The sequence below is a fragment of the Marmota flaviventris genome, chromosome 6 (assembly GCF_047511675.1).
Source record: "Marmota flaviventris isolate mMarFla1 chromosome 6, mMarFla1.hap1, whole genome shotgun sequence".
Lineage (NCBI taxonomy): Eukaryota > Metazoa > Chordata > Mammalia > Rodentia > Sciuridae > Marmota > Marmota flaviventris.
The window spans coordinates 9166846-9685415 of record NC_092503.1 but is presented as its reverse complement, the minus strand read 5'-3'; the positions used below and the strand labels follow the sequence as shown (position 1 = coordinate 9685415).

Genomic DNA, 518570 nt, shown 5'->3' with positions numbered 1-518570 from the left:
TTTTGCATGGTCCAACCGATCTGCCAGGCCCTGTCTGTCTGCTTTCTCTTTCTGATGCTCCTGCAGCTGTCCTGGAGGGTCTCCTACTCAGGCCTGCTTTCTCTGGCTGCCTAGTTCACTAGAGCAATCTTGCTGTGGATGTCACTGGCCCTTATGGCACTCTGCTGGACTAGGGGCGGATGGGGGACACACCCCTTTCTCATAAATTATTTTATGTGAATAGATCATCACTTAAATACATGGTGGCCCTATGGCAGCAGGCAGCTGATGTTCTTTCACATGCCACCAACTTTCTCACTCACACACCCGCTGAAAGCTAAGGTCCACACCGAGGGGAGGGGAGGGTGTTCCTTCCTACTATGACTCATGGTGAGTTCTAATACCCTAGCCTGCCCTCGGCCTGCAGGGCACTCCGCTCTCAGCAGTCACCTTTTCCTGGTTCTGTTTCTCCCTAGATGCTGCTCCACTGTGGTGCTACCCCCAAACTGACCACATCCCGCACGGGTCAGACAGAACTCTGAGTAACACCATACCCTGAGCAATGTCCTACTCTTTTCCCAGCAGACCTTTTTGCAAAGTCCCACCTTTCATAGCATTATTGAAAAAGTTGGTTGTATTTGAAGCTGGTTGAGCACCCAGGCCCCAAGAGGGATTTATGTATCACCTGGAAGGACACAAACGAGGACATTCCATAGGTCTCTGTCCTCAGCAGTGCTGTTTCAACAGCTGTCTAGGCAACTTCTACCTATGAGACATGCCTGTGACCGTTTCCAGAAGGCACAGTTACCTAATGAACAAGATGAACAAGAGAAATGTCTCAAAGTCACCTCACTACATAGACTGAAAGAAACAAACAAGTGAACTTCAGCAGGGAAACATATAAGAAAATACACAAGCACAGGTTCAGAGAATTTATCCTGCAGTGTTCCTGAGACAGGCAGCAGTTGAGTTGTTTGGCAAGGCTGAAATGACAAAGGTCACTGTGCAGCTGCATCTGAGAGCCTCTCCTGCTCAGGCCCATCTCTTCTGGGGTCACCCGAGAGGAATTGTCTCCAGAGAGCAGGAAGACACAGGCCAAGGTGCGGGAGGGTGGGAAGGCTTAGCCTCATCCCCTGGGAAGAAATGGTTGAGGGGAAGAGAGAGATTTAGGCTGGAGGAGAGCAGAATGGGGAGACTGTTGCTAAATAAGGGGGTAGGATCTACCCAGAAGCACTGGCAGAAATTAGACAGGTGGAATTGATCTCCAAATTAGGAACCGTCTAAAAATCTGAAATGTCCCCACGATGGGGACATTAAGTACTTTGAATTATACTTTTTCCTGTCACAAGGACTTTCTGAGGGAAAGTTGTATTATCATCTGTTCGAGGTGATAGAGAAGAAATTCCTTCACTGAGTGACAGGTGAGAACTTGTAGGGGGATTGACATCCCATAACATGGACCTGCTCAGCTCTGTCTCGGAGCTTGTTTTCATCCACCTCTCAGGGAAAAACTACATTCTTGAGACTGAAGCCAATTTAATTCAGTGTCATGAAAAACATGGCTGAAGAGCTCTAGTGGGAAACCAGGTAACAATCAGAAAGCCACGTGTGATACCCACCCCTCTTTGAAGCTCTGATGGATTTAATAGACAAATAATAAGAAAGAAAAACTTTTAGGGTGAAGTGAGGGCCCAGGAAAGTGGCCAGTTATGAAAGAAGTCTTGTAAAAATCTTTATGTTTCCTACCTATTAGCCTTAACTCATTAAAACACAAAACAGAGAAAAAAAGATCCCACTCTGTGATGATTGCAAAAATGTAACTGACACATCCAACCTGATTCCAGCTCGTGTTTGGTCCAAAAGATGGAGCTGTGCATGTTGTTGATTCTTTTGGTCAATTATTGGGCGGGTGGTGTTTGAGTTATTTCTTATGTTACAATGAAATATGAAAGTAATGAAAGAAAATATAGATGAATAGCTAATGTAACACACACTTGAGCAAGAACTTTCTAACATAAAACCAAGAAAATAAATATAGATTGATTTGATGACTTAAATCTCAAAACTGCCCATAGCCCAGCATGGTGGCACACACCTGTAATCCCATCTACTAGGGAGGTTGAAGCATGAGAATCACAAGTTCAAAACCAGCCTCAGCAATTTAACAAGACCCTGCCTCAAAATAAAATAAATAAAATAAAAAGGGCTAGGGATGTAGCTCAATGGTAGAGTGTCCCAGGTTCAATCTTCATTTCTGCAGGGGGAGAAACTATTCTATGGAAGACGGAGTGTGTTTTCTCATTTAATCGATTTCCCCTTCATCCTCGTCTGCTTCTCCTTTACAGGTGGCCATGTAACCAGTTCTGGACAATAAAACATTGGCAGGAGTCAGATGGCATTGTCTCTTCTTCCTCCCTTCTTCCTTCTGCTTGGAGCACAAACCTGATGGCTAGTGCTATAGCAGCCATTTGGTGACTATAAAGTGAAAAGCAGAAGACTGAGTCATTTCCAGCAGTTGCCTTTCTATGAGATGCTTGTTATGTGAGATAAAAAGTCGACCTTGTTTAAGACAGTGGAGTTGAGTTTCCTGTTACTTGAGCTCAAATTCATTCCTAACTGAATCTGAGCTTATGGTAAGACACCATATTGTTCAAAAGGCAAATAACAAATATTTGCAATACATTATAAAAGTCAATGTCCCTATTAATATAAGACCTCTGTAAGTAAGTAAGATAGGCAAAGATAACTATTGTAGTTTGGATCTGAGGGTCCCCAAAGGTTCGTGTGTTGAAGGCCTGGCCCCACAGCAGCGAAGTTCAGAGGTGAGGTTTTACAGAAGTGGCTGAGTCACAAGGGCTCTAATCTCATCAACCGGTTAATCCACTGATGGGTTCATGATTAAATAGACTATTGGGAGGTGGTAGAAAGCTTAGGAGTTGGGATCCAGTTGGAGGAAGCACTGGGGGTGTGCCCTGGAAGGGTGCATCTTATCCCTGGACTTCCACACTCCTTCTCTCTCTGCTTCCCAGCCTTCAGGTGAGCAGCCTCTTCTCCACATGCTTCCCCTGCCTTGATGTTCTACTTCACCTCTGGCCCAAAGCAATGGAGCCATCCGACCTTGGAATGAACTTTCTGAAGTCATGAGCCAAAATAAATCATTCCTGCTTTCAAGGTTGATTTTCTCAGGTATTTTGTCACAGTCATAGAAAGCTAACACAATATTCTAATTTTAAGAAAGGCAAAGAATATGAACAGGAAGATAAAGAATAAGCAACTCAAATCCTGAATAAGTTCATTAAAAATTTCAGCTTCCCTAGTAATCAGAAACATACAAGTTAAAATAATAGCATAATGATTTACCACCTAAAAAATCTGGCTGGGGTTGGGGCTCAGCGGTAGAGCACTCACCTAGTACATGTGAGGTGCTGGGTTCAATCCTCAGCACCACATAACAATAAATAAAATAAAGGCATTGTGTCCAACTACAACTAAAAACATAATTTAAAAAATCTGACAAACATTGGGAGAATTACAATCTATCTTCCAGAAAGCAATCTGACAAAATGTGTTAAGTTTTGGACTCCAGATCTGTTGGGAATCTGTGAGAAATGATGAATGAAGTGCAAAGATTTGTATCAGGATTCTCCAACAGTGCTGTTGGTGATTACAAAATGATGAAAATGGCAGGAATGTGCAGTAATCGAGCTTTGTTTATGTGTCATTGGATTGCCTCCTACAAAAACTATGTCTCCATTAGCTGTAGTCCAGGTCTATCTGGTTATATACAAGATGCCCGTTATTCATTATTAAATGCGTAGCAAGTTAAAACGTCTCTGTACGGGTGAAACAATTTTATTTTCATTAATGAGTGTATTTGTATATTTCTGTGTGTCCAAAATGGCATGGACGCAGCTCTATCAAGGCATTAACATCACCCTGGGCATGAATGACTTTTGATCTAAAAAAATCATTACTCTGAAAGTATTTCATGGTGAGCACAAAGAAGGAGAAGAACTGATCACTGAATGCATCAGGCTGAGAATAAGCTGAGGCGTGGACTTGCAGTGAGGGTATCAGAACACTCTAAGCTGGTCTAAGTGTGTTCCTCCTTCTGCGGGCAACTCACTGAGCACCATTGGAGCCAGGCTAGCTGCTCAGCTTTCCCTGGCCTCTTCCAATTGACACAGTCGCTGCTGCTGAAGCCGTGCCCTACAGCTCTGCGTGCCCTTCTGTTTTAGGGGCACTCTGTGTTTCTGTTATGACTCAGTACAAGTGAACTCTTAGGGAGTAATTTTATTTCCCTGATTTGGAAGGGGCATGAGAGAGGCTCAGTGTTGGATTCCTAGAGACAGAGGATTAGCTCCATTCTGCTAAGTCCTGTGGTGAAGACTTCTGACTCACCATTTTTCCTGTTTCTTAATACAAGGCACGAGCAAGGATCGGGTTCCTTTACAGGATTTCTCAACCTCGCTTCCACATAAAACTAAAAATAACTATTTCCCTTGAGGCCAAACCATCATGACCTTGCAGAAGCCGCATGTGCCAGCTGGAAATTCTCCAGAATGTCTCTTTTAAAGAAGGAAAAATATTCTATTGAACTAAGAGCATGACTGATAGGAGGAAGTAGGCTGGATGGGAAAATATTGAGATTTATTATAATGATGTCTGGCACCGAGGGTCCCAGCAGGAAATGGAAACCCCCTCAGCTGGTTCAACAGAAGTCTCCTTAATGAAGGGACTCTTCACAGAGGCTTGGCAGGGTTCAGAGAAGCAAAGAGAGGCTGGGCTACTCAGAGACCAGCAGTGGTGGGAAGCTGTCATTAGCCCTGGCCCGAGGTGGTGGGTGGGCTGAGTGTTTAGAAGCCCAGTGACTTCCCAGCAGGAGGTGCTTCCCGCACAGGGGCAGTCCTGGAAGAATGTCACCAGCCCCAGAACCAGACATAGATGCCCTCTAATGACCCCCCACTACCTCCCATCAACCAGATTATAGCAGAAATCAGCTGAGAGAGACCCCTTGAGAACTCACAGGAGTGGAGACAGCTAGAGAGGGTGATGAATGGGTGAGGCCACCTGTGGAGAGGGACCCTCTGGAGGGTCCATGGAGGAATATTCTGTTCCTTTACAAGAGAGAACACAAGGCTTGGGGTTGAAGGTTAGTGGTAGAGTGCTTGCCTAGGAAGTGCTAGCATGCTCCAGGCCCTGGGTTCCATTCCCAACCAGCACCACAAAAAAATAAATAAATAAAAAAAGAAAAAAGAGAGAGAGAGAGAAAGAGAAAAAGGAAAGAAGAAAGAGACACACAGAGACAGAGATAACATGACTTCAGGTACAATTTTGACGATGCTCAGCCATGCTTCCTCAGAGTTCACCTATGTGGGGTTTGGGGAATTTAGAGTTTTCAAGAGAGACTGAACAAAACAAAGCCCAGCAGCAGCCCAGAGAAACACACCATTATAGACCAATGTGTCCCTCCAAACTCACATGTTGAACCCTAAGCCCGTGGGATGGCATTGGAGCAGGGACTATGGAAGGTGATTAGGTTAGCTGAGGTCATGAGGGCAAAGATGGGTCCTCACAAAGGGATTAATTAGTGTCCTTATCAGAAGAGCCGCTCACCCCTGTGCTTTACCCCATGTGAAGAAACTGTGGGAGGGGGCTATTTGCAAGCCAGGAAGCAAGTCCTCATCAGAACTCAACCATGCTGGGCTGGGGAGGTAGCTCAGTGGTAGAGCGCTTGCCTAGCATGTGTGAGGCCTGGGTTCAATCCTCAACACTGCATAAAATAAGTAGATAAAATTAAAAAAAACAACAACACCCTCAGTTATGATGGCACCCTGATCTCAAGTTTCTATGCTCCAGAACGTGAGAAATAAGTTGATTAAGCTTTTAAGTCTATGGCACTTCGTTGCTGCAGCCTGAGCTGACCAAGTCCCACACCTAAAATGAAACATGTGCATGTTGGAGACAGTACCATCTTCACCAAGCACCTGTCTGGTGCCAGGTACTGTGCCAAGTACTTATGGCATGGGCTCTTTTAACACCCACACTGGCAGGGTAAACACTGTTGTCCCCTTTGACATAACGGAAAATTGTTGTCCATGGAATTGTCCATCTTTCCCCCAGGTCCCCAGCTAGCCAGGGTGGTGGCATTCATCTCTGGCAGACAGGTTGCTATAACTGGCAGCACATGCTGCCCTAGGGAGAGAGGCCGCTGTTGGGGTCCTAGGTCACAGGAGCCCCCTGTGGACCTGAGACCTGACTTGTGTGGCAGGGGAGGGGTAGGACATACTTGCTTATAGTCTGGCTCCTCTTACCAGGGCACTGTCATGACTCTCACAGCAGGAAGCTGGTAGGTCTTGTTCGTCACTGTACCACCCTGCCTGGCATACAGTAAGGCACGCTGTGTTTGTGAAGTGAATACATGACTGGGGTCTAATAGAATCAATGTTTGTAACTTACATTCTTTCATCTTGATGGTGCTTTTTGGTTGTGCAAAAATCATCTTCAACAAGGAGAAACACACTGACACTTTTTTATCCCCGAAGTCTGCAGGTGTGTGTTTGAATACAAACTGGTTGGCGCCCTGGGTCTGGCTTGCTAAGGGGAGCAGCTCACCAGAGCGGGGTGTGGGGGAGGGACATTGTGCAGTGGGGCTGACGTGATGGGAAGAGAGAGTCACAGAGGTATGTGGCCAGATGTCATGTAAATGCCTGTGAGGGTGGAGGCCTGGCCTGCAGGAAGGTGACAAGAGTCACCCAGCACTTCTCTGAGAGACTAGAGGAGGTCAACTGAAACCCTAAAGGGAGTGAGGGCTCCCATCACCCCCATCAAGCAGGAATGTTGAAAGAAATTCTCAAAGATTAGTTAATGCTCTTCCTCAAACTCAGTCAACAAAGTCTTCAAAACTCACACCCTCAGCAAGGTAAAGGCTTATTTTCTCCCACTGTCGGACTATGAGAAAGTCTCCCTGATTTGTAATTATTACTATTACTTGCTATTGATCTGAATTTGTTTATTTTTTCTTTACCTAAGGAAAAGCTGAACACATATGATCATTTTGGAAACTAAAGCTAGACAGACGGCTTCAACATTCAGGTCCAAATGCTGTAGTCTCCTATAGCATGACCTGAGCCAGGTGGGCGTGAGCAGAGGGCTGAGATACTCTGGAAACTGAGGAAGGGAGGACCCCCTGGGAAGACCACTGGATCAGCTCAGGGGCAGGTCCTAGGGACAAAGAACAGAGAGGCTGAGTTCACTGAGCATCAACCACATCCGGGCCCATACTTCCCTACCCACACGCTGGCTTCTTGGAGCTGATGACCGTCCTCAGTACAAGACTTGCTTATTTATATAAGTTGACAAATATACAACATGTATGCAACATGATATTTTGAAATATGTATCCCTTGTGAATGGCTAAGTTGGCCAGCACCCCACCCTCCCTGTCCCTCCTCCTGGTGACCACCGGAAACATTTTCTGCTTCTGTGCTTGGCTTTTTTCACTTCCACATATACGAGATCATGTGGTACTCATCTTTCTGTGCCTGGCCTATAATGTTCAAGTTCATCCATGTTGTCACAAGTGACAGAATTTCTTTACTTTTTAAGGCAAATAAGTATTCCATTGTGCATGTATATTATATTTTCTTTATCCACTCTGTTAATGGACTCTTAGGTTCATTCCATGTGTTGGCTATTCTGCAATAAACATAAGGGTGCAGGTGTACCTTGGGTGTGCTGATGTTAAGTACCCAGTAGTGGGGGTGTTGGGACAGATGGCAGTTCTATTTTTAATTTTTTGAGGAATCTCCCTACTGTTTTCCATGTGGCTACACTAGTTTACATTCCCACTAATGGTGTTCAGGGTTCCCTCTCCTTCACCCACCTCTTTTTTTCTCTCCCGCTTCTCTTCTTCTCCTTCTCATTTCTTTTTGCAGTGCTGTGGATGGAACCCAGGGCCTCGCACCCTGAGCTGTTCCCCCAACCCTGTTTTTCATCGTCTTGATCATAGCCATTTGGATAGGTATGAAATGATATCTCACTGTGGCCTTAATTTGCATTCCCTGATGATGGTGAGCAAGTTTTCCTAGGCCTGTTGGCCACGTGTATGTCTTCTTTTCAGAAACATCTATTTGCCCATCTTAAATCAGATTACTTCTTTTCTTGATTTTGAGTTGTTACTTATATATTTTGGATATTAATCCCTTCTCATATATTTGTTTTCAAATATTTTCTCCATTCCATGGGCTTTGTCCTTACCCTGTTGGTTGTATCCTTGGCTGGCAGGAGAGTTTCAGTTTGATGCAATCTCCTTAGCCCATTTGCCTTTGTTGCCTGGGTTTTGGATTCATGACTAATGTCATGGAGCTTTTCTCTTGTGTTTTCTCCTAATAGTTTCACAAGTGTTTAATCTGTCTTGAATTGGTTTTTGTGGATGGCATGATGTGCCTAATTTTGTTCTTCTGCATATGGATATCCAGTTGCCCAATGCTTCATTGAAGAGACTGCCCTTTCCTCATTGCATGTTCTTGGCATCTTTGTTGAAAACACTTGACATGTGCCGGGCACTGGTCCATAACTGCTTCAGGTAGGGTGACCTGGGACAAAAGCAAGCTCAGAACTGGAGTCTCACCTAGGACTTGGCCGTCTGACCAATATGTAACTCAGTCACCTTGAGAAGGCAATACAGGTGTTTTGGGGCTGATGAAATTGTTCCCTTGCTGGGCACAGTGGTGCACACCTGTAATCCCAGTGGCTGGGGAGGCTGAGGCAGGAGGATCACGAGTTCAAAGCCAGCCTCAGCAATGGTGAGGCATTAAGCAATTCAGTGAGACCCTGTCTATATAAATAAAATACAAATTAGGGCTGAAGATGAGGCTCAGTTTCAGTGGTCGAGTGCCCCTGAGTTCAATCCCTGATAACAAACAAACAAACAAACAAACAAAAAAAACCCAAAAATTGTTCCCTCAATGGGTAAACTGTATTTCTAACACTATGACAGTTTAGAATTAGATATAAAGATGCTGAAGTAAACCAAATAATGCTATTCAAGCTTTTGCCCAAAGCTCAAGGAGACATTTGAAATCGAGACTGAGAATTGGACACATTAGAACAAAGACAGCCTTCCTTGTGAACCTATGAACAATGTATAATTAAGTAATTGATTTTTGATGTGATTTTAAATTAAATTTAAAATTTGATTGAATTTATAAATAGTATTGGAATGTTCAAGTGCATATGAGATTCACTATTATTTATAGGTTTAATTTATTAGATTTATTACTATTGTTTAAGTACTTGGAATGGCTGTGCTATTTAGGATAGGCACTTGAAGTGGTTCAAAAGAAAACTGAATATATTAAATTTATAATGGCAATTTAACATATTTGAGGGAATTTAATTAACCACCATGTAAAAGGGAATGGTTGTTTAAGGGAGTTCAGTCTGTTCAACTTGATATAGCCATTGCTGAAAGAAAAACTGAAACGAATCATTCTTGTTTTACTAGATGTATAACCAAAGAGTTATAATTTGAATTTAGTGGTGCCAGGAGCCACTTTCACTAGGTTTTAAAATTTGGCATGCCCTGGGCTGAGGGTATAGGTCACTGGCACAGCACTTGCCTAGCATGAGCAAAGTCCTGGGTTCCATCCTCAGCATTGAAGGAAAAAAAAAGGCATGATCTTCCTCCTTTCCAATTTCCTTTGGTCCCTGTGCTTTCTGAGATTAGAGCTGGGAGCTGGTGACCACCCATGAAGTCTTTGGACAAGCAGAGAGAGACGCTGTTGTCTTCTCTAGGAGGGACAGGGACCATTGCTGCTTACAGGGTCAAAGAGAGACCTGGCTTTGCCTCTGGGGGCTAGTGCATCACAAGAAAGCCCCCCACACACTTCCTAGAAGGAGATGTTGTCAGTGACAGGCATCAGCATCAGATGGAACCAGACCCCATGGGACAGAGCCTGGATTACCTTCTTGCCCAAGCTTGCCCATTTCCCACGAGCCTGTGCTAGAACATGGTCCTGGAGTGAGATTGGCTGTTACTATTACTAACTTCCAGTGCTATACAGACACCCTTACCTCTTACCTCTATTTCAATGGAAGCTGGGTTCAAGGAATTATAATTCTTAAAGACAATAAAAAAATAGAAATGAGATTCAAATTCAAAAGAGTTTTTAAAATAAATAAGTAAAACTATCCTAAATATATTTAAAAGGATTAAAATGACACAGAGTATCTTCTATGATCATCATGAAATTAAATTGGAAAAAAGTAACAGAAAGATATGTAGAGATACCTGAATGCTTGAAAGTTAAACACCATGCTTCTAAATCACCCATGGGTCCAAGAAGAAAACACAAGAAAAATTGGAATATATTTTGAATTAAATAAAAATGAAGACAAAACATGAATATTACTCAATTTTTAATAATGCATCTATGGCCAAGTACACTTGTAATCTCAGAGACTTGGAGGATGAGTCAGGAGGATTGCAAGTTCAAAGTCAGCCTTGACAACTTAGTGAGACCTAAGCAATTTTTTGAGACCCTGTCTCAAAATAAAAAATAGAAAGGGCTGGGGATGTAGCTCAGTGGTTAAGTGCCCCCCTGGGTTCAATCACCAGTACTCCCCACCCCACTCCAAAAAAAAAGAAGAAGCATCAGTGGAGCCTGACACAGCGTAAGACAGAGTGCTCTTGTCTGTCTGGCAGTAATTAGAAATGGGGTGGAACATTTTGAATCAAAGAATTAAGCAGCCTCTGGGGCCGTGGCTGTAGCTCAATGACAGAGTGCTTATCTAGCATGTGTGAGGCACTGGGTTCGATCCTCAGCACCACAAAAACATTAACAAATAAAATAAAGGCATTCTGTCCATCTACAACTACAAAAAAATTTTTTAAAAGAGAATTAAGCAACCTCAAAGGGAAGAGTTAGTAATGATAAGAATGAGACACGGGCTGTATCTCAGTCATCCGCTGGGATCCTCACCTTCGTACATTGTAAACAGCATGTCCAAAGGAAGATCCACCACAAGACAGAGAGGGACAAACATTTCATGGGTATGACAGACACCCAATCAGAACACATTGACATGCACAGACAAGGAGATGCACCTGCTTTCTGTGAGCTGGCTGGTGATGAAGCAAGGACCAGGTCCCAAGTACCCAACTCTCTAATGTCCTCTGGGACAAGATTTAGTGGAGTGTAACAAAACTGAAACCTAGATTATGTAGTTTCCAATGAAACACGCCACGGATTGGGTAAAAGGTGTTTTCCTCTATGGATGGTAAATGCATTCTAGACTGTGAACAAAGTAGGAATGGAATAGTATGCATATGAGCCATACTCACATCATTTAGAAGTACTGTCTTGCAGCCATGGATACGGAACACACACACACACACACACACACCCCTCTGTTAAGTTTCAAAGACAATCTTAAGATTTCCAATTGTTAGCTTACTTTGTTGAAGTTGAGTTTGAATGTAAAAAAATAAAATAAAATACCTTGGTAAGACCATTCTTTCTAAATGCAGTTGACCTTTAGCTACTGTGACTCATGATGAGTTCTTCCATAAGATCTTTATTAAGATAGAATGGGAAGCTATTTAAGACCAAGGAAATGATAGTCACAACCTGCTCTGGAAAGAATGAACCCAATTCCCATGAGAAGAGCAACCCCATCGCCTCTAACAGGTGTGCCTGCTAGCACCACCACAGAGGCCAACTGCCGCATGAGCTTTGGAGGGGACGAACAACCTTCAAACCACAGCAGCAATCCTACTCTTGTCACGGTCACTGCAGATTTTTCCTTGTTTTTGAACTTTATGTAAATACAATAATATAGTAGGATCTCTTTTTGTGTATCTTTTTTTAAGTCAACATGGTGTTTGTGAGGTCCATGTAGGTCACAGGACCACAAAATTTACTCGTATTCATTACCGTATCCCATCCCATCCCATGACTATTCTACAATTTATTTGTTGTACTATTGATGATGGGTCATTGTTTTATTTTCAGTTTAGAAGAATGGTGCTACAATGGCCATTCCTCTTGTGCATGCCTTTTGATATGTGCATAGCAGATTCTACCAAACAATTTTCCTAAGCGATTTTGCCAGTTAGCTTTTGCTGCATCATAAGTCTCCTGAAAAGTAGTGGTTTACCACAATGGCTTGTGGTTCTCTGGGTCAGCACAGTGGATGGACTGGACTCACCTGGAAAGGTTCATTTGTACTCCACTTGTGTCCCCTGGATTCAGTCCTGCATGTGCAGTCAGCTGGCAGTTGGTGGCTTTGTTCACAGGTCCAGCAGGCAGTAAGTAGGTTTCCACTAAGAGCCGGGGAGCTGTGGGTCACTCGTCATCTGTCAGTGTGGCTTGGGTTCACTTACAAGTGATGGTGGCATGGGTCCCAAGACCAGCAAAAGAGGAAACTCCAACATACCAAGTCTTTTCAAGCCTCTGTGTCAAATTTGCTAATGTCTCATTGGTCAAAGCATGTCACAGGGTCACACCCAGATTCAACACTGGAGCAATGGACCCTGTGGAGGGAGAAATGCACAGTCAGTAGCCAATGGATGTGTTAATTGCAAATGTATACACAAAGTGAAAATTTGTGGCCATTTTTTTAACTTGCTATAATATTTTGAATTGATTTATGCTCCTACTATCAGTGATAAGTGATCCAGTTGCTCTTATCCTTACCAAGACTTGGTATTATCTGTCTTTTTCATTTTAGCCGTTGTTGCAGGTGAGTGGTAACATCTTATTGTACTTTTAGTTTTCGTTTCCCTAATGACTAATGCTATCAAACACGGTTTGTGCTTATTGTTCTTTTGGATATACTCTTTCTTGGAGAGTCTACTCAAGATTTTTCTTTATTTTTAATTGGATTACCTGCTTTCTCAATTATTTGTAGGATGCACTAACAGTATATGTGCATGCACACATACACATTATTTACAAAAAAAATATACATTTATACATATGTGTGTGTGTGTATGTATGTGTGTGGGTGTGTCTAGATACACACTTTATTTGTGTATTCTTACAGTTTGACACTTGCCTTTTCATTATTTTAATGGTGCTTTTTTATTGTGGGGTTACTGGGAATTTAATCCAGAGGGTTTTATTAATGAGTTATATCCCAGCACTTTTTATTTATTTATTTATTTATTTTTGAGACAAGGTCTCTCTAAGTTGCAGAGGCTGTCCTCAAACTGTGATCCTTCTGCCTCCAGAGTCACTGGAATTACAGGTGTCAATGGTGCCTTTTAATAAATAGAAATTCTTAACTTTTAATAACATCCAATTTCGTACATTCTTCTTACATGTGATGCTTTCAGTGTCCTGTTTGAGAGCTCTTGGTGTACATCAAGGCAATCAAGAGCTTGTCCTGTGTTATCTTCTAGAAGCTGTATGATTTTTCCTTTCCCATTTAGGTCTTTGATCTATCTAGGATTGATTTGGGGGTAAGAAATAAGAGATCAAGTTTCATTTTTTCCCATTAGAAACCTCATCTCTTATTGAAGAGACCACTTTTTTCCCCCTGATCTCTGATCTCCCCTGATAATACAGAAACTCCAACAGACCAACTCTTTTCAAGCCTCTTGTGTCACATTTGCTAATGTCTCACTGGTCAATGATGTTCCATCCATAATTACCATAGTTACCTAGTTCCCATATACCATCGTTATTTAATTTGACCTTTTAAAAAATCTGGATATTTGGCAATATGTCTTCCAGTTTTTTTTTTCTTCATCAAGATTGTTTTTATTCTTCTCGGCTCTCTGCACTTCCAAATAACTTTTGAATCAATTTGTCAATGACCTACGAATTATATAGTATATGTTAATTGATTTGAATAAAATTAACCCTTAAAATATTTATCATGGTTCAATATTGAATAGTCAGTTGATTTGAATGATGTTTGTATCATTGAATATGAGCATCATACATACTTTCAGTTTGCATTCATGACACTCCAACTTTCCAACATTCAGGAAGTTTCATAGTGTTCAATGCAGAGACTTTGCCCATCTTCCATTCCATTTATTCCCGTCAATTTGATGATTTTTTGCCTTTATTGTATACAATGTTGTCTTCATTTTTTTTGTGTGAAAACATCAGAAATTTATTAGTTGCTCAAAACTTTACAATGATCTTGACATATCATATATCATACATTTGATTCAAATGGGGTATGAATTCTTATTTTTCCACGTGTACAGAATTGCAGGATCACATTGGTTATACAGCCACGTTTATACATAGGGCCATACTAGTGTCTGTTGTATTCTGCTGCCTTTCCTATCCCCTTCTTCTAAGTCTTGTTTTCTAATTTTTTTCTCTAATATATAGAAACACATTGCCGGCTTCGGAGTTATCTTATTGTTGCCCTTGGAGGGTAATAATTCTTCTCTAATACTAAATTTCTTAACTGTGGTTTTCAGCAATCTTATTGTGACTTTGCCTACATGTGGTTTTCTTTCATATTTATCTTGCTCAGAGTTTATAGAACTTTAAAAAACTATGTCTTGATTTTGTTGTTGTTGTTATTTTGTCAGTTCTTGTCCGTTTGGGAAATAGTTTCTGCCCTGTTCTCTCTCCTCTCCTGGGATTTTAACTGCACGTACATTAGAACTTTCTACCATGTCCCACACATCTTTTCACTCCGTTGTGTCTGTTTTTGTATTTGTTCGCTGTGCTTCAATTTGTTTTTTTTTTTTTGAACTGACCTATCTTTCAGTTTGCTAATTCTTCTGCTTTTAATAACTATTAAATACAGATTTTGAGTTCTCACTTCAGTTATTATATTTTTCTTTTATAGAATTGCCATTTAATTTTTTTTTTATAGATTTCAGTTCTTGGTGAAAACCTCTATGTTTTTGTCTTCATGACCATTGCGATCATAGTTATCCTAAAGTTGGAGTATCAAGAATGCAATGTCCAGATTGTATGCGTTTCTCTTTCTGTTGTTTTGAAATTTTGGTCACCCTCCATGTTTTCTGGCATGGCTGATAACTTTGGATTGACTGCTGGACATTTCTTATAAACATTATAGAGGCTGTAGATCAAGACTGCCTTCTCAGAGAGGATTCAAATTTATTTTGGCAGCAGATCCCCTGATCTGGTCAGGAACTGAGCTGTTTGAAGTTGCGTTTCAGGTTTTACAAGGGCTACATCTCTCTTACCTGCCCTTGTTCCTCTGCTGTGGATCTTTAGGGGTTGCCCACAGTTGGGCACTCTGGCCAGGAATCCTCTTTTTTGAAGTCTTGAACTCCAACTCTTGTCTTCCAGCACCACAAGGCCATTAAATCTCTGGTCAGAAAGCTATTTGTCAGGTGGTTGCTTGGCCTCTTGCTGATTAGACTGTGCATGCTTTGCTGAGAAGTAGGGCAAGACCTTGAGGGGAACCTACAGAGAATGTGAGGATCAGTTCTCCAGTAAGCTGGCTTCTCAAAATCTTACAGTTGATTAGCCACCAACTCTAGTGTTCTTCTCCCTAGCCCAGTGAGAATCTAGCACCACTAGGTCATCTTGTTTATTTATTTATTTGCATCTTTAAGCCCCAGAAAATTCCCTGGGATAAATTTTCAGGGGAGTCCTCTGGCTCACCCCAATACATTTTACTTGTCCCAGGACTTGGGCCCTATTTAGTTCTGGCTCTTTGGTTATTGACTATCTGTTGTTTTTATAGCTTTTTACTTGGGATTGTTTTATCCTGCCTTTTTGGTTGTGTCTGTGGGAGAGTTAGTCTGATACAAGCTACTCATTCACAGGCAGAAGTAGAAGTTTCTCATTCCTTAATTTTTAAAGAAGAATAACATGCTCTCAGAAACCTGCCTCGTGTGAAGGGAGAATTCTTGCTCTTCACTCGAGTGTGGGAGGCTTCTTGTGATGCTTCTGTGTCTTCTCAGCCTCGTTCTCCACTTGACACTTGACTTTAAGCAGATTTGGAAACTTTGGACAATTGGGTTACATGTTCTGTAACTTTCCATCACTCTCTGAGGGCCTGACCTTCATCAGACTGATCTCTGAGGGGAACAGAATGGTATTTCTCAGCTGTTGAGGAGCTGGGCGTGTGGTTATGGCAGCATTGGTTGATTTTCCAAGACTGGACTTAGCCTTGATGAATCCACGGGGATAAAAGATGGGTTTGTGTCATCAAAACCTCCACGAAGGAAAACAGCTCAATAACTCCCTCTTAAGCTAAGGCTGTTGCCCTGCCTAAGGAAATGGTTTCCATAGGAAACAATAATAAAAACTGCATTAATTTTAAAGCAATGACACTTAGGTATCCAGATTTTAAAATAACAGAGGAAATGTTCAAAGAGCCAGCTATTTCAGTTTTACAGCCCCTCCTATTTTGAATCGGAAATGCTTGTTCCTTGGGTGTCCTCCTTGCATCTGAGGGGGTTATTGAAATGTCCTCAGCCTTTTCTACTCAGAAACGTGAAAGTCTGGCACTACATCCAGACGTTCCCATTTTTGTCCATTGAGAGCATTTTTTTGGCCGGTGAATTTTTGAGGTTTCTTTTAATAGATTGAATTAACCAACTATCATGAGTTTGTCTCTTAAGAAATAATTTGGCTTTGATAAGAACTCTTTGCAATTTTTCTTCTGTATCTTTGACATGTTTTCCATCGATATTCAGAAGTTGCTCCCGGCTTGAAGAAACTTTCTTAAACATGTCTTTCCTTTCCAGTTACGGTAGCATTCAGATGTTATGTTAGCATTCATAACATTGGGTTATGAAAAACAGAAAGCAAGCTTTTGATATTTTTACAAATTGATTTATTAACAATCACTTTTTGCATCTGGTCGTGCAATCAAGCCCATGAGAGATTTGTAGGAGGCGGGGTCAGTCACCAGTGTTCGGGAGCCCGAAGAAAACCTAGTCAAGTGGATTAGCCCATCAACACTCAGGTGAGGGACAAGATTGCTATTCTTAATCTTAAAAAGACAGTTTTTGATACTTGATTTTAAATACATCTCCATGATGGGTCAGAGATGTGCTTAGAAACGTGGCCAGGGTGGCACTTCTGCTAGTCTTAGAGGGTAGCTTGCTTAGTGGCTGGTGCACACAGCACTCAGACGTACCTATCTAAGGGAAAGTGGCTGTTGTCCTCTATTGACATCATTATAACCAGGTTATCCTTGCCAGAGCTGTTAGCAATTAGGGCTTGTTTTGGCATCTGAGGATGCCCAGTTCTGCCTGCTATTGTTAAAGAATTGCAACATCCCAAAAGAAATAAATGACAAGACCATGGGAATAAAAAGAGGGGAGTGTTCGTGAGGCCTTGTTATTTTAGAGATAGTTTGAAAAGAGCTGTGTGCAGGAAGGGGGAATGGGGGCCGGGAGGCAACACAAAAAAGAAGGGAATTAAAAATAGAGGTTTTGATCTTGGGGTAAAAGGAATCCTCCAACCTTTCAAAATGAAATTCTGCAGCTGCCTCCTGCTGGTTACCTCAGCCAGGAAGGAACACCTGGCCTCTCTCCCTCGGTGTCCATGGCTGTCTCATCAGGTCCCAATTTGTATTTCCAGGGTGCAGGTGCTTCTGCGGGAGAGTCATGTCTAAAGTCGCTCTGTGCTCTCGGTAATACCCATCGCCTCACATCAGGTAGTTTATGGGATCTCAAGCAAACAATGTAATTTCTAAGCCTTGGTTTCTACCTATAAAAATAAAAGATCATTTCTGAGCCTTTTCACTAAGATCAAGTATAAAAAGGAGGATAATAATAGTACCTACCTGCCTAGCTGGGATTGTGTAACGATTAAACAAAACAAGGTAATCGTGTAGCATGCTGCTGTAACATCATGATATTCGATTAAATAGGTGTGTGCGTGTGTGCATGCACGTAATACACACACACATACATATATAAACACAGATATGTGTATATATACATATGGAGATGCTATATGTACATATATATACTCATATGTTTACTTGAACATCTATATTTTTACATATCTATATCTCATCCATCTCTCTATCTACCTATGACATTATTCCAGGGCTAGCTGGCAAAGGTGAAGGAAGAGAAATCAGTACCTGCACACTTTCTAAATACATGTCCCCCTTCTGCTTAGTTTGTACAGTGTCCTCATGCTAACAGAAGCTGGCTGTGAGGGGGGTGTTAGATAGGAAAGCACGTTCCCAGCAGTCGAAAGAGCTGCTTCTTGGCACATTATGGCACCTCTCCAATAGGTTTCTGTCACCGCCTTTGTGGTCACCGAGGGGCTGCTAAGTGACTTCACTGAGAAGGCCTTGGGTTTACAGAAAGACCTTTCCCATCAAGTAAAGACTACAGGCAATAGACAGATTACGTCAGAATGGGCCAGGGACATCTTCCCCTGGCAGACCAGGCCAGAGAGCTCACTCCTGGTTGCTAAGTTCTCCTCCCAGGTTTCTAGGGTAGGTGCTGACTCAACGGGGCCAGGATTGTGCTCAGGCTGTTCCTAATATGAGATGCCAGTCTGCTTCTGTACCTGGAGGTCTCTAATTCCTTTCACTCTTTATGGCCTTTCTGCCTGCTTTTCTCATTGCCCACTCTTCCCACAAACCCTTTCAGACTGGGATACCTAGTCGAGGACAGCAAGACCGCCTAGCTTCCACAAGCAACATTCTTCTGTGACTTCCACGTGGCTCTTCTAAGCAGACTTTAACACTGTTTAGGATGCAGCTTCTTTAAAACCTGGCCCTATAGCAGGGTGTGGTGGTGCATGTCTGTAATTCCAGCAATTTGGGAGACTGAGGCAGGAGGATAGCAGGTTTGAGGCCAGCCTCAGCAACTTAAAGAGGCCCTTAGCAACTTAGCGAGACATGTCTCAAAATAAAACATAAAAAGGGCACGGGTTGTGGCTTGGTGGTTAACCCTGGGGACAGAAGGATCCCTGGTTTAAAAAAACAAAAACACGGAGCCTTTTATTGGCTTCTTTGGAGCCACACTCTGGCTTTTTCTCAGCTGACTTTTTGCCTTTGCTCCTCCTACTTTCTAACCCTTAAATTTCAGCACTCCCCAGGGCTCTGCCCTTAGCTGTGTTCTTCCTTGTTCTGTATATTCATTTCCACTTGAATCCATTCACTCACATACTTGTTGAAATAATGGGCCAAATGCAGGAACGTGTAATTAAAAAATAAACACACACACACACACACACCAAATTGTGGACATAAACAGCAGTTATCTTTCTATCTTTATGCAAATAATTGCATAAATTTATCAAAATTGTATCATTCTATACATTCAAAAAATTCAGCAATGTGGTTTGAGTGTAATTAAAGGTCCAGGCAGGATCACCACCAGGTTCAATGTGACATATTGGGCTCATTTATTAGTGCTGCTATAACAGAGTCCCAGGGACTCAGAGTCCCATGGCTCACACAACAACATTTTTTTTTCTCACAAATGTGTGTCTGGAAGTCAGAGATCAAGGTGTCAGCTGCATGGGTTTCTCCTGAGGCCTCTCCTTGGTGTGGAGGTGGCCGTCTTCTCCTGGGGTCTTCCTTCTGGGTGTGTCTGAGGTTATAGGTCACGGCTCACCCTCTTCAAAGGGCCTTTCTCTAAGTACAGTCGCAGCTGAGGTCCCGAGAACAGACCTTCAACCTGCGAACTGTTGACTGTGAGGCACATTTCAGCCTGTGACACGCGTATTTTAAAAAGCAATTCTTCATCCAGCTTCACGTAAGCCATGTTTTCAGATGTTTAAACACCCCCAGGACAGCTGTCTTTCACTCTCAGTTCTGGAATATTCTTTCCATCCCTTCGAGTGATGTCCAGTAGAGTTTCTGTAAAGTTCCCCCGTGAGACTGTCCACAGGTGGGCACCGTTTCACCTGGGACCCCAACTCTATTGCGTGCCCCGGCGTCACGGTGCCGGTTATTCACTGTGCTTGTGGGAGAGCCCTTAGGGGTGGGTTTTTGTTTGTTTGTTTTTGTCACCACTCTTAACGTCCCAGTGTTCTCACCCACCTCTGTGTTCCCAGAGCCTATAGCACATGCCCAGACGCTGAGGATGTGTCATAGTTTGAATCTAGAATGTCCCCCAAAGGCTCTTGGTCCCCAGCTGGTGGAGCTTCTGGGAGGTGGTGGAAGCTTTAGAAGTAGGGCCTAGTTAGGATGTAGGCCCCCGGGGGTGTGTCCTTGAAGGTGTACCTTGTCCCCAGCTCCCCACCCCACTTCCTGGTGACCACGAGGTGAACAGCTTTGCTCTGCCCACTGTGATGCTCTGCCCACGGCAATGGGGCCAGGTGACCAGGGACTGGAACCTCTGAAACTGAGCCAGAATACATCTGTCCTCCTTTTAGATCTTCATCTCATATATTCTGTCAGTCACCGAGACGGAAAGCCTGCTAACAGGAAGGATGGCGTCACCAACATTACCCAGAGTTGCCTTGGTGCCCGGTACCTAACCTGACATTGCTCATGTCACTTAGATGCCTTCTCTCTCTCTCTCTCTCTCTCTCTCTTTCTGTTTCTGGTTTCTCTCTTACCATACTCTTTTTTAAATTTCAGTTTAAAGAGAGTTTTGTCCAAAGTTCTGCCTCAAACTTACTGAACATCTGTGTTAATCTAGATAGCCACATTTGTTTTATTGTTAAGACACCAAAGCCAAGAAAATGGAATTTTTATCACCCCTTTCCCTTTATGCCAGGAAGATCATAAATATTTAGTGGAGGAGTGCTGATGGCGAGCTTTTCTTACGGTGATGGTTTTATACGGGGACAGGATGGGCCTCCACTTTACGGTGATGGTTTTATACGGGGACAGGACGGGCCGCCGTGGAGGCCGACTGTGTGGGTGAGACTCAGCGCTCCACCTCATTCCCACTTGTCCGGTGAACCAGGCATGCTCTCCCTCTCTCCAGGCATTCCTTCTAACCTGTGCTTGACAGCTTCCGCATTGGTCTAACCCTCAGAGATTCGCACTGCGCACAAGGCACGGTGGCTACTGCAGGGTGGGCTTGAAGAGCCCCCTCACCAACCCAGGAAAGGCCTTGCTAATGTCAGAGTAGGAAATGTCAAAGGGCAGTTTCCTTGCATTTGGTGCTTTCCAGAGGATAGATTTCTATCTGAGATGATGTGTTGCTTAAAAAATCTTTTACTCACTTCTGAACAAATTGGGGATGAAAGTGATATGGTGATTTCATTCTTCAAAAATATATTAAGAAATATTGGAGGAATACAAAAGTTATTATAGAAAATAGCATAATGAAAACATGATAATCTCCCTGGGCCCATCTCATAGCTTAAGAAGTAAAATATTTTGTGTTCATTTAAAGTCGTATCCTCTTTTTCATCTCCCCTATTACATCCCTTGCAAAGATAACAAATATTCTCAATTTTGTATTTAGCATCCCTTTGGGTTTTTCTTTTAAATTTTAGTATGTATGTATTTAACCATAAGTGATATATGCTATTACAATTCACAAAAGTTATCATAATATTTTCACACTTCAGCAAATTTCTCTTTTCATTGAATAAAATTTATATGTCTATTCTTACAGATCTTATTATTTCATTTTACTAATTATTTCATTTCATATAATATCTACTGTGTGAATAGTCTACAATTTTCTGAAATAGTCTCCCACTGATGGACATTTGGTTGTTTCTAGTTTTGATTTTTTACTGTTAAAGCAATGGTTCTGGGATTGCCCTGGGACATGTCTTCCTGTGCTTTGCGCTAAGGGACTAGGTGGAGGTAATATGTGATAGTTCCACTGTTTCACTTTCTCACCAACATGAGGAATTGTTTCACCTGTCGTTTTTGTTACCATTATTTCTGGCCGAATGTTATGCTAAGCAAGGGGGAGGGGGTTGAGGATAGCTGTCTTAGTCAATAATTGTGTTAGTTCAAGTGGCTATAACAAAATATCATAAACTTGGTGACTTAAGAAACAAAGATTTATTTCTCATAGTTCAGGAAGCTAGAAGTCCAAGATTAAAGTACCAGCCCTTTCAGTTCCTGAAGGTGGTGATCTGATTTTCAGATGGTCATTTTCCTATTCAATCCTGACGTGGCAGTGGAGAGATACATATATATCTCCCTATATAAATGGAGAGAGAGAAAAAAACTAAGCTCTCTCACATCTCTTCTTATGAGGGCACTAACCCCATTCATAGGGGCTTATGATCTAATCATCTCCCCAGGGGCCCATCTCCAAATACCAACGCTGGATCAGGGTTTCAACATATGAGTTCTGAGAGGGACTCAAATGTTCAATAGAAAACATGAATCTAAATCCTAGACCGCTCAAATGCCATCTTTAAAATAGAGATATTTAAAGATTCGAATACTGACTCCTAAGTTTACATAAGAAAAGCACTCCTGGACAGAGGTTTTACATGAGAGAAACTTGAATAAAAAATATGAAGAATTAAGTTCAATAAACTTTCTTCTTTTATTTACCCTTGGAGAGATTGTATTTAAGTTGACTTCAGTAGAAAAATGACAACTTGAATAAGTCTACACTGTCCTCTCCCAATGTTAATTGCAACTTCTACTCCCAAGCTGGAGGGAGAACACTGCTGAAATCCAGGGATAAGGGCTAGCTTCCAACCCTCCCAGGTCCAGGTAGAACCCAGCAGGAGGCCCTCTTTTTCTGGGTGGCAGAGTTTGGGAACCAGAGGTGGGGAACTCTGGATGAGCATCAGGAAGGGCCTCTGGGAGTGGGTGTGTGCCGCAGCCCGGCTGGCTGGGCAAAATAACCGGGGGGTGACGAATAACGTGTGTACTTGATACAGCAGGAGTAGGAGCCGTTTATTGCAGGACAGGAGCAGTATTTATACATTCCACACAGCTTATCTAATTAACATAAACTAGATACATCAGTCAACCAATAAGGAATCTCCACACTTAATGGCTTGCTTTTGTTACTTCTCAAACCACTCCCTCTGGCATTTTGCCAGGCACCATCCAGACTTGTTTACGAACTCTAACATTCCCCTGGCAAAATGCCAGGTGTTATTTTGACTTGTTTACAGACTCTAACAGGTGTGGTCTGAGAAGTCCATCCACCCATGGAAGTAAAGGCAGCGCTCAATACAGCCGTTTCCCTGGTAGCACACAAGAGAGGAGAGATCCACAGGACACCGACAAAAGTTTGTCATGCGAGTTCCACTGCAGGCTGTCACAGAATAATTGGTGACTGAATAGGCCCTGTCTCCACAGTGGTTAGAAAATGAGCCAAAATATACGAAGCAGCAGCTTTTAGAAGTTGTACAACAGGCAGAAAATGAGGGGAGTGCTACAATCACCTCAGCTCTTTGCCCAAGGGAATTTTCTGGACTTTTGAGCAAGGAGAAGCAGCCCTGGCACACCCTGGACATTCATCACGCCAAAAGGGCAATGTTACAGGGATTGGTTGTTACTCTAGCCTTAGAGTGAAGACCACTCTAGACCCAAATCACAAACCTTATAAGCAAACCTTGAAATGCTTAAGCTGTTCCAGCACTGAGTTGACTATCCAGTAGGAACAAACAAAGAAACAAAGACAACTAAATAAATGTACTAGTCCAATTTCTGTAACTGTAACAAAATGCCCAGAATAATAAACATAAAAAAGAAAAAGGTTAACTTTGGCTCCCAGTTTTGGAGGTTTTAGTGGATGGTCAGTTGGCCTGTGGCTTTGGGGCCTGTGGCAAGGCAGAGCACAATGGCAGGGTGCATGTGGCTGAGAAGCTGCTGACCTCATGGTGACTGGGAAGAAAAAGAGGGAGAGGAAGGGGCTGGAGCCCACCATCCCCTCAAGGGCACTCCTTAAGTGACCTAAGTTCTTCCTACCTCTTGAGATTCCACTACCTCTCAGTAGCCCACAGGCTGGGGACTAAGCCAGAGAGCCTTTGGTGGAAACTTACCCCAGCCACAGCAATAACAGACATCCCTGTTCTCAACAGTGTAGCATTCCCAATGTCTGGCAACATTGGAGAATTACTAGACATAGAAAGAAGCAAGAAAAGCTGACCCAGGAACAAGAGAAAAACCGAGGTCTAGGAAGCAACCATGAGGTAACTCAGATGCTCTAATGAGCCGACAAGGACTTTAAAAGACAGTGCTTACAAATACGATCAAGGACTTAGAAAATATGATCATCAGTCAAGAGATGAACAAAGCTCAGCAAGAAAGGAAAACCCCAGAGAAGAACCCAATGGAAATTAGTAGCTGCAAAATAAAATATAAAAATGCAACGGGTAGGTTTAATGGCAAATTGGAGATAGCAAAAGAGTTTGTGAATTTGAAGACAGACTAACAGTAGCTATCTGATCTGAAGAACAGAAAGGTAAAAGACTCTAAAAAATGAATACATGGAGCCTCATTAATCTGTGGAGCAATAGCAAGCAGTTTAACAACACATGGAATTGGAGTTCCAGAATGAGAGGGGAGAGAGTGGACCACATACAAATATATGTGCGTGTATTGCGCGCGCTCGCGCACACACACACACACACACACACACTACATATACAAGCAAGGATCAGTATTTTCCCATATTGAATAAAGAATGAATACAAACTAACAGATCTAGGAAATTCTGAAACTTAGCTTAGGCAAGATAAATAAAAAGAAACCACAGTTGGACACCTTACAGTCAAACTTGAAGCAGACCAGAGACCCCCACCCAGAAGGCCCTTACTATAATTAAGCAGAAACCGCCACCATATTTGTAACATATAAGTTACTCTTCTTGTCAAAAAGCTTCTTACACAGGGTATCAGCAAAAACTTCTGTAGAGGGCACTGTGGTGTGTAGCTTCCTCTTTGTTGTAGATGCCAGGGTTGCAGGGGGAAAAAAAAAAAAAAACCTTACAAAACCTCTATCTAGTCTAAAAAAAAAAATGGAAAAGCACCTGTCATGTGAACCTTCAAACCCCTCCCCCACTTGGGTATAAAGTTCCAAGAATTTCCAGACTCGCGTCCACAGAATTTTAGGCCATAACCCCTCTGGACCCTGCAGCCAATAAACCTGCTTCCTGAAAATTCCCTGGGTGTCCAGCCTCTTCTGTCCTACATCAAACTGAAGAAGAGTCCTGAGAGGCCCTTTTTCTGAGGCATGGCCTACTGGGGGACAGCAGCACAGTGAGAGCTGGCTTCTCATCAGAATTGATGGACACTAGAAGAAAAGGTCTAACACCTTTGGAATAATACTGCGGGGACAGCACCCGTCACCCAGAATTCTAAATCCAGTCAAAGTGTCCTTAGGAAGTAAGGGCACCAAGACAGCCCCAGATAAAGGAAACCTTTCTTTAGCATTTCTTTAGGTTGAAATAAATTGGCACTAGATAGAAATGTGGAGCTATGGAAAGGAATAAAGAGAATCAGAGTGATAAGTATGTGACTGAATATAAAAGGGTTTTTTTTTCTTGTGATGTCTTTAAGTGACATATGAGTTTGTTGCTGTTCTTTCAGAGACACAGACTTATTTGGAAAGCTTGGAGGGAGAATGCCCGCCATCTTTTGAGAGAGAGGTTTTGGGGTAAAGCAAGGACCACACATTCCACATTCAGGGGAGAATGTGGGTGGGCCATCTCCAGAGGGAGAAAAAGTCAACCACGAGTATTTAAAGCAAAAATTAGTCATCATTTTTGTGATTTATAACATAGTTATGTGATGTCAACTGCAGGAAATAGGGGTAAATAGAACAATACTGTTTCCAGATTTTTAAACTTATATTAAACTCTAAAGACCATGATACATGTTCATATTCTAGCTCAGAGAATAACTACACACACACACACACACACACACACACAGAAGGGTTAGCTCAAAAGCCAGTAGAGGAAATAAAATGGACTATGAAGAAAATTTTGATAAAAGCCAAAAGAGGTCAAGAAATGAGTAAATATCAGATCAGACTAATAGAAAACAAAATTTTAAAAATGAAAAATCTAAACCCAATCATCAATAATCACATTAAATGTACAAATGTTCCCATTAAAAACAGATGGCCAGACCAGATTAAAAAAAAGCAAGACCTATTTCCATGCTATTTGGAGTTACCCTATATAAAGTATCAGAGAAAATGAAAGTCTAAAATGGAAAAACCTATACTGTGCAAATAACACGTGTAAGAAATCTGGAACAGCTAAATTAATACCAGATAAAACAGACTTCAAGACAAGGAATATAAACACATTTTGATAAGTTTAAGAGGATTGAAATCATACAAGTTCTCTGACCACAAAATAATTTAATTAGAAATGAACAACCCACTTTTATAAACCAGGGATAAAAGAAGAATTCACAAGGAAAATTAGAAAACACTTTGAACTCTGATAATGAAGATACAACATTAAAAAAAAATGTGTGGGCTGTATCTAAGGTGGACCTTAGAGGGAAAGTTAGAATTTTAAATACTTACAAAATTTAAAAGCTTAAAAGAAGGTAGGAAAATTGGAGCAAAGTAAACTCAAAGCAAATGGCTGCAAGGTAATTATAAAGATAAGGGTAAATATAAATGGAATAGAAAACAAGTAACAGATTAAATTAACAAAGCAAAAAGCTGGTTTTCTGAAAAAAAAATTAATAAAATAACCCCAACAAGACTGAGAATTTGCCAATATTCATAATTTACCAAGACAGCCCCAAGAAGAAATAGAAAATAACTCTGTGTCTTTTAAATAAATAAAATTTTGTATCATAACCTTGTCTAAAATAGAACTCCATGACTAAATGAATTGACAGGTGAATCCTATCAAACATTTAAGAAATAGCAACAATCTTTATATTTAAAAAAAAAACTTAAAAATAGATAAGAGTTTATTGCCACCCTGTTTTATGAGGCCAGGAGAATCCTGAAACTTGGCAAAGCCATCAAAAAGAGAGAAAAAAAAGATATCACCGCACAATTAACTCGTGAACATAGATACAAATTTATTTTCAGCAAGTGTCAGCAATTCAATTCCAGCGATCTATGAAAAAGGGCAATCATTTTGAGCAAGTGAGGATTACCTCAGAAATGTAAAATTGTTTCTTAGCATTCCATTTCATCCAATGTAATAAACTATATTAATAGAATGAAGGAGAAAATTAATCATGTCAACCAGCGTGGAAAGCACCTCTGACCAAGTTCAGTACCAAGCTGTAACACCAGGAGGAGAGGAAGCTCATTCAGCCTGTAAATGGCGTCTGCAAGAATCCCAGGGGCAATGTCATCCTGAATGAAACATTCCAGGCTCCCCGCTCCCAATCCCAGGGTGCTATGGGTTTTGTTCAGTGGACTTGCTGCCCTGGCATCCATTTTTAGGCCTTGAATAAGGTGTGAAAACCCCGAGGTACCCCATCCCCTCAGGCTTAGTTAAACTCCCCCTCCCCATGAGGTGGTCTTCCATACAGCTGCCTGGGCCTCATCTCACAGGGAGAACCCAACTCACCCTCAGCTTCGGACCACCACAGAACCTCCGGGTCAGCAGCACCAAGTCAACGAGTTCTCCCCTTTGTGTGCATGCACGTGTGTGTGTCTGTGCATGCACGTGTGTGTGTGTGGTTTAACTAGCCCACCCACAGCCCTGCAGGAAAGCACAAGGGACAACATGCACAGGCTGGTCAGAACACAGTCACACAGTTGCACAATCTCTCCTCCCTTTTTCTCTCCTGCACCTGCTGGTTGAAGTCCTCCTCCCTGCCAGATGCTCCCTGGGCCTCCTGTCGTCACCCCGCACCACTCTGGGAACTCTGGGTGATTAATTTCCTCCACTTCATGCATTTGGGTGTGTCTCACCTGCCTGACACACCTCCTTCCAGCCAGATTTCTGGGAAGCGGTCTTCCCAGACTGGCCACTCTCAAAACAGAGACCTTGAGATTGAATGAGAAAGAAGCCATAGCAATAGAAACCATAGAAGATGTCTACTATTTTTTTTTTAAATAAGAAAGAAAGGGCTTTAAATAAGTACCTAACTTTTTGCTTGTGTTATGGGTTAGCAACTCTGAAACCTTTTTTGTATTCTAGGCTTGAGGAAATCAGTAAATATACTGAGATTCAGAGGAAGGAGCCATAAATGTGGACAATGAGAAGCAGGGAAGGCGGCCTGTAGTTTGGATTGGAACTGCAAGTGTCAGCATGAACACGTGGTTTTTCACATTGAAGAAAATGAATACAAATACATGTATGACTGTCTTTATAGAGATGGAAAAGAGGAGCACAAACACATGCACACCCTATTAAAAGGAACCAGAGATACACAAGCACCTAACATCTCATTAAAAGGAACTAGAACACTTGGAGAAATAACAGGTAGCAGGGCCAGACAGGGAAAGAATACCACGATCCTGGAACAGCCGATCGAATCAGACAGCAGGGAAGCAAGTGCTGAGGGAATGTCAATTTACAGAGCTAGCTGAAGAGGCTAGCCCACCTACATTTGGGGCAATTTGAATGTCAAAATAACTATTCACAGTAATAGAGTAGAACCCACTGAGTAACATAAGTTGTATGAGGCCGTGCTGGGATAAATATGTTAGTATGTACTGAACGAGTAGATACATAAACAGAGAAGAAAGGAAAGCATTTCCTTACCATAAAATGCCAAGAGGGAAAGAGAGAAGGAGAGAGGGAGGAAGAGAGGAAGGAGGAATGCGGGAAGGAAGGAAGAGAGGGAAGCCGGGAGAGAGGACAGAATTAGGGAATCACTAATGCACACTAAAATTAAGGGGTGAAAATTTGATGAAGAAAAATAACATTATAGTTTTTGTAATTATTGATTACAAAGGAGTAATAGTAACTTCATATTAGAAAAACCCAGTGGAGTCATCTTATCCTAACAATTACAAAATGACCATCACCAACTCTGGGACAAGCCAACATTATGTGCCTTTTGATATGATACCAAGAAAGACACAACTTCATTTTCCTGGCACTCCTACCAAAGATGCATAATCTGATTTCTGCCCTCTAAGTAGCTAAAAAAGCTTAATAGAAAGGTAAAGAACAGTCCTGATTTATTAAAAAAAAAAGTGTTGTTCCAAAAACAATACAAATAAGTAAATTATGTTACTATGTTTGTTCTGGAAGAATTTAAAGCCCAGAAACAAGTCTATATTTGAACAAATTGAAATGTCTCTCAATGTGAAACATTAATTACTGTAGGAAATGATAGAAAGTTATAAACATGAACATTTTTAGAAAGTCTATTTATATTCTTTCTTGTGGAATCATCTGTAATCACAAATATTTTTTATTCCCAGGTGGGCACACTGGAACATAATCCCAGCCACTCTAGAGGCTGAGATAGGAGGATTGCAAGTGCAAGGCCGGCCTCAGTGGTTTAGCAAGACTGTCTCAGAATAAAAATTAAAAAAAGAAAGAAAGAAAAAGGGATGGGGATGTGGTTCAGTGGTAAAGTGCCCCTGGGTTCAATCCCCAGTACCTAAATCAACAACAACAACAACAAACCACAAATAAGAACAAGCTTCTGATGTTACTAATGTGTAGTTGTCAGATGTTTGTGGGAGAACAAGGACATGGACATCTCCAGATGGAATTTAGCAATCAGACTACTGACCCCCCTGGAAGAAATCCTCCAGAGAAGCAGTCATTCTCATCAAGATTTTAATTTCTTTTTGAAGGAAAACAATATGAACAGTGAGAACTGCTAACTGGAAAGGGGAACTAATACTACCACAATTAACACCCACTTGTGAATTTACTATTTACAAGACACTTTCACCTAACTTTTTGACCTCATAACCAACCTTGGAGGGAGGCAGTTTCAGTTATTCATTCCAGTGGGGTTTTATTCCCCACAAGTGCCAGCAAAAATGTCAAGTAGAGCTTGTCCTTGGATCTCGTTTCCATGTATTCACGGAGCAAATAAAATGAAACAAGTTGTTCCACGGAAGAGCTTTAGTTCACTAACAGCAACAGACATTTTTCAAAATCCATTCTGTACAGAGGAGACTAGAAATGTCTGAGATCCACTTTGGATTCTTTGGGGATTGTGACTAAGCCCCATTTCTGGAAGGGAGAAGCGGGTCTTTGTTTTGCTGCTGTCCTCTGAGTTGCGAGTGGGCGCTGCCGGTGCAGACCTGGGTGTGGGGACGCGGGCGCAGACCAGATAGGCGCCAGGCTCCGGGACTGGCTGGCTGCGCAGTGGCAGAATCGCCCCACGCTCATGGGACACTGCCCCTTTTGCCATCGTGTGCTGCTCGGTTGCACACTTTGCACTAAAGTTACAAAACAGTTTGGGGGCCTTTCTATCTCCTCGTGATAACTGCTTCTTGAACACCGAGTGTATGCTTTTTGTCTTCTCAAGGAACAACTATCTGTGTTCTCAGTGGCGATTTTGGTTCGGGCTCAGGAGCAGCTGGGAGAGAGCATGTCCTGGCTTCTTCCAAGTGCTCCCATGGCTGTGGGGAACTGGAGGCCCAGGAAGAGCGGGGGACCACCTGGGCAGCACTGCCCAGTTTCAGCCGTGCAGCCCAGAGAAGGTGTCTTTGCCCAATTAACACCACCCCTGCCTGTGTGACATGGTGTCTTTGCCCAGTTGACACCACCCCTGCCTGTGTGACACGGCTGTAACCTGGTGGGAGTCCTGTAGTCTTCCAGGATGTCAAGATCAGGCATCTCAAAGGTGGTGGGACCATTCCACCTTAAAAGAGACTTAGGTATAATGACCCTGGGTGACCCTGGGCTGGAGACTGAGCTGGGAAAAACAACTCTCAAGGACTATCAGTTGTATTAGGACAAAAGGGGTGAAAGTGTACCATGGGCTGTGTGCCTGCGAATCTGTGGGTGTGCTCATGACTACATGGGCCTGGAGGGGATCCAGGCCAAGTGGCTAACACTGGATTGAGGGAAGAACAGGGGTGGGCACTAATTAGGAAAAAGACAAATTTAAAAAAGCACGCAAGGTGAAACGAACATGCATGATGTGATTCCATTTTTGTTAAATGATACAGATGTGTGTGGGGGGAGTGTGTGTGTTTAAGTGCACAATGAACAATATAAGGATGATCTTAGTGACTCTTATTTGAAAGTGTTGGGAATTTGAACTTGAAAACCTTACATTCTTCCTATTTATGTGTAATATATATATATTTATATTTAATGTACAGGTATTATTTTTGTAAGCATATTAAAAAGTAATATTTTTGTGTAAAGAAAGGCCAGAGAGGGTGAGGGGAGAAGTACAGAAAGTACTTGAGATTGAAATGGAGCAAACTATGTTATATGTTTATGAGTATGTGAAAATTAACCCCACTGTTCTGTATGATTCACTAATACATTTTTTTATAACTTTATTTTATTTACTTATTTATGTTTATGTGGTGCTGAGGATTGAACCCAGGGCCTTGCACGTGTGAGGCAAGTGCTCTACGGCTAAGCCACCACCCCAGCCCCGCTAATAACATTTTTAAAAGGCAAGAAAAAAACCTTTTTCTTGAGGAAAATTAAATTTTTCCTGCTTTATGTCATTTTTTTTTTTTGTAGTGTTGAGCTTATTAAACATCAGGGTGTGCCTTACTACTGAGCTATACCCCCAGCCCTTTATATTATTTATTTGGGGGCAAGGTCTCACCAAGTTGCCCGGGCTGGCCTCAAACTTGGGATCTTCCTGCCTCTGCCTCCTAAATCACTGGGGTTACAGGCACGCACCCCAGCAACAAGCTTAAACATCTTGCATTTTGACACAAGCTCTTTCCAAATGTGCTGAGCACATGTACAAATAAATGTAAGAAAACTGGGTTGGAAGGAATCAGGGTGTTTGATTTTCTGAAGAAATGAATGTGGTTTCCAGAGTTGCTTCCTGGTATCCTAGAACTCAGGTAAAATTCCTTATGACAGTTTCACAGTTTTCCTAGGACAGTGTCCCTCAGACCATATTGGGTGTACACCCATCCTGCCCTGAAAAGTGTACAGGTCATGCAATGTGCTGGGGTCTGAACACGTCCCCTTCCACAGTGGACAGGACCATCCTCCCTCTTGGCTGCTGGTGGGTATTCTGAGAAAGGAAAAAAATCTCAATTTTGTTGATAACATAACCCCTGTTGTCAGTGGATCCTTGCAGCTGAGAAGAGAACAACCACTGGAATCAAAGATGTCACCAGCAATCCAGGGAGGGCAGCTGGTTGCTCTAGGTGCCAGTGGTACCCTCGTACCAGCTTGCTATACCTAGTGCTGCTTCTGGAATCCCCTTCCAGATGAATCAGGGCACTTGGATCTTGTCGACTGCCCTTTGCTACCAATTTGCTCACCTGACTATACCATTCCCACTTCCCTGAGATACTAACCCCTTTTGTTCTGCCTGTCCAGATTGTCCCAGACACAGACACAGACACACTTTGCTGTAGTTCAGGCCTGAGAGTTCTCTTAGCTCTGAGAACAAGATACTTTCCTCAATTCGACTCAGTTGGCTGTTCATCAGACATGGTGTATTTTTACCATTGTGCAGTGGGCTCGGAGAGACACACGGATCTCCTCCATCTTGATTCCATTAGCTCCTGTGAAACTTTAGGCAAATCACCAAATTTCTCTGATCTTCAGTCTCTTCCTCTATGAAACAAAGATTATAGCCCCTGCCTCATTGGATGTCCTCTGAATTTAATAAGCTGAATGTATAAAGAAACATGCTATCACCTAATACAGGAAGATACCCGAGAAAAGATAGTTATTTTTACAATTTTCTTATATAATTTCTCATGTTTCTCCATCTTGATTTCCAAACTAGATTATACTTTCTTCAATCATATTCAATTTCTATATCACACAGCCTTGAACATGACAGGCATGAAGTCATTGTTCAGTATCAGTTTCCTAAAGTTTTAAATCAGAAAATGCACCCTTTCAAATGAAGGCTCATTCTTGGATTATCTGTTATATGTGAGGCATTCTGAAGGAATTTTCTGGGTCTCATTTTCCTCTTATGCAAAATAAATTCTTTGTTCTATAATTCTAGATGCACTGAGGATCTTCCAACATTGAGGTTTGGAATCTATATATTCCTGAAGGGAATTTGGTATGTTACTCTTCTGTCCGATGCCTTCACATTTGAACCAGTGATGGATAGATACAGAGTAAGTGAACTTCCAGCCTAGGCAGAATCAACTCCAGTGCCTCAGTGTCTCCTCCCAGCCCTCTTTCTAACCCCTGTCTCTGTTCCTTGCTCTACTCCAGCACACTTGTTTATTTGCACTCCTGGAAATTTCCAGGCTTCTTCTGCTGTGAGGCCTCTGGACTTCCTGTCTCTCATGGCTCCCATCTCTGGACCAGTGTCTCTTCTGCAGAGGTTCCTCACCAGCTCCAGTCTATCCCATAACCTTGATTTGTGCTTCATTTTTGTAATTGTCCTTTGAAATTGTCTTATTATTGAGTCATTTATTTATTAGCTGTTTGCTTCCTTTGCTTCTCTTCATTCCCTAAATAGAATCACTCTTCTTGGTTTTTTTTATGTCCTTGCTGCTAAAAATACTTAGCACAGATCAGGTCCTGAAATAAATAATGGTGAAATGATTGAATGAATGAGTGAATGAATTCCACCATACCTTAAAGAGAAGGTGTTACTTGGTGAGCTAAAATCCATGGCTGCCAGTCCAGGTTTGAGTGAACTTATTCAAATCTGAGTCACCCACACAAATGAAGTGATTGCCTTAGGGCTTAGTATGGTGATTATTAGCTATTAATTAATACATAAGGCCTTGATATACATGGGAGTGGTAAGAAACACAAGCCCTAGAAAGATATCTGTAAGAAATCACAGCACAGTGGGGCTGGGGTTGTGGCTCAGTGGTAGAGTGCTCACCTCGCACGTGTGAAGCACTGGGTTTGATCTTCAGCACCACATAAAAATAAATAAATAAAATAAAGGTATTGTGTCCATCTGCAACTAAAAATAAAATAAAATAAAAAAAGAAATCACAACACAGTGTACCTAGAAATCAGCATTTGTTGTGGATAATGCAGATAATATTTAAAAATGAATGATTCACTTTTTTTAATTATGAAAAATTCCAAACATAAACACAAGTGGATGTAACAGATAAGAATGTCATAACGAACCCTCTTATGCACTGGGTGGACACACTCATCCTGTGTCCGTTATCCTGTATGAGTGTATGTATGTGAAGCCAATCACTTGTTTTCTGGCCAACAAAAAGTGCACACTAGATGGGGCCTCTGTGTGATTGTGATGTATCAGAGTCTGTTTTGCTAGCAGACTTTCCTTGCTGGCATGATGAAGTCAGTGGCCATGGTGGGAAGGCCAGGAGATAATGAGCCACAGGTATTTTACTAGGAACTGCAGGTGACCTCTTAGAGCTGTGAACAGTCTCTAGTGGACAACCAAGAAGAAGCCAGGTGCTCAGTTCTACAGTTGCAAAGCAATGACTCCTACCAGTGCCCCCGAAACAGCATGGAAGCCAATTCTCCAGGCAATGAGAACACACCCTGGCTGACGCCTTGGCAGCGGGTGTGAGACCCTCCTCAGAGGACTCAATGTGCTGAGCACCTGACCCACAGGAACTGGGAGGTAAATCTGTGTTGTTTTAAAGCCACTAAGTTTGTGGTAATTTTCAGCAATACATAATTCAGTGCATTACCTAACACCAACAATTTTCAACAGTTTCCAATGTCGTTTCTTCTATACTTCCTTGTCTTTCATAGGTGGATGGGTGGAGTGTTTTAAAGCACATCTTAGACTTTGTATCATTTCACTTGTAAATATTTTAGTATTTGGTATCTCTAACAGAGCATAACCATGGTGCCAGAAAAACTGGGTTTAATTGAGAACAGTGGGAGTCTTGGGGGGGGGGTGTTGCTGGGAATGGCAAGCCCCCAGTCCACTGAGTTGTATCCCCAATCCCAGAGTGGGAGTCTTTTAAAAGTCATGGAGACAATGGATTTAGCATATTAATTGGATACCCAGAGAAAACATGCTTGCAACAAATAGAATGACACCTCCTTGATCCCCACAGCTAAAGGACATGAAAGCTTTCATTTGAAATGTCAGAGACTTGCCAGTTGAATTTTCAAGAACAATGCAGCCACAGAATTGTCCCTGCAATATGTTTGTCTGTCAAAGAATATTGAAAACTAATTCTGATAGTGTGTTTAAGGGCCTATCCATTCCCCCAGGACTCTAATCTGCTTTGGAATGGACCCCTGTAAATTCCATTTTGATTGGTAACTCTCTGTTATTTCGCGTCATATTCTAATTGCCATTCCCACCACTTTTTCCAGACCACAGGAAGCTTTTCGAAACTGGCTATATTTCTTTTTCTCTTTTGGACAGTTAACCTCTTCTCCTTGTGACACTGCTCCGAAAGGCTTGCTTTGTAAGGAAAATAGAGCTCTGGGTTCAATGCCATCTCTACCACCGGGGAGCTTTGTGATGTTGGGCAAGTTCAATAGTGTCTAGCAGGGTTGTGGTGAAGATCAGACAAAGAACACGTGTAAAGCACAAGGTGGTCAGCACAGAGAAGGCACCGACCCCACCCTCCCCTTTGTTGGTTCCCATCTCCAACCACCGAGCGCCAGAACGCCCAGCACCGCGCCTCTCCCGCCCTCCTCGCGGGGGATGCAGGGACTTGTAGTTTTTTGGTCCCAAAGTCATTGTTTCCTCTTGGAGCCGGACAGCGAGAGGAGGAACTACACATCCCAGTGGGCTGTGAAAGGAAAGTGGGGCTCGGAAAATCGAGCGTTCCCGCCTGCTGCTTTCGCTCTCCATAGTGGCCCCTGGACCGTGCTCACCCCAGCTTGGGCTCCCGCAGCAGCCAGGGCTTGGACCCCGCGGCAAAGCCTAGAGGGCGTGAGCGCGCAGGCGCCTGGGACTGGTGCGGCCAGGTGGCTGCGCCCGCCGGCCCACCCGGCTGTCAGGCCCCTGGGGGAGGGAGGCGCGGGCGGAGCGGACAGGCGCCCGGTCCCAGTGCTTGTGAGGGGGGTACGCCGGGAAAAGGAGGGAGAAATAAAACAAGCCAATTGTGAGCGCCCGTGGGGGAGAAGTGGAGAGCGAAAGGGCCGGAAGGCAGCGACCCAAAAAGCCTGGCTACCAAGGGGCTTTTACTGTGGGAGGGAAGCCCTAGCCGGGGCAAGGGGACCCAGATTCCTCGGCTCTTCTCTTTCCTCCTTCCTTGGAAGCTCGGCCTGGAGACCCCCGCCCGCAGTCCTTCCCAGAGTCAGGCCTGTCTCGGACGGCCGCTCCCTGACCTGTCATCGGGCGCCCCACCCCGTTCCCGGGTCATCAGTAGAGTCCCCCGGCGACTCGACCCAGCGCCCCGATGGGGAGGAAGAGGAAGCGCGCGGGGTTGGGGTACAGGCCGGGGAGGGTCACCTCTCCGCGCCGTGGCTCGTCAGGTCTCGGCAGTTGCAAGAATGGGTTTGCGAGTGACGGTGTAATCGTGCGTGTCCCGAGGCAGCAGTTGCTGCCGGCAATAACCCGGGAGAGAAGCCTGCAGGCGGACACCGAGAGCGCACGGCGTGGCGGCGCCGCGGGCGCTGCGCCCGATCACTCCTCGGCGAAGCCGTAGGGAACGAGGCCTGCTGCGCCGGGCCTGCCGGGTCCCCGAGCCCAGGGCGTCCGCCTGGAGGGGACTGGGGCGGCGACCCCGCCGTGCCGGTGCCGGGGCTTCGCCCGCCAGGAGGAGGAGTTGGAGGAGGAGCACGGCTGGCAAGGCGCGGGCGCCGCCGCCCAGCCGGCCGCGAGGAGGCGGACCCGTTCCGAGCGCCGCGCGCGCGCCGGGGCTGAGCCTTGCAAACAAGTGTCTGTGGCGGTGTCCCCACGGCCCTCCGGCGGCCTTCGGAGCGCCGGGGCTGGCTCTTCTGAGCAGTAGGAAGCCAGGGAGTCCCCCGCCTCGCAGCCCGAGAGCCGCAGACACTACCCTCCGCCGGGAGCCCTGCGCACGGGCCGCGGACTGGGCTCGGCTGCCGGGCGCGCCGACGCGGGGTCGCGGCGCGAGCAGCGCCGGGGCTCTTGCCGAGCCGATCCTGACAGAATAACGTGCGTGGCTGTCCCCACCCCTGGGAGGGGTTGCCGGTGCCGCGAGCTGCCGCCCAGTTTGCAGCGCTCTCTCCTGGGAGGATCCGCCACCGGGAGGAAGGAGTAGAATAAACCTGGCCGAGGCGCAGAAGTGGCTCCTGAAGAAGCCGGCGCCGGGGCCGCCGCCTTGTGTCCCCTCGGGGCGCAGCGCTCCGGGGTCGGCGTGCCGGAACCGAGGCGCGGCCGGGGGCTCAGGGGCGGCGGGGTCGAGCGCGCGACCAGGCGCACGGCGACCGGGGGGTCTGCCAGGCGATCCCCCGCGCCCCACGGGGCTCCCGAGCCCCGGGACGCGGGCTGGAAGCCACGGAGGACCGCTGCCGCGGGCTGCGGACGAGCATCGTCCCTGCCGAAAGCGGATTCTGCTATGACAGTTGGGCTCCCCGAGGGGTTAACCTGGGTGTCCTCGGTAAAGTTGTCGCCGAGCCGGGAGCCCGTGTAGGGGTCGCGGCACCGCGGCTCGGGGGGCGGCCGGGCGGCCGGCGGCGGTCGTGGCTCGGCGGGGCCCGCGCGGCCGGGGGGCTTCTGGGGGTGTGCGCCCCCAGCCGGCTGCCCTCGTGGATGCCTCCCGGCGGCGGCGGGCCCATGAAAGACTGCGAGTACAGTCAGATCAGCACCCACAGCTCCTCCCCCATGGAGTCGCCCCACAAGAAGAAGAAAATCGCGGCCCGGAGGAAATGGGAGGTGTTCCCGGGGAGAAACAAGTTCTTCTGCAACGGGAGGATCATGATGGCCCGGCAGACGGGCGTCTTCTACCTGACGCTCATCCTCATCCTGGTTACTAGCGGACTCTTCTTCGCCTTCGAGTAAGTGGCGGCGACAGCTCCCCGTTGCCCCATTCCTCTTTCCTCCCCCTTCCGCCGACTACTTTCGTTTTCTAGAAGTCTTATCTGCTCTGTGTTATTATATAATGGCAGCCCGCCGGCCCTCCTGTTCTATTAAGGGTCTGTTTGATTTTCAGTACCCCGAAATGCTGCCGTGCAGGGCCAGGCTCCTGGAAGCAGAGGAGAGGGTAGTGGGACACTTGTACGGTGTGGCGGGCTTTGCTCCTCTCCTGCGCAGGGTGGGACTGGCAGGTGGGGCCGCTGGTGAACTGAATCGGGGCGCTCTCCACCGAGTTTGGGAACCTGTACACCATCCCAGGTGCAGCCTCTATGGGAAGGAGGCTTCCGGAGATAGTTCTAAATCAGGAATAAGCAGACTTGATTTTTCCCCCCTCCTCCTTGCTAACAAGATGTGGGGCATTAAGCTCAGTTGGCTAAATCTTCTATGTAACTTTGCGGAATAATAAGAAATCTCGGTTATTTTAGGTTTAAAAGTGTAGGCTACCTAGTGTACCCTAAATGGAGAATTTCATCCCCCACCCCTTCATTCTTCTTACTTGTTCACTATTGATGAATGAGTTCTGATTACCTGTGAGGTTTCCAAACTCTTCACTTTCAAAGAAGTTTCAATTTTTAAAAAGTCCAAAACAAACAGTTTGGGAACAGGTGAAAGTAAACATGTAGGCCTGAAAAAGTGTGGCCAGATATGGCAACTTCTGATGCCAGAGAAAATACTTTGGGATTTTGAGAATTTTATCTGCAAAAAAGTACATGTGAGCCTTTTTCAGGAATCAATTGGCCAGTAGCAACTATCTTCCTGCCAACCAATGAAAGGTCTTCTTATTTATTAATAGTCATTAGGTAAGGCAGTTTAGCCATATTCTGAATCAGTTTCAATTGCTGTGATTGAGTCCAGCATTTGGGTTGCAGCTCCTTATGTAATCCCCCATAGCTGTGCTCAGTGAAAGTTGTAGTCATTTTCCCCCTCTAGACTTAAAAGAAAAAGCAATGTATTTATTGGTAGTTCTTTGAGCTTCCCATAACCTGGTTATTAAGGGGCATGCCATGCCTTCAGTTTCTATCTGCTTCAGCTGGGTAGAGTTAATTAAAATCTTTTGTGTTGTTTACTTTTGTCTTTGATAAGCGTTAGTGGGCTTGATCTTGTGCCTGGCTTTTGCTAGTGGAAATGCTGTCTCAATCAGAAATGAATGGTCTCTTGATAATGTTAATGCTTTTCACTCAGAACCCTCAGACTCTCCGAGGGGAAACATTTTCTCTCTGAACACGGAGCTATGACAAACAGTTTTAACAGGATTGAGTTAGAATAGGAGAGGAGGGAGTTCACAGATGGAAGCTACCCCCACCCCCTATTCTTTCTCACACACAAAATTTCTCCAGCATTTTTGACTGTGTGGATTTTCCAGGTGTTTCCTAGAAAAGTCCCTGTTGTGCATGGCTGAGATTAGTTGGTGGAGTCATGTGATGAGAGGGCAAGGGTGGGAGTGGGCGTGCAGTGTAGCAAGGAGGCATGCTTTGTGCCCCCTCTCTTGCTTCTGTGGGTCCCCATCCAGAGCCAGCCTCTTGTCCCTACAGATCCACGGAAGCCAGAGGAAGGGCCACAGAGGTCCCTGACATATTTGCATCCTATGCAGAATGACCACTGCCACCCACCTGAATGGTGAGGCTATGTGTTTAACAGAGACACGCATCCCTCTAACAGTGTCTTGAGTTACAGGTAGGCCTGTGGTAGGGCTGTATTCACTATATTCCCAAAGTAACAAAAAGTTTTGAATGGATCCATATTGGCATTTTTGCTCTTTTCAGGGCTTTTTAAGAGTGGAGGCAGTTGGTTGATTTTGTGACTGCGATGCCGAGCTTCAGCCACAAGTGTGTTTTGTGTAGGATGATGAATATTTCATTTTTTATATATACCCAAATCCTTGCTGGATGGCTAGCCCCTCCCCCGATATCCCAGTTAGTACTTACTATCTTTATTTTCTTAGTTTAAACATAACTTCTAACCAAACCATCATAAATTCATTTTCATTTCTTGATCTCTGTGCTTTTTTTCTGAGAGTTCCCCCAGAGTCCCCCTTGCAGGTTGTCACAGATCTTCTGCATCAGTGTCATGCTATGACTAAAGGGATAAGCGCATGCACTGGGATTTTATGAGTGTTATTTGCAGCATTATTTTTGTATCAGCTTTGTGGGAGTCAGTGTGTGTGTGTGGTGAGAGAGAGAGAGAGAGAGAGTAAGTTTGATCTTCATGGGTGTTGCTTCAACCAGGCAATTGGAACTATTGGGAAAATAGGAGCCCCATCCTATGGGGCTTCAGTTGAGAAAAATCACAGGTCAATTCAAACTTCAGAATATTATGGCTTGCTAAGACCGTTTGTCACTGCATTTAATTGCTTTGTCACAAGCATTGTCTTTTAAGTTCTTTACTCATTGCTAAGGATAGAAAGAAATTAAATAACTTTGGCCAAATTAATTTGCTAGACACTCAAAGAGCCAATTAGCCACTTGCATAGGAAATGAAAGACCAACTGGCTAATCATTAAATAAGATCCCCAGGAAACACTGGCATTAGGTGCTCCCTGCCTGTCTTTCTTCTGGCCCACCTCTACTATTTATTGAGTGCATACTACATGGTCCCCAACTTTGTTCAATTTTGTATTTTGATAGCTTTTAATGTTAATGGAATTTCATTGTCAAACACTATAATCTGACCCCATCCCCAACATTTCCAGGAAGACAAATGAAAAATGTGAGAAGAAAAACACCTAACTTGTAACTTCAGTTTTGAACTTCTTTATCTGCACCTCTTCTCTCACCACTCCTCTTATTGTGATCTTGAGCAGATGGACATGTTTGTTCGAGAGAAATGAACTTATTGGAACTCAGCAACAGATGCTGATGCTTCTTCAACTGCTGGAGGAAGGCAGGGTAGAAATTTGTATTCCCATCTGGGAGATGAAGTGAGTGGCTGGGACAGGTCCCATGATCACCAAGATGCTGGCACTGGTGTGGGAAGGCTCCTGCCCACAAAGTGCTCCTTCAGACACTGTGCTGCCCCCCAGGTGTAGACATGGTTAAGGACAGGGCTTTTGGAAAGGCAGATCCCAACAGTATGACCCCTGGCAAATGGTTTGTCTTTTTAGCCTCCGTTTCCCAATCTATAAAAGGGGATTGATAATGTCTACCTTTAAATGTTGTGACAATTAAATGAAAAAGCATACTTAGTGCATTGCCCAGTATATAGCAACTGCTCAGTAAGTGGTAAATATCATCAGAGTACACCTAGAAGTCCTCCCAGGACTCTGGCTGCCCTTTTCTGAGAGCCTTTCAAGGGAAGGGAATATATAGGTTAATAAGGAACAGTGAGAGTGATTGAGAGCATGTTACGGCCAAAATAATGGGAGCTGTGCAGTCACTCATTAAAAGAAAGACTGTCGCACAGCCCAGGAGCCTGTGTGAAGCCATGTCCTAGGTCCTGCCCCTGCAGAGTGGAGTCCTGAGGGGCCTGGGGAACTGCGCTGATCCAGACCCTGGGTTTCATCTTCATTTTTGGAGCCTCCGGCCCTGAATTGTGGAGGCAGTAGAGAAGGCTGCCAGGTGTGAGCAGCTGGAACACCGCACCCTGTCTCAGGCAGCCCAGGACTGCCCACCTGTGCCACCTTCATTCAGCCTGTGGAGCACCACGGAGAGGTGAGGGCTTTTCATAGCGTTTGAGGGAAGGGAGCTGACGGTAGCCCACACACTTCACTGCTCCTGAAGGTATTAAGCCTCATGAAAGACTCCAGAACCAGGATTTGGAAAGATCAGCGAACACCATCAGTTTCTTCACTTCTCTCCCTCCCTCTCTCTTTCTCTCTTCAATCTCTCTCTCTGTCATAGCCTACTTTTCTTGATAGCTGGAATTTTTAAACTAAAAAGGCTTTGGTTCTGAAATATTGAAATTTTACAGTCTCTTGATCACAGGGGCAGAAAGAAGGTGCAGGGGACCTGCCTAGGTCAAGGGTGTGACCGTGGCACCCAATTCTGTGCTGTCACTTCGGACAGTTCCAATGTGTTATTGCTGCTCAAATGTGAAATTTCTCATTGCTAGGAATCCATTGATGATTAAAACAAAGAGCCAAACAAACCCCGCCTCCCCCCCCCAAGAAAAAACAACCTTATGTTGCCGGGGCGCAGTGGCCCATGCCTGTAATCCCAGCAGCTTGGGAGGCGGAGGATTGAGTTAGAATAGGGGAGGAGGGAGGAGGATCTGGAGTTCAAAGCCAGACTCAGCAATTTAGCAAGGCGCTAAGCAGCTGAATGAGACCCTGTCTCTAAAAAAATACAAAATAGGGCTGGGATGTGGCTCAGTGGTGGAGTGCCACTGAGTTCAATCCCAGGTACCCCTTTCCCCCCAAAAAAAACCCTTATGTTTTTTCTTTCTCTCTGTTCCTTCTTTCTTTCCTTCTCTTCTTCCATTCCTTTCTTTGATTTTTCAATTTAGTTATTCCACTCTGAAATAAATGATGAACATCGTGAGTCTGTAGAATTCTTGGCCTTGAAGATAGAGCTTGGGACTATCACTGGTAAAAATGTCACTTCCTATAATGAAGTCACTGTCATGGAGGGGGTAACTTTTATAATCTAGTAGAAGGTGCTGCCCTTGTAACAGAAGAACTCTGTCTGTTAGTCATGTTTCTGTCATTACAACAATATACTAGAGATAATTAGCTTACAATGAAAAAAGGTCTTTTTTGGCTCCTGGTTTTAGAGCTTTCAGTCTCTGATTTGGTGGACTCCTTGCTCTTAGGTGGCTGGTGGACATGCTGAATGGCCATGGTGGAAACATGGGAAAGAAAACTGTTCAATTCAGGAAGCAAAAGAGGAAAAGGAAGGGGTCAGGGTCTCACAATCCCCTTTGAGGGCACAGCCCCAAAGACCTAAGAGCCTTACCTCCAAAAGGTTCACCATCTTCCAGTGCCCCCACCCCAGACGAGCCTTTAATGCACGTGTCTTTGAGGCCATTTGACATTGAAATGATAGCTTCAGGTGCTGTCTCCCATAAATGAAAGTGTCATTTCCATAATAATGAATCTGTTGTGTGCTGCTCTTATAACATTTAAGGACTCCATTTCATCAACTTTCCTCTGCAGAACTGTATCCAGGTCTCCACCACCTCAGGAAAACATGTCTGCAAAGTGTCCCATGTTCTTTTGGCCAAACAATAGCCATGCTGTGCACAGTAGAACAGCATGGGGCAGATACAGATGGTGGTAGATGACTCTCCAGACCTTACCAAGGCACATTGCAGTTAGCACAGTCATGGCGCCAAGGACAGTTATAACCCACAAGGATTTTAGGTGACTTCGAAACCTTATTAGTGGTGTACTCCTGTAGTCCCAGCTGCTTGGGAGGCTGAGGCAGGAGAATCACAAGTTCAAGGCCAGCCTCTGTAACTTAGCAAGATCTGTCTCAAAAAAAAAAAAAAAAGGTGAGGGTTGTACCTCAGGGGTCAAATGCTTGCCTAGCATGGGTTCAATCCCCAGTGCTGCAAAACAAACAAACAATGAACAAAGCCTTAGTAATGACCTCTCGACATGAAGGCACTTGCCCATTCATTTGTGTAGGAGGTCAATATGGGTAAGACCCTGGAGGCTGAGACTCCTTGTTTGTCCACTACCATATCTGTAGTCCTTAGACTAGAACCTGATCACACCTGACCCTCAATAAATATTTTTTGTTTATTGGTGTAATTGTAAAGTTGGGGACATTAATAAAATTTATCATTAATCATGTCTGTGGAACACATTTGCCTTACAAACTATGACTATTCAGTATAATTCTTCTGGATTCAGAATAAAGCAACATCCCTTTTCAAGTGTGTTAATTAAATCAAGGAGAGAGACTTTCTTAGACACTTAGAAAACTAGTAGTAGGGTTGGGATTCACTTGGCTAACCAAGACTTCTTTGTAGTGTTTCTTTATTTTTGACCTAAATGTTTTAGGCAAACAAAGCAATCTGTGATATATATATTGGGCGGGGCGGCGGGGGGGGCAGAGCAGGATTGGGAGAGATGTTAGTGAACAATCATCAGCACATAGAATAATTTTCTGTTTTATGGATTCTGACTTTGGACACTCGAATTGATCAAATAAAGCTCTCAAGGATATTATTGACCACTCCCGTTTTTATTGCATTATTTCTCAGCTAGTGGGAAGTGATCCCGTATTATGCAGGAAGGACTCCTAGAGGTTCCTAAAATAGAGTGATGGTTAATTATTTAATGGGTCATATCTGCATATCCTGGAGATTTTTTTTCTTTTGCAGTACAATGTTGCACATAATTTATTCATGGCAGAGTTATTATATCTTAGCCAGAGAATTTAAATTAAGGATTTCAAGGAAGTGCTTCATTCTTTTGTAGCTCATTTTGTTAGGAAGGCAAAAGGCATTGGTGGTCAATAGATACTTAAATAAGTTACATCCAGGAACTGGGTCTAATGAAATATGCACTAGTTCTGGTAAAGGTGGGGTCCATCTTATAGCTCTTGTTTGGCTCTTCTCTAGATATGAAGGCCAGCCCTAATTCAAACTCATCTTTATAAACCAGATGATCTTCTATTGCCTCAATTTTTACCTTTAAAAAGTACATTAATTCATGTAGAGGATTTTATATAGTATTTGGTACAAGTTCTTAAATAAAATACTATAAAGAACATTCATGAAACTACTATTCAGTCCAATAACCAATCAATACCACTGCTTTCTTCATTAAAAAAATTTTAATTGATACATAAAATTATACATATTTATGTGGTGCTAAATGATGTTTCTGTTCACATAAACATTTTGTAATGTTCAAGTCAGGGTAAGCATATTTATCTCCTTAAACATTTATCATTTCTTTGTGGTGCAAAAATAGTAGCAGCATTTTGAATCTCTTCATACCCTCACTGCTGCTGCCCAGGTCCAACAGCCCTCCTACCCTGCGGCCATCACAGACTGAGCCTCGTCAATCATTATTACACCTTTTTATTTTCTCCTCAAGGGTTTTGCATTTATGCATTCTCAAATGATAGGTTGTTTAGTTTGGTTTATTTTTTCTTTATAAATAGAGTGTCATGCCATATGTAATCTTTTTTTAAAATGATAACATTGATTTAGTATCTACTTAACAAAAGAGCATCACACTGAATACATTTAATTCTTCAGATGTAACAACTTTTTAGTTTGAAATGATTTCAGAGTTCTAGAACAGTTGCAAGAATAATTCATAGAATTCTTGTCTGCCCCTTAGACAGATTCATTGGTTGTTGATATGTTTCTGTCATCATTGTTCTTTCCCTTGTCTTGATGTTTGTTACATCTTCTCCCTGAGCCATTGAAGAATAAGTTTCAGACATCATGACCCTTCTTGTCCTAGTACTTCCACATGTAATTCTTAATAAAAAGAATATTCTTTTATATAAGCACAATACCAGGATCAATTTCAGGAAGGAACATGAATACAATATTCCATATTCAAAATTTGCCACTTGTCTCAATGTAGTTGGATTTATGTTGATCACTTTGGCATTTGTTTTCTATTTATCTAATATGCATTTTGTTTTTCTCTTCTGTCTTCTGCCTTCTTTTAAATGAACTGCATATTTTTATATTCTTTAAAAAAGCTTTGAATGTTTCTTTGTGCTATTTTTAGTAGTTGCTTAAGAGATCACAATTTGCAACTTTAACCAGTTATATTTTATCTCCAAGTAACAGTGTTGTACTTAAAGAATAATGTAAGAAACATGAAACATTTTAATTTCCTTACTTTTTCCCATCCTTTGTACTCTCATTGTTCTAGATTTTATATCTATGTGTACTATAAAGCCAGTAATGTTATTTCTAAGTGGTCAATGCTATTTAAAAGAAACAAACAAATAAATAAAATATAAGAGATACAGATATTTTAAAACATGACATACATCCAGATATAAAATATAACATACATATATACACACATAAAACATGCATACATATGTACATTTATAAAATATCTAACAGTTCAAATGGGCTTTTCATATTTATCTTCACATATTTGCAATTTTGGGTACTCACTGTATCATTTCTTTTTGGCTTAAAGTGCACCACCACCAAAACCCTGGACTTGGGACTGGGGTTTGAATGAGAGGCATTATACCACTGAGCTACATTTGCAGCCCCCCCTTTTTCCCTTGAGCAGGGTCTTACTAAGTTGCCCAAGCTAGCCTCAAACTGTGATCCTCAGCTTCCTGAGTCACTGGGATTTCAGGGGTGCACTACCACACTTGGCTTAAAGTGCTTTTTACCCTGCATTTCTTGTCTGTGGAGTTGCTGGTGACAAATTCTCTTAGCTTTTGCTTTTTCTGAAAATATTTATTTTGCTGTCATCTTAAAGGATATTTTCAGTGGATATAGACTTCGGTGCTGACAGTTTGATGATGTTGGCCAGTTGTCTTCTGGCTTTTTTTTTTTTTTTCGGTTGAGAAAATAGCTGTTATTTTTTAGAATTTCTTTCCTATATATAATGTGTGATATTTCTCTAGCTCATTTTTTTTTCTTTTTCTTTTTCTTTTTTTCACAGTTGAAGTATGATGTGCCTATGTGTGACATTCTCCATATTTACCCTGTTGGAGTTTGCTGAGGTTCTTGGATCTGTGGGTTAATATCTTTCATCAGGTTGGGAAATTTTTCATCCATTATTTCTTCAAACATTTCTTTTATCCCCTTCTCTTTCCTTTCCTGGAACTCTGATTACTTTTATACAAAACCATTTTATATAGTCCCAGATGTATTAGATATTTTATTTCATGTGTTTTCTTTATTTTTTTTTCTCTTTGTGTTTCAGTTTAGGTAATTCCTATTAGTCTTCAGATTTATGGATCCTTTCTATGTTAAGCCATTTTTGATAAATTTTCTTATATTTTTTATATTTTGAACATTTCTACACTGAAAAAATTTAAAACTTATAGTTTCCTGTCCTGTGCTGAAAATATTTATCTGTTCATGTCCATATTTTCTACTATATCCTTTGACATATTTTTGGTAGTTATTTTAAAATTCTTGCTTAATAATCCTAACATCTTATCTTATGTGAATCTACTTTTTTCCTATTTCTTCTCTTGACTGTGGGCTATATTTTCTTCCTTTTTTGCATGCTTCATCATTAAACTTTTTTAAAATCGTGGTTGTTTTTTTTTTTAATTTTAGTTGTAGATGGACACAACAGTACCTTTTATTTATATGTGGTTCTGAGGATCAAATCCAGTGCCTCACACATGCTAGGCGAATGCTCTACCCCTGAGCCACAACCCCAACATTGCCTCATCATTTTTTATTGAATGCCAGACATTGTGTGTAAAAGAATTATAGAAACTGTAGTAATTTAAGATGTTTTCAGGTCTCTGGTGTGTGGGCTGAGTCAATCAGATTTGTACAAGTTGAGTATCTCTTATCTAAAATGCTTGAGACTAGAAGTGTTTTGAATCTTATTTATTTTTCAAATTTTGGAAGTATATATACTTAATGAGATATCTTGAACATGAAACCAAAACACAGAATTGGTTTATGTTTTATATGCACCTTACACACATAACCTGAAGGAAATTTTGTATAATATTTTTAGTTTGCCTGCATTTTGATTGCCACCCATCTTATGAGGTCAGGTGTGGAATCTTCTTCATGGCATCATGATGGCACTCAAAAGTTTTGTTTTTTGGAGCCTTTTGAATTTGGGATTTTTCTATTAGGAATGCTCAATTTATAATTGAAATGGGTGTAGGTTTGGGGGAAGCTTTATTTAGATTCATTTTATCACTGGCTTTAGATGTTTTAAGGGCAGAATTGGAATTTTCTTTTTATAGGGCTTGAGTTCTGAGCATTGGGCAAACTAAAGATTTCTTTATGCTTCCTAGCCCAGCGCTAGTTTTCTGAACTGTAAATGATTTCCCTCTGCTTTTCAGCCTGACTGCCAGCTTTTTGGGACACCAGGGAGTTATCTTTGCTTTCAATCTGGCCTTGGCTTTCTAAATCTCAGGACATCTCTACTGGCTGCTCTGCACAAGTTTGGAGGCCCACTTCAGTGGTCTGGAGTGTCTAGAGAGTGACATTCTCAGTTTTATGCTCTAACCCTTTATGACATAGGCCTTGATCAGATGTCTTTCAACTCTCTTGGTGGCTGGTGGCACACACCTACTCTGTGGCCAAGAATCCTTGGAATTCTGATCTATTTGGAAGTCCCCCATGGTTCCTGATGCTGGTTGAAAGTTTAGCTGGCTTATTCAGTGCTGTCTATGATGTTCTGATCCTTCCCACTGCTTCATTGGGAACGGAAGCATTTGATGGCCTTTTTCTCCTGAGAAAGGCTTTGCCATATCTAGGCTTCTTTGCATTTTTGGCTCCCTGACAGATTTTAAAGGCTTTGCTTTTGTAGCTAATCTGACTCGTTCTTGTGTAGGAGTGATTGCAATCACAACTTTCTTCTTGTGAATTTTTTAACTTAATATTATGTTTCTCAGATTCATTTGTATGTTGCATATATGCGTAATTCATTTTTATTAGTATAATATTTGATTTCTGTAGATATGTTCAGCTTATTCTTTATTTTCTCTTTAATCTAAACTCCACTGATTCTTGGGATTTGCTGACATGTTACAGCATAGAATATGCAAGAGGGCCACTTCATAGGTTTTGACCTAGAACATGTGCTGCCAATAGCTGTGACGTCTAGACTTCAGTGTGTGGGCCAGAATCACGGAAGGAGTAGCATGGGATCCAGGGGCTTTTACATTATTATAAAACATTTATAAAAATGCTGAATTCCAACTATCATCTCATCATGGACTGAAGCTACATATAATTAAGAGCAAGTTTTACAGAAATATATATCCTTATGGTGAGCAAGGTACTTTATCACAGATCATCTTCTACTTTTTTGTTTTGTTTTTGGGTACTGGGGATTGGACGCAGGGGTGCTTTACCACTGACATACATCCCCAGTCTTTTTATTTCTTACTTTGAGACAGGTTCTAAGTGGCTTCCCGCTTGTGATAAACTTGCCTACGCCTCCTGAGTGGCTGAGATTACAGGTGTGTAGCAGCACATTGGTTTTGAAGGTCTCTGATCTCATGCCCCTTTTAAATACAGCCCTCATGTGGCTGGTTTCTCATGTGGCTGGCTTGGTCCTTGCAGACCATCAGTCTGAGCTGCTTCACAGGAGAGGGAAACTCATTTCCACTACTGATAGGATCCAAAACAGAGAGCAGGATGCCAACCCTGCCTCTGTGCCCGTTTCCCTCTCTCTGACTGCACCGTTCCTTTGGTCTGTAGATGTTGTACTGTCCTTAATTTAGGCCTGTTTTTTTGCTGCAATCTCCTTGGCCCTTCATACCATGAAAATAGACTTCCCTGTCCCCTTTTGGAGATTTTCAGGTAGACTTGCTTTCAATTGTAACAGAGCCATTTTATTTTAGAATAATTTAAGCACATTTTAACACTCTATTAAAAACAGAACTGAAACCATTTCCTACACATTCACACTGGATTTTAAAAACTGCTGACTTCCAAGTCCATGGGAACTGGTGTTACTACCAGGCACAATCAGAACGTGACAGGGCTGGGCAGGGCGGCTGATAGAGGAGGGTGTAGCCAATGGCCCTTTGGGGCTGGGTGTGTTTGCCCTGAGATAGGCTTATCAGGAAGGATGGTAGTCCAGTCCCTGGGGAAGAAGTTAAGCTCCCTAAGTGTGCTAGCTTTGGGTGGTTTTCAGATGCTTCTCATGCAGGGCAACTGCTTATTTTAACATAAAAACATTGCATTTTGTTTGAGGCATCAGCTCTACTTACTGAGAAATGATTGCCTCTCTTTGTACTGATTGCAGAAATAAAATAGATCTCCCAAAAATGTGTTCTGGGCAAAATCCGGTGTCCTTTTCTCAGTTTCCATTTTTTGCAGCACTGGGGATCAAACCCAGGGCCCCACTTTTCCTGTGAAAGCGCTTTGCCACTGAGCTACTTCCCCAGCCCTTAATTTTTCCTTTTCACTCAGAGTAAGACAGGGATGGCTTTCTCTGGAAACTCTTTTCCCCTGACTTCTGGGATGTTCAACTTCTGCTGTCCTTTGGTCACTGCTTTTTCTCCTGTTACATCTGCTCCCTTCCTATTGTCTCAGATTACCTGCTCTTCCCCTTCTACCCTTCCTCAAGCAGTTTGCATTGTCACAGGGTCACTCTGGCCTTTGGGGAAGTGGCTTTCACCTCTGGCTGGAGCCCTGGCCTGGCACTTCCTCTTCCCTCTGACTCAGAGGGCGCCATGGAAAACCCCAGTGCCTTCCAGTTCTTCTGGAAGCCCCCTCCCCCCCCCATGTTCCTCTGCTCATAGTGAAAAGGCACGTCCTGGGCTTGCCTCCTGACGTCCTTTCTCAGTTGCCTCCTGCCATCCGACCCGCCCTGTGCTTCTCTCCAGGGTCTCTGGGACTGCGTTCTTCCTCTGCCTCTGTACTTAATGTGCTGGTTTTCACACAGTTTTGCAACTTCTCTGACACTCTTCCCATACAACGGTGACGTTGAATTCCCCTCCTCTTGAGTATGGGGCAGCTCCCATGTGAAGAATAGTTGGTGGCAGGGATGCTGCTTTCTGGTGACCTTAGGCAACGTGCCAAAGCTTCTGCCTGCCCCTTACCCACTCCTGCCCTCATGGGAGAGGCGCACCTTCCAAGCCTTGAGCTGCTATGTAAGTCAGGCCACCCGGAGTTTCCCATAGTGCAGAGGTCAGATGGAGGCAGATAAGACCACAAGAGACAGAGGGGACTGTGGAGTCCCTGGTTGGATGAGTGGGACTTCACATGGTGCCAACCAAGCCCTCCCCAACCTCCCCACCCAGTTCTCTTGCCTCCACCCCCATCTTTGGCCCAGTGAAAGCTGAATGGGGCAGATAGGAGTGATCCTTGCTGAGCTCTGTCCAAATTGCAGATTCACGACCAAAATAAGGTCATTGTTTTAAGCCACTGTGTTTAGGGGAGGTTTATCATACAGCCATAGTAACTGGAAAACAACTATCCGAAATTCTCAAATGGAGCATTGGGACTGGTTTGGGGCACATAGTGTATGACAGACGGCCCTCAAATCACTGTGCTGAAGTTTGAGAATTATTGTTTAGACTGTGGGTCAGCTCTCCTCCCGCACTTCTGTTCCAGTGTGTTTCCTGGAGCGGGAAGAAAAGCGACAAAGCGACTTCACCACCCACTGTCCTGTTGCGCCCTGGCTCTTCCGTGGGAGAAGTCGTCTGTCATATGTGTCCTGGTGGGAAAGTCCAGTGGTCTAGGCCCTCGGCACCCTGCGCATCCATGGCCATCCCTGCTTCCTCTCCCACTTCCTGACTCTACTGTTCCCTCGCTCCAGCCTTAAAACTCCCAAGTTTCCTTCCACACGGGAACTACCTTACTCAGACACCTACTGTGTGGGAAACCAAACCCGTGCAAACCTGTTTAACGGGGTACTCAGGACTATCTATTTTTCCCAATGTGTTAAGTGCCCCGATGTGTCTGTTCCTGACTGTCTTGGTGAATGACAGTCCTGTCTGTTGATTTTGAAGGGGATTGAATGTGGTTGACCCTGTTGTGTGCCAGAAGGTCCAGTTTCCTCAGGGTCACTGACAAGGCCAGAGGCCTGGTTCTCCTGCCTCCGTACTTGAGACACACTGAGGCCTTTTCAGAAATAGCCTGTGCCAGCCTCGTGGTCTGCAGAGCTTCTCTGCCCTACAGGTGGGCAGCTTGGCAACCAGTGATCCCCAGTGATTTGATCTTTCCAGTGGGCCTCAGATTTTATGATCAAAGCACTTTATCATCTTGAATGATTCTATTTGGGGGTCTTTAAATGCCATGAGTTTCTCATATACACATTCTTGATGGCAGATAAGGTCTCTTTTTGAACGTAAAAAGCCAAAGTCAAGTTAAATTCTGTAGCTATATATGGTCTATTTATCTTTCTAGGCAGGGAGAAGAATTCTTTACTCAGATGACCTCACAGTTACTAACTTGATTTAAATCTTCCTGCTTCTCTTTAAGATTGCTACCCATGCAAATTAAACCTCAAAATGGTCCCAGCACACACATTCAAATGGTGATTACTACTCTACTCAGGAGACACACTGAGTTTGTGTTCTTATTCCATTACTATCAGCATATTTTTGTGAATATTTCGGAAAGTATACTCTTGTCTTTTTAAAGGCAGGTAGTTACTGAATATTAGCTCTCTCATCTCCAAATTACTTTTCAGTCAGGACCAACATTGTTTTATGCTATATTTCTACTTAGGCTCAAAACGAAAAGCATAAGGGCTGGTGTGTAGCTCAGTGGTAGAGCACTTGCCTAGCTTGTGAAAGGCCCTGGGTTCATTCCCCAGCAGTACTGAATAAATAAATAAATGTAGGAAGTATGAATTTTAAGATGTATGCCTTTGAGCCAGAAAATTTATGAATATATATATTTTTTTAAATTTAGAAGATGAAGTGGCAGCAAAGTTCAGCCCACTCATTTATAACTCTGCTCTTCTGCCTCTTGGCTGTGGGGGATCATGAGAGTTGGGGAATGACCTCCTAGGGAACTGTCCATCTTCTTAGGATTCCTCTTTATCCTTATATGAATTGTTGACTTTGCAAGGTTGGCTGGGTTTGTTCATGTGACCCTGGTGGTATTGTCAACAAAGGTCTCAGGCCTTCCTGGACGGAGCCCCAGTCAAGCATGAAGCAGAACGCTGAAGTGGGAAGTAAATGAAGGATGTCCATAAAAGGGCTCTTTCTCCAGGATTAGTTTTCTTTTGGTACCACAATAAATTACCACAAATTTAGTGGCTTGAAATAACACAAACTTATAATGTTATAGACTGTAAGTCCGAAGCCTGACCCTGGTGTCCGGCTAACACCAAGGAGCTGGCAGGGCTGGGTGCTTGTCAAGCAGCAATAAGGGAATTTATATCTGTGCTTTCTCAGCTTCGAGAGCTGCCTTGTGACTCCCTCCTTCCATTTTCAAAGCCAGCAACATGCCACCTGTCTGTGCCTTTCTTCTGTAGTCACTTCTCTCTCTGCAGCCAAGACCTGCCCTCTGATTTTAAGAAGCTGTGAGTTACACTGGGTCCCACTTGATGATCCAGGATGCCCATCTAAAGGACCTTAATGTCCCTAGACAGGAAAATCCCTGGGAAATGTAAGATTAGCTGTGCATAGGTTGGGATGTGAACAGTTTTGGGGGAACGTACCCCAGTCCTTATTTTCTCCTGATGAAGCTGCACTTGAAAGTCTGAACACTTTTACACAATCCTCTGAGCAGGACTTGGTAACCTGACATCATAAAATGGGCGCACAGAGTGGATTCCTTATTATCTATGGGATTCCAAGGAATTCAGGAGATGAAGCAGAGCACTCAGGGACTGGCCTGTCATGGATAGGGTCCCAGGGAAGCCGACACTGGGGCAGGGGTTTGTCTGAGGGATATTTGCCAGGGTGTGCTCTTGGGTGTTCATGTGCAGAGAGAGGGTAGCCAGGCTGGGCAGATGTAGTCACAGCAGTCTTCTGCCATCCTCTGGCAAGGAACTGGCCTTTGAATGCCTGCATGACTGCTCGTCACTTATGGTAGCTCCAGAAGCGGGGCAAGACCTTGGTGGAGGTGACTGTCTTCAGTTGCAGTCAGTTTCCTGAGAGGCACTCAGTGGAAAGCTGGCAGAGGCCAAACTTCCCAGAAACTCCTGGAATGACTACTTCCCCCCTGAACGCACAGGCAGTGGGGGTGCAGGGGATTGTCTGGCTAACCACAGTGACCACGACAGTTAACCACGTTGGATGTTGTGCATGGGTCAGTTGCCCAGTGGGACTCTGCAGGCTCTGGGGAGACAAACTGAAGTATAGGCGAGGGAGACTCCCGCCTGCAGCAGCGGGTGGACCCCGATGGCCCCAGGCAGGCAGAGCCTGGGCAGAGGAGGCAGAAGTGAAAGTGACTGGATCCGGTGGAATGTGGAGGCAGGGCAGTGTCTCAGCAGGATCCCAGGCCCAAGAATGAGGTCCAGCAGGAAGCTTTGTGCCCAGGCAGTGGTGAGGGGATTGGGGGTACCTGGCCAGGCTGCAGTTCTGGGCGTTGAAGAATAAGGGCTCAAGTGCAGGGACCATGACAGGTCAGGCTGTGGATGGAGCTACCCCTGGGCATGGGGTCAGGGAGAGCAGCGTTCTGGAATGGGGAAGAGCTATTATGGCTCCATCTCCCCTGGGTCTATTTGTGGGGAGGAGAGGGCAGCCAAGGGGAGGCCTGGCTGAATCTGACATATGACTCAACTTCCTGCTTCATTTCTGATAGACCTGTCTCCTCCAAGGAAGACTTAAATATTTCATTGTTTTCTTCCCTCTCTCTACCTAAGACAGGAGAATGGGAGTAATTATGCTCTGGAGAAAGTGTGAGGAAGGACCTTCTGAGTCAGGGTGACTGTGAAGATCTTTGTAAGAACACAACAGATTGTATCACATTAAGGCATTTCTTCTTTATTTTGGAGCACATATTGCCTTTCTTGTTTGTTTTGAATTTTTTGGTTAGAGAAGAGAATCCTGCAGTTATAATAATTCCTTTGCAGGCGGATTTCTCTTTGCATCCACACTGACCAGTACCACAAAAGAGGAAAAGCTTTGGTGTGTGTTGTATGGTCAACAGACAGTGGAGGTTGGGAAACAGCTTGTTCATTTCCACAGTCTCTAGTCAATTAGGTGAATTCAACCTCTAAAGAAAAATAGTTTTTATTTGGAGTGTCTGGTCTAATGCATTGATCAATGACAAGGATGTTTGTGAACTCATGTGATTTTCTGCAGGGGACCTGAGCTAATTCAGTTGATCAAACCTTGCTTTCTTGATTGACAGCACTTAGACCAATGGATGACAATCATCCCTCTTGAGCAGGAGCCTCATTTCCATTCCTTTCAGGTCCCCTGTTGTTGCTGTTTATTCCTGGCATTTCCCCCCATGTGTCTTTCTTCATAAAAATTTCACTTTTCCTTTACTTTTGTTAGTATTTCTTGCTCACTTGAGTCATGAAATATTTACTGAGTGTTATCACATGTTGAGCACAAGGGGGTGTGCTTGGGAGATACGGTACGTGTAAGACACGTCAGTGCAGGTAAATTGGGGAGCTGTGTCTGATGTCAGGGCCAAAGTTAGTATTTCCTGACTATTTGAAGAAGCACCCTGACAGGACCCAAGAAATAAAGGTGTTGTCTCGCCTGCGCTGTGCAGTTGGATGCCCGAGCCTTTTCTTCAGGCTTCCGTCTCCTCATAATTTGTGTCTTTTCCTTCACAAGATTTTTGTTTCAAGGTAAAAAAGTAGTTGTTGTGATTGTCACTCATATTAACCACCAGAAGGTCAATGGGTTTGTGAAGAAGAAAGATCCGGAAGGAGAAAGTTCCGGTGTACTGTCCACTCTCATGCACATTCCTTTGCATGTCTCAGACGTGGGCCCACTTCCCAGAGAAAGGCCTTCAGGATGGCCCTGGTCCCGATGCCACAAAGGAGCCTGCTACAGTGCACAAGTTCTAGTGCATGAGTACCAGTCAGGTGACTTTGGGAGGGGACAGGGTGATGACATTGGGGCAAGGGGAGTTTAGCTCTGAGCCACTTCTGCTGTCTCCATGGGGCCTGGATTAAGGCCTTTCAGAGCCATAAACACTGGGAAGCTTCTGTGGCCAGTCCTCTTCCCCACCAGCACATGTAATTTATATTAAAATAAACTGTCAAACAAGTTTGTTTTTCCAGTTGAAAATTTTTGAATAAATTCATTAACACTGAACTTTCTCATTTTTTGTGCTTCCTTACTGCGCCCTACTGTGGTCTTTCTGGGCAGTTGGCAGAGCCTCGCTCGGGGAGAGTTGGTGGATAGGCAGGGCCAAGCCCCAGCCCAGCCCTCCACGCCTTTGTTGGGACCCTCCTCGGGAATGTCCACCCAGGGTGAGAAACATCGTTGTCACCCATAGAGCTGCTTCTGCCCCTGGGCTCTGTTCTGTGGACAGTGGTAATGGAGATGGTGACTGGATGGCCTCTCTGCACCCTACACTCCTGAGCAGTGGCCTTTAGACTTTAAGGGTGACCTACACTGAGCAGTACAGCAGGACCCACAAAGGAGTTCCACAGAACGGTGATGACTGTGACCACGGGTGCTGAACTCTGGTCTGTCCCACTGTGGTTTTATCTCAGGAGACCTCAACATGGAGTGCTTGTTGACCTGCGGACTTGATTCCATGACCTGCACCTCGCTAAGCACTGCTTCCTTCCCCACCCCCAAGTGCCGCGGGCGCCAGGTTCTCCTTCCCCCTTGTCATCACCCTGTGTGGCCTCTGCCCAGATGTCCTGCCACCTCCAGCCAGGAACCTGTGAATGCAGACAGCCCATCCTTCCTGTCTTTCTCAAGCACCTGTGATTTAGAAAGCCTTCGGGACATGGCTGGCAGCAGCCCGTTCCCAAGGTCTCGGCAATTTGTCCCTGTGACTCTAGCTCTTAGCACTCGGTGCCGGGGTTGCTGTGCACACCTTTCCTAGGTGCTGGCCTCAGAGCTTGTGGGCTCAGCCCTGTCTTATTGGTCTTTGTCTCTCGTGCCTCTGGCCCTAGTGGGGGACTTACAGTCGGCACCAGATCAACATTTCTAGAACCTCAATAAAAACGACAATGCCTTGGGTGGAGGGGCCAAGGGAAACTGGCCTTTAAACCCGGGCACATGCATTTCAAGGTCCTGTGCACCTGGTCTGTGCACGGGCCCCCTTCACTGTCTGCAGGTCAGATGCTAAAGCCTTCCCTTGAGAAGCACTGGAGTGATGGCTAGCCGTCAGCTGGTGTTAGATCAGAGTTCAAGGGCAATAGAAATACAGGTGTTTCACATAATGGACTTCTAAACTAGGTGCCTTTCAAGTTAACATTTTTTTTTTCTTGTTTGTGATGACTGTCTTGGTAAATGATATCCCAGAATTTGACTAGCTATGTTCAGGAACCCTTTTCTCTTAGCACTGACCCTACAAAGATAGAACTGGTAAAAATACCCTCATTTCCCAGATGAGGTAGCTGAGCCCACGAGGCTTAGATGACTGATGTCGGTCACACAGCTCTCAGCATCGAAGGCAGGCGCGGTGCACGTCTGCTCTGCGTGTCTCTATCACAGCAGGCCTTTTAAAATAATGAAAAGGATGAAGGAGAGTGTGACGCTCCCATCCTCCTGCCCACAAAGCTCATTTTAAGCATGAAATTCTTCTGACAGTTTCTTGCTTAAGCTTGTATTTCTTGGGAGAAGTGCTGGGCAGCCTACCATGTCAGCCCTTGTTGAAGACATTGACATTTTCAGGCTGGCAACGTGTGTACTATTGCTTTCTGAACTGGACTTCTCGCATAGTTTGCGATAAAAATTGCTGCTAATTTTCACCTGAGTTTGTAGATTTAGCTTTTAGGGTTCCTAGATTTTCACCTGCCCTCATTAAAGATCCTAGCACAGAAAGAGAAATGGAAATAGAATCCCTAACAAGCATCCTTATGTGGGAAATGGGTTTTAAACAAAATTTCTTTGTTTTTTTTTCCCTTTAAGAAAATACTATTTGGATGTGTCGTGAGCCATGAAGAAAGTAAATAACCTACTTGGTTATGAACCAAAGCATATATTTTGTGACATTTGTGGTCATTTAGTTGGTTAGAATGGAATAGTCACTGGTGTTTCTTTTATTTCTTTTTTTCCCCCCACTTTTTACCCTTAGCCACCTGTGTTCCTAGGGAAGGGGAAGACGTTCTTTCTTGCCTGCACTGGGGACCTGCAGCTCTAGGACCCTACACTGCGTGTTCCTCACTGTTGGGCCCTTTCCTGAGGATTGGAAGGTGTGGGGCTGGCCAGACCTCTTGGCCTAAGAACTCTCTTCACTTGTCACATTGTTTCTATGGGAAAACACATTTCCAATTCCAAACAACCAGCCTTCAAATGAACTCTGGGGGCTGCCTGTTCCCTTAGAAAGCAAGCGTGTTTTTTAGAGCTGATTAGCTAAGCAGACAGAGCTCATTAGCTTAGCTTAGTTTAGCAAGTATGATCTCATTAGCTAATGTGACACTGTGACATGCACACCTCAGCCCTGGGAGAATGAGAGGCGGCCAGGAGGTGGCAGGCCTCAGGGACCACCGCACAGCTGCCTCCGGAGGACAGGGTTCCCGGCCTAGGCCCCTGCTCAGCCAGTACCCCAGTGTGCTGGACAGGGCAGGCACCAGGCAGGGGCACTCCCCGTGTGGCCTGCCTGTGAACTCACACTAGGCACCAGCTAAGGGCTCAGGCGTTGCTCAAACCTCACAGCACCCAATTCTAGGCCATGTTACTCATTCCATTTTTCAGTTGAGAAAATAGACTAAGTCTATATTATTAGAATCTGTTGTGTATAGAGAATGGTATTTGTTCACAAAGGCAAAACAGCTGTTTCTTTAAAAAATAGTTTATGTCCTCCCATACTGACTCGTAGAGCCATTATTAAACACTCTTTGCTCTGCTAAGACTCCTCAGTGTTGACAGGTGCCTTGGTGGGTGTCTGTGACTTGCTTCACAGAGGGTGTCTCCCCACTTCTCTGGAGAGTACCCATTTTGGAGGGGAGGAAAATAGCTTTTGAGGTTTCCTGGTGGTGGGTCAAGAAAAGAATATGCCTGAGCAGGTAGCTCTGGATGCAGCTCGTAGACCCAAAGTGGAAGTTAGATCGTTTTCTTTGGTTAGATACTTATTTTTAAACTAAACTTTTATTTTAGGATGTTTCAGACTTATAGAAACATGAGGAAAATAGTACCTAACTTTTTATTTTGTTGGTTCATATTCCAGTCCTTCCTCAAATACCAGTGTTTTCTCATGAGGAGCTGAGAGTTCATGAATTGATTCCTCATGCACTACTAATAGTCAGAAAAAAAGATACGCAAGTGGATTCAAAACACACATGAGAAAAGTCGCCTCCCAGGTCGGCCCACACAGATGTGCACACATCTGTCTTCCGAGGTGGCAGGCTTCACCTCAGTGGGCAGAGAGCAAAGGAGCCTAATCTGCTTAATTAAAACTTAATCTGCTCATTTAAAAAATATCAGGAATATTGTATGAATCCAGAAACATGAAATGAGGAGAGAAACCCATTTGGTAGCTTATTTGCGCAATCAAGATCCAGTACAGGGGCTGGGGATATGGCTCAAGTGGTAGCGTGCTCACCTGGCATGTGCGGGGCACTGGGTTTGATCCTCAGCACCACAGAAAAATAAAATAAAGATGTTGTGTCCACCAAAAACTAAAAAATAAATATTAAAAAATTATCTCTCTCTCTCAAAAGAAAAAAAAAAATCCAGTACAAAACTTTTGCCAGGTGACTTAAAAATTCATGGCTTTTTAAAGTTCTTTACTCTTAGAGTGTGAAAAGTTTGGTTGGAAACCTCTCCAAGGCCCTCTATTTTTGTTAACACTGTTGCAGCAGTAGGTTGGAAGGCATGTTTTGCTGTTAATGACCACAGTGCATATTTGCGTAAGAAAGTGAATTTTGGGCAATAACTCACTTGAGTAGGCAGGATTGTTTTACGTAACTGCTTAATGGTGCTGGCCGCACCACAAGGCTGTAGAGGCAGAGATTCCGCCAGGATTTGGTCATAGTTCAGTGTTATGGAGGAACCACTTGAGAGTCAGTCTCAGTTGGGTACGCATTGAGACTTCCGGTGATGATTCCCCAGGGGAACGTGAGTGTGTTGGGTCCACATGGGGGGCTGACATCTGAGGCTAGGTGGGTGGGACATGGTGTGGCCCTCCACGGCAGCTGTCAGTGTCTGGTGGGACCCTGTTTTCCAGAGGCCAAGGCAGTAGCAGGTGCCCCCGTCTCATGCCCCTCGGGTCTTCTTGGTAGATGCAATGTGGGTGACATTTGCTTGGGCAACTCCCTTTCTTTCCTGGTGAAGGGCAAAGGGCTGAACATGCTTGGTTGGGTAAATGTGGTACCCCTTAGATATTTATTAAGCACCAACAGTAAGTCAAGAACTAGAGCAGAGCAGGGGACCAAACACACCACACTGCACCCCTGTCCTCGTGGGGCTGATGTTGCCGTGGAGGGTCAGAGACTGAAGGCAAGAACAAATGACCCAACCAAGTGCCTCCACCTTGCCATCTCTTCCTTCCCTCTCTTCGCCTTTGCTGTCACCCTGTGAAAGTGTTACATGAGGTTTCTATTTCCTCCAAGGGCATGGTGAGAGGTTGGTCCTCTGCCTCCCGTCCTCCCAGCAGATATTCTGAGTGGCCTTTAAGTGCCTGTTAATGGTGGAGAGTGGCTCTCCGCTAGCTTCAGTGCTTCCCAAACGTCCTGCCCCAGTGGCTGGTGACCAGGAGCCTACCTGTACTTAGTGACTTTTGTTTTTCATGGATTCTGTCGGTCTCAGAGTCAGCCAAGCTACAATCAAAACCTGTATGATTCTGAATGAAAAAGTAAGAATTTACGTACAAAGACTTGCAGGCCTAGGAGCAAGAAATCACTTTGACAAACAAATACTCATCAGAAGCTCAGTTATCAGGTACCTCAGAAAGAACAGGGTATGAGGTCAAAGCTGGTGCAATTGTGTGTGGAAGTGGTCACATCCCCCTGATGTGGTCCCTTGGAGGATGTGGCAGATGAAAGGGGTGATAATGTAACATTATTCACCTCCAGCAAGATATTTAACTCCATCTTTAACACCACAGTTATCCATTAGCCAGAGGAAGTGGTCCAGGCCAGGGGCCCATGTGCCATAGTGGGTAAGGATCCCCAGGAAGCTTTTTAAAATACCAGTTTCCTGGATCCCACTTAAGATCTACTGACTCAGAACCTCAGAGCTGGGCAATGGGTAGTGATAAAGCTCAGAAAGTGTCATTTATTAAAAGCTTTCAGTGAGTGAAAATAGCTAGCCTCTAAAGGTTATATACAGTATGAAGCATTTATGTAAAATTCTTAAAATGACACAGAGAACAGACATACAGTTCTCACAGGTTAGGGGAGGGCAGGAAGACAGTACAAAGACTCCATTTGTATTGATGGGACATCCCTGTATCTTGATTAATCTGTGCATATGACAAAATGTCATAAATTTATGCAAAAAGAAATCAAATAAATGATTGCATGCAAAGAACACAGTCCAAAGTTCCTTGTACTGTGCCAACCAACTTTCTTTCATTATGTAAGGTGTCACTCTTAGGGAAAGTCAGATGTCAGTACTTTCTTAGATAGAAAATAAGATCAGTGAAAAGGTTAAGGGTAAGAAAAATAAGCAAAGGAAAGAAGAGAGAAATTAAAAGGTCGAGTACTGCCTGCTCTATTTTTGCAACTCCCATCAGCCTATAATTATTTCAAAATAAAATGGTAAAAAGAGCTTTCCAGGTGTCCCTGGTGTGTGGCCAGTGGTTTCAGCCACACCCCCATCAGCGGTGGCAGTGTATCAGTGTGTTAGTGTGCAGCAGGGACCTGGCCTTAGACCTGAAGTTTATCGGATCCTTTATCAATTGCCCGGAAGCAGAAGGCAGTTTAGAGTGGGAATGGATTTAGGCTGGTGTAGTCATTACCTTAGAAATGCAGGTGGAAAGGACGATACCACTAAAGTGACTTTGGTGACCTGCAGAATGCATGGTGATAGACAGGAATACCAGGAAGAGTTCAGCCAGGCCACACCCAGGTTAGAGCGGGACAAACCCACATGTCACACCATGAACAAGGGGTTCTGGGATTAAGAGTGAAGGCCAAGTAAAGACCTGGAGGTGCTGGGGGAAGGGGGAGGAGGGTAACCCCGCCTGTGGAGGAGTTCCGAGTGCTCAGGGCAGCACCTGGTGTGGAGGAGACACTCCTTGGGTATTCCTGGAAGTCCTGGCCATGCAGGGCCCTTCCAGGGGCAGGGGCATGCAGGTGTTCCCATACAGACTCTGTTTGTGTTGATGGGACAACCCTGTCTCTTGGTCCTCAGTTCTCACTGCCTGTTGGGCATCTCATCTTCACAGCACCAGCCCCTCTGAAACCGCTCTACCACAGAGGCTGACTCGGAGGGTACTCCAGGGTTCTCTCTGTAGAGAGATGCTGATGGACAGACGTCCTCACCTGCCGACTGGTGTCCGGCGGGTGGATGCACCTTCTCTGGTTCTGTTTCTCAATACGTGATGTGATGGCCTGGTGTTGGACAGTTTGCCAGGAAGGGGAGTTTCTTATTTCATAGCTTTAAAATTACCTCAAATAGCAGGTAATGTTCTTTCAGATTGATCTTTTTTCCTTTTTTAGGTAGATCTTTTAAAGCCTTTTTTTTTTTTAAGTCAGAAGGCAGCCAAACATTTCTCACATTCAGAAACTTAGTGGGAAGAATGTGTGGGTGTTGAAAATCTCTCTACACTGCATTTTCTAAAATGTCTTGTTCCATCTAAAGCAAGTCTCCATGGAACCTCAGAACTCTCCTCTGCCCACAAATTATTCTTTTCTTTCTCCACAGAATTTGTGCCTGTGCTCGGGTTGCCAAGCCTGGTGGCTTCCCATGAACATTTGCTCTGAGTGTCCTTTCTGCTAAGTGCTGCTGTATTCCTTCCTCCCCAGAAAGGCACCGGGGCCTGGCCTGTGGGTCAACACAGCAAAGGCCACCCAACACGTTTCTGTACTTATTTGCTTTTGCAGAAGTTAATGTGTCACTCACCTTGCAGTGTGACAAAGGATTCGGGTCCATGGTGAGCCCATGCCAGTTACTTGGGAACCTGCTCACTCAGTGAGACCTTGAGAATCTATTTAAGAGTTTTACATAGACACATGTGCCACTAAGTAAGGGACATAAAATCAATCAAAGATTCTGGATGTTTGCATTCTCACGTCTTCCCAAAATGACATATCCATTGATTCTCTCATATATTCCACAAATACACATCCAAAATTACTGCACCAGGCATTGGAAATTCACAGGTGACCTAAATGGACAGGGTTCTTGAACATGGGCAGAGGTTTGGAGAGTTCTATTTGTCTGGGTCCCTGGGGAATCAGATGTGAAGGGATTAAGTGTGCTGTAATTTTATTAGGAGAAATGCCCTGATGGGGAGAGGACACCAAGGGAGTTGGGAGGTTAGAACCTTTAGAACATTCAGTTCTCACTCCAGTGAAGGCAGAAGTTGTATGAGGCCTTCTGCGCAGTCTAGGGAGGGTTTGGCAAATTGTTTGGAAAACAACTTGAGTCCAAGTCAGAAGACAGGGGTCCTAGGACCCCTAGGAAAAGTTCTGTCTTAGAGTCCCCACTAAGACATTGACTGGGGACATCACTGGGAGGGGTGGCCTCACACAAAAGGGATTTCCAAGTGCAGCAGCTTGGTCCCCTGCTATTATGCTCCCCGAAATAGGAGTTCTGGGACATGCCATCTGATGCTGCCCCACTAGTGGGGATGGGCAAAGATATTAACCCCAAATCACCTCAAAAAATGTAAAGTCAGAGCTGCAAGGATCTCTGCACCCAGGGGAATTTGTTGGGAGGCACAGCATCGCCATGGAACCTAGTTTGCAGTGCTGGCCAGGGAAGGCCCCGCCCTGGGGGAGCTGAGCTCTGAAGAATGAGGGGAGCCTTCTGGGAAAAGTGGGCATCTCAGGGGAGCTTTCTGGACAGGGCTTCCCCCCTGGCCCTTTGGAGTAACTGGGAGAGGGGTCACACTGGCCTGCTAAGTGAGCAGTGGAAGCCACAGAGAGCGCTTTGAAATGACAACTTGGTTTAAGCGTCGGGGGCTGATTGGAGGGGCAGGAATGGAGGAAGTCCAGGGGTGGCGAAGGGGGCATCTTGGAGAAGGACTAATGGACTGTCCTTAGGTTGGCTGTGGTGGGTGAAGGAGAGCCCCTGGTTTGCTGTGCTGAAGGTGGTGGTGGGGACGGGGAGAGGGAGGGAGAGAGGGGCAAGGGCTTGACTTGTTGAATTCGAGGTGCTCTTGTCTAACCTTAGGAGTTACATTGTTGAGTGTGACCGCATTGAGGGAAAAAGTTTAACTGCAAGAATGGCTGCTGGGACAGGCAGAGGCTGGACGGGGGCGGGTGGGGGGCGATGAAGCAGATGTGAGAAGGGCAGGGGAGAGGAGGAGGACAAGGGGGCATAGGTGGGAAAGGGAGGGTTTCAGGGGGGAGGCGGCCGTCATGAATGTTGGTGCTAAAAGCGGCTGCTGGATTTGGTGACATCCTGGTCATTGGTGACCTTAACAAGAACTGTTCTGATGGGACGGTGGGGACACCAGATTGGAGTGGGCTGAGGCATTGTGGGAGGCAGGAAGCAACAAAGTCTGTGAGTTTGGCCACGCGGGGGAGAAGAGCAAGGTGAGTGGCTAGAAGGGGTCTGAGGCTGGGAGGGGGCTTTTTTTCTTTGCCTTAAGGTAGAGACTTAACTAGATTTACCAGAATTAATTGGCTCTAAGAGAAAGAGTCGGTTTATTTGCCAATGCAGGCTTCCTGAGAAGGCAGGAGGGGCTGGATCCCAAGTGAGGCAGAGGTCTTGGCTGTGGGAAGAGGGACTCTTCTCCGCGTAACAGGAGGGAAAGAGACTTGGGGAAAGGCAGGTGCTAACAGAAGTTCAGGATGTGTCTGATAGTGGTCCAGAGTTTACTTTGAAACTCTCCTGATGCTTCTCCTTTGTCCTTTCTGACATGGGACATGTACCTTGGTTCTTAGCCTGGACCATGATGATGTTTTATTTTTGGTATCATAAATCATACTACATATGAGGAAATTATCCTGTGCTTCTTTGTGGACTTCTGTGAATGAATAGTGTTTCCCAAAGCATTTGACACTGGCGACATGTAAACATCAGCAAATCCTGTAGCTGTATCCTTAAACACCAGATGCTAATTGCTTACCAAAGCGGGAGAGGGTAGAAAAAGAAAGGGAAATAAAGGGAAGTGGTCAGTGATCTCAGATGATTGGCCAGAGGGCAGCAGAAGCAGAGCACAAACATGCATTTGTACCGAGTTTCCACCCACCAGCTGGGTGAGCGGAGCTTGTGCAGGTCACTGTTGGATTTTAGCTGAACGCAGGCTGATGCTAAATTTCCCTGGGTCCGCTAGAGACTCCTACTGTGAATGCACAGCCTGCAGGGTTGCACACAGCCGTGCAGCAGGTGCCTGTGGCAAGGCCCGTCCTGCTGGAAACTGAGCTGGATTCTCCTGTTTGCCTGGGCGGCTGGATTACATAATGGGAGTCACCCCTTGTAACAGAAACTTCCAGCTGCCTTGATCAACCCCTGGGTTCTGAAGAATCGAAGACCTGGCACATGGACATCACAGAATTTTGATCTCTGCTTCTTGCCCTTCTTTCCAAAGTAAGGGGGGAAATCTGGAAACTACTTTGATAAGCTGAGACAGCAGGCACGGTGCCTGGGACTTTTAGTGTGTGGGTTGTTTCTGTAAGAATCAGATCTAAAGCAGCTTCCATCACTGGGTCATCCTTAGCCACAGTAGTCACCCCGGCTCTGCTGCTGTCCAGCTGTGCGCCTGTGGCTCACTCTCTTTGCCTCCCTGGGAAGATTTTCTTGATTCCCAGGTGTACTGGATGGCCGAGCTTTCCTCCAGTTCCAGTGGATGATGATCTAATGAGCTAGACTCTGGGGCTGACTGGCACCCTCAGTGATGACAACTGTGGTGCCATTCTTCCCCTCCTGCCTTTAAAGTCAAACCAGAAGGAATCCTCCACATTGATTCATGGGGTGCTGGGGAGAAAGGGGACATGGGGAGGTGAGTCTCATGATGTCAGAATCTGCAGCATCCAGCTGGTGGTGTCTCTCCCTGAGTTTAAGTGATAACCTTGGAAAATTCGCTCACAACTTCTTTCTGTAGTTAATGTCGTGTTTGGGTTGAGGTGGGTACAATCTGCACCCTCTAATTCAGATCTATGGATTTTTTTTATAAGTCTCTTTTCTCTGCCTGATTGAATCCTGTCTTGTTTTCTTTCTTTCTGCCTGTCTGAATGACACATTTTCTAGATGTTTTAATAGCACGTGATTGGAACCACGCATCTCTCGTGCTTCTGTCTAGCTGTGTGTTTACTCCTCTAATGTCACACTTTCAGGACGTAGTGGGCCAGACTTCACAGAAAGGATGGTGTGGGGTGTTGGTAGAGAAGGTGGGGTGTGGGACCGGCCCTGCTCACTGTCAAGAGGGCTGTACTGATGATAGTTTAATGCTTCCAGTTTCATAATCAATATATCAGCAATGAATTAATGAATTCTTGTTGTTTTTGTTTTTAAAGTTCCTTCTATGTTTTGGGTTGGGCTGGGCTCTCAAAAGCCATTAAGTAATACTATAAATAATATTGTCATAATAATTTACCATTATCTTTGTTTTAAAAAAAATATTTCTTTCTTTTTTAAAAATTTAATGTTTATTTATTTGTTTTTATATGGGGCTGAGGATGGAACCCCGTGCCTCACATGTGCTAGGCAAGTGCTCTACCACTGAGCTACAACTCCAGCCCTTATCATTATCTTTATTGCTAGTTTATTAAAGATTTGTGCAAGGAGTAGGAAAGTATTTTTTTAAAAAAATCACCACTCTCAGAGTTGACAGAGGTAGGAAAGACAATGGAGTGTTGTTTAAGGAATGAACAGAGCCCTGAAATGTGCTTATTGCATGAAGATTGCTAACTGGGCAACGTTAAGGCTTCTGTAGAACAGAGGGGGACGCATTTCAGGAGAGAGAAGCTTATCAGACGTCATCTGTTCAGAGATAATAAGATGTTCATTCTTTCCCCCTGATCCTGGATTCTTTGGAAGGATAAACTAAAACTTGGTGGCACAGAGATTTCTAAGACAGGCATAATTTTCTAACCTGAAAAATACCAAAATTGACGTGTTCACTCAGGGAGCCATCACAGGGAGGCAGTGACACAGGCCCTCAGGGAGCTTGCAGTCTGTGACATGCAGCTACAGGTACAGGCCTGGCCAAAGCAGGTGACGTTGTGGTTAAAAAGAAAAATTCAGGTTGCCATTTTTTACCTGTTCCAATTTCCTGGCCCCCTTTTAACATTCAAAACAGTATTGTTTCCTCAGAAGGCTTCCACCCGCACACACACACTTTTTAATATGTTGGCACACATTTTTAAATGCTCATTACTGTTTTTCTTGGATCACCCAGAGAGTGTGCGAGGAGTCAGGCCAGAGCCTTGACAGTGGACCTGGATGGAGCCTTGAAGTGGGTCATGCTTGGAATGCCGAGGGGAGTCTGCCTGACGCTTCTCAGCTAGGGGAATAATTGTTCCAGAAGGACCCACGTGGAAGCTTAAAGATCCTATAAATTAAGCAATTCCACTTAAGTGGGAGTCTGGAGACAGTGTGATGGGAAAGAGGGAGGGCTGGGGACGGTCCCCCTTCAGTTTTCGAATGAGCTGTCTTTGAGGATAACACACAGTTTTTCGACTAATGCTAGCAAACTGGTTTTCTTCTGCCAGGATTTTGGCCATTAAAACAACAAAAGAAAAAACAGAAACCATTGTGAGCCGCATGTAAAGATCGACATATGGCCCGCAAAAGCTCTCCAGAGAACTGGAGTGTCTTTGCGACTGTCTTTCCTCCTTCTCTGTACGCCTCTCCAAAGCCCACGGGAGTAACATTGCTGTGGACCCTGATGCTGGAATCACCCACGCAGGTGCACGTGGGGGAGAACAGGTGTTGTGCAGCACTTTCAGCATCTGTGGGCAGTAATTCATTTACCTTGTCTGGTTTTATTGAGTATTGCCAGGAACATTGCTTAAGGAATCTCCAGGCCGAACTGTGTGTTTACAAGTTTGTGCCCCCTCCTGAAGGGAGATGGTTGAGCCCAGCTGCATTAGATACCAAGCTATTCAGCCTAATTTATTCATCACACACATATTATTATCCTTATTACCTTTACTACTGCCACCACTGCTGTGTACTCCAAAGCCAAATAACATTTTGATATGTACCACTGTCAGCTTCCACGGCCCACCCGTGGGACCAACTGTAGATATAATTACCCCCACTAGGCAGGTGAGTACACCCGGGCTCAAAGGGTCACAGAGGAGCATCTCTGGCATAACTTGGGCTTATGGTCCTGATGCAGGTTCCTCTCTCTCCAGAATATCACTGTGCCAGGTTCCAGGGGCAGCAGAGGGAAAAAACCCAAGTCTCTGCCCCTAGGGGAGGCACGTGATTTAGAGGAAGAGGAGGGAGATGCAGACCAATGGAAACTGGAGAGTGAAATGTAGGGGGGGATCAAGGGGGACAGGCTCCTGGGAGGAAGCGGTGCCTGAGGAAAGGCAGGCAGGAGCATTCTGGGGACTGGGATGCACAGATTAGAGAGGAGAAGAGAAAAATTCTCATTGTCTAAGAGCCTGGTGGGAAAATTCTCCAACTTCCCCCCAAAGCTCACCATCTCTGGAATGTCATTGCATATTGTGACAGGTGCTATTTTTAAAAGATACACAATTCAAAATTGGTGTCTGTACTGAGTGGCTGTGCTTAGAAGTGCCCCAGGTGTAAGCTGGGTACCAGAAGGAAATCTGGAAAACCAAGTAGGACTTGGGTCTTCTTGCGCTAGCTCTTCAAGGACCTTGCAATTGTGCCGACAGGAGTCTGTATCATTGCAAAACATCTTTGGTTTTGGAGTGTGTATTTGGACTGAATTTTGTAAATTTCCTCTTACTGAGGCTATATTAAAATTTATTTTGTAGCTCCCTAATTCATACTGACTGTAGGTAGCTAGAAAGTTGTAGAGAAAGAGGAAGAGAAGGGTTAAAAACTGCCATTTTCCTGGGGCTAACCTTATAGGTCTGTGTCATAAAGTATGATTTGAATGAATTTCTAGGCAGTAATTTTTGTGTGTGTATTTGCCATTGGAATCTCTGTGAACCATCATAATTGAGTCCTTCAACCATTTTGAAAGTGTTTTTTCATCTTGATTTAAGAAATTATAAAAATTGTACATGCTACAGTAAAAAGTTCCAACTGTACAGATGCTGTTAAATGCAAACAAGTCCATCCCCCCATCCCTGCAATCCTCCCCTAGTTGTAACCATTGGTAGCAATTTTATGATGTCCTTCCAGAACTGTGCTTGTTTGTCTTTGTGCATGCATGCTTGTGCTTAAAAGCATATGGGCCTATGGATAGACCCTACACACATGAACTCATACCCTACATGCTATTCTGTACTGTTTTTGTTACCTGATCACACACCTTGGGCAGGTCTCTGTGTTAGCACACCAGAGCCCCGGTCTCTCCTCAGGTGCTGCACAACATTCTGTCGTATGGGTGGACAAGAAGGGTACTTAAGCAAGATGGACTTTTGGGTTTCCAGTCTTTACCTATTAACTGAGCTGCAGTCAATATTCTTGTACATAGAGTTTGGCATTCACATGTGACTTCACTATAGAATTGTTATCACTTGATTTTCAGCTGTGAGTTACAGAAAATGATGGTTTGCATTGGTTTACACGATATGTAAACTTACTGTCTCTCTAAGGAAGAAGCCCAAGGTCAGGCATGCTCCAGGATGTATGTTTGTGCTCAGTGATGTCTCAAGGGCCCAGCCTCTTTCTCCCTCTGCATTCACTCACTGCAGGGTCCTAGGTGGCTGCCCTGACTCCAGGGGGACACATCCAGATTGGATACCATCTAGGGAAATGTGAGACCATCACTTCCCAGAAGTCGGGAAGCCCTAGTCTGTCTCGTGACCCCTTCTAAAACCAGTCACAGGCCAGGGGCAGAATGTGCATTGAGGGGGTCAGTTTTCATGCTTCTAGAAGGATAAGCCCCACAAGCAGAATTCAGGGTCAGCAGTTCTAAAGCCAAATTTAAAATCTTAAAGAATATCCCCAGATTTCCTGGAGAAAAAATAGCACTGATTTATACTCCTGTAAACCTAAAGGAGGCTGAAGCAGTTGTTCAGGAAGTGACTTTTGGAGCCTAGAGTGCTGTACTTTGGAGGATTCTGTGAAGCATGATGTGTCCATGATCAGATGTGCGTACCCATTATCCAGGAAGTATGTCCAAACAGGGTGGGGAAATGGAGGTATACTAAATGTACATCTGCAAACACAGGTGGACAACACTTGTTCATATTTTGAGATCAGCACGAGGCCTTTCCATCATTGTGACAGTGTGTGTCCTTTTACTGCACAGTGGAAGCCAGAGAACTGTGGTCTCTTTCCTCAGCCATCCCCCATCCGTGACAGATGAGCCATTCAGTATTCCAGAAACATCTCAGTGAGTGAACGTCTGTCAGACTTCTGCAAATGTATCTGTTACCAAATAATTCACCAGGTGTCGGTTTCCTTGTAAGTCAGAGCCCTCACAGAGGGTCAAAGATAAGGGGATTTAGAGTGAGCTATTAAACCAAGTTGGGAACACTGGAGGAACTTTAGCGATTCCATTGTTATATTGGACAAGAGTTGCATTGGAATACTGAACTGAAGATGCTAGGACTTTATACGTAGTGCACAAGTGGTGATTGATTTAAGGTGCACATGCAGGCTTGGAGGACATCTGTAGAGCAGCAAGCTTGGGACAGGGCTGGGATAGGATCCCAGGGGGGCAAAAATAAGGGTTTTTAATTTTCAACCTCCTCCAGGTTGTCCCTCTGATCTCTTGTTGCGATGATAGTATGGTTCATTTGTTAAGATTGCTCAGCTTACGTTGATTCATCACTATTAACTGAGGTCCACAGTTTATATTGGGATTCACGCTGTGCGTGGTACATTCTGTGGGTTTATGTCATGTGTGACGTCATGTACCCACTATTATGGTACCACACAGAAGAGTTTCCTTGTCCTGAATATTCCCTGCATGCCCTCTCCCGAGTCTGACAATATTCATCTTTTTATAATCCCTAAGTTGCAGACTGTTACACAGTTGGAATCATGTGCTATGTGGCCCTTTCAGATTGACTTTTCTTGCTTAACAATGTGTATTCAAGTGTCTTTTATGTCATTTTGTAGCTTGGCACCTCTGTTCTTTGTACTGTTAACTGGTATTCCACTGTGCAGATGTACCACTATTGGTTTATCCAACACCATTTGAAGGACATCTTGGTTGCTTTCAATTTTTGGCACTTATTAATAAAATTTTGATGGACAGGTTTTTGTGTGGACACAAGGTTTTGACTCATTGGGGTAAATATCCAGAAATGTGATTACTGCATATGGGTTAAACTATGTTTAGCTTTGTAACAGTTCATCATATTGTGTTGCGGAGGGACTGTGTCCTCCTGCATTCCCACCAACAATGAGTGGACGGGAGTTTCCACTGCCCCAGCACTTGGCAGCATTTGGTTTTGCCAGTGTTTTGGATTTTAACTATTCTAATTGAAGTGCAGTAGCATCTCATTGTTTTAATTTGCAGTTTCCTGATAATATGCTATGGGGCGTCTTTTCACATGTTTATTTGCCATCTTTCTGAGCTATTTTAAGATCTCTCACACAGCAAGGAGTCTCTTGTCTTAGGAGAGCAAACTGGAGACACTAAGGATTGGAGAGAAGTTGCTGTCATTCGAGCAGCGGGCTGGGCCTCTGAGACTGATTTATTGTCAATCTGAGTGGCCTACGTCAGCTTTGAGCACATCTCAGTGACTGCTTCTCTTTCTTCCCCCTGTGGAAGCAGCATGCTTTAACTTTTAGGTTAGAACTTGGACATATTTCAGTCCAGTTGAGTGAATGACTCAACAAGGGAGATGACCTCAAGGATGGGGTTTGCCTGAATGGGTGGATGTGCTAGTAGGTTCCCACAGTGGCCTTGTTGGTTTCAGTAGACATTACCTCCTGTCCCTATGCAAAGTAGGCCTCAGGATCAGCTGGCCTGACCTTCAGCTCAGATCCAGATGAGCCACCTCATGGGTTAAGCTAGCATGAGCTGAATTTCCTGATGCTTTGCAGCCAAGGCATCCCGACATATAGAATTTTTTCATCAGTAAAGAGCATTCCTATCTTTTCTTCTTTACCAAATCCTTGTACTGTTGCTACTAAAGAGCCCAGAATTGAAACAAAGCAGAACTTGGAGTCTAGCTGTATTCTACAAATCAAGATACAAGCAAACTGCCTGCTCTGTGAACTGCAAACTATTCAAATCCCCACCAGCAGTGAACGAGCGTTCCTGTTGCTCCATATAACATTCAGGAGAGAAGTTGCCGTCATTCAAGTAGTGAGCTTGAGGGCCTTCGTGGAAAAGTAGTAATAGAATTGTGATAACTAACATTTGCATTATGTGTTGCACACAATTATCTCATCTGAAACTCACTCCTCCATTCAGCAGCCTTCTTAGGTTTCAGGAGACTCAAAACAGCTCTCAAGAGCAGGGAATTCAAATTCAGCAGGTGAGAGCCCTGGTGGGCACAAGAGGCAACTCAGCCATGTGTATGGGTCTGTTTGGAACTCTTTCCAGTGGGCTGAACCGTAACCTTCCCCAGAGCACCTTCCGGATATTCCAGCCTGTAGGTGATGTAGTTAAGAGGTGATGTAGCACAGGAAGGTGGTTGATGGAGGGTGGGAATACACTCTGTGTTAGGATCAACATGGAGGTCAGCATTAGTGCTCTAGAAGCAATGCAGACTTTGTGTTTTTCCTCCATCAGATATTTTCCATACCTCTCCAGTGAATGTTTCAAATAGCATAGACCTATTAAAATATTCCATCTCCCTTTCTGGGACCTCCATCCCACCCACCCTAGACTTAAAGGGGTTGAAGGGACAAGTTGATGACTACGGAGCTGAACTCCATCTCTGGTGTAGTGGGACCCAGGAAAGCAGGGAGCTCTGACTGTGTAGTGGGAGGTGGCCTGTTTAAGGCACCTGTTACCTGGAAGCTTCTTATGCATCATTATTATGTGGACATAGTAGATACTCCATTTTCACTGAATGACTTTTGAAGGTGGTCCCTTGTTTTTAAGGGTTCTCCCTCCAGTGTCAGGATGGAAAGGGTAAGTCCTGTTCATGATAATGGGGGATGAGTCAGCAAAAGTTAGTAATGGTATGGGTAAGGCATTTGCATAGACCTATTATGTGCTTTTTGTATTTTAAAATTTTGTGTCTTTTTATTATGCATTTTGCAAACTGTGCAAAACAGAGTGGCTCTTTCCACAATATATCTATCCTCAGGGTCTTTCATATGCAGGAATGTGGATCTCTGTGAATAGGAAAAACCACTTAAATACGTGTGCAATACTTTCCTTACCTCACCTCTTTTTAAATATTAGTTATAATTTACTCTTCTGCTTTCTACTTTTTGGTTGGTAAGGAAAATATTCTCCAAGGCCAAACCAACCAGACTGAGGTTGTACTGTTGCCAGAGACACAAGCCTTCCCTCAAGGTGGCTGGTACTCCCGTTGGTAAAGTTCGTTGTCATTGACATTCCTCAGCTTAATAAGGTCCCCAGAATGGCAATGACCTTGAGTTAGACAAACTTTGCTTGTGACTTTAGGCCTTAGCTTTTCCGTCCAGAAATGGGTTAAGTGGAGCCCGGTTGACAGGAGTGGTTACATTGAAGGAAGGCAGGTATTGTAAGTTTTAGGGACCTTTTATTTTAAATGCATGAAGACTGTTGGAATTCCTTTTCCTTTTGTTTGGAATATGCAATTATTCATAGGTGCAGGCTGGAAAGACCCAGATTTTTCTTTTTCTTCTTAGTGAACATGAAATATGATAAACATTATTCATAAGTAAGTGTTTGAAATGCTACTTTTTCAAACACCTCAAAGTTGTAAAATGAAAGTAATAAGCTATATTATATATTTGTAAAATTCCATAATTAAAGATTCCCTTTTATTTACTCCAAATTGGCGAGGCTTTCAAGTATTTAGGGATTTTGTAGGTAAGCTTTTTAGCCGGTGGAGCATTTTAAGCTAGACTGGGATGAGGAATTCTGACTTGGCAGCGTTCACTTGTCACGTTGGGGCTCTGACATATAACAGTGGCACAGGCTGCTGCGTCGGTGAGTAGAACATGTGTCACCTGCCGGTTCATCCCCGAGAAAGTGGCCTTCCCTTACTGAGCCTGTTCTAACTCTCGATCCCCTCACTGTGGGCTGTGGCTCTGTAGGGTGGCATCTTTAGGAGGGCGAGGCCCAGGCCTCTCCCCAGAGCTGCAGGCTGACTCTGCGCATGGCTGGACCACCCAGGCAATTTGTGCACAGTGCAAGGTGTCAAGGCACTGGCCCACGCACCTCCTCTTGGCACCTCATTCTGTAGCTCCCATAGAAAGCCCGGCTGACAGACAGTCGAGGTGAGCTGGGTCCCAACTAGCCTCATCAAAAGCCTCTGCTTGTTTCACCCGTGTTTTAACAAATGCAGACTTTGCATAACAGGCTGTTTGCACCCAAAACAAATACATTTCTTTTTCATCTTGAACACCACATTCACTGAGCTGATTCCTGAAAATGTTCGAGGCAACCACTGTGTGATATATTTAAACGTACTTTGTTCTGGTTGAAGATGTGTTGAAAGGAGCTGTGAATTGGCGGGGGGGAAAGAGGCAAACCTGAAAGGGACCTTTCTCCTGACAGAACGGCAGGTGGGGCAGTGGGAAGGTGCATTGTACCTTTGAGACTTATTTATTTATTAAAGAAGAGGAAAGGTAGGATTGAGGTGTCCTGTCAGCAAAGTAAACCTGGACTCCGGTTAGGTAGGACTCCAACATGATCGCTGCTTTGTTTTTTTTTTTTTTTTTCCTAGAATGATTTTCAATCAAGAGGAAAAAAGAAAAAGCACAGAGAGGGAAAGAACAAGAGTCATGGAGGCCCCCTAGGCCAGTCCACTCACCAAAGCTCTCAGCAGACACCTCATTAGCAGAGTGCAGAAGCGATGCTTCACAGGGCTACGAACACACACTAGGTAGCGAGACTTTCAGGAGGGCCTTGTTAAAAGTCCACTGGGCCCAGAGACACGGCCACCAGCCATGATGTGATTTCAGAAATGGGGGGGGTAGGTTTCTGGGGTGTTTGATTACTGATCGGGCACCCTTGAAACCAGGAGCCTTCCTTTCACATCTCTCACTCAAGTCCCATGTCTAATCTCCATGGAAATATCTCTCCAGTACATCCTTTCTCTGCATGTCCATCGCCACTCCAAACCTCAGGCCCTGGTCCCCAGACCCTGGTCCCCAACCTGGGCCCAGCTTTCGTCATCAGGACCACGGCTGGGTCTCCTTGCTCCCCCACCCCCATCCCTTTCACTCTTCTTTGCAAAGCCACTCTGTAGCCAGAGGGAGCTTTTCATGTAAGCTCTAAAATCAGATTGTTCTGATATTTCAAAAACCTCATTGTTATTTTGGGAGGGATTCCATTACCTTTATCGATTAAATTAAAGGATTGCATCATTTTACATTGAATCTTATTGTTTGGGAATAGATTTCAAGTGATTTTCATCGTTCAGGTTAATTTAAATTCTCTTCATAAGGATCTTACACAATCCTTTTATTTTTTAAGAATTTCATACTGTTGCTCCTATAGACAGAGGACTTTCTTCTAATACTTCTTTGAACTGGTTATTGTTTGGATACAAATAAGTTATTGATTTCTGTGTATCAATTTGTGTCTACCAGCTTACTGAAATTTCTCATGGAGTGGAGAGTTTCTTTCTTTTTTTTTTAATAATTAATTAATTAATTTTTTATTATTTCTTACATACATCACAATAGAGGAATAATTACATTCATAATTTTTTGCATTACAATTCTTAGAACACCTTTATACCACAATTTATCAAATCTGTTTGTATATAAGTTATGTTCACACCAAATTCATATCTTCATATATGAATTTTGTATAATGATGACCGTCTCCTTCCACCATCCTTGCTATTCCCATTTTCCCTCCCTTTCCCTCCCACCCCTATTCCCTATCTAGAGGTAATTTTCCACCCATACTCTCCCTCCCTACCCCACTTTGAGTCACCCCCCTTATATCAGAGAAAACATTCGGCATTTGTTTTTTTGGGATTGGCTAACTTCACTTAGCATAATCTTCTCTAATGCCATCCAGTTCTTAGTGGATTCTCTTGGGGGCAAGTGGCTCTGTGAGCATATCATATGTAAACAGTAATAATTTTACTGCTTTGAGTTTTGACCCTCATCCCTATTCTTACCCAAATGCATTGGCCAGTTCCTCAAAGAATGATGGTATTGGACATTCTGTCCAGCTCCCAAGTCATGGAAGACTCTGTGCTCCCTGCTCCCTGCTGCGTTTCACGTTGGAATCATTGGATTCCATCATGTTAGGAAAGTGACCATCAGCACTTCATTGACTAAGTATTTTGCAGAAGTATCTTTTTAAAAGGTCCACTTGACCATGTCACTCCACCACTTCCCAGAGCTCTGAAGAGGAAACTCAACTTCTCCCTGATTCCCAGGCCTAGGGCTATCAATCCCTGGTCCTCTCCAGCCTCGTCTTGCCAGATGCTCCATTTGATGCCTGCAGCCACACTGGCTGCCTGGTAGCCCAGAGCATGCCCCACGCATCTTACCCTGGGACCCTGCTCTATCCCAGGTTCCTTTGCCTCCTACAATCTTCAAAGGTCATCCCAGTAGGCACTTTGTCATGGAAGCTCTTAGATCCCCTGACCAGATGGTCCCACCTAGCCCTCTGCATTCTTCCCACAGAAGCAGGCAGAGTGAGAGGATGAAGAGCAGGCTGTGAATCCGAGGTGGTCAGACCAGGGGTAAGAGGTCCAAAGTTGGCCATCACTCTGGTTCACATCCAGATGCTGAGGGCCTGGTACAGGTGTGGCCCTGGGGCTGGCGGGAGGGAGACAAAGTGGAGGTAACAGCCACATGACATGCAGAGAATAGATGCAGGGGGGGTGGGGTACAAGAAGGACAGTTGGAACAACTGAGGACCTTCTTGGATGACTGGGTGGCACCATTTGAGAGGAATTCCAAGGACAGAAGTAGGCTTAAGGGGGAAAGCAATTAGATTTGGTTTGGGACATTCACTCAGCTATGTCATGCTTAGGGCATGCTAGACACCGTGTTAGGTTTGCAGGATCCCTTCAAACAACCAAGGGCCACATGGCCCCCACTCTTGTGGAGCTGATTGACTGATTAAAGGGCCTTTTGGAGCCCTGAGTGAAGTGTGCCAGGTGGTAGGATATATGGATCTGGAGCTCCGAGGACAGGGTGGCCTGGGACGTCATTGGGGGGGAACTCTGCTGTAAGGGTAAATGAAGAGAATCCAGGGAGACCTCAGAAGACAATGCTGCAGAGAAACAGCTTTTGGGGTTAGAGAGTCAAAATGCAGAGAAGGGGCGCTGGAAACTGTTAGGAGGGAGCTCAAGAAATGTGAGTGGAAACCGGCATCAGATCCTGGAGCGTGGTGGGTAGGAAAAGTTTGCAGTGGGCTTTGTGTCTGGCAATTTGGAGGTCGTAGTTATCTTTGCGAAGCATTTTTGTGGAAAAGGAGATTTCGTTATAGTGGGTCAAAGAGTATATGGTGGGGGCTGAGGGGCAAGGAGGGGTGGCACCAATTGCAGCCTCCCTTTTATAAAAGGTAGTTATGGGGAGGAGGAATTTGAGGCGATATCTGAGGGAGAAGGCAGGTGAAGAGCCAGTTTAGAGAAAAGGTAGAAAAAAAGCAGGTGAGATAAGGGGGTGTCCGAGAGCAGGGCCAGGAGCCGAGAGGGTGGGAGGAGGGTGCAGAGCAGAGCTTGGGAGAGTGACCCAAGACGGGAAGGGCAGCCCTACCCTAGGACCAGAAGCAAGGAAGGAAGGTCACAGGTTAGGTGGCAGGTGAAGGGGAGGGAGTTCTCACCTGCTGCTCTTGATCCATCTGTCCTCAGAGGCCCATGGGATGGCTCATTTTGACACTGATACACCAAGGGAGCAGAGAAGTGAGGCTTGTGGTCGAAACTGGAAGTATCACTCCATGAAATGGGGAGGAAAAGTGTCCACCAAGAAGGATGGTGTTCCTGGGCCTCTAGGATTCAGACTTCTCGTGTCTGGGGGAATCTGCCGCGTGCACCGTGGCTCTCTTTCGCCAGGCCTGGGAGCGTGGGGTTGTGTGAGCAGACCTGTGATCCATTGAGGGCTGGAATTTAGCAGAGAAAATGCAGGACCGAGAGCCCTGGTAGTGGCAAGAGAGGAGGCAAGTGATGAACCGGGGGTCCAGGCTGGCAGGGGGACAGGGAAAAGGTCACAGGCTCGAGGAGTGTGGGTATTCGGACAGGAAGGCAGTGTCACTTCAGAAGTGGCCGATGCACCAGGGCGGTTGATCCTGCAGATGATAGTCAGAGATCCGCCCTGAGCCTAGCCCACCTCCGTTAGAATGTGGAAACTTCTTGTTTGTGACATTACGGCCCCTACAGGCAATGGAACGATGGGGTTCCAATCTTCATCTTTCCCGGGTGATGGCATAAAGGGTGAATATAATGAAACGCTGCTGGCGGTGGGGGTGCAGGTAGGCGTTGTGATTAGAGGAACATCCCGTTCCTTGGGGGTCGCTCTGACATTGACATGTGCTATTTTGGGCCCCCTCAATATTTTCTGCCAGAAAAACTCTGGAGAAGCCTGAGAGGGCTCTGCAAAGGCAACGTCTGAACATGACCCAGACCCTGAGCAGCCCCGCGGTGTTCGTGTGGGCAGCCCCAGCCCAGAGCCGGGAGGGGAAGGGCCGCGTGGAGGCCGCAGGGGCCACTCAGCCTGCAGAGCCTCTGGCTGCCCAGCAGCTCTGCCAAGGAATCTTCTCGGCAGAGTGGACTGAATTTGCAAAGCAGGGTAGTGTTTTTCTAAATGAGTGATCTGGGAACTGCTATCCGTCTAAAATTAGCCCGTGGAAAGATAAGCTTTAATATATGTCATTAGGTGGAATGACAAGTAATTGAGAGTGAAAATTCCCATTTCAAAAAATAATCTGTGCAAATAAGGCTCTCTTACATAAAAGGGTGCTGTGACTTTTTCAGCTGCTTTTTATAGCAGTGCCCTCTGGAGCTGGTGGCCTGGGCACCCCACGGAGGAGCACCAGAGAGGCATTCAGCTGGGCGCGAGTCCCTAGCCCAGGCTTGCAGAGGGCCTGACCAGGGTTTGCATCGTCCACTAGTAATCTCCCCTAGATGTGTGGGGTGATTCATGAAGTCAGTCGCAGCACATTTTTAGTCATTTGGTGTTTTGCCCAAATGTTTTGGTAGCTTCTCCTTGCAGGAAGGTTAATCTCTGTGGATGGGCTGAACAATTTTGGGCTTTGGTCCTCAGTGTTGGCTCTGTGGGCACTGTTTTCTTCTTCATTGCTCTGAGCCCACAGCTGTGACTTCACTTGAGTGACATTTGTAGCATGTACCTGGTTGGCAGGAACAGCACATCACGGCTTTCCATATCCAGCTCCTTTGATTCCTCGCCTCCAGGGCTGGTGGGACTGTGTGTTTGTGGTTATCACAGAACTGACAGGAGCCCGAGTCAGCTCACCTGGACAGACAGTGGGGTGCGGGGAGGAAAGGTCTGCAGACCGCCAGGGCCTGGTATGCGTTTCTGAGGACTAGCCTCTGTGGAGCTGAGGAGGGACCATTTTATATAGGTATCAAGACTTCTGGGTTAGCTTTTTTCCAACTGAGAAGTACACTCCATGACAGGCCGTGAACTCAGTTGGCTAGGTTATGGTCAGAATTAAGAATGGAAAGAATAGAATATGCTGGGCATGGTAGTGCCTGCCTGTAATCCCAGAGGCTCGGGAGACTGAGGCAGGAGGATCACAAATTCAAAGCCAGCCTCGGCAAAAGCGAGGCATTAAGCAACTCAGTGAGACCCTGTTTCAAAATAAAATAAAAAAAAAAAAGGGGGGGGGTTTAAGATGTGGCTCAGTGGTCTAGTGCCCCTGAGTTCAATCCCTGGTAATCCCCCCACCAAAAAAAGAATAGAATGGAATGTTAGAATGAAGGAAATAAAATAAGAGTACATCCCTTTAAGTAAGGGTTGTATGATTTGGTGAAAGTTTTATTTCAGTTTGCTGTGTGTGTGTGTGTGTGTGTGTGTGTGTGTGTAGTAGACTGTGACATAGAAATGCATCTATTGCTGTGGTAATGGTCCAAAAAGTTTGAAAGTCACCACTCTAATTGGATGGTAAGTCTTTGACTAATGAGCTCCTTGGATAAAGATTAAGGATTATTCATTCATTTTTGTATTTCCTTGCCTCTGGCAATAGGTCGTATATTACCAGGGATTGAACTCAGGGGCACTAGACCGTAGGTAGTGTGTAGGTGCTTAATAGTTATTTGTGGAAAGAAGGAAGAGAGTAAAGAGGGAGGAGGGGAGACTTCATGGACCTGAAGCACTGGATGGGGCACACATGGGGATTAGAAGTGTTATGGTTTGGATATGAGACGTCCCCCAAAAGTCCAAGACAATTTAGAGGTGAGATGGTTGGATCATGGGGCCCTTAACCTTCATCCAGTGATAGGGATTAACTGGGGGGTAACTGTAGGCAGGTGAGGTGTGTCTAGAGGAGGTGGGTACCTGGGGTTGTGGCTTTTGGGGGTTGTATTTAGTGCCGGTGAGAGGAGTTCTCTCCCTCTGCTTCCTGGCTGACATGTCTCCTCCACACACCACCATGGGCCCAGAGCAATGGAGCTGGCTGTCAGTGAACTGAAACCTCTGAACCTGTGAGCACCAAATAAACATCTCCTCCTCTAAAATTGCTTTTTCAGTCTTTTGGTTGCAGCAACCAAAAAAAGCTGACTAAAACAATATGTCACTCCCAAGCGGCATCCCAAGGTCTCAGCAACCATCTCTCTTCTCTCTTCAAAATCTCTTCCTGGGTCTGGGGCTGGGGCTCAGTGGTAGCTCACTTGCCTGCTACGTGTGAGGCACTGGGTTCGATTCTCAGCACCACATATAAGTAATTAAAATAAATGTCTATCAACAACTGAAAAAAAAAAAATCTCTTCCTGAGTGATCTTGAAGCGAATCAAGAAAGTCTCTTGTACAATGGTCAGAGGTGACCCAGCCTCTAACCAAAAAGCTGAAGTTCAGAAGAGCAGAGACCCTTCTGGAAAAGGAGGATGTGTGAGGAAATGGCTTCCATGCAGGATCCATGGGGTTTAATGCAATCTTGATTGTACAGCATAGGATGTTAATTTCTGGTTAGCTGCTATAGAAAGTTTCCACAAACTTAGTGGCTTAAAACTGCCCGCATTTATCATTTTACAGTTTTAGAGGCAAGTAGTCCAAAATGGATCTTACTGAGCTAAAACCCAGTGTTGGCAGGGCTGCGTCCCCGCTGCGGGCTCTAGAGGAGAATCTTTCCCCTTGCCATGTCTGGCTCCTAGAGGCTGCCTGCATTCTTTGGCTTGCGGCCCCTTCCTCTCTTTTCAAAGCCTCAACGTGAAGTTGAGTGCTTCTCGTACTGTCATCCCTCTGTTCTCTCTTCCACCTCCCTCTTTGGCTTTTAAGGATCATTGGGATTACACTGGGGTCACCCTGATAATCCAGGAGGATCTAGATTAATTGTTAACTGATAAGCAATTTTGCCTCTACCTGCCATCTTAATTGCCTTTTGCAATGTCTCCCAGTGTAGTCACAGGTTCTGGGGATTAGGACAAGGACATTTCTGTGGGGCCACTGTTCTGCCTACCACCTATGATTTATTTTAAGATTGCCAATCAGTGGTGGCTCCTGCCAAGGCTTTTGTATGTGGGTAGAGTACAGTGGGGCTGGGTGTGTGTGCTGTGAACATCACCAGGATGTGATAAAAAGTTTCCTTCCCAGGAGAGAGACTGATCTGACACTTGGTTTGGCTGGGTTAGTCTACAGCCAGGTTGCGTTCTTCTTGGGTATTTTTCCAGAGCTGTCGTTGTGTTGCTGATCCGCTTGATGAAGTTTTCTGTAAATAGCAGCTGTCTTCATCTGGCTCACCTACTCCCATCTGCCAAGGTTCATGCAGGGTGAAAGGAATGCAGGCACAGGTAGACCCAACTGAGCACCTACATTGGGCTCTGAGCAGAAGTCACTAGACACCCCTTGAAGGAGATACCATCACCCTCCCTGTTCAGAGATGGTCAAAGTTCAGGGAGGTTCATGATTCATCCATGTAGATCACTCATGGAGTCCAGGTGACTTCCAGCCCTGAAGTTCTCCCTTGCAGGCACCTCACAGAGGGGAGCTCAGTGCAGCTCTAGCACTGGATGAGAATCTTTGTTGGGTCAGTCCTGTGCTCAGGTCAGCTAACTCCATTGCAGGGGCAATATGCTTGGATCCTACATCCAATGCAAGCAGATGCACTGTGATGGGAAAGCATGAAGGAGTGTTGAGTGGCTGAGAATTCTGTTTTGGTGATGGCCCTAGTACATTTGGTGGAGGTTATGGGGTGAGTGTCTGTGTTCTTGTTTGCATGGGTTTTGTTGAAAATCTCTTAGCTGTTGAGGTCTCAGGGTTACCTCAGTTCCCTGTGATTACTGAACCAGTAATCAAAACAAAAACAAAAACATCAAAACAAATAAAAACCAAACCAAACAAAAAACAAGTTACCTCTTATTTTCTCCTTGGTATTTAAGAGAAATGCTGCTTTAATTTTTTTCCTCTTGGACCTCTGGAAACACTTAGCCAGAAACAATCTACTGAGTGAAGGGCCTCACAGTCATCCTGGTAGAAGGTCATGGGAGGAGCCCAGAGCTCATTTGTACTTTTTTGATAATTGTGATGCAATTTGTGTAAGGTGCAGTTTGCTGCGTCATGTACTGTGTAGATTTCAGTTTTAAAATAAATGGAAAACGTTTCTGGCAAAAATCAAAAAGAACCTTGTTTTACTCATCTCTGTATCTCCAGTACTTGGCAGAATGGGTACTCAACAACTGTTTCGAATGAATAATCAGATTATTCATTCCTTTATTGATGAGCTACCTTTTGAGTCAGAGATTGTGTGGGACCAAAGAGAACAGGAGAGCTCCTCAGGGAGCACACTGTCCAGTAGGTGTATTTGCCCTCTGCTTTTTTAGGGACATTAGTAGTTGCCTAGAGGTTGTGAAGTTATGGGAGAGTTCATAAGTCAACCAAGTCTTGCCTGAATAAGAGTTTTCCTGAGCAATTTATTTTTTTGTCTGATAGCTTCCAGTAGGAAGTGGTTTTTGGGAACATTTCCATTATAATTTAATTTAAAATTTGACTTCCTGCACAAGAGAATAAAAAGCATCAGGAATGCTTAGAGGCAGCAGAAATCTAGAAATCTAATTAGATCTCCTTCTGTGTGATTTTATGAACAGCAAGATGGTTCTCCTGACAATTAAACCACTGTCACGAACCACAAATTTAAGCCTATTGTGACCACTAAGTAACACCAAAAATCGTAGTAGGAAAGACAGCTTTTCGTTTGTGCTCCTGGAAGTTGCTATATACTGTTGACATTTAAACATATGCAGTTTTGGGGGATCATTTTTATGTTTTTGAATCCAGATGGTTTTTCCAAAAGGAGCACTGTCCCTGCGGATCAAGTGGTAAGTAAAGAAATAGGTTTCCTGCTGCAGTCACACCCACCGTGCGGGGCAGACCTGTGAGTGGTGTGGACTGCAGCCCCTCACCTCCCCAGAGCTGTGTGTCTGTGTCTAATGAAGGCTTTAAACAGCCTGTGATCACCTTTCTTTGAAAACCTTGTCCTGTGCCTTAGCAGATGGCCAGTGTGCATTTGGGCATGAAATCTAGCACACCACTGGCACGACTGTTCTCTTTCTGGAGACTTGTTTGGGTAATAAGAATTTGTAATTGAATCACGTTGGGCCTTATTACTAATTGTTTTACTTCTGATCGTGTGGGCACAGGCTGCAAGCTAATACCATCGAATCTTTGATGATCCTGAAAACAGGGTAATTTCTTTGCCTAACTGTAGCCCCCTCTTGAATGCATTCCACTAGCCTAAACTCAGAGACTCCTAGATGTCCCCTAAATAGGGGAAAAAAGAGCGTAGAAGTGGTAACCAGAACAAAACCAGAGGTTTAGGGCCCTGAGCGGTGAGCCAGGATGTGATGCTCAGGAACTGCGGGGCAGACCACTTGCCCTCCAGGGAGCTATTTTGTCCCAGTTACTATGGGAGGAGTCTCTCCAGCTCCACAAATTCTCTGGCTGTGTGACCGTGACACTTGGGAGGGCAGGTTTTGTGACAGTAGCAGGACAGAGTCTGACGTGATCCTCATGCACACAGATGTACCCCCTCATGTGCCACAGCACCCCTGGCGGCCCTGGTTGGCCTTGACAACCGTCCTTTTTAAATGAAGATGTTAACAACAGTGATTGACATGTGTCATGACAACGTGAATGCCAATGCCGTGGCGTCCAGTTGGCTGTCTGACATCGTTCGTGAGGGAACCCTGGACTTTTAGGTAGAGAACAATGGCAGTGATGAGGAAAGAGATCTACCCACCCGCCCACCCCTTGTCCCTGGCAGAAATGTGTGACTTAGCCAAGTGCAGTCAACCCGTGAGATGCCGGGGTAGGGGGGCATCTCAGATGTGGTTTCTGGTCCTCCTAAGACGAATGCTGAAAGATTTTAAACTCCAGCTTCAGGATTATATAGCTCCCAACAATCCAAAGAAAAACAGTGCTTGCTGGGCGCCATGAGGCACACCTGTAATTCCAGAGGCTCAGGAGGCTGAGGCAGGAGCACTGTGAGTTCAAAGCCAGCCTCGGCAACAGTGAGGCACTAAGCAATTCAATGAGAGTCTGTCTCTAAATAAAATACAAAAAAGGGGGGTGGGTGGGGGCGGATTGGGGATATGGCTTAGTGTTACTTACCCCCAAAACAAAGAAAAAAGAAAAACAGTACTTGGCCTATCATGTAATTGGTTACTGATAAACTTTAGAAGTCAGCTTATAGAATATACACTTATAAATTATGTGCTTATATACAGTAATGCTATTATACTTAGAGTTCTGGGTCACTGAGCTATTCTGATGTTCTGGATAGATTAAGGCCTGGTGACTGCAAAGTCAGGGCTTGCATAAATCCTCCTGACAGCCAGCCAAGAGCACTCTCAGGAGCTGAGGCCTCTTTGCAGCAAGCAGGTATGAATATTGGCCCAAACTGTGGCTAGAGCGCCCTGTCTTCTCTGTGTCCTGCTGCAGAAGTCTCCATGAAGAGTCTGGCTCATAAAACCATTCCAGGAGGCCCTGGGTTCAATACTCAGCACTTGCGGGGGTGGGGGGGGACCACTTCAGTGGTCATGTTCAGTGGTCATGCATGGATGACTTATGCAAGTGACATGATTGGCACAGTTCCTAGTGCCCTTAAACATTTTATTTGGGTCACTGGAAACACAACTCTATTAATCATTTAGGCCGCAGTAAGAACTGCAATGGGGTTTTCTTTTAATATCCTTTGGGTACTTTCAAAGTGGATCTTTCATTTCAGGTTTATCGTGTGTGTGTGTGTGTGTGTGTGTGTGTGTTTGGGCCATGTGGAGGCTCAGACTTCAGGCTCCAGGGAAGAGCCAGGTTCAATTAAAAAAAAAAAAGGCAGCTCTGGCTCCTGTCACTTTAGTGCATTTTATTGTTCAAGGAGCTATTTGCTTAATGAAACTGGACCCACTCCATGCTGGGAGAGTCCTTGTGTGACAGGTTTGGTAACTGCCCTGTCGATGGGGATTGGCTGTGGTCTTGGGAGAGGGGACCTGCTCAGAGCTTCCCTTCCAGCATGACCCAGGCCCATGGTTCCCAGGGAGATGCACCACAGGTATACCAGGAGGCAGGTGTGCCAGGAGGCAGGTGTGCCAGGAGGTGTACTTGGTTTGGCCTTTACGTAAGGACAGAGTGCAGATCATTCACACCGTTAGTGAACACAGACGAGCTCCATGGAGGAGCTTTGGGCAGCTCATTCAACCCTGGGGGAACTGCCATGTCAGGCCCTCAGGGCTTCTGTGTGCACATTCATCCCCCTCGATCCTGCTGCCAGTCTTGTAGAACTTCAGGATGGGGAAACTGAGGCTCTGTGAAGTCCCCGGGAAGACAGAGGTAGGATTAGGACTGGCTAGGTATTTCCTGCCCTGGGGGAGGCTGCCTTCTAAGACAGGGAGACTAGGTAGCAGTTAATCTGGGAAGAAGCAGGAGGAAGGGAGCATGGCAGGGGACACGCTGGCTGTGGAGATGTGAGTAGGAGTGAGGGGTGTGCTGCAGAAAGTCTTCCTGAGCCAGTGACGGTGGAAGGATCCTTGAAGAAAGGCTGGTTGCACTTGGACAGACACGTGGTTCTCCATGAATGACTTCTCTGGCATTTGCCTATAAGCTCGATAGGACGGGGCATTCCGTTCTTCCCTCATTGTTGTTCATGGCAGCTGTGTTAGCTGGCTTTCCATCACTATAACAAATACATGAGGAAAACCAACTTATAAGGAAAAAAGGCTCCTTTGGGCTCATAGTTCAGTTCATGGTCAATGGGCAGCACATTGTGATGGGCACCCAAGGAAGGGCAAAATTACTCAGGTCATGGACAGGAGAGAGAGAGAGAGAGAGAGAGAGAGAGAGGGGAAGAAGTTGGGATTCCCCACAATCCCTTTCAAGGGCATGTTCCAATTACCAGGAGACCCCCCCCACGAGGTCCCACCTCTTAAGGTTTCTACCCCCTCCCAGTAGCACTATGGAGGGGACCAAACCTTTAACACATGGGGCTTTGGGGACATTTCAGACCCAAATTTGACAGTATCCCAAGGCCTGGCACTTGGTGGGTAGTGCCCTGTGTACACTACAGGGGCATTACTACTCCAGCGGGTGGTTGGGAGGGATCTGGACACAGAGGCAATTTCAGGCAGAGAGTCCTGGGTGTGAGGATCAGGGCCAGTGTCATTTGACTGGTCACTTGGGTCAGGAGAAAACCTGGAGCAGTACTCATGAGGCAAGGCAATGGGGGTTGGAGTCACACTGTGGGGGTCTTCTGATGCCAGATGAAGGGGCTCCAGGGAGCCCGCTCTCCTGCCTCCCGGCCTTAGTGATAGGGCATGGATGACTTCTGACCCGCCATTTCTTCCTCACTTGTAAACTGGAGATTTCGAGGGTGCGGATGCCGAGGAGACGTGGTTTGGAAGGTTCGAAACACGACCGTCAAGTGCTTACCACCGAGTGACACCAGGGTACGGGCTTGATGGCAGCTGTAGTGTGTCCTCAGTTCACCAGATGACAGGGGCTTGTTGCTTTCTTGTGGGGAAGTGACATGATTGGCAGCAGGCAGGGGCAGGGTGCTCAGGACGGGAGGCAGGGACCCCATAAGTGCTGGGAAGATGAGTTAATAGGTAGCGGGGTGGCCCAGGTGAGGAGCGATGAGGACCTGAATTGGGGTGGCAGGAAGGAGGTAATGGCGGGTACAGGGGTCGGGGCCTTGCCGGGGTCTGCAGGACGTGGCCGCTGACTGAAGGGTAGGGTGGAGGTCTGACTGAGTCTCCAGGGAACAGACTCTCCATCTTCACAGAGTGGTGCTGGCGATTGCCTGGCGCCTAGGCCCCTTCCAGATGCGGGAGTTTGCAGGGTTAGAAAACGCCATCCTGGAATTCTGGGGGAGGTCCAGCAGGGGAGTTGGGGAGAGCCTCTGAGAGCAACTGCAGGGAGCTCCCGGGGGTCTGAGGGGCTGGAGGGGGCAGTAGGGCAGGGTGCAGAGCGGGCCTTCATCTGCAGGTGAGCTTGCTCCTGAAACTCATGGCAGCTGCGGAGAAAGGCGGAGGACTGTGGGCATGCGTGGTGTGGTGACAACTGGCCCTGCTTCTGGGGCCACAGGTCTTCCTTGTGCAGCCCGGAGGACGCGGGAGCCCAGCGCGGTTTGGGAGTGCCTTTTGACAGAGCCTCCCTGTTTCCAGGTGTCCCATCTGCACGCGGGACTTGTCACTTTGTTTCAGAGGTGCATGCAGAAGCACTGCAGGAGACCAACCAGGACAATGCGGCCTCCTTCCTGAAGGAGGCCACTGCCCTGGAGAGGACACCTGGGTTCTCTTTATAGCAGTGCCACGGAAATGAACGGCCAGCAGTCCTGTGCTCCCTTGCCCTCCTTCCCTGGCCTTGAACTGCTTTGTCTTGGTCCTGAGATTTAGGTTCTTAATCTGTTGCGCAGGAAGTCATTGGAAACCCCTCCACATGCCTGCACCTGCACTTGGACTGATTCAGTGGGTTCCCAGATCTCTGAGAACCCCAGTTAGAAATCCTTCCCTTGCAGGCTAAGACCCAGCATTTTCTTTATTTCTAAAATATATTTATTGTTTAGTTTAATTTATTTTTTTTGAGGGGGGTACTGGGGATTGAACCCAGAGACGCTTAACCACTGAACCACATCCCCAGCCCTTTTCTATGTCTTATTTAGAGACAGAGTCTTGCCAAGTTGCTTAGGGCCTCCCTAAGTTGCTGAGGCTGGCTTTGAACTTGCAATCCTCCTGCCTCAGCCTCCAGAGCCACTGGGATTACAGGCCCAGCATTTTCTTATTAATAATAAAATGAACATCAGTGTCAGGGTAAAGTGTATTCAAATTATTTACTGTTGACGGATACCAACCCTTCTATGCAACGATATTAGTTGATTGCTATGGGATAATAAGTTCATATCTTTAAAATTGAAAAAAACAGCCCAATGCATGATTCATTCTTCCCATATGAAATTACGTGATCATGTAGCTCAGATTTTTACAGAAGGAAAAGCCCCAAATTGGTTAAATTTACAACCTCAGTATTTCTATGGAAAGGTAGGGTTAAAAATAATCCATGTATACCTTCTCTTTATTTTATAATTTATTTGATTTTCTTAAAAGGGATTGAGCTAGGTTAAACTTATGTATATTGAACTATCATGTAATGTTTTCATTGAGTTAAAATATACAAACATAAAATTTATAATTTTAACCATTTTTAAGTGTATAGTTCAGTGATATTAGGATATCATATAGTTTTAATTAATCTGATTGTGAAAAATTTCTAAAGCTTCCCCCCAAAACGTATGAGAAAGTGGAAAAGGCTTTAAGAAAGTATTTACCTGGGGAAAAGAACAGTTGGAGAACCGAGAGCTGAGGGTCAGAGATGTGGGCTTGCCTGGGCAGCAGGAAGGAAGCATTTAAGATAAGAATGTTCCATGGGGCATTCTCATAGGTTCTACAAATAGGATTATTTTTAAAATGGAGTGATTATTTTTATTTTGTCAGGGAGTAAGGAAATCTCTGAGGCAGTCAATAGAATTTTGGAGATGGTAAAATCAAAATCTGGACTTCAAGATGCGTTCAGAAAGAAGTGTAGAAAAATCATTGAGATTCTTGAACATAAATATCCTGTGTCGACAAATCTCTGTATTTTGCATCAGCTGAAGTTAACAAATTGTCCTCACAATGATCTCAAAGTACAGCACAGTGCTGATGTTCTCATGTGAATCTGCGAAAGAGGGGATCGCTATAGCAACGGCTATATTCAACTTTACCTTCTAACATTGTTAGTAAAAGACACTTGTGTCTTTGTAAGGCTTCCTGGGGAATAGAAGGCATCTTCCCTCCACTGGACCATAAGGTGCTTCTTCTGTATCTCAGGCTTTTTTTTTTTTTTAAGCTCGAAAGTCTGGATGTCAACTTGGGAGCAGCCAAAACACTGGCGTTGGCGTCAGGATGTTAGAAGACATTTTCCAATTAGCAGCTTGAGGCCGAGCTCTGGAGTTTGTCCATGTGTTTGGCCATGGAGGGGGCGGCAGGGAAAGCTCTGGACAAATGTATTTTATAAGTGATAAATTCAGGGTATTGTCCAGACTGTGGTGCGAGCCAGGAGCTGAGTCCATCTAGACTCACGCATTCATGCTGAGTTAGCCACTCTGCTGCCTAGGGACTCGCTGACACAAAGGGTCTCAATTGCTCTTAGTGTGAGGGTCATTGAGTGGCTTTTTCTTAGCACCCTGTTCCTGAGGTTGGGTGCAGATTCCTGTCCAAAGAAATGCTGTCATTTCCCCTGTCAGGTGCATCCTTGCACATCTCTGATTTCCTACTAAATACGTTCTTTCTTCATTCCTCAAACCTCTCAGGGCCCTTAAGGAAATGGCAACTGCAGCAGCAGAGGGCTAGAAATTGTTTTTAAGCCTTGGAGGAGACACGGGAGGTTTCTAAAGATTAGAGAAGGACTGGTTCTAAGGTTGCTCTTACCCAAAAGGAAAGGAGTCCTGGTGGATCTTGATTTATGACTTCATTTTATTGGGGAAGGTACCAAATTAGGTAAGTAGGCCATTTGCAGATGTTAAACAAAACCGCGACATGACTGAGCATCTTCATGGGGGAGTCACACCAAGCTTCACCCTGCAGAGAATACCCCCCCTGGGTTCAGCCCCGGGGAACAGGAACAGTGACAGCAGTCCTTTCCCCATAGACCCAAGGAGCTGTTTTAGAAGTCAAGGTGTTTATACATGAACAATAAAAAAGCAAAAGCAAACTCTCCAGCATCAAACAGAGCCCTGTAGGAAGGGGAGGAGCAGCCATCTAGCTGGATCTCCGTGACCCTGTTCAGTCTGCAGAGAGGTGGGATGAGCCGTGTTTAGGAGCATGGACCACAGGGCCAGGCTGCCTGCCTTCGGGGCCTGGTTCTGCCTAATGATAGAGATATAGAAGCATTTAAAAAGGCAATAAATGTAAAGCACCTGCATATATAGCACATATGTGTACTATTTGCTGTGATTCCAATTGTTCTGTGATCTTCCTGTGATCACCAGGGAATCCTGACACCTACCTGAGAACTCTTACTGCTGGAAGGAGTATATTTAGGTCATTCAGCTTCAGCTTCGGGGTTCACAGGCTTCTCTCGGGGAAACTTCATGCCAAGTGGCTAGAGGGGCAAGAGGCCCCCGAGTGTGTGGCCTGTTCACCTCGCAGTGGCCAGGAACTTCAGCAGGCGGATTTACAGAGTGTTTGCACCCCAGCACTGCATTTTTAGACACCACATGCCTCATCAAAACCTTGCTAAATTGGAGTCATTTGTTTCTTGGGGGGGGGGGTATTTTCTTATGCTTTAGACCTGCACAAAGGGCAGCTACGCAAGTGGGCAATCTTGTCAGAGCCAGGGGATGGGGCCTCCTCGTGCACTCTGCATCTTGCTTTCCAGCCCCCCCCCCACGGGGTGTGCTGTGGGTATGTGGGGGGGTCTGCAGGAGTGTGGTTCTGGAGTTCCCCTAAGCTCAGTTTCCTGACCTGGAGCAAGTTACCTGACTTCTCTAAGCCTTAGTTTCCTTATCGTGAAATGGGCAGATAATAATATTTTGAGAATTTAAAAACAGTTAAGATTTATATAAGGTATTGCCATTTGGGGGAGTGGGGCGTAAGATATGCAGGACCCCTCTGTGCTATGTTGGTAACTTCCTGTGAGTCTAACTTTTTTTTTTTTAAATAAAAAATAATAAAACACAAAAACACACAAAGGGCTTAGCATTTTCCTTGGCCCACAAATACTACAAATTTATTGGGTGATTTTGAACCGATTGATCGGGTATGGATGGACTCTGCTAAATATTCTGCTGAAGGGTTTAAATGCATTAACTCCTTATTCTCAGAACATCCTGTGAGGAAGGTCCAAGGTGCCTATGCCACCCATTTCACAGGCACAGAATCGGAGTCAAAGGGGGAGGCAGTGATGTATTCAAGATCACTGCAAAGTAAGTAGCAGAGTTGGTGGTGTGCTGAAGTGCCCATGACATTAACTGCTTTGCTCTGCTTCTCATATAAGCACAAAAAAGAAAAAAAAAAGAAAAGGAAAGGAAATTAAAACAGGGTGCTGGAGGTGTAGTGGAAAGGTAGAGCACATGCTGAGTGTGTACACAGCCCTGTGTTCCATCTCCGGCAGATGCAAAAAATTACCACCAATATGCAAACAAATGAAAAGAGGTGACATTTTCTCATGATGATAGAGCCCTCTGTTTCAGAGGCTGTGTCCCATTGGTAAATCAAGCAGGGTAAAGAGACTTTTTGCATGTCCTAGAATTTGAACATGCACCAATGACTAGTGTCATCTAATAATTTTTTGGTAACCTGGATGAAGTAAAGGTGAGCATGTTTATAACATTTACATGTAATCCATATTTAATGCATTTGTTGATATCGTGAAAGATGAGTGTATTAGTCAGCTTTCTGTTACTGTGATGAAATACCTAAGAAAATCAACTTAATAAAAGAAAAGTTTTATTTTGGCTCATGGTTTCATTTGATGGTCACTTGTCCCTGTTTTGGCCTGTACATCATGGTGGGGGGGTGTGGCCTGTCCACCTCACGGTGGCCAGGAAGCAAAGAGACAAGCAGGAAGGGGCTGGATCCCAAGACCCCCTTCAGGACATGCCCCACTGACCTGACTTCTTCCCACTCAACCCCCTCTTAATGGTTCCACCGTGTCCCAGTAGTTCCTGGCCTGGGGACCAAGACTGCAAGCTCTCTGAAGACAGTTAGGACCCATCGGTTGCAGTGGGGATGGAGTTCCAAATGGTCTTGAAAGCGCTGTGTTAGAAACGAGCCACAGAACAGGGGAGGCTTGAGCAGGGCTGGTGCACAGGGAAGGGACAGCAGCGACAGGTGTGGGCACAGACAGGTGCACGCAGAGAGACCCGGGCCTTCTTCTGGAAGGTGGCCACTTGGGTGCATGGAGAGCAGCCAGCGGTCCCGAGCTCGGGCCTCTCTTCCCGCATCACCCCACCTGGTGAGGTCTGTTACTTTCAAAAGCCGCATGGAAATGGTCCCGAACAAGAGCCGAGGTGGGCGCCCTGCTGTGGGTGACCCTGCTGAGGGAGCTCCTGGGGGGTGGACGGAGGCTTCTCCATCAGCGGCTGGGCCTTCTGGGGAGAGCCCCTCACGGTGGGCAGCGCTGCCTTGGGAGCAGCAGGGGTCTGCGGCTGGTGTTCAGGAAGGGCCCTGGTTTCCGCAGCGCTGACTGTAAGGATCGTGGCTCTCTGGGGGCCGTCTTGAATACCTCAGTTGGCCCGGCTGTCACAGCTGCCTGTGGTCATGGCCAGGCCCTATGGCCAGGCTGACCCGGGAGGTGGCAGGCCCTGCTGTTACTGTCCTTGCTGTAGAACGCTGCTGCATGCTCCGGGCTGTTCCAGGCTCCACGCTGCCTTTCCAGGGACTGAACACTGAACCCCCCTCCGTTCCCACCACCAGAGCCAGCACCCTCAGGAACCCTGCCCCCACATTCATGGTGTCGCCTTGCGCTAGAGAGCAGGCCTGGGATGGGATGTGACCTCAGTCACCACCCCCTGCTGCCACCCTCAGTCCAGTCCTTCTGAGGGGCCTGCTCCACACCCGTCTCCTACCCTGTTCTCAACTTAGCAGTCAGAGCCGAGCTCAGTGGGAATTGTCAGGGCCTCGCCCTGGACAGAGGCTCTGTGACCCTCCCCTGCTCCCTCCTCACCAGGCCCATCTGTTCCTGCTCCCCAGCCTCCTGAGGCACCAGCCTCTCTCCTGCTTGGTCTGGGCATTCACTGTTCCCTCCCTCCACTGGGAATCCTCTCCCTCCAGCTGCGCTCCTGGGTGCTCGTTGGTCCCTGCTTCCTCCAGGCGTTTAGCCAAATGCTACTTTCTCTGCTGAGCCTCATGGTTGCCCTGTCTGAAATCCCCCTACTCTTCATGTCCCCCTTCCACACTTCATTTTTCTCCTTTGTTCTGATCCCAATCTAATATAATAAACACCTTGCTTGTTTCTTCTTCCTTCCTGCTGAAATGTATGAGTCTTGAGGGCAAAATTTTAAAGTCGATTTTATTCTCTACTGAATCTTTAGTACCAAAAATGGTATAGTAGGTGCTCAGTAAACATTGTTAAATGAACAAATGCTTCGTAACATGTTGGCAATTAGTATAAGTCCCTTGAAGGCAGCTTCGTGGGTGAATGAATAATACACACTCATCTTTGTATCTCTTGTGGGAACTGCAACAAAATGGCCCAGTTGTACTTGGTAAATATTCAATATTCTCAACTCAGGAACAGGATAGAGGACTTCCTCTTTTAGAAGTTGAACTGTTGCTAGGTGGGAGTGAAGGATGGGGAGACATGTGACTTATCAGCATCTTCTCTGGCCCTGGGGTTTTGGTTCCTTTCTGTGTTAACCCTGGGAACTTCCCCGTCCCCAGGCTTCCCTTTCTGCCCCCTTTTGGTGGCTGTATTGGTTTGGGGCCTGCAGGTGAGTCACTGGAGGGAAGTGAAAGGAGGGGAATTCCGCACCTTCCAGACCTTTGAGGACGAGCAGAGGGGGACAGGTGCAGCATCTGGGGCAGCAGGTCTCACCTGGCCTGGCTTTGCAGGTCCTCCATCCCATCCCTGGGGTGTCTGATCACAAGAGAAGACAGCTTTTCAGCTGGAAGACACCAAATACTTGTTCTTATTTCCAAATTTCTGTTAATGTGGTTGTTTGTTCTCTGTTACTGTAGGCTCCTCTCTGCTTACTGCTTCTGCAAGTGTTAGCTTGGCAGATGCATTGTGTGGGAGTGAGGAAGGGAAGTTTCCTATGTTAATTTCTCTCTGAAAAAAAGCACATGTGCAAACTGAGACACAGCCTCTTGTATAGAAAAGAAGAAAGTTTTTTATTTCTCTCTCTCTCTCTCTCCCCTCTGTAGAAGAGGTTCCATGTTTTATCAAAACCTATGTTGAAAGCCTGCAGTGGGCTTTGTTTCCTTCTTCCTTAATTGTGGATTCTAGTGAGGAGGAAAAGCCTCTTAGATGTCAACTGTAATAGTTAATGAATTAGTGAGAACATTGGTGGAGATATAAAATTGTTAGAGGAAATACAAGAGGAGTTACCTCCATATGATGATCATTGGCACAGAAATAACAGTGTTTAATAATCAACAGTGTATGGAATTCTTTTTTTAATTTTTTAAATTGCTGATGGACCTTCATTTTATTTATTTTTCTGTGGAGCTGAGGATCGAACCCAGTGCCTCACACATGCCAGGTGAGCGCTCCACATTGAGCTCCAGCCCCAGCCCAGTATATGGAATTCCTACCGGTGCCAGTGAGAAGGTGTCATAACCGAGGCAGACACCGCGCCTTGTGACCTCTCTGCTCAAGGTCATACAGTCACCCAGTGCCTGCACCACATTTTTAAAGCTGTCTGTCTGATTTCGGAGGCTGAGTTCTTACTTGCTGTGCTCAGCTGCTGCACCAGGAGGTAGGAGAAGATCCTTTCTAATAGGAGAAAGCATTCTGTTTCTCCCCTCCTGGCCTTCCCATCCTGCTCTGCCACCCTAGGCACCTAAATTCATGTAGTAATAGGACTACTTACTTTGCCAAAAATAATTTTAAATTAATCTTTGGTAGCAGTGAAATTGCTCACAGGAACAGAATAGCTCTCGCGGGTCCTGGCATGCAGGTGGTGCCTACTAAGTCTTTATAGAGTGAACTTTCGCATGAATGCGATTTGGCAATGATGAATACCAGAATGTCCAGATTAAGCTATAAAGGAAGCTTAGATAATCTGGTTCTATTTAACATAAATTGCCAGACCAAGCTGGCAGTGCCGTGCCCCTGTGGGAAGAATACTTCAGTTCCAAATGTGCACTGGTTATTGACAATTATCAGCCCTGGTGACCGTCCAACTTTCTGATGATGGGAGGCTGTGGGAGCGTGTAAAGTGTCATTGTCAGCACACCTGAGTCCTTCCAGTGAGCCACAGCAGGACCAGCTCTGCGCAGGGGCCAGGAAGTCAAAGATCCAACCCCAGGGTATGGGACTCAGATGACTTAGAGGAGCATACTAGTCAGATTTGCTACTGCAACACACAATGCCAGACTTGGACCCCTTGCTCATGTTATTCAGGGCTGCTCTTGGGGTTTTCTTGTCCTAGCAGACCTAAGCTGTGGGAGCAGCATCTGTCTGGACATGCTGTCCTTGTGACGGGGGCAGGAGGATGCTATACTGAACCACAGCAGTGAAGGTGGAGCGTCTTTGGTACAGAAGCAATTGTGTTTTCAAGTCCTCTTGGCCATAGCTAGTCGCTTGGCCTGTATGGACAACCACTAACAGCCCCACACACAGGGTGCTGTGTGCATGTGTGGCTGGTCTGTGGGCGGTGAGTCTGCCCCCGAGAGGCTGGACCACAGGTATCTGCAAAAGCTGATGTCCACTCCTTGTCTTTGCCTCTGTGTGTGTGTATGTGTGTGTGTGAACGTGAGTGTGTGGGCATGCACAAGTGTGTATGAGGGGTAGACCACACTGACATTACCACCTGTATTTTGGTGTTTGATCTTGGTTTTGTAAATATGCTCTGCATGACTGTGTTAGTTTTGTGTTGCTGTGACCAAATACCTGATAAGAACAACTTAGAGGAACAAAGATTTATTTTGGTCCATGGTTCAGTCCATGGTAGGCTGACTCCAAGACAGAAACATGGCGGAAGGGTGTGGTAGAAGGAAGCTGCTCAGCTCATAGCAGCCAGGAAGCTGGGGTAGGGGTAGCACAAAACCCCAGTGACCTACTTCCATGCCCACCTGCCTACAGTTACCAAGCCCATTCAAACTATTAATCCCATCAAATGGTTGAATCCACGGATGAGGTTACACCCTCATGAGCCAATCTTTTCCTAAAAGCCCCACCTCTGAACCTCGTGCACTGGGAACTGCGCTTTCAACAGATGAGTTCTGGGGAACATTCCAGATCCAATCTTTAATAGAGACTAAGTTTGCAGTTCCTCACTCTCACCTCCAGTATCCAAACTCTCTTTGGGAAGTGGCTTTAGGAACCACAGGAAGCAACAGAGAGGTTGATCTCTGTCTCTTGAATGAGAAGCTCTGCGAGCTGGTTTCATGGCCCCTGCACTAAGACAGACTGCAGAGCCCCGGGCAGGGTGGGGGGCAGCAGGTGGGCTGGGCAGCAATGTCGGTGGATGCTGGTCTGGAAGGAGGTGGGTGGCTGCAGAGCAGAGACCAACAGCTGGGACCTAAGGTCTCCTTGTGTCATGGGGCCATTCTGGTCTCCCGTGTAACTGTCCTTCTGGAGACCCTTCATGCATGTGTGCCAAGCCTGTTCCTGTTGCTGGGAAACCCTGTAGAACATGGATTACGGTGGAATTCCAAAGTGCCACAAACTATATTTTTTCTCTTGCCATGGGGGTTACCTTTAAACCTGTTCTTGGTACTAGCTTTTGTTACTTAGTATACTGTGTAGCGAGATTATTGTGTCAATATCAGCACATCTTTACTCTCAAATTAAATAATATAAGAAGAGGAAGTTAATTGAAAAAGGTAGTAAACAGGCCCAAATTCCCAGGCTTTTTAACTTCAGCCTCCACATGGCACCAACTCAAGAGTCTGATCTTTTATCTTCTGGGACCCTCTGGGGAATTAACTGTGAAATGGACATAGTGATGCTTCTTATCCAGCCTCAGTGTAGCAGGAGCAGGGCTCTACTGAAGGCACAGGAGATAGGTGACATTCGTAAAGTCACGTGGAGACTTGCACAGCTATGGTCTCTGCTGGAGCAGGACCCGTGGCTCTCATTGGATGTCAGAGAAACAGTGGAGCATCGTGGAATTCAGGGCCTCCCTGGCTGCAGAGCTCCTCCTAGCTTTGTAAGCGCCTTCTCCTAATGTGCCTATTTGCTGGTAGCAAAGTAAATATTCTTTCCATTAAGTAAAGAGGGAAAAAAATATTTGCAAGACATCATTTCCTTGGCGCTTTGCCTGGACTCTTTGCCCTGATGTGGAAGGCCTTCGCTGAAGGGCATGGACAGCGTGCTTCTGATACCCCCACCAAGCTGGCTGGGAGCTGGCAGGTGTGTCCTGAGGGTCAGCGCTCTCACCCCGTCCCCCCATCCCCCGCCGCCCAGCGCTCACTCCACAGGTGCTCCCAGAGGCAGCCCCCCCACTAGCAGCCCTCAAGGGGATTTTTTTTTTTTAAGCAAAATGGTAAGACTTCTTCAAGGAAAGTTTATCAAAAAGTTGGTCCCAAAACAGCAGTTGGCAAAGTACGAAGCCATTTCCTCCGTCACTTGTTCGAAGCCAACTTAGGTAACATCTGCAGATCTCCTCGGTTAGGGCCACTGGCAGGGGAGCCTCTCAGCAGCACCTGGGGCTATCCTGCCCTGAACCCCACCCCTTGCTCTGCTGCAGTCCTTTGAGCCCCAGCCTTGACCTTCACTTGTGGGAGAGAGTCATGGGATACAAAGAAGCCAGACTGCAGACTGGTAGTGACCGCAGCCAGGGAATTCCAGGGCTGTTCTTCCAATGATCTACCGCAGCTGCCACCATGATGGTAAAACCAGTCCATGTGGAGGGGAGCAAGATAAGCCCAGCATTTTCCAACTTGAAAGCCAAGACACATTGGCTGCATGTGGATATTTATGTCTCCAACTGGCCTGAGGACATCCTGGCCAAATTACTATCCCAATTCTGCCTCTATTAGCTGTGTGGCTTTGGGTAGTACCTTAACTTCTCCGGGCCACAGTTTTCTTCCTCTGAAAAGTGGAGATGCCTCCCTTTTAGGGCTCTATTTGAAATTAAATGTCTTAATCCACATGAAGAATTTATAACAGGGCCTGGAACAGTATTATTATAGGCTTGCAAAAGTTGCTACAGCCTCTCTACCTACAGTGCAGCCACAGTCAGCAGAACGCAGAGCCGACAGCGGAATCCCGGGGCACAAGCTTCCACCTCCATGCTGTGATCAGGTGAGTGGGGAGGCTCCGAGTGTCCTGCAAGAGGACACATGGCCTCTGTCTAGATCCAGACGGGTCATCGGGAAGACATTCCATGGAGAGCCCTTGGTAAAAAGGCATCCATGGGCCTTCATTTCCCCATGGACAGGATGGGCAGAGGCACCTTCCAGGGTCTAGTCAGCCTCTCAAGGATGAGAAAAGAGCAGGGGAGGAAGGGCCACCAGTCAGGGAAGGGTCAGTTCAGTAGTCAAGGGAAAGTCCAGAGTGGACTTGTGGCCAGCAGCAGGGTTCCACAGAGAGACTTGGGGGCCTGGAGGGTAGTCCCTATGGAAGCCAGAATTGAGGGCAGTGATTCTTACCAGGGAGGTAGAGTGGGGCCTGGGGCAGGGACCACAGTGGACGCTCCCAGTGCTTCCCAGCAAAGACTTAATACAGTGCCCACAGATCCCTGGGCATGACTGGGCATAGTTTTATATATGTGAAGCCACTGAGAAGAATAGCTCTGAATTACTGGGGACACATTAATGTTCCTGAAAGGGGGTAAAGAGATTCTGAGAGTTAATTTCCCCTCTGTCGCTTACCAGCCTCTTGCGGCAGTGTGTATTAGACAAGAGCCATCATTATTATAGATACACAAAACCACATGGGCTGGGGACGCATGGGGCCCTGCTTCCTTTGTCTTGCCTGTCCCCTTCCCACTGCATCTCCAGGCACGTAGTAGCTGTCCGTCCAAAACGGTTTCTATTTTTGAAGCAACAGAAGGTCTTCTCCAGCTGGGGTTAGAGGCCAGCACTGGCGTGCCCAGGGCCCAGCAACTCTCTTAGGGCCAACTGTCCCCCACAGCGAGTCTCCCGCCCTTCCGCCACATTGGCTGGAGAACGGGGCCTCAGTGCCATCGTGGATGGGAACGGAGAGTTCTTTTAAGTCTAATGTCCTGCAGAAATTATCTGGTAAAATTTATTAAAATAGTCTGGTCCAAAAATGAAACATCCCATATCCATTTTTTTTTTTCCTCCAGGCCTTTGACACTTAAACAAACAAACAAACAAACTATATTAGATGCAGAAAAAAGTAATAGGAGCCAAATGGTTCTAGTTTGGAAAAGATATGCGGGGGTGGGGGAGATTGATACTAGGATGTAAATGTAAGTGCTGTCAGATTCCTAGAGCTTGATATTAGGCAAGAGACACAAAACACCCTTCTCCCGGCAAAGTTCCAGAACAAAGTCACCTTGGGCCAGCGGGCTTTCAGCAGGCCCGACTCCACACCCAGTGCGGAGGGTCCTGGAGTGTGTTCAGGCATTGCAGGTTCTGGCAATCACCCTGTCCAGTGAGACCACACTTTCTTTGTTCATGTCCTCAACCCCTGAAGAATTTGAGGTGGCCACGCTTCCCTGCACTTCCTGCAGCCAAGCCTATTTGGGGGTTGGTAATTATGTAAGGGACAGCTGGTGTCCACTTCAGTCCTTACCTGGATCTGGACATTCTGTCACCTGGAAGTGGTTTCCAGAAGCTCATCTTTCTATGCCGGGTTGCTGCTGCCTGCACACACTCGGCTCTTGGCAGGTGCTGCTTGTGCCTCTAGGGCCTTCTCTACATAACCAGGTTCTACCTGTTCCTGAAGCCCCAGCTTGGTTCCCTCATCCCAGATGTTCTCTTGACCCTCTGATTGGTGTGTCTCTCTTCCTTTCTAACTCCTTGACTTACTGTCACATAGTTAATGACTTGCTGGGTCCGAATTACATACTGTTGTAAGTGTATGTATGTATGCACACATGTGCGCACATACGTGAACGTATAAATCTATGCTGTCTGAATGTAGTGCTGTTCTGTCTGATGAAGGTTTTATTGGTGCATTTAGTTTCCAGTATGGGCAAGAGGTCCCTTGCCCAGGCCCTTCCATTGCTGTGTCTCTCTTGATGGAGCAAGGAGCCCGAGGGGCCAAATGGACACACCTCCCCTTCTCTTAGTAGATCTTGCACTGGGCACCAGGATCTCACACTCCTTGTCCATGGGATGCTGAGCTGCTTACAGAGACTGTGCAGGCTTTCCCGGGGTTTGTCCTCCCAAGTGCTCACTGTGTCCCTTGGGGGTGTGCAGCCCTAGCACTGAGGGTTGAGCTGGGGGCACTATAAGGGGAAGCAGGTGGATGTGCTATCTGCGTTGTCCCCATGCAAATGACAGGGAATGGAGGAAGAGGTGGGAAAGAAGGCAAGGAAGGCCCAGGTCAGGAGAATGCCTTGGAGGTCAAGAATCCTGAGTTAGGTCTCGACCCTTCAGAGCTCATTGCAAGCAAACAAAAAGATATTTGGGATGATTGCAGAGCAAAACTTTGTGCTACCATTGACCTTAACTCTCTCCCAAATGAACAGCTGTCCTGTCTAGAGCGTGTGTGTCTCGGGTGGTGGGGAGGTAATAAAAGCCCCTGTGTCTATTAAATGGCTAAGTTCAATGCAACAACTTCTCAGGTCATGATAAAGGTTGCTTTACTCAATATTCAGGTCACCTCAACTATCAACATTGTTTCAGTCTCTACTGTATTTGCCTTTATCTACATGGACCAACCCTGTGCTTCCCCATTACCATCTTCTGCTGTTAATTACCTGGAAGTTGTTATTCAGTGTCCTCTGTATGTAGCTGGGCACAGGCAACACACATGTGGGCCTGCACAGAATCTAGCTGGACAAACAAGAAATTTAGTAAAACTTTAGATTTTATGGCTCCAATGATGGATACTGCAGCAGCCCATAAATGTCTTACAGAGACTATCTTCCTACTTTTTAATGGAAATTATTAACATATCAAAATAATTTTTAAAAGTGCTTTTATTTATGTTAGTCCATTTTTCTAAAGTTTTAGATGGACACCATACCTTTATTTCCCTCATTTATTTTTATGTGGTGCTAAGGATCAAACTTGTACCTCACGCATGCTAGGCAAGCACACTACCACTGAGCTACAACCCCAGCCCCCCATTTAGTTCTTGTCAGCCCTTAAGGGGAGTTACTGTTACTCCCATTCTGTGAAACAGAATTTAGGCTCTGACAGGTAGTGTCTTGCCCAAGATCATACAGCTCTGTAGCAGAAGGGCTGGGCTAAGAGGGAAAGTCATTCGACATTGACGGCTTGCCTCCCCACACAGAGTTGCACCTCCCAGACACCCAGAGCCCTGCTCTTGTCATAAATAATTACAGGCATTGGCTGACTGCTGGGTAGAACTTCAAAGAAAGATGCATTTCCTGTGGGGCAGTGTTTTGTTGGTGAAGAAAGGAGATGGCCCAGAGGAAGCCTGGTGAACCCATGAAAGACTTTGGTTCATGAGATACATTCAAGTTTTCCACCAATCATAGACTTACCTGAGCATCAAACAAAAAGAGAAAGAGAATATTATATATCATTCCACTCCCTTTTAAGCTCGCTTGAAAAAAATCAGATTTATTGAGGTATAATTTACACGACATAGAGTTCACGCCTTGTAAGTGTACAGTCAGGTGAACTTGACAATGTGTTCAGTTGGGACAGCCTCACCACAGGTCTACGAGGAGCTTCTGTCCCCTGCCATCATCTCTGAAGCCCTTAAAGCCACCCTTCCCTTTTGGCTCCTGGCAACCTTCGATCCGCAGTCACTGCAGTTTGGCTTTTGCTAGAATTTTATATGGATGGAATCATAGGACGTGTGGTCCCTTGCACCTGGCTTGTCACTCTCTTGAGCTCGATTTTAATGCTTTGAGTTTTTCTCCTAGTCTTTGGGATGCATGAACCAGGCTTCCCCAGGTGGAATCCGATGGTGCCAGGATTCCTTCCGACTTACTGATGGCAACACTCACTCAAACAGGAACCTCGGCAAGCTACAGCCTTGATGGGCTTCCAGTCAGGCAGTTATGGTTTGAATGGAAGCTTTTCCACTTTCTCACCACATGACCCTGAGCAGGTTCAGGTTCAGCCTGATATCCTCACCCCTGAGGTGAGGATAATACTGGCATGTGCCTCATGGGACTGTTTTGGGGACTAAGGGGAGTTGACCATGCAAAGCACCCAACAGTCTCTGGCATAGCCCAAGCGGTGTATCAGTGTGACCACAACTTAGGTACAGCCATGGTGTCTGCTTTCCATCTCATTGAGGACTGTGCTAGGGACTGAAGAGTGAGATTAAGTGACCTTCCCATTTATGGTATTTCTCGGGCCTAATTTGCGATTTCCCTATAACAACACATCATGAGACTTATCTTCCGGTGCTTGGGAGACCACAGGGTAACAACTTGGATAAATATTTATAAACATTAGCAAATAAATGTATTTGAAGAGGAGCAGTTCAGAACTCATGAAGCACTGAGCTAAGACGTCATTTTATTAAACTGCTTCATGGACTTCAGAAATTCTCAAACAGTTGGTGTTCTCTTTCTTTACTTTTGTTTGAAATGTTTTCTTTGCAAACTGAAGGGTCTAAAACTAAAGATCCCAGGAATGAATCAGCTCTGTCCTCCCTCAAAAAGTAAATCTAAACTAAACCATCTGTAACAATGTCACATATTTACTGCAGTTCTGTTGATGCCTTTTAACAATTGCCCCACCTCGCACCTGGAACCTGGGCTCAGGTCTGCAAAGGATCAATATCTGCCAGGTGAGGCAGGTGTTCAGAGAATTAAGGTACAAGTAGCTTGTGCTGCCTGAAAATATCACCTAAGAAGATTTCTGAGTCAAGTTTCCTAAAGGCATAAACCTGTAACTGTGGCGTTTCATTTTTCCCAATTTTAATTTCTTACAATATCATGGATCTCTTATTTTAAAAACATTTGTGTTTTTATTTAATTTTTCCCAAGCATGGGAGAAATTTTGATGTAAAAAATCTGGCCTTGTGTCTGTGTGTGCTGTGGAGTTTGACCGCATCCTTTACGGATGAGATCTGACCTCTTGTCGTGGTGGGATGTTGAGCTGGCTGAACTAGGAGTTTACACCACACTTAGTGCTTCCATCAAAGCCAATTAACCTTTGATGTGATTTGACCTTCTTCAAGGCTTACAAATACTAATGCTCGGTGCATCTTCCTTCGATAAATTTAGCATAAGTCAATATCAGAAATAATAACATTTTTTGAGATGTTTAGAAAATTGGCAAACAGAAGAATAATGACCTTATCCATTCTCCACCTTGCAATTGTTTTCTGGGACAGGGCAAGATGATATTGGCAGCTGCACATTGGCATCATGAGCAGAGTCATCCCATTGTGTGGACTCCGAGCTCCATGAGAGCAGCGTATCATCCCCAGGTCATTGCACAGGGTCTGGCACATAGTGGGTCCTCTCTTCAATCAACATATATTAATACTTGTTGAATAAGTATTTGCTAAAAACAAATGTATGAATCAATGAATAGAAGAATAATGAATTACAGGACAAGAGAGCATTTGGTTCAGGTAAATCAAGTTAATATTTTAGGGTAATAAAAATCATGCAACAATTAAGAAACAAATGTCCACACACTCATATTATTTTCTGGAAGGCTTAGTTCTTGAATGTTAATTAGTGAAGATGCATATACTTTTGAGTGGCAGCAAGAAATCAAGGTAAGAGAACAGGAAGTGCCTGCTGAGGTCTCAAGGAACGAGTGGGGTTCCTGGTGCTATCTGTCTTGGTGAAAGACGCTGACAGTCCCAGGGTCCTGTGAGCTCTGACAAGTAGTCCAGAAAATTGGGTTGGCCCTGGTACTGGACCAGCTTAGTGCAGTACTGGTCCTGGACAGAGAGCTCTGAGGCACAGTGAGGGAATCCTACAGTCCCTCCTTCCACCCAGATTTGACCTTGGAGGAGACAGACTCTGACACTCGGGTTCAACCAGGATTTCCAAACCATTTACCACCTGCATTCTCCATTTCCTAATGTGTGTAGGATTTTTTTTTTTTTTTTTTTTTGTAAATGCTCTCAGTTGAAAGGTCTTCAGTCTGTCCGGGTACCAACTTCAACCATTATGTCTGCATTTAACCACCCAGAGGGTGAGGGAATCACCCTTTGGGAAACACTGGTTTACCCACCTGCAACCTGAAATAGCCTGCCTTTGCTGAAAGGCCTCTATCTCCAAGCAGTGACCTCTGTGAGGTGGGGGGCAAGTCTGTTGTATATGTTCTGGTGTGGAAGTTGCCGAACAGAATTCTGGGGCTTTTTTTTTTAACATTCAGGGCTGTATGCTAATATTTAAATACAGTGGCATCCATGCTCCATACAGCTCTGTAATTTGGTATTTTCAGTAGAGCTTAATAAAACCTCAATTTTCTGTAGTGTCAAAGAAATTTGGACTTAGATTTTTATCACTTAAATTGAAAGGAGGAAAGAAGCTTGACAAATCTCATACAAAAAGGTGGGAACACGGAAGCGGCGGCTGGCCCTTCTAGGAGAGTGAAACGCCATTCTCTGCCCCCTCCCCGCTGCTGAGTTCTGTCTTTCACATTCTGGAAATCTCCTGCCCTACAAAGCTCCCGTTATGAGCGGGTCTTATGTAGGATAATGGTGGCTGTTATTGATCTTGGCATTGGTAGGTTCCTGGGGACATTCTCTTCAGACAGGAATCCCAAAGGGATGCTTCTTTTCATCTATGCTCTTTGGATTCAAAAGACATTCTCTGTGTTGATCTTTTATTTTCAAGCTTTAGGAGACCTGAATGATGGTATCCATATACAGAAACCTTGGTGGTCTGAAATCTTCTTTTCTCCTATTTCACAGAGTAAAAGCTTTAAATTCCTGTGAGCCAGTCACTTCTCTGCTGTCTGGCTGAGGGGCCGCCACCGCTTACCCCAACCATCAGAGGCTTCAGTTTCTCAGGCCCATTTCCCCTCCGTCTTGGTCTTTCATGTTGCATTGTGTTCTTCTATATGAGAAAGGACCACTGATAATTGGACCCCTGGGCTAGATTGACAAGCTATCCTTGACTTGATTATCACTCATTCAGTGAGAACTTGTGGAACATCTGTGGCTTCAATTTCACCCCTTCAGTGAGATTTTGTGGAGCAGCCTCTGTATCCAGATGCAGTGCTCAATGCCAGAGGTGCACATCTTTCCTCAAAAGACCAGCTGTGTGACTAGAGGGCCCACCTGAACTTCCATGGGGCCTCACTCATTCTAAGGCCATGGATGACTCTGCTGTATACCTGGGTCTGTCTCACTTCTGGTGGTCAATGCATTCTTTTCTATTCTGAATCTGAAAATAATCCTGTCTGTTCGTTGGTAGCTGTTTTGTTCCAGACCTTATCCCTATCTCAAAGACTTTAGGGAGGGGATGTATAACTTGGGTTAAGATTTGACCGTGAACAATAGAAAAACATCATTTGCTTAGAAGGAACAGATGTTCATTTCTCTTGCACTCTAGGATTGGTGTGGCAGAACTGTTTCACAGAGTGCTCAAGGCGAAAGAAAGAGGAAGGAAGGAAGGAAGGAAGGAAGGAAGGAAGGAAGGAAGGAAGAAAAAAAGAAAAAGAGCTGTAATTGGCCTACATTTTCAAGGTGACCTCATAATCCAAGATGATGTGCTCCAACTCCAACTATCATATCTGCATTTAAACCACCCAGAGGGTGAAGGGACAAAGAAATAAGGCTAAAAAAAAAAAAAGGCACCAGCTATCCTTTAAGGACTCTCTACTTATGTTCCCCTGGCATTTCCTCCGTCCTTGCTATTTTTGAATGCACTTTTAACATCCAAGAGTAAATCTCTGTTATCTCTCTAAATACTTTCTGGAAACATGTTGTGCTCTTTAATTTCAGAAGGTTCCTGGCAATGAAATATGTCTATCCAAAAAAGAAAAATGCAATAAAATATTACCGATTTTTAAAATGCCTTAATGCATCTTTAAACACGAATGAACACAATTGAAAAGCAAGTGGAGATAAATGCTCCTATTTTTCTTCCATCACATTAGAAAGCCTCTGAATATTTTGAGTTTTCTCTGTATTAATAGAGTTCCTTAACCTACAGGCCCAGCTGGTCCTTCCTTTGATAATGCCGTATTTGATGCTGGTATCATGTGCGCGCTGCGTCACGGCTCAAGTACAATATTGATTTCTGTCAGAGCAGAAAGCAACCCTTTGTGAGTGCCTTTGATGGCCCTGGGAACGATGCCGTTGGTTCCTCTGGGCTGAAAATGGTCCTCAGTTTGGTGTCACCATTTCAAGCCTCTCCCTTATCACAAGCTCTTTCTCTAGCTGTGCACCTGGCCTCACGTGTCCCAGACGGGCCACCTGCATACTCCAAAAGGCAGCAAAAGGCTCCTAGGCGTGAACAGACAGGGCGTTTCCTGCAGTAGCTTCGCTTTCTGAAGATCTGGAAGCCTTGGCAGGACCCAGGAGAACCCGGGTTCCCGAGGCTGCCTGCTGAAGTCCGTCTCATCTTCCTGGAGAGGCACAGTGCCCCTGGCTGCAGTGGCATTCCAGCCATAGGTGGTCACAGGGATGAGTCACCTCGTCTTAGGGCAGAAGGCTCTGGCACTGAAGAAGACAGAAGTAAGGCTGAGAAGTGTGCTGGCCTAGGAGGGAGGCATCAGCCCCCGGCTTCCTGTGGGGACAACATGCCTGGACACCACCGTCTCCCACATTCCAGTGATGCAGGCAAATCGCTTGTGAAATCTCTTGGGTCTGCAGAGGGCTTCTTGGGATCTGGAGGCCCCAGGTGGAGGCCGGCTGCTGCGGGCCTTGCTTTTGTTTTACTTTCTTTTCCCGTCGGGGCCTGCCCTGTCCATAGGCTTCGCCTTCTTGGGACGCACTACCATTTTCTTCATGAGGAGCAGGTGTGATCTTTCTTAGAGTCGGCTGGGACACCAGCGGCTCTTGTTAGAAAGAAAATGACCACCACACAGCATTTTCCCTCGAATAAACCCTTAGTTTCAAAAGGAAATTAGAGAAAGAAACATGTTGGCTATTGTGTGTCTGCGCAGAGCCCTCCTGCACTCATCTCGGTGTCAAATGACCTCCTTTGATAACAGCCCTGGACCAGTCCCTGCCCCAGTCCCTGCCTCCTTAATCTGCCTCTGGGGGAAAGAGAGGGTTGACTGTAGGGAGAGGAGAATGAGCCCAGGAGATGGGAGTTTTGCTTTTTTCGGGTGATGGTTTGGTTTGGCTGGTGTTCCTCTGTGTTTGCAGGTTGCTGCGCTGTTAGGAAAACCATCCTCTGCCTCTCCTTCTACAGCGGCCTCTGCTGGGCTGCTGTTCCTGACCTCTGCCCCTCAGGAAGTTGCCAGAGCGTGAGGCTTAGATCCACAGGAGGGTGAGTGAGGACGTGGTGGAGCAGACAGCCCCCCTGATGTGCCCTGTTCACCCCTGGATGTTGTGATCAACTCTAAAGGTCTTAAACACTCTCCTGATCTTTTCAGGTGGTTTGCCTATGCAGGTGACAGTCACAGAGTTTGTGGTCCAGCTGGCCCTGTCCTGGCCCATCCTGTAGATGGAAAGTGGTGGGAAGAGAACCCAGGCCTGGCCTTAGTCCAGGCTCCCCCACGTTAACATCTGTGGGCAGGTGACCTACTGCAGGGAGCCTTGGATTCTGCAAAGTGGGAAGGATGACAGCTGCCCACAGCCACACCCAGAGCTGTCAGGGCTTTGCCTGACGAGATCTGTTTGAGCGCACTTTGAAAACTGCCAAGAACTGAATAAAGGCAAAGGGTTATCATTCCCCTCCCTGGCAGTTGATGCCTCTTTGGAGTACAGTGTTCGTGGAGAAAGGACTGATCCTTGTCGTTCACTGTGGGTCGCTTTTCTTCTTTTCACCTGTTTGGGAATTTGCCATAGGAGGAGGTGTTTTGCCATCAATTAGAGCATTCATTGAACCATTTGATTTCCATCTACTTTACATCACCATGAAGTAACGTCACCACTGGTAACTCTGTGTCACCTGCTGGTGAAGCCTGCGTGGCCATGTCTACTCCCTTGGTGCCTGGTGGGCCACAGAGTGGGATTCAGAGGACAGGTGTTTACTGGGACGTGGATTAGACCTAGGAGTGTCATGTGTCTGGCCACAGCAGTCAGAAGTGTTGCATGGAGCCTGTTCTGGGGCCCAAGGGTGGGAACATGAGTCGTTATTTGTAAGATCCGTTTCGTTCATCGGGTCAGTCAAGGCCATGTTGGAAGGTTATTTTGTGGAACTGGAAGATGAAACTGGCCATGTGTGCTAAGCATTCCTGGCGAGACCTGCCTGTGATGTTTTTAAATGGGTGATAAAGCCTGCCCTATCCTCCGTACCTGTCATTTTCAGCAAGTGCGAATACATGAATATTAATAGCACCGTCACAATAAGTCCCTGAATCTTCCTCCCTCATTTAAGTGTGACATCACTGGCTTTTCTATAAGCCTGTAATTACAGAAATGTGGTTTTACTGTCAACTGCTGGTAGGTGATATTCCTGTCAAAAACCATGCCTGGAAGGAGATCACCCCAGGCATTGGGATCTCCTAGGGATGTGACTGGGTGGTAGCTGCTGCTTGGGTCCTGTGTTCTGGTTCAGTTGCTCCGCATGGTCCCCTGCAGTCCCAGTCACCCTCCCAACCCCCGGCAGCGCTGAGACAGGGGCCCTCTGCCTGAGCCCCGTAGCAGCCGTAGCAGCCGAGGTTTCCCGACTTCTCTGTGTCCTAGGGGAAAGGAGGAGCGAATTTGGACAAAGCACAGCACAACCCTTCAGAAAGTCAACTCACGGAAGTCTCACGAGTGTGTCTGGCTGGACTGGCATTGCAGGAAGACAGGGCGCAGCCGGCTGGCTGCTGCCCTCCCCCGTCCGCACTCGGGCCCCTGTCATTCCTCTTCCTGCAGGCGGTACATGGAGGAATCTGGTTGTTGACATCTATTTATGTTCCAGCCTCGAGGAGTGTTTTTGTGGGTAGCCGGGAGGGAGCACTGCTCTGGGTAATTTTACGTGATTGCTAACAAACGTCTTTTTCCCTCTTCACAGTTCCCATGGTGATTTTTTTCATTCGGCGTCACAGGGATCTTGTGGGTTTTTATTAGACTCTAATAGGCCCCAGGATCAGTGGCTGTTGCGATTCATTAGTATCTTTTTTTTATTGACTGTATGTCGGTGGTTACACAACACAAAGTGGTGGAAAACCTGTTGGGTTGGCATCCGTTATGTTGTTTGATGCAGTAACAGGAACATAGGTGGCATGAAAGGAAGAATACGATCAATGAATAATTATGCCTTTTTTTCCCCCCCTTGAAAGTGTCAGTTTAAAATTCCTTTGGGATTATTTAGTAGAATTTTGGTTTCTAGAATTCATAAAAGGGGAGTCCCAGGACAGGTCTTCCGGTGCACGGGGATCCTGTTGTTGGTTTGTGACTAATCAAACATAAATGCAGTTAAAACCATTACTGAATTCATGATAGCCTTTTCTAACTATCTTCTCAATAATCAAAAGATACAAAATATAACTACTATCGTACGGGGATGTACAAAACGTTTTCACTTTAAAATACAGTTCCTCGGCTTTAAGTGGTCAGAAACCACTCTTCCTAACTATCTACTGGGCAGTCTTGATCCATAAGAAAACCCAGAGATGTGTGGAGTAGAAATATTTCAGGTGTCCATGAAAGGACTTTTTGGAAAGCCAATTGTTGATGTTCATCCTAAATGCGTCCTATGGCTCCTGCTGCTTCTTCCTAAACAACAGGACTACAAAAGACTTTTAGTGGTGACACCAAGCCGCTCACCACAGAACAAGGCAGTCTCTCCTTGGCTTCCCCTCTATCCCTTCCCCAGCAGCCTGGGAGATTTTCTGGATTGTGAAGAGGGAGACGGATTCCTTCTTTCTGTGGTGGTGGTGGAAGTTTGAGACCTCATTCCGTGCAGTGTGAGTTATGAAGAACAAGACACCTTCCATTCTGTGACAGTGGCCCTGCAGCAGCATGCACCGTGCCCAGGAGGCCCTCACCAGTGACTCTTGCCCATGACTGGCACAGGGAGAGTTGGGGTTTGGGGGAGCTGGGAGTGGAGGCCACTAGCCAGAACTACTGGAGTTTCCAGGATGCGTGAGTTGGAGACCCTGTCTGGGGAGATGGCCTGCGTGTCCCTAAGTGGGGTGCAGAAGTGGCTTAGAGAGGTGGCTCAGAGAGGGATACTTCATTCCTCCAAGTCAACCCATGAACCTAGAGCTGGCATGTCTGGAAAAGTCACCGTGTTGCATGGCTCTCTTCCTGTGACTTCTCCACGGTGCGCGGCCTGGGAGGAAGGCCTTACTTAGACGTCATCCAGTCCAATCCCAGGCAGGAGCCCTCCGCAGAAAAGGATCCTAGAAGCCTGGCGTTTGTCTCCTGGTGCTCAGGAGCAACACCCCAGTGCAACTAAAGTTATATAGAGGCAGAAAACAGCGCAGCCGGGCCAGGGGCAACTCAGGGGTAAAGTCTGTGCCCAACATGTCCCCGTTGGATCCCCAGTACAAAAGAGTGTGAATGGAAGGCAGCCTTTGTGTAAACCTACTTTTTTGCTTCTGATGGGGGTTGTATTAGATAAAGCAGATGAGGAAGGGGTTCCAAGGAGAAGGGCAGAGGCGCCTACCGCAGAGTGGGACACAGGAGGCTCCCAAATCATTCCTTTATCAATTTTTTTTTTCTTATTTGGGACCATGAATAAAATGTGCCTGTGGTCTCAAAGCTCCCTTCCTGACTGCTAGCCACAGCGCTTGGCTTAGCAGGAAGCAAGCGGGGGTGGGGTGGGGGTGGGGGGTGTTAAATGCACACAGTCTGTGGCGGAGAATCTGATGTCATTGCTGTGCACTTTTGTTTTTGGAATCTGGAATAACACACACATTCCAGGGGCCTGGGAAATTCCCAGGTGGCCCTTGCCACGAGCTCTTTCTCATTGAGTCTTATTAAACTGGCAGGAGTCCCGAGTTCTGGCCAGGAATGAAGCCGGGTGCCACAGGGGTCTGCGTGGGGAAGGCACCTTTAAAAGGCAATCCATTTGTGGGCAAAGTTTTGAATACATTTCATGTAAATGTCTGCTCCTCATTGTGAAGAATGGTCGTTTCTAAAAATAGTTTAAGGGCGACATCAGAATGTGGCTGCAGCAAGACAACGGAAGCAGGGCGGATTACAGTGGGGCTTGGAACTTAGCTTTCCTGGACAGCTCATTACCAGCCCAGCCCCGTGCTCAGGCAACTTCAAAGGCAAAGTCTTTTTTTTTTTTTAATTTTTAAAATAACTTTATTTTATTTATTTTTGTATGTCGTGCTGAGGATCGAACCCAGTTGCTCACATGCTAGGCAAGTGCTCTACCACTGAGCCCCAGCCCCAGCAAAGACGTTTTGATTGGTAAAAGCATGCTCCCTAGTCCCGCCCCTTAGCTTCTAGTTATTTTTCGTTTTTGATTTTGTTTGTTGTGCTGGGGATGGAACGCAGGTTCTGCCTGCTTGGCAAACACTGTGCGGTGGAGCGACTCCCCCAGCCCACTCCCTAGCTCTGTTTGGGTTAGTGTCTTTATATTAGAAGGCTCTTCCCCTCCAGACACATTCTCCTGGACAGGAAATAAAAACACAAGGAGACCTCGAGTAGTCTGGAAAGTTAGGTGAACAAGGAAGGCAGGGGTGAAGACCGAGAGGGCCAGTTGTGAGTGGGGCAAGCAGAAACAGGACAACCACCTAGGACACGGCTGTTCCCTTCAGGGGGTGCCAGGGAGTGCATGGGCTCCACTTCCCAGCCAGCCTCTGGGCCCAGGGCCCCAGTAGGGGATTCCACTGTTAGCACTTTGTCACACAGAAGCTGCCAACGGGAGCATTAGCCCCTGCCGAGGCAGAGTGCTCTGGGCCTTGAGATTCTCATGGATTTAGTGTGCCGTGAATTGGGGACCATTTTCATGCTTTAGAAGAAAAGATTTTTTAAAGCCGTGTTGGGTCAGATCCTGGTCTACCATGTGACAGTGGCATGGAAGAGGCCTTGTGGGGTCATGGACAGCCTGGTTTTCCTTGGTACAACTCACTGTCAATCCATGACTTTATATCCTCTCGAAGCTTATTTATAGTTGCAGCCTCTTGAGTGCCCTCTGTGATGAGTGTCAGGAATTTTCCACCACCATGGGAAGTTAGCTCTTCAGCCTGTGTCCTAAACATCCCTCCTTCAGCTCAAAGCGGTTGGTGGACGTGCCTGGCCCACTTTCTGCTCTTTCCCTGGCATGGTTTCCCGCGGGGCTTGCTATGGGTTTCACCTGGTGATGGTGTGGTGTGCACAGTAGTGGATCCTGTTAGAATTTCATTGACAAAAGTACCTCCCAAAATTATCTGTCCTAGGAGAACTGTCTCCAAAGAAGAGTCTGAGGAGTTCCCGGAGAGAAGGGGGAGCTCCACTGGGAACCAGCCGGGTTCTTGGCATACTTGACAGGAAAGAATTTCACACCAGTCAAAGGCATAGATGGAGGTTTATTTAGGAAAGTGCTTACACATTCAAGGAAGAATGGGGACCATCTCAAGTGAGATGCCTCTGTGGGCAGAGCAAGGAATCCGCATGCAGGGGAGAACGCAGACCATCTTGGGAGTGAGAGATGCATTTTGAGGATTGCCAGCTCTTCTTTTAAAGGAAACTCGGTGAGGAAGAGCACGTGGGAACACTGCAGTCTGGTAATCTCAGGACAGATTCCGGTGGTCTGGTCGGTCTCCGAATCCACAGGCTGATGTGGTCTTCATTATCTGATCAATAGACAGTGCCTGAAAGTCCTCAGAATTATAGGCTTCTCAAGACATGATAGTTCTTTTTGATTAATCTGTTTATTGGGGGCTAATTGACAGTTCTCAGTAGGATCACGGATTTCCCAGGAACTGGAGAGTAATAAGGCTTGGGAAAGTATGTATAACTGCTGAATTGAAGTCTTTTTTTTCTGTATTTCCTTTCTGTCTTCTACCTATTTCCCATTTCTCCCAGACCTCACAAGCTATAAGCCTGTATTGTGTTCTGCCTCATAAGAAAAACTGTTTTTCTTTCTCCATGTTGTGGTGGGCCTGTCTTCTAACACCTCAGGGAAGGAAAGCAGCTTAGTGCCTTGTTTTTCAGACATTACAAGATGCAGATTTTGAGGACTTTTTGGTTAGGGAAAGAAAGTCTGTATTTGCTGGCCTCTGACGATCTCTCTGAGAACCTCTTTGGAGGATTTGGTACATCCTTGCTTTGCATTGTACTTCTCAGAAACAAGACTCATGGTGTCTATAAGTCTTCCCTCCCATGTGTGTTAACTTTGCTCCTCACAATGTGGGAAAAGGAAATAGAGTTCAGTGTTGGATGTGCCTAGCCTGTGCACCCAGCCTGTGGGGACTTGTATAGGTCAGGCTGTGGATACCTGTCTTGAAGCACTAGGTGTTGTATGCACAGGCGTGGTCAATGCTGTTTTAGTTGTTTAACTGTGACCCTCACAGAATCATTGAATGGAAAATGGTCCCATATCATTACTAAAGAAATTTCCCCAAAGTTCTTAAAGATAATTGCTGCTAGTTTCAGAGAGATTCTGTCTCATTAGAGTTCAAGTAAGTAAATGCATATTTTATTACAGAATATGTTTACGTTCCTTGTTAGATATGCAGACACACACAAGAGTATGCGAGACAGCCGGAAACTAGATCCTTCCATGGGAAATACTAAGTCTGGAGCACAAAGACCTGGGGACATAAGAAAGTGGGAAGACATCAGGCTGCTGTTTGTATTGTCTCCTCTGCATTTGGACAGTGGCCTGGGCAGGGATATTGGTGGCTGGAAATTGTTTCTGGAGCCCAGAACCTTGCTTGTCCACATTTGTTTGTCCACATTTGGGGTTAACAGCTACTGAATTTTTAGGGGGACGCATGCACTTTCATAACTCTGACCTAAATTATATGTGCTGAATAGGTCCTTCCCTTAGGGCTTGGGAAAAGTTCTTTTCTACTTCTCTGGTTAATAGTCGTATTTCATAATCTTGTAGTTTTAATTAAACCAGGAACTGTTCCATTGTTCTTTTGGTTAGCTATTCTACTTCTTAGTTTTGTATGTGGTGGGTGCCCAGTGGGTATTATTGACTGATTTAATAATTATCTCTTTTCCTCAGTTGATACCTGTGACAGATTTTAGGGAAAATGTATGAGAAACAATTATTATTTGATCAAATTCACTATTTTCCCCCTTTTAGTGTAGATGCAGGTCTTAAAAAATAATCACATTTTCTTTTTTTGCTATTTTAATGATCTATTATTGTCTAATAAACCACTTTGAAGCTTAGTGGCTTATTTATTTTTAAATCAATTATTCATCATAGTCTTAAAACCACCCCAAAACTTGGCAGCTCCATATTTTGCCTGCTGTCTCCTGGTTCTTTGGGTCGACTTGGCTCATCAGGCAGTCTGGGGTGAGGTTCCTTGATGTGGGCTCTGTCTGCTATCAGCTGGGCCCAGTCTTCCACTCTCAGCTTCTTCACTTACACGTCCGACTCTTCCTGGTAGGACTGTGGCCGCTGGAGGCTGGCCATTTGGCCTCTCCTTATGGCTTCCAGAACTGGAATCCCAAAGAAGCCCAGGATAAAGCTGCAAGGCTGTCTTATAAGCTAGGCTTGGAGATCATTAAGTCACTAAGACCAGTCCAGATTCAAAGAGAGAGCAATCAGAAATTTTTTTTTCTCCCAATGGCAGGAGCAGCAAATAATTCCCAGCCATCTCATCTGCCATATCCAATACAAAAAAGTAACTTTTTACTTATTTATTTTTACATTTTAATGATTGGTTACTGGGTTGGACCAATGAACAAAAATACTTATTTTTCTATTTAGAAAAGCACAGACATATTTGGTTCTCCTGTTGTGCCTTTAATTTTAGACTATGGTAGTTTCAGATTGTCATAAGTGCAAGTACATTGAGGTGCCCACTTTGAAATTAATACATAACATGTCAATTTGAGGTCCTGACTCACGGTTACTTGTGAGAGCCTTCTGAAAATTGTCTCAACAACAAAACTTCTGGGGGACAGAAGATCACAGAGGATGCAGAAAAAAATGCCCTAGCGCATGAAAACAGTAACCTCCCCACACCTTTGTGGTCCCCAGAAACCACAAAACTTGTGAATGGAAATTAAACAGGCTAATGAGACCCCCTGTTCCCCAGAGGAGCTGGTTTGAAGCATGGCATCTGGATATTTAACACTGCTTTATTTAGCAGGGGCGGGGAGGAAACAGAGAAATCTCTCAAGTGTGGTCTTCTTTGAGGTGCCACCAGGCTCTTGTTAAGACAGAATGCTCTAAGGTGTTCTATCACTGTGGGTAGGGACCTCTGTGCCTCCCTGTCTTTCCAGAGGTCTAACTGGGGTGTCTAGGGAGAGTTGGGAGCATCCATCAGCCTGGCCAGCAGCCTGCAAGTTTGTTCTGTCCTGGTTGGTCTGATCCACAGCCACCTCTCCGAAGACAAGCACCTCCACCTGAGTGAATGCATCTGCCAGCTGTACTGGTTTCTTTGGCACTCAGGGCCTCAGGTTCCATGCTCTGGGACAACACAATGCCATCCCTCCATGAGGGCACTTCCCTATTGAAAGAATAAGAGCCCGTCCTGAGGATCCGGTCATTGCTGTGTTCCCAGAGCTTAGGACTGTGTGGACACACGAAGGCATTCGGGGAATGTTTGTTGGGTGAGTGGTAAAAAGCAGAGGTCACATATGTGTTACTTAAAAGAATTGAATTAGTTACTAAAAGCAAATTAGGGAAGTTTCAACTAAAGCTCAAGTGTTTTGGTTTTTCCTGAAAAGTATAAATATCTGGCAAAGCTTGGCCAAGGGGCAGTAGCTGGGAGTGGGGTCTGCACAGTAGCTGCTTCCTCTGGACTGGGCTGGTTTTCCAGGTGGCCCAAATCTCCCCACCCGTGTCTATTGCTTTACACACAGCCTGCTTCTCCTATTCGAGTTTGCAAACCATGTAAGACATATTCTCATCTCTGATTCAGAAATACCCCAGAACATTTCCATTTATTTTGAGGGAGGTCACAGAATTCTTACAGTAAGTTTTTTTTTTTTTTTACAGTTACTTTATGGAATTTTAATTCACATACCAAAAGATTCACCCTTTTAAGATACACAATTCAGTGGCTGTTGGTATGTTCCGTGGCAACTATCACTACTATCTAATCAGAACATTTTCATTATCCCCCCAAAATCCTCCTGTACCCACCAGCACCCACTCCCTATATGCTACCCACCCCCCACTCTGGACAGCCACTCATCTACTTTCTGTCTGTAGATATGTCTCTGTTCTGGACACTTCGTGTGAATGAAATCATACATTACATGGCCTTTGTGTGTGGCTTCCCTTATGAGCATGTTTTCAAGGCTCATCCTTGTAGTATCAGGATTGGTACTTCATTCCTTTATATGGCTAATGCTATTCTCTCCCATGGCTATGCTACCTTGTATTTATCCATTCAATGGACATTTGGATGGTTTTCCATTTTGGGTCTGTTACAAACAATTCCTGGAAAGTTTTTCATCCTGTGAAATAACTGTGTCCTATATAGCACTTTAAGGATGAGAGAAGAAAAACCTTCATATCAGAAAATCAAGGATAGATTATCAATGTCCCAAGACATTTGGAAGATCCCTGCTGTAAGGAGGAATCTGACAACCCCTGAGTCACAGAGGGCAGAGGGCAAAGCCAGGTGAAGGAGTGGAGAGCAGAGCACAAAACGCTCAGGGAGCTTTGTAGGAAGGAGGCTAAGGCACAGTGTGGCTTGCATCAGTCTCTCTGGTCTCTCTGAGCTAATTCCTCCAGGCGATTGTACATCCCCGAGGTCACCCCGGAGCATCTGACTCTGGACAGCGTGATAACAGGCCGGTAATGGCGCCATACATTCCCAGAGACCTCTTGTTGTCCTGCTTTCAATCACTCTGGTTAAGTGGCTTGCCAGGATAAAGGCCTGTGGACAGTGCTCAGCCCTCTTGCTCTCTCCTCGCCTCACCTCTCTGGAGTGACCTGCGGTGGTAGACAGTGGTCCTGTCTGCCCACCTAAAAAGCACTTTTCTCAAGGGTTGCAGGGATGTGGCATTGTGTGGCTACTGTAGCCAGTAATGTGTCCCCTCAAACAACAGTTCTGTCAGCAAGACTCTGCCCTTGCCTCTGTGGCCCCGAGGACAAAACGTGTTTTCAGAGTGACTGTCTAAGTTTAAGAAGCAGATTGGGCTGGTGTGTGGCTCGGGGGTAGAGCACTTGCTGAGCATGTACAAGGTCCTGGATCCATCCCCAGCCACACCATAGGGATAGAAGGTGGCCTGGCTGTCTGTAATCTTCTTTTTCTTTGACTAGAGGACTAATCTCCACTGATCTTCTTGTTTTGTGGAAAGGGTAGGATAGGAGGATGCTTGCTTGACACAGTAGGTACAGTTTATTGAGGATCTCCAGTGTGCCAAGCACATTCTTACTGTTTTAAGTAGCCTGGAACCCTATGGCGCTGGTTTTTTATTCCCATTAGACAGAAGAAGCTCGAGGCTCAGATACGGCAATGGACCCAGGTCATTGTTCACTGGTAAATGGCAGCACTTGCATCTGAGCTGGAGGGAGGCTCTGAGGCCCAGCTCTCTCTCTCCTGAGGTCACCTTTTCAGAAAGTGGTATTTTTTTTCTGGGACTAGCTGGCAAAGACAACATTGTGGGGTAGAAGAATTTGGGTACAGTGTCTAGCTGCAGCTGGGGACTGCAGGCAGCTGCTCACATGTCCAGCAATCTCCACTTGGGAGCTCTGTTGGGCCCTAAGCCTTTCTTCACCCTGTCTCCAGACACACCTTTCTCCCTGGAAAGGTGTAACTAACTGGAACTGGATACCCTGGCACCCTCTAGACCTCTTCTCCCAAGTGAACACCTTCCCAGTAGGTATCACAGGCATAATTTGGGGGCAGTAAGCCCTAGGTACGCCTCAGATCATCTTAGGAAGGAAGTTGGCCATGTATAGGGGAAGCCTGTGCATAGTAATTTTGGAAGTTGAAAGAGATCAGGCAGGATAGGTTAGATCATGCTGCGGTAACAAAGAACTCAGAATCTCAGTGACTTAGCAAAATACAAGTCTATTTCTTGCTCAAGTTATGGGACCACTGCAGATTGGCCAGGATTCTGCTCTATAGCACTGTGCTCTGAGACCTAGGCTGAGAGAGCAACTGTCACCTCAAATGTTCAAAGTTATTGTGGCAGAGGGAGAGTTCTGGAGGATCTTGCACTAGCAATGAGATGCTCTGACATGGAAGGGACTCACATCACTGCCATTCAGAGCTCAGTGGCCAGAACTGGTTTCATGGTGTTACCCAGCCACAGGGCCCAAAGCCCAGTCAACCAGGTGCCTGGAAGTGGGGCAGAGATGGAAATTTTGGCAAATATCTCTACTGTCTACCATACACATCTTGATATTTCTCTCCCTCTTTCCTCTTACCATAACAGCCAGCTGCCCTTCACTCACTAGTTATGTACACTTGGACGAGTGACTTTTTCAAAATGGAGACAAACACTTTAAAATGTATAGCTTGAGGATTGCATAAACCTGGTGACATAGTAGGTGCTCAGTAGATGATAACCTGGGAGATGCCATCTTATGAGAAATATGGTTCATCAACAGCCAGAAACGTGTCTGATATTCCACTTTCTTTCAATTAATTCTTTTTTCCTTAGATGAGCCAATATCTGGAATTATTGCAGGGATGCAATAATTCCTAAGAACAGGAAATACACAAAATCTAAAATGCTATTACATATACATTTGAAAAACTGAAAGAAACCCAAATTCCATGTCTTAGCAATAGAAGAATGATTAAGTAAATTACGATACATTGACTTTGTGAACTGTTAGACAGTCATAAAAATAATAAGAAAGATTAGGTAACAACATGCAAAATGCACATGATGGTATGTTGATTTTAAAATGCTGTAAAGTTAATAGATATTATTAATCGACCAAAAAGCATGCCAAAATAAATGCAGGTGAAAAAAGACTAGAAAGGAAAATGCAGAAAAATGACAGTTCTATTAGAGTTGTAGAATTATGAATGTTCTACAACATTATTTGTGTAGTTTTTAACACAATTATTTCACAGATATGGGAACTTCAGAAAAATATCCTGAATGTGTTTATGGATGCTCTCAGAAATTACTAAGAAATTTTAAAAATTAGATATATTAACACTGCATATAGATTATCTGCAATTCATAAATCCAGTGGGAGAAACTGGGTAAGAGGTAAAAGGAAATGCTTTAGAAAGCAAACAAACAGAATATAGGTCTTGAGCAGTAAGTATATGCACACATGCACTACGAGAGCTTCCAAATGTGAATGGGGCTAACGTTTTGCACCTGACAAATTCATTAGGCATAGGGTACCTGTCGGACGGCACCTGTAGAGCTGGTTGAGCATGGGACCTGTTGCCTTTGTAGCTATTGCTAGATGACGAGTCTCCTCCAGAGGCATGAAGGCTAGAGGGCTAAAGGTGGCTTTTTCATTTCTGTCATCCCTGGGTCCATTCCAGCCCTGGATGAAGAGTGGGTCCATGATCTTCAGAATCTCACAGGACCTCATTTCAAGCTCAGATTCTTGTTCCCCACCCTCAGGAGTTTCCTTTGGGAGATCTGGAGGGGGTTCAGGAATCTGTACTTAGATGCTGCCTCCACAGTGTTCTTTGTCCCTGGCGGGGAGGGCAGGAGCTGTGTTTGTTAAGTGAGCACTTTGGCAGCACTCGGGCAGAACTTGGCTCTCAATAGTCTTTGGCTTACATTTTCCTGGTGATCTGTGGGTGGGATGGACTTCTGGCCTCCAAGCCTCCTCCTCATGAGGACCTCCATCCCTTCCCCCTCCAGACATGCCTCCTGCCCCCTTCCCCAGGGGACCTCTGAGAAAACAGAGTTGACATTGCACAGCTGGCCTTCACAGGGACTTGTAGCCCATGTGCAGAGTGGTTTGCACTGGCTAATGCCATCGTGGCCAGGAAGGAAGGAATGATCTCAGGAGCAAACTGGCTAAAATTAAGAGTTTGAGGCCTCAAAATAGCTGGGGAAATAGCTGCCTCTGTGAAGAACACCAAACCTACTCTGCTGAGCATATGTTTGCTTGGAAGCTGGACAAGAGGGGGTGAAATAAAGGTCAGTCCTGTCAGCTTTTAAAAATGCCCTCAGTCTGTAGCTGTTGGTATTTTCGGCCAGGTGTGGGGAGTGGATCTTCACTCCCTCATCTGTGAAACAGGGGGTCTGAACCTCCCTCCTTCCTGGCTTGTCCTAGAGGTCTGTAAAAAGCCGTAGGTCAAATGCCAGGCACAGCACCTGGCTGTGAAACACCTGGTGAAACTCAGGTGTTTTGCTCTTATTTTCTAATTAAAAAGCACAAGGGGCTATTGCAGGTGGCCGTCCGCCTGGGAATAGGGAAGAGCAGCTCACTTGCCATGGGTGAAGGAGGCTCTGGGCAAAAGGCCTGGTGTGGCCTGTCTTCTCTTACAGACGTGCCACAGCTTGAGCAGGCCCCATGGGCCCCTCTGGTGGACCATGTGGCTGCAGGATGCAGCTGTGGGACAGAAATGCATGCTCGAGGCTGCCACCCCTCTCAGCCTGGGTGGAGACTTGGGGCCTTGACACCATGGGACCTTCAAAAGCACCCTGCGGGGGGCTGTGGTGGGTCCTCAGCTGGCTCAGGGAATGCTCCTGTCCCTGGCCAGGTGCTGGATTCTGGTTTGACTTCAGACCGTGCTGCTTGGCCTAGCGGGTGAGTGGAGCAGGGCTGACTTCAGGGACTGGGCTGAGAAAACACAATTTTAATGCATTTTAGATAAGCCACGGTCCACACTTCTTGTGATTCTTCTTTTAAATCAATTTAGAGGTGATTTTCCCCTCTTGATCCTGTGGTACTTTCTCTGTGAAAGGTGATTGAAACTTCTTGTTTGGGAAGCGTGTGCGTCACACTTACTGCAGAATGTGATGAAGGGTCTCTTGGAGAGGCCCTTAAGCGGTCCTTACAGGGAGACGGAGCAGCTTTGCTCCCAGGAACCTTTGGAGCTCTCCAGCATTTACTGAATCAGGTGCAGAAAAATCAGACTTGGGTTTCTCCCTGAGGGCCAGGAGGGGCGTGCAGCGCTGCGGAGCCAGGGGGAACCATGCTGCTCTCTGTCGTTCTGAATATTTTCAAAGCACCGTGCTTGAAAAGCAAAGGTACAGGTATTGGTTCTTTTGAAAACCTGTGATTCATTTTAAAAGTTGCATTCACTTTTTTTAAAAAAATTAACAATAATATATACTTATGTGCACAACATAATATTTTGATACATACGTACACACCACATGGTGGGATGCTTAGGTCAAGCTGTTAGGCATATGCCTTACTTTGTGTACTGAACATTGTCTTGTGGTGGGATCAATTAAATCTACCCTTCTACCGATTTTCAAGAATACAACATATGGTTATTAATTATTGTCACCACAGGTACAATAAATCCCTTGAACTTAATTCTTCCTGTCCAGCTGAAGTGTTCTTTGACCAACATCTCAATCCTGCCGCCCTTGGTCCTGAAAGTCATTATTCTATTCTCAACTTCCATGGGTTTGATTTTTTAGAGTCCACATATAAGTGAGGAGTCGAGGTAATTGTCGTTATGTGCCTGGCTTATTTCACCAAGTTCATCCATGTTGTTCCAAATGACAGGATCTACTTCTTTTTAAAGACAGAATAGTATTCTGGTGTGTGTGTAAGTGTGTGTGTGTGTGTGTGTGTGTGTGTGTGTGTGAGAGAGAGAGAGAGAGAGAGAGAGAGAGAGAGAGAGATCTTCTTCATCCATTCATCTTTGATGGATACTTAGCTTGATTGCATATCTTGGCTATTGTAAATAATACTACAGTGGACATGAGGGTATGGTTATCTCTTTGACATACCAATTTCATGTCCTTTGGCTATATTTCCAGTAGTGGAATTACAGGATCATATGGTAATTGTATTTTTAAATTTTTGAGGATCCCCCATACTGTTTTCCATAATGACTGTTCTAATTTACATTCCCACCAAGTGCAAGGATTGCCTTCTCTCAGATCCTTGACAAAAACTTATCTTTTGTCTTTTGAATAGCTGTACTAACAGGTGTGAGATGATATCTCAGTGTGGTATTAATTTGCATTTCCCTGATTAGTGGTATCAAACATTTCTAACCCTAATGTTATACCTTGGAGTACTAGAAAAAGAAGAAAGTGAGCCTAAAGTTTAGAAGGAAGGACATAATAAAGATTAGAGCAATATAAGATAAAGACCATTAAACAACATAAAGGATCAATAGAACTAAGAGTTGATTTTCTAAAAATATAAAAATTAAAGACAAACTGCTAGCTAGGCTAAGAGAAAAAGAGAGATATTACAATTGACACCATAGAAATACAAAGGGTCATATGAGACCACTGTGAACAGACATATGCAACTAAATTGCATAACCTAGAAGAAACAGATAAATATCTAGGCACATACAACCTACCAAGACTGAATCATAAATCAATAGAAAATCTGAACAGAACAATCATGAGTAAGAACATTAACTCAGTGATCAAAATCTCCCATCAAAGAAAAACCCAGGTCCTGATGGTTTACTACTGAATTCTGCCAGACACTTAAACAAAAACTAACACCAGTCTTTCTCAAACTCTTTCAAAATTGAAGAGGAAGGAATACTTCAAAACACATTCTACAAAGTGAGCATTACCCTGATGCCAGAGCCAGACAATGATGCTACAAGAAAAGAATCAGAGGCCAATATTCCTGATGAGCATAAATGCAAGATTTCTCAAAAATTCTGCAAGCAAACCAAATTCAACTGCACTTTGAAAAGATCCTGTGCCATGAGCAAGAGGGATTTATCCATAGAATGCAAGATTGGTTCAATATTCGTAAATCAATCAATGTAATACACCACATAAGAGCAAATGACAAAAATGATAAGATGTTTATATGATATAGAAAAGGAATTTGACCAAATACTACATACTTTCCTGATTATAAATCTCAGCAAATGAGATGTTGAAGGAAAGTGCCTCAACACAATACAGGCCACTTGTGACAAGCCTACAGCACACTCAGTGGTGAAATGCAGAACACTGGTCCCCTAAGATAAGAACAGGACAATGAAGCCTACTCTTACTCTTTCTATGCATCACAGTACTGAATGAGAGAAATTCAACCAAGAAAAGGAAATGGAAAGTCTCCAGGTAGAAAAGGAGGAAGCAAAAACGGTCTCTGTGCAGACCACATGATCTTACAGAGAAAACCCTAAAGGGTCCATCAATACTCCATTAGAAGTATTGATTTTTATTATATTCCCAATGCATCCACAAATGTAGAAATGCTCTAAAACCATCTGGGTTTTGCTTTCTTATCTTACATTTGGAGATGTTTCTTTTTTCTCTCCCCTCCCCTCTCTCTTTCCACACATTTCTTTTAAACATACTTTTCATTTAAAAAGAGTTCACTTGGCTAAATGGTCCTTATTAGACATTACTGGCAAAAAATGGATTATAGTACACATAAAATTTCAAACAGTTTTTTGGGAATTTTTCTGTTTCAGACACGTGGTATATGAAACTACAACACAGCTCTAGATCCTGTAGCTCTAATGTTTATTTATTTTCAGGAAGCCATAATACTGTCTTTTGCCTCCTGGATTTTTATGAATTATTTATATTACAGGAAAAAAATATAAGAAAAGCTTTTCCCACTTTAGTATATTTGGAGTTTTGTCATATTGTTGTATGCTCACTTTCTTTTGACATATGCAGAATAATTAACAATTTCCTATTGTATTTTGGTATGGTGATTTTTTTTTATCCTAGCAGATTTAATTAAATACCCTTTGCTGTTGAGTTAATAGATCTGTCTATTTAAATCAGTTTGTCTTTAGTGCAGAACTACTAGGTAATTAAAACAGTTCAGCACATCCTGATTAATAAGAAGTTCCCAATTTAGGAGCTCATCATCAGAGAACTTTGCATTAAACATGGGTTTAGGAATTGGCAGCACATTAAGTCTTTAGTAACCTCTACGTGGAAGCAATCATGATTAAGAAGAATTGGACAATTATGGATCAAAACCTTTTATCATATATCATTTTTTTATTGGTTGTTCAAAACATTACAAAGCTCTTGACATATCATATTTCATACATTAGATTCAAGTGGGTTATGAACTCCCATTTTTACCCCAAATAGAGATTGCAGAATCATATCGGTTACACATCCACAATTTTACATAATGCCCTATTAGTAACTGTTGTATTCTGCTACCTTTCCTATCCTCTACTATCCCCCCTCCCCTCCCCTCCCATCTTCTCTCTCTACCCCATCTACTGTAATTCATTTCTCTCCTTGTTTATTTTCCCATTCCCCTCACAACCTCTTATATGTAATTTTGTATAGCAATGAGGGTCTCCCTCCATTTCCATGCAATTTCCCTTTTCTCTCCCTTTCCCTCCCACCTCATGTCTCTGTTTAATGTTAATCTTTTCTTCCTGCTCTTCCTCCCTGCTCTGTTCTTAGTTGCTCTCATTATATCAAAGAAGACATTTGGTATTTGTTTTTTAGGGATTGGCTAGCTTCACTAAGCATAATCTGCTCTAGTGCCATCCATTTCCCTGCAAATTCCATGATTTTGTCATTTTTAGTGCTGCATAATACTCCATGGTGTATAAATGACACATTTTTTTTTATCCATTCATCTATTGAAGGGCATCTGGGTTGGTTCCACAGTCTAGCTATTGTGAATTGTGCTGCTATGAACATCGATGTGGCAGTATCCCTGTATTACACTCTTTTAAGGTCTTCAGGGAATAGTCCGAGAAGGGCAATAGCTGGGTCAAATGGTGGTTCCATTCCCAGCTTTCCAAGAAATCTCCATACTGCTTTCCAAATTGGCTGCACGAATTTGCAGTCCCACCAGCAATGTATAAGAGTACCCTTTTCCCCACATCCTCGCCAGCACTTGTTGTTGTTTGACTTCATAATGGCTGCCAATCTTACTGGAGTGAGATGGTATCTTAGGGTGGTTTTGATTTGCATTTCTCTGACTGCTAGTGATGGTGAGCATTTTTTCATGTACTTGATGATTGATTGTATGTCCTCCTCTGAGAAGTGTCTGTTCAGGTCCTTGGCCCATTTGTTGATTGGGTTATTTGTTATCTTATTGTCTAATTTTTTGAGTTCTTTGTATACTCTGGATATTAGGGCTCTATCTGAAGTGTGAGGAGTAAAAATTTGTTCCCATGATGTAGGCTCCCTATTTACCTCTCTTATTGTTTCTCTTGCTGAGAAAAAACTTTTTAGTTTAAGTAAGTCCCATTTGTTGATTCTTGTTATTAATTCTTGTGCTATGGGTGTCCTATTAAGGAATTTGGTGCCCGACCCCACAATATGTAGATTGGAGCCAACTTTTTCTTCTATCAGACGCAGAGTCTCTGATTTGATATCAAGCTCCTTGATCCATTTTGAGTTAACTTTTGTGCATGGTGAGAGGAAGGGATTCAGTTTCACTTTGTTGCATATGGATTTCCAGTTTTCCCAACACCATTTGTTGAAGATGCTATCCTTCCTCCATTGCATGCTTTTAGCCCCTTTATCAAATATAAGATAGTTGTAACTTTGTGGATTGGTCTCTGTGTCCTCTATTCTAGGCAGTTGTGAAGCACAGTAATAAAATGCACCTTCATAACCCCACCACCTCCCTAAGAACCGGAATTCCACCTGCACTCCTGATGGTTTGCTGGAAGTCACTGCCTGTGCAGTAGATGGTACATGCTTTGGTTGGATTGGCTTTCGCCAGCCTTCTCCATACACGAAGGTCGAAGGTCATCCCTGCACTATTTCAAGAAGGAAGCCATGAATTCAGATTGTAGGTGGTCCTGCTGTCTAAGTGCTGCTCCTGTTACTTCTCCAAATATCAGTGCTGGGAAGTTGGTCTTTGTTTCTCTAACACTTAAGTGCCTGGGGCTCAGAAAATGCTGAGCAATTATCCATGATATTCAATAATTTAATAAATGTCCTAAGAACATTTAAGATGGAAGATTGTTCCCATACCGTGTCTTTTAAGATCATTTTTATCATGTGAAGTCAATTCTCTATCTACATATAGATATCATAGCATTTTTATGATATGAAATCTGTGTATTATATGCCTAAAGCTTTATATTTTATTTTATTTCTTACCATGCTCCTATTTTCAACTGTATCTCACTATCTTTGGGAAATTAGTTCCATACACTTCATCTCCTGCAAAGGGAGTGGAAGGGTCCTCCTTCCTAGATGCCTCCCTCACACACTGGGAGTACCCTCACAAGGGATTTGCCCCTTTTCTTTCTTTTTGTTTTGGTACTAGGGATTGAACCCAGAGGCCTTAATTATTGAGCCACATCCCTAGCCCACCCCCCTTTTTAATTTTATTTTGAGACAAGGTCTTATTGAGTTGCTTAGGGCCTCACTAAGTTGCTGAGGCTGTCTTTGTGTCCTCCTGCCACAGCCTCCTGAGTCCTGGGATTACAGGCATGAGCCACCACGCCTGGCTCCCCCTGACCCTTTCTGAAGTACCCTGGCATTTCCCTGAAAGACCTCAGGTTTCAAAAATACTTTAGCCTCAGGCTTCTGAGCTCACAGGAGGTGATTCTGCTTTTCGAAGGTGTAAACAGAACTTGCAAGGAGGCCTTCACCTTTGTACCTGAGCAAGTTGTGATCAGGTCAACATGACAGAGGAGAGAATTCACCCAATCCCAATGTGTGTGTGCGGTGGGCAGTGTGCAGAAGACAGCTGTGCTTGCCGGGCCAAGGGAGATCTGGACTCCAGTGGGTGGTGTGATTATGGAGGACTCCTGTGATTTCAGAGTGACTTATAGACAGGGCTTCCCACCTCTGGGAGTCAAAGTCAACAGGCCCTTGTCACGTCAGCCGGTGCTTACAAGAAGAGAAAGAGGAGAAGCGGTTAGGATTCTACAGGGGTTGAGGGAGCTCAGTTTGTGGACAGGTATGGGAGGGTCACTGGGACAGCCTACTATGTCACAGGTTGCTGTTTAGAGAAAATGATCTAGCTGGGTACAGTGGCATGCACCTGTGGTTCCAGCTACTCAGGAGGCCTAGGTAGAGGAATGGCTTGAGTGTGGGGCCAGTCTGAGATGCCATCTCAGAAAAAAGAGAGCAAATGATCTGTTTGATGAGGGATGGATAGTTGGTTTCAGTGGGGATCTAGAGTGGGGTCCTGGGAGACGTCCTGGGGAGGCGCATATTTCATCCCTGTGTCTCCTCCACTCATTTGCACGTGGTGTGGTTAGATGATACACTGAATCCTGGTATCGTGTGACTGATTCTTGGTTCCTTTCACCCAATGCACCTCTTATGTCTGCGTGAGGCAAGCTGCTCCCACTGTCACCTGTGCCATGCCATCATTTGGATCAGACCATCTGAAGGCCCCTCTAAGGGGAATACTTTAAGAAAAGCCCAGTCTGAGGGTAAAGTATAAAATACAGCAAACTCTTAACACTCAGATCATAGTGCCAGCTGTAGACATTAGAGTTTCTCAGAGTGTAACCAGGACCCACACAGTGCCCCTGTTCTCAGGAGTCAGGTAATACACCTGAACAGGATTCCCTTTATTATTTTATGAGATAAAATAGACGATTTCTATATTGCAACAAGAAAGGTATAAATATTATATATTACTCATTCTCCAATCTTGAAGACAAAGGTTTAATTGGAGTTTTTCAATTGCTTGACATTGTTTATTGATTTTTTTATTTTGTTATGAGAAATAGTCACAAAGTTGTCCGATCAGTTGAATCACACAGGTGAGAAGCCCTGGTAAAGTTATTTCAATCTAAAGCGTTATTCTCTATTTTAGGCCAGCCCTAACCCATGCCCTCTGAGAGGTCATCTCCAGCTCTGTAGTTCTACGTCTGCACGTACCTGTGATGTTTCAACCCACCCATTCATTCTTCCAGGTACGACATGGAAAGATGGCTGAGGCTTTTATTGTTTCATGTAGATGATCCCTGAGGTACGATGCAGGCCTTCCTGTGGATGAGCAAGTCTGACTCCTGAGGTCTCGTCATCTTCTTTTCCCTTCCTCTCCTTTGAAAGTTGACATGGAAATGCACAGCTAGTTACTGATGGGTTGAACCGTTATGAGTGAATGATCTTTGTGTGTGATGAAACCAGTTATTCAGTGACAGGCTGGTCACTAGAAGGGCCCCACCCACCTTCCTGGCTGAGACCCTCTTCTTCAGAGCCATTCTTGAAGCCCTTTCTGCCTTAGTTAGGGTCGTTCTTGCCTTTAGAATTATTTCCCCGATCACTTGCCTTTCTCTCCCCAAGAAAACCCACTGTCACACCCGACTGCTTCCACCTGTGAAAGGTACGTCTAGTACACTTACTCTAGTGAGTGCCACCACGTGTCTTCCCACCTCCCCAGGAGGCCCCGTGTGCACTGCAGTTGGGAGTTGGTGAACTTGACCCATTCTCTATGCTCCCTTATTGCCTTTTTATTTTCCCCAGTCCTACAGCATCCACAGCACCCCTCAGTCTGTCTTCAGTTAAAACAACTGACTACCACAGAGTTGGTCGTTTATACAGAAGAGAAGTTTATTTGGCTGATGGCTCTAGAGGCTGCACGTTCAAGACCATGGCGCTGGCCTCTACTGGGCAGCTGGTCTGCGTCTGGCGAGGGCCTGCTCACGGCGTGGTGACTTGGCGGAGGCCTCACGGGGTGAGATGAGCAAACTTGCTGGAGAGAGCTCACTTTGATAACAAAACTACTCCTGAGGTAATCCGTCAGTCTAATGGATTACCATGAGACTGAGTTTAATCCACTCACAACTCCATCTTCTCTCAGAGGCCCCAGCTCATAGCATTGCTGCCTGGGACAAATTGGTAACACAGGAGCATTTTTTAATTTTTTTTTATTTCTTTTATTAGAGCTTTGTAGTTATACAGTAGTTGGGTTCATCCTGAAAAACTCACCCATGCATGGAATTTGACTCCAGTCATGATGCCCACCTTTTCCCTCCCGTCCTCCCTCCCCTCCCCCATCCTCCTTCCTCTACTAGACTTCCTATCACCTGTCTATTTATTTATATTTGATTTGTTCTTTTTACTTACACATAAAGGTGAGGTTCCCTTTGGAATATTTATATATGCACATTATGTGATTTTTTTTTGTTAAGAATTTACTCTGCATGGCCTCCCCTTTCCCAGCCCCCCACTATCATCTCTTGATCTCCTTCTACATTACTGATCTTCCCTTCATCTTTATGATATTCTATCCCTCTCTTCCCTTTCCTTTATTCCACTCTAGTTTCTGCATATGAGAGAAAACATTCGATCTCTGAGTTTCTGAGTTTGGCTTATTTCATCTAGCATGATATTCTCCATTTCCATCCATTTATTGGAAAATGCCATGATTTTATTCTTCTCTATGGTTGAGTAGAACTCCATTGTGTGTATACACCACAATTTCTTAATCCATTCTTCTATTGACAGGCACCTGGGTGGATTTCATAATTTAGCTATTGTGAATTGTGCTACTATAAACATTGAGGAGGCTTTCACTATAGTATGCCTGATTTTAGATCTTTTGTAAAAATACCAAGGAGTGGAATAGCTGGGTCATATGGTGGTTCCATCCTAGTTTGTTGAGGAATCCTCATACTGCTTTCCAGAGTGGTTGTACTAGTCTGCAGTCCCACCAGCAGTAGATGAGTGTTCCTTTTTCCCTACAACTTCGCCAGCACTTATTATTGTTTGTATTCTTTTTTTTATACCTTTACTTTATTTATGTACTTTTATATGGTGCTGAGGATTGAACCCAGTACCTTGACCCTCACATGTGCTAGGCAAGCGCTCCACGGCTGAGCCACAACCCCAGCCCCTGTTGTTTGTATTCTTGATCATTGCCATTCTGACTGGAGTGAGATGGAATATTAGTGTAGTTTTAATTTGTATTTCCCTGATTCCCAGAGATGCTTTCATACATTTATTGGCCATTGATTGGGTTATTTGTTTGGGGGAATGTTAAGCTTTTTGAGTTCTTTATATATTTTGAATATTAATCCCCTATTGAAGGAGTAGCTGGCTACAATTTTCCCATTCCATAGGCTCTCTCTTCATGCTCTTAATTGTTTCCGTTGGGTAGAGGCTTTGCAGTTTGATGGCATCCCTCTTATTGATTCTATTCATTCATTCATTCATTCTTGGATTTATTTCTTGCACTTTTGGTGTCTTGTTAAAAAACTCTGTGCCAGCAACTATATGATAGAGTTTGACCCAAGTTTTATCCTAGTTATTGTAAGGTTTCTGGTCTAATTTCTAAGCCTTAGATCCATTTTGATTTGAGTTTGTGCAGGGTGAGAGGTAGGGTCTAGTTTCATTTTTCTATATATATAGTTTTCCAGTTTTCCCAGCACCATTTGTTAAAAAGTCCATCTTTTTTCCAAAATATATTTTTTGGCACTCTTGTCAGATAGAAAGTGGCTGTGGATAGGTGGATTTGTCTCTGCATCTTCTATTTTGTTCTATTGGTCTTCATGTCTATTTTGATGCCAGTATCATGCTGGATGTTTTTTTGGTAACACATGAACTTTTGAGGGACACAGTCAAACCCTTTCAATACCCAGTGCTTGGAATTGTTACTATCTATCATCCATCTGCTTAATCTGTCTTCCCCCTCTCATCTAGCTTAGTTATTGGAGTATAATAACAGAGGTACATGACTGGGTCCCAAAGAAAATTGTTCCTGATTCATCACGGAAGCCAAGATCTGAGGGTAGAGTCAGGACTGGGGCATGCCTAGAGGCAGGTGTCCAGCCTGAGGGCTCTCAAGAGCTGCTGCCTGTTTATAAAGAGTAACCGTGACCCTGTGGGGACAGGCAGGCAGAGATGATATAATGCAGAACAGGAACTGGACCAGCTGCTGTGATTGATAAGCCAAGCACAGACAAGGTGGGGAGAAAGAAGGCACCCCAGGAGTTCTGGTCATCTGGGACTCAGGATCAGTGGCTCCTCCCCCAGGGTAGCCCAGGCATTGTCCCATACTAAGAGCTCAGAGCAGTGCACTCCTCTGTCCAGGGTCTGCCCTCAGCTGTCAGCTGATGCCAGGCCCCTCCTCAGGCTAAACGGAAGCCTAGGCCTTAGCTACTCTTTCCCTTCACAGGCAGCTGGACTTCTGAGAGCTCAAAAGTTAGTATTCCTCGCTGTGCCTCTGCAGCCTCGGGTATAGTTCCTTGCAACTGGTTGGGACTGGTCAGTATTGTTTGGTTATTACATTTGTGTAGCCAGGAAGCTCTCTTGTTTCTGGGGTGTCTTTGGGTTCCATTAAGAAGACCACTGGTCCCCCACAATTGCCAGGTGAGTCCTCTGGTTCTGCTTATAACTCAGAGCCACTCTGTCAAGGAAAGGCGTTTTCATTCCTTCTGCTCCTCACCTGCCAGAGCCCCGTTTTAGTGTGCTTGCTTATTCACTTATTTTCACTTAGAGCAGTTTCTCTAGGTTGGGTGGGGATGCAAGTATGCATAAGATGTGGTTCCTGACGGTGTCTCCATCCACCAGGTGGTACCTTCCCCAGGTGGTACCTTCCTCAGGGGGTACCTTCCTCAGGGGTCATTTTCTGGTTCCCTGCTTGCGTACCCCTCGGGGCCTACCTACATATTGAGATCAGCCTGTAAAGGGCAAATGACAGTGTTCATGGTAGAGGAGCCATTTCAGAGAGAGGGGTTAGGCTGGAGGTGTTTCCCAATGAGGCTGCAGGGCACCCAGCACCCCTGGTTCTACTATTTAATGCTGAGTCCTCTCTCCACGCACCAGGGCAATGGAGAGCACTCTCTTCTCCAGAGACTGCTGGGATGAGGGTTTTGGCCTCGCAGAAGGGACTGGGCTGGAGGATCTCCAGGGCATTTCGCTCCCTTCTGGGCCTCAGCACTCACCACAGGGGAACGCTCTGCCTTGTCTATCTGTGTGACCCGAGGCCTGGTTCCTGTACACACAGGCAGGAGGAGGCTCAAGACAGTAACCGACTACACAAAAGTGTGATTCACAGATGAGAGAACAGGGATCCTTCAGGAACCCGCTGCTGTGTAAGTTGTCAGGGACACAGTGCTGGGAGGGACAGCCAGGCCCCCACCTGCACGTTGCTCCTCTTCTGGTCCCCACTGCACCAGTAAAGAAGCCAAGTGATGATTAATGGTTAATGGTTCTTGTGATAAGGACCATTAAGAAGTGGGAAGAGAGAAATCCAGGTTACTGTACCTTCCAGCATCCCTGAGGTCCTCTCTGAAGAGGTGACATGGTTTGAACTGAGCTGTGACAGATGAGACAACCCTGCGGTGCCTAGAGCTGGGAGAGTGTTCTAGGCAGAGGGCTGGAGTGTGGATGAAGGAAGGGCAGCGTGCTGGCCCCTGGGACTGGGATGACCACATGAGAAGTCAGAGGCCAGGGCGGGTAAGACCTGTGAGCTGTTTGGATTTTATTATAAGGAGGACAGAAGCCATGTAATGTTTGTAAGAGGATGGCTCTGGCCCTGGGTGGAGAACACATTCATAGTGGGGCGCAGGATATTGCCTCTCCAGCTTCACCCCACCCTGTTCGGCCGGCTGATTGTGCAGGTGGAACATTGGGCTACTGGTCCTCAGGCTTCCAGGGGGACTAGGCCAATGGGGAGCACCAGGAGGAGTCTGGGAAAGGAGGAAGAAGTTGGGGGACTTATTCCCACATCTGCATTTGGGGTAGCAGTTTGGCAGTAGGTGAACGTCCACCCTGGGCCATTCCCCTGTTCTGCGGTCTCCTCCCACTCTGGCTCAGGGCTGCGATGGCTTCCTGCTGTTGCTGGGCATTTCACTTTCTCTGAGTGGCTTCCCTTAACTCTGCCTGCACTTTCCTTAAGAGCCCCTCTTCAAACTGTCTCCAGTCTCTCCTTTTGAGTGCCAAATGTCTCCCCTCCAACTGATGCAGGGAGAAGTGGCAGGAGATCCAACAGGAGGCCATGACAGTAGCTCAGGTGGGAGGTGTTAGGTGGCTTGGGCCAGGGTAGTGACCGTGGAGATGGTGAGAAGTTAGGCTCCTTGGGTAACGATGGCCCCCAGCACAGGTGGTGGGAGCTGGGGCCTTTGCCTATCTCGGCCTTGTATTCCAGCAGGACTGTCTCCTCTTCTGATGCTGAACTGTGGCACATGTGACTCAGTTGTTGTGCTTTGTGGCCCTTGAGCTTGATGTTCCTGTTCTTCAAAGTGCTGCCTGCTTCTGCATTTCCTAGAAGCTCTCAGTTATGTTGCTGTATCTTTTAACACGGAATCATTTTAATTGTGCTGTTCAATTTGCTTATCTCATTGTTTTAAAAGCAGAGCGGTGAGAAGAATCATGTTTCCAGGTTCTGCAGAGGCTTCTGGGCTCCTACAAGTCGGGTCTGGCCCTGCCTGGAGTCTCTCTCCTGTGCTCTCAATTTTCTCTTACAGAAACTAGTCACTCTCCATCATTCTTGTCACTGTAATTGAACTAGTGCAGTGCATCAGGCTCACTCCTCATTTCCCAGAGTGACAACAAAGACTGTATCTGTCTTATTCATTGCTTCAGTTGGCCCTTTGACTTGTGCCTGGCACAGGGTGGGGGCGCAGTAAATATTAATTGACTAACTGTACAAAGGAGTTGGCCTGCAGCATCCTCCTAGCGAGGGCTGGCCTTCTGTACATTCTGCCTGCTGTGGTGAAGTGTTCATCAGACAGAGGGTGCTGGTGAAGGAGGGCACCATGAAGAGGGGCAAGGAAACTGCATTTGATAATGACTACTCCCAGCTGGGCACAGTGGCATACCTGTAATACCAGTCCTCAGGAAGCTGAGGTTGGAGGATGGCAAGTTTGAGCCAAGCCTAGGCAACTTGGAAGACCTCCATCTCCAACAAAATAAAACGGTCAGGACCACTACCATCTTACCATGTTATAACCAGTCTCTGAACCACTAGTGTATATGTGAATAGAGAAGATGGGACCTCAGAAAGTGCATCTCCATGGGGCAACTAAGCAAGACAAGCTTTATCTCACAACTCGATCAGTTCTTGGCACCTGACAGCCCCATGAATTGTTAGGGTCTGTAAACAAGTCAGGATGGCACCTGGCATTTTGCCAGAGGGAGTGAGTTGTGAAGTAACACCAGCAAGCCATTAAGTGTGGAGATTCCTTATTGGTTGACTGCTGTATCGAGTTTATGTTAATTAAGATAAGCTGTGTGGAATGTATATATACCTCTCCTGTCCTACAATAAACGGCTCCCACTCCTGCTGTATCAATGTACACAAGTTGTTTGTCACCCCCTGGTTATTTTGCTGCAGCCGGACTGTGGCAATGAATACTACCTCCCATGAAGAAAACTCAAGAAAGTGCACCATTTTTAAGTTCTGAGAGTTGAGTTATTCTGAGAAATTCAATGGAAATATAAATTTAGCCTCTGATCGTAGCCAGTTGGAGATGTTGACTTGAGTGTCTGGGGCAGTGTGAGGACACCTAGCGAATGTGGAGGACGATATAACATCTGGATTTAATTTGCTGCTTCTTTCTTAAAATGCTTCACTTTGCCTTCAAGCTGATGGACACTCTTCCCAGCCCTGCGATGGCCAGCTGACCTGGCCTGAATCCTTGCTCTCAGCATGAACATTTCACTCTATTCTCAGGCCTGAGTTTGAGGACACCTAATCGTCTAGAAAGTGGATCTGGGCAAGATGAGGGCGTGTGGAGGTGAAAGACCTGTGTCGGGCTGCCGGAGCACCTTGGTAGCATTTTTAATCACATTTTTTTCCTCTCTGGGCAGCATTTTTTAATGCACTCCTTTTGCAGGACAGACCAAATATGGTGAATTGTTGCACAGAAGCAAAACAAACCCTGCCATCTCAGCCCTTCTTGAATTAACCCATTTTTTAGAAACCTTGTTGTTCTCCCTGGTGGAGCTCAGCAAGCATGGCAGGCCACTCTCCATCCTTGCAGAAGGCCGAGATGCTGTGCAGAGAAGCAGTTCTAATGCACAGCGCTGGCCGCGAGCCTCAGGCAGTGCGCGATTTGTCCGTGAAGTTCATCTTCATAAGAGAAATACCCTTAAATTTGGATAAAATCTGTTCTTCAATTAGCTTTCTTTTATGTAAAGCCACAGCAGGAGAAATGTCAGAGTGAATGTGAGCTCAGAGTAGTGATGATGATGGCCTTGGCTGAATCCTAGGACAACCCTGTGGGCCATTTCAGGATCGTTATCAGCTAATCCCTACCATCCCTCTGCTGTGTGGACAATTCTCATTATTCCTTCCAAAATGACAGATAAGAAAAGTGGTTCAGGAAATGCAGATAAAGCTCTTCTGCCTCCCAGTCAGCTTCCACGTGGCATGATACGTCGTATGGGCACCAGCGTGAGTTCGCGCTGGCCGAAGGAGGCCAGGCTTCTTGATTTGGGAGGACTTTAAGTAGCATGACTTAGTGTTCTCTTTATTTATTTATTTGTTGGTTTGTTTGTTTTTGGTCATCTGCCCAGATCTTTCTGTGTAATGAAAAAAATATGAAAGCATCCAAGGATTTGGGGTTGCAAACAACACAACAAAATTGTGTCCAGAACCCTAACCCTTTGAAAATTGCTTACTACAACATAATTCTGGAGAGTGGAGGTAATATCGGTGGGAAGATTAGGCTCTTAGACATAGAAGTAAACTTGAGGCCCTAAGACCAAGTCAGTGGGGGATGCTATACTATGGTGGGAGGTTTCAGGCTGGGGAGGCGCCGTGCCCAGGGATTGCAGCAGCCACAAGCCCTGAATCTCCTGTGGGGAAGCTCCACTCTGAGCAAGTGGCCATGCTCACCCCAGGAGGCATTCGTATGTGGAAATGTTTCCATGAGGAAGTATAGGAGCAAGAAAGTTTGTAATACAATTTCCTTTGTCCTGCTGGTATCTTTCCTTTTATTTAAAAATTTCCTTTCTAAACCTCTCCCATTTGTTTATGTGGTTGGGTTCTTGTTTTCATTTTTGTCCTGATTTAGTGGCTCTCCCTGTCCTGTCCTGAAACACATGCTTCTTCCACATTGATTTTATGTCTCTGGCAGAGATGTGCAGAGCCCCAGTGACTGAGTCTTAAAAGGCCAAACCTTTTAAAATTGTAATTAAAAATCCACACCTGTATCTCCCTTACGTCTGATTTTTTTTGAAAGGCACAACTCTCTATGGGCCTGTTCTCTGGAATGAGGTGGCTACTTGTTTTCCACCCCGGGGAGACAGGCTTATTGTTCCTTGTGATTAGTTGAGTGATTGGCCCTGGGCCTCTGTGACTGTCACAGTGCCTTCTCAGTGACTGCTGAAAGAAGCAAGATCTCAACTATAAGGGAGTCACTAAGTCTGTCCCCTGAGCTGGGCACCATGATGGGTAGCCAGCCATTGCTGGGGGGTTGCAGTTCCCCTGGACCTGCCAGGCAGAGCACCTCCTGCTTGTATTATCGCGGAGTCTGCAGATCTCTGGTTGACAGGCCGTCACAAAGAATGAAGGCAATAAATGAAATATATGTGAATGTTCCTTCCAGCTCTGAAACTCTGCAGTTCTGATCCTTGCTTCTCTGTGTGTTTTAATTCCCCACATTACAACACACACACACCCACACCCCCCCCCACACACACACATACACACACACACATATATATATAAAACGAGAATGGAAATATACATATTATTTATATATTACATATATTTCCATCCTCATATTAACAAACATGCTGGGTGAGCCCACAAGGTGCAAAGAACTGGGGTCCAGAGGTAGGAGAAGCTAATCACACTCTCTGGGGACACAGTCTAGAGGGGGAGATAGGAACCTTTGGAATGGGGTAACATGGTCCATGTCACACTGATGGCAGTGTGTGGCCCGTGCTTGGTGGACCCCCCGAGGAGTTTGAGGGAAGCTCTTCCCAGTGGAGGTCATGCTGGAAGGGAATCTCCAAAGAGAAATATTCACCAGGCAGAGAGGCAGGGCAGGGCCAGTGTTCAGAGGATGGAGAAAGTCCAGGGAACAGGATGTGTAGAGGGCACAGAAGAGGAGGAAATGAGGTGTGCTGGGGAACTGGGCCTCACTTCAGGGTGAGGAAGTCACAGGAGAATGGCAGGGGACGGCTGAGGGGCGGTTATAACAGTGGCATGTCAGTCAGATGAGTTAAATGTTTAAGTGTTAGCATCATTTTGCAAGTGAAGACAGTCTCAGGAAGGCCAACAGCTTCTGGAAGGTTCTACAAGTATAGTTTAAAGAGAAAAATTTGACCTTGAGTGTTTGTTCTGAACCTTTGGCTCTGCCTCACCCCAGCCCACCCAGCTCCTTCCTTGAGGGATGCAGAGGCTCTCCCGCGCTCTGGCCCTGGCTCTCTTGCTGGGGAGTGTGGGTTTCACCCTAGAGGCTGCAGGATGATCTCAGGATTCCAGGCAGGGGACAGCATGATTGGTAGAGAGGCCAAAGGTAAAAACTGCAGTGGTCTGGTCAGCTGACTGGCTCTGCTGGTGTAGACTGGATTCCAGCCCAGCCCAGGATAGACCTTGGGTGGCCTTTGGGGTCTCTCAGGTCTGGTCTTGTGTCTCCCATCCACCATTAGCCTTATCATGGTCTTGGACCTCAGTTTCTTTGCAAACCGAAAGAAAGTCTAAAGTGATGGGAAAAAGTAATACCAGTCTGTAGTGGCCATTGAGCCCTATGACTTCTCCAGGCAAGCACTGTGTCCTTGAACCCTGTGCCCATAGCAGCCCTGTGAGGTGCATTGATTCACACCCTTGTGTTTGGGTGCCAACTTGCCCAAGGCCTGAGTTTGCAAAGGTGCAGAGGGGACCCAGCCCCAGAGCACAGCTTTTATCTTGTCACAGACTGCCTTCCAGGAGCACTGACTGGGCTCGGAGGACCCTCCTTGGGAGCCAGAGCTTTTGTCAGTTTTACAGTCGTCATTGTCATTGTTATTATTAGACAGGGGTTCAAGAGCCTGGTAGGAGCTGAAGGAGCCCGAGGTCCTAGGAGAGCCACCTCAGCACGCCTGCCCAGGTGTTTCCTCTTGCTGCTGCACCCCTCCTACATCCTCCAGCGCCCCGGCCACAAGATGTCCTGGCTTAGAGCACTGCTCCCTCTGCCTCCGGTGGAGGAGGATGCTTTCTCAGGAAGTCTTCCCAGTTGCACCCATGAGATCCAGGAAGCACCAGCCCTCTCCACCATGCACGCCTCCCACCTTCCCTAAGGCAGCACCCACTTTTCTTTCCCGCCAGAGCTCACCTGCACGTGGTAGCTGGTTTGCCTCTTCATTCTTGGGGTCCGTGAGTGAAAAGGGGGGTTGGGTTCAGAGAAGATGGTTGTAGATGTTCTCTGCTCACGGGAGTCATTTTGTAGGCCTGGGAGACTCCTCAGGGACCCCACAGAGCCAGCTCCCTCCTGGACCTGAACTCTAGCCAGCATTTCAGAACATTCTCTCTGGGGATTCTTGTATCTGAAATCCATTTCCCTGAGGGTCCCAAACCCCTGAATTTGTGTTGATTCGAGGGGAGGGAGTGGAACTCATGTGTCTGGCAATATGCCATTGTTCTACACAGAGAACCAACGAGTTTCATCTGAAACTCAAGGAGTCTGAAGAGCCTAGCCTGTTGGGGGTATTTCGAGAGCTTAATTTTCCAATCCTGGCCACCAGGCTTCTTCTGTTGCAGTGTGTTGCCTGGCTTTGAAGAGGAGACTCACATTTTTCTGGGCTGTCCTTCCCTTGAGGTCCTGGGGTTATAAAATGTCATCTCTGTATTCACTACCTGTTCAGGATATATCTGTGGGTAGAGTGTGGTTGTCCACAGGGTGGATCAGACCTCATACATGGTCTCCAGGTCTCATTTTTTTCTGTGAGTTTTACTTTTAAAAGGTCACACAACTGCATGAATGGGCATAGCTGCAGGCCCTGGGGAGAACCCGGCTTCCTGGAGTTTGCGCTCTGAATCTTAGGGTGGGACACCGGAGCATGGTCAGTGCTTTGGCCTCAATCCTGCCACCAATTCCCATCAATTAATTGAGTCTCTGCTTTGTGAGTGAGAGAAAGAGTCTTTATTCTGCTTTTATTTTTTGATTTAGAAAATTATTTGTTCTTCTTAGTTATATAAGACAGAATGTGTTTTGACATAGTATACACACACGGAATACAACTTCCCATTCTTGTGGTTGTTCATGAGGTGGAGTTACACTAGTTGAGTATTTATGTATGAACATAGGAAAGTTATGTCAGATTCATTCTACTGTCTTTCCTAGTCCCAGTCCTTCTCCCTCCCTTTCATTCCCCTCTAATCCAAAGTACATCTATCTACCCCCCTGTTATTATCTGTTAGCATCCACATATCAGAGAGAACATTTACCTGCAAATGCCATAATTTCATTCTTCTTTAAGGCTGTGTATATACACCACATTTTCTTTATCCATTCATCTCTTGAATTTATCTAGGTTGCTTCCACAGTTTGACTATTGTGAATTGAGCTGCTATAAACATTGATGTGGCTGTGTCACTGCAGTATGCTGATTTTAAGTCCTTTGGGTATAAACCGAGGAGTGGGAGAGCTGGGTCAAATGGTGATTGCATTCCAAGTTTTCTGAGGACTCTCCATACTGCTTTCCATAATGGTTTCAACCTCTTATTTTTCCAAATTGATTTCATAACTGCCTTTTCTATTTATATGAATAACATCATTGAAATTTTAGTGGGAATTGCATTAAATTTGTGTAGCACTTTTGGTAATATGGCCATTTTGACAATATTAGTTCTGCCTATTCATGAACATGTGAGATCTTTCCATCTTCTAAGATCTTTTTCCATTTCTTTCTTTAGTGTTCAATAGTTTTCATTGTAGATGTCTTTCACCTCTTTTGTTAGATTTATTCCCAAATATTTTATTTTCTTTGAGGCTATTGTGAATGGGATAGTTTTCCTAATTTCTCTTTCAGTTGATTCATCACTGATGCACACGAATGTAATTGATTTATGGGTATTAATTTTATAATCTGATACTTTGCTGAATTCATTTATGAGTTCTAAAAGTTTTCTGGTGGAGTTCTTTGGGTCTCCTAAATATAGAATTATGATGTTGGCAAATAGGGATAGTTTGAGTTCTTCTTTTCCTATCCTTTAATTTCTTCCTTCTGTCTAATTGCTCTGGCTAGTGTTTCAAGAACTATGTTAAATAGAAGTGATGAAAGAGGGCATCCTTGTCTTGTTCTAGTTTTTAAAGGGGATGCTTTCAACTTTTCTCCACTTAAAATGATGTTGGCCTTGGGCTTAACATATACAGCTTTTACAATGTTGAGGTATGTTCCTTCGATCCCTAGTTTTTCTAGTGTTTTGAACATGAATGGATGCTGTCTTTTGTCAAATGCTTTTTCTGCCTATATTGAAACAAACATGTGATTTTTGTCTTTAAGTCTATTGATACAATGAATTATGTTTATTGATTTCCGTATGTCAAGTCAACCTTGCATCCCTAGGGTGAACCCCACTTGATCATGGTGCACTATCTTTTAATATGTTTTTGTATGCAATTTTCCAGTATTTTATTAAGAATTTTTGCACCTATGTTCATTATGTATATTGGCCTGAAGTTTTCTTTCCTTGATGTCTTTGTCTGGTTTTGGTATCAGGTTGACACTAGTTTCATAGGATGAGTTTGGAAGGGTTCCCTCTGTTTCTATTTCATGGTATAATTTGAGGAGTATGGTGTTATTTCTTTTGAAGATCTGGTAGAGCTCAGCCGATAATTTGTCTGTGTTGGGCTTTTCTTTGTTGGTAGGCTTTTGATGGTGCTTTCAATTTTGTTGCTTGAAATTGATCTGTTTAAATTTTCTATGTCCTCATGATTCAATTTGGGTAGGTCATATGTTTCCAGAAATTTGTCTTCAAGATTGATGTCTTGAAGTTTTTTTACTAGAGCATAAATTTTCAAAATAACTTCTGATTATCATCTGTATTTTAGTAGTGTTCATTGTGATGTTTCCTTTTTCATTAATACTTTTAGAAATTTGAGTTTTATCTCTCTTTGTTAGTTTGGCTAAGAGTTTATCAATTTTATTTTTTCAAGAACCAAATTTTGTTTCATCAAGTTTTTAGATATTTTGTTTCAATTTCATTGATTTCAGCTCTGATTTTAATTATTTCCTGTCTTCTACTGCTTTTGGTATTGGTTTATTCTTCTTTTTCTAGGGCTTTGAGATATAATATTAGGTTATTTATTTGGTGAGTCTCTTTGAATGAATGAACTCAATGCAATGAACTTTCCTCTTAGAACTACCTTCATAGGGTCCCAGAGATTTTGATATGTTGTATTGCTATTCTCATATACCTCTAAGTATTTTTTAAAATTTCATCCCTGTTTTCTTCTGGTATCAATTGATCATTCAATGGCATATTATTTAGTCTCCAGGTGTTAGAATAGCTTCTATTTTTTATTTTATCTTTGATTTTTAGAATATTGTTAGAATAGCTTCTATTTTTTATTTTATCTTTGATTTCCAATTTCAGTCCATTATAGAATGCAAGGTATTATCTCTCTTCTCTTCTTCTTCTCTCTCTCTCTCTCTCTCTCTCTCTACTAAGAGTTGTTTTGTGGCCTAAGATATGGTATATTTTAGAAATGCATCTGTGTGCTGCTGAGAAGGAAGTGTAAATTCAGTCATTTTTTCGATTAATGAAATATTCTATATATGCCTGTTAAGTCTAAATATTAATTGTATTTTTAATTTTATAGTCTCTTTGTTTAATTTTTGTTTGGAGGATCTATCTGGTAGTGAGAGAAGTATGTTAAAGTCACCCAGTATTATTGTGTTGTGGTCTATTTAATTCTTGAAATTGAGAAGAGTTTGTTTGATGTAAGTAGATGCTACATTGTTTGGGACAGAAGTATTCATGATTGTTATGTATTAATGATGTATAAGTCCATTAAATAGTATGAAATGTCCTTCTTTGTCACTTCTGATTAACTTTGGTTTGAAATCCACTTTATCTGATATAAGGATAGAAATCTCTACTTCTTTATGTGATCCATGTGAGTGATATGTTTTTTCCCCACCCTTTTACCTTCAGTCTCTGGATGTTTTCGCCTATGAGGTGAGTCTCTTGAAGTTAGCATATTGTTGGGTCTTGTATTTTAATCTAAACTGACAGTTTAAGTCTTTTGATTGATGAGTTTAGGCCATTTATAGTCAATGTTATTATTGAGAAATGATTTTTATTCCCTGTCATTTTGATTCTGGTTTTTAATTTGAATTAGTTTCTCCTTTGATTGATCATTCTTCTAGTGTAGTTCTTCCCTTTGCTATTTTTCTCTTTTATTTTTTATTTCTTCTTCATGAAATATTTTATTGAGTATATTTTGTAGTGTGGGCTTTCTAGTTGTGAATTCCTTTTTTTTTTTTTTATCATGGAAGGTTATATTTCATCTTCACATCTGAAGCTGAATTTTGCTGGGTGTAGTGTTCTTGGCTGTCCTCCATTTTCTTTCAGAGCGTCGTGCATATTATTCCAAGACCTCCTAGCTTTGAGGGTCTGAGTTGAGAAATCAGCTGAGATCCAGATTGGTTTCCTTCTAAATGTGACTGGTCGTTTTTCTCTGTTAGCCTTTAATGTTTTATCCTTATTCTGTATGTTAGGCATTTTCAAAATAATTTGCCTTGGTGTGGGTCTGTTGTAATTTTGTATATTTGGGGTCCTGTAAGCCTCATGTATCTAATTTTCCATTTCATTCTTTAGGTTTGGGAATTTTTCAGATATTATTTCATTGAAAGATTATGCATTCCTTTGGTTTATATCGCCAAGCCTTCTTCTATCCCAATAAATCTTAAATTTGGTCTTTTCAGGTTATCCCATATTTCTTGGAAGTTCCATTTAAGATCTCTTAGTATCTTTTCTCCATGGTGAACTTTATGTTCAAGATTATATATTTTCGGGCTGGGGATGTGGCTAAAGCAGTAGCATGCTCGTCTGGCATGCGTGATGCATGCGGCCCGGGTTCGATCCTCAGCACACATACAAAATAAACAAAGATGTTGTGTCCGCCGAAAACTAAAAAAAAATAAATATTAAAATTCTCTCTCTCTCTCTCTCAAAAAAAAAATTATATATTTTGTCTTCATTGCCTGAAACTCTGTCTTCCAAGTGGTCTAGTCTGTTGTTAGTACCTTCCCTTGAATTTTTAATTTGGTTTATTGATTCCTTCATTTTGAGTATTTCTGCTTAATTTTTTTTCAGAATCTCTCTTTATTGAAGTGATCTTCAATGTCATGTATTTTGTCTCTGATTTCACTCCTTGCATCATCCTTTACCTCACATATTAGTTTAACTATATACGTTTTAAATACTTTCTCTGACATTTCTTCCACTGTGGTATTGCTGGATTCTGTTATTGAAGTATCTTGGTTGGTGTGGGGCACTTTGCTTTTTTGATGTTGTTTGTGTGTCTACCTATCTAACAGTATGGATGTGAAGCAGTAGTTTCTACCCTGTGGACTTACAGTGTCCCTGAAGATTTCCAGTTCCTCACTGAGGGGGAGACAAATAATAACAACAACCAATGCAAACAATATACACAATTAAAACAAATGGTTCCTGCTATGACTTCAACAATGTTGTCACAATGAACAGAAATGATACAATTAGTCATTGCCTACAATAAAAACAGTGAGTTTGCAAAATGGTTTACAATTTCGAATGGTGGACAGAAAGAGAACAGAAGTGATGTGGGATGTGATACTTATGAGGGAGGAGGGGAAAAGATAGAAGTAAAAAATGAAAGGAATTATGAAAAAGAGAACAATAGAAATTGGCTGTTAGCAGAAGAAAAGAGAGAAAGAGAATCAAGGGAAAAAGGTGTGAGACAAATATTTTTATAAAGTAAAAATTTAGAAAAATAAAAATAAAAGAATTTAAAACAAAACTGAAATATACTAATCAAACATCCTGGTCCTCAAAAAAAAAAAAAAAAAAAAAACTGCTCTATGAAAAATAACTGGTTTTAAAAATACTAGAATTGAGAATGAAACAAATATAAATATGTGTAAATGTCCATGAATCATTAAGGTCACAAACAGAAAAGAAAAAAGGGAAAACAATCAATAAAAAGTTAAAAGAAATGTTTTCATTGGAGTTCAAAAGATTCTCAGCTTCCCTTCTCAGCAGTGTTAGGTGGGGTGATCTGGTGTGTGATGCTTGCTCACTCCAGTTGCTGGGGCAGAGAGGTGATCCCATAGGTGGAACTCCTGGAGGAAGGGCTTAAGGTTAGGTGGGCTCCAGGCCCTTTGCTGAATGACAGTTAGTCTGGAGATTTTTAATCAGTGCCCCTCCAGGGCCCATAAATTGACAATTCACCTGAAAGACTGCATCCCCACCTCTCCCCTGGGTTCCATTCCTGTGGTAGAGGGGCCAGTTCTTAGTCCACTATGTCACCTGTGAGCCACATATTTCCTAGTCTCAGGTCCAGTCTCCAAACTCAATGTCTCCCAACCCTCCCCCCCTTCAAATTCCCAGCCAGACACATCTCTCCCACCCAGTCCTGAAAGCAGCCAGATTGGAGGGGAGGGGAAGAGCTGGGTGGGTGTCCACAACTCGTGTAAAACTCTCTCCACATTTGATTTTATCCTGGGCACTTAGATACGTTCTATGTCATGTAGTGTAGTTTTGACAGTCCTGTATTTACAGCCAAACCCAGATTTGCCACTACTTCACTCGCCCAGCTGCCAGACCTGGTACCACAGCTGTAAAACGGTCCCTTCCTCTGTCCTCCACGTGCTGCTGGGAGAAATGTAGTTTCCTTCCCTACAAGGCTGTTGTGCAGGATGCCTTTCAGTTTAGATGGGCAGTGTCTTTGATCTCTAAACACTCCGGACCCAGACACCCCTCAGTCCTCCTAAAATCATGGGTTCCTTTAATTCCCTGATCCCTCCACTTTTACTCATGGAGGGACTTCTCTGGGTATGCCTCTGGCCACAGCAGCTGCTGTGGTGCTGGGGATTTCTTCCTTATTTAATTATATCCAACCTCCTGAGCCCCTGACCTGATCTGCTTTGAGTGTCCAGTATTAAATGCCAGTAAAGCCTTTTTTTTTTTTTTTTTTTTTTTTTTTGTTCCTCCATCTTGCTGAGAAGATGCCTGTCTGCTTTTTTGGTTTCATGCCGCAGAACAGCCAGGAAAACCTGTTATTCTTCTTTTAATGGATTGACAAGATGCTTTGATGCAGTACTGTGTATGTGTGTGTGTGTGTGTGTATGTGTGTGTGTTTCCTATAGCGACTTCTTGGGGTTTTATGCAAGTAAATGGGCTCCTGTCCATGGAACTCTGTCTCAAATTGCAAAGATGTTTCCACACAAGGGATATGAACAGCCCGCCTCATCCAATTAACAAGTATTCCTGAAAACTTAGAAGGAATCTCAGATTGCTCATTTCCCTTTTATTCTTGTTCCTCTCACGTGGGAATATTTAGAGTGGAAATTTTTACTGGGGATTTAAATTGTAACATTAACCTGATACATAAAACAAACTTGTGTAACTGTTTTCTTTGTAAAAGTTGCAATACTGTAAAAAAAAAAAAAAAAAAAGCATCAAGGAAAATTCCCAGACAAGAAGTGTTGGGTTTTGAAAGTTGCAGGAAAGATTGCCAAGTTTTATAAAATCTCTTTTCCCCTCCCTCTTAGTTGCTTTTCTGGGGTGGCTTTTAAATTGTTGCAATTTTATTTTCATTTCTTCGATGTTTTTAAGAGCATTTTAAGGGAAGACTGTAGATCTTTCTAAGGCCATCTGGATTTTGCAGTAGGTGGTGGTTACGCTTACAATGGGGGCTGAAGTGAGTGGGAATACAACCCAGGACCCTGTCTGACCAAGCCGGACCTGGGTACACTGTGGGGCAAGTGTTCAAATCCCAGGATAGGAACAGTAATACCTCGCCTCTTTTCAGGGCATTGTTAAGAGAGGCCTTTTTTGGTCCTCACCATCTCCTTATGAGGCTGACAGTATTCCTGCTTCTGTGTGTGATGAATCCATCTCATAGAGGCTAAATGACTTGCTTATACCCTAGGAGCGGTAAGTCACAGATCTCCCATTAGCTACGACTTTTTCCTCTTGATCCTTCATTCATTCAATAAACATGGACTGAATATTTTATGCACCAGGAGCTATCGATGAACAAGAGCGGCCTGACACTGCCTAGCCCTTGGAGACTGGTCATCCAAATGCCCTAGGAGGCTCCCCCAAGATCCAAGGGCACTTTGTAAGAGATTTCATTGTTTAAGCTTCTTCTGACATGAAGTGGACACTTACTGAAGGCCTGCTGGTGTTCAGTAAGGAGAGACAGAGCAGATCCACAGCATGTTGAGGTGGCAGGGGGTGCCAACTGACCTCAGATGGGCCTGGGGTCGACAAGGAGTGGCCAGGTCTGCCAGGGCTAGTGATGAACTTGGGGAGCCCTAAGCCAGGCATAGCCAGGGTCCAAGACTTGGTGGGAAGCCACAGAGGAGTCTTACCAGGAAGGAATGGGGTGGGTGGGTGGCTTGGTAGCAGGGAAGCAGGAGAGTATCCACATAGCTAAGAGAGCATCAGTGAAGAGGGGTGGGTGGGCATGGAGGCAGGCTCTCGCCAATGTCAGTGGGATAGGAGGTCGGGGTGTAGGAAAGGGGGACCAGAGGTGACCCTCAGGCTTCTAGATAGACAAGTGGGGTGGACACTTATGCCATTTAGTGGAATGGGGGAGTTGGTGGAGTGGAAGGGAAGAAACGGTCATTTGTGGGCAGTGGGGCAGGGAATGAGGGATTATGAAACTCTGAAGAGTTACTCTAGGTGTCTCTAAACAGATACCACCATTGTTTACTCAGTTTTCCAATTTTGTTTTACATGTTTGAGTTTGAATCAGGGAAAATACTTGGGTAATTTTTTTCCACTTGGTATTTGAAAGTTTTGAAGCAAGCCCATGTTCTCTGCCTGGGTGCACAGTGCTCTTCCAGGCACAGGGTCATGGGGGACAGAGAAGACATGGTCAGAAAGCTTTGACTAGGAAAGGGAGGGTGTACCTACCACAAAACATCAGCTAATTATCATCACTTGTATTACCTACAAAAATCCCCAGGCACCTGTACCCAGGTGCATACTGGAGCGTTGGAGAAACCAAGGACTCTCAGGAGAGTCAGGCACATTCAGTGGGTCAAAGTCGGTCTCCTGGAGAAGCTGACCCTGACTTCCTTACCGTGTTGCAGAGAAGACAAGAAAGAGAAAGCCCTTGGCTGAGCAGGCAGAAGAGCCGGAGGGCCTGGGTAGAGCTCCTAAGGGGAAGGAGCCAGCTAGGGGGCAGGACAGCATGACACCTGCCAGTTACTGGGTGCCCATAAATGCCAGGCCCCATAGTAGAAGCTTTACATAAATAATCTTATTTAAATCTTAAAATAATATTGCAAGATAAGTATCCCTTATATTTTATATACAAGAAAAGCAAGAGGTTGCGGGGAGGCGGCTGGGGGCTGGGGGGCCCTGAGGATCAGAGCTTCCTGTCGTGGGCAGATCAAGGTGCTTCCTCAACATGGCAGCTCCCATTGCCCCACCCGTCAGCACCCCATTTGTCACTTTGTGCTTGGCTGCCCCACTCAGGGTACTGTCACCCTGCAGGGGTCATGAACCTTAGAAGAGGGGAGGTATCTTGAGCAGAAGTGCTCAAATCTGTGTATCCCCGTCTCTCTTATCCCTCAATGAGGACAGACAGGGTTGTGAGCCTCTCTATGTCATCTTAGAGTCATCCCCTCTGTACTCCCCCATGGCACCTGGCACACGGCTTTGCAGATAATGGGCATCCCATACATATTTGTGGAATGAAGGTGGGCTAGGTCAGTGTTCCTGGAAGTGAAGACAGGAGAGGAATCGAAAGACTGTTCATGCAGTAACCATGGGACCTAAGGAGGACCTTTGCGACAGGATCACACAGGTCTTCTCTTTGGCTTTTTTTTTTTTTAGCAATGTCTAAGAATGAGCTGAGCATGAATTTCTACATTAAAATTTAATTGTCAAACTAGATTCGAAAGGCTCACATGAGCCATTTTGGTGGGGAGTCTTCAGACCTCAGACCCCTTCATTTGGCTCAAGTATCACTTAGGAGGTATTTTATTGAGAAGTGGCCTCTGCTGTCACTCCCATTAACAACTATGGCCCCATAAACTAGCAGACAAGAGGGAACTGCAATGGGCCCAGTTCGGCTGGGCGTGATTGTAATGATAGAGGCCATAATGCAAGTGTCTTGATCAGAATCCTGAGGATTAATTATTTTGATTATCAAATTATCTCTTAGGCTGATTTGCCATTTTCAGAAGCGCCGGCACTTGCCCACTTAGCCACTGCAGAGCCTCCCAGTGCTGGCCACCGACAGTGGCTGGCTCTCAGCAGCCCAGCACACCTGTGCCAAACCCTCTTCAGCATCATGCTGGTGCCAGGGTTGAGGCAGCACCAGCCTAAGCCCTGCGGCAGCCCGAGGCAGGTGCCATGGTCAAGCCCCGGTGGCAGGAGGAAGTCAGGCCCCACTTACCTCCTCCACCACCACCTGGGTCTCAACCACCAGAGTCCCCTTCCTGAGTGCAGGCCTCCCCATCCCTCTGCAGCCTGCTGAACTTTCAGTCTCCAAGCCCCATCTGTCACCTCCCTGCTGAGAACCACAGTGGACCTTCCCCTGGCCTCAGCCTGCCATGGCCCCTACTCCGGCCACCCTGCTCTTTTTATTCCTGGAACCCTGGTGCTGCTTCCCACCCTGGGGCTCTTCATAACCTGTCCTGCCTGATACCCTCTGGTTGGGCAGGGGAGTGGGAAGTGGGGAGACTGAGTCCTTGACCCCCGAGGTCCTGAGCGAGGAGCTTGCTGCTCTTTGTCTGCCTCTGTGCCTTCTGGGGCATAGCAGCCTGGAGGTTTGCTTGAGCCTGTCCCAGGAGCCCTGCATGCTCTCTCCCTCTTTGTCCCCACCCCCACAAATTCTCGGGAACACTGAGACACCTGATGGAAGTGCTCATGTTCATATGTCACCCTCCTGGGTGTAGTCGCGGGCTTCTTTTGGGACTATGCTGTCTGCTCCTCCTGCGCTGTCACGGTGCAGCCTAGATTCACCTCCCGGTGTTTCCCTGGACTCCTTCCCTCTGCTCTCCTCTGTGCTGGGGCTCAGCTGTGTGCTGAGGAGGAGACCAGCCTTTCCTTTCCCTTCCTCTGCTCCAGCAAGGCCTGCAGCAGCCCTTTAGGGGAACGGGCGCTGTCAGTCAGTGAGGGCTCCACGGCTGGCCACGGCAGGAAGGAAACTCCGCTGGGGTGGGGTGTGGCCCACAGTCTCACAGCCACAGGAGGTCACAGGGCAGGGCTCCACGGCCCCGGTGGTGAGGGCCAGTCTGCAGACAGATAAACCTCAGTCACCACAAGGGCAAGCGAGGACAGTGTGAGGGCGGCACTCACCAAACCACTAGGGCCTGGTCAGGGTGCAGACAGAGGAAGTGAGACCTGTCCCCCCAAGACCATGAGGGGGCTCTGGAGGGCACACAGAAGGGGGCTTTCCTGACTGCTTTAGTGATCCTGCTCTCTTCTGGCAGCTGGTTGCTTGAAAAGTCCATGAAGCCAAAAGTATGCCAGGCAGCTAGCTGTGTTTTCTGGAAAACTAGTCAACAATGGGAAAAGCCATAACGCTGAGCTCTGAGCATGATACCATCAGGACTCTCTGTGACATCCACAGAGTCCCCTTAGAGATATTCCCTGCTGCTCCGTGATGCTGCCTCACGGGTCATGGGGTGAGAAGTCTCTCCCGGGAAGCAGGCACCTGGTGACTGCCTGCTCTGGGCCTGCCATCTTGGCTGGGCAACAGACAAGCCCACACAAGGTGTGCAACCCATGCTCAGACCGGTGGGGTGCAGGAGCATGGTCCTCATCCACCATCACTGCGCCACAGCTGCTTCCATGCTCCCCAACACAAGCCATGCCTGGACATCAATGCTCAGCAAGAGCTGGAACCAAGGAATGGGACTTATGAGTGTATTAGGGTTCTCTAGAGGAACAGAATCAACAGGAAGTATAATTATAAGAAGGGGACTTATTATAATTGTTGGCTTACATGACCAGAAGCTGAATAGTTCACGATGGCTGTCTGCAGGCTGGAGAGCGGGACAACCAGTACCTGTGCAGTCCAAGAGGCTGAAGCCCCAGAACAAGAGGGGTCAATGGTGCTACCCTCGTCCAAGACCAAAGGCTTCTGGAGAATCCACTTTGGAAGAGTAAAGAAGGGAGAGTTCCATATCCTCAGATGATCACAGCAGCAATGAAGAACCCATTCAGGAAGAATTGAGCTTGCATCTGCTGCTGGTTCTTTGATCATCTTTTATTCTATCCAAGCCATCACCCTATTGGTTGATGCTGCCCACCTTAGGAGGGGTCTCCATTTCAATTGGCTAACCCACATGCCAATCATTCCTAGACACACCTTCACTGACACACTCATAATCCACTTAATCTTCGGCATCTCTTAATCCAATCAAGTTGATGATTCAAATTGACCATTACAATGAGTTTCTGCATGCACTCATTTGTGAAGACTTGAGCGGTCTTAGACTTTTGCTTCCTCACTTTGAGCCTTGGTCTCTTCAGACTGTGAAAAGAGTGGGTGGGACTTGATAATCTGTATGATAACTTTGAAGTCCCTATATATTTGAGATGCTGAGGCCAGAGTCTGCAGGAGGTCACATGCATGCATTTACTAGGAAGTGCTGGGACACTGCCTATGACCTATTTGACACAGGTGAGAGACCAGCACTCCGGAGGCTGAGCTTTTCCCACTTCCCTCTTCCTGGGGGCCCTGCAGGCCTTCTACATGGACTCCAAGAGCAGTGATGACCTTGGGGTCAAGAGGGGCAGGAGGCTGTGTTCTTGCTGCTCCTTAAGAGGACAGCCGGGATGAGGTCTGGATGCTAGGACTTCAAACACATTCAGGATGCCAAACGCTGTAGGCAGATTTTTATTAAAAGGAACATCACTGACTTTTCTTATAGATCGTTGCTCCTCAGACAATACTTACCCGTTCTCATAATTTTTTTTTTTTTTGGTTCCAATATAGTTCACTTTGTTTCATTAAGGAAGTCTAAAAGGAAATAACTTTTAAAGAATCTAATAAATACAAAGAAAGAAAATGTTGAATTGCATTTTATTGGCTTTATGGTCCCAAATCCATTTCATTTCCTGAATGCATAATCTCAAATTCATTTCATATCCTGAATACATATGCTACATTTCAAAAATATCAGGCACAACCAAACCAAGAGTCAAGTGATAAAATGCTTATCAATCATCTACTTGAAAGTCTCTTCTTGTCTTTCTCGTCACAAAAAGTCTCATGTTTTCCTAGAAATAACGCAACTTAGAATTGGCATTTCAACTCTGCTTTACAGTTACTAGGCTAGTCTGTGGGGTCAGAGCCTCCTATGGAGCTCTTGGGTTTGTTTTTCTCTCTTCTCGAGATGAATGTAGAAAAAGTGCACCTCAAGGGATTCACAGTTTTTACGAATCCCCTCCCCCAAGCTTCTATCTGTAGATTCTTCACCAAGCACTGAAGAGATGGAGACTTCTATTTTTTGGAGAATTAAAATAAGCTTAACTTTTGTCATCATGTGTATCAATGAGATTTTTTTAAAGTAGTCTAAAATTGGAATAGAATATGAGCTTTCAGCATCTCCTGATTTCATTCATTTAACAGACACATGTGATGTACACGCCCTGGGTAAGCCCTGTGAGTGACAAAAGTGTTGACCAGGCCTACTCCTGATCCCTCTCCTTGTAACCAGAAGGGCAGGCCATGTGTACATGATGGCTACAGTGGGGGTTGTGGGGCATTGGCTGCCTGAGAAGACAGACTCTATAGCATCATCAGACTCAGGGTTGCAAGGAGAAGTAGCCCATGAAGGAATCCAAGGGAGAGTCTGTGGGGTTTTATAAGGAGGTGGCAGGAAAGAACGGCATTCATAAACTTGGAGAAGGAGCCAGTGTCAAGCATTTTGAGAAATACCGAGAAGTCCAGGTTACATGGTATTCTAGATTTTGGAAGATGATATTGGAAAGTATACAGGGGCATAAGGAAGGCCCAGGAGTCTGTACTTCACATGGCAGTGGGTAGCAGAAGGAGGGTTCTGAGCAGAGAATAGCAACCAACATAGGGCCTTGGTGGGATAAATGTGGTTCTGAAGCATGAATGGTAACTGGCCCCTGGGTGTCCTGCTGCCAGGACCACCCCCGTGGAGTGAGAGGGGCCTGGGGGCCTGTTAGGTGGGAAGTGCTTGGTAGAGCCATAGGCGCTGCTGAGGTTGAAGAGCCCAGGGTGCATACACAGCTGCTGGGGTGGAGCCCAGGAATGGCCACGGACTAGGAGCAGCTCATATTACGTTTTTCTTTTCTTTTTTGCAAGAGAATAATTTTTAAAATTTGGTCTGTTGCTTTTCTTTATATTTTATTTTATTTTTTAGTTTTTTCTTAGGACATGACAGTAGAATCTGTTTTGGCAGACTTTTCATACATAGAGTCTATTCTACTGAGGATCCCACTTTTGTAATGGTACATGCTGTAGAGTTACCCTGCTCCTATATTCAAATACAGGACAGTAGAATTAATTAATCATGTTACTTTTTACTCCTTTTTTTTTTTTCAAAAAAAAAAACCTTTGAAAATGCTTGGCATTCTTGTTCTAAACTTCTTTGGTGATCCCATAGCACTAGGTGTACTCCTTCATTTTTATTTGTATGCTATGTGGCTACTTGACAAATGTTTGAAATGCCTTCATATATTTTAAGAACAAACTAAACTTATCAGCATTATTTAGCAAATTTGCATGAACTCAGCAAGTGACATAACTAACATTCTCACTGATTAACATCTAAACTATTCTCCTGCTGTGAAGCCTGCACTTGGGAGGTGAACGGAGTGGGGCTCTCTTCTAGACCTGCCCCCTTTCTTTCAGTAGTGGATAAAAGAATGAAATGCCCATCTCCTGCCCATCAGGCAGCGGACAGCCTGCAGGTACTGGATGCTTCGAACGTTTTCTTCCCCACAGAGAGCACCCATGAAAGGAGAAGCCACAGGGTGGACTGCTGTGACTCCCTCTTGAGTCTGAGCCCGAGCAAACACTTCTACGAAGCCAGAGACAGTGCTTATGTATTCATAAGCATATTTCTGATTTTTTTAGAATATTTATTTTGTAGTTGTAGTTAGGTATAATACCTTTTTTAAAATTTGTTTATATGTGGTGCTAAGGATCGAACTCAGGGCCTCGCCTCTACCACTGAGCCACAACCCCAGCCCTCATAAGCATATTTCTTTATATACCTTGTACCCAGTACAACACCTCCAGTGACCGGAAATCCTCCTTCTCCTGATACAGCCAACTCCTCCTCCTGCCCTATTCTTTTGTGGAGCCCAAGATTACAGACCAACAGGCAGCAACCTCTGGGACGTCCAACTCTGCCTCTCTAGTGTCGTTCTGAGGGGATAGGTCAAGTCCAGCATAGCAGTCACTTTGGTTCACTGGGAATATCCCTAGGGTCTGTGCACAGAGGCCCTGTGTGGTTCGTGAGGCGTGGGGGTGCAGGAACTCCGCCATGGGCTGATCCTCTCTGACACTGGCGATTAAATTGGCTCCTCCCATGTTGTTAGGGGTTGAATTCTATCCCCCAAAAGGCATGTCGAAGTCTTGACCCCCAGTCCCTCAGAATGTGACCTTATTTAGAGGTAGTAGGGCCTTTACAGAGGTAGTGAAGTTAAATGAATTCATATGGATGGGCCTTAATTGGATAAGTGAGTGTCCTTATGAAAAGGGGAAATTTTAGCCAGGCTCGATGGCACATGGCTGTGATCCCAGCAGCTCAGGAGGCTGAGGCAGGAGGATCATGAGTTCAAAGCCAGACTCAGCAATGACAAGGCGCCAAGTAACTCGGTGAGACCCTGTCTCTAAATAAAATACAAAATAGGGCTGGGGTGCAGTCGAGTGCCCCTGAGTTCAATCCCCAGTCCACCCTCCCCCCAAAAGGGAAATTTGAGCACAGACTTAGACATGCAGAGGGAAGATGATGTGAAGAGACACAGGGAGAAGGTGGCCGTGAGACTGGAGTGGGCAGTCACAAGTCAAGCAGTGCCACAGAGGAGGCTGGCAACACTAGGAGCTGGAAGAAGAAAGCGGGGTCTGTCTGCCTAGACGGCTCTGGAGAGAGCACGGTCCTGCTGATCATTCATTTTGGACATGTGGCCTCCAGAACTGTCAGACAATACATTTCAGGTGTTTTCAATCACCCTGTTTGTGGTTCTTGGTTATGGCAGTCCTAGGAATCCACACGCGACCCTGCATTAGCCTTCAGAGGACTTTCCTGTACAAAGACTCCTTTTTTCCTTGGCCACTGCTTCTCCATCTTCTCATCTGCCTTCTCTGTGAACATAGTGGCCTCAGAGCAAAGAAAGACCCAGTCCAGCCTGATTGGCATGGACTGGGGAAGGGGAGAGCTGCTGAGTTCTGAGGATCCGTCCCGACAGGCCTAAGGACCCCGGCATCTCATCACGTTGCAGGAAGAACTGGGGATCTGACAACTTGAGATCTGGGAAGGGCTCCTGGTGATGAGGTCGGAAGAAGCCCTTCAAAGAGAAGCAAAGCCTGTGAACATACTGTTTGTGAGTTATACGACTGGATAATTAGTGCCAGCTTTTAACCCAACACTTGTTTTCAGCAGATGAGGTATCTGCATCTCGGTGACTTGCCACCAATCACACAAATGAAGACAGTGACTCAGAACCAGAATTCAATCTGCAGGGCTCTTTCTACCAGCCCTGTCAACACACACTTAAAGTCATTACTCTGGGGCCAGCACTGTGAGACACACACCCTCCCTTCGTATAGCCTATAACCGAATCAGAGACAGAGCCAATATCCCAGCATGATTTGATGAAGACAGAGAGGGCAGCAGAAGGCAGCAGGCCTTCCACAATCCCTTTGTCCAGGAAGTGCACTGTCTTCATCAGGAACCTGGAATAATATTTGTCTTGCCTCCTGAACTCATTATGGGAAAATGCTTTAAAATGCACTATGAGCGCAGGAAGCACCAGCAATCAAGTGTGGGGGTCAAGTCCAAATCAAATTACACAAGGGATTTGGTGCAGAAAAGTAAGTGCCTTTGTAGATATCATCGTTTGCACAGGTTATTTTTTTTAATATATGGAAGGTCCGTAAGGCACATTATCTCTGGAGTCTCTTAGCAAACTCCTGTGCCATTGAATGGAGAGATAAAAAACCTTTCTGAAACAGATGTTAGCCCTGTGCTCCTACTTCCTCTTGTGCTACACCTTGTTTATTTCTTTCCATGTACAAAAGCTAAAATTTAAAAGTAGCCAATGCAGATAAAGGTGGTGGTATATCCAAAGAATAATGCAAAAGAATCTGTTAATTTAAACATGGGGCTTTATTAATATATTAAAACTACCTGTAGCTTTAATCTATGGTTGTTTTTTTTTTGCACCAGTTCAGCAGCTGTTGTGCAGGGACTGCTGAGCAGATTTGGACCCCATATGCTTAATATTAGTTAGATTCATTTGGATGCTTAATAGCTTTGGTAAAGCGGAACTGTGTTTGACACTGTTTTTGTCTGTGGTTAGATTTAATACATTCAGTTCTGGAAACTTGAAGAAAAAAAAAAACCAGAAAATTCTGACAACCTGCCTGAGTTTAACCCCATCTGTCCCCTGGACTCATTAACTCTTGTAGCTAAACTTCCTCTGCAGATCAGAGAACACTTTTTATATGCAACTGGTTGTATCTTTGGTCATAGAGCAGTGGCCCATTTGGGCTGGTAAAATACCTGAACTGTGTATCTTAAACAACAAACAAGTATTTCTCACAGTTCTGGAAGATGGGGAATCCAGGATCAGGGCTCCTGCAGGTTGGGGGTCTGGTGAGGGCCTGCTGCCTGGTCTGCAGATGGCCACCTTCTTGATGTATAGTCACAGGTCCAGGAAAGCTCTTCCTCTTCTTATGGATCCTGATCCCATCATGAATGCTTAACTCTCATGACCTCATCTAATCCTGACCACTTCCCAAGGCCCCACCCCGTGATCCCATCCCATTGGAGGTTAGGTTTCAACATCTGAATTTTGGAGGGACACAAACATTCAGTCAGTAGCGAGCAGCCCAGAACCATCCTCGCCTGACGGGTTCCGTTACTGGCATTCCCCAAGGGCTGTTTTACATGCAGTGCTCATGGGGCGAGTGCAAGATGAAGGCAGTGTTCCATGTCGCATGAAATACTGGAACTTTCTACTTGGATTATTCTAAGCATCCAACCAACCATCTGCTTATAATAATGGTCTAAAATATTTTCTTTGAAGAAGTAGGAATTTGCTCAAATTATGTAACTCCTAGGTCTGCAGCTCTTGGGAGACCATCAGATTCACTCACCCACTCATGGTTCATTCAACAAATACTTAGTGAGGACTGGGCATGAGTCTAGATGCTAAAGAAGTTAGTAACGAACAAGACAAAGTCCCTGCCTTCAAGAGGCTTATGCCACTTGCAAATCCATAAATTCATGTATAGTATAATGTCAGATCGTGATGACAGAAGAAAATCCAGAGGAAAGGTGATAGACAGTGACTGGGAGATTAATCTGACTTGGATGAGGGAGTGAGGGAGAACATTTTTAAAAATTTTTATTAGTGCATTAGAGTTAGACATAACCATAGTGTATTCATTAAGCTGTACTCATACAGTACATGATATGATTTGCTCAATCTCTCCCCAGCACCTTCCCCAGGGAAAGCATTTTTGAAGAGGTGATACAGAGCAGAAATCTGAAAGAAATGAGAGACTGACTTTCATGTGGAAGAAGAATATTCCAGGGAGTGGGAACAGCTAGTGCAAAGGCCTCGAGATGGCATGCACTTTGCATCACTGAGGATTAGTAAGAAGATGGGCATCATTGAGTGCATTGAACAAGACAAGGATTGGTAGGAAGATAGGGGCGAGAGAGCAGGAAGTCAGGTCATTAAATACAATAGGAAGTCGTTTTGAAAGGGTCACTGTAGCTGTTGTATGGGGAGTGGGATGTTGGGGAGCTGGAGAATTCAGACGTTATTGCAAGACTCCAGTCATAAGATGAGTGTGGACATGGAACAGGCCAAAGAGGGAAGAGCTGGGAAGCAGCTGGAGTTAGAATCATGATTGGCAGATGGATGTAGGAGAGGCATGGACGTCAGGGAAGCAGCTTTATTTTTCTCCAATTAGAGAAGCCCATGGGCCACTGTCACGAGCCCACTGTTGCCCACGAGAGAACGTGACCCCCAGCAGCGGAATCCGCAAAGGTGAAGGAAAATCAAAACCTTCTGAGGCTTTCACGTTTAAGATAAAGGTTTGAATTTTCCATGAAGAAGAGAATAAAGACATTACATGCACTGTATCACCTTTTGAAAACCTTTCCTTAGCAACCTTTCAAAACTGCACCAGACGTTCCTTGGTTGGAAAAATAAAGTAGATTGCAATTTCCAGGAAGAGGAGACCATGATCGTGGGCTAATTATGAAGTTCATTGCTGCATGTATCAGAAAGATCAGATTCAGCTTAGTTTCTCCTGCCGGGTGGTGGTCCCAGACAACACCAGAGCAGCTAAGGGTAAAAAGGAGGCCAATGATAAAATTCACATTTTTCTCTTTCTCTGTTCTGGAGTTTCAAACTTACATCATTTTCTTGTATAAATAACACTCAGCATTGGCAGGACCCACTTTGGATTTCCTGTTTCCTTTCTTTTTGTTTGGTTCTTATTCCTTCCTTCCTCCAAATCGGTTTTTCGTATTTTCTAACCTGAAAAAAAAAATAATTTGACATATTTCTATAGTCTGTAAATTTTTTTGCAGATGAATGTGCTATTAGGGTACTTTTATAAATTTTTAAAAAATGTGAAAAATTTGAAATAATGTGATTTTGGGGGTGTCACTCATTTCTAGGAATTTTTCTGAACAACAACAAAATGATTCCAGGAATCTGTTCTACTCCAAATTAGTTGTATCTTTGGATTTTGTTTGTTGCCATCATTCTGTAAGATTACATTGTAGCCTGTGATTAGACGTAGTTCATGGCACTGAAATGTAACCTTGGTATCAAAGCTGCATCAGCTCTTGTATTGTGTCTGTGGTCGCAATTATTAAAAGAGAGAAAAGAGAGCCTGTGTTCCCACAATTGATACTGTTTTGTTTTGGAATGAGCAGACAATCCTTGCAGCCTGTGCTGATTTCCCCACACAGACATGGTGTGTGGAGCATTTTATTGGCTCCTGGAGCCAGAAGCCTGGCCTCTAACAGGACTTCAGGGGTTAGTTCTATGATGATAATGTGATAAGATCATCATTCCTCAGCTGACATATACATTGCTCAGATTCTCCCTTATTATAAAGAATAGAACTTAAAGGTGTTTTACTTTTCCCTGAGAAGGAAATATTCTAGGATTTTTAGGCCACAGGACTCTGTTCTGTGCAGGAAGGGATTCTAAGGACAGGAGCAGCCTCTGGCCACAGCAAGCATAGCTGGAGGCCAGGTCCTCCTGCACTCCCCCACAGCACCACGCACAGGGCAGCCACTTACTGAGGTCTGATGATACACCCAACCGTCTTGGAATGTTGTCCTTGTGACAGAGAAAGCCACTGAGGCTCAGAGAGGACAGGTTCTCTCTCAGGGCCCACTGGAGTTGATGTCAGTGTTCAAACCTGGTGGAAAGAAGGCTGCAAAGTAGACCAGTAGCACGCCTGTCCTCAGGGAAGCTAAGAAGCCGATGCCCTGACCTACTGTAAGTGTTGAGGGAAGGTGGAGAAGGCAAGTCGACTGTGAGGGCATCGCTCAGCCCTTTGAGGAGCTACCCTGTGTGGTTTAATTAACAACAACTATTCTGAAGGATCCTGTTTGGAGGGGGGTGTTTCAAAGCCTGTGTCCCCCATCCCAGATTTCTGAGTATCAACTCTGCCCTGCGACCCTGACTCTTGTTCCTCACTCATCCCCCAGCGTGTGACAATATGGATGTCACAGGGTTGTCAGCAGTCTCCCACCTTTGCAGTTGGTCAGCCTTCCCCGGGGGTCAGGAATGCCCTCACGCCTCGTAGTTTCTGTTGCATTTGTTGTAAGTCACATAACTTGCATGAGGGATGCTCTTGGTTGAAGTAAAAGAAAACCAGGCCCAGATGGCCTTAAGCAACAGGAAATGTGTTGATTTACATAAATTGGTGCCCAGCCGCTGAGCAGTTCCGTGTGGGTTCATGTGGCAGTTCAGCAATGTCATCAGAGGCCCATCTGTCGGTTCTGCCTTCCACCCTGACAGCCTGCCCTGTGATTGGTCCTCCTGTGAGCTTAGGTGGCTACGGAAGCAGGCGCATCTGTATGCTGCCTTTTCCTGTCTGATGTCAAATAGATCCTGGCTTCCTGTTGCTGCCTGGGAGAGTAGGGAAGGACTTTTCCAGAAGCCACCAGCAGTCCTCCTTTGAATCTCTTTTGACTGACTTGGTGCACATCTCCATTCTGGGAGGTGGGATTCCCTTTGACTCTCTGCGGCCACCTTTTGAGCTGAGCCCAAATCCTTTGTCCACCAGCTGCTGTTTAGTGGGGGAGGAGCTATGTGATGACAGTTAACAGCAACGTCCCTTACACAGGCAAGGGGTAACTCAGGTCACCGGCACCTTTATTTATTTTCCATCCTCCTAAGAAGATTTTGGGCTGATGAATAGTTTGATAGGCAGTGCTACAAGATGGGTTGCTTAAAATTATTAGGAGGCAGGTGACAGACAATCCAAAAACGTGAAAACATGCTGGGCCTCATTAGTAACAGGGAAAATATAAATTAGGATCACAACGACATGCTATTTTACTCCCACTAAATTGGCAAAAATTAAGAAGTCTGACATTATCAAGTGCTGGCAATGATCTGTTATGAGGAAACAGAACCTCTCGTATAGTAGGAGTATAATTTGGTACCACCACTTTGGAAAATACATCTGTTATTATCTTATAAAACAGAACATGCATGTACCCTTTGAGTCAGCAATTCCATTTTTATGTCAAATTCTAGAACAGTTTTTGCAATTTCTTAAACAGACATGTTTGAGAATGTTCACAACAATCTTGTTCACAACAGTGAAAAACAGTCAACAATCCAAGTGTTCAAGAACAGGAGAACCAATAAATACACCATGGTACATTGTTTAAAGTGAAAATGAAGAACCACTGGCTACCCAACAACATGGACATGTCTTAGAAACTTATGCTCAACAAAAAAGCAAGTTGCCAAAGACTACAAACAATAAAATACCATATTTGTAAAACTCAAAAGCTAGCACATTCAAGCAATGTATTGTTAGGAGACTACTATATGTTCTAAAACTACCTTTATAAGCAAGAATGGTCTTCTAGAGAGGGAGTAGTCTAGAGGGTGGGGTCCAGAAATATCTCAAAATTATTTCTCGTGATGTTGGCCAATGGGATCTGATCTTTGATTGGGTGATAAGATTGGGGGTGTTTATTTTATTTGGGGTTTCATAATTTTCTATCTACAAAATAGTTTATAAGAATCTTAAAATATATGCTCACTGATCTATTAAGCAAATGCCATTGATTGCAATAGAGTGTCAAAAAAAATCGTGATTCTTATAGAAGGAATCCATGCCTGATGAATCAATTAATATTCTGTGAGGGAACAAATTGTTATGTGGCTGGAGGAACCAGCAACTGTAATATATTTAGGCTTTGAGAAGTCTTTGATTAATTGCCATGTCATGAGTCATTAAAACCCTGGTGTTAAGAGTGGGTTGAGTTAATGTTTACTCATGGATAGGAAAGCAAGGATAAGAAGTTTGAAAAAATTAACGTGGAATTAAATGTGTAGAAATGTAATCCCTGTAATGATCAGAGTCGCTATTTGCTGATAGCACACTTTTTTAATGCTTACAGGGCAACCCACAAACAAAAAAGTCCCTCAGACTAAGAGTTGAGGGCACCAGGTAGGTGGTGAAACTCTGAGCACTTGAGGTCCAAGCACAAATCAGAGCCTGTTTGGCTCAGAAGCACAGCAGATAAGCTTTTGTGTAGAGAGCACACTTGTTTGGTGATTCCCCTTCCCTTTAAATTCTCTCTGGGCATTTATTCTTGATGGGAAAACTTTGGAGCTCATGTAGGGATTTTTCCACACTTACCTGTAGGGGAATCTCTTATGGTTAATAAGTTCTATTTAATCAGGTTCTATCTAAACAACTGTTTGAGTCCCTGGACTGTGTAGATCCTTCCCGGAGAGCTATTTGCCTCTGTCAGCATCATCATGCCCCCCCCCCCCCCGCCCCCCACACTTGAAGCTCTTAGTTTTGACCTTCTTCAACTCTGACAGTCACTTATCACAGGTGTGTGTCATCTTTGTGGTGTTATCCTTCTCACTTCCCCTTCCTACACACAAGTGGTTCTGTACTCTGTATTAGCTGATTCTCAGGGAAGGGCCTGATCTGTTGTTTCCTGCTTCTTGGGATTCTCACTCCTCTTAGCTTGGGTACTTGGGTACTTGTTACTTGCTGATCTATGATTGCAAGCTCATTGCTAGTTGTTTTTTTGTTTTGTTTTTTTTAATCTTTAGAAAATCTCATGGGTCTATTTTGGGAGTACTCTCCTTCAGAGGACTCATAGCTACATTTTTGGAGAACTGGGGCTCCCGGACCTTAGACCACTTCATCCTCATGCAAGTGCAATTCGGAGGCGCAGGCTCAGCTACTCACCTCACAGCTGGCCTGAGGCTGCATATGCAAGCCCGAGGTGGACATTCCTATTGGCATTTGCTGTTGGTGCAATCCTGCCCTATGGTTTGCCCTCCAGAAAGTGCTGTAGCTCTGTCCCTTGGATACATTCCTGTCTTTGGCAATCTCAGAAGGAGTCTGGGTGCTCTACCAGGGCACCATCTGCCACATGATCAGAATCACAAGTCTTCATTTGCTTTCCACTTTCATATATCCTTGTTTGGGGGAGCTCTCCATGCCTCTTAATTCCATGGAAGTTGGAGTGTGTGTTTAGTTGACCTTCTCTGCTATTCGGGGAGTGATTTCAGGAAAGTCTATGGGTAAAATATAAAATCAGAGAGCTGTGCCTTGTGCCTCTCACTCTGAAAATGTTCCCATCCCTCAGTGTGCAGAGGCCTCCAGGTACTGACCCTGAGTTCACACAGACACATGGACATTGTATTGGTTTTCTGGGGCTGTTGCAGCAAATTAGCCCAAACTGAGTGGCTTCAAACAACACCCATTTATCATCTTTTGGCTCTTTTTGTCAGAAGTCTGGGTGCAGCATGGCTCAGATGGCACTTGGCTTGGGGTGTCACAAGGCCAATATTACTTGGCAGGACTGTACTATTTGGCAGAGCTCTAGGGAAGAACCCAAGCTCATTCAGGCGGTAGGGACGTGGAGGACTGAGGTCCCATTTCCTTAGTGCAGTTGACCAGAGTCATTCTCAGCTTAGAAGCCCCCTGCAGCCCGTGACTCATGGTCCCTTTGCCCCAAGCAGCAGTGGGTGTGTGTCTCCAAGGTCAGAGTCTCTCTGCCTCTCCTCTCTGCTCATCTCTCCAAAGCATTTCTCTGACACATCAGTACGCCCTTCTCTTGTTATTAAACACTCACATGAGTTCACTGGTCCTCCTGGATGATCCAGGCAGTCTTCCTATCTTAAGGTCCGCCGGTGAGTGGCCTCAGATGCATCTGCCAAGCCCCCTCTCAGCAGCGTGTAGATCAGGGGGTAATAGCCTTGGAGGAGCCTCTTCCAGTCCCTGATACCCCAGATGTACACCCACATTCATTTGAGTCTTACAACAACCTTGTGAGTTAGGTTGTCATCATTCTCATTTTGAAAATATGATCGCTGAGGCACAGAGCATCCACCTGGTGCCCACTGTGTGCTGTTAGCAAGTGGCAGAGCTGGGATGTAAACGCCGTGGTCTGTCTCCAGACGCCGTGCTCCTGACCGCTGTGCTGCATGGCTCTGGATCACAGACACTGTGCAAGTCGCGTGCCATCTAAAACACTGCTGAAAGGTGGATTCACCTTCTGAATTTAATAAAATGTTAGAGGTAAGAGGGCTGAATGTGAAGGTGCAAACTGCCTGGGTGAGCCCTCCAAGTCTTCTGGATATAGAGTGCTAGGCTTTTCCTCCATAGATTGGCTTAGAATCTTTCTTTTTCAGTATCAGTGTTTGCAGCTTTGTACAAACAATTGAAAGGAAGCCACGCTGCCCGCACCTTCCCCACTCCTTTTCCTCACAACCACATCTCCAAAAAGAATATTCTAGATTCTCACAACCGCTCCTCAAGCTGCTCTTATGGTTGCAGTGGAACGCACCTAGGCCAGGACACCCCTGGGCCACATCTTGCTGAACCCACCACCCTGCACAGGTCGAGCGGAAGGTTTTGCCATTTCCTTTTCCTATTTTAAGTTTTTTAAAATCAATGTGTTTTTTTTTTTAAATCATAATTTACCTTTGTGACTTAGAAATCCAATCATGGCTAGAAGCTGTCTCCTACTCCACCCTCGCCAACCCCAGCCAAGGCCTCTAAGAAGGGGGCATTCTCTAATCTGCTTCTAAGTGTTGGCTTTTTTTTTTTTCTTTTTTCTTTTTCTTTTTTAGTTTCAGAGTCACCCTGTAGGATTAAAAAGGATGGGATTGTTTACCAGCTTTCCACATGGGTGGTGGTAAGGTGGGAAGTAGGAAGAGACATCACCTGTGACGTGTATTTTTCTTTCAACATATTTGTTTCCTGCTTCCACCAGCTGTAAAATGCAGCTAGTCATTCTGCAGAGAGTGGGGTGTGGAGAGGGTGCATGGTGGTTAGCGAGAACACAGGAAGCATCTCACCCCGTGCTGGCCCAGGCATATGCTCCGAGTCTCTGTGTTTATCCTCATGGTCCCCTGTGCACTGTGAACTTCTGGAGGACCCGTGTGTATGTGTTTAGTAAGCGCCCAGCTCAGCGGCCTAAACACTTTTGATAACAGATGTTCGTCGTTCCCACGGTAGCTGGGAGAAGGTGGCAGCTGCGGTTCAGTGGCCTTGGCGTACTGGAGACAACATGGTGGAGATAGGGAGGTGTGCACCAGCCCGTTTAACAGGAATCAGAAACCCCTGAGGAAGGTGGGGCAGGTGGTCTCTTAAGTGCCATCGTCACAGTCCCCTCCCACGGCCAATCCAGTTATTTTCATTTCAGAGTGAAGGGAACTCAACTCAGGGAGGCCAAGGAAGTGACTTGCTGACATCACATGGCAAGTTGAGATTTGAGCCCATGCTGTGGTTGGAATGTCTCTCCAGGGTTCATGCTGAGATTCGGTCATCACTGTGACTGTACCAGAGATGGGACTCTCTGGGTGATTAGATTCTGATGCCTCTGCCTTCAGGAATGGATAAGATGCAATCATCTCAGGGGTGGCTCTGTTAGGGCAGTGAGCTCCCAGGGTGGGGGTGGGGGTGGGGGGCTCTTGCCCTGCCCTTCCTGGGGAGATAAGGCAGCAAGAGGCCCTCACCAGCTGCCCAGCAAGTGCCTGACCCATGCTCTTGGACTCCCAGTCTCCAGAACCATGAGAAGAAGGTTTCTGTTCTTTCTAAACCACGTGGTCTCAGATACTCTGTTACATCAGCAGAAAAGAGAGTAAGACCCTCCCTCACCTGGCTCAGGTCCCTGCCCGTCCCCTGCAGCCCCTGCTGGCCCTTTGCCCAGTGACCTTCCCACCTGAGCAGCCCTTTCCTTGACTCATGGCCACGTTTCCCTCCGACACCCACCACCTCCAGCTCTGCTCTTCGCTGGGCCACTTCCCGCTGTAGGATGCCAGGGATCCACCCCTCACAGACGGAGCTGCGTTCTGCACCTCATAAAGCACATCCCGGGTCGTGACGGACACGCACACTGTGGCTTCCCCTGGGAAGAAGAGCTCTGATAAATTGGCTTCTTCAGAAGCCGTTGAACTTGTTGAAACAGGTCAAAGAGTACTTGTCTTTTGCTATCTCTATTTCCTAACATGTACACTCATCAGGATCCAGGATTAGCTTACACTATGCATTCTTAAAATGTCCTTATCATTCTTTGAGAAATTCTATATTTTAAATCTTCAAGCTAATTGTTTCCTAACTCAGGAAAAGTGTGCGTTTCTGTCTTATATGCAATTCATATTTCACCATCGATGGCAGAGCTTCAGAAGAAACCAGAAATGAAGCTGAGTCCCCGTAGTTAGGACGCTGGCCACGTTGTGCGCCAGTGTTCCCCTGGACCTTCCATCAGGGCCTTGATGGAGAGCATCTGTGCTTGTGGACGAAGGCACAGTTGACGCAGCTGTCCCTGGGGTGGTCTCTGGCTGAGATCCCCCGAGAGGCTCCTCACGTCCTGCCGCTAAGCAGATTGCTTTTCACAGCCCACAGTCCTCTGCAGGAAGGACACGGGACAGGCCGCTCGGCACCGTCCTTCTCTCCATGTCATTAGCTTCTGAATCATGCAGTAAAGTCTCAGGAGCTGTGGTTGGTGTGGCTGCAGGAGAGATGTCACAGAGCTGCAAATGGGGGATGGCCTCTGTGTGTGCCAGTCATCTGGGCAGGGGACTAGAGGGTGCATCACAGAGGATGGTGATTTGGTCACCTTGGGTGTTTCACACTGTGACCTGAGCTGTTACCCTAGCAGCTTCTTGCCTCACTGCGATCTTCACCCCACCTGGGATTCTGTGCACACTCACGCCAGCCTCAGAGACACAGCCCATGGCTCTTTTTACCTTTTATTATTTACACTGTGCCAGGCACTTTACTAAATGCCATGCATACATTTACTTCATCAGATACTCATTATATGAGCCTGTTGTTTGTTTATATATTCTATACTGTTATTATATATGGTTATTATATATGATTATTATATATGATTATTATTATATGATTATTAATGCTTTTACTTTACAAATGAAGAAACTAAGGCTCAGAGAGGTCAAGTAACTTTGTCTGAAGCACACAGCTAGTGATGAAATAAGAGATCATAACCCAGACCTTTTCTGACCCTAAAGACAAGGCTCCTTGCCCACCCATCATGGAATTGGGAGGGAACCTAGAAATCAATTATTTCTAACTCCTGTTCTTATAGATAAGTGATTCTTGCTTCAGAGAAGAGTGACTTGCTCCTGGTCCCCTCATCAGGGATCTCCAGACCCTGGACCCAGGCTCTTCCCACCATGACACGTGACCTTCGTCCTTTCTCTTAGAGCCTGATCCTGCACACCAGTCTTCCTGAAGGAGTTTGTGCCACAGAATTTGCTCTGTTTATGAGAACACTTTGAGTTGAGTTTCATTAGCAGATGTGGGGAAAAAAATCTAGATTCAGCAATTACAAGAAAATAAAGCAGCTTGGATGTGACATACTGAAGGCAAGTGGGCACAAGTGGGTTCTGGGGCTCTTTTCGGAACAAGGTGTCATCTGTGTAAAGAAATTGCAGCAAAGAGCAAGCTACGGCTGTCAGACCAGGGCTGACCCTCATCCCCCCTCGGACCCAGTGCTGGAGCTCCACTGCCCTCTCCTCTTGGGATGTCCATTTTCATATTCAGAACATTGAATTCTCCTCTTTCCAAAGAGAAAAACCCGGCTGCCCCTCTGTGGCTGCTGGGGCAGGGGTGGAGGGTTCTGCTCCAGAGAGCAATCGAGCAGAAATACCCTGTTAGATGGTCACCATTGCCAACGACTCTGATCTCACAGTGAAGCCGGATTGGAATGGGCCCTGGGATCCCCAGTCTCATGCTTTAGTTTCTGTGTTTATTAGGGGACAGCAGGACAAGAGAGCATCGAGTTTCATGGCCAGTGTCATACAACTCAAAGGGACCCTGTGCCAGCCATAGACCTTTGCTGGCTATTTGAGCTCTGAAGACTCGTGGCCGCTGGAAAGCCTCACTGACCTTCCCGGGGGGAGGCTGGGCCAGCTTGTGTTCCCAAGAGCGAGAATGGAGCACAGTTCAGGCCGACAGGGAACCCGATCCAAGAGCATGGGGTCTGGGGCCTGGGTCTCAGGGAGCTGTGCTTTTCTGGAGTCTCCAAAGCCCCAGCTTTTGGCAGGTCAGAGACACAATCTTGTCACAGTGCTTTCGGAAGTGTTTGCGTCAAGGGTCCCACAGGTGTCTGAGGTGTCCAAAGGAGGGCAGTTTATTTGGTGTGGCTATTTGATAGTGGCCGGAATGTCCTGTGCTGGCGGAATTGAATTGACTGACTCCTGGAAGGTTGCTTGCTGTATGGGGAACAGGAACCAAGGGAGAGGATGACCCTGAACCACATAGCACCCAGGCCCAGCAAGGCCCGATGACTCGGCCCTCACACAGCCTACCACTATGGCCAGATTGTTCCTGCTGGACACCGAGGAGCAGACACCAGGAAATTCTCCCTTCCCGATCCTCTCACACTGCCTGTTGAGCAGAGCCCGGCGTAACCGATCACATTCTGGCTCATGATTATCACATTTCAGGCCTCTTTTTCTGAGCTTATGCCAAATCACACACAGTGGACTTGGGAGCATCCCAGTCTCTGTAGCTAACAGTTCTCAGTCTCTTGTGTTCTCTCTGAAGCAGCCTGCCAGTGCCAACTGCATGCATCTATATATAAGTAAACATTTATTGGTGTATAATATACATACAGAAAGTACACAGATTGTAAGGGTACAGTTCAGTAAATTTTAACTGTGTTATGGAACTGATATTACCAGTGCTCAGAACAAGCAAACAGAACATTACCAGCACCCACAAGTCCCCTTATGCCTCCTGATAAGCCACTACCTGATCAAGGGCTGCTCTCTAATATGGCAGGATTCATTAGACCTACTTTGGAACTTTACAGAAATGAAACTCACACTGTCCTTTTTGTTTTTAAAATATATCTCTGTTGTTGCATTCAGCTGTTCATATCCTTACCATATAATATTCCGTATATTCATATTTAACATGTGAATACAGTCTACTGTGGAGAACCCGTTGGGTTTCAGGCTTCGCTCTTGTAACAGTGACACTATGAACGTCTTGCATATGGCACCGGGTTGAGTCAGCTGTTGTGAATCTTAGTTTGCTCTCTTGGGGTAGTTTTATCCCAAAGTTCTGGGACTACATTATTGTCCCGTGGACAGGCTTTGCGTCCCTGAGTGCTGACGCAGGCTGTTTTTGCCATGCTAGATGCCATTGTACGCTTGGCCAGTCTCCTGCCAAACTCTAGATCCATGGGGGTCTCGCCCACACCCAGTAAGTGATGCTCAGAGAATGGAGCACAACATGTTGGCTCACAATGGAAAACGGAAATGAAGGTGGCTCGTTTGTCCTCCCGTTGCCGTGCACACTGCAGCAGTTGTGCAAGGAGGCCAGGTCAAGGGGGAGGTCAAGTTGGAGATGCAGTGAAGACCCCAGAAGGGCTGAGGGCAGGGGGCCCTCCTGGCCTTCCTGTGAGTGCCAGCCACGGACACCCTGGGAGGCACAAGTCAGGAAGTGTCAAAGCCACAGAGGTGCAGCTGTCATCTAGCTGACACCTGTCCCCACTGTCCTCTCCCATCTGTACAACATGGACATCAGGACAGCTGGCTTGGGTTGGGGGGAAGGCAAGTACTCACACAGGGTGGTACCCAGGCTGGGGCATCCCTGGGCACGTGCAGTGCCTGAGGGGAGGACCGTCCAAGCCAGGGCCCACGCTCCCCCTGGGTCCCTGTCGCCCTGAGCACTGCTTCACTGACCCTTCCTCAGGAAACCCAGAGAGAACAAATTCCCCAAACGCAGCGCTGTTTCCGTGGTGGGAGCGACTGCATGCAGACAGCCAGGCAGCTGCCTGCCCAGGGTGTCTCCCAAGCTGCCCTGGGTATCTGTCAGGTTCACCCAAACCAGTGACCCCTGGTCCTGGACTAAGATATCATCAGCCAGCTGTGTCCTGAGCAAAGGGGGGGGCAGCACCCCTGCTTCCTCCTCACAGTGCTTAGGGTCTGGCTCCCACGGCCTTCACTGCTCCCTGCGGGTCTCTCCTCGTCTCCCAGATGGGTTTTGTGTGGGTGGCCGTTGCTGTGGGCATTGTACACGTCCTCGGTCGAGGCCCCACACATGAACCGGTGCTCAGGCTGGCGACTGAGGAAGGACTGGTTGGAAAAGCCGCCCAAGGGCTGCCTGGGACTCCTTGAAAGGACATGGATATCATGTGTGAGCACTTGCCCACACCCTGGGCACTCAGGCATCTGCTGACAGGGGCCTGCAGGAGGATGGGGACAGTGACCCCGCTGGCCACTTTGCACACAGCAGGCTGCTGGCAGCCGTGTGTACCATCCTGGAGTTCCAGTCCCCAGCTCTCATGGGAGGTCTGATGGAACGGACCACCCGCCTGCCGCGGCTTCTCTTTCTTCTTTTGTCTGCGCGGAAGCCCTCCGTCAAGTGGTGCTTTAGGTAGAGGAGCTGGCTCTGGTGAGGCCCTCCTCAAGCCACCAAAGGGTCTGCTACTAGTTCTGCTGCGGACTTAAGCCACTCGGTTATTTGGGGACAACAGCTCCTGGGGGAGAGACCAGAGAGGTGGCATTTTACAAACAACCCAAAGCAACAATAAGTTCTCGATGGACCCAGTGCATGTAAAATCACAGCCCCCAAAACTGGTGTGAGGAGGGGGTTGTGGTATACAGAGGACATAAAAGGAATGTACACCATCCAGTAGCGGCTGTATGGGCCCCAGGTAGCCACCCCACAGCTGGTGCGGCTCTGCAAACCTGTCCCCAGACTCTCCCACCATCCCTCCTACTGCAGCCCCCTCTAAAGCATCTCCCCATCCTTCTCAGGGTTCCACATGCACCTGCGTTAGTTGTTAGAATCCAGCTCAGGGCTGATGTCCTGGAACTTTGAGTTTCAGACAGCGACCTCACTCCTGTGGCTCCTCCACAATCCATATCAGTTCCAATGATTCCAGACCCATTCTTGGGAGGAGGCAGCCTTCACACATACATGTGGTTTGAAATCCTGCCTTCCCTGGGGACATATGACAGGAGGAACTCTAAAACCCCACAGCAGCCAGAGAGGAGCGGCCCACTGTGGGTAACAGGAAGAACAGAGCTGGGTCAGAGGACCAGGGCCCAGTGCCCACAGCTACCGCAGCGCTCACAAAGCCCGTCCTTTGTGGGAGACCACCAGAGACGCAGTGATGATTGTAACAACAGACATTTGCTCCTGCTGCCCTCAGACCCAGCTGTGTCCTTGCTGTTCACCATGATGATGTCTGCTTGATGGTTCTGGTAAGCCACGGGAGCCCGTGACCTCAGGAGCAGGTGGAGTGTCTGCCATTCTTTCCTGAAGTTTGGGGAAGCAGCCTTCAGAGCAGCAGCGGACTCCAAGTTCTCTTGTTTCCCCTGTATTTTCCAAAGGCTGATGTTAAACTGTGATGGCATCTTTACTTCAAACTAGAAGCAAAGAGAGAGCCAAGTTTGATATTTTTCTTCTTTTGTTTATTTTCGATATGAAAACATTGCAGAGAATAATATCTGATCTTCACACACCCAGGTGTAAATTGGCCATTGTGTGGGGTAAAATAGATGCTTTTCTTATCACCAGTCTTCTCTTAAGGGGCTCAGTAAATGTGGGGGCAGCTTTTACCTCCTTGCCCAGAGGGATGAGCTCAGGGGAGAGGCAAGAGCCCACAGAGGCACTGGCTTGGTTGGTCTAGAAACCTGAATTGCGAACACATCGGCTGAAGGTTCAGAATCTTCGTCTCCTGATCAAGGGCCTGGGGGCAGGGACAGAAGTGGAGCCTTAGCCAGCTTCGGAGGCTGTGTGGCCTCAGGCAAGTCTCTTTGCCTCTCAGTGCTTCCTCTGTGAAACTGAAGTGCTCAGCTGGTGCCTTTCATCACACAAACACCTCCTGAGGCCCTGACAAGGAAGGTAACCAACCAGTCCCTGCCCCAAGGACTCAAGTCCTGATAAGAAAGAGAAACAGGACAACCAGCAATTACAGCCAGTGGGGAGAGTGAGTGGTGGCCGGGATGCCACTGAGGTGGCACTAAGGAGCCTGGGAATGTGGCTCAGGAAGGACTTCTTGGAGTAGAGGGCACTTTGGCTCAGTGGAAGGGATGAGGAGGACTTGGCAGGCCAAGGGATGATTCCCAAGGTCCCTTCCAAGTCTAAGGTGTGGGGTCTGTAGTTGGGGTGTGGGGTCTACCTGGAGTTTCACTGGGGCCAGTGGCCCGTGGACAGTCCCTTTCCCACTCTGACTGCAGTGGAGACCCAACAGCAAGGTTAGCTCTTTCCCCACAATTCCTCCCACCATGTTTTGGGCTATTCCGTTTCTCCACTCTTTGTTCCCTGCTGTCAGGGCACATGTCCTGTTGGAACACAGTTAATTAGAGGTCACCTGGCAGTCGCTGCTTATGCAGGAGATTGTTTCCTCATGATCTCAGATTAGTTAAATTCAGATTTTGAGACTCTTTTTTTTTTCCATGGAAATAAGTGTACAGAAAGGGAGATGTGTTCTTCAAATATTTTTTCTTGTCTTGAGCAAAGTCTTAAAAATACAAAATAATAGTCTGGAGTGGTGGTGCATCCCTTGAATCCTAGCTATTTGGGAGGCTGAAGCAGGAGGATCGCAAGTGTGGGTCCAGCCTCAACAACCTAGTAAGACCCTGTCTCAAAATTAAAATTGTTAGAAAGAGTTGGGGATGTAGCAAGTTGGTAGAGCACCTGGGTTCAACCCCCAGTACCACACACACACACAAAAAGCATAATAATATACAAATAATCATAGTGTTTTTTAATCTCTTTCTTTCCAAGGTTATTAAATTTCTGGTATGTTTTCTAGTATTATCTCTTGCACTTATCTGGTAATGAGTGTATAAATGACATTTTCAGAGAAAGTTTTATAAAGATTTTAACTTAAAATGGCAGTGTTTAAATAACCAAACAGTGGCCAAAGCCACTTACATTTATTCTGAGACTTGGAGCAGAAATGTTGGCCTTAGGGTGCAGATTCAAGGACAGCTGGGGAGGTCACTTTGAGTACTAGTACTTATAAGGGACAGGGCAACAGCCAAGGTAGTTGATGATTCACTTCCTGCCAACTTTGAAATCATATGGTTCCTGAGGAATTTGGATTTTTTGCACATAAGATGAAACTTCATTAATAAGTATATACCCTATTATTTCAAATTTATGTAAATTCAAATCCACAAAAAAATGTACACATGTCTGCTTAAATTCACAGGTGTCAGCACTGGGGACAATCTGATGAAAAAGTGGGGACCCCAGGAGGCAGAGTCCTCACAGTGAGAGGGACCTTGTCCTATGGCTGGAGTCAGGCATGACAGTTCAGGTTGAGGTCAGGGTCATCCCACATGGAGCCTGTTATATACAATGGGTTCAACAATTCTGGAAGCAGCCTTGAGTTAGGGCTGCTTGTGGTGCCACTGAACCCTGTCTTTTGAGCAGGTGACTTCTGTCTTTGTCCTCGTGGGCTGCTATAACAAAGTACCACCACTGGTAGCTTAGGAACAGCAGGAATTTATTTCCCACAATTCTGGCAAGCCCAAGAGGCTGGCAGATTTGGTGTCTTTCTGATTCAAGGATGGCAGCTTCTGCTGTGTCCTAGCACGGTGCATGGGTCAAGGCCATCTTTGGAGCTTCTTTTATAAGGTCACTAATCCCATTCCTAGCCCAAGACCCTCGAGTTGGCGATCAGGTTTCAATGTGTGACTTAGAATGGGGCACAGACATCAAGACCTCAGCAGCTCTTAGACTCCTTGGCTTCCTGGAAAGTTGGAACTCAGGAAGGCAGAGGCCACTGTGAAGTCTCTGGCAGAGTCATGGCCTCAAGCCACACCACCCACTCCCAGGACCAAAGGAGCATTCCTGACAGACTGGACCGGCTTCCCAATCAACAGAATAGGAATGTGTGCTTTAGAAACTAAAGCCACACAATAAAGGGGACACACTGGAGACACTGCATTATCCAAACTAACCTAGGAACTGCTAAGTGTGTAACAGGTTGTGTTTTTAAAAACCCCCAAAGTCCAGTTGCACAGGTGTTCCACATTAGCACCAGCTGGTATGGGTCTGCCCTTCACATTGCTCCTCAGATGACTTTTGACAAGTGGCTCAATGACACTGTTTGATCATCTGTTACCCTACCCATAGGATTGCTGTGGAAATTAAGTATGTTCTTTGTAGTAGGTTCCTGGACCTATTTCATTCAATATGTTAGTTCCTGCCTTCTGAGTACAAATATTATGTCAAAAGCCAAGTTTAGATAAAAATGGCTTTTACAATTCTAGCATCAGATAGAATTTAAATTGATACATAGTCTCAAATGAAATGCAAATGCTAATAAGAAACGGGTAAAACTGTTCACAGTGATGGAGTCACACTGGGCCCCTCCTTCTCACACCAGCCTTTCATTAAGAGTGGGGGAAGTCCGGGCTGGGGCAGGGTCTCAGTGGTAGCGAGCTCGCCTGGCATGCGCAGGGCGCTGGGTTCGATCCTCAGCACCACATAAAATAAAATAAAGATGTTGTGTCCACCGAAAACTGAAAAATAAATATTAAAAAATTCTCTCTCTCTCTCTCTCTCTTAAAAAAAAAAAAAGAGAGAGAGAGTGGGGGAAATTTTATGGTCCTTGTTTTCCCTCATTTCCCACTTCTTTGACTTTAGAGAAACAACTAACGTAAGAAATATCATCTTAGAAAAGGGAATAAAGCTAATTTTTGATGGTACGGATTTTAAGGGAATTATGCCCTAAAGCTACTGAATCATTTTATAAGTGTTCTGATTTATAAGTAATTTGTAGGTAATTTTGGGTTATTTTGAAAGCCTACTCACTAACAAGTTCTCCCCCCTCCTCTCCTCCCTTCTTCTCCCTCGTCCCTTCCACTTAACTTGCTCATCTCTGGAGCCTGTGCCCACGCAGCCGCCTGGAGCTGCACCATCTCACAGCCCTCCAGCAGGGGGAGGGGGAGGGGAGGGGAGGGGAGGGGGAGGGGTGCCTCTTTCTCCACACCGGAGGGCATTTATCACTGTGGACTCCAGATGATCACTTTAATTGGCCTTGCTCTGATTGCTAGTGGAGCTGGTGGCTATTTTCATTTCTTCGCCTGCGCCAAGGTCCTTGCCTGCCCCCGAGGGCCCTCTGTGTGTGCCCTTCTGTGGTCCATGGAGTACGTGGTGGGGAGTCTGGGCATCCTTCTCCCTTCGTCCCCAACAACGGGGCATTCATGGAGGCGTCTTGTCGTCAGCCTTCCTTGCGACTGTCATTATTTTTCTTTGGTCCTCATCGTGAGGTCCTGATGCTTGTCACCAGCTGCTCGGCAAAGCTCACCAGGAAGATTCTGGCTCCTTTGCTCCCTTAGGCCACTCACAATAACATCAAACACAAAGACAGAGTTGGCCACACCTGATTCTGAAAGAATAACCTTTAAACTCATTTAAAAATAAAGACTCACTGGTAAATGTTTATCTCTTACTGTTTTGTATAAAAGATGGAAATATTTTCTTGGGAAATAAAAAGGAAGAAAAATTAGATGGTTAGGGTATCTAGCACGGGATTTTAGAAATATAGCGGGTAAATAAGACATAAGAGGATCTCCAGGAAATGTCAGAATGATTTATTTGTTGTGTTCCTTTTATGAACTTCACTTTGATTTATTTCCCGTTTTTGTTTGTTTGTTGTAGCCCTGGGGATTGAACCCGGAGGCACTCTACCACTGAGCCACATAGCCAGCCCTTTTCACTTTTTATTTTGAGACAGGCTCTCACTGAGTTGCCCAGGCTGACCTCAAACCTGCAATCCTTCTGCCTCAGCCTCCCAAGCAGCTTGGATTACAGGTGTGCACCACCACGCCCAGCTATTTAGTTTTTAAATAGGTATAGCAGCTCTGCAGCCCTGTGATTTAATTTTAAGTCTCTGTGCATACAGTTGTGCATAAACACATGTTTTTTCTATATTAGTTCCTTCCATATCTTTGTTGGCATATTAAGAAGTTAGATCTTCTTGATCATTTTTTTCTGTAAAGTTTTCAGATCACCTTGAACATAGTTATTCAGACAGAGGTAGCTCCGCTTTCAGTTAACCAGTAGCAGAGCCCCAACTAATCATTGATAAGGCTTCCTTCCAAGAAGAAGGAGCCCTCTCACCTCTTGGCTGGATGGAGGAAAAGGATTGATCAACTGTGATTCTGTTCTACCCGCCATGGCAAGAATATTCCATTTCATTTGACATATGTAAGTTCTGTTTACAGAAATCAGATACAAGATATAATCAGATACAGATACAGGATATCTCTCGTAGAGCCACATGTGTTAATGAGATACTGCTTCATAACAAATTGTCCCAGAATCTAGTGACTTAAAGCTACATACATTTATTCTCTCCTAGTTTCTGGGCCAAAAATCTGGGATCACTGTCCAGTGGATCAGGCACTCTCCAGGTCTGCCATGAAGATATATCTGTGGATGTACTCAGGGCCAGGCTGGACGAGGGTAGGATGTCCACTCGTGGCTGTTGGCCAGAGGCCACCCTTGTGAGCCTGCCATGTGAGCCTCCCCATGGGGCAGTTCACACCACCAACAGCTGGCATCCCTTGGAGGACCAACAGAAGAGTGAAAGAAAGTGAGCAATTTGGAAATTGCACTTTTTGTAACTTATCTTAGAGGAACACCCCATCACATCTGCCATTTTCTAGAAGCAAGTCACTAGAGAGTGTGAATACCAGGAGGCAGGGATCCCTGGAACCATAAATAGGCTTTCACATACTGTGTGCGGGGGTCTGAGCGTGCTTCTCCAAAAACCATGTGTTGGAGGGTTGATCCCCTGTGCAAAGGAGTTGGGAGGTGAGGTTCATGGGGAGAAGGTTAGTCTGAATGGGTTAATGCCCACATGAAAGGGCTGGAAGCTGTAAATTTGATCTCTTACCCTGGCTTCCCATCTCTTTGCCCTTCAGCCATGGGATGATGTAACAAGAAGGCCCTTGGCAGATGCCAGCCCTTGATCTTGGACTGCCCAGTTGCAAGAGCCATGAGAAATAGATTTTACCCCTTATAAACTGACTCAGACATTTTGCCTCAGCTACATAACACACACTGAGATGTCATTTCCCCACTGCTTCATGTAAAATGTTCTGGACATCAGGAGACCTGAAAATACTGCCCCCACCTCCCACTGCTGTTTGGGGGCTGAGGGGGAATAGGGCTTCCTGCCAGTCCAACTCACATGTTTGTTTTGGGTTCAGACTGCTCCCCCTGTCCCCCTGCACACCTCTGTTAAACAGACTTCAGAAATCGGCTCGGTAGCTTGCTGTTCCGGTATATACCAATCACTTCTCTGCCTGGATTATTCTCTAGGCTTTGAGTCTTCTCTCCAACCCCCTGAGCTCTAAAACAAACACAGAATCCCCCAGGCTATTCCTGGACTAAACCAAAACAAGAAACAACAGGAAAGTGTGGGAAATCACCAGAAGTCCACACAAGTGGACTTCCTCTAAGAGGAAGGAATTGTATTTATGGAGCATTTACTATATACCCAGGAGGTATATAGTATATATATACCCATATATACTATATACCCAGGAGTATATAGGAGGTGTATAGCTAAGGGTCTTCCTGATGCCAACACATCAATTCCCATATCAACAAAACTATTGGCCAATCATTACTCCTAATTTACATTATTCCAATTTATTCCTTGATCTGTGATGAAACTAAGACTCAGAGGGAGTCTGAGCTCACTCCTCGAGCCAGGGTTAGGTGGCAAGCCGTTCAGTCTGAACCCATAGCCCAAGGCCTTCCCACCACAATACCATGGCAGCCCTTGGACCCAGCCTCAGCTTCTGGTGTGGAAGTGATTCAGGCTCTTGCCTTAAACATCCATCTACTCTGTCTTTCCCAGGTCAAGTTCTTCAGACTCCAGGCAAGCTGGGGATCAGACGGCACTGTGCCTCAGTCTCTTCTAGAAACTTCTTCCCACTCTCCCATGGTGCTGTGGACTATTTTTCTGTCTCACAGGCTTTGCTTCAGTAGTTAAGAGCTCAGGGGTGAGGAAGGGACTTCCCCACCTGCCCCTACATGTGTCCTAGTCTCAAGGTGGCCCTGTCCTCCTCCTGCCAGTGGCTGTGACGAACAGTGTTCCTTTACTGTGACCATGGGACTCACCAGAGGCCCTCCTGAGAAGGCAGTAGGGTAGAGCTGAGGGAGCTGTGACCTGATGACCCCCATGTGGGGTGGACATTGACCTTTATTTGTTGGGTCATGGAGAAGTCTCAGGGAAGTGGAGAAAGGGGTTGGGGCCCTTGCTGGTGGCTGCGAACACTGAGGGACTTGAGGCAACGCAGTCAGCAGCCAATCCAGAAGCGCACTTCTGTGTAGATGTGTGGGTACACACCTCCCTTCCTGAGGGGAGTCGTCCAGGTGCTTTTGGGGTTAGGACCCTTCGAAGATCTATGAACCTTCTCCCCACAGAAGGTGAGGCCGTAGCTGCCAGGTCTGGCCATGGCCCAAGGTAAGGCTCTTCTCCATTGCTGCCAGCCTCTTTAGGCCTAGGGAGCCCCTAGCAAGCCACTATCATCAGCAGGCCCCGCCTCCCGCCAGACCTGCGGCCCCTGCAGCTCCTGGGCCCCTGCGGCTCCTGGGCTCCCTCACTATTTGGAAGCAGAGGCTGAGTTCTCAGCTCACTTGGGAACTGGAACCCTGGATAATCCTTGGCTTAGTTTACCCATCTTTCTAAGGTCGCTCCCAGAATGTCCCATTCACAAACCCTTTCCTTCCAAGAAGCACTTTGGCAGAGCTTGTGGTTACAGTTAGACAATACGAAGCTCTTTCCTTTTGGGCCATGGAGCAGCAAGAGGACTCTCCCCTGGGGAGACAGTCAAAACCCAAGCTGGTGGGAACTCCTGGTTGAAAGCCTTTTGGAACTGTCCAGGGTTGGCACTGTGGTCACCAGGCTTTGCCATTGAGCAGGAAGGCACAGCCAGGGCGTCTTAAAGCCACGGCTTCCACAGCCCTTCTTGGTGGACCTCTGCTTTTGGACCTCAGGTTTCATGGTGCTTAGGTGACATGTGGCTTTGTGGAAGCCTCGTGGCAGCTGCTCAGCCAGTTGTCTCTGGGAAGGTAAAAGACCATCCCCAGAACTGACCCCACTCATTCCATCGGCTGCTTAAAGCTGAACAGTGTGCGCCAAGCCCACAGTGAGCAGGGACTCCATGGGGTGCCCTCTGGTCCCTTTCTCTCTCCGTTGTACTACTCTTCAGTTTACCAGTTGCTTCTCCAGCTTTGCCATCTGCTTGGCAAAATTTAAGAAATGTGGGGTCATTAACTTACTGTACCTTTCATGGCAGTGACACCTCCCAGTCGCTCCTTCAGGACCCAGGGCACGACTCCCTTGGCCAAGTCCCTCTTGGTAAGTGCTAATTAAAGATGCTCTTCCCAGATGCTTCTCCACCATAGGTCCCATAAGGTCATTTTCCCCCAGACTAATGTTGATAATTCTTTTAAAAAAGGGGTGAGAGGGCAAAATTAACTAATAGTCGTGTTTGCCACTGGGTGGTCCTCAGGATTCTTTCTGTTCTATTTAAAAATGAACTGGAAAGGTCTTCTCTCAGAAGCATTTGTCTTACAAGAAACTCAAGAAATGATATGGAAGCTCAGCTGTAGGCAAATATACTTGGAAAAGATCCATCAGAGGAAGTCTGGGGTGGGGACGGTGAGGGTATCCATTTGTCATCACAGGGCAGTTTTTGGCTCTTCCCCCCATGAGTTCAAAGAGTTTCAGAAAGAGCACGCCATGGAACTTGCTGGAATCTAGTGAAAAGGCTCAGACTTCTGGGCATCACACAGGCCTCTGAGGAGTGGGGGCTTTCTGCACCCTGCCCTCTCCTCACAGGGAGCAGGATACTGCTGGGGTAAAACCTGGGAAGTTTAGGAAACATCCCTGTTTTCTAACAATGAAAGTTTTGGCTTTAGTATTGTACGGGTCAGAATCTCCCCAACATTTAAACAACACTAACTAGTACTGTTGTTGTTGAGCGTAAATGTATTTTGAAATACCAGGCGCCTCTTTACTGCTAGTGTCACGTTTGGTGGACAGGCACCCTGGGGATCTAAGCTCTGTTACATAGAAACCAGAGAGGTCGTTATTCCTCCAGGGAGTAGGAAATGACCCAAGGGGAACGCTCTTGACCTTGCAGAGAAAGTGTTAGTCCCTCACCAGTGTGAGCTGCAGCCGCCCAGGTGACGTGAGTGCTTTCACATCCTGGGTGCCCCTGGAGGTGTGGAAACCAAGTGTGACCTGGAGCCCTCCCTTGCACTCCATGCTTAGTGGCTGTGGCAGCCCCACACCTCTCCTGGGACAAAGCCCATCTAGCACTGCTCCGCCCCATGTGTTCAGGCTCCAGATGGCCCTGGCCAGCCATCAGGGGCTCTGCGCCTGGCTGTCTTTTTGGCAGGCCAGCGTAAGTTTCCTTTCCTGTCCTTCTGCTAGCGATCCATCATTGAGAAGCATGTCACCTGTGACTCCTGAGCTGGCCATCTCCCCAGTCCAGGCAGGACACCTTCAAGCTGAGTCAAGTTTCAAGATTTCAAGGTATTCTTGATTACATTCAATGATTGCAGTTGAGAGCTTTATGAAAAGGTGAAAACAGGTATAACTGTTTATATATATTTAGGGGAAATATATATATATATATATATATATATATATATATATATATATATATATATATATATCATCAGAAGTGTAGGCCATGGAGGTATAGTGGAGAGAATGTGATATTGGGTTCTGGGCTTTAAAGATAGTCCCATCTGATTGGAATTCTGGTCCTGAAATTTCCTAGCTAAACTGGCTCTCAATCAAGATAGCTTCCTCATCTGTTAGATGGTCTGGATAATACTAATGGCAGACTTTTTGTAGAGACTACATGAAATGTAACATGTGAAACATCTTGAAATATAAGCACTCAATCAAAAAATGTGAATTCTTCCATTCCCTGCAGTTTCCCTGTCTGGCCGCCTGTTGCTTTGCAAACCATGTGTGCAGCCACATCTGTGTGTCGAGTGGGGCGGACCTTCCCTCTGGATCTGTTTGTTCTGACCTTGTCTTCTATTTGGGCTGGATAATTACATGGTAGGAGTTCTCCCATCCTCAGGGAGGAGAGATGCCTTCACCATGTTTTAATGCAAAGGCATTTACCCAGGATACACAGGCAAGAGCTTGGGGTGCTAATGGGTGCTAAGAGCTGCCCCTTTGGGGTAAAGCACAATGAATTGGCAGCCCCCAGCAGCAACCCCACACCCCAAGACTCTGAGAGCATTGCATTTGATTCACTTTTCCATCTACGTGCCCTGAAGCCCTCTGCACCTGATAGTCTCCAGCTTCATGTCAAAGGGCTTGTGGGCTTGTTAATCTATTGGCCTTCTTTTGTTTTTATTTCTCTCCTTTTGGGAAATAGAACATTTTTTTCTTTTCCTTTAAATAGCCTCCCCAGCCCCAGTCAAAAGCACCATAGTTCCATTTTGCATGTTATATATACAGTTTTCAAATGCTGATGTCTCTACTATTGAAAACTGCTTTGAGTTTCTGGGAGAAGCGGCTGAGCCCTCTGACTCATGCACATCTCTTTGGGAAGATGGGCTATTTCTAGCCTGTGTTTAAATGCACTACAGCTAAGAGGTTAGTGATGATGGCTGTATTGAAACCGAATCTTCAATTCCTCATCAATAAGGGAAATTGACTTCCTTGGTCGTTCTCCTTCCTTTGCAAAAGGAAGCCTTTGGTGAGGAAAGGAGCGAGCCATCACAGGAAGCTGGGGCACACTGAGGTGAGTGTCCCCTGGGTCTGCACTCAGCTTCCTTTGTCTTGTCAGCCCCAGGACCTCCTTTGCTGGGAACAGTCTTGCCATTGAACACCCACAGCAGAGACTCAGATGTCTCAGGTCTGCTGCTCATTCCACTTGCAAATCTCCTACTGTGTGGCAGCCAGTGTCTGAGGTGCCAGGTGCAGCAGGGACCACCCAACCCCTAGACCCTGCTCCTGGACTTGGTGTTCCAGGGGGCCAGGCTGCACAGTGCCTGCACCAGCCACTCCAGTCAATCTCCAAAGGCCTGAATCAACAGCTCAGCCCTGGGTGTGGCTCCTCTCTTGGCTGGTCTAATTCCTGCCAACCCCTGAACACCCCTTCCTGGGAGCCTCCTTCCCTGAGCTGATGTCCTACGCTCTTCCCTGAGACCATGCTTTAGAGCTGCCTCCAGGCTTGCTATTTTGCTTATAGTTAACTGATCCTGGATCTTTTCTGTCCTAGAGTGTGAGCCCCCCTGAGAGCAAGGCTTGTGTCTTGATCTTGCCATTGATCTGGTGTCTTGGTGTGCACTATGTGCTCAGTAAATATGTGTGAAAGGAAGGAAGGAAGGAGACTTTGCCGTATCTTATATCCACAGCTCCTGCTCTCCATCTCCAGAGGAACTTCCCACAACTCATGTGTGCCTTTGCCTTGAGTTCCCGTTTCTCAGTAACATCTGAGACCATGTTTCTGTAGCAGTAGCTTCTGGATGTTAGAAGAAAAAGACTTTGTGCAGGAACAGTCCCAGGGCACTGGGCCTTGTTCTGTAGGGCAGGTGCCATGGGAGTATCGTGCGCCAATCCTCAGGTGTGCATTTAGCTGTGTTCACTGCTTTAAACACCTGGGGACTGAAGCCCCAGGAAGGCCTGTGGCTGTGAGGCAGGAGGGAACAGGCCACGCCAGCAAGTTATGTGCTAAGTGACACCATCAGCACCAGAGGTCCCTAAGCGACATCCCTGACATCCACCAGGGGTTCCTGGGGACAGAAGGGACTCAGTGATGTTCGTTGTGAAGTTCAAAGCAAGGCAGGACTATTATCCTTCCCCAAAAAGTTTTTGAACATAGAATGATTAAATTAATCTGTATGGAGTTGAGAGTGTCTCAGTGTTGGACAATTCATTCCCAACAATGCTCATTGGTGGGACATTCAGGGAGGTGTTCAGCTTTGGGTTCGACCTTATGAGTGTTGCCAGGTGGGGAGATTTAATTGTGTATTTTTATCCTCCTATTTCTGGAGGCTCCCTTACCAAGATGGTATCCCTGGACCCAGCCCCAACCCAAGAAAACAAAAAGGAATGTCTCTCAAATAGGAGACTCCGGGTCTCCAGAGGTTGGTGGGAAGTGAGGGAGACTGGGCCAGAGTGGGTGGCATGGTCTTCAGGCCTCCTCAGCTGTCTTCTTGATTGATTTCTCCCCCCTTCTCTCTCTCTCTCTCTCTCTCTCCTTCCATCTTTCCTTTCCTATTTTTTTCCTGTGAAATGGGTATGCCTAGGTATAGTTGTCTCTGCCTTTAATATATAAATGTCCAGTTTAATACAGAAGTCCACAAATATGGTAAAAGAAGAACTTTTCATAGTTACATCCCATAAGAAAGTGTATATGGCCTAGAGTTGATTTGGGACCTGGGTTTTGCATGCTTGAAGAGATAATCCTCCATACCCTGGAGCCCAGCCATCTCACTGGGGTAGTGTAAGGCCACCAGCAAAAACCAAGGGCTTCATCCAACAGAGAACATGCATCTTCTTTATTGATACTTCAGGTTTTTTTCGAAGCACAGGTAGATTTTAATATTTTCACAATTCCCTTTTTTTTTTTTAATTCAATGAGTATTTATACAATTTATTTTTAATAATATATTTTTCCACTGCAAAAATAAGCTGTGCTTTAATTAAATTTGGAAACCACACAAAATCACATATGCACAAAATCACTGTTCTACCTTTAAACAAGGAAATAATTTAGGGCACATTCTTCCAATTATGGATAACAATGTGTTTTGAAACACAAGTTGAATCATGTCAACCCTACTTTGGATCTCATGTTTTTAAAGATACTTTTCATTTTATTAACAAATATTTGGGCTGGGGTTGTGGCTCAGCGGTAGAGCGCTCGCCTAGCATGCGCAAGGCCCTGGGTTCAAACCTCAATACCACATAAAAATAAATAAACGTATCGTGTACAACTAAAATAAAAATATTAAAAACCAACCAACAAACATTTATTGAAAGCCTTGGGGTTACATCTGTGAACCAAGCAGACAAAACTCACCGAATTGAGCTTCACTGTGGGAGTACGAAAATACACAAGTCAGTCCAGGTGGTGCCAAGAGCGGTGGGCACCATGAGGGGTGGGCGCCAAGAGGAAAGAAAGACCAGAAGGGGGCTGGGAGAGAGGATGCTGGTCTTGGGGCCATGCTGGTCATGGGAAGGCTGTGATTGGCCATTCTGCAGTTCCATAGCGTGGTTAGGGAAGATTCCACTGCAGTGTGAAATCTGAGCAAGGGCTTGGAGGAACTCAGTGGCTGTCCCAGGCAAGGGAGTTCCATGCAGAGGCAGATGCCCTGGGGAGGGGCATGCCTGGCATGGTCTGAGCATCACAGGGGGCTCATGTGGAGGGAGTGAATGGCAAGAGGGCAAAGTGGACCATGAGGTCAAAGCAGAGAGGTAACAGGACTCTGACGGCTTTGTGGCCTCCAAGAGCCCCTGGGCTTGGGCCCTGAGTGTCCTTATGTACATCTATGATTTGAAACTTGTTTTTCTGAAAGCAGTGCTCCGGGTCTGTGCAGGGAATAGATTGTAGGGCAGGAGCAAAAATGAGGGGAGAGTTGGATGCTGTGGCTGTGGCTGGTGTTGGGAGGGCACTGCATGGACCCCCTCTGACACCGATACTCCAAGGTGGGCAGAGATTCAGGATTCAGGCTCTGAGCGTGAAGACGGCATAGGGCTGCCCCGCCCCGTGACTGCACTCACTCTTTTGTCGCTATGCACAGTAGTGACGTATAATTTTTAAACTGTTTACTCCAGAGAGTAAAGTTTACATGTAATTATAGAATATTATCTTATTAACACATTTTTTTCCATGAATGATACATCTTAAAACTTGGGTACCTTACATTTGGTGAAATACAGAATAATGAAGAGAGCTAAAGTCCTGCCAAGATTTTTTGATCTTGGAACTGGGTATCAAACCCAGGGTGCTTTGTAATCAGGTTACATCTCCAGCCCCTTCACCTCTTTTTAAAAAGAGTTTGAATTTTGAGTCAGGGTCTAAGTTGCCAAGGCCACCCTCCAATTTGCCGTCTCCTGCCTCAGCCTCCTGAGTCTGTTGGATAACAGGTGTGCACCACTGGGCCCCGGCTTGTGAAGACTCTTCTATACAGCATTGCCAGAACGGAAGCAGAATGGATACCCTTTCAGATGTAGCACAGTCAGAAGCAACCAAAGCTTAGAATTATATTAGAGCCAGAGCAAATCCCCAGTGTATACCCTAGCCACTCTGCACATGAAGGCCTCTGCCACACACTATAGCCGGCCTGAGGATCAGGAGGGCCCATGCCCAGCCTGCCAATTCCTTATGCTTCCACGAGGCCCTGAAAGCAACATGGTGGAGTTGGGGCTGCCGCTGTGGTTCAGTGGTAGTGTGCTTGCCTAGCAGGTAGAGAGCCAGTTTGGGGCAGAAAATGTTGGCTTTCCTCCCTGTGATTTGTGCCCTACCCAGAAGCCCCTGGCTTCCTGGAATTTTAAGCGTAACTCAAAATCACTTGGCAAAAATGTTGAAAAACCACAATTTTCCCTAACAGATCCTTTCCCATTTTCAATAGCAGATGGAGAAGCTGGGCTGTCTACACACTATGATTTGAAACCTGTTTTTAAGCTATTGAGGCCCAGGTTCTGTATCTATTAGTAGATCCATCTGGGTGGCCTTGGAGGCCCCTAGTGAAGAATAATGACATCTTTTCTCTCCTGCACATTTGGAAGGTGTGTGACCACCCAGCTGGAGAGCCCCTGGCCTCCTGCCTCTGCCCACTGTGTATGGGGGTCTGGAGCCCTCTCCTCCCCAGGAGCTCCGCAGGCAGAAGACTGTGTTGAGTACTTCCAGCTGAACTCCACATCTGCAGGGAAAAACCAGATTCCTAGGTGGCTTTCCTCTGCCCTGCAGGGTGGCCCTCACCTCCCTTCTCTGTTTGTAAGCCCCAAAGTGACAGTTCTCACATAAGAAAGCCAGACAGAGCCTGGGTACGGTGAGGCCAGTGAGCTCCGAGGGCTCAGGATCACCTCCCAGTCTGCTTTGAGCAACTCCTTCTGGGGCTCTGTCTTCAGATTCTTCCTCTTCACTCCCTGGGTCCTATTATTTAAAGTCCCTCCTTCAGTACAAGTAGCAGTAGACTCGTCCTCATGTGCATCTGGGGTAGTCAACATAGTTAGTGAGAAGGGGCTTTCCCAACACTGGGGGCTGCAGTCGGGTGTCCTGTAGGGGATGTCACTCTGGGAGCTTTGGTGAATGTTTGTTTCTTCCCATTATGGAGCCGAATGGATATTATTTTAGAATCTACTTTTTTTCTCTGTCTCCTAGTAATGTACTTATCTTTGCCTTATGGTGTAGATATATTTCTAAGTATGCGATTAAGCAAGAAACCACGAAATGAATGGTGCTTATGTCCCTGCCTGGAAGTGAAAAATACATTTGTTTTACAATGACTCATCTGACAAGGAAAAAAGATCATTTTTATTACAATCCTTACAACCTCTATTTATCACAGTGCTGCTCTGCTGTACTTGAGACATGTGAGTCACTGGCTCGGATTATTGTATTTTATGATCATTTGCCGTAGCTACTTATTACTGAAATGCATTGTGATCGAGAATCTGAAATTTAAAAATAACAGGTTGTTTCGTGATTTCTGAAACATAGGAACCACTTAATGTGCAGCATCAGCGAAGCCCGGCCACTTCCCCTTCCTGTGTGGTGATTCGTGGTATCTCCGTTCTACATCTAAGGAACAGCTGGCCTCCATGCACTCATACAGAGAATCAAACAAAAACACCACAGGCAGGCCATTTGTCCTTCATGAGGAGTCGTGAACTCCTATCAACAGGATTTTTTGGTACATGCACCCATCTGCAGACAAAGAGAAACGTTAAAAGATGACCAATTGTTTATCTATAGGAAAAGATTCTCTACTTCTTGCTCCAAAGGCCAGTGTCTCTGCTACATCTTGTTAGTATTGTTGTGTCTTGTTTAGTTTTTAAGCAACGTTAATCTTCTCCTAAAGACTGCCCTGTGGAAAAACAGAGAGCTAGCTGCCCAGTAATGGAATCCAGCTTTCCTAACCGAATGCTTAAGGAATTAATTTTGTCTCAGGGTTTTTGTCAAAGGAATCAGCTTTCTGTATAATTCTTCCCATGACCCAGTCTCTGAATGCAGAATTAATGACGGTGTTGATTCCGGGAGTCAGTACCTAAGGGTAAAGTAATTTTACATCTGTCTCTATATTTTCACTGCAAAATGCTCTGATTGCATGGTCTCAGCCCAGCACCCAGAGAACAGTTCCACTTTTCACGTTATAAACATCAAAACACAAAAAATTATTTCTCCTAAAGATTTGAGAAGACTGCTGTTGCATTTCAATAAGTCCTTGTCATCTTTTGGCAATGCTGCCTTTTCTAGTTGCCGCCTAGCATGGCCTCTTTCCCTGAAATGTACAAGCCGATGGTTTGCCCACAGGTGTTTGACCCCAATATCTGAAGTCACAGGGCTGTACCGTGGGGCGGGATGGCAGGGTGAGCCTTGTGAGGAGCCTCAGTGCCTTAGCATTTGTGTTGTCTGGTGCTAAATTAGCTAATTTCTTTTATGTCCTGAAAATGCGTGTTCTCAGATTCTTATTTGTGCCCTCCTGTCCCTTTCCAGTTGAGGTTTTATGAAGACAGAGATGCCTGAGGCCTGCGCGATGCGCTGCCCCAAGTCCTATGTAGGTCACAATTCTGGAGACAGAAATAGGACTCTGCTTGGTGTTTATATCTGTGGCAGCTGTGTCATCGTCTTGTCTGCAATCCTCGGGGGGTGGGGGGAGTCTTCCATCACAGATGGCTCTCAGAATCGCAGATCCCACCCACCTCTACTCAGAATGTGAAGGAGCTGGTTCCCAGTGGCCCGAGCTGGGGCTGAGAATTCTCCCTGCTGCTCGCAGCGCTTCAGCTGTTAAGCCGTGCTCACTGCTGAGGGCCGAGGGCAGGCCAAGACGTCCCCTCAGTTGCGTCCTCTGGGCAGGGTCTGCCTGTTTACTAGAAGGGCCAAGGATGCTCTGCCTTTTCTGAGCAGCAGCTGGAAGGTGTCCCTGCATCACAGATCACATTGTTATGGGGCATGAACCCAGCTGCTGTCATAAAGGGATGGTTGAGGGTTTCCAAGGAACTTAGCACTGTCCTTTGTCACACAAAATCTGATAGAAGAAGGGAACTGTCACCAAGCACTTAGTACTGCACAAAGTTGTACCCACATAAGGTGCTTCATCTGCCAGGACTTCAGAGTGTGGAGGGTCTTAGAGGGGCTTGCGGATGCTAATGGAGTGTTCCAGGTTCCCTCAGCCCACGGAGCCCAGGAGCATCTCTCCTTGCCTCAGCTGAGGAAGCCTCATGAAGGGGGACATGCTCAGCATCTGGCTCCAGCCGGCTCAGAGGGGTAGAGAGGTTTCAGACACCACTGATGTCAAGTAGATGGCCAACTTGACCTTCCTCTTTTTTCTGAGTCACAGTAAAATCCATGAGATGGAATCTGTTCAGTTACTCAACAAAAGCTAATCAGTCATGACACATTCTACCCTGTGTGAGGCACCGTGCTAGGTGCTAGGGAGAATGCAGAGAGGAACTGTGTCCAGTCTCACCCCCGGTGACTTTCAACCCCGTGAGGTCATGCAGCATGTCCACAGACAGCCACAAGTACCAAAGGGGAGGAGCCAATGACTTGTCCTGGGCATTCAGAGACGGAAGTAATCACTTCTGCTGTGGGGAGACAAGACGGCTCACAGTCTTCACAAGAAGTGATGTTGCGCTGCAGCTTGAATGCCAGGGAGCATTGGCACACCGAGGTGGGGACATTTGAGACACATGAGCTGGGTAGGCAGGCCAGAGGGTGTGGCATATGGCATTTGTCTGAGAACTCAGGGAGTTCATGTGGCCATTGCTCTGTGTGTGGAGAGGAGGAATGGAGGAGAGGGTGAAGAGGAGTCCGAAACAGACTTCAGGATTTGGGTACCACCTAAGGAACTGAACTTCACTTAGCAGGAAAGGGGGTGTCATTGAAGGTTTGGGAGCAGAGATGTGTGAATTTGACCTGGCTTTGGTAGTGACAACAGATTGAAGACGATTCTGTGGCAGACAGAGGGATGGGGAGGCTGTTCAGCCATCCTAGGTGAGAGGAGATGGAGGAGAGGTGCCCAGGAGGACAGGCATGGAGGCCAAGCAAGACACAGGCTGCCCCGGGTGGGAGGAGGAAGGCATGGCCCAGATGGGCATGAACTTAGGCTCCCATCAAGGCTTCTGAAAAACTCACAGATGCGCATTATGGAAATTCAGTTCTAAACATCTGGTAGACTAGAGCATGCAAAGTCACCTTGTGACAGAACTGTTCCAATGGGGACCTTCCTGCCTCCCTATCCACGCCATCTGCTTTGTCCTCCAGCCAGGGAGGGGCCAGGAACTGCAGCTGGCCAGCTAGGGAATGGAGGGGGCTCAACTTAAAGTCCAGTTAGAAGTCTCCATTGCGACTGCACTCTTATTTACTTGAATGCCTGCTGCTTGAAGGGGCGGAGGACTCCTGTACCTTCCCATTATGATCAGGAGCTCTGAGGCCTGGCAGAGTCTTCACACAGAGCAGGAGCAGGCTGCCGGGGAGACAGGGACGTCTGCTTGAACTCGTGCCACCTGTTCAACAACCAGCTGCAGAAGGAACCCCTGCAGGTCACCTCTCCTCTTCCTCTTCCTGCTCTCCAGGAACAGGACTGAAGAGATGAATGTGCGCTCAAGTGCAAATAACTTAAACCACGATGCACTGTCTCCAGGGTGAAAATGTGCCAGGGGGACAGAAACCTTAGTTAAAGCCAGTGACCTCTAATTGCTGAGTGTCAGCCGTTCACCAGGGGAGGCCAGGAAAGGCCTCTAGAGCATCGTCATGGCCATTAGCGGGGTAGCCGTTGAAGACGGCAGCCCTACCTGCAGCACACAGGGACAGTTCAAGCCAGGGGGACTCATTACCACTGCTGGCCTTACAGAGGCCACCTCTGTGACTTGGCACAGGCAGGTACATTTCAGACCCCAAAAGGGAAAAACGAACATGCCCAAACCTGAGATCTACTAAGCCACCCTCACGGGAAGGTGCTGACCGTTCTGAAGTATCTCCCCTTGGAGGCGCGAAACGGAGAGGAGAAGTCACAACTCTAGACCCTGGACCGGGAGTGCATCCTGCCACCAGGCTCCGTCTGGCTCACCTCTCCAGCTGCCCAAGGAGGGCTGTCCACTGCGCCAATGTTTTCTCACTCAAATTCGTTAATAATGAGAAAGAGAAAAGACATGGGCCTGTTTTATTCTCTGCCGTTATTCAAATTATGTCTAGTTATGAGTTTTTCTGGAAAATTCTCTTTTACACAAATCATTTACCTAGCCATTATGTTAGAAAATATCAAAAGAAGAATTTCCTCCTGTGTTAGTTAGCTTGTGCATTCCTGTGACCCAAATACCTAACAAGAACAACTTAGAGGAGGGAGAGTCGATTTGGGCTCAGGGTTCAGAGGTCTCAGTTCATGAGTGGCCGACTCCATTGCTGTGGGCCTGCCTGAGTGAGGCAGCACTCGTGGGGGAAGGGCCCAGCGGAGGAAGGCTGCTCAGCTCACGGTGAGGTCAGGAAGGGAGTGTGGGGGAAGGGGCCACAGGCAAGATGCACCCTTCCAGGGCACCTCCTCAGCGACCCCTGTCCTCCAGCCACACCCCACCTGCCTACAGGTACCTCCAAGTCAGTCCATTAAAACAGGGATGAACTGATCAGGTGACAGCTCTCACAGTCCAATCGCTTCACCTCTGATTAGTCCTGCATTAACAGGAGCTTTTGGGGACAACACCTCATACCCATAACACCTATAGACATTTATGTACGTATGCAGGTGAGGGCTAATGCATGTAACATAAAATCTGTTGTTTAGTACCAAGGTTAATTTCATGTTTTCAATATGGTTTGTGTTTCTTTTAATTTTTATTTGGATTAATTTCAAACTCACAGAAAAGTTGCAATCATAGTAATAGTACAAAGAACATGCACATACCCTTTACCCAGCACCTTCTGTGAATATTTATCCCATTTTTCTCTCTCTACACAGTATTTTTCTCGTGGCACTGTACTCCTGAATACTTCAGTGTAGGTCCTCAGAAGAGGGGCCTCTCACATAACTATGGTGCACATTATCAATGTCAGCAAATTTGACATTGGCCTATTGCTTTGCCCAAACTTGATATGGGTTGTTTATTTCTGATTGTGATAGACTAGCACATTTTTCAAGGCTTAGTAGAATGTGAGGCTGCTTCTGACACGACAATAAGAGCAACAAAGCTAATGTCCTATCATATGTCACAATGCAGTTCCTTTAATGAGCTCCTGGAGTCTGGGTTTAGATTAACCCCAGGCTGATGTCTCAGTCAGAGGCTGAGACACCAGACCGGCAGCAGTTGACACTTATCACCAACCCTTTGTGGAACGTGCCCCATTAGCACACTAGCCTTGCCCTGAAGAGGTGCTGTCTCTACAGCCCGCCGTCCTACATGTTATACAGAGTCGTAGCCCTCACCAGTGTAGGATTCTGAGTTCAACACATCATTAAGTAGATTTTGATTGTCACTTTATATTGAATCTCTAAAAGGAAAATGGTCATTCCCTGAAGAGATTTTCTATTCTCCACATGCCTCCAATTGAATTGCAAGTTCTGTGTCCGATCCCGGAGCCTAGGCCCACACCACAGCATGGCGCCATCTTTTAAAATTCCAGAGATCTCTGTTGCAGGAAAAGATTTCCTCTACGGGTCCAGGAGTATAAACAGAGTGCTATTTGCCTGATGATGTGTCCCTCTCTCTTCAGTATTTAACTTGAAGCTTTTCAGCACTTAAAAGCATAAAATCAAATGGTTTAGAAAAGACTGAAGCCTGTTAAAGAGAATTAGCTAGAAACTTCCAAGGAAAAACAGTGATTCCCTTTTATACAAAACAATATCAGTTGGATTAAAGAAAATTTCCCCTAACGTGAGTGGACACTTTTCCAGAGGACGTTCATTTTGTGCTGCGATAATAGAATGCCTGAGGCTACGTAACTAAAAGAGAGCAGAGATTTATTTCTGACAGTTCTGGAGACTGGGAAGTCCAGGGTCAAGGGCCCACATCTGGCAAGGGCCTGGGCACTGAGTCTTCTCATGCAGATTTCATAGCAAACCCACTTTTGCAGCGTGGAGGCCACTCCTATGATGGTGACACGCATCCATTGGTGAGAGCTGAGCCCTGGTGACCTAATTACTTCTTAAAGACTCCACCTCTCACACGGCTGCTTTGGGGGTTAAGTTTCCCACCTGTGAAGTTTGGGGGACACATCTGCAGGACAGCAGGGAGCTCTTTAGGTCAGACTTTCATCGTTCCCCTTTCCTACAGCAAGCTCTCGGGTCTTATCACTCTCCTGGCTGACTTCTCTTTCCCATGAGGCTCTATGAGGGTGCAGGAAGGTCCACATCGAGGGTCTGGGTGGGCTACCTGGAGGTGAGAATGGCAGCTATTCGTGTGTTCTGGTTTCCCAAGAAGCCTGTGGAGAGACGCCTCACCTGGCCGTCCACCATGTTGATTCCTGGTGGTTTTGCTTTGTTCTGCTTCTGCAAGGTGGTTGGTGTGGGAGCAGGGACAGCGAGGATGGAAATGCTGTAGCTTTGTGCTTCTATCTGGTGGTCCTCCTGGGGACGGCTGTCCACCTAGTTACATTTGGGGTCAGTCTCTACCTTCTTAAAGTCATGGGGATGTCTCTGAACTTCTGCAGGACTAAGGATAGACAAAGGCCTTTGGCCTCATTTCAGTCACTGTCCACTTAGCAGCATGTATGTCCCCAAGGCTGGTGGGCCAGATTTTCTGTTGTGGTCTCAGAAAAGGGGCTCTTGGCTTGTGGTCCTCGAGCCCCGACTTGTGCCAGCCTCCCTTGATGTCTTGTTGGAGCAAGCGTGGGGCGCTGGTCCCATAGCTTCCAGAACCAAGCCCCCGTCCACCTCCGAGTCCTGAGCGGAGAACTGAGGTCCTGCACCTCCTGCTGTTGGCCACCTCGAGCAGCTGTAAGGACCTCTGAGGAGGCGACATCATGTTTTTCTGTACCTATGGTGTCACCCAACGTGGTGACAAGAGACTGACCATGGTCATGCCAGAGCCCTTTTCACTTAGCTTTGGGTGCTGTGTCGACTTTCAGGTCTACCTCCCCCTCCATGAAGTCCAGGAGCCATGACCTGAGCCAGGCCTAATGCTCAGACCTGCCCAGCTCCTAAATACCTTGAGCTGAGGCAATGCCAGCTCCCAGGCTGGCCTGGGGCAGGCTTTAGCCCGTCCAGAGGCACATCACCCGGCTCACCACAGAGTTCAGGGTTAGCAGAGGGGCACACCTGTAGTGCCAGCTACTCGGGAGGCTGGGGTGGGAGGATCACTAGAGTCCAAAGTTGGAGAACAGCCCAGGCAACAGAGCAAGGCCCCGTCTCTTAACAGCAGGGTGTGATGGCACATGCCAGTAATCCCAGTGGCTCTGGAGGCTGAGGCAGGGGGATTGTGAGTTCAAGGCCAGCCTCAGCAACTTAGTGAGGCCCTAAGCAACTTAGCAAGACCCTGTCTCAAAATAAAAAAATAAAAAGCTGTGGGGATGGGGCTCTGGCTGAGCACCCTTGAGTTCAATCCTTAGTACAAAAAAAAAAAAAAAAAAAAATCAACCAACTACATAAAGAATGAAAAGAATTGTTCATCGATCGGTAGCTCAAATGCCTTTTGGAATTAGTGTAGTTTAGCCACTGAAATCCCTTCAAGCCTCTTCAGAGACTCCCCTGCAGGTTCATGTCCTTAGCTCCTTAGCCTCTTTTGGAGAGATTACCTCCAAAAAATATTGAAAAATGGTTTCTTGGTTTTTGCAAATGAACTCGAGGTCCTCGAGGTCTTGTGCTGGCAGAATGCCCGAGTTGTTGGACCCGAGCAGGGAAGGCTGGTTCTGATGCCGACGGTTCTAACTCATGTCTTCTGTGATGTGAGTCCAAGGGCCAGTGGGCACCGCAGGCTGTAAACACCTGGTGTGTACAGTGCAAGGGGCCCGTGGGCATGTACACAGCCCTGCACATCCCAGGCTGGTTGTGCCAACAGGACCATCTCCAGCCTCTGCCAGCTGCTCTCCTGGGGGAGCAGAGGGTGCGGCCGTCCCCGCTGGGGAAGGAGGGTCCGCTCGTCCACAAGAGCGAGTGGCAGAGTCCCCTACGTGTAACTTCTTAGTTTCTAAGGAACCAGTGTCACTCCTCCGGGAAGTCTTGGCGTCCTAGAAGGGGGTGCCCGCTCACTGCCCATCTAACACTGCGTTCCCTTTCTTCTCCTCCCCCTGCCCCGCCCCTGGCAGCTGTCCGTACCTAGCGGTGAAGATCACCCCCGCCATCCCCGTGGTCGGTGGCATCCTCTTCTTCTTTGTGATGGGGACCCTGCTTCGCACCAGCTTCAGTGACCCTGGAGTCCTCCCACGAGCCACGCCGGATGAGGCCGCTGACCTGGAAAGACAAATAGGTAATCCTGCAAGCCCTTGGCTCTGGTGGCCTCCCGCCTGTGCCACCCCAGTGGGCAGGACAGGCTGAGGTGCCCATGCAGGAGGGGCAGGGCGCTGGCCAGTGGGAGGAGCGAGCGTGAGGGGTCAGGCATGAGCAGATGGGAGGTGGGATGTGAGGTGGGGCGGAGGCTGGGTGGGGAGTGTTGAGGCCGAGGCTGCTGGCACCGGGGCTGAGCAAGGCCCACCCGCGAGCACGGTTCCAGGTCTTTCTTTGAAGCCCCGGGTCCAGTTCTGCTCTCATGACCAGCCTCGGAGGTGACAGATCTGCAGTGGCGGTCATTGTGGCTCAGCTAGTTCCTAACAAAGTCTCCTCAGCCTGCTGTCCTGTGTATCCCTCCTGGGACCCAGCACTTCCCTTATTAGGCACAAGAACAATATATACTTGTGATGTTTATTGAGATGAATGACTCTTTTTCCTTAGAAATTAAAGCCTGAGGTTAAAATGTCTACACTAATCCATTTTGGAGGTATTTAAACAGATCCTAATTGCTCACACAATAGACTCTTGAAGTCTTTTTTTTTTTTTTAATTAAAAAGAGTGCTTTTTCTTGCTATTTAATGCTCTTAAAATCTGCACTTGTGACTCTGGCTTTGCTGTTGAGTGTTAGTCGGTTTAACCTGGGTGGCAGAGGGACTGGGATCCCTCAGCATGAACACAAAGGCCTGAGAAACCACTTGGCAGAGATGTTTCCATCCTGTTCCATGGATCTCCCTCTGCAGCCTCTACAAAAGCTGGCGAGATCCTCTCATTTATGGTGTAAGCAGATTTGAAGTGTGGCTCTTACTAGAAAGTGTCCACTCTGGTCTTACTATTCCCCAAATGCCAAAGCACAGCTGTGTCCTTCCCTCAGTCCCTGGCCTCATCTTTCATCCCTGTCATCTGGGAATAGAGCAGTAGTCAATCGTGGAAGCACATGCTGACATCTGCTGATACGCAGCCTTCTTATGACCTGAGGAGAGAAGGGGAAAGGAAGAAGCAGCCATGAGGAAGGCAGTTTCCTTCCTAGCTGCTCAGCCTTGGGGCTCAGGATGAGGCTCGCCAATTCACACACAGCCTCACCTGTGATAGCACTGTCATCAGTCTTGAAGCCCATTATGGCCACCCCGCATTGTTTTCCCATCAGGCAACCTCGTGAGGATGGCATTATTGCACCCATTTTATAAATAAGGAAACAAAGCCCCAAAGAAGGGCTTGAACGAGTGGCAGAGCTGGAGCCTAGAACCCAGGTCTCCAGGTCCCTGCCCTTGTTCTTCCCAGCTCCTTCCATCACTGGGCAGAGGGAGATCAGGCTGGTTTCCTTCCAGGGGCAGAACGAGATGCCTAGTCTATGCCACACTCCACCAGCAAGTAGCTCTGCGCAGTGCACGAGCCCAGCCACTGCGCTGAGGGCACGTGACTTCCTGCTGCCCCCCTAGAGAGCAAAGGGAGCAGCTGCCAAATCCAGATCAGGGACAGGTTTCCTGCCCTGGAAGTGACCGAAACACTGGGGTTCTCTGTTGCAAATGCAGATTCTAGACGCAGTCTCCTTCTGTCCTCCTTGGCACTGAGGAAGTGGAGGAGGACTGACGGTCGCAGAGGTTGATAATCCCAGAGCGGTATTTCTAGAACCGGCTGGGCCCCATTTCTAAATCCTGGGCATAGGTTCCATGAGAGCGCTAGATTTGGGGACAGAGGAAATGAACTTGGTTTACTGTGAAAGAAAGAAGAGGGACTGGAGAGGCAGCACCTTGGCAAAGCAGACATGACCCACTGGACAGACTCCTTCCATATGAAGCAAAAGTTTCAGAAACAGCCATTTCGTGGTTCTGGGACTCGGCAGCGTTGAGGAGTGGCCCGTATTCAGGGGAAACGACTGCAGGTCAGGTAACACCGTGGGGCCTGCTCGTCCTTCCTGGGCTGCCCCCCTCAGGCTGCTCTGAAGGTGGAGACCTTCTACAGACAGGGCCGCCCTCGACACCGGCTCTTCCCTCTCTGAGGGTCCAACTGGGGTCTGATGGAGCACAGAGAAGAGCCAACGCTTCCATCTGAAGACAAAACACAAGCAAACCGAATGCCAAGCAAGCAGAGTCAGGAATCCAGTAAGCCAGAGAGGAAATCCGTGAGATGGAAGGCAGAGGGACAGTCCAAAAGAATCCATGAGACCAAACGTTGGCTCTCTGAAAAGAACAAAAGTGGCAAGGCTTTAGTTACACTGGTGAGAGACACAGAGACAGAGACAGAGAAATGATTAAAAGTAGGAACAGCATCTCCCAGAGAAGGCGCATGAAGGATCAGTAAGTAATGAAAACGCTCAGCATCTTCACTGCTGGGGAAGCGCAGATCAGAACTCCCCAAGGCACCTCCCACTTTCCACCACTAGATGGCTCTGATCAAAAGGAATGACATGACAAACGTTGGTAGGGAATTGGAGGCACTAGAACCCTCGGGTTACTGGTGGGAATGTAAAATGGCACATCCACTTTAGAGAATAGTTCCTCAAAGTCCTTCAAAAAGTTAGTTACCATAGATCTTAGCAACTACACTCGTAGGCATAGAGCCAAGAAAAATGAAAATGTCCTCACAAAGACTTGTACATGAGTATCCACAGCAACTTTATATCGACTAATCAAAAAGTGGACTCAGGGGCTGGGGATGTGGCTCAGTGGTAGAGCACTTGCCTGGCATGTGTGAGGCACAGGGTTCGATTCTCAGCACCACATATAAATAAAGATCCATTGACAACAAAAAAATATTTTTAAAAAAAGTGGACTCAACCCAATTGTCCATCAAATGATAAATTGACGATCAACATGTGGTGTAGTCACCCAATGGAATACTACTGAGCAATAAAAAGGGGCAAAGTATTGATACACTTTTTTTTAAGGTTCATGGGTGAACCTTAAAATCAGCATGTTGAGTCAGGTAAGCCAGATGCAAAAGACTACATTGTGTGTTCCATTTATGTCAAATGTCCAGAAAGAACAAATCTTTAGAAAGCAGAGTAGTATCATCTGGGGCGGGGCTAGGAGTACAGATGGACTGTCCCTGCAAAGAAGGAGCCTGGGGTGATGGACGTGGTCTAAAATTAGACCATGGCGATCATTGACTTGTATACTTATAGTGGGTCGCCGTTTAGTAGGTAAATTATACCTCAATAAATCTGCAAAACAAGAAGGAGGGGAGGGAGAGGGGACAGAAGGAGCTGACTGGAGGGCAGTCGAGGGCTCTGGAGTCACTCCCCTGGGGCAATCCCAGCTCCTGTTCTCCAGCCAAGTGACACGAGGCTACAGCACCCCTTTCCAGACTGCATCGTCTGCGTCTGTCTGTAAGTGGGAGTCGCGGTGAGCATCTTGTGTGGTTCTCATCAGGGTCCAAGGCTCATGTAACATGACCTGCTGCATGGCGGGAGTAAGGGGCAGAGCTAGAGCCACCTCGCTGGTGGCTCCTGATAGTCTTGGCGAGTCTTGGGGGGGGGGAGGTTCTGGGGGGGAGCTGCTGCTTGGCTTCTGGCTTCAGGAAACAGGATTATGTTCCCATGAAACCTTTTTTTAAAAAAACTTATTTTATTTTTTTTTAGTTGTAGTTGGACACAATACCTTTATTTTATTTATTTATCTTTATGTGGTGCTGAGGATCAAACCCAGCGCCTCCCACACGCTAGGCGAGCGCTCTGCCACTGAGCCCCAGCCCCAGCCCCTGCATGAAATCTTAACGCATTTATTTTGTGCTGCCTGGGTAAAGAAGGAAAAATGAAAAATGAGGTTTGGAAACCTTTTCTTATTGGAATTATTAATTCTAACGATCTGTTGTATCTCTCTTACTCCCAAAAGCTCAGAATAGCCACTTGGCAGCAGCCGTGTGAGTAGTTTTTTGAAATTTTGCCAAGGATTTCAACAGCTCCCTGCCTCAGACTTCTGCAGAAGAGACGGGGTCCCAGGGTCTGTCCTGCAGGTCAGGAAGGGCCTTGCCCTTCTTTCTTCTGAAGGAATGTTCCCGAACTTAGGTTACAGCTAAAAAAAAAAAAAACATCAAAGAACAGAGTGGGCTTCCAGGAAAGGCCCTGCAGGGGTCACTGGGGACCCTATGGGAAACTTCAATTTCAGAAACTCAATTTGGTCAATTCACCGAGGACGACAGATACTCAGCAACTGATTAGGGTCAGAGAAAAATGGATGAGCAATCTCAGGATTGAAGCATTCCATTTCAGTTAGGTAGGGACGGGCCTACCTAGTGGCCGTGTGTCATTTCCTCGGGTTCTCTGCAGTCCCGAGGATGCCAGGACCCAGGAAGCTGGCACAGAGAGTGGGCGGCAGGTGCCACGGGAACTGGGCCCCTTCCGCTCCCTCAGCAAGGCTCATAGCTCAGGAAACTCCCCAGACCAGGGCACCCACAGACCTTGTGAGGGTCCAACCGTTGTCAGGTGGGGTGGGATCAGGTCTAGGGGAGCCAGCGTGGCCTTTAAAATCTCACCTGTGCTGGGCACCAGCTGGAGGACCAGTGCCTCCCCTCTGCTCCTTGGCCAACCTGGCAGGAGCCTCTGTCCCACACCTCTCAGCGTGCTGTCTTCCTCTCTGTCCCTCCTGCCTCCTCCTCCTCTTTATCTCCCCTGCCGCTCCCCAGCCCCAATCTGACCAGGGTGTCACCACTCAGCAGTTCTGCTGGGATACAAGACCAGTTGCCACGGCGTCTTAGATGGTTTCCTCCATGAGTCTTTGGAACGGCCTCCTGTTGGGGGGTTTAGGGTGCTCCCTACAGCAGCTTCCTGATCCGGGGAAGCGCAGGAGCCACGGTCCCAGGTTCTCCTGGGAGTGAGTGTTCTGTGACAGCAGGAAGTGCCGGTCCATCCATTGGAGTTGCTGGAGTTTTTTCTCCCCGAAGACATCATCAGTCTTTGTTTAAGGGTGGAAGCATTTTAATTGGAATTTCAATGACAATGATGAATTTTTGTAGAAGAAAATAGTCTCTAAGGAGGATGCAATTTAAGCCAGTGTAAGACCTGAATCCATTTTCTCTATTGCAGCTAAACTATTTCCATTTCCATTTTTATTTAGCTAAAATTACTTTTATTGGAGCAATTTCTTTTCTGGGTAAAATCGGTATCCAAGATTTTTAATTGATCTAGTATTTTTAATATTATGAAAGGGGCCACCATAAAATTTCTTATGGAACTTTTATTTATTTTTTATTGGTTCTTCTTGGTTATATATGACAGGAGAATCCATTTTGACATAGTTATACAGGCATGGAACATGTCTTATTCTAGTTCAGACCCCAGTACCTCTCCTTCCCTTCCCTCTTCCCACTATTGATCTTTCTGCCATTTACCCGTGGTTATTTTTAAAATTAACTTCTTGTGGATGTACACAACGGTGAGGCTCACTGTCGTATATTCCCGTATGTACATAGGAAAGTCACGTCCACGTCATTCCACTGTCCCCTCCTGTCCCTTCATTTCCCTTTGTCTAATCCACTGAACTTCTACTCTCAGTCTCCCCTTGTTGTAGGCTAGTATCCACATGTCAGAGAGAACATTCAGCCTTTGTTTTTTTGGAGATTGGCTTAGTTCACATAGTATGATATATTCCAGTTCCAACCATTTACCAGCAAATGTCATAATGCCATTCTTTTTTGTGGCTGAGCAATATTCCATTGTGTGTATATATACATATTATATATATCACATTTTCTTTATCCATTCACCTGTTGAAGGGCACCTGGGTCGGCTCCAGAGCTTAGCTATTGTAAACTGAGCTGCTATAAACAGTGATATGGGGGCATCACTGTAGGATTTATACTGCAGCAATTTTTCTTGTTGATTCAGTTTTCTACTATGTGAGGTGTTTGGGTTTTGGAAAATTTTTTTAGCCATTATTAGTTTCAGATCGTGTTGATTTTTTATGTTGATACTATTCACCATAAAGTTTCCCTAAAATTTGATGGTTTCATTCATTTTTTGCCTAAGGAGTGTTGTGTTGGCTGTGACTGATCTGTATTGAAATCTCCCAGATACCGTGAGGTCACTTTGGGTGCTGTACACTCGTTGTCCATACTGGTGGTTACACATCCCCCCCACATTGGCAGGTCAAAATGGCAGGTGTTCTAGGTGACTACTTTGATAGCTTTTTTCTCAGAAGGTGACATTTTCTGATCAGGTTCCCCAATTCTTATTTGTATCTTCCCACTCACCTCCAAAAACACCACAATTTGTCTTTGTGTATGATGTTCACAGTGATCACCTGGGCATCTCTTACACATTCAACTAGTCCCCCGCGCTCTGTTCAGAGTCAAATGACACCTGCCTCTGAGGCTCCTTCCTGTCTTCACTGTCCTCTCTCCCCTGCGTGCTCTTGCCAGAGATGTTAGGCTGTCACTTAAGGAGCGTTAGGACTTTCTCACCTGTGCCCATGAACTAGAATAGTCTCTGGACCTTTCCTGTGTCTTTGGGAGGTTGGCTTCTTGGGTGGTGATGAGCAGGCGGGAAAGGGTCCTAGCTAATGTCCCTGTGCGCTGTTCTCGTATGGGCAGCACGGGACCCTCTTGTCCTGTGCTGTCTCAACCCACCCAGCAGCCCTCCATGATCTGCAGACACTGTTGACATCCCTGTTTCATTTGTGAGGAAGCCAGTGCTCAGAAAGTGGTTGCCAGGGGTGGTTTGGCCAGAGCTGGGCATCCTGCTCTGCTCCATCTGTGCTCACACCCATGCCCTTAGCTGCTGCCCCTCCTGCCCCATCCTGTTGGCATGGGAACCAGGCTCTGAACAGGGGGTTTCTGGGCTCCCTGGACAGGGCACCTCCCTCTCCCCTGGATGGTAGTCTCTCTTTCTGCAGATGGCAGGCAGTGCATCCAACCCTCCAACTTCCCTGTGCCCCTGGCTGACTCTCGGTCACAAGCACTGCTCAGGCACGGAGCGTTGGGTCAGCATCCACAGCCAGAGGCCTGCTGCTAAAGTCCTGGCCCCAGAGGCTGGAGGAGGAGGCCCCGCAGGAAGAGCCCAGCAACCCAGCTGCCCTCTTGGAGCTTTTGTCCTGTGGGAACCTCTCTGCTGTCTGCGTGTTCTGTGGAGTTTGTGAAGGAGCTTAGGCAAGGAGATTGGGGAGTCTTCCATGCTGGGTACCCCCTGAGGGAGACCAAGGCTTTGGAAGAAAATAACATCCTAGGAAGAGGAAGGGCAGAAGGGGGAGGAAATGAAAGGAAAGAAAGAAGATAGATTTCTTGTTTGAAGGAAAATGCTAGAACCATCCAGCATGTATTAGTGCCAGGGAAGAGTAGGCAGTGAATCTCCCACACAAATGCAGGGTGGGGGCTCAGAATGTCAAAAATCTTGATTGTCTCTTTAAAAAAAAAAAAAATCCAAGCAAAGTGGAAGCCAGATGTCACAACTCAAAATTATGGTATTTGGGGAAATACCACAAGGTTTTGAAGAGTCTGGTTCTGAGGGAAGGAAGGAGCCAGAGATTTTGTTTTCCACAGACTCCCCACCCCGAATGTCTCTCTTAATAAAGGTCAAGGTTTGACTTGCATATCGGCACCTCGTACAGACGCAGCACGTTTCTAACAGAATAAGCTCCTCCTTAAAAGCAATAACGGTTCTGCGATTCAGATAGAGGGAGGTCTCTCTGTCTCTCTCTCAGCACCAGTGTCACTGCCTACAGAGTGTGTGTTAAATCGCCACAGTGACGGCACAGAGCAGTGTAGACGGGCTTTGCTAAAAAATAGAGATGTGCTGTGGGTTGTACTCAGTTCTCACGTCCAAAGCCATCAGTGGGGAGGATGCTGCAAGAACCAGGGTTAGGAGGAGGTGGACCCCAAGAGCAGAGGGGGACGGCTGCAAGCACAGGGAGAAGAGGTCAAGTGCCACGACAGGAACAGGACAGTTGGGACCCCGTGGTTCAACAGCGTGGTCTAAAGTGGGCTCAAGCGCTCTGGAGCAGGTTGGTGGAAATCCGAGACCCACCTTGCCATCCAGGGGTACTGAAGGGTTGGCTTCCTCCGTGGCGCTCGGCAGCTCCCTGTGCCCAGGGACTGTCTTCCTCCAGGAGTGCTGGTCCCGGGCAGTGCGCCAAGTCACAGGACATTCCAGCTTGAAGAGACCTCAGCCATCACAGAGATCCTCCTGGGCAGCTCCTCTGGTTTACAGATGAGCAAATTGAGGCTCAGAGAGAGAGAGGGAGAAACCTGCCCCTGCTCATGTGGAGCTAACGGTGATGGGCTTAGGACACGGACTCTGGGGTCTGACTCCAAGTCCAGGTGCTATGTACTCCTCCTTTGACCGTTTTCTTTGAAAACAGAATCTCTAAATCCTTGCTGCTCAAAGTGAGGTGCTTGGAACAGCAGCATCCACAATGCCTGGGGGCAGGTTAGAAATGCAGGCTCTCAGGCCCCAGTCCACCTATAGACCAGGACCGCACTTACAAGATGGCAGGTACCACAGAAAAGCTGAGGCACAGAGGCCTGCGGCTGCCCATTGCCCACCTGGTGACTTCCTCTCGACTGTCAGAGTCCATCTCCTCTCCAATTCTCAGGACTTCCTTATTTTCAGGAGTTCAGCTAACTACAAATTTGAATACTGGGTTTAATAACCTCCCTCCTTGAAGTACCTGTGAGATGAGCGGCATCTTATACCTTATTGTTACTTGTTTAAAATAACCATATTAATAAAGACCTTCTCTTCAGATAGTGTTTGCATATTTCTAAGCCTATATAAGTATTATCAGTAGGGCTGGGGATGTGGCTCAAGCGGTAGCGTGCTCACCTGGCCTGCGTGCGGCCCGGGTTCGATCCTCAGCACCACATACAAACAAAAATGTTGTATCCGCCGAAAACTAAAAAATAAATATAAAAATTCTCTCTCTCTCTCTCTCTCTCTTAAAAAAAAGTATTATCAGTAAAGTATATGGTTATGAGCAGGGAATCTGTATCTCGATTGGCTGAGCCTGAATCCTAACCTTTGCACTTCCTGTGGTACCTTGAGAACTGTGTTATCTTCTTTAGGCCTCACTTTCAGTGTCTGTAAAGGAGACCTGCTACGTGCAAAGATCTATTCTAGTGTTCTTATTCTGAAATAAATTCTTCTTTCTCCTTTGCTTCACTGCAAAAATTCAGGAACCGAAATACTTGGGAAGGTTGTCTAGCTGGCTCAACTGCTTAAACAGAAGGAATGACGTGGTCTGTTCATTTTAGAATGCAAACCTACATACGCACCCATGTGAATTCAGTAAGCAAAAAGTAGGTTCTGCAAAATAAGTAAGATATTTAAATGACTCATTGCATATTACTATCGTTAGCAGTTTAACTGGCAGGCTTGGAGGATAATGTGAGGTGATCAAGCAGCAGCCCTGTTGAGTGAGGGAAGGAGTCAGTCAGTCAGTAAGGTTTTAGCGGGAAGCCAAAGACTTCATCCAAGTCAGCAGGTGGGTAAAAGGGGCTCAGGAACAGCGATCTGACCACGGGTGAGCATGCTGGGTGTGCTGAAGGAGGGGAGGCAAGATTGGCTTTTCAGGAGAGAATCTCCTAGAGGTGGCTGATCCCCAGAGTGGACAGGCTCTGCATGCTGGGGAAGCGAGAGACTCTTTAAATTCCAAATATAAAGGTGGCATGCTCAGGAGTAAGAGGAAGCAAAGGGCATCTTGAGGATGGAGGAAGGCGACCAGGTAAGGAGGGGTGAGGGGCCACTGGGAGCAGCCAGAGCAGGCCGGGCAGGGGCCGCATGGTGGGAAAGGAGGACCGGCCTCGCTGGGCACCAGAGGCAGTGGAATAGGTAAGAGGAGCTGTAGCCAGAGAAGCCACGGGTTTTGCAGCCCCTCTTGGCAGAGCTGCTTGTTCTTAACTGAAGGGAGCTGACCCACTCTCCCACACTGCGGGGCAGCTCCTGATGTTGGGGGGGATGGGACTTGGCCAAGAGCCACCTGCCAACAACACCTCACCATGTCCCTGATGATTCTAACCTGCTGTTGTTCAAGAAAAGACTGTTGAGGGCGTTGGTAAAATGCAAAGGCAGACTCTACCCAGGGAGACCAGGTAGGAGATGGTGGCCAGTGTGGTGAGGTTGCCCAGTAGGGAAGAGACACCAGGCCCAACCCCAAACACAAGGAAGAGTGGTAGGACCAGGGTGCGGCTCATTGGGTAGAGACTGCTAAAGGGAGAGGTCAGGGGTGAAGGGCCTGTTCTGGCTCAACCAGCTAGCAGGGTTCTGGCGGAAGGCAGGCCAGGTGGTCAGATGTTCCCTAGGGTGGTAAGGCCTGAGGAACCCCCTCAGGTATATGAGAGGGACCGGATATCTAGGAGGGGGTTGACTTGGCAGGATTCTTGCTAACACTGGACAATGCAGAAGCCTAAAGTCAGGGCCTATTTGAGAAGAGTGATCAGAGGAGGCTGAGTAGAGCTTCGTCAAGAGGATCTTTGTTATCGCAGATGCCCTGTGTCACTTAGATTCTCGCACGCTCTGTGAACAAGGGACGCTGTGAGGTGTCATCTGTGGGGTCCGCATGCAGGTCTGTGATGCCATGAAACTCTGCCCCCTGTGCTGAGGGTGGGGAGGGGCTGACAGCCTTTGTGAGGGCTGTATCTCCCTTCCCTTCTGGAAGGGGAACTTGGTACCTTGAAAAACTTGTAGATTAACTGTTTACTTTTGTTTCTGGCAGATAAGTTCTGAGGTTAGGAATCGTTGCCTAAGAACACGAGTCGGTTAGCTTCTGCTGTGTGGTGCAGTTGGATGTGGGCAGTCCTGGGAATGGCTTGCAGCCTAGAGAGAGGAAAGGGCTCAGGGTGGGCTTCCTAGGAAGACTGAGGGGTCATCCCACAAGGGCACTTCCTACCACCATGTTCATAAGGAAAAAATTCTTCCAATTTCCATTTTATACAAATTTACCGCTCAAGGCTCCTATTTGGCTTCTATAGCTGGACAGAAGTGGAGAACATTTCTTTGGAAATTGTAGATAACACTTTCCAGGAGAAAACAGAAGTCCATGTGGATGTATGCCAAATTATTTACCCTCACAATTTGGAATGTGCACTTAAAAAAAAATCTCTTTATTTTCCTTGAGGATAGACACTTGATCCCTGAGTTGAGTGAATAGGTGAGTTGCTCTTCACACATAATAAATAATAAAAATAAATAGAATAAAAACCGGCTTGAATCCCCTGTGGCCCTCACAAAACTGAAATGTGACACACTTGGAGAGAGACTGAGAAAGGCAGGCATGACCACTAGAAATATAACACAAGTCATGTATGTAATTGCACATTTTATAGCAGTGATATTTTAAAAGTAAGAATAGAAAAAACAATCATGAAATTCATTTGGAAAAATAAGAGGCCCAGAATAGCCAAAACAATCCTTAGTGAGAAAAGTGAAGCAGGAGGCATCACAAAACCAGATCTTAAATTATACTACAGAGTTCTAGTAACAAAAACAGCATGGTATTGACACCAAAACAGACAGGAAGACCAATGGAACAGAATAGAAGACACAGAGTCCTACCAACATAAATACAGTAATCTTATACTAAAAAAAGGTGCCATAAACATACATTGGAGAAAAGATAGTCTCTTCAATAAATGGTGCTGGGAAAACTGGAAATCCATATGTGGTAGAATGAATTGAACCCCTATCTCTCATCCTGCACAAAACTCAACTCAAATGGATCAAGGATCTAGGCATTAGACCAGAGAACCTGCACCTACTAGAAGATAAAATAGGTGCAATTCTCCATCATGTTGGTTTAGGAACCGACTTCCTTAACAAGACTCCTAAAGCACAAGAAGTAAAATCAAGAATCAATAAATAGGATGGTATTAAACTAAAAAGCTTCCTCACAGCAAAGGAAACAATCAAGAACAGAGAGCCTAGAGAATGGGGGAAAATCTTTACTGCCTGCACCTCAGATAGAGCATTAATCTCCAAGATATACAAAGAACTCAAAAAACTTAACACACACACACACACAAAATGAATGGGCAAAGGAACTAAAAAGACACTTCACAGAAGAAATACAAGTGGTCAAAAATATATGAAAAGAATGTTCAACATCTCTAGTAATTAGAGAAATGCAAATTAAAACTACACTGAAATTCCATCTCAGCCCAGTCAGAATGGCAATTATCAAGAATACAAGCTATAGGGCTGGGGCTGTAGCTCAGTGGCAGAGCGCCTGCCTAGCATGTGTGAGGCACTGAGTTCAATCCTTAGCACCACATAAAAATAAAACAAAGGTATGTTGTTCATCTACAACTATAAAAAAATTTTTTTAAAAAGAATACAAGCAACAATAAATGTTAGCAAGGATGTGGAGGAAAAGGTACACTCATTCATTGCTGGCATGACTGCAAATTGGTGCAACCACTCTGGAAAGCAGTATGGAGATTCCTTAGAAAGCATGGAATGGAACCACCATTTGACTCAGTTATCCCACTCCTCCGTTTATACCCAAACAAAATCGGCATACTACAGTGACACAGGCACATCAAAGTTTATAGCAACCCAATTTATAACAGCTAAACTATGGAACCAGCCTAGGTGCCCTTCAACAGATGAATGGATTTTTAAAAAATGTGCTATATATACACAATTACTCAGCCATAAAGAAGAATGAAATTATGGCATTTTCCAGTAAATGGATGGAACTGGAGACTCTCATGCTAAGTGAAATAAACCAATACCAAAAACCAAAGGCCAAATATTCTCTCTGATATGTAAAAGCTAACCCACAACAAGGGAGAGAAAGATTAGGAATTCTTTGGATAGACAAAGGGGAATGAAGGAAAGAGTGGGGGAAGGGAATAGAAAAGATAGTACAATTAATTGGACATAACTTTCCTATGTTTATATATGAACACATGACCAGTGTAACTCCAGTCATACTTATTATATATATGAAAATGCACTCTACTCCTCACATATATCTAGAAAGAACAAATTTTTAAAAGTAAGAAAGGAATAAGTGAGATTAATTTCGAAGCCATTATTTCAATGCATATGTAATATAAAAAGTACTAATGTAATACTTCATGCTGTGTGTGTGTGTGTGTGTGTGCAAGCTGAATCTCAAAAATCTGGTGTATTGTGTACTTACAGTTATCCTTCATTCTGAACTAGCCATATATTTCAAGTGCTCAATAGAGTAGTCACATGTGACTAGTGGCCGCCATGTTGGACCACTCGGTTTTAGGTCCAAATAATTGGACCTGAATAATTATTGGAATATCTCAGATTTGTCCACGTTGGCTACTTTGTTATGGATCATTTGAAAGAAAAATTGGGAAGAATGGTTTTTAACTTTATCATTCATTGTTTTTGATTTTGATGTGGTCATCACTGATGTGGTCATCCATTCGCCCACTCATTCAACCTATGTTTGTTGAGGGCTAGCCAGGTACTAAGCACTATGGTAACAGCAACTCATGTTGTTGCTGTTGCTCTTGTTTTATTTCTGTCAATATAATTGTGAAGTTATAAACAATGGGATCATCTGAGATATCTAAACAGACTCATTTATTGCTCATCAATGTGGTCCGATTCCAGACCATTCAATTAGATCATCGGTTCTTCAATCTGAGCATGCATCAGAACCAGCTGGGAGTCTGTTAAAACGCAGACTGCAGGGCCACCCCCAGGGGTTCTGAATCAGATCTGGGGCGGGGCCAAGGCTCTGCATGTCCAGCAAGGCTCCAGATGATGCTGATGCTGCCGGTCTGGAGGCCACACTTTGAGAACCACTGGATGGGAGTGGTTTCTCCTTTAAGATCCGTTACCTTTTATTTAGTCCATAAGCTTGGAGGCAGAGTCAAGGGTCCCTGGAGTTGAGCAATCACAGGATTCATGTCTCTAGGGGACTCTGGACGATAGGTAAGGCCCCTTCCCAGCGGTCTATTTTCTAAGATACAGGTGTAGTGACGAACGGGAAATTCCTTGAGAAACTTATTTAGGAACTTTACCAGGGATTGAATGAACTGGTGTGGAGTCATCTCAGGGAAGCTTCCCACATTTCTCCCTTGGGGACCAGCATTGCAGATAATGGCCTCATGAGCCTCCATGGTCAGTCAGTTAAGGCTCAGTCCCTTGTGCTCCATCTGCACTCCTTTCTGAGTCGTGGGCACAGCAGGACACCTGTCTGTGAATTCTGCCCGCAGAGGTGCAGGTGGGAGCAGCGGCCTTTCTCCCCACTGTTCAGCTATTATTTTTGTAGGAGACCAGGTGACAGTTGCAGAGGTGATTTTCCAGGGTCCTTGTTCTTTTCACTCATGCTGGAAATGACTTGACATCAGTTTTAGATTATTTGGATGAGCCTCTTTCCCATGACATTTCCCTTCTTTAAAAAAAAAAAAAAAACATTTTTCTCTTAGATGCAGATAACAAGTTTTTGCTGTCATACATGATTTTGATTCTGTGAATGCCATCAAAAGGTCAAGTTCTTAGAAGAGACAGAAAAGAGAAACTGGAGGCCAAGGGTTTCCTGCAGAATTGTGGCTAGACGCTGGTGGGAGGCTGTCTGAACCACCCACACCCACACCCCCGTCCCTCTTGCTACCATACCATCTGTCCTGTAGCTGGAGAAACTTTTGGTTGGGGAATGACAGAGACTTTTGCATATTTCTCTCAATGAGCACAGAATGTTTCTAACATTTATGTGGTTGCTTTGGGTTTTTTATTTTTATTTTTTTAATCTTGCAATGATATATCCCAGGCACATAATGAAAAAACATTTCTGGCTGGTTGTTTAGTTTTTAAAAAATTAACTAAACAGTTCCTCAGTTTATTTTAAGCATGGCACTATCTTAGGTACCAAGGATAATCAAAAGCACTCTAACTGGGGGCTAGCTTATATCCATGAGACCACAAACAGCTTTTGTTTAGTAGCAGAGGAACAGCAGTAGGGACAAATCACATAACTCGGGGTTTGCAACCTCTGCTCTGCTGCCAGGTGGTTCGCGGTGAGGTGCATCCTGCATGTTGCAGGACGTTTAGCAGCATCACTGCGCACGAGAACTGTGACAAGAGAATCATGTCCTAACACTCCCAAATGGCCCTGGGGAGCAAAATCCCCCTCAGTTGAGAACCACTGCTGTAATGTCAGCCAAGTTTGTGAGGGTCAAAGGGACATGTGCCTGGGAGAGGATCACAAGAGGTTAATCAGAGTTATCTAGAGAAAGAGAATCCGTGCTGGATCTCAAGAGGCACGAAGGATGTGAATTGCCTGCAGAGATGGCACTGGGGTGGGGTCGGGCTACCAGAGCGGAGATGTTCTTTCAGAAACTAAGGACTGAAGAGAGGCCCAAACTAGAGCCCTTCAGCTGGCATGGGGGTGTGTATAGCGAATGGGAGGATAATTAGTGAATTTGGTCAGTGTTATGTCGGAGTAATAGCTACTCAAGCCAGATATCAGCAAACAAGAAGACAGAACTAGGACAGAAAGAGATTGGCTAGCATCTGTATAGCACCGACTGTATGCCAGGCGCGGTTTTAATGTTACATGTTCATTCAATCCTCCCAACAACACCCGAGGTGGGTGCCATTATTATTCTTATTTTACAGCCACAGAAACTGGTCATTTCCAGGCATGGAAGGGACCAGTTACTTCCCCAGACCTCTCACCTTTAGCCCCCTGCTCGGCTGCTTGGCCACGCTCTTACAACCTCACTGGATCCAGGTTTCCAGGTTAAGCAGGGTCAGGGTGATGGTACTCTGTCCCCAGCGGGCAGGAACTGGTCTGGAGTCCAAGTGGCCAAGCAAGGTTTGAGAGGAATGAAAACACTGACCTTCATCTATAACCAAGTCAGGAATTTGCATGAAGAGTCATATTTCATGGGAAAGCAGGAGATGAGGCTCCACACAGAGAACTCAGTTCCAGAGGCTCGGGCCTCCAACAGGAGGGTCAGCTGCTAGGAAGCAGAGGTTGGGAGGAGCGGCGAGGTGAGGGAGGGCAGGCCTGGGCCTGGCTGGGTCAGGGTGGGAAGAGCTGCCTTCCACTGGGGAACAGGTCGGGGTGGGCCATGCAGGCCTCTGGAACTAAAGCGCCCTGGCTCCATGAGTGAAGCCAGCAAGAGGTGGGTATGACAAGAAGCAAAGATCGGGGTGACAGGGAGACTTGGCTAAAAGATGGAGCTGGTTCTGTGCCAGGAACTGGACAAAAGGGTGCCCTCAGTGAGAGATGGACAGAGCCGCATGTGGAGGGCCTGGCGCCTGGAGACAGTGGCTGAACCCCGAGTCCACTGTTCACAGTGCGTGACCAGAGCAGGTGCCCTGGCCCTCCAGCCTCAGAGTCCCCTTGAACAAGGGCAGGAGAACATGCCTGGGTCCCTGAGGGTTTAAATGAGATCCTGGGTGCAGCCCTATGCAGCACATCACCACGGCGCTAGAGGGAGATTTCCTAGGGGCCATGGAGCAGCTGGAGAGGGACAAACTGGGGCCAAACCAGGCAGGGTCAAGTCTGCAGCCGGGCCCCAGGGAAGGAACGCGTTGGCCTGGACATGGCTCTGGGGGATGCCCTCTGCTGCTAGCATTCGCAGGCCTGCCTGTTGTGACAGGAGGGCAAGGAAGCCTTGCTTTTGCTGTGTGAGGATCCTAGACTTTGGTGGCTCATCACATGGTCTTCAAAGGGATTGACCTGTTGGGCTGGAGTGGATTTTGCCATTGGCCATGCTGAGCAGTTGGATGCATGTCCAGTTGGGTTGTGTTAGACTGAAGAATGAGATAAAGACAAAATGTTATTTTACGGGTAGGACTCTGATTGTTATTATTTGCAATTTGAGCTCTAAAAAGAGCTTTAGCATCAAGACGCTTGAGGGGTTTGTGGCACATCTCTAGTCAGTGGGGTCCAGTCCTGACCTCAGTCTTCCCAGGGTCATTCCCACACCACAGAGCAAAGAGTGAATGGTTGCACTGGCCAACTATTCAGAGTACTGGGACACTCCTTTCCCATGGGCACCCCAATAAACAGCATGCGAATAGGGATCGTCCACTGATTTCCTGTGAATTCCAATGAATGTTTTTGATTGCCTAAACTGGCCTGTCCAATAAACATAATGTGAGCCACAAATGACAGACACATGTGTATGTTAAATTTTCCAGTAGCAACTTGATAGACACAAAAAGGAGCAGACAAAGCCAATTTAAGTAGTATGTTGTATTGAATCCAATTATTCAAAGTATTTTCATTTGAAATATGATCAATAATAGGTAGTTTACATCCTCCTTTTTTGTACCAAATCTTTTAAATTGGGTTGTATTTTATACTTAAAACACATCCCCGTTCAGTCTAGCCATATTTCAAGTTCTTAAGAGCCATACGTGGCTGGTGGCACCATCCTGGGCAGTTCCCAACTAAATTCCTTGACTGTGATGCTGATGGTCCAGGAAAAGCTGACAATGACTCTGAGCTTGGGGACACTTGTTTCCCCCTGATTCCTGGTGCTAGGTGTACAAGATGCCAGTTTTTGATTCATTCCCCACCTCAGCATTACAGTAAGGAAATTATTTAAAACCAATGATCACCCAGAGAGCCCACCTCTGGGCCACTAGGGACAAGAGCAGCCAATCAAGAGGGCTGACATTCAGCCACATGTAAGTCTAAAGGAAAAGAAAAACAATCATTTTGGCACAGAAATGGAATCCCAGTTTGTGGGAAGGAGGAATTTCTAATACAAGAAAGGCAATGGCCATCAATAAAGAAGGATTGGATTCGGGCTACTGCAATGAACACTCGGAATTCTTCTGTGTGGGATCCACATCTCAGACCCGTAAAGTTCCATTTTTCTGCTTGACAGCACACAGGGTGACTGTAAGACAAAAATTATTGGAATGACTTTTTGCAAAAATCACCAGGTGAGCTTTGAGGGTAAAAAAAGGTGACGAAGTTCAACCATGGTGGGACGGCTATTCTTTCTCCCTGCTAGAGACTTCAGCCTGTCCTAGCCAAGCCCAGAGGGAGGGGGGAATCTGCAGGAGCAGAAAACATCTGGCCCGCAGGCAGGGCTGCTTAGTTCCTGTCCTCCACCTCTCTGCCAAGTCCAATCCTACTCCTGACGCTACAGCTCAACACACCCACAGCGATGACTGAGGGCTTCCCCTGGCTTCCCTTGACACCCTCCTGAGATAAAAGCAGTTAACGATGGCTCTTCCCTGGTGATAAATGGTTGTTGGTTTTCTTTCATCAATATTTTAATGACTATTTGCACATTTTGGCAATAAGGGATCCAGAGCCTGGAGGTGGGTGCAGAGACAGATTGCAGAGGTGACTCAGGAGGATTCGGCTGGCCGTCAATGCAACACCAGCCCCCGTGATAAGTGGGTTTCAGTCCCACACCTGGCTGCCTGGCAGGCTTTTGAAGCAGGTGTATGAGCAAGTCCACCCGCCTACCCCTCTGATGCTATCTTTTCTGAGACAGCTTTGCTGCCCAGCAAATGCACACAGAAACCTCTGTCCAAACCTTGCCTCTTTGCCCAAGAAGGATTGTTCCCTATGTGCCTGTGTTAGTAGAAAGCAACTGCCACAGCAGGCACAGCCCAGATCTGCTGGGGAGAGCTACACCACTCTGCAATCCAGATGGCACCTGCTTGGAAGAAAAGTACCACTCCCTGGACACGTCCCCAATTCTCAGTTAAGGTCACGTTCACATCGTGGGTCCTCTCTTCTGGTTCTTCCCCATTTTGAGCTTCCAATTGTCATGATTATTATTTTGAAGTTATACCAGTTGTAAATGTTCTGCCCAAACAAAATGTATGGAAGAAAAACTCCTAACTACCTGAGGATGGTAGAGAAAAAAAATTAGGACCTGCCTTTCCGTATTGAATAAAGATTTAGAAATGAATGCTTGGAACCAAAATGACAGGGATGCAGGCAGGAAACTGACGCTTACCTGAAGTAAATATGAAGATGCTTATTATAGAATTATTTATAGTAGTACAAAAGTTAGAAGCAGCTTCAATGCATAACAGTAAGAAAAGGGTAATGAAATGCAGCAAATATCTCTGATGACTATTATTAAGAGGTCATTAAAATGTTGATTTCAAGCCAGAGGCCATGGCACATACCTGTAATCTCAGCTACTCAGGAGGCTGAGACAGGAGGATTCAAAGTTCAAAGCCAGCTTAGTCAAGTAAGTGAGACCCTGTCTCAAAATCCAATAAGGGCTAGACTTGTAGCCCAGATAGAGCATTTGCCTAGCATGTGTGAGGCTCTGGGTTCGATCCCCAGTATCAAAAATAGTTAATTTTCAAAAATATGAAATGGCTTAGAAATAAAAGATGAAGGTTATCTTGATGTATTTAAACGAACATAAGCAAAATACAAAATTGCAAGTGCGTTCTGATCTCAATACTTATAGAAGCCTAGGAAAACGACAGGAAGGAAACAAACAGGTCTTTTACGGTTGGACTGGCTTGTGATCTCAATTTTTGTTCTTTGTACGTTTCTTATATTCCAAAATCTAGGTGATGAGCATGTGATACTTTCATAATCCAAAGGAACATAGTCAGATATTGCCACTACATAAGTGAGTAGCTGTCCATCAACAGACAGCCTTGCCTCTCGCTAGTTGCCTGCCCTGGGCAAATCCCAGATTGCCCCGAAGTGCCTTCTTCCCTGGGATAATGGGATCCAATGGCCTCACCCGAATCTCTGAGGGGGGCCTGGGGACGTCCTAACCTAAAGAACCCTGAGAACAGCAAAGAGCTCTCCAAACATGCTCAGAGACAGCCAGGCACTGGTCTCATTGCAAACTCGCTACAATGCGAGGAACAAGGGACTGAAGGGGGACACTTGAGTGGTTCAGAATCAGAGGAAAGTGGCTGCGCTGAGAGACAGCAAGCACAAAGGTACATGGGAGCCCAGGTCCCCAGAGCTCAGATGTCTCAGCTGCTGCAGGCAAGGGCTCCCCTGTATAGAAGGTGTCTCGGAGCACGGCCCCCAGAGCACCTCCTGCAGTCGCCCCGAGACTGATATTCACTCTGCTTTACTCAAAGAAGAGTAGGGGAGAAGATGCCACAGCTGAATGTGGCAGGTGGTAGGAGACTGTGCTGTTTGAGTTCCATGGCTGGCCACTACCAGGCGTCGGTTGGGGCCAAGGGTCCCCTTCCTTAGTGCAGATTAGAATCCCCATGGAGGGCTGGAGCTGTGGCTCAGCAGTGGAGCGCTCGCCTAGCACATGTGAGGCACTGGGTTCAATCCTAAGCACCACATAAAAATAAATAAATAAAATAAGCATTAAAAAAAAACTTATGAGTCAACAAAGAAACCATAATAAAAATTTAAAAAAAAAGAATCCCCATGGAGGCCTGAAATTTTTTCCAAAAAAAAAAAAATTTTTTTTTAAGCACATGCATGTTACTCTTCAGTAATGCATAAAGCACAAGTGAGCCCTCCTCTGAAGACCCTGACTCCGCAGGCGGGTGCCCCACAGGCCCAGGCATGTCTCAGTGTCCAGATGTGGAACCCGCCATCCTTAGTACCCTGATAAATGTGGGGGACAGACAGGACAAAGCGGCTCCCCACAGGTTTGGAATGAGAGAAGCAAACCCCACACAGCCGCAGAGTCAGAGCTCCTGCATGTGGCTCTTGAACTAAAAAGTTAAACACATACACAGAGATGTTTTGGGGTCTCAGAGACTTTTAGTATCTGAGAGTTTGTGGGTTCAGTCAGAAAGATGGATTTTGTAATTCACCCAACAAAATAACTTCAACTCCTCCACTCAGAGAGCTTTCCCCAAGGAGGCACAGGTGACCGCAAAGGTGCGTGGGGTGGTCAGACTGGGCGGCTGAGCCTGGGCAGGGGTGAGAAGTGGAACTGGTCAGACGCTGCGGAGAAGAGCAGGAGGCCTCGTGTCAGTCTCACCCTGACCTGAGCCAAGCCTGGGGAGTGAGGGAGAAGCAGACCAGGTCCCCAGCTGGAGTTTAACAAGCTGGACCAGCACTGCAACCCTTCCGGAAGCTTCCAGGTGGACTCCACACTACTGGGTGAAGCTCTGAGGAGGGGCTCCCCCATTTTCTGCTGTCCCATGCCACCCTTCATTTTCTGTTCCTGGAGCTTCAACCAGAGGGAAGTTTGGGAGAGCTGACACTGGGCCCCCCAGGGTGCTCTCCAGGCAGATTTGGGATGGGGAGGCCTCCAGAGGGTGTGTGAGAGCGGGGCCACTTTCACAAGGCACTGGGCCCAGGAGACTGGAAGCGGCCATCTCTCACCCAGTGGTCTGCAGGCCTCTGTACGAGTCTCCTAAACTGCTCACTAAAATGCAGACTCCCAGGAGCCCTGAACCCGCAGCTCAGAGTCTCTGGGACGTCAGACCTGAGAACCTGCATCAGGCACATTTCACAAGTGATCTTTTTACACACTGGTGTTTGACATTGCTGACTTAAAATGTCCCCAGATATATAAGGAGCATTTTATGCATGTACATTATAGATGCACTGTGGGGAGTCGACAGCCCCTCAGAGAGGCAGGTCAGGCCAGGTCCCACCCGTCAGCCAGGAGGCCAGTCAGAGTGAGCATCTCCCCACCTCCTACTGTCCCCCAAGCACCCACTCTGCCTAAGTCAGAGAAAAAGCCTAGAAGCCCCCAAGGGCTCTGCATTTTCTGACAGAGGCCACCCAGAAGGTAAGAGGGAAGGGGTGGGACAGCCAGGTGGACTCTTAGATACAAGGATCTGTGGTCTCCTTGGGGACATAGTCGGTTCCAAGAATCCACAGATAATCTCCTAGGGACCAAGGGAAGAATTGGGACCCCAGGATGTACAGGTGCCCAAGGCGGAGTTGGAAGGCAGCCATGCTGAGCCAGGAAACGGGGTGGAGAAGCCATGGCCATCGGCCTGGTGGACTCTTCCTCTGTCTCCCAGGAACACCAGGGCGGCCCTGGAAAAGTTCCTGGGCAGCAGTTGAGCACATCTCATCCCTGGTTCCATGCCCAAAGGGGCTGGAGCCCGGTGGGTCTCAGGGACATGGGGCCCCTCAGGAGTGGCTGGCTCCTGCGTTGTCCTGTTCAGGGGGAGGGACGTGTTTTGTTATGCCTCATCCAGGAGCAGAATGTCTTGTCTAAAGGGAGACCATGCGCTCTGTCTTGTTTCTAAACCCAGTTCTGGGAAGATGCTAAGAGACGCACAGCAAGGACACGTCTAGCTGGGCAGCTCTGCTCACCAACAGCGTTGGCTGGACACAGAATATATAGGATGCAAACGCAGTAGGGACCAAACCTCCAACCAGCAGGCACAGTGTGGACCATGCCCAGGTCTGGATGTGGACTGGACACAGAGGCTCAGGCCTGCAGGAAGGGAATGGGCAGGATGTTGCTCATATCACCCCCAGTTTCAAAAACAAATACCAGAGGGTCTTCTAGGTTAGTGTGGGTTGTGGAGCTGTGGGGAGTGGCTGCACTGAGGTTCTAGAACTTTCTAGAAACCTGAATAAAAGGAAACAGTGCACTCTGATTGGCAGATAGGCTTCCAACTGAGTTCAGTCATGCCCAAATCCTGCCACTCTCAGCTGCCCCATCAGGGGAACCATTATTCCACTGACCAACCCCAGGGCTTGACCAGAAGGAAAATGCCTACCATACCCCACTCAGGATATGAGGGCCCCTCAGAAAAGAAACTGGGCAGGAAACTTAAAGGATTTCTTGGTCACATTTCTTCTAAGTTAGTTGACAAAAGAATTGAGAAGCTCCTCCCCTGCTGGGAGACAATAATGATTTTTAAAAATCAAACATCACGGTTTTCAGTTAAAACTGTCCTTGCGTGGTGGTCACAGCTGGCACTTGCTGTCACCTACCAGGGCAGACCAGGGCTGTGCTTTGATAATCAGAGGCAAAAGCTCAGATTGAGATTCTAATTCACTCTTCCTGCCAGCCAAGCTTGGACCTGAGCAAGTCTCTTCTTTCTCTGCGGAAGGGAAGACATTCAGAGGTCTCAACGTGTCTCTGTGGCTGGAGAGAATCATGGGCACTTAGGACAGTGGTCTTTTATGTTATGTTCACTTTCATAGTACATAGAAACAGATTGCCATTATAGGCTAATCTCCAGACCTGGAAACCCAATTTCTCTTCCCTTTCAATCCAATGCAACAGAATTTAGTGAGTGTTAACTATCTCTGCAAGTCCCCGTAGTAAGCATTGAAAAGAAAACAAAGACAAAGGAAGTAAATTCTGTGTGTGTGTGTGTGTGTGTGTGTGTGTGAAAAATCCAGACAGTGCTGCTATTGACTGCAAGAAATGGCTAGTAAATATTTTGTCTAAATTCCTTACATTGTGATTTCATGAGGCTTACATAGGTCTTTATTAAGACAATACGGAAAGACAAAATCCATACTGCCAACCTAGGGTCAAGTTTAGAGGAGACTCACTTTTGCATGATATCCCATTGAGAACTCAGGCCAGTGCCATTAAAGGCTGCTGAGGGCCCTGTGAAGGTAAATGGAGAGCACTGGGGTGAAATTGAAGTGATCTGATAAGCTTCTCTGTGCTGCCTCTGTTAGTAACGTAAGACTACTCCAAAGTAGTAAGTTTCACTACAACAGCTGAAAGTGGAGAGATGTTAAATTGAGATTATTTGTTCAATGGAGGACTGAATTTAGTTTTAACAAGTGCTTACTGGGCTGGGGTTGTGGCTCAGTGGTACAGCGCTTGCCTCACTGCATGGGGCACTGGGTTTGATCCTCAGCACCACATAAATAAGTAAAATAAATAAAATAAAGGTATTGGGTTTATCTACAATTAAAAATCTTTTAAAAATGTTTTTAAAAATTAAAAAAAAACAAGTGCTGACTTATTGTGCCTCAACCCATTTACATCTGCTAACAAGAAAAGGGCAAAAATAGAAGAAATGAGTTTATGGAGAATGTGTTGGTCAGCTTCTTATCACTATAATGAAATACCTGAAGCAGTTAACTTACAAAGAGAAAAGGTTTATTTTGCCTCATGGTTCTGGAAGTTCCAGTTCAAGATTGGGTAGCCCCATTGCTTTTGGCCTCTGATGAAGGCCCAGGATTACAATGGCAAGGAGCATATGTCATAGAAAACTGCTCACATCATGAACCAGCAAATAGAGCTGGGATAAGTGAGGTCTCACAATCCCTGTTGAGGACATGCCCCCAATGACCTAAGGACTGCCCTAAGGCCCCACTTCCTAAAGGTCCACAGCATCTCCCAATAGTACCACCCTGAGGACCAAGTCTTTAATACACAGACCTTTGGGAAACCATAGCAGAGAACACAGGCAAGTTATTCAGTGTTGATCACATTTAATCAAAGCAAAGCCACAGGGCAATGGAGTCAGTAAGTTGAATACAGGGAAAGCCCTGGATAGAATCCTAGACCCACAGATAGGAACCCTTCTCTCCAGCCACCTATCAGATAGACCTCAGTAACCCATAGAAGTTCAATCCTTTAGAGGGTGTAGAGAAAGGACAATATAATTCTGTCCTGAAACCTAGCAGTGCTATTTCCATCACCCTTTCATTTCTCATGATGCAAATTCTGAATGTTTTGGCAAATGAAAAAATGCAATTCCCAGAAACAGGAAAGGCACTTTTTCTTAGAGACCAATGTCATGCTGACTCAGTCTGTGCTAAGTGATATTTTGACTCAGCCCAGTGCTTTGTTGCATGGTTGCCTGAGGAGACTTGAGATTCCGGGAGGTATGGGTGGACCCAATCATGAGTGAAATAGCCTCCTTGTGGTAGAGCCTCAAGAAAGAGGGAAGAACCAGAGAAAGTCTCACCCCAGTCTACGAGAGAAGGTCATCCTCCTGAAGTTACTGATGAAACCTATGAACTTGTGATTAATTTTTTTTTCCAAAGCAATAGAAATACTTCCCCTGCCATCTAAATTTATGATCTCGCTCTCTCTTGCAAATGATTTATGCCTCTTTCCAAAGTCTCCTTTAATAGTTGCATTTTTGCTTGCTGCAAAATAATATGTGAAGTTGTTTGTGGAAAACCTGCAAAGCATAAAGAAGAAAATGAAACTAGATTTTAACTTATTAATGTTTTTGGTCCTACTAATCCATGCAAAGACATCCAGGGTTAACATTTTGATGTATCCTTCCAGTATTTTTTCTCTGCATAATCTATTTTTAAAGAAATATAGAATCACATCATTCATTACTATTTTGAAAACACATTTTTTCCTCTTAATACACTATGTATCATTGTACCTCATCTTTAATAGGTGTACAGTGTTGCATTGTATGATCACATAATTTGTTTAGTAAGTTTCCCATTGTTAACATTGTAGTTCTTTCCAGTTTTTATAACAATGTTTCAATCAATATCCATGAACAATTCCTTAGGTCAAATGTCTTATAAGTGCTCCTGCTGGACCAAAGTATTCATATGTTTTAATTTTTTAATATACACAGTTAGCTTATTTCTTTGAAGGTTGCACTAATTTATATTCTCACCAAAACTACAAGATGCCTATTCTCCCTATTCTCAGCATACTAAATATCATTTGACATCTCACTTGTTTGAAACTGAGGGTTGGGCATAAATCACTTTTTTTTTTTTAAAGCGTATTTACTGATTGTTTATATTTCTTTCTGTATGTGAGTTGCCTGTTCATCTCTTTTGCCCATTTTCTTATTGGAATATTTATCTATCCTATTCATTTGTAAGGGCTCTTTATATATGCAACAATATTTATATATTGTTATATAAATGTTTATAGATGCAATAAGTATTTTCCTGCTTTAACATTTGCTTTCTATGGAGTTTCTGACATGTAGGTTTTTAAATTTTTATACGGTCAGAACCATGCTTCTATTCTTTATATGGCCTGCCTTGTCATATTTGTTTAGAAAGGGCTCTCCACTCCCCAAATATGACAAGCTTGCATACATTTTTCTAGTTCTTTTATGTTTTATTCCTTACATTGGATTATTTGGTATATCCTTGAGAGGTATGGCTCTAACATTAGAATTTTCCCTCCTAAATGAATAGCTGTTTATCCAATTCCATTTATTGGATCATCTGTACTCTCCCCACTGATTGGAAATGGTGTATTTATCAAGTACTAAACCTTAGAGAAGTTGCATCTAAGATTGTGAATTTGGGGACGTTCTGTTTTTTCTCAATGCTTCATTTATTCCAGGGCTAATTATTTCCCCTCATTATTTCACTTTGCAAAAATGTTCAGCCATTTATTCTTCCAGGTGGAGTTCAGAATCATTTTGTTAAGTTTTTCAGAATTTCCCCAAGTCCTGTGGGGACCTTAATTAGCATTGTAAGTGCTGTACAAAGTCACCTGGGAAGGATGGGCATGGGGAAAGCAGTGCATCTTCCACTGCAGGATACAGAATGTCTCCTTATGTTTTCCACAAACCTCCTGGAAGTCTCTGTATTGCTTTGTAGTTTCTTCATATGGGACATATCTACCATGAGGGTGGGGAAGGGTTGTTTATTCTTAGAGTTTTATGTTTTGTTTTCCAGTTGTACATGGGATGGGATCCTCCTTATCCAATTGAGTATTCTAACATCATGTAAAAAGCATTTGAAGTTTGTCAATATATTAATTTATACTATCCATTTTATGATGTTTTTACTCATTTTAAATAATCTGTGTTGATGAGAGGTGTGTGTGTGTGTGTGTGTGTGTGTGAGAGAGAGAGAGAGAGAGAGAGAGAGAGAGAGAGAGAGAGAGAGAAGAGCGTAGGACCAAATAGATGGGGATTTCAATTCTTTAATGTGTAGTCTACTTATAAAAAGCATCCCCTGCTTCTGTGCTGGTGAGACCCTCCACTCTCCTTTCCTCCGAGCTAAAGATAAAATATGACAATAATTCTGTGCAGAATGCCCTGTGAGCCAGTCCTCACCTCTGGGGCCTGCTAATGCCCCCAGGCCAGTGGCCTTCAGACTTGACAGAAGTGGATCACATTCCTGTGGGGGCAGTGGAGTTGGCCCTGCCACAGTATGGTTTCCAGAGTCCCCGCTCTGCCCTGTCCCCATCTACTTGTCTTACCATAACACAAACATTGACAGCTCAAGTGGATCGCTGTCATTGCACAACAGTCAGTAGCTTCTGCCAGGGCAGAGTCTGTGCCCTGTGGAGTTGAAACACATGCACCTATTTCTCACTTTGGCCTTGAGCAGAAGAACTGGTTTTCATTTTTGCAGGACGGTGGTTTTGGGTGTGTGCTCAGAGAACTTTGACAACATTTGAGGGAAATTGATACGCTGCAAGGACAAAGCCACTTTTCTTTATTCTACATTCAAGGGCAAGCTTTGCATCCAAGTGGAAAAAAAATAGTGTGGCAAAAAATAAGGTGGTCATTAATTTTCATTTTGCTGTAAGCATATATTGGATTAACTCCGTTAGTTAAACTAAAAGGGTCATAGCTACTAAGCACTTTCTGCTGCTGCTGCCTTTAATTGCACTAATTAGGGCTATATGTACATTGCCCTACAGGATCTGAGCAGGCCTGAGAAAAGAGCTTGTGATAACTGTGTACACCACAGCATCTGACAGTTCAAGGTCTTCCCATGAATTACAATGGCCCTGAATTACAAGAACCCAAATTGTCATAGTTCAAACATGGAGAAACTGAGGCCTTTTTTTTTTCCACCAGATTAAAAAAAAAAAAAATCACACTGATGGCATTCTGGGCTCCAATTTTCTAGATCATATGCTTCCAGAGCTATTTTTAGGAATATTTGGCTTTGTACACAGAGAATTATTTTTGATGCTTACCACTCCATCGTCGCATTAAAATTCATGGGTAGCACCATCTTGCTAATGTCACGAGAGTGCACATATGTGCACAAGATCTCCCCCTGAATGGAATTCTGTTCGATAAGGCCATTCTTAACTCAAACGGGCATCCATTCTAAGCCAAAGTTATTGTCTGTGGGCCAGGGCAAGGGGCAAACACGCTTGGCTCATCATGGGGTTCAGGTGGGTGGTATGTGTTGAGGTTCTTCTAAAATTTCTTTGAACAAAAAGTCATACTGTTATAAATAACAACAAAAATGAAAAGTTTAAAAGCCAGGCTTGGCTGTTTGCTTGGGCAGCCTTTCAGATCTATCAGCTCTTTGAGTAACATCGACATCTTTGTAAATGGCATGTCTCCCTCTCTAGCATCTCCATTCTTAGCCAACCACTTAGATTCTCCTGTCAGTGAAACTCAGCCTCAGGGTTGAGCTATTACAGGTGTCCTGTTTGCCGTGGACCCAAACCTGTCTCCATCAGATGCATACAAGTAGCATTTATAAAATTCCAGATTCTTAGGCCCCACCCAACATAAGCATCTTCAGGAGTGAGGAATATCATTTTTTTAAGGTTCCCACATACTTCAAACACAGTGCTTGTTAGAGTACTGAGAAGGCAGAGAGTGGGGACTTGCAAGCCCAGTTAGCAGGCAGTCTGATTTGACAACAGGTTTGTCCTTGCTAACAAGTGTGTGTACCTATAGCAATGCTTCTCAAACTTTCATGTGCATCTGAATCACCTGCAGATCTATTTTTTAAAATACAGATTCTGGATCAGCAGGCCTGGGAGGGGGCACCAAGATTATTCATTTCTAACAAGCTCCCTGGTGATGCCAATACTGCTGGTCCATGGGCCATACTTTGAATAGCAAAGCCCTAGGTCAGTTTCTCACAGTGGCACTCCCTCCCACTCATGACAATTAAAAATGTCTCCATACATTTCATTTTCACATTCTCTTGAAGTGGGGGACTCCCTCTGGTTGAGAATCTCATCACTAGGTAATCCTGATCATCCACCAAATATACAGTCTACTTTTAAATATGATTTGTTTGCACACTTAAATGATCCAAAAAAAATCCACTCTATGGGTTTGTCTACCCTCCCTACAGTGAAAGCCACAAAGGGCAGAGGACTTACCCTGTTCATCACTGTATCCACACACACCCCCAAGACTGGTATGTAATGGGCACCTAATAAATATATGAATGAATTAGTTAATTGAACAAGCTAGTACTGAGTTTTACATGAAGTTCAATCTTAGAGGTTACCTTTTTCTATATTATAAAGAGACAGGAAAAAAAGATTGCTTTGCTCTATTCTCTGTAGATATTTCCATTGCATTTTTTAATTTTATTTTTCTCAATGCTTTATTGAGAAGCCATAAGTAATCAGGGACTCATGGAACAAAAAAAAAAATGCCTATTTAAAGTTTTCATCTGACATTTTTTATTTCCTGACAAGGTTCTTGTCTAAAGGAGGATCAACCCATAATCCTTTGTGGACCAGTTCTAGAAAAAGCCCAAATCCTTTGTGCTTCCTAAATTATCTCACACAGCTCCAAACCAGCTCCACAATCAAAGCGGGGCCAGAGCTTGTGTGATCCGCTGTAAACATGGGTTTCCCATTTCCACTGTCATTTCCCTGCCTCTGCCTGCCACGACCCGGCTCCCCTCACACCTTCCCACCACCGGCAGGCAGTCTCGTCAGCTCGCCATTATAGCTGCACCCCCTACTCCACTCGCCTCAGAGCAGGGAGCATCCATGCTGATGCATTCAGCTCCCCTGATTGGGGGCTCATAGGACCAGCTGTCGCAGCACCACCAAGTGAGTTTGAACCCAAAGGGAAAAAATGTGCTCCCATCTCCCAGCACCCTCATCAAGGCACAAGGGCTTGTCATCGAGCCCTCCCTCTCCTCCCCCAACCCAGCCATGGGTCGTCTTTGCTTTCTTGATTTTTCATGTAGGCGCTCTTTGTTCCTCCTGGGCCAGAGACAAGGCAGGGAAACTCCTCTGACCACCTTGGCCCAGCTCTGAACGGCCCATGAGCCTTGCTCAGCCATCACTTTCAGCCCTTGAAGACAAACTTGCAGAGTAAAGCTTTTAACTGGAAGAACCATGTCCCCTCACAAGCCCCTGAGTGCATATTTGTATTTAAGCACTTGTAAAGACAAGTGGCTGCCAGCCTGTGTGTTAGTAAGGAAATATGCACATTTACTCCCTTGAGTGGAGACCTAACCAATATGTGTAAACAGGCCAGAATTTGCTCTACTTTTCCCCTAAGGGAAGTTGACTTGTCTAGCGTATCTCATCATTGCTGATATTCTCCTGTGAGCTTGGAAGTTGGCAGAGTGTAGGCCAAGACATCCTGGCAAGTGTCTCTGAAATTGCCATCTTCCTTCCTGATAGGACAGAAACTACCCAACTTTGGAAAGGCTGATCTAACTGCTGCAGAGCACCAATGGAAAGAGCTCTCTGAACATGGAAAATTTGTGGGATCCACTAGCTGGGTGTCGGTGGCATCCAAGGGCTGTTCTTCAGCACACGCAGAGATAGGGCCATGAAGACTTGAGTATAAAGCCATATTTGCCCTGTGCTTTGTCATTATTCCAACTGGACTCCTAATAGCAGAAGTTCCTACCACCCTGGGAGGTACCTGGCAGCTAATTAATGGCCTATGAAATTTAAATGCCCCAGGGAATATCACTTCTCTGAATCCTTCACTGAGGAAAAAAATCATAATCCACATCTTGCAAAAATTGGGATTTTTTTTTCCCCTTTCCATAAAAAAAAAAAAAACAAAACAGCCCAGTTACTCTCTAACAGTTTGGGGCAGGAGGCTAATGGGTTGTGTTAGTCAGCTTTCTGTGGCTGTGACAAAATACCTGAGGTAAACAACTTAAAAGGAGGAAAAGTTTATCTGGCTTAGTCTCTGCAGTTTCAATCCATAGTCACGTGGCCCTGTTGCTGTGGGCTTGGGCTGAGGCAGAACATCATGGTGGGGAACACATGGTGGAACAAGGCTGCTTATCCCATGGTGTGGGGGGGGGGAGAGAGAGAGAGAGAGAGAGAGAGAGAAAAGGAGAGGAGAGGAGGGCAGGGGACCAAGGACAAGTGTTTTAATCAGCTTTTTCACTGCTGTGACTAAAGATCTGATCAGCACAATTATAGAGGAAGAAAAGTTTATTCAAGGGCTTAGGGTTTCAGAGGTCTCAGTCCATAGACAGCAGGCTCCATTCCTCAGGGCTTGAGGTGAGGCTGAACATCACGGTGGGAGAAGGTGGCAGAAGGAAGCAGCTCACATCATGGTGATCAGGAAGCCGAGAGAGAAACTCTACTCTTCAGATACAAATATATACCCCAAAGCTATGCCCCAATTCCCACCTCCTCCACCCACACCCCACCACTTCGGTTACCACCCAGTCAGTCCCTATCAGGGGTTTAACTCACTGATTGGGTTAAGATTCTCACAACCCAATCACTTCTCCTCTGAACCTTCTTGCACCATCTCACATGTGAGCTTTTGGAGGACACCTCACAGCCAAACCATAACAACAGGATATCCCCTTCAAAGGCATGTCCCCAGTGACCCACTTCCTCCAATCTACTAAAGTTGTACCACTTTCCAATAGTGCCACTGGCTAGCAACCAAGCATGTGGCCTTTAGGGGACACTTCAGATGGTAACAGGAGTCTGTCTCGATGTAGAGCTCTGGTATTCTTTCGGAGGAGGAGATGACCTCCCTTTCTGAAGCAGGCTTAGAGAGCAGGAGAGAATGTAAACACACACTCACGTGAGCCCGTGGCTGACCCAGGGCTTCTCTGTGAGTGAAGTGGAAGTTCCTGGTCCCCAAGCTCACACACTGACCAGCCTCCCCTTTCCATCCGGAAGGGCCCCAATTCTTTGTCCCTGGTTTGATTGCAAGGTTGGTACTAGATGTGGGTGCTGATATTATTTCTGCCTCTTGCCACAACTCCCAACAACTGGGAAGTGGGGGCCTTTGTGAATGTAAGGACCACTTCAAGATTTAAGCTTTCTCTCAGAGTGCTTGTGCATGAAATCATCCTTGAGAAATACTTGTTTTACAGGAACTTGCAGGAACTACTAGGGTTTTTTTTTAATCCAGGCTTCCTTCTAGTTTTCTTGAACTAGTAGCTACTGTGAGCCTTGATTATTCTTTTCAATAGCTGTACTTCAACAAAAAGAGCAGCCCTGAGGAGCAGAGGCACAATTGTTACCAACAACAAATAAGAAGGGGAAAAAAACACACCCCAAAACCAGAATAATTGAATATTAGAGCAGGAACAATCAGCTTCACGCTTTGTGCCACAGAACTCAGTCCACGGATGCTGGTGATCTCCACTAGGGAGAGGAAGGCTTGGTGACTGGTCGTGGGCCTCAGACTGAGCATGGAAGAAAAGCTTTTGTCCTCAGGTTGGTATTTGAAGCCCTAGGCTCCAGGGCTGGCACCTAGTAGAAGCACAGCGCAGATCGATCAACAGGATAAATAAATGAACTAAGGGCCATGAGAGCCCAAGGGAGGAAATAAGTGACTGTGCTTGCCAGGTATTTTCACAAAAGAAGCCTGAACTGGACCTTAAAGGCAGGATTATTCCTGCAGACATCAGGAAGGGAAGCTGCAAATCAGAGCACACCGTGTGCAAATGTCCGAAGAACAACGTGGCCTCCCAGGGAAGCACAGGGGGCCACTGGGCTTGGAGCACAGGCTGTTAGGAAGACTGGGCTGCAGGAGGAGCAGGCCAGGTAGTCCTCAGGAGAGGCCCAGGGTTCGTGGACAGACTCGAGAGCTGCAAGATCAGAAGGGACAGCAAGAGTAGCCCGAGCCTTACAGCTCCTCAGGCAGCCACAGGTGCCCCCCAGGTCGCCCGGGGCCCCACACAGCCCCCACACAGGAGGGTGTGCTCAGAGTGAGTCCTTCCTAGAGGTCAGTGGACCTTAATGGTCTAAGGGGACACAGGTCTTCTGATCCTTCCATTTCTTGCACACTCAGAGCTCTCAAACACCTAGCCAAGGGTCCGAGGTGTTGGTTTACTTCAAGCTCCAGTTTAGTGTGTCTGTGGAATTCTAGTTTTCAGCTCACTTGTGTGTCAAAGGTTTAATTTTTCTTTCCCTTAAGCATAAGGAATGCTAATAAAGACTAGTTTGTTGTTTTTGTTTCTGTGTTCCCAAGTCTTTGACATTCACAACTGAGTTTTGTAAGTGATTCTAGGTGGTAAGTTGCCATTTCTGCACAATTCAGCTTTAAATTTGTCTGCTTAAATGAACATAAATGTTTCATCAAGTATCTTTCTAAACTTATATCTGACCCTCTAGTTTTTCTACTCATGTTTATAAGAGCTAAGTAAATTCGGTCGACTGTACCCTGACATAGGCGACAGAAGCACCCAATGATTGATTTAGGTCTCAGGGGCACCCAGCTGGCACCTGCAGAGATCTGCCTTAATGTTGATGTGTTCAAAGCCGGTTCTTTTCACCTGATACTTAGGGACACACACAACCACGCCACCTCTTTGTTTTCTCTTAGTACAGAACAGATTGGAGAGCCCTCCCGTTCCCAGTGTGTGTGCTTCTGGAGTTGGGGGCTGCTGCCGATGCTGCTGAATTTAGCATCATTGATAGTGTAGTCCGTAGGGTGCCAGGCAGGTGAGGCATATGCCAGGAAGGGATGTCCTCTCTGGCAAGGCGCTAAGCAGGAGGGCTGGTCCCAAGGAAGAGGCAGAGCCAAGGGCTGTGCCTTACCATTTCCATCCCTAGCTCTCCCGCCGCGTTCCCAAACTTCCTTCCTCTCTGTTTGCAACCTGCTAATGGAACTTTAATTTTCCGTGAATAGTAAGTGGCTGAAGGCAGCAAAATGTTCTCCTTACTACTGGGATTGATATTTTTACTAACACCAAAAGGCCTTAGGCTAAAGGTTGAGGGCAGATTATCACAGACTCTTAAAGGAGACTAGGGTGTGGGGTCAGGAGAATAGCTGTTGGAGCCCCTGAATCAGGATGGGTAGCCCCTGAATCAGGACAGGTGAGCTGTAGCTTCTGCCAGTGAGTGCAGTCTTCCAGACACCACCAATGTGAAGAGACCTGGGGCCCCATGTACATTTTCTTATGCAACCCTTCATTAGAGGTAAACTGTATTCTCTGAGTTCAGCTCGTTATCATACTTGAGCCCCTCCTTAAAAGGCACATATGGACAATATATGAACTGGGGAGTATCTTCAAGATCCTGAATCAGGGTTCTCAAACTTTAAGGTGCCCAAATCACTGCAAAATCTCAGATAAATGCAAATTACATTTAGTAGCTGGGAGGAGCTGAGAATCTGTTTCTCTGAGGAGCTGTTGGGTGACATGGATGCTGTATGGACCATCCTTGGAGCCACAAGGCCCCAGAGAGCAGTGTTCTCAACTTTGCATCTCTCCATAGATTGGCATCAAGATTTTAAAAAGCTCCCCAGGTATGCCAAACTGTACCCCACACCAGTGAAGTCAGAATCCTGAGGACAAGGCCAAGATATCCCAACATAGTTGCTGCCCTGGTTGAGTCTGTAAGAAAGACGTGAGTGGATGGTGGGACTGATTCCTACCACTTTGGAAATCAGCCACAGTGTGTTGTGACGGTCTTGACGGTCTTTAAGGGTTGTGAATTAAAAATGAGCAGCTGCCTTTCGTGTTGCCAGCTTCGGAGCCCGAGCTGAGGGCCTCGAGACGCTCTTGCCATGCCCCCTGCACTGTGGCCTCTGCTCTTGGCTGCTGCAGGCTCTTTTCGGCAATCCTAATGGGGCTCTCAGAGTCCAGTGAGAATGAAACCGGACGTTGTCTTCCTGGGGCGAGGGTTTCTCGGCCCTGCTGCACATTCACATAGCTGGTCCGCATTCCACGTGCTGGACAGTCTGAAAGCTCCCGGTGCGATGCTGTTGCGAAACCCGGACCGGGAGCTACAAGGAGACTTTAAAGAATCGACATATTTGTTTTTCTTCAACGATTTTGGAACTGGTTCTAAATAACAAAAGATGCTGGTAGGATGATAAACTGTAAAGATGATTTTTAAATATGCAATTAATGATTTTTAAAATGTTTCAAAATGTATATGTCGACTTCCTGTCCCCCACCTGGTATTTCTGGGGAGGCCAATAGGCACTTGAGCTGGGTGTGGAGTTCACCAACAGAACATGAAAATCAACTAGGGCGCTGCATTAGTTAAGGCAAGGCTAGCTGCTAAAACAGATAAAACCCAGGCCTTCCGGGGCAGAAGTTGGGCACTGTGACAAGGTCACTGCAGAAGTTGGGCAACTGTGACAAGGTCCGCGGGTAGCCCTCCTCTGCAGTCTGCCCAATGGGAGGGTGGGGGCGGGGCCCCAGAGGGCGGTCCCCCAGATGGGCGGGGCCACGTGTGCTCTCACGCCATTGGCCAGAGCTCCATCACTTGGCTCCTGGCCCTTGGTGAATGAGTGCAATGAGGTCCAAGAACTGCAGAGCCTTGGCCAGCAGCCAGCATTGAGGACTAGCGGTCCTCGAAGTGATGATTGATTTTTTTTTTTTTTTTTTTTTGTACCAGGGATTGAACCCAGGGTTGCTTAACCACTGATCCTCATCCCCAGCCCTTCTTTATATTTTATTTTGAGACAGGGTCTCACCACGTTGATTAGGCCTCGCTAACTTGCTGAGGCTGGCCTTGAACCTGCCTCATCCTCTTGAGCCGCTAGGATTTCAGCTGCACCCCGTTTGAAATGATGATCTTAGGGAAGTGTTCTCTTCTTTTCTCCGCAGATATTGCAAACGGCACCAGTTCAGGGGGGTACCGCCCGCCTCCCAGAACCAAAGAAGTCATCATCAATGGCCAGACTGTGAAACTTAAGTATTGTTTCACCTGCAAGATTTTCCGGCCCCCTCGCGCCTCCCACTGCAGCCTGTGCGATAACTGCGTAGGTGAGTAGGAGCCCAGGTCACGGGGGCCACGTGGGGGATGTGCTCCGAATAGGCGGATAGGCATTGTGCCAGGGCTGGTGTGTGCCCATCTTTAATCCTTCTCCACTGAAACACTCAATAATAGTTAATGTTCAGTGTATTTGCTTGTTACCATGAATTGCATCCACCAGGCCTAGAGTTACCAATCTTTTTTATTTTTGTTTTTTCCCCCCTCATTCTGCAATGCCCTCGGCCTTCAGTTCCCCAGCACAGCGCAGAGATAAAACCATTTCATCCCTAGGCGGCTGCATGGCCTGGGCCCCACACCTAAGGGATATGCTTTGTTCAGTTCTGTTCGGAGCTGGAAGTACTGGATCCAGCAGGGAGGAAGGGAGGCAGAGGAGGGAGATTTCCTCAAGCGGGGGGGGGGGGGGGGGGGGGGGGGGGCGTGTTAGGGTCTTTGTTCTTCAGCAACCACGGGACCTCCACTCTGTCTTCTGGCTTTCTCCAGGAGAGATGAGGGAAACAGGCAGAGGGAAGGTGAGAGCCCAGAGGTCCCTGGTTGTAAGACTTGGCCTGACTGTTGACCTAGCACAGGATTCTGCCACTGTGGTGGGTGCCAGACCCCTGGAGGTGGTCAGCAAGTGTTCCCCAGAGCTGCTGCCCAGGCCGGCAGTCTGCTCCCCCCACTAGGCTGGATCTCCTTAGAGATGAGGTGGCAAGGACATGGTCAAGCAGCAAGAAAGACAAAGCCTTGCCACAGTGAAGACCCGCGTTTCCTCAGTCCCAGGGCCAGCCTCTAGTAATAGCAACCAAGGACACTTCTGGGGAAGGAGCAGGAACTCCTCTGTTACTTCATACCTGAGAGGATAGGAATACCCCCGAACAAGCCTTGTTTCCCTCGGTCACACCGATTTCAACCCTCTTCTTGAGTCTTAGAGCTTGTAGTCTCAATTCTTCCTGAGAAAAATGTAATTTAATAATAGGCTTCATGCTTGCCTGCTGTTCCAAGCATCTTTTAATCATCTTAAATTTACCTTATCTTCACTTTAATAATCTAGAATTTGGTACAAATGCCATGTTTTCCCTATCAGGCTTTGTTTGAGTTTTATTAACTTCAACTACTATTAGTTTTACCTTCCCAGAGGAACAGCATGGAATTCCGTTCCATCTTTCCTAGGTGGTAAGGAGTCTTTAGTGAAGAGCCTGGGATGTGGCACTAGTTGGCCTGAGTCTGGATACTGGCTGTGTTTTATGCTACTAAATTCTCTGTGCCTCAGTTTTCTTGTCTCTCCAGTGGGGATGATTGAGAGACCTAATAAGTAAGTGCGTGTCAAGCGCTCAGAATAGTGCCTATCCCACGACAAATTATCTGCAATTGTTAGCTCCTATTACTGTTATCACTGCTGCTACCTTGATGTCTCTAGTGGCTTTCTCTGGACAATGCTTGATACATGTAGTCCTCTGCAGGTGTGATGACCAAAACTACAGCTAGGCCTCCAGGTGGGGCAACACCAGCCCACAGTGGCCATCTCATATCTATCTCGAAGACACTTAAGCCAAAACAGCATGGCAGCTTACATATCTTCTGGGGAACAATCCATAGGGATTCTTGGGCCTCTTCTTGGGCTGTCATTTTGACCTCAGGATTTCTTATGGAACAGTATGTAACTTACACTTACTCAGGTAAACTCCTCTGTTATTTTACGTACCTCTCCTATGGGCCTAGAGACTTATTCTAGTCTACAGAGAGTTGTTATCTACAAATCTGAAGTATTTACTGGGCACTTCCTCCCCTTTTTCATTTACAAAACTTTTACCCATTTCTAGACACCCCTGTTTCCACTTATTCATTTCCATCAGTTGGTCTCAATCCTGTTTCCTGTCGCAGCCTAATTCTTAATCATGATAAAAACTTTCATTCCCAATTCATAGTGACCTATTGTTTTAAAATCCCCTTTGGATTATTGTCAGACACTTTCTAAAAGCTCATATGATCACTCACAGTTTATTCCCACTATTGCTCCTATGTGTAGATGGCCCTTAAAGAACCCTGATGAACTGGATGTAAAACCCCTTATCAAAATTATGTTTGCCTTTCCCCAGTTGATAGTGTGCTTCTGCCTTAGTAAAACCATTTAAAATAGGGTCCTGTCCTATCAAATCTACCAGCAGTGATAGGGCCTTGGGTCTAGAGTATCTCTAGGAGCAGGTGTGTCCTTCTGAAAACAAAGGCACAATGGCAATCAGACATCCCCCTAACCAGCAGAGTGGTGTTCTAGAAACCAGAGGTCCTAAATAGCAAAGGGAAAAGGAGAGAAAGTGACAAAGTCCATGATGGGTCAAGAGGACGAGGCTGCACCAAGTGGTACACCACCAGCAGTGTCCTCTAAGCCTGGTCCACAGTCCTGGGCCTGGGCTTGGCTGACCCTAACTAGAGTCTGGCTCTATGGACTGATTGAAAATAAAGCTGCTCATAGAACTCCTTAAAAAAAACATGCAGTTATTCAAGTCTGCAGAGCATCGGATTTCTAGTTAATTCCATGACACTTGGGCCTTTGTCATGACCAATGATCCGACCAGAAGATTGAACCTTCTGCATATGGGAAAAGAGTGGAAAGCAGATGTCTCCCACAGAGAAGGGTAAATGCAGAGTTTGCCAGTAGTTTATTTTTAGATAGAAAGTTTTTACTGAAAGAATTCTACTTTTTGCAGCAAGTGAAAAGCACAAGGAGTACTAAAAGACAGGGTTACAATATGTGGCTTCTCTTGTAATGAAGAGCTTTGGGCTGGCACTTCCCAGGCATAGTAGGTAGATCTTGCTTTGCAAGAGGAGATGGGAGAGGGAGAATGCGCTTTCCCAGGTTTTTGGAAGAGTATTTTCCTTTGTTAAATAAGTTTGAAACGAGAGCCAAGTCCTGGGACTGTGGGTTTCTAGTTGAGGATGGAGGGAAGAGCTTTCTGGGGAGCAAATGCTGGTGCAAAAATAGAACTTGTGGGCAGAACCTCGTGGCTGGGAGCTGACTCCTAGGACCCACAGACCCAGGGATGCACCCTGGTCCTGTCACTGAGTAATTCCATAACCTGGGCAGGTTATCCAAACACTCCTGTTTCCACCTCTGTGAAACAGGGTGACCCCGGGGCTACCTCATAGGTTTCTTTTAGAGAGTAAATGAGATGGTACCCATCAAAGCATCCAGAACAGATCTGGTGCACACTAAGGACCAGTGTGTACCTGCCATTAATGTTCATCTCATCAGTAATAGGACATGCTGCTGTTAGGGCTTCTGAATAGCAGATTCAGACAGGATTGGTTATCACAATCACAGTCGTCACCTTGCTCTTTTTGGTAGGATTTAGACCACGTGCAGTCATAGAAGTGGGTACGTTCTTTCTGCCTTGGATTAGCTCCATTTCTGTCTCTGAATCTTCCTCTCTCTCTCTCTCTCTCTTTAGTTTCCTCTGTGTCCATCACACCACTTCTGCACATTTGCAATAGAGTATTTGGGGTGGTTTATCCATGTAGATGATCTTTGAGTTTATAAAACATTTGTAAACAACTAGCAGCTGAGGCCCTATGCCCTCCCTCTCAGACCCTCAGGTCACTGGAGCGAGAGTGGTAGAAGGCAAGAAAAGACAGAAGGGCCCATGAGGTCCTCTCAGGCTGACCCAGTGCATGCGGTTCACCTTCTGTGACCAGGTGGGACCCTGTGGGGGAGGTCTGTCCTTTGATGGCCCTGGTCCAGGGTCAGAATGGTCCCAGCATTCTCTGGAATTGGGCACTTCTAATGGAACCTAAACTGGTAACAAAAAGGGACTTAGTTGAAATTAATGTAATCATACACTATGGACAAACTAATAAGAAAGTTTGCTAAACATGAAGGCTCGCAAGCATTTGCCAACTGTCTGTCTAACCTGGGCCACATAAAGACAGGTCTGCCTAGGAGCCGAGAGGGGCCTCTGGAGGTCCCAGACCTGTTGTCCTGTCTGGGCCAGGGGACCCTCTGTGCACCTGCGATGCCACTCCTGGAGGGCTTCACAGACAAATGAAGGAGTACACAAAACCCTCAGGCCATTCCAGACCCCGGCCACAGCCAGCCTCCCTCACTCAGGGTGAGCACCGGTCTGTCATTGACTTCTACCCCTTCTGTTATTTCTGGTGTGGGTGCTACAGGAACCTCCAGAGGCCCCCTACTGAGACTCAGTGTCCACCCCTGCTGGTGTGGGTCAAGCACCACCCGCCTTAAATCCCTACAGACCCCCTCCTCATTCCCCTCTGTTGCTACATTTTCTATCCTGGCTCCTTGACCAGACATTTCTGGCTCCTGTCCCACAGTGGGCCCTCCTGATGCTCTCACTGCTCCTCTGTGATGCAGGTGTCCACACTCAGCCTGCTGGTTCAGTGTGAGTGCCACCACTGCCCCCCTCAGAACCCAGGCTTTGCTTCAACATTGTAACTCACGTTAAGAGAGGTGAAACGGTGGAGGTGTGGCGTTACATCTGCCTTCAGGTGTGGGTAGCATCATGGAACTCCTTTTTAATTCCTTGCATTTGGTAAGAGGTAATAAATCCTCATGGGAAAGTGTATCATTTTAGGGGAGAGACAGGGACTGGCATTGAATCTTCCTTGGAACCCAAATGCACAGGGCTCTCCTGGGCTTCTTAGAATCCATTATCTTTGCATTTAACCAGCTTTAATGAGCATTTACGTGTCAGGCACTATGATAGGAGCTAGGTATGTCAAAATGAAGAACAGTCCCCAGGGATTGTTGTTAAGAGCAGACCAAGGAGAACTTTAGGCAGAAAGCATTATATTTGGCATATTACACAAGTCAAAGAGAGTAATTTTATGTTGGTAATGAGTACAATTAAAAATTGTCATCAATATGTATGCACCAAATAATATTGCATCAAAATAAAGTAAAAGTTGTTCGTAAATGCAAGAATAATTTGGTATAAACATAGTGGCTAATGAGAAACAACAGTATACCTCTGCTTTTGATGGCTTATGTCAATGCAATATAAGAAAATCAAGGATAGCAATTGATAATGAATAAATATATGTTGAACTTTGTTTCTACAAAGTTTACTTGCCTTTTTCAGCTGTTCATGAAACATTTGCAAAAATCAACCATATTAGGCCACAATAAAGTCCTAACTAGCTAAAAGCAGATATTGCACAAACCAAATGGTCTGATGACACAACAATAAAACAAGAAATCAACCACAAAGATATGATTGCACAAACACAAGCATTTGCAACTTAAAAAAAAAAAAAAAGCTTTTCATAAACACTTTGGGCAACAGAAACTTCAATTTTGGAAAATGACAGTAAGAACAATGGTATTATAATTCCGAATTCTAAATTTTAAAGACACAAAAAGTAGCCTAAGAGGAAAAGGTATTAATTGGAAGACTATCCAGGTGCTGGTAAGAATCTGCAAAAAGCTGGAAAGGCAGGCTGGGGGAGGCTGGCGGGGCACAGGCAGTCGCGACTGTCACAAGACGCTGCCTAGAGGCACAAGCAGCACATTGCTGGTACCACCACAGAGTTCTCTGTGCCATGGCATCAACTTAAAACTGCCCTGTCTGCCCAAGACCATGGGCTCCAGACTCAGATGTCTGGGTGGGCCTCTGAGCCTGTCTCACTTCTGCACTTGACGAGCCAGCAAGGTGGGGCCCTGCCTGAGCCCCCCTGCCCCACTTACAGTCTGTATAGTGCAGCCGAGGGGGCTGCTTCCCAGCTACTTCAGGGTTCTCCCCAAACAGGAAGTGTACTTGGATGGTAGATGGCCATGAGGGAGAGCGTCTTTTAAAGTCTAGTACAAAAAAAAAAAAAAAAAAGTTGAACTTAGAATAGAGGCAAGTAAACAAAGCATCTGTCTCAAGAAGACAGAAAGAGTAGCAAAATAAACTTAAGAAAACAGGGGGAAAAAATCAGTGACCTAGAAGGCAGAACAGTGAACATGATGCCAGATCTCATTTCTTGGAAAATAAACAACCAAGAGAGAGAGAGAGAGCTCTGGTGAGACCGAAGGACAGGACACAGCAAGAAAGTGGAGTAGATTCAAATGAGATGAATATGGTGAGATATTTTTAAATTATTGGGATATGTATTATTTTGTATGTTGTCTAACTGAAAGTCAGTTAACTAAAAACTCAATGAATCATGATTTTTGTCAGAGATTGGCCCCAAAAAATGAGTTAAAAATGGGTAGTTCACACAAATTTTTCATGCAATTATCTAGGCAAGGTGCTGAGCGCAGACAATATTACTTTCTACCTTCTGAATATAGTGTCAGAGTTTAGAAAAACCTTTTTAATTCATTTCACCGTGATAGTATGACCCCAGTTACAAAAAAAAATCTAACAAAAATAACATGCAAAAAATCACCAGAATTTTTCATTTATAAATGTATGTAAAAAGCTAACATGAGTCATAGAAAATTTGATCTCATTTTATTCTGTATATGAAAGAATTAGTCGTTCTGGCATACAAGGGTGTATTCCAGGAATGCGACTGCCTTTTAATGATATTAGAACTGTTAACACACCAGTCAACCAAAGGGCAGAAGATAATGACGATGATGGATTCCCAAAAGGGTTTGATGAAGGGTGGTCTCCGTCTCTACCCTGAACTAAGCCAAGACTGGGAGGTGGGGCTGGCAGAATTCTGACCCCCAGGACCTCCATCCCTGGGTGCTATTTGCTTCGCAATAGTGACTTTGAGGAAGTCACTAGAGGTCACTAATCCACTGAGCTTAAAGCAACATTATCCTGGGTTATCACAAGGGCTCTGAGGAGCCAACACAGATATTTGAAGCCACAGAAGGATTTAATGTGTCCTTGCTGCTCAGAATCGGGGAGGACCATGTGGAAAAGTGAGAAGGGAATCCGTGGAACCCCAGCGGCAGGGAGTGTGGAAGAGACCTCAGCTGTGCCTGGGAACTGTACCCCTGGCCCATCCCTGATCTTAGCCTGAGCAGAGAAGCCAGTCATGTTATGCTGAACGCCTCACTCATGGAATTGTGAGATGATAAATTCATGTTGCTGAAAGCCCCTACGTTGTGGTCAGTTGCTGTGCAAAACTGTTGCTTTGCAATACAAGTCTAGTACAGAAGAATGCTCCTTAACCTGGTTTTGGTACTGGGGATGGAACCCAGGGGCACTTTACCAGTCACTGAGCTTCATCCCCAGTTCTTTGTATTTACTTGCAATCCTCCTGCCTCACCCTCCTGAGTTGCTGGGATTATAGGTGTGTGCCACTGTGCCCAGCTTAACATGGTTTTTAAAGAAAAATAAAGCTAATATTTTCTTTACAGTAAAATAATAGAGTGATGTATGTTGAAGTTGGGAATAGAGGAGGATGTCCACTGTCATAATTAGTTTTTAACATTATCTCTGAAAGTAATGCAATAAGAAAAATAAATATGAAATAAATCTAACAGAAAAGAGGAAAATAAATTATCATTTTTTTGTAGATAAGAACACCAGTAACAGTACCAACAAACATTAGAACTAGTTTCATTCGTTTCGTAGGTTTATTAATTACCAAATAAATACATGACAGTAATTCACTATGTATCGGTTAGGAGTCTCCATAGAAAATCAAGATCATACTCTTCACAAATATATCTATAAATATAATGCAATGTGAGGCATAGAATAAGATAAATAACTATAACATTCAATTAGACAAACAAGCAATAATTTTGAATAACATATTTGAGAATAGCGCAATGCAAGGAAATCAGCACTGTTAGGTATGAAGGCTGGTGTGTCCCTCATGCATGAGTTGCAAAAAGTGTTCTCAATGTGTGTTCATTGTCCACTTTCATCTTTTCTGGATCTCCAAAGTGATCCTCCAGATGCCCGTCTTGTTACGCAGGGCCTGGGGTCTGGCTGGGGAGGCAGAGATGGATCAGCAATGTGAGAAATGCAAGGGGAGCCAGGGTGGGCTCTAGGAGAGCCCAGATGTCCAGTCCCCCTCCAAGGTGGGAAGCCTGAGGAGGAGCGAGTTACTGGTTGAGGAAGGGCAGGAGGCCCCATGTAGACTTGTCCAGGTGTCAGAATGAGAGGACAAGGCCGGGAATGACAGAGGACAGCAAGGCAGTCGGCTGGCAGGTGTGTGGGAGCAGCCAGCAGGGCCAGTCTCGGATCCCTGGGAGCCCGTGGGGGGCCTCCTCTGGGCTGCCCACAGCAGTCCGCGGGAGCCTGGGTTCCACCTGGAGCCAGCCAGCCCTCCATGCTTGCTTGTAGGTTTTGTCGGGGTGTCAGAGCTTGATCTTTTTTTTTTTTGGCTTAACCAGCAGCCCTGCACCTGCACTTGAAAATACAATCTACATAATGCTCCCTCCCACCTGTGCCCCCCTTGACCCCTCGGGAGAGTCCCTGCAGCCTCAGGTCAGTGGGCATTTGTGCCCTCTCAACCCACCCTGCAACTCAGTTAGAATAAATAAGGCCATGAGATCTTTTAGAGGAAAGCAGATTTCAGAAGTTTTTCTTTTCACAGAGAGTCTATTTGTAGCGCCAGTGGGGCCTGGTGGCACTTGCAAAATGACAGGCAACGTCAGGAAGTACTGCATCGTGAGACTTCTGCCACTTGTTCCTAGAAGGTTTTCTTCTTCCTTGGGAGAAGCTCAGAGCCAAAGTGACCTACCCGAGAGTGTCCGTGGGCCTGGGGTGTGCCTTTGCTCTTCTCCTAGCGCCTGGTTTCCCCACGGCAGCGCAGTCTTTCTCAGTGGGGTTGTGTGTGGGGGTTAAGGTGCTCATCCTCCATGGATCGGTGATATTTGCTCAAGTGACAGAATTCCAAGGAACTTTCCCGACTTATCTGACCTAAGATGGTGGGGTTCTGTCTGAGAAGCCTTCTCACCTGCTCTCAGGTCACAATAAATTATTTCCGGCTTTCCTTGTCTATTCCTGCCTGTTCTCCATCCTTGGGCTTCCCTGTTGGTTCCCTCCTCCTGGGTCCTCAGCCACCCCCAGCTCCACTCCTGGTGCCACCCTCTTCCTCCTTGGAACTGCCCCACTGCCGGCTGGAGCCACCCCTGTCCTAGCTGGGAAAGCCACTCCTTCCCTGCCAGCCCTTTTCTCAACATGGTCACTCCAATTGGGCCCCGTGTTCTGCTACCAAGAGATTTTTCTTCCACAAATACTTAAACTGAAAAAGAGCCAAGAGGGGCTTTTGAGGCAATAATCAAAGTAAAGTAACATCCTAGAAAGTCTGATCTCTCAGAAGAATCACCTCGGTAACGTGCATGCAGTTATGAAAGTAGAGATAAAGTCCCTAAAGTGGAATGCCCAGGCCCGGGGGTCTCTGCTTTAGCACACTTCCTGGGGGGCGGGGGTCTTAGGCACTGTCAGGGCCGAGAGTCCAGGAAGACTGTCTCTGCCCCTCCTGGGATCAGCCATCGGGGTCAGGCCATCTGATGAGTTGGGAACTGCCCGTCTCTCTCAGAGCAGTAGCCAGCGGTGAGGATTCCTTCCAAAAGGACTCTGCTGAGGTGACTGTGAAAGGTTAATAAGCAGGTTCCACTGGGGAGGGCCTGCTGGGGGCCGCGCACATTAAATGTCACCTTGGAGCTGGATTCATGCCATACACTGTTTCTCCTGACTCACCTCCGGCCACCATCCCCTTGGGCCGTCCTCCCCTTGGGTGTCTGATGGTTGACCCACCGTGCTGCAGGCCAGGGCCAGGCCCACGGCTGGATGTGGAGAGTCAGGGTCAGAGATCTGACCATGTTGTTGAGTACCTGGGAAGCAGCATTTGCAACTATCAGCAGGGAAAACAACGGCAAATCCAGTTTAAAGATCTCGATGATTCTAGAATCAGGCAACAGAGGAGTCTGAAGTAATTTTTTGTCTATAAAACCAAAGTAATTTTTCTTATAATGTGGGTATAGGAAGAGAGAAAAATAACTGAATAATGAACATTGAGATGCTTTTTTTATTTAAGGATTAAAGCAGAGGAACCTTCAGTATCACATGGAGGGAGACTGGCCTGCTTGGGGAGCGTGGCTGTTATTTCTGTGGTTGGTTAATCTGATTTCTCAATCAGGTAACAACCTAGTTCTGGTTTGGTGATGTAGGTCTTTTGTGGGTGACTCTGTTTTGATTTTTTGAGGGGTACCAAGGATTGAGCTCAGGGGCACTCTACCACTGAACCACATCACCAACCCTATTTTGTATTTTATTTAGAGACAGGGTCTCACTGAGTTGCTTAAAGCCTTGCTTTTGCTGAGGCTTCCTTTGAACTCGCAATCCTCCTGCCTCAGCCTCCCAAGCCACTGGGATTATAGGATGCACCACAGCGCTCAGCTTCTGTTTTGATTTTTAATCTGGTCATTTGGGGCCCAGTGCAGAAGCTTAGTTCAAAATAAAGGCCTCCTGTAATTTTTATTAAACACGACTAAGCCAAAAGTATTTATTATTAGCTATATATGCAAGCTAAGTGCAAAGAAATACAGAACAGACTTCCTGCCCTTGAGAGGTTTTCTGCCTAGTATAAAAAGTTAATGAATATCCTAGAGAAACATTTAGCAATACTGCAACACTCAGGATAACTAGTCTGATAGTGGCATGGATTGGACCAATTCCCATAAAGGGGGAAAAAAAAATCAGATAGTGGCCTCATGGAGAGGTAGATGCCACCTAAGGAGGGACTTGAAGATCATAAGAGTATAATGCTCCAGAAGGAAATTCAGAAGGGTGAAATTCCACCTTGGGAGAACTAATCTGACACCTGAGCAGTGAGTTAGTTGATGAGATGTATTTGCTAGCTAGTGCTCAGAGATGCTATGTAACAAACATTCTCAAAACTCTTAGTGGATTTTAGCAATAGCATCTATCTCTCTCGTGTGCCTGCAAGTCATCTGGGACAACTCTGGGGCTTGGCTGTAGCATTGGTTCGAGATTAGGTCTTCTCAATTTTGCTCTCAGACCAGGCTGAAGGGAAAGCAGCTCCCAGGGCACATTATTCTCGTGGTGGTCATGAGACCACATCATGGGGAGCTAAGACGGAGTATCTCTCATGACCTCCGCTCATGGCCCATCTGCAAAGACTGCAGTAACCAAGCAAGGCACATGGCCAGTGTGAATGTCAGTGAGCAGGGAAGGGTACCCATCTCGAGGGGGACAGAAGAGATTATGTACTCAACAGTACAGGCTGACATGGGGGTGGGGATTTGAAGGCTAAGACCAGTTACCTTCTAAGAAGTGGTTCCTTTTAACCCATCCAGCACCTTACATCAGGGGCCCAAGGACCACTCATTGACTTGAGTCCCTTAGAAGCAAGATTGGCTCTAGCAATAGATTTGGGATCTAGGATGGCAAAGGCCCAAGCATACCTCGCCGGTCCTGAAGTTTCTTCTCCTTAGATGATGTGGGTAGCACATCTCCAGCTGTTCTGTTGGGTGTGAGGCAGTAAAGGTTTCACCAATTTCCACCCACTGTTTGTGGGAGTTGGGGCAGAACTGAGCTGTTCCAGGCTGGAAACTTTGATAATGAACAATAATCTGTGTGCTTTGCTTTGAGAGCTTAATGCATGTTTGTATATGTTTTAACAAAAGCTATAAAAATAATTTGATTTGTTGGAATACATTTTTATGTTATGTTTGAAAAGGTTGATAACTGTTTTAACTAAAGGGCTAATCAAATTGGAGAGATTATATTTTGGGAAAAGAAATAAACATGTTTATTTTCAAATCCAGTAACATACCTGCACAACTGTAATCAGGACCTTTTTGGATGAAAGAATGAAAGCCATTTTTACTAAAATAACACTTTCCTTTCTAACACCACCCAGTGTTTATGTATGCCTTTTGGGGTTGGGAGCTGGTTCTCTATGTATTTTTTTTTCCTGCAAACCAGCCTGAGCGCTGGTCATTTGATACAGAGCTAAGGTCCAGGGAGGCAGAGACCTGCCCAGGTGGACAGCATGGCTGGAACAGGAAGGGCAGCTCCCAGAGCCTGTTGGACATGAGAAAAGGTAATAACTTCTCTCTGTCCAGCCTGATTGGAAGGGGCTTTCGACATTCTGATGACAAGTGGTGTCTGCCATGATGAGAGGGCACAGGGCTGGGGGAAGGAGCAGGACAATGAATGGCACACGGTCCCCAGCCTTTAAAAGGCTTTCGTGACTCCTGGAGGAGCAAGAGAAAGTCTGCCTGCTCCAACCCAGCTGGGCCGTGCACCGTCATAAGTGAGCTCAGCTTGCTAGCTCATCCCCCAGGATGATCGTGAAGTCCGCAGGACAAGAGGCGCATTAAATTCCAAAACCACCTCTCTCACATACATGGGTCAGTATTGGTTGCCCTCCTAAAGTTACGGCAAGAGCCTCCTGGTTTTCCGTGTGGCAGAGGTCACTAGCCCCTGGATTGGGCCTTCTCCACCTCAGGGTTCCCGTGAGGCCTTTAAGGTCCAAGGGGAGGGTTCGGTGACGTGAGCCACATGCTGAGAGTAGAGGGCACCAGAAATTTGATGGGAAGCAGCAACCCGAGGGGAAGCCCTGAGCCCCAAACGTGAGGGAAAGCTAAGAGATCTACTGGACAGAGGAGCTCAATTGCTGTGAGGACAGAGATAAGACAGTAGCCCCAGTGTGGGGTGTGACTTACTCCCTGGGACTGACCTGACCTGGCCAAGACCCAAGAACCTGGCTTCTTGGGTTTGCTTAGAGCAGGGATTCCTGACTTGGGGCCATGGATGGAATTCAGGGGGGCCATGACCTTAGCTCAAAAGATAATTACATCTTTATTTTCACTGACATCTAAATGAAATTGAGTATTTCCTCCAATCATGACTGTAGGCAGCAAATCACATTAGTAGCGTTCATCACCACAGGAACTATGGATATTTCATCTGACATTAGTTATTACAGAGATCTCAGAATAACATTTGCACCAATTCTACTTCAAAATTATGGTAGTTGATAAACCTTAGCTAGGTCAGTCAGCCTATTAATAAATAAGCACACACCTTACTGCTTAAAACCAACTTTCAGAATTGTTTGGAAGATGCTATTTCGTTATAATTGACCTCCTTTGCATCTCATGTATGTAATATATTTAAAACATTCTGGGACGGGGCTCTGGGCCTCAGACTGCCGAAGGGGTTCACGACACTAAAACAGTTAAGAATCACTGTTTAGACTCAAGTTGTTAGAAAATAGGCCCCTTAGGACTTGTGTGGGACTTTGGTATGCTCTCTCCACCCTATCCCAAAGGGTTTCCATGAGAGTTTTTAAAGTAATAAATAAGAACATTACTTTCAGGAATGCCATTTTTAAAGGGCCTTTTTTAAAAAAAATTTTAAAAAAGCAAACTACAGTGGGCTCTTTCTCCTTCCTTCCTCTTTTCCTTTCTCAGTCCAAACAGGTGTGTGGCCCAAAGCTTTCAGGGGTAGGAGGCAGGCTTGGACACCTCCCAGCCCCAGTGGGACCTGAAGGATCTGGTGCTGAGCAGCTTTATTTAACCCCTTCATTACAAAGAAGAGAACCCAACTAGCAGGCAGCTCAGGGCTCTGGGGTAAACAGAACCATCTTGACATTGTTGAGATGTCCTTCTTGTCTCCGTCCCTTTATGCCCTGAGAACTATGGGGAAGAAAAGAACCCTCAATGTAAAGAAATTAAAACCTTTACACATATCAAAATAGCACACTTACAGTATCGTCTTAAATTTGAAGCCCTGGCTTTTCCATAGGGGTGTGTGATGACTTATATAACACACCTTTCCACCTAAACTTGGCAAAAGGGAGACGTATCATAGAACACACTCTTGGCTCTTAGGAGTTGAACCACAGTGGTGTTCCAGCAGAGGGGTAGGCCACTGGTCATATGATAGCAGCAACCAACTTTCTCCTAAGAGGTCTGTGCCTGGAAGCCATTGCTTACCACCAGCTCATGCTTGTTTTAGTTTGCTTTTTCACCAATAATCTGAAAAAAAAAAAAAAAAGCATCTTTCCCATTTCTGGTCATGCTAACGGGAAGTTGCTGGTGTATAGGCACAGACAGGCTCCCCTCCGGCTGTGCTCAGGGAGGCAGTGAGCATCAGGGCTGGTGACCCAGATTTTTTAGGGCTGTGACATAGCCTGTGAGCATGTCATTCACTCACCTACTTAGGAAATACTGACGGACTGTGGATGTGTGTTGGCCTCTGGCAGGTGGGCCCTGGGAGGCAGTGGTGAATACGGCCATCCTGGGCCAAAGAGCTTCCAGGTGTCCAAGGAGGAACATGGGTGGATTAGCAAACACCTCCTGCGTGGGAGCATAGGAGAAAGACCCCAGCCCAGAGGAAGGAGAGTCCAATGTGAGGCCCAGGGTGAGTTCCCGTGAGCCAGCACATGGCCTTGCTACTCCTGCCTCCCCTTAGCTGGCTACTGGGAACTGAGGGACAGGTGGTGTGCCCGACTCGGTCTCCACATGTGGAGGACTAAGAGGCAGGAGGTAGGTGGGGGCCTTGCAAGAAGCACAAGGGGGTTTCCACCTTATGAGGGCAGAGGATGAGTGAGCTCTCCTGCGTTGGAGAAAGCACCCTCTGTGTCCAATGCCTAGCAAGCTGCACGTTACAGCATGAAGCTGGGGAGAGAGGGCTGTGGCCATGGTGCCAGGGTAGGTGGCAATAGCCCAGACCAAGGTAGTGGCCTAGAGATGGGAAAATGTGGATGTTCCCGAAATATTTAAGAGGAGGAGGCAACAGGACTCAGTTTTCATCAAATTCATGGGGTTGAGACAAAGGAACCATTTATTCTGTCTCCTAAGAACATGGATTTCCCCATGTTAAAAACTAAGGCTTTTAAAGAAAGCACTGTATCATGACTTGGTGACCAGAGTTTATGAAGTACATGATTCCGTTTAACCACCTCGAACCTTCTGGCCCTCAGTCCAGAGCTTGAAATGCAGCAGCTGAAAATAGACGCGAGGACCCAGAAACAGCGAGATGAGCTCCGCGGAGCCCCAGTGAGAGCAGCATGCGTCAGGCTGCCTCTGTCAGGGTGGTGCCCGCGAAGTCAGAGCATGGAGAGAAAAGGGAAAGGGTGGGAAATAAGTGCTGGAGGGTAACTGGAACAGAAAGAAAGAGGGGCGGACACAGAGGGAAGGGAGAGGCCGAGAATGGATGTAGAGTCCCTGGCCCTGGAGAGCAGGGCCCTTAGATGGGCCGACAACTGCCGGCTGGGGCAGAGCAGCCACGTCTGGCCAGGGGATGTGGCTCTTCCCACATGGAGCAGGGGCTCCCCCAGAGCTGCCGGGGTGCCAGTCATTCAGCTTGCCCCCTTAACCCAGAATGTCTCCCTGTCACCAACACTGTCACCCTATCTTTTGCCTGGCTCTTTACAGTTTATAAGGTAACTTCATAAAGAGTTTTGTGGTGAGTGGGGTGGGCTGTTTAATGGCCTTAAGCAAAAAGTCTTATGGATGCCACAAAAGAGGACTCAGTTTCCAGTTCTGCTCTGAGCAGCAGTGTGTCTGTCCTCTCCTGGGGCCATGGAAGTGGGCAGTGGAGACAGGCACCGAGCTCAGACAGGCCCAAGGAGGAGACACATCCTCAGGAGCACCCAGGGGTGACAAGGCAGGACAAAGACTGGACTCTGGGGAAGCACAGGTAGGAGCAAGAGCCTCAGGATGCCATGGGACCCCAGAGGGGATCCAGGCTGGACCAGGGTCTCCTCTTCCAGACCTTCTGGATGAAACCATTAACAGTTCCATGCTATTTGGAAGTTTCCCTCATAATTTTGCAGGGTGGATCATCGTGGTCCATCACAGAGGTGGCTTCAGACAATCACAAAGTCCTTAGTTGGCATCATCAGGGCCTCAACAATGAGCCCACCCAGCTTAAATATTGTCAGACTCACACAGCTGGATTGGGTGGACCCCACCTGAGGCCTGAGTCAAGAATCTGAAGGAAGCAAACTGCCCCCCTGGCCCCCCGGCCCCCGTGAGGCTTTACCGAGCCTTGTTTTGTCTCCACATTGCAGGACACATCAGTCACCCCAAGTCTCAGGACAGCCCCTGGATGAGGAATGGAAAGAGAGGTTGTACATCAAATGAGAACAGGCAGGCTGAGCCGGCCCACACCCTGGAAAGCAGGCTATGATTTCAGAATGCACCCAGTCTTTTATTCTGTGCATTTATTTTAAAATTACTTTCAACAAACAACTGAGACCATGCATGCCATGCTGACAGGAAATCTCCACCACAGGATTCCCAGGGCCTCTGGGGGACATTTTCAACCTGTCCTCGATCATCAGTGACTCCCACAGTGCCAGTGCACAGTCTGGAGAGCCTGCTTCTTGTGCAAGGGCTGGGTGGCCAGGCTGGGTCTCAGGTGACAGAGGGGCACTCTCTGGCCCAGTGCTCGCCTCCTTTCTGTTCAGAATTGACAAACTGCCACTCACTTTAAAATTACTTCCTTCAATACCAGGAAACGCCCCAGCAGTCGCTTGGTGGGAGTCTGTTTCTGTCTTCCTCTTCCCCTGTGCTTCTTCTTTATTTCTTCTCTCGCCCCCTCTCTGTTACTCTGTGACTCTGGGGAGGGTGTGCTCCACCCTGCGTCCTGCCCCTCTCTGCCTTCCAGAGTCTGACTTTCTCTGGGTCTCTGACTCCAGCTCAGACCCAAGACTATGTTCTAGTCTTGCATATGCAACTGTCTGCTGGGCAGCTCCACTTGGGGGGACAAAAATGTCCCTCATCTGTCTTCCCAGCCACCTTGCTGAGTGCCGGTACCGTTCTTGCACAGGGAGTCCCAGCCGAGGCCTTCCTCCGCCACACCTACCTTACCTGTTGTCACCAGGGTCTGTGCCTTTCGCTCACTCGGTAAATCCCAACTCCTTGCCTTCTCTGTGCCCTGCATGGCCACCGTGAGCTGCCACCACCTCTCATCTCAACTGTGCCCCCCACCACCCACTCCTGCTCCTATCTGGCCTCTGGGCCAACACCAGCATGACCATTCCCAGACAGAATCTGACTGCCCATGGGAAGAAGGCCACAACCCTGGCCCACTACTGGCCCTGGACATGAACTGCACTCCTCAATGCCACCTAGCTCATCCCTGGGCCTCTGGCTCCTCTGTTAATTCCTTGAGGGGAGTCCCAGTGGGGCTTCATACACCCCTCCCATGGCTTTCTGTGCTCTTCCTCAACAGTGCTGACCAGGGCTGGTATGTGGCCTTTCTGGGCAACTGTCTGTCCACCTAGCATGTAAACTCCAAGAGGACAGGCTCGATCTGCCCCTCGCCCCACACTCCCAACAGCAGCACCTGGGCCAGCAGCAAGGGTCAGGTGACCATCTGCCAAAAGGGGAAGGTAGTGGAGAAAGAGGAAGAAAAAGAGGGTTTGCTGTTCCTCGGCCGTATCTACCTCCATCTCTCCATTTCACCTTTCTCTCTTGAGAAACAAAATCTTTAAGGCCATGGGACTAGGTCAGTATTCCCCCTGAGGATAAAATGTTTCCTTTACCGTAGTCTAAACTAAATCATAGGCCCCACCCCAGACCTCCCAGAAGTACAAATTGAATTTTCAGACTCCAAGAGCAATGATGATCAGTTTCTTCAAATTAAATCTGACCGGGGTGTTCACCCCGCTATTGTTCTGGCAGGAGGCAAGTGCCATCGCTGGGGACCTCTCCTCGTGCAGGCCTGGCACAGGTGCAGTTGCACACGTGCTTGTTTATTCCACAAGTAACTCGGGGCCTCTCGTTACCAGGCGCAGGTCTACGTGAAGCAGTAGCTCGGTTGGGACCTGGCGTCCACACGTTAGCAGGAAGACCTGGAGGTTCTCTTCTGTGGACTTGGTTTTAATGCTGCTCATGGCCCCCAAGTTCATCTCGTGACCCACTACTTGGCCACCACCCGTGGTTCAGAGGGAAAGCACAGGAGAGCTGCCCTGTTCTGAGTGATGGCAGCCTTGGGCCAGGCCAACTGGGGCTACCCAGGGTGCTGGTCCCCTGAAGGTCTGTGCCTCCACCAGACCTTTCTGCCACCTTAGAACAACTTGATTTTAAATCGGCTGCTGAAGAACGTCACTTCAGTGTCCATGCTCTAACCCAGTGGTCAGCATTTCCTCCACTTCAGGAGACAGTGCACCCTTTGCCGTTTGAGTGCTTACTGTGGGGTTGGGGCGCAGTTTCCGTCAGATTTTCCAAACATCAGGGAGTGAAACAAAGGTGCAGAGCCACTGCCCTCAGGGTGGAGAACACTGGCCAGTACTGTCCCAAACAGCCGATGAGGGCAAGAGGTCTCCATGCTCACTGGACATCCTTTCCTCTTCCTTCATTCATCGGGGCCAGAAGGTCCGAGATGGGGTCTCTGGGAGGACCACCCCATGCTCAGCCTCAGTGTGGAAGGGCTGGTCTGCTTGCCCCAGGCCTGGCTGCGTGGCCCAGATGCTGGCTGCTATTAGGACTAACCCCTAATCACAGCTGCCTCACTAAACACTGCTCTTAGAAGTCCCCTGTAACTCCTGACAGGAAGGCCAGTGGGACCTGTAGACATTAATCTGCCACAACGGAGAAAATCACATTCCCAGGCAGCAAAGCATGGCAGGTCGCAGGCCGGGGCTCAAGGTGCATGCCATGCTCTGCCTGAGCCATCCTGAAATTCTTAATAATTACTAGTTATTCTAATAAGCTGCTCCATATTCCCGTTTTGCAGTGGGGCCCATGAATTATGCCTCAGTCCTGACCAGGAGAGAGACCCTTTGCCTGCTCTTCTGAATGCCTTTGTTTAGAAAGTGATTAAAGATCTACTGACTAGACTTACACGCTGCACATGAACAACAAGAAACAAAACAAGAGACTATATTTAGAGGCTGAGAAGTCTGCACAGACCCAGTGTGCTGGCAGGAGCCTTTATGTGTCCTCTGTAGTTCCTGACTGCTTTCAGAGCCACCAATGAGCTCAGGGCCTAACCCGGGCCTGTAAGAGATCCAGTTCTTGTAAATTCTTTATTTATAGTTCCTGCTGATGAGGCCTGCGGCACTTCCTCGCTTTGTGTGGGGTGGACACAATTGACTTGAATTCTTGAAGTGTTCTGCTTGGCCATGGAACCATGGCGAGAGTCGGGAAGGTGCCTGGGAGAGCCTGTCTAACTGGCCCAGTCCTGAAACCTGCCTGGGTGACATCGTTAAACAGGCAAAAGGCCAGGACCAAACTCGGGATCTCCAGCTGAGTCCATCGTGCGTTTCTTCACAGCACAACAACACACATGCTGGGGCCTGGACTGGAGTTGCCAGAATGATTTAGTAAATATGTACAAGCTGACTGCACATTTGCCAGCTATTTGTTGTTATTGTGTTTACGTATTTATTTATTGTTGCCAGCAGTGGCCCATTTTAGAAAATGAGCATTTCTGAGGAAGCCCAATATGCAGCCCAGGTACAGGTGTAGCTGTTCAGGAGGAAGAGAAGGGAAAGTTTGCGTGTGGAGGTGGAGGTGCCCAGCACCCGAGGAGCTCAGTTTGGAAACGGCAGTTCAGACACATGCTCTTCCTGCAGGGGCCACCTGCAGGAAGAGGCACAGGAACGTCAGCAGCAGGAGCCACCTAGGGAAAAGAGGCAGGGGGCTGAGGAGGTCTTATTTGTACCAGAAGATGCCTGTGGCACATGTGGAGGGCACCCTGAAGGGGACATCCAGATGTGACAGTGTTTCATGCAGGAGGGCATAAGGGCACATGCATGACTGTGGCCTTCAGAAATAGGGGAGTGGAAGGATAAAAAAGACCAGAAATGCACCCACAACTTCTGCTGACCACATGGGTATGAGGGATGGAGGAGCCCAGAGCAAGAAATGAGTACATTCCGGTCTCCTACCTGGGGAGACTGGCTGGACACCACTGCAGTTACTGGCTGAGGTGGTTTGTGAGGAGATAGTGAGGGGTCATCATGAACAGAGCTTTGGACCTGATGAACAAGAGGTGTCCGTGGGACAGTTGGGTGGAAACAGCCGGGGGCCCTTGGAAGCCCAAGCTCACATCAGCAAAGCTATAGCTCCATAAGGAGAAGAGCCAAGCCCCAAGGACAACCTGCCCCACAGCTGTGATGCCCACCCCCACCCTCAGATGGCCGCTGCCCTGGGCCAGGCTGTCCATACCCTCCAGGCCATGTGAAGGGACAAAAGGACATGAAATCTCAGATGCACACCCCGAAATCCCAGCCCAGAGGAGGCTGGAGCAACAGCTATTTCAGGGGTGAGGGCCAGATGTCTGTGTGGAGGACAATGTGCTAGGAGACTCAGGGTGTCCTAGGCCCCTTCTGTCCACCAGAGTCTCGCTTTGCTTCTGTGCCATATCACAAAGTGGGGCAGCCAGGACTTGTCCTGGGAGAACTGGGCTGAGCCTCAGGACCCCTGACTGGGAATATGAGACAGCCAGGGTGGCAGTGGCCCGCGGATCTCAGACTGTGGAACATCAGAGAGGAGCAACCTGGGGTTTAGGGGGCAGGTAGGAGGGCAGTGCCTCTTAGAGATGGGAAACTGAGGGCCATCATGACCATAATAGACATGAATTGGAACCCGGGTGAGAAGGTGCCCTCCAGGTGAAACTGTCAAGACGTGTGCAGAGGAGAGTGACAGGAGACAGCTTGCCAGCCCTGCTCTGTGTCCCCCTCGATCCACACAGTCCTGTCGTAACACCAGCATAGTGATAGTCACAGGGCACCACCAAAGGACAGTTTCGTCACCAGAAGAGTTACCACCTGTTGACGCACAAGTGCATTTTGTATTTCTTTCCTTAAGCCACTTTGATATTTTAATGCCACAGTACTTAAGTTGGATATAAAGTTTCCATTTAAAAAAATGAAATCTCAGAAATTTTTCAGAGTCTTTATGCTTCTGAATTTAAAAAAAAAAAAAAGTTCTCCTTGGGCAGATCACCGTCTGCTTCCTAAGAGGAAACGCATCTGTTGCACTGACTCACTGAGTCCTGCTCCTACACAAGCTCTCGGTGCCTGGATGAGGCAGATTCCTTGCAACAAGACCAGAAAGCTTGTTGACCTTGGAAAACAGACTAATTGGGAATATGACTTTCAAATTGGGTACATAATAATAGAGCCAAATTAAAAGGTTTTGAAGAGGCCATACAATGGCTGGATTCCTGTGTGTTATGCACATGAGATAACTCAGCTCTGAAAACTCTATTATGAGGATAGAATAACTGAGGCTTCGAAAAAGCTTAGTAACAGGACCAAAAAGAACAGAAGACTCCAGAGTGTGGGAGAAGCAGGAAACGCAACGGGCCGCGAAGCGCTGCTCTGGGTGGCATTCCGGTTCCGTGTGCCTCGGAGCCACTTTCTCCTGGCTGCACTCCCGGGTCTGTGCTGCCAGGCTCGTAGTCTGTAGAAAGTGAGTAAAATAAGAAATGTGAATGGGAATTAAAATCCAGAGCCCTGCAAATGTTCAAAGCATGATGTAAGATGGTGTTAACGATTTGGAGGCCAGCAATTTCTGGAGGAAACAGAAGTCTCTGAAGGGAGCTGGTTGATAGCGGAAGCTTGTTTTCTGATAGTATAAGAGAGTTTGTTTTATTCTATGGAGAATTAAGGAGAAGTCCCAGGTCTATCCTCTGGCCCTGAAACCCAAAGACACGGTGAAGCCAGCCCAGGGCTTGGGTGGGGCCAGGGTGGTGTGGCCCTCGGACTGAGATTCTCAGGCCCTTGCCCCAGCACTTTATTCCAGTGAGTGCAGCTGGAGAAACACAGGGGTTGTTTTCTTGAGCCTATGCAAATCTGAGCTCACCTTACTGATTTTATCACAGTGGTGCAGAGCGCTGAGTCTCCTCCTGCATTCCAGGCAGCTCAGAGAGCTAGACAGCAGGCTGCCCAGCGGATTATTGTCTAAGGGAGAGGCCTGGGAGCAGGAGGAGCAGAAAGCCAGGCCTGATTCCTCCTGCTGGTTCAAATTCACTGCTTCATACAATGATCTTCCCCAACCCAAACCGGCAGGATTTCCTTTTGGATCCTAACCGTCCAACTTGGTTTTTAAGGTACCTCATTTCTGCTCCCTTTTTACATCGCCTTTCAAAACCACTAGACTGGATTAAGGTCTTCTTTCCCTCCCTCCGCCTTCACTTTCTCTAGCAAGGCCTTTTATGTCTTTCCTAAATGGCTCCATAACCTTCTGTTTCTAATTAGCAGATCTAACTCGTGGTCTGACTTGCTTCAAAACACCTGTGTCTCCACTGCTTGCTTGTCCCACCTCCTGAAGCACCAAATCCCCCAACATTGGAAACCAGCATTAAAAACAGATGCTAAACTGAGAAAATTTGATAAGGTAGAAATCTATAAAGTTGCCTGTTTGGGGGAGCTGAGGGGCCCTTCGATGTGCATTATCAAGCTTCAACATCTCATGCCCAGAGAGCCCCTGGACGTGCCAGGTAGTGGGGAAACCAAGGCAGGAGCCAGTGAGACCAAGGAGATGGGGGAGGAGGCAGGTGGGGTACTTTAGAGTCGGCCACGTGGCTGTCCACAGCTATGTTAAATTGCAGCACAAAGCCGACAACAACTCCACATTTACTAATTGCTTTTACATGGAAGGGTTTTAGTTTTTTTAACAAGGAGCTAAAAGCTACAGAATCTTCATTTATAAGACACTGACAAGGACTCTGACCAGAAGAATCCACACAGATGCTAATAAAATGTAATACCTTTTTTTACATTTTAATTTGCCAGATCAAAAGTGTCTTAGAGCTTATCTGATCCAACTTTTGACATGAAGAAATTGAGTGCCCACATAGAAATGCTATAATACTTTAAGGCCACAGCATTAGCTAATATGATTTCTTGGTTTTGTTTCTCCATCAAATCGAGCAGAACTCATTTTCAGAAAATGAATTGAGAAGAGAGGGTAGGGAAGAAAACTTCCTCCCTGGTACTCGCTTGGCCCCGATGACACCCAGCTCTACAATCTCATTCCCCGTTCATCGAGCGGCTGTCTCTGATCTACACGCCTGCATAAGTCTGGAGACTTCCCTGATGTTCACCTTGCTGAGAATGAGGCCCCTTCACATTTGAAAGGACTTCTCGATTGAGGGTGGGCAGCTCCAGATACAGGCCAGGTGTTTTGCACACACAGCAGAGCTCAGAAGCCCTGGACCAGAAGAGCCCAGAGGACCACTGATAGGAGCAGCTGTCCTGGCCTCGCCCTGCCCTGGCCTGGAGCCTCCGTTACCCTTTCAGCAGCAGAGCATGTGGGCTGTTATGGGGAGGGACTGGCTGGGTTGGGTCTTGGGCATAGGTGCCAGCAGAGGTTGGCAGAGGAGGCAGGCACAGGTGGTGGCTCAGAGTTGGAATCAATACCTGAATCCCAGAGCTGGCTGCTCCATTTGGTTTTCTTATCTGCAAAATAGGAATATCCTGGAGGTCAGGAGCTTTGTGAGAGTTAGACGGCACAGTTCACGTGAAGTTCTTAGCATAGCAGGTGGCAGGGTAGGATGCGAAGGCTTCTGTTTCTAATTAGCAGAATTAGAGAGCAGGGGGCATCGTGGAGCAAGACAGGTGGGGCCGCTTTTCAGAAATCTCACCTCCTGTACCCAGAGGCAAAGCTGCTAGAACTTGGGTCTCACCAGAAGATGTACAGCAGCACAGATTCTTCAGTGTCTGAGGACTTGGAATACTTTGGCCAGCTTAATATTTAAATGTTACTGTTGCTTCACTTTATGAATGAGGTGAAGCCACCTAAACCAGGTAGTGATGTGTACCACGACATTGCAACATGTGTCCTTCCAAAAAACAAACAAAATATACTTTATAAGGCAATTTTTTTTCCCTAATTTTGGAGGTTAAAAAAAAAACAGGTTTAAAGAAAAGCAATTTTCTACTTCAAACCTTGAAAAAACATGTAACTAAATTTGAGTGTAATTAACATTCAAATTAGAACTTTTAAACTTCATTCATGCATTTCTCTCCCTTAATTCTACCTGGTCCTTGGGATGCCCTTGAGGAAGGGAGCTGGAACTGCCCCTTCTCCATCTCCCAACCCAGCTGAGCCAGGCTCCCCAGAGCCCAAACCCCTGCCTAGGAAATGCAGAACTCTGGCTCCGGGCCACCTGTGCTGACCTCAGGATGTGACTTGCACCCATCTGTGGATCTGACTCTTGAGGGCCCAAGTCAGGGCCTAACTGCTGGGAGCTTCCGATTCTTACCGTTTTTTTTCCAAATATTTCATTTCTCTCTCTGACAGCCTTCAAACTGCCTCTTGCAAATACTTTTCTCTCCACATTTCAGTGGACTTTTCTCTCCTATCCAATTTGAATCATTCTCATTTCTCTTTATTTTAAGGCCTCTTTTTTCATATTCAATCTCACCCAGAAATTAAATCCTCCTTTAGTCAAAGGAGCAATGAAGCAACTCAGCTCAGGGTCCCAGAGCTGGCTTAGCAGGTGGGGTTATTGTCCACTGAAAGGAGATGCTGTTGCTAACAGGTTGCAGTGGCTGGAAGCTGTCCTTAGTCCCTAGCAAAACGGAGGCCAGCAACATAGCAGAGTGCCTCCTTTTCCTGAACTATGTCCCCACTATCCATTGTTGTGGAAACGTCCTTCCATGCTTGGGATCCAGGGGCAGGTGACTCGGTTCCCCTCCAGCCTCTGAGTCCCTCTGTGGCACCCACAAAGCTTTGAAGAAAACCACCTGTGCCTCCTACGTTCTCCAGGAGCCAGTTCACACTAACAGCTGTCCACCTGCTCTCTAAGGCTCTGGTGTACATCTCCCACCCCTCAGCCTTCTCTGAGCATCTTCAGATGACAAGGGCCCCTGCCTGCCTTCCCTGTAGTTGGCATGCCCAAGCCCTCCCCGCACTGTCTGAGGCCTCCACCTGGCCCCCAGCAGTAGTGGTCACTCGTAAATCTACTAGCGGCCATGAAAGTCATCTCTTTCTTGATGTGTATATATTGAGCGCTTGTTGTATACCAGAGCTATTAAAATGGCTAGCTATGATTCCTGCCTTAGGGGTATCTGGGGAAAGAGGAAAACAAGTCCTCGGGGCATTGCAGGCTGCTCTGTGCTACCAGAGGAACAGCAGGACACCCCATCTAGCTGGCCGCACTCCACCCCAGGATCCAGTCAGCTGCCCTCCTGTAGGGAAGAGATCCTCGTTCTTTTTAAAAGAATCCTGCAGGGCTGTTGCAGAGTGGAGACTACTGTGTCCTGGAAGGATACAGGCTTCAGAATCAAACCATGGGGCCACAACCCCAAGGGGGTCCTTTAAAGACACTCCATCACACCCACACCCACCCTGCCACCTTTGGTACACAGGACCCCTTTCCATTTCCCCACACTGACCCCCCAGGGCAGCTTTTAGGAACTGCTCGGCTGTGTGGTTGCATGCAACAGGGCTGGCCACTTGTCAGGGTCCCCTCTCCTCCAAATGTCTGCCCTGGCCCTGCCAGCCAATTGCTTGGGTCCCTGGGAGCTATGTCAGGCATCAGCCATGGCCACTTGCTCAGCTGTTGCCCAATTCTGGCCTGGAAACCGAGCAACCCAACCCTCATGGCTCAGAACTGCCCTGGAAATTCTTGGACTTCCTGCCAATCCTCCGAGCGTATTCAGGGCAGAGGGGAGGCCTCCCACCACAGGATAGGGCCATCCCCGAGAGGCCTCCACCACGGGGCTCCCACCCTGCTCCCTCGACCCCCATCATGCTTCCCGGCCCTTTTTTCCTTGACCCATAAAAGGAGAACATTTTATGTGCTGCCAACAGTGGTGAGGGTAAGGGCTGGTTCTGAAGGTGAGCTGGGTTTGTTAGCTCTTTCCTCGCACCTGAGGAATCTTTTGGAGGCTGAAAATAGTGTCCTCAACAAATAGGATCAGAAACTCTTAGGAGTCATGGAGTCTTGTGTTGCTATTTTTTTCTTCTTAGTTTCCTGGCACCTGATAATGGTGCTAGGCACCTGGGAAATAATAAAGTCAGGGTGGCATTTACTGGCCAATGGTTCAGACTGACATATGGAGTAGGCCCCCATCCCAGCTTTGGGACTCCTTACCTGTGTGACTTGGGACAACCTACTTATTCGTGTGCATGTCCTTCTGGAAATATGTAGGCTGATTCAGTCATTGGACAAAGATCTGTTAGACCTAAAGCCTAATCAATATTTCAGCTTATGAAAATGAGTAAAAATAACATAATTTCAGATAAAGGTGGGGTGGAGCCCACAGGACCTGCTCATGAGTTGGATGTGGGGCAGAGAAGGAACACCTGGGGTTCTGGGTTGAGCACCTGTGGATGTGGGTATGAGAGGCTCATGTTTGGGGAAGGATGACAGGAAAAATATCTCTGGGACAAAGCCAGTCTGAGATGCCAGTAGACCTTCAACAGGAGTCTGCCACTAAAGGTGAGAGACAGCATTTTGGAGTCTTGGGGTAGAGTTGGCATTTGAACCTTGGGGTGAAAGATTCTCCAACGACAGAGAGTCATGGAGAATAGCAGAGGTGCAAGCTGAGCCCTGGAGCAGCCGTGTGCCCAGCGTGGGCAGAGAGCATGGTCCCATGCAGGACTGAGGGGGAGGCACCCCTGGAGCCCTTCCTCCTACCCTGGGTCCCACACTGGCCAGGTCCACAGAGGACCCCAGAGTTCTCAGAACCACTGACCACCATGAGCTCAACAAACACAATGGTGGCCAAGAAAAACAGTCGAAAGAATTGCTCAGTGCGCCTGCAGTTTTAGTGGGGCTTTGTCAGCCAAGGAAAAGTTTTCTTGCTGGGAAAACAAAACAAAACAAAACAAAAAATCCACGTGGGAAAGGCTTCCGGGCCAGGGTCATTGGAAAGCCTGGTGTCCATAGCCACCTCGAAGTCTCTTAGGCCAGGCCAGGCCATGCAGCAACACACCTCAGCTAGTATTAAACTTTCTGAGCTAAAAATCCAAGGCCCGCCCTGCGGAAACAGGCCCTGTACCTGCAAGACCTTTCCACTCGATGGGTTCCCAGGAGCTGAGGATGTCTCCCAGCCCTGCTGCTCTGCTGAGCAAAGATTTTCCTGTAGCTGAGAGGCTCTTTGCACAGGGGCTCAGAGTGCAGCCTGCACCATTGGAGTCAGACTTGAACTTGGTGTGTGCTTTCCTGCCCCTGGCCTCTACTCTCTCGTTCCTGTTTCCTACAGTCAGATTTGAAGAAAAGTGGTTTCTCAAAGCAGTAGCCTCAAAGCCAGGGAAAGCCCACTGACTGATATTTTTTCCCCTCTGTCCTCCTGGTAGACCTCTCATTGTACAGACTGTAGATCAGTGACTTGGGGAAGTGAGGTTTGTTTGTTTACAATTTAAAGACTATTTTTTTTTTTAGTGAAATTTTAGGTTCACAGCAAAATTGAGAGGGAGGTACAGTGTTCCAGCCTTCCTGCACCCCACCTGCACAACATCCCTATCCCCAACCAGGGTGGAGACATTCGTTCAACTGATAGACCTACAGTGACACATTGTAATCACCCTAAATCCATAGTTGACATTAGGGCTTGATCTTGGCCTTGTACATTCTGTGGCTTTGGACAAACATACAATAAAGTGCCTCTGTCATTATCCAGAGTGTTTTCCCTGCCCTAGCCATTCTCTGTGCTCTGTCTATTGTCCTACCTTCTCACCCTAATGGGGCTGTCTGAATGTAGAACTTAGCTCTTCCAGGATATGGGGCTGTGGCTATGTCAACTGTAACTCACATGAAGGCACCAATAGAAATTGCTTTTGTTATATATCAGCATTTTATAGGCCATAAGGTTGTCACCAAGCTAATGACAAAATTTGTCATGTCCCTGGCATGAATGGCAATTTCTTCTTAATGCCACTTGCAGACCATGGTGATTCCCTTGCAGTTCCTGTGCCACCTCCATCCAGGTGTCCTCAGGCCCCTTTCAAGAAACAGGCATTTGACCTCATGTAGGAGATGAGTGGTTTGTGACACATGCTCAGAGGGTTGGGGAACTGACCACCTCCCCCAACTCTGTAATGCTATATTTACAATGTCACACGGAGAGCCTTTTCTGTGTGCTTTTAAAGCAAACATAGATAGATGAAATATGAACACTGGTAAGTTTAGGAGAGAGTCTTTGCACAAAGCTAAGTTGCATGCTGAGCATTTTTCTCTGGGGCCAGCAGCAGCCTGATGTGAGTGGGTGTGTGAGAATCACACGGAGCAGTGGATGTCAGTAATCTGCTGAGCAGTCAAGAGAAGCACTGTGCCGTCACTTGCAAAGGAAAGAACAAATCACAGATGCACTACAGACTGTGGGATGCTCCCCAGATGGGAGGCCTGGCTGTGCCCCTGGGGTACCGTGGGGTCCTGACAGGTGGAAGTGCAAACGCAGCGTTGTCACAACAAATGCTAGAAATATACACAACACCAGAGGCCACACACGTAGTGGGAGACCTGGACTCAAGCTCTAGCCTCACTGCCTCTGAGCTGGCTGGCCCCTTGCAAGAAAGTCTCCCATCTCCCTGAGCCTCGGTTCACTCATCTGAAAACAGGGCAGGTTTTCACTTTCCTTATAGGAATGTTTTAGAATGTGTTCACGAATGTGATGAGTGTGTGTGCAACACTAACTGGGACGGGAGAACTGAGGAGTGTCCCTCTGTCTTGTTCCAGCCCTTGGTGGCCTCTCTCTGTGACCACTAACTGCACCAGGTGGTCACCCAATTCCACATCTGGCCCCCACCCACCCAGCCTAGCCCAACCTCTGCCATCGAGTGGCCTTGGCAACATCTTCAGGGAAGATTGTTCTGTGAATTCAGAGTTGTCTTTTAGAAAGAGGGAATTCTTTAGTTTTCCAACAAGAATTTGTACTTTTTTTTTTTTTTTTTCGCAGTACTGGGGACTGAACCCAGGGCATTGCACGTGCTGGCCAGCGCTCGACCACCGAGCTCCACCTCAGCCCTGTACTCCCTGTTTCTTTCTGTGTACACTTAGTTTTTTGAAACAGCTGAATTCTGTTGGAAGAATAATTATGTTCCTGAAATGTCTCGATGTTAATAAGCATCTCTCTGAGTGGTTATTTTGGAAAAATGTAGTATGATATTTTTATATGATCAGGGTATGGGGGAGGGGCTCCCTCCAGTAAAAAGACATTTTATTAATTGATTTCCACTCTTTTTCTTCTGCCTCTCATTTCAGAACGGTTTGATCACCACTGTCCCTGGGTAGGCAACTGTGTGGGGAAAAGAAACTACAGATTTTTTTATATGTTTATTTTATCCCTGTCTTTTCTGACAGTCTTTATATTTGCATTCGTTATCACCCACGTCATTCTTCGTAAGTATGCTGACGAAATCAGATTACGTATGTAACCATTTGCCTGACTTTGGTTTCCTGATTTGATTTTGATTTGATACTTTGATCATTTCGGGCTCTCTCTTCCTTCTCTTTCCCCTCTCCCCCTCCTCACTTCTCGCCTGCCCCCCTTTCCGTTTATTACTCCTCCATCCCTCCTCATCCCTCCCTCTTCCCCCACCCCATCCTTCCAACGGCAGTTTCCTGGGTCACACCCGGACCAGGTGTTGCTTCCACCAACAAGACTGTTTCCGATACACCTGTCCCCTTTCCAACCTCAAAGACTTCTGCTAAGGGATCCTCTAAAAGATTTATCCCCACATTTTGCACAAAGGACACTGGGCCACAGTGACACATTAAATAGCAGAACCCAGCTCCTTAACACAGGAAGCACCTGCCCCAGGAAACACGTCTGGGTTTCCTTGTGCACATACCTGGGTATGTTAAAAGTACACATTTAATGATATACTCAGTTGTCCACTAGAATATGAGCAAACTACCCCCCGGCATATAGAGAAAGCAACTTTATTAAAGGTTAAGACTTCAGGGCTGGGGCTCAGCGGTGGAGCGCTCGCCTAGTGCGTGTAAGGCCCTGGGTTCGATCCTCAGCACCATCTAAAAAATAAATAAATAAAAAATAAAATAAAGGTATTGTGTCCAATTAAAAAATAAATATTAAAAAAAATTAGACTTGGATGAATAATGATCTTAATATATTTGCCTAAGCAAATGGAATTTTTTGTTCTCTATTCCAAAAGTCGTAACTTTGAGTTTCTTCGTCTCCTGATCATTAACTTTCCTACAACAGGCAGTGATGAGAAGAAGGAAGTTAATTGGCTTTGAACTAGAAATTCAAACCTTTAAACTTCAATTACAGTACTGACAGCAACATTGAAGACCATCCATGACTCTCATCCACATCCCTGAAGTACAGCCACCCACTAGCAAGTGCATGGCCTCCCTCTAGCATGTTTCCAGCAGCGTCTGGACACAGCCTCACCTTCTGCCTGCTTCAGTGCGGACACACAGATTGAGCATGTGGGGTCTCAGCTGGGGTGCACTTCCCTCCCTTATTTTTGGGTGGGGTCCATGTGCAACGGGGGAAGTGTAGGTACAGAACAATTTGCATTACCTCTTGTGAGCATTAGTCCAGTGTGGACACTAAACAGAGTATCCAAATTCTCACAGATATTTTATATCCTCATTCCCATTCTTTCTATGCTCCTTTTGTCTGAATATGACACAAGTTTGTGCCCTTGAAGGGCTTGCAGGAGACAGTGTTCATCAGTCTTCTTGCACACCAGCTGAGCTGGTTCCTTGGAGGCTCTGCAGAGGCCCCCATCTCTACAATTTCAGAGGCCCAATCCAGCAAAACTGAATCAGCATCTGATCTTGTGGTTCATAGACTAAAGAAGCAGAGAAAAAATGTAGAATATCATATTATCTTCAAAGAAGCAATTGTTGACACAAGCAGAGATAAATCAGTGCTAACTCCAGCATACACGTGTAGTGTTTGAACCTTACATTTTGTATCATCTTTGACAACTTCAAGATGCTTTCATATACAATATGAAATTGTGCTTGTGGCCTTGCCTCTGCATTCTGGATATAAGGGCCAGTTTCACTTGCTCACTCGTGAATTCCAGGAACACACACACACACACACATGGGCATGATTGCACACTTACACAGTCTCTCACACACTTACACTTTCACCTGCCCTTACACTGATCTACCCTCACTCTCTCATACCTATACCCCTCACCCAGGGTCACACACATCTCACATGCACTCCCTTACACACTCACACTCACATACAGTGAAGTCCACTGCTAGCCCCCATGGCTGGGCTGGGATGTGCATATCTCTTTCCCCTTTGCTAAAGCGTCACTCACTCTGGCTCCAGAAAACTGGAGTTGATGGAGGCTTATGCTGAAGTATTGTTAATCTAATCGACAAAACACTAAGAATTTATCTGCCTGCAAGATATATTTTGTACAGCAAATAAAGCTTTTTTTCCCCCTGTTTGTCTCCCCCAAACAATCCCCATGAAACAACCTGCCACCCTGTTTGGCTTGGCACGTGATGTTTTCAAGGGCAAAGCGCTTGCGTGGTCTTTATGTGCCCCTAAGACTCAGGTGACATAGGCAGGGCAGAGAGCTGCCTGAGGGCGCTGGGAGCATGGCCCGGGTGCTGACCTGGGGAGAGAACTCCTGGTCTCCGGTGCTCCTGGAAGCCACAGTCTGGATTTCTGTGAGGGTAGGAGATTTGAGGCAGGGGATACAACGTGAGTTTAGTAGAGAAAAATAATAATTTCCCATTGTTTTGCCTCCAGATTGTGCCTGCCCACCACCTGCAGCATGCCCGCTTGCCAGGTGCGCCTTGCTGGCCTCGGGGATGCGGGAAGAAGCTTAATGCACCTGCCTTCCCTTCCCCATCACTCCTGAGGCAGCCCCTTCCACATCCCTTCCCACCACGCTGTACTTCTCTGAGCCTTAGTGATGGGCGGTAGGTCCTGAGGGAGCAGAGGTTCAGGGAAGAATATGGAGCAAGCCCCTCCTCACCACCCCATAGTGGGATGTTCTTCCTGGGGCCCTGTCACTCACTCACCCTGCCCTGCAGACAGTGAAACAGCGCTGTCTTACCATTCTGCACATTTTGTTGCTGCATGTGGACCAGACTGCATCTGCTGAAGCACAGGACCCTCATCCAGCAAAGAGGGACCAGGCATCATCATCATCCAAGAGGGGACTGTCAAGAATTCCCCCAAATAGGCTTTTATTTTTAAAAGTTTGGTTCAATACCTAACAACAAAAAAATGCTTCTCATCAAATGCCTGTTTGTTCAAGCTCCTAATGTTTCCTTGCACAGACAAGCTCTTGTGGAAATGTCATTAACACAAAAGTATCCATTATACACTGCAACTTTATGACTTTGTTTACTCTGGGTGTGGAGGCGGGGGAGCTGTGTCACAGGTGGTCAAGTCTATAGGACTTCCAGGGTCAAAAGTTAACAAATTTGGGGAAACAGAGGAGAAAAAAAAATAGCATGCAGTATTCTGTTTTGCTGTTAAAATGGAGGAAACAACGAGTAATCAGAACTGTAATTTATGGGCAAGTGTGCAGACATCCATCTGCTTTTATTGAAACAATATCCTGCAGATGTTGAGTCTAATTGTGAATCTGCCATTTTCTTGTTGAATAACTTTAGTGGAATCTCCATTTCGGATCAGTAAACTGGGTGCCGTAGCACTTACAAAATATAATTATTTAATTGATCTTTAGACACCTATAATTTTTATGTAGATGAGGGCTTGCAGCATGAGACTGCTCATTCTGGAGGTAAGTGTCTGAATACTAAATGTTGGTTTCATTCCCGCAGGTTCCCAGCAAACAGGATTCCTCAATGCCCTTAAGGACAGTCCTGCAAGATATCCTTTCTGGTGGCTCTGATGGTGCAGTGCTGATATGTTCATGTTTCACTGAATCCACACTCCTACCTCCTCATCTTTGGCCTTGGCTCTTCTTCCCATAAATCTTACTCTTTTTTGTTCTGTAAAGCAGCCAGGAACTCCCTAAGAGTCACTTGCATGATAAATAGCATCTGAACCCTTGAATCTCTTAGCAACTCATCCAGCGTCTAAATTGAAGTGCTTTTCAGTGTGAAAGCCAAGTACCGACTCTTGCCCACCTCCAAAAGCCAGCACTGATTTGTGTCAAGTCAGGTTGGGCTGGAAAGAAGTAGGGCTATGAACTCCTCCTGAGCTGGTTTTAATGGACAGGTGATCCCTAGGAACACCCGGTGAGGGTCTGCTGCGAGGTGTTGCAGTAGCCATCTGAGACCCCGCACGCTCTCTGGACAGATGGTGTTGGGAGGTCAGTGTGACATTCTTTGGGAAGTGAAGATGATGACCTGATAGTTTCTAGAAACAGAACTCCCTTTCACAACCCCCAAGGGACTGAGAATGGTCAATCTCAAGTCATTTACATCAACGAGGACCATTTCCCATCCTCCCAAATAGGAAATATGGACACATACCACAATATTTTGAATTTTGAAAGAAAAACATCCACCCATTGAGTGCTGGCTTGGGCTTCCATCTGGATAGCCCCAGGTTGACACTGGTGTGGAGATGGTCAGTTGGACCCCTGACCTGTTTCCCTGGACCCAGCTCTTTCTTCATGTAACTGGGTAAACTGTACTTGGATTCCTCATTACTCTCACGTGTGGCATTCATTTTGTCTTAGAGAATCCTATCACCTGTTCATATCAGGTACTTTTCTCTGCTGGGAGTTGAACCCAGGGCCTTGCACTGCTAGGCAAGTGCTCCACCCCTGGGTTACATCCCCAGCCCCTTATCATGTGCTTCTTAAAGTGGTCCATGTCCCTTAAAGTAAAGTGATGGTGGTGGTACTTGGATCTGAAAAGTATCTTTCTGGCACCTCTGTGTTTCTGTGCCCCGTAGGATGTTGGTTACAAGTCCAGTTTCTATAGTCAACTAATACCTTTTTAATGCACTTATATTATGGAAGGGGACTAGGGACAGACAATGTACAAAGGGGACCTGGAGGATAAATGCCATAGATGTGGCCTGCCTTGTTAATGATGTGGGAAGCTGGAGTTTGCTAGAAGTTGGCTAGAAGAAAAGGTAGCCCAGGGAGTGCCTAAAAGCTCATCAGTGTGAGTAAGAACAAATCCAATGAGAAACATCATCCTACCCAGGGTGACCATCTTCCTACCACATTACCTCCCTGGACCCTCCTATTTCCAGGGTCGAAAAGCCTCCTTTGCTGAAAGAAGACAGGCTCATCTCTCAGGGAATCAGTGGCATCACGAACCCTGGTCATTGAGGCATGATGGATGAGGCTGACTGCGACATCACACCTCCACAAAATCTGTCCTTTTGACTGACAGCAGTGCTGCTCACACAGCTGGTCTCCTCTGGAGCAGAGATCTGTGAAGTCCTGAGCTCTTAACATTAGAGGAGTTTGCTAGGCGACATTGCCTGAGCACAGGACTGCAGTCTAATACCACCTTCCCAAGTGCACAGTGCTCTCGGGCAAGAAAGTAACCTGTGTTTTCACGCTTTCAGTGGCCTCACACCTGATCTCCTGACCATGGTATAAAAATATTGTCCTGAGAAATCAGAGCACAGGCAAAGGCCTCTCATATCCAAGTAAAAACAATGTTGTTGAGGAAGTGACAGAGAATAGAAATGGCTAATTAACAACCAACCAAGCCACCTTCTCAGAAGTATCCATGTAAATGACGTGCACCTTGATCAACTACCAGCGCCTTGCAGCCCTTGGAAAACCCGGCAGGACTGAAGGATAAGAACCTGCCTGCCATTACAATAGGGAAGTCTAGCAGGGTGGTGTGTCCAACCTGCAGTGTGGCCAGCTGGGAGGCTGGGAGGTGGGAGATCCCAGGAGCAGGCCCTTCCCCGTCTGGGCCCACAGCCCTGCTGGAGGTGCAGGAGGAGCCGAAGACCCTGGCTGCTGGGAGGGAGCACTCCCAGCCCCAGCCCTGGCCTGCTGAGCCTCCCTGTCTCCCTTCTCCTCTTTCCTCCCCACCTTCCATTGCCTGCCCATGGACTCCCCTTTGGTCTTTGCATCCAAGAAGCTGAAGCCTTGGGGAGGGGGCCTCTCAGGGCCAGTGGGCAGTGGGGTGCTGCTGGCCTTCCCCAGGGAAAGAGATGAAAGGAGAATCTTCTCCAAAAACATGGGAGGGGCCCTCAGTCTACCCAGCCAAACCGTTTGAGATCCAGTTGGCAGCTCTTTCCTACAAATCCCTTTCCTGAACGCGGCCAGACCTGCAGTGACAAGGTCTAGAACAGCCCGCCCTGGCCTTGGGAGCACGGTCAGTCCAAAGGGCAGAGGGGGCGGGGGCGGGGGATGAGCCAGATCACAAACATGCTGGCTCCTTCTCCTCCTCAAACTCCTGCTGATGCCCGGGTCGGGGCTGTAAGGGCACGTCTTAAAGCACACTGAGTTTTAGGCACCATAAAAAGACACAGATTGCACTTGGCATGGGAGTCAGGAGAAGCTGCACGTGCTACACAGAAAGGCGGAGGCTGAGGGCGTCTGAGCAGGTTTTGGAAATGGAGAGTGGGGGGTTCTAGCAGGGGCCTGGGGGAGGGGCACCGAGGAGCCTGAGCCAGGCCTGGAGGCAGATGCAAGGGTGTGTTGGGGTAGATCCCAAGCCTGGCATTGGGTCCGCTCTCCCAAGGACCCACAGAGTGCCCAGCAGGTTGTTGGGCATCTGGAAGTGCAGGGCGCCCAGCCCGCCTTTGCTCACACTCAGGTCCTGGGGAAACAGGGAGGCACTGTGACAGCTAAGTCCTGGTGGGGCGGAGGGTGTGTGACAGCGTGAAGCCTGAAGGCAGTGGGGTCCTTTCACCCGCTGAATGCTGGGGAACCAGGCATAATTTCGGAGTGCGTGGCATCATCAGAGCTGGCTTGTCATTTTATTTCTCAAGAATATTCATCTTACAGCAGGGAGCATGACAGAGTGAAGTGGTGAGTGGAATAATGTGCACAGGAAAGACCCCCAGATGGAAATCAGTGACGAGGGGACACTCAGTGGGAATCAGCAGGGCAGTGTGGACATGGGAGCCTTGTCGTGGGAGGGGTGAGGGCCAGGAGGAGACAAAGCTGATCCTGAGGGTCCTTCTCAGGGTGCCCTGGAGAAAGAGGGTCACAGTAGAAGGGGAGAGCTAGCACTGGATTGGGAGAAGCCACGAGTTCTGAGATATGTGTAAGAAGAACGTTGAAGATCACACAGGTGGCCCTCCACATCGGCTCACAGCGACTTTAGGGTCCTCGGTAGCTCCTGCCTGTAAAATGGAGGGAGGGAAAAGATAAGTGCCTGAGAAGGTCCCAACATCTTAGGAAACTACCAGTCAGGCCGGCTGGGAGCCACGTGGTAACACCTGCTCACACACGGTGACATCTGCTTGCAGACTCCCCAGGCCCTCAGAGGAAGAAGCCTCAGAACTCGAGCCAGGAGAGCCAGGGGTCCCTGGGCATCCTCCAGGAAGACCCCAGAGAGGGGAACCCTGCCATCCACAATCACAGCAGTGTAGCCTGACATTATGGCCCCACTAAAGGGATTGTGGTCACTTTTAATCATGACTTACTGTCCAGTTCTCCCCAGATGACAGGATTTTCTGTGGCTGATAAATCAAATGGTAATTGATTCTGCATCTGTGGAAGCTTTCCACAGAAAGCCTTCTGGTCCCTAATCTGCACTCACTGGGACACTTCCCCATCTGGAGGGCACCATGGCCTCATGGGCATTGTCCGTTTTTATTGTCCATTTTAATGGAATTTAATGGCGGGCTCAGAGCTGGCCCAAGTGCATCACGTGGCACCTTCCCTGGCCTGTCCATCCTGATAGCTGTTGACATTCAGAGGGACCCCAGAAAATGGAAGAACTGTGCTCCTGCTCACTGCAACACCCGGGCACCAGTGAATGTTCCACAGGGACCAAAGCCACAACCTGGTTCTCCTAACTCCAGCCTTGCTCCCCGCAGGGAATGAGATGCTCCCCTCTCCCACAACCAGTCAGATTGGGGGAGTTTCATGAAGAATAAGCGTCAGATTGTATCTCATAAGATTCCAAAGTGGGGGAGGTTGCTCAGTTTTTAAAATCACCCCAGTGAAACATGAGTGCTTTCTGATTGTAAAAATGTTTCTAATAGCCAGGAAAATAAGAGTGAAAAAGGAAATGTTGACCCTTGCTCCATTCGTTGGTAGGAAGCCTGGCCAGTTTCTGTATGTCCTTCCAAAGTCTCCACAGAGCTGGACACACACATGTGCTTTCATATACCTGTATCTGACCAGGGGATTGTTAGTACCTGAAAAGGGTCCCACCGTTTGCCTTGTTTTATAATCTGATTAATTATTTCCTGGAGATATTTCTGCATTAATATATAAATCTACTTCATTCTTTTTTGCACTGCTTTATAAAATTCCAAGTGTACATAGGATAGTTCATTCTTCGATAGATGGATAATTAGATCTCTTAGTTTTTTAACTGGTCAAAAAAAAATGAGATAGTGAGTTTTCTTCTATGTGGATCTTTGTGCACAAGGTTGGCATTCATCTGGGATTGATAACTAGTTGTGGAATCTCTGAGTTGAAAGTTAAGCACATTGTAAATGTTGGTAGACCTGACAAAGCAAACGGTCCTCTAAAGAGATTGCACCAACTTATCACCCCCACCCCTAACAGCCTCGACAGCACTTGGTATCAGTCTTGGCATTTTTGCTAATTTGAAGGGGAGAAAAATATCTCATTGTTCTAATTTCTATTTTCTGTATGATAATCATGTTACACATGTTGGTTTTTTCTCTCTTATCACAAGGTACCAACTCATACCCGTGGTCCATTTTCTTCATGGGGTTATTGTTTCTTTTCTGTTTACACATAGGAGTTCTTTATGTATTCTCAACAATAATAACCTCTTAAATCTCTTAAATATCTTCTGCCAATTTGTGCCTCCTAGTCTGTTACTTACCTTTTAGTTTTACCTTTTTATGAAACAATGTTTATTCAGGAACTCAGTCTACAAATCTTACACTAGCTGGCTCCTAGATTTTGCCTATCAAATTTACCCCCAAATTTATTTCCTTTATTTCCATCTAATATCTTTATATGCTGTTTATGTTAAACACAGTAATTTGTCAGTTATATAATTTTTTCCCTGTGATGTGAGCTGAAATCCTTTATCTCTCCCAAGTGTTTAGTGACATGTCACAATAGTTCTTTCTATTCTGTTCCCATAGTTTAAGAACTATTGGGTCTCAGTGTTCCTTTACACTGTTAAAAATTGAGGACCCCAAAGAACTTTTGTATGTGTGTATTGTGTGTGTGTGTGTGTGCATGTTGGTTTTTTATAGTGTTTGAAAATAAAACTGAGAAAATTTTAAAATACAGTACCCGCCCAGTGCATCATGGGCAAGGGTACCTCCCAGGGGGAGGTAGCCCTAGAGGACACCCTCACAGTGCAGGAGGGAGGGAGAGGGAAAATGGCAAAGGCTGTTTGGAGATTGATGGGAATGTGGCTTTGACCTGGAGCGACCTTGAACTCTTACTTTCTGGGGACTCTGAGGGTCCGTGGGCCACACTTTGAGAACCACGGGTCTGTTCCTTCACCCCCGTCCCACAAGCCTGTGTCTGGCCTCTGCCCTGTCCTGTTGCTGCCCCTGCTGTTGCTGCCCCTTGTTTTACTGATTGGAAGTCTTCTCCTGCCTGCTGTTGGGGTCACCCAGCAGATGCAGAAAGCTGAACCTGGATATCTACAAGTGTTGAGGCCAGCTCTGCCCAGAGGACCGCGGAGCCCCTGCCCCCGTCTGCTCTGCCGTCAGAGCCCTTCTTATTATTTCTGAGAAGACATAAAGACAGGTGACGATTCTTTTTCAGAATTTCTCACCTGTTTTTGTACCTTTTATCACCTAGATGAAGTTTACAGTCTGTTAGTCAAATTCCATCTTTCAAAACACCAGTTGGGATTTTGACTGGGATCCTAGTGACTTCTAACATTAATTCTGGTGACTTCTTATATTGTGATCTGGCACATCCTCACGCCTTCATTGCCCCATGTCCAAGCACGCGGGTGAAGAGGATGTGAGAGAAAGGATGTGGTCAAATGCCCCTCAGGGTCTGTCATTCATACAGATTGCCACAGTCCCTGCCCCAGACAGAGTAGCAGGCTTGCAGATGACAGTGCACAGCTGTGTTTTCCGGCCCCGTCTGGGGTCATCCAACAAATGAGGAAAGCTTGCCAGACCTGAATCTAAAAGCGCTAAACGCTGGTGTCGACTCTGCCCAGAGGACAGCGGAGCCCCTGCAGCCATCTGCTCGGCCATCAGCGCCTTCCTGCTGGAAGCGTTGCTATTTCATAGTAGTCGTTAGGGGAAAGAAACGATCTTAAGCAACACGTTCTCTTCTATTTTACACACCAGAATACTTTATGCATCCAGTTCCCTCCCAGGACAGAGAACCTGGAGCAGAATGACATGCGTGAGGACCTGGGGGCACACACACCTAGGGCACATCGAGAAACACCCCCTACCACGGGGTGGCCCCAGGACCTCAACAGCCAAGTGCCAGGAAGGAGAGAGCCAGTGGCCCAGCCCTGGATGCCAGCAGCCCCACCATTCTGGAATCCCACAAAATCCAGTAAATAAGAAAACTCACACAACACAGGCATGCACAGGCTTTTTAAAGGATTGTCTAGATTTGGCACTTGGTGAAAAATACTGTCCCCAGCCTGACTGGGGTAACGTGTGGAGAAGACAGGTGATGATGGTGTGTTGGCAGAGATGAGCTGTCCATGAAGGATTGTCACTAAGGCCATAGGACTGAGGACCAAGGCTCAGTGGCAGTCTCTGCCTTGCCACTGTGAGTGCTGAGGCCCACCAAGTCACAGGTGATGAGTGCCAAGGCCAACCAAGTCACTGCCACTGTGGGGAGCCTTGGGATGGGTTCCCTGTCTCCTAAAAGTCTAGAGACCAGGTTCAGTTCTGTTCTGCCATGAACTGCTCTGACGAACGCAGAGGCCCTCTCTGTGCCTCAGCCTCCTATCTAAAAGTGGAGGGATTTGAATAAATAGGGGCATCTTACCTCCAGGTCAGTGTGTGTCTATGGTGGGCCTCAGGGGAGCTTTTAAGCCTCTTAATATTATAAGAAAATTTGGTTTTATGTGCATTTTTCTAAGACTAAGGCAGGAAGCCAAAGTTAAAAATATGGAGTCCCTGATCTCTCACCACTTGATTGTCCAATCCTGGGGCCTCCCAGGCGACCTTCCCACAGCATCTCCACGTCCATGCATGAGCTGGTCCTTCCCACCCTCACCTGAGCCCTGTGCAGAGCTCCATGCCCAGCGGGCACTTCTGGGGTTCTGAGGACTCAAGGGAGGGGCATCTGCAGATCAGCACTTGTTGAAGTCATTGTCAACACCCTCAACATCTAGTGCATTAACCAGTGGGCAACCTGTGGGATTGGGGCCATGGGGAGTTGGTAGCCATCCCCAGCCACTGTCTTAGTGAGGATTGGAGGAGCTGGCAGAGGCTGACAGTGGTGACTGCTCTAATTCAAAACCCATCTCAGCAGTAAACACACAACCACTTATTAAATTGGCTCCCAGCGGAATTGGCTTGTTTCCTCTCATCTCTATTTTTTAATTTTTTTTTAATATTTATTTTTTAGTTGTAATTGAACACAATATCTCTACTTTATTTATTTATGTGGTGCTGAGAATCGAACCCAGGGCCTCTCACGTGCAAGGTGAGTGCTCTACCGCTGAGCCACAACCCCAGCTCGTCCTCTCATCTCTCTTAAAAAAAAAAGAAAAGAAAAAATTCAGTAAATGGGTTTTGATACACACAAGAGAATTTCTATTTCTTGATCTTATCATGCTGTAGATATTTTCTATATCTAGGGGTTGTGAGATGAGTTGTTTGGGTATTTGTGCCTCTGTGGATGTGAGGGGAACGAACTCCTTCAGCTGCCCCAGCGTCTCGAATCCCTCACAGGGAGTGTCCCTATGTCCCCCAACAGGGGAGATGGGGAAAGGAACCAGCCCTAGGCTCAGCGGTCTCACTGGCAGGGCTCATTTCCAGCATTTGACTCCCAGCTCTGCTAATTCCTAAGCACAATTCTTCACGGCTTCCCGCCTCGGTTTCCCTCTCTGCTGCTGGGAATGCCCTCCCCTTGCATTGCTCTGAGGGGTGGTGAGTTGGTCCGTGTGAAGTCTTTGGAACGGTGCCTGACACAGGGCCAGTGATGCCGGCCATTGTTCTGAGTGACAGCGATGATTTATTTCTCAAGACACCCTGACTGAGGGGCTGTCAGCTGGGGACAGGGCAGCAGAAGTGGGCTGCATCTTGTGTCCTCCCTTGGATTCATGTCATTTTGACCCAGGGGCAGCCTAACAGCAGCACTGCCTTCTGTTGTGGATGAAATGTTCCTGAAGCACGTGAGATAGGAATGTAGGAAGTTGTATTTTTTTCTTGTTGCTGTAAACCTTTAAGAGTCCCCAGCCACTGGTCACATCGCCCACTAATGGGGACAGTAATTGTAGGTGGTTTGCAAAGGGAGCAGCAGCCAGGAGACGGGCAGGAGCCCCTCTGCCTGCTGTGACTCTTCCCACGTTACACACCGGTTTTTATATGGTTCCCACATGTGAACGTTGTGTCTATTTTTGACTCACTGTGGTTACACCTGGATTGTCAACTTTTGGTGACACACGGTATTTCTGAGATTGAGGCTCAGCTCTCTGCATATTATTCAGTAAATATATCCTTTGGTTCCGTTCTTCATTCTCTCCCTTTACCTTTGACCATGTCTGGTTCTGGCCTCACACATCACCTCCTGTTTTACCTCCCTGTGTCTTCTCCTTCCAGCTGAGACTCAGACTCATTACTGGTGTCATCGCCTCTTGCATCTCCTGGTTTTCCTGACTCGGTCTCCCCTCTGGTCCCCTCATCCTTTTCCCTGGATTCCCCTTCTGCTTTCCAGCCTGTGTGGGGAGTGAATCCCACCTGGCTGCCTCCCCAGGCTGTCCCTTCTTAGATGGAGCACCTCTGAGTCCTGACCTGTTGGAAGGCTATAGAGAACAAGGTCACCCATGCTCCATGGTCTACCATCTGTGTGTCCCATGTGCACACCAGGCTCCCAGTATGGCCATTTGCCCACTGAGGTAACCCCTGGAGAAGCAAAAGGTTCACCCAGCCCAGTGTCAGCCCTGGGTGGGGGATGCTTCCTTGCACCTCTCTTATCCCCTCCGGGTCCTCACCCTGCCCTCTCCCCCATTGGCTTACAGCCCACAGAGGGAAGCCCATTCATTCCTCCTGTTTTGAGCACAGCCCCATGGGCTGGACAATGACATTTGTTGATCGTGCTCTGACAGATTGTGGCACTGCACTGGGTAATGTATTCAGTTCTTCAAAAGATGAATTTTCTCCGACCTGGAAAAATCGATAGTGACGCATCAGCATGATCTCTACAACTTGCATCCTGGGAAGCCTGAGGAAAGTGCAAGGGCTTCCTTCCCCAGCCCGAAATTCATTGCCAGTGAATGCAAGATATATATTTAACCCCCAGACCAGCCCCATGATGAATGGGGTCTTTCCTGAGAAACATCTGTATCTTGTAAATAGAATTTTATAAACACTTGTAGGAGAAGAAAATTCTCTCATCCTTACAAATTGCCACACTCTCAGTTGCTTGCTCTCATCTGTTGAAGAAGGCCAAGCTGTTTCTCCTACGGCTGACACATCTCTGGCTGTCCTGTGAGGAGGAAGGCATGTCTCCAGCAGCTGAGCACAGCCTTTTATGTCAGGGACAGGCTGAGGGACTGGGAAGAGGCCCCTAAGTAAGAGCAACCCCTCCCCGGGGCCACTCTGAGAAATGCCCCTGCCAAATCAGAGGCATGGACCCTTCTCTCAGTGGATGGCCCACTGAAGCAGAAGGTTCTGGAACTCAGAGGCAGTCCTGGGGGGAGACACCACCTGTTGGCTGTAGTCCTCAGCTTTGGAAAGGCGAGCATGCTCTCTACTCAATGTTTAGTCCTCCATCAAAGGCCTGCACCACTGCCAACCCAAACCCCTGGGCTTTCTGTCCTGGGTGCCCCAGTCCTTGACTCTACCAGGAGTCACAGGAGAAGGTCAAGGTCCAGTGGGGAGGACAGCCCACTGAAGGAGGCACAGCTGTAAACAGTGAGTGATGCTCAGGGAGCCTGCCAGAGCCCCAAGTGCCCCACTGAACCAAGGAGACAGGGGGGACAGGAGAATGTGACATAGCTCCTGCCCAGTAGGAGGTCTCCCTCTGGTTAGAGGAAGACAGATGTGGGAAGGAGTGTTCTCCCTCCCTCACAGCTGGCAAGGAGGGAGCCTGAGGAGCAGGGGGTGTCTGTCTCCCTTCCCACTCCTTCCTGCCCCTGGGTGGCCGTGGAAGCTCGCCGCCTCTCCCTGTGCTCCTTGACTCGTGCCACCGTGCTGGAGGCCGTGGTGTGCTTCTTCTCTGTGTGGTCCATCGTTGGCCTCTCGGGTTTCCACACGTACTTGATCAGCTCCAACCAGACGACAAATGAAGACGTAAGTGCCTGACCGCACGGGACATGGCGCTCTGCTGGGTTGAGCGGTGGAGGAGGGAAGGAAAGGAAGAGGTCGGGGCCAGCTTCTCCCACATCCCACTCCAGATGTGAGCCTTGGAAAGAGAGGACACACTGGGGAAGCACTTCTGGGTGTTTTCCTGTCTCTATTGGGCAGTTTTGCATTCTCCTGTCCTTATCTGACCATGTTGGTTGGATACTAAGAATGGCCAAATGGCACCCAGTTCATGCCCTGAGGAGAAGGTTCTTTCTATTCCTCTTAAATAATTTTGGAAGCAACTCATTGCCCTTCCCCTAATAGACAGAGACCAAGGCAGCCTGACATCTTGAGTCTCCCTTTCATGTTAAATGTCTGTTTAGCCCCTGAATTTAACTTTTTACCTGGGATCACCTACCTGTCTCTGTACACAGGCCAAAAGGGGGAACAGAATAGGAATCGTAATGATGGATATGTTTTTTTGATGAGCATGGTCCTCGCTGCTCTTAATACTTAGATTTTGACAGAAGTCTCTATCCATACATGAATCAAATGTCTCAGAACAGGTCAGGCTACCTTAAACAAGAACTTGAGAAAAACTTGGTGGTGATAGAATACATGAGATAGAAGACTACTAAAAGAGCTAATTAGGTAACTGTGAATATTACAATCTGCCAAACAAACACTTTAGCAAGACTGTGAGGCTGAATTCTTACATCTAAATTGGCAATTTGGGGACCACATTGGCTTTTCCAGCGTCCATTCATCTAATTGTCATTAGGGTAGTAAATGTGAATATGAAAATATCTCCACTGGCTTGTGTGAGAGGACCTTTTAGTTCCATGTGGTATAAATAGAGATGGTTGTCCCCAAAGAATGTCACTCTCTCCCCATCTAAGCTGCTGCTTGGGAGATGTTTCCAAGTTTGCAGTAAACGCCAGTTTTCCTTTGGAAAAATACATCTCCTGGTGAAGACATGAATAAAGATTATTTGCATTCCTCATGGGTTTCCCGTGATCCAGTTTCCCTAAACTTTGGCATCAGCATGAAGGATGCTGTATGTTATTGATTTTCCTTGTCTTTCAGATTAAAGGATCTTGGTCAAATAAAAGAGGTAAAGAAAATTACAATCCCTACAGCTACGGAAATATCTTTACAAATTGCTGTGTGGCCCTGTGTGGGCCCATCTCTCCAAGGTAAGATTCAGAAACTATGGTGCTCTTCACAGATGTTGAAAGAGCAAATTGCTATGTGGTGGTAGCCCAGGCCTTCCGGGGCAGAGGCCGGGGCTGTGCCTGGTGGAAACCTGGTGCAGCTGGTCACACTCACCGATGACCACCAGCTCAGCTCTCCCCTTTGTGTCAGGCAGACACAATCTTAATGATAAACAGATCTGGCTTCCTTTGGTCACACTTCACATCATATTTGGTCTTGAGCTGAATGTATCAGATTTGGGGAAGAGTCCCTAAAGCTCAAGATAGGAATAAGGATGTCTCTGGCAAACAGGGAGCCAATGTAGGAAGCAGTTAGAAAACTGTAGAAACAAGTGCCAGAGCTGAGTTGTAGAGGATATAATGCTGAAATAGTTCCTTGAGGGCAATCCATGTGGCCTGGAGAGTTGAGACTGCAGGCTATTAACGATGACGATATCAATCATGGCAGCGGCTGACACTTATGAGATTCATATGCAGCCTTGCTGTGAGTGGGTTACAGGTAAGAGCTTTTTAAAAGCTCACTCTGTATGCGTGGGGAAGGTACCATTATCTCTCATTTTATAGATGAGGGAATTCAGGGGCAGGATTTAAATCATGTGCCCAAGATCACAGCTAGTAAATGCCAGCTAGCCAGGCCGCCTGCCAACAGAAGCAGTGTATGTCCCCAGGGGCAGGTGACACCTGGATCAGAATGGTACAGGGTCAAAGTACAGCCAGGGTTTGGGGATTTGTGAGTTGGGCCCCAGGAGATGATTCCCTACAGATCACCCAACCAGTCATCAACAAGAAATGGACAAAACAGAGAAACCACAAAGGCCACTGGATTGTCTTCAAGGCAGTCCCCCTGAGCACCTAGACCTCACCAGAGTGAGTTCTGGGGACACACACACCTTCATGTTTGTGTCAGCATCAGTGAACACTCATTAGTGAAGTAAAAGTAATGCAAAGGAGAAAAGAAAAGAAAGCAAGCACAGGATATGTCCACCACCATTCTCCAGCAGTTCTGGGCCACGGCTGGTCAAAGTCATCATGGTGCCATTGGGTCACTAGAAATGAATCCTTTTATGCCTTTGGCCTGGGGAGTTGGGAGCCCAGCATACCTTTCTCCTTAACTGAGACCTCCGCTGACCCCCAGAACAGCTGCTCAGAGGATTCCTGCAGAGGTGGGGGGCTGGGGGGAGGCAGGAGCTGCCAGGGCCTCTGAGATAGGGGCCACCCAGGTGAGGGTTTGACCAGTTTGGTAGGGGTCAGCCCACCCTGGAGACAGCTCCAGATTCTCCTAGACCTCATTCTCAGGGCTCCTTAGGTCAGCTCAGCAGCTGTCTCAGGAAGTCCTTGAGCCATTTTAGGTTGTTCCTAATAAAGGGGTGTTGGAAGGGTATAAGAGCAAACTGAGCATCTTTTCCCTTGTCTGAATATACATTTGAGTCCAGGAAAGGGATTGAAAACTCTCATCCTCTGTCCAAGTCTCTTCTCTAGTTCCTGAGTCCTGGATTTGCACATGGCACTACTCTCTCTCTATAAATCAAATTGTGTCATAACCAAAATGATTTCTTTCACAAGTGGATTAAATGTGCTGTTTTGGCTGGGTTGGGCCATATTCTTTCCAAAATCCAAGTTTTTTGGGTGGGCCATCTCTCCAGGATGGCTCTCCCCTTCAAACTGCTTGAATTGCTTGTTAAAAGGTAAACTGAGGCACATTCGAATGTTATAGAAATGATTTGGGCAGGTAGTGGTTCGTGAATCAAGCAGCTCCAGGCTGTAAGTGGTTTGGGGCTACACGGAAAGGTCCTGGGGAGGCTTTATATAGGGTGAGATTCGTTCCAGGGGATCACTCCCGGGGAAAGCCTCTGGTCCTTGAGGCTGATCCTCTCCTGGGGGTTCTTCTGAGAGCCTCCAATTGCAGCTCCCTGACACTGGGAGGGCTGGTTCCCCCAATGGTCACTTAACCTGCCACTCCAGCCCCAGCCTACAGCCCTCTGTGTCTTCTTGGGCTAAGTCCTGTAGCTTCCCAGAGCTCCATAGCAAAGTGCCATAAAACAGGGGACGGAGCTTAAAACGACAGAAAGGGTCAGGCCTGCTTGGTGGGTGTCAGCCCCTCGTGACAACAGCTCAAGATCCACCCAGAAACACCTTCTCGGGGTTCCTTAGGCCAGGAACTTTCTCAGGAAGCCCTTGAAAACTATTCCTTCACCTTTTGGAGGCTGAAACCAAGGTGCAGGCAGGGCTGTTCCCCCTGAGACCGGAGCAGGGCGCTTCCTTGCCTCTGCCTGCTCCCAGTGGCTGCGGGCCTTGGCCAGCAGATGCATCCTCCATTCTCTGCCTCTGGGTTACACGGCCTCCTCCCCGTGTGCCTCCGTTCCTTCAAACAATGTTCCTTCCCTATTGTCTTCTCCTCTTTGTGAGGACACTGGTCACATTGGATTAAGGGTCACCCAATTAAGTATGAACTCAATGTAGATACATCTGCAAGGACCTTGTTTCAAACTAAGTTCATCCTCACAGACACCAGGGTTGGAGCTTCCACGTATCTTTTTGTATAATTCAACCCAGGACATTCCCCTTGCCACCAACCCCAGTGGGCAGTGGAGCAAGAGGGAACAAAGGACGGGGGTGGGGGCTTGAGCAGAAAATCAGGTGGCAAGGCACAGGAGTGTATAAGGCCACGCCGTGGCTCTTGTCCCCTGCAGTACACTGGAACGTGGCAGGTGCTGGGGACAGGTTTGCTGAATGAATGTGATAAGAAAACATGGAGTTAGGACTGCAGAGAGAAACTGGTGGCAGACTGTGGCAGGATGAGGTGAGACCAACTAGGAGTATCCCACGGTGAGGGGTCCAACAGAGGGATGTGGGGTCTCTTGCAGGGGTCAGGCATCTAGACGGGAAGGAAGCAGTGACCCAGGCCTTTTAAAGTTGGACGGGACCCCAGACCCACACTCCAGTCCTGTTGCTGGCATCTTTGGGTTTTCTTCTCTTCTCTCTTGCAGCTTAATTGACAGAAGAGGGTACATCCAGCCTGACACTCCACAGCCAGCAGCGCCCTCCAACGGGATCACCATGTATGGGGCCATGCAGTCACAGAGCGACATGGTAGGGGCCGCCTGCACTGGGGGTCACTGCTCCCCGCTTCTGCTTACCTGTTCTCTAACCCAGTAACAAACCAGGTGCCGAGCCCCTGGCAGGAGGGGCAGCCGGGACACCCACGTGACTGTTGGGCTGGCAGTAGGGAATGAAATGGCAAACTCAGGCAATGTCCAATAAGGGACCATGGCCACTGAGCCTGGCTCGTTGTGCAGGGGAAGCACACACACACACAAGATCTCTTTGTCCAAACAGCATGTGGCACACTGATGGGAAGCCCCTTCTACAGAATCAGGGTATTCCCTGTCCCACCAGGGCTGGCTGGCTGGATACCCTCTACTTCCTGTGCTGTCCATGGGCCCTGCCCCCTGCCCCCATGGCTAATGGATGTTTGCAGGATGATCTGCCCCTTCTCCCTCCTTCAGCCTGAACCTGAGACCAGCCCCTCATCACAAATAACTAGACCAGGTCTTCATTCACAGCAAATCCTGAGACCACCCCCTTGCAAAGTGCCACCACAGTACGGGCACACTACAGTGGGAAGCCTGAAGCATCTGCAGGTGGACATTGGGGGCAAGCAGGAGTCTCCCCATGGACACCCGCAATCACAGCATAGCCAGGTCCCAGCACTCGGTGCTTTAAATTCCTTAGGCGTCTGAAGGCAATGGCCTCCCTTATTTCCCTAAAGAAGTTTCCCGTTTCTGCCAAGAAGTCCGTGCTATGCCAGCTGCCCCAGTGCTGTTTAGTCTTTGTAGAACCGAATCACCCCCAGTTTGTGTGCTGTGCAGATCTAAGAGCTAAATTTAAGGTTACACAGGGAATGGCAGCTCCTGGGGTGTGTGGAGAGCTCAAGGTGAAGGTCAGCAGCCCCAAGCTGTCTCCATGAGCTGTACTGAGGAAACCACTTCATTCCTGGTCACCTAGTGGCTCAGAAGGATGCCGGGCTTATTTGTGGCTAGTGCAGGTGTCTCGTCCAGGCTGCTTTGCTTCGCTGGTAACTAGTCTCCTTTAAAATTGAGTATGTGTACGTCACCGTCCTTGCCACTTCCCTCTGTGAGCAATCAGGAAGCCTCTTGTTCTGTCCACCCAAGTGACCCAGAAGGTCACACCCCATATTCTTCAGAGAAGGAAAACAAGGGCAGAGAGAATAAGAGACAGGCTCACAAAGAAAGGGGACTGCGTTTATGGAGCACCAACTGTGTTCAAGGTGCTTGATGATCTCATTCAATCCTAAACCAACAGTGAGAAATTGTTGTTCACATTTTTTGTTAATTTGGGAGAGGTTGTCACCTACCTGACAGCACACAGACTCTGGTTTGTGGATCCAAAGCCCATCCGAGGACTCCAATGCTCACCTTCACTTTTGTAGACTATACTCCTTCAAGGGCACAACCTTAAAGACAAGTATGCCCAGGCTCAGGAACCTTCCTTGGTCACTTTCAGATGCACAAACAATGTCCTATAAGGACGGCCACCAGAACTGTGACCAGGGTATACACTGATCACTTCCCTGACATGAGCATGTGCTCATGTGCGCCTACCCTCCCATTCATCAGGAGACTCATCGGGATTCCTGGGATGTGCTGAGGACCAACCTAAGAGCTGGGGCTACAAGACTATAGGACATAACTCCCCTCATCTTTAAGGGGTCCACAGCCAGGTGAAGGAAACATTAGGAACCTTCATAGAAGAGACCATGGATGGCGACAGGTATTATGGACCCCAATGGACTTAGGTTAGTCTCGCCCAGTTAGCACTGACCCCACCCATGCTGTGCATCTTCTCTAGATTTAAAAAAATAAACAAAGGCTATCTTGAAGGTTCTGCTGTCACCAGCAAGCAGCTTGAGGTCAAGAGGAGATGGAGCCTAATTCGTGAACTCAACAAACATTTATGGATCCCCTGCTGAATGCCTCTGTGATAGAGTAGCCCTGAAGAAAGAAATGGGGTGGTCGCTTCTCTCCGCGTGGTTCGTCAGAGTCACCTCTGGATCCATCAGGCTGGAGCTGTGCTGTGACTCTGGTTAAGGGCACATCACTGCAGGTGTGGGCCTGGAGCAAGTGGGCAGGGTGTTGTACTGGTCTATTCCTGGCGGACAGCCACCTCCCAAGCAACCAGCAACCCTGAAGGCTGAACCCCAATGCCATAGCACCATGTGAGGACCCACAGAGGGGAAGAGCCTTGTAACAGTTTCCTACTGTGATTCCACTCAATGTCGGGCTCGTTTTTATGACACCGACTCATCTGTGGGCCAGGGCTCCCCATCAGGAAACAAGAGGACATTAAACCCAGACTCCTCACTCTTCAGTCCTCTGCTGTGTCTCCAGATGAGAACAGGAGGGAGCCAGGTGTGGCAACCACATGGCACCGAGCACCAGGCTGATCAGGCCACCCAGACAGAGCTCTGGAGCCTCTTCAGTGCTGACCAAGGAACCAGTGGTGGTGTGAGTCACAATGGAGCCTGAATGTGGGCCTATGGACCTGGGTCACCTGCCTCGTGAGGTCTGTCAGACCTCATGTCCCTGCGCCCCGCACACCTGGATATAGGCGCACACACACCACCTCCCGTGGCCCTGCTCAACACCTGCACACACACACAGGGGAGGAGTGTGGTGGGCCCTGTGTTTAGGTCTAACTGAAGAGCTAGGAAGAGGCCCTGAAAGTCCATGGTGTGAAGGAACAAGCAAGGCCAGGCCACACAGAGCCACAGCCCTGGCGAATTCTGCTCCCCATGAGCTCAGACATATGGCGTTTCACGTGCACTATCAGGACACGTTCCCCCTGTGAAGCCTATGGGCTCCAAGGTAAAGAAGCCCTCCTTTGGTGAGTCCCACCATCTCCCTTCTCCCTATCAGGAATGAGACTTTTAGAAATCTAAGAATTCTGGAAGTCAGATCCCAGATTTGTAATGCACAGAACTGCCAATCAAGCCCGGAGCCGGGATCTTCCAGCCAGTGACGGAAGCTGGACACAGACATCTTCCACCTGGTGAGCGCTCCAGAGTCATTCGCCTAGGCTCTTAGCCTTCTCTTGGAGAAGATTCCAAGAAGTTTTCTTGGAGAAGAAAGAGGGGGTGGAGACTCATTGTCAGAGACAGGGCTGCTGCTCACTCACCAGATGAGTGACCTTGATGGTTGCTTAACCTCCCTCTGCCTCAGTGTTTTCACCCACAAAATGGGAACATTGGTGTCCTCACTGGTAGCTTTTCTATGAGGAGTGGGCTAATACCTATGCAAGCACTTAGCACCTAGCCTAGCACAAGGTATGTACCATATAAGGCTTAGCTATGGACATTGTCATCAACTCCCTGATGTCCCTGGGACATGATGGGCAACAGCAATTGTATCCACTTGGAGCAGCTGAACAGCAGACACGACTCCAGGGTGTAAGGCAGGACAGGAAGTGCACAGGGGCCTTGGTGCCTTGGATCCATCTTGGGTTTTGTTCTGTAGATGGTAAGAAAACCTCACGGTAATAGCTTCAGATTTTCATGTAGATGAGGATGAGAATGGTGCAGGAGACCTGGGTGGGGGCTCTGTGGGGTGGAAGGGACACATGCCACTGAGAAGCCAAGGTGAATAGCGGAGACCTTGCAGGAGATCTGGTGACCAGCAGGCTGGTCGGGTCAGCAGAGGCGGGTCAGAAAAGCAGCAGCACAGAGTAGGGGTTGAGAATTAAGATAATGCTGGGGGCTGGGGGAGGTCAACCAGGAGGCCGCCAGCTGGGTGAGCGATGGAAGTTCAAGGGGAGATGTGAGTAGGGAGCTCACTTGGGCATGTGGAATCTGTTGGCCCAGAATTCTGATTCCTGGCGCCATTGGGGAAATGCCCTTTAGGCAGCTGAATGGAAAGCCCGGGAAGGTCTGCTTCCTGGTGTTGATGAGGAAATGATATGGTTGGGAGAAATTCATTCTGAAATAATGGAGACGTTCATTGATTTTACTGATTATTCTAAAAGTACCTGTCACGTTGGCATTGAAAAAACAAACTATAAGACTTGCTCAAGTTGATCATCTAAGATATTAATCCAAGTTCATCTCACATGCTGGGAGATTATTTTTTAATTAGCCCTTATTATATCTCCCTCTTTCTCCATCCACCTCTGCCAGCGCTCTCCCTGCTAAGGCAATCAAGTGTCTTGGTCTAATTGGGTACTAGAGTGGTAGAGAGCAGGGTGCGGATCAGAGACCCCATTCAACACTTTGTGTGGTCTTGGAGGAGTCACTTAACCCCCAGAGTCTACATGTACATGTGTAAACTGAAGGGAACAAGGACACCCATGTCCTGCACTGTGATTAGAACTGACTGAGACCTTGCCTGTTACACCTTCTTATTGCCAGTCTACAGCATAGGGCTGGGCACACGGTAAGGGTTGTTAACTGTTCACTGGAATTAAAGTGAAAATTCCTCTCGCAGGATCTGACTCATGGAGGGTCTTCTTTTCCTCATTATTCCCATCTTCCAATGTTGCCACATCTGCAAAAAGCTCCATCCATCCTCTATGTTGAACGAGGAACTAGAGAGGAGTTTTCTTTAGTGCAGTGACACATCAAGATGGCTTCACAAAGCAGTGGCCTCTCTAGGGTCAAGACAATCCACGAGAGGCAGAGTCTGGGCTTGTTTTACCCATTAGACACGGTAGGCCTGTGTCTGCGCACTTTCCACAGACTTCTAGGAAAAGTTTAAGATCTGGGAAAAAGATTATATGCTTTAAAACATGAAAGTGACAAAATCAAAATCAAAATTAATAAATGTTTAATGTCTAGAGACACATGAATATATCAACTTCATTGTTAAATTTAGCATTCATGAATATTTCATTACATTTGAAGAATGAGTTGTAGCTTGAGTTTTTCTCACTTCATAAGAATTCCCAAGCACACATGATTACATAGAAACCAGCACCAATTATAAATCGAGCAAGTTGCTCATAGACAGGTGCTTGAAAAAGTCTAAGTGACTTGGAGCTCCATACCCTTCTTTTTTATTTATTCATTTGTTTATTTTTAGTTGTAGACGGACACAATACCTTTATTTTATTTATTTATTTTTATGTGGTACTAAGGATCAAACCCAGTGCCTCATACATGATAGGCAAGCCCTCTACCACTGAGCCACAACCACAGCTCTCTCCCCTACCCCCCACCCCCACCCCATCATGTGCCCTTCTCATCCCACCAGGCTGCCTTCACCACGAGGAACCCAGACTGGCTCTCTGCTTAAAGATAAGAGAAATCCTTTGGGTCCCAAGGTTCCTACTCACAGGTAGGAATGCCCCAAGTACATGAGCACATCTTCAGGAGAGGATGAGGTGTGTTCTTTGTGGCCCCAACAAAGTTAGTACTAGGACCAGATGGCAGGCTTGGGATTCAGTTCTTCTCAATCCAAGAGGAAAATGCCAACACCCAGAGGTCACGGAGATTGGGAGTCCCCACTCCAGAGATGCCAGCCTGAGAGAGCAGAGCTCCTCCCAGCAATGGTGGACAGAGGATTTCAACATTGGCTTTCAGCTGCCCATTGACCTTCGGGGTCCCTTCCAGTTAGTCAGACACCACTTCTGCTCATTCTGCCTTGTCACCATGCCAACAGCACTCCATTCTATGGTCCATTTCTAAGTCACTGAGGCACCTAGAGTGGGCCTTTTAATGGTTTCCATCTCTCCTTATGGGCTCCTGTAGTGTAGGTTCCAGGCTGACAGGTACAGAAAGAGCCACGGAGCAGGGCTGGCCCCGAGCAGAAGACCCACCCCACTCACCTCTTCCCAAGCCCTTTGTATTCATACCACACGGTGTTCACCAATTCCCACGCCAGAACAGCCCGTGACCATGCCATTCCAGGCCTTTGTCATCGAGATCTCCTTCTAAACCATCTCCACAGCCTTATGAGGCACTAATAGCTCCATTCCACAGATTACCAAACAGTCACAGAGAGCTTAAGTAATTTGCCTAAGGAAATTTTTGCAGTCTGATCGCAGAGTCTCTGCTCTATATCATGCTCTTCTGCCTCAGGAAGAAGCACTTACAGAGAGCTCACCGATGATGCAGGAAGGAATTTCCTTCCCCACTTTTTCAGTCCCAACAACCCATTATCCTCACCCTCTCTCCCTGTGAAAATCTACTCTTAGGAAGAGATCTATTATGAATCATTTATACCTTGAGGGAAATTTAACCCAAATTTCATGAATATATGAATTTCAATTATCAATGAATATTTTACCCTCTATTAAAAACACTTGTCTTTGATAATAATAACAACAACAATGATAATCTAGTGTTTCAAGGCTGTTTGTTCAGTACTATATCCCCAGCATCTAGAAGAGTCCCTGGGATGGTTGATTTCAGCAAATGTTCATGAAGAGAGACGGGGAGAAGGAGAAAACAGAGAGATTCAGATCGACTACAATGTGCCCAACCCTGGGATAAATGTTTGACATGCATTACTGACTCCCTTCATCCTCACTAAGCCCTCTGATGTGGGTATTTTAATTGCCCCTTGGAGGAGACAGGGACTCAGGGATGATAAGTATGTGACCTAGCTAACGAGTGGCAGATCTACCATTTCTTTCTTGGCAATCTGAAGCCATGAAAACTGCTCTTTGTAACCACTGTATCTAAAGTCTCCCATGGGGAAGGTCTTCTTATGAGAGCAGGGGTACAGAGCTCCTCTCAGGGCTGAGGAAATCAAGCCACACAGGCTTTCTCTATAGAAGGATGATTAACTTCCTACAGTCAGTCACAAAACCAGACCATGGGACTAAATGTGTAATGTCTCCATCATCTAAGCTACACCTTGACATTTCTACTCTATTACAAATGGCAGGGTTAATCCATGGCAATTAAGTCCACTCTTTTTTTTCTCTACTTGCTTCCCTAAGACCGAACCATTTGCAATACTTCAGACTAGTGGAAATCAGAAACTCATTCACCAAGTGAATTATTGACCTGTTCTATTATTAAACTGCTTGGAGTTTATCTAATTCTGGGGGCTCTGAAATTCATTGTTTTTCATCAAATTGTGACACTTTTGGCCATCCTTTTTTATTTTATTTTCCCTTTTATTTCATTCTCTTTCTTCCTGGACCTCCAATTATACATACGTTAGGCCATGTGATATTGGCCCCAAGGACAGGGCTTGAGGCTCTGAGCATTTTTCTTTAAACTCTGTCTCTCCTTCAGGTTGTGTAATTTCTTTTGCCACATCTTGATGTTCACTGATTCTTTCTGCTGCTGTCTCCTATCTTCTGTTAAGCTTATCCAGAGAAGTTTTCATTTTAGTAATTATACTTTTTATTTCTAGAATTTTCATTTAGTTCTATCATATTTTCTTATTGATTTATATGCCTATTGACACTTTATTGAAACTGGACATTTTTATAATAATGTAGATGTTGTTATCTTCCTCTGAAGAGTTCAATTACTGGCTCATCACCTTGAACTTGTGTAGGTCTGTATTATATTTAGCTAGTGTAGATCTATGAGAAGTTCAAGAAGTTTCTCAGAACCCTCTAAGTATGTCTTCTCTGAATGTCTTGTTAGGATTTTTTTTTAGGGTTTGTTAGGGTGGGTCTAGGATCTTTCTTTAGGGCATGGTTCTTTCTCCTAAGGCACAACCCTTCTTATGTCTTGGTTAGAGGCAAGGTATTAGTGGTGTTAATGATATCCGTGTCCCCAGTACTACTTTTCTCAGCCTCCAGGCTTTCTGTTTCACTCTCAACCCCACTGCAACTTCTGTCTTGTAAGCCTTGGGGTAGAGGGTTCTCATGTGCACAGCAGAGCCCTTTGTTACAGACACGGGGACTCCACTAGAACTTGTGATCCACCTTCTGCACAGCATCCTTGATCTAATGCTACAAACCAAGTCACTTTAACTTCTTCATATTCCAATCTGTTTTCTTCACTCAGCAGAACTGCCATGACCTTCTCAGACTTAGCTCTATGCCAGGTTGGGAAATTGTCCCCTAAGACAAGAACTGGTTGGTCACGGGCTTGCTTCGTGAGTTTGCCTCCTCTCAGGGTTTGTGGTCTTGCATTGTTTATTGTGTGCTATTTTGGCACCATTTGCTTCCAGTATTTTGGGCAGGTCTGTCTAGTCCTTATATGCAGAGTAAAGGCTAGTCCACTGTCTGTTTTTCCATCATTTCTGGGAGTAGTAGTCTTGTCTCTACAACTACAGGACATGTTGCAGCTGATGTCACCATCTGCCCCAGACACATATTTTTACTAAACTCCACCAATAATAAATACTAAATTAGCTGTGGGATATGATTCCTCTGACCCAAAACCAGTTCCAGTGCTTACCTGAAGGATGAGCATTTATTGACACTCAAGATCAAAGGATCAAATTTTGGTCTATCATTTTATTTCAGGACCAATATTCAGATCAAGAAGCCATTTAATGTATCATAGGAAAAGTGCTCCTAGGGAAATACACACTATACATTTTAGAAATTAGAGATATTTTCTAATTCATTATAAGTCTTAGACAATTGCTGTGACATTGCAGGTCAGAAAAATTCAATGAATATTGATAGACAACTGGCACCTAAGTACACTGCGCCTTAGTCATTATTTCAGAAATGGAAAACAATCACCAGTAACTAACCATCTTGTGCAAATTGGGGTGGTTACCTAGTGCCTAAGTGAGCTTCCTTCTAACAGATTCTCAAGGAAGAAAATGATAGAGGCATGAAGTTACACTTAAAGCATCATGTTGGCATGTGGGACTGCAGATGTGGCCTCTGCCATCCAACTCATGAAACCCTGAGGAGCCAAGCTGGGATAGTGGGCAAATAACCCTAGTACTAAGGGTCATATTTTCAATATTCCTACTTTCTTCTTTATTGGTTTTTATTATGATCCAACATGGAAGTTCCTTCTATGACAAGGTATGTGTGAGTATCCATGACATCCAGTTATGGCCCAGGTTTTGGTATTTTTATTTTATTTAATTGTCAAATAATTCAAATTCTAGATACCATTAGAGTCATAGTTTATGTTGATATCTGGCACATATAGCTTCAAAGAGTAACACAGTGCATAGTTGTTGGAACTTAAGAAAAAACAACTTACTATATTTACTGAACCTAATATTTTACATCCCCCTTACTAAAGCCTGGACCTGAAAAGTTCCCCAAAGGCCCAAGTGTGGAAGACTTGGTCCCATACTGGCAGTATTAATAGTGGAACCTTTAATAAGAGGTAGAGGCTACTGAGAGGAAGTTAGGTCATTGGGGGAATGCCCCTGACGGGAATGTTGGGACCCCAGCCTCTTTCTCTCTGTGTGCATTCTGGTTGCCACGAGGTAAGCAATCCTCCTCTATTGTGCACTTTCATCATGACATATTGTGCCACAGCAGTCCAAAGCAACAGAGCCAAGTAAGCATGGATTGAAACCATGAGCCAGAATAAACCTTCCCCCCTTTGAACTTGATTATCTCAGATATTTCGTCACACTAATGGAGAACTGACTAACACATTCCTTATCCAATATCGAAACAAGAATAACCCAGCAGATGTATCATTTATTAAATAAGAATTGTGTAATCTTAAAAGTCAAATACAGTAAAAAAAACTTACTTCAACAAACTTAATAATAATTTTGAGTAAAATAATAAAAAGAAGCTCTCCTCCTAACCAGTATCTGTATTTTAGGTGAACTTCAGAAGTTTATGCCTTCATGCATCTATAAGGAGCTTTTTAAGACTCTAGGACAGGGCTTCACAGCCCAACAAAGACAAACCATGCCTAGCTCTAATACTTTTGACAGAATTGGAGCAAAAGAAAGGATTAATTTCATTCATTATTAAATTGTATTCAGATCACCTAGAAAACTCCTAGCTTTGTTTTTAGTAGCATTTAATGTGCACACTAGGTTTACTTCAACCAAGAAGTCAGCTAGGATAAATAAGATCAAATGTATTCCAAGAGGGGCAATTTTATTTGAAAATCTAAAGAAACAAAAAGGAAATGGTCCTTTTGGCATTTAAAATTGTAACATTAAGCTGTAATGTGTGTGACATCCGAATGTCGCAAGCCATAAGCTTCTTTGCCTGTTAAATGCTGAAGCTCCGTCGGGCAGTAATCGGCCCTCAGGGTGACTTACCACAGTGCCCCTACAGTATAGCATAGATCCTCACACTGTCCACAGAAAGGACTGTTCACAGACATTCCTACTAGAGAACAAGATTCTATCCTGTTCCTATTCACCATTTGATTGATTTTTGACCTAAAAAAAAAAAAAGATGGCAATTCCATATGATTCAACCTCATAGTCCATAAATACGAATCTTTAAAGGATTGTTTCTCAATTCGCTGTTCATAGTAGATGGATTGTTCTTGGCAAGAATCTGGGTGCTTAAATGTTTTTCTTCAAGATTATGTAACTGCTGAGATAAATACTATAGCTTCTTGGCTTAGCTGGAACAGTCAGAGCCACCAAATTTTAAGAGGGAAAAAAAAGCAAGCGGGGATGTCTCCCTCTACTGGTGGAAGGTGAAAGAGTCCTCAGATGAGAAGCCAGGGGAAAATAATAGGAGGGAAATTGATGAGGGGGAAAGATGAGGGGAAAGAGAATGGGTAAGCACAGAGCAAAAGAAAGTTAAGTAGAAAAACCAATAAACAGGTACATAAGAATTAGAATGCAGGATTTTAAATTTAATAAAAAAGGAGGGTCATTTCCATAGTAACCCAGAAGATACTATTTTTCTCTATGAGGTTTTTTAAAAACCTCATAGAATTGTGACCATGAAGGCTTATCAACTCATTGTTCTTGGAACTTTGGCACAGTACAAAATATGAAGAAGCACTGACTTTTTTAAATATCATATACCCCCGGGTCATTTGATACCTGAGTTTTTTTCTAAGGAGGCGATGTTCAAAACTGGCAAAATTAATATTATGGGAATTATAATTCCAATGGATGGTGTCATAGCTCACTTTGGTTGGAATCTGATAAAATCCCACGGTCTCCACTATTATGAGCCAACAGCAGGTCTATATGGGCCATACACTGCAAACAGAGCCTGATCTCTGTTTGCCCCCAAATGGGGATGCTCTTCCCAAGGGAAGTCTATCTGAATGTAGCAGGCTATCTTCCAGGTCATAGGATACAGAAGGATTTAGACCCTTGGGTTTGTAGTCCCAGGACCTGCGCCCACTGGGACCAGGCAAACTGAGGATAGTGAAGAACAGATTAGCTGGACATATGAAAGTAGTCCCTCCAGCAGGAGAAACACCCACAGCTTTACTTGGAGAGAGTCACCTTTAAGGCATTTCACCAAATCTATGTAGAACAGGTGCTGAAAGTCAGAGAAGTCTGAGTTACAATACTCATTTGGAAAAGATTTCTGAATGATTTGCAGTAGTTTTTTTTTTTTTTTTTTTAATTCAATGGTTTAGGCTCAACTTTTTCTTTCCTAACTTCTTTTCCCGTCCTTCCATCAGTGTCCTCCAGCCTTACACATAAGAGACAAGAGACCAGTTTCAACAGGGTCTGGGCCACAGAGGCTGACATAGGATTTGACTTGAAGGGTTCTCAGCAAGTGGTCTGACCAAGGTAAAGCACTGGGTGTGCACAGGAGTGGATTCCGGTCTCAAGAGGCCTGCGTCATGCCATGGGTGTTAAGAAAAGGAAACAGGTATGCCAGACCAAGGCCTTGGAAGGGGCTAAGTCAGCAAGATGCCCTGGAGCTTCCACTTCCTTAGCTAAATAGTGACTGCCCCTCTTGGTCTGTGCTGTTTCAGTCAGCAAGTGATGATCATGGCTGAAAGTCTGAGAAGGTGCCTCAGACTCAACGTTGACTTTTCCCGTGACCTTCACTGCCCACTGTCAGCAGCCACCTTATTACCAGAAGGTTCTGGTGGGTGTCCATGAACTCTGTTATCGGGCTTGAACTGGAGAAAAGGGTCAGGGAGACAGGAAAGGGCAATTGATGGGGGGCCACAAAGTAGGAAAATGGACAAGAGAGGGCTGGGGTTGTGGCTCAGTGGCAGAGCGCTCGCCTTGCATGTGTGAGGCACTGGGTTCCATCCTCAGCACCACATAAAAATAAATAAAATAAAAGTATTGGGTCCTTCTACAACATATATATACATATGTGTGTGTGTGTGTGTATGTGTGTGTGTGTGTGTGTGTGTGTATGGACAAAAGAGGGAGGAACAGAGGGGGAGAGAGATAGGGACAGAGAACGAGGCAGGGAGAAAGTGGTGGAGGGAAAAAGACACTTGGGTGGCCTCCCTTGTGCTCCTACCACATGGCTTTGAAAATCCCTTCCAACTCTAGTCACGAAGTACTTGGGCTGATCCCTAAAACAGAATTTGCCAATTGGTTTTCAATAAAAAGGTCGAAAGAGCGGAGCAAATCTAATTTGGAATTTCCTCGTTCCTTGGGCCTGGGGAGGGGGATGTGAAGAGAAAGCACAGGATGATGAGTGAGGGCTGAGAGGGGAAGGTTGACATGGAGACACAGTCATCCAGGAAGGGCCTTGGGTTGTGCACTGGAGGCCCCTGTCCCATCTCCACCCTGGTTTCATATGCAGGGCCACGTGCAAATCGCAGCTGCCCAACAGGAAGCAGGAGCCTTGGCAGCTCAGTCTCTACCACAAAGAATATTCCTGAACTGGTCTTTGCAAAGCGCAGCTGCTGGATGCTAGCACTGAGTCTCAAGGACAACTGTTTAACCTGTCAAGACCAAGGTTAAACTAGGCCTTCCACTGTCAAGACCAAGCCCATGCCCTGAACAGAACTGGGGCCAGCCTGCTGACCACCACTGTCCACAGGCAGACAGCCGTCACCAAGAGTCAACACCTGGATCCAGAGTCCCTATAAGAGCAAAGAAAGCTCCTCAGCTGCCCACCTGACGCTAGGAAAAGCAAACACTGATCATCATGTTTGACAATCAGCCCATGTCAAGTACTTTTCAATGGCCTTTTCATCTCCTCTGAATAGTCCCCGTTCCCCAGGCCCTTCCCCAAATCTCTGTTTCGTTGGAGTCCCACTGGCCAGGAGGAAGCATGAGACAAAAGCAAGTCTTGCCTTCAGACTGGCTTTCCCTCCTCAAGAATTTCCTGCTCCTCTTGCCTGGAACCACGGGCTTTGAACTTCTAAAATGTTCCAATTTCTGGGAGTCTGCAGCTCCCCAGCCTTTTTGAGTAGGCTCAGGGCCAGGATCGGAGGCAACCTACACTTGTGACTTCAAAAAGAAAGCCATACATGGCTGATGGGCATATTCTGCAGCAAATGAAATGAATACCTGAGGATTTGCAAGTTCAGGTGAACTCTGTCCCCCTTAAGGCTCCTCTGTGCACACATTTTGTATTGCTGCTGGGCTATGGGTCAAGGTGAGTGGCAGTTCTGGGTGCACCCTGGCAGGCAGAGGTGGTAGCACCTCAGCCACCAGGATATTACTACCTGATTCTTTAGAACACTCCAGTTCTGAAAAGGAACAAGAGGTAATAAGCCGAGTGACATGTATCTACTGTATGTCAAAAGTCTGGATGGTTTGCAGTCGAAGGATTCAAGCTTCAAATGCTGGATCTATCTCTTTGCTTTCATCTTTGAGGTCTTAAGCTCAGGTCCAACCCACCTAAGCCTTGGTCCCCATCCAGCACATAAAGAGCAGAAACATGATTGTTAGGAGAACTTAAAGAAACAGAGCAGGGCATCCAGCTAATCACTGGAACAGTCACAGGGTGCTCACCTAATACCCACACCCACTCCTCCTGCTGTAAAAAAAAAAAAGCTGCTTCAAAATTTCACTAACAATGAACTACAGAGGGTCAAGTTTAGGATTTCCAAATTCTGGGAAGTGGATTCTAGCTCAAGCGTATTATAGTTCCAGAAGAGAGTTTGCTGAGCAACCAGGGATTTATGCTGTTTTCTTTGCCAGTGATTAAAGTGGAACAAAGGACACAAGATAGATGTGATGTGACTTCAGAACCCTTGGAAGAAAGGGAGCTGTCTTCTCAAATATTGGCATCATCATGCCCCAGGAGACCCCTTCATGGTTCCTGAGGCTGATGAAAACCCAGCAGGAATTCTAGGCCTTTGCAGAACAGTCTGATTCAAACCCCAGGGCTTCTGTGACCCTTGTATCTTTCTATTCTTCTTTTGGTCAAATAGACAGAGCCATTTTTAAGTACAGCTCAGCAGGATCCGGTCACTATCATATTGCTCTGCAGCCATCACCACCCTCCATGTCCAGAACTTTTCATCTTTACAAACTGAAACTCTGTCCCCATTAAACAAGCACCTCCCAGCCCCCTCCCCCAGCCACTCCATCCTGCCTTCTCACTGTGGACCTGACTGCTCCAGGTACTGGTGTTGGTGGAATCAATTGTCTTTGTGTGTCTGGTTCATTTTACATAGAGTGCCACCCTCCAGCTTCGTCCCTGTTGTAATGTGTAAGAATCCCCTTCCTTGTTAAGACCTAAGAATATTCTTTTGTGCAAATAGACCATGTTTTGTGTATGCGCTCAGCCATCAATCCATGCCGGATTGCTTTTGCCTCTTGACCTATTATGAACAATACTGTGAACGTGGGTGTATTTTTAGAACAATACGGTTTAAAAAAAAAAAAAATGGTTTTCAGCACGTAAAAAGCAGCTGCCTCAGACTGCTTGAGGTGGTAAAAAGCCTAGTCCATGGGGTTGTTTTAAAATTACATCCTTAAGTTGGGGACAGAGGCCCTGGGCATCACAGCCTGTGACTGCATGTTACTTCCTGGACCTCCACCCCTGGGGGGGCACCTGGGGGTGACTCTTCCATTGAGCTGTTTATTCCGTCCAGCTGTTGGTCCTTACCACGGCGGGGGGGGGGGGGGGGGGGCGGGGCCGGGGATCTCCAGATGCACTTGGGCTACTGTGCACGCTCCCAGCACCCACCCGAGGTGTCGCTAACCGTTTTTTCTCTTCTTACACCCTCCCTCCCCGCCCTGCTCTCCCTTCCCCCATTTATCTCCGCCTTCTCTCTGCTGGCTCCTGCTGCGCTCCAGTGCGACCAAGACCAGTGCATTCAGAGCACCAAATTCGTTTTGCAGGCCGCAGCCACTCCCCTGCTGCAGAGCGAGCCCAGCCTCACCAGCGACGAGATGCACCTCCCGGGGAAGCCCGGCCTGGGCACACCGTGCACCAGCCTGACGCTGGGCCAGCCCACGCCGCCCTCCTCCATACCCAACCTCGCCGCCGAGGCCGCGCTCTCGGACATTATGCCCCTGAAGGACGAGCACGGGGGCCACCAGTTCCTGACCCCCGACGAGGCGCCCTCGCCCCCGCGGATGCTGGGGGCCGGCAGCCCGCTGGCGCACAGCCGCACCATGCACGTGCTGGGCCTGGCCAGCCAGGACTCTCTGCACGAAGACTCCGTGCGGGGCCTGGTGAAGCTCAGCTCCGTGTGACCCCTGTGGCCGACCCCAGGACCGACCGCAGGGCTCCTCCACAGGCGGTGGGAGCGAGGAGAGGGATGCACCCCGCAGCGTGGAGATGACAGCCCCAGGCCTGGGGTACAGAGACCCGCTTAGAAAGCCAGGGGAGCCCCGTCTCATGGCAGAGGGCCAGCAGGCTCCAGAAACTCGGGGCTTGGTTTTATCTGAATTTTCTTCCCCACCCTGAGCACTTTGACAATAATGAATATAGAGAAGTGGCTGTTTTCGAGCATTGGGAACCTGCAGGTTGGGCCTGGGTAGGGAGGACCCTCGGGGTGGGATCTAGCCAGGGAAGAAAAGGCGCTGCCCTATCTGCTGCTCGGAAGGTTTCTGACACGTGGCCAGACTGAAATTGCACTTAAGTGTTATGCTACTAATATCTGAAATAGACACGCTGTTCCATTTGTTAATTTAAAAACTACAGAAGTTCTAAAGGCAGAATACAGACCGGATGTGGATTTGCATGCCAGCTACCGTCTGCATTCCAGTGGTGTTGGTATTCCGAAGGAAATGCTGCTCTCTTTCCTTCTTCCTTTCTTCCTTTTTTTATTTTTGTGAATTTTCAAGTGCTGTTTTGTTGGCAGACGGCCCAACGGATGCAGCCCAATGGACAAGGCTATTGGTGGCTGATTAGTCCACTTAGTTCTGTGTGGATCGGGAGCGTCTGGGCTGCGGAGGGCTGCTGGGGGTTTATCCTATCCAGTGCCATTTAACCTTCTGTCTAGGGGTCCAACGGGGTGTTGCCTTGCGCTGCCCCCTGCAGTCCTTACCTCCTTGTATGATGAACTCCCCGTGGACAGCCAATAAAATGACATCCTCTGTTATTTTGGATCTGTGTACAGTCGTCCTTTACAGCTTATGTGGCAACAAAACCATCCAAAGGACCTGCAGAGAGTGTGTATTTTTTTTTTAAGTGCCCCTAGCATGCAATGATTCAAAAACAACCAAAACTCAGAGCTGTGGGTTGTGGGGTATCAGATGGTGATTGAATGATTTCTTAGTTAAGGGACACGCTGTCCATACCACCCCCAACCTTGAATCATCTCTGTTTGACACAATCTTGAGGGAATTTGCTCTGCGATTAGATTGCCATGCAGCAGATGATCTGCCACAGGTAGAGGGAGGGGATGCTCAGGGAACAGGGGTGTTACCTGACCATCTTCCTGGTTCCTTGTTGTGTTCATTGTCACCAAACCTCACAAGCGCCACTTGAGGTCCTGGTAAAGGTATCCCAAAAAATGAGGAGGAGAAACTGGCTCCAAGTTTAGGCTGAGATCTCAGAGATCATATTCTAAGCTACACACTAGTTCAAATGGAACTAAGGAAATTACCACTTCATTTTCATTTATCAGCTAAGGGAACTGGCTTTGTACTTGGGAGGAAGTCACTTTGGAGGCACCCTCAGGGAACTCAGCAACTTCTCTCCTGGCTTCTCTCCAACAGTCAAATCCACTCAAGTTCAAAATCATATTCATGCCATTTACAACCATATGAAAGCAAGGTACGTCGTTCATTAATACAAGTAACCACAAATGATATGCATTGGTAAGAAAAGGCTATTTCTCCTAGAAAGAATTGCCATTTTATATAAAAATAAAAGGGAAGTAGAAAAAAGAAAAGCACAATTTTAAATATTACTTGGGATAAAACCAATTCTATTTGAGTCAAAAATCAATTGTCTTGAAAATCCTGCAGATTTTTGCTTCATGATATCTTTGAGCCATCTGTATTTTTCATACTGAATGCAAGTATAGAAAATGGAAAGGTAAATTATGTGTGGCCATTTTTTTTTTTTTTTTTTTTTTTACTTCCTAGACTACCTGACTGCTTGTACCCACTGGGGATTTAGGCCACAGCCCTCCTTACAAAACACATACTCACACCCCATGTTCCTTGAAGGTTCTCTGAGCATTGTGAGCATTCTAGACACTCTCTTCCTCTGGCCTCCTCCTACCTGCTCCCTGGAGACCCCAGGAGAGAACTAGCCCTGATGAGAAGGGCCGGCTCAGCCTTCTTTCTGGGATCAGGAATGGGTGGTTCCCTTCCCAGTCTCTGCCTCTGGAAGACAAAGACAGTTGTCTTTGGAGCCCTTTCATCCCGGACAGTCTCTAACCCAGAGGTTGCTCATTTCCCATGACCAGCTCTCCTCCTCTTGTTATGAAAAAATCCAAGAAGTGAGGACCGCATGATGACTGAATCCACCAGCCCTCTGAATCCTCTGATTCTTCATCTGTGGATTCAACCACACGGATTGAAAATATTTGGAAAAAAATTGTACTTGACCACGTAGACGTTTTTCCTTAGCATTGTTCCCTAAACATCACACCACTGCACAGCACTGACACTACGTATTCGGTATTGTAAGTAATCTAGAGACGCTTTGAAGTATCCTGGAGAATGTGCACAGGTTAGGTACCAATACTCTGCCTTGTTATATAAGGGACTTGAGCCTCCAAGAATTTTGCATCCAAGGTGGCCCTGAAACCAATTCTCTGAGGGCACTGAGAGACAACTGTATTTATTATCAATCATCCCACCCCATATCAACCCCAATCCTATCCCCTGAATGCATTTGGCATCTTTTATCAAAAGAAGATTTGAGAATCTTGGTGAAATGAATCAAAGTTATTCAGGGTCAAGAAAGAGATTAACTTGATTAATTTGAAATTAACATCTCAAAAACCCAAAGCACAAAGATGTCCATAGCCCTTTCCTCTGTGGTTTTTGAAGAAGAAGCAGTTATGCTCCCAGAGTCTCCCTCCCCTGTGGGGCAAAAGAGATGGTCTGGAGGGTAACTGGCCTGGTGAGGTCAGGCTTTTGCATTTCCCATTAACTGATATATATCTGTTGAGTGAGCCCTCAAAGTGGCTAAATAGACCTTGATATTTCTAAATGCTTCCAATGAGTTAGCGATTGATTGCATATTAGCTAGAAAAAAAGTAAGATAAATATTTTACCATGCTATTAAGGCTTGGACCATTATCAGACACACACATACACACACATATACACACTACACTACACACACACACACACACACACACACACACACTCATTCTGTTGTTTAAAATTTCATCTGCTTTCATTCTCCCAGGAATGCTCTGGGGACAACAGAACTCCCAGACACTCAAAGGCTGAATTCAGCATGAGCACCCTGGCCTCTAGACTGGATGGAGATGAGGATGGCAGTCAGCCTGCAGCTGAGAGGGCATGCTGACCTGTCACTCTGCCTGCAGTAGTCAGCCCAGCCTTTGTGCAGCTCTCTCTTGAAAAATGCTCATCCCAGACTCCACATGTGATTGTTCAGCCTGTGAGATGATGCATACCCGCACCCTGAGCCAGCAAAATGCCAGAGAGCTGTTCTGGTCCACAGTAACTCAGGGAAGGGTCTTCAGATCCCCCTTCCCATGGCTACATGGGCTTCTCCAGGGTTGCTGGCTGGGCTTCAGAACCAGGGCAAACTCCTTTCTGTGAACCACAGAGACCTGGGTGGGTCAGCCCTTAAGGGCTGCTCCCTGAAGGTCTCAAGCCTCCTGCCCCTGCCCCAGCACACACTCCTGTTCAGAGCTGAGCTCACACCCATCCTCTTCAAGCCAGGAGCCACCTGCTTCTCAGCCTTGGCACCAGGGTTTGGAGTTTGTTGGGAAGTGGCAGGAGAATGCTGGCTATCCCATGGATCTCTCCAAAGGGAGTTGTCTTCCGCCCACTGCAAAGAGCACATTGCTTAGCCCACTCAGTGCAAGACCAGGTAAGAAGAGAATGAGGAGCAAATGTTAAATATATTTTCTAATTAATGCCTTATAACTGATCTGAAGCTGAGCCTAATCAAATTGATGTTTACATATTTTATTAAGTGCATATGAGTTGTGGAAATCTAGTGTATTCTTTTCCAAAAGAGAGAGACTCAAATGAATTGTTATTTCTCCTGGTCTCCTCCGCCTCTTCTGGAGGTCTGTGCATGGCACTGTATACTCTTTTCCATGTTACCTCATTAAAAAATTGCCTCTCAGCTGTTCCCTTAAAATATCTTCCTCTCTCTCTCTCTCTCTCTCTCTCTCTCTCTCTCTCTCTCTCAGAATAAGCTATCATTGAAATAATAAATGAGCTGAAGTGTCATTTTCTTTCAAATAAATGTCAAAGATACTAATAGTTTTGTAAATCAGTAAATCTTCTGTCTATTGTCCATTGTATATGATCCCGATAGTACCGCCAAGGTGGATTTTCAAATATAACTGTTTAGTCCATTCATCCAGCCATTAAAAATTATTGGGAGATAGAAGATTACATTGTTTCCAAAGCATCTGTGTTTTCAGCTGCCACAAAACTAGATAAATGGCTTTGACTGGAATTATCTTTCGATCTCATAAGCCCCAGGAATTACACCCAGAATGAACTGGAAGACAGATGAATAGCTTGTGCTACTGCAAGGTATTTTTTTTGTCCATCAATTGTTGAATTTTTAAAAGAAACTCAGTTTTTTGATAATGAAGATATGAGAGGACCATTCTCTCTTAACTGACCCAAATATCTCAAGATTTGTAGTTAAACCAAGAGGTCACGTGGAATAGGAAAGGAGGCATGTTTTGGGGTTCCATAAGAATGGAGATGGTTTTAGCCTACAGCAAGAAAAAAAAATGTTGAAGCCTTGCTAACCTTTTGCCAGAGCATTCTATATTGGCATTTTATAAGAATCAAACATTTTGACATGAAAAAGAAAGGAAGGAAGGAAGGCAGATATTTTTAATTCTAATTGGATTCAAAACCCTGAATCTGAACAATGGTGAACACATAAAATATAACATGTTTTCAGAGAGATGTATTAACTGCCTTTCATGTTTCATCAGTGTTTGCAGAACTGATCCTAAACCTGGAATGAACTGGGAAAGCATTTTGCTCCTTCAGTGAAAACTGTTAATGACATGAAATGTAAACCTCGGTCTGAATGAGACATGTTGCTCAAGTCAAGAAGGAGCAGGGAGGAGCAGAATCACCTTGCACTGAAAGAAGGTGCCCTCTATAGATGCCCATCCAAGAAGACTGATTTCAGACTGATTTCCTACAGTGGGTTCTCAGATTTTTCAATTCATAAGCAACTTTAGAGCAACTTAAAAATTCAAACACCTAGTACATTTGCGTACGCACATACACACAAATCCACGCACACACAAACTCCCAACAAAATGAGCTAGGAGTTGTATTTGGCTACGGGTAACACAATTCCCAAATAATAATGCCTTAGAAAAACAGCTGTCTTTTCTGTCATGCGAAATGAGTGCAGATGCAGTCAATCCAGGGTCAGTGGGATGGCTCTACAATGTCACTCATCAATCACAAAATAGCTGCTACAGCCCCAACCATCAAAACCATCTAGGAAAGAAAGAGGAGAATGAGGAAAGAACAAATGAGACTACTCCCTTTGAGAAACATTCCCATCCATCTTGTGATTTTTCCACAATAGATGTCAAGTCACATGACCACTCCCTGCCAAATCAGATCCTGAGAAATATGATGTTTTAACTAGACACATTGCTGCCCCGATGATACTGGGTTCTGTCAGGGAGGAAGAAGAGAGAAATGAGTGTTCACTAGGTAAAACAATAGATGACCTCACCTCCTTCTTTATTGAAAAAATGAGACACTCTAACTTGATGTCGCCCATTCTCCTCTCTTCCAAAAACTGCTGTCTTCACCTCCCAACTTTTCTCTCCCTCTTTTAGAAAGAATTCCTGAGTCCTTGGGACATAGATTGAGAAGGAGCTGGGTTCAGGGGTCATGGAGAGTGAGAGGTCAGGGTCCTGGGGTCATGGAGGAAACAGGGGCTTGAGGAGACAGGGTCAAGCCTACTTTGGCAAGTAGGAATTCACTGAAATCCTGGTGAATCAGGAGACTGAGGCAGGAGGATCCCAAGTTCAAGGCCAGCCTCAGCAACTTGGCAAGATCCTGTCTCCGGATAAAGATAAAAAGGGCTGGGGATATAGCTCCGTGGTAGAGCGCCTCTGGGTTCAACCCCCAGTACTAGGAAAAAGGAAAAAAAAAAAAAGAGTACTCTGGGGCCACCATGTTATTACTGGCCCAATGCTTGGCTTAGATGTCCTCTCAGTAGCCCAAACCCCAAACGTCCTTATTGCAGTTGATGCTTTCTGAGTAGAGTTCTGGGCTGATGACCCCAAAGTGGTCTCAACGCCTCCTTCTTCTGCACACCTACTCGGGCTCCAGGTGCTCTCCATCCTCCCTTTGCATCACCCATCACACCTGTCCTCCCTTCCCTTTATGTCACCTTCACCCTCTTACCCAGATGTTGGAGGGCTGCGGACAGCTTTCATCCTCTCACTTCCCCAGGCCTGTCCATTCCGCAGGACTCAGGCAATAACGTCCCCCAGCCATTTTTTGGCCCTGTCAGATCCCAGGAGTAGAACTGGCAGAGGCTATTGCTTCCCGTTTGCTGCTGGGACCAGTGTCTCGTGCCTGCGTAACTTGGCCCAGTGGTGTCTCCCGCCTTCTCTTCCTCTCTCGCTGGGCTTCTCTCTCTGCTGACCAGCCCACTCTTCTGGCTGGCACACCGGGTGCTTCCATCCTCCCCCTGCCTCACCCTCTTCTCTAAGTCCTTCCTGTCTTCAAGAACTGACACCTGGGCTGGGGATAGAGCTCAGATGGTAGAGAGCTTGCCTCACATGCACAAGGCCCTGGGTTCCATCCCCAGCACCACAAAAAAACAAACAATCAAGAACTGACGTCTCAATCTTCTCCATAGCCTGAGGCACTCCCTTTCCTCTGGATTCCTAAATACTCAATCCTCACACTGTCTCCTATAACTGGAAATGAGGGTCAAGACACCAAGATCTGGAAGCAACCCTTTGTTAGTGGTGCCATGTCCCAGAGGGATAATTCACAAAGTCTGAGCCCTGAGCACAGCGGCGCCTTTACTTGTATACATAAGCAAGTTTGGGGTACATCGAGGCAAGGGAGTCGGTGCATTTCTATTGGAGGGTGCATTCCACAGGCCTGAGATAGATACAAGCTCCTCGACAGCCTGGGGACTTACTGCACTAAGCCTGAAGGGGGTCGTTCTGTTCCCTTGCTTTGTTTCCTGCTTCTGCTGCTCTTGGGCTACTGCGGTGGTCTGTAAGCACCCGTTAACCACTGCAGACCCCTATGGTTCCACGTCACTGTGCAGAGCTCTGTGGGTCAGTGTGCAAAGCCACAGCCTGTCAGCTCCTGAACTGCTAAAGTTTCCCTTTTGCTCTACGGCACTCCAAGGAAAACCTGGGAGCACCTCGAGAGCCCTGAGTTGTCCGTGCCTGGCTGTCACAGTGCGGGATTCTGGGGCAGCTGCCAGAGACATCTAACAAAGCTGAGGATGGGGCGGAGGTGACTGGTGATCGGAAAACAATGACGACGCTTCAAGAACTGAGGAAGGACCTCATTCTGAGACCTAGGGGCCGCAGAGAAAAGCCACCTTCCCTCAGCTTGGATAAGGAGCAGATACTCCTCAGAGCTGATGAGAGGGGCTCAGCCCTGCAAGTCCTGCTGAGGTGGCTCCTGTGGCAAGACCAGAATTCTGACTCGTGACAAAATTGGGGTCTTAAGTCAGTTATTTCATGTAATTCCAATAGAAAAGACAGAAATGACCGAACTTCAAGAAATGTAATCTGTGATCCATAGTAGGAATACTTGGATTATTTGAGAATTGCATAAATTTCTTTCTAAGTAAAAATCCATTAGCCAGTTCTGTTAACAAATACTTGCTGAGCCCACAACACAGGAATAGTCGTGAATAACCGCGTGCACACTTCTTATACCATAGACTGTCATACGTATCCTACATATGAGTACAGACCACATATAGTCATTTAAACTATGTGTCAGTTTTACCAACAGATTATATTCCATAAATTGGTTTAAAGTTTGGAATATTTATTTTCCCATGGAAATAAAAATCGTGAATGGTGTTGGACTCTAGGTCAATCCACAAGTAGTCTATACTGGACCTGAAATAATATTGAGAGGCCTTCAACTCTGAGCATTGCTGAGCTCTACGTTGCTTTCAGTTCTGGGCCCTGAGTGTGGTTCTAAGACCCTCTGACTCCAGCCCCCACTCCCCAAGGATGAATGGAACTCCCAGAGGCTGGTCTTTCTCCCTCACTGCCAAATAAAGTAAATCTAAAGAAAGAAAGAGCTCCTTGGATTTCTTGAAAATCTCTACTGGAAACAAACAAAGCCTGAAAAAAATCTTTAAATTTTTCCAATCCTTTTTGTTTGTTTGTTTTGGTACTGGAAACTAAACCCAGGGGCACTTAACCACTGAGCCAAATCCCCAGATCTTTTTAGTTTTCATTTTGAGACAGGATCTTAATAAGTTGCTTAAGGCCTCACTAAGTTGCTGAGGCTGGTCTTGAACTTGTGATCCTCCTTCCTCAACCTCCCAAACTGCAAGGATTACAGGCAGGTGCCACAGCACCTGGCAAATTTTTCTAATTCTTGAGATTTCAAAATAGGTAAAATCTCCTTTACGGTGTATTTTCCCATGGAAATAAACTTACTTGCTCTTGAAAAATGAACTTTTCCTTTTTTGTGAGAGCCTCCAGGAAGTCCAGCTGAGATAATTTCCTGGCACAAATTCTAGATAACTCAGCAGCTAGATTTAATTGGGACAAACATGAACAACTCCTTGGGGACCGAAGATTGATTTATCTATTTATCGTTAATATCCTGAACCAAATCATGCACTGTGCTTTGAGCACGGCTACCTGACATTGAGCATCGTGTGGAAAACACATCAGTTACTTCATGAAGCCTTCAGGAGAGTTTCCTGGACCCCATCAACATCTCTGGAAAGGAAGATGGCAGCAGAGTGGTCCTTTAGGTCCTGTTTTGAAACATGTGGCCAGCAAACATTTCTGTTTGTGGCATCTGTGTTTTCTGGTTGCGATCTAGCCTGAGGATTGAAATTTAATTAATTTGTTAGGTCAGCCTGGCAGCTGCTCTAGAAAACAGATGGTTTCAGAGGCTACCAAAGATTGTTCCAGCCTCTTTCTCCTGGAAATACCAAACAGGACATTTAAATAACAACCACAGATCAGCTGTGTTGAGGTCACAGACACCCTGCCAACTGAAGCTGTTCCCTGAGTAGAAACATAACGCACCTTGTCTTGTGTAGCTGTCCTCATTAGGTTTAGGTCAAACTTAACTTCCTGCAAGAAAACCCAACCCCAGAACATGCCGGAAACTGACTGACAACCCTTAAGGGCTCCTTGAGGATGCTCGTAACCACTGCCTCGCTGGTTTAGATCTCCCTGGTTTAGATCTCCCCTTCTTCCCAAGGACGCCCCTTCCCTCCTGTACTGCACAGGACATTAGCTAGGGACTTGTGAAAGGAACCTGGTCACCTCTGGGTGTGTCGGCTCCCTGTGGCTCACACTTCCTCATGACTGACAGAGTTCTAAATGTTGTCAAGAGCCGAAGTCCAGCTTCCAGAAGATGCGCTGATCCATTTTTAGTTTTAGTGTTTTGCTGCTGCTGTTGTTCTGTGGTACTGGGAGTTGACCCAGGGCCTTTCACACACTAAACAAATGTTGAATTCTACATTATCAAAAAAAGGGCGCCAGCATTTGTTTCTGCTAAACACCTCCTTGACGTCCCCTGGAAGTGGCATCTGGGGCTGAGACGCACTCCCCGGCCGGCCGTTCTTCAGCACCCTGAAGGAGACCGAGTTGCTTGGAGAAGTGCAGGGACCAGGCTTTTTCTAGGGGAGAAACAGGTCTTTTTCATTTTTCCTTTTATTTCCTTTTCTAAAGAGCACAATGTTCTCCCTTTTTTGTAACCCATGGTAACCAGGGGAACCACAGCCCGTGCTCAGTCGCTTATATAAACACCAGTGAGTGTACCCAGGACCAGGGGACATCAGGAAGGATTCGCTATGGACTGCATGCTGAGCTGATTTGCAGCAGTAAGCAACAGTGACAGTGCACTTGAGAGGAGGTGAGTGGCCTGCAAAGCTAGGCCTGGGCCCTGGCTGACCCCTAGTCGAGCACACTCGTGGACACACCGGGGAAGAGGTAAGCATCAGTAGTTTCTGCTGACTCACACGCCTGCGACGTTGTTGGCACAGATACATGCTGATGAGCAGTGAAGCTCTCACATGAAAATTTTTTAAGCAACAAAAGGGGAAAGTTCCCTGCATAGCCTCTCATAAGAAAGAGCATAACTGGTCACGAGCAAGTCAGTAATCTGTGGAACTCAACAGCAGCCAGCAGCTGGAGTCTTGTTTATGGTTCTTGGCTCACCCTGGCCCTAGGTTCAGACATGAAGCAACCTTGTTCAAGGTCCTGCCAATGGCAAGAATCGCTTTCAAGACGCCCTCCAGTGTTTCCCACACCAGGCCAGCCGCCTGGTCCCTGGTACCATGACATTGGTTTAGTGGGGTCCAGATTCACATATTCTTTTCAGATGGAATAGATAAGAATACAGGGATTGGAATAGGAAATGCCAGATTGATTTCCCTGTAACAAGGGTAGCAATGCACTGGGTCTGATATAAGCATATTTCTTTGGCCAGGCAGGGTGCCCACTTATAATCACTGCTACTCAAGAAGCTGAGACAGAATTGTAAGCTCAAGGGCAGCCTGGGCAACTGGGTAAGACCTTGTCTCAAAATAACAATTTAAAAAAGGGCTGGGGACATAGCTCAATGGCAGAGCACTTGCCTAGTATGTGCAAGGTCCTGGGTTCAATCCCCAGTATCATACACATACATAATCTTTCATCTCTCTATCTATGTATGCATATATTTTTTCCTTACCATTCTCTAAAAGAAAGCTTGAAAAAATTCTGATCCCATCTGCCCACTCCTGCCTCATCTTATAAAAGTGAACACTAGAAATCAGCATATCAGTCAGTTTTCTATCACTGTGACAAAATACCTGAGTTAAACATCTTATAAGGTGGAAAGGTTTATTTTGGTCTCATGGTTTCAGAGTCTTCAGTCCTTGATTGGCTGGCCCCATTGCTCTTGGGCCTGGGTAAAGCAGAACATCATGGCGGGGAGTGTGTAGTGGAGCAAATCTGCAAACCTCTCAGTAGCCTGGAAACGAAAAGAAAGAGGAGGGGGCCAGCATCCCAAAACCTCCTTCAAGGGTAAACCCCCAATGACCTAACTTCCTTCCATTAGATCCTACATCCTAAAAGTTCCATGTCTCCCAGTGAGGCCACAGGCTGGTGACTAAGCCTTCAACACATCATCTTTGCAAGACATTCAAGATCAAAACCATGGCAACAAGAAATCTGAACTGTCACATCCAAGATCACATAACTGGTCAGGACAGAGTTTGCACAGAACAGAGGTGACGGCTCCTCTAACCATCAACAATAAACAGTTTTGATTTTGTCCTATGTATTGCACATGAATACTTTTATAAATCATGACTCAAAGGGATAACAGAAAAATGAAGTCTAAAATGCAAAAGTCCCAATACTTCATCATCAGATTCAATAGGCATAAAACACCCTACTAAATTATTACAGAAGTTTCTAAAAGGAATGTTGGTTTCCGTATGTATCTCATCATGGACCAGAAACAAAGAGCTCATTGATGGCACTGGTGTGCACACCACACTTTGAATAGCCCTGTGTCCAGCGAAAGATGGGCCCTGCCCAAAGCCAGATCTGGCCTCTTCCCTAGGCTACTGGAAGGTAGTGTCGAAGCCCTTGGAATGTTCTCCTGTGTTGTGGTTTGGATGTGAGGTGTCCCCCAAAAGCTCATGTGTGAGACAAAGCAAGAAAGTTCAGAAAAGAAATGATTGGGTTGTGGCAGCCTTAACCCAACATTAGTGAATTAATCCTCTGATGGGATTAACTGAGTGGTGACTGAAGGCAGGTGGGGCAGGGTGGAGAAGTGGGGCATTAGGGGTGTGGCTTTGGGTATATATTTGTATCTGGAGCATGGAGTCTCTCTCTTTCTGAAATCTGATCATCATGTGAGCTGCTTCCCTCTGCCACACTCCCCTGCCATGATTTCCTGACTCACCCCGAGCCCCATGGAATGGAGTCTGCTGTCTATGGACTGAGACCTCTGAAACCATGAGTCCCCAAATAAACTTTTCCTCCTCTACAATTGTTCTGGTCAGGTATTTTAGTCACAGCAGCGAAAAAGCCTGGTAAGAGTGGGGGCCTGGGGCCTGGGGCCACGCCACATAATCCAGGCTAGCAGTGTGGTTTATGGTCACATAGTGCCAGCTCAGTCTCTGGAGGGAATAGGGACTAAGGTCAGCAGAGGCTCAATGTACCTGCATGACTGACATCCAGTCAAAGCTCTGGGCTGCAGGCCTGGCCAGCTTCCCTGGTCAGCAGCACTTCCTGTGCACTGCCACCCTCGTGGCTGGGAGAGACAGGAAGTTCTGTGCTGGTGACTCCAGACCCCGCCCTACACACCTCCTCACCCTGATGATTTTAATTTTGATCTTTTCACTACAATAAAACCATTCCAATGCCTTTTCTGAGTTCTGTGAGGCCTTTTAGGAAACATTCAAACCTGAGGGTGGTCTTGGGGATCGCTGACCTTACAGTGGTGTCAGTATCGAGGGTGGCCTTGGAGATGCTTCAACTTTGCCCACAGTATAGGCAGCAACCCACGCTGTGTTCAGAGGGGTCCCATTATGACTCCCCAATTCTACCAGCTTCACCCCTTCAAATACCAGGACCCCTCAAATACTGAGGTGTGGCCTCTGAAGGCCTCTCCTGTAGAGCGATGTGTTATCCAAGGGCCAGAGGAGGCACAGGGCAGTGCAGGCTTAGCAGACTTCTTGAAAAAACAATATTTAACTGGCAAAGAGCAAGAAGAAGAGAGAAAGTAGGTTGTAATAGGAAAATGGAGAGGAACTGGCAGGATGTCATTGTAAACATAAGGCTAATCCTCTTAAGAGCCATTATAGACCCAGACTAATTAGCTTCAAGAAAAAAAAGAAAAGAAAAGAAAAAGAAAATATATTGAATTTACTCTGGCTTGCTCTTACTGATGTCAAGTTTAACCTATTTAGAAATATAAAAGAATAGGATGAATGTAGGGAATTGTTAGAGGGGAGGAGTTCCTTCCTAATTTTCTGGAGAAAATGATAAAACACTTAAAGAAATATTTGTTGTTAGACTTGGTTGTGGTGGCACAAGCCTATAATCCCAGCTACTCGGGAGGCTGAGGTAGGAGGATCACAAGTTCCTCAAAATAAAATAAAATAAAAGGAGGCTGGGGATGTGGCTCAGTAGTTAAGTACCCCTGGGTTCAATGCCCAACTGCACCAAAATTAAGAAAAGAAGAAAAAACATGTCAAGAGGTGTCCCAGACTGTGGCATGTTAAGATGTCACCAAAAGGAAGGACCAATCTCAGGTGGGCCCAAGGGTCAGGAGAAAGGAAATCCTGCAGGCTGCTGGGCCACACGGCCACTCTCTTCCTGCCATTTTTAAGAATAGTGCCTGTCTTCTTCCCCTTGTTTCAAAACCTGGTGGCTGTGTTGGCTCTGAACTAAGCCATGACCAGAGGATGGAGATGCAGAATCTTGCTGCCAGGATACTCACTGGAAGGCCTGTGCGGGCGACCCTGAGGTTCTTCAGAAACTGGAAACCACTGTGGTGAAGGTCACAGGCCAGTAAGAAATGGGACACACTGAAGGTGGGGGTGAGTGAGCAGGACAGCTGGGGTGTCCCCAGAACCCCCTGTGATGGGAGGAAGCAGCCTCAGGCCTCCTATCCACAATCCCTGCCCCTCCTGACCCGTGCAGCAGGCATGGCGGGAGGTGTCCAGCAGTACTTCGGAGCAGTCCTCCTGGACTTTAGGGGCCTCAGAATCCCCTGGGGGACTGCAGGCTTGGGATGGGACTCCAGACTGCATTTCTAAGAAGTATCCCTGCAAGGTTGGGGCCTCACTTGGAGAACCCCTGCTCTGAAGAATGGCAGGTTGGCCTGTTTCTGTGGAAGGGGAGGGACATGCCAGGAAACCAGGTGATTAAGTGTCCAAGGCAAGAGCAGGGGCACAGGGGACAGACCCCAGAACCACGACGTCACTGCTTTCTCCCAGGTCCTCCATGGGGAGTCCCCTTCCCTTTAAATGGAATAAAATGGCAGGGTGGTCCACGTGCTAGCCAGATGCCAAGAATCCTCTAGGTTCTGGGGGGACCTAGCCCCGTCCCTGACTCCTCACTTCCTCAAGAAGCTGAGCAGAAAACTCTAAAGCTTTGAGTTAGCAATTGGCTGGTGCAATGGATGTTATCTCAGCCCGTCACCGGGGTTGGGTGAGCAGGGTTCACACTGCGGCTGCTGTGTTCATGCCCCCTGGCCCCAGGAAGGGTGTGCATCGCGGCCAAGATGACCTATAGGCTGGTGAACAGGCCTTTGCTCTCCTTCGTCTCACTGAGTCTCACTGAGCCAGTGCTCATCCCAGAGCTTCCACATGAGCTTTGGTGGAGCCAGAGCAGAGACAAAGGCCTGAAGACAAGGGGCTTCTCAGCCCAGGTACAAAGACCTGGAAGATGCCAGCTCCCGTGACTTTTCCCCTCGGGAGAAGGGGCGAGGATTTGTCAGGACCTAGGGAGGGGTGTTTCCCAGTGTCGAGCAACCAGAGGGACCCCGCCCTGTCTGGGTGTGTGGGGAGTCTGTGAGCAGAGGGACAGGGCCCGGCTTCCTGGGTCAAGTCCAAGGAAATGGCAGGTCTCCCAGGGCTAAGAGCTGCTGGTGGAAAACAGCAGAGAGACAGAGCCAGCCAGGCGCCTGCCACGCCCCAGACCCCAGCCACACCTGGAGGAGCACCTGTGGGCACAACAGAATGAGGGTCCCTGTTTCTTCCTTCTACCAGGAAATGTCATCGTAGACTGACTTTGTAAGCAGGTGGCACTTTGCAGCCTTACCCATAAAATATTCTGAGTAAATACACGGATCGATGGTGTCTTCCATGTAGCAGCGCTCTGGGGGCCGTAGGAAGTACAGTGTTACAGAAGCCACTGATCAGGGACATGATCCAGGACCCACAGTATCTTCCCAGAGGACACCATGACAAACCTCACACACATTTCAGAGAAAACCCCAGCGAGAGGGAAACTCTATCACGACCGAGTCTACCTAGGAGTGCCTGGGCTCGTTCTTTCCTCACAGCTTGGAGCTCCTAGTTGGAAATACAGTAGTTATCACGACACACTCTACACCCAGGTTTGTGACTGCGATATTTCTGCCTGCCACCAAGAGGTGCTTGGCCCCTGGCCACCTCAGTAGGACTCAGGGATGAAACTGGCTCCTGACCAGGGCAGCTGCACTGACCACCTCTCTCCTTGTCCTCACTCGTGGCCCCCAGGAGCCCTTGGGCCTGGCCATGTCCCCTCTGGAAGTTCCTTACCTCTAGGCTTTACCTGGCTTTGTTTATTTATTTATTTTTTTTATTCTTCCAGCAGTTTTTTTTTCTTTCCCCGACAGCATATTACGTACGATGGTAAAGTCATCTACAGTCTGTCCCTGCTCATAGAATATAAATTCCACTTAAAAGAAGTGACTTCGACTTGGATACGGCAGTGATAGCGCATCCTGGTGTCCAGAGCAAACCTGGCACAGAGTAGGTCCTCAGCGTTTTCAGAATGGATGAAAGATCATTTGAGGAAACCACACTACAGGGAGTCACCTCTGCGTCCTCCTGTCATTCCCGCCCCAGCAAGCCCATCACTCCCATCCCTGCTGAGCACACACTGGCCCCGGAAACCACTGCGTCCTGTGTCTGTGGGAAGATCTGCCTTCTTAACTGCATGAATTGGATTTCCATAATTGCTAAGGCTTAATGGTGTGTAAAAGCTGCTGGTTTGAGTTCCAGAGAGAGAGAGAGAGAAACAAGAATCCAGTGGGGAAATAAGAAGAAATGCAGCCAGGCTCCTGAGGATGCTGCGAGGACTCCGCAGTCTCCTTGGGGTCGTCCCTCCCTGGCATTTGCCAGGGACGGGGTGGTGACAGTACTCGTGGGCTCTCCTGGCCCTTGGGTCCCCCCAGTCCAGCCCATGCCCTGATTTCCATGGGCTGTCATGGCCATCTCGTGACCTTGACCCTTCCCTGGAGCGTGAGTCCAGGAGAGGGAAGTGAATAGCCCTATATCAGCCTTTTAGAATGAGTGTGTCAGCAGCTCCAGCTCAGCTCTGAGAAGTAAAGAGGGAGAATTCTCTCTGAAGTGAGATTTTGGATAATCCGTGGCTGGGCCAGAAGCTCGCCCTGGCAGATTTGTGCCGTGTCAGCTTGGCAGAACCGCTGAGGGAGGACTGCCCCCACCTGCAGCTCCCACCCCCGGCCAGTTCCCACCTTGCTGTCCCTTCCCCCGTGCATCTCCCACCCTGGTAAGTGCCCCTCCTTCCTGGCTGACTCCTGAGCTCTTCCTCAAACCCTAGACTCACTCCTGCCTTCCTGTGTCCAACTGTTCCAGAACCGCCTGTCCCCTCCATGCCCACCCCCTGGAACTCCCAGGCCTCTGCTGTTCAGCCAGCCCTTCACCTCCCCCAGAGGTGGTGGCCATCTCGAGGCAGCCCTGCCAAGCCCCTTTCTTCCTGGGGTAACCCCCTTGGAGGCCTCCCCCTTCCCACCTCTCTCCTGCCTTGTCCCCTGGGCACACCCTCCTCCATTCTAGGCTCTGAGCTGGTTGAGGGCCAAAACACCTTTATCTGAGAATCCCCAGTGTCTGGCATGGAGCAGCCACTCAAAAGCAATTGATTAGTGAATCAAGAAGGAAGTACGAGTTGTTCTATTCCATTTCTCTTTTATTCAAGATGACAGACTATTAGCATTCAAAGTCAGCATTTGAAATAATGTCCAAAATATAATTCTGAAGGAAACACTGAAATTAAAAATCCAAATGCCAACAGCACCAAATTCAGGTGAAGGGATCCAGCAATCCAATCTTTCATGTTGCTGGTGGGAATGCAAAGGATACAGCCACTTTGGAAGACAACTTGACCGTGTCCTATAAAGCCCAACGTCATCTTACCTAGGGCCCATCAATCACCCTCCTTGGTATTTACCCAAATTAGCTGAGAGCTTATGTCCACACAATACATGCACACAGATGTTGAGCAACTCTTCATAAAAGCCCAATGGGATGCAGCCAAGATATCCTTCAGTAGCTGATGGATAAACACACTGCAGTACATGACTCAGTGCTCAAAAGAAATGAGGTGGCGAGCCATGAAAAGACAGAGAGGACCCGTAAGTGCAGATTGCCAGATGAGAGAAGCCGGTCTGGGAAGACTGCACACTATCAAGCCCAACTATGCGACATTCTGGAAAAGGCAGAATTGTCGATGGTTGCTCCGGTCTTGGGTGGGGGATGAATGAATAGATGGAGCACAGGATTTTTAGGGCAGTGAAATTACTCTACAGGCTACTACAATGGACCTATGTCGTCATATGTCTGTCCAAACCCCAAAATGTACCACAGTGGGCATCGATGCGAACTGTGCACCCTGGTGATCACACTGTGTCAGGGTAGGCTCATCAGTGTTGGCAAAGGTGCCACTTGGTGAGGGAGGCTCTGCATGTATTGGGGTGGGGGGTACATGGACACTGTCTGTTCTCTGCTCAACCTCTCTGTACACCTAAAACCATTCTAAAAAAATTAAACTCTTTTAATAAGGAAGGAAAGAAAGAAAGGAGGGAGGGAGAAAAAAGGAAATAAAAGATCACATCTTTAAGAAAACAATGATATAACATTTATGATAAAAGTACGCACATGCGTGCGTACACACACACACACACACACACACAGGGAATAGATTACGAAGCCAACAAAGGACTCCCATGCAAAGTCACAACAAATGTGAAGGTGCCCTCGGCACACGGTGGGCCTGGGGCAGCACCAGCAAGCTCTTTCCCAAGGCTCAGGCCCTGTTTGTTCATGTCCACTGCTGTCTAGAGACAGGGACAGTGGAATGGGAGTTGAAGTCCACTCCTGGGGGATGGGAATGCTGGCAAGAATCAGCCAGGGCAGTCACAGAAATCCACTCAGGGCTTCCTGGGTTGGGGTGCTCCAGGCTCCCTCTCCATAGCTGGGCAGAGTGGAAGCCCTAGTGGGACTTGCATGCATCCCATAGCCTGGTTTACAGGGACCTCAGGGGACCTTAGACAGAAAATGTGTTGAAGAAGGTAAAAACCTTGGGGCTGGGAATATAGCTCAGTTGGTAGAGTGCTTGCCTCACATGCACAAGGCCCTAGGTTCAATCCCCAGCATCACACACACACACACACACACACACACACACACACACACACACCAAAAAAAAAAAAATAGGAACCTCTCTACATTACACCCTGAGGCTGACACCCTTTGTATCTGAGGCCCTCAGAAGACTGAGTGAGAAGACAGGGCCTTCCTGCCTCTTTGTAATGTGTGTCTCCCTAGAATCACTTTCTAGAATCTTAATAGTTACCGAAATCCGATGTCTCCACAAATGACTGTGGTTTCTTAAATCCCTAGCCAGACTAAGAATTAGTGTGGGCTGGGTGTGGTGGTGCAAGCCTGTAATCCTAACGGCTCAGGAGGCTGAGATCCCAACTTCAAAAGCCAATCTCAGCAACTTAGCGAGGCCCTAAGCAACTCAGTGAGACCCAGTCTCTAAATAAGATATAAAAAAAAGGACTGGGGATGTGACTTAGTGGTTAAGTGCCCCTGGGTTCAATCCTCAGCATCAAAAAAATTTTTTAAATTAGTGTGGACTACTTCCCCTACCCTGGGAGTCCCTGCTCTAGACCAGAGAGTAAAAGGCCCAGGCACCTTGCCTCCCTCTCACCACCACCCCACCAAGTATCGAGGGACATTTTTTCTGTAGCCTCAATTTCCAACCCTAAAAGAAGATAAAATGGTTCTGTAGAGCAACAGAAAATTTGTGGTGCAGAAACTAGGTCTTCAAAAGGTAATCATGATTCCAGGAAATTCCTCTGCGCTAACCCTACCCCCAAGACAAGGCAATTCCAGGAACAGAAAAGGAACCAAAGAGCTGTGCTGAGCGTGTTCCCCAGAATCTGCAATTCCTTTTCCAGTTCATTAGCACAGGAAGTTCCCCCAGGAAGGTTAATATATTAGTCAGGACATTTGTCAGGGCTCATTTGGTTACAACCCAACTTAGCTTGAGTAACAAAGGAGGAGTCACTGCTTCACAGGGACCATCTAGCCGCAGACCCAATTTAACCTGAGCGCTCAGTTCATCTCATGGAATTGATCTTTGCCCGCAGACCACACGGGGGACAGAAGCTGGTTCCCCTGCGTGGAATGGGCTGGTTGAAAAATATGGGGAAAAATCACATGACACAGAAAATGGTTTGAAAGAGCAGGGGCAGGACAGCTCTTTGACCTTAAGGGTGGAGCGTCCACGCTGGAAAGAGAACGTGAGAGCCCACGTTGGCTTCATGTATATGGGGAACTTCAAAGGCTCTCTACAGCATGTTCTTAGCCAATTAAGGTAAGAGGTGGGCTGTCCAGTTCCCAGTGGGTCACGCCCAACTCCGGAGCCACAGACCAGTCTTCCTAACCCATTAAGGACAGAAGTCACGTGCATTGCACAGTCCGTTAAGTGGGACGAGCCACAAAATAGCTGGCAATGCCAAACCAAAAATCTCCTTGGCTCCCAGGCCCCGTGAAGACACTCAAATAGCTCAGGGGTGGCTCTCCACATTGACCCCCCATCTCTTTCCCCCTCTCAGCTCTGCTCTCATCTAGTTTGACTTCACACCCAGAGAGTCTTGCCCCTCAGAGTAACAAATGCTCACTGATGGCTCGGGTGCCCGACCTCCTGGTAGCAACCCAGTGGAGGAGAGTAGAACAGATCCTCCATCCATGGCTGCCACCATCTCTTGAGATACACTGGGGTCACATGCCCAGTCCTTGACCAATCACAGAGCTTGGAGGATGCAGGGGTGAGGGGGTCTGCTGCCCTGAAGAAACCATCCACCCCTGCAGCAGGGCCGGGGTCACCTCCCTCAAACCTCATGGACAGAGAGTAGGGCAGGGATGGCCTGTCCACGGGGCAGATGAAACAACTGTCCACTGTGCTTCCCTTGTTCACAGCCACAGCAGTGTGACACCAGTGAGCAGCAAAATCAGGTGGCTGACAAGAGCTGACCAAGACTAGCAGGGCTGACTGAAGAGGAACAGGAGGCCACTGGGCAGGTGACAGGCCCCAGGCCTGGGTGGTGGCCTGAGAGCTCCCCCACTCTTCTCTGTCTGCTCTTTCAACCTGGCAAACCCTGCAGGGTGACCTTCCTCCTTGCTGCCTGAACAAGTGTCCTGAGGATGCTGTCACAAAGTGTAATAAATTTAGCTGAAGGACAGCAGTAGTTCTCCTCCCAGCTTGGGAGACTGGAAGTCAAGATCAAGGTCAAGAATCAAGGCGCACACAGAGCCGGGCTCCCTCTGAGATTCCGGGTAGGGGCCCTCCTTGCCTCACCCCAGTTTCTGGTGGTGGCTGGCCACTCTGGGTGTTCCTTGCAGCTGTATCACTCCAGTCCCTGCCCTGTGTCACACAGTGTTCTCCCCATGTCTGTCCCCACATGGCCTCTTCCTCTTCAAATAAGGACCAAGTGGGGTTGGATGGGGTCCATCCCAATGGCTTCATCCTAACTAGGTCACCTCTGCAAAGACGCTATTTCCAAATAAGGTCATCTTTCACAGGTCCCAAGGTTAGAGAGTCTCATGAATGTCTGGACACACCATTCAACCCATCACCTCAGCCTAGGCCTCTGGGTGGTTCTTTCTTATTCTCTCCAACTTCGTCTCCAAAACCAGCCGGATCATTCTCCTGGAATACAATTCCAACCCTGTTGCTTCCCCCCACAAGCCTTTCATGACTCCCGTGGAATCCATGGGTCCCAATCCAGACTCCTCATCATGACCCTCAGGGATCCTGTCACCTCTGTTCACAGGCATGGCATCTCTATCACCAAATGCTGTCCCCTTCCCCTGCAGCGAGTTTCAACAAGGTTGTGACCTGCTGCGACCACCACAAGGGATCACAAGGGCTGCAGGTCTGATTCCAGCTGGGACTTGTGCATCTGAACTGATCCCCAGGACTTATTGTCAGGGTCCCCAGGATTTGTTTTAATCAGATTTAAACAGAAATGACAACACAGAAATGACCACCCTAAGGGGGGAAGTTTTAACTCCTGGTTTCCTAGATGCAGTGCCCAGGGCCACCTAGGGAACACCAGGGGGTCAGGAGGAAATCCCAGCAGGAGCTTTGGTGGTGGCTTCAGAAGGAGGGATGAGGCAGGGTACGCAGGCTGGGGGCGGGGGGGGGGGGGTGCTATCTTGAAACAATGTCAGCAGGCTCTGGGACATGGGGGTGGCACCTCGTGGTCTGCTACCTAGCCCTGGGGTGATTCTAGCAGGTGGATAGTGGCCCAAAGTGTGAGAGTCCAGTGAAGTGGGGGACCGGGGGTGTGGACTCCGGATTGGTTTATTTGCACATGAAAGGGGTGCTTGGGATGGCTGGTTATTATCTGGGGAATTGGCTAGCCCTGGGCGGGACAATATCTCCTGGACCAGCAAGACCCAAGATGTGACAACACAGGAAAGATGAGGGTAACACGGGGTTACACAAACGCTGCATTCTGGGACTTGGCGGGCAGAGCCCTTGGTCTGTTTATTCCTGGCTGTGGTTATTTTAGAACCTATCCTTCCCACATCTGTGACATGAAGCAAAACAGGCACCCTGGACAGAGTCTTTCCTGGGGCCACTAAATATGCCAAATCTGGTTAATCAAGAGGCTGCTCTGGAGGACCCCAGCATGCCCTCCACGTAGAAGGCACTAAAGGAATGTGTCATCACAAGAATCCTAAATTCTGTGTGGAGCGTAGTCTGCTGCCCAGCAATGGAGTGGCATGCTCCCCAGGTGCTGAGTCTGTGGCAGATCCCAGTGGCAGCCGTAGCAAAGCGCTCACCAGCCTGAGGTCACAAGGAACACATGGTGGCAGGTGTGAGGAGCGCATCCAGGGCTTCCACAGGCTGTTTCATCCTTGGTTTTAGGTGAATCAAGAACAGTGTAGCTGAGGAGTATCATATGTTTACGTCATTATTAATATGTAAATAGTCCTTGAACGTGACAGTGTACATGTTGTAAACTTACTTGTTCATAAAATTTCCAGGAAAAATACCCACAACCATTGGAGCAATTTCCAGCAGGGTCCCTCCCCTTTTCAACCAGTCGGATGCCTTTTCTTTTTTCCTTATTTTTTTCCTCCCTATGGATCCTGTGGGGTCCATGATGAGATAATAATTATTCTATATTCCTATTTTCTTATAAATCTATTGAACTCATCTGAAGAATATTATCAGGGTTTCCACAGTGACTTTGTTTAATTCTATCCAAAAGCAAGGGGACATAATGTGTTGGCTGGCCTGGGAGTTGTCATCGCAGGCAAGTGGGTGACTACAGAAAGGGGGTATGCAGTCCCCAGGGGCTTATCCTGGACACCTGAGGATCAAGGGATCTGTGCTTGGGAAGTGCAGGACTTCAGCCAAAGACACCCAGAGCAAGTGAGCCCAAGTCTCCTTGACCAGCCACAGATGTCATCACCTGCTCCTGCAGAGGGAAGATGGCTTCGTGGGAACAGTAGCAACATCCTTCTGTCCCCCGCATCATGGTGAGCCCTTCCTATGTGTCCCTGCAGTCTGTGCTCCTGTCAGACCCAGGGTCAGCTTCAGGGAACCAGGTGCCATTGCAGATCCCAGACCACGGTGCCCTGAGGGCTGGGATCCCCATGCTAGGGTGGGATTCGGGATTCGGGTTTTTCTCTGAATAAGATTAGTCTGCTCAGGCTGCCATAACTAAATCCCACAGGCTGGGAGGCCTGAGGAGAATCACGTTCTCACAGTCATGGGGACTGGACGTCTAAGATCAAGATCTCTCCACCTGCCTGTCTACAGCTGCCTCTTCACTGTGGGAGAGGGACTCACAAGCCCTGTCTCTTTTTATGAGGACACAGTCCTACTGGGGTTAAAGCCCCACCCTAATGACCTCATGTAACCTTGACTTTCTTAAAGGCCTGTCGCCAAATACAATCACAGTGGGGAGATTCAACCCAAATGTTGGGGGCTGGGGGGTATGGAATAATTCAGTCCAATACAAAAACCATTGCTTTTTTGGGGGGGGAGGGGATATTGGAGGCTGAACCCAAGGACACTCTACCACTGAGCTACACTCCCAGCCCTTTTCATTTTTTATTTTGAGGGAGGGTTTCATCAAGTCAACCAAGCTGGCCTCTGAATTGCAATCCTCCTGCCTCAGCCTCCTGATTCACTGGGATTACAAGCATCCACCACTGCACCCAGCTGCCATTGTGATTTCTGTGGATCCACTAAACTGTTATTACCCTGGGGAAGCAGGTGAGGGATCTAAGTGCATCTTCCTCCAGGTGGAGTCACCCTGAACTCCAAAGAAAAACTGATGTGACTCCATTTTTGAGAAACCAGCTTCTACCTCAAGGCCTGTCCAGAGGGAGGCATGACCCTTGTCCTTGGAAAAACCCACAGAGCGCTCCTAGGCACATAACCACTGCTGAATTGTTTGTCTGTAAATAACAGGAGAGATCTACACAGGCTAGGTGAGGACCCATAGCAACCCCCTAGCAACCACCAATCAGTGTGAGACCGGAAAATACCTGAAATACCAGATGACCCTCCCAGTAGTTTCAGTGATTGATAACAGGAAACCATGTACTTTAGCACGTACAGCCCTCGTGGCTTAAACCGAACAGTTCAAATGTATCCACCTCTTGAACTCACCAATCACCCAACTTGTTCCTGCCAGTGAATGTGCTAATCAATGTTAAGAGTTGTTGTTTGACTTTCCCAGTATGAAATGATTTGTTGTGTGATGTTGTGACACATAGAGTATCCCCCTAAAAAACCTATAAAATCTCACTGAACAAAGGATTGGGACTCACTCCTTGGGACCACTGCGTAGGAAACAGTTGTGAGTCCAGACTTGAGCTTGCAATAAAGACTCTTGTGTGATTGATTCGGCTCCTGGAGGTCTATTGGGGTCCCATGAATCTGGCATTACACCAAGACCAGGGCACCTTATCCCCAAGCTTATCAATATGGAAAAAGGTGACTTTCTAATCATCCTTTGGATTTTTCTAGATAGTCTTCTTTGTTTTGGTTTCCAGAAAAAAAAAATGAATTTGCAAGCAATAAGGAATCTGAACAAATGATGAGAAAGTGGGTTTTGGTTTTTCAGAAGCTCTGAATCAAAGGCCACTTCAGTTGCCTATAGGACACATGGCCTTGGACAAGTTACTCAATCTTCCGGAGCTTCACATTTCCTATCTTTAAAATGGCACCACCAGCCTCTCCCTCACAGGTTTGTTGGGACAGAGGCATAGATGAGAAGCTTAGATAATTCTCCAGACTCTAAAAAAGAATTCCAAAAATGTCAGGCATGTGCTAGGTTGTTTGTTTTACCCTTGGCCTAAACACTCAAACCTTTTCTGAGGGCAAATCTCCCCTCACCTGGCCAAGTGCTTAGATAATGTTCAATAGCATCTCTGAGTCCCTGTAAGTCTTCCCCCAAGGCATCTACAAACACACACCTGCCCATATGATGAGCCTTTTGTTGTCAGCATTCAATTAAGTTAGAGTCGCATTTGTCTTCCAGGACCTGCAGGGCATGGGCAGGCCCTGAACTGATCAAACTGGTCTGAGAGCCAGCACGGTCTCCAGGGCAGGAGCAGAAGGTCTTTCTCTCTGTTTTTGCTGTGCTGGGAATGGAACCTGGGGCCTTGCCGTGCTAGTCAAAGGCTCTACTGCTGAGCCACATCCCCAGCCCAGGAGCACAAGGCCTGAGTTGAATGACTGGTCCTGCCAAAGTACCATTTCCATCTCTGGGCTTCTGTTTCACCCGCATAAAAATGGCCAAGGGCCCAGAAGTGGAGTTCAAGAGAAGCTTAAGACACTCTCCCCCATTCTTCAGGGAACTGGCTAAGTGATCAGTGCCAGCTCCAGGCCAGACCCCAGAGAAGAGCCGCAGCTCGAGGTGAGCTGGCTGGCAAGTGTGGGCAGAGCAACAGGGAGAGTCAGTGCTGCTTTCTGGTCCCATAGCCTTAGAGAGAAGGGACTTTGCAGCATCCTAAGCTCCCTGTGATTTTCCTTCTCTAGAACCAAGCACAGTTATGCTGTGGGAGGAGAGGAAGGAGGCTAGAGTGTTTCTCTTACACATTCCTTCCTCACTCCTGGACTCCAGGAATGTTCCCTTAACTCCTGCAGATCTAAAAGACTAAAGGAACCTCTGTGATCTGGGGACTTGCCCCAACCACAGTGGAGAAGGGCAGACAGGTTGGCTGGTGGCTGTTTCCTGCTCATCGGTGGAGGGAGAACTGGCTAGGCCTATTGGAGTCCTCCTCTGAAACTGGATTCTGCTAGGAAGGAGGAAGGATGTTGGCAGGAGATTGACAGTGTTCACTGAAGTTGAAGAGCTCATGATGGCCAGAAGAGAGCTTTTGTGCAGGGTGGTCCATGCTAGAAATTCAGCCAGTTCTAGTTATTTGCACCCACGGAGGAGAATGCAAGTTTGGGGAGGTCCTGGAAGGTTCTTAGGGCTAAGCCCATTGTCACCACCCCTAGCTGCTAGGTACACACAAACCCTGCTCTACCAGGAGGAGCAGGGGAGTCCATCAGACCTGGACATCCAACATCCCCTGGGTCTTGTCCTCTGGTCCATTTGTTCACCCTTCATATCTCCTCTCATTTCTTTTTCTTTTTCTTTTTTTTTTTTTTAGTTGTAGTTGGACGCAATACCTTTACTTTATTTATTTATTTGTATGTGGTGCTGAGGATGAACCCAGTGCCCTGCACGTGCTGGGTGAGCGTTCCACTGCTGAGCAGCAGCCCCAGCCCTCATCTCCTCTCATGGCTTAAGGAAGCTCACAGCAAGCTTTGCCTGCCAGGGGCTGTGCTGGATCATCCTCCATTTGGTAAAGGTCCATAGGGGCCCTTAACAACCTTCACCCCCAATAACAGCTGATGCCTGCTTCCCACCTGAATGAGTTCTGCTCAGCTCAGAAGAGCAATTCCTCACGGTCCTGCATTCCCTTTGGAATCACAGTGGCCCAGCTAGGAACACATGACTTCAGGAAACAATTTCATCACCCACTGCCTCCAAAACTACTCTGGGCCAACTCCTCTGGGAGAAGCAGCTGACAGTTTGCACTTTAGAAGAGACCAGGCCATTCACTCTCTACCCCCAAGGTAACTGACCCCATCTCATAAGCCCAGGTTCTCGGGCAGTCTGACCCCCAGGAGGACAACTTATTATGGTTTAGATACGAGGTGTCCCCTAAAATCTCATGTGGGAGATGATGCAAGACAGTCAAGAGGTGAAATGATTGGGTTATGAGAGCCCCAACCCAAACAGTGCATTGATGCCCAGATAGGATCTAACTAGGTGGTAACTGTAGGCAGGGAGGGTGTGACTAGAGAAAGCAAGTCGCTGGGTGCTGGGCTTTGGGGTTTATATTTTTCCCTGCTTCCTTTGCTGCCTTGTACTCAGCTGCTTCCTCCCCCGTGCTCAGCCACCATGATGTTCTGCCTCACCTAGGCCCAGAGCAATGGAGTCAGCCACTTATGGACCGAGACCTCTGAAACTGTGAGCCCTATATAAACTTTTCCTCCTCTAATGGTTTTTGTTGGGTCTTTGGGGTCTCAAGGGTGAAAAGGCTGACTAAAATAACAGCTAAAATCATTCCTTCAGCCTGTGCTGATGCATTGTGAGTGACTCTCTAGAGTACTGGGTTGAGGAGGATTCTGAGGCTGAGTAAGGAAGAGCTCTCTGTGCCACTCACAGTGTCTGCCACACGTGAAGGCTAGAAATGGCACGAATACCCAAGACTGACCTCCATGGTCTGCTCTGGTCATAGTGAGCCTCTGTGGCATAGCCCAAGGTGAAGAAAGCAGGCATTGCTATTCCTCCTGGACGTGACTGGTATAGGAACCAACCCTGACCCTGCTGAAGGAATTGAGGCCATGAGCAAATGTCCTCCCTTGCGTATGCTTTTCCTCCATCCAGTGACAGGATCAAGAATGCCCTTCCAGGGGCTGGGGATGCAGCTCAGTGGCAGACCACTCACTAGCAGGAGTGAGGCCCGGGATCCCATCCCCAGCACCACCAAATAAAGAAGACAAAGAATGCTTTTCTGAACTCAGCTTCCTTTTAAGCCCCAGGGTGTCAATGGCATAAAGCATATTAGTTTTATCTGTATCTGTTTTTATTATTCCCTCTTAACGAAGATTTGGCATCAGTGGTCTATAAACAGAGGAAAAACATAAAGTCTTAAACACAGGAGTCTGGCTGAGTCTGGTCAACTGCTCTGTGTGCTTGCCCTGTGACATCCCTTTGAGAAAAGCTCAAATTACATTGAATCTATGAGTAAGCTGATGGCATGCAAACCAAGGAATGAAGAAATCTTGCAAGACAGTTCTGTTTTCCAGGGCCACGTTTCCCAAACAGTGGGAAGAGCCAGCCTCATGACCAGATGGGTAGGCCTGGAATGCTGGCTGCCCTGACCAGGCACTGCAGGGAGAATCCTGGTCTCAGAGCAGTGAGGGCCAGACTGCTCTTTCTCTGGAAAACAACCCCACCCAGTGAACAAAACAGCCAGCCATTCCCCCCAAAAAGGAGTCCGGTATATTGGGCCCCTCTCCCCAGTCAGAAGCTGAACTGGAACCAGAGGTGGGTGGACCCTCGCCCTTCAGGAATATCTCTGTGGTGGCAGTCATCACGGGTTTTGCTACTGAGTGAAGCAGAGACATTTCTTCCTGGGTTTTGTTCCTGTCGCAGACAGAAAGCAGGGAAACTGCGTCTGTTCTCTAATCCAGACCCCAGGAAGCAGGGAGCCAGGGACGGGAATTTAAAACCGAGGCTCAGGATGACCACCATGTTGTAAGCAGCTGCTAACAGGCAGAGGCTGTCTGATGACCTTTCCCATCAATAATCACAAGAACCCAAGTGTCCACAGGATGGAGGAGAAGGCAGAGGCTCAAAACCTGATTTTGATGACCCGAGGTCCCACAGCAGGAGTTCCAGGGCTGAGTTCATGCCTGCGTTCTTTCTGCTGCCCTCGGAGACAAGCTGTGAGTCTATGATGGAGTGACCAGCAAGAAAGAAGTAGCCAGCCATGGCCTGGCACCAAAAAGGAAGGAAAGCTTTTAGTGTGACGGATTTTGATTTGAAAACGTTCAAGCTGGTGTGATTTGCCGGAGAGGTTTTTTTTTTCCCTTAATGCATTACATTCTGAATTCAATGCCCTGGAAGATATTGAATAGACAGGACAAAATCCATTAGGCTTGTTGATTTATAGCTTTTCAGCATTTAGAAGGAGCCACTCTCAATGTGAAATTGGTCGCACGCAGCAGCCCTTTTAAGAAATTTATTCTCGTATTGCCAATAAGTGATTTATGCTATGCTTCCATGATTGCCTCTTTTTTTGGAAAGAGGGAGGAAAATATTAACACAAAGCAAATTCAATGTCCAGTGTCATCGTGAATCACGTCCAAGGCCCAGCCCATCAGCTGCGCACCTATCGGGCTGCATTTTATCCACTGATCTGCAAAGGCTATGGTTTCTGGTTCGCCGTTTACCAGAAGCTGCAAGCTGGGGTCCATCTACTAACGTGCAGTCTCTGTAGCTGACAGGAGGGGAGCTGCTGGGGTGAAACAGGAGACAGCTGGAATCACTCCTTATTATCCTTTGCTCTGGCAGCGGGCCTTCCTGGGTTGTTAGTATTAGGCCCTGCTCCTCCCTCCCAGCCCAAGCAGGAGAAGCCCCCCCCTCCTGCCATTTCCCAGAGCAGTTACCCCATCCTTGCATTATCCCTGCTGCCCAGTGCTCCCCAATGGGAAGCATTTAGAATAAATCAAGAGTATAACAAACAGCCTTCCTAACACATATACAGCAGGTGCTCCATAAATGCTTTCTTGAAATGATAGTTCACATGCAAGTAACCGGATGAACAGGGCCTGGTTCAGGATGGGGCCTTGAGCCATGGCCAGGGAAGCACCTTTAGAGTCGTGTGGATCAAGTCCTATGTTCCTCTTACTCCACGTGTGCTAGAAAGACATTCTGGCATGGAAGACTTAAGACACTTCATAAAGAAATTCTGCACGAATGGCTTTAGAAATCCTGAGTTTAATCATAAGAGCCAGATTGCTTTAGCATAACTCATCCTAAACACATGGAGCTAACTGCTTTACTGAACAATCAACAAACACAAAATTGCTTTGTTTTGCCCATCAATGTCCAACTCCTTAAACGTCCTATTCTGATTCTGTGTCTCTTTGGCCACTCAGGATTATTTTTAAAAATGAAATCAGTCTTATCCAATCCACTTGGATCTGCTCGATTTCGTGCCCTGACCTCCTGCCTGCAGCGCCAGGGCTCCAGCCTCAGAGATGGTGAGGGGAACTGCCCTCTGCTCTCACTGCCTTCTCCTCCTGGCCCCTCTTCCAGCGAGCTCTGAAGGGGAAGACACTCAGAGGAGGGCAAACTTCTTCACTCAGCCAGGGCTGCTGCAGCCATCTCTGCTGGTGGGGGCTTCTCTGGAAGCTTCTGCAGGGGCCTCCCACCCACAACCCCCAGTGCAGCAGGACGCTGGGCCTGGCCCACTCAGCCCCCACCTCATGTCTTGCTCCCAGGGTCTGTTTCATAGCCTCTGGCTTCTGAGACAGACAAAAGGACTGGAATACAGCCACCTCCTAGTGAGTCCCTCGACCCACCAGAAACACTCACTTCTTGGTCAGAGAGCAGTGACTCTGGGGTAGACCCCCTCAGTGGCCATTTCAAGTGGTCTGCAATGATAAGAAAATAAGGACTTGCAGGGTGGCTCAGAAAAGAGCATTGGCTCCACCCTTCCCAAGCTCAGGGTAAAATCGTCTCATTCTTTCATGAAAAGTGTAAGGTTGGCAACCGTGTTCAGGGAGGAGAGCCAAAGTCAGAAAGCACAACATAAAGGTCCATCCGAAAGCACTTTCCTGTTGTTCTGGAGCTCAGCCAGGGATTCAGAGGCGGCACTGGAACTCTGAGACAGGCTGGGCTCAGGTTAGCCTCTTCCTGCTCCTCAGTCTCTCTTGGCCCTAGTGAGGTGATTGGGTCAGACGCAGCTCATTTTCAAGGCACCTCATTAGAGACCCGTGAGGGCAGTCACAATTTATTATTGTTATTTATTACATAAAAGAGAATCATATAGCTGGGTGCATTGGCGTACACCCATAATCCCAGCAGCTTGAGAGGCTGAGGCAGGAGGATCGCAAGTTCATAGCCAGCCTCAGAAAAAGTGAGGCACTAAGCAACTCAGTGAGACCCTGTCTCGAAATAAAATACAAAATAGGGCTGGGGATGTGGCTCAGTGGTTGAGTGCCTCTGACTTCAACCCCTGGTAGCCGAGAGAGGGAGAGAGAGAGAGAGAGAGAGAGAGAGAGAGCGAAGGAACACAGTGATTCAAAAACAAAACAAAATGGAAAATGTGGGGGTGAACTTGAGCTTCCAGAACAGACCTCAGAGAGTTAAGTCTTCTCATTCTTAGATGCTCTTGAATCTTCTTGAATGCATCTGGTCACAATTTGCTCTATGATGGCCGGTGCAGTGGCACACACCTGCAGCCCCAGTTACTCGGGAAGCAAGCCGAGTATTGTGAGGTACTAAGCCGAGTATTGTGAGGTACTGTGTCATTAACAGACAAACCACATTTGTGTCTCTCCACAGTGTCAGAATTTTTTGAATAGCAATAAATTCACAGGTGACACCACTTTCAACAGTGACAGTTCACTGAATACCTGTGGGTCACTTTATAGTCATAGGCCAGGCAATCACAGGTTCTTTTATTCCAGCCTTAATTTCTAATATGTGTAACACTCAAGTCACACGTACTTCACACAGTGATGTATAAATAGGTCACAGAAAGACTAAGAAAGGGTTGAAGTGGCTGTGGGGTCACAGGATGTCGTGCCAAGAGCCCAGGCAGAGGGAGGCAGGGATGCAGGGTCAGAGTCACTGCAGCTGGTCACATAAGGATCTTAATGGACCAGATCCAGAGTTGTCAAAGCAGAGGTTCCGGGCTGGACAGACGGCAGTTTCCATTTCAGAGGGTCAGCTTGGAGGTAGCCATGCGTGGTCATCACAGGCAGGAGAAACTATACTTGGCTGAAGCCCAACAGGGACAGACAATCAAAGGTTTTCTCACTGTGGCATTTTCCTGGGGAAGGCCCCTGCTGAGTGATCAGGTGACAGAGTTAAAGTGCCACCATGTTCAGACTTAGGGGGCTCCTCTTTTTGTAGGTCTTGAGTGAGAGGTACTCATCTGGTGAGGTCAATAAGTTTCCGTGTCTGCTGTTCCAGGCATGATGAGGGATGTCCACATGTCCAGATATGCCTTGATTTAGTTAGAGTTGCCACATGTAAGTCATTTATTATTTATTATTTGTCCCTATAGTGCTGCCGGGCAAATGGTGATTATTTACTTGTACAAACAAGGTAGGAAGTCATTCTACCTCGGCCCTTGTACTCTAAATGGAAGAGCTCATGGCAATTACACAATGGAGTAGCTCGGGTTTAGGCACAACATAAACCCTGCTGTTCTATACTTCAAAGAGTCATTCAGGGCAGGCACAGCCTGCTGTCCACACTGAGGCAGGAGGATCACAAATTCAACACCCACCCCAGCAACTTATCCAGCCCCTGTCTCAAAACAAAAGGGTTGAGGATGAAGCTCAGTGGTGGAGCACCCTGGGTTCTACCCAGCACCACCACCAAAAAAAAAAAGAAAAAGGATTTGTTCTATGAAATCCCAGTAATGAAAAATTCTGTGTTCCTTTAATAATAAAGAGCAAGACCCTTCCAAAACACCCCCAAAACTCACAAACAGAAGCATCCCAATGTCCAGTGTTCTGTGCTAGGATCCATCCTTTCCTAAGAGAGGGGCCTCAAGGAGAGGTGGGCTACCCCTGCAGAATGGTCTAGAATGGACCGGCTGTCTCACCCCACCGTTGGTACAGCCTCAAGTCTGGTATCTGGACAATCACAGCCGTGGCTCAGCAAGGGCCTGTGACCCAGCCAGGCTAATGAGACACAGCAGAGACTTGCTGGAGGAGAGTCTCTCCGGGTGGTGTGTTGTGTAGACACAAGCTTGGGACTGCTGGGACAGTGCTGCCACCATGACAGCAGCCAGCTGGAGATGTCACACTGAGGCAGAGCTGAGAAACCAGGAGACTCTGGGGTGATAAAGCCACCAGGGAGCCATTACCCAGCTGCCTCTGGAGCTGCCTGCTCCAAGCAGGTGGCCTGATAATGTGCTGTGACAGCACTTCCAGCACTTTCTAGCGAGAGCAACCAAACATTAATTACACAAACAGCCACTACTGAAGGTGGAGGGGGCACTGCTGAAAATCACGCCAGGATTGTCTCAGATCAGCGGGAATGCACAGCCACTGTGGCCTTCAAGGATAGGAACCACAGTGGTCTCCAAATGGATCACCTTAAGGTGAAGAAAAGTAAAATCAGAGTTAGTCAAAGGAATAAAATTACCCAACTCTGGCCCCTTCCAATTCATTCTCTAAACTTCGCCAAGTGATGTTCGAAAACTTGGCTCTGATCATCTCCTGATCAGCCTAAAGCACCACTGAGGTGCCCCATCTCTGTGGGATAAAGCTCTGCCCTGTGTGGCCCGGCTCCTCCCCTGGCCCCTTCCTACACTGTTCCCCACTCACCTCCTCTGACTTACCATCCCCAGCAGCTCCTCCTCCACTCCAGTGGTATCCCTCAGGAATCCTGCCCTTTGCCCTCCAACCACCACTGGGTCAGCCCCCTTGCCACTAAACCTCAAGATGCCATTCCTCCCCGGCTCCTCCTGATCCTCCTGGGTCCTCAGTGTGACCACATGTGAGTAGGGATTTTCTATATCTTCCTTTGTGCTGTTAGCTCCTTACACGACAGCTGGCCACACAGAGAACCTGCGGACATGTCGATGCAGTGAACAAGTCCTAGGAACACAGATTAAGACTGCAATGGAAATCCTGGAGAACCCATCTCTGTTGGTGGAGTCTTCCCAGGTTCTCAAGGGTAGACCAGATGTCCCTCCTGACTCCTTTGCCTTGGGAGCTACATTGTGTTCCTACAACCCTGAAGCTAATTTCCCCAGAGGGCTCAGTTTCAAAGACTGACCTGGGCTTGGGGAACTGGGCACTGGCAGAGGTCCCTTCAAACCACCAGATCTGATACAATTGCTCTCAGCTCAAGAAGTAAAGCATTTTGATGTTTTTTCATCCAAAACCCTGAACTGAGGGGGTAATTTCTTCTTCTACTCTCCATTATTCAAAGGTCAATAAGTCTCTCCAATAATTACCTTCTCTGGTTTCTTGGGAGCCAGGATAAGTGAAGGTAAAAATCACTTCTTTTGTTATCTCTGTTTGCTAACAAGCTCCCTCCCCAAAGAAACCTCAATTTCTTTTGCAATAATGGTTTAAGAGTGCTAGACCAAAGCCAAGAGGAAACCCTTGCTTCTTCTCACCTGAGTCTGTGGTCACCAGCCATCAGAAGTCTGTACTCTGTATTTTGCACTCTATGGAATTATTTTGTTGCAAATTCGCTTTTCCCTCCATAGTCTCATAACTCCTGCAGCTGTTCTGCTCCTCCATACAGCAGCTTCAGCCCAGGTATCTCACCTTTTGAGACAGGCAGGGGGTGAAGGAAAAGGAGCTCAGAAAAGATAAAACTCAGGTCACGCTGCAAGTAATGCCTTCTTCAGTATTCTCAGAATAAGTTTTGATATCTTTGACAAAACCACTACAAAGACATTGTTCAGGACCCCTCACAAGAGGATTCACCGTGTAAGGAAAAAAACTCATAAAATTCAGTACCTGTAAAATATTCATCCCTCTACGCGTTTTCTTTCATCAGGCGACATGAAACACACACTCTGTCACAACCCCCTTATGCTCTGAATTTGTAACTTCTAAAATGAGTACTAAATTTCTTCAGCACATCCTAGGCCCCTACCTTCCAAGGTCCTCCTAATTTCCATCTTCACTGTTCTACTTTATACATGCATCATTATTTTGAACCTCCTGGAGCCCTTTTATAGACAGGACATGAATGATTAAAAAAAATTTTTTTTTACAATATTCACTGTTTCCTTAATCTTATGAAACCACATTCTCTTAAAAGAATAGTTCAGCATCACATTGAAAAATAATAATCCCCGAGCCTGGAAAAACTAAACTCTTGCTATGAATACCTTCAGGTCTGTTCTGCAGCAAACTCAGTTTCTTGTCACTTAATTTCCTCCAACCGTGGGTTTTTCCCTCCTGTGCTAAATCTGCATATAAATGCTCTACCACTGAGCTCTACCTGCCTGCCTGTGCTGAATGTCACTGCGGCTCAGTCCTTGGAGGTTTTCTTCAGGCACCAAGAAAGCCAATCCTATGGAGCCTGGCAAGCTTTTCCTGTTTGGGTTTGCATGAATATTTCACAGGAGAACTCTGGATATCCTTCAAAAAGTGAGACCCAGGACTCAAAATTGGAGGAAGGACATCTTGCTCCCAATACCATGGAACAACATTCCCAAGGACATCTCTGCCTTGGGAAGCTTCCAGTCACTTCAGGAACAAGCACCACGCTGACATTTCCCTCCCTTCACTGGAACTGATTTTACTCACACTTCTGACACCAAATATGTGGGCTTTTTCCTTATACCAACCAATTCCCCAATTCTCCAGACACCAACTGGGTCTCCTACAATTCAATTCAATTGCGATATTAACTACTGGAGTTATCACAGATCCCATAGGTTGAGGGCTCTGTCCCAAAAAGCCGCTCCCACTCTGACACCAGGTGTAAGTCCAGGCCACCTGTACTTCTGATCAGCTGGCTACGAAGTCAGGGAGGTTTCCACAGCCCCTTCCTCAGTTCCATGATTTGATAGAACAAATTATACAACTCAGCAAAGTGCTTCACTTATGATTACCAGTTTATTATAAAAGATGCAACTCAGAAACAACAAACGGAAGGATGCAGAGGGCAAGGATGGGGGCAGGGGCACAGATTTTCCATGGCCTCTCCAGGGGCTCTCTATGTGTTTACCAGTGGGAAGCTCCTCAGGCTTGCCTTTTAGCAGTTTCCATGGGCATGTTTGATTAACTCGATGTGCAGCCCTTTCCCCTTTCCAAAGTTCCAGGGATGGGGCTGAAAGTTCCGACCTCTAATTAATCACATGGCTAGTCTTTCTCAAATGAGTAACATCAACAATGGGTGGTAAGAATTCAAGCAGCAGGTCTACCAGCTACCTAGGGGATCCTCTGCCAAGAGTTATCTCATTAGCATACAAAAGCATTATTTTATCACTCAAGGAATTCTAAGGTTTTTAGGAACTCTAAATGAGGCACTCAGACAAAGACAAATATATGCTTTTTATTGTCACACTTTGGGACAAGGTCCAGACCTCCCACCTGCTGATCACCTTTGGGTGAGTGAGGCCTTTCAATCTGTGGAAGTGTCTGCAGCTGATTAGAGACATGCCACATTGTACCCCATCATTTCTTGACAGTCTTGCCTCCTAGTTTTTAAGTAGTCATCAGTTATCAAGACATAGGAGCACAAGAAGAGGGAGTGCATTCAATCAACTTGTTATAATCAAACATTGAAATTGACACAGCACTCTGATGTATAATCACCCACTCTTTCAGTCCTACTGGATGGTGAGCTTCATGAAGACAAAGTGTGTCTTCTCATCATTCACAACAATGCACATGGCACCTTGCAAATTGGGTGTGCTCAATATGCGTTTGCTACAAAAAGAATCATGGTAATCAACAGAAATAATCATCGCTTCTCAAATACTTTGTGACTATAATTGGTATTATTTTCCCACTATAAAACCAAGTGGAGGGTTGGGGATGTAGCTCAGTTTATAGTATTTGCCTCACATGCACAAGGCCCTGAGTTCAATTCCCAGCACCATACACACACACACACACACAAAAAAAAAAACGTGTTTTTTTTTTATTTTTATATCTATAATAGTACAACCGATGATAGATTTCCTGGTTTTGAATATAGGTTATCATACCCACGTGCATAAATACATACACACACTGACTTGGTAAAAGATAAGTCTCTTTAATACATTTCCCCAACATGGGGGGGGGGGTCCAGGCCATCTCATAACTCCCTTTTTAAAAGGTCTGAAATGAAACCCCCTTAGCCTTGCCCTTCCCACCTCCTTATTCTACAGAACCATTTTATGCAGACTCTGAGCCCTATTTCCTGGCTTCAAATCTGACTCCTTCAACTATTGACTGTGACCGTGGGCAACTTAACCTACCTGTTATCCAATTAGTTTCCTTCTCTGTAAAGTGAGGACAATCCTAGTATTTCTCAGTGATAGTTTGCAAAACAGCCACACACTCTTCTTCTGCTTATGGAATATTTCTTCATTCCAATTTACACACTTCCTTTGACACCACTGGCCCATGCTGACCCTGGGCTTGGCTGTGTGCCTCATGTGGCCAACAGGATAGTAGCAATTTGGAGCAAGTGGACACTGGAGAGAACCCCACCACTGGGGTTGGCCCCCTGACTGCCTCAGAACCCTGAGGCCACCAGCAAGGTTAGGCTACTCAACGAGAAGATGAGAGACCACTGGGAGAGAAGACCCAATCATCCCGGCCATCCCCTGATGCCATCACATGCCAGCCAATCCCCTGTCGACCTGCCACAGGTGAATTTACTCTAATGCTAAAAAACAACTATCCCAGGGGGCAGAGCAAAGGCAAAGTCACAGTCTCTTTCAGACCCATGGCTACGGCAGCTAACCATGTCATACTGTCAGAGTCTCTCTTGGGATTCCTACCACCCGTTATTGATGTCACTAATTTGAAAATTAATCATGTTTAACCTCCATGTCAACTGGAGGCCACCCTATGCTTCAGGCTGGCTCCCCTGTCCCAGGGTCATATGTGTTACATTTCTCCTCATTACCTGGAGCTCTGAAATCCTGATTTTTAAAAATCAATTCTGCTTATGGAATATCTCTTCATTCCAATTTGCAGCACAGTGCCCTAATTGGCCATGACTCGGATAACCTCATTTTCCAAAATGGCTTAGACAAGGCTGCATTTGTAGCTGACTTTTACCAACAGTTTGAGGTCATGAAAAGGCCTAGATCATGGTATCTGAATCAAAAATCTGAAATTAAATCTGAATTAAATCTAAAATTGAAATCCCTCCTTTGGCCTTTTGTCCGTTTCATCAAGGGTTTCTGTCTCACCAAAACACCCATATTTCTCCTGGATTCCGTGTTGCCTGGTCTTCTGTCTCCCTTCTCTCCCCTCCTCCCCTCCTTTAATTAACTTCTCTCCCCCACACCCAAATTTCTCCTACCCTTTTTTCGTGGCCTTCTTCCAAACTGTTGAAACCTCGCCTCCCAACCAGAGTGACCCATCAAGGTATTTTCAGATGTTATCTGTTTTCTACAACAAATATGATGTCATGGAACAGTCCAGAAGCACTCTTATCTGTTCCCCCTCAAGATTAGATTGTACCTGATTCCTCGCTTCAGTCCCAGAGCCACAAATGGAGTTGCTGAGGTTTGCTTAGAATGTCCTCGTGCGGGCAGGCAGACACTGCCTCCTAAAAGAGACTCGCCTTACCAGTGCCTCTGGATATTCTAGGGAGGCACAGCTGACAGGGGCTTCAACCAGATTTTAAGATCTTCCTGCCTGTCCACCAGCGGGCCTACACTTTACCCTTGGTTATTTTTCTTGGTGAAGATGACAAGAGATGTCCTCTTGCCTACTAATCTTCAAGCCTCCTCTGAAGGCATTCTTTAAAATACTTTATTACAAACCTGAGTTAAAACCTTCAATTGCCCCCGTTTTCACCGAGCCTTGAGCAATCTGCAGTCAAGGGTAGCTGAGCCCCAGCACCACCAAGCTGAAGTTGGAGGGAGGTTCAAAGCCCAGCAACCCTGCATCCTGGTCCTCTGCAAAACCTTTTCCTTCTCTGCTTTTCTGCTTTTAAGTTGGAGGCACTCTTAAGGAGGTCACGTAGAGTACTGACTGATGGGAACTGGGACTGGAATTGATGGAGACAGACTTCCCATCAGTGGGGAATAAAGGTGTTGGGCAATAATGGGTGCTAGCAAAATTAGCAGTGACTCAGCGTAAAACACAGCTGCATTCCCAAGTCATTTCTTACTTAAAATAAATCCACCAAAGCAAAGGTTTTACAGTTCAAAAAAAGATTTAAACAAAAGTTTCAATTAAGGCTTAAACCATTTTTAAATATTAAACCATTTTTAAACATTAAAAATTAAACCATGAAAGGATAAAAAGAAATGTAATGGAATCTTCAAGTAGCTGAGAATGAGGAAGATCTTCTAAGCATAACCTTGCTACCTCAGCCCACGTTCAACGCAGAGGAACCACACAGCAAGTTAAGCGAAGGATGCAGAGACAAAGGACCACGTGGGATGAAGGATTCTGGAATATCTATCTGCAGACATAGAAAAACAGGTGGGTGGTTGCCTGGGGCTGAGATGGGCATGGGGGCGGGGACTTGGTGAGGAGGGGGGTGTGCATACTGGGTGGGGTTTTTTTTGAGAAATAAAAATATTATAAAATTGAATGTGGTAACGATGCTAAAAGAAATTGAATTGTATATTTTAAATGGGTAAACAGAACGGCTCGTGAATTTTATCTCAATAAAATTATTGTTTTAAAAAAGAAGAATGGAGCCGGGAGTGGTGGCCCACACTTGAATCACAGTGACTCGGAAGGCCGATGCAGGCAGACCACACGTTCAAGACCAGCTGGGGCAATAGCAAGACCCTGACTCAAATTTAAAACTAAAAAAGACTGGGATGTAGCTTGGTGGCAAAGCATCCCTGGGTTCAATTTCCAGTACAAAAAAAAAAAAATTAAAAAGAGAAGGAGGAGGAAGAGGAAGAAGAGGAGAATAATCCAGGGATATAAACCAAATTATCAATAGCTGAAGGAAGGAAGAAGAAAAGAAAGAAAGAGGGAGAAAAGAGGGAGGGAGAAGGCAGCACCTGCTTCTTTCCCTAAGACGCCAGAGGGGGAAGCCATGACCTGAGACCTCTCAAGTCGCTCTGATGACTCCTCTTATTACACTGAGGAACACGTTCCCTTATGAAAGGGAAGTGACCACAACACTCAGAGCAACCAAGAGATCTTTATTACAGCAGTGCAACAGAGGAGAAAAGAGAGAAAGAGAGAGAGAGCGCAAGAGAGAGACAGAGAAAGCAAGAGAGAGAGAGAGAGAGAGAGCAAGAGAGAGACAGAGAAAGCAAGAGAGAGAGAGCAAGAGAGAAGAGAGAGAGGGGCCCTGCAGGAGGGAGTTTTTATAGCCTAAATCTAATGGGGTCTCTGGGTCTGCAAGCTGCCTTGTTGGCACACAAGGGGGTTGAGTGTTCAGCCTTGAGCGGGGGCTGAGGCGTTTGGGCTTGAAGCAAATAGTTGATAAAGAACCAGACAGAGGGTTTGAGAGGCCTGGTCATCCTGCAGGTGACTTTGTTTGGCATGCCCTGCAGACAGCTTACTCAGCCTGTTCTGCACCTAACATTCTTCCCCTTTTGTTTTTCTAAGTGACATGGGGGACAGCATAAAGTCCTCTGGCTACTTCCTGCTTAATGGTGGGCGGTGTTGGGCCTAGAAGGGGAAGTGGAGGAATGTTCTGGGGGAAAGGTCTGAGAACATCAGGGCAGCCAAAAATAACACTCAGTGGCTATAGATAACTACTTTGGTAGGGGTAAAGTCCATAAAAGTTCCTTGAAGCCACAAGTCGTTGATGGCATCAAACCAGTCCTGGGGGAGGAGATTCTTGGTATCAGCCATTGGTCCTGTTGTAGGGACTCTAGGAAGTATCAGAGGTGGCTTGGCTGAATCCAGTAATGTTAAGGGTGACAGCCCGATTGCAGCCAGTGGAAGGGCAATCGCCTTGACCCATAAACTGAGAGTGGGTGGTGTCATCCTGGTGCCATGTCACTTGGATGTTAAAGTGCCATCTGTTTTGAGGATAGAAACTTGAGAGAGATTAATGATTAGTAAAAGAAGAAGAGAGTTGGCGAGAAATTTTGAGTTTGGTGGTCGTGGTGGAAGTCCAGGACTGGACATTTGAAACAGGTGCCTTTTTAAGGCAGGTGACATGGTACCAGGGGGAGTGGCCCCAAAGCTTGGCCACCATTGGGGTGGTAAGTATGACTGTATGGGGTCCTGTCCAGTGAGGTTCCAAAAATTGAGGATGCAGTTCCAGAAGTAAGACTGAGTCACCGAGTTGAAGAGAGTCCAATTCAGTTTGTGGTTGTGCTGGGATTGAGGCAATGAATGGCGCAGGAAGGCATCAGTCTGCATGTTCCCTTAGGAGTTTGTTAGAAGTGTGAGATAGGGCAGGTAGGGCACAGGGGAGGAGGAGTGACTGTAAAGCTTTGGGTGGTTAAGAAAGGGCACCCAGAGAATTGTTCCAAGGGGCTAAGGCCTGAGGGAGCTCTATGGGGCTGCCTGAATTCAGGTGAGGGCCAACGGCAGGAGATTGGGTCAGGAGAGAATAAGTTCAATAGCAAGTTTAGTGAGATGATCCTTGAGAATGCCGTTAGGCCTCTCAACCTTACCCAAGGATTGGGGTTAGTAGGGGATGTGGAGCCTCCAAGTGATGTTGAGGCCTTTGGAGACTAGTTGAACAACCTGAGAAGTGAAGGCCAGACTGTTGTCTGACTGCATGGAGGCGGGAAGTCTGAAGCTGGGAATGATCCCTTCAATGAGGATGGAGGCAATGATGTCAGCAATTTCCCTGCATGTGGGGAAGGCTTCTATCCAACCTGAAAAAGTATCAACCAAAGTAAGTAGGTAGCGAAGCTTTTTGTGCCTAGGCACATGAGTGAAGTTGATCTACCAGTCTTCGCCTGGCTGGTGGCTCCTCATCTGAGGTGTGGGGAGTTTAGGTTTGATGCTTCCTTGTGAGGATACTGTAGAGCAGACAGAATAAGCAGAGTGGACCTGCTGGAGAGTAGTTCTCATTCCTAGGAAGTGAAAGAGGGGTTGTGAAAACTGGAAAAGGGGTTAGAGAGGGTTTTATGAGGGGGCAGAGTCTCTGGAGTTAGAGGAGTTGATCATGAGTCGTAGGTGTCCGTCTTGGGCATCAGGGACTGGTAGTCTTAAAGAAGTGGTTGATTGACTGACTGGTTGGTTAATTTGTGTATCTGATCTTGCAGGAACTTCTGTAGGCAATTTAATAGACATGGTCCTATTAGGAGAAACATAAAGAGGACTCATAGGGGTCCTACAACGGGGAGGAGCCAAGGCCATACTTGACTGAACATTCCCCATGGAGCCTGTTGGCCTAGTTGCTGTCTCCTCTTTTTTAGCTGTTCTTGTCTTTCATTATTCCTAAGAATGATTTTTTGGCTTAACTGCTTTTGGTAGGTGTTTAAGATCAAGCTGGTCAAAATTGACTTGTTTTTATCTATTGTTAAGAGTCAGACGAGTTCCCATAGGGGTCACTCGTCGGGGAACTTGAGAGCAGCTTCTTAGTTCTGCTAGTGCCATTTGCGCTAGGATGGGTCCAGGTTTTGCTTGACTATGTGGCTTCCCTTGGAAGCATCAGGGATGTCTCTTGTCTCTAATGACCCTCCTCTTCATAGCAAATGCACTGATTGGCTTTTCATTCTCCAGTGGTCTCAATAATCTCCTTGATCAGGAGGTTATGTGTCCTAGAGTTGCAAAGCACTTTAGAGAAGTTCCCTGTTCCCTGGATTTCAGACTGACTCATAGGGCCAGAGCCAAATATTGGTTTTCTTGGCCATTTTAATTTAACTTTAAGTCTTGATCATAAACATCCAGCAAAGTCAGTTTCACCTTAAATTAAGAGTATTGGGCTTTAGCTGAAGTCTGGCCTACTTTGGAGTCATTCTGACATATAGTAAAATGGGAGGCACAGCCTTATCTCAGGTAAGGTGGGGCTCTTCATAAATCTTAGGTAAAGTGTTCTAGTATTGAAGTTGATCTTTGTTTTAAATATCATTTTATAAAGTTTACATATATTGTTATTTGAGGTCATATGAATACTAGCTAACACAATATATTACATTTAAATTGTACCCAGTTTATAGAACTTCATATTAATCTTATTGATAACAGGTCCAGTTATAGAACATTAAATTATATAAATAAATTTCCAATATATTATTTTTATAAGCCTAAAATCACCATACAACCTTTTGGAGAACACCAGCTTGATATAATTTTTTTAAGCTTCTATCTTAAAGATTTATATACCTGGAAAATATGAACACATTTAATATACAAAGAAAAGTAATAGTACCACAATTACATTGATGTTTTTACATTAATCAAGTTCAGCTCTTAAAGAAATAACATATTACAATATTGCAAAATAACAGTTGTTGTTTAACCACAGTTGTATAATCCTTAATTCCTTCAAGATTACTTGCTCAAAAAACTTACATATATAACCAACATACACAGACCTTCTTTATCACTTACTTAAACCCTCTTATTTACTTAATCATATAGACTCTCTTATCCAGAAACACCTTTTCCTTGTATTAAATCCATACTTAGAGCCTTCTAATTTCTCTTTCCCATCTTTTAACTCCTTCTTTATTTACACTTTGAAACAATCCTTGTAAATTTCTGAATTTAGGCAAGTTATTCCATTTCAATAAGAGATATTTTGTTATTTGCAGTACACAATTAATCACATCTGTTTACCATTTCATGAAGACTTAAACAATGTTTAAGAATATAAAATCATGCTGTTGTAGGGACGGACAAGGCAAGGCACCTAAGATAGCACTGAAGGTAGGGAAACAGTCTTATTTGGTTGCAGCCAGATTCAGAGCACACAGCTTCTGCTGTAATCAGTTAATCCCTGAACCCCGAGTTTAGGTAGTTTCAGAGTTTTGCACCCAACATGTAAGGGGAGGGGCTCAGAAGTTCACAAAAAGCAGGGTTGTTTTTTTTTTTCCTCTGTTCTGGGCAAGTTAACCCTTCAAGGACACCTGGGAGGGGGAGAACTTCTCTCCTTTCTTTCCTCCCCCTGCCAGCTGTTACCATGGAGCCCAGTTGGTAACTTCCTTATCCTCAAAATGTAGTCATCTCTGTGAAGCCCAGCTCAAGGCCAGAGGCCTTATTTACATATTTTGTGAAAAACTGGTAAGGGGGTGTCCAGCACCTGGAATGCTGATTTTTCACAGTGACCAAGTAAAACAGGACAACATGAAAAGAGGAAGTTTATCTACACTAAACTCTTTTGTAGAGATTCTTTTGCTGAAAGTCCTAAAATCAGCCATGATGAAGACTTCTGGAGAAGGTCAGTTAAGACTTTTCTGAGGGCCTGGTAGGGAGGGGGAAGACGGGAAGGCGGGGCTGAGAGCAGCTCTGGTGGACCTGAGAATGAGGAAGGAGATGTAAAAGAATAATGGGAGAGGGGTTTGGGATTTTCCCTAGCAAGGAAAACTTGAGCAGTAGAACAAATAGAGCAGAGGGGAAGATGAGGTGAGTATCCCAAAAAGCCTGTAAGAGACTTTAAATTCCTAGTAACCTGTTTTCAGTGATGACAAAGCAACTTTAAAGGCTATTTTCATTAGATCTTGGATAGGGGTCTGAGGGCTCTCCTCAGCTGATTTGAGCTTTGGGTTAACTGGTAAGAGGACCTGGTGGGACCCGGTGTGGGCACTGACAGGAGAAGAGAGGAGTGAGTGGGTGGAGGGATTCCTTCAGTAACTGCTACCTCAGCAAGGGGGCAACGGTCTGAGGAAGGGCGGTGGTTTGGGTTTTTAATCTAGTGAGTGGAGGGGAGAAAGCAGGTTACTGAGGCTGGGGAGACAATGGAGGGGCTGGAGCAGAAGGCTGAAGGTGAGGACCTATTTGAGCCGGGCGATAGGGTGGAGGTTCATCAGCAGGGTTAAAGTAGTGGATGAGTCCGGAGAAAGAGAAAGTTGGGGATCGGTGGTAGGGGCGTTGGTTTGTAGGCTAGAAGAATTTGTAGAGGTTTTCAACAGGTGCAGAGAGCAGGATTGGAACGGAGCAAGAAGAAAGCCTGGACATAAGTGATCTCTACCCATTTTTTCGAATGCTCACAGTAATTGTAGAGATCCCTCAGAATGGAGGGATCCAGGGACCCAAAAAGGGGCCATCTGCTTTGGTTGTCTAAGGGATAAGTGGGCCAGGCCTGGGTGCTATATTTGATCAATTTTTGGGGTTTGATGTCTGGTGTCAAGGAGAGGGTTTTGAGGTTATCCAAGAGGCATTGTAGGGGAGAGTCGACCGGCAGAGAGGACACATTACCCATGTCGCAAAGGTAGTATAAGGAGGAGGGAAGAGGACGCAAACGTAGTGTAGGGGAGAAGGAAGGAGACCCAAAGATAGTATAGGAGAGAAGGAGAAAACTGATTTACTGGCAAAAGGGGCGTCCCTGCTAGAGCCAAAAATCAGAAGTGCCTTAGTGGCAGGTTCGAGCTGCAGAGATTGGTCGTCACCGAATCCTGACAGTCGAAGCTCTCGTCCTGGACGGAGCCGGAGCCGTGGGAGAACTTGGCCAAGGTTTTTTGGGACCCCCGCCCCTGGAGAGGCCAGATACTCCCAGAGCCGGAAAGAGAGAGACAGGGGAAGAGAGAGGAAGGGGAGGGTAAGCGTCTCTCTAGCAGCCGAGTCTTGGAGGTGAGGACTAGGACTTTATGAGAGCCACCGAGACCATGAAGTTCTGGGTGGGGTGATGTTCAGATCTCTGTTGTGTTCCCGGAGGTTACACAGTCCTTTGAGGGAGACCTACAAAGCCTATGCTGGGAAACTACCAGCTGGGAAGGGAAAGGGGAATAATTTTGAACCCAGGAATTTAATCTGCCCAAGGAAGGAGTCCCTGAGGGCCACCGTAGCCTTAAAGGCTGTGGTGGGGTGTTTTCCTCCCCGCAGGTGGGCAAAGAGGTTTGCCGGACAATCAACGGTCAAATCCTCCTGACACCACCATTGGGTTTAGGACTCCAGGAAGGGGAAACCACCAATTGAAGGCCGGTGGTGGATGGAGTTCTGGCGATCGAGAAAATGGGTTCAGGCCGTCCAGTGAGTGGTACTTCCGAAGGAAGAGGGACCCAAAGTGGGTTTTAACCCTCTCCCGGGTTTTCGGCATCAATGAAAGAAAAGTGACCACAACACTCAGAGCAACCAAGAGATCTTTATTACAGCAGTGCAACAGAGGAGAAAAGAGAGAAAGAGAGAGAGAGCGCAAGAGAGAGACAGAGAAAGCAAGAGAGAGAGAGAGAGAGAGCAAGAGAGAAGAGAGAGAGGGGCCTGGCAGGAGGGAGTTTTTATAGCCCAAATCTAATGGGGTCTCTGGGTCTGCAAGCTGCCTTGTTGGCACACAAGGGGGTTAAGTGCTCGGCCTTGAGCAGGGGGTTGAGTGTTCAACCTTGAGCGGGGGCTGGGGCGTTTGGGCTTGAAGCAAATAGTTGATAAAGAACCAGACAGAGGGTTTGAGAGGCCTGGTCATCCTGCAGCTGACTTTGTTTGGCATGCCCTGCAGACAGCTTACTCAGCCTGTGCTGCACCTAACACCTTACCTCAGTTTTTGCATGAGATTAGGAGATTAGATTAGTTCCCAGGGTAAATTCACAAAGCTCTACCATGTTTGCTGAGCATGAGTTTCCTACTTGGGAAACATCCCAGCTTGGCCTCCTGGGTTTCGTCCAGCTTGATCAACTGTGAGATTTGGGGATGGTCCTCATTCAGTTCAGAACCCTTTGTCCCTCTTCTAGGTGTAAGAACAACCTGCAGGATTGATCATAGAAATCCATTAAAGATGCCATTCCCCACTCAGAGAATCTCTCCCGTGTTCTGTGTTTGGGAACTTCCAGCTCAGTGCCCAGCTGCATGTCCTCATGGGAACTCTGTCCTGTGGCTGGCGATCACCAAGGTGACCCTGTCCTCACAGAGCTCAGGGCATGGTGGAGAACCGTAGGACGGCCTGGCAGTGTCAGGTGGGAAAGCAGGCACCCAGCCACCAAAGCCTCCAGGGCCAAGGTGGACAGTTCAGACCTCCTCCCACGTCCAGGGGACAAGGAAGGGCCCTGCTGAGGGGTTCCAAGCAGAAAAGTGCTGTTGGTGTTTGAAATGACCATCCCGACTCCTGGGTGAGATGGTTTGGAGCAAGGGGCTAGAAGGTGTCAGGTGGATGGAGGTGGATGTAGGTGGCTGAGGAGCAAAGCACCAAGCAGCTCACGCACAGAGAGAAACACCAATCAGGTGCTGAAGGAACCGCCTGTCAATTAGCGGGTCTCCTGGCCAATCCTGGATCTTAGCCAGCTCCCCACACCCAGCCACTCCCCACCAACCCAGTAGGACAAGGAACTCTAAAAACCCCTTTTCCTGTCCCAAGCCCTCCCTTCCTGCCCTAAGCCAAATAAAAATTCCAGTCCTGTGGAGCCCCACGCACTTTTCCTCAGACCCACCCTGTTGGTCTGAGGGTCTCGCCTGGGAGCAAAATCTCATTAAAGCCTCGTCCAGCAGCCTTTTTAAACCAGTCTCCTTTTAGTCGCCGCTGCCTGACCTTAGAGAAGGCAGTGAGGAGCCTGCCTGGAAGTTCAGCAGTGAGATCAGACTGCACAGGGGCAGGGAGACCCTCCATATTCAACAGCTGTTGGCCCCCAGCCCCTCTCACAGGAGCACAGGGCTTCACAAAGCTGCTCTTGGAGAGCGCAGCACGTTCTAATGCTAAACAGCATTTTTTATCCCAGCATTCTAACTGCTGGACGCTCTGGTCTCATGTTCAATTTAAAAATTTTTGGTGTTTATTCATTTATTTTATCCACAGACTTACTGAGGTATATTTGACAAATAAAACTTACACATACTTAAGGTGAACAATGTGATGCTTTGGTAAATGTCTACACCGAGGAATGATTACCACAATCATGTAGTAAGAACCCATAAGATCAATGCCTTAACAAATTTCAAGTATGCAATTGTGTTAGCCATAGTCACCAGGATGGGCACTACAGAACTTACCCTTTGTCCCCTCAACCAATAGCTCCCATTTCCTCCACCCACTGAGACCCTGGCAGACACTGCTCTACTCTCTGCTTCTGTGAGATTGACAGTTTTAGATTCCAGATTTTGGAATACTTCTCTTTGTTTGCTTAGCACAATGTTCTCCAGCTTCTTCTGCATTTTCAAAAACAGCAGGATTCCCTTCTTTTGTAAGGCTGAACAATATTCCAGTGTGTGAATGCACTTACACATACCATATTTTCTTTATCCATTCGTCCGTTGATGGACAGTTTATTTCCATATCTTGGGTACTGTGAACAGTGCCGTAATGAACATGAAGTAGATACCTCTTTGCGATACTGACTTCATTTCCTTTGACTATGTATCCAGAAGTGGGATTGCTGAACACAAGATAGCTCTGGTTTTTATTTTTGTGAGGAAACTTCATACTGATTTTCATAATGGCTATAACAATTTACATACCCAGCAACAAGGTACAAGTTCCCTTGCTCTGTATCCATACCAGCATTTGTTATTTTTGTCTTTTTGATAGTGGCCATCCTGGCCGGGATGAGGTGGTTTGGATTCCATTCCTTAATGACTAGTGATGCTGAGCTCTCTTGCATATGCCCACTGGACTTTTGTATGTCTTCTTTTGAGAAATGCCCGTGAGGCTCTTGCAGGGTGAGACAGGACCTTGTTAACCAGAAGTAAATCGGGGTACTGTGGGTTAACTAAAAAAAAAGAAAGAAAGAAAAGAAAAGCAGGTGCTCACTATAGAGGGCAGTCGAGCTCCCATGTTTTAAAACAGTTTTGCAGTTCTCGAGTTTTCCTGGGCCCTCAGGGTGGGGGCATTTCGGTTCCATACCCTTCCCAGGGCTGTTAGAGCTTCCTCTGAGATGTGCATCCACAAGAAACAGGCTGGTCCCCGCCATTCCAGGGCTTCCTTGAAGCACTTAGAAAATTCTGAGCTTTCTCAGACAGATGGCCACCTCCGTGCCTTGAGGTAGAGCTTCCTCCTTCCAAGGCCACCTGAGGGGACACAGAACATTTCCCAAGCTCAGGTAGTCCCAGGATGCCTTCCAGGCTCATCATTTCCCGACTCCTCCATGGAGTTAGAAAAACTGGAGGGGATGGGGGCATCCAGTGGAAGGTCAAGCCCTTCTCTGTCATCCAGGGTTGAAAGCCTTCTAGCTGACTGTGGCTTGTCCTAGGAAGCCCTCTCTTTGCCTTGCAGGCCAGAACATATGGTTGTTAGAACCATGGGTGATCTCTAAGTTTTTCCATAGGCTCAGAAAGGGAGAGGTCACTTACCCTCCCCAAGTCTCCCCAGCAAGAGTGAGATGGTTCCTGCTTCCAAAGGGGACTTGTAATATTTCAGAAGCTCAGCTTTTAAGGGTCCCAGGATAATACTGTGACAGCCCAGGATCAGCTTATGTCTTTAAGATAACATTCCCGATCACCTTCCTTAGATTTGACACTCCAGGTGAACAGAGAAACTCCTCTGTGTCATGTGACAGAAACCACAACGATTACCCATGGTAAGAATGATAAACACTGATGAACAGCAACAGTGATGGTGACCATGATGACCATCACCAAGCCATGAACAGCAACAATTTTAAGGGTGATAATATTCCACTAAGGTGATGGGAAATAAATACACACATAAAACCTCAACCAGGTGACCTCCAGGGGTCAGGATGACATTTGGTATGGGACTTATTTTCGTGTGTTCTCTTCAGTGATTTCCTCCTTCTCTGCAGTGAGCCTATGTAACTGCACTAATTGGAGAGGAAAGCTGTATTTTCAGAAACCATCAAAAATCATTTGCTCTACTGCATATTATTCAAAGAAAATAATTAGCACTTTTAAGAGTTTTTGAACTGGATTCTAACTCCAGCAGATCAGCTGAGACCTGCCAGCAGGTTGAGGGTTATCCTGTGACAGGTCAGGGAAGAGCATGGTTCAAGTGGAGTTCAAAGGGACACATAGTGATTTCCAGAGTCCTGCCATGTCTCTACCCGACCCTGTACTGACAAACAACAGGAGAGTGCCCGGCAAGGAAGTCGCCCCCCCCCCCAGGTGAACGTCCTGGGAGGTCTAAAGTCCCAAAGGAAATGATGAAAGTTGAACCCTGGGGTTTGCAAGTCTCTGCCTAGCTTGGCCCCCGCAGAGGCACCCAGTCAGCCACAACCTGGGCTCTCACAGGGCTGGGCATGTGACTGCACTGTCAGAGCCAGGAACACGCCACCAGAGTCTTGCAAGGTTCTAGGGAAGCTGTCTTGTGAGAGCACAGGCACATTCGGGGTTTTACTGGGAGGTTAAGACATGGCTTTTGTTAGGCAGCATGGTTTCACCAGAAAGGCACTGTCTGGATAGCTCTGCTTTACACAATATTATTCAGTCACTGTCAACATGCAAACAAGGGATTGGAAATTCCAAGTGGTTCATAATTCAGTGTGTGAAGGTTGAACTCTCTCTCCATGCGCCCCATATCGCCCAGCTCCAGGGGGCACCCTTCACCTTGTTTTCTGGTTGTCTAGTGCCTCAGGTCTCCATCCACATAGAATCCAGGCGCTGGAGCCCCCAGAGTTGGTCAGCCTGTGGGCCCAACCTCTTCCTACAGGGCAGGGGGCCGGTGTTGGTGAGCAGGCCTCCACACAGAAGCTCTAGCACTTTCCCTCACATCTCCTTAAAGCAGGTCACTTGCCTGGTGCTGAGTCACTGGCAAGCAGAATGGAACTCAAGTACAATATGGCTTGTCAGGATTCAGACCCCAGCACTGGAGTGGGGTCCTGTCCCTGCCTGGAGCACACGTCAGGCAGTGCAAAGAGGGGAGTGAAGCAGGCTGGGTTCCCAACAGCTCGGCCACACTTGCTTCTAATCATCAGTTTCCAAAAGGATGGGCGTCCAGGTCAAGGAAAGGGAGCGTGGACACTGGGGAGCTCTAAGACCCCACAATCAACAGAGGAACAAAGAAGCAACTGCTGGAGAAGAGAATTTACAACTGCTCTGGGTCCCACAAAGCTGAGTCTCTGCCGCGCCCGCCCGCTTAACACTTCTTTTGGCCGCTCCATATCCTGAATGCAGGGGCGACTTGGCAAGGACACAGGCCTTCAAATTAGATGTGCCTAGAGTCTGGGTTTTGCCATTAGCTTTATGACCTTGCAGAGATTACTCAATGGCCCTAAGCTTCAGTTTTAAAATGGAGATAATAAATAGCTACTTTGTAAGATTTCTGTGAAGATTGTTTTCTAATCGCATAAAGTATCTAGCACAAAAGAGGCAATCTTAAATTCTTAAACTCCAGTTGTCCTTAAGAGCCTCAAAGAATCTAGGTAAACATGCAGATTCCTGGGCCTCACACTCAAGAGGTGTGAGCCTAGGAATCTGCATTTTTAATAACTGCCCCCAGTGATTCTGACGTAAATGAGTCACTGGCCACAGGTGGAGGTGCAGCCAGGTATTGCTGCTCCTGCTGCTCTTGTCCTTGTGTAGCTTTTAGGTGAAATCCGAGCATGACAAGTATCTCCCACAATAAGACAATTCATCTTCATTTTAATTTTCTATCTATAATTATCTGCATTCCATTACAATAATTAAGTCTGCAGTTTTTGAGGTATGCCATGGGCTTCTTATGCTGAATTCCCCCTGCACAAATCAGCCAAGCACAAGACATGGCGAGCCCTGGAGGAAGAAAGGCCTCCACCTCCACCTTTGCAGCCAAAATAAGACTCTTATTAAAATTACCAAAGCATCACCTTTGTGGCAGAGAAGCTCCTTCCAGCCTCCAGCCTAAACTAGTGAAGCACTGGCACACCCAGCTCCCTAATTCTGTCCATGGAATTGACTTACTGCCTCTGGAAAGGAGCAGTGCAGGGAAGAGCAAAGGTCCCTCTCCTCCCTGCCCTCTCTCCCTACAACTGCGAGCTCCGAGGGCTCAGGAGAATGTAACAAGGTTTCTTTCCTCTCTCCAGCCTCTTCCCTCCAGCAATAAGAGCTCTAAGATCTCTGCTGCTATTATTGCAAAACTAGAATAGAAAACATTTTGCAAAAGCTGTGACTAGGAAGAAAAGCACAGGAAAGAGGAAAGATGCCCCCGCCAGCCTGTGAGAGTTGAGAAGGACACAAGGTTGAGAAAAGACAGGGAAAGTGTGTGCTGGGAAGAAAGTCATTATGGGTTGGGAGAGGGTTGAAAAGGAAGGAGCAGGAGACAAAGCGGCGGTCCATGGTTTATGGATGGCACTGGCCTCATCCTGCCTGCCTGAGACAGACTTGGCATAGTCAAGTTTATACAGAACTGTGGTCAGATGAGAGTGATTAACTGTTCTTTTCCAGAAGGATAAACCAAGGGCAAAATGAAATGTAATTAGATGGGAGGACCCTTGGTTGAAGGCCAGTGGCTCCCAAACCTGGCTGACTGTCAGACTCACAGAGTCTGGTTAAGACCCCAACTCCCAGCACCACCCGCCTCCATCGCCATCTGCTCAATGGAGTAATCAGTTTTAGGAAGTTATTCTTTCTGCTAAATGGAAAGCAACGTGGGCAGTCAGGTAGATGTGGGAGCTCGCTGCTCTAGAGATTCCCCAGGGTTCCGGGCTGATGGCCTTCTGGGGCAATGGTGTTCCTTCTGTAGATTTGTCAGAGTTGAATGCATCATGCATTTTTCTTTTCTTTCTCTCCTCCTCCTCCTCCTCCTCTTCTTCTTCTTCTTCTCCTTCTTCTTCTTCCTCTCTCTCTCTCTCTCTCTCTCTCTCTCTCTCTCTCTCTCTCTCCCCCCCTGCAGTGCTAGGGATCAAGCCCTCAAGCCTGCTGGGCAAGCACTTTACGAAGTTAATGCATTTTTCTAAAGTGCGATAATCACATTTGTAAAGCCCTTAATCCTCACAGCCAGGACCACTTAAGGATTTGCCCAGATGCTAGGATTCTGATTTGGGGACCCTCTTAGCACATCAAACATACTAGCATATACCCATATCCCATCTAAATAGAATTGTATCATACCATTTTGAATCTTTTTGTTTTGCTCTCAGTGTCTCATTTAACTTAGGGTTCACATTCATTTCTTGGAGACCATCTGGATACTCAGGAATTTTTGCAAAGTGAAAGAAAAAATATAACCCACAAATAATTTGCCAATGTAATGAAAGTTTTGTGAACACCAAATTTAGCAGCTGAGGAGTGAACCTATTATGTTGTATTTTTCGGACATTTAGTTAAATGCTTATTAGTGTTGACTTCAAGCTTTATTTTTATTTTGGATTTAATTATTTGTTTTCAGTCTCCATCACTTTAGAAGCTTCTGTACAAGCCTAAGGCACCACATGAGTCCTGTCTAATGGTCCAAACAGCCCTGACCAGGAAGACAATGAGAGTTATTTTGGAGATGAGAGGATCATCAGAGTTGATTTCAGAGGTGTACAGCTTGTACACAAGATGAGCTTGTGAACAGAGATGTCAAAGACCTAGTGTAGGCCAGGTGTGGTGGCACATGCCTGTGATCCCAGCTACTTAGGAGACCTAGGCAGAGGGATGGCAATTCCAAGGCTAACCTGGGGAACCTAGCAAGACCCTGTTTCAAATTTTAAAAAAATAAATAAAAAAGTCTGCTTCAGAAACTTTTCTTGGTCCCCTTCTCTACTATCCAACTTGATCAACTCTCCTAGTGCAAACCTTCCCCATATATTAAATGACATTGTATTGCTCCTTCTATGATTTGTTGAGCCAAGAAAAGAAGATTCCATCTTTCATTGCCCTGTCTGATTTTCACCCAGGAAAAGTTGACTTGGAAAGTCTGGCATTTCCATTCTGCCTGGGGTAACTTTAGTCTTAAATTTCACTTTCCCGGGCCAGGAATGAGCTAGGCACTGGAAGATCTCATGCTTTTCTTTTTTAAATAAAGCCAAAGACAATAACATGAACGATCTACTTAACAAGAAACACAAGTAAACCACAGTATCCCAAGAGCAGATGCCCCTCTTGGGTGGGATCAGGGAATTCTCCTGAACTTAGAACTTCTCCTGCCAGCTTCAATTAAAAATTTCCCTTTCCCCCTTATCCAACTATGTATCTGAAAGCGTGGAAATGAATACAGTTAGAGAAGAATGGTCAATCTTGTCATCTAGATATATTACATAAATAATTTGTTACTCTTCATTAAATTCCCCGGCCATGGAATTCTTGTTCTCCTGGACACATGAAAACAAGAAGATAGCTACAGAATCCAAAATTGGATTTTTTTCTTAAAAAAAGAAAAGAAAGAAAACCATTGAAAATGCAAATTTGCACAACAGGTAAGTAGTGGGAGTCTGTATTCTACAGGATGCTGAGCACAAGGGAATTAACAGGTGATGCTCCTGAGCTTCTGTCTCCAAGCAGAAGACACCATGTGGTCCTTAAATATAAGAATCAAGGGGCTCAGCTCTGTCCAATGGAGCAATCAGTTTTCAGGAAGTGATTCTTTCTGCTAAATGGAAAGCAACAAAACACTCTCCCAACCTTGACTCAGGACAAGATACAGAGCCTGGAAAGGCCTGGTTAGAAAAAGGAAGGACTCTTTCCGGGTGGACACATGGTGAAGTGACACTTCCTCAGAGCTTTGGGGAAGGAACCTGACTCCAGCAATTACAATTAAGGAAGACTGTTGTTATTCCAAGCATGAACTCAGCAAGTCTGTTTCCTGAAACAAAGACTAAAACCACCTACAAAAAAGGAATGACCCAGCTGGGGATGTAGCTCAGTTGGTAGAGTACTTGACTCACATGCACAAGGCCCTGGGTTCAATCCCCAGCACCACACAAAAAAGTAATACCCCAATATAGAACTGAAGAGGCCACAGGCTTCGATGTGACTGGGTGGCAGGGTGCTTTCCTCTCATGCATGAGACTCTGGGTTTGATCCCCATCATGGAATCAAAATAAAAATTAAAAAAAAAAAAAGAAGAGGAGGAGGAGACCACAGGGAACTGTCAAAAAAAAAAAAAAAAAAAAAGAAAAAGAAAAGTGTGTTTGTGCACATGCACAAACATTCTCCCTGAACACACAGAGATCAAGATCATTCTCTTAGCCCTGCCTGACCAAGCTGTGCCTTGCAAGGATAGTTGGTGTTTTTTAAAAAGCAGTCAAATAATCGAGACTTCCAGAGCATGGGGGAGATTCCAGTAATGGAATCTTGTGACCAGCTGGACTTCCTCACACTATAAGCTGATCTCCAAATGACAAGGCAGCTTTGCTCCAGTCCCAAGCAGCACTTCAGCAACAAGTGTTGCTATAACAAAATTGCAATCAAGAATTGCTTGTTAGGACTGGGGATGTGGCTCACTGGTAAAGTGCTCGCTTAGCATGCGCAAAGCACTGGGTTAAATCCTCAGCACCACATAAAAAATAAATAAATAAAATAAAGGTATTGTGTCCAACTACAGCTAAAAAAATTTTAAAAAAATAAAGAATTGCTTGTTGCAGAGTTTGGTTAAATATAAGGTTGATCATTGTGGATAAAAGAACAAAGTATTGAGATTGTATATAAAGCATACTAATGAAAAATACGAATGGTATAAAGCATACTGATGAGAAATATGAATCATGTTCATTAGTATTAATAACATAAAATAATGACATCAATCATAACTGACATTATTGAGCCCCTATTATGTATGAGGCACTCTGCCAAATAAGTAGGAAACATTACCATCATTAATCTTTACTAGATCTCTTTGAGATGCATACTTTATATCCATTTTCTAATTAGGAAACTGAGTCTCAGAGACGTTAAGTAATTTGCCCACAATCACCAACCAATAAGAGGCAGAGTTGGGATCTGAACATAGGAAGTCTGAATCTAGAACTGTAGAACCAAACAAAAGTTTATGCTTTAAACCCAATTTATTTTATTCAATGAAACATTATCTGTCATTTAAAATAATGTTATTAATCTGAATTTAATTGATTTTGTCATTTTGTTTTTATCTAATTTGAAATTTTATCTTGGTTTTATAATTGTATTAGATCTACCAGTCCAATGATTCTATGTCTAGTTTCATATCTACTCATAAAAAGTAACATAATAGAAAAATTAGGTCAACATTAGATGTCTGTGAGAAATTTTTTTCTAAAAATTTCTACTTAGCTGGGAGCAGTGGCACATGCCTATAATCCCAGTCACTTTGGAGGCTGAAGCAGGAGGATCCCAGCCTCAGCAATGTAGCAAGGCCCTAAGCAACATAGCAAGACCTCATCTCCAAATAAAATATAAAAGGGACTGGGGATGTGGCTCAGTAATTAAGCACCCTTGGGTTCAAACCCTAGAACAACAACAAAAAAAAGTACATCTTTCTTATGTCTAATAAACACCAATATAAAATAAAACAACTTCCCCTTGCATAATTCAAATTTGTCTTTGTCCAATACCACACTTTTTAAAATATTTTTTTAGTTATAGGTGTTCACAACACCTTTATTTTATTTATTTTTTATGTGGTGCTGGGGATCAAACCCAGTGTCTCATGCATGCTAGGCAAGTGCTCTACCATTGAGCCACATCCCCAGTATAACATTTTGAGCACCAAAGAATCTATCCTACAGCTGATAATTGGTTTCTCATTTTCATGTTCACAGAAGCTTTTCTCCCACATTCCATCCTGGATGGAATATTTTCAACACACTAATGTTTCATGACTCTAGCAACTTCCTACAGGTTGGGCAGAGTTCTTCAGTTTCCACTAACCACAGTGTGGCTGTCTCTGGAATCTTCTCTCTCCATCTTCAGACATGTCATCTCACATACCGAGGAGGTAGGCAGTGGAGACAGTTGGTCACACCTCATAGAGAATCTAAAGTACAGAAAGGTTAACTAAAACTCACAAGAGCTCGTGCCACCCAGTGAATTTTATATACTCAAATGCATTTTGATTCAAAATTAGATTTCACATCTCCAAGAGAACTTGCATAATGATTCTCTGAAGCCGTCAGATCAAGGAGTCTTGGCCCCATGCATGTCCGCTGTTCCCACCATTAGAGGGGAAGAGAGGTCAAGGTGCTGGGCAGTGGGGTGTGGCCAGAGTCTAGTTTGACCTTTAGCTTTGAAAGTGACTAGCCTTGAGACCTTGGGGAAACTGCTTAACTTTTGTGGATCTTGACTTCTTCATCTATCAAGTGAGAATAGTGTAGGACCTATCTTAGGGAGTCATTGAGATAATTAGATAAGATAACGCACGTGAAGAGCTTAGCACTGGCTTGAAGAGGCAGGGTGGTCACCATCAGTGGTGACCATGCTGGATTTTCTGCTCTGGATGGATGCAGGTTTCCGGGTACTGAAGGCATCCAGCACTGACCCCACCCATATCTTAGAGGAAATCCTGCTGAGGTGAAAGTATAAGAACTGATGCTGAAAAGGAAATCAGTGGGATAAATTCCACTTACCATGACATCAAAAAGAGTAAAATACTAAAGAATTGTACACTGAAAAGTATCAAATATTGATGAAAGAAATGAAAAATACAAATAAATGGAAAGATAGCCAGTGTTTGTGGATTAAAAGAGTCACCATTAAAATTTCCATGCTATCCTCAACAATATGCAAATTCAGAAATAGGAAAAAGGTCCTAAAAATCACATAGAAAACAAAAGACCACGAAGAGCCCGAGTGATCTTGAAAAATCGAAGCTAGAGACATCACACTTCCTGATCTCCAAATATATTACAAATCCCCAATAATTAGACCAGTATGGCACTGACATAAAGACAGACATATTGGCCCATGGGGCAGAAATATACCCACATCCACAGTGCACACTCAACTGGAGTCCAGGAGAGTACTGAGAATTCACAATGGGGCAGAGAAACGGTGTTAGAAAAACTGAATTCACAGTCAAAAGAGTGAGGTGTGCCCTTATCCTATACCATACACTAAAAACAACTCCAAATGGACTGAAGACCTAAATGTAAGACCTACAGGTGTGAAGTCCCTAAAAGAAAACATAGAGGCATTGATCTTGATAAAGATTTCATGGAATTGGCGACAAAAGCAAAATTGGACAAGCAGGGCTGCATAAAACTAAAATGCTTCTCCCAGCAGAGGAAATAATCAACAGAGTGAAAAGCAATCTAAAGAATGGGAGAAAAGCTGGGGAGGTGGCTCAGTGGTAGAGCACTTACCTAGTGTGTGTGAGACACTGGGTTTGATTCTCAGAACCACATAAAAATAAATAAAATAATGGTCCATTGACAACTAAAAAAAAAATTTAAAAATGGGAGAAAATATTTTCCAATCATATATCTGATAAGGGAATTAATTTCCAAAATATATAAGGCACTCTGTCCTACGGCTCAATGGTCAAAATTTAAAATATCGAATAACCCAATTAAAAATAGGCCAAGGACTTAATAAACATTTCTCCATCTGACAGACCAGTGGTGAACAGGACTATGAAGAGATGCTAAGCTTTCTAATCATCAGGAAAAGCGAAAATCAAAACCACAATGAGACATCAGCTCAAACCTATTAGTTCAGCTATTATCTTTAAAAATAAAAGATGATTAATGGGATTGGGGTGGTGGCTCAGTGGTAGAGCGCTTGCCTAGCATGTGTGAGGTACTGGGTTTGATCCTCAGCACCACATAATAGGAAATAAAATAAAGGTATTGTGGGGAAAAAAAAGAGAAGATGATAAGTGTTGGAGAGGAAGTAGAGAAATTGGAACCCTATACACTATGCAGCCACTATGGGAAGGAGGATGGAGTTTCTTCAAGAAATTACAAATAGAACTGCCATCTGATCTAGCAACTTGGTGTTTACCAAGAGAACTGAAATCAGGATCTCAAAGAGATGTTAACACTCCATGCTCATCACAGCACAAGACACCATAGCCAAGATGTAGCAACAACCTAAATGTCAGATGGATGAATGGATAAAGAAAATGTGGCATATATGTAGAATGGAATACCATACAGCCATAAAAAACAAAGAGATCGGGCTGGGGTTGTAGCTCAGTGGTAAAACACTTGCCTAGTATGTGTGAGGCTCTGGGTTAGATTCTCAGCACCACATGTAAATAAATGAAAATAAAAGTCCATCAACAAATTGGCTAGACCCCCCCCACCCCCGAACATCCCTTTTGCGGTTTTCAGGCTTATAAGGAGTGCTCTTGCAATTGTTTGGAGCTGATCAGAGGAACAGCTTTATGTTCTGGTCAGCCGCCACCGGTGTGCTTCAATAAAGGCTTGATTCGATTTTATGTGAGCAGTCTGGAAGTCAGATTACGAAACCCCGGATGAAGCTTTAACTATAACAGTGACAAAAAAAGAACCGATATGGAGATATTGTCCCTGGTTCCGACTGGTATGGCTAACTGTGGATTATTGTGTAGGATGCTTTCTGATTTAACTCAATATGGCCTAAACAAGGGGATTTAGAAGTTCAGAGGTGAGAAGCTTTAGGGTTAATCTAGCAACTCAAAAATGTCCAGGGTTGGGGAGGGGGCTGGGGTTGTGGCTCAGTGGTAGAGTGTTTGCCTCACACATGTGAGGCACTGGGTTCAATCCTCAGCACCACATAAAAAAATAATAATAATAAAATAAAATAAAGATATTTTTTAAAATGTCCAGGGTCCAAGTTCCATACATCCCTTCTATTGACCAGACTTGATGGACCACTTGGTCTCTGGTGACCCCCTTCCTTCACCGTCACAACACAGTTACCACAGATAAAACAGCCAGGACCAAGTCCAGAGAACCAGGCCTGTGTCTTTCTTCGCTCTCTATTTTCTAAGGAATAGGAAAAACTTTTCAGAAGCCTCCAGATTCCTTCCAATGGCACATTAGCCAGAACTGGGCCATCTCCATTCCCCAAAGAGTCCCTGGGTCCGGCATCATTGTTCAGAGTCATGGACATTCTGCACATAGGGCAGGATATGGGAAGCTCAGAGGGGGCAGAGTTTGGCCAAAAACAATGAAGAAGTTGGGGTGTTTCTTGGGTACTCAGCTAATAGTGCCTGCATTTATTGGACACCTTCTGTTTGGACAGAAAAGTGCTTCCTTGAAACTGGGTCTTTACATGCATCACACCTGGTGCAAATGAGCATTCACACATGGCATCAAAGTGGCCATGGCCAGACCATGACTTGGCCCCGTGCCTCTGGGAAAAGGTTCCTGAGCGAGAGTCCTCTCTCCTCACTGCTCCTATCACAACCCCAAGGCATCAAATGCTCTAGTTGGAATAACAGTGCAGGGAGGAAAGCAGCCGTGCTGCCACCCAAGAAGGTTGACATACTGCTAGGGACATGTTTTAGAGGTCAGTTCCTCAGTAGATTGTAACCCAAGATCACCGGAACTGAAAGGGCCCAGACAGGGATGGAGACCCGACAGGGCTCCTAATAACCCTCGCCTTTGCCCGACACGCGGCATCTCCACTGGCTGGAATGTGCTCCAGTTCCGACTTCTGGAAGCTATTTTAGGAGGCGAAAGCATTTCTGGAAAGAGCCACATCCTCAGGGAAAGGAAATGCTGCCCTGAGCCGGATGCTTCTGAACAGCAATGTCCGGCTGGTCACAGGGCAGATGGTGTCTGAGCCGACTTCTGGGAGGAAACACACTGCTAATTGTCCTGCATTTGGTGGCAGCTCCTCTGAAAATAAGGCCAAAGATTTATCTTACCTTTTAATGTGCTTCTGATCCCAAATGAAAGGACCTTAAATTTGGCTAAAAGTAACCTGCCTGGAGTTGAAGATATTGGGCAGTACCATGATTACCCCAGGAGCTGCCCAGACAGGAGCCTCTCCATTCTATTCAACGTCAGGAGAGAGTCACACCATTCAGAGTCACACCTCCTGCTTGTTGATGGAATAGGCTCCTGGATTGAGGATTTCCCCGAGTCCATAAATTGGCCATATACATGTAACAGGTATGCCATGCTCCTCAAATTTGGAGGATAAGCATAATCTCATCTCTTTCTTGCTTTTTTAATTTAATCACCAAAGACTTTAAAGGGAAACAGAAAGGCCTCTGGTCTGCCAAAAGCCAAAGAACAGCTGTTTTGGCCTCAAGAGTTCCAGATGCAGCATCCAAAATGGCAGTTAGCTCCTTAGTGTCCTTTCTACCCCCCAAATAGTTATTCAAAACATTCACAGTAACCCATTTCTCCTGGCCAGTGGCTGCTTTAGACATGAACTAGACCTGAGGCCCAGCCCTGGTCCCCGAGATGTGAGGCACAGCCTGCTGGGGGATCCTGGAACGGTGCTTTCTCTCCTAAAGAAAGTGATTTCACAATGTCCGGGGAGAAATTCTCTCTCAGCCCTCTCTCCTTCCTAGAGGCCTCAATTGGCATATGTTCCTGAGTGTTAGTCACCCCTCCCCGCTTGGAAGGGAAGAAAATACATCTGGGATAGAAAAATACCCACTCTGAGTGTGTAGACATTTCTCTTTGAGTGTTTGGAGTATAAAGACAGATAGGCTCTTTGGCATAATTTAGGAGTCTTCCTTTTTCCTCACAGATTAAATAAATAAAAGCCCCTTTCTCACTATTCCATTCAGAGTACAATGTATCAGTGTCACTGGTTTAAGCTCAAATGTGAGAGATTTAAAAGGAGTTGTTTGAAAGAAGTGCTTTTGCTTCTTAAAAAGAAATCCCTACTTCAGAATGATTTTTGACTTTTCATTCCTAGGAAGAAGCCAAGTTAAATGTTTTTAATCCTAAAAGTGCCCCTTTGTAATCTCTTGGATCGCGGTTGCAAAGCAGAAATTGGAAATCACCCATTGAATGTCTTTCTAGTTATCACGTCTGTGTACCTCAACCTTAACTGGTGAGGCCAGGGGATGCTCAGGTGCTACGGGAAGATAATACCAGTGAGTCATGATCACAGAATTTCTTTCCTCTGAAACTAGACTTTGTTTCAAATGTGACCTTTAAGAAGAGACATAATATCAGCTGACTGGCAAGACTGTTGCCAGTAGATGAATCTGACAACAGTAAATGTCAGTCTCCCAACACAGTTTCTACTTGATTTCATGAATGCCATCCTCAATGGCATAATTGAATACATATGCCACAGTACTCTATCAATTTCAAAGCTCCACGTAAATACCATCCCTGTCTTTATTTATGGCAACCCAGGAAACAATGTCTGGCACAAAACCTTCTTCCCTGCTTGAAGAGATCTTCCAGTTTTTTCCTAGGTTTTCTTCCCTCCAAGATTCTCAAAATCTCTTGCTCCTTGAATGTGGACTTTGAGGTTCAGAATGGCTTCTGTACTCCCACAGCTTCTACCACCACACACAGATGGTAACCCTTCAACCCCCATGTAGTATTCCTTGAAAACTGGGTGAGTTGGAGAAGGATCCCGAGGGGGCAACATAGTCAAGTACATTGGAAAGTTCTGCATCTGGCCAGTAGAGGGCAATGGTAATAAGAAGCAGAGCATTTCTGCAAAGAAGGAAGTTGTGCCAATATGCAAATCCAGGAAGGGCTGCAAGCCCCAGGCACTTGGGAATATCCAGACAGGCCACCTAATTTGAGTTGTTCCCTTGGATGTTGGCGTAAAGTGTGTGAATTACATATTCTTTATCCATTGCCACACTGAATTTTGGAAGAGCAATGTCTTTTACACTCAATGCCCCCACCCCAAGGAAGAGGCATTTGAAAATATTTAGTATATATTATTTATAATAAGCTGTTTGTCTAATAAAAATCAGGAGAATTAAAATAGTAATAAGCAAATTGATGGAAGAAGTCCAGAAAAGTGGACTTGTGAAGCACAATGTAAAAGCAACTTAAATACCTAAAAATATGCAGTCATGATAATAGCCTTTCGCAGACACTCTCACTTAAGCCTCACACCAGCTGTGTAAAGTAGCTGCTTGGTGGAGTGATGGGTCACACTGTAAGGGACCGGCGAAACGTCGGAGGAAGAGACCACAAGAGACTGGCTTCATGCAATAAGCAGACGGGGATTTTTATTGAGGATCCAATTCAGCGCGCTGAGGCTCTAGGCTCACTCAGGAAGGGAAAACAGCCCAGAGCCCAGAGCAGGGGTTGAATAATGCTTAAGTACACCTTTTGGGGAGGACGGGGGAGGACGGGGGAGGGAGGGGCTTTGCATACATCACAGTCTCCTTTAACAAATCACCTTACACCGCGGGAAAATCAAACAATAATTCTTAGACTTGATTAGTACATTCATTGGCGGGAACAGGGCTGGCTGGAGTGATAGGTCTTTCCTAAGGAGGGGGTTACATTTAAACTGATTGGTTTGGACCCAGAATGTGTACGTGACAAGCTACACAGGGTCTTGAATGCTATAAATCAACTAAATAGCCAGTAGGGCCTTGTCTTAACTGCCTCAGGAATTTAACCCATGCTTTGCATTTTAGAAGCAGGTTTACAATGCCTGGTCCTTTACATTTTAACTCAGGCTTTGCAGCTTAGAAACTACCCTTTCAACACTACGGGAGAGGCAGCACTGACGCAGACTCAGGATCCTGTGCCCTCCGCTACCTCACTGTCACCACCGATGGTCACTCACTCAACAAACCTTGTATACAAACAGTGTGCAGAGGAGGATGGTGTGCTCTCCACTGCACAGCCGTCTGCTGAACTTGCCTCTGGAGCCAAGTTTTGAATGCTGACTAAGAGGAGCAGGCAATCAGAAGGGAATAGGGGTGGGGTGGGGGCCGAAGGACTCCAGATAGAAATGACACTGGCCACGGGGGAGGCCCAGGAAGGTCTCTGTGGCTAGAGCATAAGTCTGAGGAGGAATATGATGAGAAGACCAAGAAATGGGCACCGGATCACCTAAAAGTACTTTACACCGTGTCAAGATGTTATTTGGAAGACTGGGAGGAAAATGGCAATATGGTAACTGTGACTTCAGTGACATCACTCTTCCAGCAGTATGGAAAATGGATTAGAACCCAGCATGTCTGAGGGTGGGGAAAGCAGTGAGCAGCTTCCTGCTAATCCAGGAGAGAAATGACAGTCCTGAAAGGTGGCTGAAGAAGAGGAGGATTCAGAGCTGTTTAGGAAGCTCAGCAGGTCAAATTTATTGACCAAATGCTTACAAACAAGTGAGAGGGACAGGAGTCAAGGACGACTCGAGGATTCTGGCCTGAGTCACTGGGCAGATGGTGACATCATTACCCCCAGATAAGCTCCAGGAGGGGCAGGACTGCAGTTTATTAGGGCCGAATTATCAGCACGTGGTGCAGTGACTGGCACATAGTAATTGCTCTACAAATATTTATGGGACGCTAGATGGTGTGACTGCCTGAGGTCATACAGCAAGAAGGGAGGGGCTGCTGAGCAGCAGGAAGCTGCACGTGGCAACTGGAGTTCAAAGGTGAGTCTGGGCTGAAGGTATGGATTTAAGAAACTTCAGCACTCACATTCAGAATACGGAGAACTGAAGACCAAAAGAAATCACGGTCACACCCAAAGAACACATGGTTAAAGAGCTATCAGATGATGGTTTGAAAGAATGGAGCTGTAGACAGTGGAAGGAGGGGTGCCACAGGCCCCTGGGAAGCCGACTATAACATGGACTGGAATTCAGCCATTAAATTCAGCAACTGGGAGAAGAGAGGTCACATGGCCCTGGCTGGTGGGAGAATCTTATCCTAGAGGGCAAGATGAAGTTGAGCTGAAGCCACAGAGATGGGCCTGAGAAACAAACCAGGCAGGGATCTGATGGAACGGGCCTGGACAGGCTCAGAAGAACTAAGAAGTAAATTCAGCCATTATTAAAAAATAAATGACAAACTTAAAAATGAATAACTTATACTGAAGCAAAAGTAACTCATCAGTTCCTATTTTTTTGCATTTTGCTATCATCTGTGCTGCCCAGGTCATTTATGTGTGTTTTATTCTGCCTGCAGAGGGAAATACTATGTACCCTGTGTTTCTCACACCTCCTTCCAGCTCATGTTCACTGACACTGTGTGGACAGCTTGAACTTGGCCTTGGCAGGAGAATTTACACTGTGGGAATCGGCAAATGTACTTTTCAAGGCTCTTTTTTTTCCAGAGAACTGTGTTTATCAGCACATCACTGAAGCCAGGCCAGAGGGTGCTGCCCTCCCATTTCTCTCCCAGGGAATATCAAATGGTCCAAATTACAAAATCCTGTCTGACAGAGAGTGGCCTTGATCTCCATCTGTCCGGTGAGGGGGAGGGGCAGGATGGGGGAAGGTAGCAGAACTAGACAAGGATAGTTCTCCACTTCAGGGGTGTCAGCGTCACTGCATGAGAGAACTCTATCCAGGTACAAGTGCAGAGCCAGGGGCAGGGGCCAGCCAGAGTGGAGACAGAGGATTTGGGGGCCCAGAGGAAGTGGGTTCCAGTTGCCTGGACTGACATTCAGGGCTAAATTTCAGGTCCAGAAGAAATTCAGGACCTGGGCAGAAGCCAAGCTGGTGGCCTGGTCACCTGTACTATAATCGGGTGGGGACAGGGAGCAGCAGTTGACTGACCCCAGGCCACATTCCTTGATATGAGGGTGGGGAGCTTCAGTCCACTTACAGGCCCACTCCCCATAGCCTCCACCTGGTTGATGCAAACCTGCAAGAGGCTTTGGGGATCCGGGTGGGGAGGGTGACCCCTGATAACCAAGTACTGGGAAGTAAGACTTATTTTTTTCAAAAAGGAAAAACTAACTGATAAAAAATTATGTTTAAGAAATCCAATGGATAACATGAATCACTTGTTACCCAAGAGGGAGGAGGAAGCCCTAGGAGCTGAGTGCATGGTCTAGAGAGAAACAGAAAAATAAGAAAATCACCACCAGGGTCTGCTTTTTATTATCACCCTCTGTGGCCATTTGAAGCCATGGCAGTTTCACCCCCACACACTGGTTACGCCCCAAATGTACAGTTTTGCCTACGTCCTAGGTAACCCGTTGATTGTGTCAGAAGAGCTGACACATCCTTCTTCAGTTCCTTTCTGTGATGCTAGTTTCGTAGAATCGCTTATTTTTAGTGTTGGAGGCTTGCTTCATTTTCCATTCAGAGGACAACGTGTATCGAGCAGCCCATGATGTGCCATCTGTTCAACCAGCTCAGAGTTGAAGAGCATCCTTAAAGACACAAGATGGGCTCTGGAACAGTCGCTAGAGATTGTTTTGTGTGTACAGTGAAATAAGTCAGGAGCCACTATGAGTCACCAGTTTCCTATTATTCTAACATTGTACCCTGCATAGCAGGAAAAAAGGGGGGCTTTCAAAAAAGACATGAGCATGCAGGATGTGGAAATGCTGGCCTAGAAGCAAGTTCTGGTGCATATGAACTGTACAGCGTTAGGGGGAATATTCTACTCAACTGCTCAGAGCCTCAGTTTCTCCACTTGTAACATGTGGTACCAGCTACTCCTTAGCTACTTCCAGGCTAGTGGCAGGGTGCAGCAGAAGCAAGAACAGGAAGGGACGATGCATCCGTTAGCTGTGTCAGTTCCTTGGGATTCCAGAAGGGGAAGGAGAGCCCCTGGCGAGCTTATTTGGGCACTGAAAATACTGCTTTGTGTCCAGAATTTCAATTTCCACTCCAGATACAGTGTGCTTGGAAAAGCCTGAGGACATCAGAGTGAAAATTGGAACCTGGGACTAGGGCTCCCCAGAGTGGGGCTCACTCCAGGGAACCGAGGTAAAAGATGCTGCAAGAGAGCACCATGTTACAGTGCGGGCTGCCCCTCTCCGCACCCTGTGTGAGGCTGGGCAGGGTGCGGCGGGGCAGCTTTGGGGGAGTCCCTACATACCAAGTGGCAGGTGTGATTTGCAGCCAGAAGCCCTGGCTATCTTCATTGTCTTGCCTTGGGATGTTTCTTTCATAAAGGAGGGTGATCGAAATCCTGCAGACACACCAAAAATGTCCCAAACAGAAAAGAAAACGAACGAAATGCACTCACTCAGGCCTCTCTCTGGCTCACTACTGTACGAGAGGAAAGAATATTTTTTCCTCAACCTCCAAGAGAAGTTCACAAGAGAAAACCAGGCAGATGTTTAATTATCACATACACTTCATATGTACGGTGGAGGGATACCCAGGGAATGAGACATTCACAAAGGGGCGGCTTTGAATTCCAGCTTATATAGCATCATCAACAGTCCATTTCTAGAAAAGTGATGATACAAAGGAAAAGAACTTCAGTCTCTAGAGATGGGCAAATGGGGGAAAGTTAAATGGCAGATAAGGGCCATTGGTACAGCGTGTTAGTGTCCATCCCTCTGGTGCCACCTCCAGGCCCTCGAGGGCCAAAAGTAGTCTCTAGTGGTTGACCTCTGTCCTCCCTGTAGAGGGTCAGGGTGTCTTCCATCTTGTGAATTTATGTGTGGACTTAGCCAAGTACAAGGAGCAGAGAGCTCGCCCGCACCTGCCTCTTCATTGCCCTCAGCTCAGTAATCCCTGTGCCAGGAAGAACTTCTGACCTCCTGCCTGACCCGGGGATTATGCACTTCAATATCAAACATGCCTTTTTTTCTTCATGCCTGAAAAATAATGGAAAGCCCTTTTTAGAGGGGGCTGATGTTGGCATGTGACAAACCATGACCCCTCCAAACAACAGCGCACCTCTGCCCTCTTGGATGCTCAGAGGAGGGCTGAGAAGGCTGTCCTGCATTTCCAGGCCAGACCCAGAGGGAAGGAGTGTCCCACATAGATCTCTAGGTCTTCTCCACAGAGTTCAGACACCTGAAGGGAGACACTGGTCACTGTGGAAAAAGCCTGCTCCTTCTTCCATTTCGTGCATAATAGGGTGAGACTAAGAAGGGAACAGGCAGGTCAGTTTCAAAGACACAAGCCATCCAGGGGACACAGGCAGCCCTGGGGCTCAGGCTGACCCAGAAGGAGGTCACAGGGAGCTCCAAGGCTAGTGACTCACTTCCTACCTGGCAGCGCCAGGTGCACATCACCCCAGGTGGAGCCCTTCCTTCTCCACGAGTCACCTCCTCTCTGTGCACCTGCCCCACTCCCGCAGCCCAACCCCCCCATGCCACGTGGCGGCTTATGTTTCCCACGGGCTTCATGACCTCTAATATTCACAATTCCTCAAAACACTGAAGCAAGGGAATCTGAGATTTTATCCTGAAAAACTCTATGGATTAAAAAACAGAGCCAAGAGCTCCCAGAGATGGCTGGCAAATCTGGAATTAGCCTCTTTACATTTCTAGCATGGTACATCAACTCCCAGCCTCGCTGTTTCTTGTTCTCCAAATATTGTATCTGCGCTGTGTGTCGGAATCTCAGCAGGCAGGATTTCTAAGGCAGAGGAAGAAAGCTAAGCAGGTGTCAAGTTCCATTGGTCTCATTTGGTCCCTTTCTGGAAATTGACACACTGTAAAGCACCATCCTATACGATGCAAATTCACATTTGCTTTGTATATGCACCAAATTAAGTTAGCTTGAAGTTTGATATTTGGATCTAAAATAGTCTGCTGTGGCCTTCCCCCTCTGTGCCCCTCTGAATGTTTCCATTCATCACGCTGCCCGTGTTCCATGGCCCTCTCACTGGAATGGCCAATGGGTACAGAAAAACACAATTGAGTCCACTAAGGCCTCTCTGTGATTAAACTAAGAGGGAAATAAATTGGAGAAGCAGTAACTAGAAAACAGACCTCCTCCCGGCCTGCCATAAGCTGGCTCTGCCCCAGCAGTGTTCAAAAGCCTTGGTTATAAATATGTAGCGGAAGTAAGCGGTAACCACATTGAAGCTAAAAACATTTCACTGGTTTCTGTAGGTGGCTTTTGTAAATCAGTTTCAGTACGTCACATTTCCACCTCGAATGTGTGATAACAAGGTCGGGATGACCCAGCAGAGGCAGGAAAACCCCCCGGATGTAGTAGCACATTGGCACCTTCCCATATGGTTTGTCTTTCCCTTGAGCTGACAATGAAGCCCGTGTTGACGTTGCTGGAGCCCTGACAAGCCGGGCATGGAATGCACCTCTGAAGCAAGCTTGGGCAGGAATGCATGAAGCAAGCTACGGTGAGGTGGCCCTGACAGTTCTCTATGGAGGCCAAATGGCACTAAGACTTATCTGTACTGTAAGGAATTAAATAACCAGGTGTCAAAAATATACAGTCACCGCCTTGTGACACTAAACAGTAAAACGTGCTGGCAGCACCTACTAGCTCTTGCAAAATATAATTACAGATACTAATGCTCTGAGAGCTTGCATGGAAATAATTCCCATCCACCTAAAATAGTAACAAAGGCTGCATGTAAACCTGACGTAGTCAATCTGCAGAGGACCAGGAAGAAGGCCAGCAGTTACCAAGCTGATAGGACCCGAAGGAGGCTGCTGCTGGCTCCACCATGGACCTTATCCTCCGAGAAGGTAACCTGCAGCCCCACTCTCCTCCACCAAGAATTAGATCCCAGCCCAGGGGGCAAGTGTTTACGCATTGACATTCTCAGCCCCACCACAGTGCAGAAATGAACAGAGGCTCACAGTCTCAACTGTGGAAACTTTGGACATTCATTTTCACATTTATTTATTTTATCATTTGAGTGTAGTTGAGTAATTTTCCATAGAGAAAGAACCTGGCACAGATTAGGTAGCCTGACACCAAGAGCCCAAAATTCCACATCTGCTAATATTCTATCCGTCTCTCTGACAAAAAGACTGTAATTTTTATTCACAAGGAAGCTTTGGAAATGAGTAAGACGCTGGCCAGGAAAGCCTGTCACTGTGGACTTCATTGCTTCAAAAACCTTATAAATAGTGTTGGGCCCACGAGCACAGTTGATCAGGAACACAGTACCCCATTAAATTATCCCTACAAAAATTCTTAAGAAAAAAATTTTAAATAGCTAATTGTAATCATCAAGAAAATATTTTCAAGAAGCGCATATCTATTCCAGAAGATTTTAATTAAATGGCTAAGTATCTTGTCACTAGTTGTGTTGATGTAGTTAGGGGACTGCTCAACAGTGGCATGGATTCCATCTGGGTGTTACTGTAATCCTCCCTTCTGACTTGTTTTGAATCTGACGCCTGGACACACAAGGGACACCTACTGAGTCATCTGTCCAGCTCAAAACCATTCCAAGGTGTTGGGCTGGACTCTTTGGCACCAAGTCACCTGCCTCCTGTCCATAGCGGTATGGACCGGCCTGCCCACCCTACCCATGCTACCCAGGCTTACGAACAAAGAACACTTTCCCATCACTGGGCCTACAATGGATAAATTTGGGTGCTGCCCACAACCATGTCCCGTCACGCTGAGGAGCAAGGAAGCTCTTCTCCAGAAGCAAGACAAAGCCTGGGGTGCTCCCAGACATATCTGCCCATCCAGAAGCCTGGCCTCAGCTCAGTCCTGGCTCTGCCTGATACTCCTGAGTAGCTCTCCCCAATCATTTAACTCTGGGTGATTCTGCTTCATATGACCAGAACATTCCAGTTAGTATGAGTTTGTGTCTTGGAATCACATCCTCCCTGGGCCTGGACTCCAGGGCAGTTAACATCCAGCTTTTCAGCTTCTCTCAGCTGCTGGCTTCCTGTTCTGTGTGAAGAGGCCTCGGGGGTCTGGCTGTGAGACCTGGCACTCTTGATTCTAACAACAAGAATTTAGCAAATTCTTCGGCCTCAGTGAATCTTTGTTCCCTCATCTGCAAAACAAAAGAAATAAATCTTCAAATGATAATGTGAAAAGCTTGAACTCTGGGGCTAGCCTTGGGATAGGCCCCGTCTCAGAGCCTCAGGTTCCTCTCTGGGTTGTTCTGAAAATTAGAAAGGATATAGTTAAGTGCATCTGGCATATGTCAAGTAACAAATACAGCCCTTTTATTATGAATATTCCTATTACTACTCTTCCATTACAACCGCTGCTCTTACTCCTCCTCCTAATGAAGGTAAAAATTGTATAATCTACAAAGAACTGCATCCCAAATTTGGAGTGCACACAGAGAATCTCCCTCGAACAAAAAGTGGTATCTGAAGGGCTCATCTTTCTTACTCAGCTGCAGATGGATGCTTGGCTTTCTGCACTAGAAATCTCCTGCTGTGATCTGTTGATGGGGCATGAGAGCCACAGGGCGTACATAAAACATCCCTCTCCTTTTGAAGGGAAGGAGATGCAGCAAAATTTCCAGGATGCTACAGACCTTGGAGGCAGTTAGACCTGGATGCCCTTCCTCGGCCACTTAACCACTGTTTTCTCTACCGTAAAACTAGGATGCTGATGGTACCCCTCCTAGACCAATTAGAAGCTGTAGAGCGGATGTGTAGAAAGGGGCGCTAATTATTTTGATGACAGTCTTCCAGCAGCCTGTAATGTGTCCCTGTGTTAGCATGAACCAAGAATGTGTTTTTCCTCAATCAGCCATTTTCCTACTAGGTCATCATTTATGAAAAAGAGATAATTCCAACCTCCTTCCCTTGATATTTATTACCTTATTTGGGTTTTTTTGGAACTGAAATTTGCATTCAATGCAAGTTAAAAAGAACAATTTTGAGAGTTCAGATATATCAAAATCTCAGTTTATGCCAGGATACTGTTTTCTCTTTCATCTCAAATCATTTTAAAGCAAAGGTTAAAGGGATTTTGTTATAGAAAAAAAAAAGTGACATGCTAAAAATAACAATATGATTGGGGTCCCAATTCCTGGCCAGAATTGATCCTCAAAATGACTCTGAAATTGGTGATGCTGTGAAGTCCTCAGGTGGCAATGCAGGGGATGTGGCAAATGACATCCAACTGGGGCTCTTGGGACACTCCGAGGTCCACCTCTGCTACCTCACCAGCTATCGGGGGAGGGTGATCAACTCATCCTGGCTTCTCCAGGACCATCTCATTTTAAAACTGAAAGTCCCAGGGTCAGGACAGCCGGTCCCACCACAGGTCTGACCCATCTCATGTTTCCCTGACCCTTCAGCCTCACCATACACTCTAATCTCTGTCTAATCTACTCCATTGACTTTTCTTAAATTTTTCCCTTTTCTTACCTGTATAGGAGACAAATAAAACAGAAGGAAAAAAGAGTTTGAGGACAGACAATCCAGTGAGATTAGAAATCACGGCTTTGCACAACTGTGGCCTTGGAACAGAAGGCAAGGGTCTTTGCTCTCCTCAGAGCTCAGGACCTGAAAGGCAGTAATTAGCAAGTAATCAGCAGGACTCATGGTTAGGTTGATGCCATGTTTGCTTTCTTATTTTTACAGGAATTTTTAAATTTGTTGTTTTTAGACATACATGACAGTAGGGTGTATTTTGATATATAGTACATGGAGTGCAACCCATTTAAAGGAAGATTCGTTAGCACCATCTACTCCATCCTAACTTCCTCTTCACACCCTTTCTCCTATGGTGTGTGAAGCTTGTTTCCCCTTTCCAGCCAGAGGAAATACATTTGCAAAGAAAATGACCCTAACAGCAAATTCCTCTTGCCTACTATTTTGTTTAAAGTAAACTTTGCTGGAGAGGGGTTGTTTGTCTTCATGATCAAAATAATGTGTGCATCTTATCAGCAACTAGAAACATGAAGAAGGACATTTTTAAAATCACACATAATTCCAGAAGGTACCTTTAAAAAAAAAGAAAAAAGAAAAACAACTAATACCAACATAAGCAGTGGGGTCAGATGAGTCACACTGTAATTCCACAGAACCACGGTTGCCAGAATGTTTAATGGGCCTTTCACATACTAGCAGCAGCAGTGAATACATTTCTCTCATTGCTAAATGATGACAATTTTCTCCCTCCATGATACTGAATTCATGAGAGAGCCTTGAATCCATCCTTCCATGCACCCATCCATCCATCTATCAATAAATACTTGACAAGTTCTACTATGATGCAGGAACCCTGGGAAGGAGGCAGGGTCAGGAGCTGTCTTCATGCACAGGAAATTCACTGAACAAGAATAATGAGTTGTATCAAGGAAAGGGTATGTAGCCAGGGGTTTATCCTAGTCTGGGAGGCAGGGAAAGCTTTCTGAGGACTTTGTGAAGACAAAGAGTAAAAATGATATGGGTGGAAGGAGGCGGCTGTGAGAAGGCTCCAAGCCTGGAGAGCATCCCTCCTTGAGGGGCATCATGAGAAATGGTCAAGACAGACACAACAAGGCTGTAGAGAACATGGCATGAGCTGAGGGTGCCAGGGAAGGAAGGGGACAGAAAGGGCCAGGTCTTGAGGTTCATGGGCAGGCTTTTTTGGTCTTCTGCCCACAAGCAATGAGAAATCTTCCAAGGCTCTTCCACAGTGGTGGGACTGGCCCTCTGCTGCGGGCTGGGCAGGCTGGGGAGCAGATGGATGCAGGAGAGAAAGGTGAGAGGCATCCTAAGGCGGATGTGTGTGTTTATGTGGGGTCTGGGCCACAGACTGCATAGAACTTAGGGATTACGGACTATGTGTGCATGAAAATCACTGGGATTCAGACCCTGGTTTGCAGAAGGAAAGTGCCCAGGGTCCAATAGCAGCAAGGGAAACCTCCAGGGCAGACCAACTTCATGGCATGTGACCTGAGCTGCTGCACAATTGGGCCCCACACTTGGGTTAATGCTTTACTGTCCCCATCTTGAAATGCTTACTGATCTTGAATATGAAGTGTCCCTGCATTCTCATTCTGCTCTAGACCTGCAAACGAGATAGCTGGTCCTGCCCAGAGATAAAAGTCTACTGCGTGTTTCTGCAGAATCTTGCTTAGCTAATGGCATATGGACTCCATCCAGGCCCTTCAGATTGTGTGTTTATCCCTTCAGGCAGGACATAAGTGTGGAGAAGGCTCCAGACCCTAGCTCGGTGTGGTTCATGTCTGGGAACATTGAGGCTGGTCTGGGGATAAAGTTCATGCAAGCCAGGTAAACACAGAAGAGTTACTGTAGACATTGAGGACACTGAGGGATCTTAATAACATGAGCTTTGAATTCACTGCCTGAGTAAAACAGGAATTTCCCTCACCCAAGTTTTATTTAGTTTAATAAGTCAAACTAAAAATTTCCATGGGTTCAAGCCAAGGCCAAATGGGTCTGCCATTTGGCAAAAAAATCCTTTTTAAAAATAAACGATTTATTATTGTATTTGGCTAACAATTTCATAAAATGCTTAACCCACTTGAAACAAAATTTGCATTTAAAATAAAATTATTACTGGCAAGTTTAAAAAAAAAATTGTAACTGGCACAGTGGCATGTGCTTGTAATCCCAGCTACTCAGGATAATGAGGCAGGAGGATTGTCAGTTTAAGAACAGCCTAGACAAATTAGCAAGACCCTGTCTCACAAATGAAGAGAAAAGGAAAATTGAGAATACACAGTTTTAGTCAGCATTTTTGCTGTGACTAAAAGACCTGACAAGAACAATTAGAGGAGGAAAAGTTTATTGGGGGCTCACAGTTGCAGAGGTCTCAGTCTATAAATGACCAACACATTGCTCTGGGATAGATGGGAGGCAGAACATCATGGCGGAGGGTGTGGCAGAGGAAAGTAGCCAGGAACACAGCACCAGGAAGCAGAGAGAGAGACCTTCATTCAACAAGGACAAAATATATACTCCAAAAGCACGCCCCCAGAAGCCCACCTCCTCTAGCCACAACCTACCTGCCTATAGTTACCACCAAGTTAATCAGGGGGTTAATTCACTGTGTAGGTTAAGGCTCTCATAACCAATCATTTCACCTCTAAACTTTCTTGCATTGTCTCACATGTGAGCTTTTAGGGGATACCTCACATCCAAACCATAAAATACATGTATACTTTTATTTCAGGGAAACAAAAGTGAGAGATTTTTACCAAAAATTAAAATATAACACAAAAGCTGATTATTCAAGGAACCATCTGTAAGTCACTAGAATTGCTATGTAAAATATCTTATGCCTGGGCTGGGGTTGTGGCTCAGTGGTAGAGTGCTCACCTAGCATGCACGAGGTACTGGGTTCAATCCTCAGCACCACATAAATGTAAAATAAAGATATTATGTCCCCCTAAAAAAATAAAAAATAAATATTTAAAAAAAAAACTTATGTCTGCAGAATCTGGACCAAATAATAATTGTCATTTTTACTATGAAATGAGAAAATAAATGATTAACAATAACTGAGGTATGTGGATCACCACTCTGAATTTCTTCAGTTGTTTTATATTCCCTTTAAGCAACAGCTAAATTCTATAAAATATTTAGAATTATAGAAACAATGGTGAAATTTGGGAAGCCCTTCCATTTATAAGACTATATCTTTTGAAGTCTAGTTACAGTTCAAGGGAATTTCTTTGAAGTCATAGGGTTTTAGGTTCAAACCCTAGGTCCATTGTGGGCAAGTTGTTTAAACTACCTGACGTCAGCGTTCCCATATATGAACAGATGTATGTTTGTAATGTGTATATTGAGATCATCTAATCATTTGTATATTTTTAAAATATAAGTGTTAAAAGGCAATTAAATGCAGTTACCTAGGTAAATCATTATGAATTGCCTCAAAAACTAAGCCTTTATTTCTTAGAGAAGTCACTTAAGTTAGAGACTCTGAACTCTGGTAAGTTCTTATCTCTGAGACAAGAACTCTGCTTAACTGCTCTGTGTATCACCCAGAGATGAATGAGTCGGCCTTGACCCCTGGAAGGGGGGAGGTGAAGAAGAGATTAAATGGAGAGAAAGGGAGAGAAGACTCTGTGTGATGTCACTGACGGCCACATAGGAAGAGGCCACAGGGACATCCGGGATGGCCAGCCAAGACTTTAAGAAGCAAAACGTGTTTGCATTTCTTTGGTGCAAGCCAGTATGTCCCTAGGTTGTCCCACAGATAAAGGGATATTTGTGTGGCATTGCAGAGGTTTCCTGGGGGCTGTAGCAACAGAGTCCACAAACTGAGTGACTTAACACAGCAGGAATTTATCCTCTCCCAGCTCAGGAGGACAGAAGTCCAAGATCAGGGCATGGGTAGAGTTGGTGCCTTTCTGGGCTCCTAGGGAGATTCTGGCCCTTGCCATTTCTCCTGGCTTCTGGCGTATGCTGGCCATCCTGGGTGCTCCTCATCATGTTGTGCTGCTTCTAGAAGCCAATCTCTGCCTCCATTGTCACCTGGCATTCCTCCCTGTGTCTCTCTCTCTGTGTCTTCACATCTGCAGAGACCCTATTTCCAGGTAAGTTTACATTCACAGACACTGAGCATTACTACTTGAGTGTATCTTTTGAGGGGACACAATTCAACCCACAATAGACACAGTCAAAGTGCAATGGGAGGTGACTAGCCAGGCTAGGGCAGGCTTGCCTGGTGACCTCAAGGGATGAATATTGCAGCATCACATCTGTAGCTCCTTCTTAGCACACCAGTTCAGAAAGCTCTAGCATATAAACCCTCCCCCGTTTCACTTTCCGCCTCTCTCCATGTCCCTGGTAAAGTTTATACTGAACACACTCTTTCAACCACACAGGCTGTGAACTAAGTAAAGCTTCAGGACCCTTCCAGCATCTTCTGGTGCAAGTGGATCCTGCTTGGGGCTCCCCTGTCCAGGTCAAGGGGCAGGTATATCTGTGAAGGACACTCCAAGATAACAAGTCTAGCACAGAACAACTTGGAGATCCTGTGGCTAATCCTTCTTGTCTGACTCCAGGCTCAAGCACCCTCTTGAGAACAACTTATTTTTCCATGTGGGAAGATAGGAGAGCATGTGTTGCCAGAGGGTCCTCCTGTCCCCACTACAGTTCTACTCTAAAGCAATGAAGTGACATTGTGGCTACAAATGGTCAGTCTTATGAGCTGGGTTAATGAGAAGTCAGTCCTGCAAGATGTGCACTGTTCATGGGTTCCCCAGCCTTCAAGGCCAGGAGCCAGGCTCTGCCCTGAATTGATCCTACCCAGTGATGCTGCTTGGGAGATACAGGACTCAGTTAGCTGGCACTCACCTTCTTGACATCTGTCTTAGTCCATTTTCTCTTATTATAATTGAATACCTGAGACCAAGTAATTTATAAAAAGTTTTCTTGGCTCATGGTTCTCTGTAGGATGTGAAGTTCAATGTCAAGCTGCCAGTACCTGGTGAGGGCTTTCTTGCTACATCATAACATGGAGGAAGGCATCTTACAGTGAGACAAAGCAAGTGTGCTAGCTCAGGTCTCTCTTCCTCCTCTTTTTAAGTCATTAATGCCATCATTGGGGGCCCAGCCTCATGACCCCGTTGAATCCTAATTATCTCTTAAAGGTCATACCTCCAAATACCCATTAACATGTGAATTTGGTGATTATATTTCCAATACATGAACTTGTGAGGAACACATTCAAACCACAGCAACCTCATGGTTCAGGTGCTAAATTTTCTTTGGCAAATTTCTCCAAAGGCACAAATGAAGGAATTTAACTCAGCCCTGAGTAGGAGGGTGGGAAAAGCCATTAGGAGGAGCCAGGCAGAGGGTGGCAGAAGGGCTTACAGGGAACATGCCTATGAGACCTGTAAGAATGGGGTGCACGGGGCTGAGGGAGCTCTAAGACTAGTGCTGAGTGTCTACAAATTAGGACAGGCCACAGGTCTGAAAATTTAAAAAGTGGGAGGGTTGGCTAAGAATGGACCTTACTTAGTTGCCAAGGCATTGATTGGAAACACCCCCTTTGCTTGGGGAGAAACAAAGAGTAAGGAAACTGTTCTCTCCTTTGGGGGAATGTCTTGGTATGTCTTTGTGCATATATTTTTTTCTAGTCTGTTTCATTCTTACAATGAATGTGGGGCTATTCAGAATGTGAGGCTTTTGAGCCTTCCAAAGCATCCTATTTGCTTTTTATTAGGACTCTAATGTTCCCAGGACTGGCCCGAGGCCAGGCAGACTGTAGACCAGCAGCAGGGCACTGAGCCCTGTCCTGCACTGGCTGGCTGGGCTGCCTGGTGAGTCAGCCTCCCGCCTTGTCCCTGTTTACTCCACTGAGAATGAGGCAGTGGAAATGTTTACCAACCTCAACAGGATGTTGGAGCAATGAATGAATGAATAATTAGAGAGTGCACGCACCCTGAGAGCTCCTGATAAAGCTAAATCTCGTTTTCATAGGAGTTCTCAAGGAAGTTGCTCTTCATGAACATCCACTGCTGACTCAAGGTTGGCTTGTGAACTTGGCCTCGGGCCAGATGTGCCTCCATCACCCAGGGACAGAACTGGTGAACATCTCCATTGACTTGCTAAAATGTGGCCTTCCAGGGCCAGAATTCTGTCCTCTTTGGCAGCACTAAATGGAGACCAGGAAGGTGCCAGTTTGATTTGTCAGGACTCCTAGTGAAATCTGAATTTCACATAAATGACAAAAAATATTTTTAGTATAAATGTTTCGCTTCTCATACAGCAATTACATAAAACAAAAAATATACTAAAAATTATTCATCATTTATTTGAAATTCAAATTTAACTGAGCCTCCTTTTCTTATTTGTTTCTTTCTTTCTGTAGTAGTCCAGACTATTGTGTGGTGCCCTCTCAGGACCATGACACTGAGAAGAAGCTTGACTATCAGCTCCTGTCTTCAAGAACATGGGAATCTGGGGCTGGGGTTGCGGCTCAAGTGGTAGCGCGCTCGCTGGCATGCGTGCGGCCCGGGTTCGATCCTCAGCACCACATACAAACAAAGATGTTGTGTCCGCCGAAAACTAAAAAATAAATATTAAAATTCTCTCTCTCTCTCTCTCTCTCTCTCTCTCTCTCTCTCTCTCTCTCTCTCCCCCTCTCTCACTCTCTTTAAAAAAAAAAAAAGAACATGGGAAACTGCCATTGGTGGGATGTTAATGCATGACATGCTACAAGGTTCCAAAATTTTGTAAACACTCCTTATTAAGGCAGAATGCTTCCAATAGGGGTGCTCACCTACTTCTGTCCTCTGGAGTAGCAGCCTAATGGTCTGTCCATGTCCACCCTGTGTGTCTACATACAGCAATAGAAGTGTTTAACTCTAGAACTTTGTGAAGATGAGAAATGTTTGAGAAGGATTAAACACACTCTGTTAGAACCTATTTGGTTGAACTTGTCATGGCTCAGTGGTAGAGCGCTTGCCTCACAAGTGTGAGACACTGAGTTCGATTCTCAGCACAACATAAATAAATAAAATAAAAGTCTATTTGTGGTTTTCAAGGTCAAATGCACCCACAGTGGCAATTCACAAGATTCGTCCTTTGTAGGCACAAAGGCTGTGGGGTCAAGAAGTCATGGAGGATGAGAGCAGGCTGCCCAGTGCTGGGCCCTTCTCAGTGGCCCAGTTGGGATCCACCTCTGGATGACCACCTGGTCTCATCTGTTAGGGCATTTGATTATCATATTAAGACAAATCCTCTAACTCATGCATTTTCCCAAGGGGGTCTTTTCTTACTGATTTCAATGGAAGGCTTTAATTTCTTATAAAATTCTCTAAAAATTAGGAAATTTGGTTCTGGTAATGACTGAATAGCTTAGTGAAACTGAACACCAAGATAATAGGACAATTTTTTAAAACAATATTTGAAGGCACCAAGAGTGAGCAAAACAGGCAGGTGTTGAGAAGCAGCTCTCCCTTGAAGAGGGGCCACAGGACCTGGCCAGGCAGGGAGTCTGTAGCCTCTCTTATTTTTCTTGAGAGAATTTCTCCAAACCTCCTGCCCCTTATGAGCAGAAGCTATTAGCCTTACTGGCTTTAGACAGATGTAATGTACACAACAACAATAACCCTGTGTGTATGTGTGTGTGTATGTGTGTGTGTGTGTGTGTGTGTATAGGGTATCCAAATATGGTACCCCAGAATACGCCACTTGGGCATAAGGATTATTTTATTTTGAGCCGGAGACTAATGAAAACAACAGATGCAGAGAGAATCTTTCCTATAGTTCCCCTACCTGACAAAAAGCAGAAACTTCTGAGGACTGAAGGCCACCACACATCCCCTCTCCCAGGGCATGTTATGGCCATGAAGACAGAAAGTTGGCACCAGGACGGGTCTGCTAACAAACCTTACTGAAGTAACTTTTATCTACTGTCAGTTTCTACCAGTTTGAACCCTTTTTCTTGTCTTGCACTTCTCTAAAACTGTTTGTTGTTTGGTGAGGTCCTAAACCAGCCCCAGACGCTGGTCATGCTTTGAGCTCTTCCTCCCATGACAGTGTTAACCAACTGTCTGGGCTTCCCTTGTTAATCAATCCCCAGGGGCACAGCTGGAGTGCCTAGGAGGGTGAAGAAAGAGGTTCCTTGCCTCTTCTGCAGCAGATGTGGAACTGCCCCCTATTAGGTACTATAAAGAATGTGAGGGCTGGGGTCATGGCTCAGTGGTAGAGCACTTGCCTCACATGTGTGAGACACTGAATTTGATTTTCAGCACAACATATAAATAAATAAATTAAAAGTCCATCAACAACTAAAAAACAAAACAAAACAACAAAAAAAAAAAAAAAAAGAATGTGAGACTGTACAGTATTACCTCTAAGTGGACTGTGACAAATTAAAAGAATATAACAGTAGGGTCACTACTAAAAAAATGACAGATGTTAAATGTTATTTTGACGTATTTTAAGTGCGAAAAATATTTCATGTGAAAGAAGATAAGGAAGGAAAAGTGAGGGAGGAGTGAGATGGGACAATTAAGACACAAATATGAAGATAGTGGACTTAACCCCAACAAGATCAGACAAGCCAGACCTACCTGTACACTGCTTCCAAGAATATTATTGGTATTTTAAACATAGACATTCAAATAGGGTCAAAGTAAAAAAAGAAGAAGAAAATTGGGGTGGTTATATTAATTTTGGAACAAATAGGCTTCAAGGTGATGAATATTACTAAAGAGAAGGAGGGCATTTGGCAGCTACCAAAGGGTCAATGCATCTGGAAGACAACAATGTACAGTGTTTCAAAGAGTACCCACAGCAAAAAGTGACAGAAATGAAGGAAGAAGCACAGAGATCTCCTATCGGGGTTGCAGATCTTAACACCCTTCTCTCAAGAATGAATAGGGCCGGGTACAGTGAGGCACCGTGTAATCCCAGCAGCTTGGGAGGCTGAGGCAGGAGGATTGTGAGTTCAAAGCCAGCTTCAGCAACTTAGCGAGGCCCTAAGCAACTTAGTGAGACCCTGTCTCAAAATTTAACAAAACAAACAAACAAAAAATATGGGCTGGGGACGTGGGTTAGTGGTTAAGCACCCCGGGTTTGAAACCCTGGTACAAAAATTAAAAAACAAAAAGAATTGATAGTTCACAAAAAATCATTAGGATCTGAATGGGAAAATCAATACCTTGTCTTGGTAGACATCTATAAAACACCACCCACACACTGCAGACCAGCCTTTCTTACCAAGTGCCCACAGAACATTTGCCAAGCTAGACTATGTGCCGAGTCATGCATACCTAACCCATTGTGGAAGACAGAAATTTTAAAGTCCACCAGTGAATGGATTAAATTAGAAATCAATAATGATAAGATATCCAGAAAAAAACTTAAATATTTGGAAATCACACATTGTTCAAAACACTGCCTGAGTCAAAGAAGGAAGCACATATAAATCAGAAAATATTTCAAACTGAATATCAATGAAATATGACATCAAATTTATAGGCCATAACTAAAGCAATGATCAGAGGAACTCTTGTAACTTTAAATGTTTACCTTAGAAAGAAAAAAAGGCTTAATGTTAGTGATCAAGTATCAAGCGCCCACCCTAAGAAGTCATAAAAAGAAACAAGATAAAATCAAAGTGAGCAGAAGAAAAGAAATAATAAAAACCAGAGCAGAATTCAGTGAAATAACAAATAAACAGAAATAGAAAAATTTAACAAAACTAAAGTTGATTCTTTGACAAGGTTAATCAAATTGATAAAAACTTAATAAGACTGAAAAAAAAGAGAAAAGATAATTTTTTACTATCAGAAATAAAAGAAGAGGGCATCATATTAGGCCCTATATTACCAAAGGGAATATTATCTGCAGTTTTACAACAATAAATTTGATAACATAGATTAAATTGACAAATTCCTTGAAAAATACAACTTTTGAAAACTAATACAGGTGAAATGCAAAATCTAAATAGCCCTATATTTATCAGAGTAATTGAATTCACACTCTAAAACTTCTCCACATGGTTTCCTTAAACATTTAAGGAAAAAATAATACTATATTAAAATTTTAAGGGATATATTAAACATTTAATGAACATAGTAAGCATTTAAGAAAGAAATAATGCCCATCTTATACAAACACCTAAAAAACAAAAAAGAAAGTACATTTCTCAACAAATTTTATATAGCCAACATAACCTGGATACCAATACCTGTCAGAGACATTATAAAAAAGAAACATTATGGACCAATATACCTTATGAACAAAATCCTTAACAAAATATTAGTGAATCAATTCACAGTATGTAAACAAGATTATAGATTATGGCTAAATTGTGTTTCCTCTAGGATTGTGAAGTTGGTTTAACACTCAAAAATCAACAGTGTGGCCAGGCACAGCGGCACACGCAGGAGGATCTCAAGTTCAAAGCCAACCTCAGTAACTTAGCGAGACCCTAAGCAACTTAGCAAGACCCACACCCCTGGGTTCAATCCCCAGTCTTAAAAAAAAAAAAATCAACAGTGTGATCAACTGTATTAATAGAATAAGTGATTCAAAAAATGTATGATCAGAGATGGGGTTGTAACTCAGTGGCAGAGTGCTTATCTAGCATGTGTGAGGCCCTGGGTTTGATCTTCAGCACCACATAAAAATAAATAAAATAAAGGTATTGTGCCTATCTACAACTAAAAAAAAATGATAATTTCATAGGTACAGAAAAATCACTTAACAAAAATTAACTCATTCATGAATTTAAGAAAAATTCTCAGTAAACTACCAATACAAGATTACATCTTCAAACTGGTAAGGAGATCTATAGAAAACCTATAGCTTACACAACACTTAATGGTGATATACCAAACACTTGCCTCAAAAGATCAGAAAAAAAAAAAAAAAGATGTCCCCTTATAACTTCCATTAAACACTGTACTGGAGGTCTCTGGTGACCATGAGATTATACTTTGCACACCTACCCCCAAAGAGAATATAATTGACAACAGCCCCAGGCAGTGATCTCTGAAACTGACCACAGTCACAGGACTCCTCTGATGACTGACTTCCAGGATGCTTCTACCCAAAACTTTCCTCTCTCCTCTACTTCCTCACATCAATGTCTGACGTCTCTTCCAGTTGGTGGGGGGTCCCTCCCTCTTCTCTCTTCTCCAGATACCTTCCCTAATAAAATCCTTACATGTTCAATTCCATCTTTGCACTTTTACTTCTGGAATATCTAACCAAATAAAGGTGAAATAATTTGCAATAAGAGAGTGCAATAAGGCAGCCCCTGGTACTCATATTGTGATACCCCTTCAATGTCCTCACTTCTTAAAACAGCACGTATTCATTATCCAAATTAGTTGGTGTGTAGTGTGCTTGTTTGCCTTCAACCTTGCCCAAAGGATGCTCTGAACTTTTTAACTGCCAGCTATTGTTCATATACCCACCTCATGTTAGTCTGATGGCACTAGAATCACTTTTGATAATTGTCAAGTGGGAGTCACTTTATCAGCTCCAAAATATAAGTTTGTATCTTCATGACTGAGGAAACCCAGTGATCAAACCCAAGGACCTTGGTTTTGGCAATATTAATGCTGTGCTGAAGATGCTCCATGGCTCCAAGTCTGTCCCTTCTCCTTCATTGTTCTTTGTACACCTGCTCCTCCCTCTACGTAGACTGCTCACCTCTCAGCAGGAAGCACTTTGCCTCTAAGCCTACCCTGAATAGCAACCCCAGCTCCCTGCAGGATTCTTCCTGTGAGGCTACTATAGACACTCATTAGGTAAAATAAAGACATGGCCATCAAAGAGTGGTACTCATTTTCTTGTGTGGCTTCTAAACTAAAAGCACTTACAATAATGTTTTGAGTGGTGACAGCATCAGAGAAATGGGATCCTGGCTCTCAGGGCTTCATTTGAGGGCCTGAGATCTGGCGGATTTAGAATGTTACAAGTATGTTCTGTCCATCAACTGGGCCAAGCTTTCTCAGGAATAAACCAAAGCTTAGAAAACTTACAGAACTTGGAGCCTACGAGTTTGAGAACAGCCTGGACAACATAGTAAGACCCTGTCTTGTAGTGGAAAAAAAAGTCTTTCTCTCTTATTCATTTATTTATTACTAGGAAATATCCTTATGTGATAGTTAAGAAAAGTCTTATTTCTGAAAAACAAAACTTAAGCCATGTGATCTAGAAAATGTTTGCTCTTATTCTCCAGCACCCAATTAACTAAGATATTTTGAATGATTTACTTTAGAAAGAGAGTAGTTGATTAATGTAATATATCTTTATATATGATATAATAAAATATGATTTCTATATAATAATATATAATTACATATATGTATAATTTTATATTACAATATACATATATATGTATATATAAAGAACCAGGGATATGAGATGCTTAAAAATGATGCTAGATTTCTCTAGATGCAAGGCGAGACTCGTGTCTTGCTCAAACTTCCCCCATAAGAAAAGGAAAATATTTGGAAAATTAGAAGTTAAAAAAATAGAATAGTCAAAGGAAACAAATTGAGATGAATTTTAAAGTAAAATAAATTCATTATCACAGACTAAAAATTAAACAATATAATCCAATACGTGGACCTTGATTAGATGCCAAATCAAACTAAAAATGTAAATTAAGTATAAAAATATTTGCTAGAGACATTTGAGAAAATATGAATTTAGACTATTATCAGATATTATGAGGAAATTATATTGTTAATTTTGTTATAATTTTTGTTTTGATGGTATTATGGTATGTAAGAAAATATTCTTATTATATATATAATATATGTGGAAAATACATATATAGTGAAGTATCTAAGAGTTGAATCTCATGTTATCTGGGACTAGTTTTAAAATACTTCTGCAAAGGGAAAAATAGATAAAGTAGAAATGATAAAATATTAAGAATTATAAAATTTAAATGATAGTTTTATGAGAATGAATTATATTATTTTCTTTACTTTTATGCATAAAATTGCTATAAGCTTTTGTAGAAATAGCATTAAAAGGCATATTGGGAGAAGGGAGTAGCCTTCCTAACTTAACCTTAAACACCATGTCAGCGTGGGAACCATCTTTGGAACGGTTCTCACAGTATAAGAGTAAAAGTGTCTTTGATGTTTCTGTTGATGTAAAGTTGTATTTCTCACCTTTGTGTAAGCAAAAAAGATGTCAGACCTTTAAAAAAATAAAAACTATAATCATAATCAGTATTGTCTTCAAACGGCAAGTGTGACTTGAAGAACTGGCATTATCGGAACAGAGGAAGTTAGAATGTCAGGCACTCTCAGGAATGATTCACAGGGGATTATACACCAAGGCTCTCTGACAGTATGCCTTGAGTTCCAGGAGTGTGGCATCCACTATATGAATAGGCTCACAATGCTGTTTTTGTTCGTTTGTTTGGTATCTGATTACGCTATCAAGTGTTTAGACATTCAGGAGGGAAGATGACATCTGTCTCTCTTTTTCTTTTTTGCAGTGCTGGGGATAAAACCCAGAGTCTTGTGCAAGTGCTCTACTACTAAGCCACACCCTAAGTCTTTTTTTTTTTTTCTATTTTTAAAAAAACATTTATTTTTTAGAAGAAGTTGGACACAATACATTTACTTTATTTATTTTTATGTAGTGCTGAGGATGGAACCCAGAGCCTCACATGTGCTAGATGAGCATTCTATCACTAAGCCACAATCCCAGCCCTCTTTTTTCTATTTTGATGGAATCTATGAAACTAGAGGAGAGAGACGGAAGTCAGGACAGGCTAGATTATGCTGTAGAAACAACCTCAAAAATCTCAGTAACTGCAAAGGCTCAATTCTCACAAACATCTCACTGTTGGTCAGCAGGGCCGGGGAGGATCCAAGCAGAAAGGGCTGGGAAGCCAGGCTGCCAGAACCTTCCCCATCCTATAGCCGTGCCATCTGGAACTTGCCTCTGCAAGACAAAAGAGATTGGGGCTTCTCATCAGTCACTGCTACCCACATTCCTTCTGCCAGAAATGGGCTCGTGATCCCACCAAACTGCAAGGGGACAAGGAGGTGTGGCCCCCCTCCATAAGAGAACCACATTTTGGTGGACTCTCTGTCTACTTCATTATCATTAATGCTTCATAGATGTAGGCACTATTCTAGGCTTGGTGAGAGTTCAGAGATCAACTAAGCGGCTCCACTCCTTCCAGGAACTCTGTTATCCTCAGCATATAGTAACCTCAGCATTTGTATTGCTCACAGGAATTAAAGTATAAACTCAATGGATTGAGACATAAATCTGCTTGCTGACATATAGATGATCTATATCTACATGGTGTTACATATTGGAAATGTTTGAGTTTTTTACAGTTGCTATGGAGGATGATGCTGAAGTGAGACACACCAGGTTTTCAGTCTAGCTATGCCACCTGCTGTGTGACCTCTCTAAACTTCAGTTGCCTTCTTTGAAAAATGATTAAAAGAGTAATATGGGGCCGGAGTTGTGGCTGGGTGGTAGAGGGCTTGCCTAGCATGCCTGAGGTACTAGATTCCATCCCCGGCACCACACAAAAATAGACAAATAAAAAAAAGGTATTGTGTCCATCGACAACTAAAAAATATTTTTTTAAAAAAGAAGAATATGTACCATAGACATTGATAGCAAGGAGGAAATGAGATGATGTGTCTACAGTGCACAGAGGATCTGCCACACAGCAAGCACTCTATAAATGTAAAATATACAAATAATTTCTAGTTAAGGTTACTTAAAATAACATACCAACAGAATTTAAATTGTTAGGAAGCTTCCTTCCTTCCTAACAATACTGACTGTCCATGTCTGAGGGCTTGGCATAGGCCCAAGCAGGATGAGGAAGGGGCCCAGGAAGGAGAAGAGGTGACAGGTTGGTTACTTATGGAGGGCATTGATCTCATAAGTAAACATTGAGAAAAATGAGAGTCAGTCTTCTAACTGTAAGAGAAAGAAGTTACAAATATAGAAAACTAGAATGAATCCTATGGTGTTAGATTCGGGGTTGGAAGTATTGGCATGAACTTACGGTTTTTAATAGAGCCAAATAAAGAATTAAATAAATAGAAATGTTAATTTTGTATATATGTTGGGATCTTTCATGTGTTTATTTAGACAGATAGAGCCATAATTTGTTTATACATAGATGATTGATGATAGATACCTCCACAAAAAATAGAGATGATTGGTAAATAAATGGATATATGAATGAATGAGTAGGTAGATGGATAGATGGATGGATGGATGGACAGAGATATCCCCAGTTCTGCCTGAGAGCAATGATAACTTATTAACAATATGCACACCTAGAGTCTAAAGGTTGGTATCTAAATACTACTCTCTGCTAAAAAGATTCAGGGATCGTGGGGGAAATGGTAGATTCCAGGAATGGAGCAGAAAAAACACAAGATGACACAAACATCTTCTCATGCCAGAAAATAGGGAAGGGCTTAATGAATGACAGGAACATACTTAAGAATACAGAAATCAGTTTGATGAGCCTCACACTGGACAAATCCAGACAATTTGACATCATATTAAGTAATTGTGGGAATAGGCAATAACCCACTGGGTAAAGTAGGAATCCATAAGTCTCTACTGGTACAATGAGAAGACATAATAAAGAAATGGAGTGGGGAGCTTTCCCTTACTATAAAATCCAATTAATAATTGTACAAGGAGTAATGGAATTAGAAAAGCACTATTTTATAACACAGTAATTATCAGGGCAGCAGCAAACATAATACTTACACTAGTGGGTTAAAATTTGATGAGGAACTAAATATTTCCAGTCTCAAAGTATCTCCTCACAACAGTCTTATTGGTTACCAACAAAGAAGAACACACACGTATAGCAGAGAAACCTGGAAGACAACATATTCTGAATCAAGGAATCAAAATTTATACTGAAGCGGGCATAGCAGGCTGTGCCTATAGTCACAGATACTCAGGAGGCTGAGACAGGAAGATCAGTTTCCAGGCCAGCCTATGCATCATAGGAACACACCATCTCAAAATAAATGTAAAAAGTTTATTCCGTATCACCTGTAATAAAGCTAAATATTGTGCAAGAAAGAAATGAAACAAACCCACCATGATTTCTGTGATGTTCCTGCCCTAAAGCCTATCTGAATCTAATCACAATCTAATCACACCAGAAAAACCCAAATGGAGGAACATTCTAGAAAATAACTGGCATGTAATCCAGGTTGAAGAAGACCAAAGAGAAATGAGAATAAATGCAATGGCTGGTCCCAGGCTGGGGGCTTTTTTGTGAAGGACATTATGGGCAGCTGGTGGAACTTGAATGGCCTCCCAGGACTAACTGGCTGCATTTTCTCAATGTTAAATTTCTGCTGGTGATGGCTGTATTCAGCTCAGATAGGAATTTCACACTAAAGCATTCAAGGGTGATAGGATATCATGCAGCAATGTACTCTTCACAAGCTCAGGAGGAAATATTCTTTGTATTATTTTAACAAACTTTCTCTAAGTTTTAAAAACTTTCCAACAACAACAAAAACCTAGGAATGGATGGTAGTGGTGGTCACAAAAACAATGCCCACGTCTTCAATACCACCAACTTGTACACTTAAAGTGATAAATGTCTGTTGTGTGTATTTAGTCACAAATGTTTTCCAAAAGCTAGGAAAACAGTAAGTGAAAAATACAGAACAAGATGGTTGCTCAGGAAACACATTCAGAAGCAGTGCGTTCTCCAAGCGAGAACACACACACACACGTGTGTGTGTGTGTGTGTGTGTGTGAGTGTGTAGCTGTTGGTGCACATTCATGCTGCCTGTATCCTAGAGAAGAGGATGAATGAGGCACTCTAAGGCAGTTGGGGCAGCAGCAGCCCTGCGAGCCATTTGGAATTTTGAGGGGACGTTTTCCATGGTCATTGTTAATGAGGAAGAAGGGTACTCCTGGAATTTAGTAGGTGATGGCTAGAAACGCTAAGCTGGTGGCAATGTGTGATGCTAGTCAACCCCAACCCTCCAGTGTCCTGCAGACATTCCTGAGGGGAAAGAAACTTCTTGTAAATGTCTGCACCCAGAGCTCCATTTTTTATATATAAGGGCAAAAATTTTTCTCACAGTTTTCACACTTGCTGAATTTTCCATGAACACAACCGCCATGTAACTTGAGAAAATATCGTAATTTCTTTTATTTTAAACTCTACCAAGAAACTGCTTGCTACTTTGAAGAATAAGGTTCCTTGTAGCCAAGCTGCTCAATACACACACCTTTATCACTCTGCTCTCCCAATTTCCATATGCCACTGTGTAATAGCTGTTCGGAGTCTCCTCTTACCTGACTTACATTAACAAATTATTAAATTACCAAATTATTAAATTATTAAATACAGACATCTAGTTGAATTTCACTGAAATTATTGTTTTAAAATATTTCACATGATTGCTGTCAGATTTGTATATTTTTAAATCAATGATAAGAAATATATCATAAAAATACATATTACAATGATTTCTCATTTAGTTACCTGTTTTTCGGTTCCCCTATTTGACCCTTTCCCATCCTCTCTCTGCCCCTTTGTCTGGTGAAGCCTGTGTTCTCCAGTGCTTAGCTACTCTGCAGTGAATTGAAGGAGACCCATCTAGGAGATATGTTCTTGGCAGAACTCTGTCTTGACACCATCCTGTGTGCCAAAACAGGAAATTATCCTGACATTGCCCTTGCATGTGAACTCCAGGTTCACCCACCAGGATCCCTACTTGCTCACTTCCAACCAACTGCCATTTGTTTGGACACTTCTCGTGGCTTCTTGTGATCTTCTTCTTTCCTTCATCTGATACAAGCAGTTTGGGCCTGTTAATTACCCTCATGCATGGTTGGACCTTTATTCTTTTGTATTCTGTCCTTTATTTACAGAGGGGCTCTGATCTTTTCACTTCTTGTGAATGCAGACATTTATGATAAGTGGATGCAAACATCCACTCATCTTGAGTGCAGCTGGCCTGAGCATTTACACACTAGTTTTCATTAAGTACTTCCTTTCTACTCCCACTTAATTTTTATAAATAGAACATTACATGTGTTTTTAAGTTACACATCTAGGCAATTACTTATATATTCATTATGAGCGCGAGCGAAACCCGAGGGGGAAGCTGCAGGACTGGAGAATGTCATGTCTCAAGCAGCCTCACATTCGGTCCTCAAATACCTCAAAGGTAGCCGTGCAGGCTGAATTTGAATAGGCTCCAGGTGGCTGCAGGGGATAGGGATTTGGCCAACAGAAAAGTTTCCACAGAGGCACATGTTGGTGCCACCCAGAGGCCTCCTCATCTTCCCTCCCTGCTCCCAGGCCACCACCACAGGTGTCTGGACTGACACTGGATGCTACAGAGGGAAGGTCCCGAGACGCTGTCCTACTCTGGACCCATCTGAGTATGTAGAGCTTAGGGTGCTGGTGTCCAGACTCTGGGCCTGCCTGCTACCTCCCAATGGGGTGACAGTGGCCACTCCTTTCCCCTGAGTTCCTGTCTCCTCTCATGTCTAATGGAGATGCTAAAAAACACCTTTCTCCAGGGGTTCTTGTGGCACCCACCAGGTACTCAATTGATGTCAGCTATTTCTATTAATGTTTACCAAACACCACAGAGAGAAATGAAAATAAGAAGCAGGGAGTCCTAAAAACTTTCCACTTCCCTACTGAGACCCGAGTACACTTTTAGGTTCCATGAAACTGCCCCGTACTCTTGTATGATAGTTCCCTTTTCTGTTAAAGATCATTCAAGTTATTTTCAGTTACCTGCAACCAGATACAAGGAAGCTTAACTAATACAGATGAAGAAGATCTAAAATAGCTTCTGAAAATCAGACTAAGAAATTAAGAAGAGCTGACACAGTGCCAGCATTGGGAGGTCAGTATGACTGGCAGAAGATCTAACAGCTTCATGGTAGACCCTCTCCAAGCTTCTCACTGAAATACCTGTGAGTAGACACAGAAACACTTGAACTTGCAACATCACTGGACATTAGAGAGGGGAGGAAGCCAGGAGCCAGGATGTGGGGAAATTTCCACTAACTTCAGGTTGGATGGGACTGAGCTGGAAATTACTGGGCTTGGAAGCCATGCCTCACTGGTCACTGAGCCAGCTCAGGATCGGATGGCTGGAAGGAAGGTAGAGGCCCAGATTCACCTCTGTTAGGAGTTCCTATGAATAGCCTGAGAAGCAAACCAACTTGCAATTCACCACTGAAAAATAACAAGATGGTCTCAAACAGGCAAGGGCTCGAAAGGTATCATTGAATGAACACCTTCTTGAAAACATCATTCAAAGAGCAGAAACCTGGTGCAGGGAGTGTGGAAACCAATTGAAAGTATGCATTCTTTTTCTTATATGGTTTCACAATTGACTAAGGGAAGAAAAACTCTTTTAAAAATATCTGTATGAGTAGATAACTAATATAGGCTATATTACAACAACCAACCAACCAGGGAGAGGGCGTGGGAGAAGGGCATCTGTACCAAAGGTCAAACATTACTCTTAACTTTATTAGACTTATGTAAGTAGCTCATAAACCTATGGTAATCTCAAATAGCCTTAAAACAGTATACCTCCAAACCCTTTAGGTTATGAAAGCAAATAAAAGAGTTTATATCTCAGATGACAAGAGAAGATAACAGAGAAAATAGCAAAGAAGCATAAGGAACAGAAATCATGAAAGGTTGGGGAGAAGCTCTTGAGGAGAGGCCCTGAGTTCAATCCCCAGCATCTCAAAAACTGAGAAACAGAAGGAAGAGAGCATACACTGAGATGGCTGCAGGAGGAACAAGAGGACCAGTGAGATTCTCGGAAGCTACTCACACAGAGAAATGCTTTATGGTATACAAGCAGGATAAAACCCAAACACGTGGACGCCACGGTGTGAAGCAGCTCTAGAAGGCTCTGGGAAGAAAGTCGTTTGAATTAGCTGTCCCTGCTGGTGTGTGAACTTCTGATCTTTCTGGGTCCTTTTCTGGGGCTGGCAGTTTGTCAACAGTGGGCATGTGTTGTGGTGTATCAGTCAGGGCTCATTACTACCAGCAACAGCAACTGACTCTATCAGAAGGCTGTTGGAGGTTCATGGAATCAAGGGGAAGCCTGTAGGACTTGCCCAAGGGGGCAGCAGCCTGAGCATCTTGCGTATGGTGCTTATGTCCTGATCTTATTCATAGCAGAGACAAATTGGCTCCAAAATATTCCTGAAAGAAGTATACACTGCTGCCCCTTTACTCTGCTGAAACTACTGGGGACGAGTCTCTTAGGCTCTACATTTCTTTATGCAGTTTCAAGATCAAGGAAGAGCATCCAGAGAAACAGCCAATAGGAATACCTCTCTCCCTCACTCGCTCTACTTTATATATATATATATACTATATACATATAGTTATAGTTATATATAGAACCCTTGCAGCATGTAACTGCTAGAACCTAGGGAATGTGCAGAAATGTGAGAGAGGTGCAGCCCACCCTTCACCCTCTGGTGAGAAGCAGAGCTCTGTGCCCCACAGTGCTACACGTGGATGGTCATCGTACATGTAGAGAGATGCCCCAGAAGCAGGAAGGAGCCAGACAAATACTTGGAAAAGTTACATTTACAAACAACAGGGTTTTTTTGGGGGGGTGGGAGTTGTTTTTTGGTTTTGGGGTTTTTCCTTGCAAAGAAACTGCAAGATCCCCAGAAAGCCCTTGTGAGATGTAGAGACTGTGAGTCATGTCAGCGTGGTGCTGCGACTTCATCCACAAGCCTCTCCCACACAGCGCTTTTTCACTTCTCTATGGATCACAAGTCACCCAGTCACTCACCCAGGCCAGCAGCCTGGTCTCCACCTGCCCCTCCCTCTGTCCTCTGCCTCATCCCAGCAGTCACCAATCCTGCCACTGCAGGCATCCTTCCTCTCTGACCCTGCAGCCACTCCCCTGCCCCAAACTTGCCTCACCCCTCACCTGCACTCCCACCTGAACCTCCCCTCACTCTTCCCTCCCTTTCCTTCTCTACCATTGCTAGCCCTCCTCTCCATGGTCAGCCGTTCTGGTCTTGCCACCAGCCTGGCGTCCTGTGGGTTCCCAGGTGAAGGGGACTCTTGATGGAACCGTGGAGTGCTCTGGGGTAGGTGGGGCTCTGGGGTGCATCCTCTCCTACCACAAAGGAGACAGAACACATAATACCCATAGAGAGCAGGAACCTTTAGGATTTTAAATAAATCCACTTTTCCCATCCAATGAGGTAAATTACTAAGATTCACTCCACTTTGCTCAAAGTATTTTTCTGGATAAAACTTTTCCTCACTTGCTTGCTCACAGCCCCCGTTGTACACCCTGTTGTTTAAATATACATTTCTGTTACTTGTCCTCTCTGCTTATTTGTTCAGTCACTCAGCAAAACTTCATCGAGTGTCTACCCTGTTGGGCACCGTCAGGAGCTGACTGTATCCATAAAGTGCAAGAAAAGATCCAGGTAGTAGAGGTTCACACATACGTCAACTTTTCCTAGCCCTGGGCCTAGTATTAAGGAAGATTATTGAGTTTCTGCCACACTAACAGCACCCATCCTACTGGTAGTCTGAGTTGGAGGTTGTTTGAATATTTTTTGGAAACTCCATATACAAAAATTAATAAAAACCACGTTTATCTCTTTAATTGGACTCTTAACAAGAATAACAAACAGCCAGGACAGGGTTAGCCTGAAACTAAGCTGCTCTTTAAAAGAAAATCATCTTAAAAAGAAAAAAAATAGCAACTCTTTCTGTGGCTTCTTTTTCTGCTGTGAATGGTAAAGCATCATCTCTTTGTATGCTTTAATTTCTGCACTACCATGGGCTCTTGAGCCGCTCATCTTCAACAGATATCTTCAACAGTCACTCACACTCTCCAAAATGTTTGGTCATTGTGGAGAAAAGCACATTTGTGAAACAAATATTCCATGAATATAATTTTGGTGTTGCAAATTTTAACTGGGAAAAATAAAGACAACACCCTAATGTTTCTCTCTAAATACCCAAAGGTATACAACTCTAAAACAAATCTCATTTTTTTAAAACATAAAGCAAATCAAACACACATCTGTACCTTACTCTCTACCAAGTGCTCTTAAAACCAAGTAAAATGTGACAGCTGGTAGCATCCAAACCAACACTTTGTTTTGATGTCGTTGAAAGTGGATCATTTAAATCGATTACCAAACATTTATTTTGCTTCTGAAATTGAAGCAAAATAAATGTTTGGTAATTATCATGGCAACAGAACATTTGGATGAACAGAAAATTGGGACAACTATGTCTTTGGACCCAACTTCCTTCATATGTCAGTCTAAACAAAACATTCCTTTGGGCTTTAACGCTAACAAAACCCAGTACAGCGGAGCAAAAGTGTTATCACTAATCACCAACAATGAGAGTACCTCCAGGGTGTTCAATACCCCCCCCATGGTTCCCACGGCTATCCCAACACCCCCCCACACACACACTGCCCCAACTCTCCAGTCCTTTCCTAAGGTGTGCCTTCCTACCACTTTCCCTTCTTGGCAAAGCCGCTTTCCTCTCTGCACCATCTAGTAATTCCCCTCCATCCTCCAAGTATATGAGCATTTGTTACCTTTTTCTTGGCTTTCCTCAAGAATGCCAGTTCACAGTCAAAATGGATCAAATTTAAATGCAAGAGAGAACTTTTGTGATCTGTGGTAGGCAAAGGTTTCTTAGACTGGGCATAAACCATAAAAAAAAAACCACAAAAAAGATAACTGAACTTCAAAATTTTAATTTTAATTTTTTTAAATACCATTAAAAATGAAAAGGCAAATAAATATATTTCCTACCCAAGATCACAAGGTTTTCTCATGTATTTTATGGCTTTAGCTCTTGCATTTAGGTCCATGATCCATTTTGAGCTGATTTATGTGTGTGATGTAAGGTAAAGGGTTGAGAGAGAAAGTGCTGGGGCAGGAAATTGATCACAAGGGGATGTGAGGAAACTCTCTGGAATAATGGGATGTTCTGTGTCTTCACTGTGGTAGTGGTTACAAGACAGAACACATTTTGAAACTCTGTGAACTTAGAATCACTGAATCTTATTGTGTATAAATCACTCCCCAATAAAGCTATTGGAAAAAATTCCTTGGTGAAACTTTTGAACTGCTGAATCAATTAACTGTAGAGGGTCAACCCAACTCTACCATGAAATATTCCCAGTGTCTTTTTTGTGGGGGGCAGAATACCAGGGATTGAACCCAGGGGCACTCAATCACTGAGCCACATCCCCAACCCCTTTTTTATTTATCTTTTTTATTTTGAGACAGGGTCTCACTAAGTGGCTTAGGGTCTTGATAAGTGGCTGAGGCTGACTTTGAACTTAAGACCCTCCTGCTTCAGCCTCCATGTGGCTGGGATTTCAGTTATCCTAAGCCCAGGTGACTTTCTTTCTTTCTTTTTTTTAATATATTTTTTTACTTGTAGGTGGACACAATATCTTTATTTCATTTTTATGTGGTGCTGAGGATCGAACCCAGTGCTGCATGCATGCTAGGTGAGAGCTCTACCACTGAGCCACAACCCCAGCCCCACCAGGTGACTTTCTAAACTTTCTGTACTTAGAGTCATTCTAAACAGTCTGACAGAAGCAACATCCCTAAATCTTGAGTTTTATTGTGTTGGTATTCATTTGCATATGGTTCCTTTCCCTGCTGACTTAAGAATTCTTCAAGAACAGAGACCTTCCAGTTATTCTTCTCCTTTTATTTCCACTGCCTGACACAACAGAAGGAATTCCCTAAATGTTTGTTGAGTAGCAATTGATGGGAATCTCTTTCTGACAAAGCTCATTTAAAACTAGAGTTTGATACTATTTTATCCTTTCTAAGGAATTTCCTGTTACTATTTCTTGGTGTTTTGTCACTCCTTATTTATGGGATAAAAGACTCAACTTTCTTAAAGTGTTAAGGTGCAACTACCACCAATACCTTCACATAACTAACAAAAAAAGAAAAGTACAGATAATTTGAAGCATGACTAATCAAAAAGCTTTATCTGGGCTGGGGCTGTAGCTCAGAGGTAGAGCACTTGCCTTGCACATGAGAGGTACTGGGTTCGATCCTCAGCATCACATAAAAATAAATAAAGATATTGTACCAACTACAGCTAAAAAAAAGTAAAAAAAAAAAAAAAAAGGCTGGGGTTGTGGCTCAGTGGTAGAATGCTTGTCTAGCATGTGCAAGGCACTGGGTTCAATTCTCAGCACCACATATAAATAAGTAAATAAAATAAAGGTTCATGAACAACTAATAAAAATGTTAAAAAAAAAAAAAAAGCTTTAGCCAAATGCTAGCTTCCTGGCAGTCTGCATTTGTGTATTCTACAGAGACAGTCCTTCTGTATTCCTTAAGAGGTCTGTGGACATGGAGTCACTGATGCAGTCTACACTAAAGCCACTGCAGGGGGTCAACCCAACTCTGCCATCCAGAAGCTTATGGGCCTGTTTTGCTGTATAAAAATATTCAGTGTATTTAACTGCTCAATAAAGTATTATTATAGTAGCTAGAAACTCACTGCTACAAATACAGTGTAAGATGCAACAGGAAGTAAAAGAAAATGTACAAAAACAAGATAGGGAACACCAGTGGGCTACCTCTAAATGTGGAATTTAGGGGTATGGAGATCTGTCAGGACTATAAACTGAAATAGGAGGCAGAGATAACCCTATAAGCTCATGTTGGTATGGAAAAGATGATGTCTTAGCCAAGATGTTCTTTAGTCAAGATATGCCTTCTTAACTCCTTTGTCCCCAGTAATTAATACAAAATTATATTGATTATCTGACATTTATTTGGGGGATAACTTAGTGGGTGCCTCTGGCTGAGGGGAGATTGCAGCCAGGAGTCAGCAGGGCTGCAGTCCTCTTAGGACTGAAGAATCCACACACATGTTCACTCACAGACCGCTGGTGGACCTCAAAAGATCTCGGGAAGATTCAGCTTATTTATGTTTTTGCAGGCAGACCTCATTTCCTTGTAATGTGGAAGTCTCCCCAAGGGCCACCTGGGCATCCTCATGACATGGTAGCTGGTGATCCAAAAGACAGAGACTGAGTGAATCATAGAGCACCAAGATGGAAACCATAGTTTTTTTACAACCTAACCTTGGAGGTGGTGTCTATCCCTTCAACCCTGTTCTATTCATTAAAAGCAATTCTGTTAAGTTCAGGTCTCACTCAAGGGGAAGGGACTACACAAGGGAATGCGTATAGGAAAAGGAATTGTTAGGGGTTCTCTTAGAGGCAGCCTATCCCAGGAGCCTAGTGGACTGTCCACAAAAAGGTATTCAATGAGTGAAAGAGATGGAAAATAGAGAAAGAAAAGTAAGAGGGAGAGAAAATCTTGTAAGATCAGTTGTGTTCAGTTTGACATATCCTATTTTGGTCCTTGTGTGAGATTAGGACAGACTGAATATTTACCAGGCTTGTTTCCTGTTTCCTTTGGGCATACAACCAGATTACTTTTCCCGCCTTGTCTACAATTAAATGAGGTCAAGTGGCCAACATAAAGTGGTGTGAATATTTCCCTGCTTGTGTATCACTACCAGAAGCAGTTGGTCCAGAGGAGAACTCTGAAGACTTGGAAATGGTAAAGACACCACACAGAAAAGCCTGAAAGTCTGCGTGGAGCAGAGCCCCCCCACCCACCCCACCATGCCATGTCTTTGTGAGTAGGGGAAAAATTGTGTTAAATCACTAAAATTTAGGATTTTTTTTTTTTTTTTGCTACATTAAGTAAGAAGATATTGTAAGAATTCAGTAAGTAAGACAATGTAGCGGCATGGGGTTAGAAATGATGGTGGAATGTGATGGACATCATTATCCAAAGTATAGGTATGGAGACACGAATTGGTATGAATATACCTTGTATACAACCAGAGATATGAAAAATTTGTGCTCTACATGTTTAATATGAGTTGTAATGCATTCTGCTGTCATACATAAATTTTAAAAATTAACAACAAAAAAAAAGACAACGAAGCACTGACAAAGAGATAGAAATACACCAATAGAGTGGATTAAAGAAGCCAGAAACTCACCCACCCATGCAATGTGATGCTGTAGGCATTGCAGGTAGGAGAGGAAATGATGGCCTCGACAAGTAATGGTGATTGATTGATGGCTGGCTAATCATGGTTAAGAAATTAAAAATAATTTCCTGTCATTATGCACAAAAGCAATCCTACAATGACTTAAATGTTAGCATAGCTATTGCTTGTGATCACAGCGATCTGTGTGCAAGAAAAAGAAACAAAGAGGACAGAATACGATATCACTGTGAATTTCTGAAAGGTGGAGTCCATGTGCCAAGCCGTAATTGCCATTTACTGCCAGTTCCCATCCACTGCAGTCAGACACCTGAGACCTGTGGGACCCGGTCTGGTGAGCTCCCATTCTTGCCAGCAAATCATCAGCCACCACAAACCCCCAAAGCTATATGCTGTCTCCTAGCACAAGTCAACCCTGGATTTGAAAGCCAAATTGATTAGGGGCTCAATGCTAAAAAAGCAGAGTCTGACAGGAGAGGAATTTACAACCCTTGGGATGCCATGAGAAAGGCAGAGGACATCAAAAAGGGTGAAAATGCCTTTCATGCATTCCTCAAGGGGGTCTCAGTAGCTGCCGGAAGTATCTTTCAGTTCACAGTTGCCAGACACAGTCACAAGAAAAAAATCACAACAAACTTTAGTTTAGGGTCTTTTTTTTAATATTTATTTTTTAGTTTTTTTAGGTGGACACAATAGCTTTATTTTTATGTGGTGTTGAGGATCAAACCCAGTACCTCACACATGCCAGGCAAGCATGCTACCACTTGAGCCACATCCCCAGACTGTTTATAGGTCTTCATTGGCTTTTATTTGTAATTCTAGAATAAGGCAACACCTTGTATCATAAGAGAGAAGAGTTCTCTGATGAACTAAGTAGGAGAGGTTGACCTTAAAGACAGAAAAAGGCCGAGGAAAGTGGAATCAGAGCAAAAAGCTGGTTGAGTATTTGAAAGTAACTTTCTTTGTAAAGGTTAAAGCAGAGGGAACTTCGTTATCACGCTAGCTAAAACTGGTCTGCTCAGAGATTTGGCTATTATCTTTCTACCTGCTGACTTCTTGCAAAGTCAGATAATGTAGTTTTGGCTTAGTCACATGGAACTTCAGCACAACTAACTAATGAGATATCCTGAACATTAGTGACTCCATTTTGGTTCTGAAACTGCCTCTTGGCCTGGGGCTGTGGCTTATAAGCTACTAAGAAAAATAAACTTAAAATACCCTGTTTCCTCAGCACCCTGCCCCTTCCAAGGTCCCTAAATACAAAGTTCTTTTATTGCCCAGCCACCTGCACTCAAGGTCAATTCTAGCTGCTACACTCAAGGCCATGTCTAACTTGCTCTTATTCCTTGTTAAAAATATGTATATATAAAAACCCTTTTAAGAGACTGGGGTGGTGGTTCAGTGGTAGAGTGCCTGCCTAGCATGTGCGAGGCACTGGGTTCAATTCTCAGTAGTGCATATAAATAAATAAAATAAAGGTCCATTGACAATTTAAAAACCAAAACAAAACAAAGAAACCCCTATTAAGATAATTCTGTCTGCTGCGCCACTCTACTGGGCAGCCTGACAGGCTTTCCCTGTCATGAAACTTTGTTTTTGAACTGTCTCGAAAGATTTCTTTGAACGTTCTGTCCTATCACTAACTCCATTTTGTTTTAGACTTTTGGGCCTACTGCAGGAGTTCAGAGCAAACCAGTGGCCTCTGATACATTCTCTTTACAGTTGGAAGTCCTGGGGAAGAGAACAGAAGAAAAGTGTCCATCTCAGAATAGAATAGCCATGACCACTATACTAGTAAATGACTTCAAGCACCCAAGTGCCTTTTAAACAGTCTCCTTTCCCAGAATGGGCTTGCATCAATGCCTCTTCTCCACCACCACCAAATTCATCTTGCAGGAACACTGAGTCTGCCCTCTACCTATCTTTCTAGCCTGAAAACCTCTGTCTCAATTAAACCTGGCCTGCCTGACATCAGGGGAATACAGCCTAAGCTGATTCATTGTTAAATCTTTGTGCAGACCATCCCTTCCACCTGGAAAACTGAAAATGTACCCGTTTTTCAAGACACAGCTTGAATTCCACCCTCTCGTGAAGTTTCCTGATTATACCTATCATAGGTGACAACTAGCTGTTGTGAAAACACAATTGTCAGGGCTGGCCATGGACGAAAGGCCTGTACAGTTCACAGGGCCTCAGATTAAAAGGCCTCATACTTGGCTAAATGCTCTGCTGCTGGGTCTTGAGATTCTCAATTTCTTCCCCCACCCCCTTCATTTCACTCTAAGGACAAAACTTGTGTCCCTCTCTCAAATGATCCCGGCTGCGTACTTCAGACCACGGGCGTCAGAGTCCTCACAGAGCCAGTTACCACATTACAAAAGCATCTATTTCCCCTCAGTTCCGTAGACTTAATCTATTGAAGAGGCATGAGGCTGATTTTATCCAAGAAGCCAACAGGTCTTCAATTCCTCCTAACACAACTACATTCACAGGAATATGCCAACTTGATCCTAATTGTCAAGTTCCAGTGGAAGGTTTTAGAGGCTGGGCCAGCTGCAGGCTGCTAGCCCTGGAGCAGCTGTGTCGGGTTTGGGGTAGGAGTACTGTGGCTTGTCTGATTCCCCTACACTGTTCTGCTTTTACAGCTTTCCCCCTCTCTACTTCTAAAACCGCAGGTTCTCTGAAACACAGGCGATTCTCCTAGTGGTTCTCATTGCCATAACAGGAGAGCTCTGTTTGCAGGAAGCAGCAGAGGACATTGGTTAAGTAAGAGTAATTAGCCAGCCAGGACTGTCTCTGTGGTATCAGAATGGATGTTATTTTTCTCTTATGATAATTTTTTATTTTATTTTGATTTTCAGTATTGGGGATTGAACCCAGGGTTTCACACACGCTGGGCAAACACTCTGCTTCTGAACTATATCCTCAGCCTATCTAAAGATATTTTAAATGCTAGGAACACACAAATGCATTCTCTAGTCTACCTACCATAAGTCTTGGCACATTGTAGGCTCTCAATAAATATTTGTGAATGAAATAAAAAGCAGCTAATACACCAAATTGACCATAATCAAAGCCAAGCTCAGGGCCAGGGCTGTCATGTGCATCTCTCAAGTGAATGAACACACAGTCACCAAGTTAAAAACAAAACAAAACAAAACAAAAAACCCCAAACCTTTACTTTACAAATATTTATATGGACAGGAAACAGAGACTTTTTCTAAGAACCATATGTGTTTCTGAAGTTATTTACTTAATCCCTTTTAAGATTAAACTTGGAATTTCTACGTAAGAACAGTTTAGCTAGTATAGTGAGTTTCTATGTATTTGTTTACTTAAAATAACATTTTGCATATTGAAATTTCAAAGATTTACTAATGTTAAGAAGCATAAAAAATTGGTGAAATGCCTGTAAGAATTCTAAAGAACTACAGTATGGATGCTAGATACATTAGAGAAGAGTATAAATGTACTAAGGGACTAACATGCAACACAATGAGGTCAAGAAAAGAGGATGTCAAAGAGAAAGAAACATGACAAATGAAAGAGAGAAATACCATAGGAGTGAGCAAATACAGGCACTGAATAAAGAATGTGTTGTAATAATTATGGAGAAGCATACCAGGACGTTTGCTATAGAACTGAGAACTACAATAAGATACTGGCCAACTTGGGAGGCTGAGGCAGGAGGATTGTGAGTTCAAAGTCAGATTCAGCAACTTAGCAAGGCCCTAAGCAACTCAGTGAAACACTGTCTCTAAATTAAATACAAAAAGGGATGGGAACATGGCTCAGTGGCTGAATGCCCCAGGGTTCAATCCCTGGTACCAAAAAAAAAAAAAAAGGTATTGGCACACAGGTAAAGCCCACCAAATACAAAATTATTGACAACTAATAGGAACTGTTAGAAGAGAATGCTGTTCCAGTTAGAATCTTCAAAACAAACTCAAGGCAATATCATGATGGTATTGACTGAATGTTTCCATCCCCTTGAATCTGTATGTGGCAATCCTAACCCCAATGTGATGGTATTTGGAGGTGGTATCTTTGGTTATTCGGATTAGATCATTTGTGAATGAGATAAGTGCCCTTATAAAAAAAGGCTCCCGAGAGACACCTTCCCTCCTGCCATGTGAGGATGCACTGAAAAGATGACCACCTAAAAACCAGGAAGCAGGCTCTCACTAGATGCCCAAAATGTCAGAACACTGATCTTGGACTTTTCCCTCCAGAACTGTGAGACGTAACTGTTATTTATAAGCCTCATCTATGGTATTCTGTTTTAGCAGCCCAAGTAGATTAAGACAAAAAATTGGTACTAAGGATCAAGATTAAAATTGGTACTAAGGATCAAGATTAAAGGTGGTTAAGAGGCAGAAGTGAGTTTCAAGCCAAGTACTGTCCAATTCCAAGGCCTGGCCATATGCTCACCATTTAGTATTCTGCGGTGTGACCTGTCTGATCAAGGGTCTGAGGAAGAATAGGACTCCAGGGTACAGAGAATGTAATTCTTGGTGTCTGTCAATCATGTTGGTAATGGCAAATATCTGGCACTCATGTTTAGCAAGCACTGCCATTAGAGTTAAATAGGAACATGTGTTTGTGTGTGCTGCCCTGTTACATGGACTTTAAAGATAACGCTCCAATGTTTGTGACTTGAGCAATAACACATGAGCTAGGAAAATGTCCTTTGCTATGTGACCCAATGATTCCTATTCCCATTATTACTCACTTTTTTGTGTCAAATTGTTGAATGTAAATATGTTTGTGGATCTGGCCCCAAAACAGGCCAGATAATGTGAGCCACAGCCCAGGGCTAAGTTTCAAAAGACATCCTGGGGCTGGACTTCCTTGGGAAGCCAACTGTGATCCAGCCTTACCCTTGCTGCCGTCTCCTCTAGCTCAGCCTTCTCCCTGGGAATTGGTATCACTCCAACCCAGCAAGCAATAGGTGCAGGCTCAAGCACCGACAGTCTCTGTCCCAGAATTCCCTACCTGCCAGTGCTCCCTCTGCCATCTGGGCAGCTTCGGTCCACAGGCTCTTCCAATCATCCCTACAGTCCTTCCCTAGTCTACTCGGGCCCTCACAATTATATTCCTCCTCTGGATATTATGTCCCAATATCTTCATGGCCCTATTTCTTCCAGACATGTGAAAGAAAGAAGTCAAAGTGGAACAAAAACGAAAACCAACTAATTAGCCAACCAACTAAAACAAACAAAATTTAAAAAGCTGTATACTTTCAGCAACTTAGTGAGACCCTGTCTCAAAATAAAAAATTAAAAGGGCTGGGGATGTGGCTCTGTGGTTAAGTGACCCTGGGATTAATCCCCAGTACAAAAACAAAACCGTATACTTTTATGTATGTAAGCAGCTAGCCTAACACCATGGGACAGTCTTACAGAAAATAACCTCTCCCACCACTCTGTCCCCAAGGGTAACCTGCTTTAGTTTTCTTCAGAGCACCTTACTGAGAGACCTGATACATCATACATCTGTTTACGGTTTCTTGTGCTTCCCCACCCTCTACACATTGTAAATCCCAAGGTGAACAGAGACTTTTATCTCCAACACCTGGAATAGCACCTGTGCAATGTGAGGCCAGAATACATCAAACCAGACTGGAACAGCACCTACCACTCCCCTTTCTGCGGTTAATTTTCAGGGTCACCCTGAGACTTACTTTAACCTCAGTGAACTTGCCGTACAGAGGCGGGAAGAGACAAAAGCCTTCAGGCTGGACCCAGGCCCTTTGAGGGTCTACCCTGTCCTACTCCCCAGCCTTCAGCATGTACAAAGGGAAACCTCACACTTTCCATCCTATTTCACATTAGACTTCAGAGTCTCATATTGATATTCCCACATTGGTTTCACATTAGTTGATCTAGCACTTAGTGGGACTCTAAGCTATAGGAACATAAGTAGAAACTAATTTTGGATAGATAAGGAAATAAGAATAATGATAGCTAATATTTGCTGTTTGTTATGTGCAAAACATCATGCTAACTCCTTTGAATTTGTTATTTTTTTACCCAAACAACAAATCCATGAGGCATGCACTATCATCAGCCCATTTTGCAGTTCAGAAGACTGCAGTTAAGTCCTGTCCCTGCAGTCACATGGCTTGTCAAGGAGTCCAGATCTGTTGATGTGAAAGACAGTACCTGAGGAAGAAAGGAGGGAAAATGAGAGAAGGCAAATGACATGGTATTTGATGTAGTAAATGGTAGTATTTATGTTTTGTTGAATCCCCAAAGTTATATCTTAAGCTATAATTCATATTTTAAAAACTATCATTTCAATGTGAAAATATGAGTTCAGAGCTAAAGAATTTCTGAGTGACAATAGTGAAATTGTCGTTAACTTCTGCTGTTCAACAGAAGTGCGTGCTCACTTCAGTATCACATGTACTAAAATTGGAACCATACAGAGAAGATCCGCTTGGCCCTTGTGCAAACATGACACCCAAATTTGGGAAGTGTTCCATATTTAAAATAATAAAATAAAACAGAAGTGCTTAACTTTGCAAGTGTACAGCACAACACCTGACCATCAGACTCAGGGCAAGAATTAATGGCCATTCTGTCCTTGTCACCACTCATGTCTCTAGCATGGCTTCCAGGAATCTTCAGCCTTCTGTTTCCTTGGGCAGCTGTGTTGCTCTGGCTCTGGTTCTTTATTTTGAAAAGTGCAATCTAGTAATAACCAAAAGTTGTCTGTAAATACAAATCCAATTTCTTACTGAATTGTGTTCCCACTAACAGGAGCAAAAGCTCCTGCTACAGAGGTCACTCCTGAGCTTAGCCTGCTGGAGCCCTGGTGCCTGGGCCTCCAAGGTCCTGAGGGCAGGCTCACCAAGGGTCAGTAAGGAGAAGCTCACTGGAGGAGGAACACAGAATGGAGGAAAGCCCAAGACATAACCAACTACCTGGCACTTTGCCCAGGGCTCTTCGTGATCATGAGCCTGAAGTCAGTTTTCTTCTGGGAGAAGCCTCACTCCACTGAGCAGCTGGACCTGATGAGATGAAGGAATGTCACAATTTTTCTATGCAGTCTAGTGTGGGTGTGGCTCTTAGTACAGTTCAGGACAGGGGTATTCTTGTCTGGTTTTTAACAGTGCCTCTCTTGACCTTCATATTTCTCACCTAGAGTGTTGTTACTTTGAAAATGACATGCTGTGTAGACAGTGATAAGGGGAAGTGAGTTCTGGCTTATTTCACAGCCATGGAAAGTCATCTCTGACTTTCTGTGGCCTCATTGCTAGCTACATCTATAAATGTGGAGTTGACAGTTTGAAATTCTGTGTATTTGGTAATTACATCCAAGACAAACAAATGTTCAACCAATAATTAGAAAGTGTATAAAAAGAGATAAACATGCACTTCAATGATAAGTTACATGAAAGGAATCTAGAATATAAGAAAATCTTTGTTTCCTGTATTTTAATAATGCATTGTCACAACATCTCCACCCCCTCCCGCAAGGCCTACATGTTCAGTACAGACACAATTTTTCTTTTTGACTTATTTTCCATCTAAGGGTGGCTGAGTCTGAGGGTGGGGAACCTGCAGACAAAGTATTACCACTCTCTTACTGACTTCCAAGAATTTCATTTGTATTGGGGTATCTATCTTATTTATTGAAACAGTCCTACTAACAAGCATACGGGTTGTTTACTGTTTGGAATTATTACAGAACAAAGCTTTGATGAGCATCTTTGCTCACTTGTACAAATCCAACAGGAATATAAATTCTTAGAAGTAGAGTAGCTTGGTCCAAGTTTATGGTCTTTTTTTCATTTTAAAAGTGTTGCCAAATCAGGTAGGTTATTTAGGTGAGTTTTGTTCATATTTGTAAACAATAGACACTAGTAATGTTTTCAAAGGATCGATTGAGATAGAAGGATGTAAGAACACAGTATATAGCAAATAGGCTGTTAATGAATATTGGTCGCCTACTTTCCTTTTCTTTTACTTAGACGGCTATTTATGAATATTTCCCTAGGTATAGCTTTGACAATGAGCTCAACAGTTAATTCCAATATTCATAGCCAATCTTGAAGCACCACTTAAACACCTGTTATTGACCAACTAGCAAACTCTAAAGGTCAAATATGTTCTTGAGAAGACACAACCTTTGACATTAACTCTAAACACCATTTTCCTAGGAACACAGGTGATTTATTTGATTATTGCCTCTTTTAATAAGGCCCTAGTAAAAACAAAATGAGCTGGGCTATTATACAAGCTGGAGTACCCTTTCCAGTCCTGTCTCTGTACTTGAGTGAAAATCGTGCTGGCCCATGTCATTTGTTCCATAAGCCCCATATAATCCAACTCTGGAAAACCACTCTGACACCTCCGGAGCTCTCTTTGCTCCTGGGGGAACCGTCGCCCCCACCTAGGGGCCCTCAGCGTTTGGACTCCGTCAAGGGCGCCGGAGGTCCCTGGGTCGCGGGGACTGAGGTCCCGCCGGCTCGGCCCGGGAGGGCTGCAGGCCGGTGGGCCGTCGCCCGCTCCTCGCCTCCGCACACGCCGCCCCGCGGCGACCCCGACCGGCGAGGCTCCCGGGCGCGCCCCCGCCTGCCGGGGCCAGCTGAGGCTCGCCGCCTCTGCCCGCCTCCCGCACCCCGCACGCGAGCTTCGCGCGGCCGGCCCGGCCCTCGGGGGGCGCTCCGCCGGGGCGACCATGCGGGCGCGACCCGCGCCGGGCCCGACCTCGCCGGCACTCGGGACGCGGCCGCCCCGCATGGAACGCGCCAGGGCGGAGGCCGGCGCGGGGGCGGCGGCGGGCGGGGAGGCCGGGCGGCGGCCGAGGGCCCCGGGCGCGCTTCCGCCGGCCGCGCCGCGCACGCCGCGGTAAATGGGAGGCTCGGCCGGCGGGGGCGGGGGCCGCGCAGCCGGGGACTTTCAGGAACTGCAGGGGCGGGCGGCGGCTGGAGTCTCCAAGCGCCCAGCCGCGGGCCTGAGCAACGACACTCGGGGCGAGGCGGAGCCGCCGCCGCGCCGGGGCCCAGCCGTCGCCACCGTCCTCGCGCGCCCGCCCGGCTTGGGCCGACCCGCCGCGGCGCGGGAGACGAGCCGGCCGTCCCGGGCCGGGGGACCCGCCCGCCATGGCCACCAAGGTGAGGGGCGCGCGGAGCAGGCCCGGCCGGCCGCTCGGCCCACGGCGGCGCGGGGAGGGTCGGGGGCGCGGGCGGCGGCGGCCCGAGGAGGCCAGGAGGGCGCTCGGCGGGACCCAAAGCCGGCCCGCGGCCCAGCCAGCCCCCTCCGGCGTGGCGGCGCGGTGAGGCGGGGGGCAGCGGGGCTGGTCGAGACCCCCGGCGGCGCGGAGCGCGACGCCGCCTCAAAGTTTGCGCCTGGGCGCGGGCGGCGGCGGGAGCGGGGCGGAAAGTTCCCGCAGCCCCGGAGCGTCTGGGAGTCGCCCGCCGCCGCCCCGGAGCCCGGCCCGCGCGGCCGGCCCCCCGCGCCTCCGCGGCTCCGCGCTTTCTGTTTTGCTGCCTTTTCGGTTTGAATGGCACTGCCAGCGCGAATCGGTACCGAGAGGGAAATGACTGTGCTTTCGGTTAGGTGCCCGCTCGAAGAAGGGCCCAGGCCCGAGTTACGCGGGGGACTTGGCTCCCGCGCGGCCGGGAGTTGTGCCTGCTCGTTCTGTGACTGCGTGTGAAGGCGGGCGCCCGGGCCGCCGTGCTCCCGGGCCGCCGGGCCGCCTTTCCCCCCTTCCCCCCGCGCCGCCTTCCCCGGCGCCGCTCCCGGGGCGGTTTTCCTGCCCCAGCCGCGGAAGGGGGACCGGGGAGGCGGCGCGTCCCGGGCTGCGGCCGGCCTGCGGTGCGGGCTGGGCACGTCGTTTCTGGGAGGCCACTTTTATAAACATGAGCACCCTTTTCCATATTTGTTTTTGAAACATCTAAGCGACTTTTGGGTTGGTGAGAACCGGGTGTGTGTTGTCGGAGGGCGTTTGATGGAGACAGGAATTGTCGGTGACTGCCGAGCTTGGAGTTGGTGCCAAGGTCTGGGTCTGGTCCGCGAGTGCAGGCTGTTTAGAAAGGAGGGCTCTCGGAACCTGTTGCTTCTGTCGCCGAAATAATTACCTTGTTAATATATTTTGAGTGTGGCGTTCCTGGGTTTATTAGATTGATAGAACTTGCCAACTTTTAAACATAATGATTTTGTGTCGACCTTTTTAATTAAAAAAAATTAACGCAAGCCAAAGATTTCAAAGGGAATTTTGATTTTGAGGTTTGTTGCCACTTACACATCCTACTTCACAGTTGTCTTGCGACCTTAAGAGTGGTTTGTGACACAGAGGTCTGGTTTGTGCTGTTTCCCACCTGCCTCTTCTGAGGCACCAGTGTGTGCTTTAGGTAGGATACAGCTTAGCAACTGCAGGTGCTAACTGAGTTTTATTTGATGGTGAAGTCTGAGCTTAGTTTTTTCATTAAATTAAAAAGGACTCTGATTCTTGTACCCAACTTGAAATGAATATGTCCTCACTAAGCACAAGCCTCACAGCATTTCTGAGTTCTTCCTACTTTTGTTATCTGTGCTACTCTGAAGCAAATTCCAGACTTCTGTTAGGATCTCAGCTTTCTAATCACGTTTCTACCTGGTGCTCAGTTTCCCTGTTTACAGAGTGACAAACCATTGCTATTTGAAGAAAAAGACCAGCAGTGAAGCATTTATCAAGAGGACACTTCCTCAAATTTGGGTTTTGTTTTGTTTGGTTTCCCTACTGTCTGGTGATTCTCTGTCAAATCAAAAGTTCTCTCTGTTCTTTGTTTCTGTACTGGGGAGTGAACCCAGGTATGTTTTACCTCTGAGCCACATCCCCATCCCTTATTTTTTGTTTTGACACAGGGCCTTGCAAAGTTGCTGAGGCTGGCATCCAACTTGTGATCCTCCTGCCTCACCCTCCGGAGTAGCTGGGATTAAGGTGTGCACCACCTCACCAGGCTGTCTAATTTTTCAATTGTTCCCAGAGAGTAAAGGTGTCACTGTTGGGTTCCTCAGCCCCTCTATAAGCACACCCTTGTCCTTCCCCACATCTGAGTAGTTTGATTTCTTTTCCTTCCTGTTCTTTATTTGGAATATTCTTAGTAACCAATGACCACTAACTTGTAATAAAAATTTCAGGCTCAAATGGCCCTTAGGCTCTTGCTATAAGTATTAAGAAGTGATGAGATATATATTCAGTATCTGAATATTTGAGGTCATGTTGGGTTTCGCTTTGAATTTACCAGAGAATGACTTCAGTTCATTTTTTTTTTTTTTTTTAATTCTTACAGGTTGTTTGAAAGGTGCAATTATCTTCAATCATGGGTTTTAAAAATTCTTTCTATATTCACAATAGAAAATTTTCTTTTAAAAGAATTTGAATTGGATGCTGGGGTTGTGGCTCAGCGGAAGAGCGCTCACCTAGCATGTGCGAGGCACTGGGTTCGATCCTCAGCACCACATAAAAATAAATAAAATAAAGGTATTGGGTCCAACTACAACTAAGAGAAAATTAAAATAAATAAAGTTTCTTAAAAAATAATTAGAATTGGGTCATTCGTCACTATTGAAGATAGGTAATCAGTAACTGCACATTTTAAAAGGATTATCTGTTTTTTTTGTTTCTAATCTTTCCTTGTAGAATGCTGAATTCAGTTTAAATGCATACACCACTCTGTGAAGTCCAGTCTTGTCTCATTTAGAAAATACAGTGAAAGGCTGATAAGAATGTTTTAGTCTTGTCCTCTGTTGCAAGCCCCTGAAGTTTATGTTTTGACACAGTCCTATGGTGAATTTGGGTAAATTTAAGTTTTGTTTTAAAAAGACCAAGTTGAGAAAGAATTCATTTTCTACATATATCAAAAGGGACTTAAGGAAAATAGTTGCAGTTATCCATATCTGTGTAACTTAGCTGTCATTTCCACGTCACAGTTAACCTTTGGTAACTAATTTAGGTCCTTTGTGCTTACAGAATCACTTTTAGAAGTAATCATTCTAATGAGTTTTTTTGATACAACATTTTTTTATACCTTTATTTTATTTATGTGGTGCCAAGGATCAAACCCAGTGCCTTGCGCATGCTAAGTAAGCAAGTACTCTACCACTGAGCCCCTCTAACCAGATTCTTGAAGTTCCTGATACCTTTTTCTTCTTCCTTCCTTCCTTCCTTCCTTCTAGAAAATGCCTTTCCAGCTCCACTAACTAAAGTTACACATGTGCATCTTACAGCCCTGGTTGAATTAAGGGTGTGTGGAACCTTGAAATTCTGGTAGGAAAGGAGTGAATTCCTTAGGTGCAGGTGTGTGAGAACAGTTTTGAAAACATATGTTGTAATTTCTCCCAAGCAGAAACCTCTTTATTTGAAGAAAAGAATAGAAGACTCTTTATAAGGGAAGTTTAAGGATATATATATATATTTTTACAAATAGCATGGAAGATGCTTACTATACAGTTTTGTGTGACAGGTTTGTTTTTTTAAACTCTTTTTTAAATTTCAGTGTGCTAGGAATTGAACCTAGGGCCTAGCACATGCTCGGCAAGCACTGTACCACTGAGATACATTCCCAACCCTTTCTAAAAATTTTAATTAATTTATTTAGAAGAGTCTTGCTAAACTGCCGAGAATGGTCTTTGACTGTTAGTGCCTTGACTTTTCTTATCACTGTTCCACCTGGTGCTCATTTCATGTTTATAGAGTGGCAAATCATTGCCATTTGAAGAAAAAGACTAGCTCCACTAAGTAAGTTACACGTATGCAGACACAAACTACCACATAGCTGCCAGCAGTAGCTGGAATTACAGGCACCCTGCCCAGTTTAACAATAATTTTTTAAAAATGTCTTAAATAGAATGTTTAGCATTTATATAGAGAAAAATTTGTATAGAGAAAAATTCTGAGACAATGAAATTTTTTCTTAATAAAGAATAGAAGACATAATTTTTTAAAAATTAGAGCTATATATTAAACTTATTTGGGCTCATCCTGACAAACTCATCTATGCATGGAATTTGATTTCAGTTCACGGTTCCCCACTTCAGAAAGCATGCACTTTTTAACTGCACCATTTTTATATTAAGCATATAAATTACACTTTGCCTTTGAGTGCCCCCTCGTAACTCTATAGCTTTGCATGCACACTTCCTTTCTGGTCTGAACTGCTGTTTTCTGCCATCTTCTAGGTACCCCTTCTTACACATTAGCCCAAGGTACCACTTCCTTGGGAAAGTCTTTCCTGATGTCCCCACCCCTATTACAGGGTCATCTGGCCAGGCTGTTAGTTACATTTGTTTCTGTGACTACTGGCTGCCTCCTTCGGGATGCATTCAGCCCCAGGAGGCTGGGACTGTGTTTGCTCACCTTTGTGTCCTCAGGGACCTGTTTGAAAGAGCAAAAAGAGATTCCAGCGAGATAATGACTCATATACTAATGATAAAAGAACTTTAATCTCCAGCTGTAGGTTTTGGTTCTTTTAATTGTGTGTTTCAGTGAAAATTTTTTAAGTATACATGCCCAATGCAAAATTCACCTGCAGCGGAATGTATTTTAAAATGTAAATAATTTAGCCTTACTAATGATTACATGAGAAATTATGTTTCAAGGTGTTTGAAACTAGCCTCACACGTCTGAGAATTTAAGAAGGTTGTTTTTAACTCCTGAGTGTCAGGAGTGTGCTTAGTTTTCAAAAGTTTAGGAGTTTTTTTTTTTATTTATTTTTTTAGTTGTAGATGAACATAATACCTTTATTCTATTTGATTATTATTATTTTTTTAATGTGGTGCCAGGGATTGAACCCAGGGCCTCACACTTGCTGGGTAGGCGCTCTACCACTGAGCCACATCCCTGGCCCGGGTTTTTTGTCTTTTTTGTTGAGATTTCTGACTTGATTGCATTGTGATCAGGGAATCTGATTAATAATCACTACCATATTTTGAATTTTGTTGAGGCTGACCTTATACCTAGCAAACAGTTTTCATAAATGTTCTTCATGTGCATGGAAAGAATATGTGTATTCTCAAATCATGTGTTTGCAGTCAGTATATTTCCAGTAGACTGAACTTATTAGGTGCTTTTCCCATTTTCATCCTATTAATCTATTTTCTCTACTTGATCTTTTTTTCTACTGGATGGGGATGTAGGTTTAAACCATTTCTCTAAATTTAGTATTAGTATTATTTACCAGGTGAATTGAAGTTTTTATTGTGAAATGACCCGCTTTATTTCTAGTGATGCATATTTTTCTTAAAGACAGTTTTATCTTGTTAACATGATTTCATTAGAGTTCTTTTCGTAAGAACTGATCGTATAAAAACCTATAGGGAATTTTCCTTTTGTTCAATATGTTAATGTGATTTCTTTTTTTTTAAATTTTTTTAGTTGTAGGTGAACACAATACCTTTATTTATTTATGTGGTGCTAAGGATCGAACCTAGTGCTCCATGCATGTGGGGCAAGAGGTCTACCACTGAGCCACAACCCCAGCCCATTAATATGATTTCATCTGGTAAATGTTTTCTTGATATATAAAAACCTGTAGCTGAATTTTACCTTTTGTCCAATATGTCTCTGTGACTAAAGATTATTGTCTGTCTGTATTCATGTTTACTGAAGTATTTAGATTTCTGAGAATCAGTCAATCCTGAACTTTTTGGAAGCTGTGCCCTTCACCCCAATCTCTTTTTTTTATTCAGTTATTGCTTATTTAGACTTAACCCCATTGTACCATGTCTTTGCATGCTATTTTCTGATATTTCAGTCTTGTCTTTGGATATTTTTTCTATTTCCTAAACTAAATTGAAATTTTCATTTTGTTACTGGTGAATCTGCCATATTTGAAAATGTACTTTGCTTTAGTCATCAAAGACTGTTTGCTAGATGTAGGCTTTAGGCTGCAGTATTTTCTCTCAGCCCAGGGAAGCTGTTCCTTCTAGTTTCTTCTGGCTTTCGTGTTTACTGGTGAGAAGCCAGCTGTCTAATTGTTCCTTTGAAAGCCTGTTTCTGAGACCTTCTCTGTGTCTTCAGCGTTCTGCAGCTTCACTGTGGTGTGTCTCTGTGTGCATTGATTTTTGCAGCTTAGGGTTTGCTGGGTGTGTTGGGTCTGAGAATGGGTGCTTCGGTGGTACAACAGTAGAGCTTTCAGTAGAACTCTCTGCACTGAGATGTGCCATCTGTGTGCAGCCCTGTGGAAGTCACCTGCCATGTCAGTAACATGAACTGGAAATGTGGTTAGTGCAACTGAGGAACTGAGTTCACTTTAATTAAAATAGTTATAGGTGGTTAATGGCTACTGTTTTGAAGGATGCAGTTTTAGAAATTCTCAACCATCATTTTATGAAAATTGCCTTATCTCCATTCTCTCTTTCTGGAACTCTTAATTGGCATGAAAAGGCCCAAAGGACATGCAGCCTCCCATCTCACTGTCCTGTTTTCTTTGTGCTGCATTCTGGATGACTTCTTTGGCCCTTACCTACAGTTCAGTATTCTTCAGTCAGGCCTAATCTGTTCTTTTACCCATCCTTAATTTTTTTTTCAGTCGTATTCTATTTTTGGAAATTATGTTTGTTTTTCAAATCTGCTTGGTGGTTCTTCATAGTCTCTGGTTTTCTGCTCACATTTTCATAGTTTTGTATTTTCATAGTTTGGTGTCTGTTGATTCTTGTATCAGAATTCTGACTCAGCATGTTTCTCCTTATTTGCATTCATGGTACCTTGTTTTCTTCTGTATTTTGTGATTTTAGTTTATTTTTTCCTTAGAACTTCATCTCAGTAAATTCTGATATCTAGAATGAAGTTGTATTTTTAGGAAGAATTTGTATTTGCTTATACCACTCCTCAGGAGCACTACATCTTTGGGGTCACTGGCTTAATGGTTTTCCAAACATACTGAGTAGCATAAATGTGGGCCTCAGGAACTCAGGAGAAGTTCCCTTACTCCCCCTGGCTCTGTACCAGTGGCAAGTCATTTCCTTGCTGCCCACTGTGCACACAGGCTTTTCTCCTTCATCCTTACCTTGGGGTCTTTTTGCAGTCCCAGCTTGTAGCTTTATCTCTTACCTCCCTGCCTGCATGCAGTCCTAGAGCGCCAGCTCAGGTCTCCAGACAAGTCCAGGGTGAAGTCCTGCCTTAGCAAGTGTCCTCCCGGGGTTTGTGCTTTGGCTACCTTTAGGACTTCTCCAGAGCCTTTCCTTTTGTTCTGACAAGGCGAGGGCTCTTACTGGTTACTCAATGCTTCTGGTGTTTCAGTCTGGCAGTGGCTTGGGTATTAGCATGCAGAGCCTGCTGGAACAGCGGCCAACCTAGAGCATCCTGGTAGCAGGAACCCGAAGGAGTAGGGTATGTGCACCTGACTCCTGAATCTGGTCTCCCAAGGTGGAGAAACTTCAATCTCTCAAAATGATACACTGTGGTATTTCTCAGTTTTCCGATTTTATTTCTTTCTCTTTTTCTTTTGACTATCTCTCATTTCTTTTGACTAAACATGCTGGGTTTTGCCCCTTTTTATTTTTAGGCATTGTAACTACAGTATTTAAGGTTTTAGTATGACTCAATTTTTCTAAGCTATTTTTAGTATCTTTATATCAAGTCCTATAGTATTATGACCTGATTCTTAAGAGGAGTTGTGTGTCTCATGGTGGCAGCACTTAGGGCCAAGTTTTCATCTTTTAGCTTCTTTTGTAGTCTCAAAATTTTTGAGCAATGAACTTCCCTTGCCATTGTAAAAAGGAAAAAGCAAGCTCATGGTTTTTAACTTAAAAACTTGTGGGTTTTTTAAAAAATATTTATTTATTTTTAGTTGTAGTTGGACACAATACCTTTATTTATTTTTATGTGATGCTGATGATCAAACCCAGGGCCTTACACATGCTAGGCAAGTGCTCTACCGCTGAGCCATAACCCCAGCCCTAAAAACTTGTTTTTAACCAGACATCTAAAGCACATTTCCAGCTTTATCTATCTTCTGTTGATTTGTTTAAAATTATACTGAGATGAAAAAAGTACTTAATTAATACTTATGAATAATAAGTGGCTCTTGAATGGAAAAAAATCTCTTGCATTCAGGATTACAAATACTGTTTTGCAAATAAATTACAAAATTTGTTTTCTTAAGTATCTTACTTTTGGTTTTTAACTTTTAAAAATAACTGGAAACTTGGAATAGCTGGGGTTAGAGGATGTGCTAGCATGCTCAGGACCCTGGATTTGATCCGCAGCACCACCCAAACAAAACAAAACACCACAACAAGAACAAGGCAGAGCAGACAACCATACAAACACAAGACTGAAAGCCTACATGGCAACCAGCACTAAACCTAAAGTTCTTAAAAATGGCTGCCTTAAAATGCATTGTAAAATGCATTGTGGCTCAGCAGTAGAGGGCTCACCTAGCATGTGCGAGGCTCTGGGTTTTGAGCCTCAGCACCACACAAAAATAAATAAATAAAATAAAGGTACTGTGTCCAACTACAACTTTAAAAAAATTTTAAAAATGCATTGTAATCACACCGGCCTCTGTGTGTCTTTCTCCTGTGGAGCTTAGAGGGGGTAGAATGGCTAGTCCCTTGTGGCTCAGCAGTGGTGTCTAGCACTCTGTCCTCCCTCCACCTTTCAAAGATCACTTAGTACTCAGATTGCAGAGTGGAGAGGTCAGTGTTAAACTTCTACAGCTGTTTGTTGATGCATTAACAATCTGATGATTACAGATGTACTTTGTTGTGTGATTACCATTACAAGTAAGTAAAGTTGATTCAATGTCCTTGTCACGACAAGACCAAGAAGATCAGTAGAGACTGGTAGTTATATTAGATTGATTACATAATCCTTTAGAACCAAGAAGGTATTGGAGATATAAAATTTTCCAATAATATTTAAAATTGTTTTATTTACTACTGTCTATGATGTCCCAAAGTGAAGTTCTCAGCCTTTTAATCCCGGCTACTCTGAAGACTGAGGCAGGAGTATCACAAGTTCTAGGCCAGCCTGGACAACTGAGACCCTGTCTCAAAATAAAAAGTCCTGGATATGTATCCCCAGTACTGCAATAAACAAACAAAAAGGAAAGAAGAAAACCCATTCCCTGTGTGAGGAGTCAGAGCCTCTCATGCCCTTTCTGTAGCTTGCACAGTGGAGACTGGCAGTATTTTCTAAAAAGCAATTGTAACATTTCCCCCAAACTCCCCTCACTTATAAGGCATCTCTGCTACACAGAAAGATTATAGCAACGGTAATAAGCTTCCCTCAGAGAGAAATTGGGTTCTTATTAAAGTGCATCAGTATTTTCCAAGTAATGATAGTATTTCCTGAGTTGTAGGCATTAATGGTGGAGCTATGTGACAGTCACCCCATTTGGGAGCTTGGTAAATTATGCATTACTGACTCCCCCCAGAGTTGCTGACCAGGGGTCAGAGGTAGAACTTCAAACATGCCTCTCTTCCATTTCCCAAGTGATGCTGAGGTTGCTGGTCTCAGGATCACACTTGGAGGACTACTGCTGTGGAGAGTGCAAAAAGAACTTTTAAGGTTGGTCCTCAAATCTGAGACTGTGGTTTGGTTGGGAAGGCTGCATTAACAGGCTTTTTTTTTTTTTTTTTTTTTAAAGTTATAGTACCTTTATTTTATTTTTATGTGGTGTTGAGGATCAAACCCAGTGCCTCACACGTGCAGACAAATGCTCCACTGAAGTGGCATCCCCTTTCTCCACAGAAAAGTCTTAACTGGGCTTCTCCAGAAATCTTTACCATGACTGATTTTTGGACTGTCAGCAAAAGAGTCTCTGCAAAAGAGTTCAATGTAGATAAACTTCCTATTTTCGTGTTGCTATGTTTTACTTGGCCACTGGCCAGGAAGAAATCAGCACTCCAGGTGCTGGACATCCCCTTACTAGTTTCTCACAAACATGTATCCAGTATAGTAGTTTGTAGAAATGTGCAAACAAGGCCTCTGGCCTTGAGCTGGGCTTCACAGAGACCTCCACATTTTTAAGAGAAGTTACCAATTGAGTTCCATGGTAACAGCTGGCAGGGGAGGAAAGACAGGGGAGAAGCAGCTCTCCCCTTCTCAGGTGTTGTCCTTGAAGGGTTAACTTGCCCAAAACAGTGAAATAAAAACCTGCTTTTATGTGAACTTCTGCAGACTGTGAACTTCTGAGCCCCTACCCTTACATGCTGGGTATAAAACTCTGAAACTCCCTGAACTCGGGGTTCAGAGGATTGATTGATGATTACAGCAAAAACTGTGCCCTCTGAACCTGGCTGCAGCCAAATAAAACTGTTTTCTGCTATCTTTGTCCCTGCAACACCACCACTGAGCTACACCCCCAGCCCACCAGGCTGTGTCTTGTGTAAAGGATTCTTCTGAATTCAAATGATTGATAAGTATTTTCAAATAAAGGCAGTTTGATTTCTGGTCTACTCTGGTGTGTTTGGTAATTTTTCAGCATTCTGTTGATTGGTCATTTGTGTTACAGATTGAACATATGTACCTAATCCAAAAATCTAAAATCTGAAATGTTCCAGAATGAAACTTTTTGAAGTGGTGATATGATACCACAAATGGAAAATTCCACACCATGAAACTTTGTTCCATGCACAAAATGATTTAAAATATTGTATAAAATTACCTTCAGACTGTGTATATAAGATGTAGGTGAAAAATAAGTGAATTTTATATTTAAGATTTGGATCCTGTCCCCAAGATATCTCATTATATACATACAAATACTTTAAACTTTTAAAAAAAGTCTAAAGTCCAAACATTTCTGGTTCCAAGCATTTTGGATAAGGGATGCTCAACCTGTGTGTGCAGAATGTCTCAACATAGTTAGAGTCTCAGATCATTTTAGCAGTAATGTTACTGTGGCTGGTGATATCACTGTCTTGTTGCTTTTTGATTTTTTTTTTTTTTTAAGTTGTAGGTAGACTCAGTACCTTTATTTTACTTATTTATTTTTATGTGGTGCTGAAGATCGAACCCAGGCCCTCACACATGCTAGGCAGGTACTTATCACTGAGCTTCAACCCCAGTCCTTCCATGTTGCTTTTTTTTTTTTTTTGAGAGAGAGAGAGAGAGAATTTTAATATTTATTTTTTAGTTTTCGGCAGACACAACATCTTTGTTTGTATGTGGTGCTGAGGATCGAACCCGGGCCGCACACATGACAGGCGAGCGCGCTGCGAGTTGAGCCACATCCCCAGCCCTCCCTGTTGCTTTATTTATTTATTTATTTATTAGTCATACATGACAGTATAATGCATTTTGATATATAATACATACATGGAATGTACATACATCAATCATATTGTCTATTCTGTTCTACTGTCCTTCCTATTCCTCCCCTCCTCTCCCATCCTTTCTCTCTATCCAATCTAATGTGACACACTTTTTTTTTCTTTTTCTCATCACAACATCATATATGCCGCAGTCCGGCTGCAGCAAAATAACCGGGGGGGTGACAAAGAACTTGTGTAGATTGATACAGCAGGAGTAGGAGCCGTTTATTGCAGGACAGGAGCAGTATTTATACATTCCACACAGCTTATCTAATTAACATAAACTAGATACAGCAGTCAACCAATCAGGAATCTCCACACTTAATGGCTCGTTTTTGTTACTTCTCAAACCACTCCCTCTGGCATTTTGCCAGGCACCATCCAGACTTGTTTAAAGACTCTAACATTTTCCAGGCGCCATCCTGACTTGTTTACAGACTCTAACATTTCCCCCTTTTGTTTAATTTAAATAACGACCATAGTGGTTTTTACACAAACACCATAAATAATCTGCTACAAGCAGAAGGGGAGGATACAAAATGTCACAATACCAAGCCAATTGATGGCTCCATGGAAGAAGCCCTTGGAAAAATTATACCAGCAATGACACCCTTAGCAAAGATACCGAGTTACAATTTGTTGTAGATTACAGTTTGTTGTCTCAGTCCAGGTAAAGCAGTGTCTCAATAGATTAACTCACAGTCCAGGTAAATCACAGTCCAGGTAAGTTCTGCAGGCAGTTAGCTTAAATCACAGTCCAGGTAAGTTCGGCAGGCAGCTAGCTTGATCTGAAGTCTCGTCTGGTTCTCAGCAACATTGGAAATTCTTCCACCTTCCTCTTCACCGGCACTGGGACGAAGGCAGGAACTCTGGATGGCTAAAGAAAATCCTGTAGCATTCAACTAAGAAAACAACCTTCTGAACAATTTAATACATTATCTCAAGGTTTTTTTGCATTTGAAATAAGCATTAATAGTGCTCATTACTCATCAGCTTCCAGGTGTGGGAGAACTATTGTAGCTTAGTTATTGGCATTGAAAATGACCAAACATCAGGGACACCGGTATTGTCTTCTGCTGGCTGTAGCGCCTGGGCAGCCCCAGATGGCCCTTGGGAGTGTCCCGGACTCAAACTGCTTCCGGGCACAGGGAGCAAGAGCCTGCAAGACTGTGCCTCCAGGTCAGGTCTAGATTTGGGCTTGCGGCAGTGGAAGAGCCAGCTGTCGCCACTTGGAAAATTCTTGCTGCGCCATGACCAGCTCGCACAATCGGCAGCCGCCTCTCCGCTTCACGCACCCTCCGGTAACGAAAAGTATTTAGTAGTAGCCTTTTACTGCAACTTTTTTCCTGATAATCTTTCTTCTTCTGAACTTTCTTTTTCTTTCTGACTAGAGTTCCTGGGCTCTTATCAACACATGCCCTAACTATTCTTGGTTCCACTGGGGTGCCTTCTTCCCTTTTCAATTTACTTAATACCCCTTCCATATTTTCATCACAAAGACAATACAACATTTCAAGACAAAACAAGACACAAACATACTGTATCAATCTTCTCCATTTTCTCGAAATGGTCATTTTTCCTCTCGCCCTATCTGCCTAGGGACGAGCAGATTGCTCCCGTCCTATCTATGGACGGGCAGCTTTTTTTTCGTCACTTACCCCCAAGTGTCCCGGGGCTCCGGGTACGGGCCACCATCTGCTGCAGTCCAGCTGCAGCAGAATAATCGGGGGGGGGGGGGTGACGAATAACTTGTGTACGTTGATACAGCAGGAGTAGGAGCCGTTTATTGCAGGACAGGAGCAGTATTTATACATTCCACACAGCTTATCTAATTAACATAAACTAGATACAGCAGTCAACCAATCAGGAATCTCCACACTTAATGGCTCATTTTTGTTACTTCTCAAACCACTCCCTCTGGCATTTTGCCAGGCACCATCCAGACTTGTTTACAGACTCTAACATTTTCCAGGCGCCATCCTGACTTGTTTACAGACTCTAACACATATATGTATTCTGTTTAACAATGAGGTTCTCCTTCCATCTTCTGTGCAACTCCCCTTCTCCCTCTTTTTCCCTCCCACCTCTCTTCCCTATTTAGTGGTAGTCTTCTTCTCATGCTCTTCCTCCCTATCCCATTTTGAGTCACCCCCCTTATATCAGAGAAGACATTCGGCATTTGTTTTTTAGGGATTGGCTAACTTCACTTAGCATAATCTGCTCTAATGCCATCCATTTGCCTGAAAATGCCATGATTTTATTATTTTTTAGTGCTGAGTAATATTCCATTGTGTATAAATGCCACATTTTTTTAATCCATTTATCTATTGAAGGGCATCTAGGTTGGTTCCACATTCTAGCTATTGTGAATTGTGCTGCTGTAAACATTGATGTGGCTGTGTCCCTGTAGTATGCTCTTCTTAGGTCTTTTGGGTATAGTCCGAGAAGGGGAATAGCTGGGTCAAATGGTGGTTCCATTCCCAGCTTTCCAAGGAATCTCCATACTGCTTTCCAAATTGGTTGCACCAATTTGCAGTCCCACCAGCAATGTATGAGTGTACCTCCCCTCCCCCCTCCGCATCCTCGCCAGCACTTATTGTTGTTTGACTTCATAATGGCTGCCATTCTTATTGGCGTGAGATGGTATCTTAGAGTAGTTTTAATTTGCATTTCTCTGATTGCTAGAGATGGTGAGCATTTTTTCATGTATTTGTTAATTGATTGTATATCCTCTTCTGAGAAGTTTCTGTTCAAGTCATTGACCCATTTGTTGATTGGGTTATTTGCTTTTTTGTTGTTTAACTTTTTGAGTTCTTTGTATACTCTAGAGATTAGAGCTCTATCTGATGTTTGAGGGTTAAAAATTTGTTCCCAGGATGTAGGCTCTCTATTCACCTCGCATATTATTTCTCTTGCTGAGAAAAAACTTTTTAGTTTGAATTCGTCCCATTTGTTGATTCTTGGTTTTAACTCTTGTGCTATAGGTGTCTTATTAAGAAATTTGGGGCCTGCCCCCACGTGATGAAGATTAGGACCAACTTTGTCTTCTATTAGACGAAGAGTCTCTTGTCTGATTCCTAGCTCCTTGATCCATTTTGAGTTGACTTTTGTGCATGGTGAGAGAAAGGGATTCAATTTCATTTTGGTGCATATGGATTTCCAGTTCTCCCAGCACCATTTGTTGAAGATGCTATCCTTTCTCCATTGCATGGTTTTAGCACCTTTGTCTAATATAACATCATTCTAAATGGAGAAAAATTGAAGGCATTCCCTTTAAAATCTGGAACAAGACAGGGATGCCCTCTCTCACCACTTCTATTCAACATAGTTCTTGAAACACTAGCCAGAGCAATTAGACGAAAGAAATTAAAGGCATAAATATAGGAAAAGAAGAACTTAAATTAGCACTATTTGCCGATGACATGATCCTATACCTAGCAGACCCCAAAAATTCAACCAAGAAACCTCTAGAACTAGTAAATGAATTCAGCAAAGTGGCAGGATATAAAATCAATACCAATAAATCAAAGGCATTCCTGTATATCAGTGACAAATTCTCTGAAATGGAAAAGAGGACAACTACTCCATTCACAATATCCTCAAAAATAAAATAAAATACCTGGGAATCAACAAAAGAGGTAAAAGAGCTATACAATGAAAACTACAGAACCCTGAAGAAAGCAATAGAAGAAGACCTTAGAAGATGGAAGGATTTACCTTGCTCATGTATTGGTAGAATTAATATTATTAAGATGGCCATACTATCAAAAGCGCTTTATAGATTCAATGCAATTCCCGTCAAAATCCCAATGACATTCCTTGCAGAAATATAAAAAGCAATCATGAAATCCATCTGGAAAAACAAGAGACCCAGAATAGCTAAAGTAATTCTAAGCAGGAAGAGTGAAATTGGTGGTATCACGATTCCAGATTTTAAACTATACTATAGAGCAATAGTAACAAAAACAGCATGGTACTGGCACCAAAACAGGCTGGTAGACCAATGGTATAAAATAGAGGACACAGAGACAAATCCACAAAATTACAACTACCTGTTGCTTTTTAAGTTGGCCAGAAAACATGCCTGCCTGCTATCTATCTATCTATCTGTCTGTCTGTCTGTCTGTCTATCGGTATCATTGTAGGTCACATTAATCAGTCCAAATTCATTTGCTTTGTATTGTGGTTCTGAAGTGGTTATATAATGAGAATGATTTTTAAGTCAGGGCATTACTATGTAAGTGAATCCTGTTTAATTTATAATTCAGATAATTTATGATTTCTAGATTTTTGTTTTACTAGTGTGGTATATACCTGTACCTAATTTTGATGAATTTGAATTTCAGCAGCTTCAGCTTTCCTTTTTGCCCATTTAGAAATCTTAAGGAAGTAAAAAGACAAATGTGTCAAAAGTCAGAGGAAAAAATAGGTGTGTTCCCTAAATTAGATAAATCTTAAAATGATCCATCTAGGACTCATATGCATGAAGGTGTGTCTGTGTGTGTTCGTGTTCTAGAAAGTAGATTTATGATTGAGAAACACTTGCTGTAACTGAACTCTGTAATATCAATGAGAACTAACATGTCTAAATAAGAAAGTACGGAAGATGATTGCAGAGTTCTAGAGTTCTTGGTGACACGTGTTCCATTCAATTTCTTATTGGACTTATAAACATCATATTCTGCCGCAGTCCGGCTGCAGCAAAATAACGGGGGGTGGGGTGGGGGTGGGGGGGTGAAGAGCAACTTGTGTAGATTGATACAGCAGGAGTGGAAGCCGTTTATTGCAGGACAGGAGCAGTATTTATACATTCCACACAGCTTATCTAATTAGCATAAACTAGATACAGCAGTCAACCAATCAGGAATCTCCACACTTAATGGCTTGCTTTTGTTACTTCTCAAACCACTCCCTCTGGCATTTTGCCAGGCACCATCCAGACTTGTTTACGAACTCTAACATTCCCCTGGCAAAATGCCAGGTGTTATTTTGACTTGTTTACAGACTCTAACAATATTCCATATAGGTGGAATATGTTTCATTTTCACTGTCTGTGGTTAACATTAGAAAGGTACGTGAATTTCAAGGGATAGTTACAGGACATGTTAAGCATGCCACATTGCTACTAAAAACCAAAAGCAGTGGTCTCTCCAAAATTTATATTAAAGATGAAAATGCATGTGCATTTTCCTGCTTCAAGGAGTTGTTGTCTGGTGGGGAAGTTTGAGATCTTCCCTTGGGAGTTGCAGTTGTGGCAGGAGAAGTTCATGCTGTGCACAGCGATGGCACAGCAGTTAGACATTAGACCCTCTGTTCCCCCATTCGCTGCCTTTGGGAACGTGAAAGCAGAACGAACTTACATCAGTAGAGGCCATAGCTTGAAAATCACATGTAAAATTAAAGTTCCAGTTAAACATACTGCGTTAGTCCAGACTTAGGAGAGGATCATTTCTGTACTGTGGTGGGTGAGAGAGTGAGGACTGTGATGTTTCCTGGGTGTTCTTCATTGTAGTGACTGGCCTTGCAGGTTAGAAGTTCCTTTTCAGAGAAGACAGAATTGTCCGTTCACCTTGGTCCTGCTCTAAAATTTTATCAAGGACTCATCACACTAAGCCACTTTAGGAACTAGGGACCAGCGTGTGCTAGGTAAATAGTGTTTCTGTGCCCCACTTCATTCTGTATCCCTTGTGGCTCAGGACAGGGTCTTGGCATGGTTGAAATGGCTCTGCTCCAGGTAAGCAGTTTCCTTAAAATTGCTATGGTTGGGTGGTGATTTTCCTATTATTATAAAAATAAAATATAAACTAGGATCTGTTACACCTCAGATTGGGGAGTGAAACCAGTTTTTATGATTTCAAGTTACTCTTGTAAAGGTGAGAATGTTTCTTCTTGCTTTTCCTTATTTGCCTGAAATTTAACTCAGTTACCCACATCTTGGTGTCTGGCTGTTTGTGTTTGATCCCTTTGCTCTTGCCTCAGTGTTTTATTAATTCTGGTAAATTACTCTCACACATCAAATCAAGATAAAAACAAGGCAAGTCCTTAGAAGCCTAGAGGACAAAAGTATGAGTGAGATTGAAACGTACACTGGCATTGTTAGAAACTCTATAATACCTATATGTGTTTAGCTGAGCTGAGCCGTATACTGAGTTCACAGAGAGCAAATCTCATGGGTCCCCTTAGTAGATCATCATGCTGTTTTTTTCTTCAGTAAATTTGTTGAACATCTGCTTTGGGCCAGAAACTGTTGAAATGTTAAAAATACAGCACTGAAGAAAGCCCTCAAGACAAAAGTCTGTGCTCATGAGCTGTGTTCCAGTGCAGGTGGATGGTCAACCACAGGGTCAGTAAGGTGGGGTGTGTGGGCAGGAGGGTAGTCGTGGCCAAGGATCCCTAAAGGGAAGGTGACAGGTAGAGACCTGAAGGAAGGAGTGGGCCTAAGGAATGAGCAGGTGCATGTCTGGAGAGGAAGCTGGGCTTGAGGAAGTGGCTGGCCAGTAGGGAGTGGTGGGGGCCTTGGAACTGATGTAGCATTGTGAACCCTGGAGGGTTTCCACCACACCCACAGGCCTGCCTCCCTCTTTCCCTCCCTCCCTTCCTCCTTTCCCCCAGTTTGCCAGAACTAACTCCAGGGAGATAATGCTCTGTTTACTTTGATGTTGGATTTAGATCTTATTTTTTTCCTTCTTAAAATTTAATTGATTGTATCTAATTAAAACCACACTGGGAAAATCCTGTGCTCCACTTAATTCAGTCAGTGAGAGAGTTTTAAAGGGATTGATAGATTAACCTTTTACACATTAGGAGAATGTTAGTCAAATCAGTTGGAAAAAAAAAGTTTAAGGAGACCCTCCCCAAACACACACACACACACACACACCCCTCTATTACTTAATTTGAAATTCTCCCTAATGGAAAATTTCAGATCTTGCCTCCTGGACTTGCTGAAAGTAAGCTCATGGCCATCAGACCCTTTGCCCCTCTAGGTGTTGTCGTCATCCTGTTAAGTTTCCCAGGGTCCACCAGACAGGAGTGACCTGTTTCAGACTGCCAGACTTCAGGCAGAGGTCAAAATACCTGTCATCAGTCAGAACTATGGCATCCCTCTCCTGAGGAGGACCACTGCCTACTAGTTTCTTATGACAGCGGAATGCATTTCAATTCATATTACACATATAGAGCACAAATTTTTCACATCTCTGGTTGTATACAAAGTATGTTCACACCAATTCGTGTCTTCATACATGCGCTTTGGATGATGATGTCCATCACATTCCACCACCATTTCTAACCCCCATGCCCCCTCTCTCCCCTCCCACCCCTCTGCCCTATCTAGAGTTTGTCTGTTCCTCCCATGCTCCCCCTCCCTACTCCACTATGAATCAACCTCCTTATATCAGAGAAAACATTCGGCATTTGGTTTTTTGGGATTGGCTAAGGTATAAATTTTCCGAAGCTTCCCAGCCTTGAGTGGAGCAGCCCAAGAAGAGCTGGAATAATGAGAGTTGGGTCACAGCGTTCCCATGGGCTTAGGAGAATAGCCCAGGATGGTCCTGGCTTAGGATTCTTCTTCCCTGGATCCTTTCAATGAGTTTTTTGTTTGTTTGTTTGTTTTGTTTTTTTAAGTATAAAATGTTAGTGGAATTTTATATTGTTTGTATTTTAAAAGGAAGGTTGTAGAACGGTCTGTGAATTCTTAAGATGTCATCTATCAACAGTTTGGCATAATTCAGCTATTTATAAAAATTTCAGACAGGCAGAAGTAGAGCAGTACATGAATCTCCTGGACCCTTTAGCTGCCTCAACAACCATCAACTCCTGGCCCATTCCATTTCCTCTAAACCCCCGTATCTTTCTCTTCCCTCATTATTTTGAAACAAAGTTTATACAATTTGTGGTAAATATTTTAATACATATTTCCAAAAATAGGGACTTGCATTTAGCAATCCTCAGGGGACAAGACCCTCTTACACCTTCTTCCCTGTGGTTTGGTGGTGCCAACGGTAGGAGGGAGTTGTGGCAAGTTGGAGGAGCCGGATTATGTGCGTTTATTATGTTTTAAGTGGACAATGGGCCTGGCCGCTCTCCTCCAGATGGCGCCTGTGGTGGGTTGCAGAGCTGGTGAAAAGGAAGATGGAAGAGGAAATACAAATACATAAACATGCATTGGTCCACCAGTCCTTAGGTAGAAAGCCATGTCTTCGAATAAAGGAATCCGTCTCTGGAATCCATACTCAGTGCCTTGCCTACTCTTCCCATTTTAGTTTCTTTTAAAGGAAGAATTGGAAGAGTTTCAAGTCATCGTGAGTATAGAATCCTAGTGGTTTTTTTTTTTTTTTTAATCTTATAATATATTGGACTTTTGGCTTAATTCTCTATAACCTCAAATTAGTATTATGAAATGAAACAAGATTATTTTTACTCTGATACAAACAAGAACCAAACCAAGTCTTTGTATTTTTCTATATTTTGCTTCTTTTAAAATATGGAATGCTTCACAAATTTGCCTGTTATTCTTGTGCAGGGGCCATGCTAATCTTCTCAGTATTGTCCCAATTTTAGTGGATGTGCTGCTGAAGCGAGTACTTTGTATATTTCTAAAGAACTCACTTGTGATGACCAAGTGTTCAATATCATATAGTTAGGAAATCCTTATGTTATTAAAACTTGAATTTTTCTTTCTCTTTATTTCAGTCTTCCTAATATATGTTTCAAGATACTTGCAGTTAAATTATGCATTTAGATGATATCCTGGCTATAACATTAAAAACAATAAGATCTTCAAGTAAACCAAAATATTGCCATTGTGTGCTGAACTTATTCTTTGAAAACTAAATGCTCTATTTGAATAAGTTAATGATTAGATCTTTATATGCAACTGAGGTTCTGTTTTTCTTCTAAATGTTCCTTTACTAATTTTTCCAAGGAGAAAAGATGCTCATGTGCATCTTCTGGTGTAAGTCTTCTAATAGAATTTGCAAGCTCACAAAGATACTCTATTTCTTCCACTTGGCCCAGCTTCATTAAAAATCTGTTCAGCAGTGTCTTCCGGGGGGCAGGATCAAGATAATTAGGAATGGTTTTGTTGTGGGATCTTTTGGATAAAAAATGACTGGTATGTTTCTTTGGCCTTTTTTCTCCGAAATAAGATATGCTTTTATTTCTTCTTCTTTTCCTAGTGGCAGTGTGTAAGCAACATCCCATACACAACCCCCACGATCTTCAACAAGAGTCACGACTCTTCATGGCTTGCCGGGACCCCGCCCTCGGTGGTCAGTGCTACCCTGCCAGAAGCGACTGGTGTAGTTTGTGATGTATCCGACCAGCTTGTCCCCATAGGGGTTGTCCCCTTTCCAGATCAGGAATCTGTAACCAAAAACCCACATCTTGCCGTGGCTCCTGATCCCTGGTGGTGGTAGTGGAGGCAATGGCGGCGGCCAACCCTCAGCTGCGGTCTTGGCCGCCACCCGAGACTACAGTCTACAGGAGCAGAATCCTAGATTCTTAATAATTATTTCCCTTTTATTTTAACTTGTCACAACTAACTTTGACAGTAAGCTTTTTAGTGATTTATTTATTTTTTAACTTTACCAAGCTTTCTCAAAACATTCTATTTAGATTTCCTACAATTACTCTTTCACACTCATTTCATTAGCTAATGCAGTAGTTCAGTTGCATAGCTACAAAAGTAAGCACACCTGGCATAAACAGGTTTACCAACTGGTTCTTGGTAAGTTTGTGCTTCGTTTGGTGGGATCACATTACCTTGTTTATCAGACTATGGTGCTGAATCCAGGCCGCTCCGTGCTTCATATAGAGCAGAGCGTGGTGGTGAATCTGGTAAGCTGCTAATGTGGGATAAGGCTGCGCGCTGCTCTCCTGATAATGGGTCATATTTTTGTGATTTGTGACTATCTGGGTTTACTTAGGTTAGAATATATTTCTAACGTAAGTATAGCTTTGTAAAGAACTGATGGCAGATGTTGAATTCAGTATTTTTTTCCCCATTATTTCACCATCCTTGTGCTAAGTCATGATTTATAAAATGGTCAGAGTGCACATTTTTGGTGAAAATAGAGTTTAGAAGACTACTTTAAAAAAATTAATATAGTTTACTAAAATAGTATGGTGGTATCATTTTTCTATTTTATAAAAGAAGCAGTGGTCCATAGTGCTTTACATTTAGAGGAGCTGACCGGTGTGGGGCCCCCCTCCAACAGTTCTCTGCCTGGCGGCTCTCCTGCCTTCCACCTGACAAGTGAAGGGCGAGCTAATTTTTTTGGGGAAAAAAAAAATACTCTGCTGCTGGTGACAGAATATAATCTTTCTGGGTACTACAATTTAGCCTATGTTCAGTATTTATAATTGTCACTAAAATAACTAGGTTTACTATCAAGTATAAAAAGAAATAAAATAAAAACGTAATCTCTGAAAATTTTTTAAGTCCTTGGGATTTGTGTTAAGACAGGGGGTGGAAACCAAAGCAGAAACAAACAAACAAGAAACCCAACTCTACAACAACATGCTAAACCAAATGGAAGATTCCCATCAGGAGGGCTGGAGGGCTCTGCCTGTGCCCATCCTGGGCAGGACCTCCTCCATGCCTATGGAGAGGTCGTCTTCCCCCAGAGCCTGGTCTTTTTTGTGCCTGATACTGTAAACATTCCTTTCTTGTTACCCTTGGGACAGTGACTGCTCTTGTGGGTCTTCATACACCTGTGAAGTGGCACGTGTTCAGGAAGTGATTTTAAGATCTGGGAGCCATTGTGGTATACTGGAGAAGGCTAGGCTTTCCCATCACAGTCCTGTGCTGCCATCCCAGTGTCACTGCTTCCAAGCAGATTGATCATTTAGCTGTGGATCCTCATCTGTAATTATGCCAGAGCCAGTTACATTAGCTCTAGGGATGCTAAACTTGTATGGGCAGAATAGTGCCCAAACAAGGAATGTAACAAATCATCTAAGGCTTTTTTGCTGCTGTGACTAAAAGACTGACCAGAACAATTTTAGTGGAGGAATAGTTTATGTGGGGGCTTATGGTTTCAGAGGTCTCAGTCCCTAGATGGCTGACTCCATTTCTCGGGGCTGAAGGTGAGACAGAACAACATGGCGGAAGAGTGTCAGGGAGGGAAGTGGTTCACATTATGATCAAGAAGTGGAGAGAGATTCCACTCACCAGATACTAAATATATATTCAAAAGGCACATTCCCAATGACCTACCTCCTCCAGTCACACCGTCCCTACCTTCAGCTGCCACTCAGTTAATCCCATCAGGGGACTAATTCACTGATTGGTTTAAGGCTGTCATGACCAATCACTTCTCTAAACATTCTTGCATTGTTCCACACGTGAGCTTTTAAGGGATACCTAATATCCAAACTTCATCCTGCCCCTGCTCCTGCAAACTGTCCCTGGGCTAATCAGGTGTGCATCTCTCCCTGCAGCTGGACTTGGGGTTGCCTTCCTGATTCACAGGGATGGAAACCTCAATGAAATGTGGGGGAGGGCAGGAAAGGGAGGAAGGGGCCTGAATGTTGTGAGCTCGCTGGAGTGTTCATCTAGTGTGTTTTAGTGGGCAAGAATGATCTAGAAGGAGACTTAGCATTGTGGAGTAGAGTTTGGACTAGATTTTTAGGGTGGGGTTAGACCATGAGGAATCTTAAATGCCAAGGAAATGAATTTGAACTTGATCCCAGCATAATGAGTCATTAGTAGCTTTTGGTGTATGACATGTCAACTGAGTTATCAAGAGAGCCTCCTGCAGCAGTGCACAATTGCTTGGACTTGGACAAGAGGAAAGGTTCATGTAGGAGGATAGTGGAGCAGGGTGGTGGTAGGGTCCTGTAGTCACAGGCATTGCAGGAGGGGTGGCACAAACAGGATCACTTTCCATTTCTTGCATCTGATGGTCTTCTGCCTCCAGATAGGGGTGTTGTGTGTAGTTGGTGTGAGCTGATATTTCTCCTGTGAAACTGAGTACCACCATCTCCTTAGGGTTGTTCAGAATCTAAGTAAGGACATGTGGAGTGCCTTACACCAGGAGATGCCTAGTGCCTCTTCACCTTTCCTTGTCTACTTGGTTTTCCCTCCTTTGTAACGTGTGTTTGTTTGCAGGAAGGATCAACTGGATAAGAAAAAGAGACTTTTTGGCAAAATTTGGTCAGAGTATATGTCCTGTTGTGTAGGTGTCTAGGAAGTGCCCCCACACAAGGGTCTTCTGATTTCTCTGTCTTTGCATATAATGAACCCTCACTCATTTAGATATAGCCAGAATCTCTTCCTTTGACCAAGTCTAATTCAATTTTCCATTTTTTTGTATAATAAATTTTAAGCTAGCCCTTCAAATTGTGGATTTTCTAACTTAATGCTCTTTGGCAGTCTTACTTTTTGGTTTCCCTAACCTTACAGTTGTAATGCAACAAAAACCACTTGTAGTTATGTGGTGAGTTTTGTGTTAGCTATGTTGATCTAGAAGAGAAATTGACTCAAGGGAAGTGCTGGTAAAAAATCAGTCCTAGTTAAGAAGACTGGCCTTAGTCCAAGAATCATTTAAGCGGCTGGGGTTGTGGCTCTCAGAGGTACAGCACTTGCCTCGCAAGTGTGAGGCACTGGGTTCGATCCTAGCACCACATAAAAACAAATAAAGGATTGAGTCCATATACAACTAAAAATACACGCACGCGCGTGTGCACACACACACACACAATTTTTTTTTTTTTTTTAAGAATCATTTAAAACGGATTGGTACTCCTCATTTAACTCAGCTGCATGGGTATTCCAGCTACATGACCTTAAGCAGAAGTGTCATTTTGAGTAGTTTCATTGTAAAGATCCAAACATTTCACTTAAGTTGCGTTCTTAAATACTTTAAATCAATCCAAAGAGACTTGAAGATCATCTAATCTAACCCTGTCATTTGTCCTACATAAAGGCAAAGGCCTAGAGTGACTCTTCATTGTCTTTTACTTTACCCCCCCCACCCCCCAATTTATGGGTATGACCATGACCTGAGTCATTGAGGAAAGGTTCTTCTTAATAATTATACTTTCAGGTTTGATGAAACTCAGGAGAGTGTGTAATACTTACAAAAGAAGGACCATGAAAAATGATCAGGCTAAAGTTTTCCTAATTTAAGAACTGTGGGAAAACTTGAATATCTCAATTTTATAGAGAATCTTAAAGAATTTTCTAATTGAAAAAAGATATTTATATTTTATCCATTTTGATTATTGAGCTTTGGGGGCAGAGATGGCATTGCTGAGAAGGACTAAAATGGGCTGAGATTAGTCACTTCTACCGTGGGCTCAGGAGGGAGGACTGGAATTCAACATCACACATTAAACATCTTCTCATCTGCTTTTAGTAGTACTTAAGTCCTAAAAGTTGCTTTTCAGTAAATTTTACTCATGGGATATGCAAATAATGTCCCCCTTTCTCTGAACACTAGTGTACTTGTATAGAAAAAGCAAGGAAGCCCTGCTAAAAATAAGATGTTAATTTAGCAACCCCTTTTGTCAACTCACGTTTGAGTTGTTCGCTTCCGAGTTGTTTTCCCATCGGGCCATGCACAGCCCTTATCTGGGCCTTTGCACTTGGGCTTCCTTCTGCCATATTCAGCCTCACTTCCTCCTGTCCCTGTTCTCCACTTGGCTAGCTCCCACCCTTCCATAGGCCTCAGCCTGAATGAGGCCTCCTGTGTCACATCACCTCATCACATCACCTTAAATGCACTTCTCACAACCTGGGATGACCCTGGGTGTTGATTGGCTGTCTCTTCTTAATAAAATGAGGGTTTCTGAAGGAAGGATGGGACCTGCTTGCTTCTCTCCCACTTGGTGCAGTGCCTAACAGCAGTCTGTTCCAGGTGGATAGATAAACTGAGTGCATAGGGGCCTCCAAGGCCTCCATCTGGTATCACATCATCAGCCTGGCACCCACACAGCCTTTCAGAGGAATGTGGAATTTAAAAATTGATTCAGATGGCTTTAAGCAGAAAACCAAGGATATGGGGGGAAATTTCCCTCAAACCATGGAAAAGATTGAGAAACAGTATAGTTAAGAAATGTATGGGATAGGCATTGGCATTTTGCAAAATATAACTTATAAATTTAAGAGTTTTATGATTGCCTGTTAAAGTGCTAGATGCTGGTTCTGTTAAGTGGGCCAGTGCTGCAGTCCGGCTGCAGCAAAATAACCGGGGGGGGGGGGGGGGGGGGGGGGGTGGTGACGAACAACTTGCATAGATTGATACAGCAGGAGTAGGAGCCGTTTATTGCAGGACAGGAGCAGTATTTATACATTCCACACAGCTTATCTAATTAGCATAAACTAGATACATCAGTCAACCAATAAGGAATCTCCACACTTAATGGCTTGCTTTTGTTACTTCTCAAACCACTCCCTCTGGCATTTTGCCAGGCACCATCCAGACTTGTTTACGAACTCTAACATTCCCCTGGCAAAATGCCAGGTGTTATTTTGACTTGTTTACAGACTCTAACAGGCCAGTAAATTTGCACTAAATAAATTTTTCATCTTGAGAAAACTATACTCTCTGTATTTTAAAAACTGAACTAATTAAAAATTAGGTAAGTGTGTCAATGGCAGTGATTTTTAATTAGTGAACCCTCTAAGCACTTGTTAGTTAGTAGACTTTGTGCTATGTGGCAAATGGATTAATAATTCATTCATTTAACAAATACTTGCGTGGCTAGAGTATCAGGTACTATGTGGAACAAGGTAGAAACGGGACTTAAAGTTAGACAATGTAAAAATGTAAATAAGAGTCACAGTACAGGGTACTTACAGTTATAGGGAAAGTGTAGTGTTCTAAGGCCATTGGAGGGTCAGCAGATGTTAGCAGTCGGAAGATGCTTCCTAACACATGAAATCAAACCTAGAACCTGGAAGACAAGTGGAGTTTGTAGGCAATTGAGGAAAGGGAGGTGCCTCTAGAGGCAGAGGTGTGACTTGTTGATGGAGTTGAAGGTGGTTCAGTGAGTTGGTAATTGAAGGTGAGATGGTAAGTGACTGGAACATGGAGGTGTTCAGGTAGTCAGTAGAATCTTTTTAGTCCAAATGAAATGCTTTTGAGGATAAAAGAAGGTGCTGTGAATTGCACCAAGACAATAGGCCCCAACTGGGACTGGCCTAGATAGATTGCAATATGTGGTCACTCTGCTTATAACCATGTTCAGTAATGTTTAGACGTAGTTTATTTAGTGAACAAATAAGTGTGGACACAACTGTGTGTCCAGGATGGTGCTTAGACCTTACTGTAAGAACTTAAGGAAGCACTGAAGGGTTTAATCAAGAGAGGGACCCTCAGTTTACATGTTAGAAAGATACTTCTGGCTACAAGATAGAAGAAGAATTGCGGTGAAGCATGTTAGTGTGGAGGGTTTGCAGGAAGCTTTTGAAGTAAAGAAAAAAGCTGATGATGACTTAGACTGGGACTCATACTTGTTGAGTGGAAAATAGATTGTCTAAAACTCTGAAATACTGGAGAAATAGATTGGGATTCCTCAGTAGAATATGGCAAGAGAAGCCTTTAGGGTGGTATGTAGAGTCAGAAGGGCACTGTGGGGAACATGGACATTGACAGCATGGCCCATCTCCAAAGAGAAGCCTGAGAAAAAAAGGGAAGGGGAAAGGGAGCCAGAAACCTGCCTAGGGAGGGGAGAGAGTTTTGAGAAGGAAGAGATGGACATCGTCTCACACATGGTCATGAGGGCAAGGTGGATGAGGGCTGGCCTGGTCCATTGGGCTTAGCAGTAAGAAGGTTGTGGGCATCCTTGGCTGGGGCCATCTCAAGGCCACAAGAGGACAAAACCTGACCAAGAAATGAGGTTTGGATAGTGTGGACATGGCATGCGGACAGTTTTTCTTGAAATTTGATTTCTTGAGATTAAAAGAAGGCAGAGGAATGGATGGGGTGGAGGGAAGTCTTTTATTTATTTATTTATTTTGTAGATGGACACAATACCTTTATTTCATTTATTTTTTTATGTGGTGCGGGGAATGGAACCCAGTGCCTCACCCATGCTAGGAAGTGCTCTGCCACTGAGCCACCGCCCCGGCCCTGGAGGGAAGTCTTTTTCCCTTTTTAAAGATGTGGAATAGACAGCAGCTTAGAAGCTGACAGGAGGGAGAGGTCCGAGGAGTAGATGGAAAGGACTGACCCAGAGGTCAGGAGGGTCACAGCATATTCTCTGGAGTGTGCTGGGGGGGTTTTCCTTTTGGGTTTCTTTCTTCCTCTGTTTTTTTTCAGAGTTGGAGACAGGGTCATGTGCTTACCTGTAACCCCTAAGAGGGCCCTACAGCAAAAACCTGACAGTGTTTTTTCAGAGTTAAGCTGAGCATGTCTGCTTTATCATGCCTAGTGGCTGTATTACTCTAAATACCTCAAATAAGTGGATTCTCATATTATTTATCCTATTATGTCTGGCTTATTTCAATTAGTGTGTTTCAAGGCTTATCCACGTTGTGGCATGTATCAGAATTTCATTCCTTTTTATGGTTGAATAATATGCCATATATCTTGTATATTTATTCATCTGTTAATGGAAATTTGGATTGCTTTCACTTCTGACTCTTATGAGTAATGCTGCCACAAGTATTGTCATACAAGTATCTGTTTGAGCCCTTGCTTTTAGTTCTTTGAGGGCATATACCTAGGAGTAGAATTCCTGGATCATATGGTCATTCCGTGTTAAACTTTTTTTTTTTTTTTTTTGGTGGGGGACTACCAGGGATTTAATCCAGGTGTACTTTATCCCCAGACCTTTTTTTTTTTTTTAAATTTATTTTGAGACAGGTCTCACTGAGTTGCTCAGGGCCTCATCAAGTTGCTAAGGCAGGCCTTGAACTTGTGATCCTTCTGCCTTGGCCTCCAGTGTTGCAGGGATTACAGGCATGTGCCACCATGCCCTGCCTGTGATAGATTTGAGGAACTGCCAAACTGTTTTCCACAGTGGCTGTACCATTCTACATTCTCACCAACCGTTCATTTTGTTTGACTCCAGTGGCTTAAAAGAAGTATGTCAGAATTTCATAAAACTCTAAAACCACAGTCGTTTGAACTGAGGTGGAAATTAGTATGAAATCTCTAAATTAGCAAACTTCAAAAACTGCTTTGTATTAGGTTATAATTCTCAGAATTTAAAGTCCTTTTTGGGACTTTGCCACTTTGTTACTACCCTCATCTCTGTGACTTTTGATTTCTTTACTATGATACTACATTATGCACACTGTACTAGAGTTTGTAGTCATGCAGCTTTTTGCTTACTGAAGGCTGCAAAAATGCCCCCAATCTCACATAAGAATATAGTATAGTAATAAAGTTTCTGACTTAGATAAAACATATAAGCAAACTTTTATTACTAAACAATAATTGTTTCTAGGTAACTTGTACTTGGTATTAAAGTACTCAGTAGATTTTAATTGAACAAATACTATCCTTAGTTTAAGGTTGAGTTTGTTGTAGCTATTATCTTCTTTTTTCAGTGAATAAATTTCTTTTAAATTACCCAAACAATTCATATGCTCATAAAGAAAAAAGTCCAAATATATGAAGTATCTAGAGTAAAAGATTAAAATCTTCTTTATCTTCCTTTGCTGTTGTCAGGGTGTTTTTAATTATTGTCTATGTGTTCTTCCAGGTGTTTCTAAAATACCTTTACCCTCGTGCATACACATTGTAATAAATGGATATTTTGCTCTGTGACAGACTTTGATCATTTAAAAAATAAATTTTAGAGTTCTTTGTTATCATAGACTTATTGTTCTTTTTACTTGTTATTGTTTACTTAATTTAGTTCAATGTTTATTATAATATCTAATTTATGCTAATATTTTTATTATCACAGATGATAGAGTTATTATCATAGACATTTTGGTGTATTCTGTCTCAGTGGATTTCTTTCTCATTGGGAGATATTTTCATGCCTGGCAATTTTTGGTGGATGGTAGACATGGTGAATTTTTACTTTTCGGATTCTGGATAATCATGTATCTTTCAAAACATTCTTGATCTGTGTTCTGGGATACAGATAAGTTACTTAGAAATAGTTCAATTCTTTTGATGCTTCCTTTTAAGTTTTGCTTTAAAGGTTAGATCAGGGCAACTTTTAGTGAAGGGCTGTTAAGGGGTACCTGTTATTAAGGTACCTACTATTGAGGGGTACCTGTCTGAATAACGCAGGCAGTGACTGTGTGTCACCGAGTTTCCGGCGTGGCTGCCCACTCCTCCTGGTGGCTCTCTCCACCCTTGAGCACTTCTCTTGCATGCCTGTGGCAGTCAGTTTCCACTTAGAGACTCAGGTCCATCCACTGAGCTTCAGAACACATTCTTCCGATCCTCTTCTATGTGAACTAGGCTTCTTGGCCTCCCCAGACTCCCATCCTAAGTCCCTTCTGCAAAGAGAGTGACAGACTTCATCCGGGTGACCCTCTGTGTACTGTGCCCTGAAGACTTGTCCAAGCAATAAACTGGGGCAGTTCCTGGGCTTGCCTCATTTCCCCCCTCTCCAGGTTTCTGTCTTGTGCTGTCTGTTGTCTACTCCTGTGAGTGCTTGTACTTGGTATTAAAGTTATTGGGTCCAGTGTTTGGGTTATTTAAAGCAGGAGGATAAATGCAGGACCCACTATTCCATCTTTTCTGAGGCTAAAGATTTTTTGCCCACTGATTTTTTATTAAACAGTTGTGTACTTTTTATAGTATTATTTCATTAAATTGACCTTTTCTAGAACTAATTATCATCCTCAAAAGGACCCCTTATCACCCTGCTTCCTCTCTGCTCCCCTCTTGTATGTTGTGTGGCGGTTTTGGAGTGGTGTCCACCTGCGTCTCTGCTGCTTCCTCACACATCTAGAGTCAGGTTGTGCAGGTGTCCAGAGACCTGAACCTTGGTCCCGCTAGGCAGGTGTTTAATGCAGCCAGTCACCTAGGCAGATAGGGTCAGTCCTGGTAGAAAGATGTGTCTGCTTGCTTCTGCCCTAGCCAGGATCCCACTGTGAGCTGGAGCCTAGCAGCAGTATCCGTTTTCCTGCTTTCCTGCTTTTGTCATAATTTTTTCTTTAAGTCTTCGGTCTCTTCATACTAAAAGTGCATTCTTGTAGCTAGCATAGAGGGGGCCTTCCTTTTTATCAAGTTAACCATCTGCCTGTCTATTGAAGTGTTTTGGCCATTCACGTTTGGCATGACTCCTGATTTGATGTGGTTCTAGTATGCCGCCTTAGTATTTCCTCTAGTTTTCCCTGATCTATCATTTGCTTCACTTTTTCTTGCCTTCTTTTGAATTGTTTTTAGTATTCCTCGATGTCTTTGTCATTGGCTTATTAGCTGTACACATGTCCTTTCTCCCACCTATTCTTGCCCTCCTCCCCAGCCTCCGTCCCTCTCTGCCCACGATGGCTCACAGGTGCACAGTGGTCATCTGTGTCTGAACACATTCTCGCTCTGAAAATGCGATGATGCCTCACCTGTGAGAACTCAGCCACCGTGGACTTCGTTTCCCTCTCCTGCGCAGTGTTGTTTTTGTCACACATTTCATTTCTCAGTATTATAAATCTCATAATATGTTCTTACTCTTTTTTTAAAAATCAGTTCTTGTTTATAGAAATTAAACAATGTTGTTTTTTTTTTTAAACGTGGCCCAATATTTGCCAATTTTTATGCTCTTTTGTGCTGATTCAGGTTTGAATCCAGTGTCATTTTCTTCTTGGTTAAAGAACTTCCTTTAACATTTTTTTTTAAATTTTTTAATATTTATTAGTTTTCGGCGGACACAACATCTTTGTATGTGGTGCTGAGGATCGAACCCGGGCCGCACGCACGCCAGGCGAGCGCGATACGGCTTGAGCCACATCCCAGCCCCTTCCTTTAACATTTTTGAAGTGTCAGTTTGCTGGTGACAATTCTCTCAGTTCTTGTTTGTCTGCAGATGTCTTTGTTTCACCATTTAAATTTTTATTTTTTATTTTTAATGTGGTACTGAGGATTGAACCCAGTGCCTCGCACATGCTAGACAAGCACTCTATCACTGAGCTACAGTCCCAGCCCCTGTTTCACCATTTTTAATTGACATGTTTGTTAGGTGTTTACAGGTGCAGTATAGTCAATACAGAAACACTAGGTGTAATAATGAAATCAAGATAATTAGCATACCATCTCCTTGGACATGGTTATTTATTTGTGTTGGGAGCCTTCACTTCCTCTCTTGTAGTCTTTGGGAAGTGTGTGATAAGTGGTGATCTGCGGTCACCCTGCTAGGCTGTGGAGCCTTGTGGCGCCCATCTTCTCTGAGGGTGGTGTTGTCTGTTATCTGACCCCACCTGCCTTCCCTGCCCACTGCTTTGCCCACCCTACAGTCGCCTAGTTTTGAAGGATGTTTTTCTGTATACCCAATTCTAGGTTGGTAGTTTTTGATATCTATCATCACCTTAAGGACGGCATTTGACCTGTTTTTGAGGAAAACTCTGCAGTCATTTCATTTTTTGTTTCTCTGTATCTTTCTCTCTCTCTTTGTTCATATTCTACAGTTTGAATGTGATGTCTCTTAAGTGGTTTTCTTTGTGTTTTTCCTGTGTGGGGTTTATTCAGATTCCAGGATCTGTGGATTGTAGTTTTCATGAGTTGGGTGTTTTTTGCCATTATTTCCTGTTTTTTCTTTTTCCCTTCCTTTCCTTCTGATTCCAGTACCTGAATGTTGGGCTGCGGGTTGTGGTCTCCCGTCGCTCAGGCTCTGCTCGTTTTCCCAGCAGTTTTTCTTCTTTCTGCTAGCACTGTAGCTGTGTCTTCAGGTGCACTGGTCATTGCTTCCTTAAGCCTGTCCAGGATGTTTTTTCATTTCATGGATTGCATTTCACAGCTCTGGTCATTCCATTTGGTTCTTTCTTATAACGTCCATTTCTCTCCTGATGGTGATCATTTGTTCTGTTAAGACCTTGATCCCATATTTATAAGAACAATTCTAAAATATCTGCCAGTTGTGTTAGCTCTGTCTTTTCTTGGTCTGTTTCTGTCGATTGATGTTTTTGTCCTGGCATTGGGTCTCATTTTTTTCTTGACTTGCCTATTAATTTTTTGATGGATACTAGAGTACTGTGTTGGGGTGTTGTTGAGTGTCTAGTTCCATTTTTCTCCCTTAAGAAGGTATTAAAGTGTGTTTATGAATCAGTTTGATTCTTTCAGTGCTTATTTCTAACTTTTGTTGGGTGGGGATCTAGAAGAGCTGATCTCAGGCCCCTACTGCTGGGCCCCGCCAACCCTCTTGTGTCCTGAGAACTTCAGGTGGATACAGTGATGGCTTCCCCTCCCGCCAGGTGGAACTACGGGCCGCCCCAGGCTCTGCCTGGCCTCGGTGCTCCTACAGTCTGCAGCTCCCCTGTGGTTGTCTCCAGGGGGCCCTGGAGAGTTGCCCCTCAGCAGTCTAGTGCCCGCAGCTCCCAGGCGCCCGGTTTCTTGGTGGTCTCCTGTGGATTCCCACTGCCTTGCCTCCTGGAGTCTTGGCCCTTCCTTCCACTTAGCAGGAGGTGCGTCCAGCTTGGGGCTCCTTCCTCTCCCAGCATTTGGGTCAAAATGGAAGGGCCTCCAGGCAGCAAGGTAGAGACACCCGGGCTCCTCCCCTTGGTTCCTTTCTGCAGGGGCTCCTGGCTGCCCTGTCGGCCGGGATCTAGAAGGGCAAGTTGGCCAACAGGGACTCCATCATAGCTTTCTGTGACTTGATCTTGATCAATTTACTTTTTTTTAATTTGGAGGCGGGGGTCTCACTGTGTTGGTCTCAAACTCCTGGACGCAGCACTCAGCCCTCTTCCTGCCTCAGCCTTCTCACCACCCCTCCTGGCTTCGTTCGGTTGGTTGTTGTAATTATTGGATTTTGAAGTATTAGTTATTCATTTAGTGTACTCCTTTTTCTTTATTTCATTTGATGTGTATGGTAGCCTCTTCAGTTCCACCTTTCACTATTTTTATTCTCTAGAAGGCCCTCAGTTGATTGGTTATGTAGGAAAAAGGTGTTGAAGTTCAGGGCACAAGTTCACTTTTGCTGCCTCCATGTGTGGCGGTTGGGCGCAGGGCATCTCCGAGCAGTGCAGGACGTGTCTTTCCCCAGCACACTGCCAGGCCCTCCGGGAAACGGTGTGCTGTTTGAGAAATTTCAGGGAAACTTCAGTCCAGGTGAGGAGTTGAAAGCACTGCGTACACAGAAACAGAAAGCATTTCTTTGGAATCTTGTGAGGACTGTTTTTCTTATCCTTATGAGATAAGGTACTTTTTACCTAAGCAGAGTTGTTGGGGTAATCAGTAAAAGGCAGTCAGTGCAGGAAAGGGCTCGCTGGTGCCTGCCGGAGAGCATCAGCATAGGACTAAAGGGACAACGGTTAAAATAGGAATTCACTTTATGGCATGATGTAATTTGAAGAAAGTTTTCAACCTCTTGGGGAAAATAATATTTTAAGGTATTTGTATCATTTCAGAAATTAAGCTGAGTTTGAATTTAAAAACTGATAATGTTTAAAATCTTTAACGTACAGCCCCTGCCATTGATTATTGATTTGTGGTCTAAAGATGCTAAAAATAAAGTATTATCTCTCTATTTCTCAAGTCATAGTTTGTTTCAAGTGCCCATTTTTAAGCGAAGAGGGTACTTTTGGGCAAAATGAATTTGTAATTTCTTTAAACACATCCCCAGGGGCTTGGTGACTTGTGTGTTTACAGACAGGTCGTGACCTTGTGCACTGTGTCGTTGGAGCATGGTGTGAGTTATTGATCCTGCTTCCTTACTGAAGGCTCTTTATGCTTTTGGCTAACTCTTCTGGTTTGTATTATGTTGCTCATGGGACTACCCTCCAATTATATGCATATAAATGTGTACACATGCACAGAGTTTACAGGGATACGATTGGTTTTTGTCAGTTTACATAAAAATTGCTCTCCTTACTACGTTTTCATTATTAAAATATTTTTTCAAATGATTGGGGTCAAGTGGTTCCCTGAGGACTCTGATCAGCCTTGCCTTGTCATCCGTGTCTACATGGACACATACTCTGCGTGCACAGAGACCCCCAGTGTGCTGTGCACTGTTAGCATAAAATATATATTTTCTCTTTCCATTGAAAGGTTTCTTGTAGAACTTTAACTTCTGTTTTCTGCTTATGAGATGTGGTTTCCTACTTTAAAACTGTTTTGACTTTTTCCCCTTGTCTCCACAAGTTTTATGTTGTTGTGGGTGGTGGTGATTTAGATTGTGTTCTGTTAATTTTTTTTCCCCTGGCAGAGCTCTCTGAAATGTGAATGGTAGGATCATACTGCTTTACCTCAGTCTTAAAAACAGACATAATTGGATGTGATGGTGTATACCTACAACCCCATCTACTGGGGGTAGGGGCCACGCTGAGGCAGGAGGATTGCAAGGTCCAGACCAGCCTGTGCAACTTGGTGAGATTCTGTCTCAAAAAAAGGGGAGGGAGTCTGGAGACACAGCTCCGTGGTAGAGAACTTACCTTGCATGTGCAAACCCCTGGGTTCCATCTTCAGTACTGTTGGGGGGGGGGGGGGCGGAACACCACACATACATAAATATACAAACAGATATACATAATGCACACAAAAAAATATTTACTTTGGCTCTTGTCAGAATGATGAAGAAATACAAAAAAGCCTACATTAGTTCATGCCAGAATGCAGAGAGATGCTGGTTTCCCCTTTGGCTGAAGAGGGCCAGCACTCCCCAGGACTGTCACTTCCCTACTGTGGTTTGGGTCTGGGGGAGCTCCTACCCTCAGCTCCAGTGAGTTAGGAGTTTGGCCCTCCCCACCCCTGGGCCATATGTAGGGCCTCCCTGCAGGCCACACAGCATGCCTATGCTAGTGGGGTGAAAGGGTCTGGTTCCTATGTGATTCCAAGAGATAGTAGACTCCAGAAACAACTTTTGTGAGAGTCAGTAGCCAGGGGCTCTACTTTCCCTTGAACTGGGGGAGGGGAGATAGTTGCAGAATCTTTGGTGGTCTGGGAAGAGGAAATACTTACATATGCCAGTTTTTAGCATAGGCAAAATGTGCATATAACATTCAGAAAAATCAAAGCATGAACTAATGCAGGCTTCTTTGTATTTCTTCATCATTCTGACAAGAGCTAGCTAGTGCTTACGGCCCTCTATGGCGGTCACTGTTCTTTTATTTTTATTACTTGATTTTTCGTTTGTGTCACGAGGCATGTGCTGTTATCCTTATCTTATTCTTAAGGAATTTGAGACCAGAGGTTAAGGGATTAAGCCACAGTTTTCAAGTCTGGTGAAATGATGGAATGGGGATTTGGACTCCTGTGTCTGGCTCCAAAGCTGGCTGGCAATTGCTAGGGAGATGATAATCATGCTACACACACACACACACACACATACATACACACCCTTGGGAAGAATGAACCATTGCGTCAGTGCCCTGTGCTGGTGGGGGATCAGGACTGTGACTGGAAGTGAGGCTTTACTAGTTGTCGTGGGTCTGGGATTGGGAGGTCTTTGCTTTTCAATTTAATGGGTTTTTTCCTACAGTAAACATGTAGTTTTACAGTCAGGAGAAATAAAACCATTTTAATTTGGGGCTGAGGGTGAGTGTGGGGAACTTTATTGAGTGACCACACCTTCCAGTCCTGATGCACCAGGGGATCTGAAGGATCACTGTAGTCTGGCGCAGTAGTGCCATGACTCGAGACTTGGTCTTTCCCCCACTCGGCCAGTCTTCTGAGTGGGCATACCCCTGGGATTGAGCTACACTCACCTATTCTTTTGTAATCCTACCTCTTCGCCCTGTTTGGGATAGAATGTCCATGGAAACTCCCTTTGTGTGTTCCCTTCTCTTGCTCTGCCTTTGGGTGTGGCCTTAGATGTCAGTCAGTCATCTGACAGCAGACATCATGAAGCTAGACTAAACACCCCCTCAAACCTGACCCCTCGCCTCATTTGAATAGCTTCTCCCCAGTAAAAGGGTTCAGCACGTGCTCTCTCTTTCTGTGGACCCCTGAGGTCAGAGGAGCTGTCATAGGACCCAAAGAAAAAGGTATCTCTGTTTCTTGTGTGATTTTTTTTCGTGCAGCCTAGTTCACCTGGAGTAACCCTGAGTGTTTCAATCGTGGAACACGACAGGTGAGGTTATTTTCTTAGCCACAGCCAAATTTCGCTGTACTTTGCCTGGAGGTTGGGGAATGAATTAGTGACCTTGCAGCTCAGCAGCAGTAGATGTGCTGATAAGAGCGACCTAGGACTGAGTCAGAAATGATGTGTGCAAGACTTTCACGCACTGTATTCTCCCTGGCTGTCTGATATGTTTTTGAATAATTGTGTGCACGTGTATGCATGCAAATATATCAGATAATCACATTTTTAAGGAAACTTTCAAAACTCATGGCACTCAGACCCTTCATCAAGGAAAGGAACAATTTAAACTTTTCCTTTTATTGCCTTGTTATAAAACCATACTGTGTTTACATATAGCACATTTACGTGCAGAGAAATCAACAGTACTCAGAACAGGAGCTTGGAAATATGGTTAACGCTTCTGCAGCCTTTAGTACAGATTCTGTTGGGCCTCTCACCAGCTCCAGAGCTGGCCCTGGGAGGGTTTTGTGCCTCGTGACGGGCAGGGAAGTGTCCTCTCGGGTCTCGGTGTTTCCAGCAGGAGTCTGCACATCCTAGATAGTGGTGCAAGGCAGTACTTCAAATTTTTAATTTTTTTGAGTAGGTGGTTTCTTAAGCTCATTTCTATTTTGTCTTTTATTGTTACTATAAGTGGTGCCCCCCATTTTAATTTCAGTTCGGACTGTTGGTACAAGCATACAGTTACACTGACAAAAGAAATATACCAAGAAATCCCACTGTCATCCTTCTTCTTATCCACTCATTTTTCTCTGCTGTCTTTCTAGGTAACCAATTTAAAATTAAATACTGGTTTTATTTATTGAGTATTTCTTTAAGGAAATACTGGAAAATGTAAAACATGTGAAAAAAGTGGCATACTCTAGGTCCTGTTCTACACCTTGCTTTTCTCACTTGCTGTATATTCCTTCCAGGTTTCCACAGAGATTTTTTTAAATTCTCGCACTGCTCCTGTGTATTCCATGGTGTGCCCTGGTTGATGTAAGCAGCTCCCTGTTGGTAGATGCTGGGTGGCCTCCAGTCTTCTGATACTGCACGTGGCTGCAGTAAATGTCCACGTGCACTGGTGCGTTCAGAGAATGAACTCCCTGGGTGAAATCTGTGGGTCAAAGTGTGTGTTAGCTTTCTGGCACGATAATACATACCTGAGATGATCAACTTAGAAAAGGTTGGCTTTATCCGGGGTCACAGTTTTGGCAGTTCCAGTACTCAGCTGGTGGACCCTGTTGATGTTAGGCCTGTGGCGTGACAGCCCATAGCAGCGGGAGGGTGTGGTGAAGCAAAGTGAAAGGGCGGCGGCGGCGGCGGCGGCGGCGGCGGCGGCGGCGGCGGCGGCGGCGGCGGCGGCGGCGGCGGCGGGATCCCCCAGGGACTTCCAGGGCACAGCCTGCCCTCACGTTCTCCCTGCAGGCTCCACCACCTCCCACTGGCACCTCAGCTGGTGGCCGTGCCTCCAACACATGGCCTGTGGGCGATGTTGAAGATCCACGGGGCATGAAGTGAAATTGTATATTTAAAGCTGTGTTGGGGTAGCATTCCTCACCCATCAGATCAGCAGAAATATAGAAGCAGGGTGACTTATTTTGTTGGTGAACCAGTGGAGAACTGTTATAAAACCCCTAATGGAGGGAAGTCTGGCAACATCAACAAGGTTAATTTGTTCTTCCCCATGGGTGAGATGAGTACTTTAAGGGCTGGGGTTGTGGCTCAGCCGTAGAGCGCGCGCCTGGCACGTGTAAGACCCTGGGTTCGATCCTCAGCATCACATAAAAATAAATAAAATAAAGGTATTGTGTCCAACTGTTACCACTGTGTACCCGGTGACGAGTCCTTGCTTCCCGATGGTGAAGTATAACACCAGAGAAGCACGCCAAGGCAAGTTTAGAGTGGAAAGTAGAAGCTTTATTAAGGACAGCAGAAAAGACTTCTCCCAGAGGAAGAAGGGGACCCAAGAGGTAGAATCCGTGGAAGGCGGGAGGTCTTCCCTCTTTTATAGCTAAGGTCTTCATTCTGCTTTCCCGCATTCCTGTAGGTGTTCCTGTCCTTGTCCTACCTTGCAGTGTAGGTGGGGAAAGCCCAAAGGGTGGGGGACAGGTGGGCAGTAATCTGGGCAGGAAGGACTTTTGGATTAGCATCTCCATGTTTGCTGGGAGCTGCTTCAATTAACATTTCCTTGGGATGGGCTCTGGGCCTTAGGGACATTTTCAATTCCCCTTTCCCTGGACTCCATTCTCAATATGGCCTTCATTCTTGATTTTACTTGATATTAGACCCGATTTACCTAACTACACTAAGTACCTATTTTTAAATCAGGCTTCACAACTACCACTAAAAATTTTTAAAAGATTCATCTGTAGTTTAATATGACTGTTCTTCTACCCATTTTTCGGTTGTCAGTCTTCTTGAATTCTAGAGGTTCTTATGTAGTAGAAGGATTAATTAATCCTTTGGAAATGAGTTGCAGATATGCTTTATAACTTACATTTTATAGTAAGGCTCGTGATTTTTGTAGTCACTTGGAGCCTGGCAGGAAGAAGAAAGTGAGGGGAGGCAGGCAGAATCGGAGATGTGGACAATAGGGAAGGAGGAGTGCAGGTTGCATGCTCCTGCCCCGTAGAAGAGGAGCTGTTTCCTCGTGTGGGGTGTGCACCTGTGGTTAGGGAGCACAGGGAAGACTGGTATCTACTCGTGATTCACCTTGTCTGTAACTTTTTGAAATTTTTTTTGAGTTTAATTGTGGTTGGCGGTGTCTGCTAGATATATAGTGGGAGGTTATCTACTGACCAGGAACTCTGTGGAAACATTTCTTAAAGTGTGTAGTTGACGTTGGAAAAGGCAGTGTAGGAAAATGGACCACACAAGAAGAGACAGATGGGCATATGAGGTTGAGGGCAGCATCTGGATTGGTTTGGATACAGCAGTAGTGAACTAGAGGAGAGAAGTGAGAAAACAGGGGGAAGCCAAAAATAAGGAGAAGCAAAAGAGGGGAGGGAGGTGACAGAGAGGCAGTGAGGTTTTCAGTGCTGACAGCTCCTGGTTTTACTCCGCTTTACCTTCTCCAGGCTGAGTGCTCTGTTGTTGTTTTCTTGTGACATGTTATGCCTATTCCATGTTAGGCTTATTAAATCCTTTAGTTCTCCAAAATTATTCTCACTTCTGATTTTAAAGAATGCTCGTCAGTTGTCTTAATAAGTTTTAATTCAATGTTTTAAATAAAGCTAACTGGTTATATTTTTCCACGTGTGTCTTATAGTCCTTTATGATGCTGTAACAGAACACCAGAGACTAGGAAATTTATAGAGCAGAAAAATATTTTCTCACTATTTTGGAGGCCAGGCAGTCCAAGATCAAGGCTGGGAGGCTAGGGCCTGGCCTGTCTGCTTCCAAGATGGTGCCTTGAACACTTTGTCCTGTGGAGGGAGGGTGTTGTGTCTTTACATGGCAGGGCAGCAGGAGAGGGTGAACTTGCTCCCACGGGCCCTTTATGGTGGCATTAGGCCCCACCTCCCAGCTGACATTTAGGATTAAATTCCAACCTGAATTTTAGAAAAGACAAACGTTCAAACCTAGGGGTGAGTAAGTGTGCGGTGATGTCTGAAAGTGTTGGGGTGGGTGTCCATCTCTTCATTTTTTACTTATTTCACATTTGGTTTCACCAAACTATAAATTCCTAAACACAGGGCTTAGGAATTCTGTATTTGGGGACTGGTTGGATTTAGCTGGACTTTTTAAATTTTAAGCAGGATTCTTAAGGAACAGTGACACAACAGCAGGTTCCTCTGCCACCCTGGAGCTTGGCGCAGTTAGCATACTGGGCTCCTTTCCAGGGGAAGCTCACTTCCTTCCGCGGAGCACCCTGTGCATTTATCTCCTAGCTGCCCTCTCTGCACGGAGGACTGAGGTTGATGTGACATGTTTTTAAAAAATATCCCACAACATGACAAACAGAATTCTATCTACTTTGCAGCTGTGTGAGAAAAATACCTCCACGTGGTTTCTTTGTCCTTTGTCCTGACCCGAGTTGACTGCAGAGCTGGCAGGGTTTGCTCCCTTGCCTCTGCCCCTCAGCCCCTTCCTGGCCTGTCAGTGACAGAGAAAAAAGAACTGATGGCATTTCTTAACCGACAGACTCCTCTACCATTTGTTTTGCTCCAACATTTTATAAGGAAAATTTTCAAATGTGTAGAAAAGTTGGAATAATTTTCCACGAAATACCATAAATCCACTATCTAGATTCCGGACATTTTGCATTTATGATGCCTGCTTTATCACATGTCCACCCATCAGTCTATCTTGTTATTTTCTTCTTTATTTCAAAGGAGGGATTTTTTTCCTCCAATCTTTGTCACTGGTGGCGAGTCCTTCATCCCCATTAAAAGAATTTCAAGCACAGTCAGGCACTTACGGAGAGGGCTGAGGTGAGCAGAAGGGCCTGGCCTGTTCCTGCCCTGTGGTGGGTGTCGAGCAAGTGAGCCCCGTCCTGTTAGGTAACTGAATTTGCCCGTGGGAACCAGTTGCTTTTAAGGCAGCCCTGTGTTTCCTAGGGACATGCCGTCCCCAGTTGATGAGATGCCTTGTGGAAGAGAGTCCATGGGGTATAATTATTAAGATGGGAAGTGGGCCAAGTCTGCCTTATAGACATTGTAAGGCTGTCTAGAGGACACTCTGTGTACACGCATGTGCACTTTTTATCATGGGGGTTTTCTGTCGTGAAGCCGTGCCTGGCAGTGTCCCCGCAAGCATGCCCTCCTGGCCCGCCGTCCCCAGGCTCCTCTGGAGGAAGAGCCTGAAGAACAGGCCCTCCTCTCCTCAGCCACAGCAGCTTCCTCTTGGTCTGTCTTATTTGAAATGGAGATTTCATTTCGGGGAGAAGTTGTCGAACTGCAGCTTTCTTTGCCTGACCCACTCGGCCCTGTAGGGCACGGTGCGGTGGCGAGTGGTGTAGCAGAGTGTCTGTTACACGGAGCTTATGGGTCTGAGTTAGGGCCACAAGATTCTGCATTGTCGGGTTTATCCCAGTGGCTGGCTCCAGATGTGGCTAGTGAGAGTTTTAACAGTAAGGGATTCTTCTAAAGATGGAGGAGTCTGACATCCCTTGCCTCGGTTCCTGAGAGCGAGCTGTCCCAGAATCAGCAGCATCTGTATTTCAGCTTCATGCATGGTTTTTAATTTTAATGAAACAGGTGTATTTAGAGTTCTTTTTGTAGGGTTGATCGCTAATGCAGTGTGGGTAGCTGCTGAAAACTGTCCCCCTTCCAGAACATGAGGGACTGTCTCACCATTGGTGTTACCTGTCCCCAGTACAGCTGACAAACCATTCTGGTAATGGGTCTTCCCTTTTACAGTCAGCCCCGGCCCCCTTTCTGTTCATACCAGTCTGTTTACAAAGTGGACAGTAATGGTGGTTTGGGTTTTACTGTTGGGTCTACATTCACCTGAAATTTTTTCTTCTCTTCCGTACCCCCAATAGGCTCGGGTTATGTATGATTTTGCTGCTGAACCTGGGAATAATGAACTGACGGTTAATGAAGGAGAAATCATCACTATTACAAATCCGGTAAGAGAACATTTGGTTATTCCTTGTTTTTGTTTTTTTGTATAGGACATTGAGCCCAGGGATGCTCTACCTTAAGTTGCTGAAACTGGCCTTGAACTTGTGATCATCCTCCCTCAGCCTCCCAAGTTTCTGGGAGGCTTGCACTGCCATGCTCATTTTGTGGACTTATTTTTAAGGTTTAATTTTTTTTGCTAAGTTGATCATTCATACTCACATTAATTCTTTTCTGTTGCTTAAATTTTTTTTCTGTTGATGAAGTAGTAAGAGGCTATTACATAAACACTGAGAAAAGCTTCCTAGAGATAGCTGGGGAAATGATTGAGTTTATTAGATCTCTGTTTCATAATTGTTTTCTTTGTTATTGATAACCTTTCAAGCACCCTCTGTTGTTGTGGAGCTTAGTTCAGTCTGCTTTCCCCTCATGGTGCTGTGTCTTTAGAATGCAGGAGAGGTGGTGCTGACCTTCCTCACAGCTCTGCTTACTGAGCGCTGTTGTTGTTCTGAGCTCCATCCCTAAAGTAGATTGCCAGAGGGCAGTATGTGCTAGCAAAGCATCAGCCTTGCTCCCAGCGAGTTCTCTCTGCTTAGTTATGTTACTGCTTCAGCTTTTATTCAGTGAAGAAATGGCTATATGTATAACAAGGATTTCTGCATCTTCACAGAACTGTTTGCACATGTGTACATAGATACACATGCATGCATCTTCACATGCTCAGGTATGTACCCACACACATTAACACGTGTCCTCACACGTGTTTGTATCTCTTCTCACTTAGCTAGGTGTATTTCCACCCTCTCTGATAAGCAGCCATGTGATCTTTTATCTCAGATTCAGCATACTTCCTTTCACAAAATGAAATCTTTATTGACAATTGAATTTCTTTTATGATTTTTATTGCTGAGTAGTGCAGAGGCAAAAATAATACTCATTTTTTTTCAATCATCTTGGGTCCAGATCCTGTTAAAGTGTTTTCTACTACCTCTGTGTGATATGTGCCTCAGTCTACTTAATTTTTCATTTTATTTTATTCTGATTTTTTTTTCAGTACTGAGGATTGAACCCAGGGGTGCCCTACTACTGAGCTATAGTACCCCAGCCCTTTTTTTTGAGGCAGGGTCTTACTAAGTTGTCCAGGCTGATCTTGAATTTATAATCCTCCTGCCTCAGCCTTTTGATTAATTGTCCTTTTTACGTGTAAACCTTCTTACAGAGTATAGTAAAATTATGAGATGAACATAATTGAACATAATTTTTGTAGGGTTGATCTCTAATGCAGTGTGGGCAGCTGCTGAAAACTGTCCGTGTAGTAAAATTTTAAGAAAAATTGTCTCAATTACTAGTATTTCATCTGGGTATATGCAGCTAGAGAAGGACCAAAAGCAGGCATGGGGAGTCGGTCTTTACAGTTGTAAAATCAGCAAAACTTTGTTGTTACTCTTTCTTTACCTCTTCCTACTCATCCCCAACACCACTGAGAGTGCCTAACTCTGACACCGCTCTGTGCACACCTCTGGCCTGTGCTTCTGGCAGACGTCCTCCCTAGTCCCTGCCACTGTCTCTGGGTTCCACGCTGTATGTTCTGCTTCTCTGACCATGCACTTGCTCAGTTACCCACACGGAGTACAGGGGTAGTCTTGTGGAAGTCTTGGAAGCCTTGCCCTTGCTCTAGGCTCCTCACTTTTCAGAGAGGTCTGCATTGGTTTTTCTTACTGATCGCCTCTAGCACAGGCTGCTGATCCTATCTGATGCCCTGTGCCACTCTCCTCTTGTGTACATAGATATACATGCATGCATCTTCACATGCTTTTATGATCCGCTCTTCCTTCTGCCTCGTGATGTAGGTATTCACATCTTTGGCCCATTTTCCTCATGTTACACATTTTCAGAATTGTTTATTGCCTCCTGTGTACTAAATTCCTGGTATCTGCAGCTTGGCCAGGCTGCTGAAGCTCCCACTTGGCTGTCCAGCAGAGTCCTAGGCATCTTTATGACGCTTTTTCATAAGCCCTTCAAACATCCTGTGGTGTGGGATCTACAGGCTCACCACACATGCTGAGCCAGTCCTCTTCCTGAAGTCTCTTTTTTTCTAATGTGGAACGCACCCATTCATTCTCCTCAGCTACAGCTGTACATCACAGAAAGACGCTGGCCTTACACTTGCTCACATCTAGCCTTTCCCCTCTCTGTCTCTACTGTCACTGCCTTGAGTGAAGCCCTCCCCTTGGTGCCTGGACTGGGTGCCTTCCTGGCTGGCCCTTCTCCCCCTGTGGCCTGTTCAAACTGCCAGCTGTAGGTCTACAAGACACCTGCCATCTGGCCCCGTCCTTCCTCTCCAGCTTTCCAACATATGCACACCCTCTCTTACGCATGCACAGGCATGTGCACCCCGTACATAGCCACACACTTACATCCTCACTCATAAACACACTTGCACCACCACACACTCTTACAGACTCGTACCAACACACTCTCACATTTAGTGTCTACAGACATTTACAAATGCACATTTACAGGTTCACAGTCACATTCTCACACTTGGTCTCTTACAAGCACGCACACACTTATGCGCACGCTCTCACAAGCACACAGACCCATTTGTTGTGACTGCACTCTTGCTCGTGTCGTTGCCCTGCCTGGCATGCCTCCTCACAGATGTTCCATCCCGATGTGTCTGTGTCTTAAAACACAATAGAAAATCCTATCCATGGTTTTAAAGGATGTCTTCTCCAGAAGGAGTGGAATCCTTGGGGCCATCACTGAGTACTCTGTGAGGCCCTGTGAGACTGCCTGCCCTGTCCTGCTGTACCCACTGTGTGTGTGTGGCTGCTTCCCACATGAACCAAGGAGTTCCTTGAGGCTGGAAACCAGGTTCTTCTGTTTCCTTGCCCTTTGTAGGCTAGACTATGTGTACTGTCTGGCCTGCAGTAGGCACATTATTTTCATTTTTAAATTATTTTATAAAATTTCAAATACATATTGGGAGAGAGAATATATTAACCATATCTTTGTCCCCATCGTCCCATTATCCAGTTTCAGTAATTATCAGCCCACCGTGGTCAGTCTCATGTCGTCTCTACTCCTGATTATCCCTCTAGCTTCCCTCTCCTGACCCCTTGCATCAAAGGTGTACAGATTCAAAAGCATTCAGTGTCATTTTTGAAGCAGATTTCGTTGTATCATTTCATGCATAAAGATTTCAAGCATGGCACAGTGGTGCTTTTCTGTAGTTCCGGACACTTGGGAGGCCAAGGCAGGAGGTTTGCTTGAGCCCAGTAATTTGAGGCCTGCCTGGACAACATACCAAGATCCTGGCTTACAATACAAAACCAAACAAAATATTTCAATATGTATCTCTGAGAAATGGAGCTGGTTTTAGACATAATGACAATACCATTCTATCCCACCCAACAAAATTATTGATTTCCTGGCCATGGCGTATGCCTGTAATCCCAGTGGCTCAGGAAGCTGAGACAGGAAGATCGTGAGTCCAAAGCCATCCTCAGCAATAGCGAGGTGCTAAGCAACTCAGTGAGACCCTGTCTCTAAATAAAATTCAAAAAATAGGGCTGGGGATGTGGCTCAGCAGTTGAGTGCACCTGAGTTCAATCCCCAGTATCCCCCCCCCAAAAAAGATAATCAGTTTCCTAATATTATCAAATAACCCATTAGCCCAATATCCATAGCCACATAAAACTTTGCTGATTTGAAAATTGAGCTTAAAAACTCACTAGAGTGTTAATGTTAGTAAACAGTATTAGATACACTCAACCTCGAGTTTGATAGGTTAGTGCAGAAGATCACGTTTTCTGTGATCTTTCCTGGGCTTATCCTTTGGGAATACATGTCCTAGAAAATGTGTTCAGCATCCTTTTATTCCATAAACTAAAGCATTGTAGATTTGAAGTTCATCCAAAATATTATTTTTCATTCAGTAATTTCACTGGGCTCCTTCCTACTGTGCATGAGACTGTGTACCAGGTACCCTGAAGAGTAAACCTCAAGACAGTCAGACCTCCTTCTCCGTAGGAACTTGTGATAGAAGAGGAATTCAAGGAGATCTACCTCAGGGTGCAGAGTTATTGGCCTGTTGCTGTTGGCAGCTCAGCAGAGGAGGAGGCTATTTCTATTTGTTTTAACCAGAATGAGCTTTGATGCAAAAGGAAATCTGACTAGGTGATCTTGAAGCTCTATTGAGGTTTCTTCAGACAGGACTGCCAAGACATCCCAGACAGAGTAGTTGCATCAAAGGTGTACAGATTCAAAAGCATTCAGTGTTTTTTTGTTGTTGTTTTAGCCATCTCAATTATCATTTGTTAACAGTTTAGAGCCAGGTGTTTGGCAAGTGCAATGTACGTAATCTTGAATGTGTTTTGCCATGAAGTCCCCAAGGTGGGCATGGGATGCTCAGATTAGGTAACTTGCCCGTGATCACTCTGCTTGTAAGTGACTGAAGAAGAGTCAAAGTTACATCTGTTCATCTTTGAAGCCTGTCCTTTTTTTGTCTGCTCTGTGGCCTGTTACGTGTAAACAGGTGTCCTAGAGCACAGGTGTGTATAAGCTGGTAGGAAATAGACTAAGAAAACTGTTTTTCAAAACTATCAGACCCCTCTGGGAGCCAGGCTATCGACTATGGGCTTCGTCTAGTGAGCTGTGCCTTCCTTGGAGGCTAGTGGTGGCTTTCGTTGTTATTGTTGTAGAGGAGGCTGGAGTCTCAGGATGTGATTTTGAGTTATGGCAATAGGAGGTGAAAGATGGAGGAGAAAGCTTGGAGCGCCAGGCCTGTGGGATGCAGTGCTTAAGCAGAGGAAAAAGGCAAGGGTTGCTGAGGCGCTCGGCCTTTGCACCTGAGAATGGCAGCTGCGTTAAAGGATGTTGGTCAGGTATGTCCAAGAATGTTAACTTTGGACATGCCAGGTGGGAAGAGCAGTGAACTGCCAGTCCTGCCCTGCAGGGTGGCGGCCGTTGAAACCTGGTGGTGCAGAGCTGGAGAGCAGGCTGGAGCAAGGTGCCAGGAAAGCTGAGGGTGCTGTTGGGAGAAGGGAAGGAGCAGACACAGGTGCGTCCCCAGATGCAGAGTGAGGACTGGCAGCACTAAGGTCAGGGAAGGACAAGGCAGTTGGCAGAGGTGATGGTAGGGTCTTCATAGTGACAGTATTTTAAGGACCTATTTTTATTGCCTTAGATGCAAAAAAGAATTACTGGGTAGAACCAAGTACATGTACTAATTTTGGATGATTTGTTAGGTATATATTAGCAAATAGGTTCCATTTTCTTTTTTTTTTTTTAGTATTTTTTTTAGTTGTTGATAGATTTTATTTCTTTATACGAGTGCTGAGAATCAAACCCAGTGCCTCACACATGCCAGGCAAGTGCCCTACCTCTGAGCCCCAGCCCCAGCCCTAGGTGCCATTTTCTTTTTTTTTAAAAACATTTATTTTTTTTGTAGTTGTAGTTAGACTCAATATGTTTATTTTTATTTATTTATATGTGGTGCTGAGGATCGAACCCAGGGCCGCACACATGCTAGGTGAGCACTCTACTGCTGAGCCACAACCCCAGCCCTCCATTTTCAATGGTAGTAAAAATTTTTTTATTTGCATAATTTTTTGTCCACTGAGTATTTCTTCATTTTCTAAGTAAAATAGTATTTCTTCCAGTCACTCTTGGCTTCAAAAAGTATCAAAGTTGTAATTTAAAATTATTTTTTAAAAAAATATGGTTAGATAACTATAATGTATATTTCAAAAAAGCTAAAAAAAAAAAAAGAATTTTGAATGGTTTCACCAAAAAGAAATAATAAATGTTTGAGGAGATAATTAAATTTACCATGATTTGAACATTACACAGTGTATTTGTGTATTGAAATATCACATGGCACCGCATTATCACATGGCACCCCATAAATGCATTCAGATTTTGTGTTAATTAAATAAGAATGTGGTTATCCAGATTCAGATAATTATTAACTAATTATGGCATTATTTACAAATGTAAGAAAACTATCTTCAGGAGAAAAAAGTAGAATTTTGTGGTGATAATATGTAGAAAACTGGGAAACTTGATATAATCAACTTCTGCAGCATAATTTAAGTCTATTAATATCTTTTATCTGGAAAAAACAAACCATGAATCAGTTAGCTTTTGCTGCATGACAGATGTTTCCAAAACTTTGTGGTTCAGACCAACACCTGTGTGTTATTGCACAGGAACCTACTTGTCAGCCAGTGGTTCTTCTGGTCTGGAATGCTGGTGTCTCCAGTCACCTGATGCCCACCCAGGGGCTAAATAGTCTGAGAGAGCCTCATCCATGTATCTCACAGTTCTCCTGGGCTGCAGGGCTGGCTTTGGGTTGAGCTACAGGAAGACTCATCATCTAACATCTCAAATTAATTCACATGGTGGCTTGGGGTTCCAAAAGAATGAGCTACAGTGTGTAGAGCCCCTTAAGGACAGGCTCTAAATGCCCCTAGACTGTTTCCACCTTGTTGTGTTGGCCAGAGAGGTCACAACAGGCAGTACAGGTGCAGGATGGGGATGTGCGTTCTTCACTTGACAAAACTGCAGATTAATTTTGTCATCTGCCACAGAGTGAATAGAAATCACAGATGATGGTGATCTAGGGAAAGGCTGTTTTCAGTCTTTGATCACTTATTATCAAAGTGCTATTTGGCTTGTTTGTAAATCACATCATTTTCTGGAGTAAAAAAGATTTAAAAATTTAAAATTTTGTATAGTGTAAACTCTGAAGTAATAAGAATCTTGATGTTTATCGATTTTCAGTCTAACAATTTATATTTGTAATATTTTACAAATACATTTATAACAATTTCCAAAGTGAAATTTCTACAGGAAATTCTAACTGTGGTCTTTTTCTTTTCTTTCTTGGTAACTTTATCAGGATGTGGGTGGAGGATGGCTGGAAGGAAGAAACAGCAAAGGAGAGCGAGGGCTCGTCCCCACAGACTACGTAGAAGTAAGAACTTCAAGCATCTTTTCATCATTTGTCAAAGCACAGCCAGATGACAGTAATATTTGTCAAAAAAAATCATAAAAATGCAAAAGTAATAATTATAAAAGAAAGAAATGCAAATTGTATAAAATATGGAAAATACATTGAAGAGGAACTAAGAAAATATATTACCTATAGATCCAAGCTCCAAAGAGTAACTACAGACATTTAGATTAAGTTCCTTTTAGTATTTCTGAATTAAAATTCTTACTTTTCCTTTGCTAGTGTTGTGTAATAGCTGGTGCCTGAATATGTTTATTGTAGTCAATTCACAAAATTTAAACAGATTTTCTCAAAGGGCACGCCTCTCAGTTCCTTCTCCCGTTTTCTTATGCAGAAGAGTGGCTTGAGTGCCCAGCTATGAGAATTGCCTTGTGCTCTGCTGTGATAGGTCCCAAGGACAGTGTCACAACACCCTGAAGGAGGTCCCTGCTTGGGACAGACCCATCAGAGACAAAACCCTCTTCTGAGTCAACTGCCTGGCACCCCCTGCTGGTAGTCTCTAGGTGTCTCAAAGAGTAATAGGTACTTGGTGCGCTTGCCTCTTGCCTCTGGTGCTTATTAGTCAAGTTGAAGATACATCAAGAAGTGCTTCAGCCCCCTCCAGTGGAGGGCAAGAGTGCCCTGAAGGTGTTTCCCTGGGGCCCAGCTATGGAGTGGGAAGGAAGGCTGCCTGTCTGTCCTTGATTGAGAGGGAGGGCTGGGGAGTCTGAAACCTTCAGGAGAATCTCAGGAGATCTGTAGATCTTCCTTCAGATACGTACACCCACACACCCCAACCTTGTCCCCATGGTTCACAGGCCTCTGAGCTCAGTCCATGGGTATGAGATTTAATCCTGTGTTAGCTCTGTGTGCTATGTATCTGGAATCCTAAAAGTGAACAAGATTAGGAAAAGGGTTTAAGTTGATATTGGCATTTTATTTTCTAGAATTCCACTTACTTCTAGAAAGAAATAGTCTTTTCACACATTCTTGGGTTTGCTTGTTCTTTAAGAATATAGACCACCTAAGTCAAATATGAACAGATCCAACAGGCAAAAATTCAGTAAGAACCTAGTTGAACTCAACAGCACTGTCAGTCAACTGGATATAATGGATGTCTGTGGACTTCCTCATAGAACAACAACAGAATGAACTTTCACCTCAAATTCACGTGAAACATCCTCAAGACAGACCATGTTCTGAACTATAAAACATACCTCAGCATGTTTAAAAGGAGAGGCCTGGGTGTGTAGCTCAGGGGTAGTAGAATGCTTGCCTAGTGTGCACAAAGGTTCTTAGTTTGATCCCCAACACACAATTTTTTTTAATTTTAAAAAAAATTTTAAGTACATACTCCTTAAAAAAAAAAGAGAGAACACATAAAATATTTGCTCTGAGACCACAGTGGAGTCAAACTCAAAATCGGTACAGAAAGATAGTTGGAAAATCCGCAAATACTGGGAATTTTTAAATACAATTCTAAATAGCATATGAATCAAAGAAGAAATAATATCAATAGAAATAACAGTTCAAGTAAAAATGAAAATGCAACTTATCAAAATTGTAGAATGCAGCAAAAGCAGTGCTTAGAGGAGAATTTTTAGCCTCAAAGAACATGAAGCCCTTTTCCAGAACAGAAGCTAACGCTTACTTGCCCTCAGAGGCTCCCACTGTGAAATGACCCTAATCTATGAAAATAATTGTGGTTTTTTTCTAATATTTAGATGTTACCTAATGATGGAAAAGATCAGTTTTCATGTGGAAATTCAGTGGCTGACCAAGCTTTCCTTGATTCCCTCTCAGCAAGTACAGTTCAAGTGAATTCGGCAGCCTCCAACAGCAGCAACCAGGTATGTTTCACATTGTCCTGCTGGTTACCATGGCTTTCCTGAAGGCAACGTGCATTGATGACAGCTTGTGCTGGGTCATAGCTATTGTCATTCCCTAATGCATATGCAGAGTAACTTTTAGGTTTGTTGTGTGGCATTTCTGCTGGGTATTAACAAAGAACTCGCCTGTTAAGCCTGCTAAAAACTGTTTTCAGAATCAATGATAAAAAAAAAAAAAAAGATAGATGTCAAAAGTTGCTTTTAAAAAGTCTGTGAACACAAATCCCAAAGTTGCAAATACTCTCTGGAAAGAAGAGAAGGGTTCTGTTGTGGAGGTAGTCAGTGTCAGAGCTTGGGCAGGATCGGGGCCTGAGAACAGGGCTCCCTCTGTCAGAGTTGGAGGCCCCTCATGCTGCCCTAGAAGGTAAAAGTTCTGAGCAGATCCAGGCATTCAGCAGTTGTGCAATTATCATGTTGCTTTAAGAAGACTTAGAAGAGTTAAAATAATTTGAGAGAAATAATAGCAGAACTTTACATTTGTTTTTATTAAAATTTGACCAGTTTAGGTGAATGTGCTTAGTACATTTATATACTTAATGCTTAATCAGAATGAGTGACATGGGTATCAAAGAAGATGGGTATCAAAATGTTGTTGCCATGTACATCTTTAAGAACAAATGGGCACTAGGTTCAGTGCATGCCTGTAATCTCAGTGGCTGGGGAGGCTGAGGCACGTGGATCACAAGTTCAAAGTCAGCCTCAGACTGAGCAAGGCCCCAAGCAACTCGGCAAGACCCTGTCTCTAAATAAAATATAAAAAAGAGCTGGGGATGTGGCTCAGTGGTTAAACACCTCTGGGTTCAATTCCGGTATCAAAAATGGGGGGCTTTATGAGGTGTTATTTCTTGGTAATTTTTTTAACTACATAAAGTATTTTAAATTATGTTAAGCCTAATCCTTTTCAAGGATGTGATTTTGCTTACATGCTCTATCCTCTAAACCTTCTAAAAGTGCTATCAGAGTACTATTGCCATAGATTAACTGTAGATTCTGTACATTTAAAAATAGTTTTTATACATATCAAGAGTTACAAGTTGTCTGTCCCAGATCTTTAAAATTCAGAGGCAAACCAGGTACCATGGTGCACACTGTAACCTTAGCAGCTCAGGAGGCTGAGGAAGAAGTATTGCAAGTTCAAAGCCAGCCCCAGCAACTTAGCAAGGCTATGAGCAACTCAGCGAGACTCTTGTCTTTAAATAAAATGTAAAACAGGGTTGCAGATGTGGTTCAGTAATTAAACGCCTTAGTGTCAATACCTCGTTCAAAAAAAAAAAGAATCGAGACAACATGGTCACAGCAGTTAAACATCTTTCTACCCTTTGTTACTATAATCCTTGAACATTGGTCACTTAAAGGTTACTCACTATGACATGTAAAGAAATAGTACTTTCACCTTACCTGGTTTTCCAGGGATTCTCAAGCTGAGCACTGTTGACATTAGAGGCCTGATGCCTCCCACGGCCACCCCCTGCCCCACCCCCTCCTTTGTGCTGCAGGATGCGCACACACAGCTGTGGCAGCCACGGATGTTGCCAAGTGTCCCCTGGGAGCAGATGCAATCCATTTGAGATTCCCTGAATTATGTAAAGACATCCTCATGAAGTGGGCTTGTGTGAAAGTAAAGGGCAGCATTTTAATAAGAGGGGAACACGATGGAGTGACCATAGAGTGAATGGAGGAAGCAGCCTCTTTAATTCTGGGAACGTACCTCAGCCGTTGTCTTAGGAAAGACTAGCCAATGACACAAACTCAAAGATTCAAATCTTGTTTTGTTAAAAAGTAATATAAATTAGCAGTATTCAAGTGTAGTGATAACTGATTAGTATAAATCTTAATTTTTTTCCAGGTTATTAAGAAAATAGTAAATCCAATTTTTGAAAAACTGGATTTTATTAATCCAGTCTAACACTAAATCCTTATTTAAAATTTTTTTTTTTAGTTATAGATGGATCCAATATCTTTATTTTATTTATTTATTTTTATGTGGTGCTGAGAATCGAACCCAATGTCTCCTGCATGCAAGGCAAGTGCTCTACCACTGAGCTACAACCCCAGCCCTAAATCAAATCCTTTGAAAACAAAGAAAAGTTGAGCTACAAGTGAAAATAAAATCCAGAAAGTCTGACCATGATTAATTTATTTGAATTTAATGTAAGAACTAATAAGTTAACAGCTATCTCCAATCTCGGTTATCTGGGATATGAGAATGATTTAAATAGGCTATAAATATGGTATGTTTTTTTAAATGCTCTGAAAGGTGTTTTGAGTGAGAAACCAGACAACCATTATTGGTTGGTAGCTTTAAATTTTTTTGCTCCCAGGTTTGCCCATTCTCTGGCCCTTGCTGTCTCCCAGGGCATGGCTTTGTTTTGAGACAAGTAATATAGGCAACTTTTTTTTTAAAATGACCTTTGACTCTGGAATGCATTTCTAAACCTGATACATGTCTAGCAGACAGAGGGAATCAGTACATTTAAGTCGAAAAGTAATATTAAACTAGGAAAAGTACTTCTAATAGGTTATACAGATGTAGGATAGTTCCATTAACATACAAAGAACCCTTGTAAATCTATAAGAAAAAAATAAACAACTCAGGAAAAAATGGGCAAAAGGTATAAAGAAATGGTTCATTGTTTAAAATATATAATATATTTTATATATGTATACATATATATAGATAAATTACATATAATATATCTAACTTGGGGAAACTGCCATTCCAAGCTTCTTCCATCAAATAGCAGAGGATGAGAACATTTCAGTAATACCTGGTGGGACAAAGGTGTGGTCAGGGAGGAGTTCTGATACCAAGCTGGTGAAGGGTAAATTGGCGAAGCTTTTTGGGGTGGTTGGTGATGTGGTCTCTGCGGTGCATTAGCTCACCCAGCAGTGCAGAGTTCATCCTGCACGTCCGCTCTCAGATCATGGGCTCTGGACAAGAAGCTTACGCTGCAGCTTTGTTTCTAATAGCAAAATGAAATGACGTGTCTGTCATCAGGGCTGGTCCAGTGAAGCACAGGATGCTATGCCATGGCTGCCATAGGAGGGATGTGGGGTTGAGATGTGTAGATGGGGTGATGCAGAACTTCTTTTTGAAAGGCACCGCAGTGTGGGTGATGTTATATTTAACATGTGTTTAAGCACACATGCACACAGCCCTCCCTGCGTGAGCACAGCTCTGATTGTTGTCTTCCTGGAATACAGGTTTCGTGTGAGGTGGTTGAGGACGGCCAGCCCATGGCCTTTGGAAGGGGAGGGTCATTTCCATGGGTGATCCCAGTCTCCCTGTTCTCTGGTTTTACAGTTTCATATTAGCACTGTACCACTAGGAAAAGTCAGTAGCAGGTGGTGGTGAGTCCCAGAAACTGTTAAAAGTCACATTAATAGCTGTCCTTGTCTCTGTCACCCATTCATTGATGGACAAGTTATGTCAATTGCCTCGGTTCTAAAAAGGGTCTCGCTGTACATCTTTAAAAACTCAGATCTCTGCTTCTGTTAGAATCCTTACTTTGGAGAAGTTATTGGAAAGATATTCTTGTACTTAATAACAATGGGATTAAACTTTAATTAAAAGTTTGATAAACCTGTGTGTTTTATCTGAAGGATTTGGGCTTGAGAGATTTTTCTGTTTTCTTTAAATACTAGAAAGATATGCATAATTGGAAAAACTCTGCTTCTCATTTTGTTAAAATCTTAATGACACGGAATTCCTCGAATCTCTCTCCTCCTTGGCTTCAATTTCTCCTGGTCTCCCTTCACCCCCACCAAGGCCTGCGGGGCAGAGGAAGCTTTGGGGTCAGACCCAGGCTGATGTCTGGCTGAGGTCAGACGCCTGCTTCCTGGGGGTTGGCAGGGGAGGCCGCAGGGTAAAGGGTGGCGGATACATGGGAGATATTTCAGAAGTACTGTTCTTCCTTCCCACCTCTTCCCTTTCCAGGGGCTCCTCTGTCCTTCTTTTTTGTTCCATCCTTTCTCCTCTTATACCCTCCCTAATCGTAGAGATGATTCTTTAAAAATGTCTCCCACTCTTGAGTTTCCCATTTGCCCAATTTCTAGTTTTTTGCCCAACAGTTCTTGTCTGCTAGTCTCTTCTGTATCTCAAACTCAGCTTCAAAATTGCTCATGATTTCCCCACAAAACTAGTTTCTCTTCCTGACCTTCCCTGAATGTTACTTTTTTTCTGTGCCCTCCTTTTATTCTATTTTAAAACTCCCAAGTGCTATCATAAGCCCTCATTATTGATAGGTATGTTCTCTGTTCTTTATATATGTAAGGGGAGGGGAAGGACTGAGAACCATTGCAATGCCCTAATGGAGTCTCTCTCTGAAATCATCCTCCAGAGGTAGCATAGCGTGGCATCAGGCTCCAGGCCAAATTGCCTAGGTTTTAATCCCAGATCTCATACTTTCTGTGTGACTTAGGGTAAGCTATTTAATCTCTCTGTGCCTCACTTCTACAACCTCATAGGATTATTGGAAAGAATAGTAAATGAAAAAAACGGTCCTAAAGTATTTAGAACAATAGTTGGTACTTAGTGGTGGTTTAATAATTGTTCTCTTATATACCTCTAAAACAAGCCATTAAATATGTCAGTTCTTTGCTTAAGAAACTCTAGGGACTCTATATTGGCTCCTGAACCAGCTATCTGCTATAAGTCAGAGGGCTGTCCCAGGAGGCAGTCACTACTTTGAGTAAGGCAAAGTTCCGCAAGCAGACTCTGAACACCTGCACGTGGGGAAACTGTAGAAGAAATTCATCTGAACTTATGGTTACATTTCTGAGTCCTCTGCATGGCCCCATCCATGCCCTTAGGGATGTGTCTGCTGCAGCCACACTGGCTGTGCACCCGGCCCTGGGGCTGTCCACCTGTTCTCTGCACCCTTGACTCTCCTAGGGATGGCGGCACACTCCTTCCATTTACTGTCATCCATCTACCCGTTTGAGGTTCAGCTCACACACGATGTCTTTCATGAAACCTGCTTTTGTTTCTCTTCACTCCTCCTCTGTCCTTCCTCTGGGTTCTCTTAGCACGATTTGTGATTCCAATTCAAATTATATCGCTCATTTGTAAATTTCTAAGCCTGATAAGCAAAGATTGTATCTTTTCCATTCCCAATAACTTATAAGAAGCCTTGCACTGTAACCAAGTGCTCTGAGCTTATTTGAATTATTTTTCTCAGGCCTGGGGTTGTGGCTCAGTGGTAGAGCACTCACTTAGCAGGTACGAGGCCCTGGGTTCGATCCTCAGCACCACATAAAAAAAAGTAACAAATAAATGAATTATTTTTCTCAGTCATAAATACATCACAAGGTGCTTCACAGTGTTAGTATTGTGAAATGCACAGATTTCAGCTATGTGTGTTCTGAGCATTGGCTGGAGGCCCGAGAGCTGTCTGCCAGTAGCCATTGTCCTTCCCTCTGATAGGTCATACAATCAAAAACGTCACCTGCTCTTACAGAAAACTCACTGGGATTGTTAATTACTTTTTTCACAGTTTGGATATTAAATACATACACAAAGTTAAGTGGTTATTTAGGGACATAACTTCTTCCTATTATGCAGAAACTTTCCATATCATATTTGTTGTGACGTAATTTTTATTGGCTTTAGCCAATAAAATTATTCTTATCCCTTTAGGGATAAGAAGAGCAATATAGTTTGCTTTCTTGTGTCTCAAAAGAAGTCCATTTTTAGACCACTTAAGGCTATTTTTAGACCATTTTAAACCAGTAAAAAAAAAAAAACCTTCACGAAAGTATTAGATTTGCTTATTTCATTACCTCAGGTGAGACTTATAATGCCCTAGATGGCTCATAACTGCCTGCTGAACTTGCCTCTCTAAAAGCCTGTGTGGGAAAGGCTACCCTTCCCATCCCCCACATGAATCTACTTGATTACAGGACTTTTTAAGGAAGACTTTGTACTGGTGTCCATACTAACCTCATTTCAGATGCTTGACTCCTATCAGGTGACAGCTCGATTCCTCTGGGGGACTTTTCAAGAATACATGCTAATGAGATCTGTTGTAAAGGTGGTTTCTGTTGTTGCTTGTTTTAGTCTAATTGGAAACAAATGTCAAAAACAAAGGGTTTTTGTTTTCAACCTGAAAGCTACAATAATCAGGGCCTTGAGCAGCAGTCAGCAGCTGCTGTCAGCAGTGCCCATAAAAGGCCATTTCACCTGGACTTCTGTTAGGCAGGTCTGTCGCAAAGGAAGCTGTGTTGGCTGGCTGTGGCATCATCTATTCCCTGTGTAAACCTACCTGTTAAGACTTTGGGCTAGCAAAGTACATAAACCGTCTAAGGTAACAGAAGTATTACCCATCTATTTTGCCACTCCATTTATTATCCAATTATTTAAATAATTAACGCCTGAAATTGACGTCTGTGGGTTGGCATGTGAACTAGCAGGGGAATTTTAAGTAACTAGACTTGTTTTGGTATCTCCCCGTCTGTGGTCTTGCTGCACCTGGCCTAAGTGCATCTGGTGTGTCCTGGGTTCATCTTCATTGCTAAAGCGGTGTGTGCACTTATCTCTTAAGCAGTGTTTCTCATCATAGAGGTTCATCTGTAGAACCAGATCATGACTTTTAAATTCAAGTTTTGTAAGGAACTAAATAGGAAATTTCCAAGTCTTCTGTATTTTGGTTAGGATTTTTACCAGTTAGGCCCATGGATTTACATTGATTTAGTGGGTTTCAACTTGAATGCTTTTTGTTTGTTTTTTGAGGGGCGGGGGTATCTGGCTTTTTGAGGGGGGCTTTTAAGGTTGTCACTTTTTGGGATACCACTTGACCTGTTTCCTCATTTGATTTTTGAACCCTTCTTGCTCTTAAATATTGCTGATTCTGTCATCTGTGTCATCACTGAGTCAGCGTCAATTGGTTTTTACCTTGTTATTTTCCCACTTTTTTCATGCTTGGTAATTTTTTACTAGATGGTAGAATTCAGGCCCTTTGGGGTAAGAGTAAAATCTTTTGTCATTCTGTTTAAAATGTGTCTGTGCATAGGAAGCAGATATTTGCTTCCTGTTCCCCTTTCTAACACAGTTGGCACATGGTTATTAGATATTTGGTGAATGAGAAATGTCTGAAAAAGATTTTGTTATTGTAGTCATGTGGAAAGTGATATTCAAAACAAAACAAACAAACAAATCAAAAAACCTCAATCTTCTCCAAACAGCCTTCTTGCTTAGTGAACGAATGGGTAACTTTCTTTCTGTTCATTTTCCTTGTGTATACCCTTGGGGAAAGTCTTGGCCTGGAAGTTTGCAGCCTTTTAAAAGTGGATAATCTTTACCTTTCCTTTTCAGTAAGTTCTTACCTCACCTAATATGCAGGCCAGTTTTAATTTTCCCACTGTCCCAGAACGTCCTTGACAGCTGACTTGTGAACAAGTATCCTTGATGGGACCCAGCATTACGTTACATTACATCCGATTGTGTCCTTTTAAATTTCCTTTTTATCAAAACTAGCACAAGGCCTACTTTTAAATTCTGACTTAGACTGTTCTTTAGAATTCCTGTCTGCTGGATTTGTCTGGTTGTTTCTTTGTGGTATTAAGTTGTTCCTTTATCCCCGTTATTTTCTACAAGTTGTATAGATATAACTTATCTATGGGCTTAATGGACTCAATTGGACATTTTAGGTAAGAATGTAACACAGGTCATGTTGCACATTTCACGTTCTCTCAGCCGCTGAGGTTGATCAGAGCAAACCCTGGTTCAGGTCGGTGCCAGTCTTTTGCCTCCGTCACGTGCTTTCTCCTCCTGCCCGTAAGCTGTCTGGTGTAACTTAGCACTGTTAGCCCCTCACCTCCTGGCTCCCTCCACGTGCAGCCCTTGCCTGAAGCAGTGCTGTTGTTCCTTCTGGGGCCGGACTGGCTTGCCACTGTTTCCCTCCATCAGCCGGAGCCAGGCAGCTACCGTGAATTAGAAATTGAGTATAAATGTAGAATGCTTTCTCTTTAATTATCAGTTTTCAGAGTTAGGTGTTGTTTCATGGCTGCTCAGACTAGTGATTGAGTTTTCCTTTCTTCTGGTTTTAGTACCGTGGGCCCATGGATTTACATTGATTCAGTGTGCTTCAACATGAGTGTTTTGAAATTTGTTTTTTGGGGTTTTTTTTTTGGGGGGGGGTGCTTTTAAAGTTGTCACCTCTTGGGAGTCCATTTTGCCTATTTCCTCTCCCCATATGATTTTTGAAAGCTTCTTGCTCTTAAATATTGCTGATTCTGTCATCTGTGTCATCACGAGTCAGCATCAACTGGTTTTTACTTTGTTATTGGTCATATTTTCCCACTTTCTTATGCTGGTCAGTTTTTATTACATGGCAGACATTGTGATTTTTAACCTTGTAATATGGTGGATAATTTTGCATTCCCATAAATGTTTTTCAGCCTTGATATGGTATAGACTTTAGTTACTTTGAAACTCTCCTTCTTTCCAGTTCTATTTTTAAACTTCTACAAGTGGGACCAGAGTACATTCACTCTAGACATGTTTTTGCCCTTCAACTGAAGCAGAGCCCTGTATTGCTGTGTCTGGTGCACTGTGAGGTCAGTTTCTGTACCAGCTGGAGGAACAGCCCTGTGAGGATTGTCCTTTGTTCTGACATGTGATTCTTTCCCTGATGGGGCAGTTTCTTCACATGAGGTGTTGGTCAGGTGTCAGCTTCAGATCTGGGGTGTCCTTGGCAGTGCTCTGCCTCACATGCCAGTTCTGCTGCCCCAAGTGAGAGACCCCTGTGCTTTGTAGGTTCTCCATCCCTTACGTGTGACCTGGAAAATCTCTTCAGGCAGTAATCTAGGGCAGCTGTAGGGTTTACTTTGTTATTTCTTGTGTCCCAAGAGTTCATTGCCTGATATCCAGCAATTTGAAAACAGTTTTCTGTTTGTTAGTTTTATTAATTTTAGTTGGGAATGTAAACTGGTCCATGTTACTCCATCTTGATTTTCTTCGTGCATAAATTGAATTCCAGATTTATGTTTATTTACATCTGTAAAATGAGAATAATGAGAGATACCTGGAAAAGTACACGCTCACTACACTGCAGACTTCACCAGCACTGACTCCCCACTGCACGGCTGTGGGGCTGGGATTTGAGGCCAGGAAGCTGCTCCACAGTTGTGCTCTTGACAACAGTGCTGCAGTCTGGCCGTTGGCTGGCGTTGTGGGGTCCAGTCAGTCACTCATCTCACAAAGCTGCTGCCCTGCAAGCCAGGGAGAACCTTGGCACACACACACAGGATGTTTGCTCCTGTGTTCATGGACTGACCAGTCCATCCTGCTCACAGCAGGGATTGGTAGGACCCACTGGTGCCTCTGTGTTAGCTTCGAGGTGACAAAGTGGCTTTGTTGATCCTGGCTGGTCTCTCACTTGTCTAGTACCTTTAAAAGCAAAATATTCAGAACCTTGGCATTTTGAAACCTTGGCTGTCCTTTCCCTGGAGTTTGTTTTGGTGGCTGCGTGACATGCATGACTTTGGCTCCATTCCTTCTGTGCAGCTTTATTATTACTTCGGGTGCTTCAGTGATGCTGTATTCTGATACCGGGCAGCAGATTTGAGAAGGTAAACTGCACTGCTGTTGATTGGGGCCTTTGCATGTGGTGTTTGGAGTGAGTGGCACGCTAGATTGTTGTGGCTAATTTAGCCCTGCCACCCGTTTGCTGTTCCTGGGAAAGGCTTTGGTTTACTTTTTCTCACCCGTTCACTGAGCACCTTTTTTATTTCAAGGTGGATATTTTGGCTCAGATTGGTTGTGTTGAAGGTCTTAGCCAGTCACCACCCTCTTCGTCTTCTCCTTCTCCTTCTTCTTCCATTAATAAGGTAAATTCCAATTTGAATGCGAGAGAAAATAAATATTTAATGACCTTTAAAGTCATCTTTTCCTCCCAAGCAAGGGAATAGTTTCAGGTTGTGTCCTAGGAAAGCTCTCTTGGCAGCCTAAAGCGTGGACTGCTAAAGAATCCAGACCTTGGAGGCCTTTGAGCTGAGAAGGGTTTGTGGAGTTGTCCCGGGGGCAGTAGCGCTGAGGACAGTCAGTCAGGAAGAGCTTGGTACCATGCAGGGCCAAAAAGAAGAGTCTGAAAATGTCACTCTGCAGAAATGAGAGAGGAGGGGAAGTTAGAAGAAAAGACTAGAGAGGTTCCTGAGAGCTTGAACCTCAGCCAGGAGGCAGAGTGGGTTATTGTAGGAGCAGCCTCTGCAGTTGAGAAACCACAGGGATTATTGGGGTTGAGAACAAAGAAGTTACTGGCCGCAGGAGCCTTAAAGCAGATCCTTGTAGCCCTTAGGTGCTTAGTGTCATCTCTTTATTTTAAAGTTGCTCTAGTAACATGATGTGTCATTGAAAACATTTGGAAATATAGCTGTCCGACCTTTTCCTTGGTAGCATAAATTGATAGTTGTACCATTCAGATGAAGATTTGCTCGAAGACTGCTGGTCTTCGTTCTTTATATTTTAGACAAGCCCCTTCTCATTAAGGAAACCTCTGCTAAATGTGTTCTACTGTAAGGTATCATGTTAAATGCTCTATATGCATTATGTCATTTAATATCTTAACAAAACCCGGAAGAAGAAAATAATGTTGTTATACCCATTTTAGAAGCATGAATGCTAGGAGGGTGAAGCCAGCTGCCCACATTCACACAGCTAACCAGGGTGAAGCTGGGATCTAAACCTCTACTAGTTTTAGAACCCAAGTTCTTAATCACTATACCCATGTGCAGTTTACTTGAATCAGATTCCACCAGTTTCATGATGTGATTTAAAATCCACCCAGTGGACTAGTATTCTCCTAGTGCATATTTTACCCATATTATATAAAGTCATGTGCCATATTGAAATGTGTTGGTCAGTGACAGATTACATATATGACTGTGGCGCCCTGTAAGAACATAATGAAGCTCAGAAAGCCCCCTCACCTAGTGATGTGGTTGCTGACTTATGATACCACTGGTTGCTGGTGTTGAGTTCTGCTCCCTCAAATGTTGAAGTTTGAACATTAGAGAAGCCCACCTAAGAAAGCATATAAAGCAGGGGTTTATTTAAAATGTGGTAACATAGACTTCTCCCTGGAGGGCGAAGGGGGCCATAGCTGGTATCCTGGTATCCTCCAGAAGCGAGACGTTCTGCCCTTTTTATATGTCCTAGGCTTCTTTTGTTCTGCCCTCTTCCCCTTCTCTCTCTCCTTCCTGTGTACATGACTAGGCCTAGAAAATGCTCGGTGGGATAGCCAAAAGGTGGGGAACGGGTAGCCTGATGGGGGAAAGGCAGGATGATGCAACCAAGGACACTTAACCCCTCCTTGTAGGGAGGGGCAATTCTTGGGACAGGTTACCTTAGCAACAGGTTGGAGAAGGGGCAGGTTCTTGATAAGGGTGGAGGAAAGGCTCTGAAGGAATTAATATTCAATCCTTCAGGGAACAGTCTCCAGCTTCCCAGACTCACTCAAAATTGGCCTCCTTGATCCGACCTGACTTTGATTTACCTTCATCTATGCTGATTGGCTGTCTAATTCTGGCTTCACTAACGTGATAGCTCAGTGCTTTATGCAGGTGTCTTTAGTGATGCTCTTGTAAGACCCCCACACTGCTAATCCTGTAAAAGAGGTACATGCATTTATGTACAGCACATTCTATTCACTAATGATAATAAAGGGTCTGTTACCAGTTCTGTATTTACTATGCTATACTGTTTATCCTATTCTTTTAGAGTGTATTCTTTTATTTATTTAATTTTCTGATCTTCATTGAAACAGTCTGCTGTGTTACACCAGCAATAGCCTCTTACATACTGTGTTGCAGCGTCTCTGATTGAATCATTCTGTTGAACTTGATTTAATCTCAGGTTGTTTGTTTCGTTGTGGCCCTAGGAGCACTAGGCGATACCACATGTGCTATACAACCTCCGTGTATAATGGGCTGTATCATCTGGACATGTCCTGGGTGGTGTTTGTTTAACAAATACTTAATTTACTGAGCACTTACTGCGTGTCAGGCACTGAGTTCATAGGCACCAGGAGATGGCAGGTGACTCCAGGGAACACAGCCCTTCCCTGTATCTCCTGTGTATCTTCTCTCCAAGCTCAGAAGACAGTGATTGTCCGTGCAAATTTTGTTTGTTGACTTTTCCAACATTTTGTTAAAATCTTAAGCACAGAAAAGGTAAGTGAATTTCATAGTAAATAATCACATACCCACCTTCTAGATTTTACCATTATCCAAGCTCCTTATTCCGTCTATGCCTGCATCTTCCAACTTTTCTACAGTATCTGAGACAGCTTTCATAACTCCGAAGGTATGATTTTTAAGCCCATGGTGGTGTCATGTTCTAAAAATAAATTTTTCCGTGGTTTGCTAAAAATCACTTATTCTGTGATCAATCACAGCAAGTTATTTTCTTTCTCTCCCCCCACCCGTCCCTGCCTCAGCCCTGGGGATTGAACTCCAGGGTTTCTTTACCACTGAGCTGAACCCCCAACCCTTTTTATTTTAAGATAGGGTCTTGCTAAGTTGCCATGGATGACCTTGAATGTGTGATCCTTCTGCCTCAGCCTCTCAAGCACTGGATTTACAGGAATGTGCCACTGTGCCTGGCTAGCAAGTCATGTTCTTAGAACTAAGACTTAAGTAGTATACATAAGGAAAATTTGATCTCCCCCTCTGTGAAATAGCAATAATGTTATAAAGGTTAGATCTCTGACAAAATGTAGTATTATTTCATCTACACTATCAAGAACTCACATTAAGTCCTTGCCTCTATGAAAGATAGCAGTATCAAAGCAGACTCTCTTATGTCAGACCCTAACAAAATGGAGCTGGGAGGACACGTAGGGCCCTCTCGCAAGTGTGCCCATAACAGACGATGCAAGATTCTTCAGACTTGAAGCATCCAGTATTCCAGAGAAGCCGCTTGTGCAAGGACGCTGGACTGTCAGAGGCTGTCTCCACCGATACACTAATGCCAACTCCTGCAGAAAGCCCAGCAACCACTTGTCTTTGTTTTAAAACAGCTTACATGGACTTCTGTTTTCGTTTAAGAGCTTTCCTCTGTCCGTCCTCTTCAGCTGTACCGAAAGCCCCCTGGAGCACACACAGCTGGATTCCCATTCTTTGCTCTTCCTAAATAATTTCTTTTAATTTTTTTAAGAGTGGATCTGGGTTTTTGTTCCTCAACTTAAGTTACATCACTCCATGCAAGGTATTTTGCAAGTATTTTGGAAAATATTTTCTAAATAAGACAGGACTTCTGTGAGCCTTATGACTGAGTGGTGGGCCTGACCAACTAACAGCAAGTAACTGTAACAGAAGGCTGACTTTACCAGAATGTGACTGAATGAATGTCACCAGGTAGGCTCTGGGAAGGATGGATCTCTCTGGATAGACCTTGACATGTAGGAAGAGGAGGGAATAAGGACAGAAAAAGTATAGCATGAGAAAAGGCAAGAGATGTAGAAGAGTCTGGGAAAATGTGAGGTTTGAAACAAGAGTAAAGATTTGTGATGGATATTGAAAATAGGGGATGGATTGGAATGAAAGGACCAGGCCGCCAAAATGCTTGATTTTTCAATGGCATAAGAAGCTTGGATTTTCTTCCATGGGCAGTGAGACCTCATGAAGGGGTTTTAATTATATGTGGTAGGAGAAGCTTTGTACTACAGGGGGTGGGAAAAGAAAGAGAATAAAGCCAGGCATGGTGGCACATGCTTGTATTCCCAGCTGTTTAGGAGACTGAGGCAGGAGGATCCCAAGTTTGAGACCAGCCTGGGCAACTTAGATGCTGTCTCAAAAAGTAGACGGGGCCAGGGATGTAGTTGAGTGGTAGAGTGCTTGCCTAGCATATGTGACATTCTGCACTCAATCACCAATGCTAGGAAAGAAGAAAGGGAGGGAGAGGGGGGAGAAAGACCAAGAGAGGGAGAGGGGGGAGAAAGACCAAGAGAGGGAGGAGGGAGAAGTAGAGGAAAAGAATAAAAGAGGCATTTCAGAATCAGAAACCTGAGCCAAGTTGTAGAATGGGCCTTAATGTGACCTTATGGCCTTAATGTATGTGTTTAAGGGACCAAAGCATTTGGGTTGAGAACTAAGAAGTCAGAGAGCAATGTATAGGAAGGGTAAGTTTGGAGAGAGAGTCCAAGAGGGACTGAGCTGGCTAGGAGAGGAAGGTCCCTGGTGAAGCTAAAGAGGTACTCCCTGTTGGTTTATCGTCAGCGGGAGTCAGGTTGAATAAGATAGAATGTTCTAGAAAATTACCAAAAAAATGCAAACAAACGTACAAGAATTATAACCAGGTAGACCAATAGGATCACATACATAACCAAATAATATGCCTATAAGTTATAAAAAAACAGTTTTGAAAGAACAGTAGTATTTTCTGTCCTAATTAAATGGATTGTGACTTTTTGAGGGTACGTGCTGTGACTGGTTCCCCTCTGATTCTTTCCTTGATCTTGATGAAAATTCTTCTGGCCAGTTTGCTGTCAAGGCTTCCTGTACTTCCACTCTCCTGTCCTGGTCCACAGCCCTCTGTTCCTTCATATTTACCTCTCGGCTCCCAGCAGTCTTTCTGAAGCTGAGGCTGCCTGCCTGGAGTTCCAGCCTCAGGCGGGGAGTGAGAGGTCCAACACAGCCTGGGTTCCTGCTCCTCACTGGTGCCTGAGTACCACCCGCCACCTCTGTAGGTGAAGGAGGTCAGGGCTGAATCTTCTAGACAAGCAATTTTCTGAACTCTTCGCCATCTTAGTCTCCCAATCTTTTGTGCTTTCTGAAGCTCTTACTCTGAAAACAAAGCCTCATAACTTAGAGTTTGGAGGATGCAGAGAATATGCTGCTGATTCAGTCCCTTAAAACAAAACTTCAGGGTTGTGGCTCAGTGGTAGCACGCTTGCCTGGCATATGTGAGGCACTGGGTTCGATTCTCAGCACCACATATAAATAAACAAAGTAAAGGTCCATCAACAACTAAAAAAAATAAAAAAAAACTGCAGAGGAAGGGGTCTTTCCTAACTAAAGCATGAAGCATTTTTGTCAGGCCCTCGGCACAGTCACTTCATATCCACTGTCCACCAGAGTGACTGGAAGTCCATCCCCAGAGCTGAGTGACCCTTGGTGAACTCTGTATTTGAGAAGCCCACAGGCTTGTGATGAAACTTCTGTTCATATTGGACTTAGGGTAACTTTGTTTTCCTGAAGCAGTATAGGGTGTTAGAGTATAATCAGGCTCCCTGGCCCAAGGCCCCAGCTGTCCACCCAGTGGTGGTTTGCAAAGAGGACGAACAGACTAGCCACAGGCCATCCCAAGACCAGAAAGAGCTATTCATTAGACAGGCCAGGTGGTTTCCTTGCCTTTCTTTCTTTCCTTTTTTGTTTGTTTGTTTGTTTTTATGTGGGAGAGAAGACTCAAGTAAAAGGGGAAACTTGGTATTCCATGTTCCTAAATTTCAATACAGAAAATGTGGGGAAAAGGGCAGTATTTTCTCAGACTATATCAGTGAATTTCATAAGGTGATTCAAATGAGAATCAACACATTTTTTAACCTTGACATTCTAATGCTAAAGTTTATAGATTGGTTTAATTTAAACACACTTAGCTAAACAGATTAAAGATGTCATGTTGAAGTGTTGATGGTATCTGATGGGCTGCAAAGCAGCAGGGTGCCAGCAGCCACTAAGAAATAGCAAAGTGTCCAAAAATAGACCCAAATCCAGTCTGTGATAAAGACAACACTTAAATCAGTGGGGAGGATGGATTATTCATTAAATGACATTAGGACAACAGCATAATACAAGAAAATATTAAGCTGGCCTCCTGTGTTATTTCTTATACTGAAGTAATTTCCAGACATATTGGGTAGTTGGGTTGGAAGGCAGGCTACAGGATCCTGTTTAAATAGTGCTGAAAGTATGGGGCTGTGTGTTACTGATTCCAAGATTTCCTCCACAGATTGATAAATACATTAAAAACTGCTCAAAAGAATAGTGAGGGAAAATATTTTTTAAATACTTTTAAGTTTTGTAGCCTCTAGTTGTGCATGACAGAAACCCCCAGCATGCTGGTAGGAATGAGGAAACACACCTGCAGTCTCTGTAAAAGCATCCCAACAAAACCCACTTATTCTAATTACACATATCTTTATCCCAGGAATTTTTCTTCTGAGCATTTGTCATATTTCTATGGGATACATAGGAAAAGATGTTCAAAACTATACATTGTAATATTGTATTGAAAACAAGATAAATGAATTTATTAAATTTGGGGAATTAAATACAATGAAATTCTTTGGAGACATGTAAAAGAACATTATTGTGTCCATATGTGTTGCTACACCTTAGAGGATATATCATGCCAGTAAATGAGAAAGAAATGGGCACGGTGGCACACACCTGTAATCCTAACACCTCAGGAGGCTGAGGCAGGAGGATCACAAGTTCAAAGCCAGCCTCAGCAAAAGCAAAGTGTTCCGCAACTCAGTGAGACCCTGTCTCTAAATAAAATACAAACTAGGGCTGGGGATGTGGGGATGAGTTCAATTCCCAGTAACACCCCCTCCCCCGCCACCACCACCACCACCACCCCCCGCCAGAAAAGAGGAAAACAAAGTGCAGAACAGAATGCAGAATTGGACCTACTTACATGGTTTTAAAACAAAAAAGAATCTCTGTGCTTTGGATTTTGCAGTAAATGTCTACTGAGGTTAGACAGAAATATAAGAGGCCCTTATTCTGGCCTGGGCTCTTGTCCTAGGCCCCATAATGGGATCCTTCCTGCTAAATGCTGCATAAGCAAACTGAAATGTAAGGAAGCAGATCCATCCCAAGGAGACCAGCTTTTCCAGAAAACAGGAGAGTCCACCTGAGTTGGGGGAAGGAAGGAAGTCCTTTTTAGCCCTTTATAGCAAAAACTAGCCCTTTATTCCTTACCAAAAAAATAAATAAATAAACCTGATTTAGCTGCTGTTTTTATTATTCTATTTTTTGTTCCTACCTAAAAAAAAAAAAAAAAAAAAAAAACCTTTGCCTTCTGTGAATTCTCATTCTATGTTGTAGGTTGGAAACTGCCCAGTTCATGAATCTTGAATAAAAGCCAATTAGATCTATAACTAATTTTGTTGCAGGTTTTACTTTTGATAGTAGTGGTTGTCTCTGAAAGAGTTACTGGCATCTTAGGGTAGTAGGCATGTTTAATTGCATATCCTTTTATTCCACTTGAAATTTTTTTCCTGTGCTTGTATTACTTTTTCAAGTAAAAATAAAAGCCTAAAAATACAACAGATTGCTATAAAACAGGTCCTCATCATCATCATGTATAATCCAAAATACAGTGTTGATTGAAAAACAACTTGCAAGACATACAATATGACATTGTTTCAGTTTTTTAAAATATTTTTTTGGTTGTAGATGGACACAATACCTGTATTTTATTTATTTATTTATTTATGGTGCTGAGGATCGAACCCAGTGCTTCACACTTGTCAGGCAAGCGCTCCACCACTGAGCCACAACCCCAGTCCCTTATTTCAGTTTTAACCCATAAAACAGTTGTTATTTGTGAGTGTGTACATGTGCGGTGGACTTACAAAAACACATGGGAATGAACACAAAAAAAGTTACTTCTGGGGAGGAAGAAGAAAAAGGGCTCCATCCTAGTCTACTACTTTCTTTGTTTCTGTTATCAGAGTTCCTGAGAAAGTACAGCAGGATGTGGATACCAGGAAAAGGAGGGCAACACTCCCATTTTGTGCTTTCCTATACATTCAAAGGAAAAAAATACTGAGATTTTAAAATTAAGAGAATTTTTCTTGGATTTTTTCAGCACTTGCGTTGTGTTTGGTTGTTGCTGAGTTAAGTCACACTTTCCAGAAGTCACGGATATCTTTCTCCCCCTCACACCAGGTCAGCAGTGGCAATGACCCTTGGTCAGCCTGGAGCGCCTCCAAATCTGGGAACTGGGATGGTTCAGATGGCTGGGGGGCCAAGCCCGAGGGGACTGGCCCCCAGAGAAACTCTGCCAACAACTGGGACTCTGCCTTTGGCCACCCCCAAGCTTACCAAGGACCAGGTGAGGACAGGGTCCCACTGTAAGTGACTGGTAGGAACCTGGGTGAGAGGCAAGAAAACCAATCTGGTTTTGTTTTTCCCACACTTAGCGCACACGGCACACTTCAGTGGCCAACCCTATGCACCAAGCAGTTTTGCAGCAGGTATTGACTGGCTAGGGGTCCTGCGGTGTACCTCAGTCCCTGACACTGCCTGCTTGGAGTCAGCCATGGGATGCCCTGTTTGGGTCCCATTAATCTGCTGGAGCTGTTGGCAGAGCTCAAGGAAGCACTTCACTTACTGTTGCCAATGTGTTGCAGAGGGTCATTTTTCTTCCTTGTCATTCTTCCCTGAACAATACTGAAACAACTGTCAATGTAGCATAAATATTCAGTTTAGAGATGGCTTACAGGATACAGGAGGATGTATGTATAAGTGATAATGGAAATACTGTACCATCTAATAAAATGAGCTTGAAGTGTCTGAGGATTTTAGACTTTGAGGGTGGTCAGTCCTGAAATCAATCACAGTCTCTTACCCCCAGATACCAAGAGACAACTGTGTTAGAACAAAAAATTCACCTAGCATTCCTCTTGCTCTGGAAACTACAAGTATTTTAGGAGTCCTTTGCTGGAAACTGGGGCAGAGATCAAATATATGTTTATTATATCACAATATCACACTGGGTCATCTGAGTTAAAAATAGATTTTATTCAAAAGAACTGTTCACAGTTGCTCTTACTCACTAATAAAAAAGAGGAAAAAAAAAAAAAAAAAACCTGAGTCCAAATGTAGACCATCATGAATTATAACGTTCAGTCCTGTCTCAGTCAAGGAGTCCTAGATTCACACACCTGAAGGGCCAGTTTCATGAATAAGAGTAAGGGGCCACCTGGGCTGTGGGAGACTGTATGCCTCCCTCTGCACTCCTCCTCTCCTCTCCTGTCCTGCCCACCCTTGGCATTCTTCTTTCTGCTCCTGTAAGTTCATCTTTTCAAGGATTCCACATGTAAGTGAAATCACTCAGTGTTTGCCCACCCACATTCCCATTAGAAATGCACGAGGATTACCTTTTCTCTGAACCCTTGCCAATAATCTGTATCTCTTGACTTTTTGATCATTGCCATCCTAACACCTGTGAGATGATGATACCTTCTTGTGATTTTGATTTGAATTTCTCTGATGACTAGCGATGTTGAGCATCTTTTTATAAATCTGTCAGCAATTTGTATATCTGGAAAAGTATTTATTTAGGTCTTTTGTCCATTTCTAATTGGGTTATAGTAGTCCCCCTTCTCTGGGGGAATATGTTCCAAGACCCATAGTGATGTCCAAAACTGCAATATGAAAATCTATGATTTAATGCTTTTTCTATCTTAACCAAGTACTTATCATACACTATAATCAATTTTTTGCAATTTGAGATGTGACAGCAAAACTAGCAAGGATTTCTTTTTCCTTCTTCCTGATTTCATGGGTAGAAGAGTTGTTCTTAGTATAAATTTTAGCAAACTCAGTCCATAATTTTTTTCCTTCTTAAGTCAAGAATTCCTCCTTTTTTGCTCAATGGAAGCACTTTACAGCTTCTTTGTCACATCTGAATTTTCAGCCTCACTATGTTTGTGCTTTGGAGGCATTATTAAATAAAATAAGGGTTACCTGAACACTGAGATACCTCAGCCAGTCCACCTCATGACCCAGCTGGCTGACTGATAGGTGATGGTGTATCCAGCATGGATAAGCAGACAGAGAAGTGATCTGCATCCCCAGTAGGATGGAGCAGGAAGTCACCAGGTTTCATCATGCAATGTGAAATAGTGCAGTTTATAACTTAGTACTGGTTTGTTTCTGAAATTTTCCATTTAATATTTTTGGACCATGGTTGACTCTGGGTAACTAAAACTGCAGCAAGTAAAACCATGGATAAAGGAGTCTATCCTTTCCCCATTGAGTCGTCTTAGTGCCCTTGTCAAAAGTCAGTTGACCTGTGTTTCTAATTTATCTTTTGCACTTTTTTGTCTTTTATCATTTGTCTTTTGTCATGATTCAAGCCTAAAATTGTCTGACTGCAAAGCCTGTTCTCTTAACACCTACATTATACTCCTATACTACATCCTTTTTTCTGCCTGTCAAAAAATTAGCTAGTTTGTTCAGTAGTTGTTATCAGAAAATTAAGTAATTTTATTTTGTTATTTTTTTTACTGATGTTCTTCTGTTCTCACCTCTAGCAACTGGTGATGACGATGACTGGGATGAAGACTGGGATGACCCCAAGTCCTCTTCTCCTTACTTTAAGGACTCAGAGTCAGCAGAAGCAGGTGTCCAGCGGGGAAACAGTCGTCCTGGGGCCTCCTCCATGAAGCTGCCACTTAACAAGTAAGCTTCAAAAGGAGACGAGGAAGCCAGGCTCTGAGTTTAATAATATATCTCAAATACAAGGAGGCAGTTGGCTTCTTCTGTGTTCAGTAATCTATTGAGTTTTGGATATGGCTTGGCCATTTTAATTTGCATCTTAGCTTGCAAGTTGATTTTTTAAAATCATTTTATAAGCAAAATATTAATTCCATTTAATGATCTACCAAATAACTTTTATTTTACTTTATAAACTCCATGATATATTTAGCTATCATTGCTAAAAATAATTACTAATAAGAAATGTAAATATATGTATAAAGCTAAAGAAAGCTAAAAATAATATTGATATCAGCTACACTTTTTGAGGGGGGGATACCAGGGTTTAAGCCCAGAGGCACTTAACTACTAAGCAACATCCCCAGCCCTTTTTAAAAAATTTTTATTATTTATTTATATTTTTATAAATATTTTTTTAGATTTAGGTGGACACAATATTTTGTTTTTATGTGATGCTGAGAAACGACCTCAGTGCCTCACGTGTGCTAGGTGAGCGCGCTACCACTTGAGTCACAACCCTAGCCCCTTACATTTTTTATTTTGAGACAGGGTTTTGTTAAATTTCTAAGTTGCTGAGACTGGTTTTGAACTTACAATCCTCCTGCCTCAGTCTCCTGAGCCCGTGGGGTTACAGGAATTTGCCACCATTCCTGGCAATAACAGCTGTCTCTTAAAAGTTCTACTCTTATTAATAACTAACCATGTCCCAGGCATCGTACAAAATCATTTGCATGCATTTTCATGTCCCTTTGTGGTACATATAGTCCCTGTCTTAATGTGGGGGAAAACTGAAGGCCAGGGAGGTCAGGAAACGCTCAAGCTCACACAGGTGGCAAGTGACCTAGCCAGAATTCCAGGCCATCAATACCCAAAGCACGTATTCCTAAACTACAATGAATATGTTCCCGAGATCTATTTTCTTTAAGATTAGATTTATCTTAAAGAAAAAATGTTTTTTTATAATACTTGCAATCTTACTGCTTAACAAGAATGCATGTGGCAAAGAGTGAATATGGACTTAGCACTGTAAGATTTTTGGTAGAGAATTCTAGTAAGTTTATATAGTATACTTCAGAGTGTAACTTGAAAGACAAAAAAGTATGTCATCCCTCAGAGCCTTCAAGTACTCTTCTTCTTCAGGTACTTTTGTTTCAAATAGCTTGTTTTCTAAAATTACTAATACTTGTTTTTAAGTGTTCCAAGTTCATGATTCAAAGTAGTTATTAAAGAATATTCATCCAATTTAGAGGCAAACCAGTAAGGCTCACTTCTAATTTCTCACTTCAGACCCTAAAATCAAGGAGGGCCTGGAATGAGATATTCTAAGGTCTAAAAGAAAACAACTGCCATTCAAAGTTACTATACTCAGCAAAGCTAGTAGCAAATCCAAGGGGGAAACAAATACTTTCCATAACAAGAATAAACTAAAAGAATTCATGAGCACCAAGCCAGCACTACAAAGTATACTCAAAAGATTAACTACACACGGGAGCTAAAAATCAACCCCCAGCTGGGCGCGATGGCACATGCCTGTAATCCCAGCAGCTCAGGAGGCTGAGGCAGGAGGATTGTGAGTTCAAAGCCAGCCTCAGCAAAAAGTAAGGTGCTGAGCAACTTCGTGAAACCCTGTCTCTAAATAAAACACAAAATAGGGCCAGGGTTGTGGCTCAGTGATAGAGCGCTTGCCTAGCATGTGTGAGGCACTGGGTTCCATCCTCACCACCACATAAAAATGAATAAAATAAAGGTATTGTGTCCATCTACAACTAAAAAAAAAAAGAATGGTTCAAAGGCAAGGCATGATGGCACACACCTGTAGTACAGTGGCTTAGGAGGCTGAGGCAGGAGGATTGCAAGTTCAAAGCCAGCATCAGCAAAATGGCAAACCCCTAAGCAACTTAGTGAGACCCTATCTTAAAAAGGACTGGGGGGTGTGGCTCCGTGGTTAAGCACCCCTGGGTTCAATCCCTGGTACTAACACACCCCCCTCAAAAAAAAAAAAAAAGAAAGGCTTGAAGAAGAAATGAGAATAGAAATAAAGAAATTATTAAAAACTAACGAGAACAGAGATACAGCATATCTCTGGGACAGTATGAAAGCAGTTCTAAGAGGAAAATGTATAGCACTGAGTGCTTACATTAAAAAATAGGTCCTGAATAAATAAACTTATGCTCTACTACAAGGCCTTAGAAAAAGAACAAACCAGCTCCAAAACTAGTAGAAGATAGGAAGTAATTAAGATCAGAGCCAAAAACAGTGAAATTGAAAATAAGAAAACAACATACAGGATCAGTGTCACAAAGTGTTGGGTCTTTGAAAAGATAAATAAGGTTAACATACCCTTAGCCAAACTAACCAAAAGAAAGAGAAGACTCAAGTCAACAAGATCAGAAATGGAAAAGGAGATCTCACCACAGACCCTTCTGAAATCTGGAGGATTATCAGAACTTTATTTTGAAAATATATACTCTAATAAACTGGAAAATATAGAAGACATTGACAGATTTCTAGTCACATGTTACCTGCCCAGATTGAATCAGATATAGAAAATCTAAACAGACCAATATCAAGTAATGAAGTTGAAACAGCAATGAAAAGCCTTCCAGAAAAGACCTTTAAAGAACTAACACCAGTCTTTCTCATATTATTCCATGAAATTGAAAGGGAGGGAACACTCCCAAATACATTCTGTGAAGCCAGTATAACCCTGAAACCAAAACTCTACAAAGATGCAACAAGGAAAGAAATCTACTGACCAATATTCCTGATGAACATAGATGCAAAAATTCTTAATAAAATATTAGCAAACCACATTCTAAATACACCATGAACAAGTGGGTTTCATTTCTGGGATGCAAGATTGGTTTAAATATATGAAAAAATGCTCAACATCTCTAGCAATTGGGGAAATGCAAATCAAAACTACATTAAAATTTTATCTTTCTTCAGTCAGAGTGGCAATGATCAAGAATACAAACAAATATAAATGCAGGTGAGCTTTTGGGGGAAAAGATATACTTACACATTATTGTTGGGACTACAGACTAGTGCAACCACTCTGCAAAGCAATATGGAGATTCCTCAAAAAACTAGGGGTGGACCCACCACATAACCCAGCCATCCCACTCCTTAGTATTTTCCCCAAAAATCCAAAGTCACCATGCTATAGCAATACAGCCACCTCAGTGTTTAATAGCAGCACAACTCACAATAGCTAATTATGAAATCAACTCAGGTGCCAATCAACAGGTGAATGGATTAAGAAATTGTGAAGTGTGTGTTTGTGTATTATATGTATACACATGTGGACACACACAATGGAGTTCTACCCAGCCATAAAAAAAGAATGAAATTATTGGCATTTGCCAGTAAATGAATGGAAATGGAGAATATCGTGCTAAGTGAAATAAGCCACACTCAGAAACTCAAGGCTGTTTTCTTTTATATGAGGAAGCTAGAGTAAAATAAAGGAAAGAAGAAGGAAGGATAGGATATCATAAAGATAAAGGGAAGATCAGTATTGTAAAAGAAGATGATCAAGAGACAGTGGAGGGATGGGAAAGGGGAGGTCATACAGAGTGGATTCTTAAAAATTCATGTTATGTGCATATATAAGTATACCACAGGGAACCTCACCTTTATGTATAAGTAAAAAGAACCAATCTGACATAAATAAATAGATTGAGTGAAAGAAAGTTTAGTAGAATAGAGAAAGACAAACTGTGAGGGAAAAGGAGTGGGGAAAAGTCAGGATCATGAACTGAAATTGAATTCCATGCATGTGTTAGTTTGTCGGGAAGAACCCAACTACTATGTATAACTATAAAGCTCTAATTTTAAAAAGTTCTTAATGTGTATGGAAAAGAACTGAAAACGTAATATTTGGCTGTTATCTGGAGCCAAGGTCTAGAGGAGGCCCACACATTCCAGAGTCTATTGAAATCACCCCAGGGATTAAGTAGGTCCCTTCCACCTCTCTCCAGTGTCTCCCATTATGTGTTTTCATGGTCAGGTGCATAATAAATTTAGTCATTCATTATTACCATACCTTGTTTTTAGATTCAAATATGAAATTCTCAGTATGGTCAGTAGTGATGTCTGTTTCTCTCAGTTGTTCTTTAAGCCTTAATATAATTTTTAAATCCCATTTAAATATAATCTGTCTCTTGGACCGATTTTGAAAAGCAGAGACTAAGAAAAACCAGTGGCCATGTTTCCTAGCCATTGTGTGAGGCTGACTCACACAGCTGCCCTGCCCTGCCCTGCCCTGCCCTGCACTGGCTCTCAAACTCTGAGTTTGATGACATGTTTGAATTTCAGTTTCCCTGTCTCTAAAGCAAAGAGGTTGGCTTTAATTAAGCACTCTTTCTGCTCTAAAATGTCATTCCAGGTTGAAGCCAAACTAGAGTAGTCTCCATGTAACCCTATTCTTCTCAGGCTTCCTTCTCTCTGTGGTGCTGGGAATAATTGAAGTCACATGCATTTTTACTTAACTAGACTAATACACATGAGTCACTTTGAACAGTTATGAAAATTTTTAAAATGGATTTACAGCTTTTTATTGTCAGCTGTATTCAACTCATATAATATAAACCTTATACTAAAAGGGAGACAAATAATTTAAATATGCTTGAGCATTTTAAGATCTATTTTGATAATGCTCAATAATTGATAAATTACATTGCCATAGCTGGATGTACACAGAATGCTAGAATTTTGTCATGGTCCATAAGAATACTAAAAAATGTGATGTGCTTTCTGTGCTCAGCTTAATCACCATCTGGTCAGGGAGTTATTGCAGTATCTGGTTCCCAGAGGTCCTTTAATGAAAGGACCATGTTAGCCTGCTAGTTCATTAAGTATTTAGTATGTCCTCAGGACTGGTTCAGGTCCTGGAAATACTAATACTTTCTCTGAAGTCCCTCTAGTCTGCTGTAGTGTGTAAATGGACAGTGGCATTAAGTGGGATAAATTGTGTAGCAGGCATCTGAGTACAGAATGCTGAGGAAGCACAGAGAGGGATCCCCCCAAGGCTGCACTGAGTATCTCCATACTGGGTTCTTCACACCCCTCAATTCCCTTATCACCCAAGAACATGGGTCGTCTCAGTTCCATTCTTCTCTGGGGAAACCACCTGAGTGCTGGAGCTACGGTTCACATCCAGAGCCACCGACTCCAAGACTCCTCTTTGTTCTTCCCTGTCTGGGCTGCGTTTTAAAGCATGTCTAGGGTATGGGGACTTCTGGGAAGCCAGTTAAGAATGAAAGAAAGGTACCAACCCCTGAGCATCATGCTGGCCTTTGGCTCGGTATATGAATGAAATTAGAAGCAGGCTGGGATTTGTAAAAGTAAATTTTCCCCCCAATTTTAGGTATTTTGCTTTCAGGATTTTTTAGTAAATTCTAAAACACATTTTCTTTTTGAGAAGTAGCACTTTGGATCACTGTGCACCTATTCTAGTTGTTCTGCAGTTTTAGATATTTCCTTTGAATGTAGAGTTGTAGCCATATGCATTTATGATGCTTGGGGTCTGCTGACTAGGAAGACTTCTATCCTGTCTCATAAGCTGACCCTGAAGGCATTCCAAAATAAAATGGCACAGATGCTTGTGAACAGAGTCTGCATTCTTGGCCTAACTGAGGTCACCCTGCATGAATGTGTTAAAAGGCACCTGTACTTTCGAAGTAGAATGCCTTTGTGTACCCATTGCTCCATGTGGCCAACTCAAATTGGTGTGCTGGGTAATAGGGCATGGGAGGGGCCTTTTTCAGGTTTCCCTTTACAATGTTGGTGATAGATGGTTTCAGATCCAGTTAGGCAAACAGGGAACCAATGAATATCACACCTTCTGAAATCAAAGTGCTCTGGAGCGTAATTAAATGATGCGCTGGCCATTGAACAATCTGTTTACATCAGGTTTTATTTACCACACTCCAGTTCTGGTGCATCTGAAAGATACAACAAGGTTAAAGCTGGGGTATCAGGGAAACATGGTGAGACTTGGAAAATTTCTGAGGAAAGGCATTAAGACTCACAGCATTTATCCTCATGGTTAGATTTCCTGGATTTGCAAAACCTGGAATGGAACAGTATTTGTTGGCCAAGCAACTAGCAAAACCCAAAGAGAAAATTCCCATCATCGTAAGTTTGTTCATTTTTGTTTGTTTGCTTTGTTTCTAATTAAGGTCTTTCTTAATGCCTTACAGCTAAAAGGGTTATCAGTCTTCTGGAAAGTATTTTTAAACAGATTTATGTCCCAAATAATTGATGATATCCTAGTATTTTAGGAATGTTAAAGATAATTAGCTTAAATTAGTGCCTGAATATTATCCAGATATTTTTTGTTTTTAATCTTTGAAATTATTGATATTGAAGCAACACTTCATAGACATAGTCTTTTAAACCTTTTCTAATGTGTATATTTTGCATGCTGTTTTTCTACCTACTTCAGCTAATAAGCTCAGTTCAGATGTTTCAGTTCCACCTTGGAAAGTGCGAGCATGCTGTCAGAATCAGGTCCTTTTCCCAGTATGCTGGTCACAGTGCTTCTTGCGGAAGGCCAGCTGTCAGCTCAAGCAGTGGAAGCTGGGCGCTAACAACACCAACCCTGTCTTAGAATACTGATCATTATGCAGAGTGACACAGGCTCTTTGGTTTCATCCCATGTTTTGATCTAGCTGCATGTTCCCAAATGAAATTCTGGCTATTTTCTGACCCTATCCACTTAACCCTATGAAATGTGAGGTGGGGCAGCCTAGGGTAGAATTGCCATGATGCCAACAAGGATGAGAAGACACTGGTCTGGTTCTATAATTTTTGGTTCTGGACTTGATGAAATTGCAGGAATCATACTGGATGCTTTAATTACTTGTTCCCACATCTTTGAAAAGCTTCAAATCCTAGAAACCTCCAGACAGTGGAGCCCCTTTTATCTTTTCCCTCAAAGCAAATTTGGGGTATACCTTACCAAAAGTAGTAGTCGAATTAACAATTATTTGATTTTTTGTTTGTTTGTTTGTGCCAGGCTTTTAATAATTTTTTCATTCCTCCTTGCATCTGAGTGGATTTCTTTCCTGGAAGTGTTCCCTTTACACGTGTGTGTGTGTGTGTGTGTGTGTGTGTGTCTCTAATTATTCTTTTGGTTAAATTTAGAACTCAACAGAATCAAGAGCCCATGGCTCTGCCCTCACCTTCATTAAGTGGACTTTGTCTGGGGGTGACAGTGGTGGACCAGTGTGGAAAGCTGGGCCTGGCCCTGTCTCACGAGCTTTAGGTAGAGGCAGGGCTGCCTGTGAGGGCCTCTTGCATGGAAAGGGAAGCTGAGCAAAGCCACAGTCTTCAGGAAGCCAGGAGAACCCAGAGACCTGCTTCTCTATTTGGAAAGTACAAGTAGCCCTTCCCACTGGTGAAATATGGCCCCGGGGACGTGGCCAACCCTGCCCCTCAGTGCCAGTCATGAGGGAAGTTCCCCAAGGTGCCCTCGGGTTCTACTCTGAAGCTTTCGGAGAGCGTCCTGCATTCCGGCCCCTCTGGGGGCAGCATGGCTGTTGGTTCTCAGAGACCTTCTCTTTAGTCCCTTACTCCAGTCCTCCTCGGTTGCCTTCCTGACCTAAAGACCTGGACTTTCATACTTCATCCTACTTTTCCCTTGTCCACCTTGAGAAAGAAAGAGGACTGGTTGTCACTCTTTTCCCTTAAATTTGCTGGTTTTCCCTTAGAGATCTCAGCCTGCACAAAGCTCTCTTCTTTCAAGCCAAAACACATGGTCTTCTCATTTCCTTTTTACTCTTCTTGCTTTTTCTAACTGTAAGATTAAAAGCTGTTTTATAAACTATTTTCATTTCTCCCTGAATCTGAGTGGATTTCTTTCCTGGAAAGTGTTCCCTTTACATATTGTTTTTTTTTTTTTTTTTACTTTATTCCTAGATTACATAATTTAGTACTTTTCTATTCCAATTCAAGAAGTTAACATCCTCAAGATCATAAGGACTCCTGTTCTTTTTTTAGTTATTATTGGATACAATATCTTCATTTTATTTGTTATTTTTAAGTCGTGCTGAGGATCAAACCCAGCACCTCACAAGCACTAGGTAAGTGCTCTACCGCTGAGCCACCCAAGACTCCTGTTCTTTATATGTTCTTTGATGGGATCCACTGGTCCTACAGTCTGGATCTCAGAAATCTGTAAGCTTCTATTCATTCTGAAATGGATGATCCAGAGCCAACATGAAATTATCAGTCATTCAGGGAGTGATATCAGGAGCCTGTGTGTGAGCCCCAGGACCCATGTCTTCTGCAGCCACCTCTATAGCCTTATAGTTCTAAACAAGATGAAATGGCCACATTCAGGACTGCAGGTGTTGGCAGTTAGCAGTGCCTGGCAGAAATGATCCTCAGGCTCCACACTTACATGCAAGTTCCCGGTACCCCCACAGAGATGTTAGCCCAGTTCCCTTCCTCACCCCATCCCCAGTGAAACCCCAGTTTTGTAGTGGAAGCCTAAGAAGCCTCACCTGAATTTATGCCTTTGCCCCTTGGTCACAGATGGGAAAAGGCAGTGGAGAAAGAATGGGGCCTGTCTTTTGGTAAACCTTGCCTAGCAGGTGGAATACCCGGCACAGGAAGTGAGCCAACCCAATGCACAGACAGCCCCAAGAGAAAACATCTGACCTAATTCTTGCTTTTGAGAGACAAGATAAAAACTCCCTGCCCACAGTAAAGCCATGGATGTGAGATCCTGGCCAATCCAATTAGCCATTTCTGTAGCTTTGAACAGAGCTACTCAGAATTATCATCCACAGATCAGTTGCCCAGTTGAAAACTGTTACTAGTTCACCCAGAGTTAAGTACAAAAAATGAGAGTGTTTAGAAAATTTGATGGTAATTTGACATCATTGAGAAATCCAAATGTGTAAATTGTTACTTCGTAAAACTATTAGTCTGTAATAGATTGGGAAATTTTTTAAAACGGCTTTTCACAAATAGCTTGAGAAACTGATCTAGAGAGAGGCACTGTGTTCCAGCCAGTACTTGCCTAGATGGGGAGCCAGTTTCTCCTCCTTGTGGGCCAGGCTGCCTACATGTGTGTTCATCCCAACAAGTGTGTTCTTCAAATGTGACCTCTCATAGGAACAGAGACCAGTTATGAACCTTCTTGAAGAGGAGTAAGAATAACCTTCCAGAGGACTTATAATCCTAAAAGAATCATTTACTGATTTGTACCAATTGTATGTACTGTTTTTCCATGTTATAAGATTAACTTTTCCTGGATCATTGTGTAGGTTGGAGATTATGGCCCGATGTGGGTTTATCCTACCTCTACATTTGACTGTGTGGTAGCAGATCCCAGGAAAGGCTCCAAAATGTATGGTCTGAAGAGCTACATTGAATATCAGTTAACACCTACTGTAAGTGCACAGTGTCGGACACAGCCGTGCTCCCTACGCTGTCTGCTGCTTGCTTTTCCCCTTGTTTTCTGTAGTGGACACTGGTAACTTCTCATCTCTTTCCCTTATTTTGTAGAACACTAATCGATCTGTAAACCACAGGTATAAGCACTTTGACTGGTTGTATGAACGTCTCCTGGTTAAGTTTGGATCAGCCATTCCGATCCCTTCTCTTCCAGACAAGCAGGTCACAGGTGAGTGTGTGTCACGCTGAGCATAGGACAAGGAAAAGGATGCAGTCAGGTTGGCCTCCTGCCAGGGGATGTGGTTCTCTAGAGCAGCAGGGTGCCCAAGTGTGGGAACAGTAGTTAGTACATCTGAAAAGGGAGCCAGAACAGATGTTCTGGTAACGTCTGGATGTTACCTGAACACTAATGGGATTTTTGATAAAATTTGCTAGCAGTTTTGATCCCCCACACTGAGGGGAACAAATTGTTATCAGAGCTCTAGTGGGTGTACCTTGAATTCCAGCAGTCTTTGTCTTTATTTTCTCCTATAAAAGAAATAGGTACATTTTTTTTAAAAATGTGAAAAAATGACACCTGAAAAAATAGAAATTATTTAGAAAGCCTAAAATGAAAATTAAAATTGTGACCTAAATAATGTAAAGAGGCTATGCAGACCAGCTGTGTCACTTTCTACAGAGGTGTTTGTAATTGATTATTGCCCTTTCCCTTTTCTTGTTTATTTAAAGTGTTCTGCTTCCCTCACCACTTCCCTCCCCCCCAATTATTCTGGTAAGTAACCACGTGATGCCAGGGCATCTTGTAAACGAGCAGTCAGGATTTATTACAGTCAGGATTTATTCCCGAGCTGGGGAGCTGTCCTGTTCTCTGGTCTTCATCCCTAGCCTGGTGTGGAATCTGGGTGTGCGAGCTCAGGGACTCTGCTGCTGTGGCTCATTACAGAGGTTTTTGGAGACACTGAGCTTTTCCAGAGGTGAGAGGAGGGGGTTTAGTAGAAGCAGGAAATGTTCAGTGGAAGGAAACCACAGTGCAGGAAGGCCTGGGTGGAGAGTGAGAGTGAGGTACCCGAGGGGCTGGGAGAAGAGAGTCATTCCCCTCAAAGCTTTACTTTGTATTTTACTTAGTTTAATATTTACTTTTCTAGAAATGGGGGGGTGGAAATTTCATTTTTAAAATTTTTCTTTTTCTTTTTTGAAAATTTTTTTCAGAAATTTCAGAATAGAGAGTAAGGGCTTCCCTTCTAGGTAGATGGACACATCCCAGCAGCCCTGCTGGAGAGCTGATGAGGCCCCTCAAAGAGCCGGGGTGGAGAGTGGAAGTGAGCCACTTCCTCCACAGGGTTCCCGAGTCCCCCTGCCTGCGCCCAGGGTAGACACTCTCCCTCCTTTTGCCACCTCATTGCTTAAGTGTCAGCTTTCAGATTTCTTTCCATGAAAACATTAGTCCTGCCTTTCTTCGTATTTTTGAATTTCAGTCTGTTGTTGGTGTGACACTCACCTTTGGCCTCTTGGTTGGCACAGCATGCGCTCCACAGGATTTAACGAGTTCAATGACTGTCTCAGGGTTGTGGGGCTTCCTTGTATCATTTAGGTTTAATACATTATTAATTCTGAATCAGATAATTCAGTGCTATTTAAAGCACCTCAGAGTCACAGTTCTCCTTCCATATTAAGTTTTGTTTTATTTGTTTTTTGAAATATGGGCATGCCTCCAAGCAGGTGGCAGAGAGAAGCAAGAAAGCAAAGTCCCCCAGTCTAAAAACAGCTGTGCTTTGGCCTGCTGACTGGGATGTGTGCTGAGGAGACTGAGGCACACGGAGCCGCCTTTCCCCGCTTCTCTCTGGTTTGCCTTCTGCCTGTGATTGCCACAGGTCATTGGGTGTACAAACTCTCCTCCTCCTGAGCCCTGGGAGGAGAGGAGGAGGAAGCCCAGTAGAGGATGTCCTGACATTTCTGTGGACTTCATAACCAATATATCCTTTTTTTTTTAATAACCAATATCCTTACAAAGTTCCTAGCCAACATTTTTTGTGGATTTGGTTCTTTGGGAAATAATACTGAATGAATTGGGTTTATCCCTGGATGCCAAATAGTATCATGGCATGCTTGGTGCAAACCCAAGTAAAGTTTGTATGAAGTGGAGGAATAAGAGTTCCTCCTACTGGTGTTTTTTTTTTTAATTAGTCTCTGGAACCTGGTATGAAAGTCTTACCAAGCATGAAATAACTTCCAAAGGCATAGTTTAGAGACAAACCAGCTATGTCAGAAGAATTTTCACAAAGATGAAGTTTTTCAGTAGAATAAAAATCATTAAATTTCAACCACTGGTTAGTTAACAAACCCTTGGGACAATTCCAAGCCGGCCCTTCATTCCGCAGCCTCACACAGACGGCACCAGGCTTTCTGCCCTCATGATTTTCTTTTTGTTTGCGTCTTTCAGTGGTTTAGTTCTGCTTATCTTGGTGAGGATCCCTTTGTATGTGTTGTACAAATACAAAGTTTATTGAGGTTCGTTGAACTTCTTGGAAGTGTAGATAAAAGTTTTTCATCAAATTTTGGAAGGTTTTTGCCATTATTTCTTCAAATATCTTTTCTGCTTCTTTTTCTTCTTCTCCCTCCAGGACTCCCGTTGTAGGTATTTGGTTGCTTGATGAGTTCTAAGGCTTGTTCATTTTATTATTTTTTTCTTTCTGTTCTTGATCTTAAAGAATTTATATTGATCGTCTTCAAATGCTCTGATTCTGTCTCCTGCCATCCTGAATCTGCTGTTGAGCCCCTAGAGGGAATTTTTTATTTCAGTCATTGTACTTTCAATTCTGCTAATTCCCTGGGGTTCTTTTTTTTTTGCTTCTTCAAATAATTTCCATCTCTTTGAGAAGCTGTTTGTTGATTGCTTATCATACTTCTGTTTAATTTTTTTAAAACAAGTTTCCGTTAGTTCTTTCAACATATTTGTAGAAGCTGCTAAATTCAACATCTTAGGACACTCAAGACAGCTTCTTTCGACTGCTTTTTCTCTCAGTGTGGATCATATCTTGCTGTTTCTGTGCAGTACTCTCATTTTTTTGTTGAAAACTAGAGACTTGGGGGAATATATTTTAGCAACTCTAAATTCTGATTTTTCTTCCCTGAAAGTTGTTTTTGCTTCGTTAAGTAACTTTCATTGGCAGAATCTCTGAATTCTGGCTCCCTTGCAGCTTAGTTATTTTTATATGTGGTTATATTTCAAAATCCTTTTTTTTTTAGTGATTTGAGCCCAGGGCCTCACTCACGCATACTATACCACAAGTTCTTGAGCACTGCTACACCCCAGCCCTGTTTATTTTATCAGTCTTACTTCCTGTGTCCATGTAGATTGGTGACAGGCCAGTGATTGATTGGACAGAGGTTGTGCTCAGCAACTCATGCCAATAGGGCTTCTGTCCTGTCCAGGTAACTGTAGGTAGGGAGAGTACTTTCAAAGCTCAGGTCATTTCCAAGTTAGCCCTGGTAGCTGGGACTGTGGAGTGTGTGCTGCTGCACCAGGCTTCCTGAGCCCTTTCCTGTCTCTTCACACGTGTGCAGCTTCAGGTGGGCCTGGTCCAGCTGCTGCTGTTCGTGCACACCCTGACCCTGGAATGTGCTTGGCTCAGCCATCTCAGCTGTAGGGTCATTGGTGCTCCCTGTTCACCCGCCTCTACCATTGTCACTTCCATTCCTATCTGAAACACAGGCAGCTCCCTCTGTCGGCTTCACATAGATGAACTGCCTCCTGCCCTGGCAAGAAGGCAGCGCTGCCAGTCTCCATAGCGCTCTGCCCTGGCGTTCTTTCAGCAGGGGTGGGAAAGCACACAGGAGCTGGGAGAGATGGCTGTTTGCCTTTGCTTATCTGCAGAGGACTGATGTGGTTTTGCCACTGCTGTTCAGCCTTGCAGTTGCTTCTTGGGGAGAGGATCCGGTGGTATCCTCACTGGTCATAGTGGAGTTTGTTTCACAGGCCCCTGAATCCTCGGTGTTGATTTGCTGTTGATACCTCATGCTTGTCAAACTGACTTTCTACTTTTAAAATAGCAACGTTGCTCATTGAGCTCTACTTTAATGCAACCATAAAAATTCTAGGATAATAACTTCCATTATCACATTCATGGAAAAATTACGGGTGTTTTCTTTGGATTTCTTTTGTGGTGCACACATGGACTGAATCCAGGGCCTTGCACATACTAAGCAGGCACTCTTCCTCTGAGCTGCTTCCCCAGCCTATTTTCAGTTTAATTTTTTAAAACACAGTGGAGAAATAAAGCAACAGTCCTGAGTTGCTCAAGTACTGAGTACAGTGCTAAGTGAGGATTATGTGCACTTAGCTGTATTTCTGCAGCTTTGGAAATGTTACGTACTTTGGGAGAGTGACTTACTGAATTCCACTTCCTCCTTTCTTTCCTCTGGGGCTTCCTGTGGCCACCAAGGAACTGGACTAATGTTTACTCTCATGAGCTAGAGATAGTTTTTTTGTATTCCAATAAGACTTACTTAAAATTTTAATTTTTGACACACTAAAAGCTTTGCTGATATGTTGAATTGGAATTTCATTCCTTAAAAACTGTGATATCCTTCCTGTAAGCCTTTGAGAAATCCTGTATTGCATGGTTTTTAGAATGCTGAAAAATTCCCACGGTTTGCCTTTTACAAAATGCTTTCTGTTGTCAGCCAGCAGTCACAGAAATGGCTTCTCAGTCATAGCAATAGCAATTCACTTTAGAGAGGGTTGTGTGTCACTGGCGGTGTCTCTTCGGCAGGTCGCTTTGAAGAGGAATTTATAAAGATGCGCATGGAGAGACTTCAGGCTTGGATGACCAGGATGTGCCGGCACCCAGTGATCTCCGAAAGTGAGGTCTTCCAGCAATTCCTAAATTTCCGAGATGAGAAGGTAGGACAACTCATTGTCACAGTCTTGGGGAAATGAGTTTTGCCACGATCACACTGAATTTGTCTAGAAGCTAAAACTAGGCTGTTTGGAATTTGTTTGTCACCCCCTTCAGAGACAAAGAGGGCACAGAAACCTAAATCCCACCAGAGGAAGTTCAATGTGCAGTGAAAGAGCTGCCAGGCAGAGGCCCCTCCAGCTGGGAACGTCTGGTCACAGCCGAGCAGGGGCAGGCAGGCTGAAGGGTGTGTGGGGGCGACAGGTTGTTTACTGACCTCAGGTGAGGAAGGTGCTGTCAGCTGTCAACGTGAGGTAAAGGGAACCAGTGATGGTTCCTGATTGCCTTCGACCTCACAGTGCCGTAGCATCTCAGGAGGAAAGCAGAATCTGGTGAACCATTCCTAGAGCCAAGTCACTTTCCCATAACCGTGTTGTGAATCCAAAAGACACGCTGGGCTTGCTCTGCTGACCCCAGGGGCCACGTACTGACAGAAGTCTTCTCTTACAGTTAAAATTAGAAAAAATTGGCTACTTGACATCCCACTATGTCTGCTTAGGAAATAGATTTCTCTCCTGATGAGCATTTACTGTACGCTGTACTATGTCTCTTCAGCAGGTCGCTTTGAAAAAGAATTTATAAAGATGTTCTCTAAAGGGATTTTCTCCATAACTCACTTATAAAAAATATTGTGTATTTTAGAAAATAGTCCAAAGTGTAAAAACTTTGAGTTCATTCAGAACAGCAGCAGATGCTAAATATATTATGACCCTGGAAAAAATGTTATGAGGTTATATCTTAAACCACATAGTAGAATACCATCAATCCTGTTGGAACTTTCAGGCAGAGATTTACTTGCTAAACTTCTTATGGTACTTTTCCCTTGTTGAAGTGAACACATTTACACACTGTCTAAATATTAGGGCCCTATCTGTGTATTTACAGACATATACACATGTTTAACACAGTATAAGTATTTGGGCTTAATTTTCAGTTACTGCCTCTTTCTAGACTTGACAGGCACTTTTGGTGTGTTGCATATCACCAAGGAGGGAATTGGAAAACACTGAGGTCCTCTAGCGTTTCTTTGTAAGTTTGTATGTGTCATCTGTTAGTCTTGCAGGCTGCTCTGCAAACCCTGGCTTTCCTGTTAAGAGGCAGCATTAATCTGTAGTATGTCATGGAGCTATATTGAAGTGAAAATAGGTTTTTAACATTTTGTTACTTGGTAGCTATGGAAGCTACATGGACCCTTCATGGTTTGCTGTCTCATGATGACCCAAAGGACTTCAGTAGTCCCAATTGTGTGATTTGCCCAGGATTTGATGTAGAAAGCATATCTGAAGGTCATGTATTTACATAGTATAGTGTACAAATAATAGTAAACCCTCATCACGGGTCGTTTTATTTTTCATGGCTGCCATCTTCAAAGACAGATCGGCATGCAGTAAAAGTGTGTCAGAGAAACAGAGAACTTGGAGTCAGGATGCTTCCAGCCTGGGCTCTTGTTTCTGACCACTGCGTGATCTTGCTCAGGGCATGTGTTCTCTTTGGGCCACATTTTCCTCTCCTACCAAATGACATTGTAGAACTAGGAAAATGAGTTCTGTGGCTATTAGTAGCTCATATAGTAGTGAACATAGAAAATCCCAAAGAAAATACATAGAAATTACTAGAAATAAATGAGCATTAAGGTAGCTATAGAGATAAGACATTGCAATTTGTCAGTGATAAAAAGATTTTAAGTAAAAAAACCCAAAAGCCTATAATTTACAATACCATCCAAAGTGTCAAATAACTAGGAATAAATAGAAGAAATTTAAGAAAGCTCTCCATAGAAAACTATGAAACATTATTGAGATAAGTAAAAGAAGACCTAAATAAAATTTCTAATACTGTGTTTCACAGATTTAAAAACAGGAAAAAATGTCGTGAGTAGGAAAAGTGCTAAGAGGAGCCCAGATGCTCTAGGAGGGCGCCGCTGGCCTCAGCTCAGTGCAGCTCGGGCAGCTTAGGAAGCACCGAGCTGGTGCCTCTGGGCCTTTCCTTTTCTCTTCATTCCTTCCTCTTTTTTTTTTTTTTTTTTTTTCCTTCCCCTCTCTCCTCTAAAGGATAGACAGGCAGCCCCAGAGGACAGGATAGAGTAGCCTTGAGCACGGAGGGAGGGAACAGAGCTTTTTCAGTAAGCAGTGCTGGGCCTGTTGGGCTCTGGACAGCTTCTCCCATGTTCACATCCAGAGCCGACTGCAGTCTCCTTGTGTGGTGGGCCTTGCAGCAGGACAGGGTCTGGGCGGTTTCTTCTGCTCCATGAATGTTAGTTGCAGGGCACGCAGCTGAAGTTGTGACCAAAGGAGGGTGTGCTCCCAGGAAAGTCTCAAGGAAGAGTAATGCAGGCAGCAGAAGCAGCTGTCGGAAGGGTAAGAGTGTAGAGGTGCAACCAGGGGGAGGGAAGTTGGAGGTAAAGTTCTTCCAGATACAGAGGCATTGAAGTGGGTCTGGACAGTGAGGAATTTTTTTCTTCCTCAGTTATCTCTTTTTTTTTTTTCTTTCTTTTTGAGATGGAGTCTCACTGTGTTGCCTAGTGGCCTTGAATTTATAGTCCTTTTGCCTCAGCTTCCCAGGTACCTGGGATTATAGGCACAAGCCATTGCTCCCAGCTGATAAGTATTATTTCCTATTTAGAGATGGTGACAGTCTTGGAAAGTGCGTAGGCTGAGTAAGTCACTGTGGGGACTGCACCACATGAAGCTGCCTATTGCTTGAAGTTCTGAAATCTTTCATAATGTAAAAATTGTTCATTCTCTCTTATAATAAACTAATGAGACAGAAAAGAACAGCGACAGAAGGTTGATGTCATTGAAGCCGAGTCTGTGGGGGCTTACACTTTTCTCTCTACTTTCATATGAGTTTTGTTTTGTTTTTGGTGGTGCTGGGAATTGAACCCAGGGCCTTGTGCACGTGAGGCAAGCACTCTACCTACAGAGCTATATCCCCAGCCCTACTTTCATATATGTTTGAAATTTTCCATTGTATCAAGGTTTTAAAAACCAATTTCAGATGTAAATGTGGAAGGCAGTATAATGAACCTTCTAGAACATGACCTAGGATATTATCTTCATAACCCTAGCATGGGAAAAGATTGCTGAAATGAGACACAAACAAGACTGAGCATTCAGGGATAGATGAATAAATTAGACTACAGTAAGACTAAGGACTTTTTTTTTATCAGAAAAACAATTAAAAGTTTAAAAAAAAAACAAGCTATTTAGATATTTGCAACATAAATACCCAATGAAGGTATTTAGAATTTATAAAAACCCACATAAACAATAAGACAATCAGCTCAGTACGATCAGGGAAATGTAAATTAAAACCACAGCAAGACACCAGTCCACACTCACCAATATGGCTAAGATGAGGAGACTGACAGCCACGCTTCTCCTTGGAGAGGTGAGACATCACTGGACTCACTGTGCTGGGGGGAGTGGAAATGGGTAAGAGCAGCTTGGAAAACAGTCTGGTGTTACCTACCATAGTTGAACCAGGATCCAACATGTGCACTCAGAGGTACCACGGAGTACAGCACATGCACACCAAGAGGTGGGCATATCCCTTACTGACAGGGAGAGGTGGCTGCCACTAGCAGAGTGGATGGACATGTTGGGAAATGCTCATGCAGTAGCACGTGCAGCCACACAGCAGTGTGGATGTAGGTCATTCCATGGCTGACCAAAGGACCCAGGCACAGAGCAGTGCATACTTGATAGCTCTTTGCAAGTTCAGAAACATGGCCAAACAGTAATGGTGGGGGTGGCGGGAAGGGTAGATGTGAAAAACCAAAAAAGGCAGGAAATGAAAACCGTCAAAGAAAGAATAGGGGCACCCTTGTGGGGGAGAGGGGTGGTAAGGAAGGAGCCAAGGGCCTCTGGAATGCCAGCTCTTTTCTTTTTTGGCCAAGGTGTACTCACACATTCTGTGTGAGGGTGTGTTGCTCTGTGTATTTCTGCTATGGGCACTGTGTGTGTGTGTCTTAAAATAAGTTTTTTAAAATATCTCATAAAACTGGTTCCCATCTTGTACTTTAGAAAAGTTCTAACCATTTTTTGAAAACAGCTAATGGTCAAAATTTACAGGGTGTGTTTATAGTTACTGTGTTTATCTTGGTAGCCTTGGAAAAGGCATGTGACCAAATCTGTTTGCTCTCAAAAGATGTGGTTTCGTGAGGACTGCTCGGCAATGGTGCAGGTCACACACTGAGATGTGCAGGCACCTGGCCCCTGATGCCGGAGAATGGAACGGAGGAAGAGGAGGATGACCAGTGAACTGAGCCGGCACGGGAATCTGGAAGACCACTGACTCTGCTGTGCATCTGACTTTGTGATGCTGTTCTCTTTTGCAGGAATGGAAAACTGGGAAGAGGAAGGCTGAGAAAGACGAGCTGGTGGGAGTCATGATATTTTCCACCATGGAACCAGAGGCGCCTGACTTGGACTTAACAGAGATGTAAGAGACGCTGACAGCTGCTCTCAGTGCAGTCATCTGCAGCTGCCTGCGTGGCGTGCAGTCTTGGCCACCGGGTGTTTGTGCTGGAGCTGAAGGGAGCTTATGACGCCAGCAGGGTTCCTGGTCAGAACTCAGGAACTCACCGTGTTTGGAAGGAAGTGCCATGTTTCTGCCATAACTTTAGATTAAGCTCTGATTTCTTTTACCTTGAAGTCAGTGATTCCATAGTTGACACAGTCTTAGTCAGTTCCAGTAAAGTATGATGAGACCAAGTGGCCCAGAGCCACTAGTACCCACTCAGAAGCCAACAAGCCGAAATCCTGAGCCCCACTTTGAAGGACGCAGTCTCTAACCTGGCTTTTCTGTTTTTTCCATCTGTTTTGCATCGGGTCATCTTTTTTTAAAACAGACCAGCTGAATTTTGAAGTAGTTCCTTTTCTGTATAAGGACTAGTAAGCAATCTTGGGATGTTTTAATTTTAAGATTTTTTTCTTTTGCTTATATATTACTAAAAATATGGACAAGAAAAAAATGAATGTTCATATGTTGGTATTATAGTTTTCAAAACTCTATATATCAAACTACTGAGAATTATTTTTAAATAGAAATAATCTCAGTTATATGTTTTTTAATTAGTGTTTTTTTGTTTGTTTGTTTTTGCAGCGCTAAAGATTGAACCCAGAGTTTCACACGTGCTAGGCAAGCACTGAACCACTGAGTTACATCCCCAGCCCTTAATCATTCTTATTTTATGTCATTTTGTGTTTTTTTGTTATTTTATGTTATTTTATTTTTGTGCTCTGGGGATGGAACTCAGGGTGTCACACGTGCTAAGCTGTGCTCTGCCACTAACCTATACTCCCAGCCCTTCCATTCTATTTTATGAACTGCTTTTTTCATTCAGCAGTATACTGTGGTCTTTGTAGGTTAGTAGATAAGCTTTTTATACCCTTCAAAAGCTTGAGTCTTAGGCAAAGCTACCTGGTGTGTACCCAGGTTTTCATCTGTTTGTTAAAGTACTCAGTGGAATGAATTTAGCAATAACTACCATTAGAAACCACAGAATTTCCTTGCATAAAATACTCAAGAGGTAATTTTACTTTAGAATTTCAGTTTTAGTTAAAATTCTTTCTTTGAGGAAAGAAAGCAAAGCTAAAATGTAAGTGGCAGATTTTTAAGTCATATTTAAAAATCTGAGCCTCTTCTGTTTAAGACTTATTGAGTTAAAGGGTAGTTGCTGCCGTGCAGGAAAACAAGGGCTGGGTTAGGTTTGGTCTGTGTCTCCCACACCACTGGTGTCCTTCCCATTGACCACAGAGAACAGAAGTGTGACGCCGTGGGGAAGTTCACCAAGGCCATGGATGATGGCGTGAAGGAGCTGCTGACCGTGGGCCAGGAGCACTGGAAGCGCTGCACCGGGCGTAAGTGCCACCGAGTGGCTCAGCTTTGTGAATACTCTTCATGGGGAGCCTGACCTCACTCCTCCACCCTGTTAAACAGCAGAAAGACAGCCCCAACAGAGCCAGTCCAAGAAGTCCCACCAGAAACACCTGTTAGATTACATAGTTCCAGTTGCTGGGATTTTTTTGTTTTTGCTTGTTTGTTTTTTCTTTGGTACTGGAAACTGAACCCAGGGGTATTTTACCACTGAACTACATCCTCAGTCCTCCAACTGGAGATTCTCCTGCCTCAGCCTCCTGAGTCCTGAGACTAAAGGCATGTACCACCACACCCAGTGGTAAGATGTGATGTATTTGATTAAAGCCACAATTCTTAGGAAAGCCAGTATCGTTGCTAGGACAGATAGTCTGGGTGCTAGGGAGATGTGGCACATTAGCCATGGCTCCACCCACCTTCCTGGCTGTGGGAGCCTCTTCCTCTCGGGGCTTTGGTGGGAACTGTCACCCAGTGGGGCCATTTTCCTACATCCAGAATTCTGCAGCTCTTTGGTCGAAGCCTGACAAATACAGTCAGGTTTCCAGGGACGCTCTTCTCTAAAATATAAATGAAGGAATTCAGTTTTGTTTTGTTTTATTTTTAAGATACTCAACCTTATCACTGTTCAGGAAAACAAAAATTAAAAACATGATGAAATATAATTGTACATCTTCCAGTTTGTCCCATTTTGCAAAGGAAAAAAACATACTCTGTATTTTTAACATTGTGAAGCAGTGGGAACATTTATCCTTCTATGATAGGGATACAGGAGGAATAGTAATTTTGGAAAACAGTTTGACGTGATGTAGTAAATTTAAGATGCTAGTGTGTTAAAATTGGAAATTCCACTTCTTCCCAGTCAAGATAAGTTTTCACATAGGCATAAAGAGAAATATACACAAATGTTTGCAGCAGCATTGTTTGTATCGATTAAACTATATTAAATAACTGAAACTGAACACTTTTAATCTGCAGAACTAATTTCACATGGTTCCAGGTTAAAAAAAAAAAACTGATTTCACATGGTTCCAGGTAAAAACTGGAAACAACAGTTCATTTATGATGTATTCCAATGATACAATGTCCTGTGAACCACAGCTGCTCTGTTTATCAACATAGAAAAATCTCACAAAGCAAAACAAACAAAACAAGCTATGGAATACTCACAGTATGTTGGAATTCACATGTTATCAGAACATGTCAAAGTAAGCCATATATGTTTTAGGTATGTATGAATTAGGAAAAAAACAAATGAAAGACAAGCAAAAATTCATGGTCAGAAGGACATTGAGTTGGGAAGGGGAACACAAATTGATTCTAAAAGTCATTGGTAATATTCTGTTTTTTAAAACTGAGTAGGTGGCCTAGATGCATTTTAGGAAATCAGTTTTTAAAGTAATAGATTTGTTTAGCTATTAGAAGGTCATCAAAACAAACCACTTAAATCTATGTGCCCTTTGAAAACTTTTTTTTTTAAGTGAATGCAGATCTTAAATTTTTAAGAATATCAGACAAATCTGGGATTGTGGTTTCTTTTAGAGAATTAAATTCTTTACATTTGCTGGCTGGTCAGCTCCAAGCACTGTTAGGCCATAGGAACAGATGTGTGAAACTGGATATACTGGCTTTGACACGAAACCCCGTGGGGTCAAGCACCTGGCAGTGTCTTTGAGCCCAGGGAGAGGCAGAAGCACCAAGGTGAGCAGGTTCTTAAGGTTGACTGAGCTAACATAGTTTGGGTCCGAGTGTCCTAATAACCTACCGCTCAAACAGGTTCCCTCAAAGGCCATAGGCGCATGCGAGGGGACAGAGCAGCCTATGACATGGAGACTTTTTTGGAGATGCTCTGGAAAGATCCTCAAATCCTAGTGTCTCCCAGCTTAAGGAGGAGGCGTAGGGCCAGTTGGTGAGGAGACAGCTCCCCGTCCCCAGTCCCATGATTCTGACTGCCTTGTTCTGCCACACTTCCTCCTCTCAGTTGTTGTGTGCTTGGTTACTGGTCTGCATGTAGCCTTGGGCCCATCAGTTAGGTTGTCTGTACCTTATTTTCCTTCACATGGGGACATCTCTACCCCTGGTGGGGGTTCTTGTGACAACTCAGTTCAGTGATGCATGTGAAGGTGCTTTGCAAACCAGAAGTCATTCAGGTGAGCTTGGTTTCACTGTGTTTCATTCAGTGGATGAGAAAGTGGGGTGGTTGGTAATAATAGCATCCACTCTTAATTGAACATGAATTAAACATAAATAACAAGTTGAGCACCGTGGTACATGCCTGTAATCCCAGCAACTCAGGAGACTGAGGCAGGAGGGTCCCAAGTTGTCCAGCCTGGCCAACTCAGTGGGGCCTTTTTAAAATTTAAAAAGGGCTGGGGCTTTAGCTCATGGTAGAGTGCTTGCCTAACATGTATCAGTGCTTTATTAAAGAATATAGACTGTTTTGAATCACATCAAATGTCTTTTGTTATAAAATAATTACTATTAGAAAAAAGTTGAACCCCATTTCCATGTACTTGGAGGACTAGTTAACAATTGATTCTTTCATTCTCCTTCAGCATTACCCAAGGAATATCAGAAGATAGGAAAAGCCTTGCAGAGCTTAGCAACAGTGTTTAGTTCCAGCGGTTATCAAGGTACATCTTTATTTATTTATTTTGTATTTTTTTTAATCGATACATAATAATTGTACCCACCTTTGGAATACAGTGTGGTGACTCGTTGCGTGTACGCAGTGTATGCAGTGTGCCATGTGAAGCTGGCAGCTAGTCTTCCACCTTTATCATTTCTTATGTGCTGCTCTCTTGAGTTCTGCATAAAATATGTAATAGGCTGTTGTGTACTGGGGTTGCCTGCTGTGCTGTGGAACTCTAGAACTTGTTCCTCTTGGGGTTTCACTTCCTGTTACCCAGCCTCCTATCCCCATCATCCCTGACCTCTAGCGACCCCAGTTCTGCTGTCTTCCACCTTGAGATCAGCTCTTTCAGCTTCCGCAGTTGAGAGAAAACCCTCTTTCAGGGTCTTATCCAGACCTGTCACCCCTCAGGATCTGGCAGGCAGACAGCAGTGTGGCAGTGAGCACTGCTGTCCCTGATGTCCACTTGGCCAGGCCACATGCACAGGCCTGTGCAGCCTCACCTTCTGGCTCTGGAGAAGAGTGAGGGGCTGTTACACCGGTGTTTTCTTGCCAGCTGGGCTCCCTGCCTTTGCTGTCAGGTATAGTTCCTTCACTTAAGGTGATAGGTAACTGCGGCAGACAGCAGTCTACCCTTACTGCATCTCTGTGCCAAACCTCGTCAAGGCTTCCTGTTGAAAAAGCCAGGTTTCATCAGGGCCTTTCAAGGAACCATATTTAAGTAATAAATCTGTTGCCTTGTATCTCTTCATAATCATTTTCAGCTTCTCCTGCACAGATATGTGCTGCCTGTGGCAGGTGGCGTCCTTGCCCTCATACCTTGGCAGCACTTGTGAGTTTCCTTTATAAAACGGAAAAAGCATTGGTCAGCTAGGGCACCTATTGAATTTGAGTGTCTCCTCTCGCCACGTGGGTAACTCAGTGTTAGAATTGGTACCTCCCCAGGAAGCTAATCCGATACTAGACAGGACAGGGCTTTGGATGTCATTTTCTAAATGTTTGCAGAAACAAGAAATGGGTCTGTCATCAGAATATAAGATTGAGGGCTCCCACATATGAGTAGTTCTTGTTGGCCTGAGTTCTCCATCTTATAATCGGCACTTAGACTGGAAGGAACCTCAGGTCCAGTTAGCCTCAATGAGAAGCCTATGAGAAAAGTGCCTTGGCCTAGTTGATCAGTGGCCAGTGGAGGCACCAAGACCAGAACCGGGAGTGGGGTGGTTCCTGGGCAGATGTACAGGCACCCTGTTACCTTTGAGGTGCTGCAGTGTGGGACCAGGTGGGAGCCGTCTGTGATGCTAGAAGTCACTTGTTGGTCCCCATGTCATCCTGTGTCAGAACTTCTGAGGCCTAGAATGGACAAGCTCACCTCTTTCAGAATGTGGCTCGTTTGGATTTCATCATTCCTGCCATGCATCAGTGACTAAGGAAAAGCAGGACTTTTTTCCTTTGGTATCTTGTTACCATGGTGAAATTGGCAGTCCCTTGCTGTCATCCATGCCCTAACTGGTAGTGGAAGCCTAACAGTTCTCCTAGGTGTGAATTTAGAGTTTGCTTTGGGCCAGGTTATACAATACATGTTCCCAGTTTTTGGATCTCTAGTCATTTGAAGTCACATAGAAAACTTAGAAACCATTCAGAACAATCATAGGGTTTTCAAATAGCAGTTGGCTGTTCCCTCCTCCCTGATTCTGGAGGAGATGAGAATATCACTCATTGTTCATTGGTATGACAGTAGTAATAGAGGTGCAGATAACTGAGCAAAAGTTTTAAAAGAGGGGGAAGAGAAGATGGTAAACTAGAAAGTGATTCTAAAGAAGTTCCTTGATGACGTTATACTGCAAATAACTCATTCTCTTAAAAATATGCTGGAACCCACTGTATTTTTCTTGAGACAGATCAGATTCTCTGGAGCCTTACCATCTCTATAATTTTAACCTGAACCAACACAGAAGAAAGAAAATGTAATTAACCAAAAGGAGAAAGGAGGACTAGAAGGTGCAGGTGGGAGGAGGGCTGAGGCCACCTCCAGGTAGTGAAGGAGGGCAATAGGAGGGGGCGTCAGGCACTGCCACTGTCCAGGTGCTCATCTCTTGAATGCCCCAGAATGAGCTGCACAATGATTCCTCCATATTTTCTGTACTGTCCTTGTCACATTATCTAATAACACATTATTAGATAGTCATCCTGCAAATGGCATTTTTCAAGTATTAAAAAGTATTCAATATGTTTTATATTGAATGTCATTTAATTTACTAGTTACTATTTTTAAAGAACTGTTCAAGTTCCTCCTGACAAACTTCTTCCATCTCAAAGGACAGTGAAGGTCAGTAGTGCCGGGCGTGGTGTCCTGGAGCAGCACTGCGCCTTGTGCTCTTATGATTACCGTCTCTGCAGCCCATTCCTAGGGAGGCCTCTGGCTAGAGCAGACACGTTCACCCTGCTCTCTCAGCAGTGCGTGTGGTCGACTGACCCGTGAAATAGTCCGTATTCTTATTATCATATGGAAATGTAATGAATAAAAAATTGTAAATGATTATCTGTGGAGGAGGAGAAGGACAGATACAGAAGCAAGGCTCTGATGATAACTCCTTTTGTAGATTTGACTTTGAAAAAAACATGTGACTGTTTAACACAATTATTAGAAAACCAATTTAAATCAAAATGAAAAAGAAATCCCTTAGAGTCAAAAACAAAACATGTGGGCAGGGGTTATAGCTCAGAGGTACAGCGCTCACCTAGCATGCATGAGGCACTGGGTTCGATCCTCAGCACCACATTAAAAAAATTAAGATACTGTGTCCACCTATAACTAAAAAAAAAGAAAGGAAGAAAAAAAACACGTGACCTGGTTCATTGAGGTGAAGGCAGTGACTGTGCGACCTACAGAAGATGCCTAAGGTCTTAAAGACTGCAAAAGAATTAGTTACTTTTGCTAATCCACTAATAAGCAATAAGATATTGGTATTAATATTATAAAACTTCTAAAGCTATGTTTACATAGTGTAGGGCAAGCCAGATATCTGATTATGTTATTGTTATTAGCAACTAAGATTTTTAAAATAAAAATCAAAGTTTAAAACAAAGTTAAAAAAAAAAACTCTTGAGTTCTAATCTTGAATTGGAAATATTACTATGAGCTCATGATATATTTTCCATCTTTTGAAGAACACAGTTTTCCCTGCTATTCACTTAAAAGGCCTTTCTTTGATCACCAAGAAATTGATAAAGGAAAGTTAACAGAAGTAGTTCAGCTAATAAAGAATGAATAATTAGGGGATGGGATTGTGGCTCAGCGGTAGAGTGCTTGCCTAGCACCCACGGGACCCGGGTTCGATCCTCAGCACCACATAAAAATAAAGGCATTGTGTTGTGTCCATCTACACCTAAAAAATAAATATTTTTAAAAAAGAATGAATAATTAAATAGAAGAGCACCATTTTGTAAATCCATACTAAAGTAAAAGACATAGACAACAACATTTGTGGCCTCCAACATTGTGAAAACTAGAAATAACTGGAAAACGTGAATCTAAATCTGGTCAAGCCTCCAGACCTTATGGCCAGTGTAAAGTGAAGGCAGGAACAGGAACGTGTTAAGTTTCACTGCAGAGATGCAGTCAGTAGCACCCAGGTGTGGGACCCGTGATCCTCAGCACCCCGTGAAAAGAACTTTGCAAGGAATAAAAGGGGGGAGGCGGGAAGAAGAGGCCTCCATGACAGACACAGGCCTGTCTTCCGCATCTTCTTTGCATCCTGGTTCAAAAGCCAGCTTGCCCTGAGCTGCCTGGAGCACCCACTGGAGGGTCACGCCTGTCAGAGTGATGGTCTTTTCTTCATGTGCGGTGGAGTGCAGTGGTGTTGTCCTATTTTTCAAAGGGTCCTTATCTTTTAGGTACAGTTTCCAGGTGGATTGTGTGACAGGAGTGGAGAGTGTACATAGGAAATGTTGGCCTTAAGCTTCCATTTGGGAAGCTGGGCGCTAGTGCTAAGGAATCACAAGATTGATCTTGCTTGTTTTGCGAGTATTTGGTATTTCCTACATTAAAATTTACCAATAAAATTTTGAAGAAAATCAAAAGTAAATATGTATAACTTCCAGTCACTATAATCCTTTTCAGGTGAAGCAGATCTCAATGACGCAATAACAGAAGCAGGAAAGACTTACGAGGAGATCGCCAGTCTTGTGGCAGAACAGGTACTGCATGATCACATGATCCCAGGGAAGAGTTTTTTGCTTTCTAATGCACAGATTTAAGACTTATTGTACAGCAAATCCAAATAGCCTTTTCTTTTCTGCTTCTAAGTGTCTTTGTTAACTGTAGGGGGATGGGGCTTCTGTTTGTTCTGCAGTGCTGGGGCCAGAAATCCGGGGCTTTGCATGTGCTAGCCAAGTGCTTCCACTGAGCGACATCTCCAGCCCACTGACACAGTGTTTCTTAGGTTAAGCCAAAGTGGATAGACAAAATATGTCATCCAAAAGTCTAAAAGAAGTTGAGATCAGTGGTAGATCATCTGTTCAGCATGTGTGAGGCCCTGGATTCTGTCCTGAGCACAAAAAAAAAAAAAAAAAAAACAGTCTAAATGAATGCCTTCCAGTATTGATAGCTCTGAGCCGTGCTTGGCCTTCAAAGGATGGTGGCATATGGGAGAGAGCCCTGGCTCAGCGCTGCCAGGACTCTTACCTAGACTTGCCGTGTCTTGGTCTCCTCATGTGTTAAAGGGCCTTGGTAGTGCCTGCCTTCTGTGGTTCTGAGGATTCCATAGCTAATATATTTCTTTTTAAATATTTTTTAGTTGTTGATGTACCTTTATTTTTTATTTATCTATATGTGGTGCTGAGGATCAAACCCAGTGCCTCACACATGCTAGGCAAGCGCTCTGCCCCTCAGCCACGGCCCCAGTTCCTTATAGCTAATATATCTTAAAAAGCACTTGCCGCAGTCCCCATCCCCAGAACACACCTTTGAACCACTGAAAATTCTAATAAATAACAATTTCCTTTTTTTTTTTTTAACAGATAACAGTTTTTAAGGGGCATAATCATATAAATTGTTTCACATCTCTGAATTTAAAAAAAAAAATTCAGTTGGCTCTTGAAACATACTTATGCCACATATACACACACGCGCATACACACTGAAGCAGTCAGTCAGTAGCTCTTTTGCTAATACTCATAAAAATATCAACGTTAGAATTGTGAGTAACATAGCTATTAAAAATTACCCTTAGGCCAGCCCTGGTGGTGCGGCTCCTGCAATCCCAGCCACTTGGGGCCTGAGGTGGAAGGATGGTAAGTTCAAGGGCAGCCTGAGTAACTTAGCAAGGGAAAAAAGCGGGGCAGGGAGAAGAGCCTTAGATGACAAACAGGGCACCTGTCTTCCACGAGGGCCTTCTTTGCTTCCTGGTTCAAAAGCCAGCTTGCTCTGAGCTGCCCAGGATCACCCCCTGGTGGGTCACACATGTCAGAGCAATTTTCTTTCTTAGGTGTACAGTAGTATCGTCCCTGTCTTTTAAAGGATCCTTATCTTTAAAGTTGGTGGGTGAGCTGCTGGGTGAGCTAGGGGTGTAGCTCAGTGGCGGAGCACTTGGCTGGCATGCACAGGCCCTGGGCAGAATACTCAGTACGGGGGGAGTGGGGGAGTGTACACTCATATATATAAATTCAAAAAATATAGAATCACTTAAAAATTGCCACTTAAGAAGATTACCAGGTTTTTAAATAATATTTGTATATTTTCTGCTAAAAATAAAGATATTAAACTATAACAATTTATTTGTCTGCATATAAAACATACAGTTTTTTTGTTTTGCATTTTTCCCTCGGTACTGGGGATTGGACCCAGGGTACTTTACCACTGAGTCACATCTACAGTCTTTTTAATTTTTTTTATTTTGAAACAGGGTCTCACTAAGTTGCTTAGGGGCCTGCTAAGTTGCTGAGGTTGGCCTTGAATTTGCTGTCCTAGCAAGCCCCTGAGATTACAGGGTGCACCACCACACCTAGAAAAACAAACTATTAGCTGAGAATTTTTCCCTCATAGTGTTTTATATTGGATCACCACAAAATATCTAATTTTACAAAGCAATCTAAAAATTGTATGCTATTTTATCCTTTACTACATGTGAGTCAGAGTGCAGTAGTTTGGGGGATTATTTTCTTTTAGGAAAAGTAGTCTGAATGCCTCACGTGCAGTGACTTGGCTATGCGTGGAGGATCTGGTTGGCATGGTCCTTATATACTAGTTTCTTTTCCTTGATTTTTTTTTAATTCCTCTGCCAGTAACAACCAGCCAATCTCTTGTTACAGCCAAAGAAAGATCTCCACTTCCTCATGGAATGTAATCACGAGTATAAAGGCTTCCTTGGCTGCTTCCCGGATATCATTGGTGCTCACAAGGTAACCTGGCCACAGGCACAAAGGAGAGGGCTTCGGGCAGACACACACACAGCCTGGCAATGCCATCTGACAGGGTTGTCCTTATTAATAAGAAATGCTAATTCCCATCATAAAGATTTCTAAACTTGTTAACGATTCCCAACTAGAATTAAAGGTATATTTGAAAGAAAAAAAATGATTTCTAAATAAAAATTGGATTGGGTGACCTCACATTTTAATTCTGGTTAGTTTTTCCTCTTCCTTTTTCAAAATCCACGTTACCTCAGTCATGAGAATTTTACCAGCTGTGGCATGTAGCATTCTGCTTTATGCTTTACCATTTAAATCTTGTGAAGGGAAGCATGGGTTAATAGGCTTTTGTACAACTTCAGACAATTTAGTGTAAAACTGAGAACAGTTTGCTTCTCATAGGAATTTGCCCTGGCAGGCTTGGAGTTCTAGGCCTAGAGGCTGATTTGGGCAGCAGTATGGCATTTTCGCTCCCAGATAGCCCTAAACAACAAGCAGGGCAGTGACACTGGAGTGAGAGATGTGTGGCAGCCTTTACAACTTCTACCATCTAAATATTAGTTTAAATTTAATTTATTCATTCCCCCTTACAAAAATCAGAATAAAGCTAAGCCTTGCAGTCAGATGCAAGTGCCAGTTTATAAACCTTGTTTCATGGAAGAAGAGACAGACAAAGCCCCGTGTGCAGGTACTACACGGCAGCTCCCTCGGGCTTCCCAAAGCTGCTGGGAATGCCTGTTTTCCTGTTGTGCACTACTCTTGAAATGCCTGTGGCTTATAAATAATACAGAGATGGTGTGCTGTGTGGTTTTCTCTTTTGTTGTAGCATAAAAATGATAAATTTTAGCTTAGTTACATTTTTTCAGGAATAGCAGTCTTTTCTCTTTCAGGGAAATTAAATTTAGATGCTTGCCTCTGTGCTTACTGGTGGACACATGTTCCCACTTGTGGCAAGTCACTTGTAGAATATGTTAACATTGTTGCATTTTTTAAAATATTTATTTGTGTATCTGTAGTTTTAGGTGGATACATTATTTTGTTTTTATGTGGTACTGAGGATTGAACCCAGTGCCTCATGCATGCTAGGCGAGCACTCTACCACTGAGCCACCACCCTAGCCCCAACATTGTTGCATTTTTTTAAACTAATGACTAATCCCTTTCAATTTATCTTACCAATATCATTGCATTTTCTATTTCACAGGGAGCAATAGAAAAAGTGAAAGAAAGTGATAAGCTAGTTGCAACTAGTAAAATCACTCCACAGGACAAGCAGACCATGGTGAAGCGAGTCGGCACCATGTCTTATGCTTTGCAAGGTAAGGAGAAAGGTTATGAGTAATTGGTAGAGGGCCATCCCAACAAAGTAGACATTCCCCTTGCTGGAGAGAACTCCAAATATAAATAGCAGTTAAATAAACAAGAGCCCCTTGCTTGCCGGATCCCAGTGTTAAAGAAAAGCTGTGATATTTAATTTCTCACTAATGCCCCTTTCAGCAGCTTGATTAAACCTACATGTTGTGTTACTTCTTAGAGACACTGAAGGTTCTTTTTATAACCCTTAATATCATACTGCTCTATTAAATTCCGAAGCCTGGCATTTAGCAGTATATAACCTTTGTGCCCCAGGACCGTGGAGGGCAAAAGGGATCCGGAGGAATCATCCTAGGCATAGTTTGGCTGGTAGTAAGTAGAAGATATTGGTTCACTTTTAGAGCCATGTGTGAACAGACAGGAGCAGCAAATGGAGGCTCCTGTGTTTTAGTGGATGGTGGATGGTGGATGAAAGTGTCTGGATGGATGCGGAAGGGCGTTCGTGGTATTTAACATGCAAATCAATGAAAAACATCCATGTACTGGAAGGTGGTGTTTGCCTCTGACTGTGCAGCCGGTTTTTCTAGCCTCTGTGCAGGATGATGTGCCAGGAGCTGCTCAGAAGCCAGCCAGATCAGGTCCAGTTGATGATGAGTCATGACTGAGTGGAGAAACCAGGTGTAGTCATTTGAAATCTTGGGGAGGTGGAAACTAACAGCTGTCTTGGTTTGGGTTGTAGCTGAGATGAATCACTTCCACAGTAACCGGATCTATGATTACAACAGCGTCATCCGCCTGTACCTGGAGCAACAAGTACAGTTCTATGAAACAGTAAGTGGGACCCCTTTCAGTGCCTTTTGCACCCATACCCTGAGAGGAGGGCTTGCAGGTAACTAGCTTTGGCCTTATAAAGTCAATCTGTTTGTATTTTTTAATCCTAAGTAATAAACCAAAAGGGGTTAAGTTTTGAACAGGTTTTTTTTTTTTTTTTTTTAACCTCTTTTAATTCCATCTGCCCTTTCCTCTTTGGGTAACATTGAGTTAAAAACGGTTTCTTCTGAAGAAGAAGCACTAGATGCTAGTTTTGAAGGCCCAAGAAGTCCTGACTGCACAGCTTCCCGAACCTCCTCCCATCCTTTCTGTGCCTTTGTGCACAGGGACAGTGCTGAATGAGATGAGGTCACCCTGTTGCCAGAGACTTCATCCTCTCAGCTGGGAAATGAGACCAAAGGCAGCCTTTGTGTGTGACCCAGGTGTTCAGAGTGGACCAAAGGATTCTCTACAGGAAACCAAAAGAGAGCAAAACCTTAAATATTTTCATTTAGAAAATTACAATGAAAACGTAAACTCTCATGCTTCTGTAATGTTTTGGTTAGCAGAACATGGAAAAAACAGATCTTTTCATGTAAATGGAGCTTAGACATCAGAAGACAAGTTCTGTAGTCTTATATTGACCGCTGGGCCCTGCCTCATTTCTCTGCATTCTGTATGTTCAGGGACTGTGGCAGGGCAGCCCTCAGCTCACATCCATTCATGTGTCACCTTTGGGCTCATACTGTCCAAAACGCCAGTCTCCTGTGGCAGGCTGCTGACACGGAGCTGTGTGTCACTTGCTTCCTGCTTGTCTGTGGCATGTGTGGGAATAACTGGGGTGGGTAGAGTGCCTAGAGAGAGCTCTCCAGCGCCTCCTCGGCACAGCAAGCTGGGCCTGTGATGGCGTCACACCTTCTCCTAACTGGGGCTGCGGGTCTTTGCCTCTGGCTCCTGTTAGAACACAGCCACACTGTCAGCAGCAGCCGGCCCTGGAGGAGCAGGGCTGAGAAGGGTCAGAAGAGGCAGAGCTGAGATCAGTTGAAGGAGCCGGCAAGTTTGTGGTGTTTACTTGTGAGAGTTGTAACGGTAGTGTGCTGTGACATCATCATGGGGTAATATCTCAGAATTGCTTTGTCTTTTCACCAGATTGCAGAAAAGCTGAGGCAGGCCCTCAGCCGCTTTCCGGTTATGTAGAACAGAGTGGAACATGAAGAAGACTCCGAAGTGCTTCCTTCTGACTTGGGGCAATGCAGTTCAAAGTTTATTTTTTTTCTCCATCATCAGAAAAAAAGAAAGAAAACCAAAAAGAAATAAGAGTTGGAAAAAGCTGTTTTCTCTATTAACCAGCCTGAATGCACTATTATTTAGGGTTGGTCTTCTTTTGTTTATTTCTACATTCATTATTTAAACCAATGGAAATCGTCTCTATTTTTGAAAAGAACTTAAATTTATTAGGATTTTTGAATGGAGAATTAGGGGCTCCCCACTGATATTTTACATATAATCGTAATTTATACATTACCCATGATCTTCCGGTTCTTACCCAATGTCAGATAATTAATTACTAATTGCTTTCTTAAAAATATGAAATATTCCAGAATAAAAAGACACATGTTTATATATTTTTATAACTCCTTGGTCCTCTGGGGTTCCTCTCTGTTCAGGAAGATCCGCACACCATTCACTGCGCCAGTGCTTCTGTCTCAGGAGGGAGAGAGCCCAGGGCTCTGGGCACCTCGCCCTGCATGTGCTGCAGGGGCCATCTCGTGTCCCCTTGGTGGGCACAGTGGGCACACAGCAAGTGCACCTGCCTGCTGCTCTTCCGTGGAAGACAGTGCTCCCTCTGTGCCCTGCTTCCTGATCCTGGGCAAGGCGTGTTTATGCTAGAAAGAATACAGCAGAAAGGCTGAAAGACCTTTTAAAAAGGCTTTAGCCCCGGGCTGGTGGCCGTTCTGACTCCTGTGCCCAGGAGCACCGGGGGAAGAGCATCCTCCAGAGCTGCCGCCCCTCCCACTCCTGTCCCTCCACTCGCCATCAGAGGGAAGAAGTGCTGGGATGGCCTGAGGTGCCACGTGATTGCCATGTGGGCAGGAGGCCAGTCGAGGTTCTCTGAAAAGATGGAAACCAGAGTTTAGTGCCTGGCCCCTCCCCACCAAATGGGAGAGTTTGGGGACTGAGATGGACGGCAGCATGCCCAGTGTGCAGGAAGGTGCTGATGAGAAGCCCGAGCGACACCTGTCTTGACTGCCCAGCCTTCCTGGTCACTGATACTTCCATTAAGGGCACCAGGCAAAAAGGTCTCGACCTGCTGACCGCTGATTAGCACCCGCAGGCCGCCCGCTCCACTGTTGCCTTACCACCTCATCTGTCACCGTCCCTGCTCTGACCCAGTGATTACAGAAACGGAAAGTCAGCAGCAAAAACAGGAGAAACCAAAGCAGTAGATGAGGACAGTAGTCACCTGAGAACCTCCCGCTCTCCAGCATCACGGGTCTGTCACTGTTTATAAGTAATTCTCCCCACCTGACTTTTCCCCTCTAAAATCCCACAGAACAGTGTTTATGATACAGCCATTTAATATATGTACAAACTGTAAAGAATATGTATAAATATTTTACACAAATGTAAGCATGTAGAAGCCAACATATAAATAAATTGTTTAAAAACTGTACAGTAAATTCTCAAAGCAAATTTTTTCAAAATACTCCTTGGTGTTTTAGTGAGTGGTTTGTTTGTTTGTTTGGGGGGCGGGGGTTGTTCTTGGTTTTTGTTCTTATTCCAGCTGCCAAAAATGGTCCGGGTAATGAAGGCTCTCTCCAGGCATAATTTCCTGTGGCACGAATCAGAAATTTAGCCTTGGGTCTGTGATCGTCCCTGGCAGCATCTCGTCGTGGCATGGGGAGCTGTGGGACACAGTGTCCTCCAGGTGTCCTGAGCTCATTGGTATGAGAAAGGGGCCAAGAAAATGGAGACTTACCCAGGAAGATGGCAATGGCGTGGGGTGTTCCCAGAGCGACAGGAAATCCAAGCCCTCGAAAGCTGACACTTGGAAGGGTCTCCTTCACAGGGCAGAGTTTTAATGTCATGGTGTGTATTTTCTTCTCTTAGGGGATTCTCATTTGGTTTGATTTTTAATGACTTATCTTTAGATTTCTTAGAACTACCATCATACAGTAACAACTTTCATAAATCTTGACTGTGGACAAATAGATGAGCATTTGGAAAGGCCTGGTGAAAGTCTGGTCTGCATGTGGGGCAGGTGATAGTGGCCTTCCCAAAGTGGCGTCCCAGAAGGTCAACCCACTGAGTGATGGGCCGGCGTCAAGGTTAGCATGGTCCACCTACAGGTCCTGAGTAGGAGAAGGCCTTCCCCACGCAGGAGAGGGAACAACATAAACTGCCCCTGTAGGCCCCGACCCTCCGGCCAGGCTCCTATCGTCTGTGGGCAGAGTATTCCGTTCCTTCCCTGCGGGAACAGGGAGAGCGTGGGGTTGGCAGGTCCTTGTGAGGCACGTGCTGAGGCAGAATGAGCGCATACCACGCTCATGGCAGGAAAGGTGCCATGCAGATCTGCCCAGCACGGGCCACGGTGCACCTTAGCTGTGGAAGGAGACCTTCCAGCCAAGGCCACTCACCGGCTGTGTGTGACCCCTTCCTCAATACAACTAGTCCTCGTCTTCTTCAGAGGGATCATAGAACCCACCAAAAGGCAAGGAGTCTAAAATGGGAGAGTGTATTATGAAAGTAGACTAAAATCCCTTAAAAGGAAATGGGACACTTTGTGCTGGAATTTTTGATGACATTCCAGGTGAGGTAAGCCAGTTATGAAAGGACAGCTACTGTCCCATGCCACCTACCTAAGGTATGCAGAGTGGTCAGAGTCACAGGCCAGGGAAGGTGGACACCCAGGCTGGGGAGGGAGAAACGGGGAATCGCTGTTCCATGGTGCAGAGCTTGGGTTTGCTTTAAAATGCATAAAGTGGCATCAGAACACTGATGTTAAAACTTACTCAGTTCCCTGTTGGGTGACACCTTTCTGAGAATCCTGTCAGATGCCCTAAATTAGCATGTCCTCCTGCTCTGGCTGGGACTGCCTGTCCTACTTCAGCCCCATGTGAGCTCAGGCGTGTGGTTTGGTGGCTGTGTCGCTGTGCCCCCCCCCCCCCCCCCGTCTCCTCACGTGGATACCTTCACAGCACTCAGCTGGTCTCTCCAGGGGCCTCTGCAGTCTCGGGATACTGCCATGCTTGCTGACGGCCTGGCTCTCGGGCGCACATTCACACACCCCAGAGCCTTCACAAATGGACGGACTTCCTTTAAAAAATAGGCCACGGAAGCCTGTTTGCTCCTTCTGCCATGCAAGGACCAGCAGGAGGTAGCCATCCGTGAAGAACAGGCCTCACCGCACCCAGAATCCGCTGGTCCCTGGACCTTGGCTCCAGCTCTGAGAGAGGTCGAAGTTTCTTTAGAAGCCACCTGGTTATGGTGTTTTGTTACAGCAGCATGAATGACCAGACAGTCCCCTCTGTGTCTTTCTCCCGTATTCTGCCCTTCAAATTCTAGCCACATGGGACTCCCCACTGTGATGTGTCAACCAGTGAGACCCCCGAGCTCTGGAAGCCCACCGCAGGGACCGCCTAGTTTGTTTCTCCTCCCAGTGATGAAAGTCCTGCACTGCTTGTTGTCTAGTGTCTGAAAGCACTTTGCACATATTGGGGTGGGTTTTTCTTTGAGGTGGGCTAGCGGGTAAACTGGCCTCTGCTACTCCATCGTGGCTGAAAGTGGAAACACTCATTTATTTTCAGATTCCAAGGTGTTATTTCCCAGCATGCGTCAGTCTGTCCAGCAGACGTCCCTAGGGCCCACCCGTGGCTCTTGCTTTCCCCTGCATCACCACAAGACTTGGTCTGGCCAAGGAAAGTCGTTGGGAGCCTGGGATAGCAGGTGCTGGCTCTCCAGCTCCACAGGGAGCGAGTGTCGGCATAAAAGGGCCCACAGCTGAAGCCACCGAGAGAGAAGGGGACGGGCATGAGCCAGGAACACGCGGCTCTGTGATGCGAGTTCGAGTTCATCCCCAGCAGGAGCTAATCCCCTGCCAATCCTGACCAGGGGATCCCTGTTTTTTATTGAACCAGAGTGTCCTTGCATCCTGACCCTAAACGGATGTCTGAAGATGTATTGGCTTGAGGAAGCAGGGACCGTGTTCCATACGGGAAACTGGATCCTCCCGGACAGACGGGCAGAGCAGAAGAAGCAGAACAGCAACTGGGTGCAGACGCAGCCGGACCACTTGTCTGTGTGAGACTGGGTTAGTTGGACGGCGCGTTCAAATGCCTTCAGCTGGCTCCGTGGATTGTATGTAATTCAGAAGGGATTATTCTTCCCTCCGCACACATCTATACCCATGGTGAATTAGCACAAACGGTGGGCATGTCCCTGCAGTGGAAGATGGACCCCTGGAGAACGAAAACGGGCCTTTGAGGAGCCATCAACACCTGATACTCTTCTGCAAAGAGTGAGCTCTGGCTTTCTAAAAGTGGGGCACCTGTCGTTTAAGACCCACTTTTCAACCACCTTTAGACTTTTGACAGCAGCTTCTTCTAACTCACCTCTAACATGGAGCCCATAGAGCCCTGGGGGACTAGAAGGGGACCCGGTAAGGGCGTAGAAGGTAGGCAAACTGGCCATGTGCACGGCACACGTCTTCTCTGGGGAAAGGATTTATTCCTGTCATCAGATCCTTCAAAGTAGCGGTGACTGGATAAAGGGTCGGAGCTACTGCGTTAGAAAGCCAGTTTCAGTGCCGCCAGACTGATCTGTCTTCAGCCACATCCGGTTCTTTTTCCTGGAATGGCTTCCCCTTCTCTTGCCTTTTTCTGACGACACAGAACCTTGGAATGTAAAGGAGGAGGGAGGAGCGGTTCTCCAGTGGCAAGTCCCACTGGTGGCAGCTGAGGCCCTAGGTACCTCCGCTGGTCCACAGGGCGGGGAGGGTCGACTCCCAGCAGAGGTTTAATTAGCACATCCGCCTATAAAGGCCAGCTGAGGGCGCTGCCCAGTGCCCATTCCCCTTTTGGCCAAGGGTCTCAAGGAAACCAGAGAGGTCAGACCCCAGGTGGGTGTGAGCCAGCTGACTGTGGAAGACAGCACCTTGCCCTGGGTGCTGCCCCCCAAGCTGCAGCAGGTCCTTCTGAGGGGTGGCTCTTGCTCCATGGACTCATGATGGACCCTGGGTTGGAAGAGCTCCATCAGCAAAGCGCTGTCGTATTTGCTCAGCTTTCCTTTCCCTCCTCCCTTCGCACCTTCGTGGGGATCCCCCGAGCCTGGAGTCGCCTGCGGTAGCCAGTCAAGCACCTGTTTCTGGAACCAGGCTGCAAACCCAGAGACCTGTGCAGGAGCAGCAGGGGAGGAAAAGCACACGCGCACACACACACACACACACACACACACACACGTCCAGCTGGGCGCTGCAGCAGGAAGACAAGTTCTCTGGGGCAGGTGCCCCGAGAGATCAGAGGCAGGGAGTGTGGCCAGAGCCCCCTGGTGCCGCAGGAGGGTCCTCAGCTGTGTGAGCTGCAGAAATGGCTCCTGGCCTGGCACCCTGATTGCGCTGCAAAGGACACCAGTGAGACGCAGGAACAATGGAGAATAAGTGCAGTTTAATAACAGTGTAATTCATTAAATTATTATGAGTTTGGAGAACTTGTAGCTGAGTTTCTAAGGCAGCACTAAGCCTTGCACTGAAGGAACAAGAGTAAGTATCAGATGCAGCTGTGTGAGGTCATCTCACCCACACCTGCTCGTCCCCAACCCCTTTCTCTGTCCACCTGGACTAAAGAGTGGAGAAATCTCCAGGGAGCTCAGGAGGCCACATAAAACAGTGTGACCAATAAGTCTCGAGTAGAATCTGAGAGCTTTTGCCTTGTTCTTGTACGGGGGCAGATACAGCTGGCTAGAGTTTCTCCCTCCCTACCTTGAATGTCAGAGCAATGCCTCAGGCTGAAGCAGCTATTTTGTAATCATGAGGCAAGAAGCCAACACCCTAAAGATGATCAAAAGGAAACAAGCGTTTGCCTGGTTCCACGGAGACACTGCTTCTGGAAGAACTGCCTTGACACTTCCTGTTTATTTAAGATGCTGATAGTTGAGTTTTCCAAAGTACACCTGATGTGCTGGCGAAAATCTTTTAGATTTATATACATGATAGGATATTATATGTTCCAACTTAATTGGTTTTGTCAAAAGGGAATCATCACTTTACAATTTCACTTTACTTTTCAAAACTATTTTGCTGCAGTAAAATTTAGGATTTTTTTTTAATGCTATTTAACACTTTCAGACATACATAAAAGAAGATGTAAAATGACTCGGTGCTCAGCCTCTGCTCCCCTCCTGGGATGGGAAGCTTGCACCCCCACAAGATGGCTCTGCGCTCAGCACACCTCCCTTTGCTAGAACAGTCTTCGGGAGGCTGCACCAATGCCCCCTCTGTAACTCTGCTGCTCTGGTGGCCCCGTACACGCCTCTTGATAAAACACTTCTTGGTGTTTTCATGTGTAACTCTTGCAACCCGATCAGACAAGGGGGGTTTCTGGAGAAGATCAAGGGCAGAAAAGAAAGAGGCAGGCTCCCTTGAGTGGCCCCTCTTTCCCCTCTGCAGGAACCCTCAGAAGGAGGGCTGCTGGGCAGCTGTGCCCTCCACACCCCCTGCCCATCTATTCACCCAGCTTCTGTGCCAGGCCCTGAGCCCCTGCCAAGCCTCCTCAGGTGACATTGAGGGAACAGCCAGATTCCAGTCTGGAAAACTCCTGCTGCCCCCAGAGGCTTCCCCTGACTTGGACAATGGTCTACTAATGCACGCAGAGCTTGCTGTTCTTGGCCTGTGAAAGCCACACACAAACACACACCTGGGACAGGTGTGCTCGGGGCTGTTTTTCCAGCTGCGATGCAGAGTTGGGCCAAGGCCCGGTGGCAGGTTGGCAGCCCATGAGGGATCTGCATCTTGGCCCCCAAAAGAATTAAGCTCCCCTGGTCCTCAGCGTCCGCAGGCATCCACACCACCCAGTCTCCATGCCAACACACCCAACCAACAGGTCTGTCGGCTTTCAGGAGTAGACCAAGAGGAAAGGGAGGCCCCTGGGGGCGGAAGCAGGCCTGAGCCTGGGGCTTGCTGGCCAGGCCACTGTCTGAGGGGGAGCCTAGGAAGGCCAGAGCCCTGGGCTGGGCTGGTGCCAGCTGGAGGGTTCTGCTGCCTGAAAGGCCGTGGGACCCATGACTGGTGATAAGGCCCTCAGCGGAGTCATGTGTGCCTGTGTGTATGATTGGCCTGCACCCACAGGGGCTGCTTCAGAGGCCGTTTTCACAAAAAGTCATGGTGTAAGGAAATGAACTTCCAAACCGACCACTCCTAGCAACAGCTAGAGCTGAGGCAAGTGACTCCAGGTTCACCCACCTGGCCACTGGCTCTTCCCAACACTGGTGGGGTCTCTCTGATGAGAGCCAGGGAGCCCAGGGAGCCAGGCAGAGATAGGCTTCTCTCCTCCCACCTGGTAACTGTCCACTCAGTCTGACAGGCAAGCCCATGTTGCTTCTGAGGTCAACAGCTCCCACAACAGAGCTACTCTGTCTTCTGTCCTGCATGATCACTGCTTCATGCATCAGTGTTGGATTCCAGCCTTTGAAATGAATGACCAGGGCATGGACCAGCCAAGTTGCTGCTTACCAGCTATCCATTTAAGAAGCTCAGTTTCTCTGGGCTCAGTGGCTTACATCTTATCCCCAGGAACTCAGGAGGCTGAGATAGGAGGATCAAACTTCAAGGCCAGCCTCAGCAACTTAGCCATACCCTGTATCAAAAATGGGGTATAGCTCTGTGGTAGAGCACCCTGGATTCAATCCACAATACCACACAAACACACACACAAAATATATATATGCTGTATCCCAAGATCCAAGGTGGCAGAAGAGAGGAGGTTGAATTCCTGGCTGCTCTGTGGTGTGAAACCAAGAAAGCAGACGGGTAGCTTCTCCACAAGTAAGGTGCTGGAAACCCTCAGGGACACTATACATCCACAGGGTAGAAACTCTATCACCTCAGATTCATACTGTTAGGTGGGTAGACACACAAACAACATGACAAAGCAAGGGAACAAATCATGCCAAGCAAACCAAGAAACTCCAGAGACAGTGAATTGACACCACAGTGAAGAAATGTCAGAGAAGGAGTTTAGAATGTACATAAACTGATCTGCAAAATAAAGGGTGATGTAAGAGAGCAAATACAGATAGCAAAAAATCACTTCAATAAAGAGAGATTCTATTAAAAAAAACGGAAATTCTTGAAATGAAACAATAAAACAAATTATAAATTTCATAGAAAGCATCATCAACAGACTAGTCTACTTGGAAGACAGAATCTCAGGCAATGAAGACAAAATATATAATCTTGAAAATAGAGTTGACCCAGGAGAGAAGATGTTAAGAAACCATGAACAGAACTTCCAAGAACTATGGGCTAATATGAAAAGACCAAATTCAAGAATTATCAGGATAGATGAAGATGCAGAGATACAAACCAAAGGAATGCACAATCTTTTCAATGAAATAATATCAGAACGTTTCCCAAATGTAAAGAATGAAATGGAAAATCAAATACAAGAGGCTTACAGGACTCCAAATATGCAAAATTACAATAGACCCACTGGGGGGGGGTGGGTCCTGGGGTTGTGGCTCAGCGGTAGAGTGCTCGCCTGGTGCGGAAAGGTCCTGGGTTTGATTCTCAGCACCATATAAAAATAAATAAAAATGAAGGCATTGTGTGCAACTAAAAGAAATAAATATTTTAAAAAAACAATAGACCCACATCAAGGCACATTATAATGAAAATGCCTGGCATACAGAATAAGGATAGAATTTTAAAGGCTGCAAGAGAAAAACATCAGATTATATATGGGGAAACCAATACAGATCTCAACTGGTTTCTCAACCCAGGCCCTCAATGCTAGGAGGTCCTGGAATAATATATACCAAGCTCTGATAGAAAATAGATGCCAACCAAGAATCCTCTGTCCAGCAAAATTAAGCTTCAGATGTGAAGATGAAATAAAAACCTTCCATGATAAATAAAAATTAAAAGAATTTGCAACCAGAAAGCCTGCACTATAGAATATTCTCAACAAAATATTTCATGAAGATGAAATGAAAAAAAAAGTGAAAACCAAAAGTAAAGGGAAGAACTACACTAAAGGAATAGTCTGTCAAAGGAGAAACTAATTCAAATTAAACACTAGAAAGAAACCAAAATGACTGGGAACACAAATCATATCTCAATAATAACCTTGAATATTAATGGCCTAAACTCCTCAATCAAATGACATAGACTGCCAGACTGGATTAAAAAACAAGACCCAACAATATGCTGTCTCCAAGAGACTCGCCTCATAGCAAAGACATCCACAGACTGAAGGTGAAAGGGTGGGAAAAAACATATCACTCACATGGACCACATAAATGAGCAGGGTTTCTATCCTCATATCAGATAAAGTGGACTTGAAGCCAAAGTTAATCAGAAGGGACAAAGAAGGCATTTCATACTGCTTAAGGGAATTGTACATCAACAAGACATAACAGTCATAAATATTTATGCCTGGAACAATGGAGCATCTATATACATCAAACAAACCCTTCTCAACTTCAAGAATCAAATAGACCACAACAATAATACTGGGTTTGAACATTTTTATCCATATTTATGAATACAAATATGAATATTTTGTAAAAATATACATAAAAATATTTAAGTGGATATGGATTTGTATATAGTTTTTGTTTTGAGATGGATGTTTACAATTTTAGTAATGTATAGGATATAATTATGTAACTGAATATATATGAAAATTTATGAGTAGGATTAGAGTATACACACACATACACACATACAAATAAAATAAATTAATTATTTCCTAATAAACAGTTAAATTATGCCAAAAAAACAGTTAAATTATGCAATTATGCCTATATATAAATATATATATATATATATATATATATATATATATGAAGTATATAAACATATATGGAATATATGTGTGAAAATAAATGGATATTCAAAGTAATATTTATAATTTTTGTTTAAAAGGCTCATGATTATGGGTAGGGTTAGGTTTCATTCTGAGTTATGGCTTTGGTTTAGGGGTTGGGTTACCTTTAGAACATATGTATCAATATATATGAATATAAATATGAATATAGAAGTAATACATATACACTTTTATCTATGGATATTTTTACAGTAAGCAATATTGATATATTACATGTGAAATCTGGGATATGCCTATGGAAATGAGTATATATACATAAAATATCTGTGAGCTTTTATGTGAATTTATGAATCTATTTATTTATTTATTTAAATATATTTTTAGTCATAGATGGACACAATACCTTTATTTAATTTATTTCTTTTTATGTGGTGCTGAGGATCAAACCCAGTGCCTCACACATTTCAGGCAAGGGCTCTACCACTGAGCCACAAACCCAGCCCCTGAATTTAAATCCCCCAAACCTGAGCTAACCTCCATTTTACATTCATGTAAAATGTTATGGTTTATATAAAGAGAGGTCTCTCTCTGAAGTGTGTTGGTAGGTATAGGACTAATGTAGAAAAACAGGGTTAGTTTGGGGATTGAACACTTTTATATTTATATAGGAATACAAATAAAAATATATATGTAAAAATATACATGAAAATATTTAAATGGATATAGATTTGTATATAGTTATTTTTCTTTTGAGATAGATGTTTACAACTTGTTTTATACTTTATGTAATTGAATATATATGAAAATATATGAGCAGGAATTTGGTTGCCATTAGGGTATACTCATATATATATATACATGAATGTATATAAACATATAGGAATATATATGGATATTCAAACTAAAAAATAAAGTTGTTTCCTAATAAACAGTTAAATATTCAAAAAAAAAAAAACAGGCCCATGAGTTTATTGAACACACCAGACCACTGAATGAAGCAATCCCCTCACCAGAGGACACCCTAACACTGGATATGGTAGCACCCATCACCTGGTCACTAGTCACAAGCCATGCCCAGGAAAATCTCCACAGTGACAGATTTCCAAATCTCTGTCCTGGGGCTTCAGCAGAGCACGGTTTCTCCTGCCAGTGAAGACCAGGCATGACCCACTGTGACATCTCAAGCTGAGGCTCCAAACGAACCTTCCAGCCAGACCCTGGCTTGGAGTAAATTCCTGCTTTGACAGCTCTGTGCCCTGAACAATCCTCCTGCTGGTCAGTGATCTTATCTGACCGTCTGCAGAGACTCTGCTTTCCCATGTGTCTCCTGCATCTGCTCCGCCCTCCATTCAGTCTCTGAACCCCTGTGGCCACCCTTCTTACCGTTCTGTAACCTGTGCATACACATGATCATGTACAGTGTGATGTATGACTTGGTATTATGGATATTAGTAGTTAAGATTGGAACAAAAGAACTTCTCACTGCCAAAATAAAGAAAGAAAAAAGAAAATTTATTGAACAGAAAGAGAGAGAGAGAGAGAGAGAGAGAGAGAGAGAGGTTGTTTCCCACCCAAAGAGATGCTCCAAGGAGGTGCTCCCGACCCACTCACTTCTTCATACCACAGGACCCCCTGAACACCAGGTGCTGTCCAGTCCAGCCATGACCTCTACAGACAGGGCCAGCAGGACAGTGCAGGACAGGCTGCAGCACACTTACGCAGGTCTGCTGTGTGCAAGGCTCTGTGCTACAACTTTGCTGGATTTCAACGTGTTTGGTTCTCACGACACCACATGAAGACAAGGGGTCCGAGGTACCGAGAAGTTAGTAAATGACACGAGATCGCCCAGTGAGGAAGGGCAGGTCCAGGACCCCAGCCCGGCTGCCTGGCTGCAGAACCCAAGCTAACCTCCCCGGGATTCCGTCTGAAGGAAGGCGTCAAGTAAAACAGAGATGTGGGTCCCATGCCAAGAGTGGAACTGCCCTGGAGGAAGAGGAGGGACAGGGGAGTATGTGCTCAGGTCCTTGGAGGGGTCACCTGCAGCCTGAAAGGTGAGAAGGCCTGAGCGGCCGACAGTTGCTGGGGACAGGCCTGGAGCGCCCTGAGCTGGGCCGTGACAGTCTTGGGAGCCAAGGCAGGGCATCGTGCCTGGAAGGCAGGGGAGGAGAGTGGGGGAGGCAGGGGACCAGCGGGGGTCAGCAGGGTAGACAAGCCTGCTGGGACAGGGCCTGACCAGATGGCTGTTGGAAGTCACACGGGTGACATGACCTATCCCATGGGTGTGCCGTGCAGAGAGAGGGGACAGCTGTGCCAGTAGCTCCCAGAGTCCAGGGGACAGCGTGGTCTCAGCGGTCAAGAGGAGAAAGTGCTGCTGCTGGGGCCGCCTGGTTTGGAATTGACAGCCATGCCCAAGTGACAGCTCTCCCCTGCTTCCAACACCCCTCAGCAGTGCTGAGACCACCCCCAGTCCTGCAGGCGGCTCTGTTTGGCCTCACGATCTCTGCAAAGGGCTTCAGTGAGAAGGGAGGGATTGCTTTTCTGGTGGCCGCTTCTAGAACACCTTCTCACCTGCAGGGAAGGAGCCAGCAGGGATGGAGAACTGGGGGCTGTGGGCAGCAGGGATGGAGGAAGGGACAGAGTCTTTGGGAGAAGCCAAGGGACAGATGGACAGGGTGGAAGAAGGAGGCCTTTGGAGAAAGATGAGGGGTAACATCTCCTACAAGGGTTCCATGATGGGAAGATGAGGAGTTCTTCTTGGTGGGCTCGATTCTCAGTTTGCAACTTGGTTGAATAAATGAGTTAGTAAAGTAATAAGTTAAAAATATTTTTTTTACTTATATACAGCATTAATATCTAATGAAATATTTTTATGAAAAAGTATTTCAAGCCAGGTATGGAGGTGCATGCTTGTAATTCCAGCAACTCAGGAGGCTGAGGCAGGAGGATCACAAGTTTGAGGCCAGCCTGGGCAACTTGGGCTAGTGACGTAGCTCAGTGGTTAGGTGCCCCTGAGTTCAATTCCTTGTACAAAAAAAAAAAAAAAAAAAAACTGGCTGGAAATCTTGGAAAGCCAGACAGTGATTATGCTAGAGCCTCAATAAGCATATTATTTGCTGATGGGTGGATTTACTATACCATAAATTAAATTAGAAAATATGGTGTTATTTTTCTGAACCTCAGAAAAGAACGCATGGTTTGATAGGAGGATGTTCCCCGGGACAGCAATGCAGCTCAGGGGTAGAAAGCCAGCTGAGCATGCCCAAGGCCCTGGGTTTGAGCTGTAGCACCACAAAAAAAAAAAAAAAAGAAAAAGGGTATTTTCTAATTTTAAAAAACATTTTTATAAAAACTCATTTGGATGAAACTTTAGTCAGGTATAACAATTACTCATAAGGAGCTGACATTTAATGAATCCCTTTAAGGAAAATACAAAGTTCCATGAAATTGAAACTGACCCAGAACATCCCACGTGACTCAGGCCCTTCTTGGAGATCATGTCCAGTGTGTCTCAGGTGGCAGAAGGGTGGAACCTGGAGGACAGTCCAAGAACATCAGGTGATGACAGCAAGGGAGGAGTGGCCTGGGGACCCCTGCGGGGGTCTGGGAGAGTGTCCCCAGAGCCTCAGGAGGGTGGTCCAGAAGCACTCGCCCGTTTTAGTAACCAGCAGCTGGTAACTAATCCCTGTGTATGCACAGGCTTGAGCAAAGGAAACAGGCTGTAAGAAAATGAACTAAGAAAATGCCCCACTGTGCTCTGAAACTGTCCTCATGAGGGCCAGTCAGCCGTGACCTCCTCACAAATAAAGCCTAAAGACATTTCCCAGTCCTCGTCCCTGGTGACCCCTCACAGCCTCAGCCATTACTAACCTCTGGCTGGAAACGCTTGCTTTGCTTGGGCTGAGGATGCTGCTGGTTGTCCCCAGCCTCCTGTCTCTCCTTCTCAGTGACCTCGCTGGTGCCTCTGCTCCGCCTCAGGTCTCCAAGTCAGCACTCCTGCGCTCAGGCCTGGCCATCTCAGCTCTCTGACCGACACCAGGCCCTGGTGAACCCACTCAGGCTCCAAGCCCTTAAATACCATCCACATGCCAATGTCAAAGAAAAAGTAAGAGGAGGTCACACTTGTTCTACCCCAGCCAACTGCCAAAACCATATAACCAAAGCCTAAAGCATCCCGAAGATTCTCCCAGGCACCAGCCCTAATCTTAAAGGAGACATAAAATGCAAACACCGAGTTCCTGCCAGCATGAGTCAATGAGATAAACCAACCAGCTGGAGACAAATCAGCTAAATAGCTCCTCCAGGTTAGAAAGAATGCTGGGCTTGGTGGCACACGCCCTAATCCCAGCAACTCAGGAGACTGAGGCCAGAGGGTCACAAATCGGAGGTCAGCCTGGGCAACTTGGCTAGATCCTATCACACAACAAAAATAAAAAGGGCTGAGGGTATACTGGTGGGGCCTTGCCCAGCACGTTCGAGGCCCTGGGTTCAATCCCCAGGACCACAGAATAAAGTAATAATAGAATGTGAATGTCACCCCAAGGTCCCAGCCTTCCTCCTTTGTACTGCGTGGACTGTGCCATAACTGTCGTGAAGGGGTGTCTTGTCACTTTGGTTGGTGGGCTTCCAATTTGCAAACTGCTCTCGGGCGTACACAAGAAACCTCTCAGTGTGTGTGTGAAGTTGGGTCTGACTGTGTTTTGGACGCTGGTGACCTCCCGTTTACATCTGTCTAGACTTTGTCTCGGACTCCAGACTTGCATCACCCACTGTCCACTCAATACCGCCGCTGGATATGACTGAGCCCCCCTCACCCACCCCACCCGGCCACCTGCCCCTGCCACAGCTGTCAATGGGGATGCTCTTCCTCCAGAGTCTCAACCAAAACTCTGAGCCATCCAAACTCCTCTCATCCCCCATCAGCCCTAACAGTCCTCCCTGGTGACCTGAGAGCCCAACCATTGCTCACACCCTACGACCATTGCCCCAGCCCTAGAAGCACCAGATCCCCCCGGGCCACTGCAGTAGCCTCCTGCCCAGCCTCCCTCCCTCTGCCCAGCTCAGCAGCAGAACATGAATCTGAGCTGTCACTCCTTGGCCTGTCACTCAGCACGAAAGCTAAGGTCATTGCAGTGGCCCACAGCACCTATGTCCTCCCCTCCAGCACCTCCCCTTGCTCCTGCAGTTCCTGGAACATGTGAGGCTGCTCCCTTACCAGGGTCTGCTGCCTGTTCTCTGCTCCCTGGATGTCCTTCCCTCAGAGGCCCATGTGGCTCGCCCCTCACTTGCTTTGGCTCTTAGGGGGAGCATCACTTCCCCCAGACTCCTTGGCCCCTGTGGAGAGCTGCAGTGCCCCATGCTCTCTCTGCCCACCTGGACCTCTTTGCTTGACTCCCTGTCTGCAGCAGGGATTTTGTCTGTTTCCTCCTGTGAACAGGCTAGGACGACTCTGAGCACATGGTAGGTGCTCAGTAAATACCTAACAGAGTAGGAGTGGCTCCAGGGGGCAGTGGAAAGGTGTGATCCTCCACTCCCTGTGGCAGGACTTCTGGGTATCAACCCTGTCTCAGGCACTGTCTTGGCACTAGGGACACACTGGGGACAAATAAGAAGCAATAGCAAAGGACCTTGTGCAGGATCTTCGACCGTAGCAGGAGAGACGATGACAAACAGGAGTGGGCGGCTTACAATGTCAGACATGGTAAGAGGTAAGGAGAGGACAGGAGCAGGCAAGAGACGAGAATGTGGGGACTGCGAGTCCACTTGGGCAGCTGTCACCAAGTCCCAAAGGTGGTGGAGGAAATCCGGGAAGTCCTCAGGATGCCAGAAGCTGAAAGTCCAAGATCACCGTGTGGTGGGCTGGCTTCGGCTGAGCTTCCCTGGTTTGCTGATGGCCCCCCCCCTGGGGTCTTCACGTGGTCCCCCTTCTGTGCACTTAAACGTCTGTGTCCTCATCTTTACTGTAGAACCCCAGTCCTTTTGACTTAGTCACCGCTAGATGCCCATCTCTAAATGCAGTCCCATTCTGAGGGCCTGAGGGTTAGGACTTCATCAAATGAGTTTCGGGGAGACCCAGTTCAGCCCCACAAGGCAGCGGGGAGGAGGTTTAGTAGGAGGGGGGTGCAGGGAGGAGAAGGCAATTTTCTAACCCACCTG

The 518570-nt window shown here is 45.2% G+C and overlaps 2 protein-coding genes, 1 long non-coding RNA gene, 2 other non-coding genes and 1 pseudogene across 9 annotated transcripts; 3 read left to right on the top strand and 3 right to left on the bottom strand.

Annotated features, from left to right (window-relative positions):
- The first annotated feature begins 36645 nt into the window (after nt 1-36645).
- Zdhhc14 (zinc finger DHHC-type palmitoyltransferase 14) lies at nt 36646-293400 on the top strand. 3 transcript variants are annotated; one of them, XM_027939537.3, is made up of 9 exons: nt 36646-37753; nt 193767-193927; nt 229407-229565; nt 258615-258752; nt 262152-262200; nt 272769-272871; nt 273952-274061; nt 277067-277169; nt 292193-293400. In XM_027939537.3, the coding sequence occupies exons 1-9, from the start codon at nt 37509-37511 to the stop codon at nt 292547-292549; spliced, it is 1425 nt and encodes a 474-aa protein (XP_027795338.2). In that variant the 5' UTR covers nt 36646-37508; the 3' UTR covers nt 292550-293400. The 3 variants fall into 3 exon arrangements, with proteins under 3 accessions (XP_027795338.2, XP_027795337.2, XP_027795339.2); XM_027939536.2 differs by having other exon boundaries at nt 292148-293400; XM_027939538.2 differs by lacking the exon at nt 258615-258752 and having other exon boundaries at nt 292148-293400.
- Nucleotides 153269-159439, bottom strand: LOC114096055 (uncharacterized). 3 transcript variants are annotated; one of them, XR_011707685.1, is made up of 4 exons: nt 159343-159439; nt 158885-159021; nt 157986-158108; nt 153269-154898 (listed from the first exon to the last, which is right to left on the bottom strand). It is a non-coding gene; the product is annotated as an uncharacterized lncRNA (long non-coding RNA). The 3 variants fall into 3 exon arrangements; XR_003583348.2 differs by having other exon boundaries at nt 158885-159006; XR_011707684.1 differs by lacking the exon at nt 153269-154898 and having other exon boundaries at nt 156938-158108; nt 158885-159006.
- A 102659-nt stretch (nt 293401-396059) lies between the features above and the next one.
- On the top strand, nt 396060-396166 carry LOC114096108 (U6 spliceosomal RNA). Its single transcript, XR_003583361.1, has one exon. It is a non-coding gene; the product is annotated as a U6 spliceosomal RNA (small nuclear RNA).
- Nucleotides 396167-398516: 2350 nt separating this feature from the next.
- Nucleotides 398517-504049, top strand: Snx9 (sorting nexin 9). The gene is made up of 18 exons (XM_027939496.3): nt 398517-398797; nt 440548-440634; nt 447534-447608; nt 449351-449476; nt 467411-467576; nt 469783-469930; nt 476023-476107; nt 479248-479373; nt 479489-479606; nt 484150-484280; nt 488675-488778; nt 490096-490199; nt 492768-492845; nt 496965-497041; nt 499154-499243; nt 500456-500570; nt 501305-501396; nt 502525-504049. Exons 1-18 carry the CDS (start codon nt 398786-398788, stop codon nt 502570-502572), a joined length of 1782 nt encoding a protein of 593 aa, XP_027795297.2. The 5' UTR covers nt 398517-398785; the 3' UTR covers nt 502573-504049.
- Nucleotides 418408-418514, bottom strand: LOC114096106 (U6 spliceosomal RNA). Its single transcript, XR_003583360.1, has one exon. It is a non-coding gene; the product is annotated as a U6 spliceosomal RNA (small nuclear RNA).
- Nucleotides 418797-419314, bottom strand: LOC114096031 (glutathione-specific gamma-glutamylcyclotransferase 2 pseudogene; annotated as a pseudogene).
- Nucleotides 504050-518570: the final 14521 nt, after the last annotated feature.

Excerpts from the sequence above, each read along its gene's own strand:
- Zdhhc14 (XM_027939536.2), top strand. The coding sequence starts at position 37,509 with ATGCCTCCCGGCGGCGGCGGGCCCATGAAAGACTGCGAGTACAGTCAG. Across the intron at positions 274,062-277,066 it reads TGTGGGCCCATCTCTCCAAG|CTTAATTGACAGAAGAGGGT; the intron begins GTAAGATTCAGA and ends TCTCTCTTGCAG. Across the intron at positions 277,170-292,147 it reads TGCAGTCACAGAGCGACATG|TGCGACCAAGACCAGTGCAT; the intron begins GTAGGGGCCGCC and ends GCTGCGCTCCAG.
- Snx9 (XM_027939496.3), top strand. Across the intron at positions 447,609-449,350 it reads TCCCCACAGACTACGTAGAA|ATGTTACCTAATGATGGAAA; the intron begins GTAAGAACTTCA and ends TCTAATATTTAG. Across the intron at positions 479,374-479,488 it reads AATATCAGTTAACACCTACT|AACACTAATCGATCTGTAAA; the intron begins GTAAGTGCACAG and ends CTTATTTTGTAG.